The 498,408-nt window shown below is 50.5% G+C and overlaps 13 protein-coding genes and 2 long non-coding RNA genes across 29 annotated transcripts; 8 read left to right on the forward strand and 7 right to left on the reverse strand.

Annotated features, from left to right (window-relative positions):
* The first annotated feature begins 83,578 nt into the window (after nucleotides 1-83,578).
* KCNG1 (potassium voltage-gated channel modifier subfamily G member 1) lies at nucleotides 83,579-92,363 on the forward strand. Its single transcript, XM_059862780.1, has 4 exons — nucleotides 83,579-83,736; nucleotides 86,796-86,909; nucleotides 88,164-88,968; nucleotides 89,457-92,363. Exons 3-4 carry the CDS (start codon nucleotides 88,210-88,212, stop codon nucleotides 90,225-90,227), a joined length of 1,530 nt encoding a protein of 509 aa, XP_059718763.1. The 5' UTR covers nucleotides 83,579-83,736; nucleotides 86,796-86,909; nucleotides 88,164-88,209; the 3' UTR covers nucleotides 90,228-92,363.
* An 8,656-nt stretch (nucleotides 92,364-101,019) lies between these two features.
* MOCS3 (molybdenum cofactor synthesis 3) lies at nucleotides 101,020-103,016 on the reverse strand. Its single transcript, XM_059862454.1, has one exon. It carries the CDS (start codon nucleotides 103,014-103,016, stop codon nucleotides 101,430-101,432), a length of 1,587 nt encoding a protein of 528 aa, XP_059718437.1. The 3' UTR covers nucleotides 101,020-101,429.
* A 29-nt stretch (nucleotides 103,017-103,045) lies between these two features.
* DPM1 (dolichyl-phosphate mannosyltransferase subunit 1, catalytic) lies at nucleotides 103,046-108,945 on the forward strand. Its single transcript, XM_059862455.1, has 9 exons — nucleotides 103,046-103,184; nucleotides 103,578-103,677; nucleotides 104,344-104,377; nucleotides 104,786-104,862; nucleotides 104,973-104,998; nucleotides 105,303-105,398; nucleotides 105,910-105,978; nucleotides 106,266-106,380; nucleotides 108,485-108,945. The coding sequence occupies exons 1-9, from the start codon at nucleotides 103,078-103,080 to the stop codon at nucleotides 108,587-108,589; spliced, it is 729 nt and encodes a 242-aa protein (XP_059718438.1). The 5' UTR covers nucleotides 103,046-103,077; the 3' UTR covers nucleotides 108,590-108,945.
* A 6,791-nt stretch (nucleotides 108,946-115,736) lies between these two features.
* On the forward strand, nucleotides 115,737-139,165 carry ADNP (activity dependent neuroprotector homeobox). 11 transcript variants are annotated; one of them, XM_059862904.1, is made up of 9 exons: nucleotides 116,802-117,166; nucleotides 121,872-121,957; nucleotides 124,696-124,797; nucleotides 125,085-125,241; nucleotides 126,490-126,535; nucleotides 127,655-127,961; nucleotides 132,008-132,120; nucleotides 133,163-133,255; nucleotides 135,092-139,165. In XM_059862904.1, the coding sequence occupies exons 5-9, from the start codon at nucleotides 126,497-126,499 to the stop codon at nucleotides 138,218-138,220; spliced, it is 3,681 nt and encodes a 1,226-aa protein (XP_059718887.1). In that variant the 5' UTR covers nucleotides 116,802-117,166; nucleotides 121,872-121,957; nucleotides 124,696-124,797; nucleotides 125,085-125,241; nucleotides 126,490-126,496; the 3' UTR covers nucleotides 138,221-139,165. The 11 variants fall into 11 exon arrangements, with proteins under 11 accessions (XP_059718894.1, XP_059718891.1, XP_059718887.1 ...); XM_059862903.1 differs by having other exon boundaries at nucleotides 125,088-125,241; XM_059862905.1 differs by lacking the exon at nucleotides 116,802-117,166 and adding an exon at nucleotides 120,275-120,395 and having other exon boundaries at nucleotides 125,088-125,241.
* Nucleotides 139,166-163,427: 24,262 nt separating this feature from the next.
* Nucleotides 163,428-179,710, reverse strand: PARD6B (par-6 family cell polarity regulator beta). Its single transcript, XM_059863068.1, has 3 exons — nucleotides 179,508-179,710; nucleotides 174,672-174,894; nucleotides 163,428-168,014 (listed from the first exon to the last, which is right to left on the reverse strand). The coding sequence occupies exons 1-3, from the start codon at nucleotides 179,571-179,573 to the stop codon at nucleotides 167,185-167,187; spliced, it is 1,119 nt and encodes a 372-aa protein (XP_059719051.1). The 5' UTR covers nucleotides 179,574-179,710; the 3' UTR covers nucleotides 163,428-167,184.
* Nucleotides 179,711-188,706: 8,996 nt separating this feature from the next.
* RIPOR3 (RIPOR family member 3) lies at nucleotides 188,707-231,412 on the forward strand. 4 transcript variants are annotated; one of them, XM_059862550.1, is made up of 22 exons: nucleotides 188,707-188,859; nucleotides 207,506-207,634; nucleotides 212,024-212,170; nucleotides 214,372-214,450; nucleotides 214,816-214,839; nucleotides 214,972-215,025; nucleotides 215,672-215,821; nucleotides 216,274-216,337; nucleotides 216,693-216,736; nucleotides 217,288-217,413; nucleotides 218,430-218,575; nucleotides 222,537-222,666; nucleotides 223,036-223,620; nucleotides 224,711-224,847; nucleotides 225,127-225,259; nucleotides 225,710-225,818; nucleotides 226,908-227,072; nucleotides 227,266-227,424; nucleotides 228,322-228,524; nucleotides 228,751-228,834; nucleotides 229,617-229,707; nucleotides 230,479-231,412. In XM_059862550.1, exons 2-22 carry the CDS (start codon nucleotides 207,534-207,536, stop codon nucleotides 230,574-230,576), a joined length of 2,829 nt encoding a protein of 942 aa, XP_059718533.1. In that variant the 5' UTR covers nucleotides 188,707-188,859; nucleotides 207,506-207,533; the 3' UTR covers nucleotides 230,577-231,412. The 4 variants fall into 4 exon arrangements, with proteins under 4 accessions (XP_059718533.1, XP_059718534.1, XP_059718535.1 ...); XM_059862551.1 differs by lacking the exon at nucleotides 188,707-188,859 and adding an exon at nucleotides 208,428-208,545 and having other exon boundaries at nucleotides 207,502-207,634; XM_059862552.1 differs by lacking the exons at nucleotides 188,707-188,859; nucleotides 207,506-207,634 and having other exon boundaries at nucleotides 212,024-212,132.
* A 2,972-nt stretch (nucleotides 231,413-234,384) lies between these two features.
* PTPN1 (protein tyrosine phosphatase non-receptor type 1) lies at nucleotides 234,385-263,151 on the reverse strand. Its single transcript, XM_059862474.1, has 9 exons — nucleotides 263,000-263,151; nucleotides 242,243-242,333; nucleotides 240,577-240,677; nucleotides 239,240-239,338; nucleotides 237,592-237,729; nucleotides 236,961-237,170; nucleotides 236,386-236,547; nucleotides 235,545-235,780; nucleotides 234,385-235,041 (listed from the first exon to the last, which is right to left on the reverse strand). Exons 1-9 carry the CDS (start codon nucleotides 263,060-263,062, stop codon nucleotides 234,837-234,839), a joined length of 1,305 nt encoding a protein of 434 aa, XP_059718457.1. The 5' UTR covers nucleotides 263,063-263,151; the 3' UTR covers nucleotides 234,385-234,836.
* Nucleotides 263,152-263,390: 239 nt separating this feature from the next.
* Nucleotides 263,391-380,498, forward strand: LOC132335738 (uncharacterized). Its single transcript, XR_009488726.1, has 5 exons — nucleotides 263,391-265,302; nucleotides 267,947-268,006; nucleotides 373,006-373,983; nucleotides 375,789-375,865; nucleotides 379,808-380,498. It is a non-coding gene; the product is annotated as an uncharacterized LOC132335738 (long non-coding RNA).
* LOC132335920 (uncharacterized) lies at nucleotides 279,215-293,515 on the reverse strand. The gene is made up of 2 exons (XR_009488775.1): nucleotides 293,156-293,515; nucleotides 279,215-280,037 (listed from the first exon to the last, which is right to left on the reverse strand). It is a non-coding gene; the product is annotated as an uncharacterized LOC132335920 (long non-coding RNA).
* Nucleotides 380,499-383,736: 3,238 nt separating the features above from the next.
* CEBPB (CCAAT enhancer binding protein beta) lies at nucleotides 383,737-385,526 on the reverse strand. The gene has a single exon (XM_059862574.1). It carries the CDS (start codon nucleotides 385,254-385,256, stop codon nucleotides 384,282-384,284), a length of 975 nt encoding a protein of 324 aa, XP_059718557.1. The 5' UTR covers nucleotides 385,257-385,526; the 3' UTR covers nucleotides 383,737-384,281.
* A 6,704-nt stretch (nucleotides 385,527-392,230) lies between these two features.
* On the forward strand, nucleotides 392,231-406,767 carry PEDS1 (plasmanylethanolamine desaturase 1). The gene is made up of 6 exons (XM_059862575.1): nucleotides 392,231-392,389; nucleotides 395,411-395,530; nucleotides 402,317-402,408; nucleotides 403,847-403,991; nucleotides 404,634-404,846; nucleotides 405,629-406,767. Exons 1-6 carry the CDS (start codon nucleotides 392,263-392,265, stop codon nucleotides 405,748-405,750), a joined length of 819 nt encoding a protein of 272 aa, XP_059718558.1. The 5' UTR covers nucleotides 392,231-392,262; the 3' UTR covers nucleotides 405,751-406,767.
* Nucleotides 406,768-409,600: 2,833 nt separating this feature from the next.
* On the forward strand, nucleotides 409,601-421,540 carry UBE2V1 (ubiquitin conjugating enzyme E2 V1). Its single transcript, XM_059862577.1, has 4 exons — nucleotides 409,601-409,743; nucleotides 418,265-418,413; nucleotides 420,469-420,594; nucleotides 420,861-421,540. The coding sequence occupies exons 1-4, from the start codon at nucleotides 409,722-409,724 to the stop codon at nucleotides 421,005-421,007; spliced, it is 444 nt and encodes a 147-aa protein (XP_059718560.1). The 5' UTR covers nucleotides 409,601-409,721; the 3' UTR covers nucleotides 421,008-421,540.
* Nucleotides 421,541-469,705: 48,165 nt separating this feature from the next.
* On the reverse strand, nucleotides 469,706-473,409 carry SNAI1 (snail family transcriptional repressor 1). The gene is made up of 3 exons (XM_059862814.1): nucleotides 473,312-473,409; nucleotides 472,254-472,757; nucleotides 469,706-471,059 (listed from the first exon to the last, which is right to left on the reverse strand). The coding sequence occupies exons 1-3, from the start codon at nucleotides 473,388-473,390 to the stop codon at nucleotides 470,878-470,880; spliced, it is 765 nt and encodes a 254-aa protein (XP_059718797.1). The 5' UTR covers nucleotides 473,391-473,409; the 3' UTR covers nucleotides 469,706-470,877.
* A 3,170-nt stretch (nucleotides 473,410-476,579) lies between these two features.
* On the reverse strand, nucleotides 476,580-481,837 carry RNF114 (ring finger protein 114). Its single transcript, XM_059862480.1, has 6 exons — nucleotides 481,694-481,837; nucleotides 480,793-480,943; nucleotides 480,231-480,337; nucleotides 479,623-479,737; nucleotides 478,643-478,750; nucleotides 476,580-478,501 (listed from the first exon to the last, which is right to left on the reverse strand). The coding sequence occupies exons 1-6, from the start codon at nucleotides 481,810-481,812 to the stop codon at nucleotides 478,436-478,438; spliced, it is 666 nt and encodes a 221-aa protein (XP_059718463.1). The 5' UTR covers nucleotides 481,813-481,837; the 3' UTR covers nucleotides 476,580-478,435.
* A 360-nt stretch (nucleotides 481,838-482,197) lies between these two features.
* On the forward strand, nucleotides 482,198-490,128 carry SPATA2 (spermatogenesis associated 2). 2 transcript variants are annotated; one of them, XM_059862419.1, is made up of 3 exons: nucleotides 482,198-482,350; nucleotides 484,644-485,081; nucleotides 486,445-490,128. In XM_059862419.1, exons 2-3 carry the CDS (start codon nucleotides 484,764-484,766, stop codon nucleotides 487,696-487,698), a joined length of 1,572 nt encoding a protein of 523 aa, XP_059718402.1. In that variant the 5' UTR covers nucleotides 482,198-482,350; nucleotides 484,644-484,763; the 3' UTR covers nucleotides 487,699-490,128. The 2 variants fall into 2 exon arrangements, with proteins under 2 accessions (XP_059718402.1, XP_059718404.1); XM_059862421.1 differs by lacking the exon at nucleotides 482,198-482,350 and having other exon boundaries at nucleotides 482,725-485,081.
* Nucleotides 490,129-498,408: the final 8,280 nt, after the last annotated feature.

Genomic DNA, 498,408 nt, shown 5'->3' on the forward strand with positions numbered 1-498,408 from the left:
CTTTAATTTCCTGTCCCCACCACCCCAATAAAAAGCCCCAAACAATCCACACCAACAGGTACTGCAGAGCCTTGACCTGAAGGAAGCAGTCATTTCCACCTATGTGAATGTCCTTCTGCAGCAGTAGATGCTTTTTTAGAGGCTGGGGATGGACTCCATTTCACTTTTTTTCATCTAAATCTTAATTCTGCCTTTCTCTGCTGGAGACACTAAAAGAGACATTTTCATACTGCTGTGCTGGAGGGATGCCCAGAGCCCATTATGGCCCAGTGAGAGTCGAGTTTATGCAGCATTCAATTAAAGACATTTACCTTCGCAAAATCAATATTATCCTTTGCATTTAAACCCAGAGAATTCAAACCATATTCCATGCATTTGTTGGCCGTGGAGCAAGGGTTTTGCCTTGCTTATTCACAAAAGCCTCAGAGCAGGGGCCATGTGGAAGTTCTTAACTCCCAAACCCTGCACAAAGGCTGGGAGCCTCAGGAACCAGACAGGCTTCGCCAACAAAGAAGCTGTTACTGGCTAGGAGAGAACATTTTATGATGAGCAAATATATGGCACACAGGATTTCAGCTTTATTCAGCAACAGGAAAATTTAAGTCACTTAACCTGGAAATTCCACAGCTCTGGTCTGAGAACTTGAGCACCTGACCTGATCCTCTGGCTTTAATTTACGTCTTGGGGCCGAATTAAAGGACTACAACAGTACCCCAGGTTTTTCGTCTTAACGGGAAATTTCCTGGATTTTGTAGACTTAACTCGCTCTTTTGTAACCCTTCAACATAGCTGACTTTTTTCCCAGTTTCAGAGTAGCAGCAAGGCAGAAAACCCCCTGTTTGTGATGAACATCTGGGGCTCGTATGAGCACTCGCGTGCTCCGCTGTGTAAATAGGCGATTTACAGCTTCTTTTTCTTCCCTGAAATACAGATGTAATTTAGTCAATTTAAGGAGCTGCCTTTCAGCCTCAGAGCAGATTCTTTTCTCAATACATCACCACTGGCTTGCTCAGGTGGCCAGGCTCAACTGGGCTGCTCCAAGGGAGCTTCCAGGGAAGAGGAGCTCCCACCCAACACCATCCTCATCTTCCCTGCTCCTGTGCCTTACTGGGACTGGCTGCTCCTCTGAACTCAGCATCTCCTGGTGTGGAGGGGCTTGAATTTATTTTATTTAGGGACGGCAAAGCCCCAGCAGAGGATGTGAGCTCCTACTGACCCAAAGGGCAAGACTGCACAGAAAATTGCTGAAGTTTGAGGGATCACTTCCCCTGAAATGCTGCCCTGCACACGAGTGGGTCACAGGCAGGCACCAGAGGTGACTGCAGCCCAAAGGCACCCCTTTATTCCACAGACCAAACTACAGCCAAATCCAGGAGGCACGGGGGCAGCCACTAAAACAAAATCCTTATCTGTGGCTCAGACATACCCACAAACAGCAGAAGGATGCATTTCCTTGGGCTGTGCAGCACAGGGTGGCAGTGCCATCTGCAGGGAGCTGAGCCACAGCCTGGCTGGGAGCCCACCTGAGGGACCCCAGGGAGCAGGGCTGGCCTGGCCATGGAGGGACCCTGGGGTGTTGGATTAAGCCCTTTCCTGACCCAGAGATGGGGCAACTGAGAGGTGTTCTAAAACCTTTGATTCCATTTCCAGTCTCCCGTGAAGGGTGAGACAATACAGATGTTATAATTCACACCATCACAATCAAAACCCAACTGTTTCCTAATTACACTATAAGTGTTTCTCAGCCTGTCAGCTTTAGCCAGACCATGCTGTAGATGTCTAAAATTACCCCTCACGGGCCCCACCACAATGCATCTTTCACAGTTCTATTCTCCAAAGCATCCAGTCTTATTTACATCCTTTGAAACTTGTTTCTAGTTCCATGTCCCTCTCAACAATCCCTATCCCATTCCATAGCATTTCTGAGTTACCATCTCTTATCTCAAAGTTCCCACACAAATACACACCTTGTGAGCCTTCTGCCAGACTTCAACAATTCTCCACAAATCCATTTCCCACTCTGAGGGAGCAGGGCTGGCCTGGCCAGGGAGAGAGGGACCCCGAGGGAGCAGGGCTGGCCCAACCATGGCACAGCCCCGTGGCAGCAGCTGGCACTGGCCAGGACCCTCCCTGCACTGCTCCCCTGCAGTGCTGCTCAAAGCCTGCCTCTTTCACTGCCCCACTTTCTCTGTGCCATTTGCAATGTCCCTCTCTGGAGCCCGAGTCCTGAGCTGTCCAGAGGCAGCTGACAGTGCCTGAGGCTCCCTGCACATCAGCAGCACACACTGACCCAGAGAGCCTCACACAGGGCTTTCCCAAAGCTTTTTTTCCAACTTAGCTGTTAAAAGACAAAAGGGGGAATAGGGAGAGGAGATCATCCCATGAAGTATATTTCTTGGTTGCTGAGAGATTTCAAATCTGCCTAATGAATAAACACAGCACACTTAATTTTGTTTATGAAAACAGACTTATTGTGATGGCAAAAAGCATGAGTCAGTGCCCGGGCTGAGGGGAGAGCAGCAGCTGGAGACACTCACCGAGGAGCAACGCCTCGGAAAGCAGAGCAGCTCCTCTCCACCAGTGCCAAGAGCTGCAATTCCTCCTCTAACACAAACCACCAGGACACAGGGAGTGGGAGAGGATTCCTCATGACCTGGCTGCTGAGCAGATATTGCCAGGAAAACTGCAGGTCTGGGAGGGAGCAGCAGACACTGCTCACCCTGAGCCCAGCTCAGCACAGCCCAGGCTGCTCCTGGCACAGCTCACCCCAGCCTGGCCTGGCTCTGGGCTCCACTAAACCAGCACAGCCACCAGGGAAGGGGGAGGTCTGAGACCCTCGAGGAGGAGGAGGAATTGCTGGGCCACAACACGTGGTCCCCATTTATCCCTGTGTCCCCCCTGATGTGTTTGGCATTTATTTTGCTTGAAAATGAGCCAGGTGGGATCTGAAACTGCCCCCATGGCCAGGTGGGATCAGAAACTGCCCCCATGGCCAGGTGGGATCAGAAACTGCCCCCATGGCCAGGTGGGATCTGAAACTGCCCCCATGGCCAGGTGGGATCTGAAACTGCCCCCATGGCCAGGTGGGATCTGAAGCTGCCCCCATGGCCAGGTGGGATCTGAAAGTGGCCCCATGGCCAGGTGGGATCAGAAACTGCCCCCATGGCCAGGTGGGATCTGAAATTGCCCCCATGGCTTCCTGGCCTGGTGAAGGTCCTGAGGCTCCACATCAGCAGGTGCAGCCAGAGCATTATTTCCTTGAAGTGATTTTACTGTCCAAGAAGTGTCTCACCACTGGATTCCCTTCCAAGTCCCATCTTCCAAAGGGGACTCCAGTGTCCAGAACACCTGAGGAGCCCTGGGCTGTGACACTGAGCCCTGACTGTGACAGTGCCACCTGCCACCAGGACCCTGCAGAGCCAGCTGCACACCTTCCTCTGCTCCTCAGCATGCACAGCCCCAGCCCTCCCTCCCAGCAGGGCCTGCTGTTCCCTTCCCCAGCTCCACTGGGGCAGATCTGCCCCATCTGCAGGAGGGAGGGAGGATCCTGAACAAGGAGCCTCTCAGCAGCTCTCCCTGCACAGAGCCCCTTTGTGTGCTGGGGGTAACACACAGGGCTCTGTTCAAACAGAATGGGCCAGACACAAGCCCAACGCTTTTCCTTCCTTCCTAAAAAAAGAATTTTAAAAAGGAACCCATTTTCGGAAGGCCGAGCATGGAGGAAGGAAAGAAATTTCAATTAAAAACCTTAAATTGCAATTAAGAACCTTAAAAAGCTAAAATTGCTCATCTTACATTGGTAATGCCACCACATACAGCACAGCAGACAGGCCAAGGCATCCCAGCTCCCCAAAAATGCCCCAGAAAGGCTGAACCAAGCAGAGATGTGAAATTCTGAGTGTTCCCCTGGCCACAGGAGGCAGAGAGGAGCCTGTCCCTGCAGCTACAACCTCGGAGGGCAAAAAGACAAGAAAGGAACGATGGATTTTAGCCTGTCCCCTCCCAAGGGCCCTCTGAGGCTTCTGCATACAGCAGGAGGAGGTGTGGGCTCCTGCAGGCTGGGCTTTGCTCTGCAAGCACAGTCATTGTTTTCAGATACTGAAACCAGTTCTCTGACAGGCCAAGCTATTGCCTGCCACACCTGCTGGCCCAGCAAGGCTGGGATTTTCATCACTAAAGCTTGCACCTTTAGCCAAAAAATCACCAGCTACAGAAAATATAAATCACCCACTATAGAGTAATAATAATTTTAAAAAAGAAAAAAAAAAGGAGTGTAACTTCAGCAGACTGAAAGGTCACATTTATCCATGGTAAAATGGTGTCTGGGCTCCAGGAGTACCAAGGCTGTGTGGGTGCAGGATTTTCACCCTGGGTTTGCCCTAACTGACACTAAAAGCCAGGCACAAAGCCCAGAGGTGTGACTGCGAGTGCTCACAGCCCCACTGCTGTGCCCAAGGCTGGCTGTACCTGTTCTGCTCTTCCTTGGGCAGTGATTGATGTGCTCCCTGCCCCACACCCAGGGAAACTCCTGTCCAGGGTTACTGCTCAGCCCTTTCCAGCAGTAACTGCATGCTCCGCTCAGAGAATTCTTTTCAAATTGTGTTAAGTATCAAATGAAGCCCTGGATAAATAAAGGCCAGCAAGAAATACCAGAGGTCCTTCTGTAGCCTGTGTTAGTTCCAGGCCAGTCTTTCTGTTACTGCAATTCACAGAGAAACTGCCATAAAAGAGTGAAAACTCTGTGATCTGAGACCTTCTGTTGTTTTTCTTTTTGGTACCAGACTTGTCCCCTAAAGCTCAAGATGGTTGAATCACAGATGGATCCTTTTCCAGCTCCTTTGAAGTTCCTGATTAAACAGTGACTTTTCATGGATCTCCAGTACAAAGCCAATTCCTCATCTGCCACAACAGCCCAAATGGCAGAGGATGTGACACCAGCCCGAACAAAGTGCCAGAAGTTTCATATAAAACCTGGGACAATTCCTCCTCTGCTTCTCACAAAAGTGAAAATTTCAGGTTCCCTGGCTCCAGAGGGTGGAGCAGAGGCAGCACCTCCCCAGAAGCATCCCTGGCACCATGAGGACCACTGGGTTTCCCATTTTGCTGTGCCCCTGGTACAGGGAGGCCTTGGCCCTTTTTAACATACAAACAAATCATGGTGAACAATAATTCTCCCATAAGATCCATGTGAAATACTCTACATCCAAAAGTACTCATAATTCAGGGGGGAAAAAGTGTATTAAAAACTAATTCTGTGGTACTGAAGTTGGCTCTAACCAGCCCCTTTAAAACAAACAAAAACCCTCCCTGAGCCCTGTAGATGAGTTGGCTTTTCCCCAGGCAGCTCTGATTGAAAATCAAAGGCAGATGTGAGGGCAGAGCAGCAGCTCCAGCTCTCCCAGCAGTCCCTGGCACACTCTGAGAATCTCCAGCAAAGGGAAGGGGCTGGGCCCCGGGGCCACCCCATGGCCAGACCCTCCTGTGTCCCTGCTGTCCCCAACAGAGCCTGCTGAGCTCACACAGCAGGGCTGAGCCAAAGGGCTCAGGGGCAAGCTGAGTTTCCTTACACCTGAGGGGGCTGGGTGCAACTCAAATTCACCCCTGCCTTGTGCCAGGCTGGGCAGAGCCCTCCTGCTCAGAGGGGCTCTGTCCCCCCAGAGTGAGCAGCTGGAATTCACCCCTGCCTTGTGCCCAGGGTGGGCAGAGCCCTCCTGCTCAGAGGGGATCTGTCCCCCCAGAGTGAGCAGCTGGAATTCACCCCTGCCTTGTGCCAGGGTGGGCAGAGCCCTCCTGCTCAGAGGGGATCTGTCCCCCCAGAGTGAGCAGCTGGAATTCACCCCTGCCTTGTGCCCAGGGTGGGCAGAGCCCTCCTGCTCAGAGGGGATCTGTCCCCCCAGAGTGAGCAGCTGGAATTCACCCCTGCCTTGTGCCAGGGTGGGCAGAGCCCTCCTGCTCAGGGCTGCATGGCCCCAGAGTGTGCCAGCCAGCAGAGAGCTGACACAGGCTGGGCAGGAGGAGCACTGAGCAGCTCTAAACTCCTTTAAGAGAGAGCTGGAGAAGAGAGTGAGATGATAAAAGAGGTTTTGTGCTGTGCTGGCAGAGGAGCAGAATGGATGATGTGATGAGTCAGTTCCCTCTCAGCATTAACAACCCTCCACATCCCTGCTCCAAAAGCAGCCTCTGTTCGAGGTCCCTGGCTCCAGGATCATCCTTGGGACAAGGATCTGTCTTCTCTCAAACGTGACTCTTCCCTGGGGGAAGAGAAAAGCACCACGACAAAGGGTCCCAGGGCTGAGGGGCTGCCTGAGAGCTGCCTGGCCTCTGGGCAGGACAGAGTTTTGTGTCAAAGTACATCCCATGTGAATGATCCCATTTACAGCACCAATTTCAGCCCGTTCCAGCTTGCCCTACCCAGAAATATTAGGAGAAGTGACCTTGGAGATTGAAAATCAGATCCCCTTCCACATACAGAGTTGAACTTTGCAGGATTCTTTTTTCTGTTTGCTATTTTTTGGAAGTTCTTAGCACTGGGAGCACTCCCCTGCACTGCCACCCAAACACTCCCTGCTGCAGGATGCCTGCAGTGCCTACCACACCAATGACTCTTTGTCTCTTGGCAAAAGATGTGCAAAGGAGCCTGACTCAGAGAGCTGCTCACCAAGAGCAGTGAAAATTCCCCTGCCAGTGTCCCACAGAGGCAGAGGGAGGAGGAGACCCTCTCTCTGATAGTTCTCTCTGGACAGTGAAAACATGGAATATCTCTGCAGCACTGGGCAGCAGGGTGGGAACCTGCCACAACAGAGAGCCTCAGGAGCATTAGTTTTACTCATTCTATCCTTTTCTCTAAAATAAAATTATCTGCGAATGGCAATGCCATTAAAACAGAGAAGGTGGGAATAAGATTCTTGCTAAGAAACCCCTCACCAGCATGGCCCCAGATAAAAGATCAGCTCTGCTTCATGACTCATCTCTGACTCTATAGTGATTTAAATACCCAAGTACTTTGAATTTTATGTGGTCACAATAAATAGCAACAGGCAATTGAATTCACATCCTCGATGTGCAACACTTGGTTAAGAGGAGCTCTCCACCTCACCATCTGCTCCCTCTTCCCCCTTTCTCTCATTCCTGCAGCATCTTGGATTTCCACCTCCTTTTCTCCCAAGAGAGCACAGAGCCCTGAAAAGCACTCCCAGCACTGCAGAACCATCCTGAAAGAACTGAGGAAATCGTCCATGAATCTTTACAGGAGCAGCTCTTACACTCTTTACCCTCTCTCACCTGCAGGCTTGGCCACTGGAGGCAGGATCCCAGTGCAGCACAGCCCGTGCTGGTCCTTCCTCCAGCGAGGAACACGCTGGCTTCACTACATAACAACAATAAATACAATAAATAAATAAAAACCCACAGTCTAACGGTGCTCAGTAAGCACAGTCCCTGCTGGAAGTGGAGCCCTGCACACACAGCTCTGTGTTTGTGCCACTGAGCCCCTCTGGCTCTGCACAAAGGCTCCCATTCTGCTCCAGCCCTTCCCTGCAGACAGAGCTGGAGCTGGAGTGCAGCCCAGCAGAGCCCTCACAGGAACCAGCTGCAGGGGCAGTCTGGGCTGGAAATGGCCTTGGACCCTGTCCTCTGATGGCCCAGCACACCCCAGAGCCTGGGCACCGTGGCTGTCCCGAGCCCAGGGCCTGCTGGCCCTGGAGCCCAAGGAGCAGCCGTGATTCCAGTGGCAAGAACCTCAGCAGAGCCCTCCAGCTACTCCAGAGCTGCCTTTTCTGCCTTCCTCCTGCTGCCAGAAAGGGTTTAGTGCTGACCCCAAAGCCTCCCAGCTCCTCTGCTGTGCAGTTCTGTCTGCACTGGGGCTGCCCCACCCAGGAACCACCTGGTCCCTCCCTGCAGCAGCCAGCAGCTCTCACCTGGCCCCCCAGGACTCGGGGGTCCCTCCCTGAGGCAGCCAGCAGCTCTCACCTGGCCCCCCAGGACACGGGGGTCCCTCCCTGCAGCAGCCAGCAGCTCTCACCTGGCCCCTGCAGGACTCGGGGGTCCCTCCCTGCAGCAGCCAGCAGCTCTCACCTGGCCCCTGCAGGACTTGGGGGTCCCTCCCTGAGGCAGCCAGCAGCTCTCACCTGGCCCCCCCAGGACACGGGGGTCCTTCCCTGAGGCAGCCAGCAGCTCTCACCTGGTCCCCCAGGACTCGGGGGTCCCTCCCTGAGGCAGCCAGCAGCTCTCACCTGGCCCCTGCAGGACTTGGGGGTCCCTCCCTGAGGCAGCCAGCAGCTCTCACCTGGTCCCCAGGACTCGAGTGCCCCTCTGGCTCAGCAGCTGCCCCATTCCCCCCCACGCGGCCAGGTGTGCCCCTCCCATGGCAGCACCTGCAGCATTCCTGTCCCGAGGTCCCCGTGGGAGGGAGGCTGTGCCAGCCCCAGCCCCCCGGGCCCATCCCTGGCTCGGAGGGGGCACAAGGAGCTCGCTGTGTCCCCCACCCCCTTCTCTGCTGCTCTCAGAGGGACTGGCCCATCTGCGCTGCATTACAGCCTGCTCAAAGAAATGCTGTCTACATTAAGTACAAGTATTTAATTAGCACTTCATTTAGAGCATGTGGTACAGCTCACAGCTCCAATTTGGGCCAGAGATGGTTTGCAGGGGTGGGTGGAAGCAGGGGGTGATGCCAGGAGAGCAGAGCAGCTCCCAGACCCTGCAGGGAGCCTGCCCTGCCCTGGAACAGGAGAGCAAGCACAGCTCACAGCTCCCACAAGTCGTGAAGGACTGAGCTCCCTTCCCTGCTGCCACCTGTGGGTGCTGCCAGCCCCAGGGAGGGCGGCTGTCCCCGCTCCTGGGGGCGGCTGTCCCTGCTCCTGGGGGCGGCTGTCCCCGCTCCTGGGGGCGGCTGTCCCTGCTCCTGGGGGCGGCTGTCCCCGCTCCTGGGGGCGGCTGTCCCTGCTCCTGGGGGCGGCTGTCCCTGCTCCTGGGGGCGGCTGTCCCCGCTCCTGGGGGAGCTGGGAGCGGGTCCCGTCCATCCCCGGACACAGCAGGGCCCCGAGCCCAGCCCTGCCTCGCCCGGGGAAGCCCCGATGATTCAGACCCTGCGTGAGTCACCCCATCCCTCCCTCCCTGCATTCCCCCTCCCCGGGGAGAGGCTGATGAGCCGTGGCCAAGGCCAGCACCCCCTGGGCTCTGCAGGGTGCCCAGGCCAGCAGGAGCTGCCCTTCCCAGGCACTCAGGGTCCCGGCTGTCCCTGGATGCCCACCCCAAGTCCCAGCTGCACCCTTGCTCTAAACCTTTCCAAAACAGCCCCTCCAGTCACACCCAGGACTCTGCTGGCCCCTCAAGGACTGGGAGATTCCAGGGTCCGTGCTGGCCTCAACATTCCCCCCTGGAAGGAGAGCCAAAGCCTCAAATGTGAGTTTCCTGCCAAGGTTGAGAGCAAGTCAAAAGGCATCTCCCAGGCAGGCAGGCAGCAGAATCCCTGCCCCAGAGCTGCTGCAGGATCCTCTCTCTATTTCACACCTCTCAAGCTCAAGTTCTGATCTGGCCAACCTCAGATTTTTGCATCTGCTTGAATCCCCAGATCCAGCTACTTTTGTAGTACCTACAAAAAGCACAAACAAACAAAAATCCCTTGGAACACGCAGCTGTAATATTATCAGAATAAATCTCCACCAGACAGAACAAGCAGCTGTGGTTTTGTGGGGTTTTATACACAAATGCACACACATCTATCTACTCATGTACATGGGGATCTATAAATACAGCTATTTGGGAATATATGATAAAAAATCTTCCTTGGCAGTACCTAAAACTGCCATTAAAGTCAGCATGACTGTGGGGAGCACACACATAAAATCACTGATTGTCTCTTTTCAGCTTTATGAGCAGCGTCTCCACTTTCCATTCTGTAGCCATAGCCTGTGCTATCTCTTTGCAAGGGGCACCAGTAATCTGTTTTTCACATTGAATTCTCCTAGAGTATTTATTTCTAGTGTCCCACTCCCCCAGAAATGGCCATTATCATCCAGTTATCACTGGGGACAGCAAGTGACACAGTTCAGGGACAAACAGCACTGCTGCTGTTTGTGACATTCACACAAAAATTTAAATGTTAAAGGGGTGGAAGGCAACACACGTCTCTGAACAGATTTCTGAGTTCCAAAGTACTGTCCTGTCACTCTAGGCCCTTGTAAATAGTCTCTGTCCATCTTTTTTGTTCTGGGAGGTCACAACTGGGTGACCCCAGAGCTGCTCCTCTCCAGGCTGAACAACCCCAAATCTCCAGCTCAGCTCTCCCAGGTCTGGCTGAAAATGAAAAGGTTGGTCCCAGCTGGACAAAATGCAAACGCAGAAGGTGCTTGTCCTGCTCTTTGCAGTGCCTGTGCCACGTGTCTGCCACAGTGAGAGCAGCTGGAAAAGGCTGGGGGTGCTCTCAGCATGACCCAGTTCCCACTGAGCACCCCTGGCTGCTCCCTGGAGCTGCAGCACAGGGGGAGAGGCTCCCATGGAGCCTCCTTGGGGGAAGCAAAGAGGAGGAGAGGGAGCAGAAGGAGCAGGGATCTCCTGGGGCAGAAACTCTGATTTACACTGCCCAAAGGAACAGGAACAGCACATAAGGAGGAGACAGGAAGGACATCTTGGGCTGGGGTTCTGCTGGCTCCCCTTCTCCTCTCTGCATATTCCCTGGAAGTTTTCCTTGTGGCACAAACTGCTTCATGTGCATCTTGTTTACTTTTGGCCTGGATCACTTCCTTTGGAGCCAGCCCAGCCCCTGTTGGGAACATCAGATAAATCTGGATTCATTTGAAACTCCTTTTGGAAGAGGCAGGGTTGTCCTTGTCAACATGTCAGATTAGGAATGCTCCATTTGGTTTAATGGGGCTGGCTTTTGGTTTAATCCAAGAGCCTCCATAAACTTCCATTGTAATTTATGCTCCAAAGCTTACAGCCTTCAGAGCTCACATTCCCCCTCCTTTCTTTCTGGCTTTTTTGGAGGTAGTGGTTTCCTTTCTAAGCTGCTCCTTTGCTGTGCATCAGACCAGTTGTACCCACCAGAGAGGCTCCATTTCTTCTGCTCTAAGGAAGGGGGTTTATCTGTCTGAAAACAATACGATTTTTATCATCTGCAACATTTAAAAATGCATCAAAGGATGAAGGGAGAGCAAGGAACAGAATATTACAGAAGGGTACCTGAGATCACTACAGGACCGAGTGGGACCAGATTCATTTCTCCTAACACAGAATTCTCAGCTGTTACTGGCAAGTGATTTCAGACACAATGGAACAGCAACTTCTGAAAAGTCTCTGTAGTTGTCCTTTTGCTCCTCTCTTACCTCACAGATGGATGAACTCTCCATTATCTAAAGGAGATAAAGAGGACAGCAAGGCATCTTTTACATTAGTAACTGTAGAGTTCTCTGAGGTAACCCCACAGCAGGCAAAGTGTTCTAAGTACTGGATGAATCAGAGAGGTTCTTGGATGTTTGAGAGGATGGATAACCACGGATTTAGTGCTGAGCTGGCACTCAGGACATCTGGGTTTAAATCCCATCTCTGGCATCTCCAGCATCTGGCACCCACACATCTATTGTGTGATTTGAATGAGCAACTGCCTGCCATTCCCAGCCCATGGAGCAGGGATAATGACACTTCCTCACGCTCCCCTTTGGTCTGTCTGATCCACTTAGGTGGAAAATGCATCAGCTCAGAGCTGTCCTTCCCCAGCCCGGGACAGCCGGCCTGGGACGGGGGTTGGCCAACAGAAAATGTTTTCCAGAGATGGCTCAACCCTTTTGAAGGAGCTCAAAGGTTGGAAGGGACCTCATTCCAAGCCCTGCCATGGACAGAGCCACTGTCCCAGGCTGCTCCAAGCCCTGTCCAGCCTGGCCTTGGGCAGTGCCAGGGATGGGGCAGAAGGGATGCTGAGAGAGCTCAGCACCTGGAGGAAAACATCCCCCACAGCCCTCAGAGCTGGCACAAATAAAGCTGTCAGACATTTCTAATATTTCTCAGCCATTTAAAATGTGAATATTCATCATTCTTGCAAACCAGAGCCTAATTAAAATCATAAATTATTGCTTCAGTGTAGAGCAGAAGAGCAGCTTGTGTTCTGTGGCTCATCTCACCCCGAGGAGCCCCAGTCACACCTCGTGTGTCCCTGAGCACAGCAGTGAGCACCAAGCACAGCACAGGTTTCACCTTTCACAAAGCTTTAAGGGGCAAACCCACATCTGCAAGCTGGCTTAAATACATCTTTTAGCCCCAAAAAGGCTTTTGAGGGGGATGCTGAGCAGCAGGAGTGGGTGGGGAGGGTGTTTGTGGCAGAAGGGAAGAACCCAGCCCTGCCTAACCTCTCCCATGCCCAAAGGCTGCTGGTTTCCACTTTCAGTGAGGATCTGAGACCTCTGCACGATGTTTCTTCAATAAATGAAGCTCTCAGAATCCCAGAATCATTTGGGCTGGAAAAGCCCTCCCAGCCCATCCATTCCAAGCTGTGCCCAGTGCCCAGCCTGTCCCCAGCCCAGAGCTCTGAGTGCCACCTCCAGGATTCCCTGGACACCTCCAGGACGGGCACTCCAACCCTCCCTGGGCAGTTCCAGTTCCTGAGCCCCCTTCATGGGGGAATTCCTGCTGCAATCCTGCTCAGGGTGGCAGGGGATGAGCACAGGAGCTCCCCAGCCCTCCGTGGTGCCCTTCCCTGCTGGGGGTGCTCAGCTGGCTGCAGGTGCCCTCCCTGGCTGTGTTTGTACTTCAGGGGGAGAGCAAACCCTGGCTGCACCTCCTGAGAAGCCCCCAGAGAGCTGAGGACGTGCCCAGTGCCCGTGGGCTGAACACAGCAAGCACATCTGGAGATGTTTCCAGCTCCAGATTCTCTGTTTGGCAAATGCAGAGCAGCACTCGGGGCCCTGTGGCCCTGCCCTGCCTCGGCCCCAGTGAAAATCAAACTGCATTGAAGGGCCCCAGGGCAGAACATGGCCAAAGACAGGCACCAGGGCAGAGAGAGCCAGGTTCTCAGCAGCTCTGAGACGTGGTACTCACACCAGGGCTGGCAGCTCCTCTGCTCCCGCTCTGGCTCTGAGATCAATTCCTGTCCCATCCCATTTTCAGGTCTTCTGAACAGATCTGCTCAACATCAGGAAAAAATGACAGGGTTCAGTTCCACAAAGCAATAATTAAAAATGAACAGATCTGCTGAGTGTCAAAGCACTGGGCCCACTACAGCCCATTTGAAGTAACAGTAGTAATAGTGATAATGACAATTTTGATTTTAATTATTTAAAAATCATACATTTTCCTCAAAAGAAAAATCTAGAAATCAAAAAGGCATTGTTTCTATTTGGATTTTCATTAGATAAAATACTTCCCCTTTTTGGCCTGTTTTTAGTATAAAAATAGCACCAGGGTAAGGACCAAAATCTAAATCTGTTCTGTTTGTGTTAACAACAGTTCCCATTTCAGGCTGCCTCTTTCCTGCACTGCATTTTTCTATATTTCCTTTTGAGAGTTGTCCAATACTGTAGCCTTGAATCCAAACCTTTTTCTATTTCCCTGTAGGTCCAGCATCAAATCCCTAGGATCAAATTATTCCCTGGAATTTAAGTGTCTCTGCAATAGATCAAATACTTATTTAAGAAAAACCCTTCAGATTATTTGATATAATCTGTGGGTTTTAAGTGTGTTTTAAGAATATGCAAATTTAAAGAGGAAATATGAAATAATAACAGCTTAGAGTGGGGCATAAATTGAACACCAGCTATTTTAAATTTTATATAAGCTATTTCTGTACTCTCAAATAGTGCATCACTGCTGCTGATATTGTAGAGGAGGTCAAGGGAGTAATTCTCCAAGAAGCTGGACAGTTAAATGAGCTTTACTTGGAGTAGGAGCAGGGAGAAAAGGAAATTCAGTGTATTTGAGCTTCAGTACATCTGTGCTCAATGAGAGATCCTTCAACACTGAGAGACCAATAAGGAACTGGAAAAGCAAGAAAACTTCTCTTCTTCTTGCCATTGATGCACACAAAGGAGGAGTGAGAGGCTGGGTCTGTGAGCCCCAAGCCTCTGGCAGACACAGGGAGGAGGAACAAGCACTTGGCTTTCCTGGGGAAGGCTTCCCTTGCTCCATAAAACCTGATTTTAATTGGACCTTGTGCCTGTGTCAGCTTCTCTTCCTGATGCAGCCAGAGCATTTCAAGACAGCTTCTAACTAATAATTTCAAGCTGCTGTTTTTAAAGCATTTAAATTGAGTTTCAGGTTTTATTCCAAAGCAGTTTCACACCAGCTGGAAGTGGAACCAGGTGTCCTGTAAATAACAGATGCTTTCCAGCATTTCTAACCTAATAAAAACAGGAAACCTGCTCGTCTGAACGGGTGCCTCCTGATTTACAGAATGGATTGAACATTTATCTATCAGGTCTCCTCTCCAAGAGCAGACTTTATAGAGCAAAATAAATCCAACACATCAAAGTCAACATTTACTAAGAAAGCATTTTAAAAGAGCAAATGCAAAACAGCTCTAAATCTGCTCTTCACCTCTAATGTTTCTGACTGTTGATATAGATCATGACTTTTAGTTGTCATTTAAATAACTTCAGTCAACTCCCTTCAAATATTTCCCTTTCCCTGAAGCAAACAGGGCAGAGGCTGCTGAGCCCCTGCTGCAGCACAGCTGGCAGGCTCTGGAATGGAGGACCACGATAATATAATATAAAATATAATATAATTAATATAATATAATATAATATAATACAATTAATATAATATAATATAATTAATATAACACAATATAATATAATATAATATAATATAATATAATATAATATAATATAATATAATTAATATAACATAATATAATGTAATATAATTAATATAATATAATATAATTAATATAATATAATATAGTATATAAGATATTATATATAATATAATATAATATAATATAATATAATATAATATAATATAATATAATATAATATAATAAATATAGCGTAATATAATGTAATATAATTAATATAGTAGTATAATATAATATGTTATAATTAATATAATATAATATAATATAATATAATATAATATAATATAATATAATATAATATAATTAATATAATATGTAAAATGTAATGTAATATGGAACGGAACGGAACGGAACGGAACAGAATAGAATAGAATAGAATAGAATAGAATAGAATAGAATAGAATAGAATAGAATAGAATAGAATAGAATGGAATAGAGCAGTTCGAATTCTGTCCCTCATTTGTTTCTCCGCAGCCCAGAAGTGCAGCACGCGGTGCAGGAAATGCCGTTTTCCCTGCAGCCACGAGAGGGGAGCCTTTTCCTTCTGTAACTTCGGGACAGTCTCCGCCTGCCCAGCGCATGGACAGCGCCGCAGAGGGAGAGGCAGCTCCTCGGCTGAGCGGGAGGTTTGGCATCGCTTCCCAAGGCAGGCAATACCTTCTTGCAGCCCTTTAAAAGCGATCCAGCCCGCCCAGGCCCGCACTAATTATCGATGTGCGTGTGCTGAGGGCTCTCGCTTCAGGGCTTTGACACGAAATGTGGATTTCCACGGGAGCCCTCGGTGCTCCTCCTCCCTCCCGGGGCGGGATGGATTCCCTGGGGAATGCGGGGCTGCTGCTGGAAGGGCACAGTCCCAGTCACACCCCAGCGACAAAGGACAGCGTGCTGCGGGCTGGCAGCTCGCTCACTGCGGGCTCGGATGTCACAGCTGCTGTTCCTCTCCTCTCCTCTCCTCTCCTCTCCTCTCCTCTCCTCTCCTCTCCTCTCCTCTCCTCTCCTCTCCTCTCCTCTCCTCTCCTCTCCTCTCCTCTCCTCTCCTCTCCTCTCCCTCTCCCTCTCCCTCTCCCTCTCCCTCTCCCTCTCCCTCTCCCTCTCCCTCTCCCTCTCCCTCTCCCTCTCCCTCTCCCTCTCCCTCTCCCTCTCCCTCTCCCTCTCCCTCTCCCTCTCCCTCTCCCTCTCCCTCTCCCTCTCCCTCTCCCTCTCCCTCTCCCTCTCCTCTCCCTCTCCCTCCCCTCTCCTCTGGTCCTTGTTTGGGGTGAGGTTTGCCCCTGCAGCACCAGCAGGAGTTTTCCTCTTGGGGAGAACTTCCTTGGTCCATAAAAGCTTAATTTTAATTACGGAGCTTTTGGCCTCTCCCTGATGGATCCAGAGAGTCAGGCCAGACCTGCAGCCAGCAGGTGAGAGAACCCCTCGTTTTCATGGGACAGCCACACCCCTGCTGTCCCTGCAGGGTGCAGCCCTCTCTGGGGTACAATCCACAGCCCTGGGTGCTCAGAATTCACTGACTAAAGCTCACCCAAGGGAAGGACACTTCCTCCTGTCAACATGTTTTGTTTTCAGACAAGAAACTGCATGTAATAAAAAATCTTCACTGAAATTGGTCCTCGGAAGAGCAAAATAATTGAGATTATGCTCTTTGTTTATCATCAGAAAGGGATGAGGTTGTAAAGCTGTTTTGTTCTTTACAGTTGCTGTCAATTCTGACCTTTCCATGCAACTCATCAGCAGTCTCATATTTCTCCTCCTTTAAATAAAGGGAAAGAAGTAATGAATTTTAACAAAGACTCCTTATGCCTCTGCGATTCTCAGAAGTCTGAGTTGAAGTAGCACTGAGAAAACCCAAAGAGCTTCAAACTGTTTGGAAAAAAGTCCTCACCCTCACACTGATCAGCCCTGGCTGCCAATATTTCTTGCCTCATTACCCACAGGTTCTCCAGCCGTCCTGGTAGAAAGGACCTGATATAAAAGTAAAGCAGAAAATGAAATAATTCAATAAGTTAAAGGGTTTGAGGCTTCTTTAAACAATCTTGAAGCACTAATGACACAATTCCACACGTTTTTCACACCCTGTGGAGTTTCTCTCCCCGGGAGAGATGTCTGTGCTGGCAGTGACTGAGCCTCTGCTCCTTTCAGCCCTTCCTCCCTGACAAAGGCAGGCTGAGGTGCTGCTATCCCCCACCAAAGTCAGAGCTGTGATTTATCCCTCTTTGACCTCTGGAAACGCAGGAGGGGACAAACAGATCTCAGGGAAACTCAGAGAGCTGGGTGCCCAGCAGCTGCTCACAGGCTCTGCTAACTCCAGGGTTTATTCCATTTCTCCTCAAGACACTTGGTACTGCTTATTTGAGCAGATAACCAGGCCAGAGCTGGTGTGGCAGATCCTCCCTGCTTCACCTCTTTTCTAATTATTTAAATTTCCATTTCTATGCATTTAAATTTCCAGGATACGTTGGGGACATACTGCAACTTTATGTTTTTCTCTCCCACCCAAGCAGAGCAACCTCAGAACTTCACTTTGTACAAACACCAAGGAGCAAAGCACCTCCTCTTCTCTGGTCAGCTCAAGAAAGAAGAGCCCCATTAATGCTACTGGTTTGTCACTTTTACTGTCAGGTCAGGAACCCCTGTTTCTAACAATATTTCACTGTCTTTACCAGTTCCTGCCTGCAGCTCTAACTGGAACCAGGCACAAAATATCAAAACACTTTGGCACTTGCAGAGATTTGTGGGGTGGGAGAAACTGCCCACCCTTGGAGAGAAACAAAGGAAATCTCATTAATATCCATGTCTGCAGGGAGACAGAGGGTTCTGTTTCTTTGGATTTAGCCATTAATCTGGTTTTATTACTTTCATTAGTATTGTCATCCATGCTTCCTCTACTTTATACTTTACCAAGTTAATTAATGCTAAAGATCAAAATGCAGCTGCCTAAAACATCCTACCAGGATTCAAACTGGAAAAAAAACCCCAAACAGAATTCTAGAAATAAAGTTTTATGAAAGAGCCAGCTCTCAAAGAACTGGCTGAGCAACTTTCTTGGCTTTTAGGGGCTGATCTTCAGCAAGGTCTAGGATCTCTGTGCAATGGTAAGGCAGCAAATGTTTGGGGCTTGGGAAAGCTCATGAAAACAAAGGTTTATAACCTTGTTTAATATTGAAATCTCAGCCTTCAGAGAGCAAAAATGGAGAGATGAGTGGTTAAATGAGGATAAACCTCTATACTGCACTTAAAAGCCAGTTGTGCATCTGGGAAGAGCAGGATGAGAATTTATGAGGCTGCTCTGGAAGAACCCACAGGCATTTGAGCTGTTACTGAAACACAACCATCCCGAGTTGCTCAAGGGGATGGGGGAAAGAAGAAGGAGAGGAAAATCAAAAATGCTGGGGGGAGAGCTAAATGCATGAGTTGGCATATTTGTGCCTATCTCCATTCTTTTCATATTTCTGAATTAATTAATCTTCATAAAAAAGCAATGGCAGCCTCAGAGGAGCTGCAGAGCATTTCAGGCCATGGCACAGAGCAGGAGCTCACCGTGGCTGGGGCTGCAGGGCACACTGAACACCACCCACGGCAGGGTGTCCCACTGTCCCAGGGTGTCCCTGTGTCCAGCCTGGCCTTGGCACTGCCAGGGATGCAGGGGCAGCCCCAGCTGCTCTGGGCACCTGTGCCAGGGCCTGCCACCCTGCCAGGGAACAACTCCTTTCTAATCCCTGCCCTCAGCCTGCTCTCTGCCAGGCTGAGGGCACTGCCCCTGTCCTGTCTGTGTCTCCTGAGCTTGCATTCCAGGCACGTGGGAGGGCAGGAGTGCTGGACCCTGGAGCCCGGCTGGCAGCTCTTCATTAGGAGAAGAGGGATGTCTAACATCTCGAGTACTTAACTCCAATTAACTGATTAGCTGGAGGGAAATCCGAGCAAACACAAGGCTGTTTGATGTCTGGAAGTCAAAGACTGCCAGCTGTCTCTGTTTGGATTCCCAGACCGGCTGGGCTTTCAGCGTGGTGTGGAACTTGGGGGGGCTCAGCTCCTGTGCTCAGCCCGGCCAGGGCTCCACGTGCTCTGCAGGTGGCCAGGGAAGCTCTGCCCAAAGTCTCAGCACACCTGTGGAGCCAAAGCCTCACCTTGGGGTGCCCTGGGTGCCTGAGGGGCACACGACTCCAGGGAGAAGAGCTGGACCAGGAAAGCACGGGGCTGTTGGTGGCACCTGAAGGAAAGGGGTCACTCTGGCAGGAAACTGTTGACAATAACACCAAGAGCAGAGATGAGGCTTTCACCTACAGCTCCAACAGCTCCACGTGCTGCTCCAGTCATTAGGGACATTGCACAGGAGCAGGACAATTTCACAGCCCCATGGGACAACCTGCCAGCAGCAGAGGCACGGGCAAAGCCCAGCCTGGCACCCCCAAGCACTGCCAGACCTCCTGTGGGGCTGGAGCCCTGCTCACCTGGGCTGCCTGCTGCTGCTCCTGGCCGTGCTGCTCCTCCTCCCTGCCCTCCTGCTTTCCCTTCCTCTCCTGCTGCTCGGCTCTGGCTGGACCCGATGATCTCCGGGGTGTTTCCCACGGAGGGTGGGAAGCCACCAGTGAGTTTGGGTGGGGCAGCCAGGTGAGGCAGAGCTGGGGACAGGGCTGGCAGCAAGAGGCAGTGCCAGGCACCAGGGACGGTCCCCTGTGGCCCAGGGCAGGTGAGCCTGCCTGCCAGGGCAGCTCTGCTCTCTCACCTGAGCAGGGTTTGGAGCACAGAGCAGCACACAGAGCTCTCCAAGGGCTCAGGAGCTGCCAGGCTCCTTCCCCCACTGCCTGCTCTCAGGCTCTGCTGTGCTCTGTGTCCTGCAGGAAGGTTTCAGCTGTTCTGACTAACCCTCAAACTCTCCATGTCTGCACCCACCCCAGGCCCTGGCTGGGACTGGCACTGTCAATTCTCATTCCTGCATTTTTCTATTAAATTCACTGTCCTCTTTCACTGCTTTACCTCGTATGACATTTGTGCTTTTCTTTCCCAGTGTTCTTTTAACAGCACTATTGATTCAAATGGATGCAATAAATCGTTTTCAAAGAACACGTTCCTGTTGAAGATCAAATCAGAACACCCAGCCAAGTTAATTGTCTTAAAAGGTGTGCTCAGGATCAGTGGAGAAAAGTTTCTTTATTGGATCAGATTCTGATCACAGATTTAATGAGATTTGCATGGTATGAGACAGGACAACTCTGGCCTTTAATATTCACAGTTCTCCAATAAACCTTAGCAATTAGTTTTTAAATAGCAGTAGCAATATGCACACTACTACTTACTGTGAAAGCTTCAAACATTTAGCATAGGATGGTTTTCCTACAAAAATAACTTTTAAACTTTGATTGACAAAGACATAATTAAAATACTAAAAATATCTTCCTGTAGAGAACATAGATGTTATTTATCCCAAGCCATCCTGTGTCCAAACCAAGTCCATGTGCTTTGGAGTTAGACATTTTCCATATATATTCCAAATTTATATGCAGACTACACTGGGCTGCTGGGATGACAGGGATCCAAGATGACCCTGATACAGAAAAAAGAGCAGAAGAGAGCCTGTCCTGCCTCCAACCAAATAATCCCACCAGGCAGCACCACTGCAGCCGTGCAGCAAACACTGCTGGCAGGGAAAGGGACAGTGCCAGGGACAGAACCATCCCCTCAGCACCCTGCTAGCTGGGAAGCAAACCCACTCAGAGCTCAGAGAACGATGCTCTGGGCAACCAGTGCAACCTGCAAAATGCTCTGCAAGCTCCCCCAGTGCTGCAGGGTGTAATGCACAACCCCAGACAGCTCCTCCTTTCCCTCGGACAGTCCCCAGGGGAAAGGCTCCTGGACACCTGCTACCCAAAGCACCAAATCCACTGCCAAAAGTGCTGCAGCTCCAGGAGCCCAGGGGCTGGCAGGTGCCAGGGGCAAGGAGGAGCTGGGTTGCCTAACTCACAGGAGCAGCTCCTCAGCAGGTGTGCTGCAGGGCAGGGCACAGGGCACTGCACACCTGGCCCAGGTGGATGCTGTGCCTCTGGGGATGCCCCGGGAGCCCAGCCCTGCCCGAGGGCTGCAAATACAAACACAGGGCACATAAAGGGTGCTCTGGGCAAAGCCCTGCCCTGCAGCTGGGCTCCCTGGCACTCAGCACAGGGAGGGTGCCGTGCAGGGGGACCATTCTCCATCCCATCCCTGCCTCACACCCACCCAGGGTGGCTGGATTACCAAATCTCCTTTTTTTCCAGATCTCCAGCTCCAGGCTCCTCTGTGCCTCTCTGTGGTGCACAGGAGTGCTTTAATGTGTGCCATCCTTAAATGTCAGTGTCGTGGCAAGCAGATGAGTCTTTTATGACAGCAATTTTTCTTTCATTTTTCCTGCTAAAACTACACAGCAGGAACAAAAACAAGATTTAGATGGTGAAAAGTGTGAGAAGTGTATTATCATCAGAATAATTCTGCCTTGAGCCAGGTGAGGCCCATCAGGGCACCAAGGCTCCAGCTCTGTTTCAGGGTGCTCTGCTGCACACTGAACCCCTGGAGCTGGAGCAGAATCCTCCTCAGAGCTGCCCAGCCCCTCTGCAACCAGGCTTTGTCTGGGCTCAGCTCTGGGCTGCTGGAGCTGCCTCAGCTCTCCTGGGCACTGAGGGACCCCAGAGCTGAGGGACAGAGCAGCAGCACAGCCCAGCTGCAGCAGAGGGGAGGAAAAGCCTTTTTTATCCCAGAATTTTGTCTGTGGCACTTGCAGAGCCTGCAGAAGGAGCCAGGGATTTAATGAGCATTTGAAAGTTAAATAATTTGTGGATGCGACTGTTCTGAAGCCTCTGTTTGCAGAGAGCCAATAAAAGCAATGTCTCTGTATGCAGAGGAAGCTGAACCTCTCTAAACTTCCCAAAATTCTCTTCAGAAAGTCCTGGAAATGCCAATTGAGGCAGACAGGCACCAGTTTGGGAAGGCCACAGACTCAGGACACGTTTTGCTACAGCTGCTAAAGGATGGAGAGATCTGAAATCCACTGGCATCAGCTCCCTCCTGCACGAGGAGATGGAATAGATCCTCTTTGCACCCTTTTGAAAACAGCTTTGCAAACATTTCTCACACTGGCATTCAGCTGAATCACAGCGAAGCCTTGAGGTGTTCCTGCTGTCAGGCTGAGGCAGCACAGAGCTCCCTTCAAAACAAAACTGTAACTAAGAGCACTGAAAGGAAAAAACACACTCCAGCAGTGGGGGGAAAAAGAAGGCAGCACTTCAGAGGGTCGATGGTGACTGTGGGACCACCTGGGCTGCTTCTCTTCTGCCTGGGTAGGGGTGGCTGCTCTGGAGGGGAGGGAGGGAGCAGCTCCCTGTGCTGAGGCACTGAGAGAGCCCCAGCTCTGCCTCGCCCTGTGCCCATCCCAGCAGAGGAAGGCAGGGCTGTCACTGTGTCAGTGCCTGAACTCACACCCCTCCTGCCCAGGTTCATGAAGCATGCCCTGAACAGCAGCATGCCTTATCAGGGAAAGTGGGAGCTGCTCCTGAGCCCTCAGGGACTCCTCAAACCTCAGACCAAGCCAAAAGCTCCCCAGGTCAGTGCCCTGCTGGGCCCCAGTGCCTCCCCAGCTGCTGAGCACCAGCTCAGGGCTCTGCCTGCTCCAGGGGCTCTGGGGCTGCTGCCCATGTGTCAGAGGCAGCCCCAGGCTGGCAGGGAGCTGTGCAGCCTGCTGCAGCTGCCCTGGCTCTGCCAAGCCCCCAGCCTGCTCTCCAGGGCTGCTCTGTGTCACAGCCAGCTGATTCTGACCAAAATGTGCCCCCCAAACCTGCCCTGGGCAGAGGCACAGCCTGGGCTGGGTGCTCTGCCCAGGGCAGGAAACCACCCCCAAAGGGCTTCACTGCCCAGCCCAGCTCTGCCACAGCAGCACTGTGTGCCCAGACCCACAAACACCCAGAAAATGCCATCTCCACATTCCAACACCTTTGGAATGAGAGCATCAGGATCAGGGCTTGGCCCTGGGGTCCAACCTGGCTTCTCTGCCAGCCCAGCTGAGATTCTGGCACCCAGATCAGCTCTGCTCCCCAGGCTCCCTGCCTGTTCAGCAGGTGGAATGGCCCAGTCATTACCCTCAGCTCTTCCAGATGCCCAGAGAGAAATTTGCCATGAAATGACCCCTTCTGAGGAGGGGCAGACAGGAGCTTTGTCCATGCACTGCGTGGGGAGACCTGCTCACAGCCTGGCAAACCTCACCCCTCTCTGCTCTGTCTGCCCAAGGGAGCTCATGAACCACTTCAGGAGCTTGGATTAACCCCTCAGGTAATCTCTAATGCAGCTGTAATTAAAAATCTGCCTGGAACTGAGCAAATCAGCATCAGTCCTTCAGGCTCTGAGGAGAACAGGACTCCTCTGTGGCCTGGTAATTTGAAGGTGGCTGATAAAAAAGAAGTCAGGAAGTTGAATAGCTGATCTGTTCAACACAGCATATTTTTAATTTCCCCTGCCTTGTTTGTGACGAAGATCTTCACCATGCTGAGCCAGGGCACTGCAGCATTATTCACATCACAATTGGAACAAAGAGCAAACAGCTCGCACTAATTCCCTATAAAGCCAGAACAAATTGTGTCATTTGCAATGCAAATGTGATTTCAAGCTTCATTAACATCTTCTTTAGGGCCTGGTGCCTCGATGGTAGGACAGTGATGCCTCCCTGCTCCCAGAGATGTGCCCAGCACCCTGGCAGCCCTCAGCTCCTCTGCCAGGGGAGGAAAAGAACACAAGGAGCAACAAAAGCCAGCAGCAGAACTTGCTGTGCTCCACTTGGAAAGGTTAACGTTCATTGCAGTGGGGTACATTCCTGGTGCACCCAAACATTGCCATTTCTTCTGCCAGTGCTTCAATAACTTCACATCACAGCAGTGAACAGAGATGAAAACAGAATTAATTTCCTCAAAAACAACCCAGACCCCTGTGAGCTTCCTTTTACCCTCGGGACCGAAAATGAAATCAGATGGTGAGACAAAACCTGTGTGCCAATGGCAGATAAGAGCTCCAGGATTTGGCTGTTGTGGTTCCTCGTGTGCATCCTGGTGCCTCCAGCTGGATCCAGATCCTGCTGTACCCTGAGGAGGAGCAGCAGGGACTGTGAGCAGCCAGCTTTAGGCAGGAACAGGCTGTGCCCGTGGCAGGGCCACCAGGACAGTGCCAGGGCAGGGGGGGCTCCACGGGAGGCCCCTGCTGGCTGGGCAATGTTTGATACCCAGCAGTGACATTTAATGGAAGATGTGGGAGCAAACACTAATGGACAGTCTGGAAACAGCATTGCAGGGATTTAAAGGCTGCTTGCAGAGGAAACTCTGCTGCTTGAGTTGGTTTGTGGATTCAGGCTGAGGCAATTACACCAGAGCAGCTCTTCGTGAGGGTAACTGAGCTGTAAACTCTGGGTAATCGGGATCTTCTCATGCACTTTTTAAACTTTGTGGGCACAACTGGAGAAGTTTCCCTTGCAAGCAAACCCCAGGGGAGGCTGAGTGGGGTTTGGGAATGCCAGGTTTTGGTGGAGTGGCCACGAGGGGTCCTGCTCAACCCAAAATGTTCTGCACCTCCCTCAGCTAAATGTGACAAAATGCAAATGAAAACAGGCACACGGGCTGGCTACAGAGCTGCACACGCTAAATTTAGGGAATGCAAACATTCCTCTGATTCATCTGCCCAGGGAGTGCCAGTGCAGGGATAAATCAGAGCTGGCTCAGGCCACAGCAGCTCGGGGTCAGCCCAAGCACTGACCATGCCCAGCCACAGCTGAACCAACCCCCGGGTGCAGCCAGGCTCTGCACGGGGAGCAGATCCCAGGGTGCAGCCCAGGAGCAGATCCCAGCCTGCAGGGCAGCCCAGGAGCAGATCCCAGCCTGCAGGGCAGCACAGGGAGCAGATCCCAGCCTGCAGGGCAGCACAGGGAGCAGATCCCAGCCTGCAGAGCAGATCCCAGCCCAGGAGCAGATCCCAGCCCAGGAGCAGATCCCAGCCTGCAGCCCAGGAGCAGCACAGCATCCCTGCCAGGGCTCACTCTGAAGAAAGGCACCTGCAGGCACACAGAACCGCCTGGGAGAAAGCCAAACTCCTCGTGCCTCCTGTGAGACCCGACCTTTAGCTCCTCATCTGCCAGGTCCCCTTCAGAGCAGCGTGAGCCCTTCCCCAATGCACACATGCCATTGCTCTAAAAACTTCTGTAATCACATCCTGTGAACAAACATGAGTCATGAGCCGAACTCTGAAAGCAAAACAGGCTCCAAAGCCAATCTCTGTGCTGCTCCCATCGCCCCCGGTGCTGGCCAAGCTCTCCCTGTAACTCACTCTGGCGTTTTTCTGATGGAGATAAGGGGCACCAAGAGTCCGAGTGGCCACTCTGCCTCGGGCTGGGAGAGATTATGGAAGGAGAAAAACAAACCACTACTGAGGGTCAGCTGGAAACGATCCAGGGACCTGCGGGCAGGGAGAGGTGGAAGGCAGGGAAAGGAATTCCTCTTTTCCCCCAGAAAATGTTTGGACCTGAGGCCTCCCGAGCCGGGGCTGTGAGGAACCCAGAGCTGTGCCCTTGTCGTTTGTCTGTGTTGGCACAGCCCAGGTGTGCAGGCAGAGCCAGGAAAGGATGGGAGCTGCCAGAGCTGGGAGCACAGCCCCAGAGCTGCAGGGGAGGGGGCAAGGCCTGCAGGGACCAGGGGAGAAAGGTGAGATCCTGGAGCTGCTGCTGCAGCACTGGCACCTGGCAGAGCTGTCCTGACAGAGATCACAGGCTCTCATCCATCACTCCTGACTTCCACAAATACCAGTGGGAGCACACTCCAATCTCCACCGAGTCCCATGGAGCCAGGTCACCACTTTTTTGTCAGATCATACCTAAAAGGCATTGTACATACATTTATTTCCATCTGTTTTATAGCCTTCATCACCATAGTAACTTATCCTCCTGTCAGGGCTGCACTCAGGAGAGGGAAAATCCACTTTCCCTTATCAGCACTCAAGGTTACTGCACCATTTTCACAAGTGATCTCAGGAGCCTGCCCTGCCTTGCCAAATTCTCTGCTCCTGAGGACCTGGGCCTGGGGCAGGGAGAGGAAGCTCTCCCCAGCCAGGGCATCAGAACTGAGCCTGCACTGGAGCACAGAATAGAGCATTGTAAATCCTTGCACTCACCTCCATCTCAGGCCAAATCAGCTGCTCTGAATATTGGATCCTTTTCTGATGCTTAAACTTAAAAAAAAAAAAAAAAGAGGCAAGATAGAGAATATGGGTCCAAAAAGAGGCTGCAGGCACCAGTTGCTGCCTATAATCACTGAAAGCTGTAGCACTGTGAATATATTTCTGATTATGTTTCAGTTTTTCATTATTAAAAACGGGCTGCAGTTGATTCATAGTTTTGCTGCAATCAGCTGAAACCCAATTGCCATCACAGCACAAACCACTTCTGGGGCAGCCTGGGGCTGCCAGGGAGAAACACCAGACAATTCCCAGAGCCCTGCATCTCCCCGGGGGCAAGCAGCTCATTTGTTCTGGAATTTTCTCCAAAACTTCCTGCAGAGGAACGTGGGCATTGCCAGGGCTGCTCACGGGGCTGGATGTGCCCTTCCCAGAGCAGCTGCCCCCTGAGCTGGGCCCTGCACCCCAGCATCCCCAGAGCTGCCACCCTGGCCCTGAGCAGCCTCTGCTGGGCTCCTGCAGAGCCCCCTGCCCAGCCCGGGCCAAACCTCCTCTCTCCTGCCCAACCTGCTCCCACCAGGCACACCGAGGGTAGCAGCAGGGTGGGGAGCAATGTTTGTGCTCCTGCCAGACGTTCAGCAGGAGCAATAATGGCTTGTCACTCTGCCCATCCCTCTTCCCTTCCCTCCCTCCAACCTGTCACTTGGCTTCGGGCTTGCCCACGCAAAGAAGCAGGAAATTGCTGCCATTTCCCTGAATATCAGACCATTTATCCGTGCCTGTACCTTCGGTGGGCTCTTCCTACACAATTACAGCCCAAAGGGTGTCGGCAGAGTTGTTAGGAGTGTGGCAAGAATCCACAAATCATTAATCCGGTCCTGAGTTCTGCCTCTAATTAGAGGCAATTTGCATCTGCTACATACACATAGTGGTGCCAAAGGCAGCTCAGGCTGAGGAGGGAGATGGATCTGAGCATCACTTGAGGCTCAAGGTGCAGCAGGGGGAAGAGGGAAGGGAAGGGGGTGAGCAGGGACGGGGCAGGAGGGAAGCAGAGCCCACTTCATGTTCCTGTCCCTCCTCAGAGCTCGTCAGTGAAGTCACATCTCCATTGGCAACATCACAATCGTCGCCACAGCAACAAATGTGATGCTGCAGATCACCGAAATATCTATTTTTGAAAAGGTAGGAGGAAAACACAAATGTGGAGCATGTAGGGGTTGAACAGCCACACAAGCCTAATGACTATAATGGGAGGTGCACAAAAATACTGAGAGAGGAGCTGAGCAAAATCACCCTCTGCAAACTCCTTCCTGGGCCCCCTCAGCACCTCAGGGGCAAAGACAGCAGAGGTGGCCCAGAGGCAGCCAGGGCCCCCTGAGCCCAGTGTCCCTGTCCCTGCTGGATGCCCCCAGCCCCAGCAAGGCCAGGGAGGAGCTGGGGCCCTGTGGGACCCTCTGGGGCCAGCTGAGCCAAGGACCAGCCAGGATTACAGCAGGTTAAAGTGCAGCTCCTCCTCAGGAAAGGACCTAAAAGGGATTGGCATCCATAAAACACAGAGGGATTAAAGTGAAGGGAGATTTGTTTCCAAGTCTAATTTAGATGTGGCCGAGGGCTGTGAGCAGCCCTGCCCTCAGGCTCCTTCAGCTGCTGCTGGAACTTCCTGGAAGTTTCTGCTGTGCTTTGAGCCAGCCAAGGGTAAAACACGCTGCAGGTCAGCAGCTCTTGGAAACGCTTCTGACATTCTGGACAGAACCTTAAAGAGCTCTTCAAAGGCAAGGGGGTGTGAATCCAGACTGTGTGCCAGGCCTTGTGCCAAACCTCCCTGCTGGGGCCAGGGCTCTGAGCAGTGAGATCCCATCCCCTCAGAGGAGAGACAAGAGCCCTTCTCTGCCCTGGGGACACAGCCTTGCTCTGCACAGCTCCAGGGCCACTCGGGCTGGGGGCCTGTGCCTGTGGCACAATTCAGCCCTCACTGCTCAGGCTGCTCTCCTGAAAAGCCCTTTCTCGGGAGAGGCAGGGGGGCTTGCCCCAGAGGGGAGGGGGATGGCCAGGAGGGGAGGGGGATGGCCCAGGAGGGGAGGGGGATGGCCAGGAGAGGAGGGGGATGCCCCAGCAGGGGAGGGGGATGGCCAGGAGGGGAGGGGGATGGCCAGCAGGGAGGGGGATGGCCAGGAGGGAGGGGGATGGCCCAGCAGGGGAGGGGGATGGCCAGGAGAGGAGGGGGATGCCCCAGCAGGGGAGGGGGATGGCCAGGAGGGGAGGGGGATGGCCCAGGAGGGGAGGGGATGGCCCAGGAAGGGAGGGGGATGGCCCAGGAGGGGAGGGGGATGGCCAGGAGGGGAGGGGGATGGCCCAGGAGGGGAGGGGGATGGCCCAGGAGGGGAGGGGGATGCCCCAGGAGGGGAGGGGGATGCCCCAGGAGGGGAGGGGGATGGCCAGCAGGGGAGGGGGATGCCCCAGGAAGGGGAGGGGGATGCCCCCTCTGTGGAGCATGAAGCAGAATGAATAGCCTCCCAACCTGATGTGGGTATGAAGTGGGTGTGGATTGCCAGCAAGGTTTCTGCATTCCCTGGTCCTCTCCTGGTGTTGTCCTTTATCTCAAGAAGCTTCAGAAATTGGCATTTTCCTCTGCCCTTTGCACAATGGCCGAGGTTTCTGAAAAAAAGGTTAAAACTCAACACATGATTCTGTAAGCTAAAATTTAAATGCTTATTCCATACTGCTAACTTAACAAACCCCCAAACTTCCATTGCATCTGCTCCTCGAGCTCCCTCTGCCCCCCTGGGCTGGGAATTCCACAGCTCCAGCAGGGTTTGGACAATGCCCTCAGGCTCAGGGTGGGATTGCTGGGTCTGTGCAGGGCCAGCCTTGGACCAGTGACCCCGTGGGTCCCTCCCAGCCAGGAGATTCTGTGATTCTGGGTATTTGCCAAAGTCCCAAATGCCTGGAAAATGAGAGTGTGGGGTAAGAGCCGAGGTGGACAAATGAACAGAGCTGTGATGCCTCCAAATCCCTTCTGGCACATTCCAGCCATCACTGCTGCTCCTGCCTTTGGGAACTGCAAACTGCAATCAAATTTATGCAAAGCAGAACCCTGAGAAGATGAAAAAGCTGTGTTTAAACTTCCCATAGGAAGTGCAGTGCAGTAAATATTGTTAATTGGTGCTGTGAGTTATGTTTGCTGTGCCCTGCTGGGGTTTGGGATCAGCACTTCATCACTGGAGCTGCTGATGGCTTCCACTGGATGCTCACTAACAAGGACCAGGGTAGGAGAGCACCATAAATAGTGGAGAATAAATGGGAATACTTTTCTCTCCACCAATAATATATCTCTCTTCAAAATGAGTCTCTGTGCTCTGGCACAACAGAATTTGATTGCTTTTGGTCTGTCTGGGAGAAAACCCATCCCTCAGAAAATGCCACTTCCTCCAAAAGCAGAGAAATGGATCCGTGTTTGAAAAGGGATCCCCTGGAAACATTTGAGACCCTGGGAGGAGTTTCAGAGAGCTCAGGGGCTGTGCCATGCCTGCTCTGCTGCCAGGGCTGGCTGGACACCCAGCCAGGCTCCTTTTCCCTGGGGACCAGCCCCGAGGGGTGCCCACACCTTTGGCACAGCCCTGGGTCTCCTCTGAGCTTTGCAGGGCTTCAGCCTCACCTCCAGCACAGCCCAAATGGCTTTCCTGCCACAGCAAATATCATTTTTTGGGCTGGGAGTCGATTTCCTTCCCAACTCCGTTTTTAACCAGCAAGGCAGAACAAACCCACCTACTGTTTCCTTTGTGCTCTTGGAGGCTCCTCTTCCTCTGCACCCTGTAAAGGCTGATTGGGAGGAGCAGGAGCTGAGATGCACCAGGGACTGGCACAGCCCTGCTCTCCCAGCTGTGCTGCACGGGCAGGGGCAGGCAGCAGGGAGAGCAAAGCCAGCCCATGGCCCTGACAGAGAGCCCCAAGAGCATTGACCCTCCCAGGCCAGGCTGTGGGCACTCCCCTGGGTGCCTGGCAGTGCCAACAGGGTGATCTCTGCACCCAGAGCTGTGCAGAACATTCTGGAACACTTGCAAACACAAAGGTGGGGTCACCCCCTCAGTCAGCCCAGGGTGCAAAGAGATTCTCCCTTCCTGACAGCAGAAATTTAGAGATCTGCATCCCTCCTGGAGACATTATCTCTCATTTTTTATGGAGAACAGAACATTAGCATGCACAAGTGCAATTAATATTTTCTTATTTTGCTACCTCATAAAATATAGAAATTTAAATCTCTGAGGAATTAGAGGAATGAAAGGAGCATTATGTTTAAGCAGCCACATAATGTGGTTTGCATCATGTAATGGGATGTGTTTAATGCTCTCTTACACAGCAGCCTTTCATCATTTACATTTGCCTCTGGCTCAATAACCTGTGCCATTCTGTTTGGGTTTGTTACAGCTGTAAACATTTCCCAGGCAGCATCCCGGGCAGAATCACACCTGGAACAGGGAAATTGGCAATCTGCATTTCCCTACTTCACTTCCACGCTTCTGCCTCCGCCTGCAGGTCCAGGATTCCATCTAGGAGTGTGGGAGAGGCCAGGCAGGAGGGAGAGTGGGAGCTGCTGGGAGGTGTCAGCCCCCTCTGGCTGCAGGAGTCACCGAGCTGGGAGCCCCCAGGGCTGTGACACCCACCCTGCTGTCACTGGGACACCTCAGGGCTCTTCCCTAAGGACAGGCAGGTCAAAAACTCCAGCAGAGCTGGGAATCACCCCCAGCCCTCCAGGGACAGCAGCAAGGGGCAGAGCTCCTGGGGATGGCTGAGCTGGGGGGTCCCAGGACCCCTTCCCTGTGGGCAGGACCCAAAGAGCCCCCCTGGAATGTCCAGCAGGGCAGCCTGTCCTGGGGCGAGCAGGAGCTCAGCCCACGCCCAGCTCTGTTGGCTCAAGGTGAGTTTTTAATGCTCCAGCCAGGGGGAGACCCTGCAAGGCAGGAATTTGCTGTACAGCTCAGGAGGCTGTCAGGGAGCAGCCCCCTGCCCGTGGGAGCTGGGGCTGCCAGGAGGGCCAGGGCTGGGAGCAGGGAGGGTGGGAATGCCCTGTGCCCCTCCTGACCATCCCCAGCCACCCCACCCCCCTGGCTCCAGGGCTGCCAGCACAGCTGCCCAGATGTGGTGCCCAGCAGCTGAGGAGCAGGGACTGGAGCCTGGAGCTTCCCAGCCTCAAAACTGGGAAGGGAGGGAGGTGCTGGGATCATCCTGGAGCCCAGGGGAGCTCCATGAGGAACAGGCAGGGCCAGGGCCCTTCCCAGGGCATCCCTGAGCTCCACTGATGGGGCAGAGAGGAACAAACAAACAAACAAACAAACAAACAAACACAGCTTTTCCCAGTCTCCAAGGGAGGAAAACATGGCTCTAGACATTTCTGTGCCCAGCCTGGCCCCTCCAAACCCCCAGGGCTTAGAGGAGCACTGGGAGCTTTGGGCCCACCTGGAACCTGGGCAGCTCCAGGTGCTCCGTGGGACCCCTGAGCATCATCTCAGTGCCCAGACACAAATCCCAGCAGGGCACAGGACACTGACCCACCCACAGCCAGAAATGAAGAGAGATGCCTTGAAAACTTCTGGCTTCCAGTGTAAGCATGAAGCCAGGAGCATACAGGGAGTATTAGGTTTAATATCCAATAAAACAAGAATAAACTTTATGGGGATTTCTTTAAAAATTACCTTTCACAGGCATTTTTATGCAGGCAGAGTTTCTGATGAACAGAGGTTCACTTAGGAGATTGCAAGTACAGAGATCCCTGATCTCTTTCATCTTTTTTCATTAAAAATCTGCCGTTGTGCAGGGTTGAAAGTTCTCCAAGATTTTATTAAATTGGGCAAAGCCAGAGGAGAAATAGCAAATAATGTTCACAAGGATAAAGTTGTGCTCTCATTATGGACTTCACACTCTCCTCTCAATGCTGGGTTTTCATTCTGCCCCTCTGGCACTTTCTGGCTCCTGTTCATTTTGATGAACAACAGGTTCTTAGTCTTAATTTAAATCTAGATGCAGTGTAATCTTTGTAGTTCCATATCACATACAAATCTTGTTTGGGACTTGCTTTTTTTTAATAGGCATGCCAAGGCATGGCTTTCATCAAATCCTACCCAAAATGTTCTTTAGACTTAAATAACAGAGTTACAAAGTCAGCCTAATGATAGCAAAAGAGGGTGGGGGGAGGGAGAAAAAAAAGGAAATTAAACAGGTAATAAAAGAGATTTTCAGATGAGATTTGGAATCACAAGCAGTGCCAGGAAGGCATTTCAGTGGAAGGGAAGTACCCATGCATTAGGCACTGCAGAGGAGAGGGCTCTGCCCTAAATCTGACAGCAGAGCTGGGGTGGGCAGGCAGACAGCCCCAGGCTCTGCAGAAAAGCAGCAGGGCCAGGGCAGCTGGGGCTGGGAGCAGTGCCTGGAGAAGGCTGTGGCTGCATCCCTGAGGCACATCCACGATGGAAGGGGCATGGGGAGCACAGGGAGAAAGGCCTGAGCTCTCAGGCACCAAAACTCACGGGCAGTGACCTTGGATACAACTAACCCTCCATCCAGGACCTCGTGGAGATGGGAATGTGGGCTGGGGGCTGTTCTGACCCTGGGCACTCCTGGCCAAGGGAGGGAAGGTCAAGAATGGCAGCGAGAAACGGGCAGACACAAATCTGTGCTGGTGGGCTGCTCTCCCCCTGAAGGAGGCTGCAGCCAGGGGTGCAGGGGTGGCTCCTGCCCACAGCAAAGCTCCTGTCATTCCCAACAGTCCAGGAGACAAATCCCAGCTGCAGGGCCAGCACAGGGACAGGGAGCAGCCCAGGGAATGGCACCTCCTGCAATCACTGCACTTACCCTCAGCCCCTTCATCAGAGCTCATCAGGAAAACAGAGCTGATGAAATCAGAAGAAATATTGCCTGAATAACTCTTGAGATGGGCTCGGAGATTTCTGCAGCCTTATTAAAAATGATGGGCAAATCCTGATCAGCTTCTAATAATATCAGGTGTAATGACCCACGTGGTTTTAGTCCTTACAAAAAACAACTTGGCAGCACTTGTAGGATTGAATATTTCATACAATGGAAGAAGAAAATGGACACTGGCCCTTCACAGAGCAGAATTCTCCTGGGAACAAACTTTCTTACCCAGGTTTATGAATTTTCTGCTTCCAGATGCATTGGGAGCACAGGTTTTTCTGTGGTAAGAGAATCCCCACTTCCAGCCTGGGTAGGAATCAAGATTTACAGAGAAACGTGGAAATAATTAAAGGAGGGGGAAAAGCTACTCATGTTTTAATTTCACGCCTAGGTTCATTCAGAGTTTAAGATGAAGGCATGAGTCACCAGTTCTTATTTTATTCAAGCCCAACCCCTGGAGAGTGTTTGATTACAGGGAGTTTCAGCCTGTGCTCTGGCAGAAGCACTCTGGGATACTGGCTACCATCTTCCTGATCCCTTGTCTTTGAGATTCAGCCCCAACTGCAGCAGCCCCCAGCAGAGGCTGTGCCACACTCAGCCCCTGCCAGTCCCAGCCTGCCCAAGGAACGGGCTCCAGGGGCTGCCAGCTCCTTCTGGGGCAGCAGGGCTGCTCCCAGAGCTCAGCCCTGGGGCTGTCGGCTGTGACAACCCCTAGGAAGCACTTCCAGCCACGCCTGAGGGAAAAGAGAGAGCTGCCTGAGTGCCTCAGCAGCCCCTTCCCCTCCCCTGGTGCCACCGGGGCCTCGGGGAGGGAAAACTGCTGGGGGATGCTTGAGACAGGACCAACCACAGCTCCTGAAGTCCAGAGTCGCCTTTCCTAGAAGCCATGGCTTTCTGACAAAAGCCCTGTAAGTGAGGAGGAGCTTGGCTGTGTTTTAGGGTTTGGCCAGGGACCCTGGCCTTTTCCCTGGCTGTGCCTCAGCAGCTGCACCACAGACATTTCCAGAGCAGGGAGCAGGATGGGACTCCTGCAGCCCTCTCCTCTTTCCCTTGCACTCTGCTCCTTCAAAAGATTGCTGTTAAATGCAGAAAACAAAGCCCAAATCCCCACTTCTGGTGCCTTTTGTACCCAGCTGGAGCTCAGGACTGTCCTGTAGGAATGTGACACTGGTTTCACTGGTTCTAAACCACTGACCTCAACAAACACCCCCTGATGGTGGTGTGAGCTCCCACCTCTCTGACCTCTTCAGACCTCCAGAGCCTTCCTTCCTTACCTTTCAGTAATTAAAAATCACACGTGGCACAGACCCCGTGCTTGGTTTGTATCCAGCTTTCCCTCATCCTTCCACTTGACTGAGAGCCTTTACTTTATTTAATTCTTCAGTGCTGGACAGAGCTTTACCCTTAAACAGCAGAGTATTTTCTTCTGCTCAGGATGAAAGGATAGTTTTAACTGATTAACTCAGACATGCTCCAGAAAGAGAGTTTTTAAATTCAATTTTTACATGAACATCGTGTTCACATTAGAAGCCTCCATTACGGGGGAAAAAAAGGATGATTTCTCAATAGTTATTAAAAAGACCAGAATTTCAATTAAATTCCTGACCAGTAACAGGAAGGGTAAGAGAATCCAATTACAGCAACTCTTGTTTCCATCAGATGCTCCATGGGGATAAAAATGACCACGTGTGAGAGTAGAAATTGCAATCTGAGATCCCACATTAGGATGTTGGCTCTGAACTGCAGCTTTGATTTTCTGCCACTTTCCCTGACCAGCAAGGTGCTCTCCCCCAACTCACACAAAATCAGAATTGATCACCAAGGGCTCCTTTGGGCTAGGAGGTACCAAGAACCCATTATGGGCGTTTTGCTCTCCATCCTCTCATCCTCACATTCCAGATCTGTGAATGTGCCATCAGCTCAGCTAGTCGTGATAAGTGGCAGCAGAATTGTGCCAGCCACTCTATAAATGGAATTTTCAAGACAGGGAGAAAAAAAAATAACATGAAATGAACCAAACCAAAACAGCAACTAAGTCTGTGCTGTTTAATAGGGTGAGAGAGGGAGAAAATTCTCGATTGTCAGAACAGCTGTCGTCGTTGTGGGGAGAAAAAGGATGGCTGTGCCCAGTGTCCCTTGGGCCCAAAACCAAAGGAGAAAATACATATTTCCCTTTTGTATCTGTCTCATTGCAGGGAAATCTCTCAGTGGCACAGTCTGGGAGTGCCAAGTGCACTGAAAGCCGAGCAGTCCTGGCTGTGCAGTGATATTTACCCTAATATCCCAGCCAGGCAAGCAGGAAAGGCCACACTGAGGACTGAGAACTCCTACAAATGACAGGGCTGAAGTTTGGGGGGTCACAGCTCGGGAGGCAGCTGCAGTAGCAGTTTGTAAAGTTGGGTTTCTGCAGTGTGCACCTTCGTGCTGCCACCTACGCTCCTCCGCCTTGGAAAGGAGACACCCCAGCTCTGCCAGCACAACAGCACCTGGGAAAGCTCTAAAACTCTTCAGGGCTCAGATGTCTGAGCTGGGACTCATCCCACCCAGCTGGGCTACTCGACTGCCTCTGCTGGAGCTCCCCACACCCAACACCTGGAGGGGAGGGCTCACCTGGCCTGAGGATGCTGCCACCAGCGGGCCAGGGCAGTTTGTCCCAGCGCCACCAGGTCCCCTCCACTGCGGGGCTCAGGTGAGCCAGATGTCCCCCCAGAGCTCCCCAGGGGCAGTAGGGAGCCCCCAGCACCCACACATCACCCAGGCACAGACACAAGCAGGGCTGCTGCTGCTCTGCGGGGTCTGGGGGTCCCACACGGGGCCAGGGCTGATCCCGTTTGCTGAGGGGTTTAAAGTCCCTCTGCTCCATTCCCAGGTGCTAAAATAGCATCACTATTAAAGGCTAAATGCTGGAACACTGAGAATATCCTTCTTCTGCAGGAAAACAGAGAGGAATATTAACGAGACAGAACTGGTTCACTCTGGAATTTTACCACGAGGAGATTGACTCAGTGCACAGGCAGCCACCCCTCCCTCAGAGGCTTCACCTGCAAGGTGAATTTCCTCCTGGGTTTCCTGCACAGAGAAATGGACACACACCCTGGCAATGGCACCTTCGGAATGCTGCATTTCCAACAGGACAAACATCTTAATTCACCCTTTCTTCACAAGGCCAGCAACTTTCTGAGAATGCAGCTGCACTGAAATAACGGTGCCATTACTCATATTTCATTTGTGATGGAAGCCAAAAAAGCCACTTTTACTGCCTGAATTCCCAGCACTTCTGTGACTTGCTGTAAGGCAGGCCACAGTGACAGGGATTATTTTCTCTGTTCCAGAAAGTAACATGAGCCACCAATTAAAGTCCAGCCCTAAAGCTCACCCAGCCTGTGACAGCAGTGACACATCTCAGCACCCACTACAAAAGAAAAGCCACTGACCACAAAATACAAAGGACAGGGTTTAAAAAAAATCATATATATATAAGCTTCTTAATAAGGACAGGTCATTTTATATAAAAGAATAGGAGAAAATTCCTAATTTGGTTTGACCCCAAATGACCCCATGCAGCTGCAACACGACCCCAGTGAGAATTAAAGCATCAGACAGAGCCTTTTACCTCCAGCCCAGTGGAAGTCACTGAGCATGAGCTGCACAAATAGAGATGCTGAGATGTTCTGTCCTCACTTTAACTCAGCACACGCTGTCAGGGGGAGAACATGCTTTTGGAGATGGTGGGGGGTTTCCCAAGGACAAACACACTTCAAAGGAAAATATCTAGTGCTGCTTTTTTTTTTTTTTTTTTAAGTATTAAAATGGATTTTTAGACAAATAATGGCACTGCACAAATACTGTCCTCATTTTGTCCTAGAGGTTCTCCCGCTGATGCTAGGGCTCAGAAAATGAATAGCTGGAGAAGCGAGTCACAAATCAGCAGTGGAAGGAAAGGGAGATAGCAAAAACTATTACCTGACAGCAGATAGCTACAGAGCTCAGCATTTTTATCAGTGTTTGAGTAATGGAACTTCCCCAGCAGGCAGAGCGGGGAGGGAAGCAGGCCAAGGCCAAACTCTGACACTGAAAGGGATGCTGTGACAAACACGGAGCTGCCAGACCCCTCTGGAGGCCCCCAGACACTGAGAAACACCTGGCTGGGGCACTGCTGCTCCCAGTGCCACACTGCACCCAGGTCTGCCCAAAATCCAGGGAAACCACACCAAAACTCGTGCTGTGCTTTGCTCTGCAGAGCACAGCCCCAGGTTTCAGTCTCCTCTCCAGGAACCAGCAGCCCTGGGGGCTCTGAAGGGTCTGGTTTTGTGCAGCCCCTCAGCCCAGGCCATCAGGGCAGCAATCCCAGGGTGGCAGCGATGGGGCAGCTCCCAGGAGCCTGGTACCACTGACAGAGGCAGCACCAGGCAGCTCTGGGCCAGGGGGGCAGGTCTGCCACGTGAGAAACAATATTTTCTGTTCTTAAACCAGATCAATGCAAGTGCTGTGACGAGAGTGCTGAATAACCTCTTAGCCAGCCCCGACCCCCTCCTGGGCTCTCCATCCCTAAATTGCTGTGACTGGGGAGATTAGGATGCTTCTGAAATGCTTTGATTGTCTTCAGCTTTCCATTTTCTTCCCTCATGCAGCTCTTCCCCCTTACTGAGTCAACAGAATAATGAGGATGCTGTTCTTAGGTTTAAAGCTGAGTAAGTGACATTTCTATCCATTATTTATTTGCCTGGAAACTGTCATGAATACCACCAGTGATAATCACCTAATTCCTACCAATTTATTTCCAGATCACCACCACACACCAAGTGTGCTGCAGGTAGCAGCTCAATCCAATATTTATGAAGTGCTTTTTCTTTCAATGAATGCAGAGAGCCTCAGCGTGGCCACAAGCACAGCTGCTCTTTGGAACTGGGGACCCTGGAGTAAAACACACCCCAGCTGTGAGGGTGTGCTGCTACTCACAGTCCTGGGAGCAGCAGAGCCCTGCCAGGGAGCTGCAGTGAGCTACTCACACCGTGCTACAGGAGTTACTCTGCACACAGGTTACTCACACCATGCTACAGGAGTTCCTCTGCACACAGGTTACTCACCCCGTGCCCCAGGAGTTACTCTGCACACAGGTTACTCACCCCGTGCCCCAGGAGTTCCTCTGCACACAGGTTACTGACCCTGTTCCACAGGAGTTACTCTGCACACAGGTTACTCACCCCGTGCCCCAGGAGTTCCTCTGCACACAGGTTACTGACCCCGTGCCCCAGGAGTTCCTCTGCACACAGGTTACTCACACCATGCTACAGGAGTTCCTCTGCACACAGGTTACTCACCCCGTGCCCCAGGAGTTACTCTGCACACAGGTTCCTCACTCCGTGCCCCAGGAGTTCCTCTGCACACAGGTTACTCACCCCGTGCCCCAGGAGTTCCTCTGCACACAGGTTACTCACCCCGTGCCCCAGGAGTTACTCTGCACACAGGTTACTCGCCCTGTGCCCCAGGAGTTCCTCTGCACACAGGTTCCTCACACCATGCCACAGGAGTTACTCTGCACACAGGTTACTCACATTGTGCTACAGGAGTTCCTCTGCACACAGGTTACTCACACTGTGCTACAGGAGTTACTCTGCACACAGGTTACTCATGTTGTGCCCCAGGAGTTCCTCTGCACACAGGTTCCTCACCCCGTGCCCCAGGAGTTCCTCTGCACACAGGTTACTCACCCCGTGCCCCAGGAGTTACTCTGCACACAGGTTACTCACCCCGTGCTACAGGGAGTTACTCTGCACACAGGTTACTCACCCCATGCCCCAGGAGTTCCTCTGCACACAGGTTACTCACACCATGCTACAGGAGTTCCTCTGCACACAGGTTACTCACACCATGCTACAGGAGTTCCTCTGCACACAGGTTCCTCACCCCATGCCCCAGGAGTTACTCTGCACACAGGTTACTCACTCCGTGCCCCAGGAGTTCCTCTGCACACAGGTTACTCACCCTGTGCCCCAGGAGTTCCTCTGCACACAGGTTACTCACCCCGTGCCCCAGGAGTTACTCTGCACACAGGTTACTCACCCCGTGCCCCAGGAGTTACTCTGCACACAGGTTACTCACCCCATGCCCCAGGAGTTCCTCTGCACACAGGTTACTCACACCATGCTACAGGAGTTACTCTGCACACAGGTTACTCACACCATGCTACAGGAGTTCCTCTGCACACAGGTTCCTCACCCCATGCCCCAGGAGTTCCTCTGCACACAGGTTACTCACACTGTGCTACAGGAGTTCCTCTGCACACAGGTTACTCACACTGTGCTACAGGAGTTACTCTGCACACAGGTTCCTCACACCATGCCCCAGGAGTTACTCTGCACACAGGTTCCTCACCCTGTGCCCCAGGAGTTCCTCTGCACACAGGTTACTCACACCATGCTACAGGAGTTACTCTGCACACAGGTTACTCACCCCATGCCCCAGGAGTTACTCTGCACACAGGTTACTCACCCCGTGCCACAGGAGTTACTCTGCACACAGGTTACTCACACCATGCTACAGGAGTTCCTCTGCACACAGGTTACTCACACCATGCTACAGGAGTTCCTCTGCACACAGGTTACTGACCCTGTGCCCCAGGAGTTCCTCTGCACACAGGTTACTCACCCCGTGCCCCAGGAGTTACTCTGCACACAGGTTCCTCATGTTTGCCCCAGGAGTTACTCTGCACACAGGTTCCTCACACCATGCCACAGGAGTTACTCTGCACACAGGTTACTCACCCTGTGCCCCAGGAGTTACTCTGCACACAGGTTACTCACACCATGCTACAGGAGTTCCTCTGCACACAGGTTACTGACCCTGTGCCCCAGGAGTTCCTCTGCACACAGGTTACTCACCCCGTGCCCCAGGAGTTACTCTGCACACAGGTTCCTCATGTTTGCCCCAGGAGTTACTCTGCACACAGGTTCCTCACACCATGCCACAGGAGTTACTCTGCACACAGGTTACTCACCCTGTGCCCCAGGAGTTACTCTGCACACAGGTTACTCACACCATGCTACAGGAGTTCCTCTGCACACAGGTTACTCATGTTTGCCCCAGGAGTTCCTCTGCACACAGATTACTCACCCCGTGCCCCAGGAGTTACTCTGCACACAGGTTACTCATGTTTGCCCCAGGAGTTCCTCTGCACACAGGTTACTCATGTTTGCCCCAGGAGTTACTCTGCACACAGGTTACTCACCCCATGCCCCAGGAGTTCCTCTGCACACAGGTTACTGACCCTGTGCCCCAGGAGTTCCTCTGCACACAGGTTACTCACACCATGCCCCAGGAGTTCCTCTGCACACAGGTTACTCACCCCGTGCCCCAGGAGTTCCTCTGCACACAGGTTACTCATGTTTGCCCCAGGAGTTCCTCTGCACACAGGTTACTCATGTTTGCCCCAGGAGTTCCTCTGCACACAGGTTACTCATGTTTGCCCCAGGAGTTCCTCTGCACACAGGTTCCTCACACCATGCTACAGGAGTTACTCTGCACACAGGTTACTCACCCTGTGCCCCAGGAGTTACTCTGCACACAGGTTACTCACATTGTGCCCCAGGAGTTACTCTGCACACAGGTTCCTCACCCTGTGCCCCAGGAGTTCCTCTGCACACAGGTTACTGACCCTGTGCCCCAGGAGTTACTCTGCACACAGGTTACTCCTGTTTGCCCCAGGAGTTACTCTGCACACAGGTTCCTCACCCCATGCCCCAGGAGTTCCTCTGCACACAGGTTACTCATGTTTACCCCAGGAGTTACTCTGCACACAGGTTACTCACCCCATGCCCCAGGAGTTACTCTGCACACAGGTTACTCACACTGTGCCCCAGGAGTTACTCTGCACACAGGTTACTCACCCTGTGCCCCAGGAGTTCCTCTGCACACAGGTTCCTCACACCATGCCCCAGGAGTTCCTCTGCACACAGGTTACTCACACCATGCTACAGGAGTTCCTCTGCACACAGGTTACTGACCCTGTGCCCCAGGAGTTCCTCTGCACACAGGTTACTCATGTTTGCCCCAGGATTTCCTCTGCACACAGGTTACTCATGTTTGCCCCAGGAGTTCCTCTGCACACAGGTTACTCACCCCATGCCCCAGGAGTTCCTCTGCACACAGGTTACTCATGTTTGCCCCAGGAGTTCCTCTGCACACAGGTTACTCACCCTGTGCCCCAGGAGTTCCTCTGCACAGGGGTGCTGCTGAGGGATGTCAGTGGGTGACTGACCTGCAGCTCCGTGGCTGCAGAGCTGAGGGCACAGCAGATTTGCTGTGCCATGCCAACCAGCTGCACGTTTGAACACTCTGCTCCAATCAAAGCCCAACCCTGGCATGTGAGTGCAGACTGAAACCAGAGTCCATTGCTCACTGCAGCCTCTGCCACTCCCAGGGGTCTGTGTGAGCCATAGTTTTTCCATATTTTAAGAATCATCAGGGATCTCCTGCAGAAGGCTGGAGGTCACAGGGCACTTCCCTGGCCTGGCTCCTGTCACACAGAAACCTCAAAGCCCTTTGGCTCCAAAGCCCAGCCTCAAACCTGCCACACTCCCGGGCACGTTTTGACTTGCAGCCCGTGATGCCAACATCACTCCTGCTCACCACCACCACCCAAACCCTGTGAATTTCACCTGCTCGATCTGCACAGCCACAAGGATCTCGCTAAGACAGGGGCCTGAAAGATTTCAGGGCAGCTCAGGTTTTTTGGCACGGATTTATGAGGATTTGGGAGGATTTGGGAGGTCTGAGTGCCCTCCTCTTTGAACTCGGGCTCAGAGGTGGAGCGAAGGCTGCTGCCCATCACTGCCAGCAGCTCTCCCCCTCAAGCCCACTGCTCTCTCCCTGGGCCAGGCCCGGGCTGCTGGGAGTTATTTTCCTCAGAATCTGACAAACTTCACTCTGACTCAGCCTGATCTCCATTCCAAAACAGGGAAGAGGAAAGCAGCCAAGCTGGGGAGAGGAGGAGGAGGAAAGGGAGGAGCAGGCAGCTGCTCTGTTTTTAGAAAGAAGAGCCAAAGGAAGCCCGGATGTCCCTGGATCCCAAGCAGAATAGTATTCCATGGCTGATCTCTTCTTCCCCATTGAATTCAAGACTCCCACGGGCCTTGGGATCAGTGGAGCAGGAAGAATGGGCACAGCATCCCCTGGCATGGGGGCAGCAGCAGTGGGAAATCACACTGACGATGTTTCTGGCACACACCCATGCAGAGGATGATCAGAAATCCTGGCAAAGGGCACAGGAAAAGCTCTAAAGGGGAAAGTTTCACACCAAGGATGCCCCAGCCTGTGTCAGGATCAAAGGGAGGAGACCTTGCAGTCCCTATTTGTTCATTTGCTCTTTTCTCTCCCCCTCGGAGCACATCACAAGAGTTAACCCTCCCTCCCTCAGAGCCATTTGTAGAGGAAAATCCCCGTGCCCAGCTCTGCAGCCCCTCAGCATCACAGCCTGGGCTGCTGAGAGCTGCCCCTGGCACTGGCAGGAACCTGGGGGCTGTTGGCAAGGGAAACAAACCAGAAAAGAGCCATAATAAGCACACAACCAAAAATAACACCCAGAACTGAGACCCATCCATCAGGCAGGCACGGGGCTGGCTCCCTGGAGCTCTCCTGCTCTGAGGGAACATCAGGAAATCACAGCAGAGCTTTGGGTTTGGCTCTCGTGCCCTGCCCCCCTCCCACTGCCCCTGTGCCCGCAGAGGTGCCAGCCAGGCCCTTCACCAAACCCTTCCAGGGCCTCAAACACGTTTTTCTGTCTCAATGCCAGAGCTACTGCTGGTGTTCAGCCCTTGCTGCCTTCCCTGCCCTGCCAGGACCTCTCAGCTGCACAGGTCGTGCAGACAGACGTGCAGTCAATAAAAATGAAATGCTTCCCAAGGACCTGGGGCTGTCCCCAGTGCTCCTGCAGCTGCTCTGATCCTACTGGTGCTGGGCTAAACCTCAAAATGAACAACACACTGCATTTCCCACTGCCTCTGAAAGTAATTAATGGGTACAGTTAGCCAACCAAAAGATAAAATCCTCTGGCAGAAAGTCCATAGCAATGTAAATTTCAGTCTATTTTTTGGAAGTGTTTATTTACTTGGCACCTTTGGCTTTGTTTTTCATTGATCATAATCCTTTTATCCCCTGAAATCTGTATTGATTCCATTTCAAACTCTGCTCTTAATCTCATTTAATACATGTAGACATTAGACCATTTCATATTCCAGTTGCCTGGGAAGTTGACAAAACCAGCTTTTTATAATCTCATTTTTCATTCAAATATTCTTCAAATTCTGTTTTCAGCCCCCTCACTCATCTGGTTTTCTTTATTCTGAGCCTAAATAAACGTGTATCATGACAAACCCCTGTGATTACAGGGCAGTAAATTCCCAAATTCCACCTGCAAAGAGCTGGTTCCCAGATTTGTGTGTCTGATTTGGGGCCTCTCAGGCCTCCACGTGAGGGTACAACCTTGGCACATGCTGAGGCTCCTCATTTGTGTGCCCTGCACGCCCACAAATGGCTTTTTATTTTTTACCCACAGCCACACCACTTGTGCATTCCATGCCATTAACTCCTCCTGTCGATTAGGCAAGGAATGATGTGAATGTTTTACTGAAAAATGGCAGCAAAAAAATCAGAGTGCAGGTATGGGAGCAAGGGAGACGGAGCTGAAAATCCTGAGCTCTCATTTCTCAAGCAGCTGCAACTTCCATTGATGCTTAAAGCCAACTGAAGTCAAGCATGTGAAGCAACAGCAAAATCATTTCTCTATATATTCAAGAGATTTTCATCCCAAGGGCTGCTGAAGAGCTTTTCCAAGATACATAATGAGAGCTAAATCGATGGATCTCAAAAGAGAGAGACTTCTGGGCTGGGATTTGTTACATTTCTGGAAGAGAAACTTGGAAAGGGTGGGCAGAATATGTTGTGCATTAAAATTACAACGAAATACAGTGCTGGGTCGGAGGGGTGATATCACAGGACTTTCAAAAGGCACTTGCATTGCCACAGGAACATGGTAAGGAGAGATAAAAATAAACCATCAGCTCTAAGCAGCTGGAAGAGCTCATTAGCAGAGCCCCACATCCTCTGGCTGCTGGGGACAACGACCCGTGGGGGCACAGCCTCCAGCCCTGCTCTCCTCAGCAGCAGAAATCCTCTCCTGGGCACAGGGGACAGGGAAACCTGGGCTGGAGCTGGGTCCTGGGTGGAAAACTGGTAAATAAGTGTCAGCAGAACAACACTGCCAGCAGAACAACACTGCCCCAGCACTGCCAGGGAACAACACTGCCAGGGAACACTGCCCCAACACTGCCAGCAGAACAACACTGCCAGCAGAACAACACTGCCAGCAGAACAACACTGCCCCAGCACTGCCAGGGAACACTGCCCCAACACTGCCAGCAGAACAACACTGCCAGCAGAACAACAGTGCCCCAACACTGCCAAGGAACACTGCCCCAACACCCAACACTGCCAGCAGAACAACAGTGCCCCAACACTGCCAGGGAACACTGCCACACCAGTGCCAGCAGAACAACACTGCCAGGGAACACTGCCAGCAGAACACTGCCACACCACTGCCAGGGAACACTGCCCCAGCACTGCCAGGGAACACTGCCCCAACACTGCCAGGGAACACTGCCCCAGCACTGCCAGCAGAACAACAGTGCCATACCACTGCCAGGGAACACTGCCACACCACTGCCAGCAGAACAACACTGCCAGGGAACACTGCCAGCAGAACACTGCCCCAACACTGCCAGGGAACACTGCCCCAGCACTGCCAGCAGTACACTGCCACAACACTGCCCCAGCACTGCCAGCAGAACAACACTGCCAGCAGAACACTGCCAGCAGAACAACACTGCCCCAGCACTGCCAAAGAACACTGCCACACCAGTGCCAGGGAACAACACTGCCCCAACACTGCCAGCAGAACAACACTGCCAGGGAACACTGCCACAACACTGCCCCAGCACTGCCAGGGAACACTGCCCCAACACTGCCAGCAGAACAACAGTGTCCCAACACTGCCAAGGAACACTGCCACACCACTGCCACAACACTGCCCCAGCACTGCCAGGGAACACTGCCACACCAGCAGAACAACACTGCCCCAACACTGCCAGCAGTGCTGTCCCTCTGTGCAGGGACATTTTTGTTACTGGATTACCCTCACATGCTCCCAAGTGGAAGTTGGCACTTGAGGGCCAAAGCAGCTCCCCTGGACACAACCAGCAAATTCCAGGGCACGCTGCCAGGGACATCCAGGCCAAATGAGCTCCCCCAGCCCTCTGGAGAGGAGTGAGAATTTTTGTGAAGGGGCCTCCCCAGAGCAGCATGGTCCAGCCTTGCCCTCTGCAGCTGATGTGCTGCCACAAACTTCTCTCCCACTGACCCTGGCAGGGCCTTCTCTGGAGAGAGGAGCTCCTGAATGCTCAGGGCTCAATCCCCCAGCTCCTGCAGGCACCCCCAGGCCCCCTGAGAGCTCACACCTCCTTCCATGGCAGGGAAGGCACAGCCCAAACCACTGCTGCAGCTGTGTCTATGAATCCACCAAGGGAGTGGTTAAACCAAGTGTTTATCAGCAAACATTCTTGTAGAGAAAGGAAAAAATCATGACTAAATGTTGTTATAATTGTGGGCTGCATTTTCCCTGACTAATAATGGTTATAGATCTGAACTGAGTGTGGTGAGCAGCAGAGACAGCTCAGAAACTTCAGGTCACAGCCTGGAGAGAAACAAAAACTTCCCCAGATCAATGTGAGCAACCAGTACAACCCATGTCAGGTTTGGAATTTGCAAAGCCACTGGTTATCAGACAGGAGCTCTTCTCATCTCAGAGCTCAAAGTTCAGAGGAATATTCTAATATTGATTTGGCTCTAAACAGCTCCCCTGGAACAGCAAGCCCAGCAGAAGAAAGCCAGGCACATGAAACCATGAAAATAAAGGAAAGTCTGCAAAGAGAAAGTTTTCATTCTTACCAAAAAGAAGAAAAAAACCCAACCAACAACAACAACAAAAAATCCCTCAACAAACAAACCCAACCCAACTCAGCTGTTACATCCCTTTCCAAATTCTCTCTGCACCTCGACTTTGAAGATATTTTTTGCCTTGAAAGAAATAATTTTAATGTAAAATTATTCCATAGCATTTGCAGCTGAAATCTGCCTCTGCAAGGACTACTCCATAGCTCATTTAGAAGAGAGAGAATAAAATGCAAAGGAAATGTTTATTTCTGCAACATCAAAAGTCAGCTGTAATTTAATTAGCAGCTATGGCAGATTACAAGATTTGTGATTCCTCCAGTAAAGACAGATTTTTTTTTTAGGGGCAATTAACACAAGACCAGATGTGAAGCCTTGAAATTCAGAGAGAACAAAAGTGGGAGGTGGAGTTGACAATAAAAACGGAGGAAGTGGAAACAAACAAGGTGTTTTCTAATTTTTATCACAGTTGTCCTTGCCTGGGGGGAGATAGGTTACTGTTACAGGGAGATTAAATAACTCAAATTCGTGTGCAGAGCTTCCTCGTGTGCAAAATGGAGTTCCTGTTCTCCATGCCCCTCCATCCAGAGCAAAGTTGTTTATTCATTAAAAAAAAAAAGTTACTTGTAGCAGTATTTTGGGGGTTCATGAACTTTTATTATTTGTGCCATTTAATAAGCACAGGGAAAGAAAAAGGTCATGTCTTGACTGGAATAGCTTGTAAGTGAATTTATCAGCAAACACAGAAGCTGAAGATAAAGACAATCCACATTCAGTTGCTGTATTTGATTGTTTTCCTTGTGGCTTAATAGTGTAAATTAAAAGAGAGCTTAAATGTTAGCACCACTGACAAGATGGCACATCCAAAATTATAAGGAAGCAAATAAAATGATTCATGTGGAATTTTGAAATATCTCAAAATATGTCAGGCACCAGATGTCACAAAACCTGCAGGGGATGATGCAGTGCACCAGGAGAAGGGCAAGGCTCTGGCAAAGCACAGCATGGCAGGAAATTATCCCACCAGTGCCCATAAATCTGAGAGCCCGGGAAGGAAAGGAATAAAACACACCAAAGACAACACAAACTGAGATTTTCTCTGCCACCATACAGCCCAAAGGAGAGGTGGAGTGCTCCAGACCAGCATCTTGAGCAGGGCAGAGCACAAGAGGGCCATGAACTGAAACAGAGCAGTAAGAAATCTCCAGTCTGAGCTCACCTGGGTGTGACAAGGTCAGTGTGTTCAGCATCACCCCCACGTGCTACAGAGCAGGCAGTCACTTGGAACTGCCAAGTGAACAAATTCCCAAATATTGATTTTTATTCACATGAAATGCAACAAATCCCATGGGAAAGGCACCATTTAGAGCAACTAGAAAGTGCTTTGCCCACTGGCTTTGCCAAATGCATTTCCATGTACTTATGGAAACACAGGAAATGTGTGTGGATTCATTTCCATGCCAGCTTGATGCTAACAGCAAAATCCTCAGCCTAAGCAGTGATCTCAGTAAAGAGCTGGACAAAACCTGCCCCAGCCTGCCAGAACAAAGGCAGCAAAGGGTGCAAACAAGCATTTATCCTGTGCAGGAAACAGCCCCAGCAAATCAACTCTCTGGTGAGACCCTTGGACACTTCTAAAGGCCCTGCAAGAGCATTTTCCTCCTGACCCTGCATTTATTCATTGGGCTGAGGGACTGAGGAGCCCTGGCAGAGCATCACCCCCAAGCAGGGGTGCAGCAGAAGGACTGCAGAATGTTAGGGGAGGGGGTGTGTGCTCCAATTAATTAATCCAATTAAACATCAGCACTGGGAAAGGTTAATAAAGAGAAAGACTTTCAACCACCTTGACCTTGAGTTGTTAATGAGGTGCAAATCCTCTCCCTAGGAAATGTGGCTGCTTGAGACAGTCTGCAAGAGAACCTGCAGAGCAGCCACAGCATCCTGTTTATCTCCTCCTGGCCATGGATACAACCAGGAAATGTGGGAATGTGGGGCTCCTAACTTGGAGCAGCTTGTGACATATAGAAAGGAAACAGGAGTGGTGTTTCAGTCAGAGCACCCACCACGTCCAAAATAACAATCCACCCCATCCACTCTGACAAAATAACACATAATAGAACTAAAACTGTGCTGACAAAAATAGTCTGTTAAGCTTCCCATTCCTCTGAGGCCTGCAGTCTATTTTTGCTGCTGAGAGCTGAAGTTACACACGCCCCACCGAAGCTCAGCCACTTGAGAGAGGCAGCCTGCAAAGCATTAATAATTCATCTGATTGAGTTTAGCTGGCACACTCAGCAACCAAACTGCACCAAACTCCTGCGAGGAAGGAGAGGAGCTGTTGCAGAAGGATATTTCCTGCTTTACAGCTCGTTCCTTTTTTCTCCTGGGTGTGTTTACTGGCCATGAAAAGCTGCCTCGGGCAGTCCAAGAGGAAAAGGGGCTCACGAGGCACCCGGGTAGGAGAAGAGAAATCAGAAGGGTGCAATTCTCCATGCCACCCATGAGCCACCAGTCCAGCTCACTTCTGGTAGCTCTGCTCTTTGAGAGTCCTTTGGAGGAGTTATCCCTGATATCAGAAGGGTGCAATTCTCCATGCCACCCATGAGCCACCAGTCCAGCTCACTTCTGGTAGCTCTGCTCTTTGAGAGTCCTTTGGAGGAGTTATCCCTGGCAGGGGAAGGGCAGCAAAGAGCTCTGGTGCCACCTCTGCCCTTCCCACCCAGCCCTAGAGCTGAACAGAGGTGCAGCTCACACCTGCCACTCCCCACTGTTCCTGTGCTGGCACAAGGCACAGACAGCTCCAGAGGAAAGTCCCTGCTGCCCCACCAGCACTTCATCCACTGAGCCCTACACTGAGGGCCATTCTTTTGGCTTTCCAAGCATTTTCTAGAAAATGGGACTGAACTAAAGCCCTGGCAGCCTCCAGGTTTATTCTCTCTATCGATTGCTCTGGAGATGAGTGGGAGCAATTATTTGGAAAAGGTTCCTTCTCCAGAGTGAAGATGGGGAATGTTAAATGTATTCCAAGTGGTGAAGAACAGCTGAAAGGGAGAGCAGATGCACTAGGAATGACTGAAACAGAAGTGCACAAAGCACTGGGGTCTGCCAGAGCAATTTGTGATGACACAAAGGGGATGCTGAGCATGCCCCAAAACAGAGATCCCTTCTGAGGTGAGAAGGAGAAGGCCCAGCTTTATTCCTTGACAGACCTGTTCCCTGACACGAGGGACTGGAAGAGTTGCAGGTTTTATTTTCAGTGTCCTGGACCCCAGCCCTGGCCCGTGGCTGAGCAGAACTGGCTCTAAAGCAGCCAAGAGAGCCAGGGCAGCCCCAGCCCAGGAGAGGGAACAGCAGCTTCAGGACTCGTGTGGTGAGGCAGCAAAATGATTTATTATCTAAAAGGATTTGTCCCAGCTTAGTTACAGCGTTGGGTTTTAGTGGTTTGTAGCTAACACAGGCCCTGGGAGGCCCACAATTACCTTTTATATTACAGTTAAAAGTGCAGGTGCCAAAACCTGAGACAGATGATAATCCATGGGCATTCATCATCCCAGCACCTGGGGACACAAAGCTCTGCAAGAGGCAGGACACAATGTCTGGCACAATATGCCCAGGAGAAAATCCACGGGCTGAGTTTCATCAAGAAGAGCTGCACCTCACAAAGAACCTCGTGCTTGCAGCTCTCTGCTTATGTATAATCTCATATATATATTTATATAGATAAGCTATATCTTAACAGATGGGGAAAATCCATACATTAGGCTTCTCTGGCAATAATTTGTTGGTGGTTTTTCATTTGCATGAAGCCAACCTTAAGTAATTTGTGTTTATGAGAAAAAAAACCCAACAAGACCTTTCACCATATTGAACTTCACCATCTCATGGAACAGGTCATTCACTGAATCATTATTGGATTATCTTCCAGTAATTAAGTCTCTTCAGTGCAGCAGTTATTCATCTCAGTAGGTCTTAAAATACCACAGCAAGAGAGCATTAGCAACCACTTTTAGAAAAGTAATTCAGTCTCAAGAAGATGGAATATCATCTGTCCTTCCCAGTGTGTTATTCTGGCCCCCAAAAGCCTCAGGTCCTGCTGGAGCAACCAGAGTGGCCCAGAAACACCCACTGCCCCCACAGGAGACCTTCTCTTCTTCCAGAAAATTCAGGATTCAAGCAGGGTGCTCATTTTCCTGGTTTTTACAGCTGCTTGTGCCACAGCAACACAAAATGAGCAGCCAGGTCTGTCATCACTTGGATATCTTGTGAGCAAAGAAACCACACACAGGGATTGCCCAAAGTTTCCCTGCCAGAACAGGATCTGTGCAGCTGACACTTCCCCAGGGGTCACTGTGCCCTGAGTGAAGCACAGACTGTTCTGGCTGCAGGGTAAAGCTGCACAGAATGGTCCCTGAGCAGCTGGGGCTGCAGGAGAAGATCCATTGCACTCTGGGACAATAAACCACTCCTGAACTTTCAAAAACCTAATTTTCCTGGGGATCAATATGGTCAATGCAGGTGTAAGGGGAAAACAAACAATTCCATCTGCAGAGCCCCTGCAGTGCCTGGTAACCCCCCAGCAGCTCTGCTCTGCCCTGGGCCCAGGGGAGCTCTGGTGGTGCACAGCCAGAGGGGAAAGCACTGACAGGTGCCACAGGTGGCACAGGTGGCACAGGTGGCACAGCCTGGCCTTGTTCCCTGCAGCCCCCTCAGCCCTGCTGCTCTCACCTGCAGATTCACCACAGCCAGGTGCTCTCCCCTCCCCACCTCTGCCTTACCTGACAATTAATTTTCTGGCATATTAAACCAATGATTATTAATGGTGCCACAGCTGGCCGTGCCAGTGACTGTGATCAGCTCAGGTTCTCTTCAGCAGATAAATATTTTTCTATAAACCTAGCAACGCTGGATTTATGGGGAAAACTGTCAGCTTCTCAGTGAAGAAACTCTATCTTCTCAAACATTTGTGCAGTGTGTAGTAAAACATAACCTTGATCCAAATATAAAAAGTGTTTAGGTAGGAGATGAAAGGGGTGGTTTCTTGAATTAGAAATATTATCCTAGCCAGGAGTTATTCATGAAAGTGGAGTCTTAATATTTACTTAGGCTTTCAGCAGCACTGATGTGCTCTAGAATTTATTAACTTTTCAAGTACTGCCCAATGTACCTGGGCACTGAAATGCTCCCCAGAAGCTCACCACAAGTTGGGTCTGTCAGTGTCTATTTTAAGCATTCAGCTTCACCTGGAATCAAGGTTTAAATTACTCTTTTCCAGACCCAAATGTATGGTTTGCTTACAGACGAGGGGCCCAGGAAAGGCTCTCAGAGCCCTGCAAGGTCTGGGGGCAGCTCCTGACCCCCCTGACTGCTGGGGTTCCTGGGCAGGGACAGAGACACCCCCTCTGTGCTGGCCCAGCTCCCAGGGGGCTTCTGCAATGCCAGGGCCCACTGGGGCTCTTCCCAAAAACCCCAGGCAGATCTCAGCCCTGCCAGACCCAGAGGAGCTGAGGAGCCCCCAGTGAGCCAAGGCCAGGTGCAGGCAGCTTCACACAAGCACAAAGCACCCCAGAAACCCTCTGCTGGCCCTGCCTTCTGCATGCCCAAAGCTGGGGGATGGCTCCTGACTGCTGCCAGGATCCAAAACCCCTCCCTGCCTGGCACCCTGTACAATACTCTCTGTGTTTTACTTCCCAGTGGGTGAAGCCCTGGCAAGACAAAACTCAAACAACTCATGGCATGGCACTAGGAAGTTTACTACAAGCCTTCTCTCTGCTCAGTTCGAGTGCAGAATGTCTATTTTAATAAACTGGGTTTTGAAAACATCTGAGGATTTCCTTAAAAAAAAAATAAACAGATGTTATTTCCACAACAGAAGCTGCCCATTTCTTTATGGCATCAGGCTCACAAACACCCTTGGGGGATTTGCAGGTGAGTGGTGAAAGGGCAGACTGCATCAAGCACCAGAGGTGTGGAAGTCACCAGAGGGGAGCAGGGACCTGGCCTTGGAGGGGCCAGAGCAGGTGCTCAAGAAACACCAAGCTCTGGTGATTGGATGGAGGAATCCAAGAATGGATTCCTCACTTTCCAGCTGCATTTCTGCCCCGTTTTCAGTTTGGTACAGCCTGATCATTTTCAGGAGATATTTTTTCCCCAGGAGCCCCAACACTTTGTTGTCACAGCTCCTGGAGCTCCTCCACTGGCTCCTGGCCCAGACAAGTTGTTAGTGAGCACATGCCTTTGTCACTGCTGAGACAGGAGGCTGGGCAGCTCTGCTCTGAACGAGGGCTGGCTGCCCCAAGGGTGCTGGCTGCTCCCTGGGCTCTGAGTGCTTTCAGTGGCACCCTGAACTCCACAGAGCCCAGGCTGAGCTTGCCACAGCGAGAGCTCCCAGGCCAGAAGTCCTCCCTCATCCTGGGCAGAGCCTGTGGCACCCAGGGCCTGCTCACCAAGCCCTGCAGAGCTGCAGAAAGGCCCAGGTGTCCTCTGGACATGGTCAGTGCTGAGCACTGAGTTAGTCTGCCTTGCTAGAACCTAATCCCAGGGCCTGCCTGGTGCCCTGTCCCAGCTCTGGGCTGCTTTCAGAGCTGCTGTTGAGTTCTGCAGGTTTTCCCCACGCAGAGTCTCTCTGTGCTGTCACTTGGCTCAGCCCACTGAGGTGTGACAGATCTCAGTACAAGTTCCCAGATAGCCCAAGCTCTCCTCCTGAGACTCGTCTGTGCCAGGGGATTTTGCCAACCCAAAGCCATATGGTTTTCCTTCTCGTGCCTGCAGACCCCAGTGCTGCCCTGCTCAGAGCTCTGCAAGCAGCAGCTGGGGCTGCCACGGATCCCCCAGCAGAACACAGCACCAGCAGCACCCAGACCCAGCCAGCTCTGCCAGGGCCACCCAGAGCCTGCTCCTCTGCTGGGAGCTCCCGAGTTCAGAGCCACCACCACCAAAATGCTGCCAGCAGCCCCTTGCACTGGCACTGATCCAGCTCAGAGCCAGCTCCAGACAGGATCTCAAACACAGCAGCCAGTTCTGTCCAAGTCTGGTGGAGGCTCCTTGTGGAAATGAACTGAGAAGCTGAACTGCTGTGCCTTCCCATCCTCCTGGCACAGGACAGGCCAGCACTGTGAGCTCCCAGCCAGAGCCCACCTGAGGCTGGCATTTCCTTGTCACAGCCAGGAGCCACCCAGGGGGACCCTCAGAGGGGTTTAGAGCTGCAGCCCAGCTCCATCTGCTGTGAGAGCCCAGGGGAGCCCTCCCTGGCACAGAGCAGGGGCTGGCAGCACACCGTGCTGCTGTGTGCAACACACCTTGGAGAGGCCAGGCCAAGGTCCAGCTTGCTCTGAGGGCAGGAAGGGCCCTGAAGGATGGGAGGCCCTGGCACAGTGACAGAACCTGCAGCACATGGGTCAGGGTGAAAACACCAATGCTGCTGGGAGCTGCTGCCCTGCAACACAGCAGGGATTGTGGGCTTGCCAACACACTCCGTGCTGAGGACAAACTTCTACTCATGTTCTTGCTTTTGAGGCTTGCAAGTGGTTTTCAGCCAGAATTCTCTGTGGGAATGGTTTGGTCTCTTCAGTGCTACTCAAGTCCCAGAATCAAGTCAGATCCAATAACCCAGTGCAGCTTGCAAACAGAATGTTATTTGTTTCTAACCCATTTCTGAATGATTTTCATTACTATTGAAGGTGTGAGGATCAGACAGCCATGGCACCAAAGACCTCAGGGGTTTCTGTGAAGCTTAGGAAGTTCTGTAAGAGCAGAACAAGAGCTTCACCCTGCCAGTCTGAGCACAGAGCTGCAGTGAGCATCAGCAGGCAATGAACATGCACTAGCATCACCTCTGCAGGAGGATGCAGCCAGAACTGAGGGCTGGGCAGGCTCCCAAAGCCAGAGCTCTGCAGCCTGCAGGCAGAGGTGCTGGAGGAGTAAATTGCAGCTCCACAGGTGCCCAGCCAGCCCCTCACAGCCACGGGAGCCACTCAGCCTGCCAGAAGGCAGGAACATTCCAGAGGGCTGCCTTTCATTTCTGCCCACAGAGCCCCCCTGTAGCAAGGCTTCCCTCAGAGCCCCTGGCAGCAGCTCTGCTCTTCCCATCCCCCTGCAAAGCCCAGAGTGAGCTCTGCAGAGCTGCAGCTGCTGCAGTTCCTCCTGCCTGGAAGCTCCCCATGGTTTGGCTGTGACCTTCCCCTCCCTCAGCATCCCCTGAGGAGCAGCTCCTTCCCCAGAGCTCTGGCAGCACAGGAGGGGCAGGAATCCCATCCCCAGCCCACCCAGGACCTCTGAACTCAGCCTTGCCTGGCAGGGGGGCAGCAGGAAGGAGAACATTCCTGGAGATGCAAGGAGCACAGCAAGCCTCCCACACAGAATTCTGATTTAAAGTCACCTGCAGAACACCTGAAGCTGAGCCAGTGCTTGGACCCAGCATTATCCACAGCTGAGGCTGCTCTCAGCAGGAGCTGTATGGGAAATGAAAGGAACCCGAGTGAGGGGCAGTAAAACCAGAGCCAAGGGGCTCCAAGGTCAGCCCTCAGCTCTCCTGCCACCAGAACAAAGGCACAGCACAGCCCAGGGTAACGAGAGCTGGGCCAGCCCCACCTGAACTCCAAGCCAGCCTCTGCTCACCGAGGTCCTTAAAGGCATCAGTTGGTACAAACCAAAAAGTGCTCCTGAGAATGCTCACGTGGCTCCCCAATTTCATTAAAGCATCTGAGCATGGAAGCTCCCAAGTGTCATGAAATCCATCTTCTAACACCAGCAAGCTCTTCCCAGACAGATGAAAATGAATAATTTTGTAGCCACTGGTGACCAACTGCTGTTCTCCTGCCATGGCAGGTGTGTGTTTAGCAGATGCTCTCCAAACCTCTTTGGGCAAACATCACTTTTGAAATCCATGTGGTACAGTCACCTCATCTACCAGAGGGGAAAAAAGGCTCAGCATCTCTTCATCATCAGGGAGATCATGTCAACAGCCCCAGCAGCACCAGACCTTGTCCTGACACTGTTTAGTGCAGCTCTAAGTCTTCCCACAGTTAACCTCCCTACCAAGAAATCACAAAAAGCATTAATGGCTGCAATGTCTCATTAATTAGTGTAAATACAGGTGAATCAGTCAGACCAGGCAACTCAGTAGAACTTCTGCTGCTCACAGCATGTTAGTACATTGCTAATTAAGACCATCAGCAGTCCCTTTAATTAATACATTGACTTGCTTAAGATTTAATTGAAATTTTCCCAGCTCTCATTTTTCCAATTCAGAACGTGTACCAGGCAGAAACTGCACAGAAGGAAGAATGAAGCTGTTCCCTTCCTGTTTGTGGGGGTGAATTCAGCATTTCAGCTCCCAGCTCACTCCACCCTGCGGATCAGGATGGGGTGTGAGAGAACCCCAGAGAACATTTGTGAATGTGCACACTCTCACACACACTCAGAGCTCTCTTTGGCCAGGAGAGGAGCTGCTTCTGCTCCAGAGGTGACACACGGGCACCAGAAGAGCAGAACTAAAGATTCCTGTGGCTCTGGTGCCTCTGAACCCCGAGACTGAGATCCACCAACACCCACAGAGCTTTGTCTCCAGAATTACAGATTTGGAGAAAAACCCTCAGGGACAGGATTCCTTCAGCTCCTCTCTTGAAGTGTAAAGTTCCAGACTGAATCAGTGAATCACTGGTTTAAATTTCTGTCTCCAAAGGCAAAATGAGAACTATTTCTACTATATCACTGCATTTTTTAAAAACAAAGAGCACTCAGTGTATCCTCCCATCTGCTTTCTTCTGTGCTTGAATCACTTCAAACCTAACAGAGCTTCTGAACAAGCTGTGTGTTTAACAAATACCCTGAAGAGCTGCTGAATTGAGATTCACAAAGTGTCAGAAAGAACCTCCAGAGGATTTACCTGCAGGCAGAAGAGGGAGATGAGAAACCAAACTATTTCCATTTTCCCCTGCTAGAAATATTTCAAAACATTAGAAAAATATCTAAGTGGTTTGCATATATTGAAACTGAACAGGGAAATGCCTTTTAATTGCACAGAAACTTCAGTTTCCTGAAGTTCTGGAGCACTTTATCAACCCTTAAAGCATATTCCCATTCCCACTTTAATCCCTCTCTACAAGGCTGGTTTCCCTCGAGGCTGAGCACTTCCAGGAGCAGGAGATTTCCAGGGAATGTCTGAGAGCCTCTGCCAGGAGTTTGCAGTGAGCCCTTCCCGTGCACCAAATGGAAACAGCAAATCCCAATTCCCTGGGGTCAGCCCAGGGCCCCTCTGTGTCACACAGAGTGCTGAGCCACTCCTCCCTGGGGGCACAAACCAAACACCCACTGCCCTTCCTTCCTCAGGATGGAGCTCAGCACAGCCCTCACCCTCTGCCGTTTCCAGTTTGCTCAGGAACGTGGGACTCCTGTCCCAAAACTGCACTAAATCACCCCAAACACAGCACAGGCAGGCTTGGTGAGGCAGAAGGAGAGGGAACTGCTCTGGGTGGGGCTGCCTGGGGCTCTGCAGGCCCTGGGGTTTGGACCAGAGCTGTAGCCATGCCCCAGAACCCCTCCCCAAACAATCCTGGTGCCACATTCCCAGAGAAAGAGACAGAAACTCTCCCCCAGGAGCAAAGGCTCTCTAGAACCTGACCCACCTCATCTTCTGAAAAGAAAACAGCAAAAATTCTTCAGCCATCACGTTTTTTCCAGGGGAATCCTGCAGTGATGGGGACAGCCCAGGAGTGCAGCCCCGCCAGTGTGGCATTCCCTGAAGGGCTGAAATCCAAATAGGAGCGTGCCTGGGAGGGAGAATGGAGGGGAAGCATAGAAACAGAGGCACTAAGAAGGACAAATATTCTGCTGGTAGGCAGGCTCATGATGGAAGGGGGTTATGATTAAAGAAATCTCGAGAAGACAACTTTAAAACAAAGAGAAGAACAGCCCAAGTTACAGGACCCAAACCCAAACAGAGCTGTCCTGGCAGAGGAGGCTGCATCTCCCCTTACATGGCAAATCCCTGAGGAATCCCAGCCTTTGTTTGGATTTCACGTTGCCTGTCCAGGCAGCACAAGGGCTCTGCACATCTTGGGGCTCTGCTCACGTTTCCCATTCATCTTTGGGACTTCCAGGGGAATTTTAAGGCCTTTTTTGGGGGAGGAAGCACAGCCTGGCCCGTGTCCCCATGGCTGTGCCAGGCACTGGGTCTGGGCAGCACAGGGAGCAGCAGGGACAGGTGGGCATGTCCTGCACTCAGCAGGGCAGAAACCTTCACCCAGGGGCTGGAGCCCCTCCTCTGCCACCCAGCGTGGGGCTGCTGTCACTGACTTATTTGATGAAATTTTTTTTTGTTAAGATCTTTTTCTTTTGAGAAGCTGAGAGGCTGCAGAAATGAAATGTAAACAATAATTATTTGTTGCTGTAGAATGCAACAGGTGCATTTTTGATTAGTTTTATGCAGTTGCTTTTAATTAATGGTTAATTACAGCCTAGCTGTCTCAGCCTTTCTGGTCATTTATAAAATTTTATTATCATTCCATTTCTTTCCTTGCTAGCTTCTGACGAAATCCTTTCTTCCATTCTTTTAGGATAGTTTGAGTGTATCATTTTCTTTTGACATAATATATATCACAAAATAATAAACCAGCCTTCTGAAACAAAGTCTAAATTCTCATCTCCTTCCTCGTCCTGAAACCCTGCAGACACCACTCAGGCTGCTGCCTCTCAGCCTGCTGGTCCTTGCCCAGCTTTGCTGCCCACCCTCAGCAGGGCACTGGGGCTTTGAGCAGGCACAAAGCTCTGCAAATACCACCATGAAACACCTGAAATTTGGCACCTCCAGCTGTGCTGATAAACCAGCCTGCTGCAGAAAATGCTGCTTTGCACAGAAATGTTTGACTTTAACCTCTGGAGGAAGCCTCTGCTCCCCTCACTGCAATTCCAGCACCAGGACAAAGTTTGGTGTGGAATCACTGGGCAGCACTGAAAATGCATCACTCCCAGGTCTCCTCGTGTGGATCAGCCACTTAACCAGTCACCTATTTTTAGCTCTGCCAGGCAATCAGGATGCTGCTCACAAAACACTTTGCCTTAAAATAAAATTGCCTTCCTCAAATGACATTGTCAGGTTCTGTTCTTTTCACGTTTAATGTGAAACCTCAAATAGAAGATAAGGCAGTTTATTGAGAAAGGGAGGACTGTTCTTAATGGGAGAGAAAAATGAATGTATAATGGGCTAAATTTTCGTGATTATCACAGTGAGAAGATGCTGAGATGTAATGGATATGAGACAAGGGGGGAGGAGTGAGGGAAGGAGCAGCACTGCCTGCCACAGGCCTGGCTTGAAGAAGATTTCCATGGCCACAGCCTCAAACCCTGAGAGCCTTGGGGTTTGGGGGTGATTTCTTCAGAGCCTGCACAGCTCCCAGGGGCCTCCTGCTCCCTCCAGGGGAGTCCTCCCACCCAAAGCCCAGCTCCAACACCACACCATCCCCGTTTTCCCTGCCAGGCTCTCACCCTGCTGGTGCTTCCCCTCCTCCCCTGCCCTCCTGACCCCTCAGATCCCACTCACAAATGCACTTCCACTCCTTCCCAGGCTCTACAAGCCTCTTCCAAAGCACAAGTTTTTCTTGAGTTGCCCACTCTCCCTAATCCTCACACATCCTGGCACTTTCATCTCCTCAGCCTAAGATGAATGAGACTCTGAGGTGCCAAGAGATTTGCAGACAAGTCCTGCCCTGCTCTCTGGGGTGTTTATGCAAGCCCAGAGAAATGCCCTTCACAGCAGAGTCAGGCTGGCTGTGACAGAGCATCACCAAGACAACCCCTGGGCCTGCCAGAGAGAGACAGAGCCATGAGAGAGCAGAGCAGGACAGACCCCACACAGCTGGGTCTGAGTGGGCAGGACAGACCCCACACAGCTGGGTCTGAGTGGGCAGGACAGACCCCAAACAGCTGGGTCTGAGTGGGCATCACAGACCCCACACAGCTGGGTCTGAGTGGGCAGGACAGACCCCACACAGCTGGGTCTGAGTGGGCATCACAGACCCCACACAGCTGGGTCTGAGTGGGCATCACAGACCCCACACAGCTGGGTCTGAGTGGGCAGGACAGACCCCACACAGCTGGGTCTGAGTGGGCATCACAGACCCCCCACAGCTGGATCTGAGTGGGCATCACAGACCCCCCACAGCTGGGTCTGAGTGGGCAGGACAGACCCCCCACCGCTGGGTCTGAGTGGGCAGGACAGACCCCCCACAGCTGGGTCTGAGTGGGCAGGACAGACCCCCCACAGCTGGGTCTGAGTGGGCATCACAGACCCCACACAGCTGGGTCTGAGTGGGCATCACAGACCCCACACAGCTGGGTCTGAGTGGGCATCACAGACCCCACACAGCTGGGTCCCAGGAATCAGTGTCTCTGAGCAGCTGGATCAGCTGGATCCCAGGGATCAGGACAAACCCCAAACAGCTGGATCCCAGGGATCAGTGCCTCTGAGCAGATAAACAGCTGGATCCCAGGGATCAGTGCCTCTGAGCAGATAAACAGCTGGATCCCAGGGATCAGTGCCTCTCCAGATGCCAGCTGAAGAATGCAGCCCCATTGTGTTACCAAAAACCAGAAGGGGCACAATTAACCTTGCAGAGTGACAGGAGGACTCTGCTGTGTCACAAATCACCCCCATCCTCAGCAGAGTTTTTGACTTTCACACAGTCCCATTTGCAGGAGGGATTCATCTTTATCTCAAACTGTAATTGAATGCCAGTAGTTACCTTGGTGACATTTAAAAATCTATCCCTGTGCTTTGCTGTCAACACTTTATAACACAATAAAGTGCCTCATGGAAAAAGTCAGAGCACAGCTTAGGGAATAGTTCCTATGACAACTCCATGAATCAAGGGGAAGGCAGAGATCCCCAAATGTCAAATGGACAGCAGCACACAGGTGGAGAGGGTCAGTGCTGCTCCCAAAGCTGTGCTGCATGCAGCTCCCAGCCCAGCCCCAGCCCCTCCTGGAACTAAACCAAGCCTCCCCTTCCCCAGGGATTCCCATTCTCAGGGGTTCTGGCACTGCAATTGCCAAAACCCCTGAGATTTCTTGTGCAGTCAGTCCCACTGAGTTCTGCAGCCTCTGCTGGGGCTGGCCACTGCCCCTGGGGGAGGAAGAGCCTCACTCCTGTCAGTGCTGTTCTTCAAACACAAGGGGGGAGTTGAATTATTGGTCAAAACACAGGATTCCCACTCTGCTTGTGGGACATGCCCTGAGCTCCTGGGACAGAGGGCACGGGGCATTCACCCCTGGCATCTCCAGGTTCATTGGTCACCAGAGGCAGATTTATTTCACTGGCATGGCCCACAGCTCTAGCTCTCCAAAGTCCTAAATCCATTTCCAGGAGACAAAACCCAGCCTGGCATGCCCTGAAGGTAAGGCTGAGCTTTTCAGCTGCTCCTGCACTGCCAGCAGCAGAGTGCATCAGAAACCCAGGTTATCCATTCTATTAAAGAGCATTTTCCTCTCACACAAAGGTGATGGGCCCTGCCAAGCACAGGCAGGCAGATATATGAGAAGTAAAAAGAGCAGATCTCAATCAGAACATCCAACAAAACTGTGGCTTTGTGGCACTCCCCAAAGATGCCAGAAGTTTGGCCACTTTCATTGGCATTTCAAACAGAGGGAACAAAACATGAGCAGACTGATGATAACAACGTGCCTGAGAAAGACAAACCAGGTAAACCAGCAGATTATGATCTTGCCCTTCAGTAAAGTTCTTTTCACCTTAAATCCACTCAGTGTGGAGATAATCTTGCCACTGGAGACCACAAAAGAAAAGTTATTTGCATACAGAATAGGCTCACAGAAAATTAAACTGCTGTGCAAAACTTGAGCTTATTATGCAAGAAATGTGATAAGCTAAAACACACAAAATTCCTCCTCAAGATCTGAGCAACATCAGCTAAAAATACCTCTATTGCATGTCATTTACAAATCCAAAGAGTTGTTTAGGCTGTGTTTAGATTGTGATCAAACAACACTCGATACATGTTTTTTTCCACTTATGATTAAAGATAGTGCTGGGGTTTAGGTGTTCTGATTGCTTTCCTCACTTCATTTTTATTGCTATTTTTAATGTGCACTCGATGTTCCCTGCACCCTTGCTGGAGGCACAGGGCAGTGCTGGGAGGGTGCCACACTCCTGCTCACCTTCTGCTGGCAGGGAGCAGCCAACCCTGGGGCTGGAGGGTGGGGAGTGCCCTGAGCCCCTGCCCCTGCCAGGGCCTGGCACGGGCACCCCCTGCCCCCTCTGCAGTGCTCCCACCCTGGGACAGGGCACAGACCCCCTGGGACAGGGCTGCCTGCATCCCAAACTCCAGGGACAGGGCACAGACCCCCTGGGACAGGGCTTCCTGCATCCCAAACTCCTCCTGTGCCAGGGCTTCCTTCATCCCTAACTCCAGGGACAGGGCACAGATCTGTGCAGGGCTTCCTGCATCCCAAACTCCTCCTGTGCCAGGGCTGCCTGCATCCCAAACTCCAGGGACAGGGCACAGATCTGTGCAGGGCTGCCTGCATCCCAAACTCCCCCAGGCTCCAGGTGTCACACCCTGGGCTGGCACTGACCCTGCATGGCCCAGCTCTAGGACAGCTCAAGGCCATCTCAGGGCAGGTGTCCTGTACCAGGAATGCTGTGCAGGTGCCAGGGCAGGTGAGTTAAGTCTCAGCATAACTCCTCCAACTTTTCATTCTTTCCAACTGCAAAGAACAGAGCTCAGTGCTGTGATGAAAAATTCCTGGACATAAGTTACCATCATTTTTCTGTTACATAACATGATTTATCCAAAGCAGGCACTGTGCTCATTCCAGCTCCCACCAAAGTCAATAGAATTATAAGTGTTCAGCACCTCTGAAAAACCAGGACATGCTTATTCGTGGGTATGATTTATGGTACCCAAATTAGAGTATTCTGTCCTTAAGTTCCCAGGGCAGAACTCCTTCCCTTCTGTGTGGACAGTGATGGAGCAACACTGGGATTTACCCTGGATCTTCAGTGGAATGCCCAGGACTGCTCACTCTTTAAACAAGCACCAAAGCACCTGAACTCCTGACCCTGGAGATCTCCTCTGGCCACCCACAAAGTGCCTCCAACAATATCCTCCTCTTCAGGAGCCCTTGCATCCAGGAGGAGTCAAAAAGGAGCAACTGCCAGAGATGCTCAAGCTGTGCATGAGGAGCAGCCATCACCTGGCAAGGCCGTGGGGAAGGCCAAGGCAGGAGTGAGTGGGAGATCCACTGTACTGAGCTCTGCTCATCCTCAGGGCCACTTCCCATCACCAGTCCCTCCTCATGTGTCTCTGGGACAGAGCTTGCCTTCCTTCCTTCTGGATTGTGCCTGCAGTCCTTCCTGTGGGGTGGCTGGTGGCTGTTATGGGGGCACTGCAACCCCCTGAAGGTCTTGTCCAACCTAAAGGATTCTGTGAGGGAGCAGATTGAAGGAATCACTCAGGAAGCTGTTCCTAGAGCCTAACAAAGCCAGCCAAACCTTCCCCCAGTGTTCAATCCTGCTGGCCACCAGGGAGAGCCTGAGTGGTGCAGTAACTCTGGACAGTATTTGTCATTTTTCTTAAATACAAAAAATTAAATCCACTGGAAACCAAAATTACTGATTTTCCACCAAATTAAAGGTCTCAGCTAATACCTCAGGTACAGACATGCCCAGAGTCCATCAGGTCCTGCTCAACACAACATTTCTGCTGCCTCCACTGCTGCTCAGTCTGGGGGCAGGCAAGGCCAGCAGAGGCTTGAGGGGAGGACAGGAGGGTCCTGTCCCTTCCCAGCTCTGTCACCCCCAGCACAGTGATCTGTTTATTGAGCCCAGCACACACGTGGGCAGCTTAACTTAAAAAAACTAATATTAGGTATCATGTGTTACAGAGTAAACTTTTCACAGGGAAGATGTTTCTATAGAAACTAATGTTTTTCTAGCAACACATTTCACATCAGGGTTGCCATGGAAACAGAACTAGAGATGTGTTCAGCAAATAAGTTGTCAGTGCCCCCCCAGCCCCTGCACTCTGCCCCTGTGAGTTCAGGCTGAGCACAGCACCCTGGGCTGCCTCAGGGATCTGGTTTTATGGGAGTGTGGAATCCTCCCTGCCATGGGAGAGCACCCTTGTCCCCTCAGAGTCACGGCCACACTCTCCAGAGCAGGTGAAGTGCTCAGCTCTGGATCAGGACAGAAACCCAGAGAGCCCAGGAGTGCTGAAAGGAGAGTGCCAGTGTCACACCTTCACCTGCAGGAGAGCTGTGACATTACCCTGCTGGAAACAGCCTGGGCCCTCAGAGAGACCTGGGGTGCTGCTGGGCTCTCACAGGGACCTCAGCCCAGGCCAGGGAAAGGCTGAATCCCCCTGGCTCTGAGCTTATATTTAGGCTGCAGCATGCCCAAGGGTGACATCCAGACTCCCACTCACCTCCAAGGAAAGTCTGCCAAAAGATCACAGCTCTAAGCTGGCATTTACATAGCAGCTGGGATTTTAATGGCTATTTGTTCAGTTCCTCCCCATTCATCCAGCAGCCATTTGTGCACCTCCAGCCCTGGCACTGCTCCTGACCTTTGCTTTCCCACCCTCTCCCCTGGTTTTCCCTCCCAGCTCCCCCACCCTAAGCCCCCAGCCCAGCAAGCAGCAGATGCTCCCATTCACTCCCCCAGCAGGCTGCTCCCTGCCTTGCCTTCCTCAGGAGGAACCTTTGCTCCTCCAGGCAGCTTTTGGCATCTCACTGTTGGCTCAAGCATGAGAAACCCAAAGCCCCACGCAGAGGGGCCACTGAAGGGGGAGAAGCTGTGACTGACTCTTCCATCAGCTCCAAATCCACTGCACCCCTGCAGTGTCCACAGCTCTGTCCTGCCCAGGGCTGGGCTCCAGACAGAACCTGCTCAGACAGCTCCCAGCACTGCTCAGGGAGGCAAAGGAACCATGTGCTCGAGTGCCATCATGTTTAGGCTCCCAGTCCACACCAGCTTCCAAAAGAGACAGAACAGCCAGGGTGCTGAGGCTGAAGGGAGTGTGACTGCAATTCCCTGCTGGCCCCAGTGCCTCTAACTGGGGCTCAGAGGGCAGCCCTGCTCCATTTCCATTTCCAGCAGTGCCTCCAGGGCTGGCTTACATTCCCTGGGCTCAGGTGTTGGTTTGCAGGGCTTTGCCACAAGGCAACTGCCCTTAACCCCGGGGAAATCAGAGTCAGTGCAGCACAGGGGTCCATGCAGATGGGCCTGGTGTCCCCATGGAAGGGTCACCCCTGCTCCATTCTTTACAGATCTACGTGAACATACCACACTGGGTAGGTGATAAAACCTGGGCTTTCAAGCTCATCCTCCAACCTGCAGCAGCTCTGGTTGGAGTATTTTAAATTATTTCATGTTTCTGTAACTATGCAGTGGAATAACACTGAATCTGACACCCTCCCTCTTTCACACCCTGCCCCCTCCTCCGAACAGAAGGAGCAGCCACACAGCTCCTGGTGCTTCACTCTGAGGTGTTACAACGAGACAGTCCAGACTCAAATGTCTTTAAGGAATCATTTTCAGGAGCAGAATGACAGTGTCCTTGTTCCCACTAAAGACTCAACAGAATAACCCAAAACAAATAAGTAACATTTACCCGGGATAGCCCATAATTGGAATTTTGAAGGAGCCACGTACCAGCCATGATGATAAGGAAATATCTGAGCTTTAAAAATACCACCAGAACTGCAAAATAGCTTTATATGGGCCTGGGCAACAATTGGAGAGTGACCTTAAAGCTCCTCTGCCGACAGATTGGGAGTTACAGTGAATTTTACTAATTCATATTTACAGGCCCTGCTCACCCTGGCCTCTGCTTGCTTGCAAAGCCTCAGGCTGGAATCTGCTCAAGCCAGGAGTTGCTTGCACATGCTCAAGAAATGCTAAATATAAACTGGGCAATATGCAAAGAAATCATTTTAATGAACTTTTTAGGTCAAGGTCCAAGTCTTCGTTTGCCCCTAAAAAGCACCAAGGGTGCAGTGAACACCTGTCCCAGGTACAAGGCCTGGAGCACTACTGCAGCTCAAACAGAAACTCAGAGGGAGGTGTCACCAACCCAAAACATCCTAAACTTACAGCACTTAAGAACCAATTAATATCCCCTGTAATAAAAACAGAAAATAAGTCTCATAGAATTAATTACCTCTCACAGCCTCATACTGCCCCATAGTTCTAAATCTCTCCTTTTATCACTGTTTTAAAACCAGATTTTCAAGGGCACTGCCTCTTGATGAAGAGCATTTCCTACATGTCCTTCAAACACTTCAGATGATTTAAGGTGCAATCTGTAAATCAGGAATTGCAAAGGGGTCATTTCACTATAATCTTTCCATTGAGTGGGCAGACCTTGGGTCAAGAGTGCCAAGCAGAAATCAGGTACAGGACCACAAAGGTCTCACATTGCAGTGCCACCCAACACTTCCTAGTGAGCTCAGTTACTTCATCCAGTCCTAAACTGAAGCCAACCCACAGAATAAAAACCTTTGAACCTTTGGGATCACAGCTAGGGCCTGTTTGCCTTCTCCTTTCCAGCTTGTCTCAAAAGGAGCAACACTGCCTGGGGGCAAGGATCCACTCCCCACAGCAGGGGAGAGCAGCACCACCCTGTGAAATGCACATTTCCCTTTCTGTCACATTGTGCAGCAGCACGAGCTGCTCCGAGGGTGATTCCTGGGCACTCAAGGCCAAAGGATAACACCAGCAAAGGGCTGAGTGTGCAAGGAGGGCTGAGTGTGCAAAGGGGGGGCTGAGCGTGCACCTCCAGCAGAGATCTCCTGGCTGCTGAAGTTCCATCACCAAGGGCAGAGCTTAACTCCCCAGCCAGAAATAACCCCAAGGGCTGCACAGCCCCGCGTCCCCTTGGATTTAGCTCAGCAGTTCAGCTCTCAGCTGCAGGGTTTAAAATCCACCTTGAGCCCTTTGAGATCCAGCATTGCACCCAGGGCTTCCAGCTGCTCTCACCTGTGGCTGCCCCAGGTGAAGGTGTCAGGCAGGTCCCGTGTCCGTGTTTCTGTTGAGCACAGGCTGATCCTACTTTTAGATCTCTTTATTCCAAACTCCTCACAGCCTCCCCCCCAGTCAGGTTCCTCCCTCAGCAGCCCTTCCTCGGGGGTTGGCACCAGTGGCCCAAACTGTGCTGCCTGGGGCAGGGGTGGCTGGAAGGAAAGTGCCCTGCAGACAAAGCCTTCCTGTCCCCTGGAAACCCAAAGCAGCAGGTTCCCCTGCCCTGCACAGCCACCTCCAGCCCAGCCCAGCCCCAATTTCTGCTCCCTCACCTCTCCCCTGCCCTGGGATGATGCCAGGGTGTGGGAGTCCCTCCGAGCTCTGCAGGGTTTGGTGCTGAACCCTGTTCCAGATCTCCTCAGTGCCTGAGCTGCCACTGATGTGCTCTGCTCATTAAACCAGGGAAATGAGATGGGGTCATTAGAGCTCTCCTTAGCTAGGCAACAGCCAGGCCCTGCAGAACTCGTCTGAAAGCACAGAAGGTGCCCTTAGGAACAGAATGGAGTTTGGTACTGGGCAGGGTCATTGCCCTAAGCAAAGAGGAGCACTGATGAACACACACACAAAAAAAATAATCCAGTCTCTCAAAGGCACAGGAAAGCTTCAGAAGGGGCCCCTTTGCTGCACCTCACTGCAGCTGCTGCTCACAGAGCCAGAAGCAATTCCTGCAACAAAATTAGCTTTTCCAAATGGCAAAAGCAGAAGGTGGCAAACTGTGACCTATTCCCGGGCTCATACATTAACAAAACCTCCTGTAAGCATTTTTAAAAAATTATTATTAGGAAAACTGTAAGCACACGGGCTGGAAAATAGTTACATTCTTAATACAGATGAAAACTACTGCCCTGAAGTCCAATCACACAAACAAATAGAATAATAAAGCAGGTGACATTTCCTATTAGCAGTCTCCACTGGTTATGTTTGCAACTCTTGAGAAGCAAACCAGTGAAAAATATCAAGCCTGTTTTGTTAAGACAGTGAATAAACTGGATGCTTGTTAAGCCCTGATGGCTTCTTAAGTATTTGGCTAGATGTGAATTTCTTGAGAGAAGGAGGTTCAAGGCCTTTTCAGTCTGAGCCTGTGGGACCTGAATGCAAAGCCCATCTTGTAAAATACCCTCCTGCTTGTGTGCAGTCCCCCAGAATCAGCTCCATTGCTGAGACTGGACTGAACCCACCAGGCTCAGAATCCAAGTAGGAAATGCCCATTCAGACTTTGGGCACTTCCCCTCACACCTTTTCTTTTTTTAGTTCCAGTACATTCCATGGCCTTGCTCCCTGCACCTGGATGAGCCCAGTGCCCAGAGGCCTTGGGTCTCCAGGTGGATTCACCCTCCCAGCCTGCAGGTGTGTGAGCACACGCATGCCCTGCACAGGTTTTGTTGCAGGAAATTGGATTTTCCCAAGCTCTGCCCCTGCCTTTTCCCAAGGTCATTTTGCCCCAGCAGGCACAGGAGCTTTGGAAACCCTTGGGATGGTTGATGTTCAGGATGTGAACAAAGAGGGGAAAACAAACACTAAAGAAAGACAAATTTACCCTCTTGCCAAGAGCAAACCAGACAAGACCTCTCCACAAACCCCAGCAGGCCACCCACCATGCCCCTGTGCAGGGACCTGACCTGGCACCAGCAATGTCCCCATTTCCCCTCTGCAGTGTCTGCAGCAGAGGGATGGGAGCTTCTGCAAGTCAGAGAGGCTCCAAGGGGTCTCAAACCCCTGACCCCAGCTCCAAGTGTGCTGTTGCCATCACAAGAGCTATAAATAAATCTCAGATCACCCAAACTCTCACGTCAGTATAGTTCCAAATAAGCTTGGGCAGAGAAGATCAGCCTCTCTGGGGTTGCATGCTTGGTTCTAATAGCATTGACTGCCTGGTAACAAGATGAAGAGCTCTCATAAAAAGAGACAAGCAGCAAGAAATTGTATTATGCACTAATACCCCCTCACTGACAGCACTTATCTGCAGGACTGAGGTCTGCACGGAGAAAGGGAGTTAAAAGCTCTGTTATCATCAACAATGGCTCTGCCTCTGCACCAGGGGGATGCAGGGAGGGTTGGTGCCTCCCCTGGAGCCAGGAGCAGCATTAACTGCACTGGAGCCAGGTCCCAGCTGCTGTACCTGTCCCACAGGTGTGCACAGGGACAAACCAGAGCTGTGCCAGCTCCAGGAGCAGCTTTCCTGCAGGGGAGCCTCACTGAGCACTCCCCAGGCAGCAGCTGCCCCAGCCCTTCCTTCCTTTCCATCACTCGCAGCCCTCAAAGCCCCTCTGTGCTCAGGGACCAGGGCTGGGCACAGGGAGAGAGGCTGGCAGCACAGGAAACAGCAGCAGCTCAGGAGGGAATGGCAAAACTCTTACCTGCTCCGGGGAGTCTCCTCATTCACCTCCCAGCCCCAGCAGCAGCTCATGAACCTGCCTCTCCTGGTGGGAGGAATTGAGAAGGGATGGCTGGATGTGTTCCATTCCAGAGCTCCAGGCTTGGCCTGAAGTTTAAGTGTTACTGGAGTTTAAAAAAACATAAAATAAAACCCAGGAAAGTGAGAGCAACACAGGGCACGGAGGAAAGCAGCACTGGGAGTGTTCCTGGGAAAGAGGAGCAGCAGGAAGAGCACAGCTCCCCACACACAAATATTGCTTTCAGCTGCTCAGTAACGAGGGTTAAACAGCCCTGCACGGCTACAGGTGTGACCAAACAATGCTGATTTTTAAAGAGAAATCAACATATTCTCCTGAAAAGCAAAACAACATCAAGCCCTTTTTAATGGGAATATCTTTAACTAGCCCCCAAAACTCTCTGAGGACTGCTGAGGCAGCATGTGGCACAGCCCTGCTGCTGGGAGTCCATGGAGCAATATCCTGCTCTCCTCCAGAATCTGGTTTTCAAGGTTGCCCTTAAGGTCTAAAGAAAAGTCTAAGGGGCTGCTGTTACAAAAGTGCCTTTTCAAAATGCTGCTTCAGTCAGCTGAGGATGCTTTGGATTTGGGGTGCCCTGGAGGCTCTCACAGACACACCCCTGCCCTGGGCACAGAGCTGCACCTCTGCATCCACAGGGATGGGCTGGCAGCCCAGCAGAGCAGCAGGAGAACATTTCTGGTCCTTCTTCTCCCACAAATCCCCATCTGAGGAGCAGTTAATCTGTGGCTCCCACCACTAACCCTTCTAACTTCTTTAAACAAGAAGATATGTAGTAAACAAGGAAGAGAGAAGAAAGAAACCAGTGAAGTTTTACAGTTTAGAAAGCATAATTAAAATAAAGCAACCCCTTTTGGAGAAACACTAGATAAACATGCAGCCCTTTTGTGTAATCTGTTGTTTGACAGTGCTCTCAAACTAAGATCACTAAAAGCAACACTAAAATTAAAGAGCAAATATATGGACTGAAGTAGATTTCATGACAACACCAGGGAAGAAAAACTAAAGATGTTGGTCAGAATGACAGGGATTTGTTTAAGAGCACATGTACTGCTTTGTGGCTGGGAGAAGAAAAATTGATTTTCCAGACACTGCTATAAAGCATGCCAAGAACAAGAGCAAAGCAAAGCAAACACCAGCTGCAGCTGGATAATAAAACATCCCAAATCTTCCCCATATGCCCATGTAGGGCAGGAAGAAACCACCCTGCACTTCACTTTGCTCCCTCTGTCACAGGTCAGAGGGCAAGAAACATGAATAGAAAGCAGAAATAATATCAGAACCCCTGGGCATGGGGAATTGTCACCAGGGAGGAGCCTGGGATCAGCATCCATGCCCTGCTTAGTCCTGGGCAGTGACCCCTGTGAGCCTGCAGGGAGGGATGGATGGAGGGATGGAGGGATGGATGGATGGATGGATGGATGGATGGATGGATGGATGGATGGATGGATGGATGGATGGATGGATGGATGGATGGGGATGGATGGATGGATGATGGATGGATGGATGGATGGATGGATGGATGGATGGATGGATGGATGGATGGATGGATGGATGGAGGGATGGATGGATGATGGATGGATGGATGGAGGGATGGGGGATGGATGGATGGATGGATGGATGGATGGATGGATAATGGATGGATGGATGGATGGATGGATGGATGGATGGAGGGATGGATGGATGATGGATGGATGGATGGATGGATGGGGGATGGATGGATGATGGATGGATGGATGGATGGATGGATGGATGGATGGATGGATGGGGATGGATGGATGGATGGATGGATGGGGGATGGATGGATGATGGATGGATGGATGATGGATGGATGGATGGATGGATGGATGGATGGATGGATGGGGATGGATGGATGGATGGATGGATGGATGGATGGATGGATGGATGGATGGGGATGGATGGATGGATGGATGGATGGGGGATGGATGGATGATGGATGGATGGATGATGGATGGATGGATGGATGATGGATGGATGGATGGATGGATGGATGGATGATGGATGGATGGATGGATGGATGGATGGATGGATGATGGATGGATGGATGGATGGATGGATGGATGATGGATGGATGGATGGATGGATGGATGGATGGATGATGGATGGATGGATGGATGATGGATGGATGGATGGATGGATGGGGGATGGATGGATGATGGATGGATGGATGGATGGATGGATGGATGATGGATGGATGGATGGATGGATGGATGGATGATGGATGGATGGATGGATGATGGATGGATGGATGGATGGAGGGATGGATGGATGGGTGGATGGAGGGATGGATGGATGGATGGATGGAGGGATGCATGATGGATGGATGGATTGATGGATGGATGGATGATGGATGGATGGATGGATGGATGGATGGATGATGGATGGATGGATGGATGGATGATGGATGGATGGAGGATGGATGGATGGATGGATGATTGATGGATGGATGGATGGATGGATGGATGATGGATGGATGGATGGATGGATGGATGGATGGATGGATGGATGGATGGATGATGGATGGGGGGATGGATGATGGATGGTGAACAAGAGGGGAAGGAAAATTCCAGGATGGAAACCCATGGCAGCTTGGCCAGGGCTGGTTTTGGGACCCCCAGGTGAGCTGAGAAGCTGGAACATTTCCCAGGTGTGTGCACCCAGCTGTGCCTCACACACCCCTCACAGAGGTGCAGTGCAATGCAGGTTTGTTCTACACCTACTGATGCTGACAGGCTATAAATAGGATAAAAGAGAATTGGCTGAAAGGTTTCTGGAAACCCACTCAAAACCCTGAGCCAGGTTTGTTTTATTTTCAGTTTGCATCCCTAAATAAACAAAGACTCAGGGAATGTGCACAATCTGCAGCAGGGCCTCCATCAGCCTCCTTCATTTGCATCTCCTCCTTTCAACTTCTGACGTACATCTTTACCCAGAGAAAAAATCAATGTTACTTTCATTCCCCTTAAGCCCATTTTTGTACTTTTCCGTGACAAATTATTCTTTTAATTTGGAGTCTGGGAAAGAGGCTGAAAAGGTTTTTTTCTGAAAGCTGAAACATCATTGTCAAAGTAAAATGAAATCATCCAGTCCCACAAATCCAGAGTTTTTGTAAGTATAAACCTCTAAAGACGTAGAGGTGGAGCTGTTGTTCAGAGGCAGTGCAGCAGGCAGTGATGGTAACAAGACTGCCAGTGACAGAAGCAAGCAGAGATAATTTAGCACACATCTCTCTTTATTCTTGCTCTTTGAAAAGTCCTGGTCTCTATAGCAGCACTACTGTGGATAAATATTCCCTTTGTTTCCTTTCCTTCTGGGGGTAAATTTACTTTTTCCTCTTCAGATGTCAGCTCTCATCCTAGACTCTGCCTCTCCTGTGGGCCAAATTCACCCTGGAGTGTGAACATCTCACAAGAACTTTAGGCAGGAAAATACTGGATTAAGAAAAATTAAAACAAACCTAAATCTGTTATTATTAGGGTTGTCTTTAATCAGAAAGTGTTACAAGCATAAGAAAAAACAAAGTCTCTGGGCCAGTGAGACCAGAATCAGCCCCAGCTCTTCTGAGCTTGGGCAGAACGTGTCCAGCACTGGTCCCTCCAGGTGTGTTTGTGACTTCCCTGCCTCAGCCCGGAGCTGGAGGCAGCTCTTGGCAGGATTTGGGCCCTGTGATGCTGCACAGCACAGCTGGAGCTGCTCCTGCCCCAGAAACCCCCTGTTCCAGAGAGGCATCTCAGGCTGATGGCTGGGACTGGCGAGTCTGGGAGCCCAGAGGTTCCAAGAGATCCAAGGACTCTTCCCTCGGGAGCAGCAGCTGGGCCCAGGGGAAGCACTCAGGGCTGGAATGCTGCTAAGGACCATGGAATTGTGCTGTGCCCACCTCTCCTGGGCAGCAGGACCAGGGACAGCCCTGAGCTGCTTGGCCATGGCTCACTCAGCTCCAGACTCTGGGTGCTGTTTGCTGTCTCCTCCTCGCTCCATGGATCATCCCTCTGGCACCCTGCCACCTTTCTCACCCCTGGTTATCCTTTCAGCTTGATGAAAAACCTGTTCTGAGTCATGGCAGGGAGGAACTGCATCATTCCAGAGGTTTCATTTATACCTGCCAACCTTGAGGCTCAGGGTGCTCTGGGAAAGGGCTCAGAGACAGAGACAAACAAATCTGCCCTGCTGGAAACTTCAGCTGTGCCAGGATGTCTTCATTTTATTGTGTAAAAGATGTGAACAGTGAGGAGATCCTGCTCAAGAGGAGAGCAGGTAACTCTGGCATGGATGCGATGGGTCTGTTGAAATTAGCTTTATTTACTGGAAGGGATTTTCAGGAGGGATTAGGAGTTGGTTAAAAATGCAATAAACTGTGCTCAGGGCAGCACACGGGGAAGCTGGGCCAGAGGAGAGCAGTAAGAACTCAGCCACAGGAGCTCTCACAGGGAGTGCAACACATCTTCCTCTGGAGCACCAGCCGGAGCCAGAAAATACTGGGAAGCTTTTCCTGCCCAAAACAGCCAGAATTAGCATTCGTGGTAGAATGCTGCAAGATTTTAGCATCACTGGAGGGGCCATCCCAAAGCCTGGGAGCAACAGGGCAGGTGGGAATGGTGTGGGATGGAGAGTGGGAATGGTGTGGGATGGAGAGTGGGAATGGACACTGGGAATGGACACAGGGAATGGACACTGGGATGGACACAGGGAATGGCTGTGGGATGGACACTGGGATGGACACTGGGAATGGACACTGGGAATGGACACTGGGAATGGACACTGGGAATGGCTGTGGGATGGACACTGGGAATGGCTGTGGGATGGACAAGGAAGGAATTCTGCTCTTCCAGAGAGGCCCCAGCCCTGTGCAGGGCGTTGGGGATGCAGCTCCCCATGCAGACTAAACCATTGCATCAGTCCTTGAGGAATAACTGTGGCTCACAGCAGGACACAGAAGCATTTTCCAGGAATTAGCAAAGTTCCCCATTGACTCAGAACCAAGTCACACTCTGAGTGCAGCAAATAATTATTCCTGCCCACAACGCAGCATCAGGGAGGATTTTAACGAGTCATTATGTGGTGGCTTTCAGAGGGAGCTAATTGGATGTCTCCAGGTCAGAGCCTAAGTGCTGCTGCTTCCAGCAAGAGAGGAAAGACCAACAGTAATGTCTGCAATTAAAACAGAATCGCTGTGTGCTCAACCCCCTCCCGGGAGAGCCAGCCCAGCCCAGCGAGCTGAGAAACTGCTCCTGTGCAACTGCAACCCTGCAACTGCCCCTCTGCAGCTGCTCCCCTGCAACTGCTCCTGTGCAACTGCAACCCTGCAGCTGCCCCTCTGCAGCTGCTCCCCTGCAACTGCTCCTGTGCAACTGCCCCTCTGCAGCTGCTCCCCTGCAGCTGCCCCTCTGCAACTGCAACCCTGCAACTGCCCCTCTGCAACTGCCCCTCTGCAGCTGCTCCCCTGCAGCTGCTCCCCTGCAGCTGCTCCCCTGCAACTGCCCCTCTGCAACTTCAACCTCTGCAACTGTTCCCCTGCAACTGCCCCCCTGCAACTGCCCCTCTGCAGCTGCCCCTCTGCAGCTGCTCCCCTGCAACTGCCCCTCTGCAACTGCTCCCTGCAACTGCTCCTGTGCAGCTGCCCCTCTGCAACTGCTCCCCTGCAACTGCCCCTCTGCAACTGCTCCTGTGCAGCTGCTCCTCTGCAGCTGTGCCTCTGCAGCTGCTCCTCTGCAACTTCAGCCTCTGCAACAGGACTGCAAGCCAAGCCCAGGGCAGGGTGTCAGTGTCTGCTCCAGCTGAGCCTGCCTCAGAGCTGCAAGCAGAACGGCTCTGTCCCTGTCCCTGTCCCTGTCCCTGTCCCTCTCCCCCTGTCTGTGTCCCTGTCCCCCTGTCTGACCCCAGGGCAGAGCACTCTGGGCAGGAGGGGAAGGGGATCCCTGCTGACCAGGGAACCTCTCAGGATGCCAGGGCAGCCCACTCCAGCCCTCCTCAGCACTGAGGATTTATTAATTAACAGATCCCCATTAGCCAGAGCAGCCCCACTGGGCCTGGGGCGCTGCAGGCCCCAGAGCTGGCCCAGCCCTGGCTGCTCCTGGCCCCTGAGCACAGCTGTGCCCAGGCAGGGCCAGAGCACAGACAGCCTGGTGCTGCCCTGCAGTGCTTGTGCTCCTGCAGCACAGAGCCAGGGCTGGAGCAGAGCTGCCCCATCAGCTCTGGGTGTCCAGAGGGCCATGGGCACCCTGCAACCTTGTTCTTGTGCTCTCCCTGGCAGGTGAGTTTAACAGAATGCCAGAGATGAGAAATAACAGCCCCAGGCTTCCCTTTGCTGGGGACAAGCAGCTCCAGGCTCACCTGCACTGTCTCTCAAAAGCAGGCAGCCACAGCCAGTGCCTCTCCACCTGCTGCTCACCCTGCAGAGCTGTGCCAGCCCGTGGAATTCTCACAGAAATGCCAGTGCAGCCTGAGCTGATTTATTCCATTTCCTCTTGCTTCAGCCTGGAGTGCTGTAGAGAGAGGTTGGACAGTGCTAAACTGCTCCAATATTCTAAGGTACAGTGGCTGGAAAACCATAAACCAGGAGGAATGAGGCTGAAAAACAAACTCAGGCAGAATTCAGTACCAAACACCCCACAGCCTATCCATAAAAACAACTGCCTGAATTAACTATTAGAGTAATTTTGTACACTCAACACCCCAAACTGCAGCACTACCTGGGTGACTCCCAGATGTCCCCAGCAAAGCCCTTCTGCAAACCCCACGCTGCAGTTAGTTCTGCTCTGCATCCCCTGGCCACGGCACACGCCCCACCAGAGGACAGCTCAGTCACTGACCACGAGACAGGAGATGGGATCTCTGCCCCACACTCTGTGCTGCTGCTCCAGTGCCCATTTCCCAATTAAACTGGTCCAGTTTATCTTCCTGTCTGACAGAAAAAAAGAGTAGCAGCCAAGAACTCATTAATATCTTTCTATCAGAGCACTGCTAAGCTAAGATTTGATCAGCAAAGCAATCAGACCTTGTTAAAGCCATGACATGGCATTGCAGAGATTATTTAAAGACTGAAAATATGGAGATTTTTCTTAAATTTGTATAAAATCAATTAAATCTTTACCTTTTGCTGTCCTAGAATGCCTGCAGATGCTGGGGAGCAGAGTGACCTCAGAGTGTGTTTGTTCCTGCAGAGGAACCATCCATTTGTGAGTTATTTCAACAGATTTGTCAAGGCAGTGCTGGTTTATCTATTTTATGAGAGAAACAACAAATGCTAGCATTGTTCTTCAGTTCCCAGCAGCCATCAGATCCAACAGAGAACTCAGTTGTACAGTGCAGCCCCAGCTCCCCTCCTTAGCCAGATTAAACACAGAAGTGGCAAAAAGCACAGATTTATTGGGCTCATGCTGGAAAATTACTTTTCTTTATTTGTTTTGTGGCAGCTTCAGGAGCCACAGCAGCAGAGCCCATCCCTGCTGCACGAGGACAAACAATCCACAGTGATAATTAAACCTCAATTTGCTCAGAATCTCAGCCAAAAAAGATGCCAAATTAAAAGAACTGTGATCATCTGTGAACTTCCCTTCTGTCCACGCCGTGCCAAGAGAGCAGGGAAAGCTCTGGATGCCACGAGAGCGACAGAGCAGGAGGGGCAGAAGAGCTCAGGTCTGTCTGAGCCCTCCCAGGATGGAGCTGGGCCCCCCAGCAGCTCCCACGGACTCCAAGGCACTTCTGGCAGGAGTTCCCATGGCAAAGGAAGCCCCAGGCTGCCATGCCCGAGTTCCAAGGGTGTGCAGCTGCAGCCTGCTGCCAGGAGGGCTCAGTCAAACAGGAGCTGCCCAAAAGTACTGCTTGTTTGTACATAAATCCATCAGCCTCAGAAGGGCAGTAAATGTGGATGGCCAACCCACAGCGAGCTGCCAGTGGAGAGCCTGATCTCATTCTTATCATTTCTACAAGAGTTATTCTCAGAGCAGTATTTCATAAACTTAATAAGAAGGAAAAGAATCTTATTAAGCAGAAAGCTGGTCTACATTCTGTGGTGATTTTGCTGTAAGCAACTCCTAGAGCTGGGCAGTAATTAGGTTTAATAACTGCATTACACAAGTCTTGCTTCTTGTATGTGTGGTTCCATGTCTGAGCTATAAGAATCACACATAGGTTTAACTTTGAATGCATTTAGATTGATTTTATGACATACTAGGCAAGATAAACCTCTCCATGGCATATCTTACCTGGCCTCTACTGCATTTTCTTTTATCAACTGTTAATAGTTTCACCAGTAATTGCATCATCATAAGGTGAAATTAGTAGTCTGGATTTAGCAAAAGAGATGTTCAGGTTCACCATATGGAAGATTTATTTACTATTTTAGAAAGAAAGCAGTATTATGGAGCTATATACTTCCCAAGAAAAAGAGTAACCCACTGGGAAATTTTAGAAGCAGGATCAAAAGCATTTCTTTCAGAGCTGTGTACAGCTAAAAATTAATGAGTTCCTGTATTATTTTCCCTTCCAGGTTTGTCTGAGACAAACACATTACAAGTTCATGTATGTGGGAGTTTCACAGAGCTGCACCTCTTTCACAAAGAAGGAATTGAAGAGATCAGAAGGAAACTCCATCAAGGTCCCTTCAGCAAAGCCCAGAGCTGGGCATTGCTCTGGGTTTGCTGTGCCCAGCCTGGGCACAGAGCTGGGCATTGCTCTGGGTTTGCTGTGCCCAGCCTGGGCACAGAGCTGGGCATTGCTCTGGGTTTGCTGTGCCCAGCCTGGGCACAGAGCTGGGCATTGCTGTGCCAGCAGCCCCAGAGTCCTGCCTGGGGCTGGGACTGTGGTTCCAGCAGTGCCTCTGCTCCACGCTGAGTTCTCCACACCTCCCACCCAGCCTGAGAGCTCTCCCTGGGCCCGTTCCACAGTTACTCTCCAGAGGGTTCCCTTTCCAAGGGAAGCTCTCCAGCAGTGAGCACAGCATTTCTTGCCATTGGGAATGTTCTGCTTTGCAGACACAACAAACGAGAGAGGGAAACCAGCCCAGGCTGAGCAGGAATTTCCCCAGTGCCCAGAGGAGCTGGGATCTCTCTGCCCATCTCCCATGTCCCATCCGCTGCCTTACTTGCAGAAACACTGAGATAAAATCATTTCCATTCTACTGCATCCCCCCAGCTTTTAGTAGCAGCAATTACAGGAGTCATGCACCATGGCTTTTGCCTAATAAAGTTTTTCCTTTATACTGTCAAACTCATTTTAAAAGCTCAACACAATATACATTTTCGTATGAATCAAAGGTTTATGAGTAAGATAATTATTTCCCATCCACTGAATATATCACCAGTATTAAAAACTGGCTAAGCTAGAAAAAGAGATGTAATGGAAGTTGATCTCCTCTTATGTATATTTCTGAGTGAAATAAATGACTGAAAATTGTGTGCCAAGTGACATTTGACAGTTCGAGTGATCTGCCATCAGGGAAGCAGCAGATTTAGTTTGGATTGAAGGACCCTCTTGCCCCTGCAGTGTTTCAGAGCACAGGTTCTGACCTGAGGCAGAGGCAGTAATGCAGTATCTAGGAGCATTGTCCATTCTCACTCACACAGCTGAGCAATGCTGCTGCTTGAGCCCGTGCTTGGGAAGGCATTTCTCAGATCCTTGCAAGGCTCTTTCAGTTCAGTAATCTGAAAAAAAACATGATCTGTTTTTGGGAGCCTGCCAGAGTAGTGATAAATAATCCACTGGTCCTGATAGCTCCAGTACAGCAGTTCCCTGAAACTCATTTCAGCCCAAGAACCTCCCTCTCCTGTAAAGATTTTCCACTGCTCTTGTTGATACGCAATATAAATCAGTTATTTAAACACACTCAAATTCTGCATTTTACCAAACCTTTTGGAATATAAACATGTTTAAAGCTGGTCCCTGGTTCAGAGCCACAGTTAGGATCACATTCCTCAGCTGCAAAGGAATCCAAAGGTTCAAGAGTCACCTGCAGACAGAAATTCTCCTGTTCACCCCTTGCTGGGCAGTTAACCCCACGCTCAGAGCAGGCAGGAGCAGTGCTAGGCACACGAACACAGGCATGCAGAGGTTCCTCTCCTCGCTCACACAGGGTTTGCAGGGCTTTCCAGGCTGGGTGCAGCCTGGGCTGGAGCAGAGGCTGCTCAGCCAAGCACCTGAGATACCCCTGAGGAGGAAAAGCTGCACAGCTGAAACCACCCCAGGGAGGCTGGCTGAGCTCATCCACACCTCTCTACTTCTCCAAATTAAAGGCTTTTCTGCCCAATTGAGCACCTGGCTCCTGCCTGGTTTCCAGTTCATTTCCTGCTCGTTCCCAGTTTCCTGGCAGAGCTAGAGCTGCTGCTGCTGCTGGTGTCACAGCCTGCTCAGGTGCTCTGCAGCAGCCCCAGGGGCCAGCACTCCCCATCCAGCCAGGGCAGGATCCAGAACTTCCCCGTGGATCTGCAGAGGGAATATGGGGGAGGTTGGCAGCACGAGGCCCTGGAGTGGAATCTCAAGAGTTTGTAAATTAATTTTAGTCGCACCGGGCACCTTGCAAACACAAACACAACATCCCCAGAGCTGTGCTCGGAGGAGGGATGTGTTACTCCTCGCTCCCCCAGTGCCTCCAATACGACACAGACGTGCAGGAGCTCCTCAGGAGCTCTCCTGGATGATTTGCAGCAGGGACAAACAGAAGCAGAATGGGAGAAGAGCCTGGTGCTGCCTGTGCACAAACACAAAGCTCCCAGCAAGCTGTATAAGGAATAAGGCTACAGAAAAGCTTCTCTGCCAATAGAAATGCCCAAGGAGCTGTTAAATGATGAAAGGTGAGAGTAAGATATCTCAGTGGAGTCCCCTCTCTGCTGCAGACCCTCCGTGATCCAGTCCAGGTGGTTGCAGGTGGGATCCTGCTGACCAGAAGGGAACAGCAGTGCCAGAATTCTGCCAAATGCCCTCCCAGAATTCTGGCACTGAGCCCTGAGTCACCCGTTGGGACAGGCACGGTTTGTTCATGGTGGGCACCCACATTTCCTCCAAAGCACCCCAGCTGGCAGTAAAGGGACCATAAGGGGATTAAATTCATGTTTCCCTCAAGCAGGGCTCTATCCATAGGAAGGGGCACTCCAGAGGCACTGCACTGAGAGTAATGGAGCTGCTCACGAGAACAGACACGAGAAGCAAGCAACAAAAATGCCTGCATAGGCCATAAATCAGCAGGGAAATGTCAGCATGCAGTGACAGGAGGATTGGGTCCACTTGCAGGAAATCTGCTCCCCTGGAGGGGCCAGAGCTGCCCTCAGTGCAGTCTCCTCGATCTCAGGGGATGGCAGCAGTATTGCAAACAGCAATTACCTCCCACCAAAATGGTTCAGGCTGGCACAGCCCTCTTGGAAAAGCTGTTTTTGACACTGGAAGCCATCAGGAGTCCCCAGAGCCATCTCTTCTCCAGGCTGCACCAGTCCAGTCCCCAGTGTCCCAGCAGAGCAGGTACTCCTTGCACTGACCATCCTGGTGGCCCTCTTTGAACACACTCCAGCCCGGGGATGCTTTCCTGCCCTGAGTGCCCAAAATGAAAGCAGTTCTTCAGCAGAAAGGAATTCAGCCTCCTGATTTGTTTGGGAGGTGAGAGGTGAAAGGTGCTGTGAAGCTGAAATTCCCTGTTTTGCTGGCAGCACTGCTCCTGAGTGTGGAATCCACCTGAGTGCAGAATGATGCTGGAATTATCTTAAAAAGCCAGGGAAACTGATAGAATAGGATTTCAATGTCAGCAATCAAAGGAACAGAAGGAAAAGCAGCCATGGGCTATAAAAGTAATGAAAGTGGGATTAAATTTTTTCTCTGCAGCACTGCCAGTTCCTCAAGGAGCACAAAGTCGTTGATTGACACTTGGAATCCTTGGCCAGCCCTCCATGAACAGCTGATCACTGCAGAAAAACTGCTGGGGCACTCCTGGTCACCCTCAGGGGCAGGGACCACCTCTGGTTCCCCCAGAATTCTGCGCTCTTGAAGGATGTGCTGAGACAGTCCTGAAGAGGGAAGACCCCCATTTGCTAGGGCAGATCTAATATTGGCCCCAGTCAGTGACCCCACAGCCACTCCTCACACCGGTGGCCTTGGCCTCACCTGAACCTGCCAAGCCAGAGTCCAGAGGAGGGGGAATCCTACAGTGGGTACCAGGCAGGTTGCAGGACATCCACATCAACACTGACCACCATAAGAACCATTTTCAGTCATTATTGCTCAAAACTGGAGTTGAGAGCTGCTTACTTGCAGTGGAGAGTTCCACTCCTGCCTGTCTCCAGGTGGAAATGGGATCCTGATCCAAACAGCTCACTCGGGGGTGATTTACTGGATAGCAGAAAAACCCTGCACTGATGATAGGGCTGCAGTGAGTTGTGCTTTTGTGCCTGCTCCTTTAGGATCGCTGTCACTCCGTGGGCAACCAGAACTCACAGAAATCAGGGCTGGCAAGTGGAGGTTGCTGGGAATCTCCCCTGCCCCAGGCATGGTCACAGCCAGTCCTGAGAGCTCTTTACCCAATCTTTTCTTTGAATCTCCACTGAGCATATTTACAACCTCCTGAGGTTCCAGCTCCTCTCCATCTACTCACAGGGCAGTCGTTTTGTCTGGTTTGTTTGGTTTTTTTTCCCCCTGATATCTAAAGTAACCTCCCTAATTGCACTTCAGCAAATTGCTTTTTGTCCCATCATTTGTGGTCAGGGGACAAGTGTTTACTGTCATCTTTGCAAATGTGTTTATACATTTGAACACAGTGGCTGAGTCCTTACATCGTGTTTTCTTTTCCAGCTCAAATAATGAATTCCAGCCTTGCACACGACTTACATTTCCGAGCCTCTCGCGGTTGTGGTTGCTGTTCTCCTCTCTGCATTGCCCACATCTCTCTGGAAGGGTGAGTGACACGCCTGAGACCGGCCGGAGCGCCCCAGCCGAGCCTGGCCAGCGCTGCAGGAGCAGAACTGCCGCCCTCTGAAGTCTCGGGCTGCTGCTCCTGCTCTGAGCGCTGGGAGCAGCGGGAGCGGCTCCAGTCTCCAGTCCGGGCCACAGACTCCAGTCTGAGTCTCCTCTGCTGCGGGTGTCCCTCACGGTGCTCATTTGAGGCGTGATGCTCCTCCTTTGTGGCACATCACATCATTTTGTCCCCTCAGCTCCGCCGTGCTGAGTTCAGACAGGCTCTGCAGTACCTCGGGGTACCTCAGCCTGGCACTCCGTGCTGGAATCACTGCACATGTTCTAGAAATGCTCTCCATCCTGTCACCCAAGTTATTACACAAACACTGACCAGAACTACTGTTCCCAGACTACTCCCTGGGAGACCCTACTTAATACGTCCTTCCTCTTTGACAGCAAAGACTTTTAAAATGCAGGCTTTTGTCAGCAAGATATTCCAGACTATTGTACAACAGCCAAAACTCCCATACCTGTCACTGTGGCCAGTGAAACCAATCACCTCCCTGCTAAAGGCTGAGAGCCTGCTCAGAAACCTTTCCAAAGTCAAACAAAAATCCTGTGCAAGATCAGGGAAAAGCAGCCCGAGCTGACAGCCCTCTACACAACTGCTGTTCAACAGCTCCGGCTGAGGAATATCAGCACGACTGTTCCTGTGTGCCCACACAATCCTGAGCCACAGTCCCATCTACTTTAGGGGGAGAAAAGAGGTGTTTTGCTAAAATTACCATAGTATAGATTTTTCATTTGTATTACCATAGCAACAAAGGACTTGGCTTGAAACGAGACCCCGCGGTGCTCCGGGTGAAGGGCACGGTGCCCACAGGGACAGACAGCCCTCGTCCCTTTGAGGTGACTGTCCCCATCCCGCACGGAGGTGCGGGACACCACCTGCAGGAAATTCCCTCCAGGAGCGGTGCCTGGGCAGGGAAGGGAAATCAGAGCCCAGAGGTGTCGTGGTCTCTGCACCCACGGGGGGACAGCAGCGCACGGGATGGAGGCGCTCGCTCGAGAGTCTGTGACAGAGCTTGAGCCGCTGCTGGCTCCTTAACCCTGGCACCGAGATTCAGCTCGCTGCTTTCAAATGGAGATTGCGTCCACACAGAGTAACTTCCACCCAGATGTCAAACAAATGTCATTAAAAAGCAGAGCTAGGCAATATTCTCCAAGTCTGTGACAATGACCCAGCGCGTCGATTGCTGCCGTGCGCTGCGAGGGCGCCCCGGGAACAAAGCACGGGCTTGGCTCGCTGGAGCCTCTGCGCGCATCGGGGACACAGACGGGATGGGATTTGTGCTTTTACTTGTAATCCCGCTTCTCCGAGCCGCGGCCGCCCGGTGCGCACGGCAGGGGCAGAGCAGCGGGAGCTGCGGGCGGCCCGGGATGCCACCTGCGCGCGGTGGGCACGGGGCAGGGCTGCGGGCGGCCTGGGATGCCACCTGTGCGCGGTGGGCACGGGGCAGGGCTGCGGGCGGCCCGGGATGCCACCTGTGCGCGGTGGGCACGGGGCAGGGCTGCGGGCGGCCCGGGATGCCACCTGTGCGCGGTGGGCACGGGGCAGGGCTGCGGGCGGCCCCGGGATGCCACCTGTGCGCGGTGGGCACGGGGCAGGGCTGCGGGCGGCCCGGGATGCCGCCTGTGCGCGGTGGGCACGGGGCAGGGCTGCGGGCGGCCCCGGGATGCCACCTGTGCGCGGTGGGCACGGGGCAGGGCTGCGGGCGGCCCCGGGATGCCACCTGTGCGCGGTGGGCACGGGGCAGGGCTGCGGGCGGCCCGGGATGCCGCCTGTGCGCGGTGGGCACGGGGCAGGGCTGCGGGCGGCCCCGGCCCGGCTGCGCTCCTCCTCGGCTCCGGGAGCTCCTCCTCCTCCTCCTGCTGCTGCCGCCGCCGCCGCCGCTGCTCGTCCGGCGCGGGCGGTGCGGGCAGGGCTGCCCGGGCGCGGTGCCGGTGCCGGTGCCGCACCATGCGCGGGGCCGGGGCTCGGCCGGAGCGCGCCCGTCCCGCCCGCGGCCCCGGCGGGGGCGCAGCGCGGTAGCGCCCGCTCCGAGCCAGCCGCGGGCTCCGCGCTCGCTGCCCGCCGGCAACTCGCAGGCGAGTTCGGGCAACTTGCCCGGCCCCGGGGGAGCCGCGGGGGCAGCGCCCGGCCGGGGGTGGCCGGAGCCGCCGAGCCCCCGGAGCGGGCGGGGCCCCTCGGCTGCAGCAACAGGTTCTGTCCCTCCGCAGGGATGGAAGCGAGCGAGCGGCCGGCATTCCCCGCCGGAGCCGGGCCGGCCGCGCCGCCAGCAGCGGGAGGGGCTCGGCTGCTCCCCGGCACCGCTCGGCTCGTTCGTGCCCTGGCCCGGCCCCGGCGCGGAGGAGGCTGACGGCGCTCCGGGCTCATCCCGCCGCTCGCTGCTGCTGCTCCGGCTTCCCCCGCCGGCTCCGCGCGTCCGGGGCTGCACAGCGCACGATGGAGGCTCGCGTGTCCAATTTCTGCCGCCTTGCCTAATCTGAAGGTCCTTTATAGCTTTCATTTTTAAATAATTAAGGGATGTCTTTTATGTTGGTGTGTTTACTGACTTCTGCTCGTTGGTGACTGACAGACACATCAAGTGAACTGTTCTTGATAGGCAATGTCTTTCCGGTAGATTTTTTTTTCATTGGAAAAGACTTGGGGAGGGGTCGAGGACAGGACGAGCATGAAAGAACTCTTCGTGACTACGTATCTTAATTTTGGGAGCAAAATATTTATCTATACAAGTGAATGTCAAATCCTTTACTTTTTAAAATTATGTTTAAGGGATTGCTATGAATGTGACTTGCTAAAATTTGTTGACATAAATATGTTTCACAGCAAGAGAGTAACTGCAGTTATTAATCCTGATGTATTTCAGAACATTCTCCTGGGGATATAAGTTATCTGCAAAGTTATTTCACTTTTGATTATTATCAGTAGAATAAGGCTCAGCTTTATAAAACCAAACAGTGAGTAACATATTTGACATAATTCTCTTTGTAGGTTGTCATAAGATGCCACAACTGTCCAGCTCAAGGAGAGCAAGACAGAGAATATTTTTTTTCAGCTTATCTGCTTTTCAGGAGAGTTTTATTTCATGTTATACATTGACCTTTCTAAGTTTTACTTTGATTTGGCTGGAAGTGCAGTTTTGCAAGCAGAGTTGAAGTTTGAGGTCTGTTCTTAGGCTGTAAAGAGCTGCAGGAGTGTGGCAGGAGGTGCCTGGCAGTGAGGCACAGCACAGAAATCCTGTGCCAGGAGAGAGCTGAGCGTGACACTGCTTGGAAATCCTGCTTAACTAAGGAAAGACTAAAGGAGATGGGATCATTACATTGTTCCTTATGGAATTCTTTCCAAAAATTCACTGTATTCATATTCAGCCTGCACTGAAATCCGAAACTTTTTAAAATGGCTTTTTAAACTTAATTTACAAATGGTAAAAAGCGACAGAGATGAGTTGCAGGCACTGGAATTGATGGAAGAGACATGGGGGGTGTTCTGCATCTTCTTTGCAGGCTTGTTATCATCCAGGCACAACTTTGAATTGTCTGTGCCGTGGAGCAGGAGCAGGACTCCTTGCAGGAGCTCTGATTACATCAGAGATGCACTGCAGAATTCAAAATACTGCAGCGGACACTGGGGGGGGAACAACACTTGCAGTGGAATTTTATCATGTTTCTCATGAGTTCTATTTCCTTCTCTCAGAAGGGCATCTTTAATAATTCTTTTCCCATTGCCTCGGAGTCTGGCATCCTTCCTGAATTTTGGCTGCAAGTAAGGGCAGCACGGATTTCTAACTTGATTTCTTCACCAGACATAATGGATATCATCTTGTGCAGGACAGATTTTTGAAAATACGTCCTCTCTTCCTTGCCATGCACAATCCACCCCTTGGAGTCACCCAGAGCCCTTGTCCTAGGCCAGTTGTTCCATGTTACTGCAGGTTCTAAAAGCCAGAGCAATGCCCAGGGTGGAGAAGGCAGGAAGAGACAGTTCTTGCCCCAGTAAGTTTACAGGAGATGAGAGCAGTGGTGCTCAGAGAGAAGGGGTTGCCCAAGAGGAGAGCACACTGCCAGCAGGGCAGCCAGGAAGCTGAGCTGGGCTTCAGGGAGTGCCAGGCACTCCAAGGGCAGAATGCTGCTCAGAGCTCAGGCCAGGAGGGTTTTACCATTGACTCAGCCAGAGCAGAGCAGAGGATTCCACTGTCGCAGCAGAGCCCTGAAGTTCACCTTGTTTAGCTGCTGGGAAGGTTGGGGCCCTAGGCTGATGTGTTTGTGTGACCTCACATTGCTGTGTGCTGGCTCCACTCCTGAAGGCATTTCTCACCAGCTGTCCCCAGTGTCACCAGGCTGCAAGGGAGGAATTAAGCAGCTTGCTTGGCCTTTAATGGAAGGAGTCCTTCCATGAATTGGATCTCTCTCCTCCTAAAGCAATGCTGACCATCATTCTGTCGAGGCACCCTCAGAAGGAAAAGAAGAAGCTCACAGAGACATGCATTGGTTTATTTTTTCTCCTTTCTCCCTTCCTCCAAGTCAGGCCACGTTTATTATTGTCCTTTATCTCCTCCTACTCTTCCCCTGTAGATATGATGCTGCGTGTATCTGAGGCAGAGAACATGAAAATAACCCATGTGGAGCATCAGATCCTACGTGGGATTTGTGGGCTTGCCAGCTCTGCTTATGGCAAACCAAGAGCAGCCTTTCCTAAGTGCAGCCTCTCAGCGTGGCACACGGGGGATTCATTTGTCCAATTTGTTGTCTCACACAGGTCGAGGAGCTGGCAGTGAAGAAAGAAATCCCTTTCTCTTTGCTCTGCTCTTTCACAGTTGCTGCCTGGGGGTTACAGCGTGTGTCTGACACACGCAGAACATTTACATTTCCCTCTCTCCATTTCTTCCCATTGTGTCAACTGTGGATATGCTGGGAGATCAAACCAGTGACAGGGATGAGCTGCCTCCTCATTTTTCCTGGCTGAGATTCAGAGGATAAGTTGTTGCTAACCAACATCATCTGGTATTACAGAAGGGAAAGTGGTTAACAGCTCCCACTTATCCATATCTTATATCAGTCATAATCTTCATTCTGTTTGGACCAGCCCTGCATTAGACGTGGCTGAGGCAGAAGGGAAAAGGCATTTTTAAATAAAACAGCAGTTGGTCTGGGAGATGAAGCCCTACACAAACATCCATCAGGCAGCCCTGGTTTCCATATCTAACCATGGCTTGCACTCCAGTGGCATTTCTTCTGCTGATCCCTGGCAGGGGTGGCACATGATGAGCTTTAAGGTGCCTTCCAACCCAAACCATTCTGTGATTCTGGAAGAGTGAGGGGTCAGGAAATAGCTCTCCACCCAAAGCTGACCCAGGGCCACCTGTTTGTAAGTGTGCACAGAGCTGCTCTGCTCAGCCCAAACCCACGGGAAGTTCAGGAGCAGGACTGAGAGAGTTTTTAATTGAAGCATTGTAAGTGCCCTTGCAGCAAGGAGAGCTCTTAAACTGATGTGCAGCTGTGCTTTGAGACCTTTGCTGTTGTGTAATCATGGGTTTTTCTTCTTGAATAGGTATGTACCACTCCTGGTGTGGTTTATAAACCCAGCTTCTGAAAAGGAGGGTTCTGTGGCTCAGCAAGTGGCCCTAGCAGGGGTTCTGTCCCTGGGGTGCCCATCCAAGGGGAGGTAAGTGCAGCCAGGACAAGAACAAAACTCTACTGAAGCCAATCAACTGGAATATTTATTCCTTTCCTGTGAAGCCCAGGCTAGAAAGCCAAAATACTGGTGCATATTTAATATCTCTATATTGTACAGTCTCCTTAATAAATAAATACTCTTATCCAGTGAAAGTCAGGGACTCCATGCACTCAGCTGAGGCCGAGTGTGCAGATGAAAGGCCTTGGAGCAGTGCTGCACAGCCTCCTGTGGAGGAGCAGATTCCAGGCTGACTCCTGAAGGGCAGTGACTTAGGGAGGCCAGAAGTTTGAACCTCTCCAGCTCCTGTGTTTGGTACCCAGTTGAACTCTGTTCTCTGCACTCCCTGGACTTTACGCCAGTGTTGCATGAGCTGAATTTGAACAGGATTTTCCAGGCTGTCATTAGAAATGTTTGGGTTCTTGCAATCAGAGGTAAAGGCAGCTTGGCTCAGCAGGCTGCAAGGACAAAACCCTGTGCTGCGTGTAGGGTGTCAGTGATAACTGAAACAACAAGAGCTGTATGGAAATCCTGTGTTTCTGTGCAATCTTTTGTAAATGAGGCCATAAAAAGAGAGTTGCCATGTCATTAATTGTGTATAAACTCGATACAAATGTCTATGTGATCACTAATACAAATGAGCTTTTTTCCCCCAAGTTGTTTCCAGATGGACTTTTAGAAATTAGTCTTGTACTAACTGGTTTTTAGAAGTGTGTATTTACTAAATTACAACATAATTGACTTCTGATTCTTTCTGTATATTTCATGGGTGCTAAAATACTCAAAAGTTTTATGAGTAATACTTTACAAAATTATACAATTAAATTTTCTACAAAACACACTTGAATTCTGTGTGCTCACAGATTAGTGTCACTAATGTGATACTGTCATCATTTTTATACCTCCACTCTGAACCAGAAACATCCTGCCTCATGAAGGAATTATTCCTGGTTTCCATCTTTATCTGCTGGGACCTGAGGCCTCTGTATGTGAGACAGGAGAAGCCTCCAGTGTGATAAACATGCCAGGCAGAGCTCCTGAACCGGGCACGGCCCCTGGCATGGGGTCAGTGCTGCCCAGCTGGACAAACCCAGCCTGCCCAGAAAGGCCTGACCACGCTCAGCCACTGCTGTTTCCAATTGCTCTCACCATCCATAAATGCTTTTGGGCTCCAAGCAGTACACGTGCTCAAACCCTGAAAGCAGCCTGCCACTTCCTCACCGCCGTGTCTGTTTTCTGTTCCAGAAGACACTTGCAGGAGCAGCGAAGGGATGCAAAGTTGTCTTCCAAGATGACTCTTATGCCTGGAGAGAATTCCGACTATGACTATAGCGCCCTGAGCTGTACTTCAGATGCTTCCTTCAACCACACGTTCTTTCCAGAGTCTGAAACCCTCAAGGGAGTGTTTTACCAAAGAGCCAGGCTAATCCAGCCTCAGGAGGATCTCCTCAGAGGCTTCCACCCCGACGACCGCAAGCGTCACATAATTATCAACGTGGGGGGCATCAAGTACCTGCTCCCCTGGACCACGCTCGACGAGTTCCCCCTGACACGCCTGGGACAGCTCAAGTTCTGTACTAATTTTGACGACATTCTGAACATCTGTGATGATTATGATGTGACGTGCAACGAGTTCTTCTTCGACCGCAACCCGGGGGCGTTCAGGACGATCCTGACCTTCCTGCGGGTCGGCAAGCTGCGGCTCCTGCGGGAGATGTGCGCGCTGTCCTTCCAGGAGGAGCTGCTCTACTGGGGCATTGAGGAAGACAACTTGGACTGGTGTTGTAAAAGGAGATACCTGCAAAAAATGGAGGAGCTCACAGAGATTAATGAACGGGAGGATGACCTCCTAGAAAATGAAACAACAGGTGAAACAGTAGAGGAGACAAAAATTGGTTTGTGCATGAAAAAGTTGCAAGACATGGTGGAAAGGCCCCAGTCTGGCCTTCCTGGAAAGGTGTTTGCGTGTTTGTCTGTTTTGTTTGTAACTATTACAGCAGTGAACTTATCCATCAGCACCATGCCTGACCTGAGGGAGGAGGAGGAAAAGGTAAGTTACCTTTCAGGATGCCAAGTGGTATGTGCTGGGAAGAGCAGAGCAAGTACAAGGTCTGAGGTTATTGACTTCAATGGGGATTTTGCAGCTGTCTATAGAGGGGGGAAAATATTGTGAAGAATATTTGAAATGTTACATGACTCTTCAATTACTTATAAGAGAATTAATCATATCCAGTTTTGTGTCCAAAGAAAATTCTGTTAGGGTGCACTCTTCTGTATATTACCTTGTTAGACTTTGTATTTGCTACTTGGAAAGCCTGAAATTCCCGAGCAGTATCTTCTGTGGAATAAGCAGAGCCTTTCTAAGTTTTGCATTTAGCGTGTTCCAAACTGCCAACGTGTTTCCCCATAGCAACAGCTTCAATTCCTTTAATATTTCGGGTTTAAAAAAACCAACACAGAAGCCTCTCCTCCTGTCAGCGCACCGACCAAAACAGTTATTACCCAGAGCCGATCACAAACTCCTCCTCTTTCCCGCAGGGTGAGTGTTCCCAGATGTGCTACAATATTTTCATTGTGGAGTCCGTGTGTGTGGCATGGTTCTCCCTGGAGTTCCTGCTCAGATTCATCCAGGCCAGGAGCAAGTTCGCGTTCCTGCGGCGGCCGCTGACGCTGATAGACATAATCGCCATCCTGCCCTACTACATCACCCTGCTGGTGGACACGGGCTCCGAGGGCTCCAAGAAGCCCAGCTCGGGCAACATCTACCTGGACAAGGTGGGGCTGGTGCTGCGGATCCTGCGGGCGCTGCGCATCCTGTACGTGATGCGGCTGGCGCGGCACTCGCTGGGGCTGCAGACGCTGGGGCTGACGGCGCGGCGCTGCACGCGCGAGTTCGGGCTGCTGCTGCTCTTCCTGTGCGTGGCCATCGCGCTCTTCGCACCCCTGCTCTACGTCATCGAGAACGAGATGGCCGACTCGCAGGAGTTCACCAGCATCCCCGCCTGCTACTGGTGGGCCGTCATCACCATGACCACCGTGGGCTACGGGGACATGGTGCCCAGGAGCATCCCCGGGCAGGTGGTGGCCCTGAGCAGCATCCTCAGCGGCATCCTCCTCATGGCCTTCCCGGTCACCTCCATCTTCCACACCTTCTCACGCTCCTACCTGGAGCTGAAGCAGGAGCAGGAGAGGATCATGTACAGGAGAGCACAGTTCTTACTGAAAGCCAAGTCTCAGATGAGCAATGAGTCACAAGGCAGCGAGGTTTTGTTCACCACTCTCTCTTCCGAGACTAGGGACAATGAATGAAATTTACGTTCCTGTTCCTCTTGCTGTCGTTGTGTCAGATTCCATCTTTTAATTCGCTCTGGAAGCACCCTACAAAGGTAATCCTCAAATTAAAACGAAGAGAAGGGGCTCCAACCGGGACCTGATGTGGTTTAAGAAGTCTGTTATTATGCTGTTCCTTCCCCTCCCATATAATGTATAGGGCAGAACTTTCACTGAGATCATGCAGTGGGATTCAAGGAATTAAAACTTCTCTGGCAACAACAAAAAAAAAGAGCAACATATAATTATGCACTCGACAGGCTGTTTTGCCATTTGTAATACACATTTTTCCAACCGAATCACAATGTACATAATCATTAAACAGGCTACCATTTTTCTCGTTCCTCTTGTATATAAATAATGTAAATACATCAGAATTAATGGCTAAATTGTCTCCCAGTGACACGCCTTAGAGGGTAATGGAAACAACCACGGATGTTTGTCCCACTGTGCTTTTAAAAAACGTCACGTAGGATTCGTCACTCAGCACAGAACCAGCTCTTTCTTTGCAAGTCAGCCCTAACCACAGCAGAACAGAAGAATCGAGCTGTTTATAGCCTAACCTTGCTAAAGATGTAAATACTCAGAGCTCACCAGCTTCAAAATTTAATTGATGTTACAGCATTGATCCGATGCCATCGAATGCAACATTCCAAGGAACAAAGCCTTGGAGTTTTGTAGCACTTAATGTTATTATCAGAGGTGACTCGCTGCAAACCCAGTGAAATGTGCATGAGGAGATGCCAGCCTTCCCCACCATCTGTTCCCAGCTTCACTCTCCCTCAGCTCTGCAAGGGAACTGGGAGAGGGCAGTCTCCAGGGACCCCAGCCCTGCTGGGCAAACTGGGGCCACCCTTCCCACGAGCTCTCACTTCTGTGGCAGGAGCAGGAGCTCTGTGCCCGTGGGAAGCTGCCAGTGAGGGAAGAAGAAAATCTGATTTGAGTCGTGGAGGGGAGCACTGTGCTTCACTGTCCTCCATCAGGGACTCAGCACAGCATTCACTTCAGCCCTGCCATCAGCACACACCTGGTGGTAACGGGGAAGGTTCTAAATAGGACAGGAAAAGCAATGAACAGCCTAAAGCACAGCCAGGTGTTGTTCATCTTGGTCCAGGCTCTGTCCCCGAGCACAGGGACACTCGGGTTTGGCACAGGTTTCTGTGCACGTTCATCACAGACCCCCTTTCCTTTAGAGGGAGTGACCCTGACTTGCAGAACAGCTCAGCAGAAAAACTCCAGAACTTCAAAAATAATTAAATCCACTTGTTTGATTTCATGTGTGCTTAGAGGGAAAGAAGAACTGGTTTAAAGAGTTTCACCTATTTTCCACTCTTTCTCAGTGAAATGACTTACTAGCAGTTAAGAGCTTGGGGAATTTAGAAGTCCCCATCACACTGACCAGTGCTTCTTTGTCTTAATTTTCAGAAATACTATTTCTTATTGGCATTTCTGGAGCAGGGTGCAAGAAATGTCAGAATGCACAATGGTTCATGGTTTAAATGAAGGCCAAGGACACAACATTGCCCTTCCAAAACAAGTAAAATCACTTTCTCAGTCTGTGCTGTTTGGCCAAACCTACAGCACGCTGATTTTCTGTTCAAATGTCTTTAAATACAGTTCAAAGCCCTTCTGATATGCTTGTTCCTGAAGGAAAATTCCCAAACTTTTAAAAATGCACTTTACAAATAATTAGGGCTCTAGCATTCTCCAGGCTGTGGTAGGGAAATGTGCCTATGGAACATTACTGCAGAGTGCTAAAACTGTTGGCAATTAACTCGGTGCCAAAGCTGCAAATGAACCAGCTCTTCACTCTTGTTCTTCATCTTTAATTAGAGTTGGACAAAAAACAGGAACATCGTGACAAAAAATTCTTCTCCCCATTTTTTTGAAATTTCAGAGCTGTTTGATCATCTGGAGCATTGGCTCCAGCACAAGTGCTATGCATCTTCTACCTTTGTGTCAGCATTCGTTATAAAAAGAACTGGTAATTAGATTAGTCCTGTGAGCAACAGTTGCTTATCCAAGAATGTGTTTGACAGGCTGAGCCATAAATAAGGAGCTGTACGTGAATATAAGGAGAAATCAAGACTTACCAAATAAAACCTAAGCTCATTTCCATGTTCTGCTAGCTAATAAATGCTGTAGGGCCATCCATTTCTCACTGTCTTTACATTAGTGCTCATTTATTTCATGTATCACTTAATTTTTTTTTTATCCCGCAACCAGAGCTTGATTCTAAAGCCCTTGTCCAATAAAAATAAAACAAAAACATCACCCTGGAGTTGGGTGTTGGTTGGGCAGAAGTGTGAAAGCACCTTGCCTGTTGCAGGCTGTGCCAAGGCAGGGGCAGAGGGGCTGTCGGGGCTGTGCCACCCTGTGCTGGGCAGCAGATGCCCGTGCCCAGCTCGGGCTGTGTGGCTGAAGGGCTGTGACCTCCCTGCTGTGTTTTACAGGGGAGCTCCTGCTGTTGTCCTTGGGCTAAAGGAACCCAGCTCGGAGGCCCCAGAGCACAGCCTCAGTGTGAGCCCAGCTGCTGTGCTCCAGCTTTCCTGGGGGTCTCAGAGAGCATGCCTCTGTGCCCTCTGTTGTCTGGGTTTGTGGCCAGATCCATGGCAATGATGCCTTGGCTCAAAAGCTGCCAGTTTCCTGGGACACAGCTGAGGGCTGCCACTCCTCTCTGCCCAGCGTGTGCAGCCACCAGGACAGCCCCAGTCCAGGCACAGGCTTGGATGAAGCTCTGCAGAGGGGCAGTGCCTGTCTGCAGCAGCAGCAGGGGCTGGCATTGCTCTGATCCCTGCTCTGGGGGCTCTGGGCAGCTGCAATCCCTCAGCAGGAGCTGTACTCCTTGGATTAATGAAGTGATGGGCTGTCCCTGCCTGTCCCCGTGCTCCTTCAGGGACAGAGGGGTGCAGGGTGGCACAGGGAGTGGGCATGGACACAGCTCAGCTCTGAGCAGGGCCAGAAAGCAGCAGCAAAGGAAATTATCCCCCTGCAGGAAAATCCAGGTATGAGACTGTTGTTCCAAGAACCACAGCTCTTTGGGACAGAACTTTAAAATATTTTAACAAAGAATCTGTCAGATTCGGAAGAGAACAAAAAGGATCCATAAAAGCTGAGAAAGAAGAAGCCCTGTTGAAAGCAGAATTTCCAGGTAAGGTGGTACACTCAATTGCTTTCCCTGAAATCCTTCCCTTTCCAGCCTCCTCCTGCCCCAAAAGCAGCACGAGCCCCTTGGTGGGCACAGCACAGGAATGAGGCAGAGCCCGTGGCTGCTCCGAGAGCCCAGCAGAGGAGCTGAGCTGGAACCACTCCTCTTGTGCTCCCATTCACTGCAGGTCAAGGTCCTCCAAAGCTCCTGCAGGGAACAATCAGAGCTCGTGTCCCTTTGGCCCTTCACAATGCTCCCAGGGAAATTCAGTAGCCCAGATCTGCACAGCCAGAGGCTTCAGCAATGTCTAAATAAACAAAAAGCTCCTGCAGGGCTGAGTCACAGGTTCCCACATCGTCAGAGGCAGGTCTGGGAGGAAACCTGGTGTGCTCCATCCGGCCCTGACTCGTGTGGGAAGGGTTTCACTGGGGGCTCAGCCTGGTGCAAAAGCAACATGGTTTGCTGCACATTTCACATCCCTCTTTGGGCTTTGCAACAGGCTGAAAACCAGAGTAGATAATTCTAAGTGAATTGAATTCTAGAGTGAATTGACTGTTTAATAATTTGAATTTAAATTTGAATAATTAGACATGAAACAATAAAAGAAGTGTCAAATGTGACTTTTGAAGACCATGACATCAATCCCTGCTCACACCAGTTGGTGCCATCAACCCCTGCCCTGAGCAGCTGACTCTGGCTGGGGTGTCACAGATGTCACCATTTCACAGTCATTACTCACCATTTACTACCAGGAGTTGGTACAATCCTGCATGGCCCATTTTTTCTGTGTTAATAGTTCTGTTGGCTACCTCATGCAAGATTTGACAGTGGATTTAATATCTATTTATCCAAAAGATGACAGTGGTAGCAAAATACAGGGAGGAGAAGATCCCAAGTCCCATGAGCTGGTGGATCTGGAGTATCCCAGACACAGAGAGTGCAGCCCACAGAATCCCAGAAGATCAGAAGGTGTGGAACTAGAGTCATTCATCTGACAGCAGATGAATGTCACCCCTGTCAACAAAAATGCACCTGAAAAGTTCTCTTGCTACAGCAGAAAATGCAAACCACTGGATTTACCCACTCACACCTTCTGTGGCACCTCAACCATCCCATTCCAGCATCCCTCAGCATCTCAGCCTTCCTGACACAGTAGTGGGCAGAGCCAGAGCAAGGTGAAGGCCAGGTTGGATGGCAAAGGTGTTCCCTGAATGGAAGCAGCTCTGTGTGAGTCCTCAGGACAGGACTCCTTGTCTGGCTGTCAGTCCCTCTGCAAAACCATGCACCACTGATAAAGATACATTTCTACACCACCAATAAAGTCAAGAGAATTCTGTGTGCTGCCACCCTGAAAGTGTTCAGAGTTTGGCCTATTAATTTTTAACAATAAAACCAGTCCTCCCTCCCTTTTTGCTCTTTGTTTTTCTTTGTCATTTCCCAGCGTCTCACATCTCTGAAATGCTCCCTAGAAATCCCTGAGATGAGGAGTGTTATTAGCCATGAGCCTGCCAGGAGCATGGTGAGGAAACTGCAGGATCAGGATATCAGGGGATCTTCTGCCCTCTTCAGCAGGGCTTTTACTTTTTCTTTGCCTGCAGGAACTAATCCAGAAGCAAATGTCACTTGAGCAGAAATTCAGTTCTGCCATAACTGGAACCACAGCAGGCCAATTAGGGTAATTAGAGCATATTTGCTACACTTTATAAATATTCATTCATTGTCCCCGTAGCCCTTGTGACAGGAGCTGGAGCCTTGTGCAGCACCAGACACAGGCAGGGCACAGAAACCTGTGTAACTCTGTCAGGCTGAGTTCTCAGCTCCTCCTTTGTCAGGTCCCCTCACTAATGACAGCAGCTTTGTAGCCATCCTTAATTATGGTCATAATTTAACTCCTGCATTCAGTGTGGGCCCAGAAAATCTGGGCTGTACACCACAATAATTAGCCTGCTCAAGAGACTGAACTGGAATATAAGAAATTCCCAGCCATCATCTGCAGATTGGGATGTTTTAAAAAACTTTACAGCTCATTTGACAGCTCTCAGTCATGCAAGTGAAGTGGTCAGCAAGATAATAATGTTTTTGTTAAAGATAACAATCTCATTTTAATGGTGCCCACCTCAGGAACAAAGGAGGCACCAGCATAAATTTCTACAGTTAATTCTATAGAGAAAGGAAGTTCTGACACAGAATTGGGAATGATAAATTGAAGTGCAGCTCTCACTCTCATTAGTGATGCTCCTCATGTCACAAAGCAGCTGAGAGAAATCATCTGTAACTCTCACAGAGCTGGCTCCCAGGTCAGCCAGGAAAAGATGACTCAGTCTCTTCACTCCTAAAGAAAGGCACATTTTGGGAAATCAATAAATATTCTCCTCATGCAAACCAAACCCAACAGCACAATCACAGGTGACTTTAATTTTGGAGAGGAATATTTCTGGGGAGCATCCGTGGGCAAAGTTACAGCTGCAAATCATCTCATGGCAGAGTGAGGGAGGCTTCCAGAGGCCCTGAAATTGGTTTGGGAAAACTTTCCCTTGAGAGGGAGCTGGGAAAGCCACAGGTGCTTTCTGTCCCTGCTGCCCCCTCGCTCTCCAGGGACAGCAGGAGCTCCAGCACAGCTGCAGTGCTGCAGGCACCTGCACAGCACCCTGAGGATTCCAGAGGAATTCCTCCATGGAAGGGGGCTCAGGCCTCGGAGGGGCTGCCCAGGGAGGGCTGGAGTGCCCATCCCTGGAGGGGTCCCAGGAATTCCTGGAGGTGGCACTCAGAGCTCTGGGCTGGGGACAGGGTGGGCACTGGGCACAGCTGGGACTGGATGTTCCTTGGAGGTCTTTTCCAACCTCAGTGACTCTGGGATTCTGGAATTCTGGGATGCTGGGATGCTGGGATGCTGGGATGCTGGGATCCTGGGATTCTGGGATCCTGGGATGCTGGGATGCTGGGATCCTGGGATGCTGGGATGCTGGGATGCTGGGATGCTGGGATGCTGGGATTCTGGGATGCTGGAATGCTGGAATGCTGGGATGCTGGGATGCTGGGATGCTGGGTTTCTGGGATGCTGGGATTCTGGGATGCTGGAATGCTGGAATGCTGGGATGCTGGGATGCTGGGATGAGGTGCAGTTACCTGTTTGCACGTTCCTGACAGGCAAAGCCAAAGGACAAGTGTCCCCTGTAAATGCAGCTGTGGTTATTTTCTGTATTGGGTATAATGGTATTTATCACCAGGAGAGGGACAGTGCCCCAAATGCCCACCTGGCCCCAGAGGTGGCTCCGTGCTGCTGGGAGAGTCAAGAACCGCCTGGAGCCAGCCCAAAGGCGGGCTGTCTGCTCGGGGAAGGGAGCGGGCTTTGATCCTCGCGGGGCAGGAGCAGGAGCAGGAGCAGGAGCAGGAGCAGGAGCGTGCCGGATCCAAGGATCTCACATTGCCATCTACGGGCCGCTGCCGGCAAACTCCGGCCCTAAAGCACCGGCCCGCTCCCAAAGGGGGCTGCAATACCTCGGGAAGTTCTTTTCAAACTCCACAGGGAAACATTCAACCCATTGCACGGCAGCCCTGGCCTCCCGCTTCCAGAGCAGGCCGGGGGATCTGCAGGGAAAGGAGGATGAAGGTACCATCACCATCACTTCTGCAAGGGGGAAACTCCTGGAAATAGTCATGCAGCATTTATTTGCTCTCAATAATGACAAGAGATACTTTTCAAAAGGCTAACGCAAATTTATGTGACTAAAATTAAGATTTTCCAGGTCACGTGGGCAATGTAAACACCTCCATCACTCGTACAAGAGCAGCCTGGTAAGTAAAGTTATGGTTTTATTTATAAAAGAAATGACAGAATCTAACTCAAGTGATAAAAAAAAAAAGATAGTCATCTAATTGAAGATGACGAGGCAGCTACAGAGAGTTTTAATGAGTTCCAATCACTGTCACACCTGCTACCTCCCACTACTCCAGCAGTAAAGTGAAAGAGAGCAGAGTTTCAGAAACGTGTTTGAAATGACAACATGCAAGTCCTGGAAATTACTTCAATAAATTCTGCCTAAAACATGTCAGTGCCCCATGTGGAATACACCTCTGGCTGTGTCCATATAAATACATATATAAAAGGGCAAGTTTAAACACTCTAATGATTTTTGATCATTTCAGACCCTTACATAGTGAAGTTAGAAGTGTGCTTCACAAAATGAGAACTTTTCAGTAGGCCCTGGAGCAATAGGCCAAGAGGAATTGATTTAAACTAAAAAGGGTAGATTCAGACTAATGACAAGGAAGATTTTATTAATGTGAGGGTGGGCAGGCCCTGGCACAGGGTGCCCAGAGCAGCTGGGGCTGCCCCTGGATCCCTGGCAGTGCCCAAGGCCAGGCTGGACAGGGCTGGGAGCAGCCTGGGACAGTGGAAGGTGGGTTGGGATAAGATGAGCTTTAAGGCCCTTTCCCACCAAACCATCCTGTGGCTCCATGACTCCCTCCTCTGCTCCTGGGCAGGTAAATGCCCATTTTCCTAAGAGACTTCATTTCCCAGACAACTTGCTAAGGAGCCATTTTAAATTTGGAGATAACCTTTCCTCGCCAGCAGGGATTTGGTCTCCTAGCAACAGCACGAACACCTTGTGAGCCAAACTACAGCTTCCTCTCCCAGCAGGAACATCCCTGTGCTGGTCCTTCCCCAGGGAGCCCAGCAAAGGGCCAGGGCACCAAGAGGGACAGGCAGCACCCAGCTGGGGGTGCCAGGCAGCAGCACAGAGCCTGGGGCTGTGCACAAGCTGTCTCAGCCTGCTGGCTGTGGCTGCAGCTGAGGCCTGATCCCACTGGATACCTTCGTTTTAATCATCCCTTCTGCAGACCAGGAATAGTTTCTCCTCTGGCTGGAAAACCTGTACCACAGCAGGACTAGACTGAATTTGTAGCAGCTTGCTTTCCTGCTAAGGTTCACATGACAGCCATCATTTTGGAGGGCAGCTACTTTTTGTTCTTAGCAGGGGCAGGAAATAGCAGAATTGCAGGTGCTTTGCAATGAAAGGAACAAGAGGGCAAAGCAGCACCACCACACAGATCCATTTCAGTTGGCTCTGAATCAATCACATGTTATATATTGTGAAGACAAGCTCAGACAGGCACAGGCAAGGCTAAAAGCCTGGAGAATGGGCCCACAGAGGTGATTTTCCTCTCCTGTGGTGGGAGCAGAGTGCCTCAGCTGCTTTGCTGCTCTCAGGGGAGCACAGAGGGTGCAGCTCTGTCCGTGCTCCCATCAGAGCAGGTGCAATGCCCCCCTGCCTTGCCCAAGTCCCACAGTCCATGAATTTGAGCTATTACAACTTTTAGAACATCTTTATTAAATTGGTTCCTTGGAACCTGCTCACTGGAGCAAGATTTCAACATAAGACACACAGAGCAGAGACTGGGGAGAAAGTGATGTGCACCAAAGGAGTGCAGAATAAAACTTTGCAAACTCTGCATTTCTTCTCTGTCTTTTGCCTTATTCTGCTTTTCTCTGCTTCTTTCCCTGCCCTGTACATATTTCCCCACCAGGATGTTGAAGCTGCAGAGTGAGGTAGAGAAGCAGGGCTGCTATATTTAACCAAGCAACACAAACCACAAAAGCTTAATGCCACAAACCAATTTGTGGGTGCATTTTCCTGTTGTTTAACATTTGCTCCAAATTTTGCTACCCTAATCCATCTCCATTTTAATATTCATCTCCATTTTATTTTATTTCCCTGGTGGTTTTTTTGAAGACCTGCACAAGGATGGATTTGTACAAGGGACCTCAGCTCTTGCTAAGCTTGAATTGCATCTCACAAGCTCGGGAGAGCTGTGGTTTATTAACTTGCAGTGCCACCTAGCACACAGCCCTCACATTATTCTTCCTGCAGTTTCACAAAGGACAGCTCAAACCTTTCACATTAAAAAAAAGGATAAACTTATGCTAGGAGTATTTTAAGGACCCAATGCAAAGTTTTGTTTTGAACAGCGAAGTTTTTATTAGAAAATGCAGCCCCATGACATCGAGGGCAAAGGCCAAGATCTTGTCCTGACCTCATCCCTCCTGACAACAGAGCCCAGCCACGCTCAGAGCTCCCTGCCCAAAGCAGCTTCTCTGCATGCACAGTGTCAGCACAGCCCAGCCTTTCAACAGGGCTTTGGCAGCAACACAAATCACATCTTAGGGCTCCTCTTAGAATTTCTAAGGAGAGCTTCTCCCCGTGAACAGAGAAAGCACTACATGTTTGGGACTGAAGAACTGAAGCAAGTCAAAACAAAAGATAAGCCAGCAATAATAAGAATGCTTTGGGTTTAGTTATGATTTTATGGTCCTTGATTGCTCAGCCCATCCTCAGAGTCCAGCACAGCCAAGGACTGCATTTACAGGAGAACACACAGGCAAAACAATCCTGGAACAAGGGAAAAGACTTCACACACTATTTCTACCCACTCAGATTTAGAATCAAAGAGCTTTTCCCTTCTCCCCAAATCCTGGGGTTCCCCTTGCCTGGGATGACAGAAGGAATGCCTTTGTGAGGGCAGTGAGATGTGACACAGCACCCACTGTGGGTATTGCACAATCACTGCTTCTGCTGCCTTTCACATTCCAGTCTCTTCTTGACATCACAGTGAAGAGAAATCACAGTCAAGACACAAAAATTTAAACCCAGGTCAGGCATTTCAACAAGTGCCCCTGGTTTCTAATTCCCAAGAGAGGAAACCTCAGAATCCAGTCACCATCAGTGCCTGAGCTGTGCCTCCACAAGCACACGACTCTTGGGCACACACCACAAACACTGACGTTTACTTTAAGTCCTGGCCTTTCATGTTTCCACTGTTCTCTAAAGTGCAAGATCTCACTCTCTGTTTACAAATTCACTGCTGTTCCTTCACGAGACTGCCATGGCCAGAACCATGGCACGCAATAATGCAGCTGGGAGTGTGGCTGTTCTCAAATTTATTTTACCAAAATACACCTTTTCAACCACTAATTATAATGGCACTATTCCTTTTTTTCCCCTGGTACAATGTGAAGATTAGTCATGACAGGTGTTTCTTTCCTCCTCAGAAAGTAAAGAAATTCATACCTTAATTAATATAAGGAGATAATTGCTATGCTGAGGTGATGAGGCCTCAGGCAGCTCTGTGGAGAAGCTATTTATTTCTCCTTCTTTTCATTCAGTTAAGCACAGACACTCCCCAGATGTGCAGAGCTCTTCATGCCAGCGAGCAAATCCAACTGGGGAGGTGCCACTGCCAAGCAACAGGAAGAAAACTCAGGAAACAAGTCTGGAGGGAGGATAAATACCTAATTTTGCCCTCTCTCACCTCCTCATTATCTCCCAATCTCTGAAATCTTCTAAGCACTGATAAAAGCATTTTCTCTCTGTTTTACCAACTTTCAGGGGTCAAACTTATGTCTTATTAACAGTTAACCTCAGTTTCTCTATTCAAGCTGGGGAATCAGTGCTTTGCCATCCAACAAAGGAGGATGGATGGCTCTGGAAGTTCTGAACACCCTGGTGCTGTTCCAGTCCATAAATACACACAGAACTGAAAGGTGTTGACCACCATGGCCTCGTTAGTGCTGTCCTGGCAACTCCCTATCACAGATTAATGGTGCTACAGACCACCTAGAGATTAATGGTAATTATTTTTTATTCATTTCATGCACTGTTTCAATTTGTTAAGCAGTTCAGAGACTGAGTAATAACATGATTCCTGTGTTTTGTGGTTTTTCAGGTTACAGTCGCTAATTAGGATATTCTCAATCATCACGTGCACAAGTCAGTAGTTATGACAAATTTTTACTATTAAATCATAACCAAGGAACACATTTCTTTCCACTTTCATGGATAGATTTACATTTTTATAAAAATAATCAGACAGCTACAAAAATAAGCATTCTTCTTAGGAAAAAAAGGCAACATAAAAAAGCAGTATGGTATTTCTGTCTGGTTTTCCCATGTGATATAGCCATTACACAGAGGAGATGGAACCCTATAGAACTTACTCTGAAAATGCATGGGTTTTTTTCACCATTTAGAATTCTAGTACTGAGGAAACGTTGAGTCAATCTTAGTGGCCCAAGCCATGAGCCCCCCTTTGATATCCTTAGCTAACACAGAACCAAATTCTTCGGCAGGCAACTCCTGCAGAATTTTTACAGCCTTCTGGGAATCATTTCCTAACTTGCAAACAACATATACAGGGAGAGGGGTTTGCTCATCAGTTCTCTGCTTTTCTTCGCAAATCCTTTTTTGTAAACGCTGCAGAGCCTGCTCATCCTTCTCCTCCAGGCTCCGGAGCGGGATGTGCAGGGCGTGCTGCAGGCGGCAGATCTCCGCCTCCACCTGCGGCCGCACATCCAGCAGCACGTGCGGCACCCGCGCGTCCAGCAGCTCCTTGTACTGCTGCACGGAGACCCTGTCCCCGCTGGGCAGCAGCCGCAGGGCCCGGCACTTGTCCGTGGCAGAGGAGCCGCAGAACGCCTCGTAATCCTGCAGGCAGGTGACGCTGGGGTTGTCCCCGCACACGGCGCAGTCCGCTTTCCTCGGCCGCAGCTTGATGTTGCGGAATCTCCCCTCGAGGGCATCGAACATCAGCATGTAGCCGCCGAAGGAGGAGCCCATGCCCGAGGCGATCTTCAGCACCTCCAGCGCCTGCATGCAGCCGATGATGCCGGTGACCACGCCGAGCACGCCGCCGTCGGCGCAGTTGGTGACGGTGTCGGGCGGGGGCGGCTCGGGGAACAGGCAGCGGTAGCAGGGCCCGCCGCCGTAGTTGTACACGGCGAGCTGCCCCTCGAGGCGCAGGGCGCTGCCGGACACCAGCGGCTTGCCGGCCAGCACGCAGGCATCGCTCACCAGGTAGCGGGTGGGGACGTTGTCGGAGCAGTCGGCCACGATGTCGTACTGGCGCACGAGGCGCAGCGCGGAGCGCGGCCGCAGCGCCCCGCGGTACGGCACGTACTGCACGGCCGAGTTCAGCCGCCGCAGCGCCGCGGCCGCCGAGCGCGCCTTGGGCCGCCCGCGCCGCGCCTCGCCGTGCAGCACCTGCCGCTGCAGGTTGCTCGTCTCCACCACGTCGTGATCCACCAGCCCCAGGCGGCCCACGCCGGCCGCCGCCAGGTACTGCGCCAGCGGACAGCCCAGCCCGCCGCAGCCCACCACGAGCACGGAGCTCCGCGCCAGGCGCAGCTGCCCCCGCACGCCCAGCTCGGGCAGCACCAGCTGCCGGCTGTACCGCAGGATCTCGGCCGCGCTCAGCGCCGACCGCGCCGGCAGCGGCGGCAGCTCCGCGGGGAAGCCGAGGGCTCCCTCCTCCTCCTCCTCCTCGTCGTCCTCATCCTCCTCGTCGGCATCCCCCGAGTCCCCCCGCGCCAGCTCGGCCGCCAGGCGCTCCCGCAGCGCGCGGGCTCCGTCCTCATCCTCGGCATCCCCCGCGTCCCCCCGCGCAGGCTCGGCCGCCGAGGGCTGCCGCGCCCCGCAGGCTCCCTCGTCCCGCTCTCCGTCCTCCTCCTGCTCGGCCGTGTCCCCCCGCGCCAGCTCGGCCGCCAGCCGCTCGCGCAGCCCGCGCAGCTCGCGCTCCCGCCGGCGGATCTCGGCCCGCAGCCGCGCCGCCGCTGCCCCCGCCATGGCCGCCGCCGCCGCCGCCGCCGGCCCCGCCGCTTCCGGCGCGCGCCGCGTCACTGCCGCCATGGCGGCGCGGGGCCCCGGCCGCGTCTCCGTGCTGCTGCCCACCTACAACGAGCGCGACAACCTGCCCCTCGTCGTGTGGCTGCTGGTGCGCACCTTCAGCGACAGGTACCGGGGACACCGCCGGGGCCGGGGCGCAGCCCGGGGCCGGAACGGGATGAGCGCTGCCGGTGCGGGTGCGGGCGGGGCTGCGCAGTGACAGCTGTGCCTGCGGGGCTGGGGAATGCCCGGCCGTGGGGTGACCCGGGGGCGGCACGCGTGCGGGGGGCAGGGACGCCATCCGTGCGCACACGGGTGTCCCTGACCCGCAGCGAGCCACCCGTCACTGCGTTGGAAATCCCTCCCAGAACATCGAGTCCCATGAAGCCGTGCCCCATCCCCACCTTCTTGTCCCGGGCACCGAGTGCCACCTCCGGCCCTTCCTGGGACACCTCCAGGGATGGGCACTCCAACCCGCCCTGGGCAGCCCGCCCGCTCATTGGGAAATCATTCTCGTTTCAGTGGGATCGACTTCGAAATTATCATCATAGATGATGGAAGCCCGGATGGGACACAGGAAGTTGCTCAGCAGCTGGAAAAAATATATGGATCAGATAAAATAGTGAGTTGTGCATTCAGTAATTTTTTTTTCTATTTTTTTGTATCGGAAAGTACTGTAAGTCCTTGAGAGCTGGGATGGATTCCCTGGATTCTGCCCTTTCTTCCCATCCTTAAGTTGTTGTACACCACTTTAGACAAGTGTAAGCTCAGGATAGTTCATTCTGAGCAAATATGCAAGATCATGAATTCTTTGCAAAACCTTGTCAGTCCTCGGTGCATTGCTGTGTGCTCCTGAGCAATGACTGTGAGTGTTGCTGTGCTTGGTGTAGGCCTCAGGGAAAGATGGGGTTTGGATAAGATTTAATTTCATTTTAATTGACTGCAGAAGTAAGGACATTGGAAAGATGAAAGCTGGGCTGGGCTTAGGATTTATTTTTAATCTGTCTCATTACATTCCTCGAAAAAAGGAATTTTTTATTTAGTTTTTTTATCTATGTAATATATTACTGCATAACCTTCAGTTATATACAAGATGCTGTCATTTACTTAGTGGCAGTCAGATACTTTTCCAATCTGTTACTCCATAAATGCCAAGTTTTTTTAAGTATTTTTTGGACTAAGTTGCACTTATGAAGATTGTTTTAAGAAAAAATATATATAGGAAATTTCAGAGTCTTTTTTAAAACTGTATGTCAAGTCATTTATGTGTTTTTTATATCTCCTGTAGCTTCTGAGACCCAGAGCAAAGAAGTTAGGCCTGGGTAAGTCCTTATTAACTCTGATTAGTAAATGCAAATAAAAGAATCTGCTGTATACTTTGATTGATTCAGTGTATAAAGGTCCAGAAAAAATCACAGTAAAGCCCAAAAGCAGAAACGCATTTTCATCAAGTTGTTTGTAAACAAACAAGCTTTAAAAATGCACATAAAAATCCCAGTGTGTTTCTAAAACGTTTCCCAGAAGCTCAGAGCGGATCCTCGGCGCTGCCCTGAGCCCAGGATGGGGGTGAAGGATTGGTGATGGTTTGGAGCCCAGTCTGGTTCCTGAGGCTCCTGAGTGCAGGTGGTGCTTTGTAAATGACATTTCCAGTAGTGGCCCATCCTCAGGTGAAGTTTCTCTGTGCATTTCTGTGTTCAAAGAGTGAGGGCAGTTGTTTCTGTGTCCATCAGGCACTGCTTACATTCATGGAATGAAGTTTGCCACCGGGGATTTCATCGTTATCATGGATGCTGACCTCTCCCACCATGTAAGGCTGCATGTCTTCTACTCTGCTACAGTCTGCTGGAATTCACTGTTCAGTGCTTGCTGTTGTTTTACCCCTGCCCTTTTTTCTGATCTGTCTTTCTTTCATTTCAGCCAAAATTCATTCCAGAGTTTATCAGGTAGGTGCCAATTATAGTATGAATGTTGATCTTGATAAATTATTTATGAGGCAGTCTATGGAATTCTATGCCACAGTGGGTAAAAGATAATTATTAGATTCCCTGAAGTAGCTCTTTATAAGAGAACAATTAACAGATGTTTGAATAATGCTCACAGCCACCCTAACTATTGCTTTCCTCTCTTCTTATTTGTCCAGAAGTTTATAAAATATAGATTTTGTACTGAAAGAGTGATTGTTCTTACTTTGGAATTTGAACTTTGAAACATTCTTCCAGTTTTTCTGATACAACCAATTGTTTATAGAAAGCAGAAAGAAGGTGATTTTGACATTGTATCTGGAACAAGATATAAAGGAAACGGAGGAGTGTATGGCTGGGATTTGAAAAGAAAGTTAATCAGGTTAGTACTTTTCAGCTCTTCACCCAGAAATTTGTTACTTGTAAATAATAATTCCAAGTACTCCATCCCTGTAAGCTGAACTCCTCAGTCCCCAGAAGTGCTGTGCCTGCTGGGCACTGCAGTCACACTGAATACCAGGAGCACCCACCACTGGCAGTTCTTTGGTTCCAATCCACCAAGGACTGGAATGACACAGCTGGGCTGGGGAAAGGGGTTGGAACAGTGGCCTCAGGTTGGGACAGACATCCAGTTCCAGCATCCAGGGAACAGGCTGAGGCTGAGCCCTGGCAGGTGTGAGGGACACCCTCAGCCTGCACAGCTGGAATGCTCCTGTCCCTCCCAGACAACAGGCAGATGTTCATGTTTGTTTATCCCACAAAGAATCTGCAGCACAAGCCGTGTTGCAGTCTGATCTGGAGGTGGATCTGGATTGTTCCTGGTTTTTCATGGCTGGAGTAAGTGCCCATCTTCATGTACTACACAACTCTGACATCCATGTTTTCTTTCACAGTCGCGGAGCCAATTTCCTGACTCAGGTCTTGCTGAGACCGGGGGCATCAGATCTAACAGGGAGTTTCAGGTAGGGTCTGGTTTGCAATTCCTAAAGTTTATTGGAAATTAAGAAACTGCTGGCCAAGGAACTGGAGTAAGAAGAGACGTTCTTTACTGTGGACTGTGAAATCTGTTTGGAAAGGGTGGAAGGAGCGGTGGATTAGATTGCAAGAACTGCTGCTCCCATGACCTCGTCAGAGAGTTTATAAATAGTAATGAGCTGAGTGATTGCAGTTCAGATTCCTACACTCTGTCTGGATTTCTAAATTCCAGAAACTGGGCTTCAGGCTTTATTTCCTTTGGAATTATTTACAGGTTGTACAGGAAAGAAGTCTTACAGAAGCTGATGGAGAAGTGTGTTTCTAAAGGATATGTCTTCCAGATGGAGATGATTGTCCGGGCTCGGCAGCTGGGATTCACCGTTGGAGAGGTATGGGGCAAGCTGGGATGGGTACACTGTGCTTCCCTTCCAGGGGACACACATTGCTGACTTCTGGGTACTTCAGGAAGCAACCAAGATTTTAAATTAATACAAAGAAATTACATGTGTAGAGTTCTGTTTTTCCAGAATGCCAGACCTGAAGTGCAGTTATTTATTCCCCTCTTCCTGTTGCCATTCCTTTTGCAGCACACAATTTTACAAGGTTCTTCAAAGGAGGGAAAGAAGTCAAAATACACCACAAAGCTGCTCTGAGCCTTTTCTTCCCTGCTTCCTATTGTACAGACATCTCTACTCAAGTCTTTACAAATTATTTCATTTTTCCAGCAGCCTGATTCTATTTCAGATTTGTTCTCTGTCAACTATTGCCTTGTTATTTTCCAACTTTTCAGCTCTCACAACTTTCTGCTTCTAAACTCCTTGAATGTGCTGCCTACAGTCAATGAAAAAACTCCATACAATTGTTAGATTCTCTATCTCCAGCAGTCTGCTGCCTTTTTATTTCATTGAATTGCTCTTGCTGCATCTTTAAAGATGCTTCACTGGGAATCTCTCTGCAGGAGAATCTTAGAGCCAGTTCTTCGTCCTCGTTTCCAGGACTATGAATTGTCAGAGAATTGTGGTGCTTGTCCTTCTCTCTCTAAACTTGACATGTGGCATTTCTGCATCGACACAGGGTAGAGCATTTCCTCACAACAAAGCAGCTCTTTTCTCCCACTTTTTTTGCTTGTGGAACAGCATCCCAGGAAAAATATTTCTTCAGCAAAGTTGAGAATTGAGATTGAGCTGTGCCAGTTTGAAAGGAATAATGGCTGATGAGAACTCACACAGGCTGTACCTGAAGAGTTGGGCACACATCTGTCCTGTTCTGCTGTACTTCACCAGGTGTGCAGTGTCCTCCAGCACATGGAATAGAGCCTGTGAGACCAGTGAGGGAACCTCTTGTGCAAGGAAGGCAGAAGCCCAGGAACAGCTCAGTGCTCAATTCCTGTGCTGACGAGTAACACTGGAGTCCCCTCATTAGAGGAGATACTAACTATCCTTCATCCTGGTCAGGAAGTGCCACTGGTGCCATGCTGCCCTGGCTCCAGTCACTCAGTGACTTCTGCCCATTTCCTGCAGATCAGCTGTGTGGAGTTGCCAGGATTGTCACTGGGATCAGCAAGGTGACACTGCTAAGACAGCAGAGTCATTGCTGAGTCTTTCTGCCTGCCTTTTTGGGCATCTTCCTCCCATCTTCTTGTCCTGGGCTCTTTTCTGTCTTGGCCTGACCTGCTGGAATTGTGAGAGACCCTCTGGCACACGTGCAGAGGGCTGGGGATTTGTGTGTTCCTCTTGCCAGATGATTTCTGGTTGACACTGCCAGCAAAACACCAAGCCAATTTTTTAGTGCCTATTACAATTGCAGTTCTTTATTTTAGTTCCTGAAGTATTTCAGTTTTGCAGACAAACATTATGGAAATGGTTGAATATTCTCACACAGGGTTGGCAGAATGTTCTGTCACATGTCCCTTGTGTGTGCTCAGAGGAGTGAAAGCAGAACGTTCCCAACATCTCATGAGCAGTGAGTTCATCTGGACAATGTCACTTTGTGAAGGAAACCAGAATTAATGTGTCAAATGCCCGTAAATGCTCCAAATAATCTCTAAAATGGCCAAAGACTGATAAAAACAGGTCTTGTACAATAGGCACTGTCGTGTTCTGAAGTCATCTCCCAGCCAGGGTGAGGTTGAGCTGTTCTGTGCTGGGGGCAGATCTGTGCTTCCTGAGGCACTGACACAAAGGCTCTGAGTTTGGCTGACAAGGAAGTGCTGCACGCTCTGTGAGCTGTTGGTTTGCTCTGCCTGGGTGGATCATCCAGCCATGAGTGATGTCTTTGGATCAGCTTGAAAGGTGATAAACCAAGTCATTCCACGCTCCCCAGCTGTGGGGCACCACTGCAGGCCCTGGTGAGCACTGCCACAAAGGAGCCAGCCTGGAGCTTGCCTCCTCCCCATGCCTGAACAAGCTCCAACTCAAAGGCCCCTCTTTTGTTTCCAGAATTTCTGATGGTTTCGGTTTTGAGCCTCAAAACCAATTTTGCTTGTTTCAACAGGTTCCCATCTCCTTTGTGGACCGTGTCTATGGAGAATCCAAACTGGGAGGCAACGAAATTGTCTCCTTCCTAAAGGGGCTCTTGACCTTATTTGCTACAACCTAAGAGTTCATCCTAAAGTAATTTTGCTAGACAAATATTTTCTGATGTCTGTGTAGATTTAAACACATAATGGCAAAAGCTTGATCATTTGTGTGGTGGCCAGAAGACCTGCTATGACCTAACAATTAAACACCATCAACAATAAATCAAACGTTCTGCAGCCCAGAATGCTCCTTCCGACAGAAATGGACTGTATGTTAAACTAAAAATTAATAAAGGCTAATGCTTTTCTATTTTTGTAAGAATAATTGTCTTAATAAAGAACACAAAGCTAAATGATCTTTTGCATTTGGAAATGAATCAGAATTCAGCAGAAGCTAAGGATAATTTTGAAATAAAGACGAACAAGGACAATAAAACCCTGGAATGTGTCCTGTCTTTGTTCTGTGGTTTGTAGATATTAATTTAAATAGATACTAATTAGTGTTCTTTCTTTCCCTCAGCACATGTACACATTGTCATGAAGCAGCTCCAAAGAACTGCTCGTGGCTGGGGCAGCAAGTATCTTAAAAATGCTGCCTATTTTGCTCATGTTTGTCTGCATTCCTTTAGCACACTAGATGCAGTTGGTAATGTTAGAAATAATTTAGAAAGTCTGCAGATAAATGATAAATTTATATTTCACAGTCATCACATTGATAAAAATAATTCAACAAAACATGCAATAAAGGTTATTTTCTAGTGGACAGCTTTGGAGCTAGTCCTCTGTTCTCCAGTGGGGCTGTACAGATTTGATAGTTTCTTCTTTGCTGACTGTCTAAAGCAAATGCTACAGATGGAATTTGCTTTCAAATAATAAAAGATGCAGATTTTGAATCCACATGTAACTGGATTGCAGTGACTGAACTGTACATTTTGTGACATTTGCCTGTACTTTTTCAGAAAATTGTACAATTTCATTTGCTGCAGACTAATCAGAGCAATAATGTACACAGAAATACATCTCTGGATTTAAGGGTCAGTGAAATCTGCAGTAAATAGGTTTTATCTATTTATATCTCACTTGAAGGTTTCATAGGAAAAAAATGTTACTTTAAGTTACAAATAATTACAAAATTTTTAATGACCAAATAATGATGGTTTAGAATTTTTTGAAAATTTACATAATGCTGATTATTTGCTGGAATGCAAATTAAGCCTCATGAAGTTAATGTTTTCCTCATTTTTATTTAGGGATATATAACTGAAGTCCAGTGTATGAATTATTCATCACCTGACTGCTGTGAATTAGGGTTCAGATCTTAGAAGGTCCATGGCTGCTTTTTAAATTATGAAAATTACCTGGTAAAATTCCCTCATTTATTGATGAGATCACATGTGGAGGAAGGTGCTTTCACATAGCAGTCAGGGCCACAGTACAGGAGTATTTTGTGTGCTGCAGAAAGTTTGAAATGTGACAGGGCAGTCAGGTTTCAGGTAAATAGGTGACATTTCTCACTATGCTTAAAGGTGACAGATTTATCAGGAAAAAAAGTGCTATAAAGGAACAAACCCAAGAGCTCCATGGCATCAGGACATGAGCAGACACAACAGTGCCTGAAATTAGAAAAACTGGACTCAGTCTGCACTCACCTGCTTGCAGGAAGCCCCTCTGAAGGAAGTAATCCATGGATCCCATGGGCACAGGGAGCATTAGGAACATCCAGGCTTTCCTGCCTTAGTGGGACCTACAAACACACACTTTTCACCACAAACACCGTGGAAACCATTTGGCTTTCCCTAGCAAAAGAAAGTCTTGTGATTTTGCTGTTCTCAAAATGTTAGTAACAGACTATAGTGGAAACAGCACTTCTAGAATCTTTGAGGATCAGGTGCTTGGAACTCCATAAAATGTCTTAAATATTCATGTACTAGGGATTTATATAGTGGCATTTTAATTCTCAGTTCCTTAATACCATTGCAATACTCTCCTTCCCTTGTTTTGGCCACCACAAAACACTGACTTGACATTTACTGAGAAATTTTCATTTTATGTCCTTGGCTTTACAGTTCCACATAAATCAGCTTTTCTTAATTACATCCATATTCATTTCCTAGGAAGGCACAAATACTCTGCTAATGCACTTTCTCTATTATACTTCCTCAGGAATCTGTGTCTGCAAGCACTCAATCATCTGGCAGGAGCAGGAGCTTCAGTTGCTTCCTGGCTCCCATCAGAGCAGAGCAGGGCTGGAGCATGTCGAATGCAGGGAGAAGGTAACTCACCTTTGGCACTGTGACTTCCCTGTCCCTGAGCAGATTTAGGGGGTCAGGCACAAGGCCCAGCAGTTCAGTCCCTCTGACCCAGGAGGATGCTGAAGCTGGGACAGCCACTCAGACCCCAAGGCCTGGCTTATTTGTGTTCTGGGATGTGAATCCAGAGTCAGAACCAGATCCCTAGCTGCTCTCTTTGGTGAGGATTTGTCTGTTCTGAGGTTCAGGGGAGTCAGCTTCACTTTTGCTTTGGGTTTTTGACAAAATCTGAGACGTTAACCTCAGCCTGCAATAAAGATGAACCTCACTGCCAATATAAACACTATAATCAAATAGATTTTCCAGTGGACTATGTAGAAATCCAACTGCAAGGCTCCACAACCTTCTGCATATCAACAGTAAAAAATAATGATGACTAATCAATAATATTTATTTGAGGGCCTGTCAGGATCCCAAGTACAAGCCTGGATTGCAATCTTGGCAGAAATGAATTCAGTGACAGATTGCCTGCTGAGTTCAGTGCAGGGATGACTTCAGCAACAGATTTCAGTGGCTGGCATTCCAGAGCTGAGGCAAGTGCTGATACCAGGATCAGCAGGAGCAGGGGCTGTGCAGGGGCCAGGCCTGCTTATCAAACTCTTCCTTGCTTTAGAACACGTTTATTAGCTCCCTGTGCCATGCTGCAGGAGACATGGGCAAAGAGAGTAACTAGGGCCAAGGGCAGCAACCTTGAGCATCATGTCCTCCTCTGTTCCTGCCACATTTTACCCTCTCTCTCCAGGCATTGTGGCAATAAAAAACTTTCTTATAGACTGGTTGTTATTGTCCAGGGGGAAGTATATTAGAACCAGAGAGAGAAAAATGAATTGCACCTTTTAATCCAAAACTAGATCTGGAAACGGAGCCATTGAGAGGGATTTCAACAAAGCAGAGAGAATAAAGTGGGAAGTTGTCCCTGAACTGACTGTTCAACAGAAACTGGCACCAATGCTGGCAGGTGCCTGAGCAGCACAGGAGCTGGGGGGCTTAGTGGGTCTTAAAGATCATTGTGAGATCAGTGGTCCTAATTTACTTACTTGTAATTATTATATCATTAATTATGTTCTGTGTAAAACCATCAATAGTTGTCTTAATTATCTTGTATTTGAATAAAACCCAAGCATGACAGTGCTCCTGAGCTAGTACTAGGATGAATCTGGGCACAGTTTTGACCTGATGCAGCAGCACAACGCATGTGCAATTAAACCTATTCAGCTTGGGAGTGCTAATTGTCTCCCCTCTGGTGAGAAGTGTTTCGTCTCTTACAATGCAGTGATATTACTGATTTTTCCAGAGGCTGTATTGTGAGAAACAATACCCACTTCTGCAATAGAAAAAGTAGATTAAGACTATTAGCATCAACTTTGGTTTCATTTTGTTCACTCTGTACACACAGGAGAAAAATCAAGACTCTTTTTCTCCTTCTTCCCCACTGTTTGAATTTTAGCTTTACCATCAATCTTTTCACACAAACTTTGTAAATTCTCATCTTTCTTCCCCAGCTCTTTGCTGACAGCTGTCACACTACAAACCACCACGAGAACCCTCCTGAGCTGAATGAGAACAAGATCTTGTCCATCATTCAGGACTGCTTTCACACCCTCTCTCATCCTTCCCCATTTTCTCAGCCCTGTCATTGCAGATTTTACCCCGAGGCAGGCAGTGGCTCCCTTCTGCTCCAGCTTCTGCTGCCACATCTCCCTTCCCTCCTGTTCTCTCCCCTACACTAAAAACCTCTGCCTGCACTGAGTGTTTCTGCCTCCCGACACCCTCCTTTCTATCTGGGGCTAGTTTCATCCCCTCTCATGCCTAATTCCAGTTTCTAAACTTTTCTCAAATGGTTTTCCATACTGTAATCATAGACTGAGTACCAACATCATGGCTGGGAGTGTTCCCAGCTGGAAACTCCTTGATATTGCTGCTCTGGGGGAACTCTCTATCCTCTTCAATCTCCATCCCAACTTTATTTTACCTTGTCTTCTGGTAAGGATATACAGCAAGCTACAAATTTACTACATACCTTGACTTGCTCCCAGAATTCAGGACAGGCAATGATGCCCAACAGCCTGTTCAGTTCTCCTCTCTCGATTCCAAGCCTCTGTGTTTGAGCTGTTGTGTCCTTTGCGCAGATCTTCATGCTGTCTTCACTCCCTTAAATATCTCTCAAATATCATTTCTATCTCCAGCTGCATGATCATGTCCCACTACACTCAGCTCCTCCAACCTTCAGACACTCCTGCTTACTCAAATCCAGCCCTTAGAGTAGGTCTGTGGGTGGTTCTTCTGGAGCTGTTGTATTTTTTGTATTAAGTGATGGCTAAAAAGTGGTCAGTGGCAAGGCACAAATAAAATAGTGTTGAAATAGGAAGGTGCTCAGGTTTGGGGCTGTGTATTTTACGGGGGAAAAGACTGGCTCATGCAGCCACGAAATTAACTGAGAGATTCTGAATGTGGTCCTGACTTAGCAACATTTTGAAATGTTTCCCAACATACTTCAATAACATGCTTCAATAATTGTGCCATCAGAGGAAAAATAGCTACTCTTGGAAGGCAAAATTATGTTTTTATAGGAAAACCAAACCAGCTCTCTTTACTTTCCTTCCTTGAGACAGATTCCACACGTGTCTCAGGTGTACCTCAGTTCTGAGGGCTCTTTAACACCAAAGCACCAGCTTTGGTTTTAAAGTTTTGTGTATTCCCTGGTTTTTTAATTTACAGTCCCATGTAAAAGATTTTGTGACTTCCTCTTTAGACCACTGATGTGAAGACGCCATGGGAGCACCCAGTGAAACCCAGGTGTGACTTGCAGTGACAAGCAGGGGATTTCTATGTCCCACTGAGCCAGAAAGTCCCAAAGCAGCCTCAGAAACACAATAGAATGTCACTGAATTCTTCACAAACACTGCTTCAGTGAATTGTGATAAGCAGCATGTACAGATTGTCAGGACACCAGTCACCTGAGAATGCAGGAGATCCTTAATTTACATGAAGTCTAAAGAACCGGTGACAACTTTTCTCTGCTTTTATACTTCAGGCAAGGAATCAAATTTCCTTTCTAGCATTGTGAGACTGAACTCCAGTGTGTCACTGAACCAGAAAGGGTGTGAACACTGAGGATGGAGGGAATTACACTTTACTTCCTCCTCCTAGTGCTTGTGTCTTTCTGAAGTAACAAAAGCCATCCATCCCTGCCACTCCTAGAGGGCTTTTTAGAATTCATCCTTGTTTGTTGAAGAGATCTTGAGCAGTGTCATGATCCACAAGGAAGAACTGCATGTGGGGTCCTGTCCTGATCCAATGTTCCTGCTGCAAAATGGGATGTCCAGTGGCTCTGCACAGGTGTGTGTGAACACACGTGCACAGGGCTCACCAGAGAGATCACAGCCCCACCTTTGGGAGCTGGCCTGTTCTCAGGGTGTTAACCCAAAATGTGAAGGCACACAGAGGGATTCCTGTGCTGGAGACTCGATGGTCCTGGTGGGCACCTTCCAACTCAGCACATTCTGTGGTTCTGTGATGAATTTGGACTTCGGAACAGGGTAGAGCATAAATCACACAGCTCCTGTGCGGCCTCACAGAATTCCCTGATCAGTGCCACTGTCCCAGCCCATGGCAAGGTGGGCAAAGGGCGTCAAAGCGAGGCTCCCGCATGGCCATCGCCTCACACGACGCCTCCTCCCCTCCCTGGGCTTGGGACCCCCAGCCTGGGCAAGGCTGCGATGGGCACAGCCCAGAGTCAGTATGGCTGGGAGGGACTCAGTGGCTCAGCTGGTGCCACCTCCCTGCTCCAGCAGCGCCAGCCCAGAGCACATGGCACAGGATTGTGTCCAGACTGTTCTGGAATGAGACCGCACAGCCTCTCTGGCCTTTGCTCAGGGCCGGGCACTGCCCAGGGCAGCAGCTCTGCCTCTGGTGCCAGGGGAATTGCTGGGATCAGTCGCTGCCTGTGGCTCTGGGATCATTGCTGGGCCTGGAGCAGACCTGGGCCTGCTCTGACCTCCTGCAACCAGGGACAGCCGGGGCTGAGGCCCCTCTCCAGCCTGAGCAGCCCCATCTCCCTCAGCCATTCCTGAGCCCTTCCTGAAGGGTCTGGAGATGCTCCAGACCCTTCAGCATCCTCGCGACCTCCGACGGACGGGCACGGCAGGCCCGGGCCCCCTCGAGGCCGGGTCGAAGGCCCGTCGGGGCGGGGTGGAAGAGCGGGCCGGGCCGGGCCGGGCGGGGCTGCCCCGGGGCCCGCGGGGGCGGCCCGGACGCGGCCCGGGCGCTGCCCTGAGGCGCCGCCGCCGCCGCACGAGGCCCGCGCGCGCTCCCGGGGCCGCCCCGTGGCCACGTGCGCGCCCCCCGCGGTCACGTGCCCCGCCCCGCTCGCGCCCCCGCCCCGGCGGCGGCGGCCCCTCAGGACGGGATGTAGTCCCGGCCGGGGGCGCGGCGGAGGGATCCCCGCGCCGGACCCAGCCGCAGGGCGCGGCGCCTCCTAGCGGGGCCGGGGTAGATCCCGCCGCCGCCGCCGCCGCCATGGCCGCGGCCGCCCCGGTGCGCCCCGCGGGGGCCCCCCCGCGGCGGGGCCGTGTCACCGCCCGGTGCCGCTGGCGCGGCGGGGCCGGTCCCGCGGGGACCCCCGGGGCTCCCCCGCCCCCCCGGGGCGCGGCCCCCTCCCCTCCCGCCGGACAATGAGTCCCGTATGCTAATGAGGGTCTGGCGTCACTTCCGCTCTTTCTCGGCCGCCATCTTGGCCCGGGCAGGCTCTGGGCAGCGGGACCCGGCTGTATTGTCTGAGGGGCCCGGGCGCTGCCCCCGCCCGCGCCCCCGCCCCGGGCACCCGGCCCAGTGACCGCCGCCCCCGCCCCCGGGGCCGCTCCGCACCGCCCGCCCCGCACACTGCACCCCCCCCTTGTCATTTCCCCCTTTGTCTCCCCCGCGCCGCCGGCGGCTCCGCTCCGCCCGCCCGCCCCGGGACCGGGCGGCGCCGGGGAGGGTCCGGCGGCCCCCCCCCCGCCCCAGCCCGCCCTCGCTGCGAGGAGAGCCCGGTCAGGTAGGTGCGAGCGCGGGTCCGCGGTGCGACCCGGGCGGGGACAGCGCCCGACCGCCCCCTCCCTCCCCCGGGCATCCCGCGCCGTGCCCGCCGCCCTGCCCGTCGCACCGGGCGTGCGGAGCTGGCAGCGGCCCCTCCCCGCCCGCACACATGTTGAGGAGCCCCGGCGGCTGCGGGGACCGCGGCGCTGCTCCCTCCCCGCCGCCGGCTCCGGCCGCCTCCCTTCCCCACACGGACGTGTCCCGGCAGCCCGAAGGAGCGGGACCGCTTGCTGCCGGCCGCGTCCGGCATCCCGGTGTGCAGCTGCACCGGGCCCCGCCGGCGGAGTTGGTGCTGGAGCGGCGCCGGGGACGCGATGAATGGGAGCAGCCGAGGGGTCCCTGCCCGCGGGAAAAGGCGGGATCCGTCGCTGCCATCCCGAGCCGCAGCCGCGGGATGGAGCGCCGTTACCTCACCCATCCCTGCCCCGGGCTGCAGTTACCGACACCCGGTGCTGAGACAAAGGCGGGGGACACCAAGCCCTGAGCCTGGCAGTCGCACCGGACAGATACCCCCGTGCCACGCACCCCCTTCCCCCGGCGGCTGCAGCCCGGGCGCGTGTTCCCAAACAAGCGGCAGTGCGTGCGCGGTGCCGGGGTGTCGGCGCACCCCCGGTGCCTCCGGGCAGCGGCCGCGGGCGTGACACCCCGGCCCCCCCGAAATCCGCCGCAGCCCGGCCGGGGCGCTGCGCGGCGGCAGCCGGCAGGGGGCGCCCTGCGCGGCGGGCACCGCTGCGGCGGGGGGCGGGGGACGGACCGGGCACCGGGCGGCTCGGGCCGGGCCCGTGGGCTCGTGTCACCGCCCGGCCGGGGCTCGCGGGCCCGCTGGCTGTCCCGACTCTGGGCACGGGCCTGCGGCAGCCCCCGGTGTGGGGCGAGCCTCGAGGGGCTTTGTCTGGCACCGCAGGGCAGAGGCCCCGGAACTGGGTGCTCCCAGGTGTTGATGGTTGTTGGTTGTATTTAGGCTGTTTGGTAGGTCAGAGAGGTTTGCATTTCTTGCAGAGAAATCCCCCTTTTTCTTAAGTTGTGGGATTTTTTTCCCCTAGCTGTGTTTCTATTTATTTTTGCTGCTGTTTTCTGTTTCTGTTTGGAGGTGTGAGGTAACGGAGGCAGAGGATTCCCGCCTGTCAGGGTAGCATGGACCGACCTTAGCTGGCTGCTGTGCAGCTCAGCCTTGTGTGCCTCAGCAGTGCTCCCTCCTGCAGGGTCTCCTACTTGGAAAACTTTCACTTCAGGACTCTGCGAACTCATAATCACAAGTTGTCATCCTTCTAGGTGAGAAAGATGGATCAGTCTGCTTAAGAAACAGAAAAGCCTTTTTTTTCTGCTTTTAATAACAAACCAAACCAAAGCTTGGCTCCTTTGCAGATGTGCAGTTGCAGATGTTGGGCAGTAATTTGATATCAGTAGATGGACATCTACCGTGATATGTGCTGAAATCTTAAAAGAGACAGAAGAGAAACACCCTGTTAAGAGAATTACACCAGATACTGATTGGTTGTAACATAATGGTTACATTTTCTGAAGATTTTTACAGCAAGTGCTTGCAACTTCAGTCTAACTAGAGATGTCCTTTTTGACACACAACAAATAACTTGTTCTCCAAAACTGATACTAAACTAGATGGTTTTGCACTATTTTTGGTAGTTAGCTGCCCTTTGTTCAACTTAGCATTATTTCTTAGCTAGCATTCAGGAGTGTCTTTTTGGTATCCAGCAGACATGAGATGCTCCCAGGGGATGTCTCTGAGATCATTGAAAACTGATACTGTTTTAGTGCCCTGTTACTAAAAGTAGTTTTTTTTGTTTTGAATTGAAGTGCTGGTCCATCAGACAGGTTTGTAGAAGGCATCTCTTTAGGTTACCCTATTTCTGCTTCAGGTTGTGTTGTCATGAAGAGTCTGCAGTGTGCTTGTGTTAGGCTGAGGGAGGTAGCTGCTGCTGGATGTGCAGGTGATTCCTTTGCCTGCAGGTCAGACAGACCTAGTGTCACAGTTGGCAATGAAAAGTCTTCACAGGAGAGGAAGACTGAAGAGGAACTTCCTGACTGTTTTGGAAAGTTCATGCCCTGCAGCATTCAGCATCAGCTGCGCAAGCACAGCAGCCAGGAAGGTGTGTGTGCTCCTCAGGCTGACAGGAGGAACGTGATGGATTTTCTGTGTGTGCAGGGCAGAAGGCCAGTGGTCAGAAGTGCTCCCTGCCACTGACACGGTGGTCCCTGTTTTTGCTTCAGGTGTGGGTTAAGTGTGAACTGTCACTTGTTGGAGCTGCCCAGAGTCCCTGTGCTGTTGTGAGCACTGTGAGCTGTAGGGAAAGGCAGGACACGTGTGCTGGGCCAGGTGGGTTGTGCTGCTCACACACTGCAGGGTGAATAATGGCTAATTATTCCCAGCTCAGATTTGCCACTCTGTAATAACAAAAATACTGAAGTAAACATTGACGTTTACAGTAGAATTCCTGGAATACGGAAATGTATCAGAATCTTATCAGTAGTCATGAGTGATACGGTCTGAATGTGCATTTTATAGCTTGTTATTAAGATGGCAGCTGATTTGATTGATGCAAAGAAAGAAATTGAATCAAGTGATTTTGTGGAAGCAAAGATGGTGCTCCTGGGTTAATGTGTTTGTTTTGAGGTAGCTGCAAGTAGCATTTAGCAGCTTCATAGGAAATGTGCTGGGGTGGTTTTTGTGGGGTTTTATTTTCAGAAGGGAAAGTCATCTTTGCTCCACTACTTGAGAGGTTTAAGGGAGACAAAATTCTGTCTGGGAATGAACAAAGCAGTATCAGATCTGAGGAGGACTAGTTTAAAGACTGTAGGAGAGGTGCCAGGAGAGGCAGGGAACAGCTCTGGGGCTGCAGTTGCTCAGTGTGTTGTTTCACAGGTGCCATTGGAGCTGCTCTACCTGCATGGACAAAATTGACAAATTTTTAAAAGTCATTAGTGCAGCTGAATTTGTGTATTATTAATGCTACATGTAGTGAGATTATTTTCTTTAAGATGCATGCACCATGCTTGTTTAAAAAGGCAGCAGCTGGCTATGCTGGCCTGGATCTAAACAAGCATCACACGATTTTTTTTTGTTATCTAGAGTCAAGAGCTGCTCTGTGCCTAGACATATATATAATATATATATATGTATAAATAGGGTATGGTTCCTATGAACATAATTATAATAGGATAATTTTTAATGTGGAGATAGTTCTGCTCACATAAATAAATCTGTTGCTAGTGGTGTTTCTTGATAGTGTATGAGATGGAGATGACAATGAAAGGTGCTACTCTGAGTCTCTGCACTGGAAAGAAAAAGAGCCCTTGTTGATGTTAATGTAGTTTAATTAAAAAGAAATTCTATACCTTCATTATATGTGGGAGGTATACTTTGCCTTAGCTGAAGCATTTGGGAAGAATGCCCTTGCTCTCCTAGGCAGGATGGCCAAATTGGCCTGTTCCTTTGGAGCTTTCAGGGGGAACTGAAGTCTGGTTTGAAAATCAGAAGGGTGTTCCAGATTTGAATAAAGGCTTTTCGAGAGGGTGTAACTCCTGTTTATCTACCTGAGGGCCATGTGCCTCCAGGCAAGAACTGCATTGTTCAGAGCTTCACTGCAGCTCTGGTGTCAGAAGGCAAACAGGAGCTTGTATTTAGTGTCTCTGATTTCTCTGTAGTGCTCTTGAATGTGAATGAAGGTTGATGATTTGGAGTAAGAATGGAGTAAATACCATTTTTTCTGCAGTGAGTCACTTTCAGTTACCGCCATTTATATCCTTACTGGTTTGTTGGGGTTTTTTTAAGGTGGCATTAAAGATTATTTAGATGAAAACTGAGAGTGGCTGTTGGGTCCAAGGCCTGTGTAGTTGACCTTGTGGACACATCACACCTGCAGATGTATGCAGATCACTTGACAAAAATCTTTCATTTAATATCTACTTCTCAAGTTGTATCTAAAACAATTTACAAGAAACAAAAACAAAGCAACTGTGTGAGCAGCTGTTCCCTGAGGGAGCACTCCCACTCCTCCAGTCCTGCAGGTGGAGGAAAGGGCCTGCTCTCAAGCCTGCCTTCACTTTTGGCTGTTTCTTCCCTGCCCCAGCTCCTCTCCCAGGTCTCAGCCAATGCTCTGTTTCACCCTGTTCTCCCTCTGTGTGCATTGATTTCTGACGGGACTCTGGATCTCACAGCTTGTGCTCGTGCTGCAGCTGGGCCAAGGAAGCTGTTGGTGATGCAGCTTCATAGCAGCAGCAGTAAGGGGACAAAATGGCTCTGGAAGTCCAAGTGGGCAAGATAGTGGTCTTCAAATGCTTTTTTCACCTAAATAGTAAAACTCAGGTTTGTGATCTTCTTTTTTGTTTTGTTTCCCCCTTGCTGCTGCTGTTGCTATGAAGCCCTTTGCCTATGGAAGGTTCCTGAGGCAGATGGAAGACAGCAGTAGCTGAGGTGGACTAACACTGGAATGTAGGCAGGGATTGGAGCCCTTGGGAGCTATGCTTAGGCAGAAAGGGAGAGGTAAGAAATGTGCAGTGTAAGACTGAGCTGAAGCTCTTGTTTACAGCCTTTCCCCGTGTTGTAATGGCAGCATTTGTGCCTCGCGTGTGTGAAGTGTAAGGCAAGGGAAAACAAGCAGCACCAGCCTCCTTCAGTGCCTATTTTTACCCTCGGAAAACTCAGATGCAGCCAGTTGGCGAGATCCCTCCAGTATCTGCTGGATCTGCTGTCTGAGACAGCGTGCATTGGTGGGGCTCTGGATGAGCTGGGGAAAGTATTCCTGTGCTCTTTTGTGTGCCTGTGCCTGCTGAGGGCACAGCAGGGCTGCTCTGGGCTCTGGGTGTGAACACCTGAGTGTGTGTGTGCCTCTGTGTGTGTGTGCATCTGTGTGTGTCTCGGTGTGTGTGGGAGCTGCCAGGGCAGGGCTGGAGCTGCTTCCTGCTGCCCCGGGGCTTGGCTGGAGCCCAGCACCGCTGTTTGGGTGAGGGAAGGAGCTGCTCTGCCCCAGACCACTCCTCTGGCTGTATCAGGGCTCTGCTCTGGCTGTTGACACAGTGCTGATGTCAGGAAACATGACACAGAGGGCAGGGGACCATTTTCACTTGCAGGCTAATCTGGCTGCAGTTTCCCAGTGTAATCAAATCATAAATTATGTGTATATTGATTATTTGCTTTGTTCTTGCACATTTTACAGCAACTACTGTGCTGCTTTGTTTAATTACACAAATGTTTTTGTGAGCTTTGGATTGAAAATTTAAAGATGATTCTTGATTTAATTTAAATTGTAACTGCTCATTCATTAATCATGCTTCTATTTCCAAAATTATTTTCATTCTGGGGTTGTTCATCTACAATCTAGATGAGGATTATTTTGGAATTGTAGGGCATATTCATGCAGCCGTTTTTCCTGATCACTGAGGTGTGGATATCATGGTGTAAGCAAATAATATCCTTTGTGCTTCAATGATCTCCAGTCTGAATTTCAAATTTCTGCAAGATGTGCAGGCTTTATTGCATTTCACACCAAAATCTTTTAAAATAGCCCTGAACAAGCCCAGCTCTCACACTGAGGATGTGTATTGAATATTGATTTAACTGCCCATGTTGTGTGCATATAAACATTTATCTGTGGAGGTCTTGAACAGTCACAAAAGATATTGTCTAAGATGGCAGGAGGTGTGCAAGCCTAATTCTGGAGCTATAGTGTCTCTAATTCAGGATTTCTTGTGCCCTAGAGAATGATCACGATTTCAGAGTGCTGTTCAGAATGCAACAGAGGTTGCCAGAGTTGATGTGGCCTTTATCCTGTGTGTTGAAAAGATCCCTCAGAAAACATTCAACTACAGCTGCCAGCATTCTTTAACATACCTCAGCCTGTAACATCAAGATCAGAAAATCCACCAGGAGTTCCCAGCAGAGCCTAGGGAAGCAGATTAGAACAGAAATAAGGAGTTGTGGTTCCCAGAGCAATCAAAATATGCCCATTTTGTATTTCAGATTGGGGCACAGAGATGCCACAGTGCCCAGGACTCCTGCTGAACCGAAGTTGATGAGGAAACAGTTAATTCCTGCTCAGTTTTGCAGTGAGTGTCCACACCCACCAGATGGAGCTTCGGGCTCCAGTGGAAAATTCCAGAAATTGAGCAAGAATGAGAAGTGTGTGAATGACTTAGGAGATCCATGTCTGCAGGACTGCAAAAGGTGGTTTTATAGCCTTTAAATAAAGAATGAATGGAGGCTGAGGCCTGTCAGCCTTACTGATTCCTTTCCCTACAACTGCCTTCCATAGTTCTTCCTTGGATGGGAAGTTGGGAATTCTTAATGCCAGAGTCAAGCTGAGGCTAGGCAGCAAGCCCAAACAAAAAGGTATAAACCAGAGTTTCATAAACCTTTGCTGAAAATTGCCTGTAACCACTGAAACAGGATGTTAAAGGTTTTTAGTCTCAGAATTTCCTCCCAAGGATAAGGTGGGGTTTTCTTTAGTACCACATTTTAGATGGACTTCTCTCCTCAGGCCATGTTTGTGTAGGATGCTCTGAGAAGTGGTGTGAAATGGTCCTGTTGTTTTGACACACAACTTGAAACTGGTTTTGGAAGTTGCTGATCTAATCTTTGAAGTGGTTTTTAATATTTTTAAATCCTTGGCTTTTTGACAGAGGGGCTGTTAACAAGCTGCCTGTTTGCCTGTGAGGGAGACCTGCAGTGTGTCCTGTGCACACCATGGCTCAGGTCTTACAGTGCTTTGTCCAGCTAGCAGCTTGCAGCTGGGGATTTCCTTCAGTTTGGTAACCTCAGCTTTAGGGCTGGGGTTTTCAGAGGGTGTCATTTAGAGTTGGTCTTGATTCCTCCTTCATGTGCCCAGTCCTGTTTTGGGTACACACCCGAGCAGGAGGGCTGGGGCTCATTCAGCATGTGCTGGCTCTGCACCCCAAATCCCTGCTGGAGCTGAGCTGTGAGCAGCTGGAGGCCCACCCTGCTCCTGGGCAGGAGCTCCCTGCTGCAGGTGGCCCAGGGGCCAGGCTGAGGAGCTGCTCTCAGCTGAAGTGTCCCTGTTACAAAACAGGCTCCCTCCGGGATTACAGCGGATTGCAAAGGAGCCCTCGGTTGTCTGGCATTTCAGATGTGCTGCTGAACTGCAAATCTCATTACTCTCACAGGAGTGTGGGTGCACAGCCCTCGCAAAACTAGGCCAGAACTGCTTAAATAAGGAGGAAAGGGAAAAGTCCCGGGGAAGAAAGTGAAAATGCTCAATGTCAGCCAGTGAGAGGTGTGTTAGAAGAGTCTCTTCAATCACTCTCTCTGTACAGGGAGCAGAGAGAGTTAATTGCAGCTCTCACTTTCAGTAGTTTCTGTTCTCCCAAATTCTCTCTTCTCTCTGATACTTCTATTCCTTTTCTCTGATATGTTTTTTTCTGATACTTCTATTCCACTTGCTCACTCTTCCCTGAGATAACCCCTGTGCTTCCCGTCTATCACGGTTCCTTGCTCAGCTGTCCTGGAATTGTCAGGTCTCAGGGACAGGCCATCACTGTCCTCGTATGAATATAGAATATTCTACACCATCGCACCACAGAGCATCATTTAACCTGCATACACAGAGAGGCAGCTTTTCTGTTGCTGTGGGAACCACAGGTTCATTTTCTTGCATATTTCCCCTGTATTTTAAGAGATTTCACTCAGTGTTGCACTACCAGCCTTCCCTGCAAATCTATTTCGTGGCTGGCTTCTAGAGCAGGCTATGAAAGGCAGTTTGCAGGGCAAATTGTTAAAAGTTACCTTGTTTCAAAAGCAGTTGGAGTAGGGAAATAAAATACACAGTATCAAGAAACCAAGTCTTGTTTCATCTTGCCCAGGAACACAGAGCTGCTGCCAGCTCTGATGCATGATTCTGTCTTGGGCTGTTCCGTATAAACCAGTAACTTCTTCAGCTTGAAATGCTGGCAAAATACTGGCTAAAATCAAAGACATTTGGATGACATAACATAGCATGCCAGATGCTTGGGAATCCTTGTCAGCAGCACAGCACAGGGAAATGATCCTCAGTGTTTGGGAGACCCAGCATGGGATGAAGTACTTCCCTGAGCTCAGTATCATCAGCTTGATGCAGTAATTGCCACTGATCTGCTCTCGAGGCTGATGGGTCCTCACCCAGAAGTGTGTTTGCTGCAGGGAGGACTCTCTGGGAGAGAGTTCATTTGGACTTGCTAGACACACAGGGACACAAAGTCTGCCCTCTGGTCAGAAAATGATCCAGTGTGAAACAAAATAACCCATCTTTGTGTGGCTGAGGGTATGGGCAAAGCTCTTGTTAAATAAAGCACATGCAATATTCCAGTGTTCAGGTTTGCTGCCATGTGAAGTATTTTAAGAATGTTGTCTTTTTTAATTTCTTAAAATGTTGTAGTGTCTTGTCTTGGAAGTGTACTTGCCAAAGAAAAGCACTCTGTACTTCAGGCTGTTCTTTCTGAGTAATCAAGAGATTAAAATCTAACAATTTATGTTGCCTTATTCCCTGGCAGAGTAATTATTAATGACTCAACAAGTTTTGCTTTTGTAAACTTTAGATTTGGTAGTTTCAGATTTTATGGTTCTAACGTTACCTGCTGTGTTTCCAATATGTGCAAGACTGACTTTCTGTCCGTGCCTGATGTCAGTTGAGGAGGGATCAGTCTTCCAACAAAGTGTGATCATTTACATGCCATTTCCCCAAACTCCCCATCCTCTGCCAGTTTTAATCTGAGTTTTTACCAGAGGAATGTGTGTCCCCAGGGCTGTGGCTGAAGGCCAAGTCACCTGTTTGATGTCCCATTGTCTTGTAAAGGTGGGACCTGTTTGTATGGGAACCCCCCAGGAAGTGTCCAAGGATGCTGGCCGTGTCCCTGAGGTGCCCAGGTGCAGCTGTGCTGTGCTGCTGATGGCTCAGGTGAGGTGCTCATGGGGATGAGCCACAGCACTGCAGAGGGGGGATGGAGTGTGAGGAGGAGCATTCCCAGCCTCTGCACTGCTGGGTTTCTGGCCTGGGTAGCTGAGCTGAAATCTGAGCACTGCAGAGTCCCCCCCCAGAATGGGTTGTTGGAGCACAAACCTGCTCAGACTTGCTGCAGCCCAGCTGCCCTGCAGCCCCAGCCCAGGCTGCAGTTTGTACCTGTGGATGTGACACTGCCCTTATCACACCTCTTATCTCTTGTCTCTGCTCTCTGTTTTGTCCAGCAGGATATGAGCCTTCCTCTGTGCCCGGGCTTTGGGCTCCCCCAGGGGGTGTAACAGAGCCCTGAGGGGGCCTTCTGCAAGGAGAATTGGCTTTGGAGGCTTGTGCTTGAAACTTGTCCAATGAGTCTGAGACGCCCAAGCACCATTAATTTTGGAGGTAAATGCCTCATCAGAAGTACTGCAGAGATGGGGAGGAGTAAAGATTTTCAGTTGCCAAAGTATGGGCAAAAAAAGGATAGTTTTGACTGTTCGCTTCCCAGGTTTGGACATTTTGAACTTAAAGGAACACCAACTTGGATTCTAGAAAAATTGAGAGGTTGGGGGGCTTTGGGTTCAATCACTGGCAGCTTCACTGCAGATTAATTGGTTTCCTGGTTTAAAATTCTCCCTCTTCTGTCGGTTTAAAGCCATCAGAGATGAAAGTGAAAGCTAGTTTAGACTGCAAGAGAGGTGATTCTGGAATGCTAAACAAACTGGAGGAAACACTCTGACTTGGGATAGGAAAGGTCAAAGAATTTAAGTTGGGTGTCCCTTTAAGTTATTCCTTGGGATATGACATTACTTATTTGAATCTCAAGTGAAATGTTTAATTTTGGAAATTCAGCTGAAATGCTCTTTATTAAGGTATTTTCTATCATTTGTCTATAAACTGATCCAAGTGAGCTGTATAAAGGGAGGGGAGAATCCTGTGAAAAGATAAAACCAAAGGGGGAAAAGCCCCCAACAGCAAACCAAACAGAAACAAATGAAAGAAAATATAACAATGACAGATTGAAATGTTGCTACTTGCCTTGGGTGGGGGAGGGAAAATAATTTGCATGATGTGTTTCATGTTATTGTTATTGAAATTGAACCAGGTTACTGATAAAATTGTAATGATAATGTACATTTACAAAGTTAATGAGTTAAGTTTGCTCTAGTAAACAGCAGTAATGTCCTGGCACCCAGCCCACAGAGAACTGAAAGTATGGTGCAGATTTGCAGTGTCTGGGTTGCACTGAGGGTGCTGGGCTGATCCTGGGTTCCTGTTGCTTTTTGATTTTAATGCCAACTGTTACTGAGAAATATTTAATACCCAAACCCAGGCTGTCTGGTAGAGAGCTACCTACCCTTTTAATGAAGTAATTTTTAGCATAATCTGAATTTTATGTACTAATGTGTTACCACACTGCATGAATTTTTTTTAATATGTGTTTGACTCTGCTGCAGCCCTTCCCTTTTAGCATTATTATGGATATTAGGAAATTTGGGGTTGAATTATTGGAATGAAAGCCATGGGATCATGATACAGACCTAACAAAGGCAATAGACCAGAGTAGAAGGTTAAAGTGTGTGGGGTGGGATGTATTGTAGGGCAAAGGAACAGCTTTTAGAATAAGGGTTTGAAACATTGCTTTTTCTGTAGGAAAAAGATGGAGTATTGCATGCTGGGAACAAGTGCTTTCCATAAGGTAGCTAAATTTTAAAAGTACATTTGTTTCATTTTGTTTTAGGCTTTGCTTAAGTATTGTAATCTAGTAATTTTGTCCTTTCTGCAGTTTTCATTTTGATTAGACCTCTGCAAATCTTTCTTCAAAACTTAACAAAAACCCAACCAAAGAACTCAAACCTGGCCTACAACTGCAGTTTTCCTTTTCTGAAACATTGTTCAGTGTGTACAGAAAAGTATATAAAGATTGTCAATAATGGTATAAATTCTTCCATTATTTCAAAATTGCAGGTACTAACACTTATACATTTGAAAATGTGCATGTGTTGGGTGACTACAGAGAAATGACCAAAAGTGAAGGCAGTTTGTTAAATGTAGTCTCCACTGACGCCTCTCTAGAAACAAAAAGCCCCAAGCCTCAAAACACCAACCCCAAGAAGCCCCACCCCTCAGGAATGCTGTCAGCAGAAACTCCAAGTAAATAGTCTCATTTTTTTCCCTTTGTTCCTGTGAATAGCAAGACATAACACACTTGGAGGAAGTCTGGGTAGATGAGTCAGGACTTATTTCATTAACTGCAGTTAAATGTTTTGGCCAGGTTTCCCCAGGAAACAAAGCTTACACAATTTTTCAGATTGTGGCTTGTCTCCTAATCCCCCTTCCCTCCTCCCAGCCAGGAGAGCCATTTTCACCCAAACTGGGTGGAGATGGAGGTCTGGAAAGAAAAATGAGCACCTTTAAGTTGGATTAAATGTATCTCTCCAGGAAGAGAGGGGACTGGTTTGAAGGGCCCCAAGTTCCCTTCACACCTCTGTCCACCCACAGCCTGTTCCTCAGCGGGAGCAGCAAAGCCAAGGGGCTGCCAGAGGTTCTGGGGGAGGAGGAGCTGCAGGGAGGGGACAGAAATGCCACTGCCACTGCTCAGCCAGGGCTCCTGGGGTCACTGCCCCGTGCTGCTGAGGTGGCCCCTGGAGCTGGCCCGGCCTGGCCTGACCCACTCGGAGCGAGCCCAGGCTCAGGAGGGAAGAGGAGGAGCAGGGCATTGCCTGAGTGTGTGAAGTGTGGAGCTCCAAGTGAGCTGCTGTGCCTGACTGAGTGCATGTACAGAGTGCATTATTCCATGGATCCGATATTATTGCAGGTACAGCAGCAGCTCATGATGCCCCGTAAAGCTTTTCTTTCCCAGAAAGAAAAGCAGGCTCGTGCCAGGGAAAGGGATATGTTAAAAAAGAGGAGGAGGCGACAAGACTATCTCAAAAGAAGCGTGGAGCCGCAGAAAAATACAGAAACAATAAAATGGCACAGGGATGATGAGAAGAGGAGAGAAAATGAGCAAGTTAAGGACAAAGATATCAAGAAGCGGTGGAGACAGGATGAGAGAGAACGACGAAAGAATGTGGACGCTATGAATTGGCACAGGGAAGAGGAGAAGAGGGAAAATGAGCGAGGTAAGGACCCAGAAGGCCAAGAACCAGCAAAGAAAGGAGAGGGGGAAGGAGCAGGGAAAGGCTGGACCTTGTGAAGCAGCAGAGCATGATGAGGGGGAGAGGGGAAAACAGAGTAAGGGCAGTTGTGTTTTATAAGCATGCACAGAAATAACAGCAAATAGTATCTTTTAGTTCAAAATTGATTAAAAATCTGTGTTAATGAACTAGAGCTCTTACACTGCTGATTATTTTAGTAAGACAAGATCAAGCTGAGTCACAATGGGACAGAACAGGCTGGGTTTGCACCTTGCTTATACAAATGGCTGTTTCATACACTTGTTCACACCTAATGCTTTGTTCAACAGGGTAGTTGGTAATTCTGGTTGTCAGAAAAAGTTTCATGTTTTCTCAGTTTTCATAATAGAAATAAGTGAGAACGTTAGGAAGGTAAGGGTGAACCTCATGTGCTCATAAGAGAAGGTAAAACTGATGCTGTGTTTCATTCTTCTTAGTCATGTACAAGAGGGTTGTAATTGCATCTGCAGTTTTATCCTGAGGTCACTTATTTAGTGAAAGTTGAATGGAAGTGTAAATTTCTTGGAACACTTTTAAAAAACATTCAGCTCAAGAGATAAAAAGAAGAAATTAGAAGACATTAAGCAGAAATTCTTCCCTATGAGCCCCTGACAGAGGTATCCTGGAGAAGCTGTGGCTGCCCCATCCCTGGAAGTGTCCAGGGCTCGGTTGGATGGGGCTTGGAGGCAACCCGGGATAGTGGAAGGTGTCCCTGCCCATAGCAGGGGAGAACTGGATGAGCTTTAATGTCCCTTCCCACCCTAGGGGGTTTGTTTACAGCTTTTGGGGATTCCCTCATTGGTTTTCACTTGCCATTTCCCAGTGATGCTGTCCCCAGACCCTACTGTGGGCAGACTCCTGCTCAGTGCAGTGCTCAGGGTCCCCCATGTTCTGTACCTGCTCCTTGTAGGGAGGCTTCCCTGGCAATGGGCAGGACATGGTGGCATTTCCAGTTAAGCATAAATACAATTAAACTTAGAGTAGATTTGCTAGAAAACTAGAGTGGTGCTGTCATGGTTCCTTTACACAGCAGCATCTTCCTCCAGATGATTTCTTTAGGTCTTTACTTCTGGCTGAAAACCATTGCTTTGCTCTGCAGCCTGTGACAGTATAAATCCATTGTGCTTGGTTCTTCTCTACCAAAGCTGAGACATCAGCCAAGCACAGGGAGCACCCTGAATAATGTCCAGGCGTGAAAGGAACAGTGGGGCACATCTGGAATATTGGCTGAAGATTTCAGTGGAGAGAAGGCTGTGTTGGTGTGAAGCTGGTGCACCTTTCCCAGAGTCACAGCAGCCCTGTTCCCTGTGGGTGCTGTGGAGCTGCACGTGGGAAGATGCCCCATTTCCTGAGTCAGAGCAGGAGCAGCCCAGCACCTCTTCCCTGGGGCATCGGGGGGGTCCTGACCAGGGCCAAAGTACAAAAACCCACTGGAGAATTAAGAATTCAGTTGTACTAAAAGAGAAACTGCTTCTGCAGTGTAGGGCCAGGTGCTGGCTTTCTGTCCTTTATCCCCTCTGATGATTTGACTGCTGTGAGGGTTGGGTGTTTCTCCCTCTGTCTCTGAGGGCACACCTTCTGTGGGGTCAGAGTGAGTGCTGGGGCTGAGATCAGAGGGCTCTGTGCACTGGCACAGGAATGTAGTGAAGAAAACATTCACTGTTGCAAATGCGAAGTGAGAACTTAAGGTGCGGTGCTTCTAAGTTAGTTATCTTCTGCTCTTTCATAGCTTGTCTTTTCTGCTCCCATTTGGCTACTGAATTGTTTTAGGAGTCAATACCTGGCTGTGGACAAGAGCTTTATGCTGGGAACTGCACAGACAGAGCAAAGGAAGATTCCAGATGCTGCTCACAGTCACTGTGCTTCCTTTGCCGTTCCCTTGTGGCTGGTGCAGCCAGACTGTTGTGTACACACACACTGGACATGAGGGAGAGCTTTGGGCTATGCTTTCTGAGGCACCTGAGGATCCTACCTGGGTATTTCTAGTCAGGGCGTTGTTGGGGTTGGTTTTGAGCAGTCATTTATTCATTCCACCCAGCACTTCAGTGTAGATTGATGTGGTCAGAGATGCTCCAGATGTCTTCCCTTAAATATCAGCTTTTGGTCAGATAAAGGATGCCTCATTTCCAGGGCAGCATTAATGCCTAGATGATGATTTGAGAGGCTGCTTAATCCCAACTGCTTTTATGTCCCCATCCAAGGAGGTGCCAGCAGAGTTATGTTTACATTACAGCTGGAGTTACTTGCTGTAAATAGAAATGGATGGAGATGCTAAAAGCTTTTGTTGTAGTCACAGCCTGTAATAATATCAGACTGTATCTGGCTCTCCACTCACTAAGATTAAATAGTCAGACATTTCCTAAGTAAAATTAACTGTGTATGCCTAAGGATAAGGGATTTTGTTACAATGAGGTGAGTTGGATTCAGCTGTCCAGCAGAACTTGCAAAGTAAGGTTGATGTAAAAAGCTGAAGTTTGAAAGTTCATGTTTCAGGTGTGAAGCTCTAATTCTGTCCTCTGCTATGGTGGATGGTGATTGGAAGATCCAGGGAATTTCATTTCTTTAAAATTTGACTGAGGCAGGCAAAGGGCGGAGGCAAGAAGATGCTGCAGATAGAGCAGAGATATTGTTTTCAGGCAGTTGGAAATAATTTGTTTCTTGGAGTTTCTGTATATCATGGTACCTGTGGCCTGTTCAGCTGTATTAGACACAGGAATTAAGAGAAAGCATTTGATGCCTTTGCTGAAGAAGTTCAGTGGCATTTTGAAATTAGCTGCTAGGTACCAAGCAGTATTTTGAGACTTGTCACTGACTCAGGTGTACAAGTGATCAGTGCCTAAAGACAAGCTCTGCACTGATTCTGGCTGTGTCATGAGACAAAAAAGGCTTTTCTTTGCAAGCACAGGCTTCACTCTTCAGGTGGGGACTTGGGATTCAAAGAAGGCAGCCCAGATTGCCAGGAGCTTTAACATGCACTATGTTCATGCACTGCTCTTTCTGCAGTTCATATTAATCACCAGGAATAACATTTCTGATGATCTCCTTGGATTTGAAATTCACTTGAAAATATTAATTCAAATCCTGACCATACTTGACTGAGCTGCTTCACTGATTTTTTTTTCTGAGAAATGGGATCATGCAGTGACTGTTGAGGTGTTTCTGAAGCACTGAAATCACTCTTCATGTCTTTAAAAGGGACCTGGCTTGCTCTAGGTTGTATTGGACATTGTTTTTACAGTACAGATGAGGATGGGTAGAGCATAGGAAAAGAGCAGTTCATGAACTGGATTCCCTTTCAGCTGGGCAGCCCCAGCCAGGCCCAGTGGAACTGTGGGCTCTGATGGGAGGGAGGCTGACAGTTCCCAGGGACATGGAGAGGTTTAAGCCATATCTTGTACTTTTCCCAGTGGTTTCTCTCTCTGGAGGGGTCTGGCCAAGCTTTCAGGTCCCCTCTTCCTAGGAGAATGCTTGCTAAACAGCTTCAGCCAGGTAAAGCTCTGAGTACAGTGGAGGGAGGAAACAGCATTAATTTCTTACCCTGCCCACAGCAGAATATGAGCAACATCTCTATCACTGAAGAGACACTGAAATCTCTTGCAAGACTGACACAAACCTTGAAGCTCAGCTTGCCAGTTTTCAGATCAGTTAGGATACATTGCATGGGAGAGAATTGAGATCTGAAGTCCTTCAGTGTAGGGGCTGGTAAAGACAGACACTCTAAAGAAATGAAAGTTGTTTCCAGAGGCAGCCCATTGCTCCTGCAGTAGCTGTTCCATCAGTGTGCTGCCCTTGCAGCAGTGCTCTCTGCAGCCTCATGGGCAGCCTCAGCAAGGAACAAGCCAGAGAATGTAAAGTGTGTTAGGGAATGGTGCAGCTCTGGTGCCAGTTCTGTGGGGGAATGAGGCAGACAATTACTGATAATGAAAAGTGCAGCTTTATCAGACAAAACACATTTGACTTAAACATTTTCTCTTGCTCTTCTTTTCCAATAGAAACTATGTTCCAACTTCCTGTCAACAACCTTGGCAGTTTAAGAAAGGCCCGGAAAACTGTGAAAAAAATACTTAGTGACATTGGTTTGGAGTACTGTAAAGAACATATAGAAGTAAGTATGGCACCTCCAAGGGTTGGAGCTAAAATGCTGCAGAGTTAGGGGGACAGGGAGGTATTTGTGTATGCCATGATTTTTTTTTAGACCTGTTTTAAGTTCCACACAAAGTAGGAGTTAATTAGAAGCTTGAGATATAGTGTACCTGTAAACCCTTCTAGAAACATTAGTGGCTACTGAAATCCAGGAATGCTGGAAGAACCAGGATGGGTGTCTGAGGCTTTCAGGAAGTGTTTGTGCTGCAGCAGGTCCTGAAGTTACAGAATCACTTCTGTGCCTGGGTCAGTTCCTGCAAGGGAAGGGTGTTTGTGCTGCTCCTCTGGACAAACTCCATCGCTGAGGCTCTTCCTGGCCTTTCAGTGTCTCTTTAAAGAGCATTTAAATGAGCTGTGTAAGGAAAAAATGCCAGTCCTTCCTGCTTGCAGAATTTGTGGAGCAAGTCTCATGTTTAAGGGGAGAATTCTGAACTGGGACAATGTTACTTGCACTCTTCATTTCAGTGGAAGTCTTTTTTTGAGTCCTTTTGTGCTGCTGACTTCGTGCCAAAGGTGAAATGCCAAAGAAATGCTTCATAAGATAATTTTTTTAATGAGAATTAGAAGTCTTGGACATCACACATGTCCAACTTTAAAAGCTTCCTGTGTGAAATTAATTAAAAGCCAAACAAAACCAATCAAACAAAATAAATACCACACCACCACCCCCAGAAAAAGCAGCCAAAAAACCCCAAAGCCACACATCAGTTTGGGAACACTTTTCTCCAGGATTGCTTTTGGAATGAGATGAGTTTGTAAATAAGTGTTGGGCTGGTCAGGAGGATGAGTGGTGAAGATGTTCTGCAGGTGTTCTGTGATATGGAGAATATTCAGAGCTCTCCCCCTCCCAGGAGGTGCCCTCCAGACTCCCCACTGCCCTGAGTGATGGTCTGTGCCTTGGCCAGCAGCGCCTGGGAGGGTGCAGGGGTGCTCAGGGATTGATTAAGGGAGCCCTTGGGCCTTGCTTCTGACTCTCTCCTCTCTTCCCATCTTCCCTTCTCCAGGATTTTAAGCAGTTTGAACCTAATGACTTTTATTTGAAAAACACTACATGGGAGGATGTGGGACTGTGGGACCCATCGCTTACAAAAAACCAGGTTGGTAAGAGTTTCACTTGACTCTGAGGCTGGAGGTGGGTCGTGCTGAAGGGCATTTCCCAGACATGCCAAGAGCTTTTCCTGTAGTTTTCCTCACTGATTTCCAGGTGTTGGCAGCTCAAGGGACAGCAAAAAGCTGTGTGCTTTTTTTCTTACTTTTGTTGAGCTGTTCCTGGTGTGTGTCTCAGGAGCCTGGGTGGCCAGTGCTGCAGAGCTGGTGGGTCCTTCCTCAGGTCAAACAGCTGCACCTTAGGAGCCCATTCCCCTTTTCCCAAGATTGGCACAGTTTCACCAGCCCTCTGGCCAAAGGCTCAACAACTTTGTACAATTGGCAGTGAGTCTTCTACCTTTCCCTAGATGTTTTATTCCTGGTTTCCATCCCTTCCAAAGCTGTTTCCCTGGACACTGCTGCATAGTGCAGGGTCACTGTCAGAGTCCCACAGGCTGTGTCCCACATCTGCTCTGTGCATTTCTAGTTCTGCACAGCAGCTCAGTGACACTGCTGTTGTGATGTTTCTGAGGCAGTAATAAAGGAGTCCTGAGCTGAGCCAGCACTGGAGGGAGGAAACGATGCTGTTGGTTCAAGCAAGTGGGGTGGGCTGCAGCAGCCTCAGCTGGGGCTGCAGGACAGTCACCCCAGCAGTGACAGGTCAGAAATCTCTCTACAGAGGAATCCCTGTGTGAGCACCTCAGAGCTCAGGTACTGCTCTCAGAGGAAACTGGGACCCATCCTGTCATGGATTCCTACTGTGAATCTGAAAATTACCATTTAATACTGTCTTGCATAAAATACACTGATGTTCCTTTTTCTAGGTAACCCAAAATAAAAATTTTAATATAAGAGGAGACAGACAGCTCTTGGTTAGTTGGTTTGTTGGGGCCAGTCTCCACCAGGTGTGTGAGGCTTCAGCAGGTGGCCAGAGCAGATATTCCAGCTTCCTTCTGCAGTGCAGCTCTCCAGCTCCCTCACCTGTGACCTGGGTGTAGCTCGGTGCACAGGACTTGTTCTGGCACTCAGGAGGAATCTGTAACTCTGAACTCCCTGTGTTACCCCACCTGAAGTGCCAGGCTGCTTGTGGCTGTCTCTAAGGCCAGTGGCACTCCAGACTGGGCTACAGCAGTTGGCAAGAGCTGCATTGGCACCTGTTAAATGGGACAGAAGCTGCAGGCGAACTACAAGGGTGGAATTCCCAAATTTTTGGTTCCTCATTTGAGATTGGTTTAAAAATCAGGTTTGTTCTTTGATCACAAGGAAGAGGCTTGGTGGCTTTAAGGGCTTGTATAGCCTGTGTCTTGGTAAGCTTACATCCTTCTGTTCACAAAAAAAAAAGTTTGGAACTCTTTGCTATTAAAGTGTGTAATGGATAAAGACACTGAAATAGCTGAAGTTACAGATCCATATTACATCTATCAAGTTTGGCAGATTCAGGTGGGCACTATCTCATCTGCATACAGTCTCATTTCCTCAAAGAGTCCTGCTTGGCTTTCCCCCAGAAAGGAGCTCACAGGGACCTTTTCTTGCAGCTCAGTTGCAGGGAGGAGGCTTTTTGTGACCAATGGAGAAAGGCACTTCTGACTCAGCCTCACCTGCCAAGGTCATGGTTAAACCCCTGAGGGACCCCTTGGCACTCACTACATCATGTGTATGTTCATGTGATCAGTGTTTTAGGGGCTGATCTGCAGGCCAGAAATGGGAGAGAAGTGAATTGAATGTTTGAGACAGTTGCAGGGGGCTCATGAGTGTTGTTTAGGAAGGTTGTGTAGAGAATACCATGGGTGTTACTTTGCTGGGAAGTGCAGTTGAATATTTAGTCTGTGCTCTGTTCTCTGTTCAAGGACTATCGGACAAAGCCCTTTTGCTGCAGTGCATGTCCCTTCTCCTCGAAGTTCTTTTCAGCCTACAAAAGCCACTTCCGGAATGTTCACAGCGAAGACTTTGAGAACAGGATCCTGCTCAACTGCCCCTACTGTACCTTCAATGCGGACAAAAAGACTTTGGAAACGCACATTAAAATATTCCATGCTCCCAATGCCAGTACACCGAGTGGAGGCATCAGCACTTTCAAAGATAAAAACAAACATGAGAGCCTTAAACCCAAGCAGGCTGACAGTGTGGAACAAGCTGTTTATTACTGTAAGAAGTGCACTTACCGTGACCCGCTCTACGAAATCGTTCGAAAGCACATTTACAGGGAACATTTTCAGCACGTTGCTGCTCCTTACGTAGCCAAGGGAGGCGAAAAGTCCCTCAATGGTGCAGTTCCCTTGAGCTCCAGTGCCCGAGAGGAGGGGGGTATCCACTGCAAACGATGCCTTTTCATGCCGAAATCCTACGAAGCTTTAGTCCAGCACGTGATCGAAGACCACGAACGGATCGGATACCAGGTCACGGCAATGATAGGTCACACCAACGTAGTGGTTCCGAGATCCAAACCTTTGATGCTAATAGCTCCCAAACCCCAGGATAAAAAGCCTATGGGACTCCCTCAGAGGATGGGTGCCCTCTCTGCCGGCAGCGTCCGCTCGCTCTCGTCACAGCAGATGATGAACAGGCTCACTATACCAAAGCCCACGTTAAATTCTGCAGGAGTCAATATGATGTCAAATGTTCACCTACAGCAGAACAATTACGGGGTTAAATCAGTACCCCCCAGTTACGTTGGTCAGCCAGGGGGGAGGCTCAGCCTCAGTGGCAATGCACCTGTTTCTCTTTCCCAACAATCACAAAGCATGAAACAGTTTTCAGCGAGTGGCAATGGAAGGCCTTACACTCTGGGAGGGGAGCAGAGGTCCCAGGCCTCAGCCAGGTACTCGCTGCAGTCTGCCAACTCCTCCTCGCTGTCGTCGGCGCAGCTCAAACAGACGTCGCTGTCGCAGTCCCAGGCAGCATCCAGAGCCCTGGGTCAGTCTGGCTCCAAATCCCCCGTGGCTGCTACAGGCCCTTCCGCCGTCAACACCTCGTCCACGCAGAAGTGGAAAATCTGTACAATCTGCAATGAGCTGTTCCCCGAAAACGTGTACAGCGTCCACTTTGAGAAGGAGCACAAGGCCGAGAAGGTGCCTGCGGTGGCCAACTACATCATGAAAATCCACAACTTCACGAGCAAATGTCTCTACTGTAACCGCTACCTGCCCACGGACACGCTGCTCAATCACATGCTGATCCACGGGCTGTCCTGCCCCTACTGCCGCTCCACCTTCAACGACGTGGAGAAGATGGCTGCCCACATGCGCATGGTGCACGTGGACGAGGAGATGGGACCTAAAACTGACTCCACCCTCACCTTTGATTTGACATTGCAGCAGGGCAGCCACACGAACATACACCTCCTTGTCACCACCTACAACCTGCGGGATGCTCCTGCCGAATCCGTAGCTTACCACGCTCAGAACACCCCCCCGGTCCCCCCGAAACCGCAGCCCAAAATCCAGGAGAAATCTGACGTACCCGTCAAAAGTTCTCCACAAGCAGCAGTGCCCTACAAAAAAGATGTGGGGAAAACTCTGTGTCCTCTGTGCTTTTCGATCCTAAAAGGCCCCATCTCTGACGCACTGGCACATCACCTCCGGGAGAGGCACCAGGTGATTCAGACGGTTCACCCCGTGGAGAAGAAGCTGACCTACAAGTGCATCCACTGCCTGGGCGTGTACACGAGCAACATGACGGCCTCCACCATAACGCTGCACCTGGTGCACTGCAGGGGCGTGGGCAAGACCCAGAACGGGCAGGACAAAGGGACATCGTCCCGGCTGGGCCAGTCCCCGGCGGCCGCGCCGCTGAAACGCGCCTACGAGCACATGGAGTTCCCCCTGATGAAGAAGAGGAAGATGGACGACGATGACTCCCCCTCTGCCTTTGAGGAGAAGCCTGAAGAACCTGTAGTTCTAGCACTAGACCCCAAGGGTCACGAAGATGATTCATACGAAGCCAGGAAAACATTTCTCACAAAATATTTCAATAAGCAGCCCTACCCCACTCGGAGAGAGATCGAAAAGCTGGCAGCCAGCTTGTGGCTCTGGAAATCTGACATCGCATCTCACTTCAGCAACAAAAGGAAGAAATGTGTCAGGGATTGTGAAAAATACAAACCTGGGGTGCTGCTGGGCTTCAACATGAAAGAGCTGAACAAAGTCAAACACGAGATGGATTTTGATGCTGAATGGCTGTTTGAAAACCATGACGAGAAGAATTCCAGGGTCAATGTCAGTAAGACTGTTGATAAAAAAATCAACTTAGAAAAAGACAATGACAGTTCCTCAGACAGCTACGAAAACCTAGAGGAGGAATACGGCGAGAGCCGCAGTCCCTTCGGCCAGCGTGTCTCTGAGATGGGTGGGAAACCCTCGACAGACAGCACAGTGCAGGACCCCCAGGACAGCTTAGCCAAGGAAATCATGGAGGAAAACACACTACAGTCTCCAGAGAAGGCTGAGCAAAAACAAGAGGAAAGCTCTAAATACGAAGAAATGATTGCTGCTGAAGAGCCAACAAAACTGGTGGGTGACGTTTCAGACAGTGAAGGTGAGCAGGATGAGCAGGATGATGCAGTGGAATGGAAGGATGGAGCTTCCCAGTCTGAAAGCGGGCCCGGTTCCCAGCAGGTTTCGGATTTTGAAGATAACGCGTTGGAGGTAAAACCAGAAGTGTGGACAGATGAATCTTCCCAAAGCGAAGATGCCGGGAGCAGTAAACCCACTGTGGAGGCCAAGGGGGGTGGATCTGAAAGTGATGAAGAGCAGTCAAAGTGGAAGAATCGTTCCTATGGAAAAGTAGAAGGGTTTTGGTCCAAGGACCAGTCGCAATGGAAAAACGCCTCCGAGCTGGAGGAGAGGCTGGCCAGCGAGCAGATGGAGTGGCAGAGCAGCACGATGGACAGCGAGGACGGCGAGGGCTTCGGGGCCGTGGGGGCCGAGCCCATGCACGGCAGCCTGCCCGGGGTGGAGCTCAGCAGCCAGCAGGCGTGAGCAGCTCTGCACTGCCCGGGCACTGCTGCCCTGCCAGCTGCTCCTGCTGCCCGGGCTCGTGTACAGATCTGCTGGCCCAGGGGCTGGGAGCTCCTGCTGGGATGAGCACAGTAACTTAATGTGAAAATGGATACGCTGGTGGCTCCAGAATGCACACAGAGAAAAGCAGAGGATTATTTTATCTGCATTTCCCTCCGTTCACCTTGTCCATGTTGAGTTGTGTCTTTCCAAGAGGCCCCTCTCCGGTAGCGCCGTGCCAGCGCCCCGGTGCCCTGTATAGCAGACTCTGGGGAAATGGAGTTTTCATGTATCATTCTGAAGAGTTGAAATGTATATTTGTACAGTCTTTTAGACCTATTCAAGTGAAGCTTATGGAACTGTTCTTGTGTACCCATCATAGATCTGTTTCTCTTTTTTAGTGTTGCCCTGCTGTGTAATAAATGCTGTATCTAGTTTCCCTAGCAAAGCTTGAGACTGCTCTAGTATGAATTTTGACAGACTTAGTTTTTGCACATAACCTTGTACAATCTCCAACCAGAGGCCAGCAACATAAAAATATATCTGGGCTCTGTTGTATTATAGAATTTTCTTGTTCTGAATATCCTTGACATGACAACTGATGACAAACCTATTTCAGAGCCATTTTCTGAAATCTTTTAAGCTAAAAAAGAAGAATCACATGCAAGAAACAAGTTTGCAGCTACTAATTTTGACACCTTTTAGATCTGTATAAAAGTGTATTGTGTTGAAGCAGCACACCGAGACAAAGTGCTGGGTTTGGATATTTAGTTTTATCTTTAGTTAACACCAACAAGGTGTTGTATTCATTTATACCATCTAATATATGACACACTGTTGTAGTATGTATAATTTTGTGATCTTTATTTCCCTTTGTATTCTTCATTTAAGCATCTAAATAAATTGCTGTATTGTGCTTAATGTAAATATTTGCTTTATTACATGCAAGTGCTCCATTCCTGGTTGGTAAATCCCACCTCCCTATATTCATTCCTCCTTTTTTGCCTCTGATTTTCCATTGCTCCCCAGCCCTGCTGGGGCCTCTCTGTTTAGTACTTACTGAATACTTACCTTCTTCAAGGTTACTGAGAATCTGCAGAGTAACTTGGGCTGAAATGTGTTGTTCCTGTTCCGTGCTGTAGAACACAGTTATAAATAGCATTGTACTGGTTTGCTTGTTCTGCCTCCTGGGGAAAGGAGGTCTGTGAATTCCTCGATGAATGGAGATCTGATTTCACCTGGAAAATCCTCCCCTGAGTGTCCAGAGCACTGGGCCTGGGGGCCAGGAGGGCAGTGCTTAGGAATACTGACCCTTCCCACGGGGAGCACGAGCCTGGGCCAGCCTGGAAGGTAAAGTGAATTGGAGACCAGAAAAACCTGGAACTGACTTTGTTCAAAGCTGTGCAGGCCTGGCCTGGCCAAACCAAGCAGTGTGGCCTCTGGGCAGGGACCTGAGGAGGGGATTCTCTGAGGGGACTCTGCTGTGATGAGAAAAAAACTTCCTCAGTGCAGGGGGGAAGTGCAGCAGCCTTTATCTGTTCAGCAGTGACACAATTTGGTATCGTTTCATCAATATGCATCACATTTGTCTCAGTACCTGGTAAGGTAATCTTAATATTAGCCAACTCTATAGTTAAAAATCAGATTTCAGTGTTCTGAACCCCTGGGTGCAGTCAGTGAAGAGTAAGACTGAAATATGAACTCTTTAGTAGCGTTTCATTTGCCAGAAAATTCCAGGAAATACTATTTTATACAGTGATTAAATTAGAGGTCTTGTATGCATCCATTCTCTTACCAGGATATCAAGAAGGATGGAGGGTGGTTATTTAAAGTCTTGGCACAAACTTTCTAGTATTTCAAACCAGTTACTCTTCAAATCTGGCTTTGAGGCTGTTCACTGATTCCTCTCCAGATTTGAGGCTAACCACACTTTTGAGGAAGTCAGAAAGGGGAAGAAAATAGCTCAGTAAAACTGGAAGGACCTTAACCAGATGTGTGTAATTAGGATGTGGTACCAAGAACTGGATGGGCTGGAAGTCACCCGCGTTTCTCAGCCCCTCTGCAGTGCTGGGGCAGATCCCAGCCCCTCCCGGGGCTCGCAGGGAGCAGCTCCAGCTGGCCCCGGGGCTTCGGGAGCCCCCCGGGCTTGCTGCTGTGGCTGCAGGGCCAGGCAGAGCTGCTGTGCTCCAGCACGGGCTCTTTCCTGGCTTTTCCTTCTGCTCCCAGGGTGCTCCTCCCTCCTTCCCTGCCCTCTTCCCCGAGGCACAGCCGCTAGCAGGGATTTCCCGGCAGGGACACACAGGCAGCTTTGTGAGCTCCTGCTCTGTCCGTGAATGACGCCCCAAAGCCGCCCTTCCCCTCAGCCCCTCCTGCGGGGCGGAGGCTGCATCCTTCCCCTCCTCTGGGATTGCTGCTCCAGCCGTTTCTGATGCCAGCCGAGCGGTGAAGGTTCATTGCACGAGCTCTGACCCTCGCTGAAATCAGCTCCCGTGCCATCTGCTGCTGCTGTCCCTCTGTCCCGCAGTGACAGCTCCCCAACAGCAACTCACCAGCTGGAGTTGGACCCTTGACACCTATTTTCATGGCAAACCTGAATATTCACCCCGTATTTTTATAGGAAAATTCTGTCATTCTAGCAGGTTTCAAATACTCACTAGTACAGTTATAGGAAAGTTTCCCATTGTGTAGAACACGTTCCACACACAGCTGTGGTAGGAAAACAAATTAATTTCCATTTTAGTCAGAACCAAAAGATTTCAGGAATATGTCATGTGCTTTGTCTCCAGTTTTGTTAATAAAGAAGCTGATATTTGCATAAGCAGGTTGGTATAACTAGGGGTATTTTGTTCCTTTTATAAGTGATTTGCCTCTCTGTAACCCCAGCTCGTTTGTGATGATCCATTACAAGAACCTGCATTGCAGGGGCAGAGGCAGCCACTCACTCTTGTCTCTATTGCTTTATATTTTAATTTGACTTTATCTTTCATCATCAGTCCCACTAATAAATATGAAAAGGTTGTGTTCATTTATTTCTGCATCAGAAGAGCTTTGGTCTCCATGGTTACAGCCATGCAGCTTTACTTTCACCATAAGCTTGGTGCTTTTTTTCCCTTTACAGACTTTGCAGCGGGTTCTCCATCTTGAGCTTTTCCACATGCATTTTTAAAACAAGCATTTTTTCCATTTCCCCATATTGTACTTGATGCAAAGCCAATCATCTAAAAGGTACATCCCCTCCTCTCTTCCCTGTTCAAAGAACTAAGGGGGTTTAGTGTTCCTGGGCCTGTTTTGAAGTTAAAACCTTTAAAATGCTACAGGTGCAGGGATGGGCTGTGCTGCTGGTGGTCCTGGCTAAATCCCACCTGCTCTGCAAAATGGAACGTGCAAAGGCCCAGAACAGCTGCACAGAAAGTTCATTTCTATCATTCAGGTTTATCACACAACAGCTTGTAAAACACTGCTCCTGGTGCAAAGAGTGTGCTGGAGGCTTCAGCCAGGTGGTGTTTATGGCATTTTAAAATTCTGCCAGTGACTTCAAATTCTCCTGCAAAACCAGAGTGTTTGTGGAGCTGGCAGTGTTGGCACAGGACTGGCAGGTTTGCACTAGAGCACTCTTCAACCCCCTGGTCATTTCAAATATGAAACATGAAGGTAAACGAAGTGAGATTTTGGACATTACTGAATTTGGAAGCTCAACCAGGTACAGACTCCTGGGATCCAATCTTGTAATTCATCTTCCCTCTCCACAGAGCTACAGCAGGGTCAGAAATCTGTGCTTCCCCTTAGAGCTGCCAGCCAAAGACCTGAGGGGTAACAGAGCCAGGGTGTCCTGAAGGATGAACCCTTCACAAGAAACTCAGGCACCTTTCCTAGGAGCCTCTTGGTTATCAAGAATGACTGACTTTGACTTTGGGTACCTGCACAGTGCCAGGAGAAAGCCTTCAGCTGGGGAGGCTCTGCAGGTCAGGGGGGTGAGGTACAGGCAGGGCATGGCTCTGAAACAGAAACAGGGCAGAAATTCAGCTTCTTGCTCAAGAACAGGAAATAATACTTGAGGGAATTGTCTGCTAAAAGAGACCAGGGGGGTGGAATCATCATCTCAGAAGGGAAGTTGCTCTCCAATAATAATAACTGACTTCGTAAGCAGTGCTGAAAATGTGAAGTTGTTTACTCTCACACCTGATTCTACAGACTTTGAAATCATCTTAGCTGAGTTAATATTGAGCAGATAAAAATAGAGTAGAACACGGGGGAAATTAGTTTTAAAGCACAGAGAAATGCAAATGAATTAGTAGCACTTGAAAATACTGACTACAGAAAAAATACAGAGAGGGATTTGGGTTTGCTTCTGGGGTTTTTAAGAATTCAAATAATTGATTAATCCCGAATTGAGGAGATAAGTAATTTATTTCTATAGTGCAGCAATCCAAACCTCTTGCTAAAATCCCAGTCTCAGTGGAAAAGGAGCCTGTCTTTCCCCTGAGGTTGATGCTCTCCAGGCTCTAAACTTCACCTATTTCCAGAGGCCAGTTTGCTATTTAGATTAAATCCTCCCATGTATTTGTGTGCAATTCTCCTCCCTGTGTTTCATCACCCCCATCCCATGGGCACAACTTTCAATGTAACCAAACCCAAATTTTCCTTCTCTGACTCTCAGCCTTCACAGGCACTGGTAAGACAAGCTGAGGAATCTGAACTGACCATGGAAGTGCTGCTAGTCATGACCTGCACCCCTGTGAAACAAAAAGGACAAAAAGCCAGGAGCAAAGAAGCTGTGAGAATAGCCAGCTGTAATAATTCATGGTGGGATATGAACATTATCATTGTCTTCCCCAAAATAAAAGTAGAGAGAAGGAAAAGTTATAGACCGCTCCAGTTTTCCAAGTAAAATAATCTGTCCCTCATTTCTAGGGCAGCACTGCCAGTGGTCACCCCGGGAGCAGACCGGGCAGAAATCGGGCTGTGAATGACAGTAATTAAGCTTAACGAGCTGGGTGCCAATCTGTTTGCAGAAAGCTCTGGCCAGAGCAAGCCAGCGTCACTGTGGGCACAGCCTCTCCCACCAGCCTTAAAAGCAGCCTCTGGCTTTCCCACAGCTCATGAAACCTCTGTCCCACTCTGCTTTCCAACAGTTACTGGAGAGAGTGAGAGCACTTACTATCCACAATTCCTCCAAAAAGATGATCCACAGTTGCAATGAGAATTTACTTTTTTTAGATCCTTGTGGTAGTAAATCTGGTGCTTTGATGTCTAATACCTCACTTTCTCCAACATTGCAGCTATTTTGACTCACACCTTCCCCTCTGACCTGCAGGCACCACATTCTCTGTACCCCCCTGCCATGGGGCATTTTTGGGGGTGACACCCAGAACTGTGCTATAACCACTTCCAAAACCACTCCTCCTTTGGCTGCATCCCCAAGCCCAGGGAGGAACTCTTGTTACCAGCCAGAGTTAACCAGCCAGGAACCACTTCGTTCTTATCTGAGGTTCAGCTGCTGAAGCACTGGGAAATGAGGGACAAAGCTCCCAGTCCACACAAGATTTTCCAAAGAGGGCCCAAGGAAAGCTTTTCCACAGTGGGACAAATGTCCCCCAGGGCAGGAGGAATCTCTGTGCTGTGCACAGCTCACAGGCTGAGATGAAATAATTCCTTTGTGGTCAGGCTGCTGGGAAACTCAAAGGAGAAGTGAGGTGGTTGCCTGCTAAGCAGGAGGGGGATGTGGGGAAGAGGGAGAAAATGTCTTGAAATGCCAAAGGCTCTTGAAGTGATCAAAAGAGAAAGGTTTAAGTAGGAGCAAAGAGTTTTTTGCCTCCAGATCACTCGATTCCTCTGTGTCCCCTGATCATACAGGCAGATCTCTCTTGATCTGCCCCTGTATTCTATTAACTCAAAGATCCAACAAGGAGGGAAAAAACTGAGAAAGCAAAGATTAAAGGAATTACAGAGGAATTTAGCATTTGGAAGGCAGTGCAACATGTTCAGATGAGGCCTGATCAAATAATAGTAACGAAAGGATTAAAACATTTAGGAGAGCTTTTGAAAAATCAAGCACACACCACTCTGCACTTGCAGGCAAATAAAAGCACTGGCATGTAGAATCATGCCTGGAAGATTAAAACTTCTGGTGGCAGCTTTAGAGACTTCAGTCAGCTGCATTTTAACAGGCAGCCAGGTTATCCAGGGAGACAAATGGTGTGACACGCTGTGGAAGGCACTAAAAGCACCCTGGAGAAATGCAGTTGGAAGCCCCCAGGCCCCAGATGGCACAGCAAACACAAGGAGCAGAAAGAAAATTACCCAATTGAGGGCAGAGTGGTCACTCTGAGAACTGCAGCCCCACATCAGAACAGCAAAGCTGGGTCTAAAGGTGATCACTTCCAGGGTACATCATATCCAGGTGGAAATTCTCTTCAGGACAGGAGTAGTTTCTGTCCTAAGGCAAACACAGCAATGTCAAACCACTCCTCCTTTCAGAGCACAAGCCTTGGAGCCAGGTTTTTGCTTTCCTCCCACACTACATACCCTGCACTCAGCATTCCTTGGATTCCAGTCTCCATATGGAGCACCTTTACTATCACAGACCAGTAAAGGAATCAAACTACTGCCCTGTAAGCCCAAAATGACTGAATGAGGAGCACAAGCTGCAAGATTTTCTTCCTGGAGAAACACAAAAGTCCTTTCCTTCCTGTTGTTCTGAACACTTCTGTGCAAGCACTTTGGAGCAAAGTCAATTGCATGCAAGCTCCAGAAAACATCCCATAGATCTTGTGGACTGAAACTGGTCATTAATGACAACCTTTCACTCACAACATATAATTTCCTCAAGGCAAGGATAAATCAGGCTTCCCTTGTGAAGCACAATACCCTGACAATACCAAAAATCTGCCAAAGAGTTATTTGTATTTCATAAATAATAATGAGATACATGAAGTGAAGAGAATTTAGAAAAAACACAAGAGAAAAAACCAACAACCATGTCCCACTTTTCCTCCCTCAGTCTCTTCAGATCTGTGCAACAGCTGCAATAATGATCTGCACAGATCAATAATCTTGCAGAAGCCTTGGGAGCTCAGTGCATTGGTAAGAGACAGGGATGCATGCAGGAGTGTGGGATGCAGCAGAGGCAGGACAGCTCCAGGAACTCATCACCAGCTGAGTTCTGAGTGCCCAGTCCCAGCGTGGTGTTGGGTCTGTTGCACACCAGGTGATGGATTCAGCTCCTCACTGACAGAATCTTTTCCCCAGGATGCTGTTGCCAGGAGGAGCAAGTCCTTTCCAGAAGGTCTGGATGTGTTTTGCTGCCGTTTGTGGCTGGTGTGACAATCTGTGTCTGAGAGGCTTCCTCGGGCAGCCAGCCCTGGCTGTGGCATGCCCAGACTCCCAACTGCCTCCTGCTCAGCTTCAGGAAAGCCAAGAGGGAACTGGAGGGAAACAAGGAATGGGACAAACCAAGATAAATAAAAACCAACCCTCTGAGCATCTCAGCCTTCAGGAGCAGCACAGGCAGAGACCTCCACAGCGCCCTTCTAGCACAGATACTCTCATTTTATCAGTGAGGAAACTCCATGCATTCTTTGCCCTGGCCTTCACTGCCAGCTCTGCTCTCAGGTTCCCAGGTCCCTGTCCAGTGGGACAGTCTAAGGAAGTGGCTAGGACAGGCAGAGCCAGAGAGGGACTATTGCAGCAAGCTGGTAAAAACAGGAAAAAAATCCCAACAAACACTAAGAAAACCTTTGGGACCAGATGATGCATTTAGGGACACTAAAGCTGCTGGTTCACAGCACTGTGAGGCTGCTGTCAATCAGCTGAAATGCCAGGGCAATCACAGCAGGGTCTGGATGGCTGGAAAAAAGCCAAATGTCATGTTCAGCTTCCAGAAGGCTGAGGAGGAAGAACTGCAGGATGTTCAGCCTAACTTCAGTCCCAACAAAAACATGGAGCAAGACCTTTTGGAATCCATTCACAGCACTCCAAAGGAAAGGGGATGATCAGGAGGAGTCAGCACAGCTCTGCTAAGGGTGAGCAGTGGTCAGTGACCCTAATTCCCAGCTGGCAAGGAGGCAGCTCTGGGGGCAGGGCTGGAACCCCTCAGAGAGCAGCAGCTGCCCTGAGCAGCAGGCTCTGGCAGGGGAGAGGTGGCACAGCGGGCATGGGGACCAGCACAGCCAGGCTGGACACACCAGCCATCCACAGAGGCTGAGCCAGCTGCTCCCTCAGCCTCAGGAAGAGAAGGAATGGGCATGGAAAGCACCTTGGACACTCCAGCAGATCCTGCAAGTGTGGCAAAACTGCAAGTGCCAGATTTAGCCTGGCAAAATACTCAATATTCTCATGCTCATTGGGAAGGCATTCAGACAAACAGAGACTGACCCACCCACAAGTCACAGGAGATGGAAAATCACACTCATTTTCCAAGAGTAATACAGCAGGAAATAAAGATTAGTGAGGGCTGGCTTGTATGTCAACTCCAGTGAGCAGCTGGGATGCTGTTCTGTGGTGGTACAGCAGAAATTTGCCCACAAATACAAGAATAGCCAGCATGGCTTCACTGTCCAACAAAGCTGAGGAACTTGTTTCCAGCTGAGACCAACAGCTGATGCTCAGAGTATAAAAACAGGGCAAGTATGCAGCCTGCCTGAAATACTGCCCTAACCTGTAGGAATTTGTAGCATAAGAGTTCCTTGAAATAGAAAGATAGATTTTCTAAACAACTTTGATGAATTTTAACATATGTAGATCTTTTTTCAGTTACAACTGCAACAGTGAGTTCCAAACCTCAGTGATGCATTGCATGTCAAAAACCTTCCCTTAGTTCATTTGGAGACCATTTCTTGATAATTTTTACTTACTGTCTCATGCAATTTCAGATTTCATAAACTCTACCAGATTCCTTTCAGTGTGGAAAAGAGAAGACTAAAATCTGCTCAGCTGTTTCCCAAAGGGACATGGATCCCAGCTCCTGCTCCAGATGCCTTTTCCAGTCCTGCTGCAACAGGATCAGAACTTCAAAGATGAAACCATAGATGCAGAGAGGGACAGAAGATGGATTTGATTTTCTGTCTTTGTACTTTTCCTAATAGTTCCTAACTTTCCTAATTCTTTCTTGCCTGTAACTGACTTGTGAGCTGAAGGTTTTCCTGAGGCCATCTGGATTACTTAATGATCTCTTTCTTTAATGAAAAATGCTGGTTCACAGACCAGCACCACTCACATGAGGCTCTCTCGCATCAGCCCCAACTGCATCATAATTTATTGACACCTTCTTTTGGCCAGAGTTTTCCTCTCAGTCTCTCAATGTTGCAAGGTCTGTCTGCAGCTCTCTGCAGTTGCCATTGCCTTTTGTGATCTCAAAATAGCCATGTCAACAACCTTTCTCACCTCATGGTTTGCCTCATTTTCTAAATCCTTTGTGAAGGCTGAGCAGCCTGCTAGAGATACAGACAGCACCTGAAAGACTTCTTCTCGAGCTTCTTAGCTCAGGAGCATGTAAAATATTCGTGATCCCGAGAGGATGAAGGGGCCAGCCCTGCACTTCAACACGTTGCAGGCCCATCATGGAACACATTTGAATATGTGACTTTTAGCAACCTTACAAGAGCACAGCCTCAGCGCTGAGGTGGGAGAAGAACACCTCAGACAGTCCCTCCCCTGATACAAGCCTCTGTTTCTTTCTTTGTTAAGAAGAAATAATGTTTTCTCTTACGGGCTGGAGATCAGAGTAGCTGTGCAGCCCCACAGAGTCGGGCTGCAGAGGGCACTCAGGAAAGGAAAGGGCTCAGCAGGAATGGTGGGGGCTCTGCACGGGTTACCCAGACTTTTCTGGAAGAGACACTAGCGGGGAAGAGCTCTCCTTCCGTTGTGTCAGAGGGCAGAACAGGGCACAGCAGGGCTGGGGGGCCTTTGGGAGGCTCCCAAACCCAGCCCGGCCGGGGCAGCGAGGGGAGCCCCGGGTCAGCCCGGGCCGGCTGCACACCGACACACGGACACACGGACAGACACACACGCGTCCTGCACGTCTGCTCCTGGCAGAGCCCTGGGCAATCGCCGCAGGTGTGCCCGGGCAGGCACAGCCCGGCTGGGAGACGCCCAGAGCGCCCTAAGTGTGAAATCCTCCCAGCAGAGCTGGCACCCGCGGCGCTCGGTGCCCGGCCAGGGCGAACATGCCGCGCTCATACCTGGCTTTTTCCTTCCCCAGCCACACTGACACACGGACTCTGCGACAAAACGAGCGCTACTGAAGCCCAAAATATCTGCACTGACTATAAATATATTATGAAAGAGCTTTAAACTCTGCCCTGAAGCAGTTCCCGATTGGCTGCCAATGATGTCACCCAGCCCCGGAGCCCGGCGAGCGCGGGGCTGGGGAGGCTCCGCTCGGAGCGGCGGGCAGCGGGAGCGCGCACCGCGGGGCCGAGCACGGCGGAACGGCGGTGGAACCGCGGTGTAACCAGAGCGCAACCACGGTGTAACCGCACCGCGTAACCAGAGTGTAACCACACCGCAACCACGGCGTAACCACGCTGTGTAACCCTATTGTAACCACGGTGTAAGCACAGTGTAAGCACACGGTGTAGCCCCCCGCTCGCTGCCCCATGACCACAGCAGAGCTGCAGCAGACCCTCACCTTCCCCCAGGAGCCGCCGTGCCCTCAGGCCCTGCTGTGCTCACAGCCCGATCCCAAGGACAGCGCTGCACTTGGAGAGAAGCCTTCCTAAAGGGTACAGCAAATCAGCGGTTGGGTATTAAAGACACACGTGCACACTCAGAGCAAGTCGTCTGGTCTTTCCCAGCAGCTGTGACCTTACACTTCTAGTCAAAGGTGAGCTAAGTACTCTGCCCTGCCCTTTCCCCGCAGGCACCTGGATCCCAAGAGGATGGTGTCCAGCCCTGTTTGAAGAAACTGCTATGGAAATGAGGAACATTTCACACAAACCCTAACAATACCACTATCCCAGGGTGCTCCAAGCCCTGTCCAACCTGGCCTTGGACACTTCCAGGGACAGCCACAGCTGCTCTGGGCAACCAGTGCCAGGGCATCACCACGCTCCCAGCAAAGAATTTCTTTCCAACATCCCCTCTAACACTGCTCTCCAGCCATTGCTCCTTGTCCTGTCACTTTTAAACAGTCCCTTTCCATCTTTCTTGTTGGTGCCTTCAGGTGAAGGCTGCATATTGTTATCCACCGTTGTTCCTTCTGCCTTTCTTTGCAGTTTCATATTAAAGACAAATGTGCTAAAATCAGTCATAGGGAAAAAAAAAACCCACAAGCTCAGTGTCTAAAGTGTCTCAGTGTCTAAAACTCCCTCTTTCCTCGATTACTCCTAAAGGACATTTTGACCGCTGAACCCTGCACATACCATGGGTTATTTCGAGCGGAACAAGTCCATTAACTTGTAAACACTCCTGGAAACCGGGAGGCAGCGCCAGCCCGCTCCCTGCTCCCGGCTCGGGCAGAGCCGCAGCCCGTGCGCTCACACTCGCCCTCTGCTCGGCTGTGTTCGTACCGCAGGAGAAAATGGGACTGCTGAGTAAAGACTCCTCAGAAGCACAAGAGGATAACCCGACCTCACCGAGCCATAAACTCGGGCTCGTTTGGATTTTCCTTCCAGGCGCTCAGCCCTCGCTCTTCCACCGCTCAGCGCACCTGAGTAAAACGGGCTGGCAATGGCGACGCTGGCAACCGGGAGAAGCAGCCGGAGCCCGGGCGTGAACGCGGGCAGCGAGGGACCCGGCGGGGACAGGCGGGGCCGGGCGGCGGGCGGAGCGCGCAGGGATGCGCGGGGATGTGCGAGCGAGCCCGGGGATGCTCAGGGGTGCGCGGGGATGCTCAGGGAGGCGCGGGTGAGCCCGGGGATGCTCAGGGATGCGCGGGGATGCTCAGGGATGCTCAGACATGCTGAGGAAGGCGCGGGGGAGCGCAGGGATGCGCGGGGGATGCTCAGGCATGCGGAGGGAGGCGCGGGTGAGCGCAGGGATGCGCGGGGGATGCTCAGACATGCTGAGGAAGGCGCGGGTGAGCGCAGGGATGCGCGGGATGCGCGGGGGATGCACACTTTCTGCCGCTGCTGCGCAGCAAAGCCCCTTCCCTGAACACCGCGACATCAGCCCAGAGCGCCCAAGGCCACGGGGCTAGTGATGGAATGTGCTCCATTTTAGGAAACAGGCGTGGGTTAAATTAATTCTTCACAAAAATGAGATTTACAGTACAAACCCCTTCTGACTCGCTGGGAAACTAAGGAAGATCAATTCTTTGTCCCAAAAGTCACACACAGCTGGAAAAAAGGGCTTTAGCAGGACATATTCATGGCCACAAACACCTGAGCACAAGGCATTCTTTAGACTGAAAAGCTCTTCACCTGGTCCCAGATCCTTCATCCCTCACACCCACACCCTTTTACTGCCAGTCCAGCTCTGGCCTCTGCACAAAGGAGCCCAGGTGTCTCTTGAATTCACTTTGCCTTCCCAACGCTTCACTCATTCCCCTATTAATGAAACCCATATGGTTAAGTATTACAGCCCTCCCTGTCTTCCTCAAGGCCCTTTTCCAGAGACTTGAATTCACTTTATGACTAGCTTTCCCTGTACTACAAAAAGTTGCAGAGGTTTTATGAGCACCTTTCACGATTCTGAAGGCTACTATAAAATGCCTTATTTACTTGAGCCCATTTGGACACGGGAACCGAAGATGAGTGTCTCCTATTTTCAAAAGCATCTTTGTCCAAGATCACCCCTTTTACAGCTTTCCACTCAAGAGCCACTTCAAGAATAAATGTGGCAGACTGCATATATTAAACTGGAAGCTCAGAGACAGAACAGCTTGCTTGAAGACAGCTGCAGTGATTTTCAACCCCAATTGAATCCTGAGTATAAATTATGAACTTGTTTTTATAAAGTAAAATGTTTGTAAACAGATAATAATTTTATAGCTTTTTTTTTTCCTGTGCAGAAATAAAAATAGGAACAGAATAAACAGAGATTTTTGCTTTTGTCACTGAGACCACAATTTCCACAGACATTCCTCTGATGGGACACTGTTCCAAAAGTATCTATTACATGGTTACAGCAGTGAGGAGAGGAGCATAACGTGATTGGAGTCAATAATCCACAGAAATATGGTAAAACAAAGTCCCCAACACGCTCACCACAACTATGGCTGGCAAGAACAGAAATTCTCAGTGTACTAACAAAGCCCACTTGAAATGTTTAATCCAAACATCATCCAATCTGCAGGATGTTTCCTCATCTCAGCTGGAATAGAACGTGTGGCTGGTAGAGCACAGACTGAGAAAAACAGTATAACCAAAGAACCCTGAAACAGGAAACAGAGTCAGCCTTCCTGGTAAGGCAATTCTAATATTTGGGAAATGTGGTTATTTTCTCTTAACAAGAGATGTATAAATGGCACACCTGTAACAAAGTTCCAGCCCAGGTTTGTGAAGAGGAGCCCTGACTCCTAAGTGTTTCACATGCTTTGTTTTGTATCACTGAGCACACCCAGCCCTGTCTCATGGTGTAAATGTGGCACTGAGCCTGCCCTGCAGACAGAAATGCAAGTACAGGCAGCAAAGCTGCTGTGGCTGCAGTGACTCCCCCTGCCCCAGCAGCCAGGCCTGCAGAGCTGCAGTGGAACATGCAGATACTTCCACCAGTGTGAGCAGCAGCTCTGCAGCAGGAACTCACAAACACTTCCACCAGTGTGAGCAGCAGCTCTGCTGCAGGAACACACAAACACTTCCACCAGTGTGAGCAGCAGCTCTGCTGCAGGAACACACAAACACTTCCACCAGTGTGAGCAGCAGCTCTGCTGCAGGGACACACAAACACTTCCACCAGTGTGAGCAGCAGCTCTGCTGCAGGGACACACAAACACTTCCATTGGTGTGAGCAGCAGCTCTGCTGCAGGAACACACAAACACTTCCACCAGTGTGAGCAGCAGCTCTGCTGCAGGAACACACAAACACTTCCACCAGTGTGAGCAGCAGCTCTGCTGCAGGAACACACAAACACTTCCATTGGTGTGAGCAGCAGCTCTGCTGCAGGGACACACAAACACTTCCACCAGTGTGAGCAGCAGCTCTGCTGCAGGGACACACAAACACTTCCATTGGTGTGAGCAGCAGCTCTGCTGCAGGAACACACAAACACTTCCATCGGTGTGAGCAGCAGCAAAGCTGCAGTGGAGCATGCAAACACTTCCATCTGTGTGAGCAGCAGCTCTGCTGCAGGAACTCACAAACACTTCCATTGGTGTGAGCAGCAGCTCTGCTGCAGGAACTCACAAACACTTCCACCAGTGTGAGCAGCAGCTCTGCTGCAGGAACTCACAAACACTTCCATTGGTGTGAGCAGCAGCTCTGCTGCAGTGGAGCATGCAAACACTTCCATTGGTGTGAGCAGCAGCTCTGCTGCAGGGACACACAAACACTTCCATCGGTGTGAGCAGCAGCTCTGCTCCTGCATTCCTGCCAGGAGCAGCACAGGGACTGGGGTGAGGAGACAGTTCCTGCTAGGGACTGGCACCAGCAATACCTGCTCTGTAAGGAATTCATTTAAACTCTGCACAGGGCACTGTTATGCAAAATGCTGCCCAAGGAAGATTTTTCCTGCTTTTCAAGAGCAAGCATCAGAGCCAGCACCCGTGTGCTGCAGAGTGCATTTCAAGCTGAAGTAACCAATAGTCCCTGGCATTGACACGGGGGAGGAGCTCTGGTTCCTATTTTCTGGCACAGATCAGCCCAGCTTACAGAAAGGCAGCATTTTACAAATCTTTACATATGTAGCCAGAAGCTTTTGTCAGTGAGATCCAATTATAGCTAAAAAACAACTCCTATGACAGAAAAGAGACGAGAGCACTAATGAAGGTGCCTCTCTGACAAATCAAATTTTTTCTAGTTGTTTTTGTTCATTCATTTGATCTCAGTACTGGAATTTTGTAACAAGAATTGGCTCCGTATCTTTCAAAACATAAAGGGCCTAATCCCTCCCATTAGAGAACAGGAAGTCAGAAGCCAATCTTAGCCCTGACTAAAAAAAGGAATCTGGATTGTTATTCTTTGTTGCACATAAATGAGACCATTTTTCCCCTGGTGCCATAGCAGCACGATGGCTCAATTAAAAGCTGATTGTCCCCAACAAGCAGCACCTGTTTACAGGAGAGCTTTGCCCCAGGTGCTGTCTCTGGAGCAGTGGTAGCTCTGCAGTGTTCCCCTGTAACTCCTGTGCTGCACAAACGCTGATGGTTGTGCCTGTGCTGTCTTGCCTGGCAGGGTGACAGGGTGACCAGGACACATCTGCTGCAAAGCCTTTTTACTCTGCTGGGAATGCAGCCCAACACAATCCATTCAGGTGGGGCAGGCAGCACTTCTGTACTTTGACTTGTAGTCTTGCCCACTTGAAAACTGCAAACTGTCACTGTCCCAGCACGGTGACAGCTGCAATCATGACTGCTGGGCCTTCTGCATCCTCTCCCTTGAATGTTCCCACCTTAAACTGTTTCTTTCTCAACGCACAGCCAAGGAAGGCTCTCAAACCAGTTAATGCATCAGTCCAGGTCACAGTGGAACTGGATGAACTTCAAGCACAGCTGCAGGTAAAATAAACTGAATATCCCCCTAAAGTTCTTAACGTTATATATTTAAGCAGGTGCTAGATTTTTTGTTTTCCCCATTACTAAAAAAAAATGGCCTGTAGTACTCAGCACTTGAAAATTAATGAGTTTTAAATATGAATATAGTACACCCCCAGTTTTGAAATATTCTGCTCTATTTTCCCTCCTCTCATCTTTCCCATCTGGTATGGTTTAGTGTTAATTTAACAAATATTTTTCTTCAAGACTGTCAGAAAAATCTCATAGCACTTTGAAAACACCAAATATTATCTTGTGAGGTAAATTAGGACACAAAAAGTAGTGTGACATACATGTGATCACACATTGTCAGTGGCAAAGAATAACAGAAATTGCAATATGTGCTGCTCTGGAGCCTTCAAGAAGAGAAACTGCTAATATACAGCAAAGAGTGAGGCTGACACCTCCCTCGAGTTACATTTGAAGGATGATCTGCAAAAGTTAAAAAGTACAAAGTCTCCACATGGGAGAGATTTCTTACTCCAGTGATTTATTTCTGATAAGACACAGCTGTCTGTCCTCTACATGAAGCAGAACCTTAACTCCACAGAGCTCCTCAGCTCTCCTGAGCTTTGTTCTGCCAGAGAAGGGCTCTCTGATCACTCCATGGAGACTGCAGCCAGCAGTGGGGGATGCCTCCAGCACTGGGGAGCCCTGCTAGGCACAGGTCTCTTCCCCAGGCACTCCAGGCAGACCCATCAACAGCTCCTGCTCCTTTCTGGGCTCAGGTGAACCAGTGGAGAGCACAGAGAATGTTCCATGTCCCACACTCAATTTCCCACTTCCATTTCAGAGAATCAGCTCCAGGGGTCAGGAAAAACCAGCAGCCAGCAGCTCAGCCAGGACAAGAGAGCAAACCTCAGAGGAGCAGCTGCTGGACTACAGATTACAATATTTGTATGGGAAAAAAAAAGACAGTAAAATGCCTCTAGAACAATTATCTAATAAATGTGCACTTCTTCTTCATACCAACAGCATGAGATTTTTTTTTTGGTTTTTTTTTGAGGTTATATTTTATAAGTCTGCAATAACACAAGAGTTAATAAATACTCTTTAATTAACATTTGACAAGATTCTCAGCCAATGCCACTGAAAGAAAATTTCCAGCTTTAAGAACACTACAGATATTACAAGCTGAAAACAGCAAGAGTTGCTAATGTCCAGCTTTCTTCCATCAGAAGATACGAGTGGTTTCTTCAAACTCCACATGCTGAAGTTCTCTAAAATAGATTTACTGTCCTTTCTCTAATACTGCTGCACCCCATTCAGCCAGGGCACAGATTACATCTTTGAAGAAAAACGTCTGAAATTACAGTTTCTGCCATACGAAGCTCAAGCTTTACAGCAGAAAAGCTTTTCTGCCACAGAGCTGCAAACTTCACAAGAGAAGGCTCCTTCCCCTGTTCTGCTCCCTCTGGAGGTGTTTTATTCTTACAACCCAGCAGCCTTATCCAGCCATGTTTGTCATTTATATTTAGTACAAGGTCCTTTCTGTTCAGCCCACCTTGGATGTTCCAAACACAGAGAGTAAATCCTGATAACTCACTTTTCTCCTACAGATTAGAGCTCTTTCTCTTTTCTTCACCAATGTCATCATTCCAAGGTGCTTGCAAGCACGAATACATCATTATGCAAAATTTCAACATTTTTCTTAATAAAAAAACCCAAAAATGAAAGCACTGCGCTTGTTCAAGCCCAACTCAAGGAAGTTTCTCTGTTTCCAGCTTGGCCTTCGTGTTCTTACTGGTGTCCCAGTTACACAACACTATTTGTATGGGCAGCCCAGCCCTGCAGAACCTCCAGCTTGGATTTTTTTTCCAGATGGGGTATTTGCTGCAGGTTTAACAATTTTGGAAAGTTCTAGGGAATAAAACCAACTCAATTCAGATAATGAAATTAAGGAAAAGTACGTGTTGTTTAGCTTTTTTGAAAAGCCCCGATGCCTTCCTAAGCTACAGCAGAGATTTTAAATTGGCAGAAAGCTACCCTCATCTGGGACATATTTTCCCATTTCCAGGAAAATATGACCGAATTTGGCCAAGTTGCAATTCTTTACTGTATATAAACTGTGTTTTCCTGAAGATTCACTGGAGCCCGACAGCTGAGGATGAAATCAGTGTGCACCAGCCACACCGAGCAGCCATTATTGTCCTGGCAGCTCCTCTTTGCCCTGGACCTGCAGGAGCTGAGCAGGATTCTGAGCGGGATTCTGAGTGGGATTCTGAGCGGGATTCTGAGCGGGATTCTGAGCAGGATTCCGAGTGGGATTCTGAGAGGGATTCTGAGCGGGATTCTGAGAGGGATTCTGAGCGGGATTCTGAGAGGGATTCTGAATGGGATTCTGAGCGGGATTCTGGATGGGATTCTGAGAGGGATTCTGAGAGGGATTCTGAGCGGGATTCTGAACAGGATTCTGAGCGGGATTCTGAGCGGGATTCTGAGCGGGATTCTGAATGGGATTCTGGATGGGATTCTGGATGGGATTCTGAGCAGGATTCTGAACGGGATTCTGGATGGGATTCTGAGAGGGATTCTGAGCGGGATTCTGAGCAGGATTCTGAATGGGATTCTGAGCGGGATTCTGAACGGGATTCTGAGCGGGATTCTGAGAGGGATTCTGAGCGGGATTCTGAGCGGGATTCTGGATGGGATTCTGAGAGGGATTCTGAGAGGGATTCTGAGCGGGATTCTGAACAGGATTCTGAGCGGGATTCTGAGCGGGATTCTGAGCGGGATTCTGAATGGGATTCTGGATGGGATTCTGGATGGGATTCTGAGCAGGATTCTGAACGGGATTCTGGATGGGATTCTGAGCGGGATTCTGAACGGGATTCTGAACAGGATTCTGGATGGATTCTGAACAGGATTCTGGATGGATTCTGAACAGGATTCTGAATGGGATTCTGAGCGGGATTCTGAGCGGGATTCTGAGCGGGATTCTGAGCAGGATTCTGAACAGGATTCTGAGAGGGATTCTGAACGGGATTCTGAACGAGATTCTGAACGGGATTCTGAGCGGGATTCTGAGCGGGATTCTGAACAGGATTTTTCTGCAGCTGAAGCTCCCCGAGCTTGCCCTGGCACCTGGCAGAGCTGTGAATTTGTGCACCTGTGCCCAGGGGCACCTGTGAGGAATGGCAGGGCTGAGGTCAGGAAGGGCTACCCGGAGCTAGGAGAAATTCTTCTTTAACCGCACAGAAAAGAGTGAGGATCTTTGAGCTAGAATGGAGAGAACCTGGCACTGGGCTAACAGTGCAGGGAATTTTTTTAGCATTTTCAGGTATTTAGTCTAGAATCTCAAATAAAGCATGAATGATTGCTGTAGGTCATTTAATCCATAGATCAAGCTTTATAAACTCCAACAGGTACTTGTACATTTTACTGATTTACTTTTACATTTACATTTTACTCCAACAGGTACTAGTACATTTTTACTTCCTAAAAATAAGCAAAGACACAAATGAGTCACATTTTGTGAAAAATGTGACTCATTTGTGTCTTCGCTTATTTCAGGTAGTTGTGTTTTTAACAGCTGAGTATAAACAGAACAACATAATATATAATTACTCCCAGTAAGATTTGATGGTATTTTTATTACCAGAAGGAGTAGATCAATGCAGATCAAGTGCCTTTTTAGTGCTCTAAGTGTTCTGCAGTAGCAGATCAAACAGCTGTGCCGGGCTGTTTCAGGGGTGTTCGCAGGGCCGTTATTGGGGTGTTTTAGGGGCGCTTTTAAGGGGTGCTTTAGAGTTTTTTGCAGGTTCCGAGGTGTTTGCAGGGCTCTGCCGGGATGTTTTAGGGCTGTTTTAGGGCTGTTTTAGGGTTTTTTGCAGGCTCCGCGGCGTTTGCTCCGGGCCCGGCCTGCCCGCTCCCCTCGCCCCTCAGGCGGCCCCGCGCGCGCCCCGGCGCCCCCTGGCGGTGCCGGCCCCGCAGCGCCGCCCGCGGCCAAGGTGGCGCCCTGAGAGCCCCGAGGGCCCGGCCTAGAGCGGGCCCGGCCTAGAGCGGGCCCGGCCTAGAGCGGGCCCGGCCTAGAGCGGGCCCTGCCCGGGCCAGCCCGGGGACAGAGCGAGGGGACAAAGCGAGCGGCACGGCGGGGACACCCCCATGGAGCCTGTGCCAGCCCTCTCCAGGGACACTCACATCAGGCACAACCATGTCCGGCAGAGGCGAGAGCTTGCGCTGGGTGAAGCCTTCTACGGGACCGTGCGGAGCTCATCGGGAGTGCGGCTTCACATGCTACAACTGCTAATTAAACTTCCTACATCCTACTGCTACACGAAATTAAACATCGGAATGGATGGCAGAAGCCGTACGCTAGAGGAAAGGGCTATTCCTAACCGAAAATGTGAAAAACACAACATTAAGGCAACTCTCTGTGAAAAGGAGCCGAAGCTCCCATTTCTAAGGCGCAGGGCCAAAGAAGACACTCGAGAAGATGCAGCCACAGAAGCTGTGATCAGTTCCCAAGCAGGAAAACACCCAAATTCCACGGCTGATTGGAGCAGGCTACCGAGATGTGCGAGGAGCAAGAGAGGTCAGCAGTAAAACAGGTGTTTAATTTCAGCTGAAGAGTCTGAAGGGAACAGAATGACTTCCAACGAGCAAAGAACATAAATTATTTCTGTATTTCTCACCAGAACTAACAGGCACTCACTTGCTCTACAGCACTGCACTGGAAAGCTGTTTGTGTCTTCTTTATTTCTTATTTAACACCAGTACAAGTGGTGCTTGACTAAACCAATAGACTCCAGCTGACATGAACTAATACTTGAACGAAACTTGTTCCCTACTAAGTAGTTCACTTTGCAACATCATCTTAATCAACCTTGAAAATTCATAATTCATTTTTTGCAAATGTAAACAGCATTAATGAGACTTGTGTCTTGCCTACTGCAGATGTGTAGTTGACAGAAGTAAGACAAACACTGCCAGTGGTTTAACCACATGAAAATGTTGTGGGTATCCCGGATCAAGAATTGTGTCATCACCTGGAAAGTGCTGAACACAAAACCAAAACCAAAACAAAGATCCCAAGATGTGGATATGTGTAAGTGGTCTGATTATTGCAAATCATTGACAACCACATATGAAAAGATGATGTCAAGGAAGAGGCATGGGAAAAAATTTCTCTGAATAATGAAACTGAACAAGTTTCCATTTTTTTTTCCTTGGAGACAGAAATAAATCACATCAACATTTTACTGTTAAAATGAAGGAAGGGGGTGTGGGGAAGCTATTTACAAGGTTGGTTTAGGAGCATCTTTCTTCAAGACAAGAAAAAATTTTAAATGAACTGCCCCAAAAGAACATTACCAACTTTACATCACCACCAGGCTCAGGTGGGACACCAGCTTCCTGCGGGTCACCAAGGGAGCACTCCCAAGTGCCCCCACTTGCGGGTTTGGAGCCTTCCTCTTTTCTGTGCTTGTGGGGAAGTGTCTCAGCCTACAGAGGGCAACTTCAAAACCCCGGTCTCTGCTCTCGGGGGTCCCTGTTCCTTACCGGCGGAGCTCAGCAGCTGCGCCTCGGATCCTCCAGCTGCCCATGGTCCCGCTCAGTCCCATGGGCACTGCAGCCCAGCCCCACACACCGGCGGGCTTCGTTCCTACAAACCGAATAGCCAGCACCAGGTACAGCGATTAACAAGAAAAAAACATCGAAACAAACAAAAGCATGCAAATACTTATCCAGCAGCAGCTCGGCTTTACCCAGCACTGCATCCCCGCCGCGGGAGTGCCACAGCCCCGTCTCTGCTCGTCCCGAGGGAATCCCGGCACTCAGGGAGCGCCTGGCCGGAACCGCCCCGCCGAGGGCTCGCTCCGGGCACAGGGACCGGCCGGGCGGCGGGGGCTGCAGCGCCCTCGGTACCGTCCCGCCGGGACCCCCGGCCGCACCTGCAGCCCCCCGCCCGTGCCCGCGGAAGGACCGGCACGGGAGGCAGCGCCCGCTCCGAGCCCCCTCCTCTGCACCCACCTCCTCCCGGGCCGGGGCTGCTCCGGTCCATCCCGAGCGCTCCCGGTGTATCCCGAGCGCCCCCGGTGCCTCTGGTCCATCCCGAGCGCTCCCGGTGTATCCCGAGCGCCCCCGGTGCCTCTAGTCCATCCCGAGCGCTCCCGGTGCCCACGGTGTATCCCGAGCGCTCCCGGTGCCCCCGGTGCATCCCGAGCGCTCCCGGTGCCCCCGGTCCATCCCGAGCGCTCCCGGTGCCTCTAGTCCATCCCGAGCGCTCCCGGTGCATCCCGAGCGCTCCCGGTGCCCCCGGTGCATCCCCGAGCGCCCGGCGGTGCCTCTAGTGCATCCCGAGCGCTCCCGGTGCCCCTGGTCCATCCCGAGCGCCCCCGGTGTCCCCGGTGTATCCCGAGCGCTCCCGGTGTCCCCGGTGCATCCCGAGCGCTCCCGGTGCGCTCCGGACCCGGCTGAGCTCAGCGCCCGGCGGTGCGGGCGGGAGCGGGGCGGGCTCTGCTCCGGTTTCAGTCACCGGGAAATTAAAGGGCTGCAGAGGAAAATGTAGCTCCAAGGTGCTCGAAATTTCTCCGTCCCGTTTGTGGGTATGGAAAGGATTTGAGGTCAGAGACGTGCCCAGCTCACAACCAGGTTCTGTCCTTGCCTCCTTCCTTTCTGTGTTCCTTTCTACACTATAGAGATCCAGGTATTGATCATCTGAAGCATATTTGAAAGACAATAGCATTTCAAAGTTTAATAAAACCCAAATGGTCTTTTGCGAGTAGTGTTTTAAGTTTTAAGTTTTAGCTCATTCATAAAATCATGAGTTTGCAAAAATATATCTACTTTTCTCATTTTGCTGCAGGACAGAGAGTATGAATAGCAGACTAAGTAACAAGGTTTTCACAAGATATAAGCAATTAGGTTTTTAAATTTCAGAATTGCAACACCAAGCATTTTATGCAACCTCATGCACCATTCATAAAGTCAGAGAAATCTATGTTTCTATATTCAACTCATTTTCCTCAGCATTTTCAGATTTTCAAATCATTTGTGCCCTCCAACAGGAAAGAGAATCCCACTTTTGTTTTTTTTAAATTGAGTACACAATATCCAGAACAATAGGAAAGAATCAAAAGAAAAAAAAATGGCAAAAACTCTTGAGAAATTCCAGTGTCTCACAAGAATACTCTTCTCATGCCTAGAATTTACTGCTACAGCTATGGGGGTTGAAAGGGACCAGGCTTGCAGTTAGAGATAGGATCTTTTCTTTGACCAGCTTATACAGCTTCATGGAGCAGACAAACTTGTGGCCACTGCAGAATTGTGTATTCCTTTCTGCAGTTTGGAACTCTTAGCTCCTTTATTAGTTAGTCTATTTGCTTCCTGCTCTTTATTTTTTTCTCTGTTTTCTCTTGCAGCTGTGGCTATTAGGCCACTTCCAGCCCTGGTTTAGACAGGACAGACTGTGATGCACACCAGCTTTGTGTGACCCCTCACTGGGGGGTGTGCCTGCCTTCTCTGGCTCTTTGCACATCAGCTGCTGCCCTCTGTTCCTCAGCTCTGAGTGCTGCCACTCCTTTGGTGATTACAAAAAAGCCACTATCAGTACCTGGCACTGCCAGGTGCTCCCGAGAGCACTCTGGAGCTCACTGCACCTCACAGGACAAGAACCACGTTCTGATGTGGGGACAGTAAACACACTCTTATACACCTCCTTACAACACCCCAGAGCCTGAAACAAGTCTCTCACTGATGAAATGCAAGGTATTTCCTTATGCTATCAGGTAAGAAAATAGTAGTTCAATAGAAAGGAATGTTAATTGGAAAGAGAGGAAATGGTATCTTATTAGCAACACTTCTGACCTGGGTGTAAGAACTGCTGGTTTAATAGCACAGCACTTCTTTAATCGCTTTGTGCTTCATGTCCCTAAAGCACTTTTAAATCAAGCACACGCCATCAAGTCCCCAGAGACAGATTTATCTCCTGTGTGAGAGGAAAAGTACACAAGTGATCTGTCAGAGCTGCACAAGGAGTCTGAATTCCTACATCTTGGCTGCAGCCTTGCCTCCCCAAGGACCAGCTGTGCCATTTATTGCATACTTCTACAGCATCCAAGAATATTGTTACCATCCAGCACACCTTCCCTCTGTTAGCATTGGAAGCCATTTATGAAGCTACCTTAAAGCTGATTTTTTCTCTCTAGCATTACCATGTGCAACTACATCCCAGTATCTGTGTGACACTTGCATTGCAAGGAACACACATACTCAGAAGACTTCTGGAAAGTCTGTAGAATGCCACAGGTAATTCGAAGATAAAAAAAAAAAATTCAAAGGGGTATTTAGCACTAGTCTAAATCTTTCTCCTGATGGTATATGAGGGAGAGTAGGACTTCCACTTGATTACTTATGAAAATACTGCATCTGTAAGCATACATGAATTTTCAATTTCATAAAATAACCCAAATCCTAATACCTTAAGAGCTCATCACCTTGAGAAAAGTGAAATGCTCCTGGGTTTAAAGGACAGATGCAGTTACCAGCTCCATTCCTTCCTCAAGGAGGCAGCAGTAGGGAAAGTTAGTCTTACTTTAAACAAGTTTCTGAGTTTTAAGAAGACTGCTGTGGGTATGAGTGCTCTGCAGAAGCAGCATTGCTGACCTGGCTGAGTGCACTGAGCCTCATTCCCTGGCAGCCCCAGCTCAGGGGCTGCTCTGCAGAGCCAGCCCCATCAGACTTACTCCATCCTCTCAGACAGTCATTCCCAAGGACAGGTCCTCAGCCTTTGCTCCTGCTGCCCCAGTGGGTAGAGCCCTGCTGAGCCAGGGAACACGGCAGAGGATGCACTGCAGAGCTCACACCATGCCAGGAATGCCACTCAGCTTCCAGCATTCCTTCCAAGTGTCCTGTGCAGAGAGCAGAACTCCCCCAGGTCCCAGCCACTCATGCTCCAGTGCCCAGGGCAGCAGCCTGGGTTCTCTGGGCTGCACTCTGGGTCAATGCTGATCCCAGCCTTGCTGTCCCCTGCTCAGGGCTCTGTCTGCAGGGATGGAAAGCCCTGAGCACACAAACAAAGCAGTCCCACAGACACGAGGCAGGTGCAGGGCAGAACTCTGTGCTGAGGCCCAAAACAGCAGAAACAAAAGCCACACGCAAAGGGCTGAGCACAGCCCCAGTCTCCTCTCCCTGGGTAGATGTTTACAAGGGCTGCCAAGGCAAGAGTGGAAGGAAACAGCTGTAAGTGAAATGGGCTTGAGTTCCAGCTGTCCCATGGACACTTGTAGAAATACTCACAGCAGCAGTGGCAGGGTCCCCAGCAGGAGCACCTGACACAGGTGACAGCAGCAGGGACCTGAACCTGTCCCAGGAGCAGCCCTCAATGAAGGGTCCCTGCTGCAGGAGCAAGCACAGCACAGAGAGCAGCACACTGAGGGACTGCCCAGGGGCACAGCTCTGCTCCAGGGGAGGGACAGGGACACATGGAGAACGCTGCCAGGAAAACACTGCCTGCTCCGCTGGCCAGGAGAGAGATGTTAAGCCCATCTGTTGTCACACTTGAGAAAAAGGATACGTTCTTCCTCACTTTATCTGACAAAGTAATTGAGAAAAAAACATTTCATTTCTATATCCATTTATTATTTTGGTCTGTAAAAATATAAGACTAATATACAACTACATCTAGCTTGATTTTTGTAAAATCAGATCTTCATTCGGTGAGATATCAATGTACATTATACATTAAAGTTGTAAGAAAAATACTGATATTTGACATTTTAAACAAGTTCATTCATGTAAAAATCACATTGCAAGTAAAATTTAATTAGAAAATACATAATATTCACAAAAATACACATGTTAAAGACAGCTTGTGAGAACATTGTCCTAAATTTAATTCAGGTGTGGAAAAAAACATGATTCACAGTTAGGCTTGACTTCTCCAGTACCACAGCAGAACTTTAAAGTAAATGCATCTTAATTCTATTAAGAATTTGTTCTTCCTATTAAGGTGCACTTGGATCTCCCAACCACCAGGGAGGAATCACTTGTCCCCCTCTGTGCATGTACACAACATATAACACTAGTTAAAGGAATTTTAGTTTTCCATTCCATTCTGAAATAATTTGGGTATTTCATAAATTAATTTATAAAATCTGGATTGAAAACACAATTTACACACACAGGATACTTAATACACAGATTACATCAATAGCAGCGTAATATTGTCAATCATGCAGCATCCTCACTATCACTTCTGGAATTCTTTCTCCTTTGTTTAGCTATAGATAAAATCTATATAAAACAGTCAAGCCTTGAAGTATTGTCTTCCAGGGAGAAAACAGTATAGATGTTAAAAATTTAGGAGGTAGTGAATGAAAGGCTAACAATATCAGCATATTTTAAAAAACCTTATACTGAACCCCAGTATCATTTATATATAAAATTAAATGTAGCCACTCATAATCAACCACTGATCAGCCCGAAGTAGCAATTTAAAAATCTTTTGTAATTAACAGTGTATGTATTAGTAAGATATGGAAGAACTTTAGAAACTTTATGGTAACTGCAGCATTAAGCAATTACATGCTGTGCAGTCTGTCATTGTAACTGTAAATACACATTCTTCAGTTTTATTCTTTTTTTATCAAGTCCCAAATGCTTAGTTTTACTACATGTCACCAAATTTCTGTGAAACAGAACATGATCTATGTCAAACAGAACATGATCTCATGTTTAGATTACTCAGTTTGCAGGAAAGGTCCCAAGAGATCAAGTCTCATGCAGTTTAGAGTAGGACCTCAGTTAAATTTCTACAAGTCCTTAATACTGGCATCAATATTATTCAGACTACCCACACACATGCCTGGCAGCACAGCAGCCTCAGGGCTGGCACCTGCCCAGCTTCCTGGCCAGACTCAGCCCCCCCAGGCACTCCATCCTTCCAGCTGTGATCTGAGCTTCAAGATCCTCATGGGCCACCTCCCAGAGTGGATTTGCATGGAATGAAAACGTTACACCTGCCTTAAGTGCACTACCAGTTCATTCTCTGTACCTCTGGACCTCTCTTCTCTTCCCATCCAAGTGCCTTTATTCCTTTGAGCATTCACAATACATTCAAGTAAACCAAAGGCACAGAAGTGCAAACTAGCAGAATAATGAGTCCCACTCTCCACTGGTGATTGCATACAGGAAGGAAAGTCTTTTGACAAAGGAAAATAAAGATATTTTCAAAGTAAACAATCTTCCATAAAGAAAGGAAGTGTAGAGCAGCACTGAGAGAAAACATGTACAGGTAAAGTCTCCATGTTGCAGAATGAACGTTACTTTTTCTCATTTCACACTAAGGGGATGTAGTTACTTCATTTTCAATAATTATTAGCAAAAGAAATGAAACACTTGAAAGATCTTATTCTTGTAAAAGATTCCAGGGCTCTCCACACACACACACTAAGAAACCATAAATAAGTGTAACAAAAGAGCCCCTCACCTGTATTTGCAGAGTACCACTGCCTGCTGTGCCTATTCTCCATAAATCCTAAGGGGATGAATGCCTCTCTTGGCATCTTGGACTCCAGTGGCATTGGAGGTTTGAGAAAACTGCTCATCAGATACTAATTTCCAATGTGCACTTTGTAACATCAAACAGCAGGGATTTGTTTCTGCAGCAGTGTTTGCATCATCACAAAAACCTGAAACAAACACAGGTTTAGCCTCTGACAGTCTGTGACGACTTTTACAGATGCCCTACTATTAAACTTACAGTTGAGTTGGTCTCCTGTTAGTAAAGTTACCAGAGGTAGATTTTCCTCAAATAGACTGAGGGGAAAAAAAGAAAGGGGTCAGTCTCCCTTCCCACTCATCACATCTTCCCAGAGGGTGGAACATGCTCCCAAGCACCTGACTGCTGCTCTGGGGAGCACAGGACAGAACTGGCAGCGCCCTACTCCTCCTGACAGGCTGACAGAGGCCAGGCATCCCTGGGGAGATCCTTCTCCCCAGTCCTATTAGTTCCAGCTCATTTTCCTGCCACAGCTTCGGTTCCCAGAGGAGGGTCAGGGTGGGAACCAAGGGCCAAAGGGGTAAAACGGGAGATACAAAAAGGGGAAGGATAAAAACAATGCTGGAAGCCTCCCCTGAAGCTGTCCCAGCGAGTGCAGTGCTTACACACAGACACAAGTTTGCTCTTGCAGCATCAGGACTTGCCATCAGTGTTTTCACACTGAGCAACACTGAATACACAGCACCCAGCCAGGGGCACACAACAACCTGCACTTACAGAGCAGCTCCTAGGAATGAATGAGTTAATATCACATGGCTCAAACAAGGTGTAGTAAAGCCTCATTCTGATTGAAAAGTTTTTTTAATCCAGGGATTTAACAAGACTGTTCTAATTTGTTCAGGTTTGAAGAAAGTCACTTGTATATAATCCAGACTCATTCCAACAAACCTCTGCTAGTAGAAATCATTACAGTTTCTACTAGGACTGCAAGTGTAACAGAGATTACAATATGCTATTGCCATAGCATTAAGTTTACATTTGATTTGTTTGTAATTTACTGGGATTAATAACTAGATCCAGTGATATCCTTAAATATTGCAAACTAGAATGAGAACAGGTCTTTGATGCATTAGTGTTAAGACTTTCACATCTGAATTTCAAAATCAGAGTCATTAAAAGTAAGCTTGCCTGGCCATTAAAACCAGTACTGGTGCCTGACTAACGTGCCTGTGGTTGCACATTCACTCACAAAGGAACAGTGACCTCCAAAGCCCCGCTGCTCACAGAGCCCTGCTGTCCCTGTGTCAGCCAGGACCAGAGCAGTCACCCCCATCTCTTCCCAACCCACCTCTGGCCCTCTCCCAGCTCCCTCTTGCTCAGAGCCCACACAGAGCTCTGCCAGTGGAGCAGCAGCCAGGACAGGAGTGATGCAGCTGGAGCAGCTCCATCACACATAAGTAGCACTTCAGAGGACCATGAAACCACAGCCCATGAGACGGTCAGCCACACAAGTAAGGAAGTTTGCTTCTATAGAACCAGTAGTATACAGCATAAAAAATAATAAAAATCAAGTACCTTTAAAAGAAAGCTCACAGCTATCTCTTAGCTATCCTTCATTTTCAATTTAAATTTTCCTCATTCAATTTCAGCTATTTATCAATTATCGTCCTGCTTTGTGAATTATTTACATTGAAGTGCAGAATTAATGAAGTTAGTCAACTTATATAATTTTGAATTTCTTGAATTTACTTTTTTCCCTCCTTTTAGTCTAACTGCAGTGCTTGGTAAATGGAGAGGTATAAAGTGTGTTACATATTAAGCCCAATTAAAACATGTATGGCATCCTTACTTATACAAAGTACACCGATGTCATTTCATAGTGTTATTATAGTTCCATCTTCTTCTAAGGACTTATGCCCCGGCTCTGGGACTTCATACTCCATGCTAATGCTGCCTGTTGAGTGATTCAAGTTCATCTCACTGGAAGGAAGGAATCCATTTTGTGTGGACTCGTGGAGGAGTTCAATTTGTGATAAGGATTCTATGCTTTCGCTGGCAGGCGTAGCCTTTGGGATCTGCTGTGGCTCGCCACTGTCTTCAATAATAATGTCCTCCTCATCGCTCTCCTCTTCTCCTTGCAGCAGACTCCCCAGAATGTTTGGAGTGCTGCTGGGAAGGCTGGACTCAGTGGACTGGCCGGAGCTGCCCGAAGTCCGACTGTTCCTCACGACGTTGTTCCTCTGGTTGGCGGGTCTGACCGTGATGATCAGGTTGCGGCTGTTGGCAATCATCATGTCTGTAACTTGATCGAGGCTTTTTCCTGACACCTCTATGCCATTCACCTCCAGCACCTCATCATTGACAGCCAGCAGGCCCGTGCTCTGAGCCAGCCCCCCGGGGACCAGCCTGGATATGAAAATGCCCGGCACCTTCTCCAGCCCGTGCGGGGTGACCCTGACGCTGGAGCCGTCGCGGATGTAGAAGCCCAGCGGTTTGTCGGTGCCGTACTTGTAGAGCCGCACCCTGCGGTGGGTCTCGGGCAGAATATCCACGTCTATGATGGAGGACACGGGCCTGAAGTCCTGGGGCATGCTAATGACAATGTGGGGCTTTTTCTTGTGGTTGTCCGGACGTAGCACGTTGGATAAGACGTTCTTCTTCCTCGTCATGGTATCCGTCCCGAAGGCACTGTAGTCTGCATCCTCTGTAAGACAGAGCACACGGGGATTAGAGCCCGCAGACAGCCAGGTCACACTGCTCCCATGTGCCAGCTCAGCAGAGGCAAACAGCTCATCCAGAAGGTGTTAGCCTTACTATCATAGAAGAATTTCTTTCTACTCATGAAACAAAAGCTTTAATGTTATGAAACACAAAGTTCGGAATACTTTTGGTTTTCTACTACCGAAGGAAAGAGTGTGCGCAAAACAAATTAAAACCAGTTAGCAGCAGCAGACACAAAGAGCTACAGCTGCCTGAGAAAGGGTAGAATGGAAAGAGTGAACACATTCCTAGAAACATTTTAATTTTATTCAGAGTAATTCCACTTGCTAGTTTTCTCTCCTCAGGTTTCAGATCATTGGAAAAGAAAGAATGAAAAAGGGAAAGCAGCCAGCGTGCCTATTATTGCCTAGTTACTGGGAGCCAGCCAAGTGACCTGGATTCAAACTCCAGAAAGCTTATTCCATTCTGCACTCTTCCCTGCCCCCACGCCATGTAGGTAAAATGGCTGTGGAGCAGAAACAAAGAGACCTCGCACACAAATACTTCAAGCAAAACTGTTCATGCAAGCAATGCTGTAACTGCCACAACTTGATAAAGGAATAGGCAAATGGCTTAGAGCTTAAAAAAATCCAAAAGAAAACATATTAGTCCCACAACTACTTGTAAGGGACAAGAAAACATGTTCTGCAGAAGCAATACTAATTTCTGAAATGCTTATTTACCAAAGGTTCCATTTTTCTTTTTAATATGCAATAATTCACCAAAAAGAATCAACCTAAATACATTCAGATCTGAGCCTCCTCAGATTTACACTCGTAAATTGAGTGTAATCACTCAGACTACACAAAATCTTTGTTCTGCAGGGAAAAAGCCCCAATAATCATGCAGAACTGGACTGCACTAAGCCCAGGTCCCAGAGAAGTTGGGATTTCTTTGTATTATCCCATTCAGATGCCACTGGTGCAGCCAAGGGAGTGGAAGAATGGCTATACATTTCAATCTGTGGACTGGGCTGACTGTGGCAATGCTGCCCTGGTGGCATTTCAGGACAGCTGCCAGCTGCTGAGGAACTCAGTGAGTGCACTTGCTTCTGAGGCTGAGATACACAGACATGAACCACTCCTCAAATGCTTCAAGCAAAACTGACCAGAGAAAGTATTCCTAGAGCAACAGGCTAACACTACTGCAGCATGTAACACCAACTCCTCCCTTCCCTTCCCTGCCTTTAGGGCTGCTGAAAACAAGAACAGTCCTTTGGCTGCTCTAGGAAGGCAGTCTTGGACCTGGTACTCTAAAAGATAAAGGACAAGAAGAAAAGAAACAAATTTAAATTAGCCCACCAGAAAAAAAAAAAACAAACCTTAAAGGGATTTATTGTCAACTCCTGGCTTGTGTGTACACAATAGTTCATCAACATGTTTTAGAAAAATGTGTCCTGATGATGGCCTCATTTACATTTCCTTTTTATTTCCTTTGTTTAAAAAACATAATTACACCATAAGTAAGGCAAAGCTCTTGCTTAGCTGTTTGCTAAACCAGAGCATCTTTTGCACCGATGTTTATAGATAAAGTAGTTCAACAATTTAACTCACACAATCAGGAGTTATTTCTGAAGATACCCGATTCACACAGCCCTACTATAGCCTGAAGTCACTTCTGCAGCAATCTCAGTTACTTTGTAATTTAAGGTTTAATTAATATAACATTAGTTCTTAACATCAAGCACAAAAGCTGTAGAAATAGCCTAAAATCTGATCTTCACATGTCTAAGAGTGTTAGGTCAGCTGTGTTGAAGAGCTGGTGCATTAAAAAACAATTCAACCTCCCCAGCCAAAGCATTTTAACAGGTGAGCAGTGTCTGAAGTGAAACACCTACACTAATGCAAACTCAGCCTTTTCTCTGTAGAAGGCCCTTTGGAATGTCTGACTGACTAAGATCAGCTGGTTAAACCCCTGTACTCCATCCACTGCTGACAACATGCTGACTTTTCATACAACATGGAACAATTCTTTTCATGTTTGCTAAAAATTTATGATCAAAGGGAAAAGTGAGAGAAGTTTTGCCCTTATCTCCCTGACAGGATCCAACCAGTTTCCAGTTAGACATCTGGTGTTTCACTGAAAGGATTTTTGCAACTCAACGAGGTGCAATAACTTCTCTTTTTTTATGTAGAACTACAATTGTTTACAAAACAACCTGGAAAGGACAATTGTGAAATCGGATCCTAGACAGGTCTTACTTTACATATAAGGTAACACTTGCACTCATTCCTGCTGAAGTGCAAGTTGCTGATGACAGCTCCAGGACACAGGTCCCAACAGACTGGGGCCACTCAAGCACTCGGCTCCTGCTGCTCTTAGTACAACAGCTGGTTTAGAAAAAGACACGAGAAAACAGGACAGCAAAGCTTTGTCAGGACTGATTCTGCCACGAGTGCTCTCCCACATCATTGTAACATTTAAAGGTAACATTCAATTGATGGGGTTTTCTCCTTAAATTCAAAGTGCACAGTCAGAGGATCAGACAGACTGTGGTATTTCACCTATTCTGTCATATCAAATATGTAAAGCATTCAATGATCCCAGCTTGCCACAGTGGCTATAAGGCTTCTTCACCTTCATGGCAGGACACACACCCTGCAGGAAGTCTGGCATGAACTGGATACACAAACACATTTACTACATCCAAGTAGATCTGTCATGTCCTGTAAATGAGCAAAGACAGTCTGTGCTCTTTACTCAAGGTAGATTTAGAACTGTTCCCAACTTCCTTCATAGAAACCACCTCCCAGGCTGCCTTCCACAGCTATCAGCTGCTAACTTCTGTCCAAATCAAATTTTTCCAGTTAGCAGAGAAGCACAAAGATCAGCTGCAACAGGACTGGCTTTGAAAGAAATATTATGTAAATGTCTGTATGCAAATAACAGATTCCAAAGGACTTTTTAAACAAAAACTAAGAGCAGAAAAACATTTCTTGGAAAAGAAAGGAACTTTAAAAGTCTCTTTCAGAAGACAAATCAGAAGCCTTAAATTGAGCTGGAGGTTTTGTTTTTAGTAACTTTCTTAAGTTACAGGACGCATGGCTGAAGTAAAAGCATCCCAAAACTGCAATCTAGATGTCAAAACACTTAAGAAACTCTGAAAAATCAGAGGGAAAGTTTTTTTCATTATAACTGCTCTTAATAGTTAAATAATTCAGAACTAGCACAAATCTTAAGATAGACAGTTACAGTTAGAGAATTTGTGAGGAAAACAATTGTGGAAGGCAGATAAACTCATCTCCCCAAGTCTCAGCAGAACAGCACACTCTGGGTAACCTCTCTTCCACTGCTAAACAAGCTTTCTAAAGCAATACTCTCAAGTACAAAGGCATCTTTGTTCTGGCACCTCACTAATCAGTTTAAAGCCCTGGCAAAAATATTTTGGCCTAAAGCCAAAGGACAAGGTGTTAGCTACAGATAGTGTGAAGGAGAACGTCCACAAGGTGCAGGAAGGATTTCTCCCCCCAGCAGTTTCAAGCTCAAGGTGGCACCAATCTGTACAGACTTATTACACGAAATTGAAAACAAAAGCCCACAAATGCCAAATCTGGTTTCAATTTAATGTTATTGAAGACAGATTTTTGAAATATTTTCCTGACCCATCTGCAAATCAATGTAGAGTTACCCGTTAAGAATTAACTTTTCAAAGCCCCCAAGTAGTTAGTGTATTTGAACAGAGATGCAGTTTAGCATTTTTTAAACAGGACCCAACAAATCTCCTCCTATTTAGTCACAAAATATAACAAAACGTGGTTTTAGGAAACCAACCTGTGTTTTTAGGAAGAGACCTCAGAATAGCTAGGCTAGTCCACAAAGAGCTGTTTAAAAAGCCAACTGCTCTTACTTCTCAGCAAAGTAAAACTTCTCAGTGACAAAGTGTCTCTCAAGAGGCACAAGTGGATTAACCAAAGAATACACTTCTCACTAAATACAGCCACATCCATGCAGAACCTGCAGGAGTTGGATATTGTAATTTAGAATCCTTCGAGGGACTGTTAAGGAATTATAATGAAATGTATCTTCTGTTATCTCTGCTGTTTCGTATTTACAATGCAAAGCTCCCCACATCAAGCTGCCCTTCAGCCTGCGCAGACTGTTCCCCTCCATTTTCTCCTCAGAAGGGTTTTTCTCACAGACAGAGTGACTCCCATACATCTGGATTTAATCACAATACATCAGTTTAACCTTTAAATACCAGATGTCAACAGTACCTGTTAATCTGCTAAACTGCAGAATGAAATTCCAGCGAGGAATGTTTTCTGCTAGCTGACAGCCAGTCCTGACTTGTGCAACATCCAGCCCCAGTTTAGATTTTAGCACTGGAGCAGTTTATAAAGTATTTTAAAGGGATTTTGTGAAATACAATTACAGGAACCTAAGAGGAATAATTTGTGATTTCGTTACAGGATTTCTAGGTTTTTTTACCACATTAACCAAGCCACATAAATGTTCAGACAAACAAAGCTTTCAGAAATGAGGAGTCAAAATCAAACTTGAGAGAGAAGAGTTGTTACTCTGGCATAACATTTCCCAAATTCTGGAGTCCCAATATCACAACCATTGCTTATTAATAGAAGCAAAACCATCTTGCAGCTCCCATTTCAACCCCTCAAGGTGTTCCTTGGATGCAATATACTGAGAAGTTAATACTATTTACATTAGATTTCACTGCAGTCTGCTCATACCTCAAGGTGGCTTTGCACAAATTATGTGAAGTTTCTAAACAGTTAAGACAGTATGATAAAAATTTCATACATTATAAAGAATCAAACCACTTCCTTTCCCCACAATGGCTTTTTTTTCAAAGATCTTAAATTCCCAACTACTGCTGCTGGAAATACAAAATAAGTCAAAGGTCCATTACAAAACCCACAAAAACTTTTCAGCTGATTTAAGAGAATGCATGAAAGCCACAACTAGCCTTGCAAGTGGAAAAGCAACTTGTGTCACTTATTATAGTTCCAAACCAGCCCAGATCAAAGCAGCCCCATCAACAGCAAGTATTTGCTAAGACATTTCTTTTCCATTCCAGAGGCAGAGCCAGTAAGGTTGCTGCAATCTGTGAATTAAGGACACTTAAATCAGGCTGCACAAAATATGAACCACCCCTAACCCCACCAATGCAGCCTTGGTTACAGGCAAACCATCACAAATAAAATACAGAATAAAGTTATTTCTGTATTTTCCATCCAACAAATATCTACTCTGTATGCAAAGATGTCAGTGAAGGCAAAGGCTCAATTTCACCAACAGATGTGATCACAACTAATTCCCTGCAAAGTGCAGTGGGGACTGAGGTGCCAGCCTGGGCTCTTTGTTTCCTGAAACTCCACAGGCAGAAGGCTCTCGTGTCCAAGGGAAGGCAGTGACAACTGCTACTTCCTACTCATCAATTCCTGTTCTGATAAACTAAAATGGATTCATCATCTTCTACTTTTGTGCATTACATCAACTCCTGGCACCAGAGTAGTAACAAATAATCCACCTGGATGAAATCAAGGTAAGAAAAGGAGACTAAAGAAGCATGATAAATGCAACACTAGGAACAGGCAACGTTAGAGCTGTCACAGGAGGAACAATCTAAAACCATATGGTGTTAAAATATAAACTCAATAATCCCAGTCTGACAAAGTGGCTTATCCCTTCCTGTCATATGGCTACTGTAGGGGATTAGATGGAATCACAGGCCTTGTCTCCCTGCAGGTTCTGCAAAAGCCAGTGCTTCATGCCTTTGGCATTTCGGCCCTGAGAACACAGGCCTCACCAGCCTATACTATCAACACAAACAAAACAAACATTTTGCCAGCACGCAGCAGCTGCCAAGCAGCCACACTGCTTATGAATATTGGGTTTGTGTCAGGCTCTTGTGGAGTTGTTCACTTTTTGGAGTAGGAGTTGATAGAAGGTTCTGATGCCCAAGCATTTTCTAGGGAAAAGATGCCTGTCTTTGCAACAACCAGGAACAACACCACAAGAACAAATACAAACTTCTATTGGATTTTTTTTTCCCTTCATGAACAAAAGCAGGCAGTAGGAACACACTTTTAAAGGCAAACCATCATAGCAAGCAGCCCTCACTCCTGAGGTTTGCTAACTGATATAAGCTTGTCAACTGAAAACTTCAAGATGTTTTATTAGGAAAGTGTGATAAGAGTAGCATATTACAAACTTAGTCTTGAATTTATATTTTAATACCACATTTAATACTTCATGTAATAACATTTTTAATATTACTTTCCATCCTGTAATGGTCTCTCTTCTTGTCTGATCAAGATTGGAATTTTAAGTGAAAAGTATCCAACATACGGAGCAGAAAAGCTTAGAGGTTAAAAGTTTATTTTCACTTGCTTACATAAAACCAGAAAGAAGCATTTACTAGAGATTTAACTTGACTTCAACTAAATATAAGCAAAACATCACAAAGTATAAATAGGTTGCCTGAGGAAGCCCTTGCAAGAGAAACAAGTTGTGAATACCTTTCATGACCCATAATTATTACGGAATTTGACATGAAGAAATAGGACTGAAGGGTTTTTTCCTCCATACATCACACTGTAATTGGATGAACAGATGATTCACATTCTTCAAGTGCTCTTACCTTTTCTCTGAATGAAAATCCTGAGGAGAGGATTGGCTGTAGAAACTGCTTTGTGATAATTGTCATCATTATTGATAGGCAGCAGGTCTCCGTGAATGTCCGTGTATCCCACCAGAACATCAACATTTGGGATCTTGTGCACGTGCTGCAGTAATCCATAGAACTCCTCAAACTTTCCAGGTTTGGATCTCTCCAGAGAAAATCGTCGAAATTCTGCCCCAAACTACAATAAAAATATATCTTACATCATATGGAAGCAACAATTATTTTATGTTAAACCAGAAATATTATGAAATTAAAAGCACACTAAAAGCTACAACAAACAATTTTGACATGGTATAAAACAGTCAGTGAAAACAGCTGGTTTTTTCCCCAAAGTTATAACTAGTTTTGCACGTGGTCAAACGTGTACCTTTGAGCATGCCAAGGCTGTTTCGTTGCTCCATTTAACGGGAGCACTAAGTGACAAACCGGTGCAGGGATTGCTGCAGATTCTCACAGGCTCATGGAGCAACCACGCTGGGCAAGGGACAGAAGAGAGGCAGCACTGCCGTGGCGCTCAAAGCAGGGCTGTGATTAACATCCTACGGTATGTGCCTACCTGGAATTTGGTTCTGAGAACTACCAGTGCCCTTGAGAACAGTGTGTAGTTTGTTACACAACTCTGGTCACCCACGCGAGGCTGAGCAGCCTTCACAGCCCCAGCTGTTTGGGCAGGAAGTGAAAATGCCCCTTGGCTGTGAAGACCACAAAGAACTGCTGCTGCTTTTCAGTACAACTCGTGTGCAGCCCAGCTCTGGGGAGCTGATCTCAGCTCCACTCTGCTCCTACCTAAGGAGAGAGAACAGAGGCAACCAGCCACTGCCTTTAAGGGCATTCAGAAGATTCTTGTGCACGAGCAAGGCTCAAATCTTGATTGCAACAGCCTTTTAAGTCAGGGTTTTACCCACGGTATAGAACCTAGATTTTCCAAATCTGGTAAGGTTCAGAAAATACGGAAAAAAAAAAATTAGTCACTGACACTACTTTAAGGGGTAGCATTTGATTGTAGTCAACATAATCACTCAACAAAAAACCACAGCACCCAAATCCACCCAAGCTCAGTCTCCTAAATCATCTCTAAAGCAAACACTTATTAAAACACGTTGCTTATTAAGGCAATAACACAGTGGGGGCAGGCAGAGACTCAACTAGGTGCCAAGAAAAGGATGAACACTAGATGTAGACTAGACAAATTGTGATTTTTACCACACATAGCTAGTAAAATGTTAGTGTTCTGCCTAATAAGGGCAGGACCCAAAGCAAATGGAATATTGGATAAAAATTACTCTAAATCCTCCGTATCAGGCACATACACAACATACCAGAGACGTCAAAAGGAATTCAGAGATAACAGCAGCCAGGTTACAAAAACCAGAACAGATTGGATACGAATTAAAAGGATAATAAGCTAATAATTCAAAGAAACTTAGTTGGCTGCTTTTTTTATGTGTGTGAATTCTATTACTGACCTACAGTGAAAATAAAGACTTGCAATAACTTCTTTAGCAAGTTTAGTTTTCAGTAGAGCAGAAGCACCCTGGAACAAAATGCTCGGAGCGAATGTTTGAGCCTCAGTTTCACATTCTTTGGTGTATCTTACACACAGGAGATGTGGAGGTGCACGGTACTTCACACCTGATTACAATCTTTTGGAAAATAAAAGCCTTGGAGCTCTCACATACAAACAAAGCACTGAAAATCAGGAGACAAGGACCTCGTTGTTAGCACGTTAACACCACGCTAACTCAAAGCAAGCTACACCTTAAACGCCCCGCCTTCCTCCAAAGGCTTCAAATAAAGGAATTATCTGGGAACATTCCAGCTCTAAAAAACCTGCAATTACCCCAAGGTTGACTAATGAGGCAGAAGGGATGATTCGTACCTGCTTACAAACACAAGCCCAGCCCACAGGAGGAACTCCCGTCACGTCAGAGGCAGCACAGCTTACCCGTGACATCAGTGCAGGGCTCGGTCCCGCCTCAGCTCCTTCCCGGCCGTGCCAGGTGTGAGCCCCGCAGGAACCGCCCGGGCACGGCTGCCATCCAAATCGTTTGGCTTTCAAGGATTACACAGCTTAAACACAGTTCAGTAAGAAAGTTTTAAAAAGCCAACAACCTCACCCTCAGGTTGCAATAAATGTTGAATCTTACCACAGCAAGCAAAGGGCTAGATTTTTTCAAATGAGCGATTTTTATTTTTTCCATGTTATTTTATATATATTTGGTGCAAATACCAAAATACTCCTAACCCACTCGTATTTCCTAACACAGTCTGCTCAATACTAATAGAAAGCAGGTAAAAGACAACTCCAGCTGGCAATTGCACTATTTGTATCCCTGAAATGTCTGCATTTCTATCAGATGCTGCCCTCCATCCCATGAAACAGGCCTGCACTCGATGTTCTAGAGGAGTAACTTAAGTAGAGAAGGCTCCTTGCCACCTGAGCTCTTCACAAGCCCGTGCTGCTCCCCTGGAACTCCCCCGGGAGAAGGCAGGGGAGCCATGGCAGCACACCAGGAAGGCACGGGGATGGTCACTTAACACTCATTTATGGGTCACCTTTTTAAAGTCCTCTGAAACACAGCACAGAGCTGCTCTATGCAAGTCTTCATCACTGACAGAACACGAGCTGCAGTGACCTTCTCTGGCTTACCAGTTATTAACATTTTACTGAGAAAAAAATATTATTCCAAGTCATGAAAAAGGGGGAAACCTGAATTTTAATATATAGAGAACTAGAAGCTTATTTTGGGATTTCCATACGATCAGCAGGAACTCCAGTCTGGGGTATAAAGTTTTATTTCCCACGACAAGAAAATGGGCTGACTGGAATTCAAGTACTATGGGGAATCTGAGGGCAAGCTCCAAGCAGTTACCCAAACTGAATAAACTAAACTAACAAAAGGATTGTGCTCATGTAACTGCAACCACAGGCTGTGCTGGCCCAGCCTTGTCAGCTGAGGCACAATTATTGATTTGGAATATCTAAATAAAGAGCTGTACATCATGGAGCAGCCTTCAAAGCCCAGGCCACTCCACAGGAATGGCTCCCTCCACCTCCCACACAGGCATTTCTTCTTTCTCTCCTGAATTGCTCATTTTCATAGAAGGAAGATGACTCCTCTGCGATATTAAATTGAGATGCTGTTAAATAATGCATTAGCAACTATTAGTTCTAGGAATGCCTTGAATCCTGCTCCATAATATGCACTTGAGGGACAATCCCTATTCATTAGGGCTACACTTCTCTGTACAAACACCAGGAACACATCACACGGCTGATTCCCTAGACAGATTTTAAATCAAGGAAAACACACAGCATGAAAACAGTAAACCTAGAGTTCTGGGCTGAGGCAACAAGTGATTAGGTTTGTAAGCACATCATACTGATCATTCTCAGCCTTACAAGAGCATAAATAATAGACTTCACCATCACAGTACTAACTGAAGTGGTATTTGAAATAACAGCTACCAGATACTCCTGTGCTTGCTAGTTTAGGCCACATGAAAAATGAACACTTTAAAGAAATCTTCCTCATTCAGGCCAATGCCACACTCCCCAGAAGTTCCAGCACTATGATGTATTATCCTTAAATGTCCACACATCTCGAGTCATGACTGCTTCACCTGCACTGCTGCTGTAACACCTCACTAGCAGGAAAGGAGGGGACAGAACACAGGCTGCTCCCCACTTCAAAAAACGGCCCAAGAAAGCCATGTGTCCACCAATGGAAAACACATTCCCACGTGGATGCACTTACAAGCCGCCTAGGCAACGAAAAAAGGGTTTTACCTCAACATTTCTTTAATAGTGACACTCCACCTCATACTGTACATCCAGCAGTTTTACAATTTGGAAATTATTAAAAATATAAAGCAGAATAAAAAAAAATCTAATTTCTCTCAGAATATCTAAGGTTTATCAGAAAAACTTAGCCTAACCATCAAATAAAAATTAAAACATAGAAGAGACATGGATACACGCATGGGAGAATTTACAGAGCTGGGCAAAGCTGTGAGCACCTGACACGGGTGATCTCTGCGGGAACACACAGGTACACACTCCTACAACACTGTTAGGGTAAAAGTCTCTCAGGGCCTCTAAGAGAAGGCAAACGCCACTTTTGGATAGGCTAGCCAGGGCTCACCTCAACCTCCACTGTGAGCCTACCGTGTACCGCACTGAAAGCTACAGAAGGACATAATCATTAGGGAAAAAAGGTAACTACAGAAACAGTCACTAACAAACGCACTCATTGCAATTCGGACAGAGAGGGTCTTTGACGCTTGCAAATTACTACAGAACTTTTACGGCTGGAAGGGTCCTCTGGAGATCATGTAGTCCACTCCCCGAGTATGTCTCTAAACACCTCTTTTGGCCCAGTGATCCCACACTTTCCCCACAGCACATGTTTGTCTGTACGTCTTTTCGTCTATCCAGAAACTCAGGGGCCAAGTCCACTTACCTGTTTTTTTCTAAAATCACTTCAAAACCATTTATATTTTCGCCCGCAGACAGCGCGCCCAGCAAGCGACCCCACGACCTCCGGCAGCCGCGGCCCCGGGGGCAGCGGGGACAGCCGGGGAGGGAGCGCCGGGGCCCGCCCGCCCGAGCCCGCTGGCCTGCGGAGCGCTCAGGCCCCGGCGGGGCCGTGCCCCGGCGGCCCCTCGGGCAGGTGAGTCAGCAGCTGACGCCGTCCCTGTCCCCGCAGCGACACCGCGCTCCGACGGCCCCGCAGGGCCGGCCCGGTCCTTCCCCCGCGCCCGCGGCCCTCAGGCGGCGGCAGCTCCCACCTTGCTCTTCACCTCCATGGTGCCCAGGCCGCGGCTGCCCGCGGCCCCGCGCTGAGCCCGGTTCATGCCTCGCGCGGTCGCTGCGTCCGCTGCTCTCGCTCCTCTGTCCGCCGGAGCGCTGCGGGACGGGCAGCGGCGCGGCCCAGCCAAGAGCCCCGGCACCCGCGGCGGCTCCGCCGCCTCCGCCCTCAGCGCGGCCGGGCCGGGGCGGGGCCGCGCGGCTCCGGCACCTGCCGGGGACCGGGGCGGGGCCCTCTCCGCGCCTGCGCCGCCTCCGCGGGGCCGCGCACGGGCGGGGCCGCGCACCTGCGGCCGCAGCGCAAGATGGAGGCGGCGGTGCGGGAGCCGTGCGGGCTTTCTGCTCCCGTCCAGCAGCAGGTGCGGGCCGTGCCTCCGCAGCCGTTGTCCCCCTGCGGCCGCGGCTGTGCGCGCACGGGGCTGGAGCGCGGCTCGGCTCCCGCTGCCTCCTCAGGCACCTCCCGCCCCGGGGGCCGCCATCCTGCGCCTCCGCATCCTCCCGCGGCCCTCAGGAGCCTCCGTGCCGAGCTGCGGGTCCTCCACAGCCCTGAGGAGCCAGCCCTATCCCCAACCTTCCCACAGCCCTGAGGAGCCAGCCCTAACCCTATCCCCAACCCTCCCACAGCCCTGAGGAGCCAGCCCTAACCCTAACCCTCCCACAGCCCTGAGGAGCCAGCCCTAACCCTAACCCTAACCCTCCCACAGCCCTGAGGAGCCAGCCCTAACCCTAACCCTAACCCTCCCACAGCCCTGAGGAGCCAGCCCTAACCCTAACCCTAATCCTCCCACAGCCCTGAGGAGCCAACCCTAACCCTAACCCTCCCACAGCCCTGAGGAGCCAGCCCTAACCCTAACCCTAACCCTCCCACAGCCCTGAGGAGCCAGCCCTAACCCTAACCCTAACCTTCCCACGGGCGCCGCCGTGCCGCGCCCCTCGCAGCCCCCGGGTCAGGCTGCCCTTGAAGGCTCCAACCCCTCAGATACCGAGCGTGGGGGTGGACTGAACCATCTCTGGACAAAGATCCCTGCCAGCCCCAGCGATCCTGTGATTCAGGGATCTCAGGGCCCCATGGATGTAACACACAAACCACACCAGTGTTAGTTGATATTTGCACATTACAGAAATAAACCTTGGTCAGGCCAAAAGTGTGAAGTCTCCCTCTGGGGACATGCCTCTGTGTCCACCTGTAAAGGTGTTCATGGAGCTTGTTTTCATTTTAGTCACAAGTAATATTGCAGGATCTGGTAATGTCAGAGCTAACCTTCCTTATTGTATTAATTCTGAGACAGATCAATTTCATTCAAAGGCCAGTTAAGCTACCCTGACAAAAGTACAAACCCCAGAGATTGTAAACTGTCTGAAAATAAAAGACTTGTCACGTGTATGGACAAGAAGGAAGCATGTACATTAATCTCATCGTGTCAACAGACCTTTGAATTCCAGGTCTCTCCATTATCCATAAATCTGGTAGAGGAGAACGCAGTGTGAGGTTTCATCCTGTAGATCTGTGTGGATGGCGGTGATGGGAGCTCAAACAATGCCTTGCACCTGAGGCACGCCACAGGTGTCTAGTCAGTTCTCAAGTCTCACTTGGTAATCAGTAATTAAATAAAAAGCATCCAGTGCTGAATCACTTCTAAGTCGGTGCTGATTTTTGTGCAGTTGATCTTCCTCCCATCACGCCAAAGGCAAAGGAATTGCAGCTCTCACTCGAGCCAAGACAAGCTGTAATTAGCACAGAGGATATTGTTAATAGTTAAGTATAGTTTGCTGCCAGACAGTGTCTAGGCTGATTCAAGTCTTCTCGTCCTTTATCCAGCATGTTTTGGTTTTACACTGCAGAAGGATGCATAGAGAATTCAGCCTGTAAATTCAGATAGAATCTGTGATCCTGGTGCAGTAGAAGGCAGATTACAGCTATGGGAGCAAGACCAGGATAAAACCTCTTGTTCTGTCACTTTGTAATTATAACATTGAAAAGAGTTTGGACTGCTTTCCATATCTTCTACAGCTCTGTTTAATAAGCTGAGCAAAACTCAGCTCTGTTTAATAAGGAGAAGAGTGCAAGAGACAAGGGAACAGTGATTTCTCTGGGGCTTTAAAGCTGTTGGGTTGGCTCTTTTCTCCTGGAGAAAGGGAGGAAAAACCTCCTGGAGCTGATTTCTGCTTGGAGCCGCTGTGCAGTTAATTTTACTGCTATAGATTTATGAGGTATCGCCTAAGATAATTTGTTTTCTATTGTGCATTCCTAGCATGGCTGGAGTGCCAGGCAGTGGGTGTGGGAGCCAGCCTGAGGAGTCAGGGCAAATTCATTTCAAGTCACTGGAACCAACCTAATAAAATGTATTAATCACTGGCTGGCTTTCATCACAAGGAGCTGACGTATGAGGAAGGAATGTGATAAACAATTTGATCTCAGATAAAGGTGGGGAGGGAGGCAGGCTCTTTGTGCCTGTTGGAAGGTAAGCTTATGGGGCTATTTTAGTCACAGGTTCTGTACAACCTGTGATTCAGACCTGATCAAGCTATTCATGGCACGTTCCGTTTCTGCCAAGTTGAAAGACAGGTTGGGTTTCCTGATCTCTGAGTAGCTGGGAGAGCTTTTTTGGGAGGCCTTTTTATTTTTTCTTTCTTTGTTTTGGTGTCGAAATTCCATCACTTAGGTCCACCGTGCAGCATAGTGAGATTGTGCCGTGATGTTGCTTTCCTGTCCCAGATTTCCCACATTTTCAGTGGAATTGTTGTATTCCATACAGCCTTGCTGGGAGTTCACAGAGTACTTCCAAGAATAAAGCACAGAAAATTTCTGTCAGCACAGGTTGTTATTGATGATCCACCTAATCTTTTATTGCATAGTTCAGGGCTTATGCTGACTTCATATTTAACATAAAGTAGTCTTTATTTACACTGTCAGTGCCAGCTCAGAGGAGTGATTGTTAGATGTACTAGATTGTAATCTGATCTTGGCTTGGAGTTGATGAGAGACTGGAGAGTTTTTTTGATGGGGAGAGAAAACTAAAAAGGAAAAAGAGAAGCTTTATTTTCAAAATTATAATAAGGTCCTGCTTTCTTTAAAAAATAAACTCTGTACTTACAGGCTTTGATACCTTCTGCAATTTTGTTACATTAATCTTGTGTCCCAGTTACATTTCCCTACAAAGAAGCATTTTCAACAGCAGTGGATACTCTTGGATACTCCATTTTCAGAATATTAGGGACCGGCATGACCTCAGATTGCTTTTGTCCTCCCCTTGATCAGTGAGGGGAGCAGACAAACCAGTGCTGCCATGAAGGCATCTGATGGTCACAAAAGCACAAATATTGTAGAGCCCTGCTTCCAGGTGCCCATGAATCCAGGGAAATACACTGAATACCTTTCTGCTGATGGGGCTGATCCTGAGGCAGAAGGTGTGAGTTCACAAATGCTGCATCAGAGAGGAAGAATCTGAGAAGGGGAGCTTGTTGCATTTTATCTCCATGGAACACGCTCCATACCAACAGCTCCACACAAACACAGGGGCAAGGCTCAGCAAGCAAACCCCAGGGCATGGCAACTCAGCTAATTTATTAATAACAGGAGTATTTAAATAGCACTCATGTAATAAAAAATTTATTACTTACTCTGAAATTGTGACAGCTATAGGATTTTAATTTTGGGATGGGTTTTTTGTTTATTTGTTTGTTTGAGTTTTTAAAATGTTATTTTATTGAGGGGGGAAACAGTAGTTGGGTTAGTAATGAGTTTTTGTTTCTGTTTCTGCCTTTGCTTTCTTCTTTCCTCTCAGGAAAACTAGCAGCATTTTTTTCTTCCCCACTCCTCCTCCAGGAACATTTAGTTGTTACTTTGATGCAATATTTACTTATCTGTGACAAAACAAATTGATTGTTTATAGAGCTCATATATGAGATCTTTTCCAATAAAATATTTATAGTTTCCTGGGGTTGGGGGGTTTTCTTTCGTTTTGTACTTTTATTTTGTCTGCCTTTCTGGGAAAGGTTGTCTTCATACCATGCTGCCTGTGAAAGAAACGTTTGTTTCAGGTGTGTTATAAATCCAGTTAGAAACTAGGTCCGGCAATAAACTCCTGATGTTTTCTGAAACGACTTTCCTAGCAAGTCAAAAGCCGATACTGATACGCTAATTTAAATTCTCCGAGGTTTCTAACTAAAATAATGAAAAGCTTTTAAAGCTTTTTCTTTCCCTTCATCTAGTAATCCATTTGTGTCCAATGACTCTGAATTCCTTTGGAATTCCCCCTTGTTTAAACAGGGCAGTTGTGAGCCCGGCTGACACCTCCCACTTGCACTCGTGTGGGGTTCAATGATTTAACTCTCCTGCCAGAAGAGCTCAGAGAAGCCCCGCTGGTGCTGAGCTGTCCAGCTCAGCGGGTGACTCCTCAGGGGTCCTTTACGCAAAAGAATTTGTGAACATTTCCTGCTTGGTTTTCCACTACTCACTGAGTTTTCCTGCTCCAGAATTCTGGGGGAAAAAAGGGGGGAATCAAAGGAATAATTGTTGCAAAATCTACTTTAAACTTCGTTTGGTACAGATTGGGGTTTAAATTTTGTCATAATCTTAGATAAAAAGCTCTGCTTAATAGACCTTTTGGAATAAAGCCTGTTGCTGTTAAGCTTATCTGGAAATCATCTTATGGCTATTTATGAATAAAGCTCTGCCCTCAGCTTGTGACTGTCACCCGCGAAATGCGACATCAGCGACACTGAAGTGCCAGCACTGAATAAGGAGCGCTTATACCTTTTCCCCCCAAGGAACATTTTTACATGAACGGTGTTTTGGGAAGGGAATCCCTGCGGACTGGCCGTGTCCGTGGGGGGAGCCTGGCTCGCCGCTGTCGCGACTGTCGCCGCTGTCGCCGCCGTCCGCCCCGGCGGGTGCAGCGGGAGCCGCCGCCGCCAGAGGGCGCCGTGCCCGCGCTGTCCCGGTCACCGGGCCGCTGTCACCGCAGCGACGTCCGTTAATCACACCATTAATTACACCATTAATTACAGCGCTAATTAATTACAACAGCGGCCTTGGCTGCACCAGACTGCCCAGGACATGAACCGCTCCCACAGCCTTACCTGTGTTTGTAATGGCTGTGTCACATTACTGTCACTGTGCTTTAAAATGTCACTCACAAAATCACAGAATGGCTCGGGCTGGAAGGGACCTTAAAGCTCATCCCACTCCACTCCCTGCCACGGGCAACTTCTGTTATCCCAGGCTGCTCCAAGCCCCATCCAAGCTGGCCTTGGACACTTCCAGGGATGGGACACTTCCAGGGATGGGACAACGTTCCCAGGGAAGGTGCACACCCATTTGATTTCTTTGATTTGTCATAGACTTCTTACTGTAATCATAAGATGAAGGTTTCAACACTTTGGGAAAATGTAAAACAATTATAAGGAACAATTTTTTTTAGGGAAATACGAAACTTTTCTTGTAATTAGATGATCAGATTAATTTAGGCTTTTTTGTCTCAGTGTTTTATGTGTCTATGCAGAAACAAGCCAACCCCCTGTGAGACCCCCGAGAGAAAACAGACAGGTGTGTACACATTAATGCAACAGAACTGCCCCTGTTTATTAACCAGACAGTGCTGGGGCAGTGGTCGTAAGTAAAACTACAAAAGTACAAGCCAAGGAGGCTTGAAAAGTAATTCAAATTTTCCATGCATGTCACATTTGGAAATACTGAATCCTGTGAGTTCAGCCACTGTCCCAGTTGTGTTGAGGTTTTAGAAGATACTCTTTGCTTCTGTTGGCAGGTCTCTTCGCTTCCCTCCTGAGCTATAATACCAGGAACTAAAAACTCCAGCACAGAGAGATGCACAAAGAGGGAAAAATAATCATGTGCTTGGGCCTGGGGATGTGTATTTCCAGTCCATCTCACTGTAACCCCCCTCAGAGGCTCAGAGCAAATGCTCTGTGCAGGGGTGGTTTGCTGGAACATGCTCTGCAGTTTGTTGTGTTCCAGCAATGAAAGTGCCTGGTCAATATATCGATAGACTGAGAGAGAATCCCCTTCTCTGCAGATCACTCCACGTTATGAAGATGTAAGTAACATACTAAAATTAAAAAAATACAGACTAGAAAGGGGTGGGGTGGAGCCACAGGCAAATGTTGGCATACATATTGCTTGCATTAGGAGCAGCGAGAATTATTGTCCCTGCAAGTCAGCCTGGTGCAGAGGATCACAGGCCCAGCTACTGAGTTATTAGCTCTTGCTTTTATAAACAGAGCTCTGGTTTACAGCAGCCTTTCTAAAAGTCAGTTTAGTCTGGATCTTCTTGAGAAGGCTGGGCTGGTCTGCTGGTTGGCTGCCTGTAATCTGGTCCATTTAGAAAACAAACAAAAACGACTTTATTCAGGATTTAAACAATAAAGTTATGATTAATCTGATTATGCCAGAGCACTGGTGATGCTGAAGCACTACATGTGTAGTGTTGTTGCAGCCACGGTGAATGCTTTGCTGTAAAATGATCTTTGTGTATCGTTGGCTTACAGTGATGGATGTTGAGAGGCTGAATTTGGGAAGGGTTTTTGTGAAGCGTGCTGAGATCCTGGAGGAAACATACTGGCATTTTTTATGTCCCTTTAGGTCTGAGACACATCAGAGTGCGTTTTATTTTTTCACTGTAAATATTATAATGGTGCCAGCAGTGCAGTATTTACTGCTTTTCATATGCGTGAGAATACTAAACATATGTATTTCTAAAGGAAATTCCAGAAGAATGTGAAACTAGCTTGTAGCAATAATTTGTAGGTTTGTGTCCATTGTTTTCAGGAATATGTAAATTGTTACATTATAGAACTCACTTTGAACCCTGCTGCATAATTAGCTGCACTAAACATCAGTATTCAATTTGGGAAATCTGTAGCCAAGTGTTTTATTAGAGTTTCGTGGAAAAGGAGAATGTGAACAAAACCATAGAGCAAATGATCTGAAATGCAGTTAAAAATAATGAAAACCAAGCACCAGCCACATAAACACACCAGAAGAAGACACAGCAAATGAAGATCATAAAAAGTAAACTGGAATAAAAACACATAAAGCCATTCCTCAGCTGAAGTAAACGGGGACATCTGCACCAGGAGTGAGGGAACCGTGGTCACTGGTGTTTGCTGAGGGGCTGCTCTGTGAGTTTTGTTAAAAGGCTCATGGTTAGGAGGAAATGACATTAACAGTAATGGCTTTTGGGGCAACTGGTCGCACAGGGCTCCTGCAGGGATTTGGTGTTGTGACAAATGTCCTCCTACAAACCCAGCTGATTTCAGCTTGTGCCAGCGTGCTCCACCCTGCTGTGGGGCCAGCACTGGGGACAGGGCCCTGCTGCAGTGCCAGCAGTGTTCCAGCACTGTCCTGAGCTGCAGGAGCTGCTGTGGCACTGTCCTCTGCCTGAGGCTGGGGCACACAGCCACTGCTGCCTGCCTCAGCAGCCTGGGAAGCCCCACGGAGCAGCAGGACAGCTGCAGTTGCATTTGCTGGGGAGGATTCTTCAGGCACTCAGTGGGTGTGATCATAACCCCCCAAAATGCCAGGAACATCAAGCCAAGAGTTAGAGTCACAATGACTGTACTGCTACGTGCTCACCTGTCCAGATCCACGGATTTGCATCTCCTTGCTTTGTGCTCCAGGTGCCCCAGCTGTGACACCCGTGGTGTACCACCACTGCCCTTTGCAGTGCTCCAAGCCCCAAGCATTTTGAAGACCTGGTGTACAGCCCACTTCTGCTTGCATCTCAGCACAGTCCTTTCTAACACAAATAAAACCCAGGGTGCTCCAGTCGTTGGCTCAGGCAATTCCATCTGCCCATCTGGTTTTGCTCTCACTGTCATGTGTGCCAGTTCCCTCATGCCTCTCCTCACAAGCATGTTCAGCTGTGCAAGAGATCTTCCTCTGCCTCCTTCCAGACTTTCCTTTAAACATGTGCACAGGAAAATACAAATCCTGACCAACTGCATAAAGAACTGGGAAAGAAAGCAGTAACCCTGCCCTGAGAGGTTCTTGTACGGGATCTCTGGTCAGCTGGAGCTTTGAGAACACTTGGTGTGAAACACTTTGTGTTTCAGCCTCCTGCAGTGGGGTGGGTTTCAGGGTGTGTGAGCTGGATGCTGCAGAGCATGGTGCAAAGGGAAGAAAACAGCATTACTAATAAAGTTATGGTAAGGGCATGGCCAAATTCCATGCAGTCAGCTCATTTTCCCCGTGGGGAGTGTCTGGCTGCCAGTGCTGTCAGTCGGTCAGCACGGGGAAGTGCTGCTAGAAACCAGGAGGAATGGAAGATGGATGAGCCACAGCAGCAGCCAAGGTGCTGTGCCCAGGCAGGGACAGGTTTGTGGGGGTGTTTGCAAAAGGCCCGGCCAGGCACAGATCAGGAGAGAGCTGTGAGTGCACGGGGGAGACAAGGAGCAGGGAGATCCCAGCCTGCTTCCCACATGACAGCTTCACCTCCTCCTGCCAGGACTGCCCGGAGGGCATCCCGAGGGCTGGCAGAAGGGAGCTGGTGCCCGCAGAGGGAGGTCAGTAGTGGGTGCAGCAGGAAGGACTCGGAGCAGGATTGTTCAATAGAGAATCAAAGAGAGCAAATGACATCTCCCAGTACCAGCAAACCATGGAAGGGCGGGATGGGGAAGGCGGGAGGCAATCAGAGAAAGACGTGATGATGGTGATGATGATGATGATTAGCGTTGTATGACCGAGGGCTTTAAAGGGACGGCGAAGAGGCAGTGTGGGGTGAGGGCAGAGGAGGAAGGAGCAATGGCCGGGGAAGGTGGGAAAGGCGGGATCTGGGCACGGCAGAAGAGGCCTGAGCAGAGGGGGTAAGAGCCGGGGGCATTACCGGGCTGCAGGGAGGGTGTCTGCCGGCCGGGGGCTGCGCGGCGGGAGCCGCAGCCGGAGCGAGCGAGAGAGCGCCTGGGATGCTCCTGATGAACAGCAGAGGGTCCGGGCCCTGACCGCCGGCTCGGCATGTGCTGGAGCCCCGGCGCCTTCCCAGCCCCCTGCCAGCACCAGGGGGGTCGGAGGGGGAGCGAGGGAGAGGGGGAGGGAGGGAAGGAGGGAGGGGGAGCGAAGGGAAGCAGCCAGCGGCACGGAGCGCTCGGCATCCAGCGGCAAACGAGCGCTCCGGAGCCGCGGCTTCCTGGAAGCGGAGCCCGGCTGGGCGGCGGGAGGCGGCGAGAGGCGGCGAGAGGCGGCGATAAGCGGCGATAAGCGGCGGCTGTCCGGGCCCTCCCGCCCCCGCCGCGACAGCCGCGACAGCCGCGACAGCCGCGACAGCCGCCACGGCAGCGGAGCCCAGCCGCGCTGCGCGCCCGCCGGCCCCAGCGCAGGTAGGGCACACCTGGGCACACCTGGGCACACCTGGGCACGCCTGGGCACGGAGCGGGGCTCGGGGGGCGCGGGGCACCCGCACTGCCCGCAGGGGAGAGCTGCGGTGCCGCAGGGGACATCAGCTGGCGGGGACACGGACACCTGAGCAGGGTGGGTCACCTGCGGGGGATGCGGTCACCTGGTCTGTAAGCGGGCAAGCCCCAAAGGATGCCAGCGCTCCTGCAGAGCCGCAGCCGCGCTCAGAGCCTCGGTGGCTTTTTATCCGGGGTGGAGGCATTCCCGGCAGGAAACAGCCCGGAACCTCGGCAGGACAGCACCTGGCTGGGGCAGGTGGAACAGCGAGAGGAGCAGGACGAGCTTTATGCCATCCGTAGAGTTTGCCTTTTGGAGGTGTTGTTGCATGAGCTGGTTGTATTTTAGTTAACTCTCTTTGTCTGTGCAAAGATTACATTTTATTTGCCTTCTTTTTTTTTATTGCTTATTCGTTTAAATACAAGTTGAGGTTTTGGGTCACAGCCCAGTTACATTTTGATTCAGACAGAGTTTAATTTCCCCTTTTAAAAAGTGTTTTAAATAAGTTGGGCCATATGGAAGTAGAGTTGTTAATCAACCAAAGAAACTTGAAGGAGTTTTAAAAATAAGGTTATATATTTCTGGAGCCATTTCTTGAGTATTGAACCAGCACCAGTACTCAAACTCCTGATTCAGTCATTTCCTTTGCTGGGATCAAGACTTAATCTGTCCATACCTGTGTTTTCACAGCTGCAAAATGGGAGCTACACCTATTGATGAGGTGCTTTACTTTTTTTGTTTTTGGAAAGCCCTTAATTAAAACCAAGAAAAACAGAGGCAGATCATTTGCAAGGGTAGTAAACAGTGCAAAAGATGTCTGAGGGAATGTTGCATGTGGAGTGGAGAGGCTCACCACAGGTGCTGTGGCTGAAGGAGTGTGCAGTGAGGAGCTCCTCTGTTGTGTTCCTGTCTCATGCAGTTCATCCCTTCCCTGCTGCTGCTCTGACTCCTGCACTGTGACTGACACAAGCACCACGTGTAGCAGCGCAGGAAAGGCTGCACAAACCCTGCCAAAACGGGCTGGAGCTGTCGTGGAGTGGCAGGCCCAGCCTCTTTATGCCCCAGGTCTGGAGAGAAACGTGTGAGATGCCGCACGTGTGAGCCGGTGGTGCACATTAACCCCGCAGCATTCCCCTTCAGTTGGAGCCTGGGCACCCTCTGGGGGATGGAAGGGCTTCCCTGAGCTGGCAGGACCTCATCCTGAGCCAGGGCTCCGTGCTGGAGGCAGGCAGGAGCTGCAGGGCTGTTCAGTCACGGGGCAGGGCTGTGGGGAGGGAGGCCAGAAGGGAGTTATGTCATGGATTCCCCAAGGGACGGGGGAAGATGGGATGGTTTCCTTCTGCCAGGACAAAGAGCAGCTGCACAGCTGCTCTCCAGTGCTCTCCCCAGCCCTGGTTCCTGTGGAGCAATCCAGGCAGGGAGCTGGGATCCTGTAACAGCACACCCACCAATGCCACTTTCCTCCCTTCCCAGCGAATTAATTCCCTCACAAATGCTCCTCTGCAATATCCTCATAAAGAGTCTGGGAGATGGACTGGAGCCACTTGGGCCAGAAAGGGAAACCAGGCTCAGTCTGTGGGGAGGGGAAAGTTGTGATCCTCATGTGTCTCTCAGGGGTCTGAGGAGTGGCAATGTGGGGTCACAGAGCACCAGGACAAGGCAGAGGTTCTGGGTATAGAAAGTTATCCAAAATTAGCAAGCAAGGGGGAGCTGTCTCTGAAGGGTGATTAATTTGTTCCATTTGTATGAAATAAATAGAAAGACTGGAATCGAAGGAGATAACTTGTGTAAAATAGTAGGTTTAATATTATTTGAATCTGCACACTTGATCTTGGCCAAAAGGCTGAGAAAGAGGGAGCAGACAGAGCTGAATTATCCAGACTGTTGTTGGCCAGCAGTGGATTTTGGAAGGTGATTGGCTGGTGGCAATCCAGAATTAGGGACAGCAAGGTGTGCAAAGCACATCAGCCAGCCTTTAATGGCTACAGGTGCTCGGGGCCCTGGCTTCAGTTCCCATCCCGGGATGCTGCCTCCAGAAGCACAAAAGGGACATACATATTTATGAAATACCAGGCCTTATCCACTTTTTTCAACTTTTCCATTTCTGCTGCCAGTTTGTTCTCCCTGAGGACAGACTGCTTTAAACCAGTATGTCTTCAAAGATAGAATGCCTGAAAACTATAGTTTTTATTCAGTTCAACTTTTTAGGGCAAAAACTTGGTTTTCAGAGAGACAAGGCATTTAATCACCAGTAATTCAGAAGATCAGAACACTGAGATGATCTTGTCATTAATGCAGAAATACCCTAAGTGTAGTTAGCAAACAGATTTATATGTAACTGCTCTAGTTGTGAATTTAGCTGTTTCAAATTAAATAATAAAAACTATTTTATGGAGAACATATGCAATTATTATTGGGACAGTAACTGTGTCAGTGACATTTTATTGCTCAAGCTCTTTCTGTGAATCCACCCCTGATCTGCTTGATGAAGTAGCAAAAATCCACTTCCATTATTTCCATAATGTAAAATCTATTGGTTCTCAAGAGCTTGAAGAGCCTAGGGCTGCACGTTTTGGGAAGAATTTTTTCACTGGAAGGGGGCTCAGGCCTTGGCAGGGGCTGCCCAGGGAGGGTTGGAGTGCCCATCCCTGGAGGTGTCCCAGGAAGGGCTGGAGGTGGCACTCAGAGCTCTGGGCTGGGGACAGGGTGGGGATTGGGCACAGCTTGGATTTGGTGTTCTGGGAGGGGTTTCCAGCTTTGGTGATTCTGTGATTCTGGGAGGGGGCAGCTGAGTTTTACAGACAGGTGAGGGGCTTTGGCCTCGTGCTCCTGACAGGTCAGGTGTGAAATGGTGCTGATCCAGCAGTGTTTGTGCCGTGCTGCAGAGGAGATCAGCACCAGCCTTGCTCCATTGCATGTTCTGTTTGTGATTAGGGAATGAACCCTGCTCCTCCTGGCTGGAGAACTGATTTATTTCTCACGGTAGGAACAGCAGTAGCAAAGCACTCACCATTTTACTTTAAAAACCCCTGGCTTACAGACTGTGTTTACCACGAGAGTTTCCTCCCAGCATTGTTGAAATGCTCTAAAACTTGCAGGTTTGAGCCATGCATGAACCCCCATGGCTGATGTTCTGCGTGCCTGGGGAGGCAGGAGGGGTGACCTGGTCAGTGTGCTCACTCATCCCTCTCTGCCTCACCTTCTTGCAGACAGAACAACAACATCACTTTCTTCTTGCAGGAGAGTTCATGTTCTGGCCCAGAGTTACAGCACCAGATGTGTTGCCACAGAAACAATTTAAAGGGAGAAGGAATTGTGAGCAAACTGTCTTTCTTGTGGAAAGTGTTTGAGAGCCTCTCCTTGGTTTCCCTGTTTCTATCTCTCTCTGTGTGCACAGCAGAGAACAAGGGACAATTTTGCTTTTGTTTCGTACATCTGCTATTGGTTTAAAATTCTCTATACAGGGTTGAAAATTGAAAAATATTCTATTATGGGCATGACTTACGTACCTCAGAGACATTTTTTATTAAATCCTGATTCATTTTTAGAAACTTTTTTCCTTTAAAAATGTGCTGTGTGCTAGCTGATTTACTTACCTCCACTTGCAACATGCTTTGGAAAATATTTCCAGTCACAGTTGTTTCTGTGAAAGTAAGAAAACATTTGACTTTATAGCTAACCCAGATTTGGGTGCTGAGAATTAGGATCACATTCTCCTTACTACAACTGACATGCTGATGAAAAGAGGGAATGTTTACAGGAAATATTTTGATTTAATCTTGCCTAGGAAGCCTTAAAGTAGCCAAAGCCCTTGATTTTAGCTAGCATTTCTTTTTCTCAAACCAGTGGATGCTCTATTCAACACACTTTTTTCTCAGCTGTTATGAAAATATTTGTCTGAACAAAATGCAATGTGAATTACCTTAACATGTCCTTTTGACATTCCTGACCACAGCATAACATCTTTATCCTGCAGGTTTGCATTCTGTGTGGGGAGGGTAATGGCAGGAACACCCAGGAGGGTCCCAGCCCTGGCAAAATTTTCAAAAGGCCACAATCCAGACATCAAGAGCCTTGTTTCCACAGCTCTTTGTGCTTCATGCATTTGGGAGGTCTTTGTCCCTGCACATTCTGAAATTCTGCTGCCTGTGGAACTGGAAGAGCCACAACTGGTTTGTCTCCCCAACAGCCAAGGTGAAGTTTGGCTCTCCTTGGAGGGATGGAAAGATTTGCCATATGCAGTTGTGTGCATGGTGCTGCCCATGATTTGGGAGGGAAAGGACACACAGGGTTATCCTGAGAAACCTCCTGTCCTAATTTGTGTGTTTAGTATTCCCCCCTGTGAGAGTTATGACTATTAAATCTGTTTTCTTATAGCCAGACTTTCAAATGCCCCTGAGTTGGGAAAAGCACAATTTACTCCCTTTTTTACTTTTTCTTGTACAAATCTGGGATCTTCACTTTTCCCTTGATGAAAATTTCTTTCTAACAGAAATTTATCCAGGTATCCCCGGGTCAGGAGCAGTTGCTTATGCTTTAGAAAGCAGTTCAGCCTTATTCCAGGTGTCCTGCCAGAGCCCTGGATTGCAGGCTGGAGCTAGGCTGCATGCCATGTCCCACACTGGAGTCCTGGCAGCTCCACAGGCATCTACATCACCCAACAAGATCTGCCAGGCCGATAAGAAACTCATTTCTCTCCTGCATTCCTTCTCCAGGCACAGCTCCAGCGCTGGGTGTGGAAGGAATGCAGAGCTGGGCCTGGAGCCTGTGTCTGCACAGGTCAGGAGTGAGCCTGCAGCAGGAGTGTGGCTCTGGCTCTGCAGCCCTGCTTGCCTGGGACACTCAGCCATTTGCATCCAGGTCTCTGCTCTGGCAGCTCCTTGGGGTGGAATCAGCCTCCAGTTTCCAGGCTGATCCAAAGGTGCCCTTAATTAGTTCTCATCTCTGCTGTTTGATCCCATGAGAGGCAGCTTGCTGTTTCCTCAGGCAGTGGAGCTTTCCCAGACAGCCATTGGAAACTGGAAATATAGGTACTTGTAATTTTCTTAAAGACCTCCTTTGGGCCTGAAATGTCTTGTGCTTGGTTTCAATCCAGTATTGACTAAGACTGGAAAGTGTGAATAATGTCAGTTCAGCTGTAGTGGAGTTATTCAAATGAATTTAAAACTATGTACTTTCCACTTACATTGTTCCATAATTCTCTGCACTTACACAACCTCTGTTTTATTGTTGAAATTGCTACAGACTTGAAGAGGGAAATATAATTTTCCAATACTGGGCCTGAACAGATAAACAGGGAGGCAATTCCAAGGCCTCAGTGTGCTTTAAAATCTGAATGTTTCTGCTTTAATGTTGGTGTGAATAGGTTTGTACTTTTACTAGTGCAGAACAAACACCACCTCCATAACCTCCCCTTCCCTGGGCACTGAATTTCTGAGATGTTTCCATTATGTAATTGAAATTTCACAGAGAGAGCTTAGAAGATTTCTCCAGATTGTAAGGAAGGATTTTGTTTGATGAGCTCTGTAAAGTTAAAATAGCAGGCCAGGGTTTTCCACAGGGACATCCCCCAGGCAGCTTTGGAGGCAGCACTGCAGCCCAGGCCATGTGGCTGAGATTGATCTGCACAGAAAGTTCAGTGGCTTTGCTAAAGTTGTGCAGGCAAGTGGTCTGTAGCATGGGAGTGACCTGGCTTTTTAGAATGGGAGAGAAGAGAAGAGAAGAGAAGAGAAGAGAAGAGAAGAGAAGAGAAGAGAAGAGAAGAGAAGAGAAGAGAAGAGAAGAGAAGAGAAGAGAAGAGAAGAGAAGAGAAGAGAAGAGAAGAGAAGAGAAGAGCATTTACACTGGGTGGATTGTGTGTGGAAATGCCTGGGTTTGAGTCCTGCAGTAACACACAGTGTTGTGTAAGCTTGTTGTAAATGTAGCTGCACATTTCTTGGGGCTGTTGGTGCAGCAGCAAATGCCCAGATGGATGGAAATGTGTCACTGCTGTCTGAAATGCCCCAGACACTGCCCGGGAAGGTGAGGCCCCCTCTGAGGAGCCCTGACATACAGAAATGTTCCTTCAGTCAGGCACAACAGGCACTGGGACAATAGAGCTGTCCTTTGTGTAACTCTGCTGAGGTCATTGCAGCTCCTTCCTAATTCCACTGAGGCCGAGCTGTGTCTCTCCCTTTTTCTGAAGGGTTCACATGCCAATGTGTTGTGCAACAACATAATTTGTTAACAAATAAAGAAGAATTTAAATAACCTTAGAAAATCAGTGCGGGCATCCCAGCTGCCTGCAAACAAACAGCAGAAGTGCAAAACATTTAAGCAGCAATGCAAAGTATCTCAAAATTGCTTGAGCTCTGGTTCTTCAAGAACAAAACCACAGCTGTAAGGAGAACATGCTCAGCAGGAGAAGGCTCTGGATGAGAACACAAACTGCATCTTCTGCTGAGGTCTCCACTCCAGACATGATTTCTGTGCTCTGTTCCCCAGAGCTGTAGTAGCACATGATGAATCTTTTCCCCATGTGGATATGTATGAATTTGACTACTTTTAGTTTCATTTAAAGCAATAAGCGAGGACACTTTGACCTGTAATTGTCAAATTATGTTTACAGTACAGTAAAACTGTATCTTCCTGTGAAATATCTGCCTGGAGGAAGCCAAGTCACCCGGAGCAAAACTGCACATTTCTGTCAGGACATGGAGAGCACTGCCTGCCCCTGCTGCTGCACTTGGGTCGGCCTGGATTAGTCCTGGTTCTGCATTGCTGGAATCCCTGGTCACCACGTTTTCTACCTGAATGGCCATTTCTGAGTTTGTTAGACAGCCCAAGGTGCCTCTCTGCCAGGAGGGTCCCTGCCCTGTGCACTGTCCTCAGCTCTGCAGAGCATCTCCAGTGGGGGTTCAGGAGATCACTGGCCCAGAGATGCTCAGTTAACCAGTCCAAGGTCTAAGAAAGTCTCCTAGTGATGCTGAAAAATACGATACTCTAAGCAGATGTGTTAGTTGCAGTAAAAGCCCTGGGTCCTCAGGGAGCAAACAATTGGGTTCACAGCCTTTGAAGAAGTCTGAGACAGAGAGCTGATTGATTTTTTTGTGCACAAAGCTGAAATGCATTTTCATGAGTGACTCTAGCCGTGTTTGTTGATGGTATTCATAACATTTCAAGGGACCTTAAATTACATTAGCTTTTGGCCTAAATGTTGAAGTGGTTTGATCTTGACTGATCCTGCTGAGCAACTTCTGCTTAGCACTTCCAGTTGTGTCTGCCTCTTTCTTCCAGGGAGCAGCCCTGGTGTGCCTGGGCTGGGTGTTCTGGGGGCCCCGAGGTTTCCAGGAATTTGTTATCTCTGGCAGAGGCCTGGCACTGTCACCCACTGATAAGTGGGGAAGTAAACATGTTGCTGATGAGGCAGTGCCCCTTCAGTGGCTGAGCACCAGCCTGGCTCCACTGCACACTGTGCTCCTCCAGAGAAACCTCCTTCCACCACTCATTAATTTTTAAAATTGTCTTTCCTCTATGGTTCTTGTTTTGGCTTACCTACTCTTGCTCCCTTTTAATGCAGAGGGATTTTTCTGGTTTGCAAATTTCAGTCACGTTAGAGCCATCGCCTCCTAGTCTTGCTAGAAACACTTCTGCAGTAAGTGTGGCAACTATTTAACTTCTCATGAGTATGAAAAGGCAGTTTTCACATTTTCCATTTGCTGCTGTCAAACACCTGAATTAACTAGCAGTGCCACAGAGCCAGGGCAGGGAGTGTGGAGAGGCCAGGGCAGGTCTCAGTCGGGGGGCACAGCCTCCCTCCTTTGGAGATGTGCTGTCAGAAGGGGTTTGGGGAGCCCTCCCGAGCAGCCTTGCAGGAAAACAGCTGCTTCAGGACAGCCACGTGAAGCAGCCCCTGCTAGGATGTCCTCCTTAGGCTGGAGGAGGTTTTGGGGCACTCCAGGAAGCAGCAATCCCTGTAGCTTTTGTAGGGTTTTGCAGGGTTTTGTAGGGTTTTGTAGGGTTTTGTAGGGTTTTGCAGGGTTTTGCAGGGTTTTGCAGGGTTTTGCAGGGTTTTGTAGGGTTTTGTAGGGTTTTGCAGGGTTTTGTAGGGTTTTGTAGGGTTTTGCAGGGTTTTGCAGGGTTTTGTAGGGTTTTGCAGGGTTTTGTAGGTTTTTGTAGGGTTTTGCAGGGTTTTGCAGGGTTTTGCAGGGTTTTGTAGGGTTTTGTAGGGTTTTGTAGGGTTTTGCAGGGTTTTGTAGGGTTTTGTAGGGTTTTGCAGGGTTTTGCAGGGCTTTGTAGGGTTTTGTAGGGTTTTGTAGGGTTTTGTAGGGTTTTGCAGGGTTTTGTAGGGTTTTGCAGGGTTTTGTAGGGTTTTGCAGGGTTTTGCAGGGTTTTGCAGGGTTTTGCAGGGTTTTGCAGGGTTTTGCAGGGTTTTGTAGGGTTTTGCAGGGTTTTGCAGGGTTTTGCAGGGTTTTGCAGGGTTTTGTAGGGTTTTGTAGGGTTTTGTAGGGTTTTGTAGGGTTTTGCAGGGTTTTGCAGGGTTTTGTAGGGTTTTGTAGGGTTTTGCAGGGTTTTGTAGGGTTTTGTAGGGTTTTGCAGGGTTTTGCAGGGTTTTGTAGGGTTTTGCAGGGTTTTGTAGGGTTTTGCAGGGTTTTGCAGGGTTTTGCAGGGTTTTGTAGGGTTTTGTAGGGTTTTGTAGGGTTTTGTAGGGTTTTGCAGGGTTTTGCAGGGTTTTGCAGGGTTTTGCAGGGTTTTGTAGGGTTTTGTAGGGTTTTGCAGGGTTTTGCAGGGTTTTGTAGGGTTTTGTAGGGTTTTGCAGGGTTTTGTAGGGTTTTGTAGGGTTTTGCAGGGTTTTGTAGGGTTTTGCAGGGTTTTGTAGGGTTTTGTAGGGTTTTGCAGGGTTTTGCAGGGTTTTGTAGGGTTTTGTAGGGTTTTGCAGGGTTTTGCAGGGTTTTGCAGGGTTTTGCAGGGTTTTGCAGGGTTTTGCAGGGTTTTGTAGGGTTTTGCAGGGTTTTGCAGGGTTTTGCAGGGTTTTGCAGGGTTTTGCAGGGTTTTCCTGGGCAAATGATGCCCAGAAGTCAGTACACAGGTTTGCCCCCTCTGATTTTATAACTTTCCAGAGAGTGTTGCTGTAATTCTGTTTAGGCTTGAAACAATCCAAAGCTTTCTTCTAGGCAGGGCCAGACTGACTAAACTTGAATATCTGGTTTAAGAGTAAATGTAGTGCAGTTTAGACTGCATTTTCCTCAGCTGCTCTCTGCACCATTTGTATCCTAGTGCACATTAGCCTTTCAGCTGTTTCCAAAGCTATCTCCTTTGAATGTTTAATATCTAAGAACCAATTAGTTCCATTTTGTTTTCCTTGGATAGTTTGCAATTAAACATTCTTTCAAGTGGGCTTTATTTAGCTAATTCCATCACAAAAATAAGCTCTAAGGGAACGAAGAGAAGTTCAAGCTAGCCAATGTTTATTTTTATTATTAATAATTTATATAATGGGAGTCCCCAGGGGAACCAGGGCCCCACCAAACCCACTTTCCTCTGCATGTAATGACTGTGTCTCACAAGACTGTATTCAGCAGAAGATTCCTTTTTGCTGCTGTGGCTCAGTGCAAGGGACCTGCTCCACGCTGCAGGGAAAGGACTGATGGAGAGCACATGAAAACAAATCAAGAATCATTGTTAAAGGAGCTTAAGCTTGGCACCAGAGGGAGAATCTGATGCAGCTTTGCTAAAAAAGAAAAAAAAAGCCACACTTGTGCATTTTTCCAGGGTGAGTGCCAAGTCATGACCTCCAGGGTCTCGTTGGTCATCTCTAAGTGATGGCAACACTCCCAGAGGCTCTGGGGGGTGAGGCTGGGCAGACAGGTGATGGCCCTAAAACTCTTATCTCTTTCTGAGCTAGCAGCAGGGGACTCTGCAAAGTTCAAAACCACACTGGTGGGCACAGTTAGTTTAAAAAATGCTCTTGTTTAGTCAGATTTCTGTCAGAAGTTATGGCTTTCACAGCGTCTGACCCTCAAGAATTGGTCTGCTTTATGCTTTAAGGAAGCCTTGGGAGGAGCACTTTGGAGTCCCTTGGAGCTGCTGAGTGCACAGGGGACCAGAGCCAGCCCTGGGGTCTGTCATGGCTCAGCAGGGTCAGAGCAGCTCCCATCCCCTGGGGGTCCTGCTCCCTCTGGCTCCGGGGTGGGCCAAGGGCTGGAAGGGGTTTTGGGGTGAGCAGGGCTGTGGGGTGCAAGTGCAGCACTGCAGATTTTCCTCCTGGAGGAATTCCCATCCTCCTCCCTTTCCCTTCTGTGGAAGCATCAGGCTTTGCAGCACTCTTTCCATAACTCCACAGGCAAGACCTAGACAGGGTTTTCCTGACCATCCTCCTGTCCTCATTAGCTCAGTTTAAGGGGGGTGAGACATCTGGTTCCAAGAACAGCTGTGTGGTTAGCATGGGGGCTTTTCCTCTCCACAGAAAAATCACTAAATCTGGCCATTTAGGACACAGATTTTATAGGAGCCAGAGCTGGGCTGTGCAAAGTTCACCTCATTAAAAACAAGCCCAAACCAAATAAAAGCAGAGAGTAACAGTGTGAAAAATGAGGGCCATGAATGTCAGAGCATGTGCATTAGGAACTGGTAAGAAGTGGAGGGAAAAATACAGATGAACCCACATCCATTCAAATTCTTGGGTTTTTCCACAAGTAAATATTTGGCTTTAAAGCATAAACCTTTTGTCCCTTCTATTTATCTCTTCTATGAAATTTTATATACTTTTCCTCTTTTTCCAGTGTTCTTTGGGGTACTGATCCTAACTTAGCAACTTCTTTATTTCTGTGGCACAAGATGATCTTGGTAACATTGATGGGAATAAACCATGGTTGTCACAGGAATGGGCTGGATGGTTCAATTCCTAGTAAAGGGACAGTGTTCCTGGTCAGGCAGGTAGATGACACAGGGTTTGGGCCACTTCAGAAGCACCAGGATGCTGTGATTCACAGAATTCAGGTTTTGGAGGTAACAAATTACATCCCCCATGCTGTTGGACATCAGCTTTCACTCCTGCTGGAAGTTTGTCATCTGATTTGGTTAAACACCTTCTCTGTAATGATCAAAGCATGTGTCTGTCCATCATGTGCTGCCATTGACAGCCTTGGGACTTTCCAGAGCCCCGAGGCTGAGATGAGGGACCTTCCTTGTGGCATAATTACCTGGAGTGGCTCCTGCATGAGAAGGCTGGCTGGAGACACGAGCACAGCCTGAGGCACAGCTGGGCAAACCAGGGACACTGAGGTCTGCAGGGCACAGGGATGATCCTTGGGGCTCATCACCTATAAGGAGGGATCTCTCAAGGCCAGAGCTGGTGGGATTCAGTGCCAGGCAAGTTTTCCTTGGTCCCAAATGGAGGAGCCTGCATCATTGTAAACTGCTCTGCCTCGGCTGCTTCTGCTTCCCCAGCCTGGGAGTTTGGGTGCTGGGAGTGTCCTGCCAGGCAGGCTGAGCTGGACCTGCAGGTCTGGCAGTGCCAGCCTGGGAGCTGCCACGTTCCTGAGGGCCCAGTGCAGCCCTGCAGTGTGTCAGCAAGCTGGGGACTGAAACTGGGGCAGCACAGCCAGGCTGGGCTCCTAAATCACCTGGAACGGGGGGAACTGAGCTGTGCCTCCCCCAGCAGGGAAGGCAGAGTCCAGAGGGCTCCCAGCACCTGGGGGAGCTGAGCACAGAGGGAACAGGGCTGGGCCATGGGCTGGCAGAGGAGGGGACACAGCTCTGGGTTGTGGGCACAGCTCTGGCACAGCTCTGGGCTATGGGCACTCCCTGGCAGAGGAGGGGGCACAGCTCTGGGTTATGGGGGCACAGCTCTGGGCTATGGGGGCACAGCTCTGGGTTATGGACACAGCTCTGGGCTATGGGGGCACAGCTCTGGGCTGTGGGCACTCCCTGGCAGAGGAGGGGGCACAGCTCTGGGCTAGGGGCACAGCTCTGGGCTGTGGGCACTCCCTGGCAGAGGAGGGGGCACAGCTCTGGGCTATGGGCACAGCTCTGGGTTATGGGCACAGCTCTGGGCTGTGGGCACTCCCTGGCAGAGGAGGGGGCACAGCTCTGGGCACTCCCTGCAGCTTTCCTGAGCCCAGTGCTGGGGCTCACAGCCAGCTGGGACTCCCAGAACCACATTTCCATGAGGAAAGGGCACTGCCCATGGGTGAGCCAGGCTGAGCTCCCCCAGGGCTCCCTGGCAGCTGCTGCTGCTGGAGGCACGCAGAGGCCACGGCACCGTGCCTTGGAAAATCATCTCCAGGTCATCAACTGGGTCAGGCCAACTCCTGCTGCTGGATTCTGCTGGGAATCTGGAATAAATGGCTGATTAATTTCCTCTGGATGTGCACACTGCCACTGAGAGCAGAACCTGGAGTGCTGGGGTGGAAAGTGATTGGAAACACTTTGGGGGGCAGGCTTGAAAAGCAGCTCGCCCTGGACTTGAAATCTGAGTCCTGTGTTCAAAGAAGCCCCTGGAAATGGGGCCATCAGACCTGACCTCCAGCACGGGACAAGCTGTCTGACAGCTCTGCCTGTGATATTCAAATTTATTGCTGCCTAGGAAGCCTGGACTCCAGAATGCCATTTCCAGAAGCTGGCAGGAGCTGGGAGGGCCTGATGAGTAAAGCAATAACTTGGATCAAAGCTGTTTATCTGATTTCTTTCAATGGCTTAGGTATGGCCAGGAGGAAAGTATGTCAGATGTGCAGTATTTAAATAGATATTCAAGAGCTGAATCTGCACAGGTAGAATTTGCAGAGGTTCCAAAACCAGTTCCACTCTGAAGTCCTGTCTTTCTAAACAATGCAAGCTCTGAATGTAATTCTTATTAAAAATCAATTGAAGCTGCTCTTAAGAGCCTGAAGAGCCTATGAGAGTGAATTCCTGAATCATTTGACATTTTCCAAATAGGAGCTGACAGATGAAAGTTTGGAGCAGAGCAAAGGGCCCATCTCAAAATCTGAGTTAAACAGGCTCAGGTCAAGAACTTCTGTGGAACATGTGCAGCTACACAGGGGAGCAGAAGCTTCCATCTAGAGCAGAACTGGGATGTAATTGCTCATATTGCTCAATCTTAACCCAGCAGAGATGCCTGCTGAATGGGTGGAAGCTGTTGGTGCCCCTTCTGTCCCTTTTCAGTGATCTGTTTCACCAGATAGAGCTCCATCTCCAGCACACATTTCCCATCTGTATCTGCAGGGGCTCTCCCCTGAGCTCAGCTCCCAGCAGCTCCACAGCAGGGACAGCCACAGGGCAGAATCCCTGCTGCAGGAATTGCTCAGATGCTGCTGGCAATCCTGGTGCTGGGAGCTCTTGCCACAGCCTGGATTTGTCTGCAGAAAAGATCCCTGTTTGGGATTTGGGTGGGATGTTGTGCTAAAATACCCATTTTGAGATGTATCCTGAGATCAAGGATGCTGTGTGTCTCCCTAATTCAAATTATTTTTCCTCTTTGGACAGATAATTTTCTCTTGGTTCTGCCCATAGCTGTATAAATAGAATGTTTGTCAAACAGCTGAACAAAACCACTTGAAGTGTAAGGGGTCTGAATGATGAATTTGGAATGTTTATGCAGCACAGCAGACATTGCTCCTGAGGTCAATGGTTTTGCTGAGGAATGCTGGAGAGCAGGGACTGAGCTCAGGCTGGATTTTCCCAGGGGATTGAGCCCAGAGGGTCACTCAGTGCTGCTCCCCCAGCCTCCATCACCCCCCAGGGCTGGGCAGCCCTCATCACCTCTCACCCACGCTGTGCCCTGGCTGCTGCACAAGCCCAGCACTGCCAGGGCTGAAATCACAAACCCTTCCGTGGGCCTGGAGCAGCCCTGAGGCTCTGACAGGCTTGTGCTGCAGGGTGCCAATCTGGTTTTCTCCTCTGTCAGAATCACAAAAGACAAATGCCATTGTCAGGGGGGACAGCAGCCCCCAGCAGCCCCCAGGAGGGGCAGTTAAACCCACTGTCCCTGTGGTTTGAAACAAGCAGGGAGGAAAATCATTGTGATTACATCAGTGTGATGTAGGCAAGCACAGCCCAGCTTGCAAAGTCAGTCTAAAAGCTAAAGGTTTTTGGTGCAGTTTTGCTAAGGTTGTCTTTTCACCCATGAAGTGCTTGCAGTGTGTGTTTGTTCCAGCTAAAACCCTGATCCTGATGCAATTCCAGCAGCAAAGCTGTCATTCTGTTAGAATTTATAACAAAGCCAGGGAACCAGAAGGGGAAGCTAGCAGCTTTGACTGACATTTTTGAAACAGCTGATGATTATTTGGAATCACAGCTCATTCCTGAAGTCCAGGGAAGGTCTCTGAGGCCCCAGATGTCCATGTACTGAATCCCTGCTGATGCTGGCTCTGTGCAAAGCTGGGTTTCAGCAGAGGTGCTGCAGAACCAGCACAGCCCAGTGTCACCCCTGTTTGGCTGTCATGAAGTGAATTTTATAAAACCATGCTGTAAAAGACATCAGTTCCAGGTGGCAGCTCTGCAGCACACCCGTGTGCTCTGCTGTGCACAGGGAGCCTGGCAGGCACCAGGCTGAGCCCCAGACTCCAGCTGGAAGGCTCCAGTCCCTCCAGCCAACTCTTGGGCTTCCCAGACACTGAATGAGGCACTGTGTTGTGATAGCACAGAATGAAATGAACTCTCTTTGGTTCCCACAGCTAGGAGATAAAATTGCTCTCTTGTCTTCCCAAGCAAAGCCAGTGCAATATTTACAAATGAAATGGTGTACAAGAATAACAAGGGTCTAAAAGTGTGAGGAGAAGGTTTGGGCAGGCAGTGGAAGGCAAATTGTCACAACCACAAAAGGTGTCCACAGTCACACAGGTGAGCCTCAGCCTCTGGGGTCATTGACAGCTGCTGTCTGTCAGGAATTGTTATTTATATTGTTATTGGAGATTTATATTGTCATTTTCTACAGGACAATGACTTGGCTTCAGCCTGGCTTCTGTGGTGCCAGTGAAGAGCAAGGGTGGTGAGCTCTGGGGCCTGCCCACAGCCCAGGGAAGCAGGAGCTGGGGCAGTTTGTGCAGAAACACAGCCAGGAGAAAGTGTCTCCTGCCCAGGGCCCTCCCCCAGCTGGAGCATCACAAACTGGGGGGAAGCAGGAACCCTTTCCTCCTGCAGGGATTCACCCCCTGGGCCTCTCTGAGAGGCTGACACCAAACCATGGCCCCTCATTTAAAGCCCAAAACACGAGCAGAAACGTTTTGCAAGTCGGTGAGTCATATTTTCCTCATAAAATTGTTGAAACCATTGTGCCCAGAAACAGTTAGAGATGCGAGTAGGGCTGGAAAAGTTTAGCCATGAACACAAACAGCCACCATGATGTTGTTTGTAGAAGGTGAAGGTCATTTGGCTCAGGAGAGGGGAGCAGAAGGTGCAGTCTGTGTGTCCTGGCTGCCCAGGGGAGCCCCAGCCTGCCTGGACACTTGGTCACACCAGAGCTGACACACCAAAATCTGTCATGGCAAACAGAGCACTGAGACAGGGACAAACAAACCTACCCATTTAACCTGAAAAAATCCTGTTTTGACCGAGAGGTCCATTTCTGAGCCCCAAGCTGTACAAATCCCACGGATTAAAGCCCCCAGTCAGTGTCCCTGGCAGTGGGAGGGTGCCCAAGCTCTGTGGGGTCTCACCAGACCCCGGGGCCTTCCCAGCAGTTCCAGCTGTCCCTGGCAATAACTCCTTTCTTGTGTCTGCTGGGTCTGTGCAGCCCGGCTCCCTGCTCTCTTCACCTTCCTGCTCCTGGGGAAGAGGAAAAGGGAGAAGTTCCTCTGCTCCCCAGGGCACAGTCCTGCCTTTGTGAGACCTGGACCCTCTGGCCTGCACAGCAGAGGTTTCAGGTTGGGAGGCAGGTTTGAACAGAGCTTTGTCAGGGTCCTTTCTGATTCATTCCTACCCTGAAGGGAGGGTAGAGTTTGAGATGGGTCCAGATGCTTTTTCTCAAGGGCACTTGTGTAGCTCAGCACTTTTATTGGACACTCCAGCTAGCAAACCCTCTGTTTGAACAACTGCATTTAGAAGTCTTCCTTACAAATAAAATGTTTTATTGACATCCAACTTATGGTCCTCTGCTCAGGAGTGTGAAGTGAGCTGTAAGATTCCTAGGACACCACAAAAAATCCGTGTGCAATGTGCATCAAGGGAATGTGCATCAAGGGGCACTGACTTTGCTGGCACTTTCTGAAGTGATAACCCCTTGAATGGTGCTTTATTGAAATTCTCTCATGCTCAGGGACTTGGAGGCTGTGCTTGTGGGTTCTTGTGAGAGGGGCAGTGCACTGCAGCAGGGCAGGGCAGGGGCCTTGGGGACTGAGCTTTGGGCAGGTACAGAGAGCAAACGAGCCCAGAGGGGCTGACATGACTTTGGCCATGCCCAGGTCAGGGCCAGGGCATCTCTGGCTTCTGCTGCATTGCAGCACTGCAGCTGCTGGAAACCCAGAGTGACACTGGATTTATAAACACACGTGGTCAGGTCCAGGCAGTCTGGGCAATTTCAGGGTTTTGGGGTCTCTACATTTCCCACAGTCCTTCACATCTAGTGCTCAGTGCCACAGATTTACTTCAGGAGTCTTCTGTACTTGTCCCCTTTCTGTTCCCTGCCACGGGTCTGCCTGCTTGTGTTTGTTCCATATCTGTGTGCTCCAAAGGCTTTCAGAGTCGTGTTAGGCAGGCTCCAGAGCAGCTGCTCCTGCACTTTCCTCCTCCCTTGTGCTCATGGACTGAGTTTCCCAGGTTAAAGAGCTGAAAAATAGATCCTGGGAATCTGGCTTAGCCTTGATGAGGGATGTGGTCAATAACCACAAGGCTATTCCTTTTATTTCTTCCTTTAACAGCTTGTTATGCAATTACATTTTTCAGTAAGTTGCATGCTTTCTTCAGGCTAATGATCCTTTTGATGGGGTGACAGTTCACAGACTTACAGACATCTCAAATCTAGAGGGAAGGATGGAAAATGTTTTGAAACTTCAGCTGTGATCTGATGCAAGTCCAAGCTCTGATGAAGGGCGTCAAGGGGATCTTTCAAAGCAAGACAGCATAAGTGCTGTGTGCTTTGATTAAGGGTGGGGAGGAGGCACCTGAATTGTGTGGGACACATTTCTGTGGATCCTCCTGGGGCTCTGGGGTCCCACGGACTCTGCTCCTCTGAGCTGGGACGTGCCTGGCCATGCCCAGCCCCTCTTTGCCTGCAAAGCAGGTGTCTGTTGGCTCTGCTGTCATTGTCACATCTTGTTCTGCAGGGCTCTGCCTGCTTCTCCCAGGTGAATTCCTGAGCTTGGCACAGCCCACAGAACAGGCAAGGAGATGGGAGTTCAAACCCAGCCCAGGGAAGGATCAGAGGCTTCTCCTGAACAGGCTCCTGGAAATCCAGGACAGCTCTTGTTCCTGCCGTGGGTGATGGTCCCCAAAGCTGGTCACTGGCAGTAATTCCCTGTGGACTAGCCCAGAACTAGCACAACACTCTGAAATGCCCTTGGGGAGCACTGAACAGCTCTGTGCAGGCAGTCCTTAGGCTGGGAGGAGGCTCTCTCCAGGGCAGGGGCAGAGCCAGGAAAGAGCCTTGCCCTGACCCTTCTGGGCCTGCAGTCTGGCTGATGCAGCACATAAAGGGCCCAGGGCAGGCAGGAGGGCAGAGCTCGTCCCCAGCACCCTCTCTGGTGGGCTCAGGTGCTGGGTGGTGAGTGATGGACCCTGGTGCCTTCAGAGCACATCCTGTGCTGTGGGACAAACCCCTGCATGCAGCATGCAGAGCTCCTCCTTGGACCTCGTCCTTCTCCCCCCAAACACATCCTCCAGCTTTTCCTTATACCCAGATTTACTCACTTGTGGTGTTTACATTACACCAGCTTGAGGGAAAGGAAGGGAATTTTTCTGTATATGAACTGTCTGGGTGATTTTCTACAGCTGCTTTGAAGGATAGGTCTGTTACTTATATTGGGCCTTGGATTCTGTAGACATATGGCAGAGAACACAGTTCTCCACAAAGCAAAAGAGTTTGACTGATGGAAAACAAGAGAGCAATCCAAGAGAAACCCTGCCAGAGGAGGAGCACGAACCTGAAATTCACTGTTGAAACCAGACTTCTGCCTTGGGCTTAAGCACCAGGCAGCCAATCCTACCAGAGTGCAGCATGGCTCTGCACAGATGCAAGGAGCTGCTTCTGGGACCCAGCTGAGTCTGGAGCTTAACTATGGTTCTGGCATCCACACTGGGTTGGAAATGCACAGGTTGGCCCCCACTCCTGAAGCACTGGGACAATTACAGGGTTTTTAAAAAGGCAGAAATGTAGAGAGCCTCTGAACTGAGGCTATGCTGGCTTTTGCACAGCGAGTTTGTAAAATCAATCAGAAATTGAAGAGGGCATGAGAGATTTCATTTTAGACTATTCAGTCCTCTATTAATTGTACCGTGGATGGCAACACAGGAAACGTGAATTGCAGACAAGTCTTTTTTTCCAATTTATTCTGCTGTGTGTTGTTTTGACTTTCCACTTCCCTGCAGCTCCCCGCTTGCAGCAGCACGAGAACCAAGCCAAGGAGGTTTGGCCTGATCTGTGTTTGTGTTCTGTTGCAGGAGGCAGCAGAGTCCCTGAGTGGGAGCCATGTCGGTGAAGCTCACGTTCGTGTCCCCTGGGGACGGGGGTGGGATCAGCAGGAGCTGCTCCTTCACTGGCTTCAGCACCGTGCAGAGCAGGAGGCTGGGGTGAGTGACACAGGCACAGAGCCCTGCTGCTGCCAGCAGGCTGGCACTGCACCCACCAGGGCTGGGGCTGGTTCTCCACTGCCCTGCAGCTGCTGGCTGCCATGGCTGTGCTCCAGGGTGGGCACTGCCTGCAGGGCCAGCAGGGATGGACAGGCTGGAGCCCCATTGCTGCTGGGAGGTGAGGGCTGCAGCCCTTCCTGCTGCCAGGCTGGGACCCTATTCCTGCTGGCAGGCTGGAATCCCATTCCTAATGCCAGCCTGGGACCCCATTCCTGCTGGGAGGTGAGGGCTGCAGCCCTTCCTGCTGCCAGCCTGGAGCCCCATTCCTGCTGCCAGGCTGGAGCCCCACTCCTGCTGCCAGGCTGGGACCCCACTCCTGCTGCCAGCCTGGAGCCCCATTCCTGCTGCCAGCCTGGGACCCCATTCCTGCTGCCAGCCTGGAGCTCTGGGTGAGCCTCCAGCCAGCCATGGGAACCAAACTCTGCTCCTGGTGGATCGTGGCCAGCTGAGGAGCTGAGCCCCAGCCAAACCCTCCTGGAGCTTTGGGGCAGGAAGGGCAGTGCCACAGGAGGGGAGGGAGGACTCCAACCCTGCCAATTCCCTGCTCCCAGGGCAGCCCAGAGCCCAGCACTCAGTCCCAGCTGGCCCCTGGAGCTGCTGAGCCATCCTGCACTGATGGTCCCACTGCTTTCCAGAACTCCTTGGGCAGCACTGCTCTGTGCAGTAACTGCAGCCTTTCCACCGAAAATCCTCTGCTTTTTGTGAATTTAGCAATCCCTGTAAATCCCTGTAGATCCTGAGTGCTTTCAGAAGATATGAGCTAGAAATGGAAAATTAATCCAATCTCTGGCTGCCAGTGCATGCTAGAGCAATAACAAAGGAATCCTTCAGCAGCACCATACAGAAGTACTGTAAGTGTGTTGTACTCAAAAACCCATCCTGTTGTGTGTCAGTAAAATACCTGACCCAGGTAATGAGATATCCTTTCAGAGAACCAGATGACTGAATTAAACTTTTGGGCAAACACAGCGTGGTAAAATATGAGCAAAAAATGAAATTCCTGTGGGATTGTGATGCATCCGAGGAGTCTTCAATTTGAATAAATCAACTTGTTGGTGAAAATGAATTCACTTAATTCTTTTAATTCCCTAGCCAAGATCAGACATCTAAAATCACACCAACTGCTAAGAGCTGGAGAAAAGCTCTGTCAGGCTGTAAGGAAAGCTCTGTCAGGCTGTAAGGAAAGCTCTGTCAGGCTGTAAGGAAAGCTCTGTCAGGCTGTACAGGAAAGCTCTGTCAGGCTGTAAGGAAAGCTCTGTCAGGCTGTAAGGAAAGCTCTGTCAGACTGTACAGGAAAGCTCTGTCAGGCTGTACAGGAAAGCTCTGTCAGGCTGTAAGGAAAGCTCTGTCAGGCTGTAAGGAAAGCTCTCTCAGACTGTGAGGAAAGCTCTGTCAGACTGTACAGGAAAGCTCTGTCAGACTGTAAGGAAAGCTCTGTCAGGCTGTAAGGAAAGCTCTGTCAGACTGTAAGGAAAGCTCTGTCAGGCTGTGAGGAAAGCTCTGTCAGGCTGTAAGGAAAGCTCTGTCAGGCTGTGAGGAAAGCTCTGTCAGGCTGTGAGGAAAGCTCTGTCAGGCTGTACAGGAAAGCTCTGTCAGGCTGTGAGGAAAGCTCTGTCAGGCTGTGAGGAAAGCTCTGTCAGGCTGTACAGGAAAGCTCTCTCAGACTGTGAGGAAAGCTCTGTCAGACTGTACAGGAAAGCTCTGTCAGGCTGTACAGGAAAGCTCTGTCAGACTGTACAGGAAAGCTCTGTCAGACTGTACAGGAAAAGCTCTGTCAGGCTGTGAGGAAAGCTCTGTCAGGCTGTAAGGAAAGCTCTGTCAGGCTGTGAGGACAGCTCTGTCAGGCTGTAAGGACAGCTCTGTCAGGCTGTAAGGAAAGCTCTGTCAGGCTGTGAGGACAGCTCTCTCAGGCTGTAGCTCAGGCTGGAGCTGCAGTCAGAGCAGGAGTCCCTGCAGGAAAGGACCTACCAGGGGCAGTGGTGGGCAGCTGTTCCTCCAGGAGGCACAGCCCAGCAGGGTCCCAGTGCTCCAGACAGAATAATTCCCATTCTCTTAGGGCTCTCCCCTGGCTGCAAGGCTCTCCTGACCAAGGGCCTCTCTTCAAGCCCTTCTGTGATGTTGTGTTTCATTATCTGAGAGTTGAGACAGACAGTTTAGTTCAGGGATCACTGCAAGAGGGAAGATTTCTGCCCTGGACACTCAGTCACAGCCCAGTGAACATGAGAGCCTGCCCTGGCCTGGAGCAGAAGGTTTGAATGGCCCTTTGCTAACTTATCTCTCCCCCAGGCACTCTTGCAAAACTCAGCAGGAGCTGGCAGGGCCCTGTGCAAGGTCTGCCCGAGGATGAGACACAAATCAGGCCCACATGGACATTCTTCTGCACATGCTGAATATACTTTTGCTTTTCTTTAGCAGCTTCCCCTTGGGTCTCTCAGTCAGACAGGATTTTGTGTTTCCCCACCACGGTCTCCACAGGAAGTGAATGTTGTTACTGTTATCTGTAAAGTGGGAAATCTGATCCTGGAATCACCAGGTTCACAAGGGAAAGCAGCATGAGAACATCCAGCCTTTAGCTACTGGCCCTCCAGGCCATGTCAGCTCCTTCACTCCTGTGTGAAATGCATGGGAATGGGATTAACATCAGAGCTCAGATGGGCTGCAGAGACTGGGGGATGCTGAGGGAAGGGGAGAGGGAAATCCCAGCCCTGTGTGCAGGACTGGGATGCTGTGCAAGGGAAGTCACCTCCAGCTTTTAGGGTCTGCACTCCAAAAATCTGAAGGTAAACTCCACAATGAAACAAAACCCAGGAGAATTTGTGGGTTTAATTTCAAAATTAATTTTAATTTGGGCTTTTAATTTCAAAACACAATAATCTTGCTCTTCTATTTGGTATCTTGCCAATTGGAGTACTCTGGAGCTTGGAATTAGATGCTATTTCTTCTTGGCATGAAAGAATTTTAAGCAATGAGCATTCTAGGAGACTCTTATTGGTCAGACTCCCCCTTCCAGTGTTTTTCCTTTGAAACTCTCTCACTTTGCATGGAATTCCCAAAGATCCATTATCATAGCAAAGAAAAGTGATATTAATGTAAGGTTCTAATTTAACAGTTGTGTTCCTCATTGTAGGAAACCTGAGCTCCAAATGGTTTGGTTAATTAATACTTTCCATTAAGGCATCATAAAAAACCAAGGTAATCAGTGGTGTGAAGAAATTAAGCATCCAGCAACGTTTGGCAGCCCCTAGTTTATCAGATGTTTTGCAGAACAGCTGGTAAAAACTGGAGTTAAGTGGAAATTTAGGACAAGGATAATTAAAGCAGGTGGCCAAGGGCTTCTCTGATAGGACTAGGGAGAGCTCTCAGGTGTGCTGGGCCTGGCTTTAATCACCCAGCACAATAATCTGCTCAGCCCCAGCCAAAGCCTGGAACTGAAACCAGCCAGGGGTAACTCCTGAGCCTCATGGAGTTCATCATTCCTCAAGGTGAGTGGAATTTAGGATGGAAATTGTAGAGAAGGTAGAAAACCCTTCAGAGAGCAACTGGCTGGTGTGGCTTGCCCTGGGAGATGGGAAACTGCTGCAGGTAATGTTATTTTAGAGGCTTTTCTTACAGGGATTATTAACAAACCAATGTAAAAATAGCCAAGACTTAGGGGAGGATTTAGAGGGAGGGAAGCCAGGCAGGAATTATTTGCAGAGAGCTCATTTTCTGCTTTAAAGGTGTTTCTAACTGATGCTTCAGGATGTTCTAACTCCTTAGAGTGGCACAAAAAAGTCTTTAATAAAAAAGTGGGGGACTTCTGGTAGAAACAATATTGAATTTTGATTTTGCAGTTGCTTTTAAAAGTAATTAGGTGAGGTGTTAGATGCTGAAAAAACCCCTTGATAATTCTATCTTGTGTGCAGTCTGGACTGGTTTTGGAAACTGAGAAGTCTCTGAGCCATGGTTTAAAGGGATGGTGAGAGCAGGAAACTGCAGCTCCTGAGGGCTCCTTGGGGGAGCTTTGCCCTGACCTTGGCCAGCCAAAGGTCTGTTGCCTGGCTTGCAGGGGGGGTCCCAGGGGGCTGCACTGCTCAGCAGGGCTCCCCTGGGGGGCTCAGGGGGTGAGCCAGGCTGGGGGCAGCAGCCCTGCCCTGCTGGGCACACAGAGCCAGCACTGCCAGGGGCTTTCTCCTCCTGCCAGGGGCTCTCAGGTGCCCAAGCACGGGGAGCTTTTGGGTGAGTGAGTATGGGATTCTAGAGCTGTACCCTGAATTGTTGCCTCGGGCGTCCCTGGGCTCCCAAGTGATGGGCTCTGCCCCTCTCCTGAATTTCCTTCTCCTCCTGCAGCAAGTCCCTCAGCAGAAGCTCGGTGAGATCCAGGATGTCCCTGAAGCCCCCCAAGGCCTACAACTCCCTGCAGAAGGGGGCACTCATCTGGGATCCAAAGCCACTGCAGGTGAAGAAAATTTTTGAAGCTTTGAAGAAAGGACTTAAGTAAGGACTTTTTCAATATTGTGATTTGCCCTCCCTGGTGGTGCTGCTGAAGTGTGTGTGGCACTGTGCTCTGTCCCCAGCTGGCATCCCTGGACACACAGTGTGCTGACTGCCCCTCCTGGGACCCTGGGAAATGAATTTCACTCCCTCTCAGGCTGCTGGCAAGCACAGGGCTCTGTGGAGTGTTAGCTCCTGTTTATTTATGACACTCAAAGGTGACAGGGAGCACTGCCCATCTCCTGGAGCAGCCCAGGGTGGCACGGTGGGCACGGGGCAGACCTGGGCAGCGACTGGCACAAAGCCTCTGCATGGGGAGCTGTCTGGGCTTTGCTGTGGCTCAAAAAGCTGACTTAGAACCGAGCCTGGAAGTGAGGGTGTGCCCTGCAAGGGCAGAGCTGGGAGGGGAGGCTGGCTCACCAAGCACTTCAGCTCTCCTGGTGTTAATTGCTCAGCTAATTACAGAGTCAGCCGTTCTAGCCGGGTGTCGGGATGGGTCTTTTGGCTTTCGCTTTGTTTTTTCTTCTCCCTCTTTTAATAGAATTAAACTCTGAAGTTCAAAATAACTCTGTGATCTCTGGGTGCCTTCTAAGGCAAAGGTCTAAGCAGGTTCACCTGAAAACTTCAGCGTTTTGATTGCCCAGAATGTTCTGGGTCTGTTCTCACAGGAGCTTCATTTGCAGCCTGCAGCTGCTCTCAGAAATAAAATACCTTTCCCTGGATCTGTGACCCCTGGAGCTCTGTGCTGGCACCCTTCTGGCAGCTCCTGCAGTGGGTTACTGCTGTCCTCCTGGTTTTGCTACTGTGCCCCTTTGGGTGACAGTTTGTTTTCTTAAGCAAAGCACATCAAATGCACTGTAGTAACACTTCATAAAGTCAGATGTGTCACGTTTTTAGTCCAATAAAAGACTATGAAGTCTTCCCCCTAAAAATACCCACCAATGTCTTATAGAGGATTTAGATTTAAAAGAAACAAGGAAACCAAATGTTTTTGCAGAGCTGAGGGTTTATCAGAGCTGAGGGAGGAGAGGCTATAAAGTGGGTCAGGACTTGTTCCCAGTTTTGCAGCGAGTGCCACAGGCTCAGCCCCCTGCCAGCAGTGAGTGGTGACTAATTGACTGGAGAACCTACAGAAAGCAGCTGGATCAAATGGCAGTGCAGAGCCAAACTTTAAGTAAATGCAGACTAAGTCCACTCGGTGCTGGAGTGACTTGAGCTTTCAGTACAGAACATATTTTACGTGCCTGTTTCTTTGTAGCTCTAGAAAATACCTCTTTATTCTGTTAACCATCTTGCTGCTGTGCCAGCGAGCTGATAATTCCAACACACTAAAGCTGAAAGTGATGAAGCTTTTCTGAAAGGTGAGTGGTGCTTTTCTGCCTCCAGCCTTGGCTGCTCCTGCCCTGGGCTGCTCTGGGCAGGTGTTAGGAGCTGCAGCTGAGTGCTGGAGACGTGGGATGTCTTGAGGGACCTGCTTTTGAACAGTGAGAAAATGAAATGCATCAAAGCCAGTGTGAGGAAGTGGAGCTGTCTAAAATGAAGTTATTTGGACTGCTCAGAGGCTGTGTCTAAGAATGCAGTGTTTACCAGGTGATTCTGGTCCCTTTTAGACACTGGAGGAAAGAGTTACCTAAGTCTGCTCTGCATTAAAAGCAGAGTTGGAGGAGTCCCAGCTGAAAAGGTTTCAGGCCCTGTGGAAAGTCCAAAGGCACAGCCCTTGCATGCAAGCAGCTCTGGAGAAGCCAACTGGCACCTGGTGCTTCACACCTTGCAAAATGGATCTCATCCTGGAAAAAGGATTAAGGAATGGCCTTGACACAGCCTTCAGCTCTGTTGGCTAAAGCCCTGGGCAGCATCTGCCCCCCTCACCTGGGCAGGGTTTGTGAGCTGGGCTTGGAGGGCAGCTGCTCCAGGTGGAGAGGCTCTGCCTCTGAGGTGGGGCTGGTTGTGGGCTCCTCCTCAGGCCCTGTGAGCAGATGGACCTTTCTGCTGGTGAACCTGTGAGCAGGTGGACCTTTCTGCTGCCTCACAGGAAGGGTCAGGCAGGAGCAGTAAGAGAAACCTGAGAGGGCTGTCTGTGATTTGTGAGTGTGTTAGCATTTGATATTCCCCTCCTCCATCACCTGTAACATTCTGCTGAAGCATGTCCCCCCAGAATCTCTGATGAGCTCCCAGGATCTGACATGGGCTTCCTCTCTCCCCAGTGAATACCTGGAAGCCCACCAGGCTGAGCTGGATTATCTCTCTGGGCGGCACAAAGACACGAAAAGGAACTCCAGATTGGTAAGGGGCTTCAATGTTAAATCCTGAAATAAAGGTCACAGGAGTAGTGCCTTCCCCCACCTCCTCCCAGGGGCTGTCCAGTTAAAACCCTGAGGTGGGATCCTCAAGGCAGCACGATCAGAAATGTCCCAAGCCAGGCAGTCCCAGCTGTGAGGGTTTGCCTTGCAATGTCTCATTTGCAGTGCCCAGCAGATCCTGCTTCTTTCCTGGGCTGCATCCCTTGGTCTGCTCACTGATCAGTGCTTGGAATATTTAATTAGTGTCAATTGGGATGCTCCTCGTGGGTCCTGCAGTACCTGTGAGAGTCTCAGTAGTGGTACAAGTCCAGGTGCTCTCCTCCTCAGCCTGTGCCATTTCTCTTTCAGGCCTTCTACTACGACCTGGACAAGGTAAGGCTGTTGGGGATGGGGTGCAATGTTGTAAATGGAGAAGGTGGGTGATTTTCTGTCTGCTGTGTCACCTAATGGCTCATTTGGGAAATAGTTCCTTACATCCCTTTCTCTCTCTGCCCTCCTGAAAAGCAAATCCGCTCTGTGGAGAGATACATCAGGAAACTGGAGTTTCACATCAGCAAGGTAAGGGTTTGTACCGTGTACCTGCAGGGCTCCCACTGCTTCTAAGGGATCCATCCACGTGGAAAACACTCTGATTGTAGTTCAGCTGAAGGGGAGAGTGCTGGGGACTTGCTGACAGCTGTAGGAGGGGATTTTTATTTATTTATTTATTTTCCTGAATGGCTCTATTCAGGCTGAATGTTGGGCACGGCCCAACCTGAGTTTTCCTGTGAAACCAGTTTGGATTTTCTGCCAGTTTGTTCAGAAAATGCTGCTCTGGGAAGGCTGGCATGTTCTCCCCCCTTCCCCCAGGGCAGTTCTGTGTCTGCTGCCTGCCAGGGCTCCCAGAGCCTCTCCTGTGGCACAGCCAGCTCTGCAGGGCTGCCAGGCTCTGCTCAGGGCACTGGGTCCCTGCTCTGGGATTTCTGTGAGCAAAGTCTTGCTCTGCTTCTGGCCTTCTGCTCTGGGGACAGCAGAGCTGGTTGTGTCCTGGAGGAAGCAGGGGTATGGAGGAGCAGGCTGTAACTGCAGGAGCTGCAGCATCCTGCAGAGCCCTGACAGAGGGACTCGGGTCACTTGTTGGGCTTTGTGCCAGGAAGCACTGCTGATGTTCCTTTCCCAAACCACGCCAGGCTAACTCCAGTGCCTTCTCTGCCATGTCCCAAAGGTAGAGGAGCTCTATGAAGCTTACTGCATCCAGTGCAGGCTGCGGGACGGGGCCACCAACATGAAGCAGGCCTTCTCCCTGTCCCCTGCCACCAAAGCCTCCAGGGAGAGCCTGGTGGAGCTCTACAGGAACGTGCAGGAGTGCACAGAGGTAGGAGATCCTTCCCTCTCCCAGCCAGGACCTGCCTGCTGCTCCACAGCCCTGTGCTGGGGGCTGCTGCTGCCTTTGGTAATGGGGGGGTTAAAAACCCAATGGGTGGGGATAAAATACATGGTAGGAAAAATACATTGTATGGAAACCCTTGGTGCTGGGGTCTCTTAGGACTTCCATGGAAGTGTGGGATGAGAATTGAAGGAACAAGCTGAGCTAGGTTTACAAAACCAGTAAGGGAGGGTAGCTGACAGGGATGAGTCAAGGAGTTCCACTCTTCTGTGGAAGATTTTCTGTTCTACAGAATCCATTCAGTTTACTTTTATCTGCCTTTACTGGTGAAAATGTTTGTGTGTGCTTAAAAAAGAATAAAAATGAAGTCCTTTTAAAGAATTAGCATGTGTGGGGAAGCAGCTGCTCTGCAGTGCTGCTGACTGCAGCCTTCCTTCCAGGACATGTGCTTCATCGAGGGGGCTCTGGAGGTGCACCTGGGCGAGTTCCATGTCAAGATGAAAGGTAGGGTCCCTTCTCCTTTCCTCCTTCACTGATTTGGGATTGCCTTGATCCATTGCTTTGGGGTTTCTGGGGAGCAGTCTGACCCACTGGGACTCCAGTTGTCCAGAGAGACCTTGGCTGGAGCTCTGGCTTTGCTGCAGTGCCTCAAACAGACCTGCCATGCTGCCTCAGACCTGAGCACAAAGCTGGCCAGCTTTCTTTTCAGCTCAGTTAAATGCTGGCCTGGTGGAGCAGCCTCTGCACAGGGCTGGGGACAAGAGGGGGTGCTCCCCAGAGGGTCACCTGCTCTGTTGCTGAGCTGCTGGGGGGCTTTGTAAAGCTCTGCAAACACTGGGAGTTTTCCTTCTCTTTCCAGGGCTGGTGGGCTTTGCTCGTCTCTGCCCAGGAGACCAGTACGAGGTGCAGTATACAGTTCTGTGCATTTTCTGCCTTTTCCCTGCAGACAGAGGCAGGGCCAGCACGGGGGGTGTGGGAGGGCAGCAGGAGGAGCTGTGACAAGCCAGGAGGGCAGAGCACTGGCCCCCTCCCTGTGCCCTGGGCAGGCACACAGGGGCTGGCTGTCATCTGGGTCTTGTGGGAGGCTGTAAGTGATGCCAGAGATTGCCAGGGCTTGGCCTTCAGGGCTGCCCTGGAATCAGAGAGCAGGGGCTGCCTGCAGGCTTGGCAGGATGTGAGTGCAGCCAGTGTCTCCCTGGTGCTCTCCCGTCCTCTCCTTTCCCAGGGAATTCCAGCAGTGAATTCTGTGCCTCAGCACCCCCCCAGCTGCAGGGCAGTGTGCTCTGGGCCCTTCCCCAGTGCCCTTGGGTGCTTTCCAGGGGCTAAACCTGCTGCCCCGTTCCTGTCTCCAGTTTTCTGCTCAAGGGAATGGCTTTGGGACCATGGCTCTGGCACCTGTGGGCTGGAGGGAGTGCTCTGGGACGTGCTGATCCTCTTTCCTCTCTGGTTTCCAGGTGTTTGTGCGACTGGGCCGCCAGAAATGGAGGCTGAGAGGCAAAATTGAGACTGATGACAGCCAAACGTGGGATGAGGAAGAAAAGATTTTTATACCCAATCTGCACGAGAAGTTTGAGATCAAGGTGTGGTGTATAATGGTTGGATTGGAACCAGGGTTAGCAGGTCTTCTGCTCCTTCCCTCTTAGGCTACCAAGGGTTTCTCAAGATCCTTAGATAGTTTTCTTTTTCTGGCTGTGTTAAAAAGGGCAGTTAACCCATGCTCTGCCAGTGAAGGGCCGTTAGCTCTGATTTTCCTTTGGCACTAGCACCTGCATTAGCCCATCTGCTTTCCCCTGCTCTGGGATTTGTGGCTGTGTTCAGGGTTTTTTGTTTGCTTTTTTTTTTTTTTTTTTAAAGAAATCTGGGGGATGTCCAGGGCACAGGCTGGATGTGGAGACACAGCTGTGCCTGTGGCTATTGCTGTTCTCCCCCACGTGGGTGCTGGACACCTGCTCTGTGCTGCAGGAGGGAGATCCCTGTGTGGAAAACCCAGCCGTGGTTCTGGCAGGTGGGGTCAGCCTGGGCAGCCCTGCCTGGCACCACCCACAGGCTGGCCCTGCAGGGAGCTGAAGGCTGTGCTGGCTCTGTGCCACTGGCAGCTGTGCCAGGGCAGCCCTGGGCTCTGGCAGGCTGGAAAAGCAGCTCCTGCCTGGCAGGGGTACACAGGAGGCCCTCTCTGGCACCTTGCCCTTGGAAATGGGTTTATGGGGGGTTTTACTTTCACTGCACAATGAGCACCAGTGAGAAGCCAATTCAGCTCCCTGTTTTACCATAGCTGTGGTAGGCACTCCTCTCACTTTGTGGGACAGTGACAGTTTTACTCTCTCTGTCAGCTGATGAAAGTCACTGGCAAATGTCCTCCTGCTCTTTCCACCCAGTGCTCCATGATTAAAAGAGCAGGTTACAGACCAGTCAGAGCTGCTCAGCTGTGTGTCCCCAGCTCCTGGGCCCCTCCCTGTCAGTGTCCCTCGTGGGGACAGTGGCTCAGAGCTGTGGCAGGTTGGTTTGCTGGGGCCCAGAGCAGGTGTGCCCTGGGCTGGGTGCAGGTGGTTCAGGATTGCCTGCTGAGCTGGAGCTGGCTGTGTTTGTGTCCCTGCAGGTGACAGAGCTGCGAGGCCTGGCCACCATCCTGGTGGGGGTGGTGACGTGTGACAGCAGCAGCTTCTTCAGCACCAAGCCCCAGGCCATCGTGGTGGACATCACCGAGCTGGGCACCATCAAGCTGCGCCTGGAGGTGCTCTGGAAGTGAGTACAGCCCCAGGCAGAGCCCTGGGGAGCAGGGCAGGGCTCCAGGAGGGTCCCTGGGCTGCATTCAGCATCGGGGTCCCTTTCTGCCTGAGCCAGGCTGCAGAGCAGCCCCTTGCAGCCAGCCCTGGGCAGGGGAGGGGACAGAAGCTGTTCCTGGGACCTGCCAGCTCTTCCTTTGTGTCACCACAGCCATGGCACCTCAGCAGAGGCCTGCCTGGCTCTCCTGGCAGGGTTTTGCCTGCCCCTGTTTCTGATGCTTTTCCCCCCTGAGATCTGGCTGTGGTCACAGTATGGAGTTTGTAGTCTGGAAGGAATCACTGCTGCTCTCCTCTCGTGCCCCCCAGCAGTGGCAGGGACAGGCAGAGCCCTTCATCCCCACTGCCAGCTCTGCCCCCTCCTGTGCTCCCTGGCAGGAGCTCCAGAGCCAGCCAGGCACACGAGCTGCTCTCACAAAGGCCTGCAGGAGGAGAGCCCCCTCCTTTCTGGGCTCTTGCACAGCTCCTCCCAGCCTGGATCTCCTCAGCACGTTGTTTTTGGGGCAGAACGTGGCACAGAGCTCCCATCCCAGGGCTGCTGGCCCGCCCTGGCTGCAGTCTCCAGCTCAGAGTGCAGCCTGGGGCTGGCAGGAGGATTTGGGATTTGGGACAGCATCCCACAGCCCTGGAGCTGGCAGCAGCTGAGAGGGCTGCTGGTGACTCATTGTCCTTGGGGGTTAATCCCCCCTGGAATCTCCCAGAGCCTGAGAGCCCGGCTCTGTCTCTGCTGTGTTGGGTCTGGGGGATGTGCTGGGGTCCCACCAAGTGCATTCCCCAGAGCTCTTTGTGCAGAGCTGGCCTCTCCTCTGACTGTGAGTCTGCTGGGGCTGTTTACAGAAGAGAAGCTGTGTGTGATAGCTCAGGGTGTTTCTCTTTTCAGAGATAGAGTACTCACAATAACAGCTGCTTTCCCCTCTGATTTAGGAATAACTAAACAAATCCATCTGATTTACCCAAAGTTCCCTGAGAGGCAATTTTTCAGTCTAGACCTGCTTTGTGAGGAATCCAAATGTAGATCTCTCTTCTGCTTCTAAATGTGTATTTTCTCTAAATAGGCCTCTGGTCTTCTGGGCTCAAACAAAAGTGCCTTCAGCTCCTTTATAGATTGTGCCATGAGGAGTGTGAATGAGCTTGGGCCCTTGCAGCACAGCTTTGTTGGCCAGTTTGGCAAAAGGCTTTGGGTTTTTTGCCAACCTAAACAGCAGTCTGAGTTCTGTGTCTCACATGCAGGATAAAGAGAGCTGTATTCTCCTCTCAGAGCTCCCCTAGTGCCCTGCTCTGGGGTCCGGGGGCACCATCCAGGCAGGGCCACTCTGGTGGCTCTGCTTTGAGCAGTGCTGGCTCACGAGGGCTCCTGGAGCAGGGGGACAAAAGCCAAAGGCAGAGTAAAAAAGGCAGGTCTGGCTTTGATTTGGGGTGCACACCCACTGCCAGTGTTGCTCTCACAGATGCAGGCTTAGGGGGAGAGGCAGTTCCTCCTGCAGGGCCTTCAGGCAGTGACCCACGGGAGCATCCCTGCCCTCACAGCTGCTGCTGAGCTGGGTCACCTGCAGAGGGGTTCTTGTTAGGCTGGGAGGGGTGGGAGAGACCCAGCAGCCCCCTCCCTGCTGAACTCCTGGGGCATTTCCCCAGGGCTTCGTGGGGGAAAGGAAAACCTTGTTACTAACAGTGAGCCCAGTCCACTTGACCAGCACTGGGCTGTGAATGTAAGCCTGGTTCACAGGCTGAGCAGGGGGATTCAGGCAGGGAATTCCATCCACACTTCTGCTCTGGGCTATTGAATCTATGGACAGGAGGGAATGAATGGGGCACAGAATGAGGACAGCCAAGATGATCAGACTTCTGGGTCACTTTAGAATTTTTTTAATGGAGTTTTTCAGTCCTGAAAAGCTGTTGCTGGCTAATCCCGTGCAGGCATGTGGATGTTGGCTGGGAAATGTGGACAGGAAATGTGGAGCCACTCTTTCTCTCAGTTCAGCCACAGCCACTCCCACCCCCCATCAAAGAACTGGCTCCACAGTTTAAGGTTAAACAACGACATTCCAGCATAGTTTCTACCTAGGCAGAGGTTTTATGTCAGTGATTTCAGGAAGTGACTAAACAAACTGAGGAAAAGCCAGTGACAATTAAAGACAATAGTCTGCTTGCAGAGTCTGCTGCATGACAGCTCCCAGCCATGGATTGCCTCAAAGTGCAGCCTGTGTCTGGGGAAAGGCCACTCCATCTGCCTGGCTGCTCTGCCTGGCCCTGGAACATCCCCTGCTGGGCTCTGGCTGTGTCACAGGGCTGGGAGAGATGGGTTTGTGGAGCTGTCCCAGTGTGAGGGTTTGTTTGCTGGGGCTTTGTGGAGGGGATGAAGGATCATGCCCGAGGAGCTCAGAGCCCAGAGATAAGAGAAGCTCCAGAGCAGAGTCCATTCCTGCTGTCCCTCTGCCCTGCTCTCTCAATCCTGCAGGACCAGGAGCTGGTGCTGGCCTGGGGCCAGCTGAGGGGCTGCATTTTGCTGGAGGCTTTTGGGAATTGTCAGCGGGGCAAAGCAGATTTTGTTTGTTCTTGTTCCTCTCCTAGAAGTGCCAATTTGCATTGCTGCATCACAGTATCAAAAGCTGAAAATGAAAAATCTGAGGAATGGATCCCTGTGACTTTTGTTAAGAATTCCATGGGTAGGAGTAATTTGCTTTCATTGGTAAACACAGCAGGCTTTGGCTAAACATCTCTTGCTGTCAGAAACCCGATTTATTTCTGCCCATGAGTCAGTGCAGATGGCTGTTCCCCTGCTCTGAGGAGCGGGGTGAGGGAGCCCAGCTGGGGGACACTGCCTGGCTCAGCCAGCTCACCTGGCCTGGGGAGCCCCAGGCACTCTCTGTGCTCAGGGGAGCAGAGTGCTGCCCTGCAGGATGCTCTGCAGGCCTGTCCCTGTGCAACCTGAGGAGCCAGGGAGGGTTGGGACTCTGCTCTTCAACTTTTGCTAGCCAGCAGAAATTCATTTCCCTGCAGTTCATTAGTCCTTGCTATCACTTGCATCTCCTGCAAGGTACAGCTGAATTCAGCTGATTTTATCCTGCTCTTTGGTTGCTGTATTCAATCACTGAGGCTGCAGATTTGTTGCAAAAAAATCACTGCTTTGAAAATGCCAGCCCACAAGTGGGAAAACAATCTTTCTTTTGGTGCCACATCTCAGTAGGCCACAAAAAGTAACACATACAGAAACCAAACCTGCTTTACTTAACTTGAGATGTGCTTTCTGTCTCCTGGTTAGCTGAGCTGCATCCCAGGGGATCATTCATGCCAGTTTCCTTGGACTGCTTTGCAAAGGAGTTGAGAATCCAATGGCTGAGGTGGAGTAGGTGATTAGGGAGCAGCCCTTGACAAACCCTGGCAGACCACAGGCAGATTCCTCTGGGGCAGTTACTGGCTCATCCCTGCCTGTATGAAGCACAGCCCCTGCCAAGTAGCACTGCACAGGCCTCCTCTGCCAGCCAAAGGAATGGCTTCTTAATAGCTGAAGCATAATGAGGGCTTTTGTTGGTTTTTCCAGGTGCTGTGTGCTCTGCAGGAGGGAAGCTGGCAGTTCTCCTTGATTACATCTGCTGTATTTCCTTCCCCATGGGTTCTGTCACTGCCCGGTGCTGGGCCAGCGCCGGTGCCAGGAGGGCAGAGCTCTCCTGCTTTGGGCCCACTGGGCTCCTCTTCCAAAGGCTCTGGCACAGGTTTCTGTCCAGAGGATGTTGAGAAATCCATGTGCAAACCACAGCCTTTTTGCCTGTGTTTTTCTCTGCTGGAGCAATCAAAGGCTCTGGCTAGAGGAGCAGTTTCTGTTTCATTTTATTCTGTGTGTTGCTGACTAAACATCCCCGTTCAAATCCTACCAACACCTCTGTGCTTGCTCTCACTGACACTTGGGCCTTTGTTTTCTGCTGCAGCCCCTTTGACACAGAGAACCTGTTTCTGTCACCTGGAAGCACTGCCAAGTTTTCTGTGGGTAGCAGGAAGAGCTCCTTGTACAACTGGACCCCCCCAAACACCCCCAGCTTCAGAGAGAAGTATTACCTGGTGAGTACAGGGGGAGAGCAAGAGGCACAGCACAGAGCTGGGGCTTGGCTTCTGGGCTGGAGCAGGCTGTCCAGGAGCACACTCAGAAACGTGCACACAGCCCTCTGGCACCTTTGCAGCTTATTTTGGGGCTTCCTTAAATATTTCTTTTGACCCCTATTCTTTGGAGTTCTAGTTTAGATTTTGTAAAACAGATTGAAACCCCCCCAGCAGGACCCTGCTCAGCAGCTGGGATGGCAGGGGTGGGGGTGCCTGCTGCAGTAGTCTGTGGTGGGAATCCTGCTGGCAGCCAGGGAGGCAGAGTCCCCTCTCCCGGGTGGGACCTCGGGCTTTGCAGGTCTCCAGGCTCACCTGGGGATCTCTTTGCAGTCTGTTCTGCAGCAGAGGCAGAGCCCAGGGGATGGAGGGGAGGAAGCCCAGCCTCCCAGCATCCTGAGCTACTTGGCTGCCTGTGATTTCGATGTCCCTGGGAGGAACAAGCCCCACAACCCCGCGGAGACGAGCGAGGGAGACTCGTTCAGCTCTGAGGACCAGAAAGGGGCAGAATCCAGAAGCACAACCCCAGCCCTGGACCACAGGATGTTGCCGCTGGTGATTATTCAAGAGACCGGAGCGGAAGAGCTGCAGCATCCCCTCCCGGACCACAGCACTCTGGACATCCTGAAGAAGACCCCGTGTGGGGATGGATTCCCGAGGAGCCCCTGCAGCGCTGCCCCCCGTCACAAGGGCAGGGGAGGCTCCTTCGGCCCGGCCCGGGGCCGCCGCCTGGCAGAGCAGGAAAGCATCAGCCAGAAAAGCTGGAGCGCGGCGAGCGACCTCCGAGCGGAGGGGCGTGCGAGGGGCGTGGAGCGGGCTCTGCAGGAGGTGCTGAGCCTGCTGAGCCCGCGGCCGGACGGGCCGGCGCAGCTGGACCAGCTGGGGGGCCAGGTGTCCTCCCTGCGGGACAGGCTGAAGGTAGGGCGGCGTTCGGCTCCGCCAGGGGTGCCGCTGGCTGCTCCCGGTGCGTTCGGGGCACTCTGCCCAGCGGGGCGCTTCGGCCGCCAGAGGTCGGGCGGCACCGGGGCAGCGACCCGGGGAGGGACCGGGGGAGCAGAGGCAGCCCCGGTGGCATCTCTGGGCTGGTGTCTGGCTCTCGGTGTCTGGGCTGGCTTGGAACCTTTCGCTGTTGTTCGAGCTTGGTGTGGCTCGAGGTGACCGCAGCAGCCCAGAAAGGCCCCCCCGCTCCGTGCCCCCCCGCTCCGTGCCCCCCCGCTCCGTGCCCCCCCGCTCCGTGCCCCCCCGCTCCGTGCCCCCCCGCTCCGTGCCCCCCCGCTCCGTGCCCCCCCGCTCCGTGCCCCCCCGCTCCGTGCCCCCCCGCTCCGTGCCCCCCCGCTCCGTGCCCCCCGCTCCGTGCCCCCCCTGCCCCCAGCTCCGTGCCCCCTGCCCCTCTCCTGCCCGTCTGGCAGGGGCTGGACTCTCTCCTGCCCTCGGAGCAAAGGTCCTGGAGAAGAGCAGGCAGGGGCTGAGCTGCTGGTTTGGAGCTGGGATCCAGGCTGGAGTCAGAACTGATGATAGCACCACTGCCCTGGCCTCCTGCTCCAGAGAAACCCCTGGAAAAACAGCATTTGAACCCAAACCAAGTACCCTCAGAGCAGCCTTTCCAAGGGGAACAAAGGTAGTGGCTCCATGAAATTCAGTATTGATATGAAACCCTGGGGTGCTGGGATATAACAGGCCCCCAAGGCTGCTGCTTTGAGCTCAGAAACAGGGAATGAGTGAAAACTCTGTTAGTGACTGGGCATGCAGAGAATACCAGCTCTCACCACCCTTGGCAGATAAAGAGGAGATGGAGATAAAGAATGCACAGAGATTAAAATATTGAAACATGTTTTGCATTTAACTAGTGCATTACTTTGGAGTCAGAGAGGTACTACCTGATTGTTAAGAATGAAATCAGAAAAGCAAAGGGATTTGTTATTAGGAATGGTTTCAAAACCAGCAAAGAACAACTGCAAAATGGCTGGCCAACTAGAAATAACAGTATTCTTTTTCATTTCATCAACAGCTGAAGACACCTCACAAACATTCCTCAATGGAGAGTTTGATGGTGGAGACAGTGCTGGAGAGTTTTGATTTCCTGAACAACGACTGCAGTGCTGATGAACTCTCCTTGTTTGGGAGTGTAAGGACAGGCAGTGTCAGGTATGTGCTGCAGCACCTCGTGGGACAGCCAGAGGGGTCCCACAGCAGCCTCACTGGGCTGGGAAACAGCTGTGGTGTCAAATCCAGCAGAGAAATGCCTGGCCCTGGTTTTGGAGAGGGTTACAAATATAAATATGATAGAGGGCTATAAATTGTTAAAGAAAATGCTGGTTTCTGTTCAGTGCCACCTGGTTTCTTCCACAGCTCCTGTTGAGACTGTCCATTTCAACTCTGCTCAGTGATGAGACTTGTAACTCTCTTTTCCCCTCATCTCACCAGCACGTACAACGACAACGTGCTCCAGTCCCTGAGCTGTGACACGAGACCAGAAGCCCGGGATGTAACCACTGGGGATGAGAACCTGGACGTGCTGCTGCTAACACACCTGAGGCTGTGCAAAGGTCTCCTGCAGGTACAGAGCAGCCTGGGGGTTCCCAGGGCGCTGCCTGCCACTGGTGATTCTGATCACAGGAGAACTGGATGTTTTGTTTGTGTGCTAACAGAGAGGGACTCAGAATGGAAATGGGGTGCATTAATGCAGGGTGCATGTGTGTCCCCACAGAACGTGTCATGCAAAACTCTGCTGCTCTTCTCAGCCTCTGGGTTTTGCTGAAGCTCTAAGCAGCAGCTCTGTGCCCAAAGCAGGCTGCAAACACACAGGCTTGGCTTGGCCTGGGCCGTGTTCAATGAATGAAAACTGCTACAGCAGGGAGCAGGTGTCTGGTGGGCAAGGGGCCTTCTGAGAGCAGCTGGGGGTTTCTCACTTGTCTTAAAATTTGGATTCTGAGAAATAAATCCTCGTTTATCTGGAGCTTGATCCTGCCCTTGTTTCAGCTCCTGAGTTATGTCTGTTGCCTTTCAGAAACTGAGGACCCCAAATGTAGCCCAGGTGGTCCAGGAGAGCATTTTGGAAGAAGTGTCAGAGCAGACACGAGTCCTGGGGGATGTCCTGGATCTGTCTGTTGAGAAAAGTGAGTACCTGCCTTACCCCAAGGCATGCAGAGATGGGAGAGCTGCACCCCTGGGCTGTCTGCTCAAGCCTCCCCAGGCCCAGGGCTTTCATTCTAAATTCCTTGCAAACACTGATGTCATTAAACCAGCTCATCATTAAACCAGGGCTCATTCTTGGGTTCATTTTTCCTTCTACACAGAAGGAAAAAATTTGGAGAAGTTGTTCTCAGAGTAGCTGAACTGGCATGTTTTAAACAGGGATGTTGTAAATGATGGAGTTTGCAGTCAAAGAGCAGCAGAGCAGCCTTAATAAAATCCTCTTTACATCTGTGCTTTTCCTTGGTAAGCAAACAGCCCAAATTCTGTGCCCACTTGCCAGAACAGTTTTGTGGGCACAGAATTTTGTCTCAGGTCTTCCCACTTCTAAATTCTTCCATTGGCTGTTGGACATGACAAAATGCTGCAGCACAATGAGAGGCTTGGGAGGCTTTTGTTCTCATCTTGGTAAATACAGCAGCAAGAATGCAAATTTTAGTTGGAAGCCTTTGCTGCCAGATTTTATCCTGGAGATGTGAGAATAAGCTGTTCCCTGGAGCAGGGCTGCAGAGGGGCTGGTGCAGAGTGACAGGGGAAGTGTGGGAATCTGACAGGCAGGAGCTCCGTGCCTGGAGGTAAAAGTGAGGGATGGAGGGTCCAAATGAGGAGGCACAGGGCTCCTGAGGAGCTGCACGTGCTCTTGTGAAGAGTTTGAGAGCCCCGAGGTCAGAGCTCTGCCCTGGGCAAGGAACAGAGGCAAAAACCCTTGAGTGGCACCTCCTTGGCTGACAGAAGGGCAGCCCCTTGAAGGCCCAGAATGTTCTTCTGGAACTGACTCGGGTGCTGGGATAAAGGAACAAGGGGCAGAAGAGCTGCTGATGGCAGTTCAGGAGCTCAGTGCTTGCAGCTGTGAACGCTTAGGCAGCAAATATCCTGTTTTTAACAAAACCATCCCTAATACAAATCCAAGTTAGTGCTGCCCCATGTCCAGATAGGCCATCTGCTGCCTAATTTCTCATGTAAAATCCCAAAGCTGCTAGAGCTCGCTGACTTTTTAAAATGTTGGGTTTCAGTTATTCAGAAGACTAAAAAGAAGAAGCAGTATCTGAAAATCTGGAGTGATCTTGCAGAGCCTGGCAGCAGCATCTTGGTGACCTCAGCAGAAAGGTTCCGCCATGCTCTGAAATACACAATGATGCTCAAAGTGAAGGAGAAGTACCCCAGCCACCTGGAGACAGGTACCCCGTGGGCACCAGGCCAGGCTGCCTTCATTTCATTGCAGTGCTGAAAATTGTCCCTGTGCATTTAAAAAAACCCCAAACCTTAAATTGTCCTTGTGCATTTAAAAAACCCCAAACCCAACCTCCTGCTTGCTTCCAGCAGCTTCCATGTAACCAACCTGTTGTTGTCTGTCTGTCCTTCTCCCTGCAGTGCTGCAGAGGCTGCTGGAGCAGATCCTCACCTGTGATGGGTTGCTCCCCTCCTCCCATTTCCAAACGGAGCCGGTTACTTTGTTCCAGTTCTATCGTTACCTGGAGAGACACCGCATTGGCAGCCTGGAGAAACACCTGGCTAAACTCGCCAAAGAAGGTAAAGGCAGCGCTTGGCTCCTCCTGCAGGGCAGCGCCCTCCAGGCTCCCGCTCCAGATACAGCTCCAGAGCAGGAAACAGCCCAGCCCTTGCACTGACAACTTGTTTCCATTTTTATTCCCCTTATGACCGTGTAGTTTTAATCAGAACAGGAAAAGCATGCTTGACTCCCGTATCTGAGCGTGTGCAAACAAACCCCCTGTGAAGAATAGGCTTATCTTAAGTGCCCTGAAAACAGTTGTGGGATATTCCAAAGCTAAAGCAGACACAGAGTCAGGAGCAAACTCCAGCGGGATCCCAGGACTGAGCACAGTCTGTGGCTTCACAGCTGTAGCTGGACTCAGACACAGAAAAGAACAATAAAATTGCAGAGGTTACTGACCTGCATTTTGTAGCCTGAGGTAGCCAGTGCCTCACTGGAGTCTTGTCCAGCATGTGAAAGTACTCCAAAACTTTCTCTGTACTAGAAAAGAATTATTTAAAAATAGCCCTGGTATTGGCTGCACCTTCAGGCTTGTGCTGATGCAGAGGAGCCGTGCGGAGGGGCTGAGAGCCGGCTCCGGCCGGGCTCTGGTGCGCGGCTCCCGGCTCCGGCCGGGCTCGGTGCGCGGCTCCCGGCTCCGGCCGGGCTCTTGTGCGCGGCTCCCGGCTCCGGCCGGGCTCGGTGCGCGGCTCCCGGCTCCGGCCGGGCTCTGGTGCGCGGCTCCCGGCTCCGGCCGGGCTCTGGTGCGCGGCTCCCGGCTCCGGCCGGGCTCTGGTGCGCGGCTCCCGGCTCCGGCCGGGCTCTTGTGCGCGGCTCCCGGCTCCGGCCGGGCTCGGTGCGCGGCTCCCGGCTCCGGCCGGGCTCTGCGGCCCTCGCGGGGCCTTTCCTCAGAGAGCGCCGCTCTTCCCCGGCAGTGATGCTGATCGAGGAGCTGCAGTGCCCCGGCAGGCTGAAGACGCTGAAGAGGCTGAAGGGCAAGAGGCTGAGCCGGCTGCAGCCGCTGCCGCGGACGCTGCGGCTGCTCGGGCTGCTGCAGCTGGACGAGAACCACCGGGTGGGCAAAGCGGCCACGGCCTGCCTGGCCCGGGCCGGCGGCAGCGGCAGCCTCCGGGCCCGGGTGAGTGCGGGGAATGCGGGGGGACAGCGAAGACTTTGGGGACCGCGGGAGCTTCCCCGGGGCTGGCACCGCTTTCCTGGCCGCGTTCTCAGCAGGACCGAGCCCCCGAGGCAGCGGTGCCCCAGTGCTCTGTGCCTCGGTCCATCTCAGGCGGGTAACCCCCTCCTGTCTCTCGGGTTGGGTATTAAATTGACCTTGCGTTTCATTTTGCTGTGTTCTGCCCCAGGCCGTGCTGTTTTACACGGATGCTTTGTCCGGCTGTGACACGAGGCTGCAGCAGGCTGCGTGCCTGGCTCTGAAGAACCTCAGGGTGAGCTCGGGCTCTGCCCCAAGGCCGGGATCAAAGCTAGCTCGGCTGGGTTTAGCGGGGAGGGGTCACTGCAGCCGGGAACCACCCGGCTCTGGCTGCCCCGGCTCCCAGCTGTGAATGCCATCATTGCAGGGCTGCGGGCACGGGGAGTGCCTGACCTGCCGGGCACAGCACGGGGCATGCGGCATCTCCTGAGATGCTCGGTGCTGAAGGACAGTGTCCGACGGGGGCCATCCAGCACCAGGATAAACCAGCAACATTTCTGTTCCAGACATTTAACTGTAGAAAGCTGAAGTTAAATCAGGGGGTATTTTTAACAATAGCTGATTAAAGTCAGAAAACCAAAGTAATATTTGCATTGCTATTATAAGAAACAGCACAGATTTAACCCTTCCCAAGAGCCCTAAGCTGTAATAGTTTTGCACACAAACAATGAACCAATGTCTGCAAACAGCAGCAAATCAGGGTCGATTTGCAAAGTACCAGCTGGGATTAACCCTTTCAGTGATGGTCCTGGTTGGCTGGTACTGATTTAATGGTCCCACAACCGTGACCTGTACCCCGGAACTTTTATACTTTCTGATGCACTAAAACAGGAGAGAAGGTAACAGAGGTGAGATCATATCAGGAAATGTAACTGCAACCGAGTATGCTGGGGAAGAGAGAGGTCCTGGTGGAATTTGGATGTCACAGGAGATGGGAGTTTGTGTCTGTGTTTGCTTTGTAGAAAATGCCCACCAAACTGCTGAAAAGCTGCTTAAGCAAATTCTTTTTTCCAACAGGCTGTGGAGAGCATTGAGCAGGTTGCCCACCTGTGCCAGTCTGAAATAGAGGAAGTCAGGAATGCAGCCAGGGAAACCACACTTTCTTTTGGTAAGGCTTTTGTAGAGCTTTAAAATGGCCTGAAAGAGGGATGTGAAATAGTGCAGGACCAGGAGGGGCCTCAAGTTCAGCCTGAACACATTCAGGACAACGGAAATATTTCATGAACAGCTGTTTCATACCATGAGGATAAACTTTACATCACACGTAACAGCCAAGGGCCCCTGATGAAGTTTATAGAACCAGACCAAGGAGATCCTGAAGGATTAAGTGCTTTAGGAACCACTGAACCTTTTAAAAAGGTTGTAGATAAGGACTGACAGTTTTATGCTGGTTCATTACCTGTTACTTCACTGGAATCCAAGTGACAAGTGATTGACAGTGGAGGGGACCTGATAAAATGTCAGTGCTCCCCACCTCCTGCTGCCCAGCATTTGTGCTTTTCCTGGGGGCTCAACAGCTGGAATGTTGCCAGAGCATGGCCAGGTCATGCAGGAGACACCCACTTCCCTGTTCTGCTCTTCCAGAGCCCACATTGAGCCAGGCTCTGTTCTGGGCATCTCCAGCCCTGCCCCAGAGAACACTCAGGCCCCCATGAGACAGGTTTTCCAGCTCTGATACCCCAAGCTGTTACTCATGGAAATCATTGCAGGAGGCCTGATTTTCCATGGTGGCTTCCAGCAGTTTTTGGAAAATATTCCCTGAGGGATGTTTGTCACCCTTGAGTCCTTCCTTCCTTCCAAGCAAGGCTGACAGGAGTGTCCCCAGAGGTTCCTGGGGTGCTCTGCCTGTCCCTCAGCAGGGGCTGTTTTCTCTCCCCAGGGGAACGGGGCCGACAGGCCTTTGAGAAGATGGACAGGATCTGCTGTGAGCTGAGAGAAACTGCTCAGGAGGCCGAGATTGAAATCACAGTGTTTTAGGAGTGGAATGGGAGAGCTGGATCCTGCTGTCCTCGCAGCCCCACGGGAACCCGAGGGTTTGGTTTTGTCTGGTTTCCTTTGTTCTGTCCTGTCCCTGCCATCTCCTGCCCCAGCACAGGTTTATCTCCAAAGGGGACAGTTTGTCATCTCCATGATGCAGCCTGGAATGTATTTTCTCAGTCTCTCAGTGTCTCTGAAGTGCTGGACAAATGAAAACTGGGAACTCTCAGAATGTGGATCCAGGTCTTAACTGGAGTTCACGTCTCCATCTTGCAGGAATTAGCTGTCCCTTCTCCAACTCTGTCCAATATGATCAATTTTCCCAGGAAGTGATGTATTGATTTGGCATTCTCCAAGGAGAGAAATGATCACTCTCCCAGACCAGCTGCCCTGTCAGTAGAACAAATCCAGCAGCACTGCTTGGTGGTTTCCTTTGCTTGAGCCATTTAGGTGCAGAAGGAGAGCCTGGTACTCCCTGAGTCCCTCTGTAACTGCTGCAGCTCAGGCCAGCTCCTGCAGGCCTGGCAGGCTCTGTAAGAGCTGTGTGTGCTCAGCTGCAGGGGTTTGCCATGTGCAGGTCTGACTGAGGAGGGACAGGTTTGTTTTTTTAAAACTCTGATTTAGTCACAGACCAAGATTTCTCCTCCTCATCCCCAGCCCTGGCTGGCAGGGTGCCCATGGGGAGCAGCCTGGCTTCAGGTGCAATACTTGAAAGGGGGTTGGGATTGTGTGTACATATTTTTATATATATACATACACATAAAACTTTTCTATTTGGTATTTATTTGTTGGATTTCATACTGTTTTCTAAAGTTCTAATAAACCATTTGAGACAAGTTCCTGGGAGTTTTTCCTACTGCTGTGCTTGCAGCCCTGGGGCCAGGTAAGAGGCACTAAACCCCCAAGGGCCAGGGCCCTGATCTGCCCTGTCCTGCTCCACTTTGAACTCCCTCCTCCAGCTGTGAGTTTCCCTAAGAATGTAAACCAAAGGTAAGTACTGGAATTCAAACACCAGGATGTGCAGGCTGCAGCTGCAAACAGGGTCAGCATCAGCTCCTGCAGAAACCAACCAGGGGGCTTGAGTTCCTGCACTTCTTACCCATTTAAGTGCAGGGAGGGATGGGGATCCTCTACTCTTCTACTGGAGCTCTGCCTCCAGAAGTTCTGACAGCTACATTTAAATGCCTTTACTCTCCAAACCCACCCCCCAGCCCTCCTGTGCATCTGGGTCAAGCAGGAGCCCATGGATCCAGGCCAGAAGCAGTAACACATTCAAGTGAGTTCTTTAAAAAAAGAGTTTTATTGTTACAACTAAAATGAGAACTGAAAACTTGTATGGGAGACTGAAAAACTGTACAGTTGTACTCTAACCTGGGAGGCCCAGCAGCGGCTTACACAAAAGACAAGATACCTGAAACTGTATTATACCAAAACATTCAGCTTTTTTGTTGAGTTTTTACATATTTTTTTATAAAAGTTTATTCTATGGCAATCTGTAAAAAAGAAAGACCTGATGAGTAAATATTTGCTTAAGGCAGATAGCAGAGCAGCTCACTAACTTTCTAACAAGTCTAACATGGATGTTTGTCCATTTCCAAGAACAGGTTACCCAACACCCCACTGTGCTACGGTATATACACCCCCCAACTACCACAGACAGTACAGGACAGCAAACAAAATGGGCACAGCTCAGCACTGCCAGCCCTGCCCACACCTCCCTGGGCTCTGGGCACAGTCACTGTGTCCCAGATAGGGTCAGAGCTGGACCTGGAACACAGGAAAGAAACAGGCACCAACAGGATGCTCAAAGCTCTTCTGTCAGCTGCAGGAACTTGGTCTGGGTAGAATCATTTGTACTTGAATTACTCTGTATTCAAAGGAAGCATCTATTCTTTTCCTGCCATACCTAGGATTTAAAATGCTCCCTCTTGGGAAGGTGGCCAGAGGTGGGGTGGTTTGTTTCTTTCCCCGGGTGTCCCAGGGCCAGGGGAGGTGTGGAAGGGCTGCCTGAGCTCTCTGGAATGTCTGTACTACACTCACTCAGCTGAAAGGAACATGCTACCACCGGGCACACGGAGCACACGGGATCCCACGGGAAGTCATGCCAAGGATTAGGCGAGTACACGGGCTCTGATAAACACCAGTCGGTCCAGTGCTGAACAGAGAGCCTCAGCAACACCCTCTGAACCACAGCCACTAAGGATCAGGTCATGCAAATATCATTTGGGCACATCAGGAAGCAGGAATAGAAGTTCTGTCACCTTTCAAGCAGGTGGTGTTTCACGGGGACACCGCAGACTTCACATGCACTTTAATACAAAGGGGTACAAATGGTGCCTCAGGGCAGGGGCCTGCCCACGCTGCAGAGAACAGTGGGGACAAAGCAATCACAGAATGTATCTTAAATACACAGATGAGCCATTATATATTACCATTTTTCTATACTCATTTTTCCTGTTTCCAATAATATAACTAAATATTGACTGATTACAACATTCCTCCTTTCAAGTACTGGTCTGACCAACAGTCTCACAGGTAAAGGATTGATTCCCAGTACTACCTGAGGATTTATTATTGTACTCTTGAAAAGCCCTTGATGCAAGCTTAACAAAACACAGAATAGAAGTAACCCCCACCCCCACCCACCCCCTCACCTACTCACCCACTGAAGGAAGAGCTACACCTACAGCCAGCTTGGCAAAAATAAATAGGGAGTGGAGGGGCTCCCCTGGGCTCCTCCACAGCAAGGGCTGCACTGAGGGTGGTTAAGTGCTATAGATCTAGAAAGACTTTAGAAATAAAACAAATCAGTAACACTGCTGCAGATAGCTGTCATGGGGCAGTTCAATCACTACAGCTCCCAGGAGTGACTTTGCTCCTGTCCTCTGCACCACGACACAAGCAAAGAAATCTTTGCTATTATTGTTGAAACTATTAATAATTTGGTATTACCCCGAGGAACAGCACTGGCCCCTTGGTGCCATGCTGCCTTCCAGTGCCAGTCCTCCCCACACAGCCCCACCCTCCCCTAGCAGCACTGCAGCCCCTGAGCCCTGGCTGCTGTGGGACCCCACGGGGCTGAGCCGTGGCTGCCAGAGCCAGGACTGGGATCTCTGCTTCCAGCAAAGCAGGACACACCAGCACTGCCCTCACAGCCAAGGGGCTGTTCAGAGCCCAGCACGGCTCTGCTGGCCTGTTCCTGGCCAAGGGAAGCTGCCCCAGCAGGGATTGCTCTGGCTCTCCCCAGTGCTTCCCTGCTCAGAGCCACGCTGGGCCTGAGGGAGCAGCTGCAGAGTGAAACTGCATTTTACATTCCAAATGCTGAGGTTTAAGGACTGGTCCTTCCATGGGCCACGGGCATGGCCCCACTGCTGGTGGACATGGTTTGGTTGAATTTCCCTTTCCTGTTTCTCTCCCTCCCCTCGACCTCTCCCAAGCCAGAATATAAAAGTAAAAACAGCTTTAGAAAGGATGGTGCAATGTAAAGAGGCATATGTGCAAGTAGAGTGCAACAAAAGTCAATGAGGAGATACACATAGTAAAGGAAAAAAAAAAAAAGAAAAAAAAAATCAAAGAGCTGGACATGTTGGGATACCCTGAGCAAATGCAGAAGCCTGGTTCTATCAACACAAGTAAAACAATCAGCTCTTTAAGAACAGTTATGCCAAGATTAAATATATCAATACCACAGGCACTGCCCACAACTCAGTCTTTAAAGATGAAGCAAATTTAAAAAAAGAAAAAAAACAAACCAAAAACCAACCACAAACACACCTCCCCTTCCAAAAGTTTACATTCTTCAGGTATGTGGGTTTCTTTTGCTTTTTTTGGGAACTTGTCAATGTAAGTCATGTATTTGGTTACAACACTTGGAGAGTACAAGCAAGTTTCACTTGTGCCTAGTTTTTCTGAAACAAAAGAAAATGAACTGGCTTTTTAAAAAAGGCTAAAAACAACAATGTGTTGTAATTCTATTATTTAGTTTAAAAAAAAAAAGAAAACAAAAAGGAAAACAGACTATTTGGCATTTTCTCTGCTTACTCCTGAATATTTCAAGGCCCTGAGATTACAATATTATGTTCTTGGGACCACAGGGCTGGATCAAACCCTAGTGCATCAATCTCTCATGAAGCCCTACCCAAAGTTCTGGCCTTTCCCCTAAATCTAGCTGCTCTGAGCCGAGGCTGCCCTGCCTGGAGGGGCTCCGCGGAGCCGAGCGCGAGCCGGGAGCGGCGCTCCTGCGGCGGCTCCGGCCGCTGCTCAGTGGAAACACACCCTGTAGCAGAGGTAAGCTCCTGCCGTGAGGAAAGTGAACATGCAGATATTCACTAGGAAGGGCTTCCAGGTGGCCACCACGTTCTCATCCTCCTCCTCCGAGTTCTCCTTCACGGACTCCTCCTTGCGGGGCGAGAGCCGCGGGGTGTCCCCAACAGGTCTCCTGCGGGCTTCAGTGTCGTGACTAGCGCTGAGGACAGAGGGAGGGACGTTCAGGGCTGGGTAGGAACGAATATTCCATGCTGGACTGGCCATGGAGGAGAGAAGCCATGCAGGTGCTCCAAGGGCAGGGAACACCACAGAGCTGGAAAGCTCTTGGGGCTGCAGCAGCCAGGGAAGCACAGCCTGTCTCCACTTAGGACACATCTGGCTGCTCAACAGAGGTTTAGGAAGAGCTTGGGAGGATTCTGTGCCCTTTAAAGAATAAGCTTTAACCACCACCTGCTTTCACTGCTCATCACAAATCTGCACCAAGACAGGCAGTGAAGGAACCCAGCTCACACCCACAGCCAGAGTTCTAAACTCGAGCACCTGCCCAGAAAGCCAGAAAAGGATGGAATGTGGCTGCTTGCTCAGCCTTAACCCCCAGAGAGCATCTCAAGGTGGAAGTGAGCATCTCCTCCCCTCAGCCAGTCCCTGCCTGTGGCTCTCTGTGCAGAGCCCAGCTGTCAGGGCAGGCAGAGGGTGCTTTACCTGTCTGTGCTGGGGGCCACAGCTGAGCAGGTCCTGCTGTCTGGAGCTGCCTCCTCCACGCTGCTGAGCGAGCTCCTGATCTCCTCCTCCACTGCCTGGGGCTTGCCCAGGAGCTCTGGGTGCTCGTGCATCCTCCCGTTGTGCATCTCTGAGGTTCTCTTTGGGGGCCTGGGAGGCGGGGGGGTGTGCTCAGGGGGGGGCTCCAGGTCTTCATTGGAGAGCTCTTTCCACTGCTCCTTCAGCAAAGGACAAACCCTGTTAAGCTTTTCTCTTTTAAGCTGCTCTAACTTTAAACTTTACCATGGCAGAATCTTTATTCTCTATCTTTTAATTAACTCTTACAGTGGCTCTTCATTTGCATTGCAAAAAAAGAAAGAAAAACCAGACACAAGAACTCCAAGCCCAAGCTACATCCACTACACAAAACATATTGGCCATAAATGCAAGAAATTCCAATCTGCTTCTAAAAACCTTAAGCACAAAATAAAATCTATTTTGCTACAGTTCTGCTTACCATAAAAAACCCTGATGAATTTAATCATGACACTTAAACTTCAGGCTATTAGAAAACTTGTACTGTCTGAAATTCCAGGGGAGGCTGACGCAGCAGCTCCACCCCAGTCACGGTGCAGAAAAGCACAGAAGGCACCTGCTACAAAACAGGTACTTTTGGAAATAAGTAAAACACTTTAGGTCGTGACAGATTGTAAAGCACTGTACCAAAAACCCCATAAGATAAACATGTACTGCAGCTGAAGCAAGCACCAAATTTGAAACTTCTCTCCATCCTGTTCCTCCCACCCACTTGCTGCAGTTCTCTGGAGCTGCCAGGAGCACTCACTTGCACTGAAGCATCTCCCATGATGAATTTTGCCCCTTCAATAACAGCTAGGTAGGAGAAGCGGAGCTGGTCTGCAGTCTGGATGAGCCCCATCCTGAACTTCCTCATCTCCAGCAGAACCTGCTTGACGTCCACGGAAGAAGGATCTTTCCGTTTGTCCATCTGCAGATAGAAATGTGAAACATGTTTTCTGCTCTGAGGAGGTTCACTACAGTGACTCATTTTGTGGTAGGGCCTTCATACCACCCTGCACACTACAGAATGAACGAACTCACACACAGCTGGTATCAGCAGCTCATTACTGGGCCCCCAAAAACCCTGAGGGGAAAACACTGGGCCCCAAATATGCTGCTTTCCCTGAAGGCAAAGCCTGTCTTTGTGAATCGCTCTGAAAACTGGAGACTTGCCTTCCCCAGACTCAGAATGGCCACTTCGGAACCAGCCCTGCCCTGGAGTACACTCCTGGAAGAGCAGAGTAAAGCAGATGACAGGAACCCTCCCCAGCCCTGCCCCGGCCCCTCTACAGCCCCCCAGGGCTGCCCTGTGCAGCGAGCAGAGCAGAGCAGTGCCCTTACCAGCAGCAGACAGGTGTCCACCAGGCAGAAGGTGCCCGAGCGGCCGATGCCCGCGCTGCAGTGCACCACGACGGGGCCGTGCCCGGGGCTCAGCGAGCCCGACTCCCGCACCTTGAACAGGAAATTCAGGAACGACGCCGGCGACTCCGGCACCCCAAAGTCGGGCCAGGTGGTGTAGTGAAAGTGCAGAATCTCTCGAGTTTCCTGGCTCTGCAGAAACAGGGGTACAGCAGTCAGGACTGGGACCAGCTGACTGAATTCCAAGGTTTCACCAGTCTGAGGGAGCTTTGATAGCGGCACGGCCAAGAAACTCATTACGAGTAATGCTCTCTGGTTGTGAAGGTCTCCACTGGGAGCAAAGGGAATTGGGTAAATAAACTTACTTATTTTGAGTTTAGTTATTTCAGTACAGTTCAAAAGCTTGTGTCACTCTGGGCATGGCTGAGACATTAAACTGCCTGGAGGGTCCCCAGGAATGTCTCAAAAATACCCCAGAGTTCCACTTCCACAACATCTCAAGCAGGATCATCAAACCCAGGGCAATTCATGACCACCAATTTCAAGCCCTTGCTGGTGAGGATGTGAATCTCACCCCAAGCAGAACAAGGACTGGATGAGACCTGATACTCACGGTCAGGTTTTCCAATTCCAGCTGTCGTACTGTGTAGTAGGATTTGATATCTTCAGATATCAAGGTTAGTTTCAAGTTTGTATCTTCAAAAAACATTTCTTTCTCTTCCTTCCGTGGCCAGTACTGTGCACACTTTACCTAAAGCCAAGCAGGAGACACATAAATGTCATTACTCACTCCTGACTGAATTGCAATTTTCTTATTAAGGTCTCCCAGAGAGATGAGCTCTGCAGAGACTGCTGCATGCCAGGGACTTTAATGAGCCAACCAAACAGGAAAGCAGCACATTTTCAAGGGTGCAGGAAAAACCTGGAACTGAAATACTCATCAGCAGCACGAAAAGGAAAGCCTGCACCCAAGCTCCCGACAATGCAATGTGGGATCCTGGGCCTGGGAGAACTGGCCTCTCCTGCTGCCCCTGAGCCACTCCTCTGCTCTGGGATCGGGGTCACCCCTGACCCTCCCCTCTCCCAGGCTCTGCACATGGCTCAGGCCTCTTTTGTACAGGGGCAAACAATGTGGCCAAACCAAAAGTGGCAGAACAATGCTAAACCAACAGCAGGCTCAAGAGCAAGGTGATCTCAGACAGCATTTTAAGAAACAGAAAACCCCCTCAGCATTTTCTTCATAGGCAGACTAAGAGTGGTTTTGCTCAAACTAATTCTAATTTATTTTGAAAATACATCCTCTTGTTTATCAGGGTGTAGAATGCAGATATAATTCTCTGCACTTTTTGTCTGGATTTATAAAAGTTATAGCAATTGCCTTTGTGTCTAATTTCTCCACAATGTGTCTGCAAACAATGTTTTGTCGTGCTCCACTCTAAGTATCCCACTGCTGTCTGCTGAGAGTGTAAGCACTGCCCTAAGGGATCACAGTAATTTGTTTTGTTCAAAACTAGAGCAGTGCAGAGAGGGAGCAGGAATGGTTGGAAAGGAAGAAACTATTGAAAAATTTGGTTACCGCATCTCTTTTGAAGATTAAATTTCACTTGTAGTACAAAACCCAGCAAAACACTGAAAAATCCAGACTGCAGTTTATTAAAACACAGCTCATTGCCCAGGAATTTTCCTGATTATTGGGAATGTTTTTCTGATGATGCAAAAGCATGTACCACCCAGTTACCACTGGTGGATACCCAACACCCTCACTGCCCTCCTCCAAGATGTCTTTACACATTTTTATACTTTTTTGTGTACAACAGTGGCACTGGAGGGGACTGTGTGCCTCGGGGGGCCACGGCATGATCAGAGCTCAGTGTGTGATGGAAACCTGGAGCCCCAGAGCTTCTCCCTCTACTGCAGAGCCACCTCACACTGCAGAGCCCTGACAGGTGCAGTCTGTGCACACAGAGAACAACTCCAGAGCCCCTGGTCAGCAGCAGAGACTTCCATTTCTGTGGAGTGGTGGTGTGTTTGTGTTTTATTTTAGCCAAATTCATGAGAAATTAGGCTCCACAATTACAAACGAGTGATTTTCTGACTGCAGTAGGATCAGTTCACCAAGTATTCAATTCCAGGTACAATTTCTTCGACAAAACTACTTGCAGTCATCCCATCCCATTCTTTGGGTTGGTTTTACTTGGGTTTTTGATTACAGAAAACCATGAATGTGAAGAACACACAGCTAGAACTGGGTGAGTACTTACGGATCCCTTCTCCATCACTCTGTTCAACATGACAACACCACGGCTTTTCTGTTCCCAAACCATCTCCCAAAAGTGACCACAAGTATTTGGCAAAGGTCCCTGCAGAGACAGAATCCCCAGAAATAAGCATTATTTTCTGTAAATGTCATTGCATTCTTCTCCAGTAACAGTCCCTGCACAAGGCAATAGATTTAAACAAGTAACAAGCAACTTCTAATTTAAAACTGTAAAAAAATGCAGTGAGCCATCTTTGAGTTTCATGCTATGAATTTACCCATGAAAGCATGGTTAATTCTTTCCCCCCATACATAAGAGGAAGAGAGACACAGTCTCATTGTGAGAACAGAACTGGGAGTGAAAAGTGCTGCATCTTCTTAGGAAAGATATACAAAGGTCATGGGGAAATAAACCCCACTGACTAAAAGCAAATATAACATCTGTGTCAAACTACTCTGCAATCCCTCATCCTTATTCATGATACTTGAAAATTACTTGACTAAAATATCCAAAAGACTGAAAGGATGCCAAATCAGTAACAAATTACATGGTTTTCCACAATCTTCACAATTTGCCTTGGGACTGAATGAAATAGTGACTCCTTTTAAAGACTATCCACTCCCAAAGTAGATTTCCTTATAACTTCCTACTTCTGCAATGTTCCTTTGCTATTTTCTACTTGGAAGCAATTGCTCTGAAGTTTGGGTTTGATCCACTCCTGTGCTCACACAGAACAGCAGGTCCTCAGGAAGAATGACTGGATTTAAACAGAGCCACTGAATGTGGATCAGGGCTGTAAGCAGCAGCCAGTATCAGTCAGCTGCACACCTGACTATTCCCCAGAGTTGTCCCCTGTGCTCCACCTCCCATCCTGACCAGGGCAATGGGAGCTGTGCTCAAAGCACCATGTGCACATTGCACACTGCTCTGCCCATTTCTTCCTGAGAAGATTTAGCTCTATTTAGAAACAGGAAGGAAGAGCTGTCACTTGAAAATATTAATCCCAGTCTACCTTTATCTAAAGTGTGGGAGGAAGGGGTAAAAAAAGAGCCAAAATTAGAGATCAGGACAGTCTCCAGGGAACTGAACATTTAGCACAAACAAGAAGCCTGGCACAGTTGCTGGCTCTCAGAATAAGACAACAGGGCATGTGGGTACTTTTAAATTTGTTATACAGATAGGTGGGGAATTGACAGATTCAGGGAAAAGCAGTGACTTTTACACATACACAGATGTTTGCATGCACTTAAGTAGCTTTACAATAAAGAAAACTAACAGAAAATCCATGAAAAACAACTCCAGCCACTATAATATTTTTATTATCCACTGCCAGCAATTACCTGGGTAAGGATGTAGCTCCTTTGGGCCTCCTCCATTTTTATCAAACTAGCATTGATATAGTCGTTGTCACCTTGGTTTAGCTTAATTCGACTGTGATCAACTGCAGCACAATTAGAAAGCACAGGTTAATGAATGTGGAACACAGTGCAGGCACATCCTCATCAGCAGGGGGGTCAAGCAGCTGAGCTGGGCTGGGCAATGCAGGGCTCAGCCCAGCAGGGCAGTGCCCACGGGCATCAGCCCCTGTCAGAGCAGGGAGCACAGCCCCACTCCCCCTCCCAGGAGCACACTGCAAGGGAGAGGCCCTGGCATCTGAAATTATCCCCACTGCAGTTTGCAAACCAGATCACACTGACCTACCCACACAGTTATCAAGCTGCTGGTTTTAAATAAATCTAATTACACAACTGCTTATCTTTTCAGCTTAAACATTCAAATACAGCTTGTTCAAGGTTGTTAAAGGTTTGTCTAAACATATATTGGGCAAACAGGACAGAGACCTTTTATTCTTATAGGTATTTAGCTACTGTTCCCAACCTGACCACCCTTTATCAAAATTCAAGAAATACAGCAAATGTAAATTATTTGCTCTTTTGTTAGTCACTTGCTCAATTTGGGACTAAAGAAACCAAACCAACAACTAAAAAAACTCAATACACACAAGGGTTCCCACATTTTGCAAGAAAGCAAACAGACTGGGAGCAGGATTGTCTAAAGGGAAGAAGGAATTTGTTACTCACAACCTCAAACATCAGAACTGCTTAGTAAAGCAATTACAGTAAAGCATTACTGTTCTGGTTAACTGCCCCAGAGGCTGCAGGAGCTTTAAGCACCAAGGCAGAAGTTCTGTGGCCCAGAGCAGCACCCTGCCCTGGGACAGGGCCTGCTGAGCTCAGGGCGTGCCCAGGACTGGCCATGTCCTGTGCAGAGAAGGCTCAGAGACCTCCTGGGAGCTCCCTGCAGGGTCAGACACACTAAATGTTATTGCTGACCAGATCATGGAGCATCATTTCTGCCATGTGACTGCAGCCCAAGGCCCTGGATGCCAGGGGTGGGCAGGTGGCAGTGGGACTGTCCCTGTCCCTGGGATGGCAGCAGGAGAGCCAGGCTGCAGCAGCACAGTGAGCTGTGCTTGCACAGGACCTGAGCTCAGAGAGGCATCTCCCCCAGCACAGGGGACACAGCCATTTCCAAAACCCAGCTGTGGCCTGGGAGCATCACCTGTGCTCCTCCTCTGCTCCAAGGAGCTCAGCTCTGTCTCTGGCAGAGGTCTGTGCCACCCAGCTCCCAGAGGGGCACTGCTGCCACCTGTGCTGCCTGGCAGGAGGCTCTGCTGGGTGAGAGCTGCACAGAAAGCACCCCTGCAACCTCAGAGATGCTATTTCAGCCACCATTCTTCTCTAGCAGAAGAACTCAAAGGCAAAGCAAGTTTCCTCCCTCAGATTTCTGCCCACAAATACAGACTCTGCTGTGTGCTGCTCTTGTATAACCCCGAGGATAGAAAAGCATCCTGTGACACCAGTCTCACAAATAAATATAATAACAAAGAGTTGTCCTGGGTGCTTATCCACCTAACAGAATCTTGTCCTTACAATGAACATTTAGCTGTGAAAAGCCATTAGAAGTCAACAGTCTTACAAACAATGGAAAAGAAAGTGTACTTACAGGGGCTGACATCTCTGTACCTATTTCTATTTTTGTTTCTGGGATGTTTGGCCACTTTACATGGAAAATCACTGGCTTCGTGCCTGATGTCCTGAAACAAAAAAAAAACCAAAAACCAAACCCTGTTACGTATGAATCCATCTAATTTCATCCCATTAGCTATTTAAGGCAAATACCCATTTGACTTCCCATCTTCATGTGAGGGAATTCTGGACAGAAAGCACTTTGGGCCTCCAATTAAGAATCGAGTTTAAATTTCTCAGAATACAACACTAACATTATTTATTAAAATATTATTAGTTTGCATAATAAAGCAGCACAACATTCACCAGACATGATGCCTTTTAGCTCTTCAAGGAGCAGGGTCTCTGCCCCAAAGCACTTCCACATAAACTGCTTTAAGCCCTTCTTTGCAGCATCAGTGAAAATACCAACTCTGCTTCTGACTCAGCAGCAGTGAAAACATTCATTGTGACAGAAAAGAACCTGTCTGCCCCTCTTGGCATCACACACACACAGAGTGGTTTGTCTAGGATCACTTTCATCATTATCCTGAGTTATCAGCACGATGTCACAGAGCTGCAGTGGTAGAAGTCAGCTGCACCCAGTTCATGGGCTCAGCTAAAACAGATGCAGCACCTCAAACAGATCACCAGGGCTCTCTCAGATAGGTTTTTTCAGTTGCATATAATAGCTCAGCTATCTGAGACATTCTCAGAAGTTAAAATAAAAAGAATTCTGCTGTCCTTGGACATTAGTCCCAATTTGCTGAAACAGAATTTCACATTGTAAATAAATACTGTGTAAGCACAGTTCTGCATATAAAGAATCAAGATTTTTTCAAGTGGGCCATCTACTGCAGCACATTACCTGTTTATCTCTTGTGCTGCATTATTCAGGTATGTACCAATTTACCCTGAATGCTACATGTCAGGAGAAGAGTTCTGATTTACAGAAACCTGCCCAAAATTAGCACAGTATTCCAAACCTGAAATAAGGGCTGACATCAGCTGCCAGCTTTTTATAACTGAACACATGGCTGCCAGTATTTCTGCTTATGAAGAATGCAGTCTGGAGAATATGATCTGGACTGCCACAGTCTAATATCTCAAACATGAGGCAGCTAAATGGGTGTTTTCAGAAATTTGTCTCTGACACCAGGTTAGTGACTTTGTACTTTACAGGGATTTATTCTTCCATACTGACTGTACAGGATTAACAAGAGAAAAAACCCAGGGAATGAGGAAAAATGGTTTTCTAGATCACTAACCACATTTCCCAAATGTGTGTTGAAAATCCCTAACACCCAAAACCAACACAACTCCCCCTCCACTTGGATTCATATTATAAAAGCATCAAAATGCAAACCAAACCAAGATCCCTAAGGAATTTTCCTGTAAATACTGGGCTATTTTAGCAGCAGCACTAATACACAGTTTCACTTCACAGCATTAACAGATTTGAAAAAAACTGTCCCCTCTTTTAAAACTAAATGGATCAAATGCTTCTTTACAAAATGGAATTCTACAAAGGAACTCTAACACTAAAATTTTACACTGAAGCATCCACATGTATGTGCACACACAAACTACTGCCAGTCCCCAGGAGCTCCACAGATTCCAACACCAACACCAAGGATTTCAGGAACTGAAAGTGGCAATTTATTGTGCAGGGAACAGAGAGCTGGCTATTACCTCACCAGCAAATATCAGATCTTTTTCAAGATGTCACAGTGCCTAAAGGCACTTGGAGAATAATGGAGTTCTAGAGATGCTGAACTCCCACAGGCACAGAGAAAATGGAAAGAAACAAGTCACTCGTGTGCCTTCAGCAGACTATTTAAAACCAGCAGTGTATTTCTGGAGCATGTTTCAAGAAACAGGAAAAACCATGGGCTGGGGGTGGGATGGTAACAAGAGGGATGGAGGGATGGCAACAGGGAAGCTGCTGCTGGTGTGGAAAGCCAGGGAGCACCCAGCACTCCACTGCTGAGCATGAGGAACATGGGAAAATGGAAAATCCTGGACAGCAGGCATGCCTGCACATCAGACAGGGCACACTCTCCTCAGCAACGTGGGGGGAAGTGGTTTGGAGGTTTGGTTAGGGGCTTTTCTTTTGGTATAAAAGTTGCTAGAACATCTAAAGTGACCAAAGAAAATTTATCATCCAAGGTCACTTCCAGGATATGAAGCTGACTGTAGTGGAACTGCAATTGCCTTCAACAGAGAACATGGCTGGAGAGGAGCCCAGTGCCACAGGAGTTACCCACAGGAGCTGTGTGGCCATGTCAGAGCCTTGTCAAACACTGCTGGCCCTGGTCACTGCTGGAGCCACATCATTACTGACACCACTCAACTGCTGCTAGGGCAGGGTCAGAACATGCTCAGAACAGCAGCACAAGGTCTCCAGCTGGAGAAATCAGACTCATTCACAGCAGGGAATTACTGGGCTCTGAGGAACTTGAAGCCAGAGATGTCACGAGAACTGAAGGTAGTGGATGAAGGCAGAGATTCACAAGTTACAAAACACCTCCTTGAATCACACCCAGTCACACTGCAGAGATCCTGCCTGGCGAAAAGGAAGCTTGACATTTCATTTAAAAGGTCGTGCAATATAAAACTTTAAAGAGGAAGGGCTAGAACTGAAGTCAGTTTTCCAAAGTCAAACGCTTTGGGCTTGGAGCATGAGTCACTTCATGCCACTCATCTCCTGGTTTTAAGCCCTGTCCCCCCAGTGCTTTGGGGTGGAAAGAGGAAGTCTGCTGAAGCCCTGCTCTTCAAAAGGGAATTTCCTGCAGCTCTGAGCACAGCAGCACATCAGGCTTCACTTTCCCCATCCTGTTCAGATGCCAGCAGGAGATTCAGAAAGAGAAGATGCACCTCAAGAGAGTCAAGTAAATACTGTGTAAGAGCATGGGAAGAGTGGCCATGCCATCAGCCATTCGTTTGTGTATCAGTGTTTAGAACAGACCCTGAAGGTGCAGTCTCAACGCCTTCAGCTTCACCAGACTCACTCCCAGGAAGCCTTGCAGCAGGGCTCAATTTGATCACACTATTTAATTGCACCATAAACCCTGCAGCAGATCAGACTCAGAGATAACAATTTACTGTCATTTTAGCAGTTCTGCTCCTACGGGAAGCAGCAAATGCCAAGATCTTATCAGGGGCTACAGAATTGCTCCTAATCCATCTACTGAGGCACTCACACTAAGGACAGCACTTCACAAAAATTATATATAAAGACTTATATAAAAAAGTAATCTTAGCTTAAAAAACAGGTTTCCTCTTAAAGCTGCCACTGAAAAAAATGATGACACATGATACTGCTAGAAAAGGTGGAAGAGTAAAAAGTTGCAATAAAGTCAAGTGGAAGGTGCTCTTTCCCCAAGATGTCACTCCAGGCTGGTTTCAGAAAGGAAATACCCCTACAATCCAATGAGGTTGCAAAGACCTGTAGAGAAGAGCACAAGAAAGCCAGCAAGTACCAAGAGATCCACAACAAACACCTACTTTACACAAATGGGAAAGGTCTTCAGCATGGGAGAGAGCAACCTGAGGCCCTGAACTCACTCCCCAACAGAAGAACTTCATGAAGATATAAAGCACACAACTGCTCAGGTAGCCCACCTTAACCAGGAAGATCTGATTTCTTATCCTACATTAAGCTTTACATCAGGGTATTTGGGCAAGAACAAGAAATGAGGATGTAACTTGTAGGTGAGAGGAAGGTCATCTAAAGATCAGATAAATGAAGAGACAGCTGCATCACACAACATAAAATTTAACAAGCAGCTGCAGAATTTTAGCCAGCTAAGTGAAATAAATGTGGATTTTAATAACCTTTAAAAACATTTTATCTGGTCTCCTAATTTTGCTTTCAACTAAGATATGGTAGTGTTGATTTGCTTACTAATCTCCCCCAAAAAAAGAAAAGAAACCAATTGCCTGCTATGCAAGCTTCTTCCTGAGGTTGAGCAGCACAGAGAGGAAAGGACAGGCTTGTTTAAAGTTCAACACCACTCTTACAGGAGGTTAAAATAAATAAATCAATAAGAAATGCCACACTTGCAACACGGTTTCCTAGAAAGCCCCCTGCTAGTTCAGCACTGCCCGGGCACCGAGCGGCCCAGAGGGTTTGTGACACCAGTCAGCTGCTGGGAGCACGGAAATAACCCCCAGGAGAATGCAAACTGGCCATGGCTGCCTGTTAAATCATATCAACACGGGGCAAAGTGGGCTCATTTTTCCCAGGGCCGTATTTACCCCAGCTAGCAGGTATTCCAGGCTGTGTCTGAGCACTGACCAGCTCCAACACGCCTCACTGGAGAGGCTCCTGACAGCAAACCCTGCAGTCCTGCACGGCACCCACTTCACCAGGGAGAGAACTGCACACTGCAATGACCACCTGAACACCTGCACCTGAGTGGCTCTCAGGGCCTGGCAGTACTTCCAGAAGGGAGAAAGCCACAGACCTGTGCCACTTCCACACTTGACCAGTGCATTTATCTTGCATGTTCCCAGAAGGAAGGCACTGCTGTCAATAAACCACAGCAATACTGCACAGCTCAGCTGCTCGCATTCTTGGATTGCCTCAGTGTCATCTGCAATGGGTGAAAACTGATTTTTCACTTCTGGTTCTTATGAGTGTTGCAACACAGACAGGGAAATCAAAGAGCTAAACTCTAGTATCAGGTTAAAGAATTACATGAGACTTCTCAAATTTCAGTAAGTTCAAAATATAGCTTGTCCTTGAAATTTATGACCCATAACAGAAGAAGTTCAGAGCTGCTGGCAGGAACATTCTACTTCTGCTGTTTTGTAGCCATGTACTCACTGCCAAAACAGGAAACAACTGAATGGAGTGTCAGCGTAAGAAAACAACTCAAGTTCCCCTCTTCTTCTTCACATCCATCTCTATTTTCCCTCCCAGATACTCAATCTGCTCCAGAAGTGCATCTTGGACATTACTGGAAGGATAGAGACGTTTGAGAATGTGAAATGGCTTTTTCTTGACAGCTGCTGTGCAGAAGCAAAGCTTTGCTATCGGTATCATCAAACAAAGTCAGTGCCAGGAAATAAACCACACTCTCATTAAAGTGTCAAGAGGTTCTAACTCAGTTTCTCTTCTTCTGTAAGAAAATAACCACTGCAATGAGATCCACATCTTGATTTGCCCAAACATTAGGGGTCTCTACATAAAGAGTTTTGGTTTGACCTCATCTCAAATAGACTGGTGTATCCCACAGACCAGAGAGCCACACAACTCCTAAAGGAATTTAGTCTGCCTAGCAAATCCAGACCTTAATTTGTTTGCAGTATGGGTTTTGTGTGAGTTTAAAAATGTATCATTGCTGGCCCGCAGGGCATTCCAGGCTTCACAGACTGACAACTGTGGTTATAAACAGTCCTGCTTTCCTAGATACCTAATATTTTCATTCTGACATCTCACCAGCCATCTAAGAGCATTATAGCTTTTACAGAGCCATCACCAAAAAAACACAAACAAAACCCAAGGCTCTGGAGGAGAGGAAAAAAAAAACCATGAACCCTGCAAATGCTAGACCTAAGGGAGAGATAAGAAACACTTTTCACACCTTTCCATGTGCTGCATAACCAAGGTATTTCCTAGAATTTAGACAAGCTGCTAATAGCACCTTTCAAATTGGAAACAAAAGGACAAGAAATGCCCCCACGGCAGATAGCTTACAGTTTCTCAAGGGGATCTCTGGCTTCACAAAATAGGAACCATGGAATGATTTACCATGGAATTTTTACCTATACTCACTCAGAGCCCTCTACTCAGAGATACTGTGCTGATAACCTCAGTTAATGTTAAGAAAGTAAGACTGTACTATCTCCCCCAAATCTTGCATAATCCATTATCAGCATTCCCCCAAATCTTGTGTAATCCATTACCACCAGGTAATCTTAAGATAAATGAGCTAATTTGATTAATAAGTAAATAAGAAAATCAAAAGTAAGTCTTGCTCCTCACCAGGTAACACATTCAAGGTCTTACCAGTTAAAAGCTGAACAAATCTTTACAGATTCTTTTTCCTTTTCTCCCATTTTTGATCCCAGTGTATGCATCTGTTCCAAGACTCCTGGCTCTGAACACATCTTGCTCTTCTATTCAGTTGGGCATGCTGGCATGCTGCCCAGTGAGAGAATACAAATTTGCAGAATACCTGGTGTTACCTGCAGCTGAGGAGGAATCTGAAAGGCCACTGCAGAACCAGGTATTGTCCCAGCAGAGAAGGACATTATCACCCTCTGCCTGAAGAGATTCCAGGACACTGCTTAGTGCTGGATCTGCTGTCACAGTTGAAGGCCCCTAAATCAGTTGGGAAGATCATGGACACACTCCTCTAACGACCTGTGCCAGCCCCACTGCAACGAGCAGGAGCACACAGCCACAGAACAAGCTCTGTGCTCTCCATGAGTAATATCACAAGTGAGTTTGAGAGCAACCAGCTCCCAGTATGTGAGTTCCACTCTTCCTACTAAGCCTCAAAGAAGTTTTTTAGAAAGAGCCTTCACTTCAGATTAAGACGTGCACTTCACATGCACTGAGCTACAACCGAAACTCGTCTGTGGTGTTTGTGTCCTTTCACCTTTTCCTGGAAAGTGTGTTGACTAAAAGCCAAACAAACAGCACAGCACTTTAGCTGCTTAGCAGACAAACAACGCAGTCATTTCACTCAGGACAAATATTTTAAAGAAACAAAAAAAAGATTGCAAATGTTCCATTTATTTTCCAAAAAGGAAATGCCAACATTCCCGTAGTTGTCTCATCAGCAGTTTAAACTCACATAGACAGAACTGTCACAGCATTATTTTTAATCCTTTTGGAGATTACATGAGTTTAATACATCTAGGTTACCAATTGGCATCTTAAAAATACTGGTCACAATAACAGGTAACAAGACAAGTCCAGCATTGCCCATCCACAGCAACATCTGCTCTTCTGTGACATGCAGAATTCGCTGAAGTACCAGAACTATCAAAGAAAAAAGGGCAGTTTGCCATTCCCAAGTGATCTTAACCTTGCTGAGCTCATTTTCAGCATAAGGTACCATAGGTGAGAGAGCTACTTGCCCAGCACACAGCATGACCCGAAGGTACAGAGAAAACCAAACTCAGGCTGAGAGCAGCATTCCAGAGGGGCCGTGCTGCAGAGGCAGCCCCAGCAGCAGGGGCATTCCCCCAACACAGCCCGTACAAGCTCACAGCCTCCTTCCTGCCGAGTTATGAAATTAGCCATGGGAGCAGAAGCCAGCCCCGAGGTCCCCAGCAAAGGGTGATTCCCCAGCCACTGCAGCTGCCACGACACACGATCCTGCTCCCTGCTCTGCTCGCCAGCACAGAGCCCGCTGCTGAACCCGAGGCCTCTTCTGGGACAGGAGCTGAAGGAGAAGGACAAGTGTTTCTAAAGCACTCCCAAACACCAACCACACCTTCCTGGGAACACAACCTCACCAACTCATTAGCTTTCCCTTTCGTCCCTAATTGAAACTAATTAGGGAGCAGCCATGAAGCACCAGGGAGTTTAGCCAGGAGTAAGGCTGTGACTCCCTCAGGGACAGGTACACACCTACAAATACACAAGACCTGAGCAGCACCTGGGGTGTGGCTAAAACTTCCTTTCAGCTACTACAAAGTCATCATCTCTCCTAAATCCATCATTTTTGCTTATCCAGAAGGAATAAATTATTTGTCAAGCTTTGAGACATTCTGCAGTTCTAATCCTCAAGGCAATCCTAACAAGTCAGAAAAAGAGAAGGTTTTTAAGTGGTCTCCCACTGGTGAGGTTGGGGTTTCTTTTAGTTTGATTTTCTACCCATACATTTAGCACCAGGACAATTCCCTGGAAGGCATGTGACCCCCTGAATAAGATCACAAGGATTTCTAACCCTGGATTCAGCAAACAGGACAATGTTTCTGACACTTCTCAGGCTGTTCTGCAGCGCTGCTTCTGTCACAGAGAGGTGAGGGGGGTCCAAGAGAAGAAAACAGACATCTCTCCTGAAAGGTGCCAGTGACTACATTAAAGGGGTTACCAGTAATGAAGAATAAAGAAGTTTACATTACTACTTGAAAACAGGAAATAATCTGGCCTCAGAAATTCTGGTGGGTGCTCAAAATAAGTATTACAAACTAGGTGGAATCAGAGATGTCTACACAGAGACAAAGCCAGAGCAAAACCTTCACCGATGTCAGAGAGGCCTTACAGAACCACATGTGCCTCAAACCAAAAAATCAGCGTTGTCAAACAGTTCCACACTTCCCATATTTACTTATCAAGCTCTTTACAAATTCAACAGCTTGACTTGGCACCTTAAACACCTCCCAAAACCACAGCAAGCCAGTGAGTAATAGGGGAAGCAGGAGACTTTGTGACACTCCAAGACTTATCATCAATTCCTTTTTTTATGCTGTTAACACACCATCAGCATTTGCTGCAAAGGGAAAACATGGGCTGGTTGTGAGAACGTGCACACACACAATCCTTTGCTCATCAGAGACTCAGAGCTACAAAAACATACTTCTAGAGTTTACAAAGCAAAATACCACACATTTTTTCACATCACTGCTATTGTCCTTTGAATACCCTAATGTCAAGTTTGTTGTTGTCATTACATTCCAAAATAAACATCTCTGCCTTCTCGGACTGCTAAAACATTACAGGGTTTCAGTGAGAATGAGACCTCATTCTAGAGCAGGGATTTTGATCCCCACTCTCTCTCCCAAACAGCACCCATGTCCTCCCTGGGGAGTGGTGCCCCAAGCCAGCACCCAGCAAGGACAGGCAACACTTCTTGGTTGCTCTAAGGGATGCTGCTTGTGCTCTCCCAGCGGGTTCATTCCCAGCTGGGGTGCTCCAACTCCTTAGTTTCTAACTTAGTGTCTCTCACTACCATTTCAGGAACCCAGCCCTTGCCTGTAACCAACAGCTGTGCTGGGACAACTCCAGAATTCTCCTTTCAGCAGGGAAGCCATTTCTCTGGGCAGTTTTCTGGTGGGCTCTTGCAGGAATGCTTTTTCCTCTGGTTCCTGGAGGCAAGGGAAGAAAGCTTTAGATGAGCCCCCCTACCCCATCATGAGCACTGTGGAAAAAGAGCTGGCCCTGGATGGGAGCACCGTTCAGAGCCAGGCCTGGGAATCCTGCATTCCTCTTGTAGTCCTGTGAGAAACTCCTTGTAAATACAAAAGCACTTCTAGATTAACTCTCAATGGTGTATTTCTGTATTCTCCATGATGACACAAAGCCAGAAACAAAATTATTCTTACCTAGGAATCAGAACTTCTGGAGTTTACTTCATTTTTATTTTCTTGATTTGAGTTGGTTTGAAAGTCTCTTACCATCATGGAAACAGGATTTTGTGAAAACAGAGTAAATTTGCAAACCTCATTTTCTACCCTCAACACTGACTAAAACTAAACTCAGATTTTATCTCTTATAATTTATGGGATAGAGTAAGCAAGCTATTGGTGTTCACAGAAGAAAATACAAATTACAATGGTTTTTCTTTAATACTTATCTGGAGTTAAACGAGTTATATATGCATTTAGAAAGTACAGCCAGTTGAAGCAGTTTTAGACACCAGCTTGCCATATGCTATGTTAAAATTAGATTGATTTTTTTTTGTTTTAAGGAACAAATTTATGCATGAAGTGGGTCTATTCAGTACACTCAGATTTTGAGGAATGCTTTTTCTCATCCAGTAATCTTTGCAGAAAGTTCCAAGCAAAGCTTAGTAGAAAAAAGAAACTAGTTCAGAACGTGATTTTGAAGAGATCTTCACAATATTTCACAGAACTGCAAACACTTTGTTCGATTTACAAAGTAAGGGACTGGTTGCACCAAAAATGCTCATTGTCAGGGTGATAAACACACAACAATATCATTTTTGGAAGTAATAATATGGGTATCATTGAAAACTAGAGACCTTGTAAGATGGCTAAAAATAGTAATTTGAATTCCTAGCTTAGTCAGCTTGGCCAGAAACAGCTGTGTTCACTGTAACCTCTAATTAGTTTGCATATTATAAGAGCCCCAAAGATTTTTTTCCCTCTCCAAAACCTACTAAATTAGCCTTCACAGCACAATGCTGTTAGCACACCAGATGCAACAGAATATCCAGACTTTAGACACTTCCCACTACTCTTTCTGAAGTGTTTCATTTATAAAGGCAAATGTTCCCATTTGATAAGGTAAAGGCCAACTCCCCTCCACCTGGAGCACTCAGAAGAGCCTGCCTTGAAAGGTAAAGACAAGGTCCAGTTCCCAGCTGCTTCAGATGAGAAAGACAGGTCTTGGTTGTAACACAAGTAAACTGTTCATTACTTTGAAACACAAAGCAAAGTCAGAATTTAAAGCAAATTTCTCTCCCCTCATGGCTAAGGGGTGTTCCTCTGAACAAATAATTTCACTCACACTGGGTACTCCAATGTGAATCTAAAAGCTAAATTGGACTTCCTAATGTATATGCACAGGTTAATGAAATAGTCACACCATTACTGCAGTGGGGCACATGTCCAGACCATGTCAGTGTCATTTTTCTATTTAGAATTCTATGGGACAAGCAACAGCCATATTTCCAACTTTCTACTAATTCCATAAAAATTCTCCAAGATATAAGGTTGTATGTAGAGGAAGTACTAAAACACACCAGAAAGGGAGTGGAGGAATTGTTGTATAGGAAATGGTGAACTCTGCTTTACCTATTAAAAAAAAATCATTATCTACATCTTCTTCAGTGGCAAACTTCATTTCCTTGAAGCTGTTTGCACCATGCATCACTTTACTGGCTTTCTTGTGATGCAGACTTAAAGTCAGATGTAGGAGGGGGAAAATTGAATTTATTTAGTATCAAGGAACCCCATGCATTCAAAATTATGAACCATATGTTACACAGGCACCAGCTCCATAATGTAAGTGGGTCTGCATTCTATCTGTCCCCTACAATTAAGGGTGTAAGACCAAACCCCAGCAAGTTCTGATCTATGGCACAGGAATGTTTCACCATGTTGGCCATTAGTAAGTAGACAGGCAATGGAACTACAGATTCACTCTGCCAAAGCCTGCTCATTACACTGTTACTAAAAGCTTTTTATCATTTCCAACCTAACAAGATTCCAAGAGTTTAAAGAGAATGTACAATTACCAGGATTGCACAATGCAGGTTCATGCCTCTGCATGCAGGGAAAGGTCAAACTTGAGCTTTGCTCCTACAGAAGAACCAGCAACCAGCCTTGCTTTCAGCAGCTTTGGTTCTCAGCACACAGCCCAGATTCCTCTCTGGGAACTTACAATAGCTGTAACTGCCTAACTACCATTTCCAGAAAGAAGCCTCAAGTATCTTTTCTTAAGAAAGACTTTTGGACAGCAATTGAAGGAACTTGCTGGATTACAAATTTGCATGAACAGCTTCTTTCAGCTGGGATCTGTTTAACATGGTGGCTGCACTTATAATTACAGATGCCCACTCCACTGTACTTAGAATATTCAAATTTGGAAAGGAAAATCGTAGTGATGATTAAAACCATACTGAATTCACTGAATGGTGCAACCTACAGGTTGCCAAGCTACTGCAATGCACACAAAAACCTGCTGAGAACAAACAGTACTGCTGAAAACAGATGTTAGATAAAGCAGAATTAGGATACTCCTGCTTTTCCACATGACTGTCTAATTTTGTTTAGGAAAGCAATCTAAGTAAGCTAGGTTAATATTAAACCTTACAGCATTCTGAGCTGCTCAGCTCCCAGTCCACAGCCCAAACACAGTTTGGGGTCAAACAGCACCCTAAACCAGCCAGACCTTACAAGCTAAAATGGATCCAGTATTTTTATTTCTCCAAGCAGCAAAGCAATGCTTCAAGACACTGACAGAACCAATCCTGTGTTATTAGAGAGTGTTTTAACTGTCACTACAGGGACAGAGAGCTTTCATGCCCAGCTGTACAGGACATCTTCTCATCTGAAAGCAACTGAGAGTTTATAAAAACAAATGTCAGGGTTAAACAGGGACATCACGTAATCAAGATAAATGCTCACAGACATCCTAATGCAGGACAGATTCACACTCTGCACCCCAGCACATGAAAAAGACTGCAAAACTTGACAAGCCAGGCCTTCAAAGGACTGGTGAATGCTCCCCATGCTAATGAAACAGACTGCAGCGAGAGTCAGTTGTGTGCATCAGATGAGATAAACAGTTTTGCCACTTCATACATCTACTCATCCTGCTAGTTAAAAATAATTAATTCTGAGAACTAAACCAGCTGATTTAGCACAGCCAAGCAACCCTCACAACTTCTCCCACTTGTAGTGGCAGTATCCTCTCTGGAAACACATGACTGCCATTACTTCCAGCACTCCTTGCCAGCCCAGACAGTGCTGCACTGAACCCACCACCCCCCAGGCTCCACCAGACTCTTGCTCATCGTGTTCCACTTCCTGCCAGCCAAAGCCAGTTATCAGTTGTGACTAAACATGCTTTATCACTTGATGTCTACCTCAAATCCTCATTTGCAACTGCAGAACAGATCTGGAACACTTACAGAAAAAAATAATACTAAAAAATGCAGTAAATATCTTTAAAAAAACCATTCACATCTATCACAACCCTTTCCACTCCCCACTTCCAAAAGACAGCTACACCGAAGGCTTCTGAGCACTAATCCACAAATAAAGGTTATCAATGATCAGAATCACACACAAATGCCTCCTTTAATATCAACACTGCTGAGAGCAAAGCATTTTTAGATTATATTATTCTTCTGTAAGTATTTCAAGACAATTTTGCCTGGAGAGTTTAATATGCAGAACATATTGTTAGCAAAGACTTTGGAACAAGAAAACCCAAAAGATGCAGATGTTATTACATGAAAGCAATAAATGTTTGAATGCTTGTTCCTAACTGGGTAGCAATATTAACTTATTTAGTTATTCTTAGAAGATAATAAGCATATAACAGTTTTACCACCCCAAATTTCATGTGGTAGAGAACTCAGCAGGCAGAGCAGCACACAAGGAATTTCCTGCTGTCAGCCAGTCAGTCACAGAGGAGTATCCTGTACACTGGACTGTGTGGGCAACCAAGCAATGTCTTGTCTGATGGGCTTGGCCCACAGTGGAGGCTCCTGATGGTCAGCTTTACACAAATTAAAACACAAAATCAATGACAGATAAGACGTAAGTCAGTAGTTTCCATGAAACCTTTCTGCTCCATCTGCTTCCTGACAGGCTCTAAAAAGACTGGTAAGATTAGACCTCTCTACTAATGCTCTCACGTGGGCTAATAAATCCAGTAACTCAGCAGCTCTAAAGATTTCATATATTTTCAACCTCCTGTTCCAATCTTTTGCCTCTGCTGAGCACCAGATGAGTCTGATGGACACAGGGCAACGAAGCTGCAGAAGCTGAGGCCCCTGAAAACAGCTGTTCCCGAGCCCTGCTCCAGAGAAGGGCTGAGCACCGTGGGCTTTGCACCTCCAAGTGATCAGACCTTCCCCCTCCCCAGGCAGCACTGCCCACAGCCAGCAGCTGCTGTGCCCTGCTGCTCCCAGCAGGAGCCAGGTGCCACACGCTCTCCTGGTTTATCTCTCAGGAGGTGTGCCAGTCATCAGGGATTGCTGGAGAACAGAAGGCAAAGGGAATGATTTCCAAAGGGAAATCATTAATGAGCCAGGCAGGTAAAGCTGCTCAGTGCCAGAGAGCTCTGCCCCAGGGCTCACACCAACCCCAGCCCTGCAACTTTAGTGCCCTACTGATGCCACCCCAGCTCAGGGGATGTGCAGGGATCAGAGGACTCGGTTCCCAACACACACTGTCCTGCACACACTCCTACAGGAGCTTTGAAACAGCACCAGGGCAGATCTGCTCTGCTCATGAAACACCTGAGGCCACTTCTGAGAAGGTTTCAATACTGGGAATGAAAAAGAGTACAGGCTGAAACATGATTCTTGTTCGTGACACCCCACAGACCATGAAGTTCTAGGTAGCAACTGCCATTTACTGTGAAAATCCTCCACTGGCAGAAGTTTAAGAAGTGACAGTGATGATTTCCAATTTAATTCAACTCTTAAGGAGGAAAACAAAAACATTTTCCAAAGTTGGGTAGCTGTCCACCCCCGCTCCTTTAGTGGGTAGAATTCCCCAAATCTCTTCCACTTCCACAAATATGGGGAAATTCCACCAAATGGGTCAATGTGTATTTTAGCTGTTGAAGAAGCTATGTAGTATTTTTCCAGTTCTTGCTCCAATGACCCACCCTTTCCTTCTTTCCCAAAGAAGTTCCTCTTACTAAAACCTCTTGCTTGTGTCAGAGTTGTGTTTTTCCTGTAGCCCCCATCTTTAGTCACTGCTGGCTGTGCAAATGTCAACAAAGGAGATACGATTCCACGTGAGGATGGCAGAGGTTTAGTCCTGCTTCAAGCAGCTGCAATGACTGTACAGAAGACTGGAAAAAATAGGCCACACACAGTAAAATGGAATTGAGATCTTCTGAACGAGCATGGGTTTTTTTTCCTGTCAGAAAAAGGAAGTATACTCTTCCTTAGTCAAAGATGCATTTTTAAAATAGATTTCACATTTTACTTCCTGCCATCGCATTAAAAGGTCACGCTGTTTATGTTACTGTAACCTGTTACTGTGGGATCAGGAATGGTATGAACAAGCAAATCTCATTGAACTGTGCACAGGGGAAGAAGGTTATGAGAACATTCCTCTTTATGTGTAGAACACTTGTTCCATACAAATATAAAAAATCAGAGAAACAGTGTCTTTTGTAGGATGGCTCTCAGCCTTAAGTACTTGACAAATCAAGTACTTGACAGAAGCAGCATAAAATTCTGGGAACTTCAGATACAAGCAAAAGCACCTGACAGATCACAAATATAACAGCTGCTTTAGGTTCAGAATAGAACCATGTAGTAGCGTTTTGAACTAGCAATTATTTTAGTCCATGAAGTACAGAGAGCTGGCAGCCCAGAGGGGAGGGTTTCCTCTGCCTGCAGCGAGGTCTGCCCAGCTCCACACTCACCCCTGCACTCCTCAGAAGTTTTTCTGTAATTGCCTAAACTGGCAGAATGCAAAACCTGCTGTATCGTTGCTTTACTTTCTATTTCTATTGATGTAGAAACTGTTTTAACCTTCTAAGGAGAAGAAAAAGACTGCACAGAACAAACAAATCTGATTCAATGATCTCTTCATCATTAGTGAAACAGGTAAATCTTCACCACTGATCTCTTCACCCTCTGTGCTGAAGGTGACTTTTGACCCCTTAAACTACATGTTCCTAAAGCATCCACAACAACCAAGAGCTGAGATAACTGTTCCCATGGAAAGTGTACAGAATTAAAAGTAAGAAAAAAAATAGAAAAACATTTATAAAAGTTTCATATTATGCCAGCTTATTTTCCTTCCCAACCAGGATGTAAATTTTTTGCTACTGTTCTATGAACCTGCTTTCTTAAATGCAGAAAATACAACCCAATTTGAAAGTAGATCAGCTATCACTATTAGCAGAATCACATGCATTTCCAAGAATCACTTTTACCAGTCTTTCTTGGTATAATATAACAGGCAAGCTGTTGAATCTTAGCTATATTCTGCGTGGGTGAGAGAAAAAGCACATCTGAATTCACAGAGTATGGTAGAAAGTGAACTGGCATTTGTACTACACCATCTACAAAGGGAACACACAAAGGCATTTGGATGCTCTATCAAAGTGCCTCTCCCAGTCAAACCAGCAAGGGCATGTCTCCTGGCACCAGGGAGAAAAAAACCTCCTCTTCTGCAAATCAACATGAAACAAGCTGACCAATGACTAAAAAACCCCAGAAAACCTCAATGGTAAGTGCTGCAAACATCCAAGCTCAGGGATCAGACCAAGTCTGTGTTCATTATAAACACTGCAGAGTAGCAATCCCTGAGTAACCTCAGGTATGTAATGAGGCTAAATTCACAACCCAAACAGATAGCTGGGTCATGCAAGTGACACTGATCTAAAACCTGGTAATTCTCATGTTTACAAGAAAGTAGCAGTGATACTTCAGTGGAAGCCACATCTTTTGAAGACTCAACTAAAGAGAACCTTTGGACAAAGTCCATTTGCAAAGCAAGTATTACAGGAAAACTTTTAATTTTAATGTTCAGTTAACTATAGGATGAACTGTTATTTCAAACCTACCCAGCACATTTAGAAAGTTATTTTAGTTTGAAAAATATTTGGTCTACCACTACCACATTTTATTCTCTGCTTACATGGGCTATTTCTATTTGAATTTACCATCATTTGGCATGTGGCCAACACTGCTTTCTCCTTAACAGTTTTCTTCCATACATCTGTGCTTCTAGCACACAGAGGAGGCAACACTACCGTGTGGAAGAACACACCAACACCATAAAACCCTTCCAAAAATGCTCAGAAGCAGGGGAGCACTGTGTGTACATTGTATAATTTCTAAATTTTTAGCAAATGATAACCATAACAGGCTCCATTTTTCCAGGCTCTGTTACCAGCAAAGCTATCACAGAAGCTCTGGGTTCAAGTATTTACATTTTAAACTCTGTAGAAAAAGCAAGAGTAAGGGGCTCAGGTAGCTTTATATAATGGGACTTACCCAAGCTCAAATCTGCCACCAGACACAACTGGTGCTGCTCTGAAAGAGGCAGCAGTAACATCTAGCCCAGGCAGCAGAGTGCCCTGAGCCAGCCCCAGGGGCACAAAGGTGCCATCACCTGCAGCTGAACAGCAGCTCTGCTTTTCAGGGAGGATAGGATCCTGACTTTGTGAGCCACAGACACTCTGCTTCTCCATCACCAACCCTGCACACGTGTAGGAAGAGTACAGCACAGGAAAACATGGAATATCTTCAGCTGATTGAAGGAACAGAGACTCCCTGCAACCCTGAGCTCTAAAACCAGCTTTCCACAACCAGAGCCAATTATGCTGAGCCTCAAATGAATCAACAGAGCACAAATTAAGCAGTGGCAAGGCACTGCATGCAGAGACCTGCAGCTAGAACTGGCAGAATAAAGCACAAAGATGCATTTATAAGAAGTCATGTTCATGCCACAATTTATCTGCTGCTTAGCACCCAAGCAAAGGAGTAGCCCAAATGCTTTCAGACTGCAGCCTGCACTCTTGCTGCAGCTTATAAAGCAACAGCACTTGTAGAGCTTCCTGTCCACTGACTTTAAATACACAACACAGCCACACTGTTACAATTCTTCAGGGTCAACCATTTCACAGTTTACTTTCAGCATCAAAATCCACCTACATTAGAAAATATTCTACAAATATTTTTCCAGTGAATACCTAAAAACTTCCCATGCCTTTTCCATCTTGACAGAGGGATATCCAAAATGTCCATGATATCTTTCTATCTTCCTCCACTAATCTGAGTGAAGTTCATTAATTTTCATAATTTGTAGTATTTTAGTTTAGCTTAGAGAGGTTTGAAAAACTAACATTCACATTAATATTTGGTTAAAAGACCCTCAGAAATTAATAAAGAAACTGAGAACAGTTATTTACAGGCCTCAAACCCAACTCCAACTACACCTCAGCTTTCCAGAGATAGGTAGTGCTGTTTTCAGGATACTCACTTCCAAACATGCAGGGAAATCTAAACTATATCCAGTTCTTGTTATATACTGCACTAACTATAAAAACTAGAAACAAATGCAATGCACATTGTAGTTTCATTTTGCTACCTTCACATGGAAAACTCTGCTCTGCCTCCGTCCATAGTGAATGGAATCCCCAGTTGAATGGTACATCAGTAACTAATTCAGAGGTATTTTTACTGCTCCTGATAAGCACATCAAAGTTAATATCATTGGCCAACATACTAAAGTCAACATATCTGGTTTATATAAACACAAGAAGCAACTCTACCTGTACTTGAGGGATGTGTTTTTAAGATAATATCTCGTTCTATCACCCTGTGTAAGAAGTTAGAAACTAAAGTATCTCCTAAAGTTCTGAAAGACTTCTGCATGTAAAATTGCTATGAAAATCTGATACTGCACTCACCGTGAGCAAATGATAATCCAGCATTGTGTTGATATTCTTGACAAATATTTACTTTTCTTCCCTGCTTTAAAAGCCTAAACTGTGCTTTCCATGGCTTTGGGGTATGGGTTTTTTGTTGTGACATCTCCAGAGTGAATGCTTCTCATTCCAATAGATACTTCTAATGATATTTCTGCAGGGTGCATAACATTCACTCACCCTTAAGCATTTGTTTTCTGTTGCACACCTTTACCACAGTTAGTACATGGCAAAGCTCACATTCCTCTAACTCACTGTTTCATGGAAGAGGATTTTAATTTGAATGTGCCTTTCTTATGCTTATGTTTCTCTAAAATACAAGGAACAGCCAGAACCAAGCCATTCTTTTTCTCACTTGGGCCCCTGAACAACCTCCACAGGACCTTATGGCTCATAGTTCTTGTAACAAGCAAATCTAGAGGAAAGTAAGGGATAGACATAGGTATTCAAACGCAAACAAACATTCAAAAAAACCCCAGAGTAAGAAAACACTAAGAAGTTCATCACTGTTCACCACGTTCTGACCAGCTGTACAGAGAAATGTTCCATGGTGTGCAGTTCCCAAAATATGATTGTCACAAAATCACCTAAACAAGGTCTGCATTCTGAAACGCTTGTGTCCCTATCCCGTGATTACTTCTGCTGAAAAAAGAAGGTAATCTAAATTCTACTCTTTCACAACTGTGCTATCATAGCTGAACACAGCTTCCGCTCGTCCAAAAAAAAGAAGCATGCATAATTTTAACCATTTTAACCCTTCCAAGTCATGTGGCACAAGACTACTCCCTCAGCCACACCTCCCTGTCTGCTGCTGATTCCTCCTGGAGATGCTGGGCTGTATCTTGAGATCACAGACTGAGACAAGGAACATGGGCCAGCTGCAGGATGCTTCACCTGCACCACGGTTCAACCTTTATGGATTTCAGCAGTTACAATCAAACTGAGGTACCAGAAGCCCGTGGTACAATTACCCTGGGGGAAGATGTTTTTCTGCACCAACCACATACACTGCTCTACTTACTGCATTCTTCAAGCAAAAACCAGCGTTGTAGGAAAAATGCTTTATTAGTGTCACAGCTCAGACACCAGAAGTACAGCTTACAGAGAAGTACATTGCTCTTCCAGATGTACATGACCTGCCAAGATGCTGTTTTCAACAGCTTATTTAAAAGCAGGATGCAGTTGAGAAACTGAATTTCATGACATAGATGCACATATTTACTAATCAATCAGACGAAAAAAACAAGTAAAAATCCCACCCCCTGTGCTTGTCAATAGTTGGATGCAAATCAAGGAATCACTTTAGTCCTTTTTTAAACTGAATTTTAGTCCTCAATCAAAGCTCATGCTGGGCTACAGTTTGAGCAGGCCATTGAGTCATATCATTCAAAGAGAGCAGGACAAAAATATCACTGAATGCTGATCCCTCATTGAAAATGGGCCATTCCCTCATTCTACTTAGATATTTCACTTCTGTAATTAAATCGTACCTGTAAGAATGTACCACTTCAATTACAAAGCTCTATTACTCAAAATCATTTCCTGAGCATTAAGCCTGCAACACACCAAATCATCCAGAACAGTTCAGCAAAAACATAACGTCATATATCCACATGACTTTCAACTGATACAGTCAGCAAGCACTGACACCGGCAGGGAAGGGAAATGTAGGAAACGGACCTTCCGAAAAGCAGGCTCAACATGTCATGTCATTTTTCTCTAAATGCCAGACAACTGAAGGTGACCACCCTGCAAGCTATTGCTGTTAAAACTTGCCTGCTGCGATTCTGAAACTGAAGTCCATTTATTTCACTTTTACACGCCTCCTTCTCTCAATGGTCTATTGCCAGAGAAATTCACAATGAAAGAAGCGAAGCTCAACGTCTATGTTGCAAACGTGAACTTCAAGTCATTCATTTATGCAATATACCAGCTTAAACATTCGAATGGATGTTACAGCAATGCTGCCTGATCTGACTGAACACATCCGCCCAGTCATTCATGTATTTCAGCTTCTCTTAAACTTCATTTTACATAAAGGTGTGAAGAACTTTTATAGATAAAAGCACTAACTTCTGTGGCTTCCATGTGAAGCTGGATCCAGAAGACAAATACTATTGCAAGCATTCACGTTTGTCACAGGGTTGTTTTAAATATCACCAAAAAACCTAAATGCAGTAAATGACACAATAAAAACCCAGCACCAGCTAGTTGCACAAGTATTGCTAATTCGCTGCTTCAGGCTCTATGATTAAGGTGACTGAAAAGCCAAACGCATTTGATGCCCCCTTCGCTGCTTCTCTGTTCTAACCCAAAGACAAATCTGACGGATTGGCTGGCCCCGGCCCGGGAGGGGCAGCTCGAGCAGCTCAGCGGACCGATGTCCCCGCGGGGCTCCAGCGGCTGAGGCTGTGCCCGCGGCAGCTGCTCCGGGCAGGCAGCGCCGAGCGGGGCTGCCCCGGCCGGGACCCGCCCGCCCGCGGAGCGGGGCAGCTCCCGGCGCCCCCTGAAGCGGGGAGCGAGCGGAGCGCGGGGGCGGCGGTGCCCGGGCAGGGCAGGGCAGGGCAGGGCAGGGCTGGGCTGGCCTCGGGGCCGGGGCAGCACCGGTGGCATCGCGGGCAGCGGGAGGGAGGGACGGCAGGGAGCGCTCCCCGGCCGGGCCGGGCAGAGCCGGCGGGCGCTGCCCCTCACCTGGTAGATGGCGGGCCAGCTGGCGGCCTGGTCCAGCCGCTGGAACTCCTTCTCGATCTCCATGGCGGGGGCCTGGCCCCCCGCGCCGCTCCGGCTGCAGCTGCTGCCGAGGCCGCGGCGGCTCTGCCCGGCCCCCGCCCTCCCGCTGCCGCCGGAACTGCGCACCCGCCCCGGCGACGCGACGTCCGGGGCGGCGGGAGCGGGGCCGGGCCCGCCCCGCGCCCCCGGGGGCTGCGGGGGCCGCGCCGGGGGCAGCGCGCTCCGCCCGGGCCGCTGCCGTGCCCGCGGGCCCGCGGCCGCCGCCGGCTGCCAGCGGGGCGGGCCCGGGGCGCCCCCCAGCCCCCGCCGCCCCGGCCCGGCCCCGGGGACGGCGGCCCCGGCCCGGCGGAGGGGCCGCAGGGCGGCGGCGATGGCGAGGACGCGGCGGAGCGGGGCCATTCTGCCCCCGGGCCGGGCTGTCCCGGCCGCCAGGAACGGCTCGGGTCGGCTCGGGTCATGCGCTGGCCGCGGCGGGAGGGCCCGCAGTGCTGGCATTCCCCTGCGGGCAGGGCGCTGAGGGGACCGGCGGAGGGGCCGCAGGGCCGGGTCTGGCAGCGCACACGGCTTGGATGCGGGGCCGTGGGCTCGCTTAGCGACCGGCAGGACGTTCTCTCTTGCTGCAGACAGAAGATGGAGAGGGTTTTCGCTTTTCCGCGGTCTGCAGAATGAAATCGGTCGTGTCAGTTTCCCCATACCTTTGGATCTAAGGAAATCGACAAGCTCCGGATGGTATTTGATCATCTGTTCTCGGCGCTTGCATTCCTGCTCCGAAATGGCCATTGCTATCCAAGCTATAGTCCTGTCCAAGGAGACAAACCTGTCGGTCTACCTCAGCTTTTCCATAAGGCCATTCGTTTCCAAATGGAGTTGTAGCCTACACGTCTCAGAAAGCCCTCATCCGTAGTCCTGAATTTGAAATCCAGATATTCCAACCATACATAGATATCCCAAGTCATATATCACAAACAAATTGATATTTGGTTGAAGATTTCACAGAGTAACCTAGAAAATCAGTGTATCTTACATTTCTTCATAAATCTCTGTCCATCACAGTGGCAACAAGTGTGACAAGTAACATTTTAAATGTGTCAGTCTGGTTCAAGCAATGATTTTACTAAATAACTTCTGAGCTGATCGACTACTTCATAAATATTTGCTTTTATCTGTATATGCCCGTATAAAACAAGTAAGAAGCAAATTGCAGAGTGGCACCCATTCTGACTCTCGTTTTGGTGAAGCACAGCAAATTGATGGATGTGCTAAGGAATTCTGGCTTTTCTTTTATGTGCAACGATATCCAGGGCTAGAAAACTCAGACCTTCACAATATGCAGATACCAATTTATGCCAAATTCCAGAATAACTTGGGTTGGAAAATCCCTCCAAGACCACCAAATCCAAGCTGTGCCCAACCCCCACCTTGTCCCTAGCCCAGAGCTCTGAGTGCCACCTCCAGGAATTCCTGGGACATCCCCAGGATGGGCACTCCAAACCTCCCTGGGCAGTTCCCGTTCCTGAGCCCCCTTTCCATGGGGAAATTCCTGCTGTGTCCACCCTGAGCTGCCCTGGCCCAGCCTGGGGCCGTTCCCTCTGCTCCTGTCCCTGTTCCCGGGAGCACAGCCCGACCCCCCGGCTGTCCCCTCCTGGCAGGAGCTGTGCAGAGCCACAAGGGCCCCCCGAGCCTCCTCTGCTCCAGGCTGAGCCCCTTCCCAGCTCCCTCAGCCCCTCACAGGACACTCCGGACCCTTCCCAGCTTTGTGGATATGCTCCGGCATGAAAGCTGTATCTCTTTGGCACCTTGTGCCCACAGCGTTCAGGTGCCCAGCCCTGGAGAGGACACCGGCATGCTCGGGGCTGCTCAGCCTGGTTTGCTGGACCCTTTGATGCCTGATCCGCGTGGGAGCAGCAGCAGCGGTGAGGGGCCCATGTGGCCTCAGTGTCTGCGTGAGGAGAGGGACGGGAGCTGGGCAGAGGGGACAGCCGGGCAGTGCCACACGGCAGTGGTGACAACCTGGCAGTGTCACACGGCAGCGGGGACAGCCGGGCAGCAGGGACAGCCTGGCAGTGCCACACGGCAGTGGTGACAACCTGGCAGTGCCACACGGCAGCGGGGACAGCCGGGCAGAGGGATTCGGCTGGGACAGACCTGCCAGGGGGCAGGTGAGCGGAGGTGAGAGCGACAAGGAGATGCGACATCACAGACCGAGCTAGGACTCAACGCCGGGCCGGGGGTCAGAGAGCCTCGTCAGGCCCGTGGTACCTCAGGTGTGTGAGAGCTGGGGGGTCCCTCAGATGTGTGTGAGGATTGGGGGGCGTTCGCTCAGGTATGTGAGGATTGAGGGGTTACACAGATGCGCGCGAGCCCGGGTCCCTCAGGTGTGCGCGAGCCCGGGTCCCTCAGGTGTGCGCGAGCCCGGGTCCCTCAGGTGTGCGCGAGCTGGGGTTACACAGGTGTGCGCGAGCCGGGGTTACACAGGTGTGCGCGAGCCCGGGTCCCTCAGGTGTGCGCGAGCCCGGGTCCCTCAGGTGTGCGCGAGCTGGGGTTACACAGGTGTGCGCGAGCCGGGGTTACACAGGTGTGCGCGAGCCCGGGTCCCTCGGGTGTGCGCGAGCCCGGGTCCCTCAGGTGTGCGCGAGCCCGGGTCCCTCAGGTGTGCGCGAGCCCGGGTCCCTCAGGTGTGCGCGAGCCCGGGTCCCTCAGGTGTGCGCGGTCCGGGGTTACACAGGTGTGCGCGGTCCGGGGTTACACAGGTATGTGAGGGCTGCCGGTTTACACAGGTGTGAGGTCCCGGGTCCCTCAGGTGTGCACGAGCCGGGGTTACCCAGGTGTGTGAGGGCTGAAGGGTTACACAGGTGTGCAGTCCCTGGTCCCTCAGGTGTGCAGTCCCTGGTCCCTCAGGTGTGCACGAGCTGGGGTTACACAGGTATGTGAGGGCTGAAGGGTTACACAGGTGTGAGGTCCCGGGTCCCTCAGGTGTGCACGAGCCGGGGTTACCCAGGTGTGTGAGGGCTGAAGGGTTACACAGGTGTGCAGTCCCTGGTCCCTCAGGTGTGCACGAGCTGGGGTTACACAGGTATGTGAGGGCTGAAGGGTTACACAGGTGTGAGGTCCCGGGTCCCTCAGGTGTGCTCGGCCCCGGGCCCTGTCCCAGGCCGCAGCCGGGTCGCTGTCCCGGCGGAGCTCCGGCGGGGAGCCCCCGGCAGAAGGCCCCTGCGGCAGCGGCATCCCGCAGTCCCGCAGTCCCGCAGTGCCGCGGTCCCGCAGCGCTGCAGGAGCCGCTGGGTGTCACTGCTCCATCGCGGTGCTGCGGCAGCGCACGGAGCCGGAGTCCAGCCCTGCCCGCCGCCCGCGCCCCCTTCCGCAGCAGCGCCGGGGCCGGGTGGGCAGGGCACAGCTCCTCCTGCGAGTTTTTACACTATTTCTTTCCATTCCTCGTTGTGAAGAGGTACTTTTCCAGGGGCTGAATATTTCAGTCTGAAATGCTTCTGGAGGGAAAATTTGCCCTGGCATAGTTTGGTTTGTTTTGTAAGGTTTCTTTGGTGGCTTCTGAACTATTTCCTTCTTAGTAGGAAGCAGTACAAATTAAAAAAAAAAAAAACAACAAACCAACCAGACATCTTACAATATAATTTATTGATGGTTGGGATAGAATAGGAAAGGTAATAGGACTGTCTGGATTGGAATTGTTACATCTGTTTTCATGACTTTCCAGTCCTGGCTTGCAATGGAAAAAGGGTAAATTATTCCATGGATTTATAGCTTCAGCTGAAGCCAGAGGGGGTTTACCCCAGTGCTGAATTGGACTCAACTGGCTCCACACTTTTGGATACCTGTCCCAGTAGAGCTGAAGGTCTGAAATACATTCCAGCCAAGAATATGGGCTGGAAGCGGCCACTTGGATCAGACATCTGTGCCCTACAAACATGTCCACCCCTTAATACATATTTAATCCTCAAATTGTGCCTCCACACAAATGCAGAGCAGTAAAAAATTTCCTAACAGCCTTTATGAAATTTATGATCTACCTTACAAAATACTAAAAGTTGCAAAATCTGCAAAGTATTGCAGGAAAAAAAAACCCACAGAAGAGATTAAAAGTATTACTGGTGTCTTAGATCCATATAATAATGGAGGATTAGGTAAATGAAAATGTTCCGTGGTCTCAGGACACAACCCTTCTTGCACTTTGCACAGGAAGGCAGTCCATTCCCAAAATAAGCTCTCAGGCTTTGGCTTTTGGGAAACGAGTTCTGGGTGGGGTGGGATGGAACCTGAATGCTGTAAACAAGGCCACGATGCAAAAAAACTCTGCTTACCACCTCTGGTAAAGGAAAATAACGTGTGTGTGTGTGTGTGTGTGCCTGGGCAGCTTCTGCTGGTTGGGATCTTTTAGAGCCCCCACGGGTTTGCAGGGTGGCTCACAGCCTGCTGTGGCAGGAGCGGGTAGAGGCAGAAATCTTTAATCACAGCTGTTAATGACTGTCTCACCGTTGGGTGGCACTCCAGCCCGTACTGCTCGTGGCCATCACAGCCTGGGTTTTACTCGTACACAGGATTTTTAAGCCAAGTAGTAACGATTAGGAAGACTTTTTTTATGGCTAATGTGATAATAGAGTACAATTACACTTGCAGAGCTGGCTTTAGTTTCACAGCATTAGGCTTCAGGAGGTCTGTGTTGAAATCTTGCTAGATTGTTTAGTTTTCTAAATAAAGATTTCCATATGCAGTTGGTTCTGTCATGAGGGACTCAGGTGTGATGGACTCTCTCGTGTCAGAAGAGATGTGTGTGTGTCTGACTGTAAGGTAATTTATCCCCAGGCTTTCAAGTTTGATGCTTTATGCAGTGTTTTAGATTAGTGAGAGAATGTTTTCAGCAGCCCTTTCCTTAAATGATCCTTTTCCTTGCAGCAGATGCAGCATCCCTGAGTCTGGAATCGCTTTCACCTCCACTTGCAGGGCTGCAGAACGGTGAGTGCTCCACTCTGCACATCTCTCTCTGGCAAGCAGAAACATTTTGCCCCTCAGACTGAAGATACAAACGTTCAATGTCTGTGTTTCATTCCTTGTGGCTGCTGGTTTACAAACGCAGGGGAGCATTAGCTGTGTGCTTACTGACACAGCACAGGATCCTGCTGAGACAGTGCTGTGTCCTGGTGGCACTGCCAGTGCAGCACGGCAGTCAGGGCAAGCAGTTGCTGCAGATTTACCTGGCATTCCTGCAGGTTCTGCAGTCTGCCCCGAGTGCCAGGCTGCCAGCAGCCTTAGCCTGGGGCACAGTGAGCTCTATCTATGATTTGCTGGCTGTGCTTGAGGCTGGGTATCCAAGGCAAAGTGTGTGGCAGCAATATCGACCCAGCCTCACCTCCTCTGCCACCTGCTGCTGGTTTCTGTGGTGTCCCACCCCTGCAGGTCTGCCAGCCCCAGGGTTTATGCAGCTGCACTTGGGAATGGAGATGGGAACACAGCTACTTTTAAAAATACCAAAATCCCTCCAAAACCACCACCACCACCAAAAACCACACCCCACAAAAAAAAAGAAAAAAAAAAAAAAGTTTTCTTCTGGATTAGTGTTAAGCAAGATTAGGTCTCTAGTACAATAAACCACATGACACATAAACAATATTTCTAGAACAACAGAATACATTGATGCTGGTGCAGGAGGAGAACAGAAGATTAATATCTGTACCATAAACTTGTATTACCACTCAAGACTCCATCCTGAGACACCCCAGCTAATTCTACAATTTCAGTGATTCACAGTGTTCAAAAATGCTGCTGTTGTTGTTATTATTATTATTATTATTATTATTATTATTATTATTATTATTATTATTATTATTATTATTATTATTATTATATTTGTGACAAAATCCATGCCAGCCATAAGTAAGACTGTAGTTACAACAAATATCTTGCTTGGAAAGACCAGCCTGAATTCCTTTTTGTCTAGGAGGAGAACAAAAGCCCTCTCATTTGAGGTAAGAATTTAAGTGGAAAAATAGTGACAGGAAAATAAAATCTTATCCATTTTAATCAGGTTTTCCTTGAAACAAGTGTGACTATTTTTATATAGTCCTCTAAAGAGCAGCTCTTTCTGGAGGCACATCTTAGTACTTTCACAGTGTGAGAGTTTTGTCACTCTATTTATTTCCCATAATGGAAGAGGAGCTCAGATCAACTCCCTTTTGCTGAGTCCGGGGGGCTCAATAAAACTGCTTGGGAAACTACCACCACATTTGGGATGGCAGCAGGGAGATTTACACGTTCTATTTCTCCTGCACTGTATATAAACAAGTATCTTTCATCTTACAAGTGAGATACAGTAAAAAAGTCTGGCCCGATTTGAAAAGCAAATGAGACAGAAAAATCCTCCTGCAGGGCAAAGAAACCTCAGTGCATGGCTGGCCTTGGTGACCACCTGCCAGGAGAAGAGGGACCTATGAAACTTTCCTCTGATGGGTTATCTGAATCTTATCTGCTCAAACACTTCAGAGTTCAGCAAAAGCAGCCAAAGTCAATTTCTGCTTCGGGTGTTTAAAGCAAAAATAAACAGAAGGGAGAAGTTGTGTGTGGGCAGAGGAGGCGTTGGGGTGGAGAACGGGCAGGGTGGTGGGACTGGGGAGGGAATGGTTTAACCCACGCTGGCTCTTCTGAAATCCCCTTGGGTCTATCCGTTGTTTTCTCAAATGAAAACGAAATTGCACAATCCGTAACTGTGGTGGTGGAGAGCTGCTGGTGCTCTCTCTGACCTGCCAAGTAGGTGAAACAATTGTCAGTATAAATTAGAGAACAACTGTGTCATTATTGAGTGACAGTTATCTGGTTCTGCAAAGCCTGGAAAATGCCTTCTGAAATGTGTGAAGCAGAGTTTTCAGGTCTTTGTTAATATTTTAAAGAACTAAACCCCAAACCAAACCCCTTCTCAGTGTGCACTGTCAGATGATTGAGATGAGTTATCTGCTCTGTGCCTCCACCCTCCCACCTGGATCAGGTGTTCTCAGCCCAGACATCCAGCTACCTTAACGCTGAATGGAAATGGAAATGGAAATGGAAATGGTTGTATTTCACCTGTCATTTCTCTTTCAGCCTGTTAACTCTTTGTCTATTGAATGTAAGGGCTTGTGTTCTCTGCTAACCTGCACCACTGGCCTTCAGAGCTGCTCTGTTCCAAAGGAAGCTCCAAGAATGATTGTGCCAGTTTAGTGTCTTTAAAAATCAGTTATTTTCTCTGTCTGTGGCATCAGGCATACCAGATAGGAATCCTCTCTGAGTGCCCCTGATACTGAATCACAAGCTTTTCTTTATAAAGAAAACCCTTCCAACAGGAAGGAATCTCTCTTTTGTAGCTGTTAAAATAGGAGAAAATTTAACCAAACCGATTTATTCTGGTTGCTATGAGAAATGTTGCCAGTGAAAACATGGAACACCTACAAAATATCAACATTTCACTGCTATCTGCATGGAGATCAATATGAATGGGTCACAGTGACCTCTCAGGGAGCATGTGTGCGTGGCAACCAAAACTAATATGTATTTTAAGGACTAAGGTCCTTAAAAAAACAGAAACCACCTTTATCCACAGAGGATCTGTTCCCAACAGGATAATTTCTATACTATTTTACAGTTGGTTTCAGGGAAATTTTAGCTTTTTTATTGTTGTAGTTGGGGTTTTTCTCCCACAAAGAACTTAAGATGAAACAAGGGACTTCATTTCTGCTACAGCAAAGTATTTTTAATGCTTTCAATTAGAATATCTTGTTTTATGAAGTGAAAAATCTCTACTGCCAGAGCATAGTTTGAAGTGCAGGAAAAGGTGGTGACTTCACAGGAAATTGCAATTTTTCAGTGAAGCAGCATCTCTGAAATTCATTCCACCATGTAACACTTCAGTGAACCACAATAGTCTGGGGTTCAAGGTTTACTTTCCTTGTCTGAAATAGAAATATGTAGCTGAGCTTGGAAGAGCAGGGATTGAGCACTGCTTGGGAATGTTTTAGCAAGGCATCCTTTGTGCAAAAATGCTGTTTCTGGAGGAGAAAACACTTGTGGATGTGTAATTTTTACAAGACATCTGAGCCTCAGATGGAATTTGTAGCCAAAGGCAGAGAGTGTGAGAGACCCTCCCATTCTGGAAGGTGGAGGTCCAGTGGTCAGTGCTGGCAGTCCCAGCTTTGCCTCGAGCCTCCCGTGCCTCAGAGAGGAGTCTCAAAGAACTGGCTCTCTGAGATTTGTCTGCCTCTTGCAAGGGTGGCGTGCTCATGTTCTCCTCTTGGAAAAGATTTGGACCACCTTTAGTTGTTCCAGTTTGGAACACAGCCAGATTTTGATACTTGAGGATATGTCTCAGATATTTACTCCTGGCCAGCCTCAGGTGCTTCAGGCTGTGGTTGCATCCAAAGGCTCCCAGCCTTTGTGCAGCCCCTCTCCTGTGCATGCTGGTCTCACTGCTCCTCTTTGGGAGGGGTTTGTACCCTGCCTGTCCCGCATGTGTTGCCCAGATGAGCAGAGCCACGGGATGCATGATCCACCTCGTGGCCGGGACTTCTGGCACCGTGTCCCTGCTTGGGATAGGTGGGGCTCTGCACACCCAAAACCAAAATGCTGTGTGGGGACAATAAGACAGTTGGGGCTCGTTTGTGTTTAGGTTTGCACATTCTGCACACAAGCCATTGATCCCATGTAAATAATGAACAAGAGGAAATCCATTAAATAAGTTATTCAAAATATCACAGAACTTGTCAAATTAATGATTTCACAAGAGGCATCCAACCAATTGTTTTTGCAATACAGCAGTTTTTTAGGATTAAAGAAAATCCAAACTGTTGGCAGGCAAAATCCAGTTGAGGTGAGATCAAAATTTTGCATTAGAGCTTAAAAGTATGGAAAATGTTGAATGGAATAATTGTCAAATTTTTTTAAAGTTTTATTTTTTTCTCTCATGAAGCAGGTTTTATCAATGCAAAGCCAGGCATAGGAGAAGGATGAATGTATGAGCCTCAGGGCAGTTGATGTTGACCAAAGAGTGGTAAATGCTCAGTAATGAAGCTTTGGCCAAAGAGAAGTGGCTCAGTGAGATGTGAAGCTAGCAGAGCATCCATTACAAATTAAGAGATGAATCTGTGGCTGCTTTGAAAATACTCTTTATTGCTCAAACTAAGAGCGGTTGTTCAATAAGAACAACTTACAAAAGGGATGGAAAAAATAATGCTACAATTATGGTTTAAATGTTATGAGATTAGAAAACGAAAATAACTTCTCATTTAGTCATTATGAAATAAAGTCAGATTGATAGGTAATATTTTCTCCATGTCGGGGTTTTAACTCAATGAACATTTCTGAAGCCAGGAAAATCTTTCACTGATAATGTGACTTGACAAAAATTCCCTTTCATTAATCCATGTATAGATGTGGGTAGGTGAAGCTTGCAGTTCACTGTAGGCACTGCCCATGGTATTTCAGCAGTGCTCAGGTTTATCAGCTGTCATCATTAACTGTGCCTGTATTGCTCCTGCTGATCAGCAGGTCCTGGGATGGTGAGATAAGCAAGGTGTGAGAGGTTTATAGACACTGGCAGCCCAGCTAAAACTCTCCATGGAGCAGATATGTGGGCTTGGGCAGGGCATGTTTCTGGGAAGAGTGGGGATGCTATTGTCCAGATTTGTCTCATTTCAGCTTAAGTAGTTTCAGATTGCAATGAAACATAATGTTTGTGAACTTTTTCACTTTGTATGTCCCTGATGACTGGGTATATTCAGCTGGAAAGGGGTTTGGACACTCCACTTACTGGTGCTGTGGGTCTGATGAGCTGGGCCAAAAGGAATTGCTGAAATTGGCATTTGGAATGTACATGAGATATTCATGAGTCTAGTTCAGCCTCACACTGTGGCAGGAAGTGCATAGCTCATTTCCCAGGCTGTCCTTCCTGCCTGCAGTGAGCAGGAAGGAGTCCTTGAAGAGGCACTGAAATTCAGAGAGCGGTCTGGTGGCATTTGCTGGGCAGCCTCAAATCCCAGAGTAGCTGAAATGCAGCATTTTCTGTGAAGAGCCCAAGAACTCCAAGATATCCAAGGTGATGGATATCTTCAGAAGATTTTCTTGAGAATTACATTTTAAATTACTGACATACATTTGTTTCCAGAATTAATTCCACTATAGACTATCCTAAGATCCATAGACAGTTCAGGAAATTTCTCCTATAAACTTCTGTAGGTCAGTGGCTGCAATGCTACAGCTGTGGGTATCAGTGATGGAACTCTGGTGGTTGTCAATCAGGCATTCTAAATTCATATCAGCAATACCCATTGCAGTTGTTGCTATTCGAATATTTCCTAGTCCTTTTTATATTTATTATTATTTTATTTCTGTGCTCAGTAGTTAGTTTGGAAGCTTGTTGGTCTTTGTTTTTAACCCAGCACCTCAATTACTGTTATGAAGAGACTTACAAGATTGTTTTCCTGTCCTTAAGCCACCTTCTGAGTTTTGTGTACTAACACTGCAAAGTCTCTACTTAAAGACCTGTTTAATATTTAACTCAAATAAACAGAACAGAGATTTTTTTAAAATACAAATTAATTGCAGACCAAAAAAATAAATCTTTGGATTATTGTGTTTCAAATAATTTGAAGTAAAAATCAAGAAAGAATGGACCTTTTGGAGCACTTCAGCAAGTGCTGCAAAGAGTAGAATGGAAAGTATCAACTATTTCAGGACATCTTTTTGCTGTGTGCTGTCTGTGTTAATCAGGTTGGTGCTTTGGAGTAGTAACCTAAGAAGGTGCTGTACAGAAAAGCAAAAGCAAAATATTGGACCTGACATAGTTCATTGAATTTTCTGCTGATTTGTCCTCAGCCTCATTCCCTAAACTCCCTCTTCCCAGGCACGGTGATAACTTTCTGCTTGTTGCTGTTTTTTCCACCGTGGAGCTCCTGTCCCAGTGCCAGCACATGATGTTCCTGGTTAGAGCCGTGACGTCAAATGGCATCTGGCTCCAGGCCAGGGAATGCTGCTGGGAAGGAGTGAATGAATGAATGAATGAATGGATTTCTGAGCTCACATTGGAGCTGCCTCTTTCAGAGCCAGCAATCCTCTGCAGTGCTCAGTCAGCTGGGTAATGGACATTTATCAGTGCTCCTTAGCAGAACTGCAAGGAGCTTCAGTGGGGACTCACAGTGTGGACAGCAGGTCGGGAAAAATGTCATAAACTTCAGGTTCAGAACTGGGAATAGTCAGGAGAAGCACGAAGGAAGAAAGATGTGATTCAGTGCAAAGTGACTGTTAAATTCTAAATATAGTAAGTGGAAGAAGCCTGAGCCTGGAATAGTTACTGTCTAGTGCTCAGAAACTGAAAGAGAGCACACATTCCAAACTGTAAACATTCCTGTGAGCTAACACAGTAACAATGCATTTCTTTTAAAAATAATATCCTTATCTCTGCATGACAATACGCTTCTGTTACCTGTACATTTGCAAAACTGAGGGATCAAAATTATCAAAATTCCAGTCAGGATTCACCATCATTGTCTGTATGAAGTTTTAGTTATTGCAGCCAGGTTCCATGTCCTCTCTGATGCCCAGCCTTGCATGGAAGAAATAATCTTCCTGTGACAATACTGTACCTGCTTGTCTTCAGTTTCATTATCTGGAGCTCTTCAACAGCTTTTGCACAGAAAGAGTAAATGGAACATTTAGAGCATCCTCAGAAGTTAGCTACTGCTTAGGTCTGGCAGGAGAACAGAGCACAGTCTTGAATTTATAAGGGATAAGGGAATTCACATATGGAAGCTACACGGATGGATGAAGTGGCATACCATGCCAGCTGGGCCCTTCTGATGTGCAAAACCAGGAACTGATGAATTGAGGGCTGTCTAGTAGTACTCAGAGTTCTTCAAGGCACACAGCAAAGAACAGCATTGAACGCATCTGTGCACTCAGAGGGTCACAAGAAATGTTTTACTGTTCCATAATTTAAAGACACTGCAATCCAGACTGAGAAAGAATTCACACTTCTAAATTAATTTTGCTAATTGCTGCTATTCGTCCATGAATATAAAGGTGCACTCTAAATCTTCCACTCAGTAGGAAGCAGTATAACAATTATAACTATTTTGGCATCCAAGAGATGCACAATACCCCGTTGGAGAAAAATACCTGTATTCTTGGCTGTATTTACATGTTTCTGTGAAAGGATTCATGCTTCTCCCTCATGGGCCCCTCCAAGCCCTCCCCATGCCCCTCTCCACCCCTCTCACCTCCGCAGAGGCCCTGCTGCAGACCCAGCCTCTGGCTTTAATGCTCCAGGGCTCCTCTCCTCAGAGGTTCCACAGCTCCTTTTTTCCCACAGAAGTAAAGGGAGCAGTAGGGGGAGTGGGAGCTTTGTAATGGGTGGACCTCCAAACTTTGTATTTTACCTGGGTTAGTTCCCCCAAATTTCCACGCTGCTGGCCCAACCAATTCAATCTGTTTTGGTCAGCTGATAATAGGGCTGGACTGTATGGTGGCACTTCTGAATCCAGACAGTGTCACAACACATGACTACAAAGAGCTCAATAATGACAATTAACTGGACTTCCTTGAACCTTCCGAGAAATATTCTGATTTATTCATAGCAAAGGTTCAGAGCTGCTCATGTTTTAATTGAACCACTTCACTCATCCCTAAATGAAAACAGTTGCAAACAGTGTCCAACGTACATAGCCCCAGGCACTGTAAAACAATCAGATGAAAAGACTTTTCTTTGTCTTATTTATTTACTTGAAGCTAAAGAAAATGCCAAAATTCTGCCCTTGAATAAATCACCACTTTTTACATACTTTACCCCAGGCACAAGTTCCAGTTTTTTCCTAACTTATGAGTTGTTTTTGTTTGTATTTGTGTTTGTATATTTTTTATATCTGAGTTGTTTACTTTTCCTGCTTCTTAAAATTGTCTCTTCTCTTTAGAAGTAGAGGAGAAGGAAAGAAATTGAGGCGAAACCACAACATGTTTTCATTTTCATGTAACAAACAGATCTTTTTTCACAAGCTTCTTGAGGCACTAAATACCAAATATGGCATGAGACAATAAATTATAAAATTCTTCAGAGAATGCAGAGCTGGGAAAAGAAGAGATTCAAGTGTTTGCAACATGTTTTGAGAGAGATAGCTGACTGAGAATTCATTAACTCTACATTGTCTCATTATCTGTATTTGTAAAAGACACTCGTGTTATTATTTATCCTTGTGCTGCTCACTGGCAGTGCGACAGTCCTCACGAGTGTATGTACCATTATTTCTGTTTTTGAAATGCCTCTCTTACAAATTTAGCAAAATGCCCATGAAGCTGAGGCTGCCATGTTCAGAATGAGTGTCTGTGTCAGTCTGCACTGGTGGCTGCTTGGTGAGTGCTCTGTGGTTTGCAAATTGAACCCTGAGTAGTGCAACAGCTCAGGTAATCAGCACTAGAGAAGCAGGGGCAGGTGTAAAACTTCACTTGCCACTCGATGCAGAAGGGGCTGAGGTGGCTGAGTTACACTGCCAGGAGCATTCCCTTTCTTGTGGCACTGCAGTGTAAGGAGGAACAATCAGTTTGTACCACCCCGAAGGAGGGTTCTGCAGAAACAAAGTGATGTAAGGGGGGCTCAGGGTAAGGAGGCTGAGTTTGGGTGGTAAATTAGTCTGTATGAGCTTTCTGTCAGAAGCCTCAGACACCTTCACATCAGGATTGGATATCATTTCCTAGAGTCTCTGTGGGGCATGGAATGGTCCAGCAAGGATCCCAGCGTGCCCATGTCCTGCAGGGACCCAGTCAGAGCCCAGGGACACCCAGCAGAGCCATTTAGTTTCTCCACCCTGGGTTCTGTCACTGTGTCCTGGCTTCACCTCCTCTCACGCAAAGTAGAATTCTTTCCTTCCTTGATCATTCGGTGTAACATTCATTTCTTATCACCACATGAACCTCACATACCTATGTGCTCAAACAAACGGCAAAAATTAGCTGGGCAGGTCCTGCAAAAGGCCCAAGCATTTAACGTGTCCCACTTTAACAACCTCCACTGAAAAATGTAAGTGTCATTGATAATGAGATGATGAATGAGACAGGGAACAATTCCTGTCTTATACCTCCTCCTGCTGCTGTAGAACTCAGAGGTGAACTCTGCATGTTGAGGTTTGTCCTGAGAAAAATGAACACTGAAAGGTAAATAGTTGTGAACTTGCTGTATCAAGGACTGCACTGATTATTTTAATTATGAATGAAGAAAACAGTCTTCTGGCTTTGGAGCTCTGCAGTGGTTAAAATTGTGAACTAATTTTATACACGAGACCTTTATAGATTAGACCACACGCCTGAATTGTGTTACAACCTCCCAACCCCTTCTGATGGCAGAAGCTGCAGAATGAGAAGCTGAACTCTGTGTTAAGCCAGATCAGCACCAAAGGTACCCAAGCAGAACATTCCTGTGACCTTGATGGGACAACTCCACAGCTCTCTGGAATATGCTCTTGGAGAAGCTGAGGAGAGGAGTCAGTGTCAGGATCTCTGCCAGGCCGGTTCCTCTCAGGTGCTGGTTAATGGGACGCGGAGTTTTTGAGGGAATGCACAAACCCGTTCACCCTTATCAGCAAACGTGTCCCGAGTGAGCAGTGTCAGCTGTCAGCCCGGGAGCTGCACATGCTGTACCCCGGGAGCTCGGCACGGCAGGATGATTGTTTGCTTTGCTTTTCTATCTCGGCAGTTGTGAGGTGTGTCCCGTGTGGGAAGATAGCGGAGGGCCGGGCTGGGAGGGAGGGAATGTTTAAGAAGTAGGATGATAATGAGCAGAGGGCTGGGAAGATTTGACTGAGCCCCAAGTGATTTTAGAAAACATGGCAAGGGCTTGCAGGGCAGAGCAGAGCAGCTGGGTGCTTTGAGGTTTGCTGCAAAGGGAGCTCACGGTGCTCAAATACCAACATATACCATTATGGTAATTGTGGAATAGTGTAGTAATAGGGACTTTTGCCTATGCAAAGTGCAAGTAATGGGACTTACAACATAGCTAGCCTTGAGAGAGGGAAAAATGCAGCTGCCTCCCAGAACAGATGGGAGATGCCAGTAGTTTAGAGCACGTGGTTTTAGACTCTCCAGGTTTTTCTGAAATCAGGCTTCACGCCCACTGCCCACCTGATTTGGGGTTGGCATATTGACACAGGAACATCTGGGGTTTGCTTCAAGATGTCAGTGTAGTGTTTGTCGAGGAGACTAACAGAGATACTGGTTGGAGGGGGCCTTTATTGAAAACTGACTCAAAGTTTTGCTTGAAGCAGGGCGAGCTGGGTCACTGCACCGTGTAAGGCAGAGTAAGGAGTCACTGTACAGCTGAAAATTGGAGCTGCTTGACAGAGCTGGCTGGGAGCAGAGCTTTAATTTGCATGAATACAAACCCATTCTGACTGATAAAATTCCCTGGGGGTAAAGTGCCATTTCTATGTTGCTTTCTGCCACGGGGGAAGTATAAGCAGTGCTTCTGTCACTTGAGACAGAGCTGTCAGTTGAGACAAAGATTTCCACTCTAAACCGTATAAATTGAGAAGTCCTTAGTTTGCAAGCAGTTACAAATTGTGAGGAATGGTTTTCCAGCCCCTTCTGCTGCCTTTCTACATGTATTGCTTCAGCTGCTGCTTTGGAGCCACTCATTCACACCACTATAAATGAGAGGAGAAATGGGCTGCTTTGATTGCTTGGAAAATTCACCATGAAGTGTTGAGATTGTCTACAGGGGTGTTCAGTGTCTGCAGGCAGAGGTGGTGCTACAATAAACATAAAGGAAAATGAAAAAAATAGTACTTAAAATCTGCATTTATGCAAAATGGAAGTCTAGTTCTAGACTAAGTTCAAGAAAATTCCCTTGACTCTCTACCCATGGCATGGAATACATCAGATGTCCCAGCATGGTGGGGAGCAGGCCATGATCCAGCTGAGCACACCCCCAATGGTGACACTTCCATTTCCACTCTATATTGTGGGTATTTGCATTGAAGAGATCACTTTTGCTGGTTGGGTGAAACAGCAGTGAAAACACTATCCTAGGATCCTGGGGTGGAGGGTTTTGCCAGGTCATAAATGCCTGCAATGGAAACAATGCTTCTGAATAAAATCAAAATGCTACATGAACTCTTCAGCCATCTCAGTGTTTCCATTTGGAATGCTGATTAAAGAGTCCTCTTTCTAATCCAAGGCAGTTTTTATTAGCTCTCAGTGCATTTAGCACAAGCACAGACCAGTCCTGGAATCAGCCAGGGCACAACTTGAATAAGAGGGAAGTTATTTTCTGCCCAAACACTAGATTTATTGAGGCCTGTTTTTTTCTCTCGTGAAAGACTAGTTGTAACTAGTTTGAGGAAGCCATCAGAGCAGTTTATACATCCTCGGGATCTTGGAGAAATGGAGCTGGTACATCTTGCCCAGAGTTCCAGGGACTCCTGGGGCAGCAGCTCCCTGCTCTGAACGTCCTCCTGCAGAGCTGATGGAAAATTGGGATTGTACCATGTGCAAAGTCCAGCTGGGTAACTCAGGCTAAAGGTGGACAAGTTCCCAGCTGTCTAGAATGAAGACTGCTTTTGCTTTATTGTCCATCTCACCCTTCCAAGGACACTCCTGACACTGGCAGGGTGAGCGCCGCTCTGCACCAATGGTTTTGTTAATTACCCCGCTAATTGACTTGCTGCTGTCACACCATGTGACTCACAGTCCAGACCCGGGGGGAGACCGAGAAACGGGTGATGCATCAACCCCACTCATCTTCATGCTCCTCAATAAAAAACCATCTTTCTGTTGATCCCTCTCTGGGGGCCTGTTTATGTTTCACACAGTACAGGAAAAGTGCAGCAGAAGGTCCAACATCCACTGTGACCTCGTGCTTACAGCGCACCTTTGGGAGGGTAAACTTTGCTTTCTCCAGGAGCTGCAGCAGCTTCCTGCACTTGGCTGTCTTCACTGGTTTATGTTTCTTTAAGGCACCTTGAATTCTATACAATTTTCTGCTGTTCTGTGAGGGAAAAAAAAAAGAAAAAATATTTACAAATTTATTTATTTTTATTTTTTCCCTGATTTTTTATTAGCTGAAGCAGAACTATGAAGTATTTGCACACATTTTCCCCAATACTTGTGAATTAACTTGGTTGGGCCATTAAATGTCTTTCAGTTGGTTGGTTTATGCTTCTTCAGTAAGGGTTCCTGAGAAGATTTTCTGTGGAAATGTATTAGTCTGAGAGCATTTGGAAATTGAATTTGAAGTCTATTCTCTCAGGACTGAGAGAGTTTGTGTTTAGCTTTGTAGGGTAATCCCCCTGCCTGCTTCTTTTTCTGGTGTGTCAGATCTACTTAACTCTAGCCAGCTGCTGGATTTTGGAACAAGAATTCATTTTTATTGAGTTTTAAATACCTGACCAGTTTAGAAATCTTTGAATGTGTAGGCACATCTGTATGCCTCTGTATGTGGTCACCAGTGGGGCTGACATGAAGGGAAAGGCAGGAGAAATTACTGTGCTGTAAATCTCCCATCAGCTAAAGTTGAGTCTTTTTGAACTGTTGAGCTGAACTGGTGCCAGAGTGAATTGTTGTGTTGCTGGAACTAAGTAAATGCATATTGCAGAGTAAATGAAAATGTGCAAGGAATGCTGCCTGTGTGTAAGTGCATTAATCTAACACAACTGCAGGCGGGACTCAGTGTCATGATTGAATGCAAAGAAAAACAAAATTGTGCCTGATGAAAACATCTGGGTTCAAATCTTGATGCCAGTAAATTCTTCCCCCAATGGTAAAAAAAAAAATAAATTGTAAAATCACATTCTTTTTGAGTTATGTGATTCCTGCACAGAATCTTCTACAGAGAATTTTCTACAGAGTCCTCCAGCTCTTCTCCTGAACCCACAGCTGGCAATGGCTGTTTGGGACCCAGCACAGGGGGCAAGGGGCCCTGGCCTCACCTGTGCTGAGTTTGCACCTGGCAGGGAGGGGGGAGTTCACCTTATGGACTAAATGGACATTCTCATCCATAGATGGGATGTGGGGTTCACAGGCTGAGAATTCCTGCTTTCTCTGTGAGGCAGGAATTGTCTTCCAACACAAGGAATACAGAATTGGAGAGGTGGGACTGTGGGGCTTAGGGAGGTAGCAACAAAGGATAATATGAGAGTGGAATCTTAAGTGAGTGTTCTTTCACTGAATTATGAGCAAAGAGGGAAGGATGGGATGGGGATGTTCTCCTCGAATTTTATTCCGAGCATGAGAAAATGCAGAGTAGCAAACCTTGCCAAGGATATGACTTGGTTATTTCCAGTAAAAGCATCCAAACATTTTGTGAGCACTGTTTGTTGGTTGTTGTTCAGAACGAGCTCCCACTGTAAGCACTCGTGTTCAGCCAGCTCAGCCTTAGTCTGTGCCCAGCCACGTGGCAGCTGCCTTCAGCAGTCCCCCAGAGTGGCTCTGGCCCTGGCCCAGGTGTCACCAGCAGGCAGAGCTGTGTCAGGGTAACTGCAGCCCCCGCAGCCAGCACAGCAGGATTTTAGGTCACATCCCTGCGAGGTGCTTGGACTTTACTCAGCTGTAATCATGGCTGGGATCCTAATTCAAACAAGCCCTGGGGGTATGTCTACACCAACCCAGAGCATGCACGGGCTGGGGTGAGCTGCCTTGGAACAGCAGAGTGGTGGAAGGGCAGCATCAGCTTTCCAAGGGCTGCCTGAGCACCCTGGGGACTTGGGGCAGGGACACCAGGGACAGTGACACTGAATTTCAGGCTCCTGCTGCGCCACTGCTGTCACTCACTGGGCTTGTAATGGTGCCTCTGACTGCAGTGCAGGAGTTCTGCAGAGCTGCTCATTGCCCTGTTATAGAAAATAGGCCACTGGCTGGAAAAAAACCCAAATAATGTAAAGGCAACTTGTCTTTGCTCCAGTGCCAAGAGTGTGATGTGAGGCTCAAAGCCACAGGAAGCACTCAGGCAGTTTCCTGCTCGCTGCAGAGTACATGTGTGACATCTTTTCAGGTCAGAAACTAGGTACAGCCTCTCATCATGACCTCAGTGTAGGAGCTACTGATCAGGTCGTGCTTTTAGTGTTGCTCTGGTTTGAAATTAGAACAAAGGAAGGAAGCACTTAGCTCTTTCTAGTGAAATGCTTATCTGCCACACGAGGCATGTGGCTTTAAAGCTGTTCCTCTTGCTTGTCTCAGAGGCAAAGAACATGCCCTGGATTTGGAGTTCAACCAATTTCTTAATTAAAGACAGTTTTATGGTCAGCTCGGAACCTTGTCTATTCCAATTTCAGTTGTTTCAGTTCACAAATAAGTATTTTCCAATGGAAGTTTTAAGAAGAAAAATATTTTCACAGAGTAAACATAGAATTTCTGCTGGGGAGCAACTGGCTTGGTAGTCCTGATAATGGACTGGACAGCATTTTTGTATGTAGCTTTTATCAATTTTACTCCAACAGGCAGTTATTGCCTACATGGCAATCTTAATTGAACAGCTCTTTTAGGGCAAGAATGAGACAATTGGACTCATTTGTCTTTCTGGAGGCTAAAGGTGTCTGTATTGTAAAATCAGCCTTCTAAGCCTAGCTCTAGACTGAAAAAAAATCCAAGAATTCAGAAGGAACTAAGAGGACTGAAGTATTTGAAAGGTGAAATTCATAGTGATATGTTTAGTTTTATTTTATACCCCAAACCAGACCAGATCTGATGTAGGACCCCTCACTGTTGGATATGATACACAATATAATACACAATATTGGGATCTGAAGTCAGACATTCAGTGAGCAACGAAAAACATATTGAACAGTTAAATAAAAAAGGCAGGCATTTTATTAGAATTTTGCTTGCACAGTTCTAGAAATATTTCTCTAAATATTTTCTAAAATAGAAGTATTCAATGAACTCGAAGAAATCAAAGAGGTTTTCTGTAGCAGGTCAGGTTATGCAGTATGTCCCTCTGAGCTGTGAAAATGCCTAGAAACATCTAGCAGAGGTTCCTGTCGCTGCATGTCCCTGGGATGTGCTGTCTCACACCTGGTGCTGTGCCCAGAATGAGCAGGAGGTGCTCACACCCCTTGCTCCAGGGCTCCAGCAGGACTGGGAAAGGAAGGCAGCTGCAGCTGACAGGGCAGTCAGGCTCTGCTCTGCTCTTGGAGTGTGCTAATCCATGCCACGCACAGCGAGGGGAGCTCAGGTCACTCCCTCAGCTGGCACTTGGACTGATGGCTGATTTCTGCCCCTTCCACATCTGGGTGACACTCAGCTGCTCAGTCTGACAGGGCAGCCCTGAGGTTCTGCAGGGGGTGCACATTTGCAGGCTCTGGATGAGAGATCTCAGGAGAAGAGTAATCAGTCTGTCTGCAGGGGTATTCTCCATCCTGCTGGTGGAAGGGGGAGCCATCAGCTGTGGCATGCTGAATGTGGGCTGTCTCTTTAGGAACTGGTCAGCTCACCCTGCCAGCCAAGGGCAGCCCGTGAGCAGAGTGCCCAGTCTGGGAAAACACAAATGCCTCAGAAGCTACAAATTAGTAAAACAGAAATTGATCCAACAATGTTCAGAGATGGGTATCGCTGGGTTTGGAGGCTCAGTGGCAAAAGCTCATTTGCAAGTACTTCAGGACTGACTAGAAGCTCCCAGAGCCATTTAGCAGTAATAGATTAGACATAAAACAAGTTTTTGAGGCAAACAGTCTAGAAACACTGTGGGGATGGAACCCAAAATCTCAAAGCAAGGTGAGACAAGGTGAAACTGGCTCGACCAGGAAAGGCAAGCACCTGAAATGGACTGCTCTTCCTGTCACATCAAAACCTTTCAGCTGCCTTTCGTGGGGTTTTGTTTGGTAGGTCCTTGGTAGGTTTGCTAACTGGCTTTGTAAAGTGTTGATTTAATTTTCCAGGAGAGCCTGATACATGAGATAAGCAGATGGTCTGAGCTGGCTTTTCAAGACTGCTCACATGAGTTTACAAATATTTCTGTTTACCTAATTTGTGACAGCTATTACTAACTTCCTGCTGTTTATGTGGCTGTGTTTTCATATTCTGGTCTTAAGGATTCATAATGAAAACCTGAAAAGAATAAAATTAAAGAGTGAAGCTATGGAAAACCAATAGAGAAACCTTTCAATTTCGTATTGTTTTGATGTAAATTGTAAATCTCGAGGCGGCATCTGTTCAGAACTAAATGTTTATGTGGGATAAAATCTGAAATCATCAGTGTCAACACAGGAACCTTGTACTAGAGAGGGGCAGTGTCAGCTTGTGATACCAGGAGCCAGCTTCCACCAGAGATAACCACAGAGACGTAGGCTCACATAATCTAGCGCCGTGTGTGCACAGCATGTGTTGATGTAACCCTCTGGAGGCCACCTCCTAGGTAAATAAATGACATTTGTGAGTGCTGTGGGCTGGCAGGCGGTCGATAGTACCAGAGGAAGCTGTGGATTCATTAGACCTGTTTTGCCTGAGCCTCACCACAGACTCAGATTCAACAAAAAACAAACCCTCAAACTGACAGTAACTCTATGAAGGTGTTTGGCAAATGTCTTGCCTCCCAAAAGTGGGATGAAAGTAGGAACTGTGGAACACAGTTTCAGTCTGCCTGGTGTTCACAGAGAGCATTAATAAAGACAGATTTAAACCTCACACACATCTGAGTGCTGTGAAACATCACTGAAGCCTGTGAGGATCTTGATCCTGGGTTTAGATTAGATTCTCCTCATGCTCAGCTGCAGGCTGGTGGCCAAGGTCCTTAGCACTAATCACAGTGATCAGAGTAAAAGCTCAGTGAAATTTGTTTGAAAGCCATGACACTTGTGGTAATGATTTGAAAACGAAACATTTGTTTTTATTTGGTTTGGGAAATAAGATTTGGTAATCAGTTGGCTGTAACAGAATGAAGTGCACTCCCTCAGCCACTCCTTAAACTGGGCAAGGGCTACTCAGGTGAGCAGTGTGCCAAATGTCAAGGCTTGCAGCGTGTTCCAGAAGACTGTGTCACACCCCCTGCTGCAGTCTGACAGCTACCTGTGACTTCTGGCTAAGGTCACCCTTGATGCCAACAGCCCAGCACATTCAAGCAGATCTCTGCAACAATCTGACATGTGCATGGCATTTTTCAGGTCTCTTGGTAAGATTTTCAGTGACATGCTCTTGTTTGTTTAACATAAATCATTAATTCTTGGAAACGCGTGATACCGTGTTCTCTGAGGAAGAGGGAATTTGTTGGAGCAGGGAGGAGGTGGGGGCAAAGTGAAACATCTGCCAGAGAATAGTGTGGTACAGCAATGGTAAATGACTGGTGAGCCCCTGGGATGAGCTTGGCTCTGCACCCTCTCTCAGGAGGATGGGAAATGGGAAAGCAGTCCCATTTAACACTGCACTGGGTGGGTTTTGCTGTGCCTCCTAGCCTTGCTCCCAGTGCCTCAGGAGCCAGATCCTGCCATCAGTGGCTGAGGTTGTCCCTGTGGTTTGGTGAGGCAGTGACTGGCTCTGCCTTTGTGAAACAACAACACTACAGCTTTTCTCCAGTGCAGCCAGGGACTTACAAAGGGTGTCATGAACTCCTTTCCTCCATGCCAATCTTATTCTTGGTCTCTCTGGTCTGTCTTGAAACTGATAATGATGAAAAGGGAACAAATCTGTTCTCCTGAAGTCTTTGCTGCCTTGTTTAATCCCTGTGGGATGAATATGTTTTGGCACATTCAGTGGAAGAGATTATTTGGAACAGACAAAAGTACCAAGCTGGCAAGTTCTGGGTGCCTGAAGGTGTCTGTCAGAGGGGCTTGCTTGTGAAATACTCAGCTGCAGGCAGGACTGCAGTTCCTGAGCTGCTCTTTCACTTAGCATGAGGAAATGCCATAGAAACAGGATAGTCTGGGTTGGAAGAGACTTTAAGTGTCACCTAGCTCCCCCCAACACTTCCATGGGGAAGGGTTTGCTTTTGTTTTTCCCCAAAACCCACTGAAACAGTTTGTCAGCACGAAGTGATGCTGTCTGAGCCATGTAAATGTGCCCTGTGGCAGCAGCAAGGACCTGAGCCCAGCCCCTGCCTCAGGCCAGGGGTGCTGCTGCTGCTCCCCGGGGCTTGGGGAGCCCCGGGGCTGCTTCCCCTCCCTGGACACCCAGCACAGAGCATCCTGCCCCTCTGGCAGGCCTGGCTGATCTCTCTGGCCTGTTTTTCACACCAGTGCAGAGAAAAGATGAATGAAGCTTTTCCTGCTGTTTTGAAAGCCTCAGAGAGATGTTTTCCTAGCAGAGGAAAGCACGAAATGCCATGTCCCATCTCCAGACACCCTCTGTGCTGCATCATCCCTCCTGCTCCTGGGGGCAGGAAAGGCTGGGACCATCTGCTGGCCACACTTGGGGCATCAACATTCGTGACAGTCTGGGGGTGGAATGGCACTGCAGCCAGCATCCACAGGACTGCTGGGGACTGAGAGCAGGACACTGTCAGTGGGTAATTGTCCACTGCCCTGCTGACTGGCAGCTGCAGTGTTTGATCCCGTATTTCTTACCACTTTTCTTCTAGTTTTTGTGTTTTTTTCCTTTTTCATTGTTTGTTTGGGCAGTTAGGTTTTTTGTGGGGAGGTGGTGTTGTTATGTAAGGTCGTGAGTAGAAAGACCCAGTTCTATACACTTCTACTCATGTAATGATGGCCTTGGCTTGTCCTCACTGTTTATTTACAATGTGGCCTTGTAGCTTAAAACAGAACAGAACTTTCTGAAACAAACCCTTGCTCTCCATTTCTCTCTCAGATTTCATGCCCTCTGCTGAGTGTTGAGCTCTCTGGGGCAGGCACTGTGTTCACTGTGTGTGTGTTGATGCCCTCTCCAGGAGCCACAGCTGGACAGGGCACAGCTGGACAGGGCACAGCTGTAGCACTCTGGTGAAGCAGAAGCAGGATCTGCTGAGAGGAAAACAGCTCTCTCTCCTGTCCCATCTCCACTGTTCTCTGCAGCCTGCAGGATTTTCACCCCACCTGACTGCAGTGGCCAGTGACAGTGACAGGAATGGCTGTGTCCTGCTCCTGTGCAGGGGCTGTCCCTGCCTGTCCCCCTGTGCCACACAGGGCAGCTCTGCTGGGCTCTGTGCTGCTGCTGGGGCAGCAGGGACTTGGGGACAGGCTCCCAGAGATGCACTCTGGGTTTTGGGACAGGCTCCCAGAGATGCACTCTGGATTTTGGGACAGGCTCCCAGAGATGCACTCTGGATTTTGGGACAGGCTCCCAGAGATGCACTCTGGATTTTGGGACAGGCTCCCAGAGATGCACACTGATTTTGGGACAGGCTCCCAGAGATGCACACTGATTTTGGGACAGGCTCCCAGAGATGCACTCTGGATTTTGGGACAGGCTCCCAGAGATGCACTCTGGATTTTGGGACAGGCTCCCAGGAGATGCACACTGATTTTGGGACAGGCTCCCAGAGATGCACTCTGGATTTTGGGACAGGCTCCCGGAGATGCACACTGATTTTGGGACAGGCTACCAGAGATGCACACTGATTTTGGGACAGGCTCCCAGAGATGCACTCTGGATTTTGGGACAGGCTCCCAGAGATGCACTCTGGATTTTGGGACAGGCTCCCGGAGATGCACACTGGATTTTGGGACAGGCTCCCAGAGATGCACTCTGGGTTTTGGGACAGGCTCCCAGAGATGCACACTGGATTTTGGGACAGGCTCCCAGAGATGCACTCTGGATTTTGGGACAGGCTCCCAGAGATGCACACTGATTTTGGGACAGGCTCCCAGAGATGCACTCTGGGTTTTGGGACAGGCTCCCAGAGATGCACACTGATTTTGGGACAGGCTCCCAGAGATGCACTCTGGATTTTGGGACAGGCTACCAGAGATGCACACTGATTTTGGGACAGGCTCCCGGAGATGCACTCTGGATTTTGGGACAGGCTCCCAGAGATGCACTCTGGATTTTGGGACAGGCTCCCAGAGATGCACTCTGGCAGCACCAGTACCTGGCCCTGAACCTGCTGTGCTCCCTGAGTGCTTCTTGCTGGCCTTTTCCAGCCTTGCTCCCATTTCACAACAATGTGCTTCTGCCAACACCACCAAAGGCATGTCAGCAGTAGCTCAAAATGTAATTTTCTTGTCATGTATTGTTGCCTAATTATTTATAATGCTTATTTGAAATATGGATAATTTAACATAATCTGCTGGGGATCAAGGCAGAGACAACCATACTCTGCATGTATTTCAAATAGAAAAAACAGAAACGAAGGCTGTGAAAATCACCTGGCAGTCAGCATGTGACATCTCTGTTACAGCTCTCTTTCTTCTGCCAGGCAGGTCTTTTGTTTATTTCTTTACTTTCACATGTCTAGAAAAAAGGATTGGGAGAAACAGTTAGATCCAGCCTTTGTATTTAGCATAGTAAATCATGTGGTTCAGTGGCTTTGCCATCATTATTTCACTGAACCAAATTTATCCCAATGCAAGTACACTGATTTAAACCAGAAAATTACTTAGCCCATAACTGTTTTTAAACACAAAAATACTCAAGTTGGGTGGAACTATAATTGGAATCAGAGTCTGAAACAAAAACATTAAAGGCCAAATTCTCCTTAGAGGACCTGACCTTAGACATCTCATGTCCACATTAAAAAAAGAGAAAGGAAAAAGGCATGGTCTATTGTCTCCTAAACTGGAATATATGATGTCATACCAGGACTCCAGAGTAACTCCCAGTGAATAAACATTATCAGCAAAGAGCTGTGTGTGTACGATTAAGAATCATTTAAGAGCTGAAAATGACTGCAATGCAGGAGATATGGAAGACCTTGTAGGAGCATTAAAAAAGCCATTTGAAATGTTTCAGTCTGTGTATTCTCTAAGGGCTCTATTTGAAAAAAATATTCTATTGGCATATCAAACATCACCCAACTTGTGGAGTCCCTGGGTGTCCCTGGGACAATCCTGCACACCCCTGAGGCATGTCCAGGCTTCTCCTGGTCACACCAGAGGGATGTGTGCTCCCTCTGCCTCCCAAGGTGCATGTTGAAACCTTTGGAACTGTCAAAGCCAGGGGAAGATTCTCCATGACTTGTCCTCTGAGGAGTACTGGCACCCTTCTGAAGGGCATGTTGTGGCCAAACACCATTAGTGGACACATTAGGGTGTTACTGGGGTGATATCAAAGGAGCCATGGTTCATAAGGGGTCAGAGCAGAACAGGGATAGCCCTTTCTGTCTTTGAGTCATGTCAGTGTAAACTAATAAAACTAGAGGCTGGAATTTATAGCAAAACAATTTAGAGGTACAAATAATGTATTATGCAAAGATTTCATTTGGGGGAGGAGAAATTAAATCTGTGGAGATTCCAGATAGAAGAATTACAGTGAGAGGAATCCTGACAAGATGAAAGAGAAAACCATGTTTAGTGGGCATCTGGTTTGAATTGCTAAATCAGCCGTGTCTGGGTAAACAATAGTAAGTGTCACAAGGCACCCCTGAGCTGCAGCAGGCACAGTGTCAGTGTTTCTGGGATGGAGAGACGCTCAGTAAATTCTGCTGAGGAGACTGGGAGTCAGTTCCAACAATGAGGAGGAAGAGGAACAGGGAAAATCCCAAGCACCTTCCCATAAGCCACCTGAAGAACTTGTCCCACAGGCCTCAACTGTTTGTTTCCATCAATACCACCCTGTGTACACAAAGAAACAGCCCATGCCTGGACCTGCTGGCAGCAGGGAGAGCAAAACAGCCGCGGGAATGAGACGTGTGTCAAGGCTTGCTCTTGCCCCATAGTGGTGTGGCCAAGGCAGGCATGACACTGGGGAGCCAGCCCCTATTCCCACTGGAAGGGCCTGGTTCATCATATTTTGGTTGGGTTCAAAGCCTTCAGATATTTCAGTGATGGCAATGACGGGGTTTTGTTCTTCACCTTCTGTGACTGGAGTTTAAATCTGACTCCCAGCATTACCTTTCCTTCGTGAAGACTGGATTTCTTATGGGAACAGGAGGGTTTCTGTTGGTTTCTACATTTACATGGTGGGAGAGGCCAGTCTACCCCTCTGTGGCCATGTGTGTGACCAAGGAGCTTGATCTGGTTTGTGAGCATGGCTGAAGATGGGCAAAATGTGCATCACCTTGGCAGGGGCAGAGTGCTCCTGCTGTGTTCATCACATGCTGGACAGACCTTGTGCAGGATGGAGTCTGAGCTGCAAGGGCAGCTCATGTCCAGGAACCAGCTGGACACTTCTGAGGGATCACGTTTAGAGAAACACTCAAATCTTGCCAAACAAAATCCTGAGGTATCTGGCCAAGAGCTGGGTGAATACCACTGGCAAGTATTCCTTTGAGTAATTTGTTTCCATCAGCTTTGAGTCATGTGCGCTGTGTCTTCATTCCTCATCTGGCTGCATTCTTTAGTCAATTCAATTATTTTTAACATGGCTTATTAAACTTTTGTTCTTGTAAGCATTTCTTATTTCTGTTGATAGAAACAGTGATATTGACATTTCTGAGGTTGCTGTGTTTGCTCAGGCTCTGGGTATAAATGTGGTTTGCCATTCCAGCAGGGCGGTTTATGATCCACGGCGTCCTTGCCCAGGGAATGACAGCCCTGCTGCAAGTGCTGATGATTTACTGTCTTGTTTTGTGAGTGGCCTAGTCAGGACTTGCCATGTTAGAAGCTTTTGCCCTCTGGAATGGATCAGACCTACCTGGGGGTAAACTCAGCTTAATGAGAGGCAGGCATTCCTTTGGGAACATCCCAGCAGGGAACTTTCTTACAAAACTTCTTAGGATCAGACCTACCTGGGGGTAAACTCAGCTTAATGAGAGGCAGGCATTCCTTTGGGAACATCCCAGCAGGGAACTTTCTTACAAAAAGAGGAGAGGAAAACAGAATCTAGGGCAAGGTCACTCCTCCCCTTCCCTATTCCTGAGACTGTCTGGGGCCACTTTTCATGTTCATCCTCATTGCAAGCCTTGCTGTGGAGAGGATGAATGGACCCAAAGGACAGAAAGCTGTGGGAAGGGGAGCATGTGATGGGGCACAGCAGAACTGATTCGCTGGGAAAATGCAGAGCTAGGATTGATTTGGGGGTTCAGAAGCAGGCAGAGGTGTGAACAAGCACCTGCAGAATAATATTGCCCTCCCTCTGCATTTCCTGGGGGGCCAACAATAGGAAATGGCATGCAAAAATCTCCTGGGGGGCTGACAATATAAAATGGGATGCAAAACTTGGAAGGGTGAGGGGGTGGATTTTAAAAATCAAAAGGTAGATAGATCAAAACTAGAAGCTGAACAAAAGTGGTTTCTTGGGTTTGCATCATTCTTGTGACTGCCTGGGATCTGAGTATTGTTTTTACCTTTTTGACAATTGCTGCTGTAGTTCCTGTCACTCCTGAAAATTCGGCTGTAATAATGGGAAGAATGTGAGCAGACATACTGATGCAATTGAGAATTTTTTGTTTTACTGTCTTTAGGCAGGTTTTAAAAGTCATCACAAGCAACAGGGATTCAAAGCAATATTCTCAATGTTCTATTCTCATATATCTATAGTTCAATATGATCCACTCTGTGCACAGTTACAGCCTGAAGCTGCATTTAAGGCAATATAAAAGAATAAAAAGTAGCAGAGGTTTCTGAAGTGCCATCATGTGTGTGCTCAAATACATTTGGATATATACACCTGTGTATCTGTATTTATCTACAGTTCCCAGCTCTCTAAAGCCCTGATCTCTGCCTTTCTTATTATACACATGGGTTCAGACAGTTTAGATTTATATTATTTAACATCTCCTTTACATACACACAAATTATACCTAATTTGTCTTTAATTACTGAAAGCATATTTCCTTCAAATTGTATAGTTCCATTCCTTCACCTGGCTAAAAAGCCTTTTAGGTGAAATCCTGGTTTGTGGGAAATCACATTGAAGCCACAGTAACACAGCAACCAGCAATTAAAAATAAGCTGATGCAAACAACAAGAACAGCAAATGTAATCAAAAGCCAGACTTGACACTCTGCATTCTATGGATTTTTTCTGATCCTATTGGGAGCAGTCAAATTTGCCTTGCCCTTTCCTTCAGGCTTTCTGTGGTTCTTATTAATTAGAATTTGTGCTTATAAATTGCTGTTTAAAAAAAAAACCAAACCTCTTCAGCTTTGGCTTTTAGTTTTGGGTTTTGTTTTTCCTCCTCCTTGCAGCTGCCCAGCAAATGCTGCAATTGTTTAGCCACAGTTGGTTTAAACAAGGATGGATTGATCTTTGAGATTGTGCTATAAGGCATCTTATTTAAATTGAATTGTGATCATAGTTTTTCAATGTTACTGGTTCCTTCCTCAGTGGAGACAGTGGGAGTGGAGGTTCCTTCATTTCAGGCATGGCATCCACTGGTTCAGTCCTGGCACAGGGGTGGAAGGTCTTGCTCAAACTAAGAAAGAATAAACCAGGCAGCAGGGCACAACTCTGGAGTGGGCAGCCCTGTGCCAGTTTCCTCAGCAGTGACCCTGAATTCAGTTTTACACCCACACTGCAGCCTCTCTGTCTCTCAAAGCCCAAAATGTTCAACTTCAGACTCCTGGAGTGTTGCTTTTCCCAGAGCACAGTTGCAGCCAAATCCCAAGGTACAGCAATTTCATCTTGCTGGGTTTGGCCAGTGCTGGTACCTTTGTCCTGTATGCTCCACTCTTTCTGAAGCACAGGACCTTTCAAAGGCTTCATCCTAGAGCATCTGAGGTGGTCTGGCATGTGTGCTGTAGGAAATAGCCTAGAAAGTGCAAATATTGCTTGTCCCACCAGCAAAATGTGTGGAAAATCACATTATGTCATATTATGTCCCAGTGCCACAGCAGCATCAGCCCAAGGACCAAGAATCCCAGAGCTTCCCATGGAGAAACACTTATCTCTGAAATAAAGACACCAGACACTTGTCTCTGAAATAGTTACACCAAATTCGAGTCTGGCCAGCCAGCAGACAATCCCAAAGGAGGTGCCAGTGGTTCAACTCCTACACCTGCAGGATCAGTGACCAGCAGGTTGGAGCCACACTCAGGCACAGAAGCCCTGAGGGATGGACTCACTGCTGGGGTGGCAGCAGCAGCACCCAGGCAGCAGACAGACCCTCCCTGTTGACAGGGAACCCGTGGAAATGAAAAGGTGTTCTCACCTGGAGGTCGTGGTTGCTGACATGCACATCTGCTGCTGCTGCTGTGCAAACAATAAACTTGGTTGCAGTGCAACAGTAGGAAATTCTCAGTGTGAAGCCAGAGAGAAGAGTGATTGAGAGGTCTTGCCAGGATTTAAAAAGAAGAAAGGAGTTTCTAAGGGAGAAAAACAGCTGGAGGGAAAGTCTAAATTTAGAAATAGGTCTCCATGTTTAATAAGATAAATATAAGGCTGAGTCAACAGTAAATATATCCAGAGATTAATGATGAAAGTAGAGCAGACATGAAGGAATCACATTCTCACCACTCAGGAGCACTGGGAGAGTTCTCAAAGGAACAAAGAGGCTGGTTGGCAGCACCCAGCTCTGGAGCTGGAGCAGAGGTGTGCCCATATGACTGTCTCACACACATGAGGGGTTATATAAACATATTTATTTTTCATGGAAGAAGCAGCACTTCATGACATGAAGGCAGTGAAAGTGAAGGTCAGAGATCAGACATGAAGGTCTGTTCCACCTCCACAGAATAGCTCATCAGTTTGTGTGTTTCATTTGGCAAGTGGATCCTTAGCTATTGTTTCTTTCTATTAGGAAAAGATAGTGATCTCAGTCTTCTCATAGCTTGTAGAGAAAAACAATCTTATTCAGCTGTAGCTTGGCTGTGGCCAGATTTTCCCCCAGTCCTGTGGTTTAGTTCCATTGACTTTACTGCAGCAATGTTGAGGATCAGCTTTGAGTTTTTGATCTGAAATATTTCCAGAATGAAAGGTATTGTCCTGATCTGCCACAGAAGGGTGGTAATGACTGCTTACTGCTCTAAATCCTGTTGGATCAGGCTCTAGCCTCAATGCCTGTTTATTTTGGTGACATGCTGACTGAAGCATTTCATGGAACCTGTTAGTTGACAGAGAGGGACAGAGTCGAGGGGGCAATGTTTGCTCCTGGTGTTTATCTTCCCTGTGCTGTACAATCCGTTCATTCCTGCCCTCAGCTGGGATGGATGAAGCACAAGGGCAAGTTCCTGCTGCTCCTCTTGGCTGGGAGCAGAGTGGCTCTGGATGGAGCCTGCCCCACGTCCCTTCTCCAGAAGGGTGCCCTGCTGGTCCCCTCCACTCCCTGGTGGCACCATGGTTGTGCAGTCACACGGGAGGCTCCTGCTCCAATCCTGCTGGTTTCACTCCTCTCACGCAGCCTCCTTTTCCCACAGGTTGGCTGTGTTTGCATCACCTGAAATTCCAGGACTGAGATTTCATCTCTGAATGGACATGTTGGTCCAGATATTTAGGGAAAAAACAAAAAAGCCAAAATCTCAGATGTAAGGGTGTTTTTATGTAAGGCAAAACTGGATGTCTCCTTTTCAGACTTCTTAGCAGCTGCAGAGCAGAGGGTGGCTCCTTTTTCTCCTTGCCCTCACTGTGGGCAGTGCTCCCTCAGATGGCCCCGTGCTGAGCCAGAGCCCTCTCTCAGCTCACCAGGAGCTAAAGCTCAGCAGGTCCTGCTGAAACAGCTGTGTCCTTACTCTGCTGGCAGAGCCAGGCTCTGGCCCACAAGTTTCCCACCCTATGGCAGTCCCTGTGCTCAGGAGGGAGCACCTTAGGAAGCAGGTGATGTGTCTGGAGTGCCCAATTTGTGTTTACAGAGCACTGGACCACAGTGGGCTGGCAGAGAACACACACACCCTCCAGCTGAGCTCTGGCAGCACCTGGGAAATCACCTGGCAGGAGGAGTCTGCCAGTGCCACAGAAATTCCCAGCCCAAGGATGAATTGTCCACGTGGGCCACACAGAGACCAGATGCTGGATGTTGTGCTTTATGTCAGGAACTTTTTTGAGACAGAAAATCTCTTCCTGTTTGTACCTAATGAAATGTCTCCTGATCCAAGACTGGCCTGTGACCTCCATTTATGATGTGGTACATTATACATGTATCAAATGTGTGCTGTCCCCTTATACAGGTCTGTTTGTTTCCTCCTGGTTTGTTGCTCCCCTAATCTAAACCACAAAACAGTTTTTCTGAAAGGTTTACTGTGGAGGAGCCCAAAGACTCAGCCTGTTAAACTGCAGGGGAAATGGAATTCTGAATTAGAAGTGAAAGGTGAACCAGGTAACAACAGCCTGTAGTCAGGGGAAACAATGCCACCTGAAATTAAAATCTTTGTATCTGGGCTAGCACACTTTCCTGTGGTGTTTTACTGTTCACAGTAACACTTAGATTTCATGCAAGGAGGAAGCAAAAGAGTTAATGACTGTGTGAAAGTGTTAGACACCAGAGCCCTGAGAGCCCAACTGCTGTGCTGACAGCAGGGGCTGCTCCCTGCGCTGGGGGATTTCCCTCTCCAGAGCTGCACGGAATCCTGCAGGGGCAGGGACTCAGACACACCTTTCTGAAGCACCTGCTGGCGGGGAGGATGTGGGTGGGAGGCTCCCAGGGAACGCTGGCAGGCAAGAAGGAGCAGCAGGCAAAAGCACCTGTCAGGCACTCCCAGCACTCCCTTTTGAGTAAGGGGAACAGCCCCATGTTTAAAGGTGCTTGAGAAAAATTAAAGAACAAACAGAAATTGCTCCAATTTTATCCAATGCTCATTTTTCGATTTATCAAGGTGGGTTTGATTTTTGCTTCCATCTTGAATAAGAGAATAAGGGATCCAAGAGATCTTTAATCAGAAAGCAAGGGGTGAAGCATATTTCTGTGGAGAGTTTGGTATTGATCATCAACAGCTGCTGTGTCTGTGCATTTGTGCCCTCTCAGTGCTCTGCACAGGTGCCATATCTGTTGGCACTGCTACACTTAATAGGGCTGCTGCTAAATAGAGAGTCAAATATTCCAAATATCAGCTCAGGTCATTTGTGGTGTAAAAACCTGGAATGTAGTGAATGCCATGATAAGATTCTTGTGAAGATAGGGAAGGATTCAGCTGAATTCTCCTCAGGGCATTTCTTTGGAAGTTCCACTCTGATTTTCCTTCTCATGTTGTAAAAATATTTGCAGATTTGAGGAGTGTGCTGGTTTTGCATTTTGCTAGAATTTTTGATGCTGTATTCATACTGATTGGCAAGATAAGCCCTGGCTGTTCTAGCAAGTTCACCCTAATACTTCTATATGCTGGAAAAAAGAACTTTATAAAGCTAAGAGCTTACAGGAGTTCCATAGGAAGCTAGAGGAGGAAATGTGTTTGGCAGGAAAAACCAGACTTTCTTTTTTGAAAACTGAGCAATTTTCAACCAACTGTGGCAGCTCTCTGTGCAGCCTCTAACCTGCTGGCCTTTCACAGTGCTTCATTGCATTCACAGTGGCCAGCCTTTAAAAAGGCACCTGAAAAACTTTGTAACAGGACTTATATATCAGATGAGAGAGGAACACAATGGGCTTTTCTTGTAAGTGTAATGTGAACTTTGAGTTACTTTCATTACTTAGCTGTGGCATAAACTAGACTGTGTCAGACTGTGTCCTGCAAGAAAGCTGTGGTAAATCTCTGTATAACAATGTAGAACCAAGGAAAACTGCTCCAGAAATTGTACAAGGAATAACCCATAGGGCCACCAGGGAGCCTGGACATGTGATCTGACACAGCAGCTGCAAAAGGAGAGCTGAATCATCTCCCAGGATTTAGTTCCATCCCTCTGAACAGGAGCTGCTTCTCCTCAGTGCCCGCAGCCACTTGTTAACATCAGCTGGAGATCTGCTCTTCAAATGCTTCATTTTTTGGTCTGGATTGTAAAATGATGGTGGGTCCTTCTACATGATGCCCTGTGTCACTGAGGGAAAAAAGACAGCCGTGGCTGGATGCTGCAGGCCATTTCAGTGCCAGCCTCTCAGGCAGCTCCAAGAGCCAGGGAGAGCAGAGCAGGGAGGGAAGGCTTTGAAAAGCCCAGACCCTCACTTCCACTCAGCTCTGTCAGAAATTCATTGCAGCTTTTTCATGTCATCTCAGTAATTGAAACCAGCACCAAAACCCAACAGTTCCAGAGAGAAGAAATGAAAAGTGAAGACTCTTATCATGATACAAGCTAATACTTCTTAGAAGGAGCAGCATTCTGAGTCTGCACTCCTGCCAGCAAGAGGCCGAGGCCAGAGGAGTCAGGCTCTTCCATCTGCAGGACTCAGACATCCCCAAAGCACCAAGGAATCCTTGGAGTTACTCTCTGAAATGTGGCAACTTTTTTGAACTTGTTACCAAGTGACCCAGACTAGCCAGAACAAAACCAATCCAAAACAGCCAAGCCGTGTTAGAATAGAAATGAAAATGCTTAACCTTTTCAATGAAGAAAACTCCAAATTAGCTAAGACAGAATAGAAATAAAAGAATTTATAAACAAGTTCCCCTGCCCAAGCCTGGGCAGCAGCTCCTCCTCTGTGTTCCCATCACCTCTGAGCCTGGTGCTTGCTCAATCGTCCCTCTCAGGCTCCTTGCTGTGCCTGTCTCTCCATTTGTCTGGCATCTTCTTTCTTCTGCCCTGGAAGCTTCTGTCCCAAGCAGCCCCAGTTGCTCCTCAAGGGGAGAAGCAATTTCTCACTCCCTCCACAGGATTTCTTCAGACCCAGTCACTTGTTTTTTAAAGGCAAACAACACACAAACTAGTGACAAATCAAACAGATACTGGCTGTCACAGAAATCCATAGCAAACTGAATAAAAATGAGATTTAAATGATCTCTCTGAAGTTCCACTGGGTGTTTATGGCATGAGCAGGATTAAAGCCAGTGTCCTTTGTCTGGTTTGTGGGTATGTTTCCTCTCTGAATAATGCCATACTCTTGCCTGGAGTGCTTGAGAGCAAGAAGACTCTTTGTAAATTCTGTTTTCATTGGGAACTCTGTAGGAATTTTCACAAGCTGTTCCATGACACTCTGCAATGTCCACGTCATGTCGAGAAGGGACATCCAGCACTTCAGTCCTGATGGTCTGGCCATTGTTCTGTACAGAATGAGAACACCCATGGCATAAACACCTTGCTTTGGCCAGAGTGGGAAACCTCATGAAGTGTGAGCTTGGTTAGTCAGGGAAAGGAAAGGGAAGATACGTGTGCTGTACTGCAGACCTTGGTTTGTTTGGGACAAACTCCCCTGGCTTCTTCTCTGCCCGTGGCTGTGGGGCTGCCAGCACCAAAGAGCAGCAAAGCCTCAGAGCCTGGAGCTTGCTGTGCTCTGGTGGCAGCGAGTCCCAGCTGGAGCTGTCCTCAGCAGGTTCCTCCCCACTCAGAACTGAGCACAGACAATCACCTGCCTGAGCTCCAAAGCTGGGCTGGAGAGGCCAGAGCCTCTGCAGCTGTGCTCAGGGCTGGAAGGAGGCTCAGGCTGCCCTGGGCAGCTCCCACCCTGCAGGTGAGCTGCCAGACCAACCTGTTCCTCCCCAGACCAGCAAAAATGGGAAAGCTGAGAGGCTGAGACTGTAAGAGCTGGGATCCTGCAGTTGGCTTAGCCTGGCAGCTGGGCCAGGCCTCAAAGCCCTGGTGGAAAAGGCTGCAGCTCCTAAGCAGGCTGTCAGAGTGATGGAACTATTGAGGTGTTCCATTCCTGTTCCAGTTCAGGCATCCCTTCCTGCAGCTGGAAGGACAGAGGCAGCCGGGGCTGCTGCAGCTCTTTCCTGGTGCCCAGAGCCCGAGGAGGTGTCACACAGAGCAGCCCCATTCTCACTGGTTACAGCAGGGTGGTGGTTACAGAAGCTGCTCTACAGTCCAGTTTTTATAACAAACTGCCCTGGGCAGCCAGGCTCTGAACCAGGTGCACCAGACTGTTAGACCCTTGCTAGGACAAGTGAAAAATTAAATATACACTTTATTGTTTCCCTTTCCTCTTCTAGTTTTTATCATTAAAGAACAATCAAACAACCAAACAATGAAACAAAAAGAAACAAAAAAACCCAAAAAACCCAAAGAACAAAAGAATGCCAACTCCTGTAGTCTTTATAATGTGTGCAAACTCTTGCCATGAGGCTATAAGCAATACATGAGCAGCCTGCATCTCACCACTTCTCTTTTACTATTCCTTTCACTGGCCCAGTAGGAACAGAAACCCAGCTGGATCAGTGGGAACAGCAGTATGTTTCCCATTCCATTGCCATTTTTGAGTCAGGACACTTTTACCTTGGCTCAGTACCTTACCCAGTGCATTTAAATCTATATTTAGTTTCTAGCTAGGGAGAAGCTCAGTCACACAAATCCCAGCTGTAGTAGATGTTTTGACATGCACGCTGTAAACCAGTGATTAGCAAGCTTTTTCTTAGTCCCCACAAGCCAAGATGAGTTATCCCACTGTGATTCTCTTGGTGAAACTGTTTGACATCATGGGATCCTGTGATGCCAAGTGGCCAAAAATTACAGGAACTGTAACTCATCGGCAAGGTGAGGACAGCTTTCAGGGAGATACCACAACATCCTGCCACTTTGGAAACTCTGGCTACATAGCTGGGAAGCTGCAACTCGCTCCACTTCTGGTTCTAATTGTGGCTCCCAGATGTGTGGTTCCAGCTGCAGAGGGCTAGCACGCAAATCTGCAGTGCCAGAGGGACCCAGGCAATGCTGGGGGGTGATGCCAGCCCGTGGCCTTGCACCTCAGGAGCACTGAGCACGTTCCACTTCCAGTGAAGAGACCTTCCTTCTCAATATAAATGAGAAAAAGAGTTTTGATCTAAAAGCACATGCAGCACAATGCTTACTTCCCTAATGTGTCAAATAGAAAATACAAAAGGAGAAAAAATGCACAGTAATTTTTCAATCAGCTGAAATAAAAACCAGCCCCCCAACACGAGGATCAATGGGTGCTTTATGGGACAGGTTATAGTTATCCCATGGATGAGTTTTGCAGGCAAATCAAAGCCAAATGGATTAAGGACAGCCAAGTGGCTAAAATAAGACTCATAATAATAAAAACCAGCCCAAATGAATCATGGCCTGTATGGATAGATTGTGAATCACATTCTGTGACAGAAGAGAGTCCCTAAAAGTTGTGTGGCTCTGTATCTTAATAAAAAATAATTTCACAGTGGAACTATTGGACATTAAAACAACAGCTATGATGTAAAGCTCTCTAGATACTCTGTGTTTAATAAATAAACCTCGGAATATAATGTTCAGGCATGGGGAATTCCCTCTTGGCCCAATCCAGTGCTGTGTTTTAGGTAACACAGAGAGGAGGTGCTTTTCAGGACAGGCCCTGAGCCTGGCCACTTTCTGAATCCCATTTCCCTGGTTTTCCCATGGCACCAGAACTGTCATGTTCCACTGTGAGGGTGGAGAGTCCATCCCTGAGGGTTCATCCTCCCCTAAGGCAGCAGGGAGTCAAATATGTGCAAATATTGGTGGTGCCTGGAGGAGCAGAACCTTGCACCTGCCCCAGTGCTGTCTCCAGCTGTGCTTTGCATGGGGATTTATTGCCTGTAAATGGTGCCAGAAGCTGTTGGAGAATCCTTGGCTAGGAATGTTTGGGTATTCTCTGGTTCTGGGTGCTGGGACCACCAAAGCTCCTCCGTGTCTCTGTGGTCAGTTATCCAGGGCCAAGGCATCCTCAGTGCAGCACGAGGGCAGGATGCAAGGGGTTAAGTTAAACCCACAGCCCTTCCACCTCACCCGTGCTCATGGTCTGCTGTGGAAGCACCTGCTCCTCCTTTTCCTAGGGAGGTATAATTGGACTTTGTTTATGGCAAATAAAGGGTTTCATTGTACAGACCGATAGGTCCTAACTGGGAAAAATCTGGCAGAGATTATTTGTCAGTTTTATGGAATAAAGCTGCTTGTCATGCTTTTACCTCCAGGAACTGGAGGAAGGCCAGGGGAGATTGTTCTCCTCTAACTTTTCATGAAGAGCTTCTTTTCATAGCTCACAAAAAAAAATCTGAGAAGAAAAGAAAGAAAAAAGCCAACAAAGAAACCCCCCAAAACAACATCATTTCAACACCCAGCATCAGGAAACAGGAGTGGCTGCAGAGCCAGGCTGTCCCTTGAAGTTACACGGTTGTTCATGGGCCACAAAGCCATTAGACCTCCAGAAGAATGAAAATGATTCCATGTTAGGAATGGTCTTAGTTAGATACAATGTCTTGTTCTGGTGTCCACTTTCAAACCAGGATGCAATAATTCCAAAGGGGATTGAAATGACAAAAACAATCCAGTAGCTGGTAAACAAACTTTGGAAGCGAAATTCATCTCAAAGGAAGGATTTTAGAAATTACACCCTGGGTAGATCTTTGCAGTCAAAGTCATGTGATAGATAGTTGGGGCATTTCAGTTTTGCAGACAAAGACAGGACAAGGTTTCATGCTAGAAGCAGAAGTAAAAAAAATGTCTCTTTTAAATAAATAATATACAACTTTCCAGTAGTAATTAAGCATTGTAGTTGTTTATCAGGGACAGTGGTGGCTTCACCAGGTTTTGAACAATCACAATGGAATTAGATCCATTTTGAGAACATGTGTGTTAGTTTAGCCCTGAAAAGAATTACAGCCTCTGTATTCAGGACAAATTAAAGGACCATAATATTCCCTTACACGTCTTTCAGCATTTGGCTCTATAAATCTACTCCAGAGGAACTTCTGTTGGGCTGGAGGCTGAAGGGCTGGGAGGGCTGGGAGTTTCAGGATGTCACTGTTCTGTCCCCTTCACTTTGCTTCTCAAGTGCTAAGAGCAGGTAACATTTTCAGGACTGTGTCAAAGGGCTCTGCTATCCCAGAAACATAACTTGGAGTTTAGCTGCCTTCTCTTGGCTGCCTGTCCTCTGAGCTTTGGTGCTCACGTGCTCAGAAATTACTTTTGACATTCTTCCCTCTTCAGGAGCTCCTGCTTATGGAATTGGGAATAAGCAGAAATAGCTTTGTTTTCATTGCATTTCTGCTTCCAGGTGAAATGCCTCCCTACAGTGGGGGATGTTCAGGGCATGTCCCGACCTCCAGCTGGTCCCAGCATGAAATACCATCTGCATGGCTTTGCCCAGCCTCCCACAGGCAGAAGGGACACCTTCTGCACACCTGTATCTTGTTTTACCATCAGTGTCATGGAGATGGAATGTGGAACCTGCTGTTTCCCAGCTATTTTGGGGAAGGCTGGACTGAAAGGCTGAGGGTCTCCTTTTTAGGTATGACAAAATGAAACTCTGGTTGTATTATGGCTGATTGATATTTTCCTAAATATTCAGTAGTCTGTCCCTGTGTAACAGCTCTCCAGTGGAGTTTGGAGCCTGAGACTTGTGTGCTTTTAGGGCTTTCCTTGCCCAGAGCAGCCTCTGGGCAGGCACAGCACATGCACTGTGGTACCTGTGGCACAGTCTTACATGTGATCCCCAGGTTTGGTGCAGCCAGGACCTTGTGTCCATGCAAGGAATCAGAATGAGCTGTATTTGTGCTGAGCTGTGTTTGTGATCAGTGCCTGCAGTCTCTCATGCTCACTGACCTCTGTTTTTGTGGCACATTCAGCCTGTGATTTTCAGATTTTTGTGCTATCAGTATTTACCACAGGTTTTGTAAATAGTTAATTTCTCAGACAAACTCAGTATGCAGCACAGACCCAAACCTTCAAGGATCAGTGGGAGAAGGGATGCTGCCCAAACCTTGTCACTCCCAGAATGATCTTCTTGCTCCCCAAAGTACACAGGCTTGCCCAAAATCCTTCCAGGAGCTTTAAGGAGGTTTTCAGTGTAGAAATTGTGTGAAATGCCAGAAGAAGCACCAACCTCCTGCTGCCAGTTGTGTGTCATTGCCCTTGCAGAGCTGGGAGCTGGCAGGCACTGCTGCCTCTGCCTTGGCAGTCAGAGCCCCTGGCACGACCTCTGTGCTCTGTGCCACACCACAAACGGGGCACAGACAGTTCTTGTCCCCAGGGCTTCGAAACTGGACAAAGAAGAGGGCACCAAAAAATCTCCTGGGCATTCTTCTGTGTCACAGGCACCAGAAGATTGTAGGTGCAGAGTTCACAAAACCGGGAGAAGCAGGAATGGAGACGGGAGACAAGGAAAGGACAGGAGAGGGCAGTGGTGGCATTTTCCCCGGGAGGAGTTGATCCTGCAATCACCTTGTAGCCGAACGCCACAAACTGGCAAGGTAAAAACCCAATCAGTGATCACAGCCTTGATGAGAGGCGACTCTAAAGAATTAACCATGATAAGAGCTGTGGGTAGAAATGTTTGCTCAGTGTTTACCTCCTACTGTCCCAGCCAATTCCATGTTCTGTACTAGCTAAGCAAACCATCTGTACTTCTGGAATTACAGATGATTGGTGACAGTGCTTGCTGACGATATGGGCTGTCCTGGGAATAGCAGGGCTGACACCGGGCACGGCAGGGCATTGGGGCAGGGGCTGCCCTGCTGGCTGTGGTCAGCTTGGCTGGGGTTGGCAGTTTTCAATAAATGTTTTAGGAGATGCCTCAATCAACCCACACCGTGTGTATCATGTGCCCTATTCTTCATAAAAAATCAAATGTGGAAAGAAAAAGTGGCTGGGTTGTATTGGGAAATGTACCCTTGTACCTTTGTGCACGGGGGGATGGAGAGGGAAGGGACCTGGTCCCACAGACAGACCTCTCCTGAGACACCCTGCATCCCCATCGTGGTGGGCTTTTCCAGCCAGGCTCTGGCTGCCAGGAGCTGAGGCTGTTTCAGTGGTGAAGAACCTCAGAAACAAACCCTGTGTAGCTTGGAGTGTCTGTGGGGGTGCCAGGGAGGCTCAGAGGAGCAGGGTTCTGCTGCTCCTGGGCAAATACTGCATGACAGAAAGTCCCTGTCCCCAGAGGTTACAGTTCAAAGCAGGAAGAGCAAACAATGATAGAACAAACACATGTCAGCCTTCCAAACAAGGTGACACAATTTAGATCCTAAAAATGGTAAAAGATTTTTGCTCTTGTCCATAAAATACATAAGGACAAAGAGTTGGCTCATCCCAGCAGGGGGAGACTGGAGAGGGGAAACTGAGGGACTAAAGAACACCCCAGCCAATTTGTTGATGACTAAAACACTTAAAACAACAGGCTGCTTTTTAAACTTAGAAGGTGACTTGCTGAGTGGTTATTGGCTGCTCACTCCTGGTCTTGATAAGAGCTCCCACAGGACATTCAGTTCTTTCCAGCTTCTCCCGCATGGGTTTATCTGTGAACATCAGAGAGAGCAAAGGGAAGGAGGCTGGGCAGGTTTGTTTCATCTCTGCTGTGACTAATCCTGGTCTGCTGGGCTGGCTGCTCTGTAACAGTGATAGCACTGACCTGACTGGCCCCTGGCAGCATCTTCCTGCTTGAGCAGGGGCTTGCTCTGGATGAGCCTCCAGGGTGCCTCCCAACCCCAACCATGCTGTCATTCCAGGCTCTTCTGGCAGGGTGCCATTGATAATTATCACAGGACCACCAAGGATTCTAAGAGCAAGATTCAAAATTAATTTTTACCAGGCTGGGAAACCCAGAGACCTGCATGAGCATCACAGTGAACATTCCAAAGGCCTTGGCTGAGGAGCTGCTGAGGGCATGCAGCCCTGTACATCCCTCGGCAATCAGTGGGACCCACTCTGGCACATCTGCCCTGTCACAGACCCTTCCTACTCAGTGTGATCTGAGCTGGCCCTCTGTGAGTAAGCAGTTGGGCTAGATGGCCTCCTGAGCTCTTCCCCAGCCCAAACTGCCCCATAATTCTACAGTTCAGATTTTTATCCTGTTTTCACAGGATAAAATATCACAGTTATGTTTAATGTTAGTTATTTACAGTAGTGCCACCTGTGTGCATCTTTAGGCCCACAGAGATAATTTAACCTGTGTCAATGGTGTCACTTTCTTGACATTCAAAGGTCCCCAAGATGTTCTCAAAGCACACAAGGGAGCCTTACCACACTGCTGAGGGTCAACTCCTTTTGCTTGTGCTTACTCACAGCATTTGCCTATTACACACACACCCAGTAACAAACACTTGGGAGGGTGGGCACTGTGTTCCACACGAGGAGTGGGGCTGGCTCTGCAGCACTACCCAGCAGAGAGATGGAACATGGAGCTATTTTTAGCTGAGCCAAAATGTGTGGAAGCAGAGTGATAAGGAACAGGCAAGAGGTCAGTGACTGAGAGGCTGGGCAGGAGGGGATAGAAACCCAGCTGGCCCAGTGTTTGATGTCTTAGCCCCTGGACTGCATCACCACCTCTCCCCTTCCTCTTTGGCCTCAGAAATCAAAACATTCCTGCAAGTGACATGAAAGGGAAATGCTTGTCTGCCATGCAAAAGGAGCTAAAAAAGCCAAGGGAACCTTTCAGAAAGATGGGGCCACAAAGGACTGCTTGGGATGCTGACTCAGGGCTCCTCTCAGAAATACCAAGCTGTACAATTGGCTTTGTTGCCCCAACAGTTTTATTCCTACACCAGAGTTTGGTCTCTGTTGCTCCCATGTTTGACTGCTCTAGAATCAGGCTGTTGAATTGGTTGGGAGCCTTCTAATTTTCCTTCAGCCTTAGTTTGCTAGTTATCAGTGCATGTCTATTTACTCCTACTCCAATAGCAGCATTTAGCTCATTCTGCTCTTTTCCTTCCTTTCCTATTTCCCTTCATGCATTAATAGCCATAAATCATATTCTTTTTCACACTTCATTTTGCTAGGTTTACTGACCTTCTTTCTTGTATCACTCCCTTGCTCAAAGAAAATTCATCTTTACTATTTCTGAATACTTGAGGGACTGGAATTACACTTCCCTTTACACTGCTTGAGCTTGTGGTCAATAATGCATCTATGTTATAATGTGGGAAGAAATAAAGTGTTCTGCAGAATAAGGGCTGATGATAGCAAACAGGGCCATGCCCAGGGATTTGGGATGGAAAGCTGAGAGTCTCTCTGGCCGTGCTGCAGCTGTTCCCTGAGCTGAGCTGAGGAATGGGGCCAGAATGGCTCTCGTTGTGCTCAGCTTCTACCAAAGGTGTCCTGTGATCCATTGCTGGGGGCTGAGCCCAATTTGTGAGTGGGGATCTGACCACAGGCCAAGGAAGAGGTGGCTGCAGGATCAGCATTTCTAGGTGTTGTTAATTTATTATTTTTCTTGAAGTTGAGCTTTTCCTGCCAGATGAGAAATATCCATTTTCATGTTAGCTGGGAAAAATTTGAATGGACGAACCACAGAAGCTCAGAACTTGGAAGGAATTGAGCAGAGCCCAAGCTGTGCCCTGGTGACAGTCACTGTGGTGGAGGCAGCACAGCCGTGCAGGGAGGTCAGGCAGGGGACAGGAGAGCCTTTGGGATGTCCAAGGGAAGAGCTCCAGCCTCTGCTGCTCCTCGGCTGGGGAGCACTGCCCCCTTTTCTTGTCAGAGGAGTTAATCAGTGTCCTCTGTGACAGCAGCAGCACTGAGTGCTGAGCAGGCTGGAAATGCAGCTCAGCCCTTGGTGGGGTTACTCATGGCTTCAGGTTTTGGGCAAGCCTACACTGCTGAAGAATGTGATCAGTGCATTTTAACTTGCTCTGATTTTGGATGTATTTGTCTTTTCACGACCAGTTTTCAAAAGCACTCACACTTTCTGCTGTCACCTCAGCCCAGGAGGTTTGTTCTGATGTGTCTGTGTTAAGTTTTTCATTGTCTGTCAGTACCTGGAGAGAAGAGCGGGGGACCTGTCCATGCAGCTTAAATACAATTTGATTAGTAGAGATTAATAAATCAGATATTTGATTGTTTTGGTCTGGCCTGAGTTCAAGCTCTTGTTCCCTCCCAGCTGTGGGAGGGCTAGTTCAGCCAAAAAAATTCCATGCCTAGATTTTTACTTTCGGGAAGTTCAGGCATTTGAGATCCAAAATTAGGTTTTGAGTTTGTGCCAAGAAGGAATCAGCCACCAGATTAAGAATTTGGATGCTTTGCCTCACAAAAATTTCTGGGAGTTGTATGTCAGATCCAGGATTTCAGATCTATTCCCAGAGTAAGTTCAGCACTAAGCAATGCCTCATCTTCTCATTGCAGAGGTAGGAAGGAAAAAATGAAACATTAGCTTGGGGGAACAGGGGGGAAAAAGGAAGAAAAAAAGAAGTAGGAGAGGAAAAGTGATAAAGGTGGTAAGTCACATGGGGGATTGGGGAATGAAGCTCAAGGGCACAGGGATGCAGCTGAAAGATCAGATAATAAATGTTGCTTTGTACAAGAGGTTCTCCTTTCCATGTTCCATGGCTGTCCCAGACACTTCGGGTCAAGGGGTTATTTTGAAGTTGGCCATTGATTCATACAAGATGCCTGGTTATGAAATATGGGAATCTTTCACCAGAGGGAAAAACTTCCCTGTGAGCGACTGCCTGGAAACCCACAGCAGGGAAGGGTTAATGTGGCTCAGTTTACAGCTGGGAATTGCTGGTATCCAGGAAACAACACAGAATGCACAAACCATGAGACCAGCTGGAGCCTGCTGGAATGCCATTCATTTGGCAGAGCTGTCTGTGGTCTCAATTCTGACATCACTGCATTTGCGTCACACAGGAATGCCTTAACCACTTCTCCCTTTCTATTTTTTCCTGTCCCCCTCATTTCTGCGGCTGACTCAGATTTGCAGAGCGATGAGGAGAGGCAGATCACAAAGCCCCCAGACCCCCTGCCCTCGATGTAGCTGTGAGATGCAGATTTTGGGGAGTGGGAGCGTGGGGTGGCTGGGAATCCTTCCTGCTCCCAGTCCTGTGCATCACCAGGCTGTCACAGAGCCCAGAGGGGAAGCACTCCTGGCTGCAGGAGTCTGTCCAAGGGCTGGACACACAGTGGCACTGCTGCTTTCTGAGTTCAGGGGGTCAAACATGACAACTGCCATGAAGGGGCTGAAAAAGGCAGCACACGCTGCCTTGTGCAGTGGTGAGCACAGGAGCTGGGTGTCACCTGCTGAACCTGGCTGCTCCCAGCAGGAGCCCCTCAGCTCAGGGGGGGCTCCCCTCACAGCCCCTCAGCTGCTCAGGACCCCCTCAGCCCCTTACAGCCCCTCGGCTGCTCAGGAGCCCCTCTGCCCAGGGGAAGCTGTGCCCCTTCCCCATTCTGCTCTGGAAAGGCCTGACAAAGGTGTCGAGTGTGTTCTGCATGGAAGACCCTTTGTTTTAGAAAAGATTCTGACCTCAAAGGGCTGTGTTAAGGGAAATATATTGTGTTTAAGTATTTCAGGACTGCTTCTGAAGACTGTTTGTGTCTGGTATTTATCCTCAGCAGCTGATTTGCAGCTTCACTGCTCTGCAAGCAACCACTGATTGTCCTGTGATTCTTCTTCTCATGATTAACATTCTAAGCCTCAATGTTCAGCCTTATTTTAAAATGCAGAATAGAGCAATCATCACAAGGGAATCGCTGTGGTAATCCTGAGAAAATGCATATGTGTGACTGGGTCACCAGGGAAATGGAAGAAAATCAAAAAAGTGCTCTTGGAAAATTTGGAAAGAGACTGTTAAAAGACTGATCTAGATCTCTGTTCTAGACAATATTTTCTGGAAAATTAACCCAGAATACCTATGTGGAAGTTTTTCATTATTTGATCTCCCTTTCTCAGAGTGTGCTCTAATTTCAAGATTTGCCTTCTTTTCCTCTGGATGTTTACACAAATATTTGTCTTGCTATAAATAGCTGTGCCCTGACACCCCCAGCCAGGTTTCCAGACCCCAGAGGAGTGTCTCTGTTGAAAGTTTTCTGATTGGGTGCATGCAGTGTCAAAGCTGGCATTCAGACTCAGGCCTGCTGGGGCTGTGCTGTGGGCAGGGTCTGCAGGATGGAATCTGGGACTCCCCATGTCTCCAGAGGAGAATGCCCATCCCATTCCTTCTCAGGTGTGAGGGGCACGGCCTCAGGCACTGTGAGATGCTGCTCAGGCGGCAGCCTGTCCTGTCCTGGTCCCTCTGTCCCTCTGGGCTGGGCCACCACCCCTGTGTGCATGAGGGAGAAGAGAAAGGCAGCCCCCCTCCTCCTCCTCCTCCTCCTCCTCCTCCTCCAGCCGTGCATCCCACTGCTGCAGCACACATTGGGAGGTGTTGGAACAATCCAGCTGGTCTGTGTTTTGCTTCCAGAGGGTTGTTACTGATCCTAGTGAGAGATTGAAAGGGTGGAAAGGAGAACAGGATGGAACATGCAAGCACCAGCCCTGCCAGGCTGAGGAACACAGCCAGTGTGAGTCCATGGCACACAGGTTTCACAGCCAGCCTCCAGAGCTCCTACAGAACTGGCTCTGGAAGTCCTGGGCACATGGATTCTGCTAGATTCCTTGGCATTCTTAAATTTAGGTATGCCATGAATCAGTCATTTATAAACTGCAGCTCCTGAGGTAGGGTCCTAAGACAGAAAAATTCAGATTGTCAGGAATTCTGAGCTTTAGCAGTTGCCAGTAGCTTTCCTGGGACGTGCTGAATGTTTATTGCAGTGACCTCTTTAGGCACAGAGCATCTCAAAACTTCACCTTCCACTCTCAAAATGAGCAGTGCAGTTATGTGCATTTGTAGGCACCTCTTCTTTCAGGTGAAGGGTTTGCCCACTGTCCTGGGGCATTGGGCTCAGAAGTTCTGAGTTTAGCTTGGCATGAGGTTTCAGCTTTTCAGAATGTCTGATGATCTGGACTGGGTGACACTTCAGGTCTGCTGCTGTGGGATTTGAAGCAGTTTCCATTTCTGGTGCACTCCTGTCACTGGCAGGAGGAAGGCTTTTCCTGACAGGCAGGACAAAGCAGCAGAGGTAAATAACCCCTCCAGGAGAGTGCAGTGCTTCAGGCTTGTGTCTGTCACACACACCTGATCCTTCACTGGGGCTTCCAGGCAACACAAATAAACACGGCCAAGGTGCCAAGGCCCTGCTGGGCTGGCACCCACACCCACGGATGTTGCTGTCTCACAATTTCACAGGCTGGATCTCATCCCTCTCTAGCTGCACGTGGAGCTGGGCTGGAGCTACCAGCAGGTAACTGGTGTGTTCTCAAGAGCTGAGTTCCACGGCTGGGGGCACAGGTGGGCTCTGCCCGTGCCTCTGGCTCAGGCAACCCCAGCAAACACCTGGCATCATTTAACTGGACTCAAAATATGGTTTTTCTCATTAGAACTGAGGAGGAATGTGCCTCTGAGCCTCCTGGGAGTGGTGTGAGGAAAGGCACGGCCACCGGGGAATGTCATCAGCGCCAATCAGGCCGGGATCAAACCCACCCCGCCCGGCTGCCCTGGGGTGAATGTGTCACAGCCCGCTGGCTGCTGCTGCTGCTTGGCATCTCTGCTCAGCCCCACTCGAGCCCTGGATGTTTATTTTTTCCATGCATGATCTTTCCTTGTTTACCACCCTTTTTCATAACCAAGTCACCCATCCTGGATTGTTCAAGCTGGGGTCATCCCAGCACTGGGAGGCACTGAGACTCTGTGCTTGCCACTCTCATCCTCCTTACCTTCCACTTCTGTTTTACAGATCCTCTCTCCATGATAAGCAGCATGTCAGTCTCAAAGCTGTACTTTGAAAGGTAGCTTGAATTTTAATCAGGTCTCTGACAGATGCTGTCCAGCCTGTCTGGTTTTGTGCACAGCCCCCCGAGTGGGAGATCTGGCAGCTGAGGAACTGCCTCTGCCTATCCTTAGGTGTAATGATGACAAACTCCAGTTCAGTTTGTAGTGCAGCAGAGGAAGCTTTGTACCAATCTGGATGCAGGAATGACATCTTCAGATGAGCTCAGTACCCACTACAGTCAATGGCAGGAGCGTTGTGCTGATCTCTGTTTATTTGAATAGAATGTAACTTAAAGCTGAGGTTTGGTCTCCCACCTACTACTTGTAACAGCAAAGTATGAACTGATGTAGCAAACCAATCAGAAGAGCTGAACATTCAAAATGAGGGGCAGAAGAAGCCATACATATGAAATGAGCCTGATTTTGGATCAGGTCTGGCTCTGATGCCATTAAATAATTGATCACGTTGTGTCACCTTCTTCATTCTCCATGATCAGTACTCATTGCATCTTTCCCTTTTCTTGTCATCACTGTCTATATTTTATTTATGATTAGAGGAGGGACTAAAGGTCTGAAAGGCCATCAGAAGACAAAAAACAGCCCACTGAAGTAGTGTGTCTGAAGTCATGTGCTAGGTCAATGGTTGCTTTTAAATCAGGTAAATAAATGCTGTATTACAACATCAAAATAATGGAAAATATTGTCTGGCAGCAGCCTGGGCTGCACTGTGGAGCTGGGTGCAGGAGCTGCTGGTGGTTATTGTGTGCCTGGAGCTCACAGAGTTAGTCCTGAGGGGATATTTTGCAGTCAGCTGAGGGCTGAGGGCTCTGGCCCACCACAGTTTCCTGCCTCCCTCCCAGGAAGAATCAATGTCTGTCACATCTCTAAAGTCACTACATTTTGATTATTCTCTGCATTTTTCTTTAATTATGTCCCCTTTTTGCTTCTTAAGAGACTCTTAAAATTTTCAAATATAATAAGAAATAATAATAACCAATTAAAAAGCTGTGGGTATTAAGTGGGAAATAACAGACTGAAACAAAAGTCAAGGATTATCCTGGGAAATGACGTTTATGGATCCTGGACCACTCAGTTCTGTGAGGCAATCTGAGGTTTTGGCTGGCCTTAAAAATGTGGCAGCACAGCTCTGCAAGGAGAAGCTTTGACAGAAATGACCCAAGTGGATTTTCTGCAAGGCTGGGTGTGGAGGTGAGGAGCTCTCACCTCGCCAGCAGCACTGCTGGCCCTGTCCCTCTGCTCTGCCACACTGCACCTGGCTGTGCCAGGGCTGCAGCTTTCCCTGGGGGACCCAGGATGGTCCTGGCAGCAGCCAGGCTGCAGGCATGGTTATACAAGCAAAAAAAAAAAAAAAAATTCCCCTGTATACTGCATTTCCCTTGTAAAGTTAATACAAACCAGATGGGTGAGAACATTTTTTTAGCTGTAACTCCACCGGGACAGCCAAATATTACTGATGCACCATTGGTGAGCACTGGAGGGAAGGGTGAAGAGGTTTTGGATGAAAAGCTTTGTCAGGCACAGCCCAGCTCTGCTGAGCAGCCCAAGGTACACAGGGAGCTCTGCAGATGTGTTGGTGAGCCAGGTGTCACAGCAGAGTGCAGCCCAGCCCCAGCTGCCCCTGCACAGGACAGCGTTTGGGAATGGTGTAGGAATGTATAAAATCATTTCAGATGACACTTGCTTTGAAAAGACAGCCAAGAGGGAGGAACTTCCCAAATCCAAATGCTGCATTGTTTGGTCTTTCTCTTCTTTTATGGTTGAATAATGGCGTTTTAAGAGATCTTATCCAAACATCATAAGTTGTATCATCCAAAGTGGCTGAACAAGATTATACCTTTTCTACTAAAACACCCTGCCCTGAAAACTAGCATGTGAAAGCATTATCTACTAAAAGTAAGTGCAATTAATTTAATCTTCATTATAGTTTCAACACCTTAGGTCTCAGTAATGAAGACACTTTTAACTTTAACTGGATTTTAGGCTTTAATGTGACTGAACTGGACCTTGGGCTTTTGTGTGGCATGTCTTGAAGTCTGCACTCCATGGGTCATGAGTTACATTCTGGTAACACCATTAGACAAGACAAAGGCAAGAGGGGAGAGAAGCTCTTAGTCAGCTGTGCAGGCATGAACACTTCTGTGGAAGCGTGGGACCAAGGATTTATCCTTGTACATCCCCGTGACCATCCCATGTTAGGTGGAGTTCAGGGCAGTGAGCAGAGCACAGTTGGTGTCGTTGCCTTGGCTTGGAATCCTCACCTGGGAAGGGATGGGGTCCCACCTCAACAGGGATTCCCAGACCTGATCCTCTGTGTGCAGCCTTTCTCATGTGAACCAGGCTGTCAGGATCGGGACCAAGGCCCCCATCCAAAGGCTGCTCAAGTCAATGGAAAAACTCTCATTGTCTTTAGTGAGCTTTGGATCAGGCCCCGAGAGTTGAGTCACACTTTGAATGGAACATTGTTTGAAGCAAAACAGGCTCAAGGCTTCATTCACGTAGAGCTTTTAACTGTTCAGTGAAATTCCCCAAGCACTTCCTGTGCCCTCCTGCCTGCTTCCTGCTGTCACTTCTCCCGAGGGGACACATGCCCAGAACATCATGAGCCCACTGCCTGACTCATTGTCTTCAGCCTGTTCTCCACCTTTTCTCTATGAAATCCTGGCCACATGACCAAAGAGCAGATGTCCCATTTTCCCCCCAAGAACTTGGGGGAAAACACCTTTAGTTCTTTTAATTTCAGCCTTAATATTACCATTGTTATTGACCAGAGAATATTTGTTTGATCAAATTTTATTTTTGATTCCCACATATGTACCTGTGACTCCAGGTATTCTTAGGGAGACTGATTTGGCCAGAACTCTGATCAGCAGAGGTGGAAGACCAGCTCTTCTCTTCAGCAGGATTTCAGCACACAGAAATAGTGGTTATGTCCCATACTTGTTTCTTTAGTGCTTGTTTCACATCAGCTGGGCAAGGACACTGGGTGGAATGATGTGTTTGTGCTTATTTTTACATGTGACATTTAAGAGGCAAAATAAAGCGTGAAGACTTTCTCCAGATGTGTTTATAACAGAGACCAGAACAGAAATATGAGAGATGTTTTGTCGACCTTAGGTACAGGTACATCTTATTTACTGAACCACTGTAATCACTGTACAAGTGATATATAGCCACTGGAACTCCAGTCATCACCCCGAAATAATCAACAGACAGTAGGTAGGACCATGAGCAGGGGTGTGAGAGGTTTCTGGAGTCAAACCCAGGAGAAGAACTCATGCCCCAGGTGTTAATGTGACGGTATTTCTCACCAGAGCAGTGGCTGCTTTAGGGCTCTGCTGTTGTGATCTCCAATTTTGACTAAAAATCCAGCAGCTCACTGGACCTAAACAAAGAGATCATTTTGAGCCCCAAGTGGTCGGAGTATTTCTGTGGGAGACCCAGCTCAATGCCTGTTTAATATTTATACAAAACAGGATGGTTCCAATGCCACATTCCCATTACACATTTTGGGTCCAACGTAGTGTAAGTTTCCTTTAAGAAAACCTACAGAGAAAGCCTTTACCAGAAGATTCCCAAGCAGCTTTTCCTCTTGAGCTACCTCTGTGCCAGAGTAGCTGACGTACAATGAGATTCTGCCCTCGGTAATTTTAAGTCCACGGGTTTTTCCTAAGGGTGATTCATTTTACAAAAACACACAACAAATAAACAAACACATACTGGAGTTAAGAAGCAGCATGTGCTATGGATTAGGGAAAAGAGCACCCCTCGAAAGCCCAGCTGTCATGTTCAGGATAAAGATAATGTTGGCTTTTTCCATTCCATTGTCTTCCTTTCTGTCTGCTCTTTGCTCACTGTGTCTCCCTTCATTTAGTCCTCACTCTCTGTGTCATTTGTTTGTCTCCCTTGCTTCTAGGCTTTGTCTAGACCAGGGTGTGGGGTGTCTTGGCCAACACCAGCCAAAAGTAGAGTAGATAAGGCAGTGAGCCTTGGACTTGCTTTAAATGGACTGACTTAGATACACTAAAATATTAAACTAAACATTATCTCCTTTTCTAGATGAGCTGGTTTTCCCCTGAAATGAATGTTGGTCCTTTCTAGAGTAGGGTCAATACCAGTCCCATCACCATCCCTTCTGAATGCCTGCCAGCCTTGCACAAAGCAGCCCTGATCAGCCTGGCATGCCCAGCTCATTCTTGATCTCTCCCCAGAGGGAGAACTGGGTTTGCAAGCAAATTCCTGTCTGCAGCCTCATGTTAGTTGAAAATGACATTTCTGCACTGTGCTTGACTTGAGAAGGTGGGTCAAAGCACATCTGATGCTTGGAGTAGGATCTCAGGAGCTTGAGAGTCCATTCCAGGGACGCAGAGCCCTTAACAGATTAAGCATTTCCTTAAAAAATGAACTTTAACTGAAGTGGGCAGGCAGGGCTCCAGTGTTTGCCAATCTGCATTGTAAATACTGTGGAGGGAGACAGGGAGAAGTAAGCAGAAGCAGCTTAGGACACAAATAGGAAGGGAAAAAATTGATATAATGTATTAGTTCCCACCTAAACTGAGATTTCAATTTTTTTTCTTCCATCTCTCTCCCCAGCCAACTTTCTACAGCAAGTCTGAGCCTTCTCTAGTGAAATTACAGTGATTGTCAGCTCAAGGAACTTGATCAAAATTAAGCCCATTTCCTCAATAAGTCCACACAGGTTTTTTCTTTTATTTGTAGGAAATGCACATTTGTAACTAAATCCAAATTTGGCAGAGATAAGACTTTTGAATCAATTCACAATGAGTCCCATTCATTCTGCTGCAGCTGAAGCACAGCATCTCACCCTAGAATGTGATTAGCTTCTCCATATAGCAACATCCCTGCCCTTTTTATTCCTGTAAGGATGTAATTGGTGAGGCAGAATGTACCTGGAATGTATCTTGCTGCAGCAGACACAACAGCTCTGCTCTTTGGAAAGTGACACTCAGAATTTCTTAGCTACAGGCCAGCTGTCATAGGGAGAGATGATTAATTAGCCACGAGCTGGGATGGGACAGGGGGCTGAGGGCTGGGAACAGGCAGGGGAATGGCTAAACAGATTCAAGGAACAGTAAAGCAGGCCAAGAGCTGGAGGAGAACTGCTGGAGAGATCTCTGGTTTGAAGGCCAAAGATTTCCAGGCAGAAGCCAGAAGGGCTTTATAAACGTAAATGAGTGGGTGGACAGAAGAGATCAGCCATGTATTCAGAGGTCTGGGATTCACTGACCCTCTTTAGCACCAGATGCTGCTTTTAATGCACAGCTGGCTGGTGGAGGAGGATTTCTGTGTAAACAGCCTGGGAGATGGATCCAGCATGCAGGCTGGAGCCCCGAGCCGTGTGCCCAGTACTGTACTGGTCCTGGCTGCAGGCTGGGATCTTTCTGATGGTGTCCCACATGTTGTACTGTACGGGCTGAATCACTTCCTGCCCCTGCCCTTTCTGCTGGGCTGCATCACGGCCCTGCTGCTCTGGGACTGATGCTGCAGCCCTGGCTGGGCTGTTTGTGTGCTCGGAGCCCGGCCTGGCGCCTGCTCGCACGGAGAGGAGGCTGCTGTGCCTCTAAACTGCTGTGTCATCCTTGGTTATTAATGACCGAGAACCACATGACACAAACTTCTGGGAAGCTCCAGCAGATTCCAGGAAGGGGTCAAGGAGTTCAATAAACAGTTTTATTAGAACTTGAATTGCAACCAAAAGGCTACACATTGACTTTTTACAAAAAAAACTTTGTGAGTGTTACTTGAATTTAGAACTCCTGTGAATGGCAGCAGAAGCACACAGGGTTGTCTTTTCTTCCTGATGATTTTTGTGTCACTGCTAGGTCACAGTTGTCCTCTATAAGGAAACCCAAGTGCACCCCCCATTTACATTTTCCAGTTGCCGTTCCAGCTTGTTGGTAAACTGTAGGGTTACCTGAATTTCAAGGGTCATACTCGTGCCTCAGTGATACTGGTGGGAACTGAGAGATGAGCAGAGAGATCCTGGACTGCACCAATGCCTCAGGTGACTGCAGCACCTCGTGGGGGCAGGTCAAGGAGAGAGAAACTCCAGGTGAGAGCACCACCTCAGTGGGGTGCAGGTCATTGCTCAGGAGGACAGATTCCACGTGAGCACACACTGCTGAGAGCCTCGGGAAGGCAACGTGGCTGGGCACAGGACAGGGGCCAGGCTCAGCAGGCAGGGGGCCACCTCTCAGTGTCCCCAGCTAAGTGGCACTGACTGGCTCTATCTCCTGGCAGCAGCCCTGCCAGCCAAGTAACTTGGTGCTCTGTAAAAATATTCTTTTTCAGTGAATTGCCTTTGCTAAAGTAATTGCTTTTACATTATCTCTACCACACACTCTTTAAAACCAAGCTGCAGTTGTGTCTCCCTGAACATGCTTTCAATTAATGCTCCTGGCTGCACTTCTGTGTTTGCTTCTGCTGCCATCAGGCCCTGGGAGCTGTCTAGCACGGTGTATGGTATAAACAGCTCCATTTGTTCATTCATCAGCTTGTCTCTGTCAGAAGAAATGGGAACCAGGAATTCATCTCCCTTTCAAAGTGATCATAAAGCATCCACCATAGTAAATATTAATGAGCATTAAAGAACATTGCTATTTCACTGTTACTAATGAGTGTTGAGGCACAGAAATAAGGGTCCAAGCCAACTTATTCTGACATAAAATTAAGGTGCTTTTTGGCCTTACTAGAAAGTGACCAAGTTGCTACTTGAAATAAATAGAAGAGCCACAACCAGAGGCTGTGTGTGCCTCATACTCTGCAGGACAAAATCCGTAGTGCTGGCTTTTGTTGGCTGTTTGCTGCCAGCCAAGGCTCTGTGGGAGAATGTTTAGCAGTTCTCAGACTGAACAGACTGACCAGCATTGCCCCCCAGACAGAGCTGAATGCACCAAAGCTCTGCACTGGGTCATTCCCTGGGTGCTGTAGCCACCCTTAGGGTGAAACACAGCAAGTGTTCAGCACAACACACAGAGCTACTCAGCAGTCTTTAATGGAGGAAGTGAAAAACACTACATCTGTTTGAAATAAATGGGGAATTTTAGGGAGGTAGAATGGAATTACCCAAGCTGGGATCTGACTTCAGTTAACTGGTGTTAACTCTTGCAAAAGCAACCTCAAATTTTTCAGTGATCACGCTGGCCAGAAGTGCAGTCTGACCTCTTGTCCTGGGGATGGCATTCCAAACATCCTGGTACCTCCTTCCATGGGGAGGTGGGCTGGCTCAGTGCTGACTCAGAGAAAACCCTGCTGCTAATCTCTGGAGCTGCTTCCACAGCACTTGGAGTTTCTCAAAGCCTTCACCTAAATGGTGCCATCCCTTGTCATGGCTGTTCCAAGGTTCCTCATCAGAAAAGCTTTCTGTGCATGGCACATCAGTCTGTTGGTGCTGCTGGACAATGGCCAGTCTCTGCAGCAGTCTGCTGATCATTCCTGCTCTGATGCACATTATCTGCAGAGGCTGCTCCAGTTCTGGGTGCCACAGAAACTTCACTTCATGTAGAAGTTGCACATAGGTATGCAAAAGATGCTTTTTCATGCCAGACAATTTGCATCTTAGGGAAAGCCTAAAGCTGCGCCTGGAAGGTGTAACTGTGGCATATCCAGGGAGCTCTGAACTTCTCTGAGGAGGCAGAGGTAACAGGAGCCCACAGACAGAGCCTTCAGCCTTCTGAGGCTGAGTCCCTGGTTCTCTGCTTACCAGGAAGGGCAGAGCTGCAGATCACCCTAAACAAAAGCACTTGGCTTTGCCCCAAAGCATGAACCATCTCCAAGCAACCTGGTGCACGTTCACAGTCAGTCTCACGGGTCCTGAGCACTTCCAGCTCACAGGAAACACAGCACCAAAGCAGCAGAACTGAGTCCTGCTTGCTGTGCCCCCATGCCTGTGGTGTCTGTCCTGATGGGGGGAGCTCCTGGGGGTTTTCCCATAGTTGGGCTTTTGCTGCTCTCTCTCTCATCTGCTTTCTGTGCTAGTACAAGGCCACTGCCCTGAAGCTTTTCCCTTCACAGATGCATTCATAACATTTATTTTCTGTCTGACAACTACAGTGAAGCACCAAATGTTAACATAATTTCGACCTGTGTCTTTATATCAGATCTGGTGGAAAGCTGCCAGTTGCTTTGAAATTATACTGATGGATAGAGACACGTGTATGTAACATATACAAACATAGCACAGTGACATAAATCCCATTTCCTTGGGCAATCAGGTCAAAGATAAGAAATCTGGCAAGAAAGAGTCACCACAGGATGCTCTGCCAAAGATGAGGTTGGCATGAAAATGGAGGAGATGGCAAAGGAAAATTTAGCATTTCACTGGACAACTTTTCAATCAAAATGTTCTGGCAGGATTTATTTGTTACAAAATAAATAATATAAAATGATGCTTGTTTTTCTATCACTAAAATTTCCATGGAAAGTTTTGATCAGGCTCAGTTAGAAAGCCCAATAAAGTTTCCAAGCAACAACAAAACCAGACTGATCTCCTTTAGCTGAAAGACATAAGGATCAGCAGAAACAGGACATGTGGGAAAAATACACATGGACTGAAGAGAAAGTTCTTAGGAAGTGAGGACCATTCAGTAAATGGCTTTGCATTTGGGTGACAGTGAAAAAAAATTACCCTCAGAAGTTGTCCAAGCAACAGTGTCCTGTTTATATCTTGTGGTCTTATGAGTAACTGACTGGAAAAAAAACAAGAATGAAAAGATAACAATTACAATAAAATTAAATTAAATAAGCCAGTGACTCATTACAGAGCAGTAAAAACAAAACCAAAATCATTTAGGCCCCAATAACAACAAGAGAATTAAAAGGAAACACAAAAATGGCTGGACTGCTTTCCTTGTATATACAATCAACCACATGGAGATGGGAGAGGAGCAGAACCCATCACAGTTATTCAGTGGAAGGCAGAGAACACAGAAAAATATGGACTGCCATGCTGTTGGACTTCAGCAATGTTAAATGGAGTGGGACAAAGCTTTTTGTGAAGTGCCATGGAGGGACATTCCTCCCCACACATCCTGGCAAGGCACCCGCTGGAATGGACAGCAGGATTTACCCCACAGACTTCTCCATAAATGACTTTTATGAAGCAACACTGTCAGGCTTTAGAAAAGTGTTATCAGAGAAGACCCATCCATGATCTCCTTCATAATTCTGAAAAAGGCTCAGGGCTAACCCCAGAGCCAGTGCAAGCCACGGAACTCCTGGAATATTGAAGCAAGTGTCAACTGATCTCAATTTCATATGACTCTGCAGGGACAATTTGTGAAGTTCCTGGGCTCCCAAAGCACAGTAGTGTTTGGAACTGTGCATGCTGGACTTGGTGCTGTTCACAGAAATCTCACATGGAATGAGTTCTGCATGGCTGCAATGCTTTGATTTGGCAAAAACCCTCAAAGATTTATTCATAAGGAAAAAAAATGCATTATACAAAGGGAACCTTGACTTTTCAATGCTATTCAATTACCAATGCCAACAAGAAGCTGAAAAACTCAGGGTAGAATATCAAAATTCCCAAAGTGTGGAGTCATTTGTACTGGCTCACCTCTGAGCAAATTGTATTTCCCTGCCTTTTTTCACATATTCCAGTGTTCTCATTGATCACTAAAGCATCCCTTGTTCAGTGTCTGAAGGGAGAGAGGAGCACGGGGACTTTTGGGCTGGGTTGGAGTTATTTGTGATAGATTTACAGACCTTCACCTTCCAGCAGCAGGAAGGCTGACCAGCTGGGTCTGAAGCTTTAGAAATTCTGTGTAAATACATCTTGCTTAGTTCTGCTTTAGCATTGCATCCAAAGAACAAAAGGCACTTTATAAACACAAACAAAGAGTGTTCATTCCACTAATAAGGTAAAGTGGAATCTCGGAGGAAAACAAGACACAGTGCAGCAAAGTGATTTCCCCACATTGGCTCTGAAGCCACTAGGAGAGCAATAAATAGAATCTAAATCTCCTGACTGCTTGTCCTGTGCTTCAGCCACGAGACAGGCTGCATCTGGCAGGCCCTGAGTGCTGGAGTGTGCGCTGTGTGCTGCACAGATGGCAAATCCTGGGCAGAGGGAGCAGGGAGCAGCTGCGCTGCCGCTCCGCTGCCCGGGCTGCGCTGCGCCCTGCATCCCTGCCCGCCCCGTCCCCGCTCCGCTGAGCTGTTTACAGCCCGCTTCCCTGGAACCAGCACAGCTTTTCTCGGCTGTCCTGCACTTCTTGAAAAGATGTGACTCAAGCCTTTAACCCTTTGGCTGCCGTGGCTGCCCCGCGGGCTGCTGCTCGTGCTCAGCCCGTGCTCCGCTCAGGAATGTTCTCCTGGCTGTTCCTGGCACTGGGAGCTGCAGCCACGAGGTGACACGGAGCTGCACTGATCTCAGGCTGCCTTGCCTTCGCCAGGCTCTACATTTCAAGGCTTCCAGGGCTGAACAAACACGTCCTTCACGAGCTGCTCAGCTCTTTCACCATGAGAGATGCTGCCTAACTGAGACCACATAAGGCAAGGCCACTCAGATTTTGGGTTGTACACACGGGCCTTTCCTAGGGAAGGAGTTGTTTCTTCAGTCAAGAAAGCTTAGTAGGAAACATTTTCTTGCCCCCAGCTTCTCCAGTCCTGGCTTACCAAAAGATTGACACTGACCCGTCTCCTGTTGAGTTTGTGTTCATGTTACAAATGTCCAGTTTGCTACATGCATGCTCTGGTTTTGATAAAAGTGTGCTGATTTATACTTCTGCTCTAAAATAGTAACCTACCAACTGGGCTTAATTCTTTGAAGTGTCACTGCCAGTGGCATAACAGATGCTCACAATAAGCTGACAACCCAGATTTCCCACTGAGGAATCATTCATGGATGCTGCTGTTGAAGCAGAATCTGACAGTTCTCCAACTCATAACTCCCCTCTCACCACCACTTTGCTTTTCTTTAACTGCTGAAGGTTGTGTCCCAGGTGATTATAAAAATTTAGTTTTATTGAATCCTCAAAATGTATTCGGTTTGCTACCAGATGAATGTAGCAGGATCAGTCCTTGTTGGGAGATTACAAAATAAAGGGTGATAAGAGAAAAAAAAAAAAAAGTGGAGCTTAGAGCTATGAACAATGCAGAATTTTTCTTAGAGGTTATTGAATATTCATTGGAAACCACCAGACTATAAAATCTCACCATCTTTGCTGACTATTCAGTTCATCATCAACTAGGAGGGATGGCCTGAGTTCACTTTTTCCCACCTCTTCCAAAAATCTAGCAAACTTCCAGAAAAAGCATCAGACTGAACTGGCACGTGCCAGGCTGCACAGCTGGGGAGCAAAAGGAGGTGTTCTGGCAGGAGAGCTCCCCCCTGATTGCTGGGGCTCTGGGAAAACCAGGCTGTACCACCCTGAGCACAACGGGCCCCCACGCCTGGACCACAGCTGCAGCAGGAGGGGTGCAAAGGTTCACCTTGACAGGCCAGGATGGCTGAGGAGAGAGGCACAAAGGGGGACAGGATCTCCTCAGGCACAGCAGCTGAAGGAGGGCCATAACAGCAGCAGCTTAAAGTTATCACAGAATGTTTATTATTCACCAGCGTTACACACTGCAAAGCTTTTTGATGTCTGCTCAGCTCAGACCTGGAAGAGCTGAGCCTCAAGCTGCAAGGTTAACCCAGCTTGGCCAAAGCCTGTGCTTAACCCTGACATGTTTGAAACTTGAGCTATAAAGTGTCATAAACAGGGACCACTTGGTTTTAAATGCAAGTATGGAGAGCCATTTTATAACAGGCCAGCAGGATGTTCTAGTATCTCTGTCCGTAGAATCCTGGCCCTGCTAAATGAACTGCTGAGAAAGTGAGTCTGACTACCAGAGAATAAGATGTGTTATACCTTGCAGACATCAAACCTGTTGTTTTAGTACCTCCCTGAAATTTGTCATGGGTTTACACTGCAGCAGTGCCATCAGGCAGTAAGACTGGAGGGCAGTTGAGGTTCATTGAGCAAATGAAGCCACCCTTGAGAAGTGTTATGTGACAGTGAATCAGTCTGGGCCTTTACCAACACACAAATGTTATGGAAAAAAGTGTTTATAACTGACATTTGTATTGCAGCAAGTGCTTTAGCAGAGAGCTGGACTCAGAGCCAGTGCAAGTGCTGCCATGTGGTTCAGAGTGCCAGGGTGCCACACGGGTGCCCAGTGAGCTGGGGTTTGTTTCTCTGCAGCCCACGGGGAGCTGGAGTCGTTTGCCACAGAACTAATCCTTGTTTTGTGCAAGGCACAGGCGTGAGGGGAGAGGGGAGGAAGCAGCAGGCATACATCAAGCACTCTTTAGGCAGGAGCCTCTGCCAAGGGGAGATAAGGAGAAATGAATTAGCTACTCTGGACCCAGCTCCGCTTCTCCTTCTCAAATAACTCCGGCTCAGTGCCTAGTGAAGGCACATCCTTGCTTTCAATGTCTTGTTTCCGCTCCATGTCAATTTTCTAGTGCTAAACTAATTTGCTGAGGCTCTGCTTATGTCCCTGCCAGAGGAGCTTCCATCACCCTTATCTTTATTTACTCAGAAACATCGTGACAGTGTATTTTAGCCCTCTTTGCCTTTCAAATTATTTTCAGCAACATTCCCCATCTCTCCCAAAAGCTGCTTCCTGCACAGGGATACATCTTACCACGAGGAAAATGCAAATGCAGCAGTCAGGTCCTGGACACGTGTAGCACAATGCTGCTGGCAGAGGAGTGGGTGGCTGGTAGCCCTGGCCCTGGCTCAGCCAGCAGCCTGGGGTGGCAGCAGCACCACAAAGCAGCACCAAGCCTGCAAATGCCCTGGGCCTGGCACTGGGTGGTCACTGCAGGCTGGAATTCCCTCTGCTCGGGCAGTGGGGATGGTCCCTGTCTGCTCTGAGCCACAGGCTGTGCCTGGCACAGCTGGCAGGTCACAGCAAGGCTCTGCACTGCTCAGCAGCAGTCTCTCCTTTGCCTGTCCACGGTCTGGGCTGGTTGTTGGACTTTTCTAGCAAGTAACTGCAGCAAGGAAGAGGGGCATGCCTGAAGTGCTGGACCAGTGTCATGAGACAGGCCCACAGACAGCCCAGGGCCCTCTTCTTGCAGGACCTGAACCTAGCGGCTCCACATAATTTATTTGGAGATCTTTAGTCAGTGGAGTATTCAATAATTTTGTAACTAAAACCTGTCTTTAGGTTTATCCACTCTGCCCATGTCTGCAGCTTCCTCCCTGTGGAGGTCTGGGACACGGCTGCACAAGAGCATCCACGCTGGGCTGGAGGAGGTTACTGGAGGGCAAGGGCTGATCCCTCCCTCTGCAGGCTGAACGAGCAGCCTCCCTGCAATGACACAGGGTGATCCTGCTCCCCAGAGCTCACCCCAACAGGCAGAGTGATCCCTGCCAGGAGCACAGAGCCTTTGCAGGGGCAGCTCTGAAGATGCCCCCTCCCCACAGGCAGAATGCCTCCAGCAGGATGGAGACGTGGGGCCCTTCCTCTCCCCTGAGAGCTGAGGATTTGGAGGGAGCCTGTTCCACCCCTTTGGGCACCCAGCCATCTGCAGCCTCTCACCTTCTCCTTCCCTGGTTGCTTCTGACCCTCACTGGAGGCAGATGTAATGCTACCCTGTTTAGAACATGTGAAGAGTCAAGCCCTCCTGTTTTATTCTGTCTTTGGAATAAAGTCCAGGGTTACAGTGATTAGAGGTTCTCTTCAGTTTCCTGTTAAATAATTCTAATTATGCATCTGCTTTAATCACAATCTCTTGGCTGGTGGCAAAAGGAAATGCAGCAGGTTCTGGCTTGGACATCACAGCTAATGACTTTCTAGCAGGTTCAGAACAACAAGGTACCAGTGCCACCTCTTGTTAGTAAAATCTGATAGCAACAAGCCAATGACTAATGGTCCAGGACCAGCCTTGCTCCACTGCTGTCACATAAAGTCACGTTCTTGCTCAGCTTACGGGGCCGCTGGGGATGCTGGACAGAAAAGTTTTACACCTAGAGTACATTTGCAGCATTGAAAAATTCTGGAAGGTTGTGCAGTGCTGGTTGTGGGGACAGGCAGCAGCACAGGTGAGCATGGACAGCAGTGCCCTGAACCCAACACGTCACCCTGGACACCTGGACAGAGCCTGGGGATCTAAACCCTGCTCCTCTCAGGAGACACAGCAGACTTCAGGAAAACAAAAGCTCTTTTTTCTTGCTCTTTTAGATTGGCAGGGAGCTCAGGTACTCTGAGGAGCAAGAGTATCAAATTTGAATTACTGTTTATTTCTACCACAGCCATGCCCAAAATCTTGGACTGCTCTGGGGACCCCGTTGCCCTGTGCTGTTCAGAACGTGTCAAGAGAAACTACAGCATGAATGAATCAAACAGAAACAGAGAGAAAAAGAAACAAATGTAGAAGGGGGGGAAATAATCTGCATGGGATGACAGAGCTGGTGACAGAGCTCGGTCAGGAAAACCCAAATACTGACCCCACGCCTCTCGAGCAGTCAGTCATACACTGACTTTATCACAGTTCTGTTTTGTATTCAGAAGGATGCCTGCATCCAGAAGTTACAGCAAAGTCATTACAAGTTCTAGTTCAGGCTTTTCTTTCGTACAATGCCAGAGCTCATTCCAGTGAGAATGGAACAGAATCCCTAATTCAGCATACTTTTGATATGAACACAGATGTTAATCCAAGAATCTGTGAAAAAACTAGGAACATTTCCTTCAGTTTTAAAAATGGATGGAATCCCACTGAAATTAATAATACACTCATCCCAGCTGCAGAATTAAATGTACATTCTCTGCTCTTTGAAGATCAATACCATTATTTAGTACCATGTCTTTATTAATAATTGGCTAAAACCCCTCTCCTGTACCTTTGACAGCAATCTCCTTGGCACAAACATACCCAGGGCTGAGCCCAAGTGTCAGTGCTGGCCAGAGCAGAGCCCCAGGCTGTGTGTGCTTGGAGCCAGGTCCTGCCTGTTTGGCTGCTTGGCTGGTGGGAGCAGCAGCCCAGCTCCCTGACTGGGGCACAGATGCTGAGCAGGGCTAGCAAGGAAGCTGCTCTGAGCTCAGGGAAGTGTTGTTTGCCTTTGGCCTGCAAGGCTGAGCCTCAGCTCTGCTGCCAAGCCTCGGAGCTCTCGCCCCATGGACAGACGCACACGGCTTTTCCCATCAGCTCCATCAGAATAAATAAAACTGTGCTGTGGTTTCTTGTTATAAACTCTTTACAGGAGCTAATTACTGTTGGCACAGGATTAACCACCAGTTGTTGAAGTGAAATTTTGCAGGATGCTGCCTGCACTCACAGTATGGTGAGAGGAACGTGCTGCCCACAGGTGCTCTGCAGGGCAAGATCAACCCCTCTGCCCTTCAGGTAGAATTAAAAATCCTCTTTTACCTTTTCAAAAAGCAGGGGATGAACCCCAGAGTCCTTGTCAACATTTCCTCTCTAAACAAGCTCCATTCTCGTGCTCAGACTGCAGCAGCCTGCAAAGGCTCTGGCACCTTTGCCTGTGTGCTCAGTCTGCTCTGTTCCAGGGGCACACGTGGTGTGCAAGGCTGCAGGGAAAGGATCCTTTCAGGCTGGTTTGCTGCAGGGCTGAGCAGGTGGTTTTATACCATTCTGAATAGCTGCTTTGACTGTGAAAACGAAGGGAAAAAAATCTGTTCTGTGGAGACCAACCTGTGAGGTTTGCACTTTATTTATGGGAAAATAATTCAGCAGGGTCAATGGGGCATTGGTTTACAGGGTGCCCTAGCTGCACTGATGAGTAATCTGCTAATTAATAGCTTTGGAAATGCTGCCAAGATGCTGCCAGAGTAATTGCAGCACACCAGCAGACCTCGCTCAGCTCCTGAGCAGACATTCTCAGCAGCCAGCAGAGCTGCTGGGATGAGCAGGATGGCCTCTTACTGCTCCTTCCAGTCTGCTCTGTAGGCCAAAAGATGTTAGATCTTGTGTCTGTCCTCAAATACAGATCTTTATTTTTGTATTCCTGGCATTGTGAGTCTCTGTAGCTGAAAGTCAGCCCTGACTTCTATCTAAGCAAGATCTCAGTGTTTTCAAAAAGAGTAACAAAAATGCAAATCATCTGACAGCTTCCTCTTTGGCCAACAGGAATTCAACAAATAAATCTGCAGGCTGTGTCTTTAAACCTAAGAAGTCTTTGTGCAGAAGCTGAGGTAGAAAAGCTACCTGTTGATATAGAAAATAATGAGTTGTGCACTATGGTCTCTTGTTCTTACATCCAAAAAGCAATACTGCTCCAAACTAAATCTGTCAGGGAGACGTAGATACTTGAAGGATTAGTTTTATGGGATTCCCAGTTGTATTGCCAACTGCTGTCTCCCAGGAGGGTTGAATATTGGGAAAATCTGTTCTAAATCTATAACTTAATTAAAAACCCCTCAGACCCTTGTTCAGTATCTTCAGTGGGCATTGAGGATGTTGGACTGAGGAAGGAATGCTGTTCCAGTGCTTTCTGTCCCTCTGTTCAAAATGCACCCTTCCTTTTGCATGAACGTGCTGTTTCCTTGCCAGACCTGGCTGCTGGGGAAGAAGAATTCAAAGCAGGGAAGAGTTGGTGTCTGGGTGCACATGAGTGGCCCAGGCTGCCCCTCTGCAGGGGAGGATCAGCCACCTGCTGCTGGAGCTGCTGCAGTCACCTCCCTCTCTGAGTGCCCGCAGTGCCTCACTGACTGCTTGTGTGCAGGCACAGAGCAGCCAGCCTGCCCTCCAGACCACAGTGCCTAGTGGGACAGCTTTTCCTTGAGTTTCCAGGTCAAGAGTGGAATTTTCCTGGTGTTCTTACTGGCTGTGCACCTCATACTCGACCCCTGCTTTCCTCTTTCAGTGGTGGCCGTGGGTCCAAGTCCCTTGTGACAAACTTTTCGTTTTTATCATTGAAGTGCTATCTTTTCCTTGCTTCTGTCACCTTCAGGAAACCTGTTACCCAACTCTGGGTGCTCTTTGAGGAAGCAAAGATTAAGTAATAGGCAGCAACAGGGGATGTATGACAGTGCTCTGAGAAACTGCATCTCTGAGGGACAGCAGTTCCGTAAATGCCACCCGGAGCAGGGACCACTGGATGCTTCCCTGTCTCAAGTTCCTTTCTGGGTGCTTTCTTCACTCCCTCGGTGTTTGTTCTCCTGCAACAGCAAGGAAATGGATAAGAGGAAGGAAAGGAGGCAATGAGCGCACATCTGAGAGGGAGGGGGCAGAGGAAGGTACCAGAGGTGCCCTTCCAGCTTGTGCAACTGGCCTGTGCCCAGCCAGCAGTGTCCCAACAGGGCACAGGGGCACTTTCCTGTTAGACAAGAGCCCTGAGAAGGAAAGGAGAAGTGGGGCCCTGTGGCTTACAGGAATCAGTGTGGACCAACCAACGCCCTGTCCAGACAGCACAGGCCCTGCCTTTGCCCTCACCCACCATCCTGCAGGGCTCTATCAGTCACAGAGCAATTCTGGGTGTTGTTCTGCACGGCTAATGACGGGATCTCTGTCCCAGGTGAAGCAATCTGGAGACCCATTCCTTCTGTGTGACTTGCCCAGAGCCCTGGGGGCAATTCCAGGGACCAGTTTTTCAGCCTGTTCACTCTGTTATTTTTGCTAAGCACGGTCTAACAGGGCAGTAACTCCTCCAAGCCGGCCTGGAGGGGCAGAGCCCCTTCTCCCCAGGGCACAGGGCAGAAGGCAGCGCTGCCTGGCTGGGGAGGCTGCGGGCAGCAGGGCCAGCCCGAGCCCCGGAGCCCCTTCTCCCGGCCAGAGGAAACCCTCCAGCCGAGCTCTCTGCCGGTCCTGCTGGAGCCCGAGGGTCCTGTGGCTAGGAATCACCTCCTGCTGGACCTGCCAGATGAAAGCCCTGCCCTTCTCTAGAGGTTTGAGCCGTACACAGCTGATTTGGGGTAGCTGCTACAACCATACTTTTGAATGGCTAACCAAAGTTGCCTTTTTTTTTTTTCCCCTGAAATTACATGATTTTTATGCACTGTTGTATTTTTGCCAGGTGTCTGAGCTTTCCATGTGACATGACTACCAGGCCCAAAAGAAACAATCTATTTTTTCCTGTTGCACCTGTCATCACAAAGTTTAAAAAGGACTTGGAAACACACCTGGAGAGGCACTCTCAAGACAAAAGATGTCAAACCTTGTATTCTCAGGGTCTTCTTAGATCTGTTCGTTAGTTAATTGTGTTGGCTATAGTAATGCTTTGAAATTCTTGCTGTATTAAACTGTCAGTGACAGAGCTGATGTTTAGTTTCTGGTCTGAAGAGCAGCCTGGTTTTCACAGAGTCTGGTGTCTTGTGCTTGAGCTCCCTGCTCAGTCTGCTGAAGTTGAAGGGCTGTGGTTTGAAATGAACTTGTTTGCAGCTTAGGTTTCTAATAAAAGAGATCAGCATTGCAGGCTGCTGGACCACCAGCTTTATCTCCCAGCAAAGCCTGCAGGGCTCAGCTTCATCCTGGGAGTGCTCAGCACCTTGCTGACTTAAATCAATTTATGTGATCGTGTGTGGGACTGCCAAATGCCCCGACCCAGCTGGGCACACCTGGATTATTTGTATGGGTTATAAACGTGTTGAAGAGTGCCAGTGCTCAGCTGAACTCGGCAGTGCTGGGTGCAGGACAGACAGAGTGCCAAAACTGGCCCTGACCAGCAGGTTCTGTGAGTGGGGGCCTTGTTTTGCACTGGGCAGAATATGGGGTTTGAAATGTGTCAGCCCCAGCACTGCCATTCAGCTGAGTCAAAGGCCCCAGCTGAGTGGGTGGATTTTTACAGAAGGCCTGGCTAATTTTTAGACCATTAGTAATGGAGCTGAGGAAGATAAGGTAATGAACAGTGTGCTCCAGTCTCATGCTGCAGAGTGCAGAGAGTTCAGCAGCAAGAGTTAAGAAAGAATTCTCTTCCCCATCTGTGCCATTGCACAAGAGCAGAGGTGCCTGAGCCAGGGGACAGCAGCAGGAGCTGGGTGTTGGACATGGTGGGGTTTATTGATGGCCAGTATGGAAAACCCCTTTCTTCTGACACTCCTGAAGTGGGATCTGTGCAAGTGGCTCTGGGCAGGCAGCCTTGCCCTTCAGTTCCCAAAGGGCCAACAAGGAGAGGAGGAGAGGAGCTGCAGCCTGGGAGCTGTGTCCCAAGGGCTGGGGCTCGTTCCCCTCTCAGTGCTGAGAATGGGCAGTACTGCCCCTGGGACTGTGCCACAGTGCTGTGAAACACCTTTAGTGCTCGTGAGCACTTCACACGTGGGCAAAAGGCCATAAGGAAAGGGATCGTTGAATATTTGGATGCGTCAATTGCAAGGATTAAAGTATGGGATTCTTTCCTCAGTGTGCTTTAGATGGATCAGTGTCACCTCTCAAAACAAGGGATCTGGATCTCTCTGTGACTGTGAAGCTGCTAGAAAAGTACAAAAATTGCCTTTGCTTTCTATACAAATCTCAGTAGTTTTCTTCTTAATATGTGCATCCATTATTGAAGGTAAAAATTATCATGCAGATCTCTAGACGTGCTCCCAGCCAAGAAAATGGTGTAAATTCAGCTCTAATTTCACCTTCCAAAGAAAAGAAAAAGGTAGAAATGTTGAGTGACAGAGTGCACATAACTCTCCCTACATTAGACATTTTATGAAGGGCTCCATTGGGGCACTAATTTATTTCAATTTTTGCATGCAGTGCTGTGCAGCTCCCAGCCTTCTTCACTGTCTTTGGCCCCACCAAATGTACCAGCTAATTCTCTCTTTATACACAGCACACACACAGGTGGTTATAGGCCTGTCTCTACTGTTACAGGACATTTTTTTCTTGAAGTCAGATTACAGCACAGTGCAGGTAATTAAACAGTGATCTCTATACAAATTAAAAGGGTTGGTGCATACTTTATTTTGGAAGCACAATTACAGTAATTTCAGTGCATGCTGACTGCATAACAGCACGCTCAGGACCCGGGGCCCATTCGGGGATGTGTGAGTGCTGCTTGCACATGCAAATGTGAGGCTTACTCACCTCCTGCCTTTGAAGTGCCACCGCTGCACAGCCCCCAGGGAAATGTGCCTGCACCCCAAGGCTCCCCAGTTTTCAAATGGTTTGGGAAACAATACTTGAAAATTAAGACTCTTCTTCCCATTTCCTGCTAAACATCACCACATCTGAGCAATGCACAATAGCCAGGTGAATAGGTGCATTTCCTTTTTCCTCTCGCCAGGCAGTGCCGGAGCTGCCCCGGGAGGCACGGCACCCCCAGAGCAGCTCCCGGTGCAGCTCGTCACTGCCTGGCTCCTCACCACCTCTGCGGGCTCCAGGGGAGCTGCCTGCCATGCACAGCCCCTGGCACCGCTGCGGCCAGCCCGGGCACCCCGGCACCGAGGGTTAGAGCGCTCGGCATCGAACTGCTCCTCCCCTGCTGCTGAGGCGAATTCTTGAAGCACACGCACGGTGTTTTTCCCGCACGACCGGGCTCCAAGCCAGAGCTGGTGTCCAGGAGCAGGGCGAGGAGCACGGCAGGCTTGCCTGGCCAATGGCATGTGCGGCAGGCAGGGGCAGCGCCGCATTTAACACCCTGCCCGAGTTAAAGCCTGATTCAAAACCCGCTGGGAAGGCGGTGTGATTCCGAGCGGCTGCTTACAGTGTAGGTCAGTTGAATGCAAAAGTGAAAGCAGATGCACCGTGAGATTCCCACGTCTACAGAGGGAGGGGATGTCAGGCTGTCAGTGCAAAAAGCCCCAGAACTCATGTGTGCCTCGTGCTCTCCGGCGAGTGACAAGCGCTGCCCTCCTGCCAGCATGGGAAGTGGCAGAATCCAAGTGCGGGCATGAATGCGAGAGTGCAGCCCCCAGGAGGGGCGAACCGCGAGTGTTGGTGCGCGCACACATCCCCCGGCATCCCTCCGGGATCGCACCCTGCCAGGATCCATCCCTCCGGGATCCATCCCCGCCGGGATCCATCCCCGCCGGGATCCATCCCCGCCGGGATCCATCCCCGCCAGGATCCATCCCTCCGGGATCCATCCCCGCCGGGATCCATCCCCCCGGGATCCATCCCCTCCGGGATCCATCCCCGCCGGGATCCATCCCCGCCGGGATCCATCCCTCCGGGATCCATCCCCGCCGGGATTCCACCCTGCCGGGATCCATCCCCGCCGGGATCCATCCCTCCGGGATCCATCCCTGCCGGGATCCATCCCCGCCGGGATCCATCCCTGCCGGGATCCATCCCTGCCGGGATCCATCCCTCCGGGATCCATCCCTGCCGGGATCCATCCCTCCGGGATCCATCCCTGCCGGGATCCATCCCCGCCGGGATCCATCCCTGCCGGGATTCCACCCTGCCGGGATCCATCCCTCCGGGATCCATCCCCGCCGGGATCCATCCCTGCCGGGATCCATCCCTCCGGGATCCATCCCTCCGGGATCCATCCCTCCGGGATCCTATCCTGCCGGGATGCTGGTGCAGCCCCGGCCGGCCCGGCAGGACCAGGAGGAGCCCGTGCGGTGCCCGGTGACCGCTCGGTGGCCGCAGGGACAGGAGCGCTCCCGCCCCGGCTGCTGCCGCTTCCCCGAACCGCGGGGCTGCGGGGAATCCCCGGCGCTGGCCGAGCCCGGCCCCGCCGCACCGAGCTGCCCCGGCAGCCGCCAGGGCCGGGGAGGCACCCACGGGCACCACGGGGACTTTCTCCCTGTGCCTCAGAAATGGTTTGTTCATACAGTTATTAACTGATATTAAATCTATGTGTGAATTTTAAACGGATCGCTGTAACACGGATACGCTTGCAGCATGTAAGCATTGCAATGCAAATTAATTTTTCTTACTTCCAAAGTGGATTCCAAATTTACATCCTCACAGGGAATTAATTAGGAGGAGCTTTTGCCTCTGAAAAAAAAAAAAAAAAAAAAAAAAAAAAAAAAGCCTTGAAACCCACAGTTCTGTGGGTGTCCCAGGGCACCACAGCAAGATGGGACAGATATTTGAAACATGTCACTTGCCTCAGTCATTGCTTTCAGAAAGTCAGAATGCTCTGAGCATAAAGGCTTTCTTCATATTAAACCACTGAGATCGATCACCTGATTTTAAATTTCTTCTAGACAGCATAATGCACTAGTAAAACTCCCAAGGGAGTATTAAAAAGAATTCTTTCTGCGGGTATGGAGGTGTAGGTGTGTTGCTGTGGGGTAAGGTAAGGTGAGGTGTGTTCTTGCTGCACAGCATCTGTGCTGTGGTTTGCCTCGTGTTCTTGCTTTTACCCTGTGGTAAATGAGAAGCTCCCCCAGGATGAAAGAGGAAGTATCTCTCTAACTTGAAACATCTTGGTAAGCACAGCAGCAAAACAGAAATATTTTTATTTCTCCTTAATGACTCAAGAATCTTTTTAATTCTCCCACATCTAATCCATGAGTGCTGTCAAATTCTGACTACAGCAGTGTCCTGTGGCAGTGTGCTTCTCCATTTGACCAAAAAGAGCTGCCAAAGGAGGTGATGGATGAAGAGTTCAAACTCCAGTGCTGAGGGAGGTCAGCCTGTGAGTGATGATCTGCCACTGGCCTCAGATCATGAGCTGTTTGCACAACCTGGGCTCAGGACAAGCCCAGGCTGAAATGACAGATGATGCCATGTAAGCTCTCTCAGGTGGCTCATTCCAGTCTGATCCAGATCATCTGCACCCAAGGTCATGAGCACTCCAGAGCCAGTCACTGGCAAGGGTGACAGGCTTGGTGACCTCCCTCCCACTGTTCTGAAGGATGACAAAAAGGAAGGTAAACAAATAAGAGGAGTTCTCTGCCACTCATGGCCTACTCTGAAGCTTCAGCAGTGGGAAGGGAAGGGGTGAGACCCTGGTGAGTAACACAAGCCAGTGCTGTTTCTTCTCAGAAGTCGCTGCCCAGCTGATGGCCCTGCTGGGCATGTGATTGCTGTATGCACAGATGAGAGCAGTATCACACTCTTCTCAGGATTTTGCCACTTCCTAAATTTGTGGTTTGGTGAGCAGAATAGAATCTTGTTTGGTGGCCTCAGAAAGTGACTAAAATTAGAAATAGAGGTGGATGTATTTTTCAACTTTTTTGGACCGAGTGTCTTGGCTGGCATTTCCCCATTCTGCTGTTTCCTTGCCCTGTGAATTAGGTCTGTTTGATCTATGGCTGGCATTTCCTCATTCCCCTTCCTCCCTGCCCTGTGAATTAGGTCTGTCTGGTCCATGGAGAGCCCTTCTCCTTGGCAGATGGTATCAGGCTTCACAACATCTTCCTTGACCTTCCCTCTCTCTTCTCTTTGGTTTGAGATTCAACCAAAAACAGACACTGAAGTTTCACAACCCAGCTAACCCAATTTTCATCATTAATCCTCCCTCCTTTCTGCCTGGCCTTCTCTGGAAATGATCACATGGTGGAATCATGGTCATGGGGGAACTGTCTCAAGGGTTCTGGTAAAGTACCCACCCCTCTTCCCTGTGGTCAGGCTTGGGCTACTCCTCTTTGCTATATTTTCACTACAAAAAAAAGAAAGGAAACCGTTAGGTCAGCAGCCCAAAAAATCAGGGAAGGAAAAGGCTGCTCAGCCAAGGCAGGGCCTGCAGGGAAAGAAAAGGAGAAGGAAGAGCCCCTGCACCCAGGCTGTGACTCTGTGAACGCTGCCCCAGGGGCATTGGGTGTCTTGGCTGGTGCATTTCAGTGGGTGGGGAAGTTCAGAGTGAGGGGGCTCCCTGTTGTTTGTCCACACTCTGGTCTTGGGAAGGGTCTGGTGAATAATTTTTTCCTGGTGCTCACATCCTCTCCTCTGCTCAGCGCTGACTGTAGGAGAGCCATGGCCTCCCTCCTTTTTCCTCTTTCCCATTTACTCATGATCTAAGTGTGGCAGCCCTGGTGAGTGTAATCTGCTCCTAAAGTCGTGTCTGGGGCCTGTTACAGTTCAGCTGGTTCCTTTCAGATCCCCATGGCATTATTTTCTTCTGGGACTCAGGCAAAGCCTTCTCCATGACGCCATGCGAGGAGCCCCCTGCTCCCCTGCTCTCATCTCATCTCATCTCATCTCATCTCATCTCATCTCATCTCATCTCATCTCATCTCATCTCATCTCACCTGCAGCGAGGCCCTCATCAGACTTTGGCCTGAACACCAAAAGATGCTCGAGGGGAGATTTTCATTCCTCACCCCTATCATTGTCCATCTGGTTCAATCCCTCTGTTCTCCCCAGAGACCCCAACCATCCATTTTGTGCTGAAGGGCCCAGTAAATCCAGATCTTCAGTTCTGCTCACTTCTGCTCCTATTTCTGTCAGAATCCACTGGACTCTGGGGTAAATCCCTTGGGGAAGGAGATCATTTTAGTCAGTCTTTCTAAATCTCTGAAATTTGTGCTCATGTCAGGACCCAGAAGGGATGAAAGTTTCACGTGGATGGGGCCTTTGCTGAAAGATTGTAACCTGTCTCTTACCTTTGTGACCTCATATTTTGGGGAGCTGCAGTTTGGAAGCAAACAGCAGCACTAAAAATAAATATGTTTTGCCCTCATCTCCACACTGTTAGTGTAAAAGGATGGCTGAGTGGGTGGACTGACTCTTCTGTGTTCCTTTTTCTTTCGGTTCTTTCTTTGTTTAACTCAAGAATCTGCCGTTGTCATGTTCACGAGGCTTGACCCCACCCGGGGCCGTTTCTCTTCTTTCCTTGCTCTCAGGCAGGACCATTCTTTCCCCCTTGCAGGCAGCCTTGGCCTCAGGCATTAAGGTGCAGAGTGAGGGGCTGCTGCTCTGATTTCTCAGTGCAGCTTCTTTGCACTTGCTCTGCCCCTGGAGCACCAGCACAAGTCTCCCCCACTCTCCTCCCTCCTGCCTTATCAGAAACCCAGCCCAAGACCTGTAAGGGCCACCTGCCAACACATAACTCTGCTCTACCATGGATGAAACTCTTGATGCTGCCTTTTTTAACTTGTTTTTCAGGTAGTTCCTACCCTTTGAACACTGTCATTTTTCAGACTGTCATTCACAAAGTTCATCGGGTCTCAACCACAGTCTCTGAACTGAAAAAATTTTATAAGCCTCATTTTTGTGGGCTAGAGTAAAATAGGGCAGAAATTTTGAAAGAGCTGAATGTTTTCTGTCCTAGGGAATTCCTCTAGAAACTCCTACACATGCACAAAATACTGCTTCCAAAGTTTGTGCACAGAAATGTTCCCCTTCCTCCACGAGTATTTAAGGCTGGACTCCCAGCAGGAGACCTCAGTGAGCTCCAAGGCACTCTGGTGTGGCTGAGGGGTAACAAATGGGTCTTGTAAAGCACATCAAATCTTACATTTCCCAACTGGGATCAGCCTGTCGGGAGCTGAAAAATCCCTTGATGTGGAACATCATGTCTGCCCTTAATGAGAATCATGGCAGCCCTTTAAGCACAGCCCTGTGCTCTGTAATTAGCACGTGCCCTTCTGGAAGGAATGAAGGCAAACCCTGCTGTGGCAAAGGGCCAGGCCTGGCCTTGGCAAGCTCCATCCCCAGCTCCCACCCCGCAGTGCCCTGTCACTGAGTGCTGGCTGGGTGTGTGGGTGGTGCAGCACATCCCTGCCTGATGTTCTGTGGCAGAATGGGAATTCTGAGATCCTCTGAGACAGAAGGGCCGACATTAGAGCAAGGAGGCAGGAATCACTGGGCTCTGGGGTAGTGCCAGCTCCAGTTCTGCTTGCAGGACCCTTTCAGTGGGCAGTCACCCGTTTTTGGTCTCCTCCCAGAGGAAAGAGTGGGGTGTGTTTGGTCACTAGAGCACTGCCTGCTTTGGGAATCAGGCCCAGCAGAAGGGACAGGAGCTCTCCTGTCAGTTAGGACATGGAGCAGAAGATAATCCCACAGAAATGCACGTGTGTGTGGAAGAGTTTGGAACGGCCAGCTTGAACAGAGCACTGAAACCTGATCAAAGACAACAAACTCCATCATTTAAGCTGGTTTTGTAATTGTGGTGTCCTATTAACAAGCAGATACTGCTGGAAGGGCTGGTTGTGCAGATGTGTAACATCTACACACACTAGGCCTCTGGAAAGTCCTGGTGATAGTTCATTCCAGAAATGTCACTGGTTTTCTAGCTTTTCTCTTGACTGGGAAAAGGAAGAAAGCTTTTCCCGGGTCATTTTTGGTGGAAGTGTTTTCTGGTTCAGACCAAGTGGACGAGGGGAGACAGACCCCAACAGCAGAAGCAGGGTTCAGTTCTCCTGGTGAAGATGAATCCACAGCCTTGTCACAAGGGTCACTGATGGAGGAGAAGGACAGTGCAAAACCCCATGGCTTTGCTATTCCCCTTCATTTGGATGAGTGTGTTCTGGAGTTTCTAAATTCCTTCCCAAGGACAGGCCCCTGGGCTAGTAAAACATGGAGGTTTGGGTGGGAATCTCCTGAGCAGCCTGAAAGGGATATGGCTCATGACAGACCTCTTACTCAGCTCCAAAATTCAGGGAAACCTGAACTTTACACAGGGAGAAGAAACTTATCCCCCAATATGATCTTCCCTGGGCAACTCTGCTTTCCACCCCCCAGGAGCAGTAAAGTGAATGATCTTTTATGAAACGCAGACTTTATGGGTAACTTGGTTATTGATTGTTCAAGGGGATTTCTGTCAGGATGTTCCTCTATGACCTTGGGGTGGGGGGAAAACAGGCAGGCCAGCTAATGAATGATTTAGTATCAGTGACTGTGGTTCAAATTTACGCATTTGCACTTAGTCCAAACAGCTGTAAGTGCTTTAGGAAAGGTGATATTCCCCCATTTTGTGGAAAGAGAAACTGAGGCACAGTGCAGCTCAGTTATTTGTCCAGAATCACTTGCTGTTGGGAATAGAAAACACTTTTCAGGCTTAAGTGAAAATCATTAGATAACACTTGTTATTAAGGAAATTCACTCCTGTCTAGAATATGAATTTTGAGAACTTGGGGACATGTCAGCTCTCTAAGTTGGGCAAGGAAGCTCTTGGTTGTCCCTTCAGCTCTCTGCAGCGTGTAACGTTCTGTTGAAGCACAGCAAGAACAGTAACTGCAACACAGTTCTGCCTTTCCTCCTTTCCCTTCTCGGCCAAATTCCACAGATCGGGTCGTGCTCGCCCGAACCAATCCCCCTCACTCGGGCAGTCAGGCGCTGGGGCCTCTCCGTGCTGCGCTGTTCCAGGCCGTGCCGACTGCTCGGGAGCGCAGCCGGGCCGGGCCGGGCCGGGCCGGGCCGGGCAGAACTGAGTCGAGCCGGGCCGAGCCAGGCCGGGCAGAACTGAGTCGGGCCGGGCAGAACCGAGCCGAGCCGAGCCAGGCCGGGCAGAACTGAGTCAAGCCGGGCAGAACTGAGTCGGGCCGAGCCAGGCCGGGCAGAACTGAGTCAGGCAGGGCAGAACCGAGCCGAGCCGAGCCGAGCCGGGCGGAGCCGAGCCGGGCGGAGCCGAGCCGAGCCGAGCCGAGCCGGGCCGAGCCGGGCAGAACCGAGCCGATCCGAGCCGGGCCGAGCCGAGCCGGGCCGAGCCGGGCCGAGCCGGGCCGAGCCGGGCCGAGCCGATCCGAGCCGGGCCGAGCCGAGCCGGGCCGAGCCGAGCCGAGCCAAGCCGGGCGGAGCCGGGCGGAGCCAAGCCGAGCCGAGCCGGGCGGAGCCGGGCCGAACCGAGCCGGGCCGAGCCGGGCGGAGCCGAGCCGGGCCGAGCCGCGCTCGGGGCCGGGGGGCGCCCAGTAGCCCGGCCCGAGCCCGGAGCTCCGCGGCTGCCGTGGCCGCGGCGGGCCCGGCTCGGCCCCGGGAGCCGCGGGTGACGGGGGTGGTCCCGGGCCGGCCTTTGGGCTTTTGCCTGGCTGGTTTGTTTGCCGAGGGACGAGCACTTTGTCCCCGGTGCCAAGCTGGCCGCTTCACGGCGGCCACTCCGCAGCGGCTGATTGCACCACAGCTCCTGGAAAGGCTCTGACATCAACAGCTTTTTGAAAGAAAGGTTCAGGAGGCGATTTTGAGCAGTTTGGGGGTGGGGGTGGGTTTGTCCAACTCCCGTGTACGCACTCGGGCACATGGAGGGACTCTTGGGGCTGTCCTGGGCCGGGCCCGGAGCTGGGCTTTGCTGTTCCTTCTGGGTCCCTTCCAGCTCCGGAGATTCCACGATTCTGTGTCTGACCCAGTGAATATGGCTCCAAAGACATCCTGACTGCATCTCTATTTGCACAGTAGCTGCCTTGCATGGTGATTGCAATCTGTCTGTCACCACTACTACACTAGAAATGTAGTGTATGCATGTAGGTAATCCTAAAAGCACCGCAAAATAGGATACAAATTACTTTGGCTTGGTGGGATTCATTTTGGGGTTTGGCTATTTTTTGGGAGGGTTGCCTTGAAATGATTATCGTTCAATATTTAGCATTTCTCCTGTTTTGCTGGCTGCCAGCCAAGGCCTCCTTCCACTGCAGGTAAAGAGAGCAGAGCTGGGTTGGCAGCCTGCTCTACTCCCTGCGAGGGTGTGCCTGTCACCCCCGCTGCAACTGGGACTTTCATCTCCCTAGACACCAAGGTATGGCACAAGATCATCCTTTAAATGTCACATGAGATTCTGGGAATACTCTCCCTGGTCCCAGAATACCTCCAGAACTGTTTATCTAAGCTCTCTCATGGTACGCCAGCACCAGGTGTTCTGTGTGCCTGAGGCCCCACGTGTTCTGGAAGGCTTCCTTGGTCTTTGTTTGTACAGAGTTGTCCTGCTCTGCACAGTGGGTTCAGTGAGCCTCTCCCGTGCTCTCTGCATATTCCTGCTGATGGAGAGAGCCTTCCCCAAAGGACCCATGGCAGGACTGCTGTGACCACACTCCTGTGTCCACCTCTGGCCAGGACCTGCAGTGGGAGTGGGACAGGAGTGTGCAATGGCTCTTGGAGCTGTGTCTGCCCTGATCCACTTAAACACCACCTGTGGGCATTTCTTGCTTCTGTACAGCCTATTCCTTCTCAGGCACCTGGCTGTGCATTTCTAAACGTGTTTGTTTTTGTTACACAGCAGCCACCATGTTGTGCTCATTCCAGTGAAAACTGGGTGGAATTCCATGGCCTCATGTTATGCAGAAGGACAAACAAGGTCACATCCAGGAAACTATAAATAGGAACTGTACAAAAGTCAGCAGGGATGACTAGAGGAGAGGTGGGTGTATGAAACTACCCAAATTTATGTGCCCAGTTTGGGAACTAAAGGTAAGGTTCCCCCATGGAAAGAGATAAATTTCCTTTGAATTGCCCTCTGGAAGACAATCCCTTGGCTCTTTCCCTAAGTGCTGGAAGGGTCGGGATCAGTGCACACAGGCTCAAACCATCAGCACCAAAGCAAACAGGTCCCAAAGGAAACAGCTCCCAGGCACTGTCCTGCTCAGGTAGGTGTCAGGCCAAACTGTACCAGGAGAAACCAGCAGAATGATGAGGCCAGGAAGAACAAATTACAGCTCTTGGGTACCACATCATCACCCTCAGTTTTGTCCTTCAGAAGGGCAATTATCTGTTTAATTGTTCTGCCATCTCAAATTGTAGTCCTGAGCTGCTCTGTGGCACCTGGGCTGGCGGTGGTTTTGGTGGGAGCGCCCTGCCTGCTCCCCTGTATTTACACACAAGCCTGGCTTGTGCATTTGCAGAGATTACTCTCCCTTTCCAAACAGAAAGCAGTGACTGGACCAAGCCCAAGCATTGTTTAAGAGTGGGCTGTGACTCTGTGGTTTGTTTTCTTGTTTTGTTTGTAAAGGTCACAGATGTAATGATTTTTTTGAGGTAAAAGTTGTGCTCAGATCTTTAAGTGGGCTGAGCTGGAGAGGAAGTGAAAAAGTAAGTCTTGGTCAAAAGCATGGTATTTGGTGATTTCTCTCATGAATATGTGCCCAAAGTGGAAGTTGGCTGTGTCTCCCTGAGGCCACATTACCTTCCATAATGCCCCAGTCAGCCTGCCCACATGTAACCCCCTGCACGTGGGCTCACATCTGATAAAAATCCTGCTTCTGGTAGGCTTTCCCAGGCGTGCCAGACTGCTGTGAACTGCAGCAAGGCATGTTCCCTGGTAAGCACTTCCCAGCACTGGACCCCTGCCTTATCTGGGCTGGGAGTGGGCCAGGCAGGAGGATCTGGACTCTGCTCTGCACCGGGGATTTTCACCCAGCAGCCTCTCCGAGGCACCTGGCAAAGTGACAGAAGGAGGGAACTGCTCCTGACTAACAAATCCTTCCCACTTCTCTGGGCTGAAGGAGACCTGCACTGGATCATTCTTAGCTTGTTTTCGAGGCAACAGCCTGTGTGAAAATTTTAGTGAGGGATTGCTTGTTGTAGACATGCGAGTTGAAGTGTCGGTGATATTTTCTGCGGGGTCTGATACTTGTGGGAGGTCTGGGCTTTCAGGGTTGTTTGCTTGGAAATACCATGGACATTGGACAGAAACACTGGTGCAAAAAGGCTTAAGAACTAACCCCCACTTTTTACAACTTTCTGCATGCTCAGTAACAGCTACATGATGCAGACACACATTCAAAGTAAGAGTACAATTGTTGTTGGACATTCTTCTGAATATGTCAGATTCTTAAAAATTGTAGTATTAAGTATTAATACTTCTTAAAATTGAAGTATTGAGAGGTGGAGAAATGGTGTCAGTGAATGGTTTGTATTAGAAAAAAACAACCAAGATATGTTTTTGAAACAAAACTTTTAATTGACCCATCCCTTTTTTTTTTTTTTTTAATTCATCCCAATTTTCTTTTGTAAATTTCAAATTAGGTACCAGAAAAGCTTCTGAAATCTCAAAAATGTTCACAGGAAAAGAAAAGCATTTCTTGTTGATCTCAGCTTGGATGCTTGGGGGAGTATGGCATTTTCTGCAAAACTGACAGAAACCAGGTAGGATTTCCACTGCCTGCCAGGCAGGTTTGGAAACCTGCTTGATTTCCTTCCAGCTCACCCGCCCAGCTCCCAGGGATCCTGACAGAGGGAGCTGCGAGCCAGAGACCCAGCCGGGTTCTGGCTGTCCCCTGCCCTCTCCTGGAGGTCCCACGGGGGCAGCTGCTCCGTGCAGCCCCTCAGCGGGCTCTCTGCAGCTGTGCTCCCAGACTGCCGGGTGTCCCGGGAGCTGCTGGCATCTCTGGGGCTCTGGGCAGCCCCGGCTGACCCTGCCCCGACCGGCTCCGGGGGCTCCGGTGCCCGCGGCTGCTCCCACCCAGCTCCTCCCCTGCAGGGCAGGTATGCAGGCTCTCCAGCTGCCCCACGTCCTCTTCAGCTGCAACCCAGCTCTCCATTTTTCTCAGGAATGTGAATCTGGCCACAAATTCACAGCAATTTCACTGAAATAACTTTCAAAATTGAAATGACGCCAGCTGAGGAATATTCTTCAGGGTGTATCTAGGAGTGTTCTGTGAGAAATATTAATCCTTTGGAAGCTAGAGATGAATTGCCTCCTGGATCACTCTGGGAACTGAATCTTCCCATCTTGAACACCTCCTGCCCTAAGCATCAGTATTCAGTCAAAGCTGAGGTGGGTCAGAATCACAATACTCAAACCACATTGCTGGTTCAGAAGGAATGTGTCACCATCAGTAAAAAGTGTGATGATAAAGAGACCTGGTCTAGGGCACTGTAAATGCTTGGTTTCAGACATGAAATTTTAAATTTGAGAAAGTTATCTGTCAAAGAGCCTGGGGGGGTTGGGTCTTGTTACACCTGCCTTGGCCAGCAGAACTGCCATGGTGCTCAGCAGCTTCCAGCAGCTTCCAGCAGCTTCCAGCTGCTGAGTGAGGGTCCCTCCGTGGGCGGCAGGAGAGGGTGGTGTGGCTCAGCCCCACACAGCTCACTCACTCCCTGTGGGTGGGATGGGGGGAGACATAGCAAGGGTAAAAGTGAGAAAGTGTGTGGGTTGAGCTAAAGACAGTTCAGCAGGTGAAGCAAAAGCTGTGTGTGAAAGCAAAGCAGAAGCAGGAATTGGCTGCCCACATGCAGGGCAGGCAGGCGCTCACGGAGCAGTGCCTGGGCACAGGAACAGCATCTCTCTGCGTGTCCCCTCCCTCCCTCCCTCCTTCCCCGGGCTCCCCGTGCTGCTGGGCACGGTGCCACATGGCCGGGGGAGTCCCTGGGCTCAGCTGGGCTCAGCCGTGCACCCCCAGCCCCCTCGAGGAGCAGAACAAGCCTTGGCTCTGTGCAGGGGCTGCTCAGCAGCGAGGAAAACATCCCTGTGTTATCAGCAGTGATCCAGGACAACTCCAAAGCTCAGCCCCACACCAGCTACCGGGAAGGAAATTAACCCTTTCCCAGCCAAGGCCAGCACAGAGATCTGTGGGAGCCCTGCAGAGGCTGTGCCATGTTCCCTCTCGTCTGGGACCACAGGAGCTCATCTGGTCCAAGCAGTCTCCTGAGCTGTCCCAGCAGCTGGAGGGGGAAGCTGGGAGATAAAATGTCTGTACAGCTCCACTGGAGAATCACAGGGACCCTGTGGAACATGGCTTGTGTTCAAAAGTTCACAACATTTAACCTCGCAGAGCTCTTGGGCACTGGGACCTGAGTGCTTTAGCCTTTACTAAACAAATACTTTTAATGATTTGAGTCTTAACAGGAAAGTCCAGTGGGGGCTGTTGAACTCTGGAATTCGCTGCAGGGGGGCATAGGAGAGATTAGAGGCCACGGCTAATCAAAGAAAATCTGCTTTACATTGTACTGCTGCTTGCACAGCTCCAATTCATATCTGTGACTCCCTTCTGCCTTAGAGGGAGCTGCATGTGTAGACTGACCCTTTCTGTGCTGAGCTTTCCCATCAAGATCTCCCAGGACAGCCTCAGCTCCTCGGGCAGTGGATTCATGCCAGTTTTTGCAGTGACACTTCTCTCCCTGCAGCCAGCTGTCGCAGCTCCTGCCCTGCTCCTCTCTGGAGCAGCACACCTTTTGCCATGGTCGTGGGTAAACAGAACCATCAGCCAAAAGGAATTTTTCAGCTGTTCTGGTCGAGTGTGCAGCTGCACAGCCAGCTGTGCCAGCAGCACGGGGGTGTGGAGGGCGGGGGCTGCAGGCCCTGGAGGTGAAGGCACAGCCTCCCTGGTGGCACCGAAACACGAGGGCACCGAACTGCCAGCGGCTCCTTCCGCTGGGCAGGGAGAGGGGGAGACAGATGGACCTTCAGGGGCTGTGCAGCCAGCAGCTCTTCAGCCCAGGAGCTGCAGACATTTGAAATAAAAGCCTCCCAGCTGAGGTGTGGGTGTCAGCTGCTTTGTTCCAGGGTTCATTCCAAGGCAGCTGTGGCTGGGGTCCCACGGCAGCACTGGGGCCGTGGATCTGTGATGATCCCAGCAGGTCCCACTGTGGAAATGTGAAACTGCCCACAAGCTGCTTGTTCCCACCTCGCTGCCAGAGCTCATGCCTCTGGAGCACAGCTGGCAGGGCTCTGTGGCATTGCTGCACATCAGCTTTGGGAAAAGCCTCACTTAAGGCTTGAGGTAGCTGGAAGCAACCTGGATGACTTTGTACCAAAGCAGATGAGGCAAATGCACCTTGTTGTGCTAACTCATCTTCCCTTCAAGCACTGTGGAGCAATAACTTTCAGAAACACAGTGGAAAGATGAAACAGCTCAAACAGCTTCTTCTGTTTCTGCAGTGCTTCTCTAGCCACGTTTGTAAACAGGTTTGAAAACCTGAGCTCTGCACCCACACTGATCCCTCAAATCCTCCTTGCTCCTGGGTAAAATTCCCATTGATGGGCCCAAGGACCAGAGCACAGCTACACACACCCCTGACTGTCCTTTGGCAGCATCTACATCCCAGTTGGAACACGTCTTTTAGAAGGCAGCTTTTTGCAGCTTCATACTCCAACTACCAACTAAACTCCTTATCAGTGTGATTCTATCAACAGGAAACTGGTAAGAAAAAAAAAGAAGTACCCACCCCATAGCCCACGATGTTATCTAATCTCTGTCCAATCTGCTTTCTGCTTGGGGACACATGCAACAGGCTGCAGAACTGTGTGTCAGAAGGTCAGAGAATGCAGACAGGGGACAGCAGTGCAAATATCCAGCTGGGACCCAAAGAATCCAAAGCTGAAGCAGATTTTTAAAGCTGCTTAGTAATCAGAATATCTCACTGTGCAAATCAGCATTTTTCTCGTGATCACAGCTCCTCTGTTTGTGCTCCCTGGAGTGTTTGTCACTGTGCCACAGGTGTGACAAGAGTCTCATGAGCACAGAAAGAAACTCGGGACGTGGGCTGTGGTGGGCTTGGCAGTGCAGGGCCAACAGCTGGGCCTGAAAGGGCTTTTCCAGCTTAAACATTTCTGTGTTTCTATGATAGAAACAGAGTCTGGGGTTAAACCACATACCTGTACTTGGCAGGAAGAAAGTGGTTTCACTTACAGTAAAAGAGACTTTCTGAGTGCAAAAGTCAGTTCCTGAAGTGTCCAGCTGTTTCGCTTGTGTGGGGATATCAGAGTTAGCTAAAAGCTCTTACAAAAAATATATTATAAAATGATGTCTAGGTGTGCAATTGCTACAGGTGGCTGCTTGTGGGTGTTTGCAATTACAGCAGTCTGCTCTGGGCACTGGAAGATGCTCTAGAACTCCCTTATTTTTCTACATATTAGAAAATATTCACTCTCTGGTGCTTCTTTTCAGTTGAGGCTGTGTCACAGAGACTGAATGTCAGCTTCAATGAGTGAAACAAGGCCCTTACATGAGACTCAGCCCTGGCTAAAGCCAGACCTGGGGCAGCAGATCAGGTGTCTCTCCTGCCCTGCAGACAGGGTGCAGTAAGAATGACAAAACACAGGCCAAGGCACCTCTGACCAGCTGGAGCAGGTGGCACAGCAACCCTTCCCACTGACCCCAGGGTTGCCTAAAACCTCTGCAATCCCATTCTTGGTGTTAATCTGTTGGTGTTATTGCACTAAGCACATTATTGAAGGACTGTACAGGTATGGTGAGCTGGAATTTGTGTGGGGCTGGAGAATTAAACCGATTAATGGAAGTGTGCAGGTCAACATCCACTTCCCAGAAGAGTGAGGGGCAGCCAAAGTGGGAAGGTTGAGAATGAGAATTCAGAATCAAAGTTTCTTAGCACTTTCATGGATAATGGCATTAACTAATTCCCAGTTCTGGGATGCTTTTCTTGGAATTGGTAGGGTAACAAAAGAGTCTAAGGCTAATTGTACACAATCCTGCCAGACTGCTGGGGTGAATACAGAAAGTGACAATAGGTCTTCAGTGTGTAAAGGCCTAGAACATTTTTAGTGAGAAAAAGTAATAATTGGAACCATTTGCTTAGCTGGTCTAGGAGTTTAGCAGAGTTCAGTAGGAGCACTTGTTATCACCAAAGCAGCAATCACACTCCAAAGGACTTTAACCCACCTGCTCTCCTCTCCCTGGAAAGACTGAGGTGTTTTCTTTTTGTTCTGGCTGTGGTACTTCTTAGTATTCTATTTCTAAGCACGTAGTTATTTCATAAAATGTGTCATTAAGGTCTGTTTTAGAAGGAGAGCTCTGACTTGGGTTTTGCAATTGCTGAAACCTATGAAAATTGTCCTGTTTTCTATTGCTGTGTTTGACAGCCAACGTTCAACCTGTGTTACTGGTGTCATCTCCTCAGCTGACTGGCCCTGTGCTCACTTCCCTTCAAGTGGTTTAGGCAGTGGTTGGTTTGTGTCTCTAATTTAGCCATGGGAAACAGATCTTCCTAGCAATATGCTACTAGAAAAAATCCCTAGAACTATTGCATGTTTTTTTCTTCCCACTCAGTATGATGAAACTTTCATGGTAATTACTGAACACTGGCAAATGCTGTGCTCTGATGATGTGTGCAGCAAGGCTGAAAATAAGCTTTTTATAGCATAGGTAAGTCCATAACAGGGACCTCTGAGATCCTGCTCTGCTCTGGGTGACACAGTGGGGTGGCACCTCACTGTTGCTTCTGCCCACAGCTTTAGCTAAAGAAAGCCCTATTAGACATGGAGAGAGGGATTGTTTATATCACACTCTGCAGCTAAAGTAAGATAACTCTAATTACATCCCTTTAAGGTGCCTTTATCAATGTCACTTCTTGTAGCAAGTTAATTTAGGCCTGTTAATTCAGTGATATTTATGGGTTTGAACTGGGGTCTTCCTGTAGAGATAGCTGTATGGGTGTGAAAATACAGAGTGAAATGATTGTATTAAAGAGCCCACACATCCTTCCTTACTCTTGCTGCTTGCTCCTTCCAGCTTGGATAGGCTCCCAGCAGTCAGAGAGATTCTGTTGCACAGGAGCTGCTGCTCTTGAGGATCTGCAGAGTCCAGGCTGGCCCTGGGAAGTTTCCATGTCCCAAAGCATCCTCTGAGGCTCAGGAGCAGCCAAGGGGAAGGGACAGCTGGAGAATGTGAGGTGCTAGACTGTCACATTCCAGGTTTAAGTAGCTCTTTGTGAAGTTTGTGCCGGCTGAGGGAGGTCCAGCTCCAGGAGCTGTGAGTTGTGCTGTGCCCAGGCTCCGTGTCACCGGTGGCCTTGGGACACGGACCTGCACAGAGGAGCCCCGACAGAGATGTGTGGGGTGGGCCTGGCCTCAGCAAACAGCGGGGGTTACATAAACCAAGCACGCTGTCCCCCGCCCTGGAGAGAGTTTGTGAAAGGAATGTGCCAGAACCCACCAGAGGTGAAGGGACACGCAGAGCAACCTCCACCGTCCCTGCTCCTCAGCGGCAGCCACTGCAGAAACAAACAAACAAACAAGGCACGGCTGGCTCGGCCCGGCGCTCCGGCTGCGAACGACAGCGAGTCTGCTTTCTGCGGGACAGGGAAGGGACGGGAGATCGCTGTGCCAGCAGGGAGCGGTGCCCGGCAGCGCCCGTGCCCGGCGGGGCTCGGCCCGCGTGCCGGGAGGGGCACCGAGCACGGGAGCGCCGCGCGGGACAGCCCTGCCCGCCGTGTGCCCGCGACAGGGACAGCCGGGTGTGCGCGCGGGTGTGAGCACACAGGTGTGAGCACAGGTGTGAGCACAGGTGTGAGCACAGGTGTGTGTGAGCACAGGTGTGCGCAGACAAATGTGTGTGTGTGAGCACAGGTGTGCACAGACAGGTGTGTGTGTGTGAGCACAGGTGTGCACAGACAGGTGTGTGTGTGAGCACAGGTGTGCACAGACAGGTGTGTGAGCACAGGTGTGCACAGACAGGTGTGTGAGCACAGGTGTGCACAGACAGGTGTGTGAGCACAGGTGTGCACAGACAGGTGTGTGTGTGTGAGCACAGGTGTGCACAGACAGGTGTGTGTGTGAGCACAGGTGTGCACAGACAGGTGTGTGTGTGAGCACAGGTGTGCACAGACAGGTGTGCACAGACAGGTGTGTGTGTGTGAGCACAGGTGTGCACAGACAGGTGTGTGTGTGTGAGCACAGGTGTGCACAGACAGGTGTGCACAGACAGGTGTGTGTGTGTGAGCACAGGTGTGCACAGACAGGTGTGTACAGACAGGTGTGTGTGTGTGAGCACAGGTGTGCAGAGACAGGTGTGTGTGTGTGAGCACAGGTGTGCACAGACAGGTGTGTGTGTGAGCACAGGTGTGCACAGACAGGTGTGTGTGTGTGAGCACAGGTGTGCACAGACAGGTGTGTGTGTGTGAGCACAGGTGTGCACAGACAGGTGTGTGCAGACAGGTGTGTGTGTGTGAGCACAGGTGTGCACAGACAGGTGTGTGTGTGTGAGCACAGGTGTGCACAGACAGGTGTGTGAGCACAGGTGTGCACGGACAGGTGTGTGAGCACAGGTGTGCACAGACAGGTGTGTGTGTGAGCACAGGTCTGCACAGACAGGTGTGTGAGCACAGGTGTGCACAGACAGGTGTGCACAGACAGGTGTGTGTGTGAGCACAGGTGTGCACAGACAGGTGTGTGCACGCCTGCTGCAATGCTGGGTGGAGCAGTACCTGTGGGCGGCACCCTGAGGTGTTGGTGGCAGCGGTGTGCTCTGCATGTGGCAGGAGTCTGGCTTTGTGTGGATGTGCTGCCTGCACCTGTCCAGGTGCTTGCCCAGCTGTGGGTGGGACTATTCCATAGCAGGGAATGCTGCTTCATTTCCTGCTGACTGGAAAAGAATAAAGCTGAGTGAAAAGCTTGTGCAAATCCGTGCTACTGACTGGAACAGGATAACTGCAGCTCTCTAGCACAGAAGGGAATTCTGCACCACTGATGTCCAGCTCTGCAAGTGGAAGGTGTCAGTTTTGTTCCCACTCGCCCTGGGAGTTGTTCATGTGCTCGAAATGAATGTGTCCTTGGGGTACAGTTTTACCTCAGGTGCTAAGATAAGGCTCTATGTTTTCTGCATCACTTATGATCAGTCTAATAAATTATATTGGCCTGACTGTGGAACAGCCCAAGAGCTAAAAGCCTCTGGAAGCTCCCCAGACTGGGCAAGCAGCTGTTCTGATGGCAAGTTCTCAGGGTCCTCGGGCCTGGCACTGGCAGTGGCTGAGCTCTGAAGGGTTCAGAGGGATATCTGGAGGTATGATTGCAAACAGGCCTGCAACCCACCCGGCCCCTTTAGGAACAGAACCAATTGCCCATCTGGCATGCTTACCTTTACTTGCCCCTCTTCCAGTTGCTAACATTTCCCCTTTTAGGAATCTGGTTGTTTCAGTTTCTCTAAGCATCCTGTATTGAGATGTGATTTTCACAGCAGAGCAGCTCTGGTGTGCCTCTGTGAGTGTGTGCTTCTGACACGCTGGCTGCTCCTGCCCCACGAGCAGGGCTGTGCCCAGCAGTGCCAGGGGATACCCCGAGTGTCTCCTGCTCACAGACACAGGGCTGGGCTCTTTGTGTGGCAGTGCCAGCCTGTGGGGCTGTGCAGGTGGCAGTGTCACAGCTGCACTGCTCATCCCGTGCCCGTGGGACACTGAGAGCCCAGGCTGGCCAGGCACTGACATCCCTGCCCAGTCTGGCAATTTCCTGTTGGAGCTGGGAATTCTTCCTTTGCTCTGCTGAGTCTGTCTGTCCTGTGCTTTATTTCTGTAAGGGCACAGAGCCACTTTGTACCTCAGGGTAGGTCTGAGAGGTCTGGGCCTTTCTGTGCCACAGCTGGGATCCCTCTGGCAGAAGGGTTTCTTCCCTGGTTTCCCCAGCTATAAAATTAAACAAATCCTCAGAAACAAGTTAATTGCCAAGGACCGTGTAGTAACAATGATCAGTGTTTAATTGGCTTTAGATTTCAGACAATTTGTAACAAATTAGCCTCAGCCCAAGGAATCCATCTGTCTGCAGGCAAATTAAAGAGCTGCACACAGATCCTGATGACCCAGCAGTGATGTGGTGTGTCTCTCTTGTGTCATTCAAGTGCACAGTATTGTGGTTCACTTTTGACTTCATAATTAAAACAAGTCAAAATAATGCTCAATAATTTTAACTATTTTACTTGACTAGTTGTTCAAACAGTACCTGATTCTTGAAAAAAAAGAAAAAGAAAGAAATTAAAGCATGTGCATGTGTAGAAAATACTTAGTGCACAATCTTTGCATGCACAATTACCCCGATGGCAAATGCAATTACACCCTGAGCACCTCCAGCTGCAGGCACACATTGGCAAGTGCTCAGCCAGGGTTCTTGTGCAGTCTGGTGAATTTATCTGGCATGAGAGGATTTCAGGAATGAAATGTCTCAGTCTGTGGACACAAGCAGCTACCTTTCTGTAAGACATGCCCTGTCCTAGCTCCCCCCAGAAGTGAGCACTGAATTCCATGCCCATTGCCTGCTCTGGCACTGGCCTTTCCCTGGAAAGCAGCGATGGATTTTGTACTCCCCAGGATGCTCCTGTGGCCCCGTGGAGCACAGAGCACTGCTGAGTGACTCAGGGACAGGTTCCTGCCCAGCACTGTGTCCTCATGAGCAGAAATGCCCTGGGTCTGTTTGGATCTTTGCTAAATGCTCTGGGAGGATCACTGCTGGTGTTTGCATGGTTCTCCATGAGAGTGCACTAAAATAATTTTGCTGGCTTGCACAGTGGATCTGATTCTCCTGTAACTTATGGAAGCTTTGTAATCTTACCTGAGCTGCTTAATTTACTTCCATGCAAGAGAAAAGAGAACCCAGGCTGTTGCTGCTCAGAGAAGTGAGCAAGCTGGGGCAGAGTTTGGCTCCATCATAGCCTGGCTGGTTTTTACTCAGCCCTCTTGTTAAGCTCCTACTTCTTGAGTGTGTCCTATCAGTAAAAAATTGTTTTCAATATGTGAAAAGGAATGTGACTGAGAGGATTCTCTGTGCAAGGATACAGAGACAAGAAAGCCCTCCCATTTGTGACATGACCTTGGGCAGCCTGTCCTGGTGATGGACTCCTTAAGGGAAAGAGGAAGGAAATTGCAGGGCTTAGCCCCCCTCCCGTGTTGGGCTGGTGAGTTCCCATGTGGTGGGAGAGCATCTGGCTGATTGCACAACCTCCCACCAAGGCAGCTCCGTGTGCCCTGCTCAGACCTTGGCTGCAGGACCCCGGCTGCAGCCCCAGTGCAGGGCCTTCCTCGGCCATTCCTCCTGCCTGTCACTCCTCCTGTGCCTCACACCAGACCCTGCACGGAGCCCTGCTGGGGGCACACACAGCTGTGTGGGGAGGTGCCACTGCCCTGTCCTCAGGGAAAGGTTTGTCACTTGTCCCTCCCCAGGGTGAGCCAGGGAGCAGCTCCCCGGCTGGCAGCAGCAGAACCAGCCAGGGCGAGGACATGTGGCAGCACAAAACCTTGGTGAGGAGGCCAGCAGTCCACAGTCCTGAATTTAGCTGCAGTTCCCTGAGGCTGGCAATATCGAGGGGGAAAAGGACTATTTTTAATGCTCTTCCAGCTTAGCATTATAAATCAGCAACTGCTCTGATTTAGTTACAGCACCAGCAGAAAGATGTTTTTCTGTTGTTGCTGTGCCAAGGAATTCACTCCGAGATGTAAATGTCAGGGTCTGTCTTTTGTTTCTTGCTTGAAATGTGTCCTTATCTCCAGATCTGAATGGGAAGTGTTTTGCCATCCTGACAAGCTCCTCAGAAACTGGAGAACGTTGCTGTACTCATGCTGAGCTGAAGCTCCCATCCTCTCATGCTCTGCACAGCACCCAGGGCAGATGCCTGTGCTGGTGAGAGGAGCAGCCTGGTGATTCTGGCACCCTCCTGGCACAGGGACATGCCAGGTGCTGGTGTTGGGTCTCCCTACCCCTGGCAAGTGTCATTCAGGGGCTGCTCTTCCTACTCCATCTGGGAGCTGGGAAGCCTTTCTCTGCCCTCACTTCCTTAAAAAATATGTACTAAAATGTGGCTTGGTAGAGATCTCTTTCCTCTGTTTAAAAATCCTTTCCACTGAAGGCTCCCAAGCAGCTGCAGATGGCAGAGTGAAGGCTTCCCTGGCCCGTGCAGGGCTGGGCTTTGCCTTTGCCAGGAGAGCAGCGAGGCCAGCAGTGCTGACTGCCAGGTGCCAGAGCCCGTTTTTCTCCTGTCTGGTTTGTTTTCCACAGAATCCCACTGCTACAGCTCTTCTGGGCAGGAGTGGGATGAGTTGTGACCCTGACCACAGCCAGGCTGACAGGAGTCCCTGGAGGAGTCCAGCTGGGCCAGAGCTCCCAGTTCATGCTGGGCCAGGGTTACTGGCAGGTGGTGGCTGAGCTGTGCTGGTGAGGTAACAGACACAGGTACTCAGTGCCTGAATCATACACAGAGGATTTGTTTACAACATGAACAACAAAGTCTTTGCTTGTCCTTTTAGTCAAAGAAGAGTCACTATGTAAATGGGATAATTTACCACTATTTAACTATATATCAGTTTTCACCTTCAAAGGCTGTCCAAGTGGTTTATTTACCATAAATTTAACCTTGGACTAAAGCTGAGATGCTTAGATACCCGAGTGATAGGGACCTTAGAAATGCTAAGGCAGAGATAAAGAGAGCACCATCAGATTGAGGGAAATGAGAACTGTCTGGCCCCTTCACAAATACTGAGGATAAACAATAGGGATCTTTGTGCTTGGGCTGTAGGCGTGTTGTCAAGGTAAATGGGACCTGGCAGAGGGCCCTATTGTCTCCTTTCCCACAACTCATTAAGATTTACTTGTTTTATCATCAATGAGTATAATAACCAGAGCTCTGATTATGCCACAAAGACATCCCAGTGCCAGTGATTCATGAGACAGAGATTGTCTGAGTCATCAGAAGGGTCTTCTCAGAGGTGTCCCCGTGTCTGCTGGGGGGCAGGAACAGCACCTCAGAGTGGGCTGCTGGGCAGGGAGCACCAGGCTGCTCCTGCAGCCCTGAGTGAAGCCCTTTCTGTTCCTTATCCAGCTCAGCCCTGACGTTTATCCAGCAGTGACAGCCTGCCCTGGTGTGCAGCACGCACACCCCCACACAGAGCCCAGCTGCAATAGGGCTGGAGGCTGCTTTACCTCAGAGGCTTTGCCAGAAATGATTGCAGCACGTAATGAATCAGCTGGATTATGCTTACCTGGAACAGGTCTGCCAAAAACTCTGACCTGATTTCCTCTCCCCCCACTCTCATTTCACTGTGAGGAGCCAAATGGGCTCTGGGTGCAATACAGTGCCACTAGATAAGTTGCCAACCCACAAAATTTTGCAATAATACACTTTTGTCTTTCAGTAGCATCTCTTATCAAACAGGTCAGAGTTATTGTTACAGACCTCAGTGCAGCAGATAAGTGTTGTTCCCCAAGCTACAGAGGGCCAAATGAGATACTGAAAGATGAACAAGACCTCAGAGTAACTCAGTAGTAAAGTAAGACCACTCAGGGCTGCTCTGCCACCTGAGCTGCTGGTGAGCGTGCACCCAGTGATTCCCAGGTGCAGTGAGATGCCAGCACAGCTGGTGTGCTGCTCCACAGCTCAGCTGTTCAGGAGGCAGTGAACGATCTGTGGCCTTCTGGACCCAGGTCTTGTTCCTCTGCAGGGGAAAGCTCAGGGGCAGCTGTCCCAGCACCTTCCTTGAGCCCAGCTCAGGGGAGCAGTGACCACTGCCCACGCCAGCCTTGGCAGAGCCCACTACAGAGGCAAGTGTGGAATACATGCTTGGACACAGAGCCTGCAGTGCTGGAGTACTGTGTGTAAACCCTGGCCTGTCTGGGGAAGGGGAGTAGCCCTGTGAAGCCTTTGGTCTGTTAACCTGGGTCTGTCTTCCTGGTGGTTATTTTGCTGGAGATAATGCTTGCAAAGAGCAAATAGAACATACCTATCTCTCCTAGTTTCTAGTTGAACTATGTATGCACCCTCGTTATTGAAGAGTTAATTACATAACTCATGTGTTGTAGGGGCTTGTCCTCACTCACATATATATGGTGTATTAGATAAAAATACTATTTTTGAGGTTTGTCTCCCAAACATCTTTAAAATCATGTAAGTGTTCATAACTGAATTATTTTCTTCAATAAGATAAATTGTTTATTTGCATTTATTTGGGATTTTACAAACAAGTTAACTTTTAAGGCTAGTGCTGCATAATTTTGTGAAAGAAAAACTGACAAAGAGCTTTTTCATAAATGATTTTTACATCAATTGTTTCAGCAGAAGTGAAGTGGCCCTGAAGTGGCCATCGTGCCACTTGCAGAATTGTGCTTCCTGGAAGCCAAGCACTGGACATCACTGCAGGCATGCCCTGCATTTGGACCTTGTCAGAATTAGTTCAGAAACTGGATGTGGTTTTTATCCATATGAATTCTAGCAAGACAGTGCTTCTCAGAATTAAAGTCATCAAGACTCTGCAGAAAATCTTAACATGGAGTTTTTCTCCATATCCACTCCAAAGCTTTCCCATGAGTGAGACTCTATTGGTCTATATTTACAGTCATTTGAAAAACATATTTGCAATAATATGCAAAATAGAAGTAGGCAGCACCTTGCACAACCCAGTCTATAATGCATCAGCCACCTTAGCTCCCAGCATATCCAAAGGCTCTATAAAGCAGGGCAAGCCTGAGGATTGTTTGCAGGACAAATCCAATGAAATTTTCAGTAATGATTCTGTTCAACTAGGGCAGAGAAAAATTCCTGCTGGTTTTCTGTGGGAAGAGATGGTTTTTTGGCCAAGCAGTCCTCCAAAAGGAGGTGAAATGTAACAACCAATTTCAGATATCACAGTTTTAGCCCCTGGGTGGGTTGTGCCATTGCCTCCCCCAGTCAGATATATTTGGGCAGAGCACCCCCACTGGCTGATAGGAAAGTCCCTCTGCCTATGGATCACTCTCAAAATATTTGCCCCCCCATAATTAGTGGTGTAATTAACACTGGCCATCAAATCCCTGGCCCTGTGACTGGGTGAGCTGCCAGGACACTGTGAATGGAATATGCCTTGGCTGGAATTCCTGTGCATCCCCTCGGGAGCCTCCGAGGTTTTGCCAACTTCTGCCCATTCAAATCAAAAAAAGAGTGGGGCATTTCTGGGGGGCATGGGACCTGTTTTGCCAGGGACCTTCCAGCGTGCTGTCTCCTCGAGGTTTTGCAATCTCCCTGCTCTTTTCACTGTCTCCTCATGGCCTGAGTGTGGATATGAGCACTCGAGAAGGGCTCTGCCCTGAGTCACACCACACTCTGCTGAGCCATCGGGGCCAGGGCGCTCCAGTTCTTCTCTTGGGCAGGGTGCCAACAGTAAAGTGCCCCGAGGAATGAGGGACAGGCAGGGGGGCAGTGAGTGTTGGACCGTGCAAGGCAGCTGGCCCAGCTCTGCTGTGCCTTGGGGTGCAGAGAGCCTGCGTGGGCTGCTGCTCTGCCCCAGCCATCTGCTCTGACCCCAGAGTCCCTGAGAGCCCCAGCAGAGGGAACATCCTTTCACTGCAGCCACACCAGGCAGCTCCACAAGGACAATGAGATAAAATATGGGGAAAGTGTTTGTAGGCAACAAAGCCCTGTGCCCCTCTGCCATGGGGTGTTAGTGCTGCTCCTGGCAAGCACTGTCTCTTGGCTAGGCCCTGTGCCTCAGACTTGCACTGCTTATGCTCACCCAGCTGCACTCTGAATTGCTTTCCTGAAAACTACTGGGAAAATCCCAGCTGCCTCTGGGAGCTGAGGAAGGTCCTGGTTGGCATAATGAGGCAGAAGTCAATTGACTCTTTTAGAGTGGCACTTGCTGATGCCAGCAGTGTAATTTGGTTTATTAGTCTGTATGGACTTGATCTAACTCCTGCTAAAGTGGAGGAGTGAATGCAGAGCCTGTCCTGACAGTCAGCCTTATCACCATCAGGAGAGATGGGGCTCACTGCACTTGCTGTCTGCTGCCAAGAATTAATTGTGTTCAAGTTAATGCCTGAGTTGAGATTAAGCTCTGCCTGATTGACAACTGTTGCTATGGCAGGAAGCATGAGCCACCAGGAGCTAAGTTAGAAATTGGCCATTTTGGCTGGGTCACCTCTGCAGATGGGGAAAAAAAGGAATCCTGCTTTGCTGGTGAGTGGAAATGCAGCACGGTGTGTGCAGGGCTGCAGGCAGGTGTCCCTGCACAGACAGGGGCCTGGCTGGCACCCAGCAGCTCTTGGGGCCGTGCCACAAAGGGACAGGCAGGGAAAAGGGCTCCTTGGTGCCAGCCAAGGAGTGGGCAGAGCAGGCTGGCAAGGGTGGGGAGCAGGCAGGGCTCCAGCCCTGAGCCCTCTGGGGGAGTGTGACAGTCTGGGACTGACTGCTCATTAAGGGGCAGAGCAGCTGGGGATAAACTCAGCCTTGAGTCATCAGCATACCTGTGTGTAGGAACAAAATCCCCCAGGGACAGAACAGGGCCTGGCGGGGGGGACAGACAAGGAGCAAGGAGAATGGGGAAAAGTAGAAGTGGTTTAGGGGTGGGCAGTGGGGCTGTGTGCCCTTACAAGGGGTGTCCAGTGGGTTCTGTGATGAGAATTGGTTTAGAGTCCATTAATAGTCAGAAGTTTAACTTTACAGCCCTTAACACTGTGTGGGATGTGCCCCTATTCTTGGGTTTGTGCCAGGCCTGAGGTAGGTCAGATTGAGCATTCAAACACTTCAGCAGTGTCTGCTCAATTCTGGTGCCCGAGTGGCCAGGGAACATTACAGTGCTGGAACACAGAGCACTGCAGGGATTGGAAACAGCAGCACTTCTGAGAAATGTTTTCTTCATTATGAATGTGTTTTGTTGGGTTGTTTAGGGTTGTTTTCTGTTTTTTGTTTTGGTTTGTGTTATGAGTTATGAATGTAGATGGCAGGGACAGCTTCTGGCTCACAGCCTTCAGCTGGTACAGACTGGCCAGGGATCACTCCCTGGTGCTCAGACACACAAAGGGCCTCGAGTGCTCCTTGTCCTGGCTTTGGTGCAGTTGTTGGGGACCGTGCCCAGTGCACACAGGGCCTGGCGGGCGAGTCTGTCCAGCCTGACACCCTGCTGCTACCTGCAGTGGCTCTATGGGAATAAGCAGGGATATTTGATTTTTCCATTAGAGATTACTATTATTTACAAGTATTATTGTTCCATTTCAAAGTGCAGCTAGCAATTACAACATTTTCCACTTCTCCCTTGGCCTATCTGATGGCATTGCAGACTAGACGGGGCAGCGCTGTCAGGAGGGACCAGAGGGGATGGACCAGAGGGGATGGCCCAGGTGGGAAGAGGCGCCAGCCTCAGTCAGAAGAGCATTCCTGACCCCCGGATTGCCGTGGTTCCGAGCACTCAGGGCAGTGCTGAGAGGGGACAGGCCCTGCTGGGAATGGGCAGTGCTGTCCCCGTCCCTCCCGAGGGAGCCAGCGCGGAGTGTCCAGCCCGTCTGAAGCCGGAGCTCTTCGGGCCAAGAACGTGTATTATCTAGTTCGTGTTTTATGGCAGTATATGAATGTTTTGTTACAATAACAACGACAACAATAATAATTAGGGCCGTGAGAGCCCTGGAGGGCTGGAAAGGAACCAAGCCCTGCAGGTTCTCTCGGATGTTCGAGTTTGACGAGGTTGAACCATGCAGGTTTAACCCCCATGGCTGGTGCCCTCTCTCACCCTCCCGGCTGCCACCACCACCGGGAAGTCTGCGCCCTGGCAGCTGGGAGCTGGGATACCCTGGGGCTTCCCGAGGGAGGAACCCGCACTTACTGAGGAGGATGTGAGTGAAACTCTCTGAAATTTCGGGAGTGTGGGATGGGGTCGTGAATCATCCGAGCTCCAGCCGCCGCCAAGGCCGAGCGGGACAGAGCCCGCGCAGAGCCGGGGCCGGGCTGCAGCCCTGTCCTCTGTCCCCCTCCTGCTCGGGGCTCTCTGGCTGGAAGTCCCCTTTGTGTCCCTCTGAAAACTCCGTGAAGGTGCTGAAGCTGCCCGTGCGAGGTGCTGCCATAGGTCACTGGAGCCATCCTCTCCCAGAACCTCAGTCCCAGGGTCCTTGTTTCAGTCTGCTCTCCGGGTGGCAGCGGAGCTGCAACTTACACTGGAAGATGAAAAAGACAATTTTTTCCAGATCCTCACACAGAAAACCCGTGTGTGCCTGGAAGGTCAGAGGTTGGTGGTGCACCCAAGGCCAGCAGTGGCTGTGTTTAAGGTACTGCAGTGAACTGGGGTCCACTCATTCCCAATGAGAGAGCTGTGTGGGACGGGGGTCCAGGCACCCCGAGTTCCCTGAGCACTAATCCCAATTCCCACAGTGTTGCCTCAGCTAATCGCTGCCTCAGTTTTCCTCACTTGTAAAATGTGGGGGTAATAACTGTGCATACCTCACAGAGGGCTGTGAGGATTCATTAATTAAACGATGTTGGGGAAGTGCTTTGAAGATGAAAAGCCCTATATAAATGCTGGGTGTTACTAGTGCTTAGTGAGTGCCTTCACAGCCACAAGCAGGGTGTGCCTGCAGGAAGCAGAGCCATAGGCTGAGGCTTATGGCTAAGTGCCTTTAAAAATAAATATGATCAGTAAATGCTCTGGGGAGGTCAGCTTCCCTCTCCTCCCCCTGGGGGTGAGCTCCCACCTCAAAGGAACCAGGGTTTCTCTTTGCCTCCTCCACTTCTGGAAAACCAAAAGAGGTTTGGGAGTGCTGAGGAGAGAGCTGTGCTTGGACCCATGGTGGTGATGCCGGGAGCTGAGACACTGCAGGCAGGCAGAGTGCTCTGAGCCAGAGAGGCCCAAAGAGCCCCTGAGCAGTGAGGGGCACTGTCCCAGTGGGCACCGTGGGCTGGGGGAGCAGAGCTGTGCCCCCTGCCCTGGGCAGAGCCAGGGCTGCACCCTGGCACTGCCTCCGCGGTGGGCAGGGGCACTGCCACTGGCACTGGGGTGGGCAGGGGCACTGCCACTGGCACTGGGGTGGGCAGGGGCACTGGCACTGCCTCTGGCACTGAGGTGGGCAGGGGCACTGGCACTGGCACTGGGGTGGGCAGGGGCACTGGCACTGGCACTGACACTGGGGTGGGCAGGGGCACTGCCACTGGCACTGGGGTGGGCAGGGGCACTGGCACTGCCTCTGGCACTGGGGTGGGCAGGGGCACTAGCACTGGCACTGTCACTGGGGTGGGCAGGGGCACTGCCTCCGTGGTGGGCAGGGGCACTGGCACTGACACTGGGGTGGGCAGGGGCACTGGCACTGACACTGGGGTGGGCAGGGGCACTGCCACTGGCACTGGGGTGGGCAGGGGCACTGCCACTGTCACTGGGGTGGGCAGGGGCACTGGCACTGGCACTGTCACTGGGGTGGGCAGGGGCACTGTCACTGTCACTGGGGTGGGCAGGGGCACTGGCACTGGCACTGGCACTGGCACTGGCACTGGCACTGGCACTGGCACTGGGGTAGGCAGGGGCACTGGCACTGGGGTGGGCAGGGGCACTGGCAGTGTCTCTGGCGTTGGGGTGGGCAGGGACACTGGCACTGCCTCTGGCACTGGGGTGGGCAGGGGCACTGGCACTGGCACTGGCACTGGCACTGGCACTGGGGTGGGCAGGGGGCCGGTGCTGCTGTGACTGCCCTGCACCCAGCTAATGACATGCATGCTTTGGGGAGACTGAGGCAAATCTGTACTTGCTGCTTCTACACCTGTTGGGCTGAAAACACAGATGCTGATTTCCTCTTCTCTGTGCCCCTGGAAAATCTAGTATTTAATATTCACCTGACTAGGCAGAAAGAAGAGAAAAGGGATTTTTGATTAGGTTAATTGTTTTTAATGACAGCCTGCCACATTTGACAGATCCCTCTTGTGAAGCCTCAAGACAAGCAGCCTTTTCTCTCAGATGCACTCTGTGCATTTCTGTATTTTGTAAGCTGAAGTTTCATTTTCTGATTTGGGCAGGGAGGTGATTTCTTTCACAGGCTCCTCTGGGAACACCAGACCTAAGCAATAACGTGTTACCTGGGGGAGATATCCAGGTGGGACTGCTGGCAGAAACTGGCAAGGGAAAAGCTGCATTTCCTGGCCTACACCAGCCTTGCTGACTGAAAATTAACAACTTAAGACCGAATGTTGAACCAGATTCAAATGTTTCTATATGAGTCTGAGGCAAAAACTGGACATTCTTCTGGGACAGATGTGTAAAGTGCTTTAAAAACACATGCTAGTTATTAAATGATATCTAGCACTAAAATTCATCAGATATATTATTAGTTCCTTATAATCTAAAACTACACAAAAAAATAACGTGTGAATACCTGAGTGATAGCTGAGGCTGAGGTCTATCACATCAGGGGTATCTATCACATCAGGAATTCCTACTGATGCACTGCTGAAGGGATCACAGAAACAAGGGGGTGTTCCAAGGGCAGGACAGACGTCCTGGGTTTGAGGACAGAGACCTGTGGGAGCAGCCAGTGGTTAACAGGCTCTGTGCAGTCTGAGGGAGTTTTATTTCAGCCATCCTGGAATGCCCCCTTGGTTTGTCCCTTATCATACAGCCATTCAGGTGGCTTGGGCAGGCTCTGGAACACAGCCTGGGACACAGGCCTGCTGTGATACTGCAAATCTTTGTGCCTCACTTTACCCATTGATTAGGATGATAGCCTTCCCAAAGTGTTGTGGTGATTAATTATTAATGTTAGCAAAGCGTTTTGAAGATGAGGAGTGCTACATGCTGGCTAAAGGGCTTAATTACCTCAGCCTCATGATTAAATTTTTATATTTACATAATGAACCAGCCACGGAAGAGGTGCAGAGATGGTCTCTCCTGGCAGACAGATTCTTGTAGCTCAGTTATCCCTGCCATCATCACTACCTAAGTTGAATCAAATCCCCTTTTCCACGGGGAATCTGCTTTTGGAGTGAGCAAAGCCCACATGCTCCATGTGAGACTCCCGACGTGGCAAACAGCCACGGCACCTTGGCTAATTTCAGTCCCTGCCCATGAAACTCACCTCACCCAGAACTTGTTTCAACTTCTCCAGCTGTTCTTGGCATGTGTTGAGATTTCATAAAGTTGATGCCATCAACTCCCACACATATGGCAAGGCAGAGTGAGAGAGAAAACCCACACACAGTAACTAATATATAGGGAGAAGAGGCATTTGCATGGAGAGCACAAACACGAGGCTTTTCTCTCTGGCTCCTGGCTCTAGTGCTGAGATGCAGAGGGATATGCAGATGGGAGGGTGACTCAGAGAGCCCTTGCCAGTGCAGAACTCCAGGAAGACACTTGGTGCTTCCAGCTGGGCCATCATTCCTTCTGGTGCTCAGAGGGGTCCTTTTCACTGCTGCCCGCCGAGCAGCGGGGTCGGTTCCTGGCCGGCCTCCTGGCTGGGCACGGGGACAAGGCAGCTGCTCCCTGACACTCTGCTGAGGAGGGTCCAGGGTGGCACATGGCTGGGCCACTGTGGGAGCTCTGAGTCACAAAAACATCCCCTCTTGGAGTTAGTTTTGCTGAGACCTTTTGCCTGTGATACAGAAGGTTTGTTCTCCTTGTGGGCTCTTTTTCCTTTTCCTTTGGAGGCAAGTGCATAATTTTTCAAACTTTCAATGAGACTCATTTTCATTCCATAATTCATTATCAAGATGACACCCAATTATTATCAATTTACACTCTCAGGCAAGTTAGGAAGAGTCTGGAAAATGCAGGCAAAGGAGAGTTTGGTGACAAGCACAGAGTGCAGGCAATAACACCCATTTCCATAGGCACCTTCAGATCTGGGCACATTTCCAGGGGAATCCATGCTTGTCTCCTAGAGACAACTTCAGGAGAGGCAGAGGGGTTTTTTCAGCACTGAGCACTCACAGCAAACTTTTTCTGGGGAATTTGATCTGCCAGTTACAGGGCAGCAAGTTGGGGTACAGGGGGCAGAGCCAGACTGGGAACGACAGCAGCACTCAGCACAGCCCAGGGGGATGAACCTCGGGCCCCTCTGCTCACTCAGCCCCCAGGGCAGGGCTGTGAATGGGCCCTGGACATGCTGGCTCTGTGGGATGAGGCACTTGGCAGTGCCCTCCCTTGCCAGTGTCCCCAGCTGAGATGAGAATCTCTCCTGGGAGCTCCTCAGCCCCGTGCACCTGCCCTGCAGTGGGACCTGGGCAGTGCAGCTCCCAGCCCAGCACTGCAGTCACTTCCTTAGTCACTAATGGGCTGCACACTTAGAAAGCATTTAAATCTCTTTTATAGTGATTGAAAGACTGCAATGAGATTTTTGCTAATTAGCTGATTGCATACCCAGCGAGCCCTGCATCGTGGGGTTTATTGGACACCAAGTACCAGCCTTTCCTTTTCCTCTTCTATTTATATTCTCTGTTCAAATGAAAACCACAAATCTTTCCAGGTGACCTGTTTATTAAGTGAATTTAGAGCACTTAACATTTGCATTTATTAATTTTCTAGAAAAACTGGTATTACTAGTTACTGAGAACTAACTGCTATCTCAGATTTCACTGGATACCAGCTGCAATTCTTGGTAGTAAGACTTTGGTGATGATTAAGCCAATGCTGTGATTTTTCAGTGGCACCTGTAGCCAGCTCCAGCTTTGCAGTGACCTGCGAGGACTCAGCACCTCGGACAACACCTCCACAACCCCTGGGCACAGATGAAATAAATGCAGAAGTCTGTGAGAGCAGCTTGTGCACAGAGAGCAGCTGTTGGTGGGACCTGGGTGTGCATCTGCTCTGAGCCCTGAGCCCTGGGAGGGGATGGCACCCTGGAATTTCTGGATGAATTGCATGCTCCAGCAGAGCCCCAGAGCCAAGTCCTAAAGCTGCTCGTGTCCCAGTACATGAACATGATCTGGCTGCATTTTTAGGGAGAATGTTTGGGTTTCTGAGCTCAGGCCCTGGGTTCTGAGGTGCCCTTTTCTGAAGAAGACTCTCTGTTGCCTTCTTCCCAGGCTAGGACTCACAGACCCCTCCATGCTCTGCAGTTTTGTTCTGCATTTCCTTGGTTGCATGATCAGAAATGCTCTTTCAGTAATTTCATCTCATTTCTTTTCAGTAATGACAGATCTTTTCTCTTGACAAAACCACCTTTATATTCCTGTACTGGGTCACTGTTAACTCTTCTACGCTCTGCATAATAACACTGGAGATTTTTTGTAGATAGGCTTTCTGCCAGTCTCCTTCATAAAAATGAATTACATCTGGAGCAGGTAGGATCTTGGAACAATTCCTACCTCCCAGGTAAAATAACTCATCTGATGCACAGACATCCCATGAATCCTGCACAGACTGAAAAGCCTGGGAAGGTGGAAGAAAATTTTTCTAATTCATAGTTGAATTTCTTCTGATGAAGGACATGCACAACCAACGGCAAGAAAACAAATTATTGTTCTGATTATTCTTCACTGTAGGAATAATTGGTAACATTGTTCTTCTTGGCAAAGATGAATAGTTGGAACCAGACTATTTCACAGAGACAAAATATCCACAGGGAGAGATTTTTGAGGCAGTCATAGGATGCACCCTACAGAGTGTGATTCTCATGACATTAAAGCTGTGCTAATGGTGCTGCGATTAACTTCTAATGAGGAGAGAAACGGACCTGATAAACACAGCATAAATGTTCTAGGGAAAGGACAATTAAAATATCACATCTCGGGCAAGGTCTGCCTCTCATTGAAGCCAAAAGGGTTGGATTTACTGAACTTATCCGAAACAGGAAAAAGAATTTATGACCGTGAAGGACGAAGAAACACTGCTGTGAGTCCGAGCCACTGAATAACTCCATACCACAGAAGAGATCCCCCAGAGTTTTGCAATAGTAACTGTTGTGTTACTTTGTGGAATTTTCTGATCCTTTGATAATGTTTCCTCCTTTTAACAGCAAAATCCACACTGCTTCTTGAAAGCTTTTAGAATATTTTTCCTTATGCTTTTATCCTAGGCAAGGCAGGACCACACTTGGTATTTAGGACAGGGAGCTGGCAATCTGGATTCTTTTCAGCTTTGTCACTACCCCGTGGGATGACTTTGATCTCCTCATTGTACAGCTCCACTCGGAGAAGCCCTGGGGAGGCTCCTGTGCCTCAGAAAGGGCCCTGGCTGTGCCACCAAAGGCACCCCTGGCAAACCTGGCACTGCCAGCTCCCGTGCTGGCTCTTTGCAGCCTGGCAAAGCCCCCTGCTGCTGCAGGGGCTCCTGGAGCCCTGCTGGGGCTGCTCAGGGCTAGCTGTGTGTGGTGCTTTCCCTCCCTCTGCCATCTCCTCGGGGTTGTAGCCCCACAGCTTTGGCTCCACTCACCTCCCCCCAAGGGCGGGCAAAGCAAGTGTTTATTTAGAAACAATTAAAATTGAACATTTAGATACTGGACTGGGAGGAAGTAAACAAGAAAAGTGTAAAGTAAACAAATATAAAATATTTCTATTCTGGCTTCAGTTTTGCAACCAGAGGCCAGTCCTTTAAACGCTGTCCCCTGGAATCTCAAAGAATGCTCACGTGCTCAGAGACTGGCATCCACTGGTCCCAGGCTGAATTTACACTGTGCTCCAACCTTCCTTGGACAGCCCTTTGAAGTTCTCCACTCTTCTAGTTCCTAAAATTAGGTTTTATAATATAAATGGGTCTCTAATTGACTTTTACCAAAGCCAGCAGCAATGGATGTTTTAGCAGTGGTTCCTCTGGGTTCAGACCTAATTGACCAGAAGGTGTGTGACCTCTGTAAATACACCTCTGGCCCTTCCTGGGAACCAGGTGCCTTATTATTTCTGCCTTCCTCCTAGCCAGCCTGCTGGCTACTGCTTCCCACCCACTCTGAGCTGCTCCCTTTGTTCCTTTATACGGAGTTATTAGTCTTATTCAAGACACTGCTTACACACAGATTCTATTAACTTTTGGCTTGTGGTGTTGCCAGTTTCCTACAGAGACCTGTATATGCTACTCTGTATGAATGGAGATTATTGATTGCTGACCCTTGCTCGGACAGGACTTGTCTGGGAGTGCAGTAATTCCTCAGCTTCATCCCCTCTCCCAGTTTCAGGCTAAAATTCTGCAAACCCCTCAGAAAGCCTTCACTTTTACTGCCTGCCTTGAAGGAGTCCCTGAGCTCCTCGAGGTTCTGTTGGCCGTGCTTGATGTTGGGGGCTTTGTCTGAGGTGAGGTGGCTGCCCCTGGGTACCTCGGGCCCCCTGACTGCTGGGACCAACAAGCTAAATAAAAACAGGGGCTTTTTGTAAATGCCTTCAACTTTAAAATGGGACTTTCAGTTTCTAAAGGCTGGCAGGGAGTTAGTTTTGAGTCAGTCTTTGTGTGGTCATTTTCATTCTGGAATGAGAGTGTTCTTGCACAGAATTACACTAAAATGTGTTGTCAAGAGACATTGTCTTTTGTTTCCATGAGTTTGCAAATATTCCCAAACAAGTTTGATGTAAGCCAGAGTGTCCCAGCTTTTATCTTGCCGAATAAAAGCTTCTCCCTGAACACCACGAGCCCTGGGCTGGCCGGGAGCTCTGGAAGGAGCACATTCCTGACCTGCCAGTGCCAGGCTCTGTGCCACAGCCCCACGGAGGTGGTTTGCAGCTGCTTCAGGGGGTCTCCTGTAGTGCTGCCATGTCGTGATGAGACTTTAATGAACTTTCTGAGCTGCCTGAATTCCTCTGATGAGGGGCATTATATGTGTACAGTTTGTTTGTATTGTTGCCTAATTATGAGCAGCAATTAAGACTTCACACCTACAATTTGTATTCACAATTTGTAAAATTCCCTTGCCTGGAGTTCTCTGCTGCTGCTGCCAACAAGGCATACAGCAAATTTTATTTTTCCCCCAGTGCCACAGACAAAGCTCTTCACCAGCCTCCTGCCAGCAGCACAAAGGCCCAGAGCTGGAGCTGCTGACTGGAAGCCACCGTGGCTGACGTGTCCCCGAGCAGGGCTGTCCCCATCTCAGCCCAGAGAATGCAATGGCAGTGCCCAGGCTGTGCCCAGCACACAGCCCCAGGCCTGATCCTGCAGATGCCCCGGGCAGGAGGGGCTGGCCAGGGCACTGCCCCAGCCCTGCAGGGAGGGCACTGCAGAGCATGAGTGGTGTGGGCCATTCCTGTACTTATTCAGTCCTGCACTCCCCAGGTACCATCAGTTGCCAGCCACTTTCCCAGGAGCTGGCACTGTTTAGGGCTGTGCTGTGTTCCAAGCACCAGTCCTAATCCATTTAACTGTGTCCATACACATCCTGAAGGGATTTGTGCCGTGGGGAACACACTGAGCACATTTACACCCACCCAATCTGCACTTCAGCTGCACTTTAAAAACACGGCTTTGCAAACTGTTCTCCTGGGGAAGGATAAAGCCAATGCTGGTTTTTTTTGAGCTTTTCTGCTGTGCTATTAGGTTGGGTGGGGTTGGGCAGTCCGTGAGCAGGAGGGAGCAGCAGGAAGGAGCAGTCAGTCCAGCTGTTAATGGCACTGTCTGGGGAGCTCCCAGTGCCACAGCAGCCAGAGCACACATGCCTTACCCAAGCGTGGCACTTACTCATGGAAGTGCTGACCTGGAGCCACAGGGACTGACCAGGGGCTCTGGGCTGTATTGGTAATTTTGTTGGTGATTGTGTAAGTTGTGATCAGAGTCGGAGGCAAACCAGAGCATGGCAGCATTGCTTGGACAAACAGAACAGCACCAGTCCTTCCCTTGTGGATGCATCTCCTGGAAAATGCTCCTTTTCTGACTCTGCTGGGGAGTTTTGCAACAGTATCTAGGAAATATATTCCAATGGGAATGCCTCCAAATGGTGACTATAACATCAGTATAAAGTATTGTAATAAATTAATTGACTTTGGGTTTTTTAGCTAGAAAAATAAACCCTGGCTCATGTTGTTTGAGTGAAACTCAATTCAGCACAGGCAACATCAAGAGCACAACTAGGATAAAAACTACCACACAGTAAATCAAAGAACAAGAAAAGTACAAGGCTATTAATGCTTTACTATAACATTCCTCGCAGCCTCTCTGCACTGTGGAGAACTGCAAGCCAACATTTTTCTACTGTCCTAAAGTATGTGAAATGTAAATGTTTAGAAGAATGTTTTTGTGCCAAGCTGAGAGTGATCATAAACATCAGCTTCTAATAGAAACATTTTCAAAAGATGCGCTCTGTGCTGCCAGCTTTTGAGAGCAACACCATGTAAATTAGGTCGGAGTCTCCTTGGATTCCTGACACTCCATTGCTGCCTTTTAATTGCCAAAAAATTGTTGGATTGATGCTGTGTTTGAATTTAAAGTATGAACTGCAACCGTATTAAATATGCTGCTTAAATGTGGTGTGGATAAACAATAAATCACCTGTCTGGGGTTTGTCTGGGGGACAGGCCGAAAGGAAATCTGGAGGGGAGAGAAGCCCTGTTCTAATTATGACCCTTTATTTCTGTGGCATCACGAGTGTGCCTGGTGCTGTGCTGCCAGGTGGGTTTATGGGCTGGATCACTCTGCCCTGCTAATGATACACCAGGAGCAAAGCGTGACTGACTCCTGAGCACAGCCACTCCACCCTGCCCAGCAGGGAGGGACAGTGCCCAGCCACCTGCACGTGCTGAAACTGAAACCCTGGCTCGGGCAGCACTCTGCTCCTTCTCAGTAACCTCCTCCATGGCTTATCATCAGAGAATCTCAGCCAGAATGTTCAAATCGAGGAAAATGAAAAAGCCTTGGGAACTGTAACCAATTTCAGCTGACTGGTTTGGTTATATCATCCCAAAATTGCAAACAAATTCACATTTTGTAAGTGAAATATTTTAGCTTTGGGATTTAGAGTTTCCATTGTAGTTTAGTGCTTAATTATATTTTTAAAACTCTTAAAGGAAAATTAAATATTTGGATCAATGTATCAAATGTCTTTTTTGTCACCGCTGCTAGTGAATCCAATTTAGTGTCTTGCTAGAAACAGAGTTTTCTCTGATCACAACTCAGAGCATCTCCTTATAGAATCAGTGTTCATATTCTTCCACTTCCCCTCATCCACGGCAGCAGATGGTCAGTGATGACCTGAGGGCTAGACGTGTCTGGTTATTAGTGGATTGTGGTTACAGATCTTTGCAAGCTCTATTTTGATAAAAGCCTTGCAATAACTTCTGAAAAATCTGGTTTTAGGTAAACTTTCAAGGTTTAAGTACAGCCTGCCACTTGTTTGGAAGCAATGTAGAAGGGGATGTTGAGAGGCAGAGGGGGCAGCTGTAGGTACTGAGGTACTCAGAGCAGGACCCCAAAGCCAGGGCTGGTTTGGATCCCTCCCTGCTGGAATAGCAGAGCACAGAAGTGCAGCCCTGGCATTTCATTCTCAAGAGCAGCCATAGGTTTTTGGTTCATCCTTCTCTTGGTTTCTGTGTTGGTGCTTTGGGATGTTCACATGGACAGCTTGCCTGTGGAGGTGTGGCAGGCAGGGCAGTGCAGGGCCCTGTTCCCCAAAACCCCCTGGGAACAGCTGAACCTCACTGTAAAGCTGATGGGAAAAGCCAGGAGGAAACACTGCCACTATAAGCAGGAGAGGTGCTCAACAGGTGCAAAGACACTGAATTAATTCCCCCTTTTTACTGTTTTGATTGCTAAAGAAACAAATATGATCTTTAGATGGAGTTAGCACCTGTGTCAAAGAAAGAGCTCCCAAGAGTGAGCAGGAGAGGGCAGGGGACCAGTCAAGCCTCACAGCATGGGAGGATGGGAAAAGGACTGAAGAGCAGGGAATAAGAGGATGTGAGCTGTGCTCACAATGAAATCACTGGGAATTCTGCCATGGAAGCAGAACTGAGCTGTTCTTTCAGGTATGAAAAGTGCTGTGAATGACAAACTGAACTCCCATTAAGAGGTTAGCACAGGAAGCTGTTTTCTTCCAGGGATGAGCCAGGAAGCTGCAAAAGCTGTGTCCCTAAATTTGTGTGTTCAAGCCAAGCCTTGACAGAAGCCTTGCTTTCAGCATCCCCTGAGGGTGTCCTTTCATTCCCATTCCTATCTTTGCAATCCTTCCACCTCTCTCTTGATTTCTACTGGCCTCCCTTCTCTTTTCCATCTGCTCAAGGACTGCAATCTGAAGCATACAGGAGTCAAGGATGTCTTTGCATTGTCTTTGAATCAGAGAGGGGAGGTCACACTTCTTAGGTTTATAATGTGTTTTGCAGATGAATGAGGATATTTTGCTATTGTTTTGATTTGAGACTCAGAAAGCCCTGGAAATAACACCAGCAGCAAACAGATAAAACAAGGTTTGTGCCAATAGGAGAACCAAAATATGTCATCCCAACACAAACAGGGCTTGGTGCAGAGCTAGGAATGAAGGCTAAGTGTTCCCTCCTTGTGCTTTTACCACTCCATCGTGCAACCCCCCCAAATTATCATAAAATTGTGCAAAGAGTAACAGCCAGCAGAGACCAGCTCTGCCTGGCTCCTGAGAGCCTGCCAAGGCTGTTGGGGCAGCGAGGGAAGGGACACACAATTCATTTTGAGAAGGTTTTTTCCCCCTCTTTTTGTCGTCTTCTTTGTGGTGGTTTGTGAAACGCTGGGAAGGAGCAGGACAATGAAGGGGAAATGTTCCAAGGAAGCCAGGCTGCTCCATGCCATTGCCCAAGCAGCACCCAGTGTACCAACCACGGAGCGTGGGACACACATGGGGACTGCATTCTGCTGGCAGGGGGCCTCCCTTCCCCTCTGAACCACAGAGCAGAGACAGGGCAGAGAACCAGAGCCTCTCCGTGCCTGGCTGGGGCTCTCCCTCACTCCAGCACAAATGCAGGTGCAAAGTTATCCAGTCCAGAATTTTTTTGCACAATTTAGAGCCATAAAATGGAAGCTGCCTCTGAGCACTTGGCTCTTCCTCTCTTGCAAGTTTGGGCCAGATGCAAAAGAGGACTTAAGCACTTACAATTCCATAGGTTACTCCCTGCTCAGGATAACATTTCTTCCAGTAGCAGCAGCTTTATGTCTGGACATGCCCAGAGCTGCTGGGATCTGAGCAGCTTAGTGCCGAGTTCCCACCTGAAACCCACTGGGATCCTGGGAGGAGGAAGGAGCGTTCCTTTCCTCAGGACAGCCAGCTCAGGGACGTTGCAGACCTGGGCCCAGCAGCAGGAGCTCACCTCACACAGTGCAGGGGCAGCTGCTCCCCTTTGCCCCTGAGCAGGCAGGAGCAGCGTGCTCGGGCTGCAGGGCTTGGTCTGCACTGAAAGCTCAGCTCAGGGGCAGTCCTGGGCTCTGTGCTGTCAGGGCAGCTGGGCTGTCCAGAACAGTCATCCCTCCAGGAGTGAGACAGGGAGTCTGAACGTTTCCAGCACAAAGAAACAAAAACTCCAGGCCCTTTCAAGGAAAACACAAATGTAGTGAATTAGAACAAAACCAAAACAAAACCAGAAAAACAACCAACCAGAAAAACACACCACCAAAAAACTGAAGAAACCACAGTTATTCTGCTGGCTAATATCATGAAGACATGATGGTACTTGCAGCTTCCTGCTTGGACCTGGCTTGCTCCAAAGTTATTTTGTGTGTTAATCCTGTGGTTTAGATGATGAAGATTAGGTCTGAGTGAGCTGGTTCAGATAAAAGGGGGAAAGGCAGCAACCAAACCTTCACCCAAACTCCAACCTTTTCTAAGCTTTAAATAAAATCAAAAAAGTATTAACTTTTCTTCATTATTCCTTTGTTTTGCCATTAAGATTTTATTTGTAGGTACTGTTATTCATCAGCTACAGTTATTCATTCAAAGCTTTGGAGTCACAGTGCTACGAGGAGGAGAGCTCCTACCCCTGCAAACACAAAAACACACGTTCCAGGTTCACAAAAATGTGTTTCTGCTGCCCCTCCTGAACTTGGCTTTTTAATGGAGCTGGGATTTTTATTCCTAATTACTGCTTCCAGTGTAACTGCCACCATACCATGCAAGTTTCTTCCCAGTTTTGGTTTCTGTGCATCTTGGCCTGGAATGTTCAGTTACAGATTTCCTGATAAAGATCCCAGCTGACAGCCAGCAATTTGGCCAATGTTCCTCAAATAAATAAGAATATAAAATCATGTTCCAAAATCTAGGCAGAAATGAGTGATTGATTCTCAAAAAAATCCCCAAACCCAAAACTAAACAAACAAGAGCTGCCTGCTGCTTGGCAATGTTGAAAATTAACTTAATACTATGTTCTTTTGCTTTACTACGTAATAATTTCAGTACCTATTTTTAAATGGTTGCCTCAGCCAATAGCACACTTCAGTACTTGATTAGCACATATTTGGCACACAGAGCACCAGGGAAAAGCACACTTGCTGCATTTATTCTCAAGCTGAGCCACTCTCTGCAGATGTCAAACACACACATAACAGAGGCAGCGTTGGCCCCTGGGCGAGGGCACTGGGTGTCCTGCTCCAGCTCTTGTAGCTCCTGGGCCATCCTCGTGCTGCTGGGTCCAGCCAGGTCCTGGCAGCTCTGGGGTGCTGGGTCCAGCCAGGTCCTGGCAGCTCTGGGGTGCTGGCAGCTCTGGGGTGCTGGGCAGCTCTGGGGTCCTGGCAGCTCTGGGGTGCTGGGTCCAGCCAGGTCCTGGCAGCTCTGGGGTGCTGGCAGCTCTGGGGTGCTGGGCACCCTGGCGTGCTGGGCAGCTCTGGGGTCCTGGCAGCTCTGGGGTCCTGGCAGCCCTGGGGTGCTGGGCAGCTCTGGGGTCCTGGCAGCTCTGGGGTCCTGGCAGCCCTGGGGTCCTGGCAGCTCTGTGCACACGCCGTGGGCTTGGCTGCACGGGGGCTGAGCTGCAGGAGTGCTGTCAGGGACACCTCTGTGCAGAGAATGCACTTTGCCTTGGTGCAGCCCATTGAAGCACAGCCAGCAGAGGAAAACCCACGGGGTCTGTCCCACCAGGGGGACAAACCCCACGAGGGAGGAGCTGTGGGGCCAGGTCAGCACTCAGCACCTCACACGGCAGCTGCACCTTGGCCTTCCAACGAGCAGGCACAGACATGGGATGCTCAAACTGGAGCCTGGCTGTCACTCTGTGTCACTGGCAAGAGCAAGTGCCTTCAAAAAGGGGCTGAGCTCCCAAATGGTGAGGAAATGAGGATTCCAACAGCTCAGTAGGATCAATCCAAGCCTTGCAGCCCTAAAGCTGGGTAGAGTGTCACAGGAGGGTGCATGGCTGTGGGAAGGGCTGTGTGGGGACTGCTGCTCACACCTGCAATCACTGATCTTGGGTGGGCACGAAGGAGGGAGCTGCTTTCTGTGCCAGCTGCTCTTTGTGCAGTGCTTCACTCAGGAAATATTAAAATGGGAAGAGTGAGCCAGCTCCAGAGAGTGACTTCCATCATTATAACCAGAGAGCCTTTGTTTAACATTTGAACTTTCTGAGTGCTTATTCTAATTCAACCACAGAATCTTCTGAGAGTTCAGCAGTCACTAATTAAGACCTGCAACAATTTATCTGTGGTTGATCCGTGCACTTGGCAGCTTTTGCTTCAGAGGGACTGAGCACTGCAAGTGTCAGTGCTGGGAATGTCCCCCAGAGGAGCACAGGGACCAGCCAACTGCACACCTTGAACTCCCTTGCCCCTTCCGAGCTGGCAATGCTTCTGTGTGGCCTCATATTTAGGGTGAACACAAATAACCCACTTCAAAAATAAACTGCCCTAGGAAGTGTCTTTGAAAACTTTTAATGCCAAATTACAAAAACATAACATGCAAATGTAAATAATTTCCTCTGCACTGAATGCAGGAAATAAAGAAGTAGTATAAACAATAGGGAATTGGACAGGTCTGTTTTATTTCCCTTCTCCTCCATCTCCCCCACAGTGTGACTTAATAAACATTAATGAAAAAGAGAAGGAATAACACTTATCTATTAATTTTTCTGCCTTTATTTTCTGATCATGCCTAATTTAAAAGTGTTTTGGGGTTACATTTAGTAATTTATATGGCTGTTTGAACCTTTTATTAGCCATGATTCACTCTGCATATCAGCATAGCATGGAGCTCATGCCTTCAGTGTGTGTGTGTTCCATGATGCTCAGTTATCTGCCTGCCCCAAGCCATCCAAAGGGATGGATTTGCATGGACACTGTTCCCCTGTGGAAGAGAATGCCAGGAATGACCGGTCTGGTACTACCTGCCCAGGTGAGCTTCCATTCAAATAATGCACATGCCACCAAAACAATTCAGATCAAAGCTCTGCCTTTCAACAGAATTCAAATGTAAGGACTTCTAAAGCAATTTTAGCAGTTGGCTTTACAAATGAACTTATGTCAGCTGCTCTGTATGATGAGTGACTAAATTACTCCTGTATCTAATCTTATCTCACTATCTGTCTGTCTGTTTTTCAGCATTTCAGTGCCCATCACTGCATTAGCCAGGCGCCACCATAAGATTAAGAAGCTCTGCAGTGACATTCTCAGCATGGTCTGCTCAAAGGTCATTAGCAGAGCCTTTCATTCTGGAGAAGCCCAGAGGAGGGCACGGAAGTGAGCCACAGAAGGAGAGGAAAAGGAGAAGGAGAAGGAGAAGGAAAGGAGAAGGAGAAGGAGAAGGAGAAGGAGAAGGAGAAGGAGAAGGAGAAGGAGAAGGAGAAGGAGAAGGAGAAGGAGAAGGAGAAGGAGAAGGAGAAGGAGAAGGAGAAGGAGAAGGAGAAGGAGAAGGAGAAGGAGAAGGAGGAGAAGGAGAAGGAGAAGGAGAGGAGAAGGAGAAGGAAAAGAAAGGAAAAGGAAAAGGAAAAGGAAAAGGAAAAGGAAAAGGAAAAGGAAAAGGAAAAGGAAAAGGAAAAGGAAAAGGAAAAGGAAAAGGAAAAGGAAAAGGAAAAGGAAAAGGGGTGCTGCAGGGCCTGGTGGCAGTGGCCTTTGTGCTGCTGCAGGGGCTGTCACACTTGTTGTGTGCTCCTGTCCCCTCGGATTTGGCTCACGTGGCCCCGGCACTGCTGGCCCTGAGCTCCTCTCAGATGCCATTCCCATGCTGGGCATGGTTATGGTTTATGGTTTTTGGATGCTCCAGCCTCAGAGCAGGGTATTTCTCTCAAAAATCCCAAGCTGAGATCAAGCACTGCAACTCAGGAGCCACCTTCTCTGAGAGAACACACTCGTTACATTTCATTTTCCTCCTGGCTCTCTGTGTTTGAAGAAGCCAGGAAGGAAGGGTTTCAATGTACACAAAGCCACACAGAACCCCTGGAATCAGGAGAGAGGAGTTTGCCCCAGGACTCCCAGTGCTGCTCCCACTGCAGCTGTGGTGTCTCTGGGGACAGCCTGGCCCTCGTCACCTGGGGAGGTGGCACTGCCCGTCCCCTGCTGCTCTGCTCCAAGCAGCTGCTGGTAAGTGAAGATGTGCCAAAGCTGTTTTTTCAGAGGCCTGGCTCAGTGCTGAGGGGCCAGTGGCAGCGTGCTGACGTGCTGCCCAAACAAGGCCTGGAGCCCTTTTGCCCCTCTTGGTGCAGAGGCAGCCGGGGATTCACGCTGGGGGATGAATAGGTGGCTCCAAAGTGAGAAGGAAAGAGCCAAAGTTGGAAGCTAACCACAAAACGTGGGTGTAAACGATTACCAAAGGCTTCCAGTAACTCTGCTATCATCAGAGACTGGCTTTATGGGTATGGCCTCAAGAAGTTTCCCTCCACTTAATTAAAGAGGCAGATAAGTATCTAGGTGGAGTGTGCAGATAGGTTCTGAATGAGTTATCCACTAAGGCTGGTTCGCTGCACCTATTGTTAAAGCCAGAATATAATATCAGATTAATGCATTATATTTGCCTATTATAGCACTATGTCATCATTATATGACATGTTATAATTAAAGCCCTGCATTAGAAACAAAACTATTTGGCTTGGGATAAGTTGCCTTTATGACTTCTGTGGTTATGATTTCCTCCTTTTCTTAACCCCTTAAAACTGCATAATATAGCTATTTGTAGCTGTATAAAGAAAGTTTCTAGTTTCAGATTCTAATCTCAGGTAATTCAATGTAAATAAAGTCAAAATCTGGCACATATTCTTTTCCTGTGTCAGAGTATTTGCTAGTAGAGGGAAATCCACGTTGTTTGGGTTGAGAGAATCCCAAAGATGGGCAGATTAAAGTAGAGGGTGCCTGACTCCCCATCCTTCCAGTGGTGCCTCAGCTGTCCCCAGCAGCTCCTGGGTTTGTCCCACTCCCCAGGGTTTCAGGAAGCTGCTTGGCAAACTCTCACTCTTCCTTTTCCTTCCTGGAACCACACAAGATAAAATTGGTTCTTAGAGCAGATTCTGGCCACAGCTGCCGGGAAGCCAGGGCTCCCAAATGCAAACTGGAGCCTGGGTGTGGGATGGCAGCTTGGCTAACTGACTATGCTAATGGCCTTAATTAGCCATTTGCATATGCACGCTCCTCAATTTCAGCACGGTGATTCACGCGGGCAAGTGCCAACCTCAGCCCTGCTGTCAGACTGGGCACAGGGTGCCAGCAGTGCCCTGTCCCCCCCAGATGCACAGAGCAAGGGCTGGCAGCAGGCAAGGCACGATTCCTGGCCAGGCTGGGGCTGCTGGCCCGGCAAGGCTGGCAGGGCAGGGCAGGGCAGGGCACCTTCCTGCTGCTCTCTGGAGGCAGCTCCACCATCCAGGGTTTGGCAATGATACCTAGATCTAACTGGTGTCTTTTCTGTCACTGACTGGAGTGTGCCCTTGTTTGGCTCAGGGATGACCACCTCAGCCAGGGGGATGAGAGGGGACTGCTGCCAGCAGCCGGGGTGACATCCCCCTGTCCCCTCAGACCCCTGGGAGAGCTTGTTCTGTGCTGCAGTGCTGGCAGCCAGTCCTTTCCTTCCCGATTGGTGATGACCTTTCCCCTTGACTTGCAGAGAGCTGGATTTGGCCTTGGAAATTGGCTTGTGCACCAGGAACTGTTCTGTCATTTCTGTTTCACTTGGAAATGTGCACTCTCCTCCCAGGGCAATCTCTGCCGTGCGGGAAGGCCCCAAGTGCAAGTGCCAGATGTGTCAGATCATCAGGCTGGGGCACACACAGGCTTCTCATGGAGCTGCTGGAGACACGCTTTTGGCATTTCATCTGAAATTATCAAATTCCTGCAGTAAGAAGTAGACAAGTACAAATAATAATATGCAAACAATTGATTTTAACTTTTGCCTTGAACAGATATTTACCTGGCTTTTGCCACTGGTGCCGTGGCCACTGCTGAAGGGAAATTCCCCTCTCTGGTGTCACTCAGGCAGGTAAGGCACTGAGCCATCCCACCGAGGCTGCCCTGTCAGGGGGATGTGCTGGGCCCGCAGGCACCAGCAGAGTCCTGTCCAGTGCTGCTTCCCTCTCTGCTCTGCAGGCTCCTGAACACCTCAAACCACTGCTCATTTCTGGGGACATTTCCATCAGCCCCTCAAAGGTGCTGTCAGAACCCCCTGCAGTGCTTCCCGTCCTGCAGACAGGCCAGGTGTGGGCATGGCAGGGTTTATTGTCATTGTCCCTGCGCCCCGTGCCACTGCAGCCAGAGTGAGCCTGGAGGCACAGGAGAGGGCCTGGCAGGGCTCAGGGGAGGCAGAGCTCCCTTCCAAGGTAGGAAAGGCAAGATCCTACCCAGTTCTGAGGGTGAGCTTAAATTCCTGGAGATTTTGGGGCAGGATAAAAATACAGCCCCTGCAGAGGATTTCCTAATGAGGGACGGGCTGCTCAGTGAGGGAAAAAATTGCTTTCTAATAGCATCTGCCTATTTTACATATAGAATGAGCCAGACTCTGTGTGGTCACATTACTGCCAGGGGAGGGTTTGGAGTGAGGGACAGTTGTGCTTCTGGCCCTTACAGTAACCAGTGCTACCCTGGGAGAGAGCAGATGGAAAAACAGAGCAATGTCTGCAGAAACCAGCAGGTAACAAACCCAGGAAATCCACTTGCCTCTTCATTACAGGGGCCTGTGGGTCAGCAGCTTGGGAAGGCACTAGCTGAGAGCACAGCTCCTACCCTGATGAGCAGAGCTGGGAAAGCATCTCATTCTGCTCTCCCAGCAGGTGGCTCTTGGTGGGCAGCTGTAGGAAAGGGTGACCCCCGTGTTTCTTTCCCCACACCTGGTCCAGCTGCACGGGGGGTCACTGCAGAGGTCAGGGTGCTGGGGGGACTGCAGCCCCCTGCCCAGCCCTGGGGGCTCCCTGGCAAACAGGCACTGCTGGAAGGGCACACCAGCACCTCAGCAGGGGTTTGCCCCTGAGCTGCCCAGTGCTGCAGAATCCTGCCCAGCCCCTGCCCACCTGGGCAAGGTCAGGCAGCCCACAGAGTCCCTGCTGTCCCCTGCTACCCCTGCTCCGTGCTGAAGCAAGGCTTTGCCTCTTTAAAACAAAAATAAAAAAAGAAAAAAGAGAGAGAAACATTTTTGCTTTGCCTGTCCCAGTAAACTGGCTCTCATGCCAGTAAAGCATTCCTAATTGGCAGGATTTAGAGCCTGATCATTTCAATTTATGCCCAGAACAGGTAGGGCAGCAATGAAAGCCTCTCCCACCCAACCCCACCCCTTCTCACCAGTGAGCCTCAACCCTGCCCTGGAGGGACCACCTGGAGGGCTGAGCAGGGAGTTCCCAGCTGTGCAATAAAGGCCCCGGCCCGCAGTAAATAGCAAACAGCAGGCTGGGCTTATGGCTCATTAACAGCCAGTGTCCCTCTGGTCACAGAGCTCCTGCAGGGCTCCTGCAGAGGGGCACCTGCTACTGGAGTCCCCAGTCCTTTCTAAGACTGCCTTTAAGCCTTGGCAGGAAACACCAGAGTGACATTTTCCCTGAGGTCGGTGGGAAAATCATCCCTTGGCTGTTGGAAATGGTTCCATCAGTGCCACCCTTGGAACAGCCTTCCCAGAGCCCTGGGCTGCTGGGGATGGCTTCCTTCTTCCCAGGCCCCTTTGCCACCTGCAGATTTGCCTCCCTCCCCTTTTTGCCAGTCCCTTTCCACTGTGCCAGCCTTGCTCAGGGACTGTGTCCCCAAAAGCAGGCTCAGGGACTGTGTCCCCAAAAGCAGCCTGTATGACAGGAGGGCTGAGTGCCTCATTCCTGATTCAGGTGTTGGAACTCACCTGTTGTGGGTGCCCCATCCCTCACAAGGAAAGCTCCCCTCGCTCTGGGGGAAGGCACAATCAACCCATATTTGTTATTGACAGAGGAGGAACTTCCAAGGAGCATTAGATTTCCCCATAAAGCAGGAGCATCTATTCCTCTAAATAAAATGATTTGCAAAAATAACAACTGAACCCAAGCACGGTACAAACTGGGAGCCATTAGCAAATCAGGCTTCTGCAATTGCAGAGCTAAAATCCAAATAACACTTTCCAGTAGCCCTTAGTCTCACTCAGATTGCCCAATGCAGGCATCACTGCTTTTCTCAGCATCTGCTTTATCAGTTGTCTTCCAGCCCAGGGAAGTCCATGGCTCTTGGCAGCAGCTCCTGCTGATGTGCAGGGGGTTATTGCTCAAGAGCCTTTGATCAGCAGCCAGGCCCTATCACACGGTGCTCTGAAGCCCTGGCTGCCAGAGCTGGCCAGCACAAAGGCTGCATGGGCTCCCTCAGGGCAGCAGGATTCCTCTGGGCCTGTTGGACAGCATCTGGTGCAGCAGGTCCCTGGACAGCCAGCCTTGCCCTGAGTGGGCCCTGGCCGTGCCACCGCTGCCCCAGCAGTGTGCCCCAGGGCTGGGCAGGCTCTGGGGCTGGGGCTGCACAGCTCTGGGCACACGCAGAGCCTGCAGCTCCTGTGCAGCCCTGCTCTGCTGTGCTCTCACTGCAGTGCAGCTGCACCCCAGAGCTCTCCGATCTCAGGCTGGGTCCCACCTGTCAGATGCTTTGGTGGTTGAGGTTTTTTCCCCTGGGAAACACAGAAAAGACAGAGCCACTGTCATCTCCTTTTGCACAGCAAGTGACAGCCAAACCAGCTCTCTCAAACTGGAAAACACATGAAATGAAGTGCTCAGAATTTGCTGGGGCATGTGCTGCAAAACTGAGCAAGGCACAAAAATTTTCCCAGAGACACCATGATCTCAGACCCATGTATATACAGATCCATGTAAATACAGCCCATGTAAATACAGATTTATGCATTTATCATTACTCATGCCAGTAATAATAGTTCCACTGAAATCACTACAGCTACGTGTATAAAATGAAGCACATGTGTAAGTTCAGGATCTAAATATGGAACAGGCAAATTCACCTGCAGCTATGGCAACTGCACCTGGAACTGCAGATGCACATACCTGCAGGAGCCTCTGTTATGTTGGGGGCTGACTGATAATATAAAGATATATGAAACACTGGTGGAAAAGGCAGGACCAGAAACTGTCTCTTTTGTTCCAAAGCTCCGTGTTTATCCCTTGCATCTTAATTTCTGTCAGTGTTCTGCACTCATTACCTCTGCAGCTCTGCAATCTGCTTTAAAAGGGGTTGAGGACACTGTAGCTGCACTCAGACACCAAGGCCTTCTGCCGTCCCTCCTACTCCCTCAGGTTTGGGGACTCAGCCCAGCAATCAGCACTATTCTTAACTTCAAGCACAGAAATGTTTTGTGCCACCCTGAGTGGTCATCAATAACTCAGCAGCAGGAGAGCAGCCCTGTGCAGAGTTTGGGTTTCTTCACAGAGCTGGCACCGAGGCTGGCTTGTGTGCTCAACTGAAGTGTTCTTGGCTAGGGGCCAGCTTGCATTCCTCTAAGCAACCAAACTCCTTGATAACGACTCCTTTTTTTTGTAATTCTCCTCGTCTCGTTGTGCCAAGTTATCCCCCAGGTATTCTGCTCCTGGTACACTGAAGTGTTAGACACGCTGAAACACCTCAGGGAGTTTCATTCTTGGTTTGTTCTCTGGCCTCTGCACTGCAGAAAGCAGCAGAGACAGGAGCTGCATTCTACTGTTGCAGGACCCCTGGGCTCAGAATGCCTGTCAGAACCATCCAGCCCGAGTTGAGTGTGGATGGCAGAGGCTGGGCAAAGGAGCAAAACTCTGATTGTGCTGGAGCCACCGCGCCCCTCGCGCTCCGCAAAGCGGCTCCAGGCACTTTCTCCAGTTCTTGTGATTCCCTTCCTGAATTGCTGCAGCCAAGTAATTGTTTCATCATGTTGCTCTGAAATATTTTCCCATCGTGTCACCATGGCATTCATCTCTCAAATGTTCATTTCTCCTCTGCTCTCTTACAGGAATTCTGTCCCAAAGCATCGCGCCCAGGTGGGGAGGGAAGGCGGCGGGGGAGGCTCGGGGGGTTTGGTGGTTTGGAGACCTGAGTCCTGTCACTGTCATTTCTAGGCACCACCAGCGAGCTGCTCACCACAGCCTTAATAACTGCTGTTGCAATCCGCTGGCAAAGCCACGGTATTTATAGCAAACAAACAAGTCTGGCTGCGGGTGGGGCTGGGCACCGGAGCCTCCCGCCCCGCCTGGCCGGGGCTCGCTCCTCCGGAGGGGGCTGCACGGGGGGCAGAGCCGGGGCTGCTGCCTGAGCCAGCCCCTCTCCTCCTCAGCTCCCAGGGGATTTGTTCTGCAAATTGTATGAAACTGGGAGACCTAACTAAACCTCTGACTAAATACCTTCAGCTCTGGGAAGGTGCTTTGATAGCTATGGAATGTGTGATACAGGAATCCCAAAAACAAGGGCCAACAGGACAGGGCAAGGTGAAAACCAGATGTAGATCTCAGTCTTTCTTAATTTTTAATTAGCTGGAAATTATTATTGGAATTTATTATTATTTATTGTTATTATATGAATAATTTTCATACCAAATGTATTTTGGGGGGAAAATTCATAATAAATGAGAATTAAATTTGGCACTACTTTGTGAAATTGTGGCACCCAGTTGGAAGGTTTGGAATTAAATATGTCCTTGTTGTAAATGCGAATCAATTATCTCAAGCAAGTGTTAACCCACTTCTCATTTTGAATTCCAGCTCCATAATTTCCCTCAAAATGAAACATTTTGGCATTGGCCGGGTGGGGAAATGATCACAAAAGGCAAGTTGGTTTCCAGTGGAGTTTCCAATTCCCAGTAGATCAAAAGCAGCCTGTTTAGGGAACGAGGGCCCTGCCAGCCCTGGGAGCTGCAGTGCCCAAGCACCACGACTTTGATTTGATAGAGGAGCAGGATGATTTTTATTTGACAGAGGAGCAACAATTAGTACAGAAAGATGCATGAATTTTCCTGCATCTTCTAAGAGTCACCAGTGGAAAGCAGTGGGAAAAGTGGAAAAGCAGCATCACAGTGTCAGAACTGCACTGGGTTGCACATGCATGGGCAGATAACAGAGTGATAACTGAAGAACTGCTTTCAAAACTATAATTGCATTTTTTAATACATTTTTTAACTGCTACATATGATTCATTTTGCAGAACTAAGCCCTGAATTCAAACACCTTATAAACCAGTGCTTTGGAAAGGGCATATCAGTGCCAAGGATTTACAGACTGACTTCTGCAGAGAAAAAGCTCAGTTGTTTTAGTAGCAATAAGAAAGACCTGTAGAAATTAACCAGTGCTAATACATCATTGGAAAAGAAATATAAAAATAAAAATAAAAGCCCAAATGAAATGCTGGTTATAAATTTTGATGAAACTGAGAGCAGCTGTCTGTGCCTGGAGTTCTCAGCATGGTTTGCCTACCACGAGCTGTCCTGAGTGGCTGCAGGAAGAGCTCGGCGAGCCCTGTCCGAGGCCAGCTGAGACATTCCAAGTCCTGCTCTCAGCCAGCAGAATCTTATTTGTCATGGGGAACTAAATCAATATTTGGAGCTGAGACACTGTTTGGACAGGGATTTTCCAATCCCCCCACTGCAATTAAAAAAGGTATTTGGAACCTTTTGTCTGCTTTAGTACTTGGAATTTTCTCGGATTCATTTACAAGCTATTTTTTCCAGACTATTATTTTCTAGGAAATGTTTTAATTACCCAGGTTTCTTCATTTGCTGTTTTAGAGGGCAGAGTATTTAATGGCCTCCATGCATTTAATGGCACTACAAAGCTTCTACAGTGTAAGTTATGAGGGTAATACAAGATTAAGAATGAAGGATTGGGGAATTCTCTTTCCAAGTCTTTCATGGATTCCTTCTGAGACTACTGTAAAATTAGTGTGCTAATGGCTTAATTTTCTTGTCTGTACAAAAAATCATTGCTGGACAAGGGTCCTCCTGAGCTAGAAATCTGTCATCCTAATTGGGAGATACCTTGGAGTACAGCAGTGATTTAAACATCATTCTTTAAATTGCAGCAGCGCCGCCCTGGCTGTCCTGCACCGGGGCAGGCAGGGCTTAGGGATGGGGATTAGCTCCCTCATGCCTGGTAGAGCTCAATCTCCAAAACTGGACTAGTATTTAAACAGATAGAAATACCTCCAGCACATCTTATCTTTCAATCTAGCCTGCCTTCGAACTCTTGTTGGAAACTTTGTTATTTAGAAAGAAAGGAAGAAATGTATCTGAGGACACCTCCGGTGCTCCCGCAATTCCACCTTCGGGCCTGGGCTCTGCCCGGGAGCGCCTGTGTGAGTTTGGGTGACATTGCGTGGCCTCCAGCACAACAAGAGAATAGGATCTAAGGATGTGGACAGGTTTTGTAATGATACAAATAGTAGAATAAACAGCCACGGGAGGCTGGGGTAATCATCGTCACGAGGGACAGCCCAGACAAGATCTAACGTCTATCCTGCCTGCAAGAACTTGAGTCATGCTGCTGCAGGAGCGAGCTCACCCAAGAAATCTATTTTAGGGGCTCGTAAAAACAACTGAACTGCACTGTACAAATGGAAAAGCAAATGGGGGAAATCTCTGTAGGCTGACCCTGCCCTGCTCACGCCTGCACAGCTCTGGGGCGAGCGGGGAATGAGCAGCCAACGTCAGGGAGGGCTCCAGCTGATGGACCTGCAGGAGGCTCTGATCTTTAGAGTCAAAAAAAGCAGAGTTCTTTCAGTAGAAAACATGTTTTGCTTAAAGAAACACTGGAAATAAGCAACAAGTTTCAGATTTGTCCTGCAGCCATGGCTGTTTGTGTGGAATGTATAGGAACAAACTCGAGGCCACTGTCTTTGTTCTGAAACCCCCTTTTGTGCTCAGCTGTCAGAGCACAGGCAGCAAAGGAGCTTCTTTCCCCAGGCACTGGGAATCTGGATCTAAAAACTTCACGCTTAAATTTGGCCTAACAGGAAAATGGAAAATGCTGACTAAGGCCTGATCTTTTGCCCAACTCCCTCCACGTAACCAGCCTGAGTTGTTCACTCCTTACAGACCTTACAGCAGGGAGTAACAGCCAGCAGCTCTGGCCAGGCTGGCCAGTCCCAGCAGCAGGAACAGCCTTGGATCTCCCCAGAACAAAGTCCTGGCCTGCCACAAACCTCCTCTTCCTCCTCTGCCACCCCCCACTCGTCTGTCTCTTGCCCCAGCAAACACCTCTCCTCAGAGGATCTACCTGCAGCTCTTAGGAGAACGTCTCCAAGCAGAGGGAAGGGGGTGGTTCATGAGCCTCTCACCTGGTTGGGTCTCATGGGAGCTTCCTGAGCACTGCCCGAAATTACCGAAATCCAACAGAAATGCTACTTTCTCATGTTTATTCCTGTAAACTACAAACATAAGAAATGCTGAATCGTAAAGAGTAGAAACTCTGTAAAGAAAAAAAAAAAAAACCAAACACAAACAAAACCTCATTTCAGGCTTCCTCCCTTACTTTTTCTTCCTCCCTCCCACTTCAGACTCGGCGTTATTTGCCAAAGATTGGTCATGGTTTGGATAGCACATCTTGCTCTACACGTTCAAAACAGCATGAAGTGCAGAAAAAAACCCAACACAAACACCTCCTCCCCAAACAACACCCAAGCAGCAGCTAAAGCAAGTGATTAAAGGAAACAAAATGAGGCAACAAGAACCGGCTAAGGCTTCCCGCTCTGCTCTTTGATGAGTTTCTCTTGGGGGTTTTGGGGTTTGGTTTTGGTTATTGGGTTGGATTTTTTTTTTTTTCCTTTCCCTCAGAGAAAGCTAAATGACCAACAAAAATCCCCATCCCTGATCACAGCATTGAACCAGAATCAGCTGGAATTTCAATCCTGTGTTTAATCTAACTTTAAGCATGCCTTCAAAATAAAACAAGCTACTTTTTTTTAACCTAGTCATAAAGTTTATTAAAATTGTTCATTAATGCTTCAAATGTAGCAAGAATGCATAGATCCCAAAATATACATATGTATTTTCTTATAGAAATAGATTATTCTTTATAATAAAAAAACTGTAGGAACATCTTTAACAGATTACTCAATCCATGACTGACAGTTACACGAGATTGCATCATGTACACAGCATTCCCAGCCATGCTTAAAGGATTGCATCACTTTGCCCTTGCTCTCCTCTCGCTCTTTTAAATAACCCAGCGCCCAGCAGAGCCCGCCCGGGCCGGGGCCGGGGTCCCTCCGCGCCCGCCCCGCTGCAGCCCCCGGCCCCGCTCAGACCCCGCGCGGCGGCGGAGCCTTCCGCCAACATGCCGATAAAGACCAAAAAAAAAAAAAAAAAAATCCAACAACAACATCAACACAAATTAAAACCAAACCCGCCCGCCCGCCGCGGGCTCTCGCCCCCCTCGCCCCGGCCCCAGGAGCGCGGAGCGGGGCCGGCGGCTCCGCTCGCCCCGCCGCCCGGCCGGGGGTCAGCAGCGCGGCGAGGAGGCGAGCAGGGGCTCGGGCAGCTGTTTGAACAAGTTCCTGAGGGTGCTCAGCTCCCGGGAGAGCTGCTCCACCTTCTTCTGCAGCCGCTCGTTCTCGGCCGTCAGTTCCAAGACTTTATGCTGCGTCTCCAGGTTGCGCATTTTGGCTTTGTCGCGGCTCTTGCGCACCGCGATGTTGTTCCTCTCCCGGCGGAGCTTGTACTCGTCGCTGTGCTTGTCCACGCACTTCTTGGGCTTGTTCTTGCCCGCCGGGGCCGTGGAGTAGCCCCCGCCGGCGGCGGCCGACTTGGAGGACTCGGAGGGGTTGGGGGTGCCGGGGGGGCTGGAGGAGGATGAGGTGGACAGGTTCCCGCTGCTGCCGCTCGGCACCGACTGGTAACCCAGGTAGGAGCGCACGGTGCTGCCGTAGGGCGAGGACATGCCCCCCGGTCCCGGCCCCGCGCCCCCTTCTTCCTTACGGGGCCCTTTGCAAGAGTCCAGGGTCTCGAAGACCGGCTCCACTTTGGTTTCCACGATCTGGGGCGGGAAGCAGCCCGGCAGCCCCCCCGGCTTGTGGCTCTGGCTGGCGCAGGGGTGGCTGTGCCGGGCGAGGCTGATGTAGGTGTAGTCGGGCTTCTTGCTGCCGCCGCTGCCTTTATAGTCCTCGGCGAAGAGATCGGAAAGGAAATCTTGGCCGGCGCCGCTGCTGCACGGAGGCTCAAAGTTGCCCCCTGCTGCTGCCGCGGGAGGCGGCGGCTGCGACGCCAAAGGCTCCAGGTACGGGCTGAAGTCGATGGCTCGCTCGTGGTCCCCGACGGTGAGCTCGGTCATGGAGCGGCCCCCGGCCGCCCGCGGGTGCAGCTTGTTGAGAGCAGCCAGACAGTCCGCCTCGTAATAGAAATTAGCCACTTCCATGGATTTAAAGGCGGGCGGCTGGATGGGGAGGCATGCTGCGTCCCAGGCCACCAGGCGTTGCATGAAAGCAAAGGGGGATGCGGGGAGGAGGAAACGACGCAGGGGGCCCCCCCCGGCAGAGGGTCAAGCTGCCGCCGTCGGGGTGGGGGGCTCCAGACCCTGCCGCGGTCTCTGGCCTGGGCACGGCCCCGCGGCGCTGCCCGGCCGGGCTGGATCAGTCCCTGCGGCGCGCCGGGGCTTCACCGCTCCGGCAGCTGCGGCGGGGGCTGGCGCGTCTCCTCCGGACCATCTGGTTCTGGGTCCCGTGTCCTAAAGTCTCTGACTTAGGAAAGTTCCTTTCCTCAGTTATTTATAGGGGCGGTGGATCCCATAGCAACAGGCGCGTCACCGCCTGGCCGCCTGCCACTCCGCACGCTCGGCGCTGCCGGTCCCGGCCCCGGAGGAGGCTCCCGGGGCGGGTGCGCCGGTGCGGTGCGGTGCCCGCCGGGCCGCCCACAACAAACCCGGGCAGGGACGGAGGGAGGGGCGGGCTGCGGGCCCGCAGGTGCGGGAGGTCGGGGCCGGCCAGGACGGCAGCGGGCAGCGCTCAGCCCCGGGGCCGCGGGACACGCGTGTGCCGGGCGCTGCTGCTGCCCCGTGCCCGCCCGGGCTCCGCTCGGGCACCGCAGAGCGAGGCAGTGCCCGGGGCTGGCAGCGCCGCGCGGGGCCGGGCGCGGATCGCTCCGGGTCTCGTTTCACCCTAGGGGAAATCGAGGCGGGAGAGATTTTTCCAAGTTCTTTTGGCAAAGCGGGGGGAAAGTTGCAAACCAAAGACGGATCCCGTTACTCTGCGTGCCGGGCTTGCTTTGGTGAATCCCACTGGCAAGCAGAAGTGCCCAGAGGGACGTGCCCAGAGCCACTCTGCACAGTGCAGGGCTGGAGCAGGGCACTGCCCCGGCTTCCTGCTGGCTGCCGCGAGCAGCCGGAGCCCAGCCAAGCCAGCGCTGCCTCCCCAGCGCTTCCAGCGCCCATGGGGGCCCGAACGTTTGTCTTGGCATATTTGCTTTGCGCGATATGGTGCGACTGTCAGGGCACACACGGGAACCGGGAACAGGCGCTGGAGCCAGAGGAGACGGAATGGGGGTCACAGGAGAGTGAGATTCCTGCATCCGAACGTGGAATCCAAAGGTTTTGAGATTTGCGGGGTAAGTTTGGGAAGGAAGACTGAATCCCGATGTCCGTTTTAATTAAAGACACCCACCTTGGGAATCAAACTTATATTTTCACTCTCTTACTCCCACATTTACCTGTCTACAAGCTGATGATTCATGCCCAGAATAAAGGACATTAATTTAAAACAAAACATATAATTAAAGGAAGTAGGAGTGTCCTCCCTCAGTAAAGAAGACCTAGCACTGCAGGGAAAATGACACTGCCTCTTAGAATAATGTGAAGCAATCCTGCGGTGTGGGAAATATTGTAACGTTAAGCCAGAGGAACAGGTATTGCATTATATGATTCAAACAGTCAACTGTTCTTAATGTTCAAACCTCAGAACTCTGAAAAGAGGAAGAATTCAAGAATCAGTCAGTGGATCATCAGACTTTTTCTTTCTTTTTTTTTTTAATTTTTCTTTTCACGTTTTAATAGGATTTATTTGTTTGTTTCCATAACAAAAGCTCCCTAACAGGTTTTCAGGCTTCAAATATTTCTAGTTCCATCTTTATCTACCAAGTTAATCTTTGGTGAATGCACTAGAGATTAAATTGGAGCTGGGCCTGGCCAGAGAGCTGGGTCTGGAGATTGTAGTTGGAGCCCATACCTTCATAAATACAAACATCTGTATTGGGTGCAAATACTGGCAAGTTGCAGTGAGCCAGGGCTTGTTCTCCTGGCTGTTTACTCCCTCATCCTGTGCCTTTATCCTGCATTCTGATCTGGCAGTTACATCCAGTGGCTGCCCTAACTGGCCCTTCCAACCGAACTCTTGAAAATCAGTCTCGTGTTTCCTACCCCCGAACCGTCCCAGGGCCCCAGGGCAGGAGCCCTCCTGGCTGGTGACCTGCTGCAGGCACAGCTGGTCTGCCTTGGCACTGCCCCAACAGGTCTCCAGCTTGCCCTGGTCCTCGAGCTAAAGTCAAACGTTAAAGCTGCTTGGTGAAATTCCTGAACAGATTTTCCAGACGTTTTTGGAGATCTCAGTATGCCCTCTTCAAATGTCTGCCCTATTCTCTGCTGCTCTGCAGCAGAAAGTTGTATTCCTGCCTGGGGTTAATCTTCCCTAACAAAATAAAGTCTGTGCAACTGTCATGTGAACCAGATTCTATCAGGGCTGGCGTGGCCCACACCTGCTCTCCCGGCCAGTGCTGAGTAATCCCGCAGTCACCCCGATCACGTCAGCTGGGGTGGTAATTCAGGTTGGATGCCCAGCTTGTCCCCTCCTTGCCTTCTCCCCCTCACCTCCCTGCTCTACCTGGATCTCTTTCAACTTCCTCCAGCTCACCTCAAATCCCAAATCCACTCTCATGGAGCCGACGTCCGCTCTCAGCTTCTCATGGGAACCTTGTTGGCGGGAGTAACCACTTATCCAAAACCCCAGCGTTCGGCGAGCAGGTTTTGAGCTAACTCTGGTCTCTTTTAAATTATTTCTGCACTTGTCACAACAAATGCGTGGCCAGAAGTGGGGGTTTTGAAATGGGAACAGGTGCAGAACGAGGCTCACACCACAGGACTGAGCCGAGGTCTGGGCACACCGGGCTCTGTCCCTGCGAGTGCCTGGCTTGGCCTTGCCACATGTGCAGAGGCTGCTCATAATTGTCCTGGAAAAGCTCCTCAGAGGTGCTTTAGGCAGGGAGATGCAGACATTCCTGGTAAAGGGACCCAGGCACTGGCAGCAGCCCTTCTTCAGCTTGTCTCCCAACAGAGCAATTTCCATTAGAAAAGCAGCACTGGTGTGAAAAGCACCTTCCTTCTGGCGATTTCATAATTTCTTTTTTTTTCAGAACTATTCAGCTGAGGGAGGAGACAGCAAAAGTCCCAAATTACTTCGTAAGAATATAACATTTTTGAGAAAAAAATTCTGATGCAATAGCATCCAGGTTCCTCTACATTCATGTGTGAAACCATCCAGGCACAGGGAGGGGAACAGGAGGAGAATAGTGTGGTGAGAAGGTGGAGGGAAGAATCTCATCCTCACTGCTCATGTCTGTCACAAATTAAACTCTGCTCTCTCTTTCTACTGTAGAAGCCTCAACTTTGCAGCTCTGGGCTCAGACCTACAGTAAAGCATTGCAGAGGAATTTTCTTCCTGGAAATTGTCTTCTTTTTCAAGATTTCTTGCAAGCTTTCCAGTTCACACACTCCGGGTCTAGAGCAGCTGCCTCTGGAATGGCACCAGCTTTGGGGAGATGCTGTGAGTTTAGTGGTGATGGCTCAAATACTGAAGTGTTTATCAGAAGGTCTCTGGACCCAGGGTCATACCCTAGAAAGAGCCTGGCTGACATTTCTGTTATTTCTTGCTCAGTCTTGCCCCATTTATGATTTCCCTGGCAGCAGCTCTTGGCAGGTCAGTACGGTCAGAGCTGCATGGCACCAGAGCTGCAGTGTGGAGCAGCAGAGGGGCAGAGCAGGGGCAGCAGGGCAGGAAGGCAGCGCCAGCAGCTGACAGCCACAGCAGTGCCTGAGATGCTGTGGGCAGTGTTGGAGGTGAGCTGGAGGAGAACAGGAGGGATCCTAGAGCAGTGTCCCTGCCAGCAAGCACAGAAGGGCTCTGGGGGTAGGAGGGGACCTTGCCTAAAAGACTGACCAAAGTAGAGCAATGTTGCAATAAAGGCTGTAAAATAGAGAAGTAACACTGACATTTATTTCTGAGCGTGTTGAGCCCTCTTTTCCCTTCTCCCTAGCCCCAGGTCTCTCTTTATTCAGCTGCACACCATATGCCAGCAGCAACTCACCAGCTGTACCTGGCAGAGCACAGGTTTGAAACCATTGCTCTCCACTTGCTGCTCTCTGCTGTAAAACAACAGCCCTCACTAAATGTCAGACAGGGACAATGTCTCAGCTCAAGAGAGAGGTTGGCTCTCCTTCTGTGTGCCCCAGTCAGTCCAGACTGGAGCCTTGGCTTCATTCTAGCACAAAAAGGGATTGCCACATGGTGCCCGCAGCTGGAGGCTGTGCTGGCAGTCCCAGGGGTGGCTGCAGGCTGTGTCTCGTGGCCTCCTTTGCTGCTTTTGTTACAGAGCAGCGTCCTCCCCCAGAGCACTCCCTCACCCCGCTCCCGTGTGACACGGTGATGGGCTGGGACATGGTTTTTGTTGGTCTTCTGCTGATTTTCTGCTCACCTCTGACCGAGCAGGCCTGGCCTTTCAGCGCTGCGTTGCTCAATCCCCCTTTATCTCCTCGCTGCTCTTTGCCCTACCGGCCGCGCGGAGACGACACCTGGAGCCTGACACCGGCGGGACAACATCAGCCAAATTCCCTCCCTGACCTGACGGAAAATTTTCCAGAGCAAGTCCGAGGTCAGAGCACCCACTCTGTGGCTCTGAGAAACAAAGAAAGGAGGAAGAGTCAGAGCACACAAAGGCCCATGGAAGGGAACAGTGACAAAGCATGAGCCACAATCTCCATCCTGCATGGCAGAGAAGGTCCCTGCTGGAGCTGGCTGGCTGGAAGGATGTGGGCTGTCAGTCTGAGCAGGGACAGTGAAAGGTGACTCTGTGTTTTACAAGTAGCCCGTTTCCTTGTGCTCCATAAAAATGGCAGAGAAGTTGCTGTCCAGTAACTGTCCAAAAGTTCTCTGTAGTTCCTTGACCTTTCCTGGGTAACTGCAGCCTCCTGCTTTGATGAATTTGTCACAGATCATGCATTTGTGACCTCTAGTGCATCCGAGCTTTCAAAAGATCTATCAAGGGAAGATGAATTCTATCTTTCCAGGGTACCTTGTGAAGTGTCAGAAGTTCCTAGTAACAGAAGCTGGTCATTCACTTTGGAAATTTCTAAAAGAGGAGAACTCTTCCGAGGTCCTGAGGCTTTGGAATGGACAGCTTGAACTCCCTGGGGTGTATGGCAAGGGGCAACATAAAACAAGGGAAGTCTGAGAGGGGGTGACAAGAGAAGGGGCTTAGGTGAAGAAATAGATGTTTTTTCTTTACTAAAAGCATTAGAAGTCTGTGCTCTAGACTGTACAAATACTTGTTTTCCATCTGCTCTCACCCTGTGTCAAGCACCACGGGGAAAGTGGGGCTGCCAGGAAATCGGTTCGGGCTTGTTGTTTGTGAGTCCTGGCACTCGAACAGCCCCGGGGCTGGTCTGTGTCACCTGGCAGCTGGCTGTGCGGACGGGCTGCCAGGTGGAGTAACCGCGCTGTTCTGTCCTCCACACGCCGCGCTCCTCGGCCCCTGTCATCTCCCCACCTTTGCATTTTGGGCTTTGGACGGGAGCCGTGGGAGTGGCTGTTCCCGCTCTGCCACCCACTGACACTTTCCCATGCCAGAGAGAGTCCAGCGAGGAACCGCAGCCAGTTCCTGCTCCCCCGGTGCCCCGGGGCTCGGGCGGACCGAGCGGCACGGCGGAGCGGGCAGGTGCGGGGCCGAGGGCCCGCGGGGGCTGCGCTCAGCCCGGGGGATGCGGCAGGAGCCGGGACGGGGCCGGGTGGCACCAGTGGCACCTGTGGCACCTGAGACACCTGTGGCACCGGTGCCGGCTCCCGCCTCCCTGGCGCGGGCTGAGGGAAGGAGTTCAGTGGGAACGCGATAATCGCCGCTGTCCGGGGATGGCTCCGGGCAAACGGGCTCCGCAGCCGTGGGAGCTTTCCCTGTGTCCCGTCCGGGTCCGGCCGGTCCCGGCGGGGCTGAGGCGCAGCAGGGCCGTGTCCGGGGCGCGGGGACCGGGCGAGACTGCCCCGGCAAGGAGACCCCCGAGCCCCGCCCCGGGTCACATCCCGATCCCGATCCCGATCCCGATCCCGATCCCGATCCCGATCCCGATCCCGATCCCGATCCCGATCCCGATCCCGAGCCCCATCCCGGGCCCGGCAGCAGGCTTGGAGCGCCACCTAGCGGGCGGGACCGTGCCGTGCCGTGCCGTGCCGTGCCGTGCCGGGCCGTGCCGGGCCGTGCCGGGCCGGGCCGGGCCGGGCCGGGCCGGGCGTTACCGGGGCGGCACCGGCAGGGCCGTGCCCGTGCCGGCGATCGGGCCGCGCCGTTTTACGGACAGGTGCGGCTCTGGTCCCGCCGATCCTGAGCCATTTTCCAAGGACGTTTGATAGCCCATACACAGCCAAACTTCGGTAGCAACGTGCCGGTGCTCGTTCCTCCGGACAGCCCTTCGGCCTCGACAAACCAAGATCACCAACACACCTTGGAGGTGCCTTGGGACCCGCTCCCGGGAAAGTGCCTCAACCACAGCCGTTTACATCCTCCTCTCACGTACATATTCGTACGGGCACGTGCGGCCGCAGAGCCGCCGGGGGTGTCCCGGCACCCCGGTTAACAGCGGCCGCGCGGGCAGCGAGCTGTTTCCATTCACGCCTTCCCGCACCGGGAGCACGGCGCGTGTCTTTCGCCCAGCAGGCCGGGGCGCGGCAGGGCCACCAAAGGCACCGACCGTGGCCTCATTGTCGCCGTCGTGGCGGGGCGCGGGCACGCGCGGGCGCTGCCGCGGGAACTGCGCCCCGCGCCGACAGAGGGCGCGCGAGGCACCGGGCGGACGGGGCGGTGCGAACGGGAACACCCGGGACCGCTCGGCCCCGCCCCGAGCCCGCTTCCGCCCCCATCCCGGCCTGGACCGGACCGCGCCCGCCGCCCCACCCTGCCCGGTCCCGCCTGGCCCCGCCCCGGCTCCTCCCCGGCCCCGCGCCCGGCCCGGCCGTGCCGCCCCCGCCCCGCACTGCGCCGCCGGCCGTGCCGCCGCCCCATTGGCTGCTGCGCGCCGGGCGGTGCTGCCCATTGGCCCGGCGGGCGCGCGGCGGCGCCGGCGATTGGCGGGAGGCGCAGGGGGCGGGGCCCGGCGCGCCCGCCCCCCGCCGCAGCGCGGCCCGTTCCCGTCGCTGCCGGGCGGGTCCGCGGGCCCTGCGCGCCCATCCCGGCCGGACATGGCCGAGAGCGGCCCGGGGGCGGCCGCGCCGCGGGACGAGGCCGCGGAGGAGCCCGAGGGCGGCGGGCGGCGCTGGGGCGCTCAGCACGCCGGGGCCCGCGAGCTGGCCGAGCTCTACTCCCCAGGTGAGGCGGCGCGGACGGGCGGGGCCCTCGGGCCGGGTGCTCGCGGTGGCTCCCCCAGGACCCGTTCCCCTCGAGCCCCGTTCTCGCCGGGCCCGGTTCTCCCGTGGCCGGCTCCCCTCGGGCCCGGTTCTCCCCGGCCCGGCTCCGGGAGCCCCGGAAGAGCGGGAAGGGCCCGGCGGGGGCAGCGCGGGGCTCGGAGCGGGGCTGCGGCACGGGCCGGGCTGCGGGCGGCAGCGCTCGCAGCCAAACTGCCCGCAGGGGACGTTCTGCGCTCTGGAGCCGGCAGGCAGAAGCGAACCTTCCCCTCGAGCGCAGGCGGGCAGGTGTGGTCGCAGCACGAGGTCGGAGCAGCAGCTCTGTCCTCAGAACATCTGCTCGATGCGCTGAGCTCTGCAGGCCTGGCTCCGCAGAACCGGCACAGGGATGCTTCAGTCCCCATTCCGCTCTTCCTGAAGCTTGGAACTCGTCATCAAGCTTTAGTTTGTCATTTGGGTGCTCAGTAAATGGCTGTTTGACTATGCTGTGGAAATAGTTGCAAACTCCTTGTAAAAAAATACATCGTTTGTTTTTAGCTCACAGTGTGAGCAGTGCTGGGCATTCCTGCCATTCCTAGAGAATCCATTCTCTGGTGAAGAATTAGGGAAGGGAAGATGTGTTTTCACTGTCTTGTGGTTTCCAGCAGATCGGCTGAGCCGAGCTTGCACATCCAAGGCAATTCCTGGCCAAGTATGTGTTCTTACTCGCACAGAGCCATGTGATGATAAGAAATCCAAGGCCTTTGTTCGTTTGTGTGACTGGGGCAAGTCTGCCTGTTTCAGTTTCTTTTGCTCCGCACAAGCTTGCCTTGAACAGGTCCTTTGTGACACCTTTCAGCCACTGGGACTGATTCCTGTGCTTTACACAAAAGCACTCACTGACTTAACCACTGCTCTGGCTCATAAGGAAAAATTTTTCTCCCCGAAGAGCTTGCTGCCCTTCTCGCTGGCTGTAGCACATGTGCAATGATATGTCAGGGAGCTGAGGGTGTATTAGATATGCAGGTTTCTTCTGGAATTACATAAATAATTTACATAAGCAATGCCAGAATATGTGTTATGGCGGAAGTGTATCATGCTCAAATTCTGAATTAATAAGAATGGGGCTTGCATTGAGTTGTGCAGAGTGAACATGACCGGAATATTTCCATGATTTCTGTAAGCACATACTTTGTGGCTTTGGCAATTCTTTCCTTCCCAGACCTGGGGGTTTGAGTGCCCTTTAAACACAAGTTATCAGCGCTGACTCAGTTCCTTGGTTTGCCTTCCCAGAGCGGAGCTGAGGCTGCGTTTCTGAGCCTGGGTATCTCGACAGCCATGCTGGATCCCTGTGCTCAGACTACAGAGGTGCTTGCACACACTGAGCTCGGGGGACTTGCCAGCCTCCTTTCCAGCACTCAGCTAATTGTTCCATGAGGATCTACCCACCTAGCTCCTCTAATCAGGGTGTGGTTTTCTTATGAACGAAGTGAGTGTTAATTAACTCTTGCTTTCATTACTCCAGGGATCTCTTTATAGAATCATCCACGTTGTGACCTGATGCTGCTGTCAAATATGGCTGTTCTTGTGTCTTAATTTAATTTTACTATTCTCTGCTACTTCAGAGAGTGTTAATTTATATGCCCATGGCCCTTCTAGAACATCTAAAACTGACCTGCCAAAGTCTTTGTTCACACTTTCAAATATTGCCTTGTGGGCACATTGGAGATAAGACTGATCCTGCTTTCCCTGCTCATTGTGTGGTACAGTGAGAAGGAGGACTTGATTTAGCATTTAGGAGGAGAAATTTGATCAGGCATTAGGTCAGCAGAGAGGAGTAGGACAGAAGCTGAACACATGCCAAGCCTGAGTGTGCCTCTGCTCCTGGGAGAGCATGTGCACCTCTCTGGAGCCCTCCCTGAGCCTTCCTTGCTCTGCTTTGCCAGAGGGGCTGGGGAAGGGGCTGTGGGGTAGCTGCTCCAGGGAGCCCTGCGCATGAGGAGGCTGAGCTGGCTGACCCCTCAAACAGGCAGGGACTGGCCTGGCAGCTCCTGAGGGCATTAGGAGCTGCCTGCAGCCCAGGCCCTTCTGGTGACAGCTCAGATCTTCTTGGTCTTGGGTATTAAAGGTCTGTTTCTGTGCCCTAATCCTGCAGGTTTCACCCTGAGTGTTCCCTGTGCTCTGCCTCGGAGCCTCATGGGGATGCAGCAGTGAAGAGCAGGGAGCAGCCTTCTGTGCTACCCTGATAGTGTTACCCTGCTCTGATGTGCCTGCTCCCTTTTTATAGGCAGTAAATGATATTTCTACAGAGGTACAAAGTGGTACAGCAAGGTGTAGGAGAGAATTTGTGCCAGTTCTTTCTCTTTTCTTGTTCTGTCCCCTGTCATCTCAGAGTTGCTGAGAGTTGCCAGCCTTTGCCTGGGAGCAGGAAGGCACAGACAAGACAAGAGTTCAGGGAGAAGCTCCAGGGGAATACTTGTGACGTTAGACAAGCCATTCCAGGGCCACCAAAATACAGAATGGTGAGAACGGTGCTTTCTCCTGTTAGCACAACAGCTTTATTCAAAATCTCAGAGCTTGTAAATATTACAGATCACAGGGTGATTTAGATATGTTTGAGGCCAGAAATTTGTTCCCAGATTCAGCCCTTCCAGCAACGCTGAATATTGGATGAAATGCAAATTGAGAAAAGATGTGACGTGGAGGAACTTTATGCCAGCAATCTCAGGGAGAGGGAAACTAGGACAGAGTGAGATGATGTGTGATTTGGCCCTGTTAATTGGACAGGGGCAGAGGGAAGAGGGTAGTAGTGGCTTGGGGAAGAGGAATGTCATTTAAGAAAGTGTGTGCACCTCCCATGGATAAATAAGTTTCTGTTTCAGTTCCCTGTCAGACAAATGGAGCGAGTCATCCAGGCAGTGGAATGGTCTGTCTCTGTTATTTCAGGTTTCACACTGTCCTCTCAGATAAAAGTAAAACATGCTTTTTCCCTTGTTCTTTCCAACAGGAAAAAGACTACAAGAATGGATCTCTGTCATCTTATGCTTCTCTCTGATTTGCTTCAATTTTTACCATCTCCTCTTCTACCTGAGGCTGGAGCACACGCCCTCGGTTCTCGTTGGGATATGTAAGTAGGAGCAGTTTGCTGCCTGCTCAAGGCAAGACTCTTGTGATCTGGGATCCTTCAGGCTTGACTTGCTGTTGGAAAGGGAGAGGGACATTTGTGTGTGGGCCTCTGAGACTGAGGCCCTCTGCAAAATGTGTTACTGCTTTGTCTTTACGTTTCAGTGGTTTCTCAGTCCCTCAGAGGGGAGGTTTTGATGTAGCTGAGTAAGTTTGGTGTTCTTGTGTAGTCATTGCAGGAGTAAGGACTATTGAGAAGGAAAAGAGCTGCCAAAATGGTCAGAGTTGGGAGCAAAATACATTGCTTGACAAAAGTATTCGCAAGAACTTTCCAGAAAGCAAAAGCTCAAGGGAAATGTCATAAAAGGTGCTTGAGGCATCAAACTGGCTTTGTTTCTGGGGACTGCAGACTGAACACAAGAATTTTGGAGAATTGTGCTTTCATGTTAGGATGTTTGGGCTTTATTATCCTGAATGATGACTTTTTCCAGGAGTATAAGAAAAGTTGTTTCTGCCTCTTCTGTGGAGGAGAGGAAGAACCAGTGAAGGATTCTGATAGAATGTTCAGGAAAAAATAGCTTTCCTATAACCTGTGTGGGGTGTGTGATTTAGAAGAGAATGGTACTTGTTCATCATCAGTGCTGTGCATTGCTAACGAGTTCAAACAAAACAAACAAACCCCACCCAAAACACTGCACTGGCTTCGAGCAGTGTACAGAGCAGAAACTCTGAATTCCTGCCAAAGCTGGGACTGGGGACTCCTGATGTCTGTGGAGAGGTTGTTGGGGCTGGGGGGAGCAGTGTCCTCCACTGTGAGTCACAGCAGCTCTCCTGGCCTAATTCAGTCTTGCCTGCTCTCAGCTGATGAGGTGGAGGTGCTGGGAGGAATGGAGAGAACGTGGCAAGGGAACTGCTCCTTAGGGCTGAGGGCAGATCCAGACAAGAGAATCAGCAATGATGGTTAACCTGTGCTGCAATCTGTTTGCAGCTGGCTTTCATCTCAAAGTTAATATTGATAAAAGCTGGCGTTCTCTGATATCCTGGTTACCAGTTTAACTGATAAAGCAGCCAATTCACTGATAGTATTATTTAAGTAGTAGTGAATGATTACAGTAGCAGAATCTGGATTCTGTGTAAATAAAGTGATGTGGAAATAATTGATAGTGTGTACAAAAATGAGCGCCATAAAATAATAACTGCTTCAGGCTATCTTGTTTTGCTGCCTTCAGTACATTATTTCTCCAGGTGAAGTGTGAATGATGTCTGTAATTCACACTGAGTATTAGGTTTTATTGCATATTGTGCAGGTCATATCCATAAAAGTCCTGATTCCTAAATACGTGAGCAGCTCCACGGGCACAGTTGGGAATCCTGAGTCACCCAGAGGGTGAGGTGTGCTCCATTGACAGCTTCCCTCAGGCTTGGTTTGGAATATTGACCTTGAGCTGAAGTCATAAAACAAACATTCTGCTAATAAAGACAGAGCTCTGGATCCAGTTCCTGCCAGGTCTTTGGCAGTCTGTTCCAGTGGGCTGGATCTGTTCTGCAGCACAGACCTGTTCACTGCCCAGGGACCCTCTGTGTGCTCTTATGTAAATACATACTTCTAGGAAATGAAGCACTTTGAACATTCTGCTTCACTCCACTGGGCCTAAAGCCCGTGTCTGTAATTAAAGGCCGTGTCATGGCTTCTTTCTTTGTGCCTTTAGAGGCACACAGGATTGTAACACAAGCAGTACTGTAAGTGCCTGAGCCTGGAGATTCTCGGGACGGGAGGGATCTGCCCCTGCTGAGGCTGGCAGTCAGGCAGCCCTCCCGCCCCGAGGGTCCCTCCCTGAGGGTCCCTCCTGAGTGCTGTGGCAGGGGGCACACAGGTGCCCTGGGCCTGCTGAGTCACTCAGGGCCAGCAGGGCAGCACAGCACTGAGGGGACACCTCAGTGGCCTTGCTTCAGAGCAGCTCAGGCTGGGTCATGTCCTGCTGGCTAAAGATGAGCTTGCTGGACAGGAAGAGCCACGGGACTCTCTTGTCTTCCAGGCTGGTTTAGCAGAGATGAGACAATTTCCTTCCCTCCTCACCGTAAGAAAAAAAGAGAAAGAGTGGGCAGAGGATGGATTTCTGCTGTGGCTTGTGCTAACTCCAGTCATGTCCTGTTCTGGATATCCTCAGCTGCTGGCAGCCATGGAGCTGTTCCTCTTTCTGCAAGCTGAGAGTTGTGCAGATCCGAGTTTGGTGTTTTATTTGCTGCACACAAGCACCCAGTTCAGTCAGGCAGCCCTGGCTGGGAATGGGGCTGTGAGGGAGCAGGAACACCCCCGTGTTTCCCACTGCAGCAGGACAACATCCCAGCAGTGCCACAGAACCAGAGCAGCCTCTGCCCCTGTAATTGAAGGTTGGTAGTGCCAGGGACAATCCCTGGCAAAGGGATTATTGTGTGGTAAGCAGAAAAGCCTCACCAAGACATGTAATATCAGGCTTGAAAGCCCTCACCTGGTGAGCTTGTGGTGTCCAGCATATTCAATATACATGAGCTGAGTGTATTGTTCACATATTAAGAACATCTAGATAAAACGTTTGGCAAGGTACAGCATGAATCTTGGTTTTCATTTTCCTCTCCTTCCTTCTATTTTTGTACAGGGTTTTAAACCCCTTTTTTCCAAGTTGGTTGACTTGTTTCAGGCACGTGACTCTTATCTGCAGCCACATTTGTTCATGACAGGGACTGCTCATTGCAATCTTAAAAAAAAAAGAAGAGTTAGCTTTGTGTTGTAACCAGTTTATATTCCTAGGAACTGCCCTACATAGAGCAGATATCTTCAGGAACATCTTGTGACATGATACAAGTTACAATTAATTACTGCTCTCTTGAAAGATGGGCAGCTGATTTTTTTAACCCATTGGAGGTACATGTTTCAGTATTGCAGAGATTGTGGGTTAGCCAGAGACAGCACACAGGAGGAAATCACTTAGTGCAGTTTCAAAATAGAAACTGGATCTCATCAAGGCCCAGAACCTCTTTGAAGCTCCAGCAGCTCTGCAGGGCTGCCCTTGGCCAGCTGCATTGCAGAGCCAGACATGAGTGTGTAACACACGAAAGCTGTGGCACAGCTTGGAGAAAGAACATTCCAGAGACATCAGTGCTGGCTGAAGTGAGTGCTGGGCACATGGCTCAGGTGTCCACATCCTGCTGCCTCACAGCTCCAAGGATGCCACTTCATCTTGGATTTATTATGCATTAAAATGAGTTTCCACCTGAAATTTTGATTTAAAAGATTCTTGAAATTACACCAGAAATCTCAGCTAGCAAAGGAAAATTATATTTTACTTCAGTGCTGGTCTAAGTAAGTTGGTTCTTTGGCACCTGCTGTCTCACCCACCTGAAGTAACCATCGGGTACTTGGTTGCTGTGGGTAACTTTGTGTTTCCATTCTCAGCTGCATCTTCTCTTAAAGAGGGAAACTCCACAAGGTGTGATTAAAGAGACAGAGCTTTGGTTCTGTTCCCCCCTGCAGAGACACCTTTGTGTGGCAGCAGCAGGGTTTGTGGGGTGTCTGCTGAGGATGCTTGGGCAGAACTGGGGTGGTTCAGCTGGTGGGGCACCAGGAGGAGGAGGAGGAGGGTGCTGCTCTTGAAGCAAAGTGACCTGGCACAGTTATTGCTGGTTTGGCCTCAGCAGGTGATGCTGGCACCATTATCTGTTCTTTGTGTCACTGGGACTGGGGAGGGGCTCCTTGGCTGCTGCAGCTGTGCTGGGGCAGGGTCTGCCAGCTCCTGCCCTGGCACTGCTGGGGGCAAGGCCCCATTTGTGTCCCCAGGGGCATGCCAGGGGACAAAGGCACCTCTGTCTGCCTGCCCAGTTGTCAGGGGCTCCTTAAAGTTGCAGCAGAGTTTGGCTGGAGGATTAAGTTTCTCAGGAGGTGATTCTGAGCCGAGCTGTGCTCTTGTAGACGAGTGTTTGCTTTAAGATCTGCTGCTGTTCAGCCCTGGAGGAGACAGCACCCCGGTTCCCTGGGGGGCTCCTTTCACTGCAGTGGCTGATGGGGGTGTGCCGTGCTCCAGGGGCATTGCTGGAGGCAGGGCATTGGTCCCAAGGCATTCCCAGAGCAGGGAGCAGCCCCGAGGAGAGGTGTCTGCCAGCAGAGCACTGCTGTGACGAGCCCATGCTGTGGTGTCCCCGGAGTGTGGGTTCTGCAGACAGGACTTGTTGGCAGCCCTGGTTGCAGTGTGACAACTGCTACAGTGATGCATTTGCTGTCCCAGCTTGTGGGCACTCCAGGTCCTGTTCTGACTGAAAGTTTCTCAGCATTATTAGCCAAATTTATGAACTCTTCTTTTTTCTCTTTCAAGCTGCTGCAGTTTATACTTATTGAAATGTCCAGGGATTATAATCTTAGCCTTGTAATTTGCCATAATATCAAACCCCTGCATTCTCTGTACTGAAAGTCACTAAATGGGGACTCCAGGTAACTAAGCCATTTTATTTTCATAAGCATATAAGTGACAAACTGCTGGTACTTTGGCATATTGATATTTAGACAACAAGATTTTTTCTGTGTGAAGTTAGCCATGCAGACCATTTAATGCTGTTCAACCAGTTCATGCAGCCACCGATTAAACAGGGCTGTACTTCTCAGTGAAGTTACACAATAGCATCAAGTTATTTAATAACATCGTATCCTGCTTTCTTCCTCTCCAGGGACTCTAACTGAATTTTTACAGTGAATATGAAACTTGGTATACTTTGTTGTAAGACTTCCAGGTTTCAATTTGATCACTCTATCTGCTCAAAGCCAAGCTTACTCGACTCACACAATTTTGGTGAAGTACAGCTTTTAATGGTAAATGAGCACAGTAGTTTTGTGTCTGGAAGCTCTTGTGGGGCCTCCTCCTTCTGCAGGCCCCAGGAGCAGCCTGGCCACGGGAAGTGGTTTGAGAGTCACCCACAAGAGCAGGGCTTGCAGGTTGTCTCTCAGTTTGACTGAAGCAGTGAAGAGGCGGAGAGGGGCCTTTCCTGGGTCACAAACCCTGCAGGTTCCCTGGTTTCTGAGCAGGACACAAGCAGGACAGAGCTGCCCTGTATCCGTGTGTGTTTGGGGCAGTGGCTTGTCCAGCTGCATGTCCTGCTCTGGAGAGGCACCTGGAGTTGTGCCTGGGAGATGCCCACACAGAGGATCACAAGTGTGGGGAAATGGGACAGAGCAGCATTTCCAGCAAATGTGTGTGGCAGTTGAGTGTTTGCTTGGATACTGCTTGGAGTCCATTTGTGCACTCTTGGGTTCCCTGTGTGCTGGGCTGCCTTCCTTCCTCCTTACTCTGCAGGCTGCTTGCAAGCCAAAACATCCCAGTGTTCTGAGCAAGTCCTGCAGCTCAGTCCTTCTGCCCTCCTTCTGTGTGCTCTGAGTGTCGCCTCCTCCTTGGGGATAACCCCTAGATGGGCTGTCCTCACCCCTCCCTCAGTGAGCTGGAGGAAAGCTCATGTGCATGGGTCAGGGCTTCCCTAATGCTGCACTGAGCTGGCTTCTGGGGAGTGTTGCATCCACCGTTTGCAGTTCTACACCTGAGCTGGGGTTATCCTGCTTTTTCTGACTGTGTGGTTAACATTCCACCCATGCTCAGGGCTGTCAGTCTCCTCTCGCCCTCCCAGCCTCCATGACAGAGCATCGAGATCTTCTGCCACCTCTGAGCAGCAGCTGAGCTCCTGTGCCGTGGCCGTGCCATGCTCAGGGAAGGCAGTGCTGGGCGTGTGAGGCTGCTGAGCCCAGTTCATCAGTGGGGTGTGCCCTCTGAGCCCGGGGGCAGGACACACACCAAGCGTCACCACGCTGGTCCTGTGGAAGCTCAGCACAGCTCTTGCTCTTTTATTGTGACTCACCCTCCGTGGAGGAGAGAGCACACCCTGCTGCAGTACAGCTGGAACAGGATGGCTGCTAGTTAGGTTTTTCCCCAATTGCTTTAGTATAATGCACTGCTCCAGGCACCCTCCGTTCTTCCCTTTACCAGCTGACATCAAAGCCACACGAGGAGCATCTATTGAGCTGTCAGTATTTTGCCTCAATTTGTGTTGCTGTTCTGCAGTTATTTCACTGGGATGATGCAGCAGCTGGAGGCGAGGCAGGCTAATGGGGGCATTACCTCAGCGAGAATGGCATTTGAGTCTTGCAAAGAGAAGTGTTGTTTGGATGTCTTCCCCTGAAGCCGGCTGCTTGCCCTTTCAGCTGCTAGGAGCAGATCTAAACGCTATTGTGTCCCACCCACCCTTGCTGTAGCCTGCGTGTGTGGTCTGAAACAAGAACAAATGCACAGAATCTACTGCCTAGAAAATAAGCTGTCTTCATGTAATAAGGGGTAGATAAAGAATGAAGTGTCTCCTGCTGCATTTAAGAGTTTGGGCCAACTGGATAATGGATTCAACAGCAGGGGCTGATTTATAATAGGAGAAGAGCTTTTTTAGTTTTTCTCCCTTTCTGAAAATGAAAGGTGAGGGGAAGGACTGCAGAGGTGAGGGGTCAGCCAAGCAAAAAGTACCCACTAGGGCAGGTATTTCTGTTCTGTAGGAGATGGGCTAAACACAAATGCAGATTTAATGAAGATTGCTGCTGTCCAAGTGGTGTCCTGCTAACCTCTTTTTCCTAACTGCCTGCCCGTATGTTTATTCAGACTGGGTAGATCTCACGTGGTTGTAAAAGTCTAAGTTAGAGGCAGATAAGCAAGTAAACTTCTGAAATAAGAATTAGATGTGACTGAGTCAGTAAAAATGCTGTGTTTGTCTGACTCTCTCTCTCTCACTCAAGTTGCAGGAGTTATTACAGCCGACTTCCTCTCAGGACTGTTCCACTGGGGAGCAGATACCTGGGGATCTGTGGAGCTACCCATCGTTGGAAAGGTTTGTGATTGATTCTGAAGTTTGAGGAGGCTCTGAAGGGCCTTTCTGCAGCACTGCCAGTGCTCCCAGCTGAGCTGGGCTCTGTGCCACCCCCAGCCCAGGGAGCAGCCTGGGCTCTGCTGGGCAGGGCCGCGTTGTCCCTGGCCTGGGGGATGTGTGCGAGGTGGCACTGCTCCATTTGGTCACCTGCCTCGAGGCTGGCAGTGTTGCAATCCCAGTGTTTGCAGACCCTGCAGGCTCTGTGGGAACAGCCTGTGGCAGCACAAGTGTTGGACCCTGGCTGGGCACTGTGCATGTTCAGAAGGTCAGGAACACAGATTTGGAGAGTTGTCCCCGCAGCTGAGATCCTAAAAATTTGTGAAGCATGAGGCTGCTCCAGGAAGAATCTTCCCAGTTCCCTCTTCTAAGGGCCCCTGTTGTTACACAGTAATATGAGAATGGTGGTGACTGAGGATTTAATTTGATGTGTATTATACACCTGCAGCTACAAATGCCAGTTGCTTACTGGAAGGTGCACTGGCTTCTGTAGTAGGCAACAATCTGTTTTCTTAATTAAATTTCTTAATAGCTACCATTAATTACTCCTCACAGTGCAATATTCAAAGGATCATTATTTATATAAAAAAGTGGGCAATTCCTTGTTATTCTCCAGAGTTACATGAACTACAACAGCAGAATTAAAACTCTTGAGTTTGGTTTTTTGTTCACCTTCAACAGACTTAGTAGTCTTGAACCCTGGTATCTCTGGACCACAGTTTAAATAACTTTTAAAAACCCTACTGCTGGAGACTGAATAACCATGAGCTGAGGCAGCTCAGGACAACCTTTGCACAGGCTGGACATGCTGGAAGTGTTAAAGGCAAATCAGTAACTGTGCCCCACACAGTAAAACAATTGCTCTCTGTGTTCAGATGTGATTTCTGATCCTAGAGGTGACTTCTGTATAGTCTGTTTGTCTTCCACTGCTTTGTCCAGTCACTTAATTTGCATTTAGTCTGTTAGTGCTAGCATCTGTAGCTCATAAATATGGTAGGCTGAATCCTAATTTTTTAGTGGATTTTATTCCCGTGGTTGCTTCTGTATAGCAAGTGAATTTCACAGGCTTTTTTGCCTGTGAAATTACAGTGCTGATGCTTTGTTTTTAAGATTACATACTAAAGGTCCTAAGTGAAAATTTAGAAGAAAACTGAAAAACAAAGAAAACCTGGATTTGTGTGGGGGAACTGAATTGTTGTGCAAATGTAAATCAAATTATCTGAAGTGTCATTATGACAAAAGTTTGAATCCTGTTTACATGCTTTGTACTATGGAATTCTCTTAAATTCAATCATCAGATCTGAGTGTATGAGAGAGTTTGTTTGGGTTATTTTTTTGTAATATTTTTCTTTTCCAAGACCATTCTTGAGTGTGGTGTTGTGTTTATCCAATTGTTTCCCAGGCTTTCATCAGACCCTTTAGGGAACACCATATTGACCCCACAGCAATCACCAGACATGATTTCATAGAGACCAATGGAGACAACTGCTTCATGACACTGGTCCCCTTGGCAAACATGGCATACAAATTTGTGTCTTTTTCCCCAGGTAAGCTGCCACTTCTGACTGCTGTGGATTTTGTTTTCTTGTTGCTATTGAATGAACATTTGTCCATGTGAAATTTGGAGGAATCCATGGATGTGGTATGACAAGAAATAGCTGCTGGAAGCATGGTGCTCCTGGCAGGAGGGAGAGAAACTTTCTTCTGAGGTGTGGTGGCAAAAGGTGGCACAGTGAGGTTCTCTAGCTCAGCAGAGAATGTGGGGCTGGAGAGTTGAGCAAGGAAGATTAGAAGTTATGCTAAATGCTTTTTTTACAAGAGGGACCAAGCTGTGAACATCTGTGGAAACTCATTGTTCCAAAGCGTGTAACACAAAGCAATGCTCCAGCTCTGTGCACAAGTGCTTTATGTGCAAACCAGAGGTCAAGAACTAAAGGATCAAATTAATTTAATAGATGGTAAACTCAGTTTGACTTCCTGTTTATGGTGTGCTGACAGATTCTGGCACTTCCCAGCCTGTCTTGTGACATTTGGGAATTGCTCATGGCTCACTGGCTCTTGTGACACTTGTGCCAAAGCAGCTTTGGGGAGGCCTCTGCCAGCTCCTGCAGCAGCAGGCAGCCCTGGCCGGGCAGGGGGCTGTCCTGGCAGAAGTGTGCCTTGCCATAGCTGCTGCTGGTGTTTTGCAGAGGCCCTGTGTGAGACCTGTCCCTGGGAGTGCTACGTCTTTGCCCTCATCATCTTCATAACCATGACCAACCAGATCCACAAGTGGTCCCACACGTACTTTGGCCTTCCCCGCTGGGTCGTGTTCCTGCAGGACTGGCACATCATCCTGCCCAGGAAGCACCACAGGATCCACCACGTGTCCCCCCACGAGACCTACTTCTGCATCACCACAGGTACTGCCCCTGCAGGGCCCCTGCCCAGCACAGCTCAGACACCTGCAGGGTGTGCAGTTCGTGTGCTCTCACCAGCTCCTGGGAGAGCTGCACTTGGCCTTCTGCATAAAGAGTGTGGGGGAAGGTTTGAGATCAGCTGCAGGAGCTCGGGGCCTGAGGGAGCACTCAGTGGTGCTGAGATCTGATTGCCCGGGGTCTTGGTGAGCTCAGGCCCCTCATGGGGTTTGTTCACTAAAGCTGCTGTTCCTTCAAAAGAGCAGAATGTCTGCAGCTGGTCTGGAATGCTCATTTCTAAAAGCCAGGCTTCTGGATTTTCAGCATCCACTCATTCAGACTCAGAGGAGTGGACAGGTTTGCAGAAAGCTTTAGCTTCCTTTTATAACTGTACAGGTGGGAATGCTCAGTCACCAGTGTTGCACAGTCCTAAATAAGTTATCAAGTTAATCAGACAGCTGGAAATTAACCACTCTGGTTCTTCATTCTGTCACTGGCGTCGACAAATGGTTCATGTGGGTTTTGAAACCTCTGCCAAGAAAAAAAATCTAATTCTCATTAGCAGAATGTCATGTAGAAACACAGTACAATTAAGAAGCCTGACTTGACAGATGGTAGCAAAAATCTTGCCACCCAAAGAGCTATTTTTAAGTCCTACTATGTCCTGAGAGTTTAAGCCTGACCATTATTAGCAGTATTGGGCTGGTTGCTTTTTTTTCTCAGTAAAGAAATGCTGAACTTTGGATGCTATGACAAACTAATCCTCTTTTTCCTTTGCAATCCCTTAGGTTGGCTGAATTATCCGTTAGAGAAGATAAGGTTTTGGAGATGTTTGGAGAACATCATCCAAGGACTTACTGGGGAGAAGCCAAGAGCAGATGATATGAAATGGGCTCAGAAAATCAAGTAACTTCTGCCAGCCTTCCGCAATCCTTAACTTGTTGCCAATGTTGTTTTTAAAAGAAAAAAGAAAATAAAGCCATCAGCCAAATTCAAGACCTGCAAAGAAATAACGGACTCTAAAGCACAAACTAAAAAGTGCTAACACAGACTGCAATGAAAAGAACTAATTCTTAAAACAATACTTGAAATGAAGATGATTACTCTCACTGAGCACCTTTTTGTGTAGCCATGTCTGCTTACACCTTAGAACTTGCTTGTCGCTGTATCCGTGAGGGGCACGCCACAGGCACTGCAGGGGGACTGGGGGCGGAGGAACCCTGTGTTGTATCAACATTTCTGAACACTTCCCAAACTGCTCCTTGCCTGAGGCCTGCAGGGAGAGGTGACAGCTCTGTCCCTCGGTGTTGGAGTGCGGGGGCGCTGCGTGGAGCAGCGGGGGGAGCAGTGGAAGCCTATAAAATCATGACTGCTCAGTGCACTCGGTGGTTGATCAACGTTCAGCTCTGTCCTCACTATCATGTTCAGCCTGATTGATGTCATGTGCAACAGACCAGAGATCCCGCTCCTCCGGGGGCCACCAATCCTCAAGTGTCTTCAGTTTCCCTTAAAACTAAATTGTTCTACTCTCCACATGGAATTGAGCAGTTTCTGCATAAGCCTTCAACTTCAGGAGCCTCTGAGGAGAGGGAGGGCACCCTACAACACGTGTGTCTGTTTGTGTGGAGCGCTCACTGCTGAGTCTTCTATTAAGTGTTTCCTACTCTGACAATAAATGTTTGAAATAGTTCTAGCATTGGGCACACTGCAAATAGCTGTATTCAAGAGCTCAAGGTATCAAACTCGTCATGTTAGAAGGGAAATGTCAATGACTGGTGTTTTGTTCTTTTTATTTTTTTTTAAGGTGCTTGCTTGTTTCTGTAAATAATATAAAGCCTTAATCTCTTCTGGTGTAATGGAATAATATTTTAATGTGATGTTTGAATGTATATAATATATTTATAACAAAGCAGTTGGATAATACTAATCACGGTCAAGTCTTGTTGCTGTTTTTCATTGCTGCACTGGCAGCACTTAGTGCAGGAGGGGGATCAGTGGTTGCACACCACCTCGTGCAGTCCCACACCTGAGACACCTGGCAGCCTGTCACAGCTTCTTTGGGTTGGAGTGATCATCTGCCAGCGTTTTAGGAGCCTGGCACTATGTTAGACCAGACTTCTACACCTTTCAAGAAGTGTAAGTAATTCATTCTGCTCTGGGTGCAAAGGAGTAACCCCAGCTGAATTGAAGAAGTTTCTCTAAAAACATCCAACAGGCACTTTATCAACTTGATGTGATTTGGATCTTGTTCAGATCTTGCCTGACTGAAAGCTTAGTGATGATCAAGTTATATTCCCTCCTCTAGCTGTAAACTGTGCTAAATTCAAACTGCCTCTTCCTGAAGAGCAGGGTAAGATGGGTTTGAGTCTTAGGTTTAGACCGACCTCGATCTCCACTCCTTCAGATATGGTGGATGGATTCTGAATGAGTTGGGACCTGGCAACTCTCCTTCAGTGGCAGTGCTGAATGCAGGAGCTTCTGAGCTGGGTTCTGCAGATTAAAATCACAGTTGGTACCTTGGTCACAAAATATTTCATCAAAGTGTTCAGACCCTTGGAGAACTTAATGCCATTACATGGAACTCTTTCTGTTCCCATTGCCACAGTCACTACCAGGTCTCTGTGCAGCTTTGACATTAAAGAATTCTTCCACTACAGCAGGAGTCCCAAACTGCCTTCAGTTGATTCTGGAGAGCTCTGGACAGAACTGGGTGGATGTTCAGGGCTCAGCCTGAAGCACTGGGTCCTCTGAGAGCTCTTTTCTCCGCAGGTTTAAATGCCAAGTGAGCAGCAGTGGTGCAGTGGCTGGAACAAATGGATTTGGGACACAGAAATCACAGAATTTGTACTTCCAAAGTGCTGTTTAATTTGTACTTCCAAACTGCTGCTGCCTTACTGGAAACAAATCTGAGCTACTCACACTGGTGGCTGCTGGGACTATTTATCTGTTAATCTTACTTAATTATGAGAAACTGGGACAGAATTAATCTCCAGCTGCATTTTCCACGTGGATGCTGTGCTGGGCTCCTGGGGCAGCCCTGGCTCTGTGACCCCACACCCGACGTGGCTGTGGCTCCCGAGGTCCCTGTTCCACCCCTTCAGAGACGTGGATGCTCCCACAAAATCAGTATGGCAATTCTGGAGCAAAAGGCTGCGTGGATCCTTCTTAACAGCTGTAAATCTGGCTTAAGAAAATTTGTCTTAAGTTGATTAGGAACAGATTAGAGCTGAAGCAGAATAAGGCACTCCTGTTAAACTCCTCAGGGATGGATGGCCTGCATTTCAGTTCAATGCTTTTAAATGCTTTTAAAAGCTCTGATTTCAGTCTCACCTCCACTGAGAGCTCTGGTCAGGCTCCTGCTCTCTGCACCCTCAGAAGGACTCTCAGGCCTCCAGCTTTTGCCAGGGCTGCAGCTGCCCTCCATGAGTGGGTCTTGTGGTCAGGAGGGCCTTGGAGGAGAGCTGTGATCCCTCACCTGCCTCCCAGGAGCAGAACAGATTCCCTCTGTACATCCCAGGAGCAGGACAGATTCCCTCTGTACGTGCCAGGAGCAGGGGTGATCCCTACCCACATCCCAGGAGCAGGACAGATTCCCTCTGTACGTGCCAGGAGCAGGGGTGATTCCCTCTGTACATCCCAGGAGCAGGATGGATTCCCTCTGTACGTCCCAGGAGCAGGACAGATTCCCTCTGTACATCCCAGGAGCAGGACAGATTCCCTCTGTACATGCCAGGAGCAGGGGTGATTCCCTCTGTACATCCCAGGAGCAGGACAGATTCCCTCTGTACATCCCAGGAGCAGGACAGATTCCCTCTGTACATGCCAGGAGCAGGGGTGATTCCCTCTGTACATCCCAGGAGCAGGACAGATTCCCTCTGTACATCCCAGGAGCAGGATGGATTCCCTCTGTACATCCCAGGAGCAGGGGTGATTCCCTCTGTACATCCCAGGAGCAGGACAGATGCCCTCTGTACATCCCAGGAGCAGGACAGATTCCCTCCGTACATCCCAGGAGCAGGACAGATTCCCTCTGTACGTGCCAGGAGCAGGACAGATTCCCTCTGTACGTGCCAGGAGCAGAACAGATTCCCTCTGTACATCCCAGGAGCAGGACAGATTCCCTCTGTACATCCCAGGAGCAGGGGTGATTCCCTCTGTACGTGCCAGGAGCAGGACAGATTCCCTCCGTACATCCCAGGAGCAGGACAGATTCCCTCTGTACGTGCCAGGAGCAGAACAGATTCCCTCTGTACATCCCAGGAGCAGGGGTGATTCCCTCTGTACGTGCCAGGAGCAGGACAGATTCCCTCTGTACATCCCAGGAGCAGGGGTGATTCCCTCTGTACATCCCAGGAGCAGGACAGATTCCCTCTGTACGTGCCAGGAGCAGGACAGATTCCCTCTGTACATCCCAGGAGCAGGACAGATTCCCTCTGTACGTGCCAGGAGCAGGACAGATTCCCTCTGTACTTCCCAGGAGCAGGACAGATTCCCTCTGTACGTGCCAGGGCTTAGTTTTCTGAGTGTGTGTTGCAAAGCGAACTGAAGCAGAACTCACTTCCTTCCCATTTAACTTTTTTTTCGCATTATACCGGAAGGGAGCGGGCTGGGGGAAGCTGGGCCGGAGTGTAAGGGGTGTTACACGCCCGCCATGGCGCTGGTGTCCCGGAGCCCCGGGGCCGGTGGCCGGGGTTGCACCGAGCGGCGATAACGCCCGCCCGCGCCGCGGAGCCGCGGGAGCGCCGCGCGTGTACCACAGAGCTCCGCGCGCGGGCACGCCCCGCCGCGAGCTCCCCTCAGCGCGCCCGCCCGCGCCCGTGGCCGCAGTTCCCGCGTTGCGGTGACGTCAGGCGGGGGCGGGGCCGGAGGCGGTGGCGCAAGATGGCGGCGACCACGGGCGCGGGTGAGCGGGGCCGGGCCGGGCCGGGCGGCGGGGCCGCGGCGGGGCCGCCTCGCCCCGGGGCACCTGCGGGGCCGCGGCCGGGACGGCGGGGCGGGAGGTGCCCGGCGGAGGGATGGCCGCGGCCGAGGGGAGGGGGTGGCGGTGCGGCCCGAGCGGGGCCCGGTGGGGCGGGGGTGGAGCCGGAGCCGTCCCCGCTCCCGTGCGCGGGTCCCGGCGGGCCCGTCCGCGCCTCCCCGGGGGCTGCCGAGGGCTCGCGGTGGGAGGGGCCCCGGTGCGGCTGCGGAGGCGAGCGGGGCCGCTCGGGCCCTGCGGGACTCGTGTCCCGGCCCGCCGGAACCGGGCCGGGCGGGCCGCAGCCCCTGGTGGGGCCGGGCCCCGGAGCCCGGGCCGCCGTTCGGGCTCCTCTCCTGCCGTGCTCCTCTCCCGGCCGGTTCCGTGCGGCCAGGGCTGGCCCCGGGGCTCTCCTGTCAGCAGTCCCCAGGCTGTGGCCGGAGTTCCGTGGCTGAAATCGGGCTCTTTTGGAGCCTTTTTGGCTCCTGGCCTCTCTGTGTTCCGCGGGAAGTCTGCAGCTCCCGTGTCAGGACGTGTGTGCTCCGAGAAGGCAGTGAATTTTCTATTCCCTTCAAACCTGCTCCACACCAGCTTTAAGTAGTTACACACACTCTCCCTTTGCATTTATCGTCCCATATTAAACAAAAATACTGCAACTAGATTTGGAGTGAGGTTTTTTTCTGTTGACATCCTCTAATGAACTTCAGCAGATCGAGTAAATGAGAGTCACTTCTGTTGAGGCAGTTTCATTTTCCTGTTTTCCCAGTCCATGGAGGGTTTCACATGTGCCCCTGTAGTGCTTGCTTCCAAATTGCACCCTCCAAAGTTGGACTGTGCTCACCAGAACATGACTGGTGGGGATATAATAGAAGTATTTTGGAGTTCTTTTTGTACAGATAGTTCTCTGTCAATGCCCACTCATTGGATTTTAAAGATAACCATCACAATGTGCATAATTCATATTAGTCAATTAATAAAAACTTGATTAAGTGCAGTGGTTGCTGTCCTGAGAGTTGTGTTACAGGTCTGTGTTTGAACGTGTGAGGTGTTAAGTAAAGACACAGGAGCTGTAGCTTGAGGAAGGGACCCCTCTTCCCCTGTTAGGTCATGTTCTCCTCCTGCCCGGCGTTCTCCATGTTCAAGGTGCTGACTTTGCACTTTGTGTTTGGCTGGAAGAATGAGGCAAATACTTTCCTTTTCAAGCTCTGTGAGAGAATTGTTTGGTGCTCATGGAGGGGCACTGTGTGGGAAGGGGCTGGGCTGCAGTGACAGGCCTTTGGGACAGGCTGTTGTTACCTGGCACCTGCTGGCCACGTTGTGTCTGGTGCAATGTTCCCTTGTCCCCTGGGTTTGTGACAGGGGACAGGGCTTTGTTCCCAGCTGTCTCGTGTCCCCAGTGCTGGCAGCAGGGCCACAGCGTGCAGTGTGGGCACACAGCTGCTCTGGGGTGACTTACAGAGCCGTGCTGCAGGAGCACTGCATGTCTGCAGCAAGCCCAGCACTGTCTGGTGGCTCCGTGGGTGGCAGCTGGAGCTGGAGCTCACGGGCTGCCCTCAGAGCACTCTGCAGTGCTGGGGAGGGAAGGACAGCCTCCTGTGCTGGTGGCAAGGGCAGCCCGGTGCCCGGGAGCTGGCAGTGGCACTGCAGTGCAGGTGTGTGGGTCCCTGCTGCCCCTGCAGGGAAGGCATGGCCTGGCACAGGCAGGGGGCTGCAGGTGACACCTCGCTGTACACTGCTGACCCCTCGCTGGGGGCTTGGGAACCTGCCTTGGGACTGCCTTCACTCATCTGGGAAGCACAGTTTGCTAAAACTTGATTTGTGGAGTCTTAATGTATTTGTCTGTAAAGCACTGGAATATTTGTGATATCTTGAGTTCATGGTGGTTTAGCAACGGAGCCTAAACACATATTGAAGATGAAAAATGTTCATCTGTCTTCAAAAGCAGCTACTGACCCAGAGGAAGAAGTGGTAACAAATGTCCCTGTAACCTAAAAAAGTCATAGGGCTGGTCCTGGCCATTAGACAGGTAGGTAGATTAGATATTTGTATCTATTAAGCAGGTAGAAATTATTAACGGGGGGAAAACCCAACCCTCAGCCTGGAAGGAATGTTAGGATGCGGGGTCCATCTGTACCACTGAGAGAGGGGAATTCTGTGTTGCTGATGATGTGAGTTTCCCACACACCCCAGTACCATGTGAATGAAAAGAAAGGGTTGGCTTTAATGGTTTTAATACGGCTGTTGGTAGGAGGCTCCACTCTGTGTGTGTCCATCCCACAGACTGAGGTGTCCTGCAGGAATGCTCAGCTGCCAGAGGTGATCCAGCAGGAATCCTGGGGTTCTCAGAGGCTCCTGCGCTGGCTGGGCTGCACTTACACAACAGACCTTGCACCATGGTGCTGTCCTGCAGTTTTGGGTCTTACAGTGAGTCAAACCCAGCTGTGCTGGCCTGGGGGATGGTGTTTCTGTGACTTTCACCCTGGGAAAGGTTTAATGACCTCACTTAACCCACTCTCTCTCACAGTTCAGTGTAGTGGGTCTGTTGCAGGGCTGTGAGGCCCTGTGTTTACCAACAGCCTGGAAATGCTGGGTGGTAGAATGGTTTGCCCAGATGTAAGTTTTTCCAAGTCTGAGGAAGGTGGAGAACTGCACAAGAAGCAGTCCTTGGGTGCATGGCTGTGGCAGTGCTGGTACACACGAGTTAACGCTCCTAACAGGGGAGAGCAGACATTGGGGTTAGTGCAGTGTATTAGAAGTGACTGTTTCTAACCCTGAAACATCCCTGTGCACTCCAAGGGACGCTCGTGAGGAGCACAGGAGGGGGCAGTGGCAGTGTTGTACAATACAGGTGCACCACCTGCCCTGCAGGTGCCCCTCCTTGGAGTGACAGCAGTCATCCTTGTCTCAGAGGATGAGGATGAAGTGAAAGACTCAAGGGTAGGGGAAAAGTAACTGAAGAGAATTCTCAAGGCAAGAGAAATTCTGCATTCTTAAATAAGATGGGCTGTAAGAGCACGTGAAATAGTGCCAGAGGAGTGGATTGTTGCAGAGCTTTGTGTACTGTAGTAGAGGGATGCAGTCGATTGAATAGAAAGGTAAATAGTTCAACACTCCTACAAGATGATACTGGATTGAAAATGTTCATCTTCAATGATAAAAATAACATAATATGTTTGAAAAGCAGCATTCTGACTGAGAACAGTACTAATTAGTGTAGTAAATATGTAGACAGGTAAGGGTCCTGGCAGGTGTAGCACTGACAGATCTGGTGAGGGTGGGAAGGCTGGGATTTTCAGGTTGTGAGGATGCTGTTCAACTCCTGCAAGTGGAGCTGCAGTTACTGATGGTTTGTGTCCCATCCCCCTGGGTATGAGCTGGGCCTGTGCCTTCACCTGGGGCTGTGTGTGACCCTGCCTGTACCTGGGAGCCTCAGACTGATGTTTTAGTGACCTCTTTCCAAGAAACCTGCCTAAATGATTGAAAGGTAGAACCAGTGCTGAAGCTTGCACAGAACAGAAAACACTTCAAATTGTTATAGTGCACAGGAAGTTATTTTTGTGTCTACAAAATATCTTGGTACCTGTCTGCATCATCAGAGTGGAAATTGTGACTGGAAAGACAGTGCAAGAAATCCAAAGTTCCTGTCTCCTGAAAGCTTTTGTGACAATTGCTGAAAGCCCTTTATTTGGTTTTAAGTATTCTATCCCTTCAGAAACTTTATATACCATTGTGACAAGGAATGGCTTGTGTGTTTTTACTGTCCCAGTGCTGCAAGGATAAGCTGTCCAATTCATTGTCTGCAGTCAATGCAAAGCCATGAAACACAGACTGGAAAGGATGTAATTAAGGCTGAGTATCAAATACACAGAAACAAGCAACAGAAAGCACTTTAATGTATTGAGTAACAGGGGTGTTTAAAGCTGTTGGATTTCAGCTCACTTGAGTTACAGTAAATCAGGAACTAGTACAGAAAGCAGAGTTTAAATTGTCCAGAAAGGCCAGTTTGATAAGTTGCTCGTTACAGTGAAGATGTGGAAAAACATTCATTAAAAGACAGTTCCTCTCCTCAGAACCCCATTTTCTGGATGCTTTGCTGAGGTCTGCTGTGCCCCACGCCTGGGCTTTAGTCCTGAAGAGAGATGCTTGTCATTCGATCTCACTTTAGAAAGGAGAGAGAAACAGGTTGTTGAAGTTTTTGAGAGGTGTATTTTTTGTTCTGCTGCCACTGATCGGAAGGATTGGAGGAGAGAATCTCCCCCCAAAGGCACATGGCCTGCCTGGTTTCACAGTGCTGTTCTCAGCTTCACGAGGTGTCTGGATGTGAAATTGCTTTGGCTATGTGACTGAGGACAATGGAGATGGAAAAGTGAGTAAGATGAGAAAAATCTCAGCCTGATAAGATCACTCTTAAACTTGTTGCAAGACACATTCAGTTGTGTATCTTTATCTTTAGTAGTGCTGCATGAAAAGGTAAATCTGAGAGTGCTTTATGATCTTTAAAAGTCCAAGATGGCGTTGGACTGTCATCCAGGATAATTCTGTTCTTCCTTTAGTGAGATTCTGACCAGGTTGCCTAGTCAATACAGTTATGACTTAGCTTTCTCTGGTTTGCTGTTGTGATTAATAGTGAATATCTCCTTTTGCTCTGAAATAGGTTTTCAGTTCCATTTCTGGGAGTATTTCTGTGAGGTTAGGCAAGCTACAAGTGAAGCAGTTACTGAGATATTACTATATTTGTGTTTCAAATGAAGCTGCTACTTGAGAGTCATCTTGAACTATAGTGAAGGCTAAATTACAATGCATAACTGGAAATACTGTAGACAAGCTGATTACTTTTTAATTGCCTCTCACTTTATTTAGGCTTTCTTGTGTTAAATGAAGAGCTCTTAGAAAAACAGGTTGGTTTGGTTACTGCCAAGGAAGTCTCCATTGCTACACTGAGAGGGTTATGCAAGGTATTTACTGGGGGGTGAGAGGAGGGAACCCCAGAGACTCCTGGTGCTGTCAGGGGGCACAGGACATCTCCTGACTCTGCAGCTGCCATGCTTCAGCATGGACATTATTTGGCAAATACTGTGTGTGCCTAGGACAGATCTGGCCACTTTCTAGGAATCTTGGTGGACAGCAAGCACGATGGTGATGTGTTTGTGCATGATCCCAAGTGGTAAAGTTCGTGTGAGGTTTGGGTCCCAGCAGGATGTGGGAGCAGACCATGAGTGCTCCAGAGCCCTGCAAATGAGGAGGAGATGGGGTTGCCTTAATGGCCTGGTGCATCTTTTCAGACTGACCAGAAGGATGAATCTCGTCTTTATTCTGCCTTGCTTAAGGGAAGGTTATTTATATAAAGCATTTATGGTCATATGGGCATAATATTTTATATTAATATGTGTGATTCTGTTGAATGAATTTCCTGAGAGTGTGTAGGGAGGGAGCTGAATTGGCCCCTTCTGTGGTAGCTGAGGTGACAGTCCTTCATGTTACTCCCTTTAGAGTAGGGGTAAAACATGTTAAGGAAGCAGCAATGCTGTGTGACAGGGTCATCTCTTGTAAAATTACCAGTTATGTGCCCATGATCATTTTATTTTCCATGAAGTGCATAAACCTCAAATCTGTGTCCTTCCCTGTGGGCAGCCCCGTGCCGTGATGGCCCTGCAGGGCTCCCAGGGAGCAGTTCCTGTGGAAGGAGCACTCACTGCTGTGAGCGATTTCCGTGTGGCTCCCGGCTCTCTGGAGACCTCACGCTTGCCAAAGAGCTCTGAAATCCTGTGTGACTCTTTTATGGCTCTGATTCATGCTGGATTCATGCTGAATCAGAGCAGCTGTATCTGGGGAGAGCTCAGCAATTAAGTTGCCTTCTCTTCCCGTAAGGTTGTAAAGCCAAGCCCAGCTCTGGGTAGCAAATGTCAGAACTAAGGCTGCCTTTCAGTCTTGGTTGTGGCTGCTCAGATATGTACGTGGTGATGTCATTTTTAATTACACGCTCACTTAAAGATTCCTGCTTGGCTCAGTGAACAGGGTGTGATGCTCAGAGGGATCACTCACAGTTGATGCTCAGAGGAAGGGTGGACAGGCAATACTTTTTGTTTTCTTCTTTGCTGAGTGGCCTGTGTCTGCCCTAAAGCTGATTCCTCCTGGGTTATTTAGATTGGTCTCAGTAAGGACCTGTAAATTGTCTTTGCACCACTGATAAGTATGAAGTGATGTTATTAAGGAGCAGGCACAGACTGAGCTGATGCTTGTTAAATATTGTGATGTTGTGGTGTGGAAGTGAGAGCATTTTTTGGCATTCATGTGACTCATTCCAGGCGGGTCTTCCCCTGGCTCCAGCTGATGGCTTCTCTGGCTGGGGTTCTGATAACAGCCACAGGGTTCCCTCTGTGGCATCCCCTGCCCTGGGGAAGAGCTGCTGGGCTCCCTCCAGAAGGACCTTCTGTTTGCCCTTCTCCCCTGGCCCTTTTTCCCCAGGGCACCAGCAGGCAGGGCTGGAGCCCAGACAGCACTTTAGCTGTGAGTCATTCCCCATCAGCAGCTCTCCTGTGCATCCACTGCAGCACAAATAGGGAAATAGGTGAGGCGTGTGCAAGCAAAGGTTGCACCTTGTCCTTCTTGTCATGCTCTGTGTCTTGTGTCCCCCAGCTCTCTGATCCCAGGTGTTGGAGCTGGGCTGCTCTGCCTCCCCAAACTACAGCATGGAGGGTGTTGGGAATAGAGTTACAAAGGGGTGGTTCGTCTGTCGTGGCTCAGGTGTGACTGGCAGACTTGAGCCCTCGTGAGTCTGGGGCACACAGGATACACCCTTCACAACTTAAAGGTTTTGTGGGAGAGTTTATGCTGGAGTTTGTCGTGCAGGGGAGATGGCAGTGGTGCCCTGGAGGTCCTGTTGCCACCCAGGGTCTGGGGCTTGGGCAGTCTCGTGGCAATGGCTTTACTAGCCCCAGCTGACTCATTTCCTTTCACAGCCAAAGAGTGGTGTTGCTCAGCAGCCGTGGAAGCAGCAGGGTCTGACTGGGAGGGGATTTGGCAGGGGTGCTCAGCAGCCCCCAGGTGGGAGGTCTGGTTCTGCCAGTACAGGTCTGGTGTCTGCTGGCACCGCTCTGCTGGAGGAGTTCCTGTGCTGCTGCTGCAGCTGTGCCTGAGCCCTGCTGCCCAGGATCTTCTTGGATATTGTCACGTTAGATGTGTATCACTTTCTTTAGTCATTTGCTGGTTTGGTTTCTTTGATGCATGCTTTGTAGTGAATGAAATTTGGACACCTCTGAGTATGCAGCAAAATCATCTCTGCCATTAAGTTTCCTTAAGTCATTAATGTATTTAAAGGAGAATTTAAAAGCACTAGATCCTCTGTATTTAGTCCATGGCCAAGGAGTGCTCCATGGGCTGCAGGTGCATTTCTGCTTCCCCAGGGGCATCTCTGCCCATCCTTCACTGACCTTGGTGTCTGCACAGCTGTCCTCTGGCATCCTCTCACTCCTCTCTCCAGCTGCTCCTGTGCAGTAACTTTGTCCCTTCCCAAACACGTCATGCCAGCAGTGCTGATGTCCTGGGCCTTGGCCAGCAGTGGATCCATCCTGGAGCTGCCCAGCATTGCCTCCAACACACAAGCAGGGAGCTTCCAGCAGCCTCTGACCGGAGCCAGCCCTGTAGCCCCCCACCACCAAAAGCTGGCACGCAGACCCCAGGCTGAGGAGCAGCAGTGGGCTCGAGTGCAGTTCTGCTCTCTGGTGCCTGGGCTGGAGATACCTTGAAGAGCAGTGAGACCCACTGTGGCCTGAGTTCAGGGTCCTCCTTCACCACGGGCTTGGTGTGTGACCTTGGCTGTGTCACCAAAGCTCTCTGTGCCATTGTTTTCCATTAATGTGATGGGGAAAAGGAAATCTCCCTGTTTTGCTGTCTGTTTTGAGGAGAAATGTGCCAGCAATTACGAAGTGCTGAAATTCCTTGGTGGTGGAGGTCACAAGTACAAAGGATGCTATTGCTGCTGACAAAGCCCACTTCAATTAACTTCAGATTAACCTGCTAATGTTATGAAAGAGTTTTATTTGCTTTGAAAGGTATTCTTAAAGCTCTGAGTGAGTCAACTGCTGTCAAGCCTCTCATGGTGTCATTCTGTAGAATCTTCTAAATTTTTATACTATAAATCATATAGACAAGTGCTAATTAGAGCTCCATAATACTGGGTCTACCTTTGAGGAAACAGAGATTTCCTTTCATTTTACTGCCTGCTGTAACATGTGGCCTGTCAGCCTTCTGGAATGTTTATTTGGGGATACCTTGATTTTGCTTGTAAAATCCAAGCTAAGTATGGGAATGGCTTTTTTGTAATGTTGAAATATTGTCATTCAAAAAGTGTTATTTTCATGGTTTTGCCCAAAATGTGATCTGTAGAATGACCACAAGCATCAGGGAAATTATTCTAGCTTCTTTCCTTTACAAGATTTCTCAACTGAGAATATTTTTCTGATTGTTTCAGGAGTAAAAGTTCCTCGTAATTTTCGTCTTTTGGAAGAACTTGAAGAAGGTCAGAAGGGAGTAGGGGATGGAACAGTTAGCTGGGGCCTTGAAGATGATGAAGACATGACACTTACAAGATGGACAGGAATGATTATTGGGCCTCCAAGAGTAAGTATCCACTTAAATACTAGAATAGTACTGTTACATTTTTTCCCCTTCTCCTAACCTCACCACTGAAGTCGAAAATAAACAAAAGGCAAAATGAGCCAAAAAACACTTTAGGAAGTGATTTATGTTGAAGTTCTTTATAGTAATGGGTTTCATGTGTCTATATGGCTTTTTGCTTTTAATTTGAAACATTTTGGTGCCTTTCTCTGGTTAGTTCTGTTGCTTGTCTGCTTTATATTTGCAGATTGAGTAAGACATAACTTTTGAGATCCCAGAATTCTAACGTGCTGTACCCTTGAATCCAGCAAGGTTCAGAATCCCTCAGCTAGTGAGGTTACAAATGGAGCTGCTGCAGGTGCCAGGGGATGCTCTGTGCTGGTTTTTCTGCTGCTCCTCTTCAGTTTAGGGGGTGCTGTTTATTGCAGCAGTACTGATAAGCTCTTGTAGAATTTCAGCTGACTGAGGAAACTCAAATTTTAGTGATTTCATTCTCTTCGCTGAATGCTCTCTCCCAAAGCAGCATCTAATAATGCAGCTGGTCTTTGTGGGAGTATTGTTGTATTCCCAGCCCCACTAAACTGTGGGTTTACACTCTAGTAGTGAACTTGAGGACTTCATTGTGTGTTGAATGTGTGTCTGTGTTCTAAAACCAGAACTTGTCTGTTGTCTCCAGTTTCACTGTTCTGTTTACTAAATATCCTTTGATGGAGTGCAGGTAGCCAGTTCTCCTTCCTGCAATAGCAGATGTCTTCTACAGCTGGCCTCAGTATCATTTCCCAGTAATTCCAGGGGCCATTATATGAAAATCTTTACAGACCTTTAATCATGCTCCTGCTCTGTGTTCCCATTCTGTCAGTTGCCTCTTTTGACATGCAGCGAGTTGTACAAGAACATGTATTATGAAGGCATTATACATGCAGTGTTTTCTGTCTCACCCAAAAGTGTTGTTTACTTGTTGTCTGCCTTTGCTAATCTCTCCCCAGTCACGAGCATTTCATTTGTTTATGATGTACCCAAATTGTTTTCTAGAACAGCATTTGATTTTAGAACATTAGGAGAGTGCTAATGAGCCTACATTAAGGCTGTGAAGAAAGCTCACTGTGTGCCTAGGGTTTATGGAAAATTTAAACAACCTTGAAATCTAATTTAGAAAATTAAATAGGAATTGAAATGTGCAAACAGGAGCGTGCAGCCTTGCCAGCAGTGATGGAAGTTTGCAGATCTTGTCGTGCTGCAAACCAAGGCTACAGGACCATAAGAGCAGAGGAGTCAGCTCTGCCTCTCCTGTTTTCTGACACACTTAGGAATACAGATCTTTTTGCCAGATATGTTGTGACTTCTTTTGAGCTTCTTGCTTGAAGGCAGCAAATTGTATAGGGAGAGATCCTGGGGACTTGCAACCATTCTTGTTTGCTGTCCTCCTTTTAACACTGCTCAGATTCAGTTATTACCATTTTGGTTCTTAGTAGGGTGTGGAAATACTGGCTGGGGACAAAAGCTAAGTCCTGTTTCCCTCTGGGTGGAAACCAGCAGCAGTTGGGAGGATGTTATGCTGGATTCCAGGGGGAAAAAGGAGCAGCTGTGCAGAGCTGGAGTTCCTGTGTGCTGCTGCCCCGAGTTGCCCTGCAGGGCTGTGGCATTCCCAGGCTGTGAGAGATGTCCCACAGCCAGGAGTCACCTCGTTGGCACGGGCTGTTCAGAAGCAGGGGCACTGTCAGAGCTGCACCTTGGCCGTTCTGTTGTGCCCTGGCTGTGCACAGCCAGGCTCCAGTGCCAGCTCCCTGTGTGGGGTGGCTGTTCCACAGACCTCAAAGCCCTGCGTGGGGCTCAGGGCTGTTCCCTGCTCCATGCACCAAGACCAGCAGAGTTATTACCCTGCAGGAACATTTGATACTCTGAACATTGTAAAATGAACTCAAAACAGGGAGGCAGTATAGTATCTACAAGGCTGCCCACACTTTGGTAGTTCCCACGTTCCTAAAGTAGCCACTGCTTTAACCAAATGCTTATTGAACTGCCTGATGTAATTGTTTCACCCTTTCTTTTCCCCCTCAGACAATTTATGAAAACAGAATATACAGCCTTAAAATAGAATGTGGGCCTAAGTATCCAGAAGCACCTCCATTTGTAAGATTTGTAACAAAAATTAATATGAATGGAGTAAATAGTTCTAATGGAGTGGTAAGTTTTCTGCTTTTATTCATTTTAGTTTTTTTGTTCATACTTGTGGCTTGCTTAGCTCCTCATTGCTTGTGGTGCCCTTTGTTGGAGAAGGAAAGGGGGTAGAAGGGAAGTGGACAAGTGGAGATTTATTATGCTTTTAGGAAAACACTTGCTTTTGATTTCTCCCACTCAGATTTCATGTGGGATCTTTAGTTGGGGGTGGGGGGACTTAAGTGTAACCTGTGCACCAATTCTGACAGGAATGGTCTTTTTGTCTGTTTTAGGTGGACCCCAGAGCCATATCAGTCCTAGCAAAATGGCAGAATTCTTATAGTATCAAAGTTGTTCTGCAAGAGCTTCGGCGTCTAATGATGTCTAAAGAAAATATGAAACTTCCTCAGCCACCTGAAGGACAATGTTACAGCAATTAATTAAAAAAAAAACAACAACATGCCCCCCCCTTATTCAATTTAAGCTGTCTTCATTTTCCACAGTAGTAAATTTTCTAGATGCATCTTGTAGACCTCAAAATACTGGAAAGGAAGTTCCCATTCAAAGGAAGTTTTTCTTGAGATACTGTAAATGATACTAATTTTTTTTTTTCATTTGAAATATAAGTTGTGCTATAACAAATAATCCTGTCGTGTAACCACTGTCCACATAGCTGAACTTCTGGTATCAGGAAAAGTCTATTTAAATTTATTCCTGTCAAGACCAGTGTGGCACATCCAACTTAACTGTGAAAGGATCCATCCCACAATCACCTTGCTGTGTGTCTGGCCTGGGTTATTTTTTTCTTTCTCTGTCTTTTGCAATAGAGTCGAAGCTCAGGGCTATTTATTAGAGTAGACACAAAGGTTTTTGCTTCCAGTACTACACTGGGCTGTATGGACTACTACTGGGGATGTGTGCTAACCTCAGTCATCCCTCCCTTTGTGCTCGCTCTAGTAAAGGCTGAATGTGACTGTGGTCGTTTTTGGGTTTTTATTATTTTTTTAAATGCCCTGATAATCTGGGGCAAGCTTTCCTTCTTTCCTTTGGCCAAGGCATAGATTGTATTTCTCTTCCTGGTCTCCCTCACCAGTGATGTGAGCTTTGGGTGAGGGATTCAGGGTTCTTTTTATCTCTTCCCTCTTCCCCTCTTTTTAGTGGGGGTGCTGCTTTCTTTTTGCCCCTCTTGGTGACTCTTCTCACCCTTGGCCCAGGGGTGAGCGTCGGGGCAATAACTTGACCTGTTCCCTCCTGCTTATCATTTTGGTTTTGCAACAAATTTAGTCTTCACCAGCCTGGGAAACAAGAGTATCTGTTCTGCTGGCAAGCGTGGGTTTTCCCTTCCCTCCAGCACTGCTGCCACACCGCCAAGCTGGCCACGGCCGTGCTCTTAGATAGGCTTTGACGTGGGGAAAAGAGCAGTAATTTACCAGGATTGCCCAAACCTTCTGCTGCCAAACTTCAGTGGGGAGACTCTGCACCTAGAGATCCTGAACACACTCCAGGTACCCTCAAATCACTGTTTTGGTGCTTTGGATTGACCCAAGAATGTTAATTAACAAAATGTTGCACTTGCGTTTGCCCCTTCTAGAGATGTAACAACCACAGACAAATCAAATCTGGGTGGTAGATTTTATTAGGGTTCTGTAAGTCTTAGAAATCTCTTCAGTGAAGATTTTGGGGAAGTGGTGGCACAGCAGATTAAGGACCTTGATTGGCTTTGCATCCTGGCAAATCACTGCCTTTTCTGGTTTACTCTTCCGGACCACTAACTGCTGCAATGTGGATGCAAGCTTACAGGAAACCAACCTAGTGTGTCCTAAGTTTTATGAAAAATTCAGTGTTTGTGTAAAAAAAAAAAAAAAAAGAAAAAATAAGGAAAAAAGAAAAGAGTAAAAATAAACACATTTTAAAGCAGCAGCTGTCAAGTCAATGAACAATTGATGTTTCCATTAACTTCTGAGGAAAATATTAGTTGTAAGGATTTAACATCCTCTGTACTGAAAGTTTAACATAACAGTATTCCATAAGCAGCCTTTTTATTGTATCAGACCATTGCCTGATTTTAATATAATAAAAAGTGTGCATTAATATTAGAAGGCTTTAATTGTATTTATGTTTAGAATTTTGATCCCTTATGGAATCTTGATTTGTTGGAAGCATCTTCCTACAGATCACGTTTAGCTGACAGACTGTAAACTGGTGGCGAAAGGCAATTGTCTCTCTCCAGCTGCTGCTGCTGTGCCAAGGACAGCTGTAGTTTTGGTTTCAGCCTCAGGCTGCCCCTCGGGCCGTTGGTAGCATCAGGTGAGGCCCAGGGGCTGCCAAGGGTTTCTGGTGCTGTTGGGCCGTGGCCTTGCTGTGCTGGAGTCCCGAGGAGAAGGAATCCCTCTGCAGCTGCATGTCACACTGTCTGTCAAGGTCAAGGAGTGTGTCACCACCTGAGATTCTCAGTGTTTTCCTCAGATAGTGAAGAGTATCTGCCTGCAATATGCCCTGCCACAAGCTGAGCTTTCCTCCCAGTCCGGGTAAAAACAAGGCTGTGGAATGTTGGCCTTTTCCCAGTGTCAAGTGTCTGGAGATTGCTGGAAGGTGCTGATGCATTCATGGCAGTGATGGGCTGAAACAAGGTTCTGTGTGGGCTGGGAATGAAACAGGTAATGACCTTGTGATGCTTTGTGACACTTGCTGCTGGTTTCTGGGCTGGAATGAGTACTGCTGGCTCCTGGGGCAGGCCCGAGGGTGTCTGTGAATACACAGACTAATACTAATACTGTGTGTGTGTTTATTTAAAATAGCTTGGTGTCAGAGGTGGAAAATGGGCGTTGGAACAACGTGATAATTACAGTGGGCTGCTTGATTGTCTCTTTTTCAGAGTGCCCATGCCCTCCTTGGGAGGTTGTGGCTGGTGCATGTTTGGGACCTCCCTGAACCTGTTACTTCAAGTAATGGTTTTAAAGCCGTGAAATCGTCTGGTTTGCTTTGCAAGCTGTTCAGGTGAGAGCGTCCCACCCTGGCTGGGAGCTGGCAGGAGCCACCTGCTCACAGCCTCAGACAAGGTTGGATGCTGATTTAAAGAAAAGGGTTCACTGTGACTGTTCTCCCCCAGGAGTTGCACTCTCTGGACACCTCAGAGCTTCGTTGCTGTTCCCACAAGCAAGTAAGGGCAGTGTGGAGTAATAACTGCTTGGGAGTCAGCTGCCATTGGAGCTGCATGGTGGCTCTGTCAGTGTGTGTCACCTGTGAGGGGAAGGGACCATTCACCCCAGGCTGCTGCTTGTTGGTGCCTCAGAAAGAGGTGTGGAAACAAAGCCTGTCACACCTGTGCTTACCCAAACTCTGGCAGCACCCAGCAAAGTGCTCAGGTGATCCCTGCCAGCTGTCAGTCTGTGTCCCCAACCACTATCTCTTCAGAGAAAGCTGTGAAGGGATAATTAATAAAATAAGGGGGTTGGCCATGAAACAAATGTGCTTGGAGCAGGTGCTGCTCTGAAAGTGCTGCTCTGGAAGTGGCTGAGCAGTGCTTGGAGGAGGCTGCTCTGAGCCAGACCCACCTGCCCTGTGCCCGCTGTGCAGAGGGTCCCTGGCCCTGCCCTGTGCCCGCAGAGGGTCCCTGGCCCAGCCCTGTGCCCTCTGTGCTGCCCTGTGCCCGCAGAGGGTCCCTGGCCCTGCCCTGTGCCCGCAGAGGGTCCCTGGCCCTGCCCTGTGCCCGCAGAGGGTCCCTAAGCCAGCCCTGTGCCCGCAGAGGGTCCCTGGCCCTGCCCTGTGCCCGCAGAGGGTCCCTAAGCCAGCCCTGTGCCCGCAGAGGGTCCCTGGCCCTGCCCTGTGCCCGCAGAGGGTCCCTAAGCCAGCCCTGTGCCCGCAGAGGGTCCCTGAGCCAGCCCTGTGCCCGCAGAGGGTCCCTGTGCCCTGCCCTGTGCCCGCAGAGGGTCCCTAAGCCAGCCCTGTGCCCGCAGAGGGTCCCTGACCCTGCCCTGTGCCCGCAGAGGGTCCCTGACCCAGCCCTGTGCCCGCAGAGGGTCCCTGGCCCTGCCCTGTGCCCGCAGAGGGTCCCTGTGCCCGCAGAGGGTCCCTGGCCCTGCCCTGTGCCCGCAGAGGGTCCCTGAGCCAGCCCTGTGCCCGCAGAGGGTCCCTGAGCCAGCCCTGTGCCCGCAGAGGGTCCCTGACCCTGCCCTGTGCCCGCAGAGGGTCCCTGAGCCCGCAGAGGGTCCCTGAGCCAGCCCTGTGCCCGCAGAGGGTCCCTGGCCCTGCCCTGTGCCCGCAGAGGGTCCCTGGCCCTGCCCTGTGCCCGCAGAGGGTCCCTGTGCCCGCAGAGGGTCCCTGGCCCTGCCCTGTGCCCGCAGAGGGTCCCTGGCCCTGCCCTGTGCCCGCAGAGGGTCCCTGGCCCTGCCCTGTGCCCGCAGAGGGTCCCTGTGCCCACAGAGGGTCCCTGACCCTGCCCTGTGCCCGCAGAGGGTCCCTGAGCCCTCTCGGGCCGGGGCAGAGCAGGACGGCAGAGGGAGCCCCAAGGCTGCCCGAGGTTTTCCGCCGCCGCTGCTGCTCGGGTTACCCGGGGCGGCCTCGTGTGGGAACCACTCTGGTGTTCATCCAGAACCGCCTGTGTGTGGTCACTGTCCCGCTGGACAGGCATTCTTGGGGGAACACCGGCACCACGGGGAGACCTGAATTGCTAATAAAGACTAATGGTGGTTTGCTTCTTGGTGTGCTGGAGTTTAGCTCTCTGTGTGCTCTCTGTGTAGGGAGTATGTGCCTAAATGTGCCCTTTCTGCTCTCTTACAACTCCGTGCAGTGCTTTATATTTGAAATTTCAGTGTCTCCCACTATCATTCTAGTAACAATTCTGAAGCCAGGCTGTCTTCAGCCGCTCTGTGAGACACTGGTGGTGTCAGTGGCTCATCCCAGGACACGGAGCAGGAGGAGCAGCCGTGCCCCTCGGCCCTGGCAGACCCTGCCCCAGGGCAGCTCTGGGCTCCATCACAGAGCCCTGAGCCCCGTGGGGCTGCGGGGTGGGTGTGAGCAGGGGAGAGCCCCGAGCTGTGGCACCAAACCCCAGGCTGTGCAGGGAATGCACTCCTGCTCCCTTGCCACAGCACTGCCAGGGCTGTGGGAGCTGTTGGTGGCTTACCTTGGTGTTGGTGGCCATTCAGCCTCTGAGGTGGGTGCTTTTCCTGCAGGACAGTGGGTTCAATGTGTGTGTTCAAGCTGGCACCAACATGCCCTGCCAACAGGGGAGTTCCAGTTCTGCAGGTACCTGTAAATATGTCTGCATCAGGCTCTACCTACCTTAAGCTGAAAGAAGCTGAAGAGAAATTGATAGTGATCATCTTAATATCTAAACTTTTTTACTTACTATTTTCTGTTTAAGGAGGTTTTTCTGATGGCTAAGGGCTCTCCTGTCACTGGAATTGCCATGTTGCATTAATCTTGGCTAATGTGCTCTCCCAACGCTCACTAACCTGGCTGCTGACTGAGATTCAGGTCCCTTAATAGCTCCTCGTTTTCCCTGGTCATGCTGTAGCACATTGCTGGAGAATGTGCTGAAGCCTGCAAAGAGCTCCAGTAAAGGCAAATTTAATTTAGGCACATGCTTAAGTGCTTTGTTGGACCAGAGCCAGCATGCTCAGCCTCTGCTAGGAAAGAGGCTTTTTTAGCTCTTGTTGAGCATCTTCTTCCTTGTCCTCCCTTCTTGGTGCTACATCCCTGGTGCTTGTGCCTTTACATTTTCCCTAAGGTCTCCCACATTTGTTGTCACAAAAAACTGAAGAGCAGAAGAAGATGTTGAGGACAGGGAGATAAGCTGAATGCTCATCATTTTATATCTGTCAAGCATCTTGTCACCTTTTTTCATCCTTATCTCCTTTTAAATAAAGCCTGGGAAGGGTTTTCAGAAATGTGTCCCTGTTTTTCTCCCTTCTGAGCCAGGTTGTTGGTGTCTTTGCCCTGACATGCCTAGAAAGCCCTGCAGAACCTTGATGGGTGATAGGAGGAGAGAGTAAATGTCAAAGGGTCTAGAAGTCTCTTTCCCCTCTCTATTGCTCAGCATCTATTCTTTTATGTTGTCTTACTTTTTATCTGTCCACTTGCCAAAGGATGTTTCAGGATAGCCAAAGCTGAAGATTCTTTGGGAGGAAAAATCCAACCAAGCAGGAGTTTTGAGAAGAAAAGTGATGCAAACTTTGGAGCCATCTTCATCAGAAACAATGGGGGCATTTCCCCTCCTACTTGCTCTGCTCTAAAACCACGTGTTCCTAATTGTCTTGATCATGGTCTGCAATCTTTAGAGAAAAGGATTTTTGTTTGCCTCATGCTGGGAACTTTCTGGGAGTGATTTGCTGTAAGGGAGGCAGAGGGAGGACAAGCCAGGAGAGGCTGGAGAGCTGCCCCAGGCCTGTGCATGTGGGCTGGGGCAGAGAGGTGGAGAAATGCCTGCTTTGGTGAGCTGGACACGAGCTGCTGTGTGTCCCCTTGAGACAGGGGAGCAGACAGTCCCACACCTTGAGGAGTGCTCCTGCCAGCCAGTGGTGGTGCCCAGCTGCAGCTCTGTGCAGTCACTGTGGATGCTGGAGGTGGGGTCTGTACGTGTCAGCCCGGAGCAGGGAGCAGGAGAGAGGAACAGCCAGGGCAGGACAGAGTTCTCAGCAAGGATCTGCCAAACTTCTGTCCCTCTGAAGAGACCTCTTAAATCCCTGGGCTACCAGATTAGAAGCTGTCCAAGGTTAGCGGCCAGATGTTTCTCAGCTGTTTGGACTGGTTTCCAGCTGAGACCAAGTGAGTGGCTGTCCAGCATGTACGTATTAATATAAACATTTTAGAGGCCTTGCCTTGAGTGAGCCATTAAAAACTTCCCACGGTCCTGTGAGCGACGCTGCCCCTCGGAGGAGCAGAGTTTGTGCTCGGGCTCGGCTGCCACCTGCTCGCTCCGAGCTGGGCTGGGCCTCCCCTGCCTTCCGTGGCGCCAGAGCAGTGTGGTCCCAGGAATTTGATTATTTGTGTTAGCAGATAATTTAGGCCAGAAGGCTGAGAGTGTTCCCTTCCTTCCCTGGATGTCGTCATGCTTCCCGGCAAAACGCAGTCCCGGGTCCTGTGTCCCTTCCCCACCCCTTGCCCCAAAAGTACAACAAAAACCCTCTCAATGTCTCTTCTTGTGCAGGGGCACTGTCCACTCGTTTTGAGCTTGGTGTTTGTCTGTGCAGGCCTACACAAGGAGAGGATTTCATTAACTCCACCATGCAGAGTCATGTTTTAAATTATTACATGCATTAAAAAAAGTTGGGTTTTGATGTGTGGTTCTTCTAAAATATTCCTAATGCCACCCATGAGCTTTGGTGCTCAAACAGGAGTGACAGGAAATGACCCCTGTGGTCTCCCACTGCCACAAGACCCTTCTGACACTTTCCATTATTTTCATCAGATTTTAGCGCCTTGGTTCCCCCAGACCTGGCTGTGGAACTGCCCGGGGTGTGGAGCAGGGAATCTCCCAGTGATGTTTTTAATGAGATTATGGGATCAGCTGGGCCAGCAGCCCTGCTGACATGTGCCTTGGCTCAGCTGTCCCACCGTCAGCAAGGCCTTGGGCTGGCACCTGTCTGGTGACCTCCCGTGGCAGAGCCAGGAGGTCTGACCTGGGGAACAATTGTAATTGCACAAGGACAGCTTCTAGTGTTGTGTACAGTGACACCTCTGTGCTGGATGTGTGCTGGTGTGAGCGAGAGCAGGATGCAGCTTCCCCCATTGCTCTTCAAGGATTTTTAGGCATATCAGGTGGCTGAGATGCTCTGAAGGGAGGGGTGTGATGAAGTGGCTTTCCCAGCTCCTCAGCCCCCAGGTGTGCCCCTGGCTGGGCCCTGTCCCTGTTTGCAGCTCCCACAGTTCAATCATACCAAGGGCTCACATCCCTTGGTGGGAGTGACCATGTGCCAGCACAGATCCCACAGGGTCCAGGAGCCATCAAACCCTGGGCTGGGTGTTGGATCTGCTCCTCTCCATTCCCCACAGCTCGGCATCCCCAGCTGAGAAAGGGATGCAGCTTTCTGAGAAGAAAAATGAGAAGTTATTTTCCCCTCTCTCTAGCACAGAGGCATTCCTGTGAGTGGGAATTGTCAGCCCTGGATGATGTGATGGGTGTTTTCAATCATTCCATTTCCTTGTATTTCTTGCACATTTTTTACCCATTTTGATTTATTTTTAATGGCCCTGACACCCTTGTTTATAAAAATAAACAGCAAACGTGTGGACACAATGAGTCTGTTTCAGGTTCAAGTGTTTTTAATAACCTTGCAGCAAGAAATAGACCCGAGCCCAGATCTGCAGAAACCCGAGGAAGACTCGGTGCTGCTGCAGTGAAATCTGATTTTGGAGTGGCTGCTGTGCAAACAGCCCGGACAGCGCGGCGCTGACTCCCGGCCAGCCTCCAGACAACACTGCCCTTTGTGTCGCCCAAACCCTCACTCCCAGGCAGGGCTCTTGTCTTCCAGACGGGACCTGATTTAAGCAAAGGCAAGGGGCAGGTATAGGTATTTTTTATTATTATTATTCATCAGTGCCTCTGCAGCCCCCCTGGGCACACGGCCCGTCCGGAGCAGGGCCATGAGTCCCATCTGGGATGTGGCAGCAGCACAAGGCAAAGGGAAAAAGTGACAATCAGCATTGTCAGGCCTCGTGCTGCTTAATTAAGTAAAACCTTATTAGCTATTTTCAGTGGTGTAACAGCTCTGAGGGAGTTGTTTGCCAAGGAAAATACCCGGGTGGGTTTGGCAGCAGCCAAATGGGCTCCGTGTGCCCCCCAGAAATCGGGGGATGGCTGCTGGAAAAGGCAGCCTGGGCTGGGAGGTGGGGATCAGCCTTTGGGAAAACAGGGCTTTGATTCTGGAGAGCACAGGATGGTAACACTGTCCTGGGGAGCCCCGGCAGGGCTCTGAGGGGCTGCGCAGGGTCCGGGTTTGAGGGTCCCTGGGAGCCCTGGGGAGCTGGGACAGGCCCCCATGTGGCCCCAGCCCAGCAGCTCGTGCCCTCTCCCGTGTCCACAGGGGAGCTTAGCTTCCCTGACTGTGCAGGGGAGAGCCAGGGCTCTCCTGCTCGCTCAGGGCTGCCCGTTTCCCTGGCAGAGAGGTGCCAGGTCCCTAAGAGGTGCCAGGGAGGGAAGTGTGGGTGTCTGTGGCTCCCTCCGCGTGTGCCTGGTGTGCCACAGGCTGGAGAGGAAAGGGGTGCCCGTGGACCCGGGGCCCTGCTGTGCTGGGGACTGCCTGTCAATGATCCTAGTCCTCGCTAGCAGAGGACATCCAAGAGCCCCTGTGCTGGAGCAGGTCCTGCCCAGGCTGGGAGCAGCCCCAGAGCTGTGCCCGTCCTCAGCCAGAGCTGGGAAATGCTCTGCCTGCCCCTCTGCAGCCCTGCCTGAGCCAGCCCTGCTCAGCCCTTTGTCTTTACAGGGTCTTCTGCCCTATTTATCTTCCCCAAATGTCATCTCCCCTCCCCACTCCATGCAACACCCCCCAAAAAATAATAAACGGCGGCAGGCTCTGTAAACAGAGCCTATCTCCAGAGCTGTTTGAAATGTAGACAGGCTCAAGTGAATTAGCTCAGCGAGGCCTTAATTGCTGTCCTGTCTGTCAGCGTGCAGGGCTGAGGGTTAGCAGGGAGGCTGGCTCAGGCCTGCCGGGGAGATGGATGGGGTCCTGGCCGGGGTGGCAGCCGGGGTCACTGCTCCAGGAACCACGTCCCGGCGTGACCCCGCACAGATAAGCGGGCTCTGCACCGTCCCTGTCACTGCATCCTGCTGCCCTGACCCTCCCCTGGCCTTCCCCAAATCCAGCCTGGAACAAAAACGGTGGGAGAAGGGCCTGGGTTGGCAAAAGTGACTTGTTGTCCGGGCCCTGTGCCAGTCTTTTTGGGGCTCGGGGCTGTTGGTCTCCTCGCACGGGGAGGATTGGCTGCGGGTGGCAGTGTCATGTGTCCCCAGAGCATGAGGCCCTGCAGGCATATCTCCAGCAGGCAGGAGAAGGTCCTTCAGTGGTGTTTGAGAGGAGCAGGGTGCTCAGTGCCCGTCCCCTCCTGAGCAGCAGAGCTGTGCCTTGCCCCGGCACAGCCAGCCCTGCCGGAGCCCAGCTGCTGCAAGGCGCTGCGGGGAGGATGCGGGAGCGGGGCTGTGGCAGCAGCAGGGTTGGGGTGGGAGAGGCTCCGGGGTGGAAGGGCCCCCAGGGAGGGGCAGCGCCCTCGGGAGGGGCAGGCGGGCTGTGGCAGCGGCAGAGCCGCGTCTGGCCGGGCTCTTCCCCACCTCCCCCGCAATTAAGCAGCCTCTGATGCATGTGGAAAAGGAAGGAGAGAAAGAAAAAAGGATCAGCAAACCCAAACCCTTAGATTACTGTTTACCCCCTCGAGGAGCACAGAAGTATATTGTCCATTTAATAGAAGCCTATAAATCACTGAAAAACATTTATAAAATAATTGAAGGTAATGGGAACCATTTGTTTAAATAACATCACGTTCATGCCCCAGAGGTGCAATAAAAGTTAGATTAATTGATAGGATTTTATATCTCACTGTGAAAAACTGAGTCACATTCTAGACACCGACAGTTTGGGAAAGTTGCAAATTCATCAGGCACCCAGCTACTATCAAAATAGTCTCTTCCATGTGAAGAGGCACATTTATATGACCCTGAAGGGTTTTGGGATGAGAACTATTTACTTAAACTGTGAAGTGAACTAGCCAGTGTGAGATCCTGACCCAGATTGGGGTTTTTTCCTTCCTCTTCTATCTGCCGTTGCATTTTTTTCCCATTATGATAAAAGGCAAATAAATATCTCTAAACCAGAGGCTCATTCCTAATCCAGGGCTCTAGTGTCCCGCATCCATCTGTGCCCATGGGAATGGCACCTCAGAGGCACCAAGGAGGAGGCTGGAGCAGGGATGCAGGGTTGGGCCCAGTGCCCCATCCCAGGCTGCTCCCCCAAAGCTTGCCCAGCGCCTGCCAGCCCCAGCCCAGGGCAGGGCTCGCTCTCCTCGGGCTCCCCTGCCTCCAGCCTGGGCCAGCAGCAGGCAGTTCTCAGGTTGTGAACCCTCTGACCCTCCCCTTGTCCCTGTAACTGTGCTTTGTGGTTTATCTGGTGCAGAAAGTGGAACAGAGCAGGAGCCTCTCAGAGCAGAAGGGCCCTTGGGCTGGCAGCTGTGGGCAGGGACTCCCCAGCTCTGCCACTGCTCTGCCCTCCCAGAGCTCCCTCACTGCCCACACGCCGCTCTGCTTTTGCCTGGTTTTCCCCAAGCTCCATTTTCACTTCTTTTCTCTCCTTCCATCAGCTCTGGTTTGCCTGAGAGTGAGGCCAAAGCGAGCCTGGGTTCTGCCAGGAGAGGCGGGGGCACTGTCACCCCCAGGTCACCCGAGGCTCCTGGTGCCAGCAGCAGGGACATTGCCCTGCTCCAAACTCCCTCAGCAGCTCCATCCACCTCGGGGTGGAGGTGCAGCACAGGTGTCCCCAGGTGCAGCCCTCGGGGTGGGTGGCACGGGGGGGACCCAGCCAAAGCCCCTCCCTGGGGAAGGAGCAGCCCCAGGCACCCTCGGCAGCGCCGCCGAGCCCGGGCTGCGCATCGGCTTTTGATAAAGGCTCCCTGTCAAACAAGGGCTGAATAAATCATGATGTGTTACCAAGACGCATTACAGCTTTTAAAACAACCACCATGGCATTCTACCCCACGGACTGATGAGTCTGGGGATGCCAGATCCCTGGCGCTCCGCAGCCTCGCTGGAGCCAGCTCACATCTGGAGTGCAGTAAACGTACCCAGAAGCAAGAAAGCAGCTCTGTAAGGGTCAGGAGTACAGAGAGCGGCTGCTGACTCCAGGCGCCACCCCAAAACCCACATGCATTTCCTTGTGTAAACACATGTGGCCAAAAGGCAGCCATGGTCACCTTTCTCCAACGTGAGCCCTATAAAACCGCCAGCAAAGTGAGGAACAATGTCACTATTATTGTTTTAGAGGAATTCCTCCCAAGCAGAAAGGCATAGCCGCGCTGCCGACAAGGGTGTCTTTAAAAGCAGGGCTGACAATTGACTCCAGAGCTGAGGGGAGGAAAGAATTCCCCCGGGGTTGATCATTTGCAGTTGTTGGGGGCTTCCAGAGCTGCCTGATAACCTGCTGGGTCCTGCTGCCAGAGGCACAGCTGGGCACAGCTGGGCACAGCGAGCCCTGACACTCTCAAGGAGCCAAAGCAGCCCGCCCCAGGGATGGGGTGCTCTGGGGCCAGCCAGGGGAAGCCCAGGGTGTCGGATTTGGATGCTGGTGGAAGCACCCATGGAGCCCCTTCTATCTCAGCAGTGTGCAGGGAATGGACTCGCTTGGAGCCAGGCAACTGCTCCCAAAGCTCTGCTGGGTTTATTGCCCCAGAAGAGGATTTCTCCCCCAGCCAGTATCAGCTGCATCTGCAGCCCTGCTGATGCAATCAGAAGTGGCATGCTTTGGCCTGAGAGTTCACTGGACCTAGAAAAAAAAAACATGGGTGCCTTCACGAGGGGGCTGACCAGGGCAAACATTTGGGGTCTGGGCCTGCTTTCTCTTGGGGGGTCCATGGGTGGAGACCTTGTAGCTGCTTCTGCCTGGGGATTTATTGCCTGTCTGTAAAGCCAGACATGGGCTGCCAGAAGCAGCAGGAGCGATAACCTGGAGCCAGACCCTGCTGGTAACGGGAACCACGGCCTGGAGCTGCCTCTGCTGCAGCTTGTGGGCACTGAGCACAGCCCCCAGCACTGCCCAGAGGGCTGGGACCTGGCAGCAGGCACAGGGCTCCTGCCAGCAGGATGCCACCCCCTGTCCAGAGCCCCAGAGGGTCTCTGAGTCCCTGTGGGAGCCCAGGGCTGGGGGGTTTGGGGGACAGGACAGAGAAGGGGCTGTGAATATGTAGGGAGGAGCAGATAGACGACTCTCCAGGCTTAACACCTGATTGGGATGACCTTGCTCCTGGATCAGGGCTGTCCTCTAGTGACCATAGATGAACATTTGAATTTCACTGATAGGCCCATCAAATAGTTGAGTGTGTTAGAGGCTGTATGAATGCACTCTAGAAAGTTTCTCCAGTGAGTCAGGGTCCCAAAACCTTTCTTTGGGGAGCTTATCTTATCAGGCAGGGATGCCTGGCTCCCCAGGAAACAGGGCCAGCTCAGCCTGAGTAATGAGGCTCTGAGCAAGAGCATTGCAAAACTAGAGGTGCTTTTTAAAAAGTCTGACACGGCAGAGAGGAGGGTGAGCAGAGAGGAAGAGGAGGCTTAGTCACGTTGGCCATAACCCAAAGCCCTGGTGCTTCTCCAGGGCAAGGTCTTTAATGTCGTTCCTAGGACAAAGCTGTACATCTGCCTTCCCCCTTTCCCTGTGAGAGAACCTGGGGGCTGTTCCCAGCCAAATCCGCTCCTTAATTCCCTCCATCAGGGGCTGGGGCCAGCGAGAGGGACGCTGCCGGCACCATCCCGGGGAGCCGCGTTCCCCCGCGGGGCCGCCAACCGGCCCGGGCTGGGGCCGGGGTCCCTCGGTCCCGGGAGGCTCCCGGGCACCGCCTGTGCCCTCCCGGAGGCGGCCGTGGGAGGATGAGCTGTCGGGAGCCGCCGAGACAAGCAGCGAGTTAGATGCTGAGCGAAAACAAACCATCTGGCCAGGCAGCGAGCTCCCTCCCGCCGGAGCTGAGCCCAGCCTGAGCCTGAGCCTGAGCCTGAGCCTGAGCCGAGCCTGAAAAGCCCCTGCGGTCCTTCGGGTCCCCCACCACCGGGAGCCAGGCGGGTGGGAGCCAAATCTGGTGTAAACAACGTGCAAATACTGGCTCGAGTCCTTAACCAGCTAGTATTCCTGGGAAAGAGCAACAGCAGCGTCTGGGGAATAGACATCCAGAGCTGTCCCCAAAGGAGGAGTACCAGGGCACAAGGACGATGCCTCCCCTGCTCCTCCTTTCTCCTTGGGCTGATGGAGATCATGAATTTCCACCTACTTGGGGAATTCTTCCCAGGGTAAGCACCAGCATTTAATTAAAACCTCCTTGGAGCCCTCCCCTGAAAGCCAGCGTGTCCCAGGGGCCATCCCCTGAGGCCAGTGCAGAGGGGCCCTTTGGGAACACCTGTGAATGGGCACTTAAAGCACACGGTGGGCACAATTCCTGGGGCTGGCAGCATGGGAAGCCTCCAGACCGCAGGGAGCCTTGGCTGCTGTGTGCCTAAATCCCTGGACACCCAGGCACTGGAGATGGAGCAGGACTGAGGGACCAGCACTGCAGCTGCCAGAGCAGCCTGAGCACGCTCTGCTGCCAGGGCAGGTGACCAGGACACACCGACAGTGACACGTCCTTGGCACTGAGCAGCTGGTGTGGGGACCTCTGTGCTCCCCCCGTGTGGGTGTGCCCTCCCTGGGTGGGGGTTAAGGCACCTGCACCTCCAGAGGCTTCGCAGCACACGGCTGCAGGACGTGTGTGGTTATTTTTGTCATTACCTTCATTTTCTGTGTTTCAGATAAGCAGTTACCCTCAGGATGGGGATCAGGAGGTGGCTGTGGAGGAGCTGGCAGTGTTTGCTGCTGGGCTCTGTGAAGGTGGAAGAAAAGGAACTTTTTAATGTGGATTTTTCATAGTTGATAATAAAATAAGAAGAAGGATCTCTTTTGCCATGGCAGAAGGAAGTGTCACTAGTGATTAATGGCATTGTGAGCTCCTTGTTGAAATAGGGTCAAAGCCATTGTGTAGGAGACATTTGGGGCCAGTTCTGCCACCTGTCCCATGTTTGCTTGGGACTGGGTTTGGCACGGGGCTGCTGGGGGTCACAGCCTCATCTCCAGGTGTCCTCCAAGGCTTCTCCTGCTCCCATCAGCTGAGCAGGGGAAGTTTGGCAGGCTCCAGTGGTGTCCGTGTAGCTCAGGCCAGCCGTGTGCCCCAGGGCTGCACCCCAGCTGCTGCCACACGGAGTGCCCAGGGTCAGCCCCAGCTCATGCTCTGCCCCGCTGGGATGTGATTTTGAGGAGGGTTCAAGGGCAGGTCACAGGGAGCCTCGTTGAGGGCTCTGCCTTGTGCACCAGGCTGTCTCTTCTTTAGCATCCTGGGCAGCCCCAGACTCACACCACGGTGGAAGACAAGTGCAGAGGAGCTGAGGAGCAGCTGCTGGGGACAGACACCCTCCAGCTCTGGGGCCCTGTCCCCAGGACTGGCCTGGGACACAGCCCCGTCCTGTCATCCTCTCTGCACAGCACCAGGATCCCCGCCCGCCTCTCTTTGTAGTGCTATTTTTAAAACACCAAAGGAGAACTCCCACCTCTGTCTGCTGGAAACGTGGCGTGTCCCCCGCAGCCAAGAGCTCTGCTCATTTTCAAACCTGCCCGAGTTAGCCTTAGATATAAAACCAAACAAGCAAACTGAAAGGGGCTTGTTGTGTAAAAAAGTTCCTCCGAATTATTTCTATCTGGCTTGTGATCCCTTTTTGATTGAATGCTTAATAGCAGCCAGGTGCAGGCCGTGCAGGGGCTCTGGAGGCAGCCTGGGAGCGCCGGGCGCTGGGGCAGCCCACGGGAGGCTCGGTGTGTGGGCTGCTCCTGCCCTTCCTCTGCCTCCCGCCCAGCCACAGGGATCCCGGCCTCTGCTTCCTCCCCTCGGCGCTGAACCAGCCCGGGAGAGGCACACGTGTGAGTGTGTGTGTGTGAGAGAGTGTGAGTGTGTGTGTGTGAGAGTGTGTGAGTGTGTGTCTGTGTGAGTGAGTGTGAGTGTGTGTGTGTGTGTGTGTGTGAGAGTGAGTGTGTGTGAGTGTGTGTGTGAGAGTGTGTGAGCGTGTGTGTGTGAGTGAGAGAGTGTCTGTGTGAGTGAGTGTGTGTGAGAGTGTGTGTGTGTGAGTGTGTGTGTGAGAGTGTGTGTGAGTGTGTCTGTGTGAGTGTGTGTGTGTGAGAGTGTGAGTGTGTGTGAGTGTGTCTGTGTGAGTGTGTGTGTGTGAGAGTGTGTGTGTGTGAGCATGTGTGAGTGAGTGTGTGTGTGTATGAGTGTGTGTGAGTGTGTCTGTATGTGTGTGTGTACAAACAGAGCTCTGGCTGCCAGCTGGGCAGGAGTGTGGGCATGGACATGGACAGGGACACAAGACAGATGTGAACATGGACATGGACAGGGACACAAGACACAGATGTGAACATGGACATGGACACAAGACACAGATGTGAACATGGACAGGGACACAAGACACAGATGTGAACATGGACACGGGCACAGACACGGGCAGGGCAGGGCTGGGCGGGCACTGAGCAGGCTCCATGATGCAGCACACGTGTGTGTGCAGCCTGTGATGAGCACCTTCTGGGGGCAGCTGACAGCTCTGTGCCATCCCAGCACGGCCCAGGGCCAGGAGCCCTCCCTGCTCCCACAGCAGGACCCTCACCTGCCATCCCAGACATTTTCCATCCAGGCACTTCCAAACACGGCTGCTGTCTTTGAGCCCTGTCCCTGCTGTATGTGTGCAGTTTTAGTGCTTTCATTTTAGAAACAAACTGCCTGTGTAGATGATAATAAAACGTGGATGCCAGGGAGAGACTGTCCAGAAACTGCCAAGTTAAAGACATTGCTCTTCTGGAGCCTGCCATGTCCCTGGGAGCACAGGGCCAGGCAGGAGGGCTCCTGAAGGCAGGAATATTAACCTGGCCAGTTCTGGGTCAGGGCACAGCAGTGCCAGGGTGCTCACTGGCCCTTGGTCCCTGTCCCCATGCCAGGCTGTGGGAGCAGCACTGCCAGCACTGAAGGTTCCTGAGCTGTTCCTGGCTTCATGCAGCCTTGGGGTCCTTCTCTATCCAATGTCCCTATTGCCAATACAGTATTTTTTTTCCTTTCCTATCCCCCCCATTTCTTTTTCCCAAGTGATGCAATTGCCAGCAAACACTGTCCTAGAGAAAGATCTACAGCATGTCTCTTCCAGCTGGAGCTCCTCTAGTGCTGGCTGTAGCCTCCCTGGTTACTGAACTTCCAACTCCTCCAAAGAAACCCAATGACTTTATGCAAACAATTTCCTTGCTCCTGAAAATACAGGATTTGCCAGAGCTCTTTCTGGGTCTCAGCATCCAGGAGGGTGGCAGCAGGAGAAGGAATTGTTGGGGCAAGCACGCTGAGCCCTGCAGAGGTGCAGCCCAAGGTGAGCTGGAGCCACACTCCCCTGGGCTCCAGGGCTCTGGGCTGAGGGCTTAGGGGGGTTTGCCACCATCTGCAGGCAGTGGAGGCCTGGCAAGAGCTGGGCTGGCACCAGTGGGTGAGGTATCCACTGTCAAATAAAACATCTGGACAAAATTAACCTGTCAAAACATTCTGAGTGCACAACTCTCTCTATGTGATGGTGCCCAAGAGCCTGGCACTGGATCTGCCCTTGGCATCGTGCAGTGACAGTGCTCAGACCAGGCTTCCTCCATCACTGACACACAGCCCCAGTTTTCCACCTGCAGACAGGGCTGATTACACCTTCAGGCTGTGGAAAGGAAGGTAGGATCCAAGGGAAAAGGTGCCGTGCTGGAGCCACTTCCTTCATTGCTATCCCAAGGTTTCAGGTGTGTGCAAATGGCTGCAGAGAAAAATCAGCCTAAGGTCTGTTCCTTCTCCTGGAGGGGAGCTGTTTGTAGGATTAGGGCATATTTAGACATGGCAGAAATGGGATTCCTAAACAAAGGGCTGGGGGAGGTGAGTCCCTGCACTGCTGCCACCGCTCCCACCACAGAGGGTTTCCAGATTCACTGCCTACCTGCCTGCGGGAGTAAAACTGTCCAGACCCACTGCCCAGAGCTCCAGACTTCCATTTTAGGAGCTGGTGGAAACAGGGTGAGGCCTTTCTAATCCCCTGCTTTCCTAGCAGAGCGGGGAGGTGGGCTGGGATCAGCTGCTGCCTACGGGGGAAGGAGTGCCCCGGTGCTGCTGGGCACAGCCCAGTGCCACATCGAGGAGCCACTCCTGGTCCTGCAGCAGGATCCTCCCCTGGAGCACCAGGGTCCTGCAGCAGGATCCTGCCCTGGAGCACCAGGGTCCTGCAGCAGGATCCTCCCTGGAGCACCAGGGTCCTGCAGCAGGATCCTCCCTGGAGCACCAGGGTCCTGCAGCAGGATCCTGCCCTGGAGCACCAGGGCCCTGCAGCAGGATCCTCCCTGGAGCACCAGGGTCCTGCAGCAGGATCCTGCCCTGGAGCAGGATCCTCCCTTGGAGCACCAGGGCCCTGCAGCAGGATCCTCCCTTGGAGCACCAGGGCCCTGCAGCAGGATCCTCCCTTGGAGCACCAGGGCCCTGCAGCAGGATCCTCCCTGGAGCACCAGGGTCCTGCAGCAGGATCCTGCCCTGGAGCACCAGGGCCCTGCAGCAGGATCCTCCCCTGCAGCAGGATCCTCCCTGGAGCACCAGGGCCCTTGGCCTGCCAGTGCTTTGTGCTGGTCATGGGATGGAGCCTCTTCCCCATTAATTGCCATGGAATAAATTAAATGCTAAATTGCAGCACAGCAGGCCTTTGATACAGATTTCCTTTGGGATTGTGCAGTTAGCACAGGGGGACATGCAATCCTTGGAGCTGGTGTGCAGGAGCAAATTCCTTCCTATGGAAGGAATCAGGGCTGAAGGAAGGTGTCAGAGCCAGCTGTCACACAGTGACAGGGCTGGGCCAGCCAAGGCTTGGCCTGAGGTTAGGAAATAAAGATGTGTGATGCCAGATTGATGCTATGGAGTGGGGAAGGGATGCTGCTCAGGTTTTTGGGTGCTAGAGGCGGAGGCAGAGCTGCACCACAGGCACAGAGGGGATGGTGGGCCATGTCCCCCTGGCTGTGTGAAACCTTCCTCTGAGCAGAGCCCTCGGAAATGTTCCTCCTCCTCCTCCTCTTCCTCCCCTGGTGCAGTGCAGGGCTGGGCTGTGTGCGTGGGGCAAGGTGCACGTGCAGGGAGGGTCCTGGGCTGGGCTTGGCTTGCAGGGCTGCACATGCAGCTCTTTCTTTACGCCCACAATCAGCTTACAACCTCTGGCCAAAGCTTCATCCCCTGTATGGGAAAGTTTGGCCTGCAGAGAGACATTAGCACCAGGGAGAGTGGGAAATGTGAAAGAGCTGTCTGTGTGAGAGCAGCTCTGCTCCTTGCCAGTGCAGCCATGGCTTTTCCATCCTTTGGGCTCACAGAGGTCCTTGTGCCACAAGCTCTGCCTGTGGCTGGGCAGCTGTGCCCAGTGAGCCAGCAGTGCTCCCATTGCTGCCGGGGTGATGGTGAGGGAGGGATGGGGCCTTGGAGCCCATTTGCCCCTGTGCAGAGTCAAGGCTGGGACCTGTGCTGCTTGGCTTTTCAGCCCTGGGGCTCTGAGCAGCCGTTGGGAAGGGCTGCCACATCCCTCAGCTGGGGGGAATGGAGCTGGCCCTGCTCTGAGGGCTCCTGGTGGATTGGCAGCATTGGCAAAGCACCAGCTCCAGCAGCCTCAGATGGACCCTGCCACCCACAGAGCACCTGGGGATGCAGGGCTCCTTCTTGGCCCTGGAAATGAGGGGTGCAGGCAGCATGCTGCCACAATGCCCATCTGGCACTAAATTTCCTTGGGACTTAATGGAAAAGATTTAAAATCTCATCTCGCCGTAAAACTCAGAATAAAAAAGGGGGAGTGGGGGAATGAAGGAGCCTGCTGGTGTGCAACTGCTCGGCTGACTCAGGCAGGCCTGGGGAGGCTGGAGGGAGGTGCCGGGCTGCGGAGCTGCCAGCCCGGCGCGGCGGTGTGCGCGGCAGCGAGCGGGATCCCGCCCGGCGCTGCCCCGGCCCCAGCAGCCAGGCAGATGCTGCTCTCACACGTGCACTGAAGGTGTGGGGCCTCAGCTCGCAGCCCGGCACTGCTCCCGCCCCTGCCCCTGCAAAACTTAATTGTTTTCTGCAAAGAGAAAAATCATTTGGGGAATAGATGGGAAGGGGAGATAGCGTCAGGCAGTCATGGCCTGTTCTCCACCTGTTGTTATTTTGGTCTGGCCCAATCAACCTGCTAGCCAGGCTGGAGCCAGAGACCATCTGGAAAAACTGCCGTGTTTATAAAACTGACATGGAGCAGCACCCCAGGGCCCTGACCTCCCACACAAATCTGGAAATGATTAAAATGGCCCTGGCTGCCTCGGCGGCAGAGCTGCCTGCGGAGCAGCCCCCCACCCGCGTGTGGAGTTCTCATCAGCGGGGCTGGGAGTGCCCGAGCCTGCCTGGGGGTGTGCAGGGGGTGTGCCAGTGCCAGGGGGTGTGCCAGTGCCAGGGGGTGTGCCAGTGCCAGGGGGTGTGCCAGGGGTGTGCCAGTGCCAGGGCAGCCCACCCTCTGGCACCTTTCCCTGCGCTCACACCCATCCCTCCCCTGCAGAGCTGCTCTGCTCTCACCCCCGGGAGCCCCGTGCCCGTGGTTCCAGCAGGACGAGCCCCGGTGCCCGAGGCAGCCCCTGTGACCCCCAGAGAGCTGCTGAGAGCTTCCCCAGCTCCTTCTGCAGGCACTGACTGCCCGCACGGCTCCGAGTCACTGCTGCAGGACTGGGCCACATCCAGCCCTTCCTCGGGAGCACAAAGGCTCGGGCAGGGCTCTGAGCTGGGCTCCAGGTTTGGAGGAACACTCCCAAAGGCTGCTGCCCTTCCCTGTGTGCTGCTCTCAGACCTCCCAGCTCTGGGATCCTGCCTGTCAAAGCAGCCCCGTGTCCCCAGTGCAGCAAAGGGTGAGCGACACCACAGCCCAAATTCAAGCCACACGGGACCTTGCTGACCTGCCCTGGCCTGGGGACATGTGGCTGCTCTCAGCCCTGCCTGGCCAGCAGCTTAATTAGAGAGGTGTGAATAATGAATTATCCGTGACTCTGAGCCATCCATGGAAAATTCAAATCAACCTGCTCTGCGGTTACAGCAAACTCTCTGCCAAGAGAGAGCAGGGGGAGAGCACAGGGCCAGCCCGTTTCTTGGTGGGGAGCAGGGCTGGGTGGAGGGGACAGGCTGTGCAGGAAGGGGATGCTCAGCCCTCGGGGTGTGAGCCAGGGCCGGAGCTGCCAGGCTGGAGCTGCCAGGCTGTGGGATGGGTGCTCCCCACTCCCAGCTCACTCCCCACCAGCAGGAATGTGGCTGGCTGGGCACGGCAGTGAGTGCAGCCCTGGCCAGAATCTGCAGGGGCAGGCAAGTCCTCCTTCATGGGGAGCCACCCCTGGGCCCCCTCCAGCTCCCACTGGAGCAGGAGAAGCACTGTCCTGGCACAGGAGAGCAGACAGGTCCTGCTGGGCTGGGGGACAGGTGGCAGCTGGTACAGACCAGGGCAAGGGCAAGGAGGGGCCCCAGCCCCATGGCACACATGGGGTGACACAGCTCCTTCTTGCACTCAGGGCTGCTGGGGCTGAAGCAAGGCTTTGGTAAACACGTGCTTCACCCCAGCACAAGGGGACCTAACCCCTGGAAGGGCCCTGGCCTTGGGCCTGGAGGAGCTCCTCTGGCTGTGTTTGGCTTGGTCCCTCCCTGGTTTACCTGTCGGGCCCCCAAGCCCTGCCCCCGTGTTCTGCTGCTGCTATCATTCCCCGTGTTATCAGGGGAGGCTGATGGGGCAGGGACAGGAGCAGGGGGGGCTGCCCAGGCTGCACAGTGTGGCTGGGGACAGCCAGGAGCTTGAACTTGGCACAGCCATGCCAGGCACAGCTGGGCAGGATGCTCTGGGCAAAGCTTGTCCTTCCCTCCGGGTGCAGCCCTGCCCTGGCTGCGAGGGGGCAGCTCCTTCCCTGCTCTGCAGCCTGCCCAGAGCTGCTCCTGCTGCCGTGTGCTGGGGCAGACACAGCCTCAGCACCTCCTCCCAAGGCAGGCAGGGGCTCGATGGAAAAGTGTGCAGGAACGTTCGGCCTGAATTTCAGATGCTTCAATTGGCTGCTGATAGCGAGGGCAGCCTCATGCTGCTGCCAGGACAAAGGCTTTGAGGCAGAAAAGAGACCTGTCACATCTTCGTGCAGGGCCAGCTCTGCCCGTTGATCTCTCTATCAGATGAGTAAACCCGTATATATTAACCCAGAGCCAAAGTAAACACGTTCTGAGTGCTGAAGAAGCTCAGGTGAGTCCTTTTGTCCCCCCAGGAAGATGGAGCTGGAGGCAGCCCTGTGATCCCAGAGCAGCCCTGGCACAGGCCCTCGCGGCTCTGTGTGCCTCAGTTTCCCTGCCTGGGGAGGGCATGGGAGCCCCCACAGTGGGTCCATCGTGGGTCCCCACCCCAGAGCCCTCTGGCCGCCACACTCACCTGCCCCGGGGGACGTGGGCACACAGCAGCCCTGCTGCCTCAGCCCCCCTGCTTGCAGAGATCATTAAATCCCTTTGCAGAGGGACGGGCTCCGCCCGATTGCCCGGGAGAAAGGAGGTGATAACAGCAGGGAGATAAACCCTCCCACCAGCCCCGGCAGGGTCCCGGGGCAGCCCCCGAACACACCCACCTGCGGGACCACGAGGGACTATCAGCCCCTACTTTACTGCAATCTGTTATAAATGGCAATTAAAAGCTGACAGGAATGGATTTGGTGAGTAAATGCCCTCCAGGGAAGTTCAATACTTGGAAACACAAGAAAAACCTGTGGCTGATTCAATCACTGGGATGATAAGTGGGTCTGACCTGGGTTTCTTCTGCCTTGGTACTAAATGAGCATCACCTGAGCTTTGAGGGGAAGTTCTGGGGTGCTGGGACCCACCTGCCTGCGCAGTCAGAAGTGAAACACTGCACCAGGACATGAGCATTTAGGGGCTTTTTCCCTGGAGGAGAGTTGAAATGACTCATGCTAATGGGGGTTTTGGCACGATGAGGTCTGTGCCTGATTGTTTCTAATAAGCTTCGAAGTTTCATTTCCACGTGATTGTGTTGGTTTATTTTCCTTCAATTTTTGTACTAAGAACTGTGCTAGATACTTCTGCTTCACATTTTCCTCTAAATGATGTGCTAAATACATTGTGAATGCAATATATTACGTGGACATTGTCATTTGGGTAGTACAAAATCCAACTTGATACCAATGGCAGTCTAGGAATGAGAAGGGGAGAGCATCCCTGCGGTGCCACATGGAGACCTCATCCCCTCATCATTCCCAGCCTGGCCAGCCCCAGCCCTGCTGCCCCCACCGTGGGAGCTGAGCTGAATGCAAACGGTGCTTGAGGAGCTTCACTGAGCACAGGGGAGAGAAGGGAAGTGACTCTGTCACCACCGGGCTGTGTCACCAGAGGGGCCACCCACCTCTGGCCTGGCCAGCGGGCACACTGCTCGCCCTGCCCAGCACCCAAACACCCGGAGCAGGGACAGACAGACTGCTGGCCTGCCCAGCCCCAGCCATGGGGAGCAGGGACAGACAGACTGCTGGCCTGCCCAGCCCCAGCCATGGGGAGCAGGGACAGACAGACTGCTGGCCTGCCCAGCCCCAGCCATGGGGAGCAGGGACAGACAGACTGCTGGCCTGCCCAGCCCCAGCCATGGGGAGCAGGGACAGACAGACTGCTGGCCGGGCCTGGCTCTCAGTCAGGGCCCGGTGAGCAGCACCAGGGCCGGGGTTGGGCTGCACCTTGCAGGGGCTGGGCAGCAGCCAGAGGAAGCTGCAGCAGCTGAGGCCGTGCTGGGAGAGGAAACCGGGACAGCCCCAGCCACGACCTTTCCTCCCTCTGGGAATGTGCTGCCTCAGCAGGAAACGCCTGGGGCTCTCCAGCCTCTCCTGGGGGCTGCTGCTCCCCAGGACCGCTGCCAGCTGCTGGGCTGCCCTGGGAAGGGGCTCAGAGAAGCCCTGACCACGAGCATCCCCAGCAGGGCTTCGGAGAACGGGGCTGGCTGTGCGTCACACCCGCGCACCCTGTCACCAGACTGCTCACGTGGCTGAGAGAAAAGGGACCTGCAGTGGGCCTGGGTGCAGGACTGCCCAGCCCGGGTCAGGCTGCTCTCACAGCACACCGTGGGGATTTCTGCCCTCAGAGTCTCATTCAGTCTTTTTTAAGTGGTAAATAAATTGCCTGGGAAATTAAGACAAGGATGGGAACAGCTGACATTGAATCGTGATTTCTGCTCTCCATCCCCACTGATGTGATCCTGGGGAAGGGCAGCACCCCACTGAGAGTGTGGAGCTTCCAGCCCCGCTGCAAGCATCCCTCAGCATCCCCTCAGCCACACCTGCTCCTGAGGGAGCTGTGGGCATGGATTACAGGTGGCCCAGCTGGAGTGGCAGGGCCCAGCAGGAGCAATGGTATGTCCTGGGTGTGAATGCTACAGAGCAAAACTCAGCCCAAGCTGTGGGGATCCGCTCTGTAAAACCTCTGTGCTCCCCTCCACCTGAAAATCAGAATGTTTGCCCAAGGAACAGCCTATCTCACCCAAAACTCAGCCCAGGTAAGTCCCCAGTGGTGTTCAGGTTTCTGCTGGACATGCCTGGGGCTGCCAGGAGATGGAGCCAGGCTGGGGCTCCGGTTTGTGACTGAACCCTCGGGGTCTGGGGGTGCTCACAGAGACCAGGCACAGGCATTCCAGCACAGGCACTACCACTTCAGCCAAGGATAGACTTGGAAAGGGCTCTCGCTGGCACAGCCCTGGCGCCAGAGGGGCTCCACGGCAGCGGGGTCAGCCCCTGTAGGTGAGACACCCGAGGAGCACCGGCATAGGAAACAGGGGCCCGTTCCGGTGAGGAAACGGTGCGAATGCTATTTATTTGCCGAGGTTTGTTTTCATCAGCTCCAGCATGAGTCAAACCCTTCCTGCCAGCATTCCGCCCGGCACGGTGCCTGCGCTGGCACGGCTCTGCGGGCTGGGAGCCGCGATGGCGTGGGCGCAGGAAGGTGACGCTGCGGCCCCGGGCAGGTGCGGGTGTCACCGCGCGGATGTGTCTGTCTGTCCCTGAGCTCTCCTCGGGGCTTTCCAGGGAGGCTCCGGGAGCTGCCCGCATGAATCACGGGCTGGCTGGCTGGGAAAGGAGGAAAAACGCGGCGATGATGAGGGACAGGGGGTGGGGGAAGGCTGCAGCAGCCCCCGGAGGGAGCCGGGGCTGTGCTGGAAACAGCTGCCTGCGGGACGGGTCGCGCTGATTTAGGGGTGGGACCGGCCGGACACCCCGGCTCCGCACGCCGCCGCAGCCACCAGCCCGCATCCTGTCTCCCGCAGCCAGCCCGGAGGGAGGTGAGGGGCGAGGGTAAGAATAGCTCGGCCGTGCTTCCCGGCGCCCGGCTCCGTGGCCAGAGATTTCCTGAGCAGGGCGGTGCCCGCGGCCGCCGGGGATGCGGCGCCTGCCCGTGCAGCGGCGGCTCCGGGTGCCCGCGCCATCCCTGCCGCTCCGGCCGGGAATCGCATCGCCTCTGTCCCCTCCAAACCGAGGGCGGGCGGTGAGCAGCTGCAGGTGTCGTGCCGGCCAGAGCACACGGCGGGGTGGGAAGGGGATCCAGAGTGGGGAGCCTTGCCACCGTTCCAGCTCCGAGCCATTTCAGCTCGGAGAAGGGCCCCTTCAAAACGGAGAAACAGGGGCATTCAAAACCAGACTGGTGACAGCCGTCAGAAACACCCTGCCAGGAACACACGATGTTTCCCAGTCTGTTCACTTTTCCCCAGAGATGCTCCAGCATGGGTGAAAACAAACCAAAGACAAGTTGGGGGCCTTTTACTTCTGCAGCTGAGAGATGCAGCAGCCCATGCCCTGGCCCTGCCCTTCCCCTGCAGAGATCCCATGCTATCCTGCCCTGCTTTGCAGAGGAGCGGCCGCTGCAGCCCGCGGAGCCCCGCAGAGCAAAGGCCTTTGTGTGAGAAGGAGCCGGCTCCCGCCGCTTCCCCCGCCCCGCTGCCCGGACCCACCGCGTCCTCCGGGCCCGGAGCTGGCCCGGGCAGGAAACAGGTGGGATAAATATTTGTGCACACCAGAGTGAGATTTCCCTTGAAGGCCGTGCAATGTGTTTCCTTCGCCGTGGTGTCAGTGGGAAGGTAACAGCCAGCACAGCAGCAGGTGCTGCCGGGGCGGTGTGGGACCCATGCTGCCACCTTCCCGGGGAAAGTGAGCCCGGTACTCTTACTTCATCCCAAAGACAGGCTCAGGAAGCTGCTGGGGGCTGCAGGAAAAGCAATCCTGGAAAAACCTAGGCATTCAACTGCTGTGGCTCAAACCCAAGGCCTGTGGGAGGGAGCCCTGCAGGGTAGGAGCCAGCACACCCCACCCAGGAGAGCCAGAGGGCTGTGGCATCAGCACATCTGCTGGGACGGAGCAAAGCCTGTTACAGGCCCAGTGTGACATTCCCAGAGATCTGTCCCTGCCCTTGGCAAGGCTGGTTAAGAAAACCACAGAGGGCCCCGTGCCCCTGCAGCGCCGTGGGCACAGCCCCAGCACAGCCTGTGCCCACCCCAGGGCCAGAGCAGAGGGACAGAGGGACGAGCTGGCAGCAGCCCAGGGCGGGCAGCACGCAGGAGGTGCTGGCAATGTGGGAGCAGATGTTACCAATTCCTGATGTGGCTGCTCCCCTGGGATGTACCCTGCCTGCTGGGAGGGACCAGGGGGTGGGAGCACAAGGGAGCACATGGCTCTGGTGCCCCCTGACACCAAAGGGGTGCTGGAAACAATGTGCTGGGGGGGCTGGAGCAGAAGCTCTTGCTCTCCTCTTGGAGAAGGGTGGTCAGGATCTGATCTGCTGAGCCCATCAGCACCAGTGTGAAGGAGGAGCAAGAGCACTGCAAACCCTCTGTGGTGGGAGCCTGCAGCTACAGCTGCGCTGGGGGAGGAGTAGATTCAGAGGTGTATCTTTATCTAGAACCCAAATTGAACAAGTCTGAGGCCTCAAACTTCATCTGGTTCATTTCAGAGTCGGTCAGTGAGAAAGGAGTGGGAATTTTCTCTCTAAATCTGTGGGCGAGGAGAGCTGGGGCAGCACAGGATGCAGAGGCCTCTGAGCTAACACGCACTCCTTACAGCCCCAGCATCTGCTCTCTGACCTCTTGAGCTTGGATTGCTGGCGAGCCCGCTGTGGCTCCTTCCCCCTCCGGGATTTCCTGCTCCTCCTGCCTGCAGAGCTCCCTGGCCCAGGAGCAGGTGGGCACCCGCTCCCCCCACGCTCCAGTAGCTGAGCCCCGTGCTTTGGGGGCTGGAGGGTGGGGACGGGCTCTGCAAACCAACAGGTTTCACAATAGTTTGCTTAAGGGCTCGTGACTTACGGCTCAGGTGCTCCAGGCGGGCGGGAGCAGCCCTGTCCTGCTGCCCACAGCAGCCCAGCCCGGCCTGGCCTGGGGGGACAGCCCTGCACCCCGTGGGGCACAGCTGCTCCAGGGACACTGCGGGAGGCTGAGCCCCCACCGTGCCCTCGGCCCCGGCTGCTCACACCCTGCCGGACCCAGCAGCCTCACGCTGCCGAGAGTGGAGATCCGCCGGCAGAAACCAGCGCGGCCAACTCCATCCTTTCCCCTCCTCTGACTCTCCCCCTTTTTTCCTCCCTCTGCTTCCCCCCTTCCCCCAAAAGCTCTTTGTCTGCAGGCTCTGCGGAGGAAGCAGACCTTCTGAAAATAAACTCTCTCTGCTTTGATCTGGTTTATGGGCACGCACTGTTTATAGCTCCGTGTGTACGACTTGACACCTTCCCACCTGCGGCCCCAGCAACTGCTTCTTATCACAGCCACTTTGGATATTAACAGGGCGGCAGGGAGGGGGATCTGGAGGTCCCCAAGGGCCCCCCCACACCCCACTGCTGCTCCCCCTCCCCAGGCAGGAGGGAGACAGGCTGGTGTCTCCCTGCATGTGATAATTGCATCAGCCCATGTTTATTGGGATGTTTATCTCTGCCAGCAAAGGTGGGAAGGTCCTCATAGGTTGGATCCATCCCCTCCCCACAGGAATTAGCTCCTTTGACCTGTCCCTCTGCACAGCCCAGGACACCACTGGGGTCCCATGCCTGTGGTCTGAGCTGGTGGGTGCACACTTATGGGCAGTGGGGGCAGGAAAGGCCTGGAGAGCCCCAAATCTGCTCTATTCTGACCTGCTGAGGTGGATATTGAAGCAGGTGTCACTCACCTGGTTGTGGGACTGAGGCCCACGAAGGCAGCAGAGCCTGGCCGTGGTCAGCACTGGAGCACCCAGGTTCCCAGTGGGTCTGTCACCGTGGGAAGGGTCTGGGGGCACAAGCACAAGGCATGGGGGGCTTTGCTTTGGCTCACCACAAACCCAGGGTTTCAGTCAGCGCCATGCAGTGCCAGTCCTGCAGGCATGCTGTGGCACAGTGGGGACACCAGGGCCAGCCCCGAGCCTGCTGTGCCACCCTGCAGGGAAGGCAGGCACTGCTGCCTGCTCCTCCGAGCCTTCTGCTGCCACACAACTGCTGGAAAGGGCCCAAGATGTTGCAATAAAAGGTCTGTTAATAAACAATGTCAAGTCTAGGCTGCACTTACAATCATCTTTTATCCAGGCTGGCCCTCAAAGCATCTGCCACAGGGCACCTCTGCTGCTAACACGAGGAGCCCCAGCAGGTCCCTGGGATCCCCACGCTGCTCCACTCCCTCACCACCCCAGCAGGGCCTGGGCACGGCACCCACCCTGCCGAGCACCCCAGTGCCCCAAGGGAGCCCAGAATCCCCTGTCTCCCACCCCCACCTCCTCCACAGAGCCCAGGCAGCTGCTGCCCTGAGCCCAGCACTGCAGAGGTGGCCCCAGGTGCCACAGTCTGGCCCTGACATGTCTGTCCCTGTCACCTGTTCACACCTGATGTGTCTCCGCATCCTGCAGGTGTCTGGCTGTGCCCACTCTGCTCAGCCTGGCACCTTCAAAGCAGTACAAGTGACACCAAATTCCTGCTGTAACACCCAGGTCGGCTGGCTACACAGAACAGTAGAGGTTTTGAAAATTTCCCCTTCAAAAGGAGGAAAATGAAATTTCAAGGCTCATTCCTAAGTCTTGGATTAGATCAGCCTTGGTCAGTTCTTCCACCCTCATTCAGACACTTCTGAAATATTTTGTTTTCGCTTTGAACATATAGAATGTTTTTAAGTGCATTTAATTAGGTTATATTTCATGGGGAAAAAAAGAGATCATTGGGATTTGGAAAAAATAGGACTTTTTTACAGAGCTCCAATGGTGGGGCCATATTTTCAAGTAGAGAAATGAATCAAAATCTACTCTTCCTCACCATATTGATTGCAGCTTTCTTTCTAAGGAAACACCATATCTATGAAACATTCCTGCTAGCTCTGGCAGCAGTGCTCACTCCAAAGCTCCTGCTGCCCTCAAAACTCCATTCAAAGCCGGTGCAGGGCCGTGGGGGCACCCCTTGCCGTGAGGTGTTTCTGAGGACAAGCACTGCAGGAGGCAGGGGATGCCCTCTGCCCTCGGGGCTGCGACCCCCGGGGCCACCTGTGCCCCTCGGGGCCACCAGTGCCCGGGCAAGGGGCCCAGAGCCACAGCCCGGGGGGGCAGGGAGCCCGCGGGGCTCTGCGGAGCGGCTGCTCCAGCGCCAGGCTGAGCCAGCCTCGGGTGCCCCGCACAAGGGCTGGTATCAGCACAGCCCGGGGCTCGGGAGGGCCGGGACAGACAGACAGACGGGATTGCTCCTGCCTGCGGGGCGCTCGGGACAGACAGACAGACAGACGGGATTGCTCCTGCCTGCGGAGCGCTCGGGACAGACAGACAGACAGACGGGATTGCTCCTGCCTGCGGAGCGCTCGGGACAGACGGACAGACAGACAGACGGGATTGCTCCTGCCTGAGGAGCGCTCGGGACAGACAGACAGACGGGATTGCTCCTGCCTGCGGAGCACTGGGGACAGACGGACAGACGGGATTGCTCCTGCCTGCGGAGCGCTCGGGACAGACAGACAGACGGGATTGCTCCTGCCTGCGGAGCGCTCGGGACAGACAGACAGACAGACGGGATTGCTCCTGCCTGCGGAACACTGGGGACAGACAGACAGACAGACGGGATTGCTCCTGCCTGCGGAGTGCTTGGGACAAACAGACAGACAGACGGGATTGCTCCTGCCTGCGGAGCACTGGGGACAGACAGACAGACAGACGGGATTGCTCCTGCCTGAGGAGCGCTCGGGACAGACAGACAGACAGACAGACAGACGGGATTGCTCCTGCCTGCGGAGCGCTCGGGACAGACAGACAGACGGGATTGCTCCTGCCTGCGGAGCACTCGGGACAGACAGACAGACAGACGGGATTGCTCCTGCCTGAGGAGCGCTCGGGACAGACAGACAGACAGACGGGATTGCTCCTGCCTGCGGAGCGCTCGGGACAGACAGACAGACGGGATTGCTCCTGCCTGCGGAGTGCTTGGGACAGACGGACAGACAGACGGGATTGCTCCTGCCTGCGGAGCGCTCGGGACAGACAGACAGACAGACAGACAGACAGACAGACGGGATTGCTCCTGCCTGAGGAGCGCTCGGGACAGACAGACAGACAGACAGACGGGATTGCTCCTGCCTGCGGAGCGCTCGGGACAGACAGACAGACAGACGGGATTGCTCCTGCCTGCGGAGTGCTTGGGACAGACGGACAGACAGACGGGATTGCTCCTGCCTGCGGAGCGCTCGGGACAGACAGACAGACAGACAGACAGACGGGATTGCTCCTGCCTGAGGAGCGCTCGGGACAGACAGACAGACAGACGGGATTGCTCCTGCCTGCGGAGCGCTCGGGACAGACAGACAGACAGACAGACGGACAGACGGACAGACGGGATTGCTCCTGCCTGCGGAGCGCTTGGGACAGACAGACAGACGGGATTGCTCCTGCCTGCGGAGCACTGGGGACAGACAGACAGACAGACAGACAGACGGGATTGCTCCTGCCTGCGCAGCGCTCGGGACAGACAGACAGACGGGATTGCTCCTGCCTGCGGAGCACTGGGGACAGACAGACAGACGGGATTGCTCCTGCCTGCGGAGCGCTCGGGACAGACAGACAGACAGACGGGATTGCTCCTGCCTGCGCAGCGCTCGGGCTGCAGCCAGGCGCCGGGGCTGGGAGCAGCCTGAGCTGTCACGGGGGGAGCCAGCAGCTCCAGCCATGGAAAGGCATGGAGAGCAGCCCAGAAATCCCGGGCTTGGCCTGCTGGGGACTGACTCTCCCTTGGCATCCCCCCCCAGCACAGGGCTGCAGGGCTGGGGATCCCCCAGTGCGACAGGAGCTGCACCTGGAGCTGCTGTGGGAGGTGCCCAGGGAAGGTCTGATCCTGCCACACACCGCGGCTCACACACTGTGCATTTTTCACCTTTGCTTTCCACCTCTCCTGGCTGTGATCCAAGCCCCAGGGGAGAGTCTGGGCTGAGCAGGGGTCCCTGCCACCTCCCTGGGAGCACATTAACCACATCCCTGTCCAGCCCAAACCCTGCCCTCAGAGGAAGCCCCACCATCCTTTCCGGCAGACACTTGCTGAGGCTGCATCACATAGGAAGGGTCTGGTTTTCTTCCTGTGCTTGGAGGGACTCAAGGCACAGAGCCAGCCCGGCCCCACTCGTCAAGCACAGTCACCATAGTGGGGACCTGGCAGTGAGCAGTGCAGGGGACACTTTCTGAGCACCTCCTGTGAACCTCAAATGGCTATGAGGGCAGAGGAAGGTGAGGCAGCTCTCGCTAGGGAGCCTCCTGAGCACCCCCCAGCACAGGCAGAGGAGGAGTGCTTGTGCCCAGCTCTCAGGGCAGCTCCTGGGCTCTGGGGTACTCGGAGCAGGACTGCAGAGCGTGGCCACCCACGAGGTGGGCAGTGCCAGCTCAGCCAGGTGTCCACAGCCACCTCTGCTCGGTGTGGGGGCACCTCTGCCTTCTCCTGGCAGCCCCGTGTTTGGGTGCACAGGCCCGAGAAGCATTGCCCAGCTGTGCCCCCAGAGCCTCCATCCCCGTGCTGCAGCCCCGGCAGCCCCGGGCCGGCGGCGGCGGTGCCCAGCCGGCAGTCCCGGCACACTATCAATCACTGCAGCCACACCGCGCCTCCCAGCCCAGAGCTTCTTGAAAGAAACTCCGAAATTTCAACACCTACTTAAGGCACTTGAGGCTGTGTCGCTGCCGGCAGACGTGAGCTCATGCCGGTGCTCGCAGGCATGTGCCACCCTGCTCCAAGGCTGACGCCCTCAGCAAAACATCTCCCCAGCTCCTGGCTGCACCAGTGGGCGCCAGACGGGCACCAGCTGAGGAACAAAAGGTGGGGCCACAGGTGGGCCCCCCTGTCTCTGGGGATGCCAAAGCCTCCTGGTTTTAAACATGAAAGCCTCAGGATAATTAACCAGGTGGACACAGGAGAGACCCCACGTTTGCCTGCCCTGGTGACACAGGGACCATCCTGCAGCATCACTGATTTTGTGACTCACCAGCACAGGGGTTGGGAGGGGGTACAGCATCTCCCCAGCGAGGTCCTGCTGCACTGGAGCACCCCTGGCACAGAGACAGGGTGCAGTTCTTGGGGCTGTGCTTCTGCCCTCTCTGGTCTGGTCTGGTTTGCCCTGCCCTTCTGGCAGCCAAGACCTTCCCTCCACAGCTGATGCCTGAGCCAGGCAGAGAAAGAGGAAGGTCCCACTTGAGAGGGAAGCTCAGAGGCAAAGGGCTTTCAGCTGCTGCTGTGCCAGGGTGTGAGCAATCAAGTCCTGGAGCTCCTGCCAAAGGGTCAGTGTCACCAGGAGGCACTGTCAGCCACCCACCTGGGGTGCCCCTGAGGAGGCTCCTCCAGGCATGCAGAAATGGAGTGGGTGGCACCAAGGGGAGCAGCTCAGCCCTGTCCCTGTCCCTCAGCCCACGTGCAGACTGAGCTTGGTGTAAAATCCAGCCCTGCAGCTCCGTGGGTGCTCAGCCCAGTCCCCTCCCCTGGGCAGCAGCCAGCGCTGGATGAGCACAGCCAGAAGTGGACAGCTCTCTTGGTTTCTCACCAGCCCTTGGCTACCACAAAAGTTTTCTTCTGGCTAACCACAGCCCGGATGCGTGTGCAGGTCCCAGGCCCCAGGGGATGAAAGCCTTTGGTGATTTCCCCTGCTTCATGCAAACCAGGCCTGTGAACACCACATGAAAGAGCAGAGGGGGCGGAGAGGGCACAGAAAAGGTTCCCAGGAAGAAAAAAATTTGTGCCCTGGAAATGGGCCATGTTGAGAAGCCAAAATAACACTGAGATACCAAGCTGTCCTAAACCACCTGGGTGAGAGAAACCCCGTGTGCAGGGCCACCAAGCAGCCTTGATGCACAGATTTCCAAGGCATTTATGGTCTGTGAAACAGAAGAGATGCCTGACACCAAACACATCTGGGGTGAGGTCCCTCATGGGCCAGACCCTACAGAGTTACCGTGTGCCCCAGAGAAAAGGCTGGAGCTGGGAGGGGCTGCTCAGCACCCCAGGGCAGACTGAGGCTAGGTGGGGATAAAGGGGTTAAAAATGCAGGAAAAAGCTGCAAATGGATTTCACAGATGGCCCTTCAGCCACAATTGCAAACCTCCCCAGGGTGCACTCTGGCTGTGTGGGCCCCGTGGGTGCAGGGACAAGGGGGCAGGAGGCACTTGGAGACCCCGTCCTGTCCGGCACCCCCAGGAGACAGCACGGGGCAGAGGCTGGGACAGAATGTGGCCTTGGTTTCAGCAGGAGGCATGGAAAATAAGAACGATGAGGTCACTGCAAAGCGGCCGTGTAGGATGTGATACAGGAGAGGAGTGGGGCGCACAGAGGAACAAGGAGCTATTGTAACCTTGCAGAGCAAGGAAAAACCAGCTGTGGGATGGCAGGTCACCTCCTGCTCACGCCGTTTGGGATTTGGCTCGTCTGAGGTCACACACAGCGGGCCTAGAAGGGGACAGGGCAGAAGGAGGTGGTGGAGGCCAGGTGGGAGCTTGTGGCAGAGGCATGGGCATGGCTTTTCCCTGCACTGCACCAGCCCTGCGGGGGGAAAGTACAGCAGGTACTGGTGCAGCCAGCTCAGGCACACAGCAACAGCTGGAAAGCACCTGGCACAATGCTGGGAATGCCCTGTGCATGGATCTGCCCTGTGTTCAGCCTCGTCCTCCCAACCCCCAGGGCATTCACGGGGACAGGCCACGGTTTGGGGGTGCTCAGGATCATCCCTCCACCCTTTGCTTTTCAGGTGTGCCGCGCAGTGCCCAGCTGGCAGAGGGTGACTCCATTCTCCGTGCCACGGGGAGCCCCAGCGCTATCCCAGGATGTGCAGGAGGTGCCGCGGGGGCCGTGCCCTGAGGGGGGCTGAGGCTCCAGCCCGGAGCAGCCGCCTTCCCTCGGTCTGCCCGGCGGGGCTGCGGCCCCGAGCCCCCTGGCCGTGGCGGCGGAGCCCCAGACTTTCTGTCTGCACGGGGACTTCCCGTCCCCGCTCGGCGCTGCCGCCGCGAAACCAAAGAGCGGCTTGTTCGGCCCCGGAGCCGCCTCCGCGCTGACTGCCCCGCTCTGTTCTCGCTAGCAATAATATACCCAGAGCTCTGCGCATAAATTGAGTTTCCCAGAGCCAGGCCGGTGCGGAGACTTTAATGGGAAGGAAAATAAACTGTGTACTCGGCACGCGGGGAGGTGTGGTGCTGGCAGAGGGGCGCCGCCAGAAGGCTCCTCTTGGCTCCTTTTTTCCCCCCGACTTGTTTGCTGAGGGAGCACACGTATGCACGGCTGCCTGGGCACTGCGTTCGCTCCCCAGGATGCCAAGGAAAAGAGAGGCGATCTGCAGTAGCTGGTTGAGAGCTCTGAGTTGTCTGAGCTGCCAAAGCAGCCAGCCCGGCCCCGGAGGAGGCGGCTGCTTCGGGAGAAGCTGCTGCTCTCCTCCCCAGAGCGCTCCCCTCGGGGCTCCGAGGAGGCTGCGCTGCTGCGGGCACCCAGGAGGGATGTGGCCGTGCCGGGACCGTGCCAGCGTGTTTGTGATTTCTCAGCACAATGCTGCGATTCAGAGCCCGGGGAAGCACATGAGTCACGCTGAACTTCCCCGGCCAGTCACCGCTGGGAAACGCTCGCATCTGCTCAGCCACCCTCACAGTGCCTCCTGCTCAGGGCTAATTCCATCGCCTCTCCCTTCCCGCCTGCTCCCGGAGCCGGCGGGGGCTGCTCCAGGAACATCGGCAGCGCAGGGACGGTGGGGCAGGGGAAGCAGTGAGAGAATCCAAGAGCGGGGGGCGAACAGCAGAGTTTGGGCGCGGGAGAAGAAAAGTGCCTGTGTTTAATTGCTTGTCCGTGCGCGGTGGACACCAGCCAGGACAGCCCGGCGCGCTTTTAGGGGACTGGGACCTGCACCGCCCGTGCCCGTCCCCCCGGCAGAGGAGGCTCTGTTGACTTAACTCTGGGGCTGCAGCTATTCCTGTTTGCGAAGCCTTTGAAGCCCTCGGGAGAAGAGCAGGGCCTTCGGATGTCCCTGTGACTCAGGGAATCCGCCCCTCTGTGACCGATAATTATCCCGAGCGGGAGGAGGGAGGCTGGGGGCGGTGGGCATCCCCCACCTGCGGGCAGCCCCGGGCGCAGGAGGGACACGGACGGGCTTTCCCGGGGCTGGGAAAAGTCCGCAAGTTCGGGAAACAGCGTTTCCCTTTGAACACGCTGTCAGTTTTCAACAAATGTCAGAAATACAAATGGGAAGTGAAATCCCACTTTTATAAAAATATTTGTTTTGAGCTGAACGAGGCTTATTAAGGGAAAGGGTGGTTTGGGGTTTCTTTTCGGCGTGATGCTCCTCTCATCCCGCTCCCAGGGAAGGCAGCCTCCCCTCGCCCTGGTGCATCCCCAGGGCCACGTGCTGGCGGTCACGTCCCACCTGTGTCCCCTCGCTTCCACAAAGTCCTGCTGAGCCGCGGGGATGCGAGGGGCGATCCCGGCCCAGGCGGGGCAGGTGGACGGTGCCGCTGTGCCCCGAGCCCGTGGGCAGCCGGGGCGCGGCAGGGGCCGTCCCGCAGCGCTGCCCGCGAGGGGAGGGAGCCGTGCCGGTGCCTCCGTCTGCGCCGCATCCTGCTGAGTAACACCGGGCCACGTCCATACATGGGAAGAGCCGGCCGGGAGCCGCTCTCGGCTGTCAGACCTCTCCCTCGCTCAGTAAATAACATTCCTGCTAACGCTGGTATGCAGGAGATTTTCCAGCTCCCCACTCAGCATCGGGCTGCACGGCCAGGGTGCAGCGGGGGCTGTGGGGCAGGGGCTGCACCCGGGGTGCAGCGGGGGCTGTGGGGCAGGGGCTGCACGGCCAGGGTGCAGCGGGGGCTGTGGGGCAGGGGCTGCACCCGGGGTGCAGCGGGGGCTGTGGGGCAGGGGCTGCACCCAGGGTGCAGCGGGGTCCCTGCTCACCCACGGCTCCCTGCTCCACCTCCACGGGCAGCGCTGGACTTTGGGGAAACATGGAGACCTCTCACATGACTTGTGGTTCCCTGTGCCCCTCGGGGGCTGAAGAGGGGCTGCCTGTGAAGCCCTGAGTTCTCTAAGTGACCCGTGCACCAGCAAAAGCCCCAGCTTGAATTAGCCCAGACATGCCAGACCCCCCACAGCACCCCACTCCTCTGCTCTGTCCTGGTGGAGCAGCCACTGAGGCTGGCAGCTAGGAGGGGAATTTTCACTTTTGTTCCTCAGCAGACAGGCCTTCCCCTGAGAGCTCAGCAACACATCCCCCCTGCCTGGACTGCTGACCCACACCTCCCAGGGAAATCACAGCCTCAACCCAAAGCCGTGCAGCCAGGCTCCCAGCTCACTTTATGGCCTCAGAGGGAATTCCACAGCTGGGGGATGAGCCCACGTGTGGTTGCAGCACAGCCTGGCAGCTGGGAAGAGAGGCTTCTCTGGCCATTCCCACTGCAGGTCCGCGTGGATAAGGTAAAAAGGGTGCTTGAAGCCCGGGGTAGCTGATGTGTGATGTGTTCCATGCACCACCGCGTGTCAATGTGGGCTCCCTGCTGGAAAACAGGAATAGGAGCCAGAGCTCAGGACTCGGCATGGAGATGGCCCCACTATCCACTCGAGCCCTTCCTGGCCACTGGGCAGAGGAAATGTGCACTGAGGGCTGCTGGGGATGGGTCATTTCCTCAGCAGGGCTTTTCCTTCTCTTCTTTGGCCTATTTAGGCTTGTAAGGATCAGTGGAGGAAAGCCTGGCTGGCGTGGGCCAGGGGCTGTGCAGAGCTGTGGGTGCTGCTGGACCCCATGGGTGCTGCCAGGACCTGCTGTGGCCCTGTCCCCTGGGCTGGCCATGGCTGGGAAATAGGTGTGTGCCGAGCTGTACTTACCAGGAGGGGAAATGAAAATAGAAGTACAGTGCTTCCAACTGTCTCCTACCATGCCCCCAACAGCAGTGGGATGGCTGTCCCAGTGCTGCTGCAGCCCAGCCAGCTGGATGGGGACTGGGGGAAGACGTGGCTGGGGCCTGGCTGCAATCCCTGCAGGAGCCCGGGATGCCAGAGAGATAATGAGAGGGGATGTTAAACATTACTGCAGTCCAGGGCTATTTATCTGACACCAACAGAGGCAGCCAGGAATCCTCCAGGGTGCACAGCTCAACTTAGACCCCATTAAAGTTCCTTTGATTCCCTGTGTTTTGGCTGAAGCTGGAGCAGCTCCAGAGTTGCTCCTGCAGGAGCTGAATTCCCTGCATGGACACCTCCCCTTGCCCAGCACAGCTCCCAGCCCCAGTGGGCAGTGCCGAGGGACAGGGCCCTGCAGGTGGGCACAGAGCTCAGGAGAGGAGCTGAGGGTGCCCCGGGGCCATGCTGGGCTCTGCAGGGTGGGCACAGAGCTCAGGAGAGGAGCTGAGGGTGCCCCGGGGCCATCCTGGGCTCTGCAGGGTGGGCACAGAGCTCAGGAGAGGAGCTGAGGATGCCCCGGGGCCATCCTGGGCTCTGCAGGGTGGGCACAGAGCTCAGGAGAGGAGCTGAGGGTGCCCCGGGGACATCCTGGGCTCTGCAGGGTGGGCACAGAGCTCAGGAGAGGAGCTGAGGGTGCCCTGGGGCCATCCTGGGCTCTGCAGGGTGGGCACAGAGCTCAGGAGAGGAGCTGAGGGTGCCCCAGGGCTATCCTGGGCTCTGCAGGGTGGGCTCAGAGAGAGGAGAGGAGCTGAGGGTGCCCCGGGGCCATCCCGGGCTCTGCAGGGTGGGCTCAGAGCGAGGAGAGGGAGGAGAGGAGCTGAGGGTGCCCCAGGGCCATCCTGGGCTCTGCAGGGTGGGCACAGAGTGAGGAGAGGAGCTGAGGGTGCCCCAGGGCCATCCTGGGCTCTGCAGGGTGGGCACAGAGCTCAGGAGAGGAGCTGAGGGTGCCCCGGGGCCATCCCGGGCCCTGCAGGGTGGGCACAGAGCTCAGGAGAGGAGCTGAGGGTGCCCTGGGGCCATCCTGGGCCCTGCAGGGTGGGGACAGGAGGGAGATGCCCGAGGGGCTGTTTTTGCAGGGCAAGGCTTGCGCTGCCTGGCTGCAGCTCCCAGCACCGCTGCTGACGGGATGCTATCTCCTCTGCTCTGACGTTTCTGGGGGATTTTTTTCTATCCAGAAATAGGAAAAAACCTGAACAAGCTTGGGGATTTTTCTGTACCTGGGCAGCAGAGCTGCCACTGAAGAGCTTGCACATCCGAGCCAAGCCTGCTTGGAAACATCTTCCTTTTGGGGGGGAACACACTAAAATGAGACAGTTTGGAAACTTTCCAAATATCTTTCGAACCCTTGAGTTCCTGCTCTGCACTTCCCCACTAGCCACTCCTGCATATGGCTTTGGGCTACAAAGGGCCATGGCTGGGGCAGCAGTGCCATGGAGCTGCTTTTCCCAGCCGGGCACGCAGTGGCCAAGGCGGGTGCCCGGCAGTGCCAGGGGATGCCAGCCAGTGCAGGCGCCAGCGCAGCGTCACCCACCCTGCCCGCTGCCCACGTGGGTGAGCAGGAGCTGGGTGCTGCTGCCCGAGGCTCTGCAGGGCAGGGCAGGGCAGGGCAGGGCAGGAGGGCACGGGGCAGCCAGAGGCCGGGGCACTGGATCCAGAAGCAGAACAGACAATTTCCAAGCCGTGGTGATGGTGAGCAGTGATGAGCCGGGGCTGCTTCAAAGGGAACCAGCTTTAACTGGATCAAACCCCGAGCCAAAAGCATAAACACTAGGAGGAAGTTTGGCTAAAGTTAAATCATGTTTTATTTAAAAATCTCCTTCTCCCTGTTGTAAGATGGAAACTCTACATGTGAAAAGTGAAACTAAGATTGGAAACAGTCTGCAGTCATTAAGTTTATGCTGCTTTTTTTTTTTTCTTCAGCTTCTCAAGTAAAATATCAACTGGCTCCACTGTCAGGGACAGGAAACATTAGTAATAAGTTCATAGATTTACATTTTCCCCAGGGAAATACAGGAATATCAGAGATCAAAAGTTGGAGAAAGGAGTTATTTTTATACAGTGATTTGCAACCAGTATTCATTGAGGGGAGTAAATAAATTACAGGCCCTTCACTTTGGGGTTGTTTAAGTTCTTTTTCTTTAATGCTGTCCCTTTTAACTACTGTAGAGAGTCTGTCAGGCCTTACACAGAGCAGGAAACCTTCCCTGCCTGCCCAAGAGGCTGTTTTCCAGCAAACACAGTTGGTCACTCTGCTGCCATGTGAGGTTGTGACCTGTGGGGCTGTGGGCAGGTGGGCATTGTGGGCACTCGGGTAGGACATGGGCCAGGCCAGCCTGGCACACAGGGACAGCATGGGGAGGTGGCTCTGCTGGCCAAAAAGGTTCATTTGGGAGCTGTCAGAGCCAGTGAGGGCTGCCTGTGTGAGGTACCCTGCCTGACAGAGCTGGGGCTGTTGGGGCCTCCCCTCTGCCTCTGCCAGCCCTGCTCACTGCTCCCTGCTGCTTCAGCCAAGCCAGGGCAATGGCCCCAGGCACTCGCCCTCCAGGAGGGTGGGGATGGCCCCAGGGGCTTTGCTGCCCCCAGCCTGGTCCTCCCCACAGCCCCGTGGGTGGCTCGTGGCCCCCTGGCCCCTCAGGGTGTCTCTGCCTGGGCTCATGTCCCAGCCCAGGGACACCCAGTGCCCCGTGCCAGGTCTGCTGCCACAGCCCCTGCTCCCCGTGAGCTGCACACGGGGAGCCAGAGCTCCTGGTGGCCGTGTCCCCCTTGTCCTCCAGGTCCCTCACAGGGGCCAGGCTGCTCTGGCAGGGTCTGGGGTGGCAGGGAGCCAGTCCCAGTTGTGCTGGAGACACTGGAAACTTTGACCAGGCATTTTGTCTGGTGTCATCAATTAAAGGTGAGGCACTGGCTGGCCGGGCAGGATAATGAATGATGGGTTTAAGTACAACTGGAAAAACAATAAAATACTCTATTAGGGTGACACAGCTGAGAACAATGAACATTAAACAACTTCACACGAGCGAGCTGCCGCAGCCACACTCAGCCCTGGCGCTTGATGGATTCCTGTTTGGAGAGTGCCTCACAAAGCCACTCTGCATCCTCCCCGGGCTGGGAACCGCTCTCCTTCTCCTGCTTAAAAATACATCCACATAAAATGTGCTTTAAGAATCCCTAAAGGTTCATTAATGTCACAAGCAGGGGAGGAGAAAAGAGTTGGAAGGTCTTGAAGTACATGTCGGAAACACTCCAGAGAAAACTGTAAATGCTGCTGGGATGAACTGCAGGCTCTGGAGGATCAGTCGTGCTGGAAGACTATTTATTTTCCAGTCTATTTTAAACACTGGACTGTTTCAGATAAGAGTTGCCTGTGGTGGCAGACAGGATCGTGGGACTGGTGTGCAGGAACTCATGCCAGATTCATTTCTGGGGAGTATTTCCTCCCTGCCTTGATAAATCTGCCTTGTCTGCTGTACCAGGTTACTTCCTTTGGAGTTCTCTCTCCTTATTATTACTTATTAAAGTTGCCTGCAAATAGCGCTTGGGCTTCGTGCAACATCCTGTACGACAATCCATCCTTCTCGTTATCTCAAAGCTGACAATTCCCACCAGGGCCAGAGAGGGTGGGTGGAAAAATGCCTTGAGAAGAAGCAGAAATGGCCATCCCTCCTTGCAAGGCTGGAGAAACCATGCTGGGGAGGCTGGAAAGGGCAGGAGATAAGTGGGGACTTCCCCCCTTCAGGGACAGAACCATGAAAGGGAAGAACAGAAGAAGGAACAAAGCTGGCAGCACCAACGGGTGTCTTCCCCTCGCCCCTGGTGCCGGGGTCCAGGGCTGGTGTTCAGAGGGGTCAGCGAGCCCCCCGCGACCTGACCTGGCAAACGGCCCCCCTTGGCCAAGATGTTATCTGGGACAGGTGCTCAGGTTACAGACTCTCTGCAGGGCTTTCCTGCAGACAGAACCCACAGCTCCACTCCAGAGGGGCCCAGACAAGGTCACGGGGCCCTGGACTTTGGAACTGGGCTTCAGCCCTTGCTGCAGGGAGGAGAGGCAGTGTCTGAGGGACCAGGTCAGTGCTGGGGAGTCCGGCTGCTGCCTGGGGCCAGATGCTACCAGTGGGCTGCAAATGGCATTGGCTGGGGATGCTGTGCTGCAGCTGCTCTGCAGATGCCTCTTCTTGCTTTCCTGGCCTCCAGGGTTTCATCCCTGGCAGCATGAGCCATCGGTTGCTGCTCCCAGCCCTCATCTCACCCAGTTCTCTCAGCCTGATGGAGCTGACAAGTCCAGCTTGGCTCCCACAAGCGTGGGGAGCTGATCCCAGGGAGCTGTGCTGGTGTACGAGCCCATTTCTCCGAGCATCACTGTGGGCACTCCCCAGCCCATCCTGCCAGCCCTCCTAGCCCTGGCCACCTGGTCCCTCCCTTGGCTCCCAGCCTGAGCCACCCCTCTCGGGCAGTGCCCCCAGGCCCTGGTCCGGGCACGGTGGCCCTGCCTGGAGGGCAGCACTGCCCTGCCCACGTGGGCTTAATCACGAGCATCTGCTTCCCATTGCAGCTTCCCAGGGCAGGCTTCCCTGGCAGCCTCCTGCAAGGATGCTAATTTTATGTACACAGGCTCCTTCAGCCGGGAATCAGGAGAGGCGGGCAGCAGCAGGGGAGGGGGCCCTGCCCCGGGCAGGGAGTGGGGCACAGGGGCCAAGGCGATGCAGAGGGAGAGGCTCCTCCTCCCCCCGGGCCTGCGGGGAAGCTGGGAGCCAGCTCAGAGACATTTGGCCCGGCACAGAGCGTGGAGGGCTGCCAGGGACTATTTTGGGAAAGCTCTCTCATGGTAACATCCCGAGCTGGGGGTAGCACCAGCCCAGTGCTGCTGGCACAGCCCGAGCACCCCCAAGCTGCAGGGTGGGTTTGTGGGGCAGCTCCTCGTGCAGGGATGGGCAGCCCCAGCGCCAGGCTGGAATCCCAACCATCACTTCCCAGCCACAGCTCCTAGAAATGGCAAATCCTGCTGGTGCCAGACGACGGATGACTCCTCCAGACGTCTTGGAGAAGCCTCTGGAAAACTGTCTCTTCAAGGGAGCTCAATTTTGGCTTTCTAAATTGAGACTCCCCAAATTACTTTTGGAAGCATTAGCCATTATTATTTTCCTTCTGTTTAATCACAGTATTTTCCCTGCTCCTCAGTGATAACAGACAACCAAGATTTTCATGCTCTCCCAGAGAGGCCACACACTGTCCTCCTGCAGCCTGGCACCACTGCCATTTCAACACCCACTGGGGGCACTTCCCTGGGTGGGCACTCCTGCAGCCTGGCACCACTGCCACTTCAACACCCACTGGGGGCACTTCCCTGGGTGGGCACCACCTCTCATCACCATCCTCCACCAAGAGCCAGCTAAGCCCTGACTGGAGAGGGTCCCTGGGAGGGTCCTGGCTCTGGTCCTCGTGCCCCTTCTCATCTTGTGGCTCGTCTGCTGTGTGCACCAGCTCCCAGCAGCAGGCTGCAGAGCTCTGCAGGGCTGGGGCTGCGCTGTGATGCTGCCACTGTGCATGGAAAGGGTGCCTGTGGAGACCACTGCATGACCAAGGATGCAGAGCAGGAGTGTGACACCTGCAACACCCAGCTGTCCTCTGCCCTGCTGTGCCCTCCCTCAGTGCCACGTGGAGCTTTTGCAGGTCTCTCCCAGCCCAGGCTCCTGCTGCAGCAGGAACAGCTCTGGTGCCAGGAGCCCAGCCTGGGGCTCACTGCAGTGACTGCCCTCAGTGCAGCCCCCAGTGCAGCCCCCAGCTGGGCTGGCTGGGAGGGGGCTCGTGGGGAGCATGCAGGGGGTGAGGAGGGGAGGCTGGGGGTGTCCCAGGTGTGGCCATGTCCGAGCAGTTCCTTGGCACACCTTGTAGCAGGGAGCATCTCTGCCCTGGTGTTGTGCAGCCCTGAGCTGGGGCATGCCAGGAAAAGCTCCCTGAGCCTGTGCTCACAGCCTCCCCCACGCTCCCCCCTCCCACCACCCTTTATTTATGGGACAGCTATTTCCTTTCAGAGAGAAGTAGCCAGCAGTATGACACGGCAAAAGGCTTCAAATGAAAACAAGGTGTTTGCTTAAATTGGGGAAGATTTGAAGTTTCCTCTGGGTGACAGTGTGTGACATGCCAGCCCTCCCTGTGTCCCCAGCAGCAGCAGGGACTGTCCCACTGGCACGTGCCGTTGCTGTTTGCTCCCGGGATGCTCTGCAGACCATTTGAAGGAAACCATTTGCCATCTACCAGAGTGTCTGCATTCAGGCCCTCATCTGAGTCACAGCTACCAATAGCTATGAATTTTTCCAGCCAGTGTGGGCCCACGTTGCTGCCCTCCAGCTCTGTGGAAGCGATGATGGAAGGTTATTGCTGTGAAGTGAGGTTTAGGGGGGAAAATTTAGATTATATTGATCACAGACAGCAGCTGCTGTAGCCAGGGCAGTAAACTTTCCCACCCCAGTACATCTTTTGACACAAAGTAACTTCTGTCTTGAGATGAATCTTTCACAAGCCTAGCAAAGGTTATTTTTTATGGGATGGGGAAGCCCAGCACCTGCAGTGGTAGCAGGCCATGAAGGGGCACCTGGCTGACGGATGCCCTGGGGGAGGTGGCTGTGTGTGGATGAGGCTGTGGCAGGTTGAGGCCCCAAGCCACGGGGCCACCCCTGAGGATGCTCTGGCCACTGTGGTGGGGGGACTTGGGGGACCAGGTCCCTGCAGGACCCGCAGGCCTCGGGGCCAGCTGGAGGGGCAGGACACAGGGAACATTTCCCAGCACTGCAGGGCTGCCCTGGGCTGGGCTGCGAGCTCCCTGCAGCTCTGCCTTGCCCTGGCACCCCCTGGCATGGCAGCAGACGCCTCCACAGACACGGGAAGGGCTCCGAGCCCTCCCTGCCCGCTCAGCCCGGGCCGCCGGCGGGCGGGGCGGCCCCGCTGTCCCTCGGTCCGGGCCATCCTCTCCTGACGCTCAGCCCTCCCTGCCCGCTCAGCGGCCCCGCTGTCCCTCGGTCCCGGCCATCCTCTCCTGACGCTCAGCCCTCCCTGCCCGCTCAGCCCTCCCTGCCCGCTCAGCGGCCCCGCCGTCCCTCGGTCCGGGCCATCCTCTCCTGATGCTCAGCCCTCCCTGCCCGCTCAGCGGCCCCGCTGTCCCTCGGTCCCGGCCATCCTCTCCTGCCCGCTCAGCCCTCCCTGCCCGCGGCCCTGCGCCGCTTCCTACCGTGCTGCGGTGCCACCGAGCACTGCCACACAGCCTGCCTGAAAGGAAAAGAGAAATAAAAGAAAGAAAAGAGAGATAAAAGGGGTAGCCTTTCCTTCTGGCCCCCTGGACTGAAGCGAGGCTCAGGCTGGGCAGGCAGTGCCCATCCCCGATGGCTTGACACCAAAACTCTCTTGTTCCCCGAGCAATAGGCTGATTTCTGAGAGGGGCAGGTGCTCTGCCATGCCCTAGTTGCCAGGGCTGCCTGCTGCCACCCCTGTCTCAGAGGCTGCCCTGGCCACTGCAGCAGGGTCACTCCTCACTCTGCCCGGGCAGGGCCGCTCTCCAAAACCACTTTCTGCCTCATCAGGAAAGCGGGAAGAGCGATCAATGGCTCTAGCCCTGGCTTTAGAAAGTGGATTAAGGCCAGTGAATAGGAACTGTCTCTCTAATGAAGTGCTATTACCAGCAGGCTAATTGAGTAATGACATAATGCAGGCCCTTGAAGCTCTTTATACGGGCCGTGACTCCGTGCCACAACACGCCGCCACTTCCTCGCCCTGCCCCGCTCTGCCTGCACCACATCGAGGCAAAGGAGGCTCCATGTGCAGCACCGTGCTCCCGGAGGAGCCACAGACTCAGCGTCGCCAGCATAACCCTGCGTGGAAAATGCGGAGGTGGAGGGAAACCCGGACTAATTAGCTCGGGAGCCGCCAATCTCCTCCATGTGAAACGTGAGCCTTTTTACTGGGAAAGTAAAACAGGCCTCACATTGCTTTCAGGGAGCCAGTAAAACAGAAGGTGATCCATACATACGTGCATTATGCTAGATTTAAAATACTTTCTGATGATTTTCTAGGCAGATCTCCAATAAGCTGCAGCACAGCATTGCTGCCGTGGAGCGGGCACAGGCTGTGGCTCCCTCTGATTGTGCAGAGCTCACTGCTGCTGGCCCTCGTGCCCATCCCCAGGTGATGAATTAGTGACACCAGCTCTGTGGCAGGTGGCCTTTGCAGAGCTGGGGCTGGTGCAGCCCTGTGGTGAGGTGGGCATCGCCCTGTGATGAGGTGGGCATCACCCCGTGCCCCTGTGCTGAGATGGGCATCACCCCGTGCCCCTGCGGTGAGGTGGGCATCACCCTGTGCCCCTGCCCCGCTGCTCTGGGGGCAGCCAGGGGCACTGGCTGGGAGAGGGGATGCCTGGAAAGGTGAGTGCAGACAGTGCAGGACCACGGTGTGGTCACCCAGACCACCTGCATCCCAGGAGACATCACCTTTGTTTGAGCCCTCCAGCCTCCCCAGGGAAGAGGCTGGAGGGCTCACAACCCCCCCAGCCCCACGCTCTCAGTTCATCAGCCGATTAAAGATTAATTTGAGATTATTGCTCATGTCAATAGCCCACAGGCAGGAAAACAATAGCTCCACCTGCGGCTTGTTTGTGAGCTGTTAATGGACAGAGGCTGTACCCAGCACTGCCTGTTGACAGGCTGAGAGCCCTGCAGGGCACCTGCTGCCCCTGTCCGGGCAGGGAAAACCTCACCCACCTCCCGAGGCCTCCTGCATGCCAGCTAGCACAAGTGGGAGACCCACACTGTCCCTGCTGGTCACCCCGTGAGCCATCCCAGCCTCTCTGATCGTTCCCTGCCCCAAATCAGGAACAGCCACCCCACCCTGGGCTTCCAGAACAGGCCTTCCTTTCCCTGCATTCTGCCCAGCTCCTGTTTGCTTCCCAGCTTTCTCTGGCAAGGAAAGAGCCAGAAGAAGAGTTAGGCTGCTACACTTGGGAAGGGCTGAGCTTTGGCTGCCTCCTCCGGGAGTGCTCCTGCAGGGGCTGAGGGGGATGCAGGAGATCACAAAATCGTGAGAACATTTCTATCAGATAGGTTTGCAGTGACACAAGAGGAAAGTGGGATTTTTTTGCTTTCTACACCTCTGGAGGTGGGAGGAGGCATTCTGGGGTCCCAGAGCTCCTCTTCACCCTCACAGCACAAGGACCAGGTGTGCCTCACGCTTGTCCGTGGGAGAGATGGGGACAGAAAGGGGTGAAAAAGTAAATTCTGGGAACTGCAGCTCCCAAATGACTGAGGAGATGGAGCTTAGCCCTTGCAAAGATGAGTGAAATCCTCCTGCTTTCCTTCTCATCTCCTCTGGGATGCTCCAGATGCCTGCAGAGACAGGGCAGGATAGTTCAAACGGTAGCATGGAAGCCTTAAAGCTCTTTTCAACCCGGTATCTCCACATGGGTCTGCCCCAGGGGGCTCCCAACACCCTCAATTCTACAGCGGGTCAGGGAGGGGGGAAAACACTAGTCCTCTCGGGGAAGAAAAGGCGCTTTGTGGTTTCCCCGGAGCCTTTGAAAGGGCTCCAGGAGCTGAGGGACGTGCGTGCTGGTTGCCGGCCCCGCGGAGGGCCGTGGAACGAGGCAGCGCAGTTCAAACGCGCGGCCCCCGGGCCCCGCTACCTGCCGGGCGCTTGATTGAATCCCGCCTTTACGAGGCTGACACCGTAATCGGCTGCAGATGGTCACACAAGGTGGTCACCAAATGGTTCCTGCGCTAATCGCCCCCGCCCTCACCCCAGAGCTACCTGGCCGAGCCCGCCCGGCTTTGCGGGGGCTTTGGGTCCTGGGGCGTTAAACTGAGCGGGGGGAAATTGCTGAGCCTTTGGCACGGCCCCCCGGCTCCGCTGAGCAGCGCTGCTTGCCCGGGCGAGCACAGGGACCGAGCTGCTGCCAGGGCTGCTGCTCTGCCGCTTTCCTTCTGAAAATGAAATGGAAAAGAAGTTGCCCCTCACCCTCAGGCCCGGCTCCCGGGGGCATTTCTCCATCACAGAGCCCCAAAGCTCTGCAGGGGCAGAGAAAGGCCAGACAGGATCACCATGTGTGGAGCTGGCTTGAGCTGGGCCCAGGGGTGTCCTGGCCATGGTCCTGGACGCTCTGCTCACCCCAACACCCCTCAGGTAGAGAAAAAGAAATACTTTTGCAGTAGTAAATTGAGCAGCTGGTCAGAAAAGGAGAGATCTGGACTATTTTCATCACCCTGCTAAGGGACAGCAGCTGGTCCAGGGCTGGGCGGCACCTGGGGAGGCCCGAGGGGCGGGACATCACCTGAGAGCTGTGTCCCCAGGGCACACGGGGCTGGGCAGGGCGAGCAGCAGATGCAGCAGCAGCCCGAGTGCCAGTGGGCTGTGCTTTTGTGATTCAGAACAGGCAGCATTTCTTTTTTCCAGTGTTTTAAGGCTGCATTTGTGTTTGAATGCCAGCGGGATTTGTCAGTCGAGCCTAGGCTGCTCTCCACCCGGTTTATACCTTCCCTCGAAAAGCCTGGCGTCCCAGCCAGGCGCTGGACAAAGCAGGAGCACAAGGGAGAGCAGCAAAGCTCGCTGAGGAGGAGGTTTCTCACAGCTCTCACCGCCGGCCTGACCAATATTAGTTGAAGCCCATTGAGAGGGAGCTGGCAGGGGTCCCCGGTGGGTCCAGGGCGGGATGGAGCGAGAGCCTGAGCGACACGGGAAGGGGTCGGGGTCCCCGCGTGGTGACAGCCCTGGCCCACGGGGCGGGGACAGGGCCGGGCAGGCCCTGCTGCGGCTGCCAGAGCGGCACAGCCAGCCCGGCCGGGGCTGCGGGGCTGCCGCTCCCGGCGCACCCACTCCTGACCCTCCTTCCCAGCTCCTGCAGGTGGTCCCTTCCCAAAACTCACCTCTTTTCTCCCTTTCTTTTTTTTTTTTTTTAACTGTTTAGCTGCTTTTGCGGCTCCAGGATTTTATGGATGGAAAGCTGAAAGTAATTAGTGCCCCTCCCCCGCTTCCTGTTGGGAAAAGGAAGAAAAGCACACACAAGAGCAAACCCAAAACTTCCTGCCCTGCTTAATAATCGAGTAATGAGTCCAACTCGGCTGGGAAAGTCAGTTTATGCCGGGTGAGCTCTTAATTAAAGAAGGGCCGAGCAGCAGCTCTGCTGACTTTTACAGCCGCACACATCTTCCTGCTCCGAGCAGCCCCTGGGGGAGGCGGGGAGCCGGGGCTGCAGGGATGAGAGCCGGAGGGAGGACGCGTGTCCTTTCATTCATGGCTGGAAGCAAGGTCCGGGAGGTGGCACCGAGGAAACGCGGGCAGGACCAAACCCCAGGCCCTGGGGGAGGCAGGCAGGAAGCCTGGCTGCGGTCCCTGAAGCACTCCAAGTTTGGGGGAGGCTGAGAAGGTGCAGGTGGTTTGGGGCACTGGGCGTTTCATCCTGGGAATCCTGGAGGCAGCCTGGCCCTTGGTGGCCCCAGGCGGGGACAGCCCCTCCCGCGCCGGAGCTCTGCGGTGATAATGGGACGTGCCAGCTCTGCTGGTCACCCCCTGGGGCTGGAGGCGGCTCGGGGTCCTGCCGAGAGCCGGAGGAGCTCTGCCACCCCCGAGGGACAGAGCCCTGTGCTGCCGCAGGGACCTGCTCCCCAGGGCGTGCTCAGGGACACCGGCGAGCCACAGGGGCTCCAGCAGCGCCCTGGGGACACCAGCACCCACCCGGGCGGGCTGGGAGGGACAGGGCAAGCTCTTGTGCTGTTCACACGGAACCTGGAGATCTCTGCACCCCCAGCCCGCCCCAGGGCACAGCTGCCCGGCCCTGGCAGGAACTGACTTTTCCTCTCCACACATCCCCTCCGGCAAACGCCACTTTCTGGGCACCTGCAGCCAGAGGCCGAGAGCAGCGGCTGGGAGGAGAGCTGAGCCCAGCACCCGGGTCCGCACGTTCACCCCAAGCACCCACAAAACCCCATTATAAATTAACGATTTTATTGAATATCAATAAATTGTATATCATTATATAAAAAGTTTCATCAGTACAAAATTGTGGCACAAAAATATAAATACCAGTGTACCTTTGAAATGTAAACATCCTCTTTGTAATGATTCCATGAAAACAATTTCCAAAGAAAGATGCATTCAGGAGGCACCTGTCAATACCCATAAATAGGGCTTTTGGCACACACCTGTCGATGGACGGCCTTGGGACAGGCCACCATTGTATCAGCTGACAAGTGCCTGCTATTAGTCACAGTTCTCTTGAAAAGCAGTTGTTAAGAGTCATATTAACAGGTGCTTGAGTGCATAGCTGCTCTGTAAACAGGGCTGGGGTTTGAAATGGCTACCCCTGCCTTTCATGGACACTGTTAATCTCGCAGGCATTGCAAATTGTCATTGTGCTGGGGAGAAGCAGCTGCTTCACAACTACTGGGATACTGTATTATTGCATAGTTACACCTTCTACAGGCGGGTTATATACACTCGGGGTACGGGGGGAGTGTCTTGTCCTTCATTAAAAAAAAACTGGTTCTTAAAAGTTACCAAGTGGTTATGGTGTTAAAAAAAAAAAAAAAAGCCCAACAAAACAAAAACAAAACAAAACAAAACAAAAAACCAAAAAAAAACCAACAAACCCCCTCAACAAATCCAACCCAAAACCCCCAGCCCCCCAAGCTACATGGTCGCAGTGTTCAAGGGTGCAAGTCCAGCCCTGCAAGGTGCCGAGTGCCTCTGGCCGGGGGGCACCTGCCGAGGGGCTGGGGCAGGACCGTGACCCCCGAGTTTCACACACTCGGCACGGAGTGCGGGCCTGCACCCCCAGATGCCAGGCTGGGAGAAGTGGTCACAGCACCAAGCCTGAGCTCAGGAAGCTCTCAGGCACACGGTGGGGCTTCTTGGGATGCCCTGCACAGGGCCAGGAGTTGGACTCGATGATCCTGACGGCTCCCTTCCAACCCAGCATCCTTCGTGGTCGGGCTCTTGCATTGCACTGGAGGCACCAAGTGAGGAGTGTGAGGGTCCAGGGGCCAGAGGAGCAGCGTCCAGCCCGGTGCACACTGCAATGGCCATGGAGGAAACTAACTCCTACAGAAACTAGTAATAATATGGGTATTTGTGATGAGAGAGGCCTGGGGAGCAGAGTCCTCAGCGAGAGCCAGAGCAGCCCGTCTCCTCATGCTTGTGGAGCAGCGACATGCGGGAGAAAGTCCGGGAGCAGGTTTTGCACTGGTACTTCTTTACATCTGAATGGGTCTGCAGGTGGGCGCGGAGATTAGAGCGGTCAGCAAAGGCCCGGTTGCAGTGTGTACAGGAAAAGGGCTTTTCACCTATGGGACAAAGAGAAACGCTCCCAATTAACCAGTGCATCAACACATGGGGAATATCAAAGAAGGAGCCATTCATTAGCCAAAGTTTGTGCAGAGCACAGTGAAAAGAAGTGCTGGCTGTCATTGTTCGGGGGAGAGCCGGCTATGTACAGCATTGCTTGGGGGAGAACTGCCAGCTTGGGAATTGTGTGCTCCTGAAAAACCTTTCCTGTGAACCACGGAAAATTAATGCTGGAAAGATCTGCAAGTAGCACGGCAGTCGCACAGACAAACGAAGACATGATCCTAGTCGGCTGCGCGGAGCCAAGCGAGGAGCCCGCAGCACGGCAGGAAAGCCGAGCGCTGTGTGTTAATTATATCATAGCAGGCAGCGGCTGCGAGGCGCCAGCCCAGGGTGAGTGGAGCTATTTCCTCTGCCGAGCCCTGCACTCCCCCTTCTCCTGCCCGGCTCGCATTGAAAAGCCTGGCCAGGGTGAATTCCTCCCAGAAAGACTCTTTTGGAGGAAACAAATGTGTATGCTCAATTTGGAAAGCACAATTAAGTCTACCCGGCTTCCTTCAGCCATCATCTTTAGTACGTTAAGAGGGTGTGAAATCGGTGCCAAGTCACAATTACACCGTCCCACGGCCCCACAAAGGATGCTCGGGAGATGCTTTGTCGGGGCGGCCGCGGCAGCGGGGTGGGCTGCAGCTGCGTGCCCGGCCCCGCGCCAACAGGTGCCTCCAGCACCTGCCCGGGGCCGTGCCGAGCTCGGCCGGGCACATCCCGGAGCGGCCGCGCCCGCAGCGGGGCTCAGCACCGCCTCGGGACCGAGCGCTGCGTGGGCAGCGGGAGCCCCAGCCGGGAGCACGGAGGGATGCTTTGGGCACGGCAGTGCCCGGGAGGGGAGCTCCAGCAGTCTCACAGCCCACTTTAGGGCTTTTTTTTGGAGAAGTGTGTGCCGTGGCTGGAGGGCCGGCTCCGGGCAGGCCCTGCGCTCGCAGCGGCAGCGCAGATTTACAGGCTGGGCCTTGACCCTGCGCTCCGTTCAGCCAAGAGGATATTTAAAGGACATTTTCGAGAGATGTGCCAAGGGGGTCTGGGAAGACCTTATCTTCCCAGATAACACCCGGCCCGCCGATTCGCTGGGGCAGCGGAGCAGGGAAGCGGGAGGTGATAAGGGAGGGAGGGAGAGGGACGAGAGGGGACCTTACCGGTGTGCGTCCGGATGTGGCCCTGCAGCAGCCAGGGCCGGGAGAAGGCCTTCCCGCACATCTTGCAGACGCAGGGCAGCGTGTGGCTCCGGATGTGCATCTTGAGAGCCCCCAGGCTCACGTACTCCTTCTCACAGTACTTGCAGCTGAAGGATTTCCTGGCCTGGGCGTCGCAGTGCAATTGCTTGTGCTTGGAGAGCCCGGCGAAGGTGGAGTACGCCTTGGCGCACTGGGCACAGCGGAAGCGCTCGGCGGCAGCGGGGGCCGAGGCCGGGCTGGGGGGCCCCGAGCTCTTGCCTTCATCCTCCTCGCTGGAGAGCGCCGTCAGGTCCAGGGCGGGGGCCGCGCCGCCCGCAGCCTCGCTGCCCGGGCCGCCCGGGAACAGGCTGGACAGCAGCCCTGCGTCCCACACCAGGGGAGGGTAGTAGGCTCCGGGGCCGAGCACCTCGGGCGGGGGGATGACGGGCAGCGGGCACGTCTCGTAGAGCAGCGGGGTCGCCAGCACTGCGGGAGGCAGCAGCGGTCAGCGGGGCCCGCGGCGTGCCCGGAACGGGGGCGGTGGGGCCCGACCCACCCCCGCGGGCTCGTTGGGACCCCATCCCAGGTCATCCCTCGGGAGCCCCGCGCCGCACCCTTGAGTCGGAGGACCAAAGGGATCCCAGCCCCCCCACGGGAGCCCAGAGCCGCAGCCCGCCCCGGGGCAAAGGTGACCGGCCTCACACCACCGGGACCCCGCGGCCCTGCCCGCCTTGCCGCGAGGGATGGGGTGAAGAGAACCCCACGCTCCCGCCAGCTACCGGCACGGGGAGCTCCCCACGCACCCATGTGCGCCCCATGAGGGAGCCACCGGAGCCACCGACATCCCCGGGGTACCAGGGAGCTGCTCAGCATCCCGGGACACTGGATCGCGCGCCACAAGACGCACAAAACTGAAACGAACTAATAAATCCGCAACCCTGGAATAGTCGGTCAATCCCTGCCCGATCCTGTGTGGAGCCTTAGGGAGATCCCGCACCGAAGCCCCCGCCCCACGTGCACGGCCCGTCCTGTCCACGCACCAGCCTGGCTCTCCAGCTCGCTGTAGTTGGGCTTCTTGCTGGCCGAGAAGTGCTTCTTCACCAGGAACGAGCGCGGCATCTTGAGCCCCGGTGCCGCCGCCGCCGCGGGGCCGCGGAGCTGCCGCGCCCCCTGATATGGGCGCGGGGCCGGGGGCGCGGCTCGGGGCGGGCGCGGGGCCGCCCCCGGGGCCGCAGCCAATGGCCGGGCGGGACGGGGCGGGCACGGGCAGGTGTCGGCCCCGCCGCCGGGGCCGTGCCGTGCCGAGCCGAGGGGACGGAGCCCGGGGGCCGCTCCCACGGTGCGGCCGCGCTGCCCCCCGGTGCCAGAGTACGAGCAGCCGCTGCTGCTGATGCTGCTGCCCCAGCCGGTCCTGGCTTCTCTCCCGGGGGTTTCCCCGGGCCGTGCCCGACGCGGGCAGAGCGGCCGTGCGGGCTGGGGGAAGGCGCTGTGCCTGGCGGGGACCCCCGCACCCCTGCTGCCTGTCCTTCCCCTTCCCCACGGCTGTGGGCTGCGGTGCAGGGTGGGACAAGCTTCTGCCGTGCCCCGGTGGGACAAAGCCCTGCGGTGAAGCACCCTTCACAGGTTAGAACCCTCTGGGAAGAGGCAGTCACTTTTGGAGCAGCGGGATGGATCTGGCGCAGTCCTCGGTGACTCCCCCTGACTCTTTTCCACGGGCAGGGCGGGTCACACAGCCCCGCTCAGGCACTCGCTCCCAGTGGCTTCCCGCTCCCAGGGGCCATGTGCCCACGGGAAGGAGCCCGGGCACGGCCCGCGGGTGCTGGGGCAGAGATGGAGCAGTCAGAGAGCGCAGCCTGCGCTCCCAGCTCATGCCGGCCCCTGGGCTCACGGGGGGTTTCCCCGCTGGAAGGGCTCAGGGCACGGCTCCAGCCACCTGCTGCAGAGCCGCGCTCAGCTCCGGGCCAAGGCAGCTGCTGGCGGCTGCCGCAGGAGGAACAGGTCCTGCTGGGAATGCTCCTCCGACCCTGCCACTCGGAAAAGGGCCGTGTGCTGGCCCACTCGTGACTCAGCCGTCACACATCGCTGCGCCAGCCCCGTCTGACCGCATCTTACTGTTTAGCCACAACGACACGAAATGCAGAAGTGGGAGCAAAGCTTTCCACTGGCACGGCTGCAGCGCAGGGACTGAGCTCACCGTCAGCCTGTCCTCAGGGCAGGGGCAGCTCGGAAAGCCTGTCCTGCCAGCCACGCGCATCCTGCCCAGAGCAGACGCATTTGCAAACTCTTCCCCTGCAGCCATGTGCTCTGGCGCTGGATCATCCCTCTTTTGCTGCGAATGGCCCGTGGCTTTCGGCAGGTGTTTATCTGCAAAACTCACCCCTGGATCAGCCTGAAGTTCAGGAGGAAAAGTGCCCCGGAAGGCCTTGGGGGATACAACTCGCAAAGGTCAGGTGCTCCCATTCTCGGGGGTGCAGAGGGGCCGCTCCCCGGGAGGGGCGGGCCGGGGGCGGCACCGGGGCTGTGCAGGTGCCTCCCCCGGCCCGGCCGCTGCCCCCCCGCGCTGCTCCACCTGCCGCGGATGTGGTTACAGCGGGGACACTCGCACGAGGAACACAGAGAGGTGGTTTTCTGTTCTTTCTGAAATGGTAATAATCAGATCTGTTCCAACCACTGCGTGTGGAAACTTGCCTGTGCTAGGGGAAAAAACGAGATCAAGGGAGAAAGCCACCTGACCTACCTGTGCCTGTGAGCCAGCACGACAGGGGACAGAGAGCAGGACGCAGGGGCGGGGATGTTCGGCAGTGCTTCACGGGCTGGAAGTGGCAGTGAGTTTCTCGACCGTCCCGTCGAGCCCCAAGGTGCTCCGAGCAGACCTGCCAGCAGCCCGTGGCACAACTCCAGTCCCAGACACACCAGGACCGGCCCAGGGAGCTCACAAATACACTTCAACCACCTCCAGAGCAACAAGTCTGCTGAAAAGTCTCCTTTTTACTTCCCTGGCCCCAGGTCTCCATGAATATCTGGCTGCAGAGCAGAGCTCCTCCCGCCAAGGGAGGCTGTGGTGGGAAGAAGAGAAGCTCCGGCCATGGGACGGGGTGTGAACCCTCACGGCAAGGCTGGAGAAGCTCCCTGAAGCCCACGGCGGAGGGGGCTGGGGCCGAGCCCTGCGCCGGGAGGAGCGAGCCCCGCTCTCTCCGAGATGCAAGACCTCCCTCTGCCGTCAGCGGCCCCGAGCAGCCGCCGCCGCCGCTCCGGGCTCATCCCCGGGCACGGCACCCTCACTCACTGCACGGGGCACTCAGGCAGCTCCCAGAAGCTCCACGGAATTATTGTTTTAAACCCCAGCATCTGTAAAGACACAATAAACGTGAGAAGAACTAGAAGAGAGATCTAAGCCAGTAGCAACGACACCAATTTTTCACTAAGTGCAGAGTATTTTCTGGAGCTTTGGGGAAGGAGTCAGGAAGGTAAAGCGAGTTTTCATAGTGGTTTCAACATTTGTACCACCCAGAGAAAAATGTAATTTACCCATGAATTGAATGAAGCACAGACCAATGCAACTGTAACACAAAGCTGTTTTGCTGCAAAAACATCCCTCATTTGCTTTTCCATGACTTAACACAGCCTTGGTTGGTAATCCTTTGTGAGGTGGGCTCACCGTAAGTGTCCAGTACAGCTTGAAGAAAATTTGCTGTTCTCTTTCAGTCTGGTGACATGAAGACCTGGAATACAGCACTTATGCTTTGGCAAGATCTCGTTTCACAGCCTAAGGAGACCATGGGGATTTACCGCTGCAATTCCACATGGAGCAATGCCTGTGCATTAGGAAATTAATGCTGACAACAATTTATCACAACTATTAAGACCAGTCGTTGTCTGGAGACAAATTTGATAGAACAGCTCAGCTGCAAGCCCGGCTCCTCCCATTGTGTCTCTTTGTGCTAATTGCGCTCCTCGGGCTGACTCCTGGTGCCAGACACGGGGAATTTCACAGCTCCGGGCTGGCCCGATTGCATTATCGCCACAATGCGGCTGCAGGATCAGCTGCTGACGAGGCGCGAGCAGCACTGCGCCCTTCCCGGGGACACCCACCGCCTCTGGGAGCCCCAGCTGCTTTGTCCTCCATCAAGGCTTGCCCACCACCCAAAGATGAGCAGAGGCTGTGCAGAGCACGCAGGTGCCTCCCACCCCTGCCTTTAAATCCATCACGAGTCTCAGTCGGGCGTGCCCCAGCGAGTGCAAACACTCTGGGTGCTCAAAGGAAACACGAGGAGCCCGAGGGAGAAATGACAAGAGCTGACACAAAGGTAGGATTTTATAAATTAAATGGCCTTTATTTGTAACTTGTCTTCAAAAGTCAAAAACATGACAAAGTAATTGCTTGGAAGCTTCTAATTGCTCCTTAAACATTTTATCAGAGTTGCATGGAAGTGCACTTAGAACAGCAGCAGGAATCTGGATTCCTGGCAATGGGCATCACCAAACTGCACTGTGACCAGAGCCCAGAGATCCCCATCCAACCCCCATCACCTCTCTGCAGGCCAAGCACTGCAGTAACACCCCAAACACAGCACCTGCCCCACAGAACCAGGGGGTTCCACATCTCCCAGCCCCACGCAGGGGCTCAGGGTGGGAACGTAACAGCTCCTACCACGGGAAACACAAACCCCAAGGGCAGCAGAGGTGCCAGAGGTCTGGCTGAACCACGAGGTTTTAGCTGGAGCGTGTTTCATTATTTTCAGGGTTAGGCTGTGCTGCCGTCTGCAGAGCACGATGGGAGGAGCTCAGATCAATTAATTAGTACTCAGTTCTGGGGTGGTGCAGGCCCACTGCTCCAATTCCAACACTTGCATTGGACATCTCAGCACTCTGATTTACAGGTTCTGGTCAGGTGCCTCAGATCTCAGCAGCTCCACTTGAACTCCTTGAAAGCATCATACTAAAATTAAGGAACCTCCACGGTAAAGTGTAGGCTTGAACACAGAGTATCCACTGACTAGGGGCTGGAGCTGTCCTGCTTTCAGAGCTGTATTTCACTTTTCCTTGAAGGCTACACCTGGCTCTACACACACACTGCCCGACGGCAAACAATCCAAGTACAGCTTCAGCCACTTCAGGGACATTTCAATGAAGAACAGCAATTCAAAATACCTGATAAAATCTGTGATGCAGAAAGGAAGTACTATGCCAACGCCATGAATTACTTGTAATTTTCCCACCAGCTTCTCTTGAGAGATGGAAAACCCAAGAACATATATGAAAATTTTAGTTTAGATAGAAAGCCGAGGTATTGAAAAAAACCTTCTGAATTCCCCTATCAGCATAAGGCTTAAAATTACTAGGAAACCAGTTTCAAACCCACCGATTTAATCATAAAGCCAGCAATTTTGATTAATATTTGCTAAGATAGTTAAAAAATTATGCATTTTAACTAAGACCAACACTAAAGATCATTTTCCAGGCTAGAAATTATAGTAAGAGTATGGAGGAAAGTAATCATCATGCATAGAACTGAAGTATTTTGAACTAGTTTTTACACAGTGCAAAGATTTCCTAGGAAAGTTTGCAGTTTGCACACTCATACAGAAGATATGTTTTCCATACAGTTGGGAGGCTGCCTGTAAGGAATGAAACACTGGGAAACATTATGGAATCACAGGTATCAGAGGTCACTTACATGAGAGCTGGTCTGACAGTTACAGTTAGCACCTGAAGTCTCACTAAAGGGGAACAGAGCTACCAGTACACCTCACATACAATCACTTGAGATATGTAAATGAGATTGGGAAGATATTTTTTAACTAGTTCAGGCCATTCCATTTGGAATGATTTTGATTTTAGACAGTCAAATAAATACAACCTCCAAAGAAACCTATAGGCATAGGTAAAGGAAAAAGCCTTGGTTCCCATGTGTTGATCTACAGTGAAACTGAGTCTAAGCAAGTAGAAAAATGGGGCTGGCAGGGCTGAATGTCAGAGACCATGATACCAAAAGACTGAATGGTACAGAAATATCAAACCAGGATTTAAAACTGAGATAGGATTAAAGTCTTCTGTACTTCTGGATGCCTGAGTTAATCTTGGGATGTGCAGGGAGAACTGCAAGGATGCTGGGCATTTCCCCCTGGTGGAAGCTTGGGTTTGCAGTAAATCCTCTGGCTGGATCACTTATCCCGCAGAGAGCGCATCAAAACCTGCGCCATCATATCATCCTCATCAGCATCATAATCCTGGAAGAGAGCAGAGATACTGTCCCTGCAGCAGCCACGCTGCCCAGCGCCCCTGCAGAGCTGCAGGGCAGCCAGGGCACTGCAGAGCAGGGCCAGGGAGCCCCAGGAGCCCTGGCTGGGCAGCGGGCAGCGCACACCTACCACAAAGGTGTCGTAGGAAAAGCGATGGCGCCTCTGCAGGTGCTCCATGAAGTTGGCACTCCTGTAGTTGGGGTCCCCCCACGGCATTGAGGCACAAATTGGGCACACCTTCAACAGAAAAAGCCAGTTAGGTCCAATGCTTCAGTGCTTTAATGCTGACGGCAGAAGGGCAGGGACAGCGTGGGGGAGTGCAGCTCAGGCTTGTGCTGTCACTGTTCTGTTTGCAAAGGGATGGCAAATAACTTGCTGGGACATTGAATGCAAAAACCTCAGATAACCCTGAATAATTTTAATTCATGTCTTAGATCCCTGAAGTGGAATGGCCCTACTCTTCTCCCACGTTCTGAAAATCAGAATTCATTAAAGCCTCTTGCTTTAGAAGATTTCAGCCTTATTTCACAGTGGTAGGAAAGTTTCCTTGGTCTTCTCTGCAAAGGAAAAAAGGAACTTCTCTTCAAGAGAAAAAAGGAACTTTATTTTCCTGAAAAATCTGGAATTCCAAAAAACTTCCCAGAAAAATGAAAGTTTCCAATTCAGTTCCATATTTTGCAATTCCTCTTACATAAGAGGAAGTATCAGAGATAGATTACTACAATGATACACTAGTTTTTGCAAGCATTTCCCCCAACAGTTTCTAATATTTTCTTGCTGGAAACAAGGGGAAAAACAAGGAGAAAATTAAATGTCTGACTTTTTTAAAAAAATTCTATTTTATTGCTTAGCTGTGCATAATTAACTTTGAATGTGTGCCATTTTTCAAGGATGAAGAGGATGTGGCCCAGCTGCAGTGGGTGTGGAGACCAGAGAGCCACAAAAAGGTGACAGCAGAACCACACCAGGCTTAGAGGCATGACCAGCACAGCCACACTGACTGGACAGCAGAAATTACACCTACTTAATTCAAAAGTCTCTAACTCATTGTTTCAAAGGGCTTTAAGACCAGACTTCACTGCAATTGTTGCACCAAGACTTTTTATTACCACTTGTTTTGCATCCATGCTGTGCAAAGCTTTGCAGTGTTCAACCAGCCCTTCCTGATCAAAGTTCTTCTCGCTGCAGTACGGGCACGGGAAGGTGAAGCGGTTCGGGAAGCTCCTGGTGGGGGAGAAATGTGATTTACAAATACAGCTTATTCAAGGCAATCGTTTATGTGTGCAATGAAGGCTAGCTAATTTTAACAATCATTTTGTGAACTCCAAACGGTATTTTAGGGAACTCAATATTTAGACTGAGTTACAGTTTTTCTGCAAATGTTCTGAGTGCCATTTATCACCTTTTTCTCAAATGCCAGGGCACCACCCACAAGAATGCTCTGCCACCAACCCCCACTTCCCTCCTTTGTGGGTGAGTACAATCAGGAGACCATGGTATTTTAAAAACCAGCTGCATCTATAGAATGCCCTGATCTTAGAGATGTCCCAGCAGAAGCAGCAGAGTTTACCTGGGCACAGCCAGGTGCAGGAGCAAGGCTCAGTTTTTAACTACATAAAAACTAGCACCCAAACTGAGCAAAGTGGTAAATTCTGCTTTTACTTCAAAATTCTTTCTTGAGCCAGAGAAGCTCAGGAATTGAGAGCAGAGGTGTTACCTGGTGCTGTGGAGGGGCTCTTTAGTAACAGCTTTGACACCTTCCATGATGTAACTCTGGTACTTGGAGCAGGAGGCTGCGTGGCTGCGCATCTTGGACAGGTACATCTGTGCAGGCAAGAGCAGCACAGCAGGTGAGCCCAAACCTCCTGCACCTCCTGGCACTCGCTTAAACAACAGCAGCTAACATGTAACCCCCAGCAGCTTTCAGCAGAAGGGCTACAGCAGAAACTCCAAATACTTCGGCTGGCCAAGCAGAAAACTTTTGAGACTACAGGTCAGCTAAGCTGTAACTCTGCTGTCTGTGGTATGTTACCATACAACCCTGCTACAGCAGCCACGTCCCACTGCCACTTAAAATCAGCATCTTTCATTTTTAATTCATCTCCTGAAAAGGTAACAACAAAAAACTGTGGAAAGAATGTCAACATCTGGGTGCTGCCTATATCAAACACCTTCAGCACATATCTGAACAAACACTTTGACCTGATTTTGCAGAAAGCTGAGGAGGAAGCAGCTTGGTGGACACATCTCGTGTACTGAACTTCCAAACACTTTCATACTTTTTTATTGCAGCCGTTGCAAGTGGTTTCTGTCGTTTCAATTTGCTTTTCCAAGTCCAGGGCTCTGCTCCCAGGGGACAGGGTGCTGCGGCACACCCCACAGACTGGCTTCTTGGGCTTCAGGCATTCCTGCAGGCACGGCGTGCAGAAGCTGTGAGAGAGAGAAGGAGCAGGTGCTGAGACAGCCCTCTGGGCACCCGCAGTGCCCACTGCCCTTGCACGGCCTCTGCCCAAAGGAGTAACAGAGCCTTGACATTCAATAAAGAAGGGTAAGAAGCAGCTGGGCATGAAGGATCCCAGGCTGTCACATCCAGAATTGTTTGCTGTTGGACAGTGCTCTCTGCCCTCGGCTTCTAGACAGAATCATGGAATAGTTTGGGCTGCAAGGTCCCTTAAAGCCCATTCAGAGCCACCTCTGCCATGGAAGGGACACCTCCCACTGCCCCAGGCTGCTCCAAGCCCCAGTGTTCAGCCTGGCCTTGGGCACTGCCAGGGATCCGGGGGCAGCCACAGCTGCTCTGGGCACCCTGTGCCAGGGCCTGCCCAGCCTCACAGGGAGCAATTCGATCCCAACACCCAAGCTCAGCTTGCCCTCTGACGGTGTGAAGCCGCTGTCCCTTGTCCAGCCATTCCATGCCCGCATTCCTCAGGGGAGACGGGAAGCGAAAGTGGAAGAACACTGGCTTCCTTTCCTCCCGCTTTGCTTTCGTTTTCTCCCTTTAAGGCCGCTCTAGCCTTGTCCTGTCCTGCCCAGCCCCGCTGCCGGGGCGCAGAGCAGCGTGCGGAGCCCCTGCCCTCAGCCCCGCCGGGGCCCGAGCCGCGGCTCCTCCCGAGGCCCCGCAGCCCCCGCCCCAGGCCCCCGCCCCGGCCCCCGCGCCCCGGCCCGGCGGCGGGCGCTCACACGTGTCCGCAGGGGACGCGCACCGGGCAGTCGAACACCTCGAGGCACACGGGGCAGGTGAGGCGGGACAGCGGGTCCGGCCGCCGCTCCGGGGCCCGCGACGGCCCGCCCGCCGCCATCTTCCGCCGCGCCGCCAGGGGGCGGCCCTGCGCACGCGCGGCCCCGCCCGGCCCCGCCCCGCGCTGTGGGCGTGACCGAGCGTTGTGGGCGTGACAGGGCTGTGGGCGGGGCGCACCGGGCAGGCGGGGTCGCCATCCCCGGGCAGCAGCCGGCGGGCGGGGCCCCGTGCCGTGCCAGCGCCGCTCCGGGCATGGCGGTGCCCTAACGGCCGATGGTGTCACAGTCCGCAGCCGTTCCACGGCCGCTTTTCTCTCTCGGCTCTCCCCGGAGCACGGAACCGCCCCTGGAGCCCCGCCTCTCGCGCCCCGCCCCAATGACGTCACGCGGCGGAAGTTCTTCCGCCCCGCCGTTCACTTCCGGGCCGCCGCTGCCGCCGCCGCGGCCCTGCCCGAGCCGTGAGGGCGGGCGCGCTCCGTCCGCGGCACCGGCCGGGCCTCCGCGGCTCCGCCGGGGCAGCGCGTCGGGACGCGGGGCAGCATCCCGGGCGCCGGGCTCTTCCGGTGGAGCGGCGGCGGGTCCCGGCGGCGGTGCGGAGCGGTGAGGGACGGGACAGGCCGCGGAGCGGGGGCTTGGCCCCGGCGGGTGGGCGGGCGGGCGGCGCGGTCGCGGCACAGCGGGGGCGGCGGGGCGGCCGGGGGCGGCGGGCGCTCCCGGGGCCGGTGGCGCCGCGGAGGCCCAGGCGGTGCCCGGGGCTCCTCGCCCCGCTCTGCAACAAGTGTCCCGGGCACGGAGCGGCCCCGGGCACGGAGCGGCCCCGGGCGGGCGCCAGGCGGGCGGTGGTCCCCGGGCTGCGCGCGCTCGGAGCCGCTCCCGCGCCGCTCGCAGTCGCCGTGTCCGGGAGCCGTTCGGCCGTTCGCGGCCCCGGGCGCGGCGGGAACGGCTGCGCTGCGGGCGGAGGGCGCACCGTGGGAGCAGGGCGGGTTTGCCCTGTTGTACCCTGCTGCTGCCCAGGGTTTTGTACAACCCTGCGGTCAGAGCAGTCGGTTCTCTCGGGAGAGGTTTGGCCCTGGACATGGTTAGAAACGTTCTCTTATCTCAACAGCCGGCACTGGACTCTGCTCAGGAGTTTCTGTTCTCACAGCTCCGGGAAACGTTGGCCTTTGGCGTGAACACCTTGCGGCAAAGCAGCCTCGTTCCTCTGTGCGTTCTGCCAGTCGGGGAGCTGCTGAAACCTATATTTATCCGTGCCTGCTCGCATCGTGAGCTCTCCAGAGCCTGTAACCATGGATGTTGCTGCTGGGTGGGCTGCCGGCACAGGGAGGCCGTGCTGCCCGCGGCTCTGTGCTGGAGCAGCTCTGGCAGGGCTGCCAGGCTGTGCTCTGGCACAGTGTGCTGTGCCCTGGCTCGGGTGGCAGGCACGGGGCACGGTCAGGGCTGGCAGGGCTCTGGGAGCCTCGATGAAGGCTCTCCCATCACCTGGGGCTCCCTGACCCTGCTGTGCCTCACGTGTGGCCAGGAGCTGTGTTTGGTGGCTGTTGGCAGTGGGGATGGCAGGGCTGTGGTGCTGAATGCAGCTCCTTGCCAGCACAGGACCACTCCGTGTCCTGGGGGTGTTCTGCTGACGTGCCAGACAAAGATCTCTCTCTGCAGTTCTCGTGTGCAGCTCTTCTTGCCAAGGAACAGGCTCTGCTGTCTTTGTCCACAGACTTCATCCCGCACAACTTGCGGAGGAACGTGGGGAGGGAAGGGACTGCTCCTGGCCCTTATGCTCAGATGTTAATTTAGCACTCCACATTTCCTGTGATTCACAGCCTGTCTCTTGACAGGAGCGTGTGTGCCTTGGAGGAGAGGCAGAACTGCTGCTTAACTTTCCCCACACGGGGCTGGCACTGAGCACAGCCTTTCATCAAGGAATGTTAACTGCCAGGCTGCTGATTTTGTTGTTTGATCCCTGGCCTCTTGGTTGTTGCTATTTTGTGTTTTGGCTCCTTCAGTTAGGAAGTTATTTTCCTCTAACACGACTGGTGATCGGTGTTCTAGCAGCTGCAGTTAATACTGGGTGAAGAGTCTTTTCTGACATGCTGTTTGAGACTGACTACATCTGAAACAGAGCACTGAATTCTCCCAACTCCTCTCCCCTCAGGTCAAGAGCTGGTTTGTCTTTTCATGTAGTAAACAAAGCCTGTGGTCTGCTTTGTGATCACAGGTTTCTGAGGCATTGCAGGAGGAGTCTGTTGGCCTGTGAATTACCTTGCTCTTGTAAAGCAGCATTTGGGAGATTCTTTTGTCACCAGCTATTTCAGCTCCGTGTGTGAGCTCAGTGCTCTGGAAATGCAGATCAGTATAGCCATAAAAACAACCATCCCTGCAAACAGAACCATACCTGACAGAGGCACAGAAAGGGTTTTACTCAGTTCCCATAACACGGCTGAAGGGGGCAGGTGTTTCTTGCTGAAAAGATCCCAGTGGTGATTGCAGCTGCCAGCTTTCAGCTGGAATTTGGGCTGTGGCTTGCAGCAGGTGGGAGTGGGTCCTGAGAGGTGGCTGCAGAGCAGCCCCAGCTGCACTGGGGTACCAGCAGGAGGAATGTCAGTGAAAATGTTAGCAATCAAAAGGCAAAGTCAGTAAACCTGCTCAGCCTGGGGACAGTCCTGGGCCACAAGAGGCGAGGGGGAAAAGCAGACGCTTTCACAGAATGGGCAGGGACCTGGAAAACGGGTGGGGAATGGTGTTGGAAAGCAGGACAGTGGCATTTCTGTGGCTCCTGTGCCTTTTCAGAGTCCTGCAGAGGCTGTGAGGGAGCTGCAGCTCTGTGACCGTGTTACAGAGCCCCGAGGGGCAGGGCATGTCTGGGGTGTGTGCACCTGGCATGACTTGTGTTTGTTTTCAGTTTTTATTCCAGGCCAGCTGCCATTGCTGAAGATTCCTAACGCCAGATACCCAACCCACTGCCAAATAACCATGAACGAGAGGAGGTAGCTGCCCCCAGCGGAGGGAAAATCTGATTTCAATGGATACAAAATATAAAGACGATTTATTTAGGAAGTATGTACAGTTCCACGAATGCAAACTGAATGCCTCTGACAGCAAGCAGCGTCCTATTAACGATGAGTACTTGCGGGTGGCAGCAGCAGCCTTACTTTGCCTTCCCAAAATTGATCCCTTTTATAGATTCCGGTTGATAAAATTTTACGAGATGGCTGAAAACTCACTGAGATCTGTGAAATCCTCAAGTTTACATTGTCTCCATAGTGCATTCAACATGCTTGAGACAGTTGGGATTAATCTCTTTCTGTACCCCTGGAAAAAGGAGTTCAAAAACATTAAGGTAAGACTTTTTTTATGTAGCCATAGTGAGAACGTGATTTATTTTTCTTTCTGTTAGTGCATTTAATTTGTTTCCTTTAAAGTCTTCTCTTTTTTCCATTTATAGCATTTTATATTTATATATATTTATATATATTACAGTAGGTAAACAGAAGCCATGGGAAAGTTCCAGTGTAAAATAAGTGAAGTTTGAGAGATGAGAATATCTGATGAGAGTATCCCCCGAGCAGAAGTACAAGCACTTTCTGCAATTAGAGTGTGTATAAAGTAGGAGAAGAACTTATTTAAGGTTGTTGTTCAGCCTGCCCTGCTCCACTGTTTCACTTTTACTTGGGGAGGCTTTCACTGTGGTGAGTGGTCAAGCTGGATTTGAGCTGACTGAGTTTGATTTGTCTTGCCACAGCTGTTACTGGACACAAGTATTAAACCCAGGGCATGTGTTCAAGTGGGTGCTTTGCTGAGGTTCCCACAAGTTGTATGATAATGCTGAAAACAACCCCTTTCTGCAAAGGGGTTGTTTTCAGAGTACCTTTGATCTGCTTGTCAGTGCTCAGTTCCTGATGTTTTGATTTTAAGGTGCTTTCAAATGTATCTACCCAAGGCAGGTTCCCAGAGGGAAAAGTGGGATCTCACTGCTGTTATTGGGTGCTGCAGTCCCATTGGGAGCTCTCTGCAGTTGAGTTTTGTGGTTTATCTTTTGCCTGTGGTGGGCAGACTGCTCCTGCCTGCATTCAGAACAGGCTGGACTGGGCTAAGCATATCCCTCAGGTGTGCCGGATGCTGAGGGGATTTCAGCTTGCAGAAACTCATGTCTGTGCTTTTGGGGCTCTTTTAGTGGAAGTTTAAAAATTAAATTAAATAAAGCTAACATTTGAAACTGCATAGTACCAGTACACAAAGAAGGGTGCACCTGAAGCATGTTTAAAGCTGAATTGGACTTTGGCACTCCTGCAGTAATTCTGAGTTCCTGTTAGCTCCAGCTTGTCCCTGCATGGGGTAGTTCCCAAATCCTGGCCTTTTTGCCTTTCATGGTAGACTTTTGTAAATTCAAACATGTCTGGTATGGATTAAAGTTAACGTCAGTGCAGAGCAGAGTGATTTAAATCACCAGGGAGGACATTATGCTAATCAGGATTTTAAATTGAATGAAAACTCTCCTACTTTGAATTTCCCTCATGTGGAATTTCCATCTGCTGAGCAGGAGGGATGCAGAAATGGAGCTCATCTTGCCAAGGCAGTTGCATGTGTTCAGAGTTGTTATTGTTGTATTTAATTATATGGTCTCTGTCGCTGAATTATCTGAACATCTCGTCCACCACTGAATTTGTAACCTAGTTTTCCTTTTATTGCCCCGGGCCCCTCAGACCTACACTGGACCCTTTGTTTATTATGTGAAGTCTGCTCTAACGGAAGATGACGTGAGGCAGATTCTGAGCTACATGGGCTACGTCCAGGAGCTGGGAACGACGTTTAAGCTCAAAGAGCAGGTCGACGCCATTCAGGTGAAAATGATTTCCTTTGAGCTCTTCCTGGCCAAAGTGGAATGTGAGCAGCTTCTGGAGATCCACCTGCAGGTGAAGGACAAGGGTTACTCCGAGGTGGATGTCGTCCAGGAGCGCAAGAGCAGCAGCGAGGACGTGCGGGGCTGCTCGGAGGCCATGCGGCGGCGCCTGGAGTGCAAGGAGAGCCTCAACACGTCCATGGCGCGCATGGTGCTCCAGAAATCCGCCAGCGAGCGCGCCTCCAAGGACTACTACAAGCCCAAGGTCAGCAAGCCTTCCAAGTCCGTGGATGCGTATGACAGCTACTGGGAGAGTAAGAAACCGCCTCTGATGAGCTCGCTGAGCCTCAGGAAGGAGCCGATTTTGGTCGATGCGGAAGATGACATTAAAGATGAAATCATCCGTCCCTCGCCCTCTCTGCTGACCATGTCCAGCTCCCCACACGGCTGTTCAGATGAATACTTGCCAACTTCCTCTCATCACAATGGCATGCTAAGAACAAATGTCCCTTACAGCTCCTATTTTTCTGCTCAAGAGGACTTAGATTTATATACTGACCCTGATTCTAGAAGCGTGTTAAATTTTAAAAGACAAGATGCTATTAAGCCTGATGTATGGCTGTTAAAAAGCGATGCCAACCCTGTTTACCACAAACGCACCCACCTAGCCAAAGAGACAGCTTCCTCCAAGTGCCAGAACTGTGGCATACCCTGTGGCGCTTCTGTCTGCCAGAAGTGTGACGGCCTGTTCGGCTCGAGGCAGGAGTACCCGGCAGTGAAGCAGAGCTCCTACTCCATCAAAGCCCTCCCGAGCGATGGCTTGTCTCCTGCCTCGGCTCTGAGGGAGAAATCTCAGTACACGTCACAGACTCAGAGCCAAGACAGAGCTGCTCAGTTCGGTTCCAAGCCCAAGCCTTCGGGCTCGTCGCGCTGCGGCTTCTGCAACCGCTCGGGAGCGGCCAACACGTGCACCTTCTGCTCCAAGGTCTCGTGTGACTCCTGCCTCAGCGCCTACTACTACGACCCGTGCTGCAGGAAGAGCGACCTGCACAGGTTCCTGCCCAACAACCAGCTGAACTACAAATCGTCCCAGCTGTCCCACGTGGTTTACAGATAGACTGGAAGAGTCTGTTTGGGAAGGGAAGGGAAGGGGGAGAGGAAAGGGCTATCCTAACTAATGTTCTGACTCCACACTGACCTCTTGCCAAAATCACATGTCCAGATATTTGGAACCATGGTTCAGTGATCAGGTGCCAGTTCTTGATTTTGTGGCTTCACAGATGCTGCAGATCCATTAGATTTCATGCTGCTATAATTTAGATAACTCCTAAATGAGCATTGCTTTTTGACTTACATGGGGGAGAAGAGCACATTTTTCCTTAAAACTTGGCAGCTGTTGTATTTTTAAAAAGTGACATCATACCTTCCTATTATATCATATCTTGCCCAAATAAAACCAGGCAGTATTTGAAAATAAAATCTGAGAATTAAGATTCTCGTTTTCTATGAGTGATGAAACCACTGCCAGTTGTTGATAAAGTATGACTTCAAAATGTGCAGGAAATATGAGAATGGCTTGTTTTGCCAACAAGGACTATTTTTTGATGTGTGTCTGCATTTCTTGATCTCCAAAATGCAAACACCGTGACCTCTCTTCCTTTTGTCTTTGTTTCCTCCTTCTCCCCTTCTCTCCTGGTTGTTTATCTCGAGCTTATATAACCTGAATCTGGAAAATATGTGCTTTATTTTCCAGTGTTGCCAATATCATCCTTCTGGGTTTCGCTGTATGGTATTTTAAAGAGGTGATCTTGTATCTGTGTCACTCAGATGATGCCTGGAGTTTTGTCCTCTCAGATGAGTGTCCATTTTCTTTCTGTTGCACATGGTTTAAGTACTGTTCTTTGTACTGTAAATAGGTGATTTGGAAACAGTTTATTTTTAATAAATATTTAATATGTTGAGTTCTTAAAAGTGGTAGAATCATTATAACTATGAAGTCTCTCTGGGTTATTTGTTCAGGTGACTTTTTGTTTTTCCTTGTACTGTATTTCATAGCTTATTTTAGCCACTGTGGCAGAATGATGTTCTTGGCTCTGATCAGTTCTTGGGTTTTAATCTGACTTTTTTTTTTCCCTCTGATAAGGCTGGTGCTCATCTGAGTGGAGTCTTGTCTAAGAATTGCAGGATTTTGCTCTCAGTGCACGCTTTTTCTTTGTGGTTATGGAAATTGTAAGTATCAATGTCCTGCTTGCTCCCAAATTCACTGCCAATCTGTCTGTAGTGTAGTCCAGCAAGTAAAGCCCTGGCCTGGTTAAAAATCAGAGCTCGTTTGTGACTCCTGTTCAAGTGAACCCATTGGTTATGGATGTGAATCAGATGATGACCTTTGTCTCTTGCTGTAGCACTTGGGAACCCTGGCTGAGAGCCAGGACTCCCTTGTGCTGGGCTCTGTACAGTTTGACCCCCAACCACCACCTGGTTATAAATAGACTTTAGTTTTTTATTAAAAGAAAACCTGTAAGAATCCTAGCTCCCTTATTCCAACTATAGCTAGTTAGCACAAAGTATCAGGCAGTCTAATCTGATGTGCAGAATTAAATGTGTTTAAAATATCTGTAAAGAACTCTAGCTGAAATGTAAACTGTAGTCCACTTTGCACTGAAATTATTCACTTTAGGGTTTTTAATCACTGTTAGAGTCTAGGCTTCTCAACTTCAATGTCCATCACTCCCTGTGTGACAGGAACATGCATGAATGATTGTTTGTCTTACATTTTTTGGGGTGGGAGGGCTTCAGGTAGGTAGAGGGGAAAATTACATAGGCTAGTGTTGTAAAATAGCTAAAATAATTTAGCCATAACTGGGTGTCAGAAGCATTATGGAAATAAGATGAAACCTGGGTCTTACAGAGGGCTGAGAACAAAAAGTTACTGTCCAGTTTGCACTAAGAAACAAAGTGAGCAAAGTGTGTTTAACAATCAGGGAAATTCTGAATCAAGGGACTGCAGCTGAGCGTAATGTCAAGGGCAAGTACTGCCCTGCTGACCCTGAGGGTTGGGTGAATATTGTTTAAGTGAATGATTTTAAGGTTTTCAATCTTGTATGTTTTTTATAAATATATATATATATATAAATATGACACAAATGTAGATACATTATGTATATAGTGAAGAATTTAAAAACAATTTTACTATTAAAATGCAGTCTAAGGGTGGTTTTAATTTTGGTGGTTATTTGGTTTTTGTTCACCTTCTGCAGTTTCATGCCTGTTTGGCTGCTCTACAGTGTATCTTCTAGTTCACCAGTTCAATTTCCATATGGCTCCTCACACTACAGTGAATAACTAAAACTGTGATGCCACGTAATTTTTATGGTGACCAGGGCAGGGGCTATACCTGCTCTGAAAAAGAGAAGTCCTCTGTATATATGTCATGGAATCCTGTAGTACAAGCCTGTGTTGAATTGAAGTGATACCATGCTCTATTTTTGTGTATCTTACTGTATGAGGTTGCTGTGATTGATACAGTAAAATATATGCGAATTTAAAATGCAGGTGTTTTGCATCTGATTTGTTTAATTTATGTTTTGAAGGAATTTAAAAATAAAGAGGCCTTTAAGAAAAGGCTTCACTCTTTTCTTAAAGTGGCGTGTGCATGTAGCTGTCTGTTCCCAGGTGCGTTTGCATGCCGTGAGCCGCTGCTCGCAGGGCCTGTCCATGCGGGGCTGCTGAGACAAATCCCCCCTTGGTTTGCAGCCTGAGCAGCATGACTCAGTGCTCATGGAGCATGTGAGCCGCTCTGGCAGCAGTCTGCAGCAGGCTCAGGTGGGGTGGCAGCAGGCTCTGGGCCACGTGGAGCTCCCTCCGTGGATCCCAGCCTTGGCTCTCCGTGGCGTTTGCCTGATGAGCTTCCCGAGCGAAGCTGCATCTCCCAGAAGATGTGTGATACTGCTGAGGTACATTTTGGCACTTGAATTAGGCCTTCTGGCTCCCTTTGCATCCTGCTGGCTCTGGAGCAGGAGAACTCCTCAAGTTCCAGACGAAATAATTCCTTTTGTTTGCTCCTTGTGTTAAAAAGCATGTCAGGTGAATCCTGAAGTGCCCATTCTACGAGTGTTTCATGGTCTGCTGCGGTTGCTGGAAGTACCAGGGAGGATTATAAAAATCAAGCTCCAGGTAACTAAAATGTTCTTGCAGGAAATCTTGCCTCACACCGTGATGCTTCTTGAGCTGACATATTTCTGGTGCATATAAAACAAGCCTGTAAGCTGTCTTGCTGCCTGGCATCTCTGATTACAGACCTCTAAGCTTGTTTGCTGCTTTGGCTTTCAACAGAAGCTTAAAGGTTCCATACACGGTTAAGTAGTTTAGACTTGATGATTTGAACTGACAGCTCCTTCAAGTTATTTTCTGGAAGATGACTGTAGGTTACGAGTATTTAGTGCACATTGCTAACTATGCTGTAGAATGTTTTTAGGGGAAGAGATTCACCTTTCCAGTATTTGTTTAGAAACAGGAGCTAATCTGAGCATGGTAATAATTGATACACTGCCAGAGCAACTGGGAGAAAAGCAGGAGGTGACTTTTGATGTACCTCTCATGGCTCTGAAATCAGAGTGAATTAGGCCTTCTAGCATGATCATTACCATGGTTATCTCAGCAGCAACTGGGTTGGGGTGCAAATGTACCTGTTTGTTATTTCTGAAGGGTGTTCTGTGATTCCTTCTGAAAATCATGGACTGTGGCTGTGTTTGTCCAAGACTGTAAGTACTTTTCTTTTTCACAGTTGATCATATTCCCCTGGGAAAGGTTTTCTGTAACCAGTCTTGCCAGTCTGAAAATGTAGGGGCATGGGATCAGTAACTGAGGTGGTTTGTGGTTTTGTACTCCTGCACCCCACTGTGAAAAACCAACTTGGGGCAATGTGGAAATGAAGAGGATGCAGCACATCTTACAGTGCTGGGAGGAAGGCAGAGGGTTAAGGCCCCTGATGAGGCAGCAGCTCCTTTGCCTCCCAAACCCTGCAGACAGCCACAGAACAGGCTGCTCCATGCGAGGAGAGGGTAGGAGAGCCAGGGAGCAGCTGCTGCACATCTCTCTGTGTTTGCCGAGGGGCTGCTCCGTGGGCACCGGGCTCTGCGCTGGCACAGCCTGGCACGGTTTGCTCTGAGGGCTCTGTGGGCAGCGAGGGCTGCAGTCCCTGTGCCAGGGCAGCACTGGGCACCTGCCTGCCCCCAGCGCAGAGCCCGGCTTGGAGAGGCAGCTCTGCTCCTGGGCTCCTCTTGGAGCTGTGGCACGAGCGAGCTGTAGGAAGGGTTGAAGGGTTGGTGCTCAGAGTGGGCACTGCCTACTGCCCTCCTGCCACTGGGACGGGCTCTGGGAGCCTCCTGCACCGTGCTGCCAGCCCTGGGATGGGCTCTGGGAGCCTGCACCGTGCTGCCAGCCCTGGGATGGGCTCTGGGAGCCTGCACCGTGCTGCTCATCCTGGGACGGGCTCTGGGAGCCTGCACCGTGCTGCCAGCCCTGGGATGGGCTCTGGGAGCCTGCACGGTGCTGCTCATCCTGGGACGGGCTCTGGGAGCCTGCACCGTGCTGCTCATCCTGGGACGGGCTCTGGGAGCCTTCACTGTGCTGCCAGCCCTGGGACGGGCTCTGGGAGCCTGCACCGTGCTGCCAGCCCTGGGACGGGCCCTGGGAGCCTGCACCGTGCTGCTCATCCTGGGATGGGCTCTGGGAGCCTGCACCGTGCTGCTCATCCTGGGACAGGCTCTGGGAGCCTGCACCGTGCTGCCAGCCCTGGGACGGGCTCTGGGAGCCTGCATGGTGCTGCCAGCCCTGGGACGGGCTCTGGGAGCCTGCACCGTGCTGCCAGCCCTGGGACAGGCTCTGGGAGCCTGCACCGTGCTGCCAGCCCTGGGACGGGCTCTGGGAGCCTGCACCGTGCTGCTCATCCTGGGACGGGCTCTGGGAGCCTGCACCGTGCTGCCAGCCCTGGGACGGGCTCTGGGAGCCTGCACCGTGCTGCCAGCCCTGGGACTGGCCCTGGGAGCCTGCACGGTGCTGCCAGCCCTGGGACCGGCTCTGGGAGTTCGGGCACGGCTGGGAGCTGTCCCTTTTGTGGAACCAGCTGCTTTGCTGCCCTGACCTCTGGAGGAGAAAGGATCTGCTGCCCGTAGGAGATCCTGTAGGAGGGCAGGGGCTGCCCCTTGGCTCCTGCCATTCCCTAGGGTAGAGCTGCCCAGGCTTTTCCAGAGGCAGGCAGAATGATTCCGGCCCTGCAGCCACGGAGGCTCCGGAGAGCCGCGTTTGCATTTCCTTACCCCGCCATCAGCAGGCTCGGGAGCTTTGCTCCCTGCTGCTCCGTGGGGTGCCCTGCTCCCCGTCCTCTCTGCTGGCAGCAGTAGCTCTGGCTCCTGCTGCTGTGGCTGAGCAGAGGGGCTGTGAAAGTCATCTTGACAGCCAGCAGCCTCCTGTGTCAGGCAGGGACTTGCAGTGAATGTGGAAAGGCTTTGTGCAGAAAAAAGGTGGACAGGTGGAAATGTTCCAGATAAAAATGAAACAACCTGCTCTGGTCCTGGTTTTTTTTTTTTTTTTTTTTTTTTTTTTTTTTTTTTTTTGTCTTTGTCATCAAGAAGAAATTTCTTTTCCAGCATTCAGAGTTTGGGAGGCCCTGAAGTAATTTTGCAGAGAACTTTACATGAGGTTAGAGATTGCTTTAATTATTATTGATATTTCTTATTGATGAGATCTTTTCTGAGTGCTGCAAATCCTGAATGTCAGTGATGGTGATTCTGGAGCTTCTGCTTAGGCTGGGCTTATCATACACAGTTCCTGCTTTGAGATGAGGAGGTGAAATACCTTCTGACTTGGGTAGTAGCTCCCATTTGTTTTCCCTGTCTTATCTGGGCTTTGAGTTAACTCTGCACTGTGCAGCTCTCTGAAGATAGTGTCAGAGTTCCAATGGCTGTAAGTGGTGCAGGAGCAGCCCTGGCAACTTGTGTGTGGCAGCTGCTTCTGCTGTTGTGGGTGTGGGGCTGTCATGCTTCCTGCTTTAGAAATCATCCTCATGATAGTCATACTGTTCTGAGATTTTTTATCATCAACCTGCTTTAAAAAAAGAAAAAGAAAAATCAACCCACAACTGCTCATCAGCTCCTTAGAGAAAAATGCTGCTTTCTCCCAAAAGTAAGTAAAATCTGCTCTGTAGCTTTGTGTCAAGGTTTTTGAATTTAACTGCCTTACCTGGGCTCAGCTCAGCACTGCTGTGAAACCCCTCCCTAGGAACTCACTTACCCTTGGGAAGTGCTGGTGAAGGCTCATTTATTGGTCTTGGGATGTGCTCTGAGAGGACACTGCCATTTCCAGCTCTTTTTGCTTTATACTTTGTTCCTGGCTCTCAAACTGCAAAAGTCTGTGGCATTGTTTCCCGTGGTGTTAATTGAGATGTACTCTCAGAGCTGTTCCCAGCCTGCTTTATGTGCTGGCTTTGGGCCACCTCAGCAGAAATCAGTGGGCTGTGTGCATATGTTCTGCTTCTCCTTTTTTGGGGAGAGTGGGGGAGAGGGGCTTAGTTCCCCACGCTCTGCCTCTCACTCCTGGAGAAGTAAAACCCCTCTTAGAGACCAAATTCTCTCACTCTTCAGACCCTGCTCTGCAGGATAATTCCAACGGCAGGAACGAGGAGGAGGTGTCTGCTTTCTGCTCTGCCGGGCAGTCCTGTGCAGCAGCTGTGGGTGGCACTCTGGGGCTGATCCCTGCCGTCACTGCCCCGGGCTGCTTTGTGCTGGGGGCCAGAGCACAGTGACACTGGCTGGGGGCAGCAAGATCAGCTCAGCCAGCCGGGAGGAGATCTGTGAAGGGCTGCTGAGCCAACCCGGGGGGAGAGCAAGGCTGCAGGTAAAGGGAGGAAGGATAGGAAGCTCAATTCAAGGCGTGAGAGGAAGCGTAGTGGCAGAGGAGTATCCACACACAGGAATGGTGTTTCCTGCTGTACACACTGTTACAGACACTGCTCCCCGTAGGTGAGCTGACATTTTGTGTCTTGTGCTGATAAGGATCTCAGGAAAATTTGTACCTTGTTTAAGGGGACGTGTCCTCCCTAAGCAGTGGCGCTGGAGGCTGTGGTGCCCCACAGCAGAAAAGGGACAGGCTGCACGTGCTGGGGAGGTGTGAGCTGAGCAGAGGATGCTCTTAGACTCTGTCACCCACTCCTGGGTCTCCAGAGGAGAATTTCAGCCTGAGAGCACAAAACCTCTTGATGTAAATCAATAACAGAAATGGGGCTTAGAATGGGTAACTACCAGGGGGTCAAAGAGCAGGTTTGGTCCTTGTCCTACCAGGGAGAGCTTTGCATCTTCAGAGGCCAAAGTTGAAAGGTCAGTCTCAGAAATCCCTTTTTTTTCCCCTTTCTCACTCCTGCATTTCAATACTCAGGTGGAGAAGCACTGAGTCATCCAAAACGTGTTCTCTGCTCCCAGGATCATGGCTGGGCTCTGGGCAGAGTCTGCCACGTGGAGTCTTCCAAACCTCTCTTCACTTGGCCTCCTCTAGGACTTCTGCCTCCTTCAGGAATCAAAGTCTGATTCACTTTCCATTGTGACTCTTAAAGTCTTGGACTACTTAGAGGCATATCAAAAATTAAAATAATCTCCTTTGACAGCATTGAAGCCTGTGGTGTTTGAATTTTGATATGAAGATTTCTCCTGCTTGGAGAATAGCTCATTTTTAATGCTGTGAAATAGAGCATGATAACTGTGCTGCTGTCTATACTACAGTGAGCATTATGTGCTGCTTAATAAAATGCTTCTCCTCTCCAAGAGCTCTCTTTCATAATGAAAGAAGGTGCAGTATTCAGATGTTGGTAACTCACACCAAAAAACTTTCTGCACAAATTTATCGTTGGTGTAGATGTTCTGCCTGCAGCTGGAGTCAAATTCTTTCTCCCTGGTCCAGTGCTCACAGCTTAAAATACAACCTGTTAAACGTTGCAATGGCCCAGATACCTCTGTGACCTATTGTCTGTCTGGTCTTGCTCTGCAGGGGGTTTGCAGTATAATGAGAAGCTGAGGAAGAATTTTTGAGGTGTTCTGAAACACTGTGAGGTCTATAAACAATATTTGAGGGAAAGAAAGATGGGAGAGCCGAGGAAGCAACACACAGCTGCAGAAGTGCAAAAGCTACAGGACTAGAAGACCAAGAAGTCTATCTGCTAGGCAGAAATGTTCCTGCTGTAGTACAAACCCAGGTATAATCCCTGGATTTGCCTCCTGGCTGCTCCTGGGTCTGCAGGGCAGGTTGGTAGGCATCTTCTGGTAAGTTTCAGAGCATGATGTAAAAATCCTTTCCCCCTTTATTGTACTTCCTGCTTTTCAACAGGCTCAAAGCCTGTTGGCAAAATGACTTTTACCAAGCACAAGTAGGATGCTCACATGTCTTTGGAGTGAATGTGGATTTGGCGCTGATTTGATTCCGCTTTTTCTGCCTGGAGGTTTTCACTCAGGCTCTCCAGTGAAGGACACTATTTCCTCAGTGGAATACTTTCCATATGACTAAATAATGGCCAGGGGCTGTGATTTTTGTGTCAGTGCTTGGCACTGTGGGTTTCTGCTCAGAAATCAGATGGACATGTGAGAAGTACTCCTAAAAATAAGCACCGCATTGTTCAGAGTGACAGGGTAAAATGAACTGATCAGGTATTTTTATTTCCATGGCACTTAGAATTTGTCTTTTTTTCCCCAACAAAGCTTGGAAGCAAGGAGATTCATTCCTTGTCCGCAGACACCTTCCCTGTCAAACTGAAGGTCACATCAGTTTCTCCATTGGCACTCCCTGTGGTGCTGCTGGTGAAGAGCCCCAGCTCGGCTGCAGCACGTTCAGAGCTCACCTCCCCCAGGGAGCACTGACAGCAGCTCTGCCCCCAAGGACCTTGTGAAGGGGAGCCTGGTTTCCAGTTGTGTTGGGTCAAGAGCTCCCCTGCTGCCAGTGAGCAAGGGGGTTCCAGGTGGGGCTGTGTTTAGGGAAAGTGTTCAGTTACAAACCCCGAGCTGCCCTACAGACCCGTCATTGGGGCAGTGCCTTGTAATCACAGCTTCATTCCAAAAACAAAGGCAGGCCCCCAAACCTGCCTGGTTTGTGCTGGGGAGCACCAAGTGCACGTGGTTAAACCTGATCCGTGCAACAGGGGGAGGAACTGAGGGGACAGAATTCATGCCAGATAAAACCACAGGCTTGGAAGGCTCATTTAAAGCTGTCAAGGCACGGAGTAAAGAAATGTGGGAAAGCAATTACACCAGTGCCAAGAAGTAGAATGAGTAGGAAGATAAGGGGAGAAAGTTATTGGCCTGACAGTCCTTCAGAGAAGAGGAGGAAAAATTGGCTTAAAAATTGAGCCTGATAATGGTGTCTGATTACTACACACAAAAGTGACTGTTCCTTGAAATACTAGTTTTATAACCTTATGCAGAAAAGCTAGGTAGCAGCAAAGAATGTTGAAAGATTTCAAAGAGAATATTAATTAGGAACAATTTGAAAGTCTAGCTAAATATCTATTTTAATTGATGCATTTTTAATGGAAATTAATCTTCCATAACTTGGAAATAAAATAACTTGGTAAGATATTAAGTCTGTATGTGTTCAAAGTAGACGTTGAACATTAGAAAAGAATAAACCAAAAACTAAAGGAATTCCCTCCATAGTGTCAGGCAGGCAGCCCTTCCCAGCAGTGCTGCTCTCAGGGCTGGGAAACACGCAGAGCTGGGAGACAGGAGGGCTTGGGGCAGGTTCCTGTGTCTCTCCATGATGTTTTGAGCCAAACAGAGATTTTGGTAGTGTGTTAAGAGAGGGCACAGGCTGTGTGCAGCTTGGTGCCAGAGGGGTTCTGCTCCTGTGGCTGCTGAGGCTGTGGGGCTCGCAGTGCCAGGCTGAGCTGGCTCCACTTGGCAGTGCCAGGCGAGCTGTGGTGGAGGTTGGTGGATCTGGCTGCACACGTGCAGAGGTTTTGCAGAAAACCAGACTTAGAGGTGCAGTGGGTGGGGTCTGTGTGTGGTGGCAGCCTGGAGGTGTGCCATTCTTTTGGAATTGCTGGGGGGAAAGCAGGCAGGTGTGTGGTGTGGTGTGGAAGAGGTGCCACAGTGGGAGGCTGTGCTGTATTGGGCTACAAAAGGCTGAACTAGAGTTCTCTTTGATCTGAGCACAGGTGTTCCTTTGAGATAACCTCTGGAACACGGGGACCTTTGCATCATTGACAGCAGCCAGCCCTTATCCTGGCTGTGAAAGGGCTGTGAGCTGCAGGAGTTTCCTCTGCAGTGCTGATTGAAGGCAGCTGTCAGGTGTCCTGCTGTGAGTGAGATAAGCACAGGCTCAGTGGGTGCTCCTTTGCTGCTTTGAGAGCTGCCTTACTGTATTTGGGGTTTATGCCCTCTGCTCTCCAGGCTCTTAGCCAGGTGTCCACCACCAAGGCTAACCCTTGATTGCCAGCATCAGAGCCTGCTCCAGGACCTGCAGCTTGTTACTCTGCACTTTTCCCTGCTCCCCTCAGTCTGTCCCTTGACCTTTCTCTAGGAGGTGAGGCTCCCTCCACGCAGGGGAAGGTGGAGAGGGAGCACCCTGCTGTGCTGAGGTGAGGTGGGATCCAGACCCCAGGTGCTCCCAGGGGTACTTTGCAGTGCCCTGGCAGGCTGTGGACCTGAGCAGGGCTGGCTTAGCCTGGAGAGGATCCTAAAAGTTAAGGGTTAAGCTCTGGCCAGCTGGACTTTAAGAGACAGGCAGCCTTCAAAGCAGAGAGGACAAGTGGGATGTGAGAAGCCAGAATTTGCAGGCACAGGGAATTGTG

The sequence above is a fragment of the Haemorhous mexicanus genome, chromosome 18 (genome assembly GCF_027477595.1).
Source record: "Haemorhous mexicanus isolate bHaeMex1 chromosome 18, bHaeMex1.pri, whole genome shotgun sequence".
Classification (NCBI taxonomy): Eukaryota; Metazoa; Chordata; class Aves; order Passeriformes; family Fringillidae; genus Haemorhous; species Haemorhous mexicanus.

Excerpts from the sequence above, each read along its gene's own strand:
- RIPOR3 (XM_059862550.1), top strand. The coding sequence starts at position 207,534 with ATGTCGGTGAAGCTCACGTTCGTGTCCCCTGGGGACGGGGGTGGGATC. Across the intron at positions 212,171-214,371 it reads GCTTTGAAGAAAGGACTTAA|TGAATACCTGGAAGCCCACC; the intron begins GTAAGGACTTTT and ends CTCTCTCCCCAG. Across the intron at positions 215,822-216,273 it reads ACGTGCAGGAGTGCACAGAG|GACATGTGCTTCATCGAGGG; the intron begins GTAGGAGATCCT and ends CCTTCCTTCCAG.
- MOCS3 (XM_059862454.1), bottom strand. The coding sequence starts at position 103,016 with ATGGCGGGGGCAGCGGCGGCGCGGCTGCGGGCCGAGATCCGCCGGCGG.
- PARD6B (XM_059863068.1), bottom strand. The coding sequence starts at position 179,573 with ATGAACCGGGCTCAGCGCGGGGCCGCGGGCAGCCGCGGCCTGGGCACC. Across the intron at positions 174,895-179,507 it reads CCATGGAGGTGAAGAGCAAG|TTTGGGGCAGAATTTCGACG; the intron begins GTGGGAGCTGCC and ends TTTTTATTGTAG. Across the intron at positions 168,015-174,671 it reads GATTTTCATTCAGAGAAAAG|AGGATGCAGACTACAGTGCC; the intron begins GTAAGAGCACTT and ends TCTGTCTTACAG.
- PTPN1 (XM_059862474.1), bottom strand. The coding sequence starts at position 263,062 with ATGGAGATCGAGAAGGAGTTCCAGCGGCTGGACCAGGCCGCCAGCTGG. Across the intron at positions 237,171-237,591 it reads TGGAATTGGAAAACCTGACC|AGCCAGGAAACTCGAGAGAT; the intron begins GTGAGTATCAGG and ends CTGTTTCTGCAG. Across the intron at positions 235,781-236,385 it reads TGGGAGATGCTTCAGTGCAA|GAGCAGTGGAAAGAGCTCTC; the intron begins GTGAGTGCTCCT and ends CCTTTGCTGAAG.
- KCNG1 (XM_059862780.1), top strand. The coding sequence starts at position 88,210 with ATGACTCTTATGCCTGGAGAGAATTCCGACTATGACTATAGCGCCCTG. Across the intron at positions 88,969-89,456 it reads TGAGGGAGGAGGAGGAAAAG|GGTGAGTGTTCCCAGATGTG; the intron begins GTAAGTTACCTT and ends TCTTTCCCGCAG.
- ADNP (XM_059862911.1), top strand. The coding sequence starts at position 126,497 with ATGGAGTATTGCATGCTGGGAACAAGTGCTTTCCATAAG. Across the intron at positions 126,536-127,654 it reads GAACAAGTGCTTTCCATAAG|GTACAGCAGCAGCTCATGAT; the intron begins GTAGCTAAATTT and ends ATATTATTGCAG. Across the intron at positions 133,256-135,091 it reads CATCGCTTACAAAAAACCAG|GACTATCGGACAAAGCCCTT; the intron begins GTTGGTAAGAGT and ends TCTCTGTTCAAG.
- UBE2V1 (XM_059862577.1), top strand. The coding sequence starts at position 409,722 with ATGGCGGCGACCACGGGCGCGG. Across the intron at positions 418,414-420,468 it reads TGATTATTGGGCCTCCAAGA|ACAATTTATGAAAACAGAAT; the intron begins GTAAGTATCCAC and ends TTTCCCCCTCAG. Across the intron at positions 420,595-420,860 it reads TAAATAGTTCTAATGGAGTG|GTGGACCCCAGAGCCATATC; the intron begins GTAAGTTTTCTG and ends TGTCTGTTTTAG.
- DPM1 (XM_059862455.1), top strand. The coding sequence starts at position 103,078 with ATGGCGGCGCGGGGCCCCGGCCGCGTCTCCGTGCTGCTGCCCACCTAC. Across the intron at positions 105,399-105,909 it reads TTGAAAAGAAAGTTAATCAG|TCGCGGAGCCAATTTCCTGA; the intron begins GTTAGTACTTTT and ends TTTCTTTCACAG. Across the intron at positions 105,979-106,265 it reads GATCTAACAGGGAGTTTCAG|GTTGTACAGGAAAGAAGTCT; the intron begins GTAGGGTCTGGT and ends AATTATTTACAG.
- SNAI1 (XM_059862814.1), bottom strand. The coding sequence starts at position 473,390 with ATGCCGCGCTCGTTCCTGGTGAAGAAGCACTTCTCGGCCAGCAAGAAG. Across the intron at positions 472,758-473,311 it reads CGAGCTGGAGAGCCAGGCTG|TGCTGGCGACCCCGCTGCTC; the intron begins GTGCGTGGACAG and ends TGCCTCCCGCAG. Across the intron at positions 471,060-472,253 it reads CCACATCCGGACGCACACCG|GTGAAAAGCCCTTTTCCTGT; the intron begins GTAAGGTCCCCT and ends TTTGTCCCATAG.
- SPATA2 (XM_059862419.1), top strand. The coding sequence starts at position 484,764 with ATGGATACAAAATATAAAGACGATTTATTTAGGAAGTATGTACAGTTC. Across the intron at positions 485,082-486,444 it reads AGGAGTTCAAAAACATTAAG|ACCTACACTGGACCCTTTGT; the intron begins GTAAGACTTTTT and ends CGGGCCCCTCAG.
- RNF114 (XM_059862480.1), bottom strand. The coding sequence starts at position 481,812 with ATGGCGGCGGGCGGGCCGTCGCGGGCCCCGGAGCGGCGGCCGGACCCG. Across the intron at positions 479,738-480,230 it reads GAGCCCCTCCACAGCACCAG|GAGCTTCCCGAACCGCTTCA; the intron begins GTAACACCTCTG and ends CTCCCCCACCAG. Across the intron at positions 478,502-478,642 it reads TTTCCTACGACACCTTTGTG|GATTATGATGCTGATGAGGA; the intron begins GTAGGTGTGCGC and ends GCTCTCTTCCAG.
- PEDS1 (XM_059862575.1), top strand. The coding sequence starts at position 392,263 with ATGGCCGAGAGCGGCCCGGGGGCGGCCGCGCCGCGGGACGAGGCCGCG. Across the intron at positions 392,390-395,410 it reads GGCCGAGCTCTACTCCCCAG|GAAAAAGACTACAAGAATGG; the intron begins GTGAGGCGGCGC and ends TCTTTCCAACAG. Across the intron at positions 404,847-405,628 it reads CTACTTCTGCATCACCACAG|GTTGGCTGAATTATCCGTTA; the intron begins GTACTGCCCCTG and ends GCAATCCCTTAG.
- CEBPB (XM_059862574.1), bottom strand. The coding sequence starts at position 385,256 with ATGCAACGCCTGGTGGCCTGGGACGCAGCATGCCTCCCCATCCAGCCG.